General features: G+C 41.4%; 3 protein-coding genes across 5 annotated transcripts; 2 read left to right on the top strand and 1 right to left on the bottom strand.

Moving 5' to 3' along the window:
* Positions 1-294: 294 nt before the first annotated feature.
* CPVL (carboxypeptidase vitellogenic like) lies at positions 295-131,802 on the bottom strand. 3 transcript variants are annotated; one of them, XM_087429145.1, is made up of 13 exons: positions 131,706-131,802; positions 110,775-110,963; positions 103,463-103,581; positions 88,824-88,938; positions 87,805-87,863; positions 86,322-86,401; positions 81,068-81,134; positions 67,123-67,245; positions 66,354-66,485; positions 61,310-61,408; positions 59,580-59,753; positions 29,687-29,869; positions 295-548 (listed from the first exon to the last, which is right to left on the bottom strand). In XM_087429145.1, exons 2-13 carry the CDS (start codon positions 110,950-110,952, stop codon positions 444-446), a joined length of 1,434 nt encoding a protein of 477 aa, XP_087285271.1. In that variant the 5' UTR covers positions 110,953-110,963; positions 131,706-131,802; the 3' UTR covers positions 295-443. The 3 variants fall into 3 exon arrangements, with proteins under 3 accessions (XP_087285271.1, XP_004418934.1, XP_087285272.1); XM_004418877.3 differs by lacking the exon at positions 131,706-131,802 and adding an exon at positions 131,574-131,685; XM_087429146.1 differs by lacking the exons at positions 295-548; positions 29,687-29,869 and adding an exon at positions 38,459-38,479.
* Positions 131,803-174,572: 42,770 nt separating this feature from the next.
* Positions 174,573-463,621, top strand: CHN2 (chimerin 2). The gene is made up of 13 exons (XM_014786059.2): positions 174,573-175,291; positions 323,713-323,751; positions 332,677-332,732; positions 355,682-355,713; positions 359,932-360,045; positions 362,140-362,425; positions 430,012-430,089; positions 446,724-446,808; positions 450,737-450,910; positions 454,550-454,627; positions 456,605-456,742; positions 458,414-458,519; positions 461,829-463,621. Exons 1-13 carry the CDS (start codon positions 175,243-175,245, stop codon positions 461,998-462,000), a joined length of 1,407 nt encoding a protein of 468 aa, XP_014641545.2. The 5' UTR covers positions 174,573-175,242; the 3' UTR covers positions 462,001-463,621.
* Positions 463,622-484,771: 21,150 nt separating this feature from the next.
* On the top strand, positions 484,772-487,999 carry PRR15 (proline rich 15). The gene is made up of 2 exons (XM_014786045.2): positions 484,772-485,134; positions 486,867-487,999. The coding sequence occupies exon 2, from the start codon at positions 487,018-487,020 to the stop codon at positions 487,402-487,404; it is 387 nt and encodes a 128-aa protein (XP_014641531.1). The 5' UTR covers positions 484,772-485,134; positions 486,867-487,017; the 3' UTR covers positions 487,405-487,999.
* The last annotated feature ends 88,717 nt before the right edge of the window (positions 488,000-576,716 follow it).

Raw genomic sequence — 576,716 nt, forward strand, 5'->3', positions numbered from 1 at the left:
ACAATAACATTTACCAAACACCTTCATATGCACAGCATGACAAACTCTTGTTATTTACAGAACAAGATGTCGTTACTTTATTCATTTATTGCACTTTTTATATACTCTTAGAAGGAATTTAAAATTCCTATTCAAGATCCCAATATCTCATTTATCCATTTCTATCCGAACTGGCATCTCAGAATCCATTCTTTCCATCCTTTTACATCCCAAGATATAATTTTTACGCATGCACAGCATTTTTTTAAAGTTAATTTTGCAACGAACCATCTCTTCCCCCAAAACAGAACCTCATTTGTTTCAAGGATAAATTTTATTGATGAGAAACATTTTGCAGATACAAAAAAGATCATTTTCTTATTTATATGACATTTTCCACTTTGAAATTTTCTTTTCAAAGATGAAAACCCCTGATATTCTCTTTTAGGAAAGTGGCTTATCCATCAATAAGGATCCCATCCTCTCTCATACACGAATCGATTAATCATGTCAAAGGATCTCAAAGGCTGGTCATAGGGTAAAATGTGTCCTCCACCTCGAACAATTACCTTAAAGAAGAAAAACAAAAGAAAAATTAAAATTTAGAGAAATAGATATTCTAAATAAATGGAAAGTTTTAATTCAGATTAAAGGATTCTTAAAGCTTACATGAAATACAGAACATATTCTGTCAATCTATGCCTTTGGATAGCTCACTGTCTTGCTTCTGATGGCTTCTAATAATAGGTACCGTAAGGTAGGAAAGTTTTAAAATTGTATAGTTACTTAATTTCACACAAAGTTGAGTTCATCATGTGTAAAACTTGAAAATTATCTTTTTCTTCTTGGGAGTGAGCTGTCTGTTCTCCCATGCTGTGCTGTAATTCTTAGCTGGTTAGGCCCGAGGTGGGGAGACCTACCCCAGGCCAGCTCTGCCCGTAACTGAGTGGAGGAATCTACCTACTTTCCCCCCTCAATTAGCCCATCCACGTGGCCCTCACACTGGGCTATCACTATACCTTCCACCTTAGCTTTACCATTAATAAAGGGGACATTTTGATTCTCCAAAAAATTAAAACAACAAACGATAAATCTTGGACACCTGAAATTTTAAAAGGCTATTTTTTTTTTGAGCAGCACAGTTAGAACATTTTTTTCCCGATATTTTATTATGAAAAAATTTCAGACATACAGCAAATTTGAAAGAATTTCACAAACTTATCATTTAGATTCTCTCATTAACACGCACCTTACTCATTTTCCACACATGGATCCCACTATCCATCTAGTAATCCATCTTATCTTTTTGACACATTTCAAAGTGAAATAGAGATATCAGCCACACTTCCCCCCAAATTTTACGTAAAATTGACATACAATGAAATGCACGAGTCTTAAATATAGACTCACTGTGTTTGGATAACAGTGGACACCTGTGTCATTTCTCAGCATGTATAAAGCATTCTTAAAACATCTATAGTTGAGGTGAGTTCAGACCCACACACGGGCCTACAAGGGGCCACCTTGTGCTCGGCTCCACACTGATAAAAAGGGGTTTGGTCTCTGCACTCGGAAAGCCTCTGGTTTCAGCAAATGTCCCAAGTAGAGGACAAGGGGAGGCCTTCGTGATTCAATACCAAAAGGGAAAGAACTGACCCTGAGTGTCAGGAAGCCACATGCAGGAGAGATGAGTGTGGCCTGAGATGTCCTGTGGCTGGCACATGTGGGAACAGACAGGAGTTAGCACTGGATGAAGTGAGTGAACACATGCAGTAAAGGATCACATTCAGGAACTTCTAGCTGCTGAATCATAATCAACAATTAAAGATCACTTTGACCAGGACCTTCATGAAAGGCTAAGCTCATTTTACCTGCCTCAATCTGAAGGGAACTGAGGCAGAAAAAAAATACAAATACATTTGCATTGTGCATTTATCATATTAAAATCGCCCCCAACACCCACCATCTTACAACCTGCTGTGTGGTACATGGGATCAACATTATTAGACGAATTTTTCTTTGCAGCTCACAGCTATCCAGGTTGTGCACTGCACAACTGCAGAGAGCACCATTCACATCAGTATTGAGGTGACTGAGCTATTTGGAGCTCTTAGGTGGCTTGTCCAAGTCACACGATTGTAGTGACAGAACTAGCTAGAACCCTGGCTTCTGATGCAAACACCAATGTTTTTAATCAAATCATAGTATTTGCACAATAATTTCTTATATTTGAACAGAACTTTACAGCTTAGTTACAGAACATCGCACTCTCCTCTCAACAGCCCTCTGAGGGAGGAAAGGGAAGTAGACCACATTACAGAGGTGAGGTTGGACTTGCCCCTCACACTCAACTGGAAATTCCGGCTTTATGCTACACTCCATCAATAGTCATCTGTGTCTTACTGCGATGCCAACGGAACCCATCTACCATTTGTGTTCAAGCTTACATCTGGAAACCCAACATGTCCCACTTTTTGTCACAGACCGAAAGTAAACACATGTGACAAGAGCCCCTGCAAGTGACTCTGGAGGAAAACTCACGCTGCCCCCGCAATTCCAGGCTAGAATTCTCCTTCTGTTGATTCCCATCCACATCTCCAGCCATAGCAGGAATCTGATGAGTGATTTCCGTGCAACTTCAGCCCAGCTGAGGACACTTAACGAAGTCACATTTGTGACAAAACCCAGCTGCTTCAACTGGAAATAAATTTGGCAACAGTGGTCCGGAAGAGCAATAAACTGAACACCCCAGAGCTAAAGGTCATCCTGCCTGCAGGACCAGAGCTGCAGCTAATGGGGGGATAGCACAGTGCTTTACGGCCTGGCCTTGGGAGTCAGAGTGCCAGAGCATGACTCAAGGCAGAGCAAGCTGTGTGACCCAGGGCAAGTAACTTAACCTCTCTGACCCTCAGTTTCCTTAACTATACAATAGAGAAAGAAGTATTAACGCTTGGGATAGTTGTGTGTCGTGTGAGGAATTAATGGAATAATGTCCATAGAACACTTAGCATGGTGCCTGGCCTGGGATGGTTCTCAAGAAATACTAGCCATTGTCATCATTCTTCCAACAATTACCCCTATTGTTGATCAAAACCCAGGATCAAAATGCTTGAATCAACCTAACTACCCTAGAATATGTGTTCCTACACTAGTATCAAAAAATCTTGGTTTAAGGGAGTTGTTTAAAACAGTCGTTCTCAAATTGAACATGCATAAAAATACCCGAGCTTGTTAAAACAGACTGCTGGGCCCACCTCCAGACTTTCCAAATTTGAAAGTTGAGGGTGGGGCCTAATAACGTGCATTTCTAACAGTTCCAAGGTAATGCTGCTGATGTTGGCCCAAAGACTACTCTCTGAGAACCACTGTTTAGAAGAACTTTTTCTATTCTGTGACAAACCAGGGAATTCTCTATTTACATCAAGATAGAATACAAGGAGAAATTTGTTTAACACCTGCTCGTGACTTCACCTTAGCGTATTTCTTCCTGATCATCCACTCTCCTGATATTTACACACACACAGAAACACACACACTCACACTCCCTCCAGCAGTGAGGCAAAGATCACGGTGATTGGGTATTATAATTCTTACTCTCAGAGTAAGACTTGACCCTCGGTCCGATTCTGAGCTGCCATATGTAATGAGCTGCCATATGTAATGAGCTGCCATATGTAATGATCAAATGACAGCATAAATGGTGTCACTAACATGGGAGAGAAAAGCTCCTTTAGCAACAAAGTTTTTTTCACACACCACAAAATTCTCAAACAAAATATGTTCTCAGGCAGATTCACATAGAGCATTTTACCCACGTTACCCTCAAAAATAAATTTACGAGTACCGAAAAAGAAACCACTCTGTTGTTTATACCTAAGCCACTCACCACTCACAAATCAAGGATACAAACCACTCCACGGTTTTCAGAGGTGTGTAACAAAATGTGACAGGGCCGTGATTGCATATTTACATGTGACAAGATTAAGCTCGAGGCTCCCTGGATAGAAACAGTCTCATCACCAGAAACGGTATGTTTTGCATGTTTCCACACTAGAGCTGAAACCTGTAAACTCATGTGTTCCAGATGTTCCAGGGGTCACAAATGTGTCATGAATTTTAAAGGGGTTATACAAACACTTGAAAGCTTCGTTCCACTTTATTTTTTAGAAAATGATACAATTCTCCCTGGAACTAGAAACACGGACCTGGCAGTAAAGGTTTCCCAGCTGTGCCTTTTTAGACGAAAAATATAGAAGGAAATTCACAGTGGGCGTGTTGATGTAGATGTGTCAGGGGAGACTTCATGGGGGTCTTGGAGGAGCAGATCACTGGACAGACACTGGTGGGTGGGGTGGGAGGAGGGGTGCATGGCAGACAGGAAACTGCATGTGCAAAAGCTGTGGGGCATGAAATGCACGGCACGTGCAGTCATCTGTAAGTGGTTCCATTTATGAAGGGTAAGAGGGAAACAGAAGGGAGAGTTGAACAGGTAAACCCCATATGACAGGCTGCTGGGATGCAGGGACCTTATCCTATAGGATTTGTGTGTGTGTGTGTGTGGTAAAATATACATAACATAAAATTACCATTCTAACCATTTTACAGTGAACAGCTCAGCAGCATTTAGTACGCTCACACTGTTGTGCAACCATCACCACTCTCTAGTTGCAGAATGTTTTCATCACCCAAGAGAAAACCATGTACCCATTAGCAATCACTTCTCATTTCCCTCTCCCCAGCGGTCCTTGGCAATCGCTAACCTGCTTTCTGTCTCTATGGGTTTGCCTTTTCTGGATATATCCTAGAGGGTTTTAAGCAGGGTAGTGATATGCTCAGATTTGCATGACAGAAAGATGACTTAATATGTAAAGAGGGGGCTGATTTGGAAGGGAATGATACTAGGGCAAGGAGGCAAATTAGGAGACTAGTTGTTCAGGTGAGAGATGATGTAGGCTCATAGGACAGATGGTGAGAAGGGGAAGAAGGATGTTGGGGTGGAACCAATAAAACTAGTGATTAATCAGATGTAAAAGTTAAGCGAAAGCAACCCCCCCACACATACACATACACGCATCCTCTCCATTTCAGGCTTCTGACATGGGCAGCACTGTAAGGGGTGGTTAACCAAGAAAGAAGAAAAGAGGCACAGGGGAGAAGCAGGCTTGGGAGGCGGGTGCAATAGGACAGATTTATAGTTCTCGTTTTCCACAGCGGCGTGATGCAGACACTCAAGAGAAGCTTGCTCGTTATGGTTTCTGATTTACACTAAAGTTCTCGTACTATTTTTATTCCATTCCATGTTTATGAAACTTACCTTTTAGCTCTCAGACACTAACCATGAATAGAAATAAAATAAATATGCGCTCGAATAAAAAATATACTAAAAAAAAAAGGTACTTGGGAATGAGAATAAAAAATAAGCCAAAGCTTATTAGCAGCCACCTCCTAAGAAAGAATGAGGCAAGCCACTCTCAAAAAAAAACACACAGCAGAGACCAAGGCTCAAAGTTGCTCCCACAACACTCAGGAAAAACTCCTTGAGATTTACCACTGTACACTTCTAGTGTAGCAAACGATTATTGAATAGGAGGGGAAGAGGTGCATTAGCCAACCTAAATATAGTCATCACAGTGGTATACATTCTGAGTAGTCAATACATAGCTTTGGTGCTACTTTACAGTTCCCAAAGGACTTCCTAGATGCACATCTTACTTACTCAGTTGCAACAATGTTATAATTTAGGATTTCCACTTCTGGCTATGACACAATAGCACGTGTCAAACCAACCCCACTCCATAAGAACAATACAAGTTGAATTCAGAAGAAAAGAAAACCATGTAGGGGCCAGCCCAGTGGTGTAGTGGTTAAGTTCAGCGTGCTCCACTTTGGCAGCCCAGGGTTAATGGGTTCAGATCCCAGGCACAGACCAACACCCCTCATCAAGTCATGCTGTGGCAGTGACCCACACACAAAATAGAGAAAGATGGGCACAGATGTTAGCTCAGGGCCACTCTTCCTCACCCCACCCCCACAACCAAAAAAAGCCATTTAAAAGTATCAGAAAGCAACCAGGACTTGAGAGGCCAAGATGATGCAGAAAAGAGAATTGCAGAAAAGTGAGCCTAACATTGTGTGCTGCTTTTCTTTCTGGAAAATTCACCAATTTCTAAGTTTCTCTGGCCAAGAAGCCAAGAACAAAGTGACAGATAAAAGATGAAAAGCTAAGCAGAACTTATGGTGCTTGGGAGACCAAACAATTAAAACCAAAGAACACCCGAAAGAAACAAAAGACAAAATCTGGAATTGCAGGCTTGTCAAGGAGGCACAGCTCTGGTAAATACCATAGGCTTTTCATTAGATCCACGAAAGACAAGGTCTTAGAAGTAATGAAAACCAGAAGCAGGTTGGCTCTGACAAAACCTGAAATCCACCAGCAAATCATCATCTTAGCCCCCGACTGAAGCAAGCTGATCTGCCCCGACTATCACTACTTTCCAGAAAAATTAAATCCTCTTTGGAGGAAGATAACATCATTTTTCATACTTTTTTTTCACATATTTTGTCCAACATTCAATAAAATTTAGTAGCCATGCCAAAAGAAAAGATCAAATGACTAAAAACCAAGGGAAAAAAGCAAACAGAAAGAGACCACAGATATTGGATTGGATATTGGAGTTATTGGGTATAGATTTTTAAATAACTGCGAAGAAATTATTTAAGAAGTTAGGCGACAAAATAAAGAATTCACTAGAGAATTAGAAATATATAAAAAAGAATCAAATGGAAATTCCAGAACTAAAAAGTTATTTACCCATTGTTAACTGAAATAAGAACTCACTAGATGGTTTAGCAGTACATTAGACATGTAGAAGAAAGAATATACGAACTGGAAGACAGGTCAGTAGAAAATGTCCAGACTGAAGCATGGAGAGTAAAGGCATGGGGAATACAGAAAAGAAAGAAAAAAACATGAGACTATAAAACATCTAACTTATGTTTAACTGGAGTCCTAGAATAAGATAACAAAGGAACAGTACAAAAAAATAGTAAAATTCAGAGAGTCTGACTGAAAAATTTCCAAAGTTGTCAAAAGTCATCAAGCCACAGTTCTGAAAAGCTCTATGAACCTAAAGAAGAAAAACACAAAGAAAATGAACCACATCTAGGTACATAATAGTATGTACCTTTAAACCAAGAGTTTTGATTGCTAATATTGGAACACAGTGTTCTGGGGTAGTTAGGTTGATTCAAGCCTTTTGATCCTGGGTTTTGAATAGGGTTAACTGTTGGAAGAACAATGACAATGGCTAATATTTCTTGAGAACCACCCCAGGCCAGGCACCGTGCTAAGTATCCTATGGTCATTATTCCATTAATTCCTCACATAACTCACAACTATCTCAAGAGGTAATATTTCATTCCCTATTGTATAGTTAAGGAAATGGAGGGTCAGAGAGGTTAAGTTACTTGCCCTAGGTCACCTAGCTTGCTGTGTCTTGAGTCAAGCTCATACACTCTGACTCCCAAGCCAAGGCCAGAAGCACGATGCTTTCCCCCAATGGTATACTGTTAAAACCAAAGACAGAGAAATCTTAAAATTTGTCAGAGAAAAAAAAGAAACAGTGCCTTCAATACCTTCAAGGAAGCAAGAAAGCTGACTAATCAACAGAAACAACAGAAGCTAGAAGACAGTGAAATGCTATCTTTAAAGTTCTGAAGAAAAATAACTGCAACCTAGAATTCCTACAGAAATGACCTCATAAAGATATTTTCAAGGACACAAAAAATTGAAAAAAGTTATTGCCAGCAATCCTGCACTAAAACACTAAAGGTGTTTCTTCAGACAGAAGGAAAATTATCCCTAATGGAAACATAAAAATATAGAGGAGAATGAAGAGCAATGGAGAATTTACATGTGTGCATAAAAATAAATGAATATCGTTAATAATAATAAAGTCTTGTGAAGTTTGAATCATGCAGAAGTTTAAAAAAAAGACAACACTTGTACAAAAGGTGCCATAAACTGAGTTAAAGAACTGTAAAGTACTTGCACATCTGGAAAATAATAAATGTACTAATTCAAAGTCGACCTTCTTAAGTCAGCATTTGTGTTGCAATCTCTAGGTAAACAACAAAAGGATAGATAATAAAATAATGTATTATTAACAAGCTAATAGTGGTTCTAAAAAAAAGCATTATGACCCCAAAAGAGTAGATGGGATAGAAAGATGAGAGTACATGGCACAGACATGTGTGTGACATGAAAAACAGACTTCTGACAATCAGGGAACTTTTAAGTTAGAAGAAATCTTGTGATCAAGTAATATACCCTTCTTTTTAGAGAGGTACAAAATGAATGCCTGAGGGGTGAGGTCTCTTCAATCAAACATTAGCCTCATCTCGCCAAATCAGTTAGATGTTTCAATGTGCAATGAATGTGTCTAACTAAAAAAAAGAAAAAGTCATGGAAATTTTCTCTAAATCAACTCCAAGAATCTCTATGTTAATTTCAGCAAGGTTGGTATGAATGACAAAAGTTAGAGCCTTCTCTTTCCTTGGTCATTATAGTCAGTGGAAACCTAAAAGCACAGCACAGGGTAGGAGGAAGAAGCGATTTGGCATGGCGGTTAAGAGCATGAGCTCAGGATTCAGCAGATCTGGGTTTGAGCCCAGCTCTGTGACTTTGGTAGAGCGACTTAACTGCCTCTATTTTTTCATCTGTAAAATGGAGATAAGAATTAGGGTGATCAGTTGTCCCAGTTTGCCCAGGACTGGGAAGTGGGAACATAGAACTTGCAGAGCTAACACTGAAACAGTGCCAGGCAATCCAGGATGGTTGCTCACTCTAAGAATATTTAACTTTTTGCAAGGATTCAAAGAGAGAAGGCATATAAAATGTTACACAGCACTCGATACACAAATATGTATTAAGCTTGTACCTGTGCCATACAGGAAAATAATAAGCACTCAACTAAAGGTCATCATACTATTATGATCTGAATTCTTATAGACAAAGGAATATTTTTTTTCCCTTTAAGAGTGGAGAAAGAGCAGAAGTTACAATATTAATAAATATAAAATTCATTACTGTACTTTTTCAGAAAGAAAGGATTATAATATATTCTTTAGGAGGGGGAGTATTTCTCTTCCAGGCTTCTTTTATTTGCATGCTATGAATTCTTCCGTCCCATGGGAAAGGTCACAATTAAAGTAAGAAAGCAGCTTGAATATGAGCTCAAACCTCTGTCAATGCGCTTGACTTAACCGTCGAGAGTGAATGTGATCCCTTAAGCCTGCCAACACTATGATCCATCCCACTCTTTCCCTCCACCCCCTTTCACCACATGCAATGCCAAACACCCTCTTCTCCCCACACAGAAATAAATGTCAAGCAAGCAAGACCTTACTTGTCTTAGCAGAATACCAAAAAAGCTGTTCTGTCTTTTTTCCCTTTTAAGAACCCACTTTACAACACAGGATTTGATGTGATTAAAAAGTAATCAAAACTTCCCTTCCTCCATGTCCAGTTTTTACATTTGATATTCACAGAGAGGATAAAAAGCACAATCCAGTTCATTAATTACCCTTACTCAATATCTAGCTTTATGATCTGCATTTGTAGCTTTCTTCTGGAGGAGAGAACCAGTGTGGGGGAGGAGAGAGCAGAGGTTATAGCAGCAGATGCTCTCTGCCAGGAGTGTGGTGAGGACACAGATCCTGACTCACTGTTTTCTGGGTAAGGTGGAAAGAAGCGCCAGCCGACCTGCTAAAGTTTTACTTCCTGCAAACAGAAACGCAGGATGGCTCTAGCAGTGGTGAGTCCGAGCTCTCTCACACGGCTCAGGAGAGCTGCCTCACTCCACATTCAGTGACGTCATGTTGATAGCTTGAAATCAGCCACGGTGGGAGTATTTACACCAAGGAAATTGGCAAATACCACAGATCAGTGTCTCCCCTCTCTCCCAAGCCAGCTTACCCTCAGACCACTGGTTCCCTGACATTTTGGCTCTCCTGGGGAAAGATGAAATGTTCGGGCATTCCTCCTCTTTCCCAAAATAAATCAAAGAAACATCCACCCAAATGGGTAAATTGTTAGATCCAAAACTTCTCTGAAACCTTGGCTCAGGAAATCAGGTGGACCAGGTTTGAAATATTTGCAGAAAGACGAGAAGGTCGTGTTGCCTGCTTCCATTCCTGCCCACCCTGCTGAGTTCTAGTATAATCGGCAATAATAATTTCAAGACCACGGCACCATATTCACAGGATCCCTCTGTTTGTATCACAGCCCCCGAAACACTCCAAACCTGATCTGTTTGGGACAACTCCTAACCAGAGAGGGTATCTAGATTCAGCTGTGTTCTTGACCCAGAGCCTACGGGGACCCCGAACCTGCAAATGTCCCCAGGTTCCAGGAATTTAAGATACAGAACATGCCAAATGGCACATTTTCATGATACCACTTGAAATAAAATAAGGCACACAGTTACACTACCAAACCAAACACTGTGCCAGGCAAAAATAGTGCCCTTAGTCCCATTGACAGTGTGGCAATATCTTAACACAACTTAATTTTTCTTCCTTCACATTGCCTTTCTCACCCCATTCCACCCTCCACCTTGTTTATTATTTGGCTCTGTTTAACGTTCACACAAGCAATTTTGTGAATCTAGTTACACTTCAAATTACAACAACAAAAAGTTACTGTTTAAAAAGCAAACCCCAATTCCCTCTTTGTTCCTCAAATATCATTAATTTTTAAAACCCATTCTCCATGTGTGGATAATACTTTAAATGTTAGACTTCTTAATATTTATTCACTCCTCATAATGAAATGGTTCTCTGTTAAATTTCAACAGATTATTAAAAACTACTCAACAGCTAACAGAAAATTATGCATCATTGCCTTGCTGTTATACCTCAGTAAATAGATCTGCTATCCAATTTATATTTTAAATAATACAATAAATTAGCTCCCTTAGTATTAACTAAGTGCATATTTCGGTAGCTTAATTTAGAAGCATTCTTTTTATGCTAATCAGTCCTCTCTAATGAAATAGAACCACATGAACTAAGAAGACTCTTGGCAAAAAATCAGAGTAAAATTGGGAGTTGCTGTTGTTTATTATTTCCTTTATTTTCAGGAAACAAGCTGTGTGTTTTTTTAAGAAAAGGAAACAAACCTCCAATACCAAGAATTCAATTTTTTTCAAGGAGACGACACTCTAGCCAGCACTGAGATAATGAAACTTCTACAACTCCTTCCATAAATTTGTTTCCCAGAATATTTCTCCATTTTCTCCTATGCAACACAGAAAGGAAATAGTCTTTGGCTGACATAAACAATGCATCCTTTTGTTTGAAGGGAATTGTTTTGAACTATTCATTATCTCAGCATGTCTAGTCTATTTCCTAGAAGACATTTTGGTGTGTACAATTGCTGAGCAACCATACCTTGAGAATTGCAGTATTACAACACACACACACACACACACACACACACACACACACACACACACACACACACGAGAGGGGTGTGGACATGAGGTAGGGACCAATTTGATTTATTCACTGAACATTTACTGAGTGCCAGGAACTGTGCTAAGGGGTTTGCTACAGACATAAGTGATACATTATTCCTGTTCTCAAGGTGCTCAGTGCCAAACAGGGGAGGAAGGCAATGAAAGAGTTAAATGATGAAGCCCAGTGTGGTACATGCAATAAGAGATGCACGGGGAGAGAGATGCAGAGAGGGAGGGATTCTGGGAGGAGGAAGTTTTCCTAGAGGTGATGCTGCAGCTTAGCTTTGAAAGGCAAACGGGTTTTCCAGGCAGTCAGAGGAGTAGAAAGGGCCTTATGAGGAAAGGGGAGGGAATCTCATGGGAATTGCTGGCTGACAAAAACAGCAGGGTGTGTTTGGGGAATTATAAGACGTTTTGTTTTGTTCTTCAGGATTCTAATCGAGAAGGAAGGAGAGTGAGAGTTCAGGTCGGGAAGGAAGCAGAGGCCGGATCACACATCTTCCCTCTTCCATGTAAAGAGTTTGGGCTTTATTTTACAGGTAGCAGGGAGTCAGTGAGAGGTTTTTAACAAGGGAAAAACATGATCAGACTTGCATTTTGGAAAAAAGCACACACAGAAGGGTAGATTGGAGAGGAGGGAGGCTAGTTAAGACCAGCAAAGGAGGCTATTGTAAAAGGAAAAAAGTATAAACAACAACTTAAAACACGTATTCAGAGAGGTCTCGAATAGCATCTTTTAAAATGTGTATCTTTTCTTACAACACCATAAGGCAAAATTTCATTTTAGAATTTATAAGGTGGGGTAGCCATCAGTTTTTTTTTTGGTCTTCCAAATGCTGCACTTTTTAAAATTGGTTTGTATAAAATCAGTGTATTTCTTTTTAAGTAATTCTTTGTGGTTTCTGTATCAAGCCATAGGAAATGAATAAAATCAGGCCAGGGAGAAGGATACATAAAGCAGATGTGAGAAATGCTAGCTAAAGAACTAGGTGAGTAATCTTTACCAATTATTCTTCTTCTTAATTTTCTAGTAAGACTCACAGCAAAGTGACTGGCTAAATAATTTCACTTCCTTGTTGTTTCAATTAAAAAAGTGATGGAAGTGAGGGGATTTGTGCTGTGTTGGAGAAAGACTCAGGTTCTTCTCCCAATGATCTAGGGCTTGCCTATCAATCAGAAGCATAATGTCATTTTATTAGTTGCCTCTCATTACTGAGCCATTGTTGGTGAGTTGAAGCGAAAAGGTGCTGAAGGAATAAATTTCTGGGTTTTTTTTCAGCTGGATATTTTGGTAGCCAACCTCCATGCATGGCATCCTGAAAGAAAAATGCAGCAGCAGAACCAAAGTAGAACAAGACTTGGACATGACATGTCAACTCTACCCTTTCAGTGTGAGTGGATGCTACAGTCTTTAAATTTGATGGTAGCCAGAGAAGATGGGAAAGACAGCAAGAGAAAAAGAAGACAAACCATGAATGTTAGACATGGGAAGGGACAGGGACTTTAAGCCCCCTTTCAATTTGACAAGCCCAGGTGAAAGTTGACTAGAGACAAGTCTAAGAATTGGTAAGACAGTGGAATAACCAGAACTCTTACACATTACTGGCAGGAATACAATCAATGGAAAACTGTTTCGCATTATCTAATGAAGTTGAAGATGCTCAAACCCTGTGAACTCATCAATTCCACCTCTAGGCATTACTCTTAGAGAAGCTCTTGCACACAGGCACAAGTAGATATGTGCAACAATTTTAATAGCAACATTATTTGTAGTAGCAAAAAACTGGAAACAATCCAAATGGCCACCACTAGTGGAAGTGATGAATGATATAATCATATAATAGAATGCTATGCAGCAATGAAAAAGAATGAAGCACAATTAAACATATCAACATGGAGGAATCTCATAAAGTACTGAATAGTGAAAGTATGTTACTGCAAAATACATAGAGAATAATTCCATTTATATAAAATTAAACATGAAAAGTAAAATATTGTTTATGGAGATGTATATTTGTAGTAAAACTTTTAATTTAAAGGAAAGAAAAAGGATGATAAAAATGAAATCCAGGACAGTGGTTTACCTCCGGGGCAGTGAGGGAAGTGGATGGGATTGGGAAGTACAAGCTCCTGGTAATGTTGCATTTCTTAAACCGGCTAGTAAGTACAAGGGTGTTCATTTATCATTGTTTAGTTTATCTTACACAAGTATTATACATATTCTTTGGTTATTATTCAATTTTTTTTTTTTTGGTGATGAAGATTTGTAGCCTTGAGCTAACATCTGCCTCCAGTCTTCCTCTTTGCTTAAGGAAGAGTCACCCATAGCTAACATTCGTGCTCATCTTCCTCTATTTTGTACGTGGGTCGCTACCACAGCATGGCTTGATGAGCGGTGTAGGTCCATGCCCGGGATCTGAACCTGCGAACCCCAGACCACCGAAGCGGAGCACGTGAACTTAACCACTACACCACCGGGCCAGCCCCTATTATTCAATTTTTAATTTAAAAAAAAAGAAAAGAAAAACCACTTACTGATGCTGCCTAACTCACAAAATGAATCTTTAAGAAATTTAACATATTCTGTCATGCTTTTTTCTTCTGCCCAACACAGAGATGATGAGATGGGCCATATGTCTAAAAACAGTAAGTGGGGAGGATATGGAGAAGCAATTGAATGGCAACAAAGGCATAAATAGGAAGTCTCCCTCTGGCAAGCAGCTCTCAGAAGACAGAACTGGTGCCAGAATCTAAACCTTGGGAATCCAGTTGCTGCATAAAAAATAAATATTAGGAACAAAAATAAACACCCACATCTCCATGCTGGACAGCAGAAGAGCAAGAAGCTGCCAAATATTTGGGGTTTTTGTTTTGCTTGATTGTTTTTTACTCTCTAAATCTAAACTTCTATATTCCCCCTTCTTCCCTGTTTCCAGATGTTAGAAGCTTAGTACAAATGGAAAAAAAACAAAAACAAAAGCAAAAAGGCTGGATGCTTCATTTATTGTCAACAGGGATGTTTCAGATTATCGTTAAACTAGAAAGGACTCAGTGCTTTAGAAACATCTCATTACTCGTTTGAGCCACTTTTATTTACTATTATTAGACTGCCATGTAGCAAAATTCGGAACACCTCCCCAGCTCCTCCACTTCTTCCCCCTCTCACCAAGACAGTGTCCTTGTTACAGCGAAGTTAAAACTGGATACAATTACAGGAGTTTTGGCCTATCGGAGGAATAATATTTAGCCCATTTCATCATCTGAGCCTTTAAGACATAGCATCTCTTAAGAACCCTATTGGACAGGGGTATAGCTTCTTGCCCTGTGAAAAGAGATAAATACTAGGAGAGGTCAATAAAAGCAATAGGAATAAACATTTATTACATGCTTCCTAGGTGCCAGATAGAGTGTCTAGTAAGGTATAAGCGTGATCTCAATTACTCCCAATAATTAATCCTCCAGTGGGAGAGGCAGGTATTAATATTAACCTCACTTCACAGATGAGGAACCTCTTGGAGAGGTTAAGCAACATGTCCAAGGTCACACAGCTAGTAAGTGGTGGGGCAGGGAGCTAATCCAGGTCTAACACAGTATGCGTTCTCTTAATCCCTATACTAGGATGTCACTTGAGTAAAGTGATAGTAGAAGTAGTTAGAATCGCCAAGATAAAAACTAGAAATAAAATTCAAGTCTACCTGATGGCCAAGCTGATAACTTCTCAATCTGGGGTCACCAAAGCTGGTCTGTGGTTTGGGTTGGGAAGGATCTATAAATTATTTTCAACAATGCAAATAGTCTCTCATGGGCTCTTAGTCTTTTTTTTTTTGCCATGGACCCATATGGCTGTCTAGTGCAGACTATGGAAACCTCTCAGAATAATGTTTTTAAATACACTATATATTTTGTTGTTGTTAGTGCCATCAAGTGGATTCTGACTCCTAGTGACACTGTGTACAGCAGAGTGGAAGCCTGCCGGGTCTTTCTGCACCATCCTCCCACCTTCCAGTGCTGTATCAGACAACGTTCCACTGCTATTTTATAGGGTTTTCACTTTTTGCAAGTGGGTGGCCCAGTCCTTCTTCCTAGTCTCTTTTAGTCTGAAAGCTCCACTGAAACCTGTCCACCATGGGTGACTCTGCTGGTATTTGAAACACCAGTGGCATAGCTTTCAGCATCCCAGCAACATGCAGCCGCCACAGTATAACCGATAGACGGGTGGTGTGGTTCCCTGACTGGGAAAAGAACCTGGGCCGCAGCAGTGAGAGCGTTGAATCTTAACCACTAGACCACCAGGGCTGGCTATACATACACACACACACACACACACACACACACACACACAAAATAGATTACAAATGAAGTCATTACATTGAAATTATCAAAATAGTAAAAAAGAAATGTGACGTAGCAATATACGTCCTTCTATATGCACATTCCATAAGAGCAACCAGTGGGTCCGATAACTACTGTAATTTTAAAGTAGTGATGGTCATAAATGTTGTGTCAAGGTATTTGCCACAACGTATGTATTTGATATGAAAATGGTTTTGCTTTCTATTGGCAACCAAGTCAAAGGTACTGCCAATGCCACTGTGGTTTGTTACCTACATTCATAATGGGAGGAAATGCTAAATTTCATAATTCATAATAGAAGGAAATGCTGTTTCAGTTAGACGTTAGTGAGTATAAAGATGCAATTTTTTCCCTTCTAAGTTCACTGACCTCTTGAATCCTAACCACAAACTCTTACCCCAGGTTAAGAACACTTATTAAATAACCTAACAATCACCTAATGGAAGTGCTGAGTTTACCCTTGATAAGGCTTCAGTCTAAATCACTGCATTTTTATTTTTGATTTCACATGGCATTAATTGTATCAGTCCACTATAGAATTTGATCATTATTTAATATCCAGAAACAAATTCACTGCCACTGGTGGACAACATCTTTGCTGAGAACTGCTCTGCATGATGTTTACCCTGCTTGATCTAGTTGTATCTTTGCTGAAAAGTAACAAAGAAACACTACCATCTAAAAACTCTGCACATGAGGACCACATCATTTCAGCACAGGACAGAACTCTGCTGGGAAAGGGAAGCGAATGTTTTGAATAAATAAACGAGTTTTTCTACGAGTCTAAATTACCAATGGTCTATCAGTGTTTTGAGAGAACAAAGACCACTTGTAAACCTACAATGCATGGCAGGGACTGACCTAAAATTGAGCTCAGGGTTTTGGCTGAGGATTTCAGAGAACCAGAGCCACACCAATAGATACTGTTGACTAGAGGACACTTTTCTAAATGTGATGCTTCAGATCAATGGCTGGTTTGTTAAGAGTAAAACTATGTTCTCAGGTTTCTGGTTGGCCTGTAAGTAAGAAAATAGGTCAGGATTTAGAGCCCCCTCTAGGCATCAAGTGGAAGTTTATCCATACATAAGCCACATGGGGTTCCTGCAAGATGGAGGCCATTTCAGTATCAACAGAGGGACAAAAACATCCCAGTTTAGGGCTCCCCCAAACTGGCTGCATATTAGAATTCTCTGACAAGCTTATATACTGATCCTCAAGTCCTACCTCAGACCAATAAAGTCAGAATATCTGGAGATAGAGCCTGAGAATCTATATTTGCAAGGATTGAGACATAATGTTTTAGGAAAATGTAGTGGATTAACAATGGTCCTAAATTCTTTGCCATTCTTGCCACCAAGAGGAATCTGGCCTTGTTCTGTGCTTTGCTTGACCAAGAGAATGCAATGGAAATAATATTCTGGGGCTTTTGAACCCTGGCCTTACAAGGACTGGCATCTTTGGCTTCTCAATTTGGCAGACCAGCCACCATGCTGTGAAGCCCAGGTTAGGACACTGAATGGTTAGAGGGCATATGGAGAGAGCACTGGAGGAGAAGAGACCACCTTGGATGTCCCAGCTTTAGCCAAACTCCTAGCTGAATGCACCTGCATATGTGGCCTCAGCCTACCCCATGTGAGTCAGAAGCACCACCCAGCTGAGCCCCTTCTACCCACATAACGCTGAGAAATAATAAACTGTTGTTGGTTAAGCTACTAAATTTTGGAGTGCTTTCTTATTCTGTAATAAGTAACTGAAAAGGGGAAATATTTACTGACAATTCTTTATTCTTTTTCCTGTAAGATCTGTTGTTCTTATCTTGGAATCTTGATATGAATTGAAAAGCAAGCCTGGGTTCATCTTTCTAATGCAGATAGAAGACATAGTTACACTGAGAGCTTAGGCAAAAGATTACATGATGCAAACAAAGGAAGACCAATATCCCACGTGGTCTTAGGCAAACCACCAGCTCCTGCTGCATCCTGAGAGTCTGCAACTACTCTATCCGGATGGCCTTTGTGGCAGACATAGAGATGCACCATCAGATCCCCCTTCAAGGCTGGACTTCTGCTCACTGCAGGGAGTCCAGTCAGCAGACAGCCTCCAGCTGCCAGCTCCTTCAGGGTCTGCCTCAGCTGCAGAGTGCAGCCTTTCCCAAGACGATGCCCCTCCCGGGGCAGCTCACTTTTGGTGATGAGTGAGGTGGGGGTATTAAGGCATGGTCATTTTGGCCCAATGTGGGACACTGTTGGAAAATACTCTCTCCAGAGCTCCCTGCCAGGTTGGCCACATTCGTCAGGCCTCTATCACAGTTTGATTTCCTCCTCTGCCAATTCACCTTCCTTTCACAGGTGTTATCTCTCATAAACATCTTGCACCCCAAACTTGGCCTCAATGCCTACTTCCGGAGAACCTAACCTGTGACTGTCACGAAGCTCTCTGATGATAGCAAGTTTTATTATGGGGGCGGAGGGGGTGGGGTATGGTTTGATTGCTATGTTCTGGTTTTCTGCCCACAGTCTGATTCCCATAAATGGACTGCAGAACTTTCCCCAGGTCCAAAGAATCCATAAATCAGGACATCTCTCTTTGTAGAAATCAACAGAGCTTGGAGAGAGTTGAAGATTCTGTTTAACAACTTCTGTAACAAAGCCAACACATTTTTCCAGGGAATTAGCTGCATTTGGTAATCATTGTCTCAAATCTGTTTAACAGTTACTTTCCTTCATTAAATATCATTTTAACGTCTCATCCCTTCTCAACTAGTTGAATGCAAAAGTCACATTTACTGCTCTTTGCTTGCTCTGATTTTGTCAGTGCAATCAAGGACCTGCTGAAGACCATTCTGGAACTATTAGTTCCTTCAGAAATAGTTTATAACACTCCCGAAGCTGTCTAAAATTCTAAAAAAATGAATTGTCAGCAGGAAGTCCAAGAAAGGCAGGTGGCCAGCCTTCTGTCATTTCCTCTGTGGATTATCCATGGAAACGTTCAAATCCTAGCTTGACCTTCCCTTCCGCTCAAAGGACTGTGGTTATTGTTTTCTTCATTTTTTAGTTGTGTGCAGTCAAAGACACAAAATAAAGTTAACGTTAGTTTTAGAAAAGCACGATTAGGAAGCTGTGGTTCTTACCACTTTCTGTCTGCACACCATGCCTTCCCCATCCTCCTCCTCCTTGGAAGCACTCTGCTTTCCTTTAGGGAACAAATGATTCTATGTTGTCTGGATGTGCTGCCAAATATACTGGCCACCTCCAACACCCCACCCTCGCCTTGTCACCACCACCCCACACACACTACAAGGGCAGACAAGAAGCCTACGTCAGGCCAACCAGAGTACTCCATCCCTTCCCATTCCACTGCCCTCACAGGTAGTTAATGGCAGTGTGGTGCATGGAAAGGATCGAGATTTGGGTTGTCAAATCTTGGATTCTACTACCATTTGAAGCCCTAAGCAAGTTTCTCAGGTGAAGCTTCTGTTTCCTCATTTATAAATTAGTAAATACCATCACATAATTTACAGGGGAGCTCGAGTATTCCATAAAATTGTGGATAAAAAAAGTGTGTGGAGGACCACAGGCCTGAAGGCTGCAAATGCCGAAGAACCGGCAGCCATCGTTAGCATCTCCTTTCGCCTTCCCAACACCCCTATGAACTATCTGTTGTCACTCAAAGTTTATAGAACCAGGAACCAGCCCACAGGTAGAAAGTGGCAAAACTGAAATTCAAACCATGTTTGTCTAACTCCACAGTCCACCTCCCTCTTGTTACACGAGACTGCCTCTTGTTGGTCATGGCTCTGCAAAACAGTCAAGCTATGAAGTTGGTGGGCACCTTCTCTTCGATTTCTCTGGATGATCTCTAGCTGAAGGTCTGATTCCTATTGGAAACCAGAATATTTGGGGAGAAGTTCCTGAGGAGAGTGTAGCAGACCACAGGCCTGAGGGCTCCATAAGCCAAACCTGGGTCAGGGTCAAGTATAGGTCATGGGTCAGGGCTTGTGCTTTAGGGAGCTGGAGGGACCTATTATGGCTGCTTGAGGAGCGTACCAGGGTGACACCAGCATGCCAGGCTCTCCCTGTGGATGCTGCTTTTAAGTTGGTGTGGGTAAACAGTAAACACCATCTCTCAAACAGCAATTGGTCCTCACAGCACGGACATTCCAAAGCTTATCCCTCCAACCTGTATTTTAGGAGCTCAGAATCAAGCATCAAGAAGGCGGTCTCAGGACATAGTGGGAGAACCTTCTACAAATAAAGCTCCTAACATGACTCCCTATTTCCTGGGTATCCCCCTTCCCTGACCTCTCCTCACTCTGAATTCATCCTATTGCTGCCATTTTAAACTTCCCAAAGAACAGCTTTGAAAATGTGCTTAAACACCTTCCATAGCAACAAACACCGTATGCTTCCACTTATATGAGGTACCTAGAGTAGTCAAATTCAGAGACAGAAAGTAGGATGGTGGTTGTCAGGGGCTAGGGAGCGGGGAATGGGGAAGTAGTATTTAATGGGTACAGAGTTCCAGTTTACAAGATGAAAAGAGCTATGGAGATGGATGGTGGTGATGGCTGCACAACACTATGAATGTATTTAATACCACTGAACTGTACACTTAAAAATGGTTAAGATGGTAAATTTTATGTTATGTGTATTTTACCACAGTAAAAAAATTGCAAAAAAAACTTCACTGGCCCCCCACTGCTTAAACAACAGAACACTCACCCTTTGCCTATCATGGAGGCCCAATGATCCCTTTCCAGTTTCTTTCCCAGCTTTCATTCTCCAGGCTCCAGACTAGAAACCAGACTGTGCATCCTGCCTGTGCCCTGCCCTGTATCCTCTTACTCAGAGGCTCTGCCCACCATGTTTTCTCTGTTCATTTTAGCCAATTTCAGCGTCTGTTCTTTTATTAATATCAGAAATTCCTGGATAAAGCCAAAACTTTTCTTAATATGGGATGAACCTGGCCTCACCACCTACGAAGCTCTAGTACCTTTTAAAAAACTCTGATACTCTGTCAGTCTAGAGGAGGTGGGCACATGCATGTGACCTCAGAGCTAACTCTAGATATAAAACACATTATTTCTCAGGCCCGCCTTAATTATGGCAGACATGTATGCAGGCTCCAATTTTAACTGTCCTAGCATACTGCTGCCAATCCATCTTTCCAGAAGTACCCTTGTGAAGTAGAAAACCACTGGGCTGCAAGCCAGGAGGCCTGGAATCTAATCTCAGCTCAGCTATGAAATGGGTAGGAAACCTTGGGACAGTCACTTAACCTCTGGGCTTCAGTTTCCCCACCTGGAAAATGAGATCTAAAATTTGTTCTGGCTGTAAATGCTACCTAGCTGAGACGATACATCACGAAATTATTGAATAAAATGAATTGATATTGATAATGAAAACACAAAATAAAAATAACAATGACTCAATCTGCAATCAGGGAAAAAATTGTTGCAAATTATGCAAAACTCATGATAGCAAAAGCTATGCCCAGTAAGACCTGATAAGAAGGAAAACTGGTGACTCAAACTTTTCTTTCAATATTTACATGGAAAATAATTAGTCTCAATAAAAAGATTTTCAGTGAAATAAAGGTAGAAAAAATTGAAATGGTTTCAATGCTTTCTTTAGAAAATTTAGCTTCATGAAACTTATTCTAGAAAGAACTTCTTTAAGAAATTCATCAGTGTTATTATTCTGATTAAAATTTTATATTTCTAAATGTGGAGTCAAAATCCTTGGTGTTGAAATAACGATTAGATGATGTAAGAACAAAATGTTCTGCATTTCAAAGTCAACAGCAACATCAAAACAGATCATGAACAGCAGCTGTAACATTTGGAGAAAGGCAGAGACAGACCCCAAAAGGAGCAGCAAGGTGGCCCTGACAGTGATGGCCATGGGTTGTCACCAGCCAAGGAGAAAGAAGATTAGACCTCTTATCTACACTATAACACTACTAAGTCTACATATGTACAAACACACACACACTGAAGGCCACTATATTATTCCATACTGCTTGCTAACTGAGCCCCTCTGGGCATTAATGAAAAATAGATATTTAGATCTTTCTTAGAAGATACCTTAGAGATAATTCAGTCCAAACTTTGCATTTTACAGAACAAACCGAAGCTCAGAAAAGGTCATTGCTGCAGATATAATAAGGTGGTGTCTGAGTCTTAGAATGGTGCAGATACCAAAGGCTTGCTACCTCTAGGCAGCACCACCAAGGGGCAACCAACAGCACTTGTTCTTCATCTGTTCCTCGAAGGCTGGCTGGTGCTGCTTTTGGTTTTCCTGGGCATCGCCTGACGGGAATACATGGAGAAAACCGCTCCCTCTCTCAGTACCCTGTTGCTCCCCTGGGAGAGCTGTCATTCCTCTAAGTGGACATTTTAGGGAACCATCCAGAGACAAATCTACTTTGGTTTCGAGTTTTAAATTAAGAGTTGTGGAATTTGGCAGAGAGTGAGGTTTCTTTTTGGCAGACACATACGCATGCTTCTGTTTCATGTGTCTAATGCTGAAAAGCGAGTCCACGGCTAAGGTCCGTTTTTTTCATTATCAGACGCTTGACATTTGGACAGTATTCTCAGTCCAAGCCTCACAGAGTTGCCTTTGTTAACACTGGGGCTCTTTTCCCTCCGTCATTCCCCTCCTCATCACCACACGCCACCCCCAATCCTGCGCTGACGCATGAGGGGGCAGGAGCTCGGCCAGCACTTCAAAATCACCTACATAAAATGCAGATCCCTTGCCGCGTGGTGAAATACTGCCTATCACAAACATATGTGGGCCTTGGTTTTTTTTTTGTTACCCGTTGTTTGGCAGCCAGGAGTGCCATTTCATCTCTCAACGCGTTGTGCATTCACATGAAGAGTCAGCGGGCTCTGTGTGATATTCGCCACAAGTTTCTGAGTGGCAGCCAATCCCTTTTCCCAGCTCTGCGGCACAGGCCGCCCTGCAGTAGCAAGCTGGCCTCCCGAGCTGGACGTTTTATGCACAGAGCCGAGCATCTATGCCAGGCACTGGAGCGTTTCACAAGCCTGGTCCAGGGAACATAAAATAACAGGTGGTGGAGGCAGCCATCAATTGATCTGGAGGACATGCTGAGTGTGCCTGGTGGGATTCTCGTCCTAAAGCAGCAGACAGCGGGACAACCGACGCGCCCATTGCTCCCTGGCAGCTTGACGCTCGTGTTTGCCCTTAATGGTCTGAATATTAACATTTCAACTTTCCCCTAAGGGTTGATTTTCAATCAAATGTTTTCCCTGATCTTGACTTTTACTATTTATAATTTTCCTTTTGTTATGTATATTCTTATAAGTGATCCAGGATAATAATAATAACACTTATATTAGCAAACATTTCCTACCAGTCAGGTACTGCTCCAAGCTTATTAGCTCAACAATCCTATGAGGATACCATAGACTGTTGTTCTTAACAGAAATTTAGTTCTTACAGCTTTGGAGCTAAGAAGTCCAAGATCAAGTTGCTGGCCCATTCGGTTTCTGGTGAGAGCTCTCTTTCTGGCTTGCAGATGACTGCCTTCTTCCTGTGTCTTCACATGGCAGAGAGAGAGTGAGCAAGCGAGCTCTCTGGTGTCTCTTCTCATAAGGACACTAATCCCATGCAATCAGGGCCCTGCCCTTATGACCTCATTTAATCTTTATTTTTTATTTATTTATTTATTTTGTGAGGAAGATCAGCCCTGAGCTAACATCCACGCTAATCCTCCTCTTTTTTTGCTGAGGAAGACTGGCTCTGAGCTAACATCTATTGCCAATCCTCCTCCTTTTTTTCCCCCAAAGCCCCAGTAGATAGTTGTATGCCATAGTTGCACATCCTTCTAGTTGCTATATGTGTGACGTGGCCTCAGCATGGCCGGAGAAGCAGTGCGTCAGTGCGCCCGGGATCCGAACCCGGGCCGCCAGCAGCGGAGCGCACGCACTTAACCACTAAGCCGTGCGGCTGGCCCCGTCCTCATTTAATCTTAATTACCTCCTTATAGAGCCTATCTCCAAATACACTCACATCATAGGTTAGGGCTTCAACATATAAATTTCAGGAGACACAATTCAGTCCATAGCAGGTAGGTATTGTTAATACCCCTATTTTTTAGGAGATAAAATTGGGGCATAAAGAGGTAAGGAACTTGCTCAAGGTCATATAGCTATTAGGTAGAAGATCCAGAATGCAAATCACGGTCTTCCTGACTTAAATACTCATGTCTCTAACACTACATTATACTGTTTATACATATGCTATAGGGTATATACATGTATATAAATACACACACCTACAAACACACACACATGTGTATGTAACCAAATATTGTACACAATTTGATTCAGTAAAAATTATCATTCTTAAACTAGTCAGTGATTGAAGTAAAAAATTATCCCCAACAGAAAGATAATAACAACAAAGTAAGTTTTTCCTTGTGGGAGAAAAGATCCCACTTAAGGGTTTGTGTGCTGAGGGTCATGATACCAAAGAGGATAGCATGAATATATTCCGAATTTGAACTGGAAAGAATCCCAAACCAGAACAAGAAGCCAGAACTACTAGTTCAGAACTCTATCTACTGGCAGAGGTTTAATAAAGTTCCAGAAGACAGAATATAGGTATATATATGATTTATATGGGATATGATTAGCTTTCTGGATCCAAACTCTACCCTGACCCACAAGGTCCCACATGATGTGGCCACAGCCAACTCTCCAGCTTTACTTCCTTTCTTTCCCTATTCCTCACCACACCCCAGACCCACTGGTCCTCCTTCGTTTCCTCAGATGCACCCAGCTCATTGCTGCCCCTTGGCACATTTAGACATTCTCTGCACAGAAACTCTGACCCACATCTGCACATGGCAGCCACTTCACGTCCTATTGTCTTACCTCTTCAGAGAAGATTCTTGGATCTACCATCTACCACTGATGCTCTTTCATATCATCCAGTTTTGGTTTTTTTTTTTTTGCAGAAGAAGATCAGACCTGAGCTAACATCTGGTGCCAATCTTCCTCGTTTTTCGCTTGATGAAGATTAGCCCTGAGCTAACATCTGTGCCAATCTTCCTCCACTTTACATGTGGGTCGCTGCCACAGCGTGGCTGACGAGTGGTGTAGGTCCGCATTGGGGATCCGAACCCGTGAACCCGGGCTGCCGAAGCGGAACGTGCTGAACTTAATCACCACACCACGGGGCCTGCCCCATCCAGTTTTATTTTTTGATATTACCTTATTTAATAATGTGTATATTTACTTATTTTCTGCCTTTATTTCTTCCCTCCTTTGAGTAAAAGCTCCTTGATAGAAAGGACTTTATCATATTCAGCCCGCTGATCTTGGAGCAGCCAGACCATCTGGTCAGTGAATGGGAGAATGCAGTCATAAATAAAAGAATATGGGCATTTTATTATTAAACTCATATTTCTTCAATTATAGCCACAGGCAAAGTATCACTGTGCTGTGATACATATTGCTGGAGGTCAGTTTAGAACCTCATGAACATTGCTAAGTATCTCTTTGGTATTGCATCTAAGGAATGCCTAACAAATATCTTTCAAACACATGAAAAAATTAAATAAATAAAATTTTTCCTGCGTGTTTCTCTTCTGCTTAGCTAACATTCTCCACCTTACGGGCAATTAAATATCAGAGGCAATATAACAGAGAAAGGTAAAAAGGCTATGGGAACAAAGTGAATAAAGTTGAATCCCAATGCTATCATTGGATGATACTGGATTAATTGTTCATCTTCTCAGAGTCTGTTTCCTCAAGTGTATACTGGAAATGTTATCAGGGCTGGTCCAGTGGCGTAGCGGTTAAGTTCGTGTGCTCGGCTTTGGCAGCCTGGGGTTCTCAGTTTTGGATCCTGGGCGCCAATCTAAACACCACTCGTAAAGCCATGCTGTGACAGCGTCCCACACACAAAATAGAGGGAGACTGACACAGATGTTAGCTCAGGGCCAATCTTCCTCACTGAAAAAGAAACCAAAAAAACCAAAAAACTCCATCAAGTACCTAGGCTTATGTATCAAAAGATATACAATATCTCTACACAGAAAACCGTAAAATATAATTGAGAAAAATTAAAGAAGATCTAAATAAATGGAGTGATATAACACATGTATGGCTTCGAATATTCAATACTGTAAAGGTATCAATACTCATAGAATTGATATCAACTTTTAATGCAATCCCAAACACAATCTCAGTAAGAATTTTTGTACAATTGACAAACTGAGTCTAAAATTTATATGGAAATGCAAAAAGCCAAAAAAAAAGAGAAACCATGATAATCTTGAAGAAAAAGAATAACAGCTGGAAGTTTTATACTATCAGTTATCAAGAGTTATTATAAAGCTATAGCAATAAGATACTATGGTGGGCCGGCCCCGTGGCTTAGTGGTTAAGTGAGCGCGCTCCACTGCTGGCGACCCGGGTTCGGATCCCGGGCTCGCACCGACGCGCTGCTTCTCCGGCCATGCTGAGGCCATGTCCCACATACAGCAACTAGAAGGATGTGCAGCTATGACACACAACTATCTACTGGGGCTTTGGGGGGAAAAATAAATAAATAAAATCTTTAAAAAAAAAAAAAGATACTATGGTATTGTCTCATGGACAGCAAACAGACTAATGGAATAGACTAGAGAGAACAGGCACAAACCTGTATGTATACAGTCACCTGGTTTATGACAAAGGTGACACTGCAGGACAGTGGGAAAAGAATGGTTTTTTTTTCAATATGATGCTAGATTGTTTGGATATTTCTATGGGGTAAAAAGAATCTTGACACCATACACCATCTATAAAATCAATTCTGCCTGGATTGTTGATCCAAAAGTGAAAGGTAAAACAATACAGCTTCTCAATGATAACAAGGAGAATATATTCATAACCTTGGGGCACTCTTAAGTAGTACATTAAAAGCATTAACCATAGAGGAAAAGATTGTTAAGTTGGACTACCTTAAAATTAAGAGCTTATATTTATAGGGCCAGCCCGGTGGCGTAGTGGTTAATTTCGCATGCTCTGCTTCGGTGGCCCAGGGTTCGCAGGTTCGGATCCCAGGTGCAGACATATGCACCATTCATTAAGCCAGGCTGTGGTGGCATCCCACACACAAAGTAGAGGAAGATGGGCAGAGGTTAGCCAAGGGCCAATCTTCCTCAGCAAAAAGAGCAGGATTGGCAACAATGTTAGCTCAGGGCTAATCTTTCTCACAAAAAAAAGAACTTATATTCATCAAAAGACACAATTAAGAAAGTGAAAAGTAAGCCATAGACTGAGAGAAGATATTTGCAATAAATGCAACTGACAAAGAACTCATATCCAGACTATATAAAGAACTGATACAAATCAAGAAAAGACAGTCAACCCAGCGAAAAATGGGCAAAAGATTTGAACAGGCACTTCAGGAGAACAGCCAAATGGCCCGTAAAGATATGAAAAGATACTCCTCTTCATTAGTCATCAGGGAAATGCAAATTAAAATCATAATAAAATGCACTACTCATTTACCAGAATACCTAAAACAAGGAAGACTGACAATCCAAATGTTGGAGAAGATGTGGAATAACTGGAACATTTGTACGCTGCTAGTGGGTGTGTGAATTGACACCCTATAACTCAGCAATTCCACTCCCTTGGATGCTCAACAAAAAAGTGTACATAAATGTGTAAAATAATGTTCATAGCAGCATTATCCCTAATAGCTAAAAATTGGAAATAATCCAGTTAAATGCATAACAGTATCTATTGTCTATAGAAAAAAGCAGAATAGATAGATAAATTACAGTGTGTGTATATATATCTTAGATTATTTTATATTTTATATATTATATATTTGAATATATAAATTAGAATACTATACACCAATAAAAATGAACCAACAACTGCTACATGCAAGAAAATAAATAAATCTCATGAAAGTTAAATTGAGCAAAAATACCACACAGAAAAGAGCACATACTGAATGTGTCCGTTTATAAAAAAAACTTCAAAAACTAGCAAAAATAATCTAGGATGTTAGAAGTCAGGATAGTGGTTACCTTGGAGAGGAAAGGGAATAGCGAATACAGGGGGTATTCATTCTGTTGTATTTCTTTACCTCAGTGGCAGTAACATGGGATGTTCACTTTGTGAAAATTCATTTACCTGTACATTTATGGTTTGTGAATTTTTCTATATTATGTTATAGCCCAATAAATAAGCTTGTTTTGAAAAAGGAACAAAGCAGAAAAACTTGTACCTGTGCAGATAGGAATCAATTAAAATGCAATTTCGGATGCTGAAATTATTGATTTTCCCCTTTCTTTTTGTAAAAAAAAAAATTGCATTGCTATAACAACTTGTGTAATTTAAAATCAGACAAATAAACACGAGAAATTAAGTCCAGATTATTTTCTGCAATTGAAGAGCCTCCACTTGTCCAGGAATTCCAATATTTTGGAATCAGTCTTCAGAGTGAACTATTCATCGTGGCTCCCAATTCAATACCAAATTCAAGATTGCTTGTGCTCCAGTTGACAGAAGCAGACAGGAGCTGACAGCACTTTGCATCTTCTCTTCAGATCTGTCTGCATGCAAACAGACATTCCTCCTTCTGTCCTTCCCTGGTCCCATTTTCAGATCTCATATATATACTGCCAGAATTGTTTCTGCTCTGAGTCATTTAGTTTGCCATTTCACCAGTATTTAATTCTTTGGTATAATTTACCTCGATTTAGAAACTATAATGTAACTTTTCCAAGGTAGAGTCTCCCCTCACTTGAGCCCAGAAATATGTGTCTCAACGGTTTCCTTTGTCCAAGGTAGTTAACATTTTGTGCAAGATTTAAATTTCTTACATGTTATTTAATGGTTAGAATGACTGAGGTGGGAGAGGAAAGGCTACATTTTACATTAGAATATCCATAATTTCTACTTGATCCATCATTTCTTCTGAGTAATGGATATCATAACCCTTTATGAAATTCTTTCTGAACTCTCATTTACTATCCCAAAGCAAAGTACTTTTAAGGTAGTATGTCTCTGATAAATTTCTATTCAGAGCATGGGTTTGACTAATGGAAAAATCGAACATTAGAAAGCTGGAATTCCAAATACTCAGAGGTACAGAACTGAGATCCCAAAGTTGTCTCAAATAAAAAATTGTGGGGAAAAAAATCAAGTCCTGAAGATTTAAATTTTTCACCTTGACTAACTAAGTAAGAGCCTACCGAGGGGCTTACATAATTTCTCCAAAAACTTTCTGGAGGTAAATAGTGTAATCATCATGTAATCATCACATAATCATTGAAGAAGCCCTGTTCATCCTTGAGGAGCCAAGGCCTGCAACCTGGAGGCGCAGTGGACAGGCTTGGCCAAGAGTAACGTCTGACCCCTAAAGTGGAGCTCACACTAGGGGCATCAGATGGAGAGATTTTGTCCTGGGGTTCCATATGTAACATACAAATGCGATCATAGATTTGCCAGAGGAGATTGTATTGAACCCTCCTCATGCCATTTGTTCAAGCTCCCTTTTGTTCCCAAATAGACGAATTCTCTCATTAACGATTCGCCTTTTTGGGCTGAGTGTTGTCTTTCTAATTGTCACTTTATCTCTTGAACAATACCTAAACTTTTGTCTGGTTTTACATTAAGTCCTATGTATTTTAATACAAACTCAGACCACTCTTCTCTTAAAGTAGGGTGCAGAAGACACATATTTTGGCTGTTGTGTCGCTCTGCTTAAGGCTAGCCATGCCTTATTGGTATTCTGGCTTTAGTTTCAATCCCACTATCTCATTCCCACATATCTTCATGCCCCAAAGCGTTTTCATACCTGACAAAAGTCATCCACTTGCCGGACATAACCAGCCACTTCATCATCAGATTCAAAGATCTTCCAAACTTTTCTTTCTACCTTCCTGAATTCCTGGGATCCTGTCCAGTTCATGGCCATCAAGGAGCGCTCTGTCAGGGGAGCTGCCACGATGATGTCCAGTTGGCCACTGTAGATCAGAACCTGAAATGAAATCGGGCAAATGCAGGAGTCAGCAGGTGAAGCCAGTGAGTCTATCTAGGTATAAATAGAGAGAAAAAGAGAGAGAAAAGGGAACATGAGATTCTCTGACACAGCGCTCTCTTCAGAGAGGTCAGCTCAGCAGAGGAGTAGGGTTACTTTCTTCCAGTTGGCTACAACACACCAACAACTTGAAATAAATTCAAGCCTTGTCTCAACCATTGCATTCTTCCAAAAGTCTGATTCTTCATAGGAATATACATAAAGGCCTCTCTTGGTTGCAAAAGCATTTGTGTTGTATTACCCAGTGATATAGGTTTCACTTGGATGCATGGCCATGTTAAAGAGGAGGACTGTGGTTACATGTTAGTGGAACTAAGGAATACCACACCCTAGGATTTTCACGAAGCCTGCATTTCATTAACTTCGCTTTCAGGCACTGCAGTAGCTGGCAAGCTGGGCATTCTCTCGGGGGTTGCTAACCCATATTGCTCCCTCCTCCCATCCTGCTTTTACAATGATTTCACAGTGGCAACTATAATTTTTTGAGGCACACAAAGAGGTGCAGGTGCCTCAGATTTGTTACTTGTTGAAGGCAACTATGTCTGCCACGCCACTTCCAAGACCTCCTTTTCTTAAATATGATAGCCACTTGTCAGCAGTGAGGAATGTCCTTTCTTCCTAGAATACAGTTGAGGGTTTTTTTGGCCAAGTTGATGGATATTATAGGAGAAACAACTTTGAGGCAACTCTTATCTTTTCTCCCAAAACAATTTTCAATGTTCTTGAAAAAGAATTCAGATAATACCCAATGCTCATGAAGTTGTGAAACCATGGGGGACAATGTAAAATGGCACTACTCTTCAGGAAAACAATGGTCAATTTTTAATGCAGACTTTAAAATGTTGAGACTCTTTGTCCCAGTAACCCCAGCTTCTGTAATGAATTCTAGGAAAAGAAGCCCCCCAAAATAAAAAAAATTATGTAACTATATTCATTGAGTCTTATAGTGAAAAACTTGAGCAATCTAAAAGTTCTATGATAGGTGAGTGGTTAAATAAATGGTGGTACAGAAATTCTACGGGATATTGCAAAACCATTTAAAGTGTTTGACTGAACCATGCAGCAATGTGGACAATGCTTTTCACTTAATAAGTATGAAAGCTGAACATCAAATATATGTTACAATTATGAATGTATAAAATAGGTATACATAATCACACATATGGAATGAAACTTAAAAAAATGAATACAGTTGATTAATTTAGGATGGTGGAAATCTGAGTAAATTTCCCCTTTGTTTTCTACTCTTTGTAGGCTATTTTTTTGCAACTAACACAGTATTAATTCTCATAAAGTACTGTCACTCTATCCCCAACAAAGAAGTTTTCCTCAACTTCATGCTACCTTTGATCTATCTGGAAGCTCTGGTTTGGCTCAAGTGAAGACCTTTGGTTGAATCCTCAAATTGGATATAAAATGTTTCACTGCATATGTTCCCATCTCTGCCTTCTCGGTATAGGCTTCTTAAAAGGCTTACACATAATTAAAAAGCCCAGGACTTTTACACACTCCAAATCCTCAAGCATCAGTGGGCCAGGATTCAGCCTGAGATGAAAGATCCCCAGGCCTCCACTGCAGGAACACGGGGTCTTTCATGTTACTCAGTCACCATCACCACCTCCACTCTCCTAAGCAGAGACCCCGAGGGAAAAATCCTGATCGATTTAAAGCCTCCTTAAAAAAACTCAACTCAACTATAGCAATAAAAATTTGCATTGTTTATACAAAGAAATTGCCTCAAAGACCTTGAGTTCTTATGGCCCATGCAAAACTACTCCAGCTGTTTTGCCAACAGTATGGAAACAATTACACATGATCTATACCAGCGAACAAGGCTTAAATACTTCACCATTCTAGCAAGGCCTGATTATAACTGATTAACGAAGATAATCATCTATAAAGTAATTCCTCTTCTAGAGTTCAATGAAGAGATGCTGATTAACTAGCAAATACACAAGTATACCTGGCCGTTCTTCCTCTTTGTGGCCACTAAATGAAGCTTGTATCTTTCTGAGTGTCTCTTGCTACCTTACTATCATCAGTATATTTTGAAATTGATTTGAATTTTTCATTTTTAAGGGGCGATAGCAAAATCCACAGGTTACAGCAACAACAGGCTTATACATCCAGCATTAGAGTGCATATTCGTTACACTGAATTGAAATGCAGCCCGGCCCTGAGCTGTCTCCCTTGTTATTCAAGACTCATCACAACACTAAGAGCACTAACTCTCTGGAACAAGGCAGTGAAGGGCTGAACTGCATACTTTTGTGCATGTGATGTGCAGAAGGCCTACTTTGGGGAGCAAATGGAAATCCTTCCTTTGCAAAGCAAGGAAAACATTTTTAACTTCTAAAGGGCACATAAGTCAAATGCAACAAAAAAAGAAATCAGATTAATGATCAAGCCGAGTGATTTCAGAGCTGGCATTAAGGCTACCAGCATTAAATATAAAAATTCCAGAGCTTTTATTTTTATCTTAATGTCACATTTACTCTTGCCAGCGCCCACAGGAATATCCCAGTTGTGTGCCTCTAGGGCTGGGTGAGTGGGCGAGACATCCCAGGATCCAGTGACAGTGAGCTGAGAAGCCAGGTGGGTGGAGCATATGGGTGGGTGGCCCTGAAGCCCAAGGGCACATGTTGGCTCCCCACATCCTGATAGTCAGAGGAGTTCCAGGACAAGGCCTAAGCTCTGACGGGTTAGCCAATTATAAAGCATCTGCACACATTCGCCCCACTTCTTCCTGGTAGGGTGACCAACTCTACCAGTTTGCCCTGGACTCAGGAGTTTCCCAGGATGCAGGACATTCAGGCTAAAACTGGGACAGTCTGGGGCAAACCTCCCCCTGAGGCTTGCTGGTATTTTAAGCAACAAAGTCTAAAGACAGAGGAGGAGACAGAAGTGAATGCAGCTTTTAGCTACACTGCCCTTGTCAGTAGTGACTCTAACAAAACACGGTGCCAGGAAAGGGCTGGTTGGAGTGGGTTTCCAGCGACACACCAGGCAGCACCCCGCAACACCCAGTTTCCTCGTCTTCCTTTCTGGTCAGCTGTGAGCCTCAGTGAAGGAGCAAAGGGACTCCTTTTAGAGAATTTTCTTTTCTTTTATGACTTAGAGGTCTCACTGGGTAGCTTGCTGAAACTTATGGTTATGCAAAGACAAGAAAAAATACTTAGTAAAAAAATCAATGAAAAGCTATGATTCCACTGTTTGTGCTCTATAATTACTATATTTTAAAAAGATGTTTCACACTTGGGAAAAGAATACATCAAAATACTAGCAGTTAAGGTAGTCAAAGTACGGGTGCTTTGTTTTCACTTGACTATTTTCTAAGTTTTTTTTGGTAAACATGATTAGGATGCTTTTATAATGAAAAAATAATAAAACAAACAATAACACTAAGAGGTTGGCAATTCAGTTTGGCAAAAGATGGGTCTTTACTGAGGAATGGTTTGTGCTAACTCAAATCTTACCAGCTCTCAATTTTTCATGACAACTAGGTAAAACGTATAACTTTAGTTTGTTCATAGATGATCTTAAAAACTCATTACAGAGTCAAGCATTTACAAGAGATGGTAGTAGGTGATTTGGATTACAAGCATCTTTTTTTTTTGGCAAAAGACAGAGATGAGAAAAGCATTTTCATTATGTTCTTTACTTTTATTGTGTGTGTATGAGGAAGATTAGCTCTGAGCTAACACCTGTCACCAATCCTCCTCTTTTTGCTGAGGAAGATTGGCCCTGAGCTAACATCTGTGCCCATCTTCCTCTACTTTATGTGGGACCCCGCCACAGCATGGCTTGATAAGCGGTGGGTAGGTCCACGCCCGGGATCTGAACCTGTGAACCCCAGGCCACTGAAGCAGAGCACTCGAACTCAACGGCTAAGGCACCGGGCTGGCCCCCGTTCTTTACTTTTTGAAGTGCTTTTACGTACATATGGCTTTATTCTCATACTGCTTCAGGAGATCAGGACAAGAAGTATTACAATGCCCCCCTCCACTTTATTGTTAAGGAAATTGTGACACAGCGAGGTGCCAGAATGTGTCCTAGATTCCAAACTTCTAAACTTCTACCTGGAACTCCTTAAGAGAGGAGCTAAATTCCTTCAAACCAACAAGCATTCTTTGACTCCCCACAGCGAAATGTTTAGTGCTGCCAAAAGCCTCGGAAAGGGAGAGTTGGTTGTGTCTGAGACATAGTTCACATCTCCACTTCAGAAACAATCTTGGTCTGTTTGTTCAACTCTGGTGACATGTCTCAGTCATTTCTCACTTTGGCTCTATGGACTAGGATGTGTGATTATTCAGCTGGCGACAGACGCCTCACTTTTGTTGTAGGGAGTGGCCTTGATTAAGCAGCTGTGGAATAGCATCAGATCCTTGAGAATGGGGGCTCTCTTAGTGCTCATTCCATCCACAGCCCTTGCACAGTACCTGGCACCCCATAAAATGTATTGATACTTACAGAGTATAGTCTATTCTCTAGACTTCGTGTTCTTTAAAGGCTTTGTGTAATGCTGTAGTGACCGTCTGCTGTTTTGGCTTGCCCAGGTCCACTCTCCCTTCTCCTGGTAACTGTACTCCAGTTCCTCAATGGCTAACAGCCCTAGCGGAGGCTGTCAATCACAGCATCCTGCCTCTTCTGTGCAAGAGATGTGCACAGAATCTTAGATATGTGACCTAAGCTAGGGCACTCAAATGCTCTTCCCCTAGAATTTAAATTGTGGGCAGAGTGACACAGGGTTCCCTGATAAGTCTGCCCGTTAATTTTGCTACCTGGATCCCCAGAATTTTCCCTGGTCCCTATCTTTCCTCACTCCAGTTCTTCAATTTTTCCATGAATTCTGTGACCTATCATATCTTCCGATCAATTCCTTTCATGCTTCAAGTAACCAGAGTTGTTTCGGTCGCTAAAAGCATGAAACCCAAACTTATATACCCTCAGACCAGTGCCACACATGCTGAGCATGCAGTAACGGGGAAGCCCTGGACACGTGGCTTAACCTCCATGGGCTTCAGTTCCCTTTTCTGGACATGAAGATGGTAAGAGCCACATCTCATTGCAATGAGAATTAATGGGATAATGTGCAGAGTTCCTAGCACAGTACCTGTCACAAACTGGGAGTTCAGGGAGGATTAGGTCCCCCTCCATTTCAAATAGGTTGATAATTGGATAATGACTTGAAAGACTCAATAAAGGACTTCTTCTAAAACAAACCTTCAGAATATGCAGATGGTCTTTTTGTGTCAAACACTTGATTGCCAATCTCACTCTTGCAGACAAAGGCCTATAGTAGGAGGAAGCGCAGCCAGGATAAACCTGGACTCTATGTATTCAAACTCCTGAAATAACATGCCTTTCACTACTAATTTTACACACATTGGGCACGGTTTCTCAGCAGTTTTTTCTTGGTAGTCAGAGCCATCAGTTCATAAATTACTTTTTGAGGAACTTTTAGTTTTGCAGTCTGGGATTCAAGCTCACAAGGAATTTCCCCATATTTAAATGCTAAAAAAGTATGGTAAAGAGTATAGCTTTTAAAAGCATATTTGTGAATAATAATAGAACTCGCTCATTCTTCTTGTTATGTTGCAGGAACTGTGCTAAGCATTTTACATCCATGATTTCACAACACACCCAGAAGGTGGGTGTTATTTATCCCATTTTAGGTAAGGAGACAGAGGGGCAGGGAGGTGAGCCAACTGGTGACAGAGATTCAAGTTCAGATCTGCCTGAGTCCAAAGAGTGCTTCTAACTCCTCTTCCACACTGCCTCGCTGCCCAAAAAAGAACACAGATGGTTTATTCTATATTTGTAATTCCACATGCAAGGAGCAAACCTAAAGGTAGTGTGACTCTTTGGATTGAAGGATGCATGTTTCTAGTCAAGAACAGAGGCTCTGTGGCTGGGTTTGAATCCGAGCTCGGCCACTTCCTAGCAAGATTATCTTAGGTTACTCAGCCTGTCTAGAGTTCAGTTTCCTCATCTGTGAAGTGGGTAGAAGACAAACATATGACAGAGGGTCATTGTGTAACCAGACTGAAAAGTCCGATCGCCCAGGTTCTTGGTCAGCATAAGAAAGGAATTCAGACACTGACACAACGGCAACAGCAAGCAAACAAAGATTTATTAGAGGAAAGGTCAGGTACACTCCAAGTGAGGAGCAGGCAGTGCCAGAGAATGCATCTGCCCCGTGTCTTGGGTTAGTTTTATTTTTATTTGGGCTGTTTAGGAGGGAAATTAGCATTATCTAGTTATCCACCAATAATGTCTTTCCTCCACCCACACGTCAGGAGGGGGAGTTCTTGACCTTCTAGGGGAATCTCCGGAACTGTCATGGCAGTCATCCCCCATGGAAGGGGAGCTGATGCATATGGCATTTGCATGTAAATTAAAGAAAGGTCAATGTGCTCTAGAGGTGTATAGCAGAAGGCTTTGTTTTGTGCACTCGTTACTTTTACCGTCATGGTTGAAGGTCTCAGACTCCGGTGGCAGCGCCAGGCGGGTCTTTGCATCTTGTAGGATGCCAGCAAGACGCTAGACTGGAGCAACTAGGTCTCCAACTATGATCCCCTGCTCACGTCTACCTGACTGCCTATCTCAATTGGAAAATTACATAACATAATGCATGTAAAGCTCTCAGCATCCAAGACACATATTAAAAGGTCAATTAATGCTGGCTATTGTTATCCTTGGGTCTAGGTAGTTTCTCCATAAGCATCTTTGCTGTAAGCATTTCCATCTCAAGCATTTTTGCCACAAATATTTTTGTTGCATAACTAATTGGTCATAAGGCAATTTTGATGTAGAAGACAAAATCACGGAAAATAAAAGAGGGACATTCATCAAAAAGGACCCAATGAAGTACAAAAAAATGATAATAAACTTAAAATGACTTTATAGCAAAATACAAAATATCTGAATGCACTTAAAATGTGTGTATGTAGATTCATGACAATACTGTGCAAATAACTGATTTTATTTTTTTTAATTTTTAGAACTTGTTTTAGTTCTATGGGAAATGTGGGTTCAACTCTGTGCCCTCAAAAGAGAGGCCCTCAGCCCTCTTCCTCCTCCAACGTAGCGCGTTTCAAAATAAGAAACCAACTCTTGGGGCAAATCGTTGTCAACTGTCAGCTCGGTAAAGCCATCAAGAACGTTGCTAACTGGAAGAAATGCAAACTATTTTAAGATCATTACCACCACTTCTACTCATCACTGTGTAGACCCTTATGAGGGCTAGTTAAGAGTTATGTCATATAAAAATGGAAGTAACTGTGAGGGGCTGGCCCAGTGGCATAGTGGTTAAGTTCATGTGCTCTGCTTTGGCGGCCGGAGTTCACGGGGGATGCTGGGTGTGGACCTACACCACTCATCAAGCCATGCTGTGGTGGTGACCCACATGCAAAATAGCGAAAGACTGGCACAGATGTCAGCTCAGGAACAGTCTTCCTCAAGCAAAAAAAAAAAGAGGAGGATTGGCAACAGGTGTTAGCTCAGGGCCAATCTTCCTCACCAAAAAAAAAAAAAAAAAGGAAGTAACTATAAGAACTTCGTCAATGTAGAAATGAAATGAAAAAAAAAAGGCCACCAGTTATTTTATCTTTTATGGCAAAACTGATTTACGGCCAATTAGTTATGCGGTGAAAATGTTTGAGGCAAAGATGCTTGCAGCAAAACTACCAGACATGAATATTATCGCCACATTTGAGTAGCTCAACATAGTTATTCAAATAGCTCCACAATTTCCAAATGAGATGTCACCTGTGCATCACAATTGTGATTTAGGATGTAAGAGTTGGAATTCTAACACGACTGCACTAGGTCATCAATTTGACAAAACAAACAGCAGGGGCTTATAAAAGCAGTGTGACACCTGGAGACAGTCTTGAGCCCCAGCCCTGCTCAGCCTCCCAAGGCCTGTGCTTCCTGAGTGACCTTGGATGTGTCATCTACTTACTCTGAGCCTTCATCTTCTCTTTCAGGACGTGGCGTATCTACATCCTAGAGTTGTTGGGAGGGCCACGTGGGATCTGAGATAAAACTGTCCTGTAACCTGAAGAGCAGGGTTTTATCAATGTTTTGGTAACTCTTCATCAAGAATAATCTGAAATACAAACATCTTTGGTGGAGGGCAGAGGTTTTAAATTGGCTGCCTGAGGCCTGCCTTCAGCTTGCAGATATATTCTTTTAGTCTACACAGTGCTGTTGCTGTTTTTGCAATTAGATGCCAGCATTTAAATACTGGGAGATCTGACCATCCTCAGCCTGTATTTTCTCTCGGCCACAACGAGCTAACACTGTGCCGTCGCTGGCCCCCTTAGACATAGCCCCACCCCTTCCTAGTGTCCCCCCAGAGAGGTGCAGGGGCAGTTGTCATTTATTCAATGCTTATGCTATTGTTTTTCTTAGAAGAGAAAAATATTTCTCTGTATCCATGTCTTTGTCATGGGTGAAAAAGAAACATCAACAGGTCGCAATCCAACTCTGTTCATCTATTTCATTTCCTTCCTGGATCCACAGGCAGCTGAGCTGTGCTTACATCTGAAACGGAAGGGAAGTGGTCTTTTGTCTGAGTTGGAGAAAAGAGAGCATGCTCACTTCTACATGGAGTGTGTTTTGTTTGTTCATTGGTTTAATCTGCTCACATGAAATCTCTACTTATTCAGCAGTAAATATTGATGGAGGGCCTAAGAACTAGGCACCCAGAGAACAGATATGAAAAGCTGTGATCCTTGTCCTCCCTCACGTTCCAGATTTTTTTTTTTAACTTTTCAAAACAGTGAATAATCAGAGGAGGAAAGGCAAGTTTACTCTTTCATTCTCTAAGTTTTCCTTAAAAGAGCGGTCAACGAAAGTCAGTTTCACTTAAATCTTTCTAAAGTCTAGTCATTTTAACATTTCAAACCATAAACTTTTCAGGGTCTGGATGTACATAAACCAGCGTTTTTTTTTGTGGATTTAACTCTCTCAGCAAGAAAATCTCTCCCTAGTAAAGACCTAATGAACAGAATCAGATGGTGATTAACCCTTATTTTACACAGTGTACGCCTCTGAAGCGTAAATATTTTCCAGGCAGATATAAAGCAACCAACGGTGTTAGCCAAAGATACCTGCAGACCAGTCTACCCGCAGACTCAACTAAAAAGATCCCACACCCTTTAAACTCAGACTTTGATTCAAGTAAGTTAGGGGGTGTCACATTATAATCAACGGGGAAAAAAGACATTTGTGCGTTTAATGGTGCCTGTACAACTGGATACTTGAAAGAAGGATTTGGGGCAGAAATGTACATAAATGTGCATTTTGATATATTTTCTTTGTTGCCAGCATAAAAGCATAAGACTGGAAATAAATCATGTGAGGGCCACTTACTGATCTCAACTTTTTTTCTTTAATTCAAACCCAAACACACATGTTACTGATAGAGAACACAAAGCTTTTCTCTTTATTTCTCCGATTACTCCTCTACTTATTAGGAAAATTACAGAAATGCTGCAGAAGGTGGCTTTGGTCTCTCAGTACAACAGGAAAGCAAACTGTGCTTTTGTGAGAAGGCTGGATTTTGTTGTCGCATTTTTAGACGAAAGATTTATGCTTATATTTTGGCCCATTTACAATCCATCATAATACTTTGCAGACAAAGTTATGCTCTTTTCCCAATGATCTAGTGACCTTAATCTCTAACATTTTGTGGTTTCCTGTTTGGGGAAATGATTGAACAGCAGCCTAAGCTATTCCAGGCTGCACAGTGTTCCCAGTTGGCTGCTATCTGTCTTAGTTTTGAATGTTCTCCTGTTCACTAATCAAAAAAAAATTTTTTAAAAGAAGCTTTCCCTACAGATGCTAAATCAATGAAACTCCTACAAAGCAGCCCTCAACACTTCCTCCTCTGGCTGCCTTACTTATCATTCTCCTATTACAAACTCCAACGTAGCCAGGAGTTGTTTCTGCCTGAAGCAATTAGCATGACCCACCAGCGCCTTTCTCCTGAACAGAAGAGCATTAATTTCACTAATATCCAGCTCAATATACGGTCATCCCCAAGGGTTTCCCAAAAGCTCAGCTGCAAAAGAAAAACTAAACTTCAGCTGTGGGGTATAATGTTCCAGAAATGTTCCCAACTGGAGGCAGAGCTGTTACCCTTTCATGGACAATGGCTTGGCCTCTGGTGCCCACGGCTCATACTTTTGGCCCTACTTCTTTCTGGTGATTTTGCAGGGATCTAGGGCTGTAAGGTTCAGGAAGCCTGACTCCCCAGGGCCTGCCTGGAGCAGACAGTGGTAGAAAAATAATGCAACCATTGAATGAAACAGTAGTCACTTCTGCAACCAAGTTGTTCTTCCAAAGGGACATATTTTGCTTCCAAGGAAAAGGGAAGACAAAGAAAGAGGGAAAATAAACTTAGAATAAACATCGCCATATGCCTGCCATTCCCCTACCAGCTGGTTTCACCAAGACGAGTAAAGAAAAATGAACGTGGAGCAACAAGTTTGAGTGAGTGTCCAGCGATTATACAAACAATGTCTTTTGGCCAAAGAAAATGATTCCTGCTTTCTTGCAACTTAACTCTAAATAATTTAGTTGCTTTTAGAGGGGAACCAGAAGCAAAGCCAACTTGAAAAGGATCCAGCAAGCCATCCCTGCAACCCAGGGATCTTTGAAAAAATATTAACTACCTAGAACAGCGCACTTAAAATTACTTTTAATAAAGACCTAGAATAAAATTTTTCCTCTAGTTTGAAGAGAAAAGTCCTAGGGGTCCACTCTAGGGGTCCTTTGCTCTGCTTCTTGTTTCAGGGTCTGCTCTCATAGCCCTTTTCTGATCCCCTCACCTCTTAAGAGTCTCCTCTGACCATCGTGAATAACTAGATTTAACAAACAAAAAGTGCCCCAGGAGCAGGCCTGCTCACTCCCAGAGACAAGTCTCTCCAGAGAGAAATGTCCCCCCTGGTTGTCAGAATGTCCCTGGCTTCAAGGTCACACCAAAGGTCATCTCCAAAGACTGCCACATGCTTGCCAATGTTATTACCCTACAAAAGGTGGGTCAAAGGAGGCAATTTCTTTCTCTTTCCACATTATTAAATGGACTCAATTAACAAGTATACATTTGCATATGACCCAACCAACAAGAAACAGCACCACAGAGCAAACAAAAAATGCTGTAATTTGTAACACTTGAGTCTATAGGTATTGACCCAAACTAATCAATACGGTAGCTACTAGCTACATGTGGCTAGTGAGCACTTGAAACGTGACTAGTTCAAATTGAGATGTGCTATAAGTCTAAGATACACACTGGATTTTGAAGACTTAGTACAAAGAAAAGAATGTAAGATATCTCAATAATTTCTTAATATCAATTGCAGGTTGATAACATTTTGGATATACTGGGCTAAAGAAAATATGCTATTAAAATTATTTTCACCTGTTTCTTTTTATCTTTTTAATGTGCTTTCTAGAAAATTTAAAATTACATATGTGGCTGCATTCTATTTCTATTAGACAGCACTCGTATACCCTTTTACCTTGGGTTTGGTAAATCCTGCAAAGAAAACTGGTTTCTTTGTCAACAGTTGCCAAATGGCAGAAGTAACTTCCAAGGACAGCCACTCTCAGAGGAGCAATCTGCAGTTCATGAGGCTGGATGAAGGAAACTGGAAAACAGTTCATGTGAAGGAGTGGAAGATGCTCAGATAGCCTCAGTTACCACAGGAGGAGGGGATGGCAGCTGTAGGAAAAACCCTCCAGCTTCCTGCTCCCCAACATTATCATCATCACTGAAGTTCAAAACATAATAGCACTGCCATAAAATTGAGCGGATTCACCAAGGATTTTGAGAGGAAAAAAACAGGAAAGCTGAGCCCCTGACACTATGCAGTGTCACTGCTGCCCTACCATCCCTTCTGCCCAGGCAGGACAAGGACGTGAGCTCTGCTGAAGTTATCTCAAGGACCAGCAGAGAGCAGGGTGGCCTTGTTGCAGGAGAAATGCTAAACAACCTGCAAAAGGCATCAATTTAGAAGTGCTCAGAAGCTCCCAAAGGAATACAGACAGTGTAAAGGGATGCCCCAGAGTGTCCAGTGAGTTGGGCATTCAGCAAGGTGTGGTTCCCTTTGGATTCTGGCTGGCCTTTGAGACACCCAGTCACCCATCGGCATCCCATTCTCCCATAACAAACTTGCCTTCCAGCTTGAGAAAATTCTAGTCCTCTGTGAATGAAGATTACTTTGCCTTTCTCTTAGGAGGACTGAGAGTGACAGTAAGTAGGCACTCATCCAAAGAGCCAGAAAAGCCACTTCTACAAGTCTAATTCCCACCTGTTATCAATCCCCAGTTGAGTAGCAAAGTTAGTGAAAGGTTTCCAAGCAGGCTGATCTCCTCACGAAAGAAGGCAAGTATCTGGTTGCACAGCTTACTTTTCCTTACCAAATTAAAAAAAGCGCAACTGGTGCTCTGTGCTCTTTATGTTTTCATCCACACAGGAAAACCTGGTATCAGTCAGGTGCAAGATTCTCTGCCCCATACTCTCAATGGTGATATTCATCAAAGCCACCTCATTAGCTTGCAATTAGTTTTTTTCTCCCAAAACAGAACTCCCCCTTGTTTGTAAAATAAAGTATCCCTTCCCGTTTTCTTTCCAGAGAATGTCAAACAGGCTCAAAAGGATTGTGCAAATCACTGTAACAAATACTGGGACTGTCAGAAGGCTGAAGAAACAGATGTGAATATTTAGAGAGAAAGGAGGACAGAGAGACAGGAAAATCAAGACAGAGGAGGTCAAGGGCTCCTGCCCAGAGCTATTCTTTCAAAAAGCTTGGCTGAAGGTTCTGGCTTTCGTTCAGTCACGTGTCATTTAGCACAGGAATCCTGTGCTATGGTGTTGACTATTACCAGTGACAAGACTTGGGAGTTACTCATAATAAGCAAGTGGATGGCACAGACTGACCCACGGCAGGAGCATGGGGGTCAACTTCTACAATGCAGGCCAGGCAAGTCCAGTGATGAAAAGCCCCGGGAAGAGCCCTAGAGATTGCAACGGTGGATCCCTCAGGCAGTGGGAAGTACGCAAATGCTGCTTTCCCTTTTGGACTAATAGACCAGGGCCAACTGCCAGTGAATTAAGTCATTCATACTCAGATGGAAGAAGAGGAAACTGCAGTGGAGAGAGTACTGGACCTAGAGTCAGACTCTGTGGCAAATGGACTCAAATGTGATGGTGATGATGACAACAATGATTAGGAAAACCAAAACACTGGCTTTGCATTCTGTCTCTATCACATCTGATATGTGACTCTCTAACATACAGACCCAATAAGTGCCCCAGTGCCAATCCATTTATTAAACATTAGTAAAGCTTATTTTTTTTACTTCTTTTTTTCAAATAAAAAATTAAAGCTTTACAATTTTCCTCCCACACCCCAGGGAATGGTGGTGGGCACACGCTGCTTTGGAGACCACTGGTTTCCAATGGTCCAGTGTTTTAGAACATCTGTGTCATCATTTTGCATCTTCTCCTGTTATACTCTGACACAAGGAATAAAGACTGAGAGGCTACCGCAGAGTGGTGACATTTGTTACACAAGACATACTCCTCATTATATCCAGAAAACAATACTTCCCCCGCTCTTTCCCTATTTCAAAGTCAAGTCAACAGATATAACTGCCTGTGTTTCATAGCACTTGGATTTCAACTGGATTTAAATATGCATTTCTTAGCTTATTGGTTTTTAGATCCCTGGAATCTACATAGCAAATGGTATTGTCATTTATTACCTTTCTCCTAACACTACCCTCACCCTGCCATATTTGTGTGACTCCACACTAAATTCTACTTTTCCTGTTGCCATAAATCACAAATGTACCTTCTAATGTTTTGAGCATGTGGTACCTTCAAATAACAACAAATAAAGCCCTTGCAAAATGATGACGGTGCTCATCGAGCAAAGCAATTTAAAACAAATCAATCCACATGGCAGAATATATTATCGAATGGCTTAAAGAAATATGTAAGAAAAATAAAATCAAGATGAGAACGCTGATCTTATTTGAACACTTTCCCCCAACATAAACTTACAGGACAAACAAGGAAAGGTGCCAAAAGCATGGCAAGTTTGTGTGAAATGAAAGTCTGTTTCATAATTTATGGGTGTTCCTTTCCCTTTAGTCACTGAAATGCTTAAAAATCAAAGGACCCTAGAAGAAGTATGCCTCATAAAAAACAATTAATGCTGCTCTTACACTTGGATTATAACGGAAACAGGTAGAATGAATTCAAAGGAAAGCTGCAGCATAAATTGGTTTTCCAACATACACTATTCTTATTTGCCTGTAAAGTGGCAGTTGCTTATCTACAGGCTATGATTGCATAAAACAAATGTCCCAGGATTAGCTTCCCTCTCTTCAGTTATGCTTCACTGGGAGCTACTTCATCCTCCCCAAAGTTTTTCATGGAATGGCCTGGCCTTTCCTTCATTGTCTTCAAAGAGTTGGGAAGAAACGTGATCACATCAGCTTATAGTCAACAAAGCCAGACTTTTCCCATCACGGTTTGATGAAAGCTTAGAATCCAACTAAGCAGTTGAAGAGTCAGGCCCATTTAAGCGTTAAATTTTTCTTGGAATGCTAGACATTTATCAAATCTAATTTCCTGGCTACTACTACCATCCACGTTTTGCCATCAGAAGATGTCATTAAGGAAAATGCCACAAGCAATTAGAATGACTGCTAAAATGAGTTAGATTTACCAGAAATATTTACCTTTCAACCTGCTAAGTCACATCCATTAAGTAGGAACAGCCCATTTCTAAAGGAAGATCTTTTGATAGCTAGGATAAGTAAATAAAACTCTTAACGACCCGGGTGTTAAGATTTCAGTCTGGTGGTAAAGCTGAGAAACATTAAGATCCTGAATTTTGAAGATGCAATTAGCTGAAATTTAATGAGCTGCAGAATGATAAGTGACAGGGAAATGTAACTTTATATTTACAATTTCCTGACTAGATGAACTTTTACACACAGCAAACTAATCTCCTACCCCAGGGCAATTTAACCTTTAAAAGCACAAGCATATGGAGGTAGGAACTGGCATTTGGAGATGGTACCTCCTAAAACTGCAGCAGCCTTCCAGACAACTTAGCAACAAACCGACCTCATATCCAAGAGCGATGTTTGGCTTTGGATCCAAACGGCCTCTATGTATAGAGCTGTAGCTCCCATCTGTTGAAATAATGGTTTCACACAGGAAATACACAACACACACACACACACTCACATTTTCTCTCTCATGTACACTTAGTCTTTGAAAACACAGCCCATATATTTTTAGAAAGGCAAGAACTATACCCAGAGAAAGAGAGGTTGAAAACATATTCAGAATCTTTAGCAAGAATCTTCAGCAAGAATCTTCAGAAGAACAATGTAACTTCTTTATCAGAAAGGACTAAGGACCAGGGACCTGTACAAAGAGCAGGGGATTCAAAGCCAATAGCTCTCGCAGAGTATGAGCTGATCTCCTAGATTCTACAGATGCCCGATCCATCTGCTACCGCATGTTATTTTTAAAATCAGGATACACCTTACGATCAATGTAGCAGAGTGTATTTGTTTTTGTTTTTAAAAAAATGCTGCTTAAACGAGGAAGGAACATGATATACGTAATATCATCAATGGTAATTAGAGTGGTGAATTATCTGCACTTACTGAAATTGAATATAAGTTTATTGTAAAGACAGTTTATGGTATAAATGAACAGACCATCTGTCTCTTTTCTGTCATTCCGTCCTTTTTTCCCTCCCTTTCAACTTCACTGCACACCAGACTATGTGCTAGTTGCTATCCTAGGCAACTAAATCAGAACCTTTGGTGGAGTGGACCATGATTAGGGAGTATTTTAAAGCTTCCCCGGTGCTTCTAATGCAGAGGGAGCCGTGCGAACCACAGCAGGAGTGGAAGTGCAGTTTCAGAATGGGAGGAAAAGGGAAGACGACAGGAAGTCAAATGTATTTAGCAACATCTACTCTCTGCCAAGCCTTTTATCACTTCCTTTGTTCCAATGACAACTCTTCTTTCCTTTTTCAAGTTTACTGAGTGTCTATTATGTGCCAGGCACTGTGCTAGGACCTGGTTGTAGAGTGGGAACAAGAAGGTAGGACGGCTGCCCTTATAATGCTTATGTCTGTGAGATAGGATTTTACAGATTAGTAAGTAAAAGGGAAATTTTTAATTCCAGGCAGCTTGACTTTTGACACTGAACACACTTTAACACCACCATTAGGGGGCTATAACAGAATATGATTTGCAAGGTAAATTTGCCTCCCACCAATGGGCATATAGAGCCAAGTAAAAAAAGATTATTTTAATTTCATGTTATTTTTGGATTATGTAATCAATGTCTACCACTGAGGAAAATGGATGGAATTCTCTGTGAGAGTAGATCAACGTCTTTGCCTCCACCATAATGCCTCATAATTCTTTGTGGTATGCTGAGGGACTTCAAAGGCATGGCCATACTAAGCAGTCCACATGCTTTCAACACAGTCAATTAAATCTCTGCAAAGCACTAATCTAAGTCTGCCTCCTTCAAAATTTTATTACATATATTATATATATGCCAAAGAATATATTGTAACATTTCTGTAGGTAGGGAAGCATCATAATAAATGGACATCCACAAATGCACCAGTCACCTTAAGAATTAGTATGTTACCAATATCATTGGATCTACCCAGTGTACTTCTCCCCTGTCCCAAGCCTCTGTCTACTCCACAGAGAGAACTAGTATCCTGGAATTTAGGTTTAGAATTTCCTTGCTTTTGAAACAAGTTTTAACACATATGTATGTAATACTCAAAATAATATATTATTTATTTTTGTGTGTTTTCATGCTTCATTCTGTATGCATTCTTCTGTAACATAGTTTTTTCACTCAAAACAATGTTTCTAAAAGTCTTTATGTTGTTGCATCTAGCTATAGTTTATTAATTTCCATTAATGACAAGTAAGAGCTAAGACTATAAAACACAAACAAAAACACAAGACTAAATGTTTGTAACCTTGAGTTAGGCAATGGTTTCTTAGATGTGACACTAAAAGCATAAGTGACTAAAGAAAACAAAGACAAACTGGACTTCATCAAAATTTAAAAAGTTTGGGCTTCAATGGGTACCACAAAGAAAATGAAAAGACAGCCCACAGAATGGGAAAAAATATTTGCAAATCATATATTTGATAAAGGACTTATATTCAGAATATATAAAGAACTCTTACAACTCAACAACAAAAAGACAACCCAATTAGCAAATGAGTAAAGGACTTGGGTAGACACTTCTCCAAAGAAGATACAAAAATGAACGATGAAAAGCACATGGAAAGATGCTCAACATCATTAACCATTAGAAAAAAGCCAACCAAAACCACAGTTCACACTCATTAGGATGGCTAGAATCAATATGCCAGACAATAACAAGTGTTGACAAGGATTTGGAAATTAAAACTCTTATCCATTGTTGGTGGAATTGTAAAATGGTGCAGCCACTTTGGAAAACAGTTTGGCAGTTCTTCAAACGTTAAATACAGAGTTACCATATAATCCAGCAATTCCACGCCTAGATATATACCCAAGAGAACTGGAAACATGTCCACACAAAAACTTGCACATGAATGCTCACAGCAGCATTATTCATAATAGCCAAAAAGTGGAAACAACTGATGAATGGATGAATAAAATGTGGTATATCCATACACTAGAATATTATTTGGCAATAAAAAAGAACAAAGTACTGATACATGCTACCTGGATGAACCTGAAAACATTATGCTAAGTGAAAGCAACCAGTCACAAAAGGCCACATATTGTATGATTCCATTTATATACAATACCCAAAACAGGCAAATCCATAGAAACAGGAGATTAGTCGTTGCCAGGGATTGGAGAGAGGGAGAAAGGGGGAGTTACTTCTAAAGTATAAGGAATTTTTTGGGATGTAATGATGTTCTGAAATTTAATAAGTAAATTCTGAAAGTGGTGATGGTTGCAAAAATTTGTGAATATCCTAAAAACCATGAACTTGAACATTTTAAGTGGGTGAATTTTGCAGTATATGAATTATATCTTTAATAAAGTTGTTAAAGAAATAGTACAAAGAATTCCCGTGTACCCTTTATGTAGCCTTCAAAATATTAATCTTACATAACCACCACACAATCATCAATACCAGAAAATTAACTTTGATATAATACTATTCTCTATTCAACAGATTTTATTAAAAATATTCCAATTGTCCCCTAATAACCTTTTTCTGGTCCTGAATCCAATAAAAGGTCACACATTATATATATTTAGTTGTCAAGTCTCCTTAGTCCGTCAGTCTTTTTTATTTTTTCCCTTTTCTTGTCTTTCCTGACCTTTTGACAAGTACTGGCCAGTTATTTTCGGGAGTTATTTTCTGGCATGTCCCCCAATTTGAGTTTGTCTGATATTTCCTCATGATCAAATTCATGTTATACATTTTTGGCAAGAATGTCATGTTAGCATTGTTATGCCCTTCTCGTACAACACATCAGGAAGCACACAATGTTGATTTACGCCATTACTGGTGATGTTAACTTAGATCATTTGGTTCATATATGCCAGGTTTCTCCACTGTAAAGTTACTATATTCCCCTTCATCATAAATATTTTGAAGGGGGATACTTTGAGACTACATAAATATCCTGTTTCTTATCAGACTTCCACTCACTAATTTTAGCCTCCATTGATTCTTGCCTGAAGCAACTATTACTGTACTATTTGTCAAATAATGATTTTCTATTCCATTATTCCTTATACATTTATTAATTGGAATTTATCCCCATTCATTTTCTAATTTATTTGTTTACAGCATTTTGAAATCTGATTTTAAAGGGAATGTATATTATGTTTTATAAAACAGAATAATGCTTATTGTAGACTTTTGGCAGATTTTTATCAAGTAAAGGAAGTCCCCTACTGTGGTAGGCTGAATAACGGCTCTCCCAAAAGATATGCAGTCCCAATCCCTGGAACCTGTGAATGTTACCTTATATAGCAAAAACAAATAAATAAAGACTTTGCAGATGTTATAAAGTTAAGCATCTTGAGATGGGGAGATTATCCTGGATTTTCCAGGAGGTCCCTAAATGCAATCACATGTATCCTTATAAGAGGGAGGCAGAGGGACATTTGACTGCAGAAGAGAAGGCAATGTGACCACAGAGGCAGACATTGGAATGATATGGCCACAAGCTAAAGAATGCCAACAGCCACCAGAAGCTGGAAGTGACAGGGGACAGATTATCCTGCAGAGCCTCCAGAGGGAGTGTGGCCCGGCTGACACCTTGGTTATAGCCCAGTGAAAGTGACTGTGGGTTTCTAACCTCCAGAACAGTGAGAAAATAAATTTCTGTAGTTTATGCCATCAAGTTTGCGGTAATTTGTTACAGCACCCATAGGAAACTAATACAGACACTATTCCTAGTTTGCTAAAAATTTTATCCTAAATGGGAGTAAATTTTATCAAACCTACTTTTTTGCACCTATTAAGATGAAAAAAATATTTTTCTCTTTTAACATTTCAGTGTGGTGAATTATATGATAGAACTTATAACGTGAAAAAGTCTTTGCATTCACGGGATCAGCCCAATGTGATCTTTTTAATCCACTGTTGGCTTAGATTGTTTTAATATTCTGTTCAGGGTTTTTACATATATGCTCATAAGTGAGATCGTTCTATAGTTTTATTTTCTCGTCCTTATCTGTTTTTGGTAATAGCATGACATAGTTCCCTAGAAAAATATAAGGAGTATTTTCTTTTTTCCTATTCTCTGTTAGTTTGTATAAAATTGGATTAATCTATTTCTTGAAAGCTTGGTAGAATTTACATATACAACCATTCTGGTATGGTGTTTTCTTTGTAGCACAATTTTAAACTACTGACTTAATTTATTCAATGGTTAAGGACCATTAGGGTTTTCTACTTCTTCTTGAATCAGTTTTTGTAAATTATATTTTCCAAGAATTTTGTCCATTTTATCTATTTAAAATTTGTTGACATAAGTTTTTTCTAGTGTTCCTGTATTACCTTTTAAAATCACTGGTGTATATGCAGTTTTCCTCTTTTTTCAATCCTTACTTTTTTGATCCATGAGTTACATTGAATTACATTTTTATTTGTATTTTTTGGATATCTTTATGTATAATGCTTTTATTGATTTATAAATTAACTATATGTGATCATAGAATATGTGCTGTATGATGCAAATTCTTTAAAATATTTGAGAATTGCTAATTATTATGTTTAGAGATTTATATACCTTCATTAAATCAAGCTGGTTAATTACATTGTTCAAATCTTGTCTTCTTGTATTCCATTTTGGTTAATTTCTTCTAATCCATTAATTTTACCCTCAACAATGTCTAATCTGCTCTTTACTCATACCCCGAGTTTTAAATTCAACAACTGTATTTTTCATTTTTTAAAAATTTTTAATAGTTCTAATTGGTTTTCCTTCAAATTGGCCTAGCCATATTTGATAGTTTCTTGTTTATTGCTTATTTTGTAATTCCACTTTTATGTCTTTAAATATTTCATACATAGTTATTTTATAATCTATTTCTCATAATCTATTTCTCTATATCTGAAGTGCCTTGGATAGCCACATCTGTTGTGATGGTTTCTGCCTATTCTCAGTTATGGTAGCCTGTTTACTTGTGTGCTAGGTAATTTTTGATTATAAGCTTACATTTTTGCTGAACTTAGCTCTGAAAAATCTGAGAAACTAATATACTTCTAGGTGTTGTAAGATTTGCTTCTACTGTGCTAGATTTCACTACCAACATGGAACCAGTTTAGCCTCTCTGCATATCCCAGGCTTGGTGCTGGGCTCTCAGGTCAGTAACCCCCCCTTACTCGGGCTCATGGCTCCGTCACCAGTTGCAGAGCTGAGGACACTGGCCCTCAAGCCCATCCTGCTTTATTGCTCTTGCTCCACAGGATTCACTTCTCTGCCTTTTGGGGTTCTTTTGTTGTTGTTTCCCCTTTCTATTTTTTACTTTGAGATCTTCTTTTCTTTTATTAAAAGTATTATAATTGTGTTTGTTGTAATTTATCCTGGATTTAGTTGTATTTCAACAAAGGGCTCCTTCAGAGTGTCTGCTCTACCATTGCGCTGTAAGCAGAAATTGAGTCTACCTTTTCTCAACTACACTGGTATCTAGCTCTTTCACTAGGCAGACAATCAAGTCTTTTTGTTTTTTAATTCACAAAGTTAATTTTCTTAGAGCAGTTCAGGCACACAACAAAATTGAGCAGAAAGTAGAGACAGTTACAATATACTCCCTGTCCCCACACACACACAACCTCCCCCATTATCAATATCCCCCATCACAGTGGTACATTTATTACAATAGATGAACCTATGCTGACACAACATTGTCACTCAAAGTCCCTAGTTTAGATTAGGTTCACTCTTGGTATTGTACATTCTATGGATTTCAACAAATGTAAAATAACATGTATCCACTACTGCAGTATCGTACAGAATAGTTTCACTGCCCTAAAAATCCTCTGGGCTGGGACCAGCCCAATGGCGTAGCAGTTAAGTTTGGCCGTTCCACTTCGGCAGCCTGGGGTTTGCCGGTTCGGATCCTGGGCGCCGACCTATTCATTGCTCATCAAGCCATGCTGAGGCGGTGTCCCACATAGAAGAGCTACAACTCTACAACTATGATATACAATTATGTACTGGCTTTGGGGAGGAAAAAAAAGAAAAAGAGGAACATTGGCAACAGATGTTAGCACAGGGCCAATCTTCCTCAAAAAAAAAAAAAAATCCTCTGTGCTCTGCCTATTCATCCCTCCTTCCTCTCTAACCCACGGCAATCAGTGAACTTTTTACTGTCTCCATAGTTTTTCCTTTTCCAGAACATCATATAGTTGGAAACATACAATACGCAGCCTTTTCAGATTGGCTTCTTTCATTTTAGTTTCCTCCATGTCTTTTCATGGCTTGATAGCTCATTTCTTTTTAGCACTGAATAATATTCCATTGTCTGTACTACAGTTTATTTATCCATTCACCTACTGAAGGACATCTTGATTGCTTGAAAGTTTTGGCAATTATGAATAAAGCTTCTATAAACATCCATGTGAAGGTTTTTGTGTGGACATGAGCTTTCAATTCATTTGGGTAAATACCAAGGAGTGCAATTACTGGATCATATGATAAGAGTTGTTTAGTTTTATTAAAAAACTGCCAAACTCTTCCAAAGTGGTTGTACCATTTTGCATTCCCACCAGCAACGAATGAGCTTCTGTTGCTCCACATCCTCAACAGCATTTAGTGTCGTCAGTATTTTGGATTTTGGCCATTCTAATAGGTGCGCAGTGGCATCTCATTGTTTTAATTTGCAATTCTCCAATAACATACGATGTCGAACATCTTTGCATATGCTTACTTGCCATCAGTATATCTTCTTAAGTGAGGATAAAATCTTAAGATTTGAGTCTGTTAAGGTGTTTGGCCATTCTTTTAATTGGGTTGTTCATTTTCTTACTACTGAATTTTAAGAGTTTTTGTATATTTTTGGATAACGGTCCTTTATCAGATGTGTTTTGGCAAATATTTTCTCCCAATCTGTGGCTTATTTTCTCATTCTCTTAATATGGTCTTTTGCAGAGAAGAAGTTTTTAATTTTAATGAAGCCCAGTTTATCAATCATTACTTTCATGGATTACGCCTTAGGTGTTGGACCTAAAAAGTCATTGCCATATCCAAGGTTTTCTCCTAAAGTTATCTTCTAAGAGTTTTCTAGTTTTGTGTTTTACATAGGTCTGTGATCCATTTTGAATGCATTTAATTTTTTGTGAAGAGTGTAAGGTCTGTGTCTCAATTCATTTTTTTGCATGTGGATGTCCCCTTATTCCAGCACCATTTCTTGAAATGATTCTCTTTGCTCCATTGTCAAGGATCAGTTAACTATATTTATGTAGGTCTATTTCTGGGCTCTCTATTCTGTTCCACTGATCTACTTGTCTATTCTTTAGTCAATACTACACTTTCTTGATTACTGTAGTTTCATAGTAAGTCTTCAAGTCAAGTAGTGTCATTTCTCTAACTTTGTTCTTCTCCTTCAATATTGTGTTGGCCAATCTGAGTCTTATGTCTCTCCATACAAACTTTAGAATTAGTTTGTCAATAGCCATAAAATAACTTGCTGGGATTTTGATTGGGATTGCATTGAATGGATAGATCAAGTTGGGAATAACTGACATCTTGATAATATTGAGCCTTCTTATCCACAAACATGGACTATCTCTCCATTTATTTAGTTCTTTGATTTCATTCATGAGAATTTTGTAGTTTTTTGAATATAGATTTCACATATTTTGTTAGATTTATACCTAAGTATTTCAATTTTGGGGGTGCTAATGTAAATGGTTTTGGGTTTTTAATTTTAAATTCCACTTGTTCATTGCTGGTATATAGAAAAGTGATTGGCTTTTGTATATTAACCCTGTATCCTGCAACTTTGCTATAATCACTTATTAGTTCCAGTTTTTTTGTTGATTCTTTCGGATATTCTACCTAGACAATAATGTCATTTTCACTTATTCATTCTCCAATACTTTTCTTTTCTTTATACAGACCTGAGTTTCTGACCTCCATCATTTTCCTTCTCTCTGAAGAACTTTTAACATTTCTTGCAAGGCAGGTCTACTGGCAATAAATTCCCTCAATTTCTGTTTGTTTGAAAAAGTCTTTATTTCTCCTCCACTCTTTTTTTTTCTTTCTTTCAAGAGGTCTTTTTTTTGTGTGTGTGTGAGGAAGATCAGCCCTGAGCTAACACCTGTTGCCAATCCTCCTCTTTTTGGCAGAGGAAGACTGGCCCTGGGCTAACATCTGTGCCCATCTTCCTCTACTTTATGTGAGACGCCTGCCACAGCATGGCTTGATGAGCAGTGCGTAGGTCTGCGCCCAGGATCCCAACCTGCGGACCCCAGGCCGACAGAAGCAGAGCACATGAACTTAACCACTATGCCATGGGGCCAGACCCCTTCCTCCACTTTTGAGGGATAGTTTCATAGGGCACAGAATTCTAGGCTGGTGATTTTTTTTCCCTCATTCCACTCTCTTTTTGTTTGCATGGTTTCTGAGGAGAAGTTGGATATAATTCTTATCTTTGCTCCTCTACAGGTAAGGTGTTTTTTTTCCTCTGGCTTCTTTCAAGATTTTTCTTTATCTTTGATTTTCTAAAGTTTGCATATGATATGCCTAGGTGTAGTTGATTTTTTTTTTTGGCATTTATCTTGCTTGGTGTTCTCTGAGCTTCCTGGATCTGTGGATTGGTATCTGACATTAACTTGGGAAAATACTCAGTCATTATTATTTTTGTGTGTGTGTGTGAGGAAGATCAGCCCTGAGCTAACATCCATGCTAATCCTCCTCTTTTTGCTGAGGAAGACCAGCTCTGAGCTAACATCTATTGCCAATCCTCCTCCTTTTTTTCCCCAAAGCACCAGTAGATAGTTGTATGTCCTAGTTGCACATCCTTCTAGTTGCTGTATGTGGGACACAGCCTCAGCATGGCCGGAGAAGCGGTGCGTCGGTGCACGCCCAGGATCCGACCCCAGGCCACCAGTAGCAGAGCGCGTGCACTTAACCCCTAAGCCACGGGGCTGGCCCCTCAGTCATTATTGTTTCAAATTTTGTTTCTGTTCCTTTCTCTTTGTCTTTTTTTTCTGGCATTCCCAACATGCATATGTTACATCTTTTGTAGTTGTCCCACAGTTTTTGGATATTTTTGGATATTCTATTCTGTTTTTGTTCAGTCTTGGTTCTTTTTTTTTTTTAATTTTTATTTATTTATTTATCTTTTTTCCCCAAAGCCCCAGTAGATAGTTGTATGTCATAGCTGCACATCCTTCTAGTTGCTGTACGTGGGACGTGGCCTCAGCGTGGCCGGAGAAGCGGTGCGTCGGTGCGCGCCCAGGATCCGAACCCGGGCCGCCAGCAGCGGAGTGTGCGCACTTAACCGCTAAGCCATGGGGCCGGCCCAGTCTTGGTTCTTTTTGATTTTCAGTTTTGAATGTCCAGTTGTCATATCCTCAAGCTCAGTTTCCTTTCCTCAGCTATGTCCATTCTACTAATGAGCCCACCAAAGGCATTTTTCATTTCTGTTACAGTGTTTTTGATTTCTAGCACTTCTTTTTGATTCTTTCATAGAATTCCCATCTCTCTGCTTACATTATCAATCTGTTTTTGCATGTTGTCTATTTTTTCTATTAAATCCCTTAGCAAATTAATCATGGTTTTTAAAAATTCCTGGTCTGATAATTCCAACATTCCTGTCATATCTGACTCTGGTTCTAATGCTTGTTCAGTCTTTTTTTTTTTTTTTTTTTTTTTTTTTGTGAGGAGATCAGCCCTGTGCTAACATCCGCCAATCCTCCTCTTTTTTTCCTGAGGAAGATGGCCCTGGGCTAACATCTGTGCCCATCCTCCTCCACTTTATATGGGACACCGCCACAGCATGGCCTGCCAAGCAGTGCGTCGGTGCGTGCCCGGGGTCCGAACCAGCGAACCCCGGGCCGCCACAGCGGAGCGCGCGCACCCAACCGCTTGCGCCACCGGGCCGGCCCCTCTTGTTCAGTCTTTTTAAACTGTGTTTTTTGCCTTTTAGTATGCCTGGTAATTTTTGGTTGAAAGATGGATTGGATAAAGGGAACTATGCTAAATAAGCCCTTAGTAATATGGTAGTAAGGTGTGGTGGGAGGGGAAGCATACTAAAGTCCCACAATTAGGTCTCAGTCTTTTTGAGTCTGTGCCCCTGGACTATGAACCTTACTAGCACTTTGCAGTTGTTCCCCCTCCCCATTTTAGGCAGGACAGCATGGCTAGAGGGGACTGGAATTGGGTATTTCCTTTCTCCCACATGGAAGGCTAGAGCTGAAGTTGAGTATTTCCATTCCCACAGGTAGATGAGACTCAGATAAAACCCCAGCAGGTTAGGCTCTGGTAAAATAGTTTCCTGAGGGCAGGCCTTGTTTGAAACGAAAACCAGAATGCTTTGGTGTATTTCAAAATGGTTTCTTTTTACCTCCCCTTGCCTGAAGCAGAGGGGACTTTTCTCCCATATTCGCTGTGAGGACTTTGTAGAACTCCTAGAGATTAAACTCACAAAAGCGTGGGGCCCCCCACGACTGGATTCCCCCTGAGTCTTTAACTCTCAGACTTGTCCACACTGCACCTCCAGTAATTCATCAATTACAGTTCAGGTTTTCCTCCCCTGCCACCGGTTCCTGCGGAGGTTTCTGCTCGGATAAGTGATGATTCTCTGTATCCACCTGTCTGTCTCTCCAATTTGTGGGTAAGTGGTTTACTCTGTGACCTCACTTCTCTCAAACATGTAAGAAGAGTTGTTGATTTTTAAGTTTGCTCAGCTTTTTACTTGTGGTTAGGATGGAGCGGTAACTTCTAAGCTCCTTACATGCTGACTGGAAACCAGAAGTCTGTCAAGTCTTTTTAATTTTTGTGTTTTCCAGGGTTTCTTGTATAACATTTGTATATAGCAGGTGCTTAAATACCTTTGCTAAAATGTCTTGAACATCATTGATAACGGCTTATATTTTCAAGCACTTTCTAAACACCAGTCACTGTTCTAAGTGTTTTACATACATAACCTATTTAAACCTCACCAGAACTCACTCGTAAGCTGTTATTATTCCCATTTTACAGATGAGGAAGCTAAAGCACAGAGCATTTAAGTATCCTCCCCCCAAAGAACACAGCCAGGCATGATGGAACCAGAATTCAAACTCAAAATGTCTAACTTGAAAATCCATGCTCATAATCACCATGCTCTGTGCCCGGCTGACTCCTAAAAATCCTAAAAATATGGTGACTTGATTCAATCATGAAAAATTCGAATAGCCCAAAAGATCACTTCTCCTTCTACTTATTTTGGAAACTGCTAATATGATATTTCAATTTGCCACCCAAACATCTGAAATTACTGAAAAGAGAATGCCTTTGAGCACATCCCCCACAGGGTATTACAAGAAAAGGATTACATGTTCATGTAGTCCACACAGAAATTGACGTACCACAGGAATTCTATTAGTTCCCAGAAACTGATGAAGGTCTTCCTTAACCATCAGAGATACTCTATATTGGTTAACATAAATCTAGGAAAAAGATTTCCATATCCCTGTGAATAGAAACATGTGCATTATTTTCTACGACAAATTAGCACTGAGTCTTACATAAATGTAACTCTGAGGGTACTAATGTCTTAAGCCAACTAGATTATTCTGATTCCATTGCATATACATTGAGGTTCACCACCATTAAGAGACCAGCCAAAGATAATCACTGCCCTGTGGGCTATGCCAGCTGTAGCGATGAATATGCAGTCTGTCTGAGCAGCAGCTGGTTTTTGGTCTGTACTCAGATTGACTGCATACTTTGTTCTCTTTCTTTATGGAAACTTGGTTTATCTGCACCACTGATCTATTCTCTTTTTTTCTGACAACTTATTCAGAGTTTAAAAGTTTAGAAAATATTCTTATTTCATTGGAATTCATATTGGGAGGTTTAGGATACATGGGAAACAGAGACAGAGATGTTTAAATATCAAAACGCAGGATCATCTTTAATCAATGTATTCTCCTTTATCATTAAATGGATGCTCTATGGCAATTAGCCAATATCAGGAGAGTTTATATCATCAGGTGAACTGTATGTCCCACCCTATCCTCACTTGGCTGAGAAAAGAATCATATTCTAGTTAAACCTATACAGTGAAAAAATTTATCTCCCAAGAGCACAAAAAAATGTACATGGGAACTTCCTTATCTGTTCTCCACCCAAAAGAAACACTTTGCATTCTTTAATGTTATATTATAGCACATTGTTTATGTCTTGAAAACAAGCGGTGAGCTCTTTTTGGTTTAATAACTTTGTGGATGATAACTATCTAATGGACTATGGACAAGTTTATTAGATATTTTTTGATATAGCACTAATTTATAGAACTCATTTTTCATTCATTTGTTATTGACATCTGCTCCAGACTGGTGTTAGAACTGACAACCCATAATGGCAGTACAGTGTGCTAAGTGTGACCAAGCAGTAGAGACAATACAGTCTGAGAGCTCAGAGAAACCAGCAGTGCTTTATGAAGGTGCTCAGAGAAGGCTCCAAGCAGGCAAACATTAAGAAGCACTACATTCCTCTGGCAGAACCAAACATAAAGATGATTGAAATTCTGACCTCATCTAGTTAGACTCTTTCTTTCCCAGAAAGTATTTCATCAAGTTCTGTAGATTTATAATGGGTTTGTAGACTCTGCATGCCACTGACCTTAGATTCTTTTCAACAAGGGCTGTATGTCTAGGGACTCAAACTCGGAATACTAGAGGCAGGACCAGAAAATGGACCTTCTAGGTCTGGCATATTCTGAAACACAATCTAGTAAGGGTGCATTTGGCCAGGGACTCCCTGGACAGTACTGACGGTTGTACACTGAACAATCCCAAGAGACACTATTCCTAACACAGACATTGTAGAAATGTGCATTCCTCATGGCAGGCATTGGTGGTAAAGAGTCTGGTTCAAAGAAAAGTGGTATGTTAGGACAATTTTTTGACAGATGGAAATAAAGTATCTTGAGGAGAGATTTGCCTTTTTTCTAATTCATACAAAGGTGTGTTGGCTATAGGCTGTCCTGTTTTTGTTTATCCCAAACATTACTCTTGCCTCTGCCAGGATATAGAGAGGAAGTGGATCACCCCAGGTGGTGGTCTCGCCTATCATTAGCACACTTATCCTGCAGAGGTGCCCCATAGACCATGCCTAGGACAGATGATAACAGCTCTGGATAATCAGAGGATGAGGTGAGAAGAGTAGTAGTGGGAAAGAAATGCACAGGATGACTTTTCCCTAGTCACTTGCTCTCGGTATCCTCCCTCTCGGTGAGAATTCTAGGGTCCATGCCTCCTTTGCCTGAACCTTCAGGGCTTCCTGTCCACGATTTCACTTTCCTTTGGTATCTCCAGCAGCAAATCAGGCAGAACATCTCCATCAGATAACACAGTGCTTGACTCTACACACCTCCAAAAGGGACCTTTTCTCATCCATCGTTTCAACCCGACAGCCTAGCACAGTGTCTGGCTTAAAGCAGACACTGGAAAACTGTGGCTGAGCAACGTGAATGAATACAATTATCAGGCAAAATGCATTTTTGGAACAACTAGTTAATTTCATTTATCCCTGAATCATTGGGATTAATATTATAAAGCTAACAATAAGGGAAAATTGGCTTACACAAGGGCAGTCATCTTCTCGGCTCTGCTATACTTCTTTTCTCAAGAAAGGATAAGAGGTGGCATGTGCCACAGGGAATTTTATTTTAAGGAACTATCAGGGGAAAATGATTTAATTAGAAGGAAAAAAAATAAAGCTTTTACTTTGAAGAAATCAAACAATGAAGGAGTTGTTATTTAGATTTATAAAATATAAAAGTAAAAAACAGCAGGAGTCAAATTACAAATAAAAGAAAGTCCCCTCTGCTCTGGGTAATCTGAAAAGTTCCTAAAATAGACAGTAACTGAAGTAACTCTCTTACCTTGTAATTATTCATGATTTCAGTTAACCATGGCTTAACTGACTTGACTGTGTCTTCTCGCAAGTACTTTTCAACTGTGGATCCATCGTTAAAAGTTCGGTTTCCCACATGGATGGCTTGCCTCACTTCTGGCAGGGACAAAAATTTCCCATAGTACCTTTGGTCCTCAGGTTCCTGGCAGAAGGGGGCATCAGAAAGATATTAGGGGCACAAGGCTGGGGGGGGAATAGCATGCTGGGGAAAGCTTCAAATTTCTCCTACCATATACCACAATGAACAAGAAGTGACGTGCCTAGTAACTTGTCTCCAGCCTGAAAATTTTAACTGGGGGTTTTGAGGTAATTTAAATTTTACTAAACAACAAATCTGGATGATCTGACACTCTTAGAGCCAATACCCAATTTGCAAATGCTGCATTTTCTTTTTTGAAAACTAATGTTTTGCAATCTGTGAATCCAATTAACAACCCCATTCGAGACAAAGATAGGGAAAATGGAAGAGGTGAGATTATTATAATCAATTTGCTCCTTGTTGGGGGCTCTGGGGAAAAAAGCTCAAATGGACCACAAGGGGCCAGGGTGGTGGCATGGTGGATTAAAAGCTGAGGATTTCTTTTCCATGTTCTGTTGTTTATTAAAACCACACGCACAAAATAATCAGCTGACCATAATTTAAGGGGGAAAACATATTAAGTGTAAAAACAGATAATACTTTATGAAGGACATAAGACAAAAAAAAGTGTCCATGAGCCTTATTTTAAAAAAATGCATAGAAGTCTCTGTAATATTATTATATACTGAAAGAAAAAAGGAGTAAATGCTGTTTTTAAAAAGTTGCAAAAGGATAAAAAAAACTGTTAGAGTTTGAGATCAACAATTTTGTGCATCAACAATTTTTGCTAACTGTGAATACATTACTTTGTAAAGAAAAAAATGTAACCAGATATTTTGTTTCTCTCTTGCCTACCGTATGTTTTTTTTCTCTTGGTAGAATCTGAATCCAAAACCACAGGGTTGGCAAATTCCATTGAAATTAGCTTTATATTTTATTTACAAAATAGTTCATAAAAATTTTAAAAACAGAATGCATTGTCATATACACTAGACAGATTATACAAATCCAAATCCCCACTTTGGCTCCTTTTGTCTTATTTGATTAATTCTACACAAAAGACATCAACTTTGCCCTACTTTTATGAAAGAAACTACTTGAATACTCTGAGAAATATTCCAGAGGGCTTTAAGTGAGGGCCATATTGAATGCACAAAACATCTTAAGTTAAAAGACAAAGCAAATATTTTCATAAAGGCTTTGGTAGTTTTGATTATCCAAGCTGTCTTAAGAACAGAACAAATAATGTGGGCATTTTCAAGAAACTCACTACAGGCTTGGAGCTCTGGGACCTGATATTCAGAACTGCCTCTGTAATCCTGGCCTCTGTCCTTCACAAAAGAAATTCTATATAACAAGCTCTACTGGGGGGAAATTGTGTTAATCAGAGATTGTTTTGAGTTATCTGAAATATCACACATTCTCGATGGTCAGATCATCATGTATACAACATTGGTGGGGAAAAACACCCTACGATCAGTACATCAAATAATGCAATGCAGTTTGGACATATTTGTCTAGTATAGAGTCAGCTATAATACTTATCAAATTAGAGGAAGTTTGGTTTTGCCACAAGTTTTAAGCAAACACTATTATGGTTTTTTAAATGTTCTCATTACCGTGCACTGTAAAAAGTTATAGTAATTAGAACATCCTGTAACATTCTGGAAGTAAGAAGGCTCGCTTGTTAAGTCACCATCTAGTAGTTTATCCAGTACCTGGTGGGGGGAGGGGAGGAGAAAGAAGGAAAGAAAATATCAGGGTGGGTAAAAATATACAAGCATTTGTCATTCCATTTATTCAATAACTTTTTCATCCCTGCATTCTTTCATTCAACAACCATTTATTGCACATCTTCTCTATGCTAGACATTCTTCTAGGCATTGGGGAAACAGCAGTGAACAAGAGAGACCAGAAGTTCTCTCTCATGGAGCTTATATTCTAGAGGGGGACAGTAAACAAGCATTAACAGGTAAAATATGCAGTGTGTTAGAGAGTGCTAAGTACTAAGGAGAAAACTAAAGAGAGAAGGGGAGTAGGAAGTGTCATGGGTGCATGTGATATGTGTGTGTGTGAGTGTATGGGACACTGCAGAGGGGAAGAGACAGAGGTCTCACTTAGAAGGCGGCATTTGAGTAAAGACCTGTTGGAAGGGAGGAAGTGAGCCATGTGGACACGGACAGAAAGAACATTCCATGCAGAGGAAAGAGTGAGCTCTAAGGCCCTGACTGTGGGAGTGAGCCTTGTAGGGAAGGGTTACCATAACACAGATCCTTGATCACTCACCCACAGGATGAGGAGAGAGGACAGAGGATATGGACATACATGCAGGTGCTTAGAGCTGGTGGAAGTTATCTTTGGACTTCTGACTTTCATCAGCTGAGGGTGAGAGTGGTCAGCATGGCTGTGTGCTTTTCTCTAGTCGTGTTCAGCTGCACGGAGGCAGGCATGGAGGGGTAGAGAGGTGCATTTAGCCAGGACTGTGGTTTGGCCAAAGGAGATGGAGGAAGTGCAAAAGGAACAAAGGTTGGGAATGTATGTAACTGACTGACCTTGGATTTAAGTTGGGTAATTAGAGAAACTAAGACTTGAGGGGGTTAGGGATCAAGAAGAGGTAGTAGGATCAATGGACTGAAAGACAATGGGGCTGCAGGACTGTTATTCAAGTTGGTATATTCGCAGAAGTGAGCCAGAAGGATGGGAGGTGGAAGCTGGAGGAAGATGTTTGAATCTGAGATTGTGGAGTGATTGTTGGCTTTTTGTTGTTGTAATGGGAACGAGCAGCTAAGGCAAAGAAGAGAACAAAATCACTGAAGGAGAGGAGACTAAGGCGCCGAGGGACCAACTACTGTGGATACTACAATCACCAGAAATGATGACAAGAGTAATGGTGGAGAGAGTGAGGCAGCGAGGCAGGAGCTAAAATATTCAGAGAATGAGGAGTAAGCAAGGGGTTGGTAGATAACTGCAACAAGAAGTGGTGGGTGGTACCATGTGAGGACATGAGAGTCAAAGCTCAGTGCTTTAGGAGGGCGGGAACATGATCTGGAACAGCGATGAGGAGCAAGGAGGATGCTTACTCTACCTATAAACCAAGTGGTACAAAGTAGGTAAGAGAGAAAACAGTCTCCATTTGAGAGGGCTACAGGGGAAGCAGCATCATCAGAGAGAAGCAGATTTGGGGTAGAGCAAGAAGATAAAGGGAATAGTCATAGAAGAGATTAAGACTATTGAAGGGGTTTGGATGAGAACATTGAGTTGTAAGAGGCTCTTGTAAAAGGATTTTAAGAAATGAATTCAGCACATTTTCAAAACTATCAAGTATGAATTTAGGTTTCTTACAAGGTAAGTTATTAGTATCCTAATTTTACATATGAGGAAAGTGAGGCACATAGAGGTTAACTCACTTGCCAAGGACACCTCACTAACAATGTCAGAGGTGAGACTCAAACTCAGGCCATGACTCTCCAGCCTGCACGTTCAACCACATACTAGCGCCCCAAGAGTCAGACTGCAATGTCTCCTAGTCTTCAAATCTTTCTGGGCATGCTTTTGGGTTTAATATAAAGATTCATTATTTTATTACATTAGTTTTCTGTTTCAAACATGAAGCAACTTAACTTATCCAAGTTACTCTTGCCACAGGGTTAGGGACCAAGCATTAAAAGGATCATCATGGTGGAACATGGGGGTAGGGTGGGTAATAATTATCCTTTAGCAATGCTACGGCTGCTCAGGGCCACTGTATCTGGCTTGCAGATTGTGCACTACATGGGGATGCCTGGCTGAGGGGTGAGAAGGGGCAGAGAACCGGCCAAAGTTCTGCTTGCCAAGCTGGGTAAGTTTGGAGAAATGGCTACTTTTTATCCTCACAAAATGGCAGCATCTGCTTGCCAAACCCTGAACCCACAGGACTATGTCAGCCCAGAGGAGGTGTCTTTTTCTAATCTGTCCATCCAGAGGGGACACTGTAGGCTAGCAATGGTCCTGAATGCATGCAGTATTTCTGGAATTCATCTTTAGAAATTATCTTCAACATCAATGGGAAGAGAATGGCTTTGATTTCAGGAAGAGTCAAAAGTGATCTGCTGTCAAACAAATAAAGTGGGTGGTCAGGACCTGTGAAATCCAGCTTCTGGTCAAAACTTATTTCACAAAGAGAACTCTGTGATCCAGAACATTGTCATGGATGGGAGACAATACAGGACCGGAGATTGGCCATTGTGCATCTTGCAGAATCTCTATGATGACCCAGGATTTTTATACAATGCCTGAAAATTACCATAGGAGAAATACTGGGTGGGAATAGGGGGGAACTTTTCCAGCCCTAGGCCTGCCAAAATCTATTATGCGGCTTTTGGCAACTGATTGCACCCCTCTGGGCCTCAGCTCCTCATTAGTGAAATGTGGATGTGCACATGTGCGCAGGGAGAGACGATAATCTCTAAAGTTCCCTCCAGCCCTGAGTTACTCCTCTTTGATTAACTAAATCATTTTAAGGGATCAGAGCATCAAACAGGCTTTACTATTTAGGTTTCAGATTTTGACATTTGTATTCTCTTGGGTTTCAGGATTTCTTGGAGTTTTCAGTTGCATAGGCTGAAACACACTTTACCACTACTTGCTTACTTTCCCAAGAAGTATCATTTTATCTATTTCCCTTGAAAAAGTAAAGGTGTTTTTTTTGTGTGTGTGTGAGGAAGATCAGCCCTGAGCTAACATCTGTGCTAATCCTCCTCTTTTTGCTGAGGAAGACCAGCTCTGAGCTAACATCTCTTGCCAATCCTCCTCCTTTTTTTTTTCCCCAAAGCCCCAGTAGATAGTTGTATGTCATAGTTGCACATCCTTCTAGTTGCTGTATGTGGGACGCGGCCTCAGCATGGCCGGAGAAGCAGTGCGTCAGTGTGCGCCCGGGGTCCGAACCCGGGCCGCCAGTAGCGGAGCGTGCGCACTCAACCGCTAAGCCACAGGGCCGGCCCAAGGTCTTTATGTTTTAATTCATTATTCAAGATATTGGACCAGTGGTCACACACTGCATACCATCCAGGGTTTTTTGGTGACTTTTTCTTCTTTTGTTTTCTGATGAATCTGGTTTGGGAGAGACACCATTAACCTCATGGCCATCTTCTCATTATCTCTGAATACACAAAATTCCTGAATTTTTCAACAGTTTCACTAATCCTGTGGGTGTTTAGGCTGTTGCATCATGCAACACAGACATCTTTCTGCTTTCTTTACCCCTTTGGGCCTATCAAATATTCTTGCCCTTGACATTGCTTAATCCCTGTATGTTTCTTCAAAAACACATCAAATGTCTCACTTGCGGATTGCCTTCATGCAATGTAAAATTTGGTATTCATTCTAAATTCTAAAGGTTTAGTTTTTACCCTTTCTGCATACCACAGCAGATAGCCTAAAAATCAGTCTTGAAAATACTGCCATTGCAAGTTGAAGAAGGATTTTACAAGTCCCTGATAAGATCCCGCTTCCCTTGTATTTACAATTGCACAAGAAATTCTGAATCCACACTCTGCAGCCAGGTTAGCTGTCTTGACACAGAGAAGGGGAGACTGTTAGCGTCCTGCGGAATGGCTCGGGACTCCCAGAGCTCACTCCAGCTGCTATCAGAATTCACAGCAAGGGCAGTCACTTCCTTGAGGGATTTCAGGTAGTTCCCTGGGACCCTACTTGTAAAATGGAGCATAACTTGATGTAACCCTCCTTCTCCCTAGTTAGTATGTCTCCTGTTTTGATGTGAACAGGCTGACCTGCAGCGCCTAGAAGGCTATTAATATCAGGCCTTAGCCTTAATAACAATAATGCCATTAGGTAATTGTTATAGGATGTGCTTCCAATAACAAAAAGATTAAAGTCCTCAAAATTCAATCCTTGCCTCATTTATTAATGTGTCAGACATGGTGGCTCTATGGTAAAGGTGGCAAAAACTCCCTAAGGAGATTGTTTACACATGATCTTTGTCTGCAGTGGCAAAACAAACAGAAAAAACAGAAAACTACCCAACCTCTTGCATCCTAATATTTAGTAAAGTCTTACATTTTAAATTTTAAATAACCAAAAAAAAAAGGATGAAGAAATAACCATATTATTTGATTCTCAAATTCAATTTTAGGGCAGTAATGTGATGATATTTACAAATATCAATGGCTCTTTGTAGAAGTTTTAAATTACTACACTTTATAGTCTTTGTTCCTGACACAGAGGAACATGTGACATTTGTTACACACTGTGGTCACTTCTCTAGCTGAAACCCTTTGTGTGGATATTACTCTTCAGAAGGGGTTAGAGCATATGTTGAAGCATATGCATCCACTTTCCAGGGTGCCTTTCTTCTGATTTCCTTATGATAGGGTGTGCCTTTAGGGCCTACCCAGCATGTAAAGAAATCAAAACAGTTAATGAAAGACACAGTTAGATAAACACTCTGAGGTGATCTCAGGTTTAAAATATAGCCAAAGTAAATTCAAAGAAACCCGGACAGGTCTTTTCTTCATTAGGAGCACGCTCATCTTGCCTCCTGATCTTGGACAGCATAACAGATATAGCTTCTCGAACAACAGCAAAAAGCCTGAGCACCACAGTGCTTCTAGGACCCTCCTCAGATGGTTCTCATTGCTCCAGGGCAACGCAGGCCCCACAACTCACTTCAAAGGCTTGAAACCACTTCTCCTTCTTGATGAATTTCACACACTCATCACACTGCTTCTGGAAGTACTTTCTCTGCTTCTCATCCAACAAGCCAATTTGGTACAGGAATGCTGCATAGCCCCCTATGATCTGAGGAGAAAAGAGGCACACAAATGCCACAAGAAGAGCAGGAGAAGTTAGGGAAGCCCATTGACTTGGTGAAATAATCCTTTGTAATTTGTCAATCTCACACTAGAATTAGCCAAGCAAGACAATTACACACACACACTCACCACACACCACAGAAACACATAAAAATATACACACACACCACATATCACACAACACACAAACACATACACAACACGTACAAATATACACACACAAACACACAACACAAAACGCACAATACGCACATCAAATACCTCACAACACATACTGCACACGCACCACACACAAACATACACACACAATACACAAACACACACCCAATATACACACAACAAACATACACCCAACACACATATACACAAAATACACACAAACACACCACACACACACACACACATCCCAACACTTGCGCTCACAGCGAACCTAGGCTAACAGAGTAAGTTGACACCTTAAAACACTTGGTAAAAATTAGAAGATTTAAATCATTAGAAAGTCAACTGGGCAACAGTATTTCCATTTATCAAGTTAGGTCTCTGAGGTAAGAGGAGCCTCAATCTGATTAAAGGGATTTAATCTCTTTAAGGAACAAAATGGAAAGGAAAAAGGGGCCACTTACTGACTCAGGATCAGAATATGCATCTCCAATAGCAATTCCTTTCAGGTTGATCTTCATCGTCATCACAGGGTTGAGCATGTGGATATAGTGTGCAATGGCTGGCACATATTTCCCTGCGTAAGACTGAGAAGGGTAGATGTTAAAATGAACCATCACAAATTGATGCTAGTAAAATTATGTGTTTAAGCCCATCAAAATAACAATAAAATAGCAGTATTCCCAAAGAGACATACAATGTATTTCTTAACCTCACACTGTAATTTCTCCAATAGCAAAGAGCTCTGCCTCTCACTTCTTTTGTCATCCCAAATGTCACCAAGTGACATGCAAGTCACAGGTGAGGTACACAAAAAATAATAAGTCAACATGTAATAAAAAAGTGAACATTCTAGGGCCCGGCCCAGTGGCGCCAGCGGTTAAGTGCACGTGCTCTGCTGCGGCGGCCCGGGGTCTGCCGGTTCAGATCCCGGGCGCGCACGGATGCACCGCTTGTCAAGCCATGCTGTGGCGGTCTCCCATACAAAGTGGAGGAAGATGGGCATGGATGTTAGCCCAGGGCCAGTCTTCCTCAGCAAAAAAGAGGAGGATTGGCAGATGTTAGCTCCAGGCCGCTCTTCCTCACAAAGAAACAAAAAAAGTGAACATTCTAATTTCCTTCCAATATAAAATAACCTGGACCAATGAACACAATTCTGCCACCTATAGGGCTTTTCTTACCAGAAAGTTCCATTACAAGTTTTATTAAGAAAGAAACAAAAAGAGAAATACAAAATCTGCATAATGATGCAAAATTTAAAATCAATATGTACTAAAGGAAGATAAAAAGGAAAATAATTGTCTAAAATCGTCACTTGAACTTATCTCTGTGTCCAACCTTTTCCAGTACAAGGTTCTTTTTCAATTTCAAAATATTTTGTGGACACAAATATGATAACAATCCTGCTTTTAGATTATGCTGAAAAAATCTACTACTGGTTTGGTAATATTTAAAAAATAGTTTTGTATTTTTTCCATTAAAAAGTTGGCTTCTTGACACCTCCACTTGTATGTAATATTAAACTTCATATGTTCAAAATGAAGCTCCAATTCCCAAGCCCTCCTTGCAGCCTCCCTTTCGATTAATGTTAATTAACTCTGTTCTTCTAACTGCTTAGGCCAAAAATCTTGGTGTCAGTCTTTATCTCTCTTTCTCTCACACCCCACACAAGTGCATCAGCAAATCTTGTCAACACTACCTATTCTATCAAAGTCTGCCCAGAATCCAGTGTCTTCTCACATCCTCTCTTCATCACCTTGCTCCAGGTTGCCATCATCTCTCCTCTAGCCTCCTAACTCACCCCCTGCTTTGCCTGTATCCTCATCCAGTCTATTTTCAAGACAGTGGTCTGTTAAAACATAAACCAGATCATGCCACTCCTCTGCTCAAACCCTCTGATGACTTCCCATCTCCCTCAGAGTGGAAGCAAACTCCTTTTTCTGAGGCATAAGGGTTAACGTGATCTGGTCACCCCACTAACATTATCCCCTACTACCCTCCTGCTCATTCCTCTCCAGTCCCTCTCGGACCACAATCATTATTGTGATCCATACTGTTCCTTCCACCAGGACCTTTGCATTAGCTGTTCTCGCCACCTGGAATGGCTCTTCCCCCAGATATCCATATGGTTAACTCCCTCATTTCCTTAAGTGAGGCCTTCCCTGGCCACCCTATCTAAAATTTTAACACCTCTTTTGTGACGTTTTATATTCCTCTTCTCTCCCTTTTCATCTTAATCCTTATCACTCTCCAACAAACTTTTACTCATTTATCTTGTGTGTTGTTATTCTCCTACACGCACTAGAACAGAAAATCCATGAACACAGGGATATCTGTCTCTTGTGTTTATTAGAGCATCCTCTGTGCCTGATGCTGTTTATTTGTTAATGCTCAATAAACAGTTGCTGAATGAATGAATCTTGAATCAACCTACATGCATTTGAAAAACAGCAATGCATACATGTTCAAAATAGAGGCATTATGTGGGTACATTTGAGTCTGCAGACCCTTCACAATATTTCCAAGGCTCTCCAGGGGTCTGTAATTCAAAGACTGGGACTCCCCAAGAGCTCTCATTTACTCCATACCATAACCATATGCTGGAGATATCATTATTTCCATCTCAGTATGAGGACACTGAGGCTCAGAGAGGTTAAGCGGTAGAGGAGGAATTAAATCTGGTCTAACGTACTCCAAAACCTAAACTCCTTCCAAGTCATGATAAAAGAATGTAATTTACAGAACTTAGACGAGCTCTCCTCACTGATGCAGCCTTCTTGTACAATAATAATTATTTTGGCAAAGTATTGAATCATAGCAATTTATCTATTCATACTCATGAGCACATTTTAGCTTCTTTGTGGTAATATAAAGATGTGTTTATGTGTGTGAAATTTGGTTTGTTGTATATTTGTGCTATATTCTCTTGTCAGGGACAATAAATGAACATTTATCAAAAAAAATTTCTGTAAGACAACTCAAAAAAGCAAATTTCCTTGAGTAACCATTTCACTGGTAAAGATGTGTTGTATAGTCTTCATTCAATGATGGTTTATTGGACAACTCTTCTGTCAAAGGCATTATGGTAGATACTTGAGAAGACACCAAGATGAATAAAGCACAAAGCTTGTACTTGTAAAGTTCACAATTTCTTTTGAAAATACATTATGGAAAACTTGACTCAAATGTGATAAGGCAAAGTTTACCATTTCATGGATTATCATTCCCACAATGTGCACATTGCCCAGCACATAACAAGCACATAAAAACATATTTGATAAATGAATGACTTATCTGACATTACTTCTAAACATTTTTTCTCTATTGGAAATTAGTACAAATGCTAAAAGTTGTTAGCATTTGTTGTTATCACTTGTTGCATCAAGTTGTTATCACTCAAGTTGTCTTATTATAAGACCTGGCAATAAAACACCTCTCTTGTCTCTTTCTGAGATGGAAGGGTATGTACTTTAAATTGCTATGTAAGTAGTGATAACAAATATCGGCTAAAACAGCCACATTTTTATGGCACCTTCTCCCTTGCGACCATCATGTGTATCTGGAATATATTCAGGCAGAAATATAAAAAGGAACACCCACTCAATTTCTGACCACCTACTATGCACAGGCTATTTCGCCTACTTTCGTTTGAGTTTATTTAAGGTTAAGATTATCTTCCTATATTTTAAAATGATACAAACAAGAGTCTGTGCATTTCAATCACGTGCCTAGCTGGAATTCTATCCAGGTTTTGCTGCCTCCACACCTCCCATTTCTCATGTCAAACTACATTTCAGTCAATAGTCCTGGAATAGACTATGGGTCTCTGGTCCCCCAACCTTGGGTTTATCCACTACTAAGCTGACTACTTGCTAAGCTGACCATTTACAGAAAACAAGACAGTGAGATGGGTAGTTCTACAACCACGTCCAAACAGATTCCCCAATGTCTAGTCCACATCCGCTAACCTAACAATGACGCTGTGTACCCCATTTTTTCCTTTCTAATGACTATCACACACTTCCTTGCCCTGTGTCAGTGTGACAAGTCCTTCACTGCCGTTTTCATTAATCATTCCCTTGGCTGAGTGACTCAGCCCATCACACAGTAGACAATTATAGGATTATTTTATGGAAAACAGGCACTGAAACATTATAATGAAATTTAAATTATTTTCGCTCTCCTTGAAATATGTTTCTTTTTTTTTTTTTCCAGATCAGACTAGTTAATTCTTCCTGAATCATTTATTTCTCAATTAAACAATTCCGTGACTGCCACAGGCACTTTAAAAGACAACCAGACAATAAGTCAAGTATGTTTTGTTTTACCCAGTTTTCCCTTTTCTGGATGTGTTTTAAATAGAATAGACCCCCATATTTCAGTGGGGGCAGAATTTAGGTGTGGTTTGTCTGATGGATCAGAAATGGACTATATGGCCCCTCAGGACTTAGAATTGTGATCCTATAATTTTACGAACTCGCGCTTCTTTTGTTCTGAGTTCTGCCCGTAACGAAGACGAAAGCACCAACAACCACAACTATCAGCCCTGTGGTTTCTCTGATCTCTTGCTGGTGTTCACCAATGTGGGCAGCAGCTGGCCAGTGAAGTTCCTGAAGTCTGTGAATTAACACTAACCTTCTACCATCGGAGCAGACCCTGGCCTCATAAAAGCTCGGAACAGCATCAAAGTGATTATAAAAGGAAAGAGGAAAAGCGCGGCCAGCAACTATGTGAACACATATTATTTTAGAATTCAGCAGTGACCTTCAGACGAGGAACTCAGCCAGATAAACATATTTAACCCAACACAGTAATTCAAACTAGGGTAGCAATCAACACATCAGGATTTTAGTCTGCTCTCATTATTCCTCTCTAATACTTAAAGAAGCTCCAAGCTGCAATTTGTATGACACTGTCCTTGTATGGCTCATTTTTCTCATGGTGACCATTATTTTGGGCTCACCTCTGATGAGAAGGATCAGAGATATTAGGGTGTGTTTGTATATGCTGTATGTGCTGGAGTTTAAAGAAGCAATAAACCGCCAGTTTTCCTCTTACTTCACAAGGATCTCGGAATTCAGCTCTCAATCTTTTATTCCCCCCGTGAGAGAAACGGGTCTTGACACCCCAGCTGAATAGTGGTTTTGAATCTTCGTCTGCAATCTTTCTGGGTTCTTAAATGATATTTGGAACAGCCTAATGGAAATCACGTTAGGAGCATATTGTACTTGTAAAAATAGCCCAGAGAGAATGTAATGCTTGGTTAATTATCCAGATGTGTAAAAGCACAATGAAATTGGACTTAAAGAAACTTGTAATTGTGTATTCTGTCTGAATCTCTCCCTTCTTACATGTTTCAACAACATTCATAGCAGACTTACTGTACCCCTGCTACTCAGCTACTTTTAAGGGAGGAAAAAAGATTTTATATCTAAAATCAAGCTTCAATCAGCTCTTCTAGAAGAAAAGAAATCATGTCAGAGAATAATACTATAATGGAAACAATGTCCTCTTAGAAATTTCACATATGTTAGCAGTTACTGTTGTGTAAGCTACTCTCAGTCGTCTACATTTCTTACTAAAGTCTAGTTAAAAAACAAAAAAAGAGGGGCCAGCCTCGTGGCGTAGCAATTAAGTTCGCAGGCTCCACTTCAGCAGCCCGGAGTTCGCAGGTTCGGATCCCGGGCGCAGACCGATGCACCACTGGTCAAGCCATGCTGTGGCGGCATCCCAAATAAAGTAGAGGAAGATGGGCATGGATGTTAGCCCAGGGCATATCTTCCTCAGCAAAAAGAGGAGGATTGGCAACAGGTGTTAGCTCAGGGCTAATCTTCCTCACAAAAAAGAAAGAAAGAAAGAAAGATGCAGTTATATTCATTCTCTGCCTTGCTTCTAGGTATACATTTTATGGTAAAACATGCAGAACCTGATAATGATACCATGTGATAGTGATAATAACCTGATAGTGATAATGAGCAATGGCCTTTGAAATGAGACATACCTCAACCTGGACAGAAAGTGCCACTATCCACAGGCCCTGGTTCCTAACCTTTGCCTGGCAAGTGGAAAACGGGGAGTTGTCAACCTCAGCAATAGCATGTTGAGGATGGTCAGGGTCATTCAATGCCCCTTTCCCTGCTCTGCCCCCACTCCCCCGGCCACTCAAGCTGGAACGCATATCTCTTGGAAGAATTCATTTTGGGGCTGTGAGAACTCCTCCATGTCCCCAGAAGGACCCAAGGTGGGCTGCCCTCCTGGAGGGAATCATAACCGTGCCGTGTCCTCTAGCTGTCCCCAAGCGCAGACTATGGTGGAGCCACCCACATTGACGGGGGTGATCAGAGGGAATAAGGAGATTTGCCTTGAAGAGAGTATACTGAAAACCATAAAAACTGGTGAAAAGCCTAAGTTGAATGGAGTATGACAGGATGCAGCAGCCAAGAGGACAGGATTAAGCTGGGTTACCCTGACTTCATCTAGCCTCCGGGCAGAATCTTACTTCACATGGCACCATTATTTTCTCTGAGGAGAGAAGAGGTGTGGCCTTAAAACGGCCAGTTCAGAAAATTAATGAATGAGGAAAGCTTGAACCTCATTGTTGTGGTAATCTCTATAACTTCCTAGACATTTCCAGACCATGCGTCATCTAATTTCAAGACCACACTGCTGCAATTAAAAAAAAATGGCTTCCAACAAGAATATGGCTTTATCTAAACATCTATTTCTCTTGAAAATGAGCTTTTTAAAAAAAGCAGAATCTACAGGAATAGACATATGAGAAAAACATTTTGATCTGTATCCAACTTTTAGTCACATAAATTTATGCAAAGTATGTTCTGCTTCCAAATGACATATTCTTGTTTCATATTGAGAACATGGTTCTTTAAAAAAAAAATTCCATCAGTGACAAGCATAGGTGAAAAAGATGCAGTTCCCCGGCCCCCAAAAAAATTCTGACCTCAGTGTCACTTTTGGAGAAACCCAGCTTGAAGCCACGTGACTCAACCAGACAAATAAACCCTTTTGTTTAAAGTGACTACAGTTAATTTGCCTTTTAAATAAAGAGTATGAACATACTGGGCCACAGTCAACAAACTAAGTCTTTCACGTGCTCACGACAGATAGAATTCAGACAGTCAAAATTGCATAATAGATTTAACTCAGCATTTCCTGTCCCTAAACTAGACATCTTATCTAATCAGGTACTATTTGCGTCACCATGCCACTTGATCCAGCATGGTAGTTCATTTTAGACAAAGCTTATAATGACTTCTGATTTAGTCATATTCTTTTTCATGCAACTAAAGAATCAGTAATTATGTGTCGATTCGACTTAGAAATGCTATTCAAAAGCCTGAGGCCCAATTTGCAAAATTTCCTCATGTCCCCATTCAGTTCTTCAGATTGCAGCTTAAACCTTGATTTTTCTAATATTAAACTTATGAAATAGTCACAAATCCGTTTTCACTTCTAAAAGAAAATACTGGCAAGTCAGATGCACATAACTGAAAATAGGCATTTGTCGTGAGCTCAAGAGTTAAAGCAGCTTGAATGTTATCTAATAAAATTCAGCAAGTTCTAAGCTTTGAGAAATAATTGCATTCCAAGGACTTTGAGCCCTTATATCACTTGAAACTTCCATTAACTCTATAAAACTTTATGATCAAAGCCAAGTCTTTATGATTAAAACTAAGTCTTGGCCAGAAAGATAGAGACATCCAAGAAGCTAGGGAACTTCTTTTCTGTTTGTATAAGGTTGATAACCCTCAGAGATTCTGCAGAAAATACGGAAGGGGTGTTGGACTCCTTTCTACAGCCGTTGATCTGTTCTGTGGAAAAAGGCAGGTCTTGGAGACAGTGCAGTTTCAAGGGAGCAGCCAGGCTCCAAATAGGTTACAATCCTCAGCCAGTCCCTTGACTACAGTCTTTGGGCTCTGGCATCCCGCTGCTTAGGTTCCATTCCTGGCTGGGTGACCTCGGTAGGGCTTCCTTAACCTCTCTAAGCCTCAGTTATCTCAGCTGTAAAATGGGGATGATGTTAACAGTGCCAGCTTCATAAGGTAGCTCTGAGGATTAAACAAGGTAATGCATGAAACAGTGCTCAGCATCATGCCTGTCATATGATCCACTCTCAAAAAATCTACAAATATAACAAGTGAACTAGATACTCTTGAGGGTCCCCTCCTAGCTACCAAGTTCAGTGATCACAAGCCTGGGCTAAGAGGATAAACGCGTAGGCGTACACAACATGAGTACAGGCCTACTGCTAGAACAGTTCTCCCACCCCACATTAGATGTCGCCCCTCTACTTATATGTCAGTGCTTGAAATTCCCCTTTACAAGTATCTTTCTATGGCTTAGGCTCTGTCCTCTATTCAAATACAAGTATTTCGAGAGTAAGTTTAATTGATCAGATCCTGTCTAACGGACAGTGAGCTGATAAGTTAGAGTGGGGGACAGAAAGAGAACACTCATGATGGGGATGGAGGAAGCATGGAGAAATAGGACCTGAGCACAACACAGCCAAGGAAAGGAAGGCTGAAGGTGGGAGGTAGGGCATTGGACGGCCTTTGAAAATAGGGAGAAGAAAAGAGAGTCCTCAGGGCCTGGGATGCAGTGCAGGGAGAGAAGGGCCACGAGAGGAAAATGAAAAGAACCTGGAGAGGAATATCATCAATATTTTTATTTCATCTAGCAACAGCCTTGCATGAAGCCACTCTATAACATTCATTAAATGCTGTGCTTCATATAGTATGAAACAAATTAAACAAACATGACTCTCGACTACTGGGAACCTGCTACCCGAACCCAGTGGACCATGATGATTTCAATAAAGGTTGTCAGACTCCGTGGTCCCAGCAGCACTTTTCTCATGCAGATGAAGATCAAATATCCTATAAAGCTCACTCATTTTTAAATAACTCCAAAGTTTTGCCTTTATTCACCCCTCAAATTAACCGTGGTTGCAAAACTGCTTCTAGGGAGAGTAGGCCTCTTTCTGCCGATCAAGAAGAGATGCCCAGTTTTAACCACATTCCCTGCCATTTTGGAAGAGCTCCTACCCATTGCCACAACCACCCACAAGCACTGAATCTTTCCCAGGAGTGAACAGAAAGCCACATGCTCAGAGAACAATGGGCAGTGCCCCTTCCTCTAGGCACCTCCCTGCCTTCCAGTGAGGGCTGTTTTACTTGAACTTCTAGCTCGGCCCATGTACACTCGAGAAGATTCTAAAGTGTGTCTATACCTCAAGTATAAGAGCAATCTCACTAATAGTTACTGGCTCAGGAGGATAACACTTATAAAGAAAGTTAATTATGTGAATTAAACACAGCTTGTTTCTCTTTTTGAAGTACATTTTTTTCATGCCTCGAGGAGGGTGATTTACAGACACATTTGTCTCTCTTTAGAGAAAATTAATTCCAGTTGGTGTTCTGGGCAGAAATGGAGAGAAGAAGGGAAGGAGACAAAACGGTTCCTTCCCCGTCGCACGGACTGCAGGCCCACACCGTGCCTGGCTGTGGCCTTGCTGTGGTCCACACGGTCATGGTGAGGAGCCTGGGGTCGGTCCTGACACATTTTGCTACTATCCCAAACTTCTAATACCAATTTCTAAGCACCACCGTCATCTTTCAGATGAAGCAAACTACTTCTTTGAAAGATGATTTCAAAATAACAGGGGAGACAATGTCACATCGCCAAAACAAGTGAGCTTTTTAAACCTCTTAGCCCTTGTCTACATGCATTAGGCCACATGCTTTGGAGCCATAATATATTAATCCAGCTTTTCAACATGCATGGTAATAATAGTCATCATATGTTGGGTACTCACCACAGTCAGTCACTCTGCTAAATATTTGAGGAGGATTAGCTAATTAAATGCTCAAAACAACCCTCTGCAGTAGGTAGTTATTATTTCCAGACCCCCTTACACCCAAGTCAGGGTGCTGAACAGCTGCTCCAGACCCTTCAAGCATCAGGCTACCTTCATTCACAGCACACAAATGTGTAGGATATTTAGGTCCAGTACATTTGCATTGAAAAGTAGAACATCATTTTTGAGTTTATGCAGTTATTTTTCAAGGGTGAGTCTACAAATTGAGCAGCATTATTTGTTTGGCCTCCCTAAGAATGTGAGAAAATTAAGAGTTCTGAATAGAAAAGACTTCCCTTTCTTAAAAAATCTATTACAATTTTTCTTTTTGGTGGTGGAGAGAGGGAGGATGGGTTGGTACAATGCTAAACTGCAATTGTATACAGATGCTTTAAGAGTACATCTAGGTAACTACAGCTGACTGTCTAGCAAAGCAAAATATCTCTGGAAGTGATCTAATTTAAAAACCAACTCCTTTGATTGTAAGATGAAAAGCAGAGGCCCAGAGAGGTTAAAGAACTTGTTTGGAATCATCTAGAGAGAAGCAAAGCCAGCAATGAATCTCAGGTCTCCTGATTATTAATCCAGAACTCCTTCTGCTTCTCTTTTCTGCCTTCTGCCCTTAAAACAGAAGACAACCAGATGGAATAAACTAGACTGGAGAAACATGACATTCTAATAATAAAAAACCACCAAGCTTTCATTATTTAGTGCTCTTCCTTCTAGAAAGAGATGCGCCCCCAGATTTAATGTATCCTGTGTAGTGTATGAAGATGATGCTGCTTGGCAAGTGCCCAGGCCCTGCCTGCCCTCGTTCTCAACTTCCTTCATCACTTGGAAGGCACAGGTTTCCTTAAAAGTATTCATCCTGGCAGCAAAGAATGTAAAAAGAAAATTGTCCTTTCTTACACACATTCGGAAATTACGTTCATGAAACCACCAGGCAGATATGAAATAGACAAGTAAATTTTTCATCTGGAATTTGGCAGCTTTGCTGAAAGTTCACCATCATGGTTAATAACATTGCCACATTATTTGCAAGAGAAGGAATTATACACTCAGCAGATCACTCTTCTGTTGGAGGTGGACTGGGCGTTTTCCAGAGTTGCTATCAAAATGACAAGGGTATCACTTCCTGCCCCTTTCCCCAACCTGTCTCTGAAATGGGTTAAAACACAAGGAATAGCAGGGAACTATTGGTAGAGGTCTTAAATAACTCTGACTGAATAACCGGCTTAAAAAAAGACCTAAGTGTGATATGTTAAGTAGTCAGAATGTCCTTTCCAAACAGCTTAGAAAAAGAACAAAGTGGGTGCAAGAGAAGGAAATTCCTAGTTCCATTAACTTGCCATTTTCTTGGAAAAACTGAGACTGTTTTTCACTTTGACTCCCTTAGAGTGACATCGGTGGTTTGTGCTTGCTCAGCATCCTTCCAGCCCTTCCTCTGTCATCATCACTCAGATCTTCCTCTGGAGACCACTCATCTCTCACTTTCAGGCCTTGTGGTTCAGAGGGTGAGGGCCCCACTAAGATCTCTCCCCTCCCACGGCAGTGAGGTGGACTTCAGGTACTATTCTGGCCAATCTGTATATTCCACCCCTCGAACCCCAGTTACTAGTTCTAGAATGGGTATGGGATCCAAATGGATCATATGAGATTCAAGAATAAGGGTGGAATTATTGGGAAAAAGAAGTTGAGCTGGTAGGCTATACCTAGAGCTTTGGAGTGGGGTGGAGGGACAAGGGCACAGGTGAAAAGAACTTACTTGAGAATGAAACCAGTGAAATGTAAAGCCAAGTGAATAGATCAAAAGAGAATGAGAGGGCCGGCTCCGTGGCTTAGCGGTTAAGTGCACGCGCTCTGATGCTGGCGGCCCCAGTTCGGATCCCGGGAGCGCCCCGAGGCACCACTTCTCCATCCAACGTGAGGCCGAGTCCCACGTACAGCAACTAGAAGGATGTGAACCTATGACATACAACTATCTACTGGGGCTTTGGGGGGAAAAAACTGAATAAATAAAATCTTTAAAAAAAAAGAATGAGAGACAAAATCCTGATGATAATGTTTGAGCACCCAGATCCAGCCACGCCTGATGCCAATCAATTGATCCCCTGTTTTACTTAAGCTGCTTTCAGTAGAGTGTCTGTCACTTGCAAGCAAGAGTCTTGACTACATTCACCCCTGTTCATCCTTCAAAATCTAGTTTAATTGTTGTCTCCACAGTTTGGCCTTTCCTGAGGATCCCACATTGAGAAATAGCTATTTGCACTCTCCTTGTGCTATTTGTCATTATAACTAATTCTCTAACTGTACTTTTCATTCTGTATTTTAATTATGGTTAGACCTTCACATTTAGGGTAGAGTCAATGTCTTATTAATCATTGAATTTCCAATACTTGTCCAATGCCTCAGACATAGTAGATACTCAATATATGTGTATTGAACTGAATTTGATTCTAAATACTCTTTCAGTGAACACTCCACCCTTCAACGCTTTCCAATTATGCTTAGAATGAAGTCCAATCTCTCTACTCCGGGCAGCAGGGCCCTACATGATCTGTCTGCCTCTCCCATCTCAGCTCAGTCTACAGTGGCTCTGTGCTTTTCCTTGAGCGTGCCAAGCCTGTCCTCACTTCAGTCTTTGTATTTGCTTTCCTTCTTCCAGGAAAGCTCTTTTCCTAGATACTGCAGCCACCGCTCCACTACATCACTCAGGGCTCTGCTCAATTATCTCCGTATCAGAGAGCTTTTCTCTGACCATCTTATCCAAAATAGCACCTCCATCACTCTCTAACCCTCTATCTGCTTTATCTTTTTCACGACACTTATCACTGCCTGACTGTATAGCGCACATTTATTTCCTTATTTATCACCGTGTTCACCTCCAGAATGGATAAAGGCAGGGAATTTTTCTGTTTTGTTCACAGTTGTATTCCTAGCACCCAAGAATGTTTGTGTTCTCAAAATATTGGCTGCTATGTATTTTTTAAATAACCTTAAATTTAAAAGGATGAAAAAAAGCAAACTCTAAAATTGAAACCAACATATGCAAGTGAACCTGTATATTAAATTGTAACATAATCACTCTGGTAAAAAAATAGAATTACTTACAAATTTTAAACATAGTACTTCGATTTTAAACCTGTAGTGAAATATAGTCTAAGGATATAAATAATTATAGCAAAAAATATTGAAAGTAACTTGGAGGTTTCTGGTTGGTAGTGGTGCTTGATGTAGCAATTCTGAAACCATTTTGCACATATTGTAGGATAGAGCAAAGATGCTCATGTTCCCAGTTGATGCTGTTGAGAACTCCATTCCTCACTGTGGGAGAATGGATATAAAACTCAGAATGGGGAAAGGAAAAAAGAACCCTGTGATGCTGAATTAGAATTATAGGTATCACTATGAAGTCATTCTGTTTCCTCGCTCTGCTCACAGATAAAGCCTAAAAGAAATGCCATCCCAGTAGCAACGAGCACACTGAGTGCTCAGGTCTTGGTTTTTAAATATCATTCCCCATTAAAAGGAACCACAGTTCCTTGAAGAAATGACTGAATCCAGGGCTAGGGCTGGGAAAATACAAGATAATCCTAGAACATATATTTGTGCCAAAAAGCAAGGAAATGCTCAAAGACTAATGAGGATCTGTCAAAAGGACACAGGAGTCAGCCTGAAGGGGCTCCCATTGACCAAATATGGAACAACATGAGCGTCAAACCCAATAATGATAGTAATAAATGTTAACACATCAAACAGAAATAACAATCCATGAGTCCACAGTGATATTTCTTAAAATAAATAATAAAGAAGGGGAGTGAAGGCTCTTCTCTACAGAAGAATACCAGATGCTATCCCTAAGAAGACAGATCAGAAAAATCACCACTTGAAAAACCCCAGTGAAATAACTCATTAAGACAGGAATCATCAAAGGATGCTAAAACTACTGGGGGACAGATTTGGGGGAAATATATGTTCACCTGGTCTCAGATTATTTACTAAATTCAAAAGGAAAAAGGTACCTTTCAAACAGTGAGATTTGGCAGATATCACCTTGACCAAGTGACCGAGATTAGCATCACCAATAATGGGACAGATATTATTTGCCTCCTGACGTGACACAATAGAAAGTATACAACATCATCTATATCGTATTCTTGCCAAAATGTTTTCACTGAATCTAAGCATTGAGAAAAGAATCAGACAAAGTCAGAAAATGTGATATTCAAAAGGGTACCTGGCCTAGACTCTTCAAAATCATCAGCATGAACGACAACAACAATAAAAAAGGCATTGGGCCGAGACATGACAACCCACTGTGATAGATGAACCTTTATTGAGCCCTGAATTTTTTAAAAAAATGTTATGGAGGACATTTTGGGGATAACTGGAGAATTTTGAATATGGGCTGAATTAACATTAATGTGTGTGTGTCCGTGTCCGCGTACATATTGAATGAATAACCCACAAGTGTCATAATACATTTCAGTCCTGATGATGTTGGAAGCACACAAGAAAACATGACTTCAACTCACCTCCCCAGTGGCATAAAAGTCATTCTCTTTATACTCAGGAAACAACTGGAAAAACTGAATTAGTGCACTGCAAAAAGAAGAACAACAATAAAAATCACACAGAATCAGAATAGCTTCATGCTATGCTGCCCAATCTAACCCTTTGACAATAGGTCTCACATTTGAAATAGGATACCATTATGCTGTAAGCTCCTGCAGGCATTTTTTCAAAGTCTCAGGTGCATAACACTTCATACTCGGTGGATGGTTAGAAAATACTTGTGGGCTTACTTTGTGATACTAAGAAGTTGAGCAAGTGGACATCAACACTCTGGGCAGGTTTCCAAATCTCTGGTTACCCTTGAGCAAAGTGACACAACGCTTTCACCTATTATTTGGCAATTCTTGGAGGTAGTTCTGCAAACCTTATGACCCCATTAACCAGGGTTTGTGGTGAGGTAATAGGAACCTTAGCTGCTTACCAACCTCTCCCTGTGGGGAACCCTGAACATTTCTAATGGTGCTCCCAGAATTTCAGCGTTTTAATAACCGACCAACAGAAAAGTTGTAAAATGACTATAGTCTAAAGGAAAAACCACCAAATGGCCAGAGACATGGAAATAAATGTATACTGGCCTCTAGGCTCAAAAAAATCACGTTTACTACAGAATGCCAACAGCCACTTCAGTGAGTTATACTGAAATATATATTTAAAGAGACTCAAGAAATGATTCCATAAAAAGCAAGAAAAGAGTGGGTCATCGAATGATTCTCTCTTTGACCAAAATCTTTCTAAAAGGACACAAAAACTTGTGAAACTCAGAAGCTCTACGAGTGTTTTGACCCAGATTGCAATGCCTGAGAAGTCAGGCAGGGTTTTTGTTCCAGCCTCCTGCTGAGGGACTAAAAACCAGGAACCATCCCATTCAGGAAGATGAAAGGCAAGACGTCTTGCAAAACCAAGAGGAGGAGAAAGTTCAAGGGTTAGAGAGAGGCAAAAGTGGGTCATTGCAATCACCATGATCCTGACTATACTTAATTTTCAAAGCCTCCATAAAAATCCACCATTAAACACTCCTGTAGAGTTTTGGTGTACTTCTCTATTTATTATTTATAGTAACCAAAATCTTTGTAGCAACTAAATTTGGGAAGCTGCATTATATAGTTTCCATGTTTGTGCTGGAAATAAGCTGGCTTTAGAGTGGAGATAAAAATAGGAGTTTATTCTCCACCCTTCCTTCTCCAAACTCCAGGCTAAAAACTACTTCTCTTTCTCTCTTTCTGCTAGTTGGAATGGCAATAGACAATTCAATGTAGTAAATCTCAATCAAGCCTTATGCTTTAGCCTAAAGCTTATTTCCTCGGAGAGTTTGTTGGAGAATTGTTGGGGTTGCCAGATTTAGCAAATAAAAATATAAGATGTCCAATTAAATTTGAATTTCAGATCAACAATGAATAATGTTTTAGTATAAGTATGTCCAAAATATTGCATGGGACATACTTAGATTAAAACATTATTCATTGTTGATCTGAAACTGAAATTTTACTGGGCATTCTCTATTGTATCTGGCAATCTTAGTTGAAGGAGATCATCTCCCAGGTTGCTTCTAGCTTGAAAATGCCAGGATTCTTTTGCTGAAGTTTCCAAGGCAAGGTCCCATTTGAGGAAGTCATAGAGTCTTAATTTCACAGTAAGATCAAAACAAAAATTCAGCTAATAATAGCCAGCCTTTGGTAGGTCTTTCTTAAATGGAAGTGAAGAATGAAAAAGGTAAATTTACTAAGTTAGATTTACATATGCCATTTGCTCATTTAACTGTGTTTTAGTTAAGTACTATTCTTATTCCATGGTGAGGGTTTGCTTAAAAATATAATCTAGAGGCTGGCCAGCTGGCATAGTTGTTACGTTCGTGCACTTCGCTTCAGCGGCCCAGGGTTCGCGGGTTTGGTCCCAGGGGCGGACCCACACACCACTCATCAAGCCATGCCGTGGTGGCATCCCACATACAAAACAGAGGAAGACTGGCAAGAGATGTTAGCTCAGGGCCACTCTTCCTCAAGCAAAAAGAGAAAGATTGGCAACAGGTGTTAGCTCAGGGCCAATCTTCCTCACCAAAAAAAAAAAAAATATATATATATATATATATAATCTATAATCATGCCCACGTGAACTTTCAAATTTTAGAAGAACTGCTAGAATATATAATACATAATACATATACGTGAGTGTGTGTATGTGTGCATGTGTGTGCACTCCATGCATTTATTCAGGTACAAGAACTATATGGCACAGGAAGCATGCTTCTTTCAGATAATTCCATTTGGCAACCGAGCTAACACTGTGCCAAGGCCTTGTCTAATAAGTGGAATTTTAGTTAAAGGCTACCTGGTAGCAAAAAAGTAAATTAAAAGAAAACAGGAAGAAACAGAGATTGCAAGGGAGAATGCCTAGGAGAAAATTAGTCCTCAGATAATTTTTTTAAAAAAGAAGTTAGTGGGTTCGGGGCAGAGAAGGTGGATGGAAATGATAACGTACTATATAGAGCAGAAGAAAGCACTGGATTTTGGTCAGTTCTAATGGAATCAGAAGCCCAAAATTACAAGACGTTAAGGAGAATCGAGGTTCAAATAATCTAAGCAAAAGCTCCATAACAACAAAAGCCAAAGAAGGTGCAGCTTTAGTCACTGACAGTTTGACTGAAGAAACGCAGCAATGGGAATCTCGGTAGTTTTGTTTTGTGGCTGCACTCATTCCACATCTAGTGTGGTCGAGCCATGATCTCTGCCCTGCATGGATCATGCAATGTTCTCATTTAATTGATGGAATACATTGTTAGAAAGCTTTGTTTAGCGATACTGTTTCCCATGCAAACCAACATATGTTATAGAATGATAGTAGCATTTCCATTTGGCTGCTGAGAAAATAACTTCAGGCACTTCATAGACTATAAGCAGGAGGAGGGGGGGCGGGTGGTGCTTGTTTACTATGTATCAACTGCACCAGAATTGGTGTCCCGCACACGGTAGGCAATCGATAAATAGTGGTAGAAGGAGAGTGGCACCAGCTAGTATACTCTAAATCGAAGTTAATAAATTTATTATTCTTTAGTAAATTATTTTTTTTCCCTAAACCAGAAGGGCATTGTGGTTCAACAGCACATTCCAAATAGAAAAAAAAAAAAAAATTTAAACACCTTGTTAGTGAAAAAGTTTTATTTCCAAACACAAAGAAAAGCAGCCTAACTGTGACTGTCAAATCAAATTTAGGAGTCTTCCCCCTACAGCCAGGCACTATTAATAGTCAAAAGGAATGGGATTTCTAGAAAAAAAGAAAGATGGTTTTCAAAGGGAGAAGAAGCAAGATCTACTCTTTAAACCTGTAGTAGCCCGCTTCCAGGTTTCAAAGAGACCTTCCTATTCCCAACACCCCCATCTGGAGAGCTGGAGAGAAGCATGTAGTCACAAGGGGAAACAAACGGAGTAAACTATAAAGGAAACAGCTGAAATCAGTTTTCTCCACTGCCCTTGATTAGCTATTTTCCAGTTCTAAGAGCCTGAAGCAAAAAGAACTAAAACAGCTATAAACAATGGATGCTTTGAAATAGGTTCTCTTTACATGTCATGCAAGAGGAGATGTACCACATGTCAGCAGTAAATATCCACACTGGAGGGTCAACTAGAAGCTGTGACCATCTTTGGGGGAGGGGAAGGACAGACAGGAAAGGAATGGCAGCGTTGCAATGCTCTGGCTTAGAGGAGATGGATGCATTTCTTTAAGACAGAACCTCCGCCCTCAGGGTGTTTGCCAGTTAAACAACTGAGCTTGTTTGGATTTAAGCCAAAAGAGGGTTGGAGTAGGAGGTGGATGGGAGGGTAGGGAGAGTAGGCTTCCCATCTGTAAGATGAGAGCACATGGTCAGTGCTAAATGAGAAAGACATGGCACTGGAGAAAACTTGTAAGGATAGCCATCTCCATTCTGTCTGTGGAGGCAAAGAGGAGGGGTGCAAGTCAGGGGGAGGGCAGGAGGACCCCTGTGAGGACCTGGCTAATGTGCTCCTAGGACCCACTGCACTTGGAAGCAGAAGGGTGGGGTCCTAGACATCCTCCCTGGAAACTGAACGGAAGTGTTAAAATAAAAGGACATGTGGTAAATGAAAGTGCAGAAGACAACAGCCATATTGTTTTCTGGATCAGCAGGGAAGAGAGAAAGGCCGGAAGTTCGTCTTTCCTCTCTCTCCCAGCCATCTGCCGTGGAGAGAAAGAAGAATAAAACGGAAAGCTTTTGTCAGAGATCAAAAAACTCTGACTCCTATTAGATTCCCTTTCACTCTGGGGATTGGTTGGGTTTGCTCACCAAGTAATTAAGAGAATGAGTGTTGGTGGAAGTGGAGGGTAGAGGAGCTAATTAACTCTCTCTGGCCACTAGGGTTCTTTTAGTAAATTATTATAATGCATAAAGTGGTACCCTAGTGACCTGAAAGAATTCAGGACTTAGTCTCAAGCAATAATTTACAGACTGGAAAAATGTGACCAAATAAGAAAGATCACTTTCTTTAAAAAAAAAAAATGTACTAAAAATAGCTATAACAAATGTGAGGAAGAAAAAGAAAGGAAGAAATTATATGTACATGTACCATTTCATCAGGCTTAAACTTTACACTTTCCTTCAATTTCTTTTTTTCTTTTAGTAAAAGAATAACTTTGTAAAATGAAGGGAAAAGGGAAGAGACTAGCTAACAAGCTGAGCCTTCAGCCTGGAAAAGTCATGAAGGAGCAAGAGAGTGAAAAATTGCATCAGAAGGCCACAAAAGGAGGAATTCTGGGAAAGAAAACAAACAAACATCTGAGAAGATGTTGCTTCCCGGCAGATGCAAAGTTAAATATAATGTTGGAAAGCAAGCAGAAACCTCTCAGGCATCTGGTTGAAAGGTTTGAAAATAATCTTGGGTTCAATAATTTCCTTCTGTTTCTACTGTTTCTTAAAGGATATTTTCACAAAATTACAATTATGTCAAGATTTCAGCTCTCCTTGTTACTTTCTCTGCTGGCCACTTGCACAATCATCAGTAACAGTGTAACAAAGTGGAAAATTAGACTGTGTGTGTGTGTGAGGGGGTGTGTGTGTACTCCTCATGTAGAAGTAGTCTTAAAATGTCTTTAGGAATTAGACTATGAGGACCAATCAATAGTACTTCTACTACTGGAAGAATTTTCCTATTGAGATAGAAAAATATTTGGTATGAAGAAGGCCAAGAGGGAGCCAGGGCCTTTTACCTGTATAAATCTCGTGCCACGTCATCCTCATTGACTGCATATCCCTGGGGATCATCAGTAAAACTGAAGCCTGTGCCCACCTGAAGGTGAAATAAATAAGCAGGTGTAAACACAGAGAAACACGTGCCTCGGAGCCCTGCAGAGAAATGCCACACTGGAAGGAAATGGACTGTATTCCAAAAGCCAAGCCCCTGACCTGGGATTTTTGCCATCATCCCATGTGCATTTTGCCATCCTCACGGGAGGATGCTGCATTTCACCTATTTCCCCCTCGCCTCCTCCAAGCCTAAATAAATTATCAGCACAAAGCTCTGCCCGAGGGTCAGTGGCTGAGCTGTCCTGACTCCGCAGTGGGGACCCTGCCAGACGTTGATTTAAGGAGAAGAGTTCACCTTTCCTGGCCCCTGTTACAGTATCAAAAGACCCAAAGTTGTCTCCTCTCTGAAACCTGGAGGGTACATTGCCCTGTTCTGCCAAGAAGGAACTCTCTAGGCTGGAGATAAAAGATAGTGGTGTGTGTGTTTTTTCATTTCTTTATTGGTGAGAAATATGGCTACATAAGCCCTTTCACCTTCAGTACATAAGAGGTTTTAAAATAAAGATTAGTTTTAAACTAATATGTCCTTGTACCTAGAAGTTCAGAGACAACTGAGCTTCAAAAGAAGCAGCTACTACTCATTTTGCATCAGTGATTTGTATAAGGAATGCGCCCTCTACCAGGTATAAACATTTTGTTGTTGTTTCTGTTTTTCACCCAAGGGAACAGGACATTTAATTCAACTTTTATTTATATATACAATTACAGACTAGGAAAGAGGATGGTTGACAAAACACGGTGGGGGAGGGGGCAAGAATTGGACTTTTTTCCTCCCTATTTATTACCTGTCTTCTCTTTGAACCATTTGGGAAGTGAGAGAAGTTAGAGAAGTTATTTAGGGGGCAAAGATACTCCCAATCTGCAGAAGCTGACCCTAAAGTTACTCTCCCATTTTGCAGTTTATTGGACTCAGTTTCAGAAGAACTTCCCAAGGAGAATTCCACTTTTTGTTCTGAGATGAAGTATTCTGCTCCCTGTGATAAGTGAAGACCAATTGTGACTTTTTATATCTAGAACTCTATTTGAAAGATTAGGAGTTCCAATACTACATAATAACTCAGAATATGGAGAAACCCAAATCATCAGTGGAAAGATACTAACCCCTTATCCTGGATGGTATAACTGGTATAATTCAGTGAACAGGACATTTCATAAGATTAGAAATGAGAGAAGGAGTGGAAGCAGCAATTAATTCCCAAACTTGGATATAACGATACATGTTAGAAAAACTGAACCTCAAGTGTTTTTTTTAATAGATTAAATTCTATTTTAAAAAGAAAAAAGTGAAATCTCTATTTCCTTTTTTTTCTATTTCTTAAATGTACTTAAAAAGAAAAAAGACAAGAGAGGCCAACATTGACATTTCACAGGCCATCGGGTACTCACTGGATTATCAACGTACAGCATGGAAAATGTAGTGGTCCAAGGAAAGTCTCTGAGACGCACTAGTAAAAAGAGAAGAGGTTTGAGACTAGGTTGTTAACAAGACATTCCACCTAAGGCCTAGCTCTGGTCAGGAGCCCAGTGTGCCCACCTGTCCTCACCATGTCAATGAACTCTTAGTGCCCCTCTGACACTGCTTACCAGTACCTTTTTCTTCTCCTCTCCTCTCCCTTACTTTTCTGGACCTAGAGGGTTTCTACACCTAAAATGAAGTTTGGAAACAAAACCCTGTGCAACTGGTTCATGTAGAAACACTCATCAACCACCCATACAATAAACCCATCTGTCCAATCCAATGAATCACCCTTAACATCCCACCCTTCTGAATCCTCTTTCTCCCACCCAATGCTGAAGAGAACAAAAATTTCAACAGAATTGGCATACACGCTTTTAGATTAAGTCACAAACTGGCTCACCTCCAAATTCTGACCCAGGGAAAGTAAACAATCTCCCCCCATCAAAGAAAAATGAGATGGAGGTAAGCCTGGGTTACAGCCAGATGTGGCTCTGTCTCCATTCCTTCCTTCACCCCAGCCCCCGCCCACGGTATCTTGCCTCCAAGATATCTGATCATTTACAGGACTGAACCACACAGTGTTCAGTTCGTGTGAATAATTAGGGATATAATTCCACCCATTAATCCCACGCATAAGAGCTCGCCCAAATAGTAGTAAATACCAACTGTTTCCGTAAGCCCAGATTGCTTGGGTCAGCAGCAGACCGAGAGAAAATAGCTTAGAACCTTTCACCCAAATTTCAAGGAAGAAAGCAGCTCAGCCAGGACACTCACCCTGGTGCCTCCTCCTCCTTGGACAGACATTGCCAGAAAGCTACGTTTTTATAATCTGGAACTGTTAAGCTATCCCTAGTGGTTCAGTGTACACTCTAAATTATTTCTGAAGCAGATAAAAGGTTCAGATAAAGAATTCCCCATAAGAAAATAGAGCCCGAGCAATACTCACGGGTCAGGTTACTTGTGACAACATAAGGTCCGTGTTCCACAAAGAGTCCAAACATGGATGAACCTCCGGGCCCCCCCTGTAGCCAGAGAACTACTGGAGCATTTGATGGCTCTACCTAGAGGGGACAGAGAGACCAGTGACCACACAGAGCACGAAAGCTGCAGAATACACCCAAGCAAACTTGTCCGAATCATCTGTCTTGCACGGCCTTGATAAATCTCACAAAGCCCTCCCACACCCCAATGACCCCTCTCCACTACTGGTCATCTGTTGTTGTTTTGAATTAGTATTTGCCTCAAATGCTGGTGTCTAGACACCCAGCATACTGCCTAGGGCAGGGTTATATTGTTTTAGCTGTTTAAACTTCTGAGGGACTCTTCCATTTGACCAAGATATTCCCAAAAAAGCACAACAAAGAATCCATCCTCCTTGGTGACAGCTGACCCCCTTCACTGAGAACCTAAACTGCCTTTCTGATTTTCTTCACTAAGAAGGTGTTCGCAAGGACAAGAGCAACTTCATTCAACATGAGGGAAACTGAGAAGCAGAGGGGCCCAGAGTCATGCAGCCCATGCAACAACAGCAACAAAACCCTAAACAAGGTTCAGATTTATTTAGGAGACGTGGGAGATGTAAATAAGAAAAGGTCATTGGCAGGGCTGGGGTGATGAAAACTAGCTCCTGGCAGTGGAGTCAAGAGCATCACCCTCAATGCCAGAGGGTTCTTTACTTCTTTCACTCAACAAGCATTTACTGAGCTCCTCCTATGAGTCAGGCACATGCTAGGAGGAGGTACCCCGCAGAGCAGCGGGTGAAAAAGAAAACTCTCCTTGTCCTCTGTGAGCTTACATTTTCACGGGAAAAGCAGACAATAAATAATTAAATACATAAATATGATGATTAAAGAGGAAAATAGCATGATGTTGAGAGAGAGAGTGAGGGCTGAGAAAGAAGGGCGCTTCCTTTAGACACAGTGATCAGAGAAGGACTCAATGACATGAACTGAGCCCTGAAGGCCAGGAAGGATCCAGCCTTGAGAAGATCCAGGGAGCAATGCTGTAGATGGAAGGAGATGGCAGGGAAAATCCTCAAGACAGAAAAGAAGTGAGTGTGAGAAAAGAGAGCGCGGATGTTGCCTGGCCCTGAAGTGACCTCCAGAGCAACGTGAAAGAAGGTCCACTTGGCCTCCACAAGCTCAAAGCAGGATGTGACAGTGAGCCCTCATTTGATGTCATGGCTCATTTGGTGTTCAGTCAGCCAGGCTTGGCAAGCAAGGATCCTATTGCTTCAGCCCAGAATGAAATCCTGCAACTTCTTACTCAGCCCAGTCATACAGAGACAAATCAGTGTTTCATTAGAAGGTCTGAGTGGATTGACTCCATCTACCTGGCTGATGTGAGAAGGCTGTGCACAGAGGGCAAGACTAACTCAAGAGGAGGTGATCTGGGATGCCACAACCTGGAACCTGGAAGAAGAGCTGATCATACAGGGTTCTAACCATGAAGACAGAGGGGGTAGAGGGATTTCTCTTCTCCAGTCACCACAAGTCTGACACAGTCCTTCAGCAGCTTCGGAAAGGGGCCAAGGGGGCCTTGCTGAAGGAGAGGCTGTGGTAGAACGGCCGTGAGCTGGAGAAGTGCCTCCCTATGAGGGGCTACCTCTGGGGCCCACTCTCCAGCATCCAGGAATTAAATGAGATAACATTTGTAAACCTCTTGGAACAATGCCTAATGCGTGGTGATAAAAGCACAGTAAGTGTAAATGATTATTATAATTAAGGAAACAGGGGGAAAAGGTAGGAGCCCAGCGTCAGACTGGGAACTCAGATCAGCAAGGCTGTAGCTCCAAGAGCCAGCACAGTATAATGGTAAGTCTGTGAGCTCTTGCCCCAAACCATTCAAATCTGGGCTTTACTATCCACTAGCTGTGTGACTTGAGGCACGTTGCCTACACTCTCTGGACCTCAGTTTCCCCACTTGTAAAATGGGGATCAATAACAGTACCTATGCCATGTGGCTGTTGGGAGGACTAAACAAATTAATTTTCATAAAGTTCAGTGAGTGGCATATAGTACATGTTCTACAAATGTTAGCTATTACTATAAAAGATAAACACTAGGAATCTACAGATGGTTTTGACGTAAACCATCTACAAAAGAGGGAATAGGAGAAGTGGGTTGTTTGGTGTTCTGCCTTGCTCCTTTGGCCGACATCTTCCCTGGTCAGTTTTTCACTAGTAAGTCCTCTTGCCTCGAGTGTTGCAAATATCCATAAAGAATTCAAGAGAACTAGGGACTTGTAAGTTGAAGCAGGAAAAATTAAAATCAAAGACAGCCTTTTAAAGCTGCTGTGGGGAAGCAGAACAAGCCCTGGAATTGGCAACCATACAAGTGCTGGTTCTATGTGGCCACACAATAGCTATGTGATCCCGTCCTCAGATTCTTCCAGCCCTCGGTTTCCTCATCCATCAAATGGTGATAATGCCCACCTCACAGGCTTCCTTGAAGGCCCTGAAGAGAAAATGTATCATGAAATGATTTTGTAAACTCTACTGTGCTGAATAAATATAACCAGCTCTGCCCTAACCTGCCTGGCCCCAACTGTGTGTGTTTTGTTTGAATGAGTGATTTTTATCTCCCCTCAGATCCTCTAACTTGCTGTTCAATACCACTCACCAGGACCACCTTCCACTAGTATTCACTCAGCAGTGGGAGCATATTAGCGATGGAGAAACAATGCAATCTGGATAGAAATGCTTCCAGCCTCCCCGGGAATATGAGATACTGTGAGTTCACCCATTCCAGTGGACATCCCCCCCACCACTTCCTTCCTAATGTGCACATGAGCTTCTAGAAGCCACGTGAGCCAGTGGTTCTCAACCTTGGCCGCCCATTAAAATAACTTGGAGAGCTTTAAAAAAAAAAAAACTACTGCCTAGGTCCAAATCCCAGAGATTCCAATTCAATTGGTCTGGGGTTAGGCAGGCATCAGTCTTTTTCAAAAGCTGCCTGGTGGTTCTAATGTGCAGGCAGGGCTGAGAATCTGTGAGGGCAGTGGAGAGTTTCTCGGACGCCCTGGGCCCTCTAGTCTCCACCCTATCCTCTCCTTGCTTTTCATGTCCCTTCCTGTGACCTGGCACAATGATGGGATCTCTAGGCTCTCAGAAAAATAGCCTGACCCTGAGAGGCCACACTACAAAGTCAAGTCAAACACCTCGGTGCCAAATATCTTTATTATGCAACTTTGAAGCACAGGACACTGCATTCCTGGAATGCTTAAAGAATAAGAGATCTGCATACACACCTCCAACCTCAGCTGACCTTGCTCCTCAAATTTACTTTCCTGAAGGAGGTGAATGAGCTCAACAACGCTTGAAGAAACTCACTTTTAAAGAAAACCCCACACACACATCCTTCTACTTTGATGAGCCAACCAATCTGTGAACTGATACCACCCTTATCTGGAATAAAATGCAGAAGTCATATGCTGGAAAATAAAGGTTTACACATTCAATGCTAAAAACCCAAGAGTTAGTTATATGACAGAATGTAGACTTTTGTAATGTAATATGACATCATAATGCCACGACATGTAATAATTATGTCAATAATAATGGCATAAAGTTATTATGTGATAATTTCCAGGGTGATATATTTAGCTCTCAATTGTGAGAATGCAGCCCTTCTCCCACTCTCTACCCCCACTTAGGAAAGAATAAAAGTAAATGACATCTTGAACAAAATCACATTGCAAAACTTAGAATCAATGAAGTAAGAAACAACTGCTTTAATTCATTTACAATTTTACAAAATTCAGGACTTTTAAAGTATTTATTATTTTGACGCTATAATTCAAGAGTGCATGAAACAAGAGAAATAGTGCATTTACTTCTGTCAAAAGTTTTAAAAATCTTCCTTAAAACTATATTACAAAGAAAGTACTTATTCTTGACTAATTTTTCTTTCAAAGAGGGTATAAAAAGACCCCTCTTACCCCACCAATCCTATTCCCTAGAGATCATCATGGAGATGTTTAGTCTTCCAGATTTTTCTCTATGCCCCCTCATATACATATACACATATCTTGTAGATGTTATGTATGCTATATACATAAATAATTTTTTTTTTAAAAAAGGATCAGGCTATATATAATACTCTATATTTGCTGTATTCACTTAACAACATGTTGTGGAAATCTCTTCATATCAGTACATATCATCATTTGGCTGAATAGTATGACACTCTGAATTTACCATAATATATTAATTCATTTAACACCTAACACCGACCAGTATTGTTTTAAGGCTGGGGATGCAGACCAGCTCCCATTCATGGACAGGTAGGATAGTTAACGGTTAAGAGTTAACGGCTTTTGGCACAGACAGCCAAGGTTTGAATTCCGACTATGCTATTTTACAGCTGTGTGACCTTGGGCAAGTTACTTAACTTCTCTGTGTCTGTGTTCTCTGCTTGAAAATAAGAACAATAATAATGTCTATCTTATACAGTTGTTGTGCAGATTCAAAGAGTTAATATATGCACAGCACTTAGAACAGTGCTTGGCACATCTACTTAAACATTAGCTCTGATTATTTTTCTGGTGAGGTGGGTAGACAGGTAATAAATAAGTAATTAAATAAATGAATAATATGAGAGAGTACTGGAAGGACATTAGATTGAATACTTAAAGATGTCCGCTAGTCATGGGCTAACATTTGAGCTGAGACCTGAAAGATGAGTAATTCCCTGCTGATAAGCATTTATATATTTAATTAAAAAGAAAATAAAACCTGTATTAATGACATATAGGTCAGAGTAGTATAGCAGGAACTGATGATCAGAAAGAAGGGACAAAGAAATTCTAAATATGAAAGAAGGGACAAAGGAATCCTAACTATGTAAGTGAGAAGTCTCTCTAGCAAGAGGAGAGTGTGGGCACGCAGGTCCCACAAACCTGCACCTTTTGTTGGTAAAGAAACTGTGGCTTTGCCTCAGAAGCCCTTTCCATTCTTCTGGTGACCCCTGGTGGCCAATTCATGAACTTGGACACTCCTTCCTCAGGGTTTGTTCCAGAATGAACATCTCAGAAGGAGGCAGGTTATCTATTCAGTATTTTAGACTCTCTACAGAAGGAAATTTCACAATTTCTCACATTAGGGATTTCCATTATTTATTCACAATGATGGTGAAAAAATCTACCCTATGTCTTAACAGATTGTCACTTGAAATAAGTGAAACATTTATTTGGTTTAACACTGTGCATAAACGGGTTCTTAGAAACACCCAGTTTCTCCTTGCTTCTAAGTGAGCAGAGAGGAGAGTCTATAGGAACACTGATGAAACTAAACTAGTACTAACCTCTTGTGTCCTATTGCTCCCCAAGGGGACATGCCCTCCGTAGATAGCATCCCGTGTATGCTCTGAGTCTTCCTTTTTGCCCCCGCTCTCCATCAAACTACCCATCTTTCTTCCATCCTCCCAGGTCCTCATCTACATTTTCTTCTACTCAGGTCTTACACAGATCATTGAAGCAGTAAATTCATATACTGGGCGAGGGAGCATTAAGACTTGCTAATTTCGGTACTCTGAAGTAACATGACTATTTTACACGGAGGACTTCTTGGAGTGACTCTAGGGAATCTCGGGTATCTCAACAATTATTAGGGCATTTTCTGCCAATGCCCAGGGCTGGAATGCATACTCTAGCCACCCCCTTCCTCCTACCCTCAATAGGGAACACCACACGTTGTAAGAGAAAACAGCAACTAAACCATTAACAGACCCAAACCAATGGTACTACTTAAGATGAGAAGTACAATTAGTAAATTAATTAAGGCTCCCTTCACACTTCTACAGACAGAGGCTGATCATTTGCTTGGTTTAAACAATGTGTTCTATCTTAATTGAAGTCATTAGCACCCCAAGTAAATGTCTTGAAATTCCCCCAAGTATGTTGAATGGACTCCCATTTTGCCACACAGATCCCAGTTCAGCTGACACTTCAGCTGCTACACTAATGGTATTAATCAAGGCGGAGCTTTTTATTTAAAACGATTGGTTTTGTGACTAGAATTGTTAACTAAGTACCTAATAACATTTTAATTCTGCACGCACACTCCCAACACATACAAACAACTTGTTAAAGACATTGTGTGCTTTTCAGAGGAATTTTACTTATAGCGGTTGGCGTTGACCACTCACTAAATCTTCCTTTACTACGATTGTTGCCACTGCACCATCATACGGTAAATTAACTTTTCCAAACTTTTTTCAGTTATGAGGCCTCCTTATATCACTCCCAAGTTCTCACTGGCTCTCATCAAGCCTTGAATTGTCTCATTAATTCGAGCCAGCTTGCACCCCACTAGAATCTTCTCTTCCTTTCTCCTTCCTAATCTTTCTACTTGGCTCTCACTCCTTCATGAGGTAGTTATGGCTTCTCTGTTTGTGCCTCCTGCCAAAAAGTTGGACTTTAGAAGGAATAAGGGGCAGGGGTGGTGGAGAATAGGCCTGACTTTCCCTTCCTGATGCAAAGAAAGAAATGGCTGGAAAAAGTTAGTTACTTTCTTCTCCATGTAAATTTTCATTTCTCAAAGGGAATCAGGCACACAAGATTTCTGCAGAGTTTGAATATTCCTATAGATGGAATGATCTATAATTTATCATTTATAGCTACTTTCTTCGTGTTTTGTCCCACCTACCTTCTATTCTTCCAGATCCTTGATGCCATAAGTATATAGCAAACAGAAGACATACAGTGAAAGTGTGAAGAAGACATGTCTGTGACCTCCAAAACTTTGCTGATTACTAGTGGATCTGTAGCCATCTATGGTACACATATCTTAAGAGATCTGTCCAGCCCATACCCCTTCTCTAAGAACTGACTGTCAATTTACCAGTGGAAAGGGCCCATTAGCCATGTCTATATCACATGACTCAGCACCCTCAGCCTTAGCTGACTGGACCAAGAAAGAACACCTGACCCAACTGGGCCAATCACACTCTGCTCCTAGGAGAAGTGCTATCTTATCTCTGTGGATTGCATGGTCCAGGATAGGTAAACTTGGAAACTGTAGGGTAGCGATCTTCTGGCAAATACCTGGGGAAGCGAAGCATATTGATGTGCCAAGAGAGAAGAATGAAGCACAGATGAGTGATCCTGCGGTCTTGGACAGAATAAGGCTGAGACAGAAAGACTGGCTGCCCTGGTTCCTGACGCCTTTTCAGTTCCTGATTCCTCAGGACAGACTACACTTTCTGCCCTTGGTGTTTCCAGGCAGGAGAGAAGGATTTAGAATGGGGTGGCTATATCAGTTAGGGTCCAATCAGAAGACAGAAACCACACAGTAATTTTAAGTTTTAAATTGTTCTATTTTTTAATAATTAGATATAATTATAATAATTAATAATAATTTAATAATTAATTCCAATTTTACTTGGAAGCATTGACTTTTAATTCTGTTACATGTTCCAGTGTTTGCTCTGGCCCCTGTCAGCCATGGGTAGCACATCCACCCATGTGGGGATGGAATGCCAGAGGGGTCTTCTACTCCCCCATGAGCCATGCCCTCAGTTTTGGCCAAATACCAGCATACTGGGTGGGCTTCCTGTATCCACCAAGGAACAGGGAAATTTTCATATAAAGAGGTATTCATTATAACAGGAGAATAACCATAAATATGGAAAGAGAACTCTCAAGAACATCCTGGGCTGAGGGAGAGTGTCCACTGATGGACAAACTCATAAGGTGGGGAGGGAGCCCTTCCCAAGGCTACAGTCCAGACCTTCGTGGAGAAGGTTGCAGCCCACTTGGGGGCTGAGAAGTTCAATGGGGTGCCCAGTCCAAAGCTGGCCAACAATCCCTAGCCAGTGGGCTGTGGCTGGCAGGGGTGGGGAGTGCAGAGGAAGTCAGGATGTTGGAGGCCCACTTACTTAAAGGGTGGCACACAACCAGGAGTGCATGTTGTCCACGTCAGGAGGGCTGAGGGAAACCCCCCTCCAGGGCACGGGTGGTCAAGGCTGGTGAGAGGGCTGCAGAGAGGGCTGGGCTGTAGGGAGCCTGCTCTCTGACAAGGCCTGGGATGTATGTTGTCCATGTTGAGGGCCAGAGCCGGTGGGCACTGGGGCCAAGCCAGGACTATAAGCCTGCTGAGGGTCTTTGTGGTCTGGGTGCCAGCTAAGGCAGAGTGCCACTGGACTGCTGCCAGACTGGGCAGCAGGGCCAAGAGAAAGCAAAACGCAGAACAAGGAAACAAGAAGAGAAGCCAACTTCCTCCTGCAGTGTCCCTCCAGCACCCTCTACTGACAAAGCTTGTGTTCACTGCACAGGAAAAATGTTTAAAGCTCTATTATCGCGGAGCAGGTTAGAGGGTAGAATTGGAGCTGAGTGGCAAAAACAAAAAACAAAAAAAAAAACAACAGAAAACTGGCACAGTAATCATCACTCTTGAAGTTCTAGTTGTCATAAGATATCACAGTCACAGCCCAAAAGGACATGACAAGAGGCTGTATTAGTTCTCTGATGCTGTACAACATGGGTCCAAAACCTAGTGGCTTAAGACAACCATAATCACTTACTATCTCTCATGCTTTCTGTGGGTCTGGAATTTGGGGCTATCTGGCTGGACAGTTCCAGCTCAGGGTCTCTCACGAGGTCGCAGTCAAGCTATCAGCTGGGGCTGCACTCATCTGAAGGCCAGACTCGGGCTAGGGGAACGTCATCCAGGATTGGTGTTGATTGGAGGGTGGAGGCCTCACTTCCTCTCCATAAAGGTTTGTCCATCTGGTTGCTTTAGCATCCTCCCAACATGGCATACGGCTTCCCTCAGAGGGAGCGATCCAAGAGACCAAGGCAGAAGCAGCATTGCCTTTCACAGTCTAGCCTCGGAAGTCACACACCATCATTTCTGCTATAATATATTAGTCACAGTGGCCAGCCCTGATTCAATATGCAAAGCGACTACACAGGAGCATGCATACCAAGAAGCAAAGATCACTCTTGGAGGCTGGCTATCACAGAGGCCACAAATTCAAGGGATCATTCGCTCAACCCAGCCCCTGATTTAGAGTTGGTGGGTGTTTTCATACCTCAGGTTGTAAATTTAGGCATGTCTTGTAGGCACGCCAACTGAAGCTATAGAACCACAGAATGTAAGACTGGGAAGGGACCTTAGAAATCACCTAGGTTTAACATCTTTATTTCTATACGAGAAAACAGAGGCCTAGAGAGTATAAATGTCCTGTCCCAAGTTACACAGCCAGGAATTGCGGACCTGGAACTAGAATGCCAGTGTCCTGAGCTCTAGTTCTCTCTTCCCAAATTCAAGCCCACTGACTAACTGCACTGGACTCACCGTGGTGCTTCTTAGAAATACTGATCCTGGGCTCTGTCCAGCTCTACTGGATCAAAATCTCTGCTGAGAGGGGCTGGACACTGAGCTGGGGAATTTGTCATATTTGTAGAGTTCCCAGGTATTTCTGACGAGTAGCAGCAGGTCTGAAAGCCACTGTCCTCCACCACCTTGATGTTACTAAAGAGGTTCAGACACCCAGAGAAGGGAGTGAACCAAGCACATGGTGAGGCCCAGCGGAGCCTGATTCCATGCCCTCATGTCCAAGGTAGCTGTCCTGCTGGCTTCCAGGTGCCCTTGGGGACATGCTCTCCAACTCACAGAGAGAACGGCTTCTGCTTTGGCCCAGGAGCATCAGCATGGTTCATTGTCCTTGCACCGGACTGTGGATTCGTGGACTGTGTTAACCTAATCCTGTGCTCTCTTGATTTTCCTGGGTGTTTGGTTAAGTAGGATCAGTACCTGCATGATCCTGAGGGGGAGGGACCACCTCAAATGTGCCCTCACGCCTCACTCTATCCCGCCCTTGCTGACTCGTCAATATGATACTGATCTTTCTCAGTCACTAGATACTCAGATTCCAGGAATCCTGGCCACTCCCCTTGGCCAGAGGAACAAGATGGGGCTCTTAGCTAAGGGGCCTAGGCCTAACGCTACACTTCTCAGGTTTTGGCTCCATGACATTTGAGGTAAATAATCTGCAAGTTTTTGGCTAAATGTGTCCAACAAATTACCTACATTCCTATATCTATAAGACAAAGTCAAACCCGGATATCTTTGTCCAGTGAGAAGGATGCTAATTTCAGAAAATAATAATCTATATGCCTTTTTATCTTCTTAAACATGAAAAATCCCAATTTCACTTTGTAATTTCCTTACCCAGTAGCAATTCATCCACATTCTTGGCTGGCATTCAGCTCCTTCTGATCTGGAATTGTTCCTTATTTCCTGTCTTCTCTAACCTCCTAAATTGTGACTGGTTTTGTTCTGGACAGTATTTGTGTTAAAAATAGGAAAACTAATAATGATAATGATGATGATAATAAAGAAATAATAACTATAGCAACTCTACTTACCATGTATCAGGCACCACTTTAACGGCTGTACTACTTATCTCATTTGTCTCAAACCATTGTCCAGTAGGTATTTTGATCCTCATTTTAAAACAAGGAAACCAATGCTCAGAGAAGTTCAGAGACGTGCCCAAGCTCACATTTGGTACAAGCAGTGGAGCCAAGATTGTATCCAAGCCTGACTAACTCAAGAGCTATACTGTTAACAACTACAGTCTAGTACCTTCCATGACTACTTTTCTCAGGGTCAACACATAATGGTCAAGAGGAAAGATTTCTCCATCAGAGACCTAGCTTCAAACTGCAGTTCTGCCAATTTCCAGTTGGGTAACTTGGGGCTAATTATTTAATCTCTGTAATCCTCTTCATCTACAAAATGCGGACAATAATTCCTTCCTCATGGGGTTATTGTAAGGTGTAAGTAAGAAAATGCACAGTGCTCAGCACATAGTCAACGTTCAATTAGCGATAGCTAACATAATTGTTACATTTTTATTGGCTTCCTTATACTTTTTATCTCATGCAAATACCTATTAATTTCTCTTGCAGATTGTATCCCCCTTGCACACCGATTTCAAGTTCTGGAATCCATTATGCACCGATTTGTATACAATAACAGGGGAGCCTCACAGAAATAACAGGAAAACAGAACTAATTTGAGAAACAGCAGCCCAAAAAACACCTCAGAGGATATTACCAGTGTGGCATCCTTCCTGGATCTCTTATTTTCTCTACCTTCAGTTTTTGTAAGGGGTCATTTCTCTCCTGATGACAATCTCAGCTGTTTCCCTGTGACAGGCAATGAACTAATATTTCCGCCAAATGAAAGGAACTCTCCCCCATCTCGGTGACCACACCTTTTCCTTCTCACGTGCTTTATCTCCTTCACCCAAACTGGCCTGTTCCATAATTTACAGCCCGAAGGCTCAGCAGGAAGGTTGCCTTGGGGCCTTAGAGACCTGGCTCTGCATGTGGGCTCTGGTAAGGAGGTCTTGGAACAATCTATCTTGGCTGCCACATGGTGACACCTGTCAGCAGTGCAGTCTTTACATCCCTGCCTCTCTCTCCCCTGAAGCTTAGCCCGTCACTTCCAATGGAACACCATGTGCTCAAGCATCTTCTTTCCTGTTGTGGCCTCATGTTTATGTCTTCTGGGATCACCTTAGAATGTGTAGGGCTACAGTACTACGCCCGAAAGAACATAATCTGGTCAGGAGATGGACAGCTAGGTCTTCATTTAATTAGGATAGGGGAGACCCCAAGAGCCCAGTCATCGTTTAATACAGGAGTGGGGTTCAGGCCTCAGACTGGCTACCAGGAGAGGTATAAAACCTAAGGCCATTTCCCCGACCAGCATGATAGTCAGAGCATCACCTCTATTCTAAACAAAGCTGTTCACCCAGTTAGTGGTAACCTGGGAAAGAAAAGACTGAGTCTTTGTTTTGTTTTCATTTGATCATTTCCCTCACCATTAATTCCCACTTTCATAAATCTGAATTATTACCAAAGAAGACTCAACATGCAGATCAATGGGGAACTTAGTATGGTAAACAGCCACCAAAGCAGAGGAGAATGTAAGGAATCAGGGTTCACGGGGCTGTGGTGGGGGAGGCGGAGGGTGCAGTGGAGCCTGAGCCCTACCAGGCCTAGAGGACCACCAAGCAGGATTAGGAAAGCTGCACCCACAAGCTGCACTCACCCCTTCAGTCCCCCATTCTAGCCCTCATCCCAGGTGGGTGTACAGAACAACACACCACCTTCATCGGGGTTTGCCTGCTCTAGGCGTTTCTTTCTGCAAAAGGAGTGTGGGCCACTTTGGGGCCAGGAGCACTGAATATAGGGCAGTGGCTGGTAGGCTGGAGCAAACGTTTCTCAAGCACGGTTCACCTGGTAATTCTACAAATTGCTGGCCTCTTCCAATTTACGAGTAAGCATCTCTGGGGGAATTTGGAGATAATTCTTATATATAATAAAATGTAAGAATCACTAAGAGAGAACATATCGAAAACCACTGATGTAGGCAAATTTTTCAAGTATCCATTTTGCACAGAATAACGGCCCCCAAAGATGTCCACATCCTACTCCCCAGAACCTGTGAATATGTTAAGACACAGTAAAGGGGAATTAAGGTTGGAGATGGAATTAAGGTTGCTCATCAACTGACCTTAAAATGGAGAGATTATCCTAGATTAGTGGGTGGGCCCAATGTAATCACAGGGATCCTTAAACGTAGAAGAAACAGGCAGAAGAGTCAGAGAAGGCGATGTGACTATGGAGTTAGCCAGAGTGATGCAACGTGAGAAGGATTCAACCCACTGATGCGGGCTTTGAAGACTGAGGAAGGAGCCATGAGGCAAGGAATGTGAGCAGACTAGAAATTGCAAAAGGCAAGGAAACAGATTCTCCCCTAGAGCTTCCAGAACCACAGCCCTGCTGACACCTTAATTTTAGCCCAGCGAGACCTGTGTCGAACTTCTGACCTACAGAACTGTGAAATCATAAATTTGTGTTGTTGAAGTCACTGTTTGTGGTAACTCGTACAGCAGCAATAGAAAGCTAATACAAAGGGATTCAGGATAAATGGCTGTATTCAATGATATTGATAGATGCGATATCAAAAATGCACATGTATGGTATTTCTGAAAGGCATAGTTTAAGAGACTTCCAAGAACACAAGGAAATTTCCACCTGTTAGAATTAGGTCATACTTCTAGGCTTAATTTATATCAATTCTGCCTAACACTACTGTGCAGAATATTTGGATATTTTCCTGATTGCTTCTGAAGATCTGAAGGTCTCTCCTCAGCTCTGTGTCCTGGTAGGCAGACATATCGGGACCAGACTCCCTCGCCCTCTGGTTTCCAGTTGGGTTCCACCAATGGGAGGCACCAGCAGGAGTCTAGAAGGCACTCAGGTGCCAACCCTGCACTAGTACAACCCTTAGAGTGCGTCTCTCTTTAAATTTTGTGCTCTAGGCATCTTACCTGCCTCACTCAACAGTAATACCAAGGAAGAAATAAGCAAGAAACTCTCTAGGGTCTAGGAAAGGCTTCCCAGAGTAGGTGACAGCCTGAAGACTACTATGAGCCCATCCAAAAAGCATATGGAATTCCAAACCATTTGTTACATGCCTCCCCTCCACCCACAACTATACGGTGAACCATGTCAAAGGACATGGTTGAGAAGGCAGAAATGAGAAGTCAAGAAAATACAACCCAACAGCAGCAATGGAAGCAATTTAATTTGAAAAGTACCCTGGATTAAGCAATTTACCCAGTCATTGCATATGCAACACTGATATATGCAAATCACATGCAAATATAAATACCATCCTCCATAAGGATAGCTTTTTCTTTGTTTTCTCTGGCTTCTAAAGCAAATCCAGTTTGGAAAATAAAGACAGAAAATTACCTTGTGGTGGGATAAGATTTTTTTATGCATCTCAGCACCTCTACCAATACACCCAACAGTACCCATAAGCCTAAAGTGATTCGTTCATGCTGAAGAACTGTGCGACCTTCCTATGAACTAAATAGGATGGATAAACTTGAACAGGATGGATAAAGTACAAGGATGTACCTACCTGGGTCTGTGTAGGACCTCAGAAGGTGAGCAGCTCTCTCCTCCAGATAAACCATCCTGTGTTACCAGTCCCCACCCCAAAGACCCACAGAATGAGCTTTGTTCTCTCTTCTCTGTGTTTCCACGGAGTACTGCTCAATTTATGGGTACTAGATGCATGGAGGAGTGAGTGTAAGAATAATAATTTGCACAGCAAAATCTGCAGACAGAGCAACACACAAGACCACAATCCACTAAGTTTACATGTGCTTCCACATGCATTACCTACGAACTTCAGGAACCTCCTCACTCCTTATCCTTCTTTGGCTCCCCACCGCCCATCCCTGCTCCAGGTATTTTTAGAACAAAACAACAAAAGGATAGGAAGAAGACTGTGGCAGGAAGAACATGGTAGTATTAATATTCCAAATAAGGCTGCAAGGAATTTAAAAATTGGACCTTCCCCACAAACATTTGTTTCCTGCACATAAACAGGAACACTACACAGAATCACTGGCACTTATTTTTAGAAAAAAAAATCTGAAAGATTAAAAAAAAAGAACCTGTAGGTTTGTTTTTGGGCTAACATTTCTACCCTGGTGCAGCACAGTCAGCTCTAGGGGTCAGTGTCCTGTTAGGGCACTGCCACAGGCCTACCTGAGCCGGAAAGAACCAGAAGAAAAGGTTGCTGTTGTATGTCTCGTTCACAGTGATGTAGCCAGCGTAACTCTTCACATTCGATCCAGGGAAAGGAGCGACCAAACTCAATTGTCTCCCTAGCAGAGGAAAAAATTTACCCAAAGATTAGAGAAATAATACAGCGTTAGCAGACCTCGGGGCCAGGTCTGCAATGGAGCAATCAGAAAGGCTATAAGGAGACTGGCATACAGGTATTTGCTATAGCAAATTCCAGCACGCCCTGGCCAATTCCATGGTCAACGTGTACAATTTGCCAAGGACAACAGATATTCTGTGCATTTTTGGGGGGGTTCCCAAATATATTTTATGAGCTATGATAAGATTTTTTTTAAAAAGAAGAAAAGAAAATCACCTATCCTCAGCTCCACTCAAAAAAATAAACCAAGGTGTTCACAGTGGGCCACCTGGAAGGCCAGGGCAGCATAAAGTCACCTGACCCCAAAAGGTAGGGGTCCAAGAGAAATAACAGAGCCAAGTCGCTGTCAGCCCTGGGGAGGCCTGTGTTTTCCACACTCGTCGTCATGACAGCAAAGGCCTGCCACTTCCATAAGGGAATGGAGGGAGGCTTGTGGGGAGAGGGGAAGGCTGGGGAGGGTAGGGAGCATGGGGAGAGGCAGGCGGTGAGACCGGGGGTGGTCTCGTGGCTACTCAGAGGGAGCCAAATAGGACAGTTGTAGACAGTTGTAGAGGGCCGAGGTCCTGGCTCTCTTATGGCAGCAAAGGAACAGGGACAGAGAGGGGGAAAGAGGGAATGCTCAGACAGCTGAGGTGGCCCAAGAGGAAATAATACTAACAGGAGCTAACACTTAGAAGGCCACTGTACCAAGGGCATTACATTATTAGGTAGGTATAACTATTATCCCCACTTTACAGATGAGAAAATTGAAGCGCAGAGAGGTTAAGTAACTTGCCCAAGATCACACAGCCAGGAAAGAAGGGCTGTGATTTAAACCTAGCAGACAGGCTGCAGAGTTTGCTCCTTCCCCCACCCTGCTACACCACCTCTCAGCTAGAGAGTCAGTCAGAAAGTGTAGGGGGCAGCGAGTGGAAGGAGAAGCAGTGATTAGAAAAGGAGTGGGGAAGGAGGGAGCAGGGTGCGGAGAGAAGGTAGAAGGGGAAGTCTGGGTGAAAAAGAGTCCTTTAGTGGTGACAAAGCAAGTGTCCCCAAAAAAACTAATCATTCAAGAAAAGCTATTTAAATCTGAGACATGTTAAGTGGGAGATTGGTGAGTAGAGAGGAGGAGGTAAGGAAGCTTGGTCCTTCACACATGCCGCCGACTAAAGATGTCTTCAGTGGGTGCTGGAGCCCACAGGCTCTGGAGTGCCGACTGTCAGCATCCCTTCCCCACTCGGCATTCAGAGACATCACTGAGAGGGTGCAATAAGGCACGGTGAGAATATTTACACTCGGGGATCAGTGTACAAATCAGGGCCCCACCCCCAGAGCTGGCTGTTCAACTTTTACCAGCACACCACTGCTTTGGGGCTACAAGTTCCTCTTTTAAAATGGATATGCCCTGCAAAGGGAAACTATCGTCTGCATCACACTGTTCCCTTTCCCTAGCACTCTGCTGATCCTAGCGCTGCTATTGACCAGCTCTGTGACCCTTTGGGCGGTCATTTAATCTCTCTGTGCTTCAGGTTCTCATTTACGAAAGGTGGACGACCTTAAGAGTCCACGCACGTAAAACCTGTAGAAAAGAAGCGGGCTTGTAGGGAGCACCACTACTGTTGTCATCTGCGAAATGACGTGCTGATTTGGAGCAGACAGCACCTGGGAGCAGAGGAGACGGTGGGGACAAAGGAAAGGTCTCAACGGGCAGTTCCCAGAGGGTCCTGCTAGGCTGGCACAACAGTAAGAGCATGGGTTTCCGAGTCGGAAAGACCTGGGTTTGCAATCCTGACGAGGCTGCCTAGCAAGTCACTTGATCCTTCTGACTCCTCTTTCCTTTTGTGCAAAAGGTGGATATTGATTCCCCTACCCCAGGCTTTCTGGGAGGATCAAATGAAAAAATGCATAGGAACCCTTAGCACGGAGCTGGACATAAAATAAGGGCTCAGGCAAAGGGAGGGATGATTATGATTAGCCCGTGGGCCACCCCAAGTGCAGTCTAGAAGCCTGGAGGACTTTGCCTTTTTCTGGCTCAGTCCAGTTGCCCCAGGGAAGATTGCTTAATCCAACCTCTCCAGCTCTTCCCAGTGAGATCTATCCCTCCCTGCCAGAAAAAGTCAAAGCAAAAAAAGAAAGAAAAAGAAAAAAAAAATGAAAGAGAGAAGAAGATTTTAAGGAAAAAAAAGGGAGAGATTTCAGGGAAAGTGCTGTGTGCCAGCCCTGCCCCCATTCCACCCCCTTCCCTCCAGCTGCCATCTCTCCCCCCTCCCCTTCTTTGCTTCCACTCTCAATTAGCCCAAAGAAGGATCACCTCCAGGGCTGGGCAGCCTTTAAAACACTTTTTTTTTTTTTTGCCATTTTTTTTATTGAGCTATAATTGACATACAACATTATATTAGTTTCAGATGTACAACATAACGGTATTTGTATCTATTGTGAAATGATCACAATAAGTCTAGTTAACATCTGTTACCATACATTGTTACAAAATTCTTTTTTCTTCGCATGAGAACTTTTGAAATTTACTCTCAGCAACTTTCAATTATGCAATATAGTATTGTTAATTGTAGTCACCATGCTTTACCTTGCGTCCCCATGACATTTCTTTTATAACTGGAAGTTTGTACCTAAACCACTTTTGAAAAATTTTTTTAACTATTAATCTCTCAAAATCAGAGACTCCCCCCGCCGCCCCCAAAAAAAGGAGGGTGGAGAACTGAAGACCGAGGGGCTGGGAATGAGTGAGATGTGCATCACAGAGGGGTAAGTGGGCAGGAGAGGATTCAAGAAAGACAGAGAAAAATGAGAAAGGTCAAAGTAAAATAAGAAGAAAAATATATATATAATAGAAACGAGCTGGAGGGAATGGAAAATGGGAGAGGGATGATTGAATCAATCTATCTCTCTGAGACTGGCACAGCACAAGGTCTGCTGGCTTCTCTGAAAAGCACTCATGCTTACCCAGCCCTCCCTTTCTGAGGATTCCAAAGTTGTTTCTCTGCTACCTTGTACTCACTCAGGTACATTTCCTACCTTCCCTTCTAGATCAGGGGCTATCGGAAAGCAAGAAATTTGTCCTATATATCTTTGTACCCCTGGGGACAGAGCATGCTGGTTTACATGCTTAAGACATTCAATACATACTTTTAATGAATGAATGTTAGTGAATGGATGGATGAATGAAGGAGCAAATGAACTAAAATAGGCCACACTGACAATGCACTGGGATTAGCTTATGTCTACAAAAACCTCCTAAGGCAGGCAGGCCTTATTAAGATCTTAAGGAATCTAGAAAAACTTTTCTCTGGCCCACAAAAAAAGTGTTTCACCTTGTTTCAAATTTTAAATTCCCTTTAACTAAACCACAGCGAAATAATGAAAAGTCCTTTCGACCAAAATGATTTTTTATATTTTCAAATGTTCTGTTCATCCTTCCAGAGTCTATTAACAGAATGTGGAAAATAAACTCCCACGATGTAGGAGTTTCTTTCTTCCTGGAACCATGACTCACAATACAAATGTTTCGAACCATCAAAAAAAGGAAAAAGGTTTTCTTTGAAGTGATTTCACTTCCTCCTCGTAATTTACTTCAGTTACCAGTGTTTGTGTTATAAACACTTTCAAAAAGACTGGAGTATGACCAAAGGGCTTGAACCGACTATCAGGCTGACTTCACAATCGCAAAGACTCAGGTCATCATCAGTATGGACAAGGCACTCTCAGACTCTAAGTAATAATAAATTAAGACCTAATAGCAAAATATTCTTTAAAGTTTGTCAAAATGCAGTGTTTATAAATATGCTAAAATTTGCCTCCTTTATTCATTTTGTTTCAGAGAGTAAGGATTTATTCTAGCTGCAGAGAAAGCAAACATGCAATTACAATTATATAAAACTAAGCCAGCTAATTGGGGATTTAAAAAAATAAAAATTTCCCTTGTCTTTTTGTGAATTACTGTTTATCTCAAAAATGTTCCATTGAGATATCAAGACTCACGTTCCTAAGGTTTTGACAGAGTCTATAAACAAAAGGGATTTAGGGGAACAAGCTGACCATCAGTCCAGAGCTTCCTGAACTTTCAGTAAAGCGGATGAATAAAATTATTCTTAATTATGTTATCGGGGCTGCATTTGAATACCCAGATGTACCAGATTTTGGATCAGCCACTTAAAATTCCATTCAAAGATTTTAACTGTATAACAGAACTTCAGAAAGTGACATTACATCAGACTTAATATTTTAAATGTTGTCACTCATCAGATGGTGATCTATTAGGCTTTGCACCAAAAGACAGAAGATAAAACTACCTCCCTCGGAATCTGTCTTTGCTACTGCTGACGCCTGTAACAACGAAATGCTTGTAGGCAAGAAATACGGGAATGGGAGGGATGCGGACAGTCTCTCAGGCGGATTTCTCTATTGTTTTCACTTGATTCTACCAGACATATGACACAGACGCACCATGGCCACTTTCACTTACTGCCTTTGTTTAAGCTGTGCCCTCACTCTGTGCAAGGCTCATTTCTATTTACCCAAATCTGATGCCACACCCTCAAGTCTAGAGCTGATCACACAGCACAGTGGTTCATACCTTGGGTTCTGGCGTCAGCAGAGATAGGTTTTAATTTCAGCTCTGCCACTTACTAGCTTTAAATGGCCCTGGGCAAGATATTTAATTTCTCTGGGCCTTAGTTCTCTCATCTGTAAAATGGGAACAATAATTATTCATTCTTCATTAGGGTTGCCTTGAAGATTCAATGAGCTAATGTGTGTAAGGCACAACCCCTGGCACAAAGTTAGGTCTCAAATTTAAATTCTACAAAAATTTATTGAGTGCCTACTAAGTACTGGCATTGTGCAAGGTGCTGGGGATATAATTACTAAGTGTTAGCTATTTACTACTTTTACTACTCCTACTATTACTATTTCTACCTGGACTATGCCAACCAATAGGGACAGCTTCCTTCTAAACATTTCCAGCATGCCTACCTCAAATGCAATTCTTCAGGACTTTAGTATGCACAGCCTTATTCATTAATTGTTTCATGTGTGTGCATCTGGTTACTCCAGAAGGGCACAAGCTTCTTACACAAAGGGAAAAAACTTATAGCAGGCAAATCACAGAGCAGAAGTCAGAAAATTTGGGTCCTAAACCCATCTCTGCTACTCATATCTGCATCCCCTTGGCCAAGTCACGTAAGGTATTTGAGTCTCAAGTTCCTCATCTGTGGATTGGTAGGGTCTGGTTATGAGTATTTAACTCCTTTTCTTCTCTAAACTAAATGATCTGCTTTGATTTATGTTAATGAACATAATCTAAGTCATCAGAATCCACTTATTAAGGAAGCCAAAATGAATGCACATGATCCAATTTGGTGGATTTGAATTAATGATATTCTGCCTCTTCTTATATGTCTAGTGATATCAGTCTATCCCACTGGGCTACCCTCTTTTCATGACTTTTCTACATCAAGTAAAAATGAGTCTTTTTTCAAAAAGACTGACTACATTCTCTGACTACATTGTCACTGATTACACTATCAAATGTACACTGATGTACACTGACTACATTATCAAAGTTTTTCACCTTTTTTTTAGAAAAGAGATGGTGAAACATGGAGCCAATGCGTATTTCAGACAAAGACACATGAACATGACTCAAATGTACCCTTAAGATACGGTAATGTTTTGGTTTTAAACCAAATACAGTTACGCGTCACTTAACGATGGGGGTACGTTCTGAGAAATGTCATTAGGCAATTTCGTCATTGTGAGAACATCATAGAGTGTACTTACACAAACCTAGATGGTATAACCTACTACACACCTAGGCTATATGGTACTACTCTTTTGGGATCACCGTCATATATGCGGTCTGTCGTTGACTGAAACGTCGTTATACGGCACATGACTGTAAACAAGAACATTTATTTTTGATCTTTAAAATGATCATTTCCCTAAAATTTCCAGTATCACTTCCACAGTCCCATGACTTCTACCAACTTACCAGCCTCACAGGCATTAACTCCGCCTTCCCACCTGTGACTAGGGATAAACTTCCGTGCTACGGAGCAAACACCAACGCCTCCATCTATGTGCCAGATGCCATGTCTCTCATCTACTTAAAGAAAGTGCTGCGGCAAGAGTTTCACCCACTGCAACCAACATACCCCCCTGCTGGATCACTTCCATCAGCAAACACATTATCTCCTATCCTCTTTCAGACCCTTCCTGACCCCATAGCTCCCTCCAGCCACCGCCCCATTTCTCTGCTTCCTTTTACAAACTGCTCCTCAGAATAGCTGCCTGTATACTATTTTCTAGTTCAGGAGCCTACTGAGGTCCAGAAAGATTAATTCATCTACACAGTGATTTACCTAAGCATGAAGAAGCTTTAAGAGCAGAGACAGGTCATAAATTTTAGTCTCTGATGACACTGAATGACACCTTTTTTCTATTAATAATAATAATGGAAAACCCCACAATCTCCAAATAAAAGCAAACACTATAGTATTTAGAGAGCAATTTACAGGTTATAAAGAGTTTCCATGTGCACTTTCCCATCTGATTCTTATAACATCCCTGCGACTTGGGTAAGTTGTTATATCTCCATCTTATTAATGAGGAAACTGAGACCTACGATGTTTGGGTCACTTGCCAAGAAAGGGGGCCCAGCACAGTGGCTGTGAGCTTAGATTCTGGCATGAGGCTATCTGGGTGTGAATCCCGCATCTACCAACTCGTGTCTGTATGACTCTGGCAAGTAACTTAATCTCTTTCTGCTTTAGTTTTCTTGTGTGTATAATGGGTACACCTCCCCGGGTTGTTGTGATACTTAAAGGAGTTTATGTAGAATGCTTGGAACCAGTAATTGATACACAGTGAGTTCTAAGGTTAGTATTAACCTTATTAAGTGACCAGCTGTAGAAAGGCACCATACTAGTTTTAAAATTGAAGTGCAAGGACTCAACTACTAGATAATCTGGCCCTGATGAACACTCATTTTAGATCAAAATCCTGACACTATATGACATCAAATCATTCATATTGGAAATAAAACAACTGAGTAAAATACCACAATGTATTTTGGATCCTGTGAAATAATTGCTTTAAAAAAAAATGTTGAAAGTAACCAGTGGTTTTCTGATTTAAACTTACCTTCTTCGAGGTTTCCAGCTTTAATATAAGGAGTAAGAACTAACGGCTGTCCTGCATCTCCCTTCTGTGGTGTGGAAACCCGGACATTTCTGTATAAGGAGCGAAACAGCCCATCACCACCAGGGCTGAGCATCAACAGAACCAGCAAAACAGTCGCCTTCCACATGGCACCAACCATTCCTTCTAGGCCTGGAATGAAAACAATAACATTCCACAAATAAATCAAAGAGTAAATCTTTCCCTAGCCCTTTTACAGGCAAGACATTTATTTATTCACTCAAAAAAAATTTATTGTGTGTTAAAGGCTCTTTGCTAAGCATGTTGAATACCAACTAAGTAAGACAGACCCAATCCCTGCTCACCCCGAAGTTAACGCAGCTGTTCAAGGGATTTACAACATAACTAGAGAAACAATGTTTATTTCTAAAACTGTGGTCTGGCAAGTAAATTCAGTGCAGGATTAGATAAAACCTCAAGACAATAAGGACTCCAACTGATCACCAAATGAGTGGCAGACAGTTATCCACTACAGGAAGGCAGAGGATTGAGAACACACTTCAGGGAGAGAGAACCTAGGGAGGCTGTGACAAGGTCGCATGTGAATGAGAGGTGGAAGGAACTCAGAAAGGCAAGAGAAACAAGGAAGGCTTCACTGGTGGGTGGAGCAACTCGAGCAAAGGTGAGACCTCAGTTGTCCATGGGCACTCTGCAGGGAAATTGAAAATAAACAAAATGGGTTTTGGGTTACCTCATTCATGTCTTACAAATCACTCAACTTTGCATCCAAGAACACAAAAGAAAGAAGGAAGAGCAGGAGGGCCCTACAACTATCATCAGGTGCCTGCCCCTAGAGCTAGCTGATAAACAAACTCATGAATTAGGCCTCAAACTTAACCAGCATTGTCAAAATTGACTATAGTGGAGCCATTTTAAATGGAGTCAGAGCTGCCTTTCCAGAGAAAGTGCCTTGCTATGTTGAATCTTGGACTGGGCCAATTTGGACTGGGCCAAAACGGCAATTGTTTTACAAGCAATTGTTTGAGAAGTCGGCAGGAGAACGGACATCCTGATCACAAAGACTGAGGACTGTGGACTTTCTGAAGATAGAAACAATAGTCAATCAACGTTTAGCCAAGACTAGCCTCTGCCTCCAGCTCCAATTAACATTCTTTGTAATACAACTTCCCTCCTGTGCCTTTAAAAGCCCCTGACCTTTACTCCCCAGTGGGATACTATTTGGGTTTCTACCTGAACCTATGCTCCTGGAATTGCAATTCTGGAGACCCTAAACAAATCTTTTGCTTCTCTTGCAGTTTATGCTTCTTATTCATTGGCATTACCTTAAAGCTTTCCAAGGATCTTTTGATGTTTGCTTAGAGGATTCATCTTTCCCATGTATTTTTAGCTAACTTGTATATCTTAATAACTCAACCAGGAAATCCAGGAGTATTATCACCCATTTTAGATAAGGAAAGCCTGACTCAAAGGAGTTCCTTAACCAAGGATATGCTGAATCCAATCAGAGTCAGGACTAGGGTAAAGTGAGTCAGATGCATGCAGGGTAGGATCTTGTCTTTTTCTAAAGTTTTGATATTCTGTTTATCATGGATTTTTTCTTTGCATTAATTCTGATTTTTCTCAAATATTGCATTAAAGTTCTATATTTATCTTGCTTACTGAGTCTTTTGGCGCTCAAATTTTACACCCAAAGCAGGTGCCTCACTTGCCTCACCTTAATCCTGACCCTGGTAAGTATTATGATGCCCACATCACTGCTGTTCCATTACTCTGCACTATTGCTGTTTAAGCATGATCAAAGTTCTTAGCTCTAAAGTCTAAGTAAAATACATGAAATGAATAAATACTCCGCACAGATTTCTGGATACAAAAAGACATATACAATTATGCAAATATAATGCCTGCTTTTGATTGTTCCATGCTTTAAAATACCAAGCCATTAAAACATCTTAAAAACACAAAATGTGTAAAAATCTATTAACCACATGCTTATAATCACAACCCAATTTGGCATAATATGAAAATCTTGGTTGTAGCAAATTTAAAAAGTTTTTCAGCCATATTTCCCCAGGAGATAAAAGTTTATAATTATAATTTGATTGAATATATAATCCTTGTCGAGCCTTTCACGATTAACTTAGTAGAATTCCCTATACTTAATGTAAACAAGAACAACTAAATACAGTATGTAGCTAAAAAATGCTTTTGCCTATTATTGACTATAATAAGGAACAAAATGAATTTAGAAACTGAAATTAGGTTCCCAAGGAACCCAAGGGTAATGACCACTACGGCACTGATAAAATTTTTTTTGTTGTTATATGAACTTGTTACACAGATAATGTTTTAATAACATAGGTACTTTCAAGGAATGCTTGAAATCAACAATCTTACTTTCTAGTTGGTTTGGGGAAAAAAATCTGTGGCATTAAATCATACTGGAAGATTCTCTTCCAGTAAGAGGGTTTTTCCTGGGGGCAGAAACAAGAAACTAATCATGCCATCTAATTTCTCAATCTTTCTGCTGCAAACCTCCAGCCTCTTTACTGGAAGTCATTAATATTTAAATAACCAGGGTAGATACAGCACTCTCTTGTAAGCAGATGTTGACTCAAGGATGTTAAAGAAAGAAACAGGTAAAACTTGTCTTGTTTTAATTGACATAGATCTAACATGTAAAAGTAAGAGTTGGGTCAATTTAGTAGTTCTCATTAACATTTAATCAAATGACTATTAGAGTCCTGATTTCCCATGTAGGTGATTTAAAGCAACAGGACACTTCATTTCACAGTTCTCATTTAACAGTCAGAATTCCTGAATGTGCCTAGCTGTCATCTCTCCTAACAAAAATGAAAGCTATTATCATGAATAGAGAAGTGTTTTTCTTTTTTCGTAACAGCCTTCTCAAATGTTTTTGCTTATCCTAAATTAGCTTGCATCTTTTCATTTAATGAACATTTATTGAGCACTTTCTAAACTAATAAACCCCATACTAGAAGCTATTGCCTGCAGAAAGTGAAAAAAAACATTATTAACCATATTCTGTATCATATGTCTACTTGAAATGATATGAAAACACTGGTGCTATTTCCAGTTCAAATATCTCATATCAAAGGATTCAGGCAAGCTGTTCCTCTTAACAAATGTTTAGGAACAGAATAAAATCTAGGTGACTACAAAGCAATATTGGCAACATCAAATAAGCTAAAGGTCAAAAGTATATGATTTGCTACAATTGTCCCACTAAACCTTAAATATTACAGTTGGAAACCATGTGTCCAATGCACGATTTTTGTTATAAACAAAGCTATTTATCACAGTGTTCTTTAGAATAGTAAAAACTTACAACAATTTAAACAAGTCAAGTTACTGTACACCAAAAAGATGAAATTATATATGGCAATTAAAATGACTCTACTGAGAATGTTCTGGAAAATATAATAAAATGTTAGGTAAAGAAAAGCAGGCTATTAAATTGAACATATGGTATTTTCTCTTTATTTAATATGTCTTAAGAATTTCTAAATTTTCTAGAATAATTAATCTTATAATCAGAAAAAAACAGTTTTTAGTTTTGCTTTTTTTAAGACAAAGTGAAGCAACTGATAGACATGGCAAAAAAACGCTTGTTCCTTATTCCTTATTACTACCTGGTTATGACCTCTTGCGTTTCCTAGGAGTAAGCATTCTGTTTGTTCTTTTAGAATAGGGTCTTCTTTCTCTAACATTCTGTGAAGATGTGCCCTGATCTCCTAAAGCCATAGAACCTCAGAGACTCAAAGTAAATTTTCTCTTTGGTAAATTAGAAGGTTATGCATAAATCTGAGATGCTGTTATAATAATAACAATTATATTATATTTGTATTTAGTTCTGCCTGCATAAAGTCCATAACAAATGTGCATATAATTGGTACTAAGTAAATATTTGTTGAACTGATGGATCTAAATAACGAGTCATGATATTTTAGGCCTATATGAGATATTAGATGTTCATGTGGCCTAATTCCTTCATCTTACAGACTAGAAAACTGAAGCCAGAGAATCAAGTAAGTGACTTGCTTACGATCACACCACTGGTGAACAGTAGGCTAAGACTCAAAGCTAGGATTTAGTTATGGTTTTAAATCTAATCTGCTTTCCACTCTCCCATTTTTGGTGATAATTATATTTGGATATTCTGACTCTTATTGTCTCAAAAGATAATAACATCCTGCAATAGTCCTAAGCCTCTTTCATAGATCATTAGAGGATGCAGTAAAATAATAATTAATAAACAGAAACATTAATACGTAAATCTTTCTAGACAAATTTGATTTTTAGAAAAAGTCTGTACTAATCCAGGTTCTGCCGCGACTTATTCAGTGGACCCTGGGCAAGACAGTGACTTCTCTGGGTCCCAGTCAATGTGTTAAAACTAATGGTTAGATTTCCAGGAACTTTGAGAGCCAGTTATTCAACATGGCCACTGTTAAAAATTAAACTATAAAAACTTACCACTAAATAAGTTATATTAAAAAAATAAGTAATAAATACCCAAAATTCATCACTTCCTAATCATTTTACTATGCTCTGTGCTCTGGAGTTATATTTTTTGTATTTGTCTGGTGGACTAATTATATAATGGTTTGCTACCATGCACGTCTTTCCAACTCTGTATTCAGTAACGTCTTGGTGGTAGCTTGAAATCAGCCATGGTAGGAGCAGGCATACCACAGAAATCAGTAAACACCACAGATCAGGGCTTTTTCCCCCAGATAGGCAATTGTTAAACATTTATTTGCATATGTTGCCTCATGTTCCTTATTTGAAAAGTAAACTAGAAACTACTTTCCATCACTTCACACTCCAATTCCAACTGAAATGATCACCAGAAGAGACAAAAAGGGGAAATCTTGCTAAGTTCTCATCTGTGTGGAAGGAACAAACAACCTGCCCAGATATGCAAGGCCTCGAGAACAGAAACCTGAAAAGGCCACTGGAAGGTGTGTGTTCTACCAGTGAAAAAAGAACCAAAACCACAAACTTGAGAATGAGGACCAAGAAACAGAGAGCAAACGTTTCAAGCAGCCCTACGCCCTCTTCTCTCCTCTCACATCTCCATTTCACATTACAGATTATTCCAATCAAAGGATAAAAATCTTTCATGTAATTAATGTTATAGCTGCAATTAAAATAGCTATTTGGATTTTCCTTACATATTTAACTGGCTTTAGTAGCTCTGAACATCATAAAAACATTCCCCAAACAAACAAAAAACAGGCCCACTGGTAACAGATATTTCCATGAAATCTGCAATAAAAGAAGGGTTCAAGAAAGTGGTTCCTCTATTTAGAAAAGATTCAGTCACCTCTCAAGATGATTCAAGCATTTCCAAAACATTCGAATCCTGTAATAAAGGGCTATTGTGCAACCCTGAATTAAACACTAACCCAAAGCCCAAATCTAACTATTTTGCTAAAGGATTTCCATGCAAATAACACATGGTAAAAGCAAACCCTTATTTTGAGGGATCCACTATTCATTTTCCTTAAGACATCATTTTAATTTCTAAAATTGATATTTGAAGCACTCTTTTCCCAGGCGGGACATGGTACATGACACACAAGGTAATGGGCAACCTTTTGCTGAAGTGGCACTGAGACTTCCATGCCTATCTCCTTTTCACAGGCCGCCCCACTGGCATCAGACAGTGGTGTCTAATCTCTGCCACCATATCCTTGGACTCAGAGAAAAGGGAGACAAACTCGAGTTATGTGGCAGGTAGAGAATAAAAACAAACAGGAAGAGGAGAAAACAATATTATCTGACACTAAAGCAGGAAGCTTTACCTTGAAATCTCACTCCAACCAGAAGGAAAATCAGAGTGGGGGTGGGAAGTAAAAAGCAGACGTGTCCCAAAACATTAATAACAGTTTTGAAATAGAAAGACCAACCCCATGATCAAAGGCATCATCATGATAATGATACAAGTAATAGCTATAAATTATCGAATGTTCCCTATGTACAGGAACTGTGCTAATGACCTTATATTTTTATTTCTAACCTTTACCAGATAGGTACTATTATCATCCTATTTTACAGATGAGAAACTGATCCTCAGAGAATTTAAGTTACTTGCACAGGTCACACAGCTAGTAAGTGGTAGAGCAAGGAATTGAGACCAGTCCTAATCAGTCTCCAAAGACCATTCCATAGTCCCAACACCAGCATCTCCCAAAATGTGCCAGGAGGGCCAGAGTCCCTCCTCCCTATTCAGCTAAGTTTGGAAATACAACATACTCTATCCCTGCAGAATTAAATTATTAAGTTACTGAGAAGTTCTGCTGTAAATAAATCTCTTAAAACTTTAGCCCAGTATTTCCTAAACCAACAATATTTGATCAGGAAAGTCTTTTTATTTTTATGTAATACCTAAAAATTTAATGGAACATACCCCATGACCTTTATTCATTCAACAAAATATGTTGGAGGAACACCTATATCCTAGGCGCTCCCTGCTCAAAATATCCTCAAAAAAGTGTTTAGGCTAACAGTGGTCAGGAAACACAACTCTGGGTATGCAGTGCAAAGGCCCTGAGGTGCAAACAAGCTTTGTTTTTGGTTGATGGGAGCACAGTGAATGAAGGAGGAAGAGGGACATGATGAGTCTGCAAGGTGGTTAGGGCCAGCACATGTAGAGTCTCATCTGTCTTCATATGCATTAGCATTTTATTCTAATTGCAACGGGAGACTATTGGAGGCTGTTAAGTAAGGGAGTAATACGGTCTAATCAGAATCTTGAAATGTGAAATGATCACTCTGTTGCTAACTAGCAAGTGGACTTTTAGGAGACTAATGATGGAACCAGGATACCAATTAGAAGGCTGATGTAATGATCCAGGGAGAGATGATGGAGGCTGGGGCCAGGGAGTGGCAGTGGAGGTGATGAGAAGTGGTCAACTGCATTTTGAAGGCACATCCACCAGTATTTGTTTATAGACTAGATATAATGGCTGAGGGAAAGAAAAGAAGCAGGGATGACTCTAAGTTTTTTGCCCAAAGTGACTGCATGGCTTGTTATGGATTGAATTGTGCCCCGCAAAAAGATATGCTGAAGTCCCAAACCCCAATACTTCAGAATGTGACCTTATTTGGAAATAGTGTCTTTCTAGATGTAATTAGTTAAGTTAGAATGAAGTCATTAGGGTGGGCCTTAAATACAATATAACTGCTGCCCTTATAAAAAGAGAAAAACACAGAGAGGAGAATGCCATGCAAAGACAGAGACACACAGAGAGAAATGGCCATGTGACAATGGGGGCAGAGATTGGAGGGGTGCCTATACAAGTCAAGAACACCAATGATTGCTAGCAAACACCAGAAGCTAGACAACACAAAGAAGGATTTTCCCCTACAGGTTTCAGAGGGAACACGGCCCTGCCAACACGTTGATTTTGGATTTCTAGCATTAAGAACTAGGAGACAAATTTCTGATGTTTTAAGCCACCCCGTTTGTGGTACTAGGTGGCTAGCACCTAGGAAACTAATAGCCCTAGGAAACTAATACATGGATAGTAAGACCATGCTGGAGGTTGGGAAGACTGTGGGAGGAGTCAGTATACAGTGGGTAAAGGTACAAAACACCAAGAGTTCTATTTTAAGTCGTTATTAGGGATCTAAGCGAAAATTTTGAGTGGTCAACAAAAAAATGGGAAAGGAGAGCTAAACTGATTTCTTAAGATATTTATGACATTATTGTAAGCCAGGATTTCCCACAGGGAGTATTTGTGGAATTTATGGAATACTTGTTCAGCAAGATATTAACAGATTTTGTAAGGGTTAAACAAACTTAAATGGGCTTCCTGGTCACAGAACATCTCAGAGCCTTTCACTTCCTAATAGGCAGCAAGTGTTTATGTGACTGTGACACTATTCTTAGAAAAGCCCTAAAACCAGAGCTTCATATAAGACACATCCAGATGAGAAAACTAAGTTCTAGGTTGAAAAGTTTCTCAAGTCCTGGGTTAATTTTCTCAAGCTACCCACTCAGCCATTAAATAGTAAAGCTGGAATGTGAACCCAGAACTAAATGATTCCAAAGTCCAGGTATTTTCCACAGATCACTGTATAAATGACATAATATAACAAAATCTGCCTCCATGCAGCTTCTGACAAAAGCAGAATTCTGGGTAAACTGGATTATCTTGGCATACCACTTACAAGACTTATAGGTACGGAAACTACAAGAGATTTAAGATCATGTTCATCTGCAAAGAAGTGAAAATCACATGTCCAGGGATTGCTTCATAATGCATTTCTGGTGTACTTCCTTCAGTTTTGAAAATAACTTTTTGGGATGGCTGAAGCCATCAGTCCTTTAAGTTTCATGGCAAAAGCAGTGTCTTTCACTGAGAAATTCTTTAGTTGTGCTGAAGTAAATGTAGCCTTATTCTTTTTTAGAATCAGCCTCCTTTTTGCTACCTACTACAACTAAATTTTTCAAATAAAAAATTAGGATGCACAATGTGGCAAATACAAGGGTAAGATTAGGTACAATGGATGAGAATATTGTATATGAGCATGATCCTGGGAAATTCTGCAATGTCATCACCTTAACCATCACTCCCTGAGGTGACAAGAAATTCCTCCCTGATTCCAAAAGAGGTACTATTATAATTGAGAGTAATCACCATGTAATACTCCCTGAGATTACTCTAGTACTTTCCTCAGCAATTGCCACACGTTGTTCCATTCCATCTTTACCACCACTCTTCAAAGGAGTTAGTGCAGCTCTTCAACAGAGGCCCATGTTGATGGAGTAACTTCCCAGTAACGACACTCCAGTCAGGAGCAGAGCCAGAGCTGCGACAGACTGCCAGTTCACTGGAACACCCACTCATTCAAGTATATCTTTAGCTCATACTATGTGCCAGACTCCAAAGTAGGTGCAGAGAACAAGTGACAAAGTGTCTGCCTTCATGAAGCTTACTGTCTAATGCGGAAGAGAGAGAGAGATGAGAACTATGAAGACAACTAACCAGGGTAAAGGGATACAGAGGGATGGGGTCAAGGAGTGGTATTATTTTAGATAGAGTGGTCAGGGAATGCCCCTCCGAGGAGGTGATATCTGAGCAGATCTGAAGGACATGAGAGAGCTCCATGCAAATATCCAAGGAAAGGCGAGTTCCAGGCTGGAGAATAGTGATTGCAAAGCCCCTATAACAGGAAGCAATGAGGATGGAAGCCAGCATGGCCATAGCCCAGTGAGTGATGGGAAGAGTGGCACAAAGTGGAATCAGGTATCATATCACGCAGGGTGTTGAAAGCCAACACATGTTTGGAGGCTCGCTTCTTCCCAGCACTGATGTTTCCATCAGTGGTGAAACTCACCTCTTGCCACTCTCTTGCTCACTGTGAGGAGGGTGGGGGTAAGAGGTGGAAAGATTTATCTGATGGATAATTTGGGTAAACTGGGCATGTTGGGCTCAACTCTCCTGCTGTCCCCACAGGAAGCAGTGCCTTTTTCTCTCCACCCGGTGTGGGCCTGTGAATGGCTAGGCACGTTTGCTCAACTCTAGGCTTGAGTCATAGGAAGTCCATTTGCCCAGAAGTAAAAGCTCCAACCCAATCCAGTCTCTCTCAGTAATAAAGGCGATGTTTTGCTCTCCACCTGCCTTGCTCTTTGTCTTCTCAATTTCTCCAGAACTCAGGTGAAAGAAGGCAGCTTGCTATTTTTTGGGTTCCCTCAGAGACCCCAACAGAATGGAACTTGGGTTTTATTCTAAGTGTAACGGGCTGGACTTTTTCCCACTGCACCCCACTGTCTCTATTATCCTACAAACATTTCATCATATATGTAACTGGAGAAAGTCACGGTTAATAGTCAGCTTTACCCACATATCCAGAATTTGAAGTGCCATACAGTCTGGCTTGCCCACACCAGACCTGGAAAGCTATGAGAGCTGACCATGAGAAATGATTTCTAAAATCTAACCAGCCAAAATATCGTCAAACAGCTAATCAAAAGGTGACAAAGTCACAACCAGATTATTTAGCAAGAACAAAAGGATGCAGAACTGAATCCCCTCATTAAGTCTTTTTAAATCAAGTGTGCATAGTATCCCAAGTGGAGACAACAGAAAAGCCCACAGACTTGTTCATCTGGTTCTTGAGCCATGGAGACACCCTCTATTATTGCTTCTGTCAGTGTTTCTAAAAGCAAAAAAACTATTTTCAGTCTCGTACTTGCTGCATTCTGACTTCTGTCCATACCACCTTGCCAACATCATTAATGATCTCCACGTTCCCAAATTTAAAAGAAAAGTTTCAGTCTCTACCTTAAGTGACTTCTCTGACACACTGACATTATCCCTTTGGTAAACTTATCCTTGCCTTGCCTTCTGTAATCGTGCTTTCATAGATCTTGTAGAATGTTCTCCTTCATAGTTCCCTCTTCCTCTGCCTTCTCCTAAATATTGAGTTTCCCAGGATTCTAACCTTGGTCCACAGCTTATCTCACTCCACACACTCTCTCCAGGGTGGTATCATCACTTTAAGTAGCACCTTCTGCTGACACCATTCAAAATAATAGCTCTTCTTAAAAGCTTCAGGCTCATCTACCCAACTGCCTGCTGAACATTTTCACCTGATGTCCCATGGGCATATTAAACTCAACCTGTCAAAATGGAACCTAATCCTTCCACAAAAACACAGTGAATTGAACACATTTTTTTCTCTTCCTTCATGAAACCCCGCTAAAGTGAAAGTAAAGACATTTTTAAAAGGTATAAATCCCATGGCCCAAGAAAATAGGAAAACTAATAGCAAATAAGGCAGATCAAATTTTGTTGTTGTTAGACGGAAAGTGAACAAATAGTTTGCAGAGAATGAAGGCAGAATGTAAATGAGAAACAAGCTAATTCACATTACAAAACCACAGAAAGGCTCAAAAATGGTAAGTCCTGGATATTGCAGAAGGCCAAGGTGAGGCATGGGGCTGAAAACAGAGGGATTGGTGAAAGTTTATAACAGCAGACAGAGCCTCAGATCCCTTCCTCCACTCTAACAGGGGAAGGGAGAGACTTATTCTATAGAAAATTTATTCTTTGGAAAAATAAACCAGAGAAACTCTAAAATTGGGAATATGAAACACACTAAAAGTTGGGGAAGAGGCGCCTGACTGAAAACAGAGAGAAAGTCTACACACTGAGATACCCCAGAACACTCCCCTTGAACTTGAATGTGCCCTGAACAGGCCCCTTGAACACTCAGCTCCAAGAAAGCTGGCAGCAAGCACTATATGCCTCCATCCCTCATCCTGTGCAGAAGACTGAAGGATTCTTCTCTGGAATAACTGAATCCTCTTAGAGAAGAGGCCTACGCATACTGACATGTGAGGTCCTCCAATGAAACTTCTTGGACCCGCCAATCAATTCCACAGAGCCCATGAATTGCTGACAGATCCCTTCAACACAATGGAACTTCCAACCAGTAACTTACTTTCTCATACTTAATATATAACCAGATTCCAAAGAACCACTGGACCTTGGAAGAAAGCCTCTAATTTGAAAGATAAACAAAAATAACCTACTTGAAGAAAAAAAAAACTCAGAAAAAGCAGTAATGCATGGAACAGAATAGCTCGTCAAAAACAAAAAATATCTTTAAGGAGATAAAAGAAGACATTGCATTCATTAAACAATAGAATGTTGTCTTTAAAAGGAACGAAGAGCAAGAACACACTCCTGAAAATTAAAAATAGGGTAGTAGCAATTTTAAAATTTTGATAAAAGCCGGGGACAAGGGCTGGCCCCGTGGCTTAGCGGTTAAGTGCGCGCGCTCTGCTACTGGTGGCCCGGGTTCGGATCCCGGGCGCGCACCGACGCACCGCTTCTCCGGCCATGCTGAGGCCGCATCCCACATACAGCAACTAGAAGGATGTGCAACTATGACACACAACTATCTACTGGGACTTTGGGGATAAAAGCAAAAAGGAGGAGGATTGGCAACAGATGTTAGCTCAGAGCCGGTCTTCCTCAGCAAAAAGAGGAGGATTAGCATGGATGTTAGCTCAGGGCTGATCTTCCTCACACACACACAAAAAAGCCTAGGACAATAAAGTCACAGAAATCTCCCGGAAAATCTAACCAAAAGAGAAAAAGACTTGAAAAAAATAAGAGGAAAAAAAATAAGAAAACTAGGAGATTGGTTCCAGAAGACCAATATCTGATTAACAGATGTTCTAGAAAAAGAAGGCAGACAAAATTCAGGGGAGGAAATTATCAAAGAAATAATACAAAAACATTTAGCAGAAGTATAAACATGATTTCCAGATTTAAAGGGACCACCAAGTTCCCAGATCAAGGCATGAAAGACATAGAACAGATTCCAAAAATAAAGAGATTATCATAAACTCGAGAGAAAGAGAGAAAGAGAAATAGAGATAGCACATAAAAAGAATCAAGAACCCAAATAGCACTGGACTTTGCAATAGCAGCAACCAGAGCTAAAAGATACTGGGGAAAAAAACGCCTTCAAAATTCTAAAAGGAAAATGATTTTCAAACTAAAATTGTACACTAAGCCAAATAATCAAACAAGTGTGAGGATAAATTAAAGAAATGTTCAGGTATACACAAGGTTTCAAAAAATTGATTCTCATATACCACTTCTCAGAAAGCTACTGGCAGATGTGTTCCACCAAAACAAGGAAGTAAACCAAAAAAGGAAAGACATAGGATTCTACCAACAGGGAACTAACACAGGACAGAGGTTCCAGGATGACAGATATATCTAAAGAGCCACCAGTGCAGATTGGAGCAGCAAGACAGAGGGATCCACAGGGAAGATCCTCAAAAATATACATATATAACTGACTACCTCATGAGATTTTGTGACAAATCGTATCTATAAGGATACTACCGTTCTGTGGCAGGCTTGGACAGAAGTCCTAATAGTGACATGGAAAACTAAGCAACCTGAAAAGAGGCAATTATTAACTCCATGAAGAATTATCATGCTGTACAAGACAGGCACTGCAGTTAGAGTATACTACTTAGCTTGCAGCGAGCAATACTTACATAATAGAGGAAACATTAGGTATGTGTTTAGAACAAGTTCTGTAACCATTTAGACAGGATGGAGGGTAGGAAAGTTGGGACATAAGGTATGTTAAGAGCGCTAAATTCTCACCTTGCTTACTAGGAAGTCAATAGAAAATGCCTCAAATTGATAAAAAGTACAACTCTAAAAGCAATAAATCAAGAAATAGATTAGGCAGATTACTTAGAAATTTTGAGTTAAATACTAGAAGAAACAGGTAAGAGTATGAAGAAGAGCCTTCAGAGATAAGAGAAGCATGGAGAGTGTTAGGGGACTGAAATTTTTTATTATAAGAACTATTAATATGATATTTTTCACCTGCATATGTGAATTACATTGACAAAAAATCAAAAGTAACTAAGAAGAAGTGAAAAACGAAACTACTTATCTTCTTCCCTAAACGTGTCCCTACTTCTGTTTTCTGTCTTGGTTGGAAACACTCTCCAGCACTGAAGCTGGAAACACAGGATTTATTCTTGACTGACTTGTCTCCTTCTTGCTGCGTTCCTACAGCCAATCAATCACCAATGGAATCTCCTAGATGTTTTTCAAATTCAGCTCTTCTCTCTAAGTCTACTTCCATGTCCTAATCCAGGTCCTTATCGTTACTTGCCTGGACCACTGCAAATCTCCAAGCTAATTTCTAACCCTGATCTTAACTCCTAGTTAAATGACTTTCCCCACTCTCCTCATTTGCTGTTATCTCTCCTATTTTCTTGGGCCATGGGTTTTATACCTTTTCAAACTTTGTTGCATGGCAATAGATAACCAATACATAGGCAAGATATAAACATAAAGTAGGAAGTGGATAAAAAGCAGGATGGAGCCAGAGAAGTCAATAGAGAGTAGATTGTAGAGGGCCTTGTAGATGCGCTCAGCATCTAATGACAAGGAACTACCGAGGGCGTTATATCTTGAAAAGAATATTACGGCCATAGTGTAAGGATGGATTTAAACAGAAAAGAGAGAAAGCAGAGAGACCAGTTAATAAAATTTACAATAATCCAGAATAAAGATGATGGAGCCTAAATTAGGGCAGGGCAATAGTCATAGTGTGGACAGGGCAGACTTGAAAATAACTAGAAGGTGAAATTAGCAGGACCTTGTGAGTGATGAAATATTATATGTTGAAATAGAACAAAATCCAGGATGACTCCCAGATCTGACGTAGATGGCTGGAGAGATGGTGGTACCATTAACTAAGATCTCCCACTACTCCATTTTGCCATGAATTTAACTAGCATTAGTGTGTCTGTGTGTGTGTATGAGAGAGACAGAGACCACCAGATCCCTGAGAAAGTGAAAATCAGCTCCACTGGTAATCACACTGTGATGTTCCCAACAGAGCACTGACAACGTTTCTACACACACAAGGCCACACTGCAGTTGCAATCCTTTCTTCTGAGCAGTGACTGGTTTCTTGCCAATGTGTCCCCAGCCCCACTTTGTTACTCACATCTCCTGAACAAAGACTGCTGAGATAGTTGCTGAACTGCCACGGCTACTTGACAGCAGCCAATCCAATGGGTCCTCTCTTCCCTGAACCCTCCTTTGACTCACTTAGCACAAGCCCAAACCTTTCAGAGGCCTCCTCCTATGTCCCCATCCCTGGGGATGGGGGAGGACGTGTATACGTCCTCCTTTGCTGCAGGTAAGCTAATAAACCAACTTTGTGTCTTACAAGTGTATTCCTGGTGATCTTTGATCAATGGGCTTTAACATCCCATTTGAAAGGTATACTGAGACCAGTAGAGAAGTTAGGGAGACCACAAATATAGAGAGAAGAGACAATAAAGCCAGAACATCGAGGGCAGCTGAGGGCTCTCATATTCTTCTGAGACAAGCAGGAAAGTCTCTGCCACAATTCCCGAATGCACAGAGCTTCAAGAGCCAGCCTTTACTTTGTCAACAGGTGTATCCTTGGGCAAATCAATTCACTTCTCTCTGGACTTCAGTTCCTTCATTTGCAAATTATGGGGATTTGATGGATGATATTATTCCCAACATCTCCTCCCAGCTTGGAATTTCTAGGATTCTAAAACGTCACCAAGGACAGGGATAAAACTGCTGCAGGCTCTGAGGCACAGTGATGATTCCTGCAGACAACTCTGATGACGGAACTTCCATGCCTGTTCTGGGTGCCATGAACTTACGCATTTCTGTCGGAGTGTTTGCAAGGCCAGAAACCTGAGAAAGGCTATTTTTTTGGTCCATGCTACAAGACTGGTTCAATCATATGTTTTTCAAGCACAGAATTTTTAAAAAATCTATCAACAAATTCTAAATCAGTGGCTTCCAATAAGTTTACTCTGAAGCAAAAGTCTCAGACTGCAGACACCAGCATTCAGGTGCAGGGGTGCAGCGAACTGTGGAAAGCAGCTCGGTTTCACATTGGGCGCTGCAGTCTGCAGTTCAGAAAGCGCCTGTGCGAGAGCACAAGGGGCCCACTCTCCTCCAAGCCAAGTTAATTCTATAAACACTCCAATACTTAGAGGAGGAGGAAAAAACACATTATTTCCAGTTGATTTGCTGATTGCTAACAACATTCTTCATCAAGAAACCCAGGCGGGAAAGTTTCTCATTTTCAGAGTTAGCTACGGCTGCCACTTTCCCCTTGTGTCAAATATAAACTGTGCATCATAAGGTCTACACGAGCCTCAGAACGGGTTCCTCTTTATTTAACTTTCTGTGTTTCTTGCTGCTCCACTTGGGAGCTTAGGAGCTTTGCCCCAGCCAGGCCTTTCCCTACAACTATCACACTTCCTGCTCCCTTCAAACGTAGAGGCCCCTCCACACCTTTTTCCACACAAAAGGTTCTCTCTCCTTTAACAGAATTCAATTCGTTAGAGATATTCTGTGCGTATACGAAGGTGTGAGATACTTTGCTGAAACTTTTGGATGAGTCAAAGACGAAAAAGGTACAGCACTTGCCTTCAAGGAGAAGAAGACAGATTTGTACAAAACCCAGGGACTCCAGGCAGACTGGGTAAGCGCTGAAATAAGGTACAAGCAACTCCATCCACTAAGCCACTATCAATACACATTGTGCTTCCTCACTGGCCGATCACCTCTCTCCTGATGCCAATCTATCGATCCCTGTGCAACTGGCTACTTCCCACTTCAGGAAAAAAGGACGGAGAAAACAGAGCATAATCCTTATGCCTACCTGACTCAATGACAATCAATTACAGAGTCAATACAATCTTGCTGTCCACCCCAGATCCTATCCCACCCTCTCTCCAAAGACTCATGATGGAATGAATGGAAGGAAAAAGGGAAAGTGACCTTAGATATGTAAACAAGAGGGACAAAATATTTGCATTCTGAGCAGAACCACACTACCTTTCATTGTTATAGTAACAGATATATGAGATGATATACATAAACATATAAACTCATACCAGGTACTGGAGAGAGCCTCAAGATAGTCCCTGTCCTCACCTTCTGAGACCTTAGAACAGTCCCTGGCCACAGAATAGATGCTAAATAAATCTAATTTCCCTTGCCTTGTCGGTGGTAAATTATTATAATAAGATGGGTTTACAGAGCTGAATATTTATTTATTCAGCACATAGAGCACATACTAAAGTATTAAAATAGAAAGGGAGGGGAGAGTTTTAGTTGCTAAATATTTGGATAAAGCCTCGGTGACCATGCATCCAGAATAGGTGTCACACCTGAGGTTTGTCTGGAAATCACGGCCACCATCAGCATAGGCCGTTATGGTTCCCAGATTAAGCAGGCGCTGCCTTGTGAAAAGATAGACAAATTCATTAAATTACCCGGCTTCCTGATATTCGGTAATGGTTTACATGGGTAAAGCACTGTATACTCAAAAAGTCCCAGATAAAAATGTATTTAACTTTCCCTCTTCCCTCCCCTCTCCCACCTCATTCCCCCACCTTCTCCCCGCACACCGTGCCTCCTATAATGGGAGTAGGTAAGATTCCACTCCACTCATATGGATATGTTTTTTAATTCATGACCATTGTAAGTTATCAAGGAGAACTGTGGCTACAATAACACTGTAGATAGAACCATCATTAAAATACCAACTGATGACTGAACACTTGTATTTTTTCTGTTCCAAGAACTCTATATATTCAGATTTCCCTCAAGGTCTTGTCCTTTTCTCCTTCCACACATTCTCATTCAACCACCCCTTGATCACTAATTGCTGGTCCAGATGTTTGTTCTGTCCTCACCTTGCTGTTGGGCTCCCCACACTCAGCTGCCCCTCCACACGGGTACTTAATTGGTCCCTCAAACCCACCAAGTCTTATAACAAAACACCATCTTCCCCCTTGAGCTTCCTCCTCCTCTGACTTCCCGATTCTTAATGACACCACACTATCCTTGCAGACGCCTGGGCTCATTTCAAATTGCTCACAAAGTCCCACTGTCTTCCTCTTTTCTCTTCTGCAATCCATTCTGTTCACAGTTTAATTTTTACTATTCCCAGGACATTTGCAAAGTCTCCTACCTAACTCATCTCTCAGACTTCAAGTCCTCTCTACTCCAATTCTTCCTAACACTGATGCCGGAATGAGCTTTCTAAAGCACTAGACACTCCCCTCCTCAAATGCCTTCAATGGCTCCCAGTTGCAACCAGGGTAAAGTACAGAAGTCCTGCCATGAAATTCAATGCTTTCCACAACATGACTCCAGCATAACTTTCCAGACCAAAGTCACATGACCCCTCCACAAACTCTATGCTCCAGCCAAATCAAACCCTTCCTTGTTCTCTAACTCTACTCTGCCTTTTCTGTCTTTACAGACAGTAAGCACAGCTCCAGGCAAATAGTAGGCATTAAATTAATATCTGTTGAACAATAATAGAATTTATGTGGGGGTGTACACTGTAAAACTTTTTCAACTTTTCTGAATGTTTGAAAATTTTCATAATCAAACACTGGGAAAAAATATTAGTTCAATGAATAAATGGATGAAGGAATGAATCTCTTGGGAGCTGGGTTACCTCCTTGGTCCCTGTATGGTCCCAGAGAACCACACAGGTACAAGAAGATATGTCAAGGGGTCTTTTTGACATGAGTAATGGGATTTGGAGTCCCAAAACGGAAAGGAGGAAGGGCTAGCCTCGGGATGCCTAAATAAATATTTTGACCAGTAAACAACCCTAGCAATTTAAAGAAAGCCACTAACTAGAATCAGAATATGGAGAAAAGGTTAAGAGAAAACACCCAAGGATATTGGAAAGATAAGATGCTAAGAATTGGCTTTTTCAGGCTAATGGATCTACGGACATAAAGAGTCATTCTCCCTCAATCCCCACCCTCATCTTGCCGCCTAGGTTCTGGGTTAAAACAATAAAAGAAAAGCATGTGGTTTTGTGTTCAATGCTATACCTGCAATATCTCCCAAGGAGAGAAACCTCTGGTTTCACACTCTGGTTTCAGTTCAGCTATGCTTTGGAGCACAGGTTTTATGAAGAAAGCACTTGATCAATGTCCTGTGACCTGAATCGATTATTGCTTAAATCTCTGAATTTGCAGGTACATATATAGCATAAAAGTTCAAAGTGCACTCCTGGTTTTGACCAGGAAAGTATAGTTCTTAGCTTTCTGCCCAACTTACCCCATTCCCACATCAATATATATACTAATGAGTCGTTCTTCTAAGCACACCTTTCTTTTTTTTTTTTTTTAGAATAGGAAATTGGACATTCTTTTTTTTTTTTAAAGATTTTATTTATTTATTTTTTCCCCCAAAGCCCCAGCAGATAGTTGTATGTCATAGCTGCACATCCTTCTAGTTGCTGCATGTGGGACACGGCCTCAGCATGGCCAGAGAAGCGGTGCGTCGGTGCACGCCCGGGATCCGAACCCGGGCCGCCAGCAGCGGAGCGCGTGCACTTAACCGCTAAGCCACCGGGCCGGCCCTAAGCACACCTTTCTAATTAGGAGAAACTGCCCTATTAAGTTCTTTCAAATGTTCTTGGTTCAGTCCGTGAACACTCCACATTATTAAACCCCTGGGAATGTTAAACTAAAATAATCATGTTTGCTCTTTTCAATGAACTATACTTCCTATTAAGAATGGTCATTACCTATTGACCTTGGGTATCTGGTCGCTAATAAACAGGTGTCTGACGTTATCTGAGGCAGTAATGAAGCTCTTCCTCTCTCACTGTCTTAGTCCCATGCATACCAGGGTGGTCCTCAACAATCAGCTTTTCCTCCCCTGGTACTCAACAATCAGCTTTTCCTCTGACAAATCATATGCTTCCCAAAACAAAAACAAAGTCATTAACAAAATAGTGCCACGCTGTTTGCTTTTTGTTTTTGTTTTTTTCAAAGGGGTGAACTGGGCAGCTAAGCCGACTTGCTTAACACTCTTCTAAGTCATTTGAATTGCCTGTCGGTCAAAGCCCACTTACTTCTCAGGCCATAAAATCAGCCTAGTAGAACCCCACTGTAAAGTGGTTTATAAGCTGGATTCATATATATTGTAGGACCAATTATGCCCCTCCAAAACAACCAACTCCTATAAAAGAAGAATAAAACAGCTTCTGGCAAAGAACACTGGCATTCCATTACAAAGGGTTTCCACCAGACTTAGATTAACCTGGAGTAGAAGTCTAGAAACCCCAATCAGCTACAGGCTCTTGACAACTGTACAGACTTTCATATGCAATCAAGCCAGTGTGGTCTACTTTTCCAAAAGTGCTCCAATTCCTTTTTCTCTTTTGCTGAGGAAGATGCGCCTGCGCTAACATCAGTTGCCAATCTTTCTCTTTTTTTTTTGGATGTGAGCTGCCACCACAGCATGGCCAATGACAGACAGGCGGTATAGGTGTCTGCAGGGAACTGAACCCCAGCCAGGAAGCAGAGCGTGCCAAACTTAACCACTAGGCCACCAGGCTGGCCCTCCAATTCCTATTTTGAACAACTTTCTTAAAAGTTATTTTTCAAGTTAGTAAAATGTACTCTCATTGGATTTTTTTTCTCCTTACATCTCTGTTCTTACTCATCCTACACCAAAAAAAGTAAAAAGTAGTTGTACATTTAAGGGGAGAGGAAAAAGACAAATGTTCTTCAAATGGGGAGACTGAGGCTTAGTAAGCTTAAATAATTTGCTCAAAGTCACCAACTAGCAAAAGGCAGAGCTGGGACTCGAACATGCCAAAGCCCATTTTTTTCCATGATACCAAGCTGACCTGAAAGGTACTGGATGCTTCCATCTCACACACGTATCTACATGTCCCACTGGCCTACGAACTCCCCTGCAAGGACCGAATCCACTTGGCAGAGAGCTGCTTCCACCTGTCCCATGCCCCTGGTTTTCTCCTAACCCTACAATCCAGGAATAATAGTCTTTCTGGTGTGCTTTCCTTCCTTCGCTCAAGTCAAATCTCCTTTCGTAGGGCACGCTCAAATCGAAGGCATTTTCCGCTTCCACTCCTCCACAGCACCCGCGAAATCAAAACATCCCAAAGAGACGTGTCCCCCGCAGCGAGAGTAATGGAGGACCCCACAGCTTCGCACTGCCCTGGAGGGGCTCCTGGATGGACTAGGAGGCGCCTCCTGGTCTGGAAGAAGCCCGGGCGAGACCGCCTTGGGTTATGCCAGGAGTTTTCGGGAGGGTTCCCGGGCTGGGCGCACCCAGAGCCGCGTGCCAAGCATCCCCAGTAACCCAACCTGGAAACTCCGAGCCGGCCAAGACCACCCGACCTCAATATTACCCCCACAGTGCTTTCTTCCTCCTTCGTGCTGAGAGCTTCTGAGACCACTCGCCCTGCGCCCCCTGCGTCCTGGGAACGAGTGGAGGACCCGCCCCGCCGCGCCGGCACGACCCCGCGGACCCGCGCACTCACACAGGGCAGCGCCTTTCTCGGCTTCGCGGTGCGCGCAGACTCGAGCCGGCCGGTCCCCGCAGCTGTGCCCAAATCAGGGAGAAGTGAGTCAGCCCGTCCTCTCGCCCCGCCCAGTCACGGGTACCCTGCAGAACGCCAGCTTTAGAGTGCGCCTCTCGGCGACTCACGTGACCCAGACCTATAGGGCGAAACGTATGTCCCCACACCCCCCACCTCAGAGTGGAATCTTAAAAATTAACACAGAAAGATCGGCTGCGGTGCAACTCTGACTTGTTTCTTTCTTTTGATTTTCTCTCCCACTTTTTTAAAGCTGCTATCTTAGGCTTTCAACACTGTTGAAATTATTTCCCCACACCGGTGCTTGCATCTGGAAACCGAGTGGTGTTTTACTCCCACTGTTTAAAAAGCCCGCATGGATTCATCCATAGTCCACATTCCCATCACGATAACGCTGAGAGCACACCGAGGCCAACACTCCGTCAAGCGCTGTCTCTGCATTATTGCATCGGAATCTTAAAGCAAACTGCTGTGTTCTGTGCTGTAATTATCCCCATTTTGCAGGCGAGAAACCGAGACTTAGGGTAAAGTATCCCATTCGGGGTCACATCTCTTGTCAGTGACCTGAGTACATATTATTAACCACCACCAAGGGCTGGGCACTGAGCTAGACATTGGGGGCAGAGGGAGAATAAAAAGGTAAGGAGATTGCAAGAGTGAGGAGATGAGACAAAATACAGGAATGTCATCATTCTCATGTCTAAGTTCCCCAAGTGCCCAGTGGTTCAGAGATGGCACAGTTATTTAGAGCACCCTAGTCAGGCCACCGAGCTTTGAATCCTGGCTCTACTACTTAGTACTAGCTCTGATTCCTTATTGTTCAAGATGACCAAAACGAGGTCACCACGCTCCTTTGGCAAGACCACTTGGCTGCTCCTCTCATCAAGAGGTGGAGTCTGTTTCTCTTCCCTTTGAATAGGGGCTGGTTTTGTGACTGGTTTTGACTATTAGAATGTGGGCAAGTGCCAGTTCCATCCCAGCAATCAAAAGGCCTGTAGCTTCCGCTTTGAAACCACTGCCCTGTTACCACCATGCCAAGAAGCCAGTGTGGCTCCTGGAGAGTGAGAGGTCACGTGCAGGAGAACTGAAGCATTCTAGAGACAGCAGAACCCGCTGGAGACAGGTAACAGAAGCCATTGGGACCTTCCAGCTCAGCCGATCCTCCGGCTGAGTGTTGCTGCAGGAGCAGCCCAGATGAAACCAGCAGCAGAATGGCCCCACCAGCCCACCGATCGGGGGAAAACACCAAATCATTGTTCTAAACCACTTCCGTTTTAGGTGGTTTGTTAATGCAACTAAGGCTAACTGTAGCCCTAACTTTGTGACCTGGAACAAATTACTTAATGTCACTGAGTCTCAGTTTTCTCTTCAGTACCTACTTTATTGGAGGTGGTGAGGTCTAAGTGGGAAGCTACCTGTAAATCATCTGGCCCAGAGTATGTGCTGGGTGACTGCAGCCATCACTGTTTGCCATCATACGTTATGCATGGAAGTACCTCCTACCCACTTCTCTCTTCATGGGGAAATATCTGTTGGTGGGAAAAAAAATTTTCCTTTAAGACCAAGATCAACCTGAGACACGAACCAGCCTAATGAGACAGGGCCACCTGCAAGGCCCCTGACCTAACAAGATAAGGCCCCTAACCAATCTGCAAGCTAGGAGAATCAGATAGAGACCACCAAGATCCACATTCCGCAGTTTTGGGATTCTCCAGGCCTATGCATGTGCCCTAGGACCCAGGAGTTGTCAGAAGGTGACCCTAGCCCCATTAGCATAGTAAAAATCACACCCGGGGTGGAGAGCTAGCATGCTAATGATACATGCAACGCATGTGGTGGCATGTCAAACAACAGTGCAAGTGCAAGAAAAACCCCACTTCTACATGCCGTGTCAAGGCATTCCTCCTCAGCCTTTTCCTAATAAAAGCCCCACAATCCCGCTCCCTAAGGAGCCAGTCACCTGCCCCTTTCCTTTCTGCCGGCTCCCTTGTGCCTCTCCAGTGCACAAGCTAGTAAACTTACTTTTCTACTCCTGTTTGTTGTCTCTCTTGATTTCCATCTCGGGGGACAAGAAGAACCCTATGCACCAATAACAAGCCCACCTTTGACATGTTATTTAAAAACATAGGTTCAACCTTCCCACCTTGACAAATATACCTTCATAATGACCTGAAAGGTCAGGTTTAAACTCCTTGATGATCTGCACCTAAATGTGGCGGTACAGGGAGAGCTGGTTTCCAGCCCCTCATCTGCAGCCACTTGCTCTTTTCCCTAAGCTCTGACTCCAGTGTGGAAGTCAGTCCAGCTCCCCAGAAGCAGCCGTGCCCCTGGCCGCTTCTTGGACCTGGGAGTGTGCACACCAGTTGCAGAGTTGTTCACCCATGGGAGTATAGACATTGGCAGACAACACTGTTGCTGGTGTGCAGGCCCTTGAGGCAGGCTCAGTGCCATCTGGGGAGACAATCTGGGAATCATGGACACTCAGAGCAAGGTTTGGGGAGGTATGGATTTGGGGGCAGGGGCACCATAAACTTAGCCCCAGGGACACCTCACCCTATAAGCAGGAGTAAAGCCAGTCAAGGGCCAGCGGGGGGGCCTTCTAAAGTGTGGTCCCTGGACAAAGCCCCTTTGGCCTAAGCACAAGGACAGCTACTGGCTGGGGAATACCTGTGCCCCAAATGGAGCCACTTAAATGAAAACCAAATTAATTTTAAAGTAAATATAAAATGAATCATACTTTAGCATACTTATTCAAAAACAGTGTCGCAAAAGTCTTACTGCAGTTTTAATAACTTCAGAGATATAAATGCTGCACCCTACAAAAGAACATCATTTGAAAGCTTAATTAAATGTATTTTACGCTTATTTAGTTTTGTGAATTTTGAGTAACACATTTTTTATTTTAATTTTTTGTTTCGGTTCCCCTGAGTGAAAAATGTCATACATCGACTAAAAGAAAAAATTACAATAACATCTATTAAAAGAATTAAAACTTAGAGTCAAAAGAAGTAAACTTACAAATGATAGTTTTATAAGTTTGTAGCATTTATATTTCTGAAGTTATTGAGACTTAAAATGTATTTGAGGCACCCTGTATTTGAGTTGGTGGTGTGCCAGGTTCTATACTAAGCACTGAAGCTTAGATTTATTTTTTAAAAAAAACAAAGGAAAGAAACAATCTTCCTTAAGAAACTCACAGTTTAGTTGGGGGGAGGGGAGAGAGACACTTAAATTGATCCCACAATACAGTATGATAAGTAATTGGGGCCTATAAAAAGTGCTGTTGTAACAGAGAACAGGCACCAAGTGAGTCTGCCTAAGGAGACAGAGAAATCATTCCAGAGGAAGTGACATGAAGCTGGGCATTAAAAGTGAATCAGCAGTGAGGGGAAAGGGTACTAGCACAAGCAAAGAGCATGCTACATGTGAACTGATGCTGTGTTCTGGGAATGATGGACCGTTCAGGACTACTGGGTGCGTTCGGGATGGGTCAGAGGTTGGCTGAAATGGAGATTAGGAAATTAGAGTGGAAAAAGCTTGAATGCTGAGCTACAAAGATTGATGTCATTCAGAATTAGTAGATTAGCAAATCAATTTTCTTAACAAAATAGGATAGGATAGTGTATTAGTTTCCTAGGGCTGCTATAACAAAGCACCAAGAACTGGGTGGCTCTAAACAATGGAAATTTATTGTCTCACAGTTCTGGAGGCTAGAAGTCTGCAATTAAGGTGTCTGAAACCTGTAGGGGAAGGATTCATGCTTGCCTATTCTAGCTTCTAGTAACCCCAAGCACTCCTTGGCTTTTGGCAGCATAATTCCTCCCTTTGCCTCCATCCCCCCAGGATGTTCTCCCTGTGTCTTTTCATATTGTCTTGAAGAGGCACATCTGGTGAACCCCAGAGCAGATTCTGTTCTAACGCCACACTGCAATGGAGGAGATCATCTGTCAGGCAGCATGGAGGGATAATCTGGATAGGGGTCTTTCCTTAGAGACAAATGTATTCCTTCTCTACACTACTCGCTATCATATTTTAGCATAGGTGGCCAAGTATTTCTAATACTTTAAAGAGTGTTTCTTTACATTTCTCCCCAAATGACCATAACAGCAATCAACTTAGTTGAAGAATCAAAATATGTAACTTACAGAGGAGACTCAAACTGCTGGAAGTAATATTTGTGGCCCCTTTCTTGCATCGAGAGTACTCAAAGGTGGGCAAAAGAATGGCTTTGCAAAGAGATTGGTTAAGCCTTCTTCTCTGATTGGCTTTTCTGAAAACAAAGATTTCAGATTGTCAGATTGATCCATTCAGATGATTTCAGGGTTCCCCCAAGCCCTGTGTTCTCTGTACCTACATATTCTGGGGAGGTTCTGGTTTGTTAAACCCCAGTGGGGCAAAGCATGAGTTGGACCCAGGCTGAAATCTAGACCCTGCCATCTGGTGATCTCAAGCAAATTACTTAATCTCAGTTTTCTCATCCATACATGGTGAAAATAATATTAGCTATCTTGCAGTGTTATTAAGAGGGTGAAATGAGATAGTGCATGTAAAGTACCTGTCATATAGAATAGGCTCAATAAACGGTAGTTATAACCATAATGATGATGATCCTGACAATCTGTGAGATTACAGGCCTGTGACTGTCATTCTTTTCAACTATCTCACCCAGGATACTGAATTGTATCCTCTCCCCCAGTGTTTTCCATTATATCTGGGCACCACAAAAAAGCACGCCCCTCACTGACCCATGGCCAGAGCTTTGCAGTATGCCTTATATTCCAATTAAGACGACACACAGAATAGCTCATTTACGCGTCCCAAGCAGGTAAATACAATTCCAATTGTCTAGGTTTGGAGATTTGATTTCACATCTGTGGCTGCTGCCACCAAGATAAATGTGGACTTGGAATGAAAACGAGGGGAATTGATTAACCTTGTTGACACCATGCCCCTCTTGGAAGCGTCTGTGTCTCTCCCTGCGCTCCTCAAGGATTCTGCCATTGCTCCTTTTAAGTGTTATTACATATCTTCAATGGGGCCACCTCAAGGTTTGAAAACACAGCTCAGAGGCGCACCAAAAAGAGGAATGTCACAGCCTGCCTAGCGTATTAACTCGCTCAGTAAACACGTCGCTTAAGAAAAGAAGTCAGATGTGTCACATTCACACACTTGCAACAAGGCATTGTGCTATTAAAAGAGATGAGGACGTGGATCCAGCTGAAGAGACCCCACAGCTGTTCTGCACCTTGGCCGTAGGCTTTGAGAAGCAGGCCCAGATGGTTGTGACCCCGTTGTAAGACACAGACATGGGCCTTGATAAACTTATGGAAGCACTTCACGCTCCTTACGCTTAGTAAGGAAGGGCCACCTCCTAAGTTGTGGATAATTATACGGTAATTATTTATAATAAGTACTTCCACTCTCAGCATGATTATCCTTCCCTTCGTTGTTCACCTCCTTGTGCTTGGTTTATGTAGGGAAACAATGTCCAAATTAATCTCTGTCTTTTGTAAGTGAATCTCTTCTCCTCTGATGATCCAGGATCCTTTAGCAGCAGGTGTTAAGCCTTTCTTACAAAAGGCATATTTTCAGTTTCCCTTTGGCTAGAGAGAAAGCCAGGCAAACAAGACTTTTGTGCATTAAGGATGAATTATGGGATTAATATAGACTTGGCCACTCAGGACAGCAGAGCTAGTCCTGTGTAAAACTGTGAGGAATAATCACAGTGAACTTTTGTAGGGCTTCATGGTTTGCTGAACATTTTTCGTATATACCATCTCTTTAATTTGCACACCAGCCCTGCAACGTATATATTGATATTATGATGCACCTGCCAGTGTGCTCAGTACGAGGTCTGATTAAGGGCACAGTATGGCTTTAGGAATAGACTGCTGGGGATTTGAATTCCAGCTCAGCCACTCATTAGCTGTGTGACCTTTGCATGTTAATTAACCTCTCTAAACTTTAGCATTCTCATGTATGGAAAGAGGACAGCCTTACAGGGCTCATCTGAAGATTTAATGAAATTGCATGTAGAGCTGTTAGCATGACACCTGGCCCATAGCAAGAAGGTCATTCATTTGTTGAAGGCAAGAAATTTACAAGTGATGAACAGAGATCAAAGAAACTAAGTAGTGTTTCTACTTATGCGTGTGGTGTCTCCTCATTTTCTTTTATTCAGGTTTTATTTTATTTTCCTGTAATGCAAATAGTGGTTAGTAGAGGTGCTCTACCTACTAATGAAATATTGTGCTTGTGATTAATTGCATGATACAAAGCAGAGCTGACCTAGAAAAGTGACTCTTTACTTTTCTGGTTCTATAGCCTCTTGAGGGCTTTCAAGAACTTGAGGAACTATGTAACATCACCAAGTAAAGGAATACAAATAAAATGGGTGAAGGGTAGTCCTTGGCAGGAATGCTCAAACAATTATGTAAAACCACATCTTGCTTTTTATGGGTGGCCGTTCTGGCTAAATTGCTCAGAACTCTTGCTTGGCTATGGATTTAAAGGCCTCTCCCTTGAATTTGAGATGGCTATACTCTAGAAGGACACAACAGTTGAGAAGAGAGGATGCACTAGAAGGCCAGTCCCCAGGTCTCTTCCTTCTCTATTCTCTGTCTCTGACTGTGGCCTTTCTCTCAACCTTGCTTTCCTCATCTGGAAATGGAGGTTGTAACAACTCATCTACTCCATTCACCCTTACTACCCTCCTCACCCCAGAGGGTGGTGATGACTAAGTGAGCTGAGGAGTATGAATGCACTAGGGCAATTATACAGTGCATGTCATGTGTGGCACAGTGATCACCAATGTGATGTGAATTGCCTGTGGTGAGTTTGTTTCTCTCCACCCCACACAGAGATCTATCAGCAAAAAGAATAGAAAAGGAATTATCCCTTCCCCTTCTCAAAAACCTCAACACTGAATTCTTAAACTCTGGGCTTCTTTGCACGAGGATGGTCAAACGAATTGATGACCCCGCTTTTACTCTTTCTGTGTACCTAATTGTTAATTTCTCTCAGAAAATTTCTGACAAAAACAAGCAAACAAAACACAATAAATTATAGTCAGTCCTCATTATTTGTGGATTCTGTATTTGCAAATTCACCTCTATGGTTTGAATAGCAGGGCCCTCAGAATTCCTTGCCCAAATGCCTACAAGTCTGCTTCCAGAGCCTGCATGCTGCTCTTCTTTGGATTCATCCTTCACCAAGGGGCATACTTATAGAGCTTGGATGTATAGGCTAGGGTGTCCAGGGAGAGAAGAGGCTAAAAGTCTGTCTTGCCCTACACCACCATGTTCCAGCATAGGAATTTCATAATTCTAAATTCAAATCTGGGTTTCCAGGTAGTTATAGAGGTATATTTTCAAGGTAAGAGCGTAGAGCATATTTCACTTAGTTTATTGCCTTTGGTTTATGACTTTTAAACAATTAGACATATGGTACGTGGGTCTCCATTCATATTCTTGCCCCAGGCCTCCCAAGAAAGAGGCAGGCTTGTAAAGAAATACTTTGTTAAGCTACTAATATTTGAGACCTGTTTATTATCACATCATAACCTAGCTTATTCTGACTATTACACCTGGGGAGGAAGGTGGTGGATTTCTCAGTTGTAGAACCTCTGTACCCATACGACCTGGTATAGAAATGGCTGCATGGGTGTCAGGAGAAGGTCAACCCAACAAGGAGTCCTGGGAGCCTCTGAGAACGTTCCTGTGGTCTGTGGTGAGGGCTGCTGTGAGGGGCATCTCTGTAATCTGCCTGCGGCAGGATGCCAACAGACAGCTGTAGAGCACCGGTCAGCTGCACTGAGTAAGTGATGGAACCATAAGGGCAAGGAAGATTGTGAATTGAAGATCAGGCCCCTTCCCATTTGTATACAAGGAATAAGCTCCCAGCATGTCTGTAGAATCTAAATGGGAAAAGGGACATTCCCATTCCTCCTCCCTCTCCCCCTAAACTGGTTGATTTTGGACTTCTTGCCAAACTCGGCAAGTGTGAGCTCAAATTAGATTATTTTTCAAAAATATGACATTTCTTATACTCCAAGTATCACGAAACACTACACACCTGGCCAATATATAAAGTGCTATTGTTATCATCTAAACTATGTTTAGATGTTAGATTTCATAGAAAGCACATACATTTTAGTAGCCTAGGTAAAAAAGCACTTATCAAAAAAATAAATCTCTTTCCAAAGCTAGAAGGGAAGATAAGGACCAGAGAAGAGAAAGGAATTAAAAAAGATATTGAGGGGTCAGCCCAGTGGCATAGTGGTTAAGTTCACATGCTCCGCTTCAGCGGCCGGGGCCCCCTGCTTATCAAGCCATGCTGTGGCAGCGTCCCATATAAAGTAGAGGAAGATGAGCACGGATGTTAGCCCAGGGCCAATCTTCCTTAGCAAAAAGAGGAGGATTGGCAACAGATGTTAGCTCAGGGCTAATCTTCCTCACACACACATGCACATACAAAAGGTATTGAGCCCTTACTGTTAGCCAAAAGCTAGCCAAGTGTATCAGACATTCTCTCATTTAGACCTCACCATAACCTTAAATAGTATCATATTCTCCAGTTTATAACAGAAGTGACTGAGCAATAGAGATGTTCGATAATTCATCCAAGGTCAAAGAGCTACTAAGTGGCAGAATCAAGATTCAGACTTAGGTCTATCTGATACCAAAACCCCAATTCTTTTCATATCTATGCCTAGTAGCTGTCATTCAGAAGCTTAAAATAAAAAATTGGATTATTCATGTCACCACTCAGATTCCCTGTTTCCAAATCCTGTCCCTTTAACAAGGTCGACAGTGGACAGTCCTTCTTCATCTGGGACCAGGATATTAGGCTGGCTGAAGGGGGCCAGTTGACAAATGTAGTCTTTGTGATGGATTTCTTATAGGGTTCAGGGCAGCTGGAAAGGGCATTTCTTAAATATCCTCTGTACATGTCCAGACAGTATTAGGGCATCCTGTCGGGGTCTGAGAGCTGGGCAATAAGCCCTGAGCTGCTGGGTCCAGAGGAGGCCAGGCATTGCTTCAGTACAGACCAAGCATTCCACCCTTTGGCTATTGGTTAGAAAACTTATTTTCACATTCAAGCTTGTTATTTCTCCCCTTAAATCTAAAGAGGGCCCAGGGGTAGAACAGTGAAGCATGATGAGATGGAGGAAAGTTTACAGAATGTGTACAAGGTCGTTCCTAGACCTCAGAGAGAGGCAATTTGAAAATTATGTATTTACTTTGAGTTTTTTCACATCGAGATCTCCCCTTCCCCCACCCAGCTAGTCCATGTTTTTCTCTGTTTGTAAATTCTCATGCCACATGTCACCTTCCTTGCAAATCTGTGGCAAAGTAACCACATCTCAGTATTAGGTTTCTTGTTCTAAAAATGCCAAAACAAATCTCAGTGATTAAATGCTATGGATTAAGCTTGTTACCTACATCTCTGAAATTGATATGAAGGATACTTTTAATTAGCAAATTCTAAATCTAAGCCTCTGTACCACTGACCCACCTCCAAAATCTGTGTAAAGCTCTACCTCTGAAAAACAGCTAAATTCTACCTGAAGAAAATGATCTTGTTAAATAACCAGCCACATCTCATCAATTTCATTTGGGTTGAAATTTTGCCCTGAGGCATCTGAGGGTAAAACTTCTCTCATAAAGGTCATCTATGAGAGAATCTTTGAAGTTTTCCTCTTTAGATGTCTATAAACTCTAATTAAATATGCATTTATTGGTGTGATTTTGACCAGGGAGATTTTTATTAGTAGGGAAGTGACTATTACTCTCTAGCATAGCTCACACAGGGCATTATGCTAAATTTTCAGATTTTTTGTTCTGCATAGCTAAAACCAAAGTCCAAGAAGTCGTAATTCTTTATCAAAACTGACAATTGTTTTATGCATCTGGGGATTTGTCTAGAGAATGCTGCCCTGCGTTCTCAACGCAGCAAAGGAGGTCCAGCAAACATCTCAACGCAGCAAAGGAGGTCCAGCAAACATCAAAACAAAAGCTACCCTTCGAGCTTAATTTTCTTTTTCACACATTGGTCCACCCTCCCCGCTCTTGGTGTCAGCAGGAAGTAATCTCACCTATGGAAAGGAAGCCAGCATCCTAACTGTGCTGACAAATTGGAGGGAAATGAAAAGGCTTGATGATTGCTGCATTTTATCCCTCTTTATTTCCAAAAGAAAAATAATGAAGAGCTCTCTTTTCTTCCACTTAACATCCTAATCACCCACATCTGCAGTTTACATTGCAGCTGCACACACCTCTGCATGAGAAGAAAAGAAAGAATGGGATGTGGCTCCGCCCCCTCCCTGCCACACCCATTGGAACCTGTCCCTGGAACATCCTTAATCAATCTCCGACATTGCTGTGGGGACTGTACATCCTCCCTGATTCGATGCCCCTGCTGGTTTAGGGAGCTACACAGCTTGTGGTAAATGGCTATCCATTATTCCTCTATATTTAGAACTTCTCTAGAGAAATGGCATTATCTCACTCACTAAGCTGAAAGCAGCTTAAAGTTAGTTTTTCACAGTAGTTTATTCACAGTCTATTTCACGCACCCTTCATTCACTTTGCTTTAAAAAAATTCAGATTGACACACAACCACAGAAATGCAAACTATTGAAATATCACCTCATAGAAAATTGACTATGATTTGCATTTTGCTAATGTTGGAGTAGGTCAAAATGTTAGTTCTCTCTCTCTTCTCAATAATGTTTCACTGAAGGTAAATTCTACTCCCTTCTACCAGCGAAAAGCCACTCAATGACCCAAATAAGATCAGGTGATAGAAAACAGATTTTCAGTAATACTGAACTCATTTTTCTGCCAGAACAAATTAGTTGTTAGCTATCGAGTGTCACAGAGGTTTTCAAGAGGCACTTAGGAGGATGCTAAAAAAAGTATTCTCTATGTAGATTATTAGAAATGTCATGGTGCTAATGTAAAAACGCTGTGGTAGTCTTTCTCTTTTGCTCTTCCCTACAAAAATAGTTTCTTGTTTGCAATTCTACTCTGAAAAGAGAAAATGTCTTTTGAAAATGGTTGCAAAGACAACCAGAAAGGAAATTTTATAATTTAACCCCGGAAAGGCAAAATGGAGGGGTAATCAGATAATGGAGGCAAAGACACAATTGAGCTAATCATTTCTCTGAGTTTCCATCTCCACTGAAAACTGAATAAGAAAAGGGGAATTGGGGTGGATTTATAGGAAGCTTTCCTTGGAATAGAGTATGTTAAAAATAGAATGAGTTCCTGAATGGATGAATGTATAAATGAATAAATGAGTGAATGAATGTATAAATGAATAAGTGAATGAATGAATGAATAAATGAAAGAATGAATGGATGGATAAATGAAGGAAAGAATGAAAGGCTATGATCAAGGACTCTCTTCCTTCAAAGATCTTTGGCATTTGAAGGAAAAGCAGTTTATAGCACACATACAACCTCTTGGGACCTCAGTTTCCACCATGGCTTAATAGAGCTGACAATTGCTACTTTTCTGGGCTGTTGAGAAGATTAATTAACGTGATGTGAATAAAGCATCTGACGTGATGTCTGGTTCCATAATCATAGAAAACTAGAGGACTGTGTAAAGCTATGATGCATGTGCGTAGGGGTGAGGGTAGCTAAATCCTCAAAATTCGGGCAGAAAGGCTGACTTTATTGTATCGTGTAGCCTGGTCTTCACGTGATAGCATTGCTATCAAAGTTCACCAGAGAGGGAAAAGGGACTCTTCAGCATCCTCTGCATGACCTATTTTCTCATGTGTAGAGTTTATTGTGTGCTTGTATGGACCATCTATGCATTTCCCCCAACTCTTCTGTTATAATTTGAGGTATTAGACATGACCATACAGTTAACAGTTGTTCCCTGGAATTTTGCTGGTTCTTTTTGGCTTCTACTCAAACTTAAAAGAGATTATTAGAAGCAGTATTTGTGATTTCACCCTATTTTAAATATTTACAGATGCTTAACTCTTAGATACTTTTGACATTCCAACATTTAAACTCGAAGTATGAGCATTCCTTTGGGAGCTTTTATTTTGTTCTGACAGTAAAAACTACCAGAGGAATGTGACTTAAACCTGATTTCCAAATGAGATATCCTCCAGCAATCAAAATATCCTATGCAGTTATTATTCCTCTGGAAAGTACACTTTACCCCCAGGGAATGTGCTATAAGAGAAAATTAAAACCTAGCTGCCCATATTAAAGCCCGTTAAATCCTTAGGTGGCTCTTGAGTATTTGCGAGCTTCTTTCTCCTGCTGGGCTGCAGGGCACAAGGAGCCCTCCCAGAGCTGGTGGAAAGCTGCCTGCAGGCTTCTGCAAGCAGATTTCTTTGTCCAGGAATCACAGAATTTAGACCTAAGATGGAGCTTGGGCATCACTCTTTTGGGCTTCCTCAATTTGCAGAAGAGGAAACTGAGCACAGAAGAGGTTAAATGGTTTTTCCAAGATCCAAAGCTGGTTAGAGAAAGAGTCAGAGTTAAACCCTGCAGCATCCTGAAATTACAGAGCCCACCTGGTCCCAAAGGTGGGGTGAATTATTCTAGACCTGTGTGCTTTGGATGGTGGAATTAGAAAACTATGCAGGTTGATAGTTGCATCGGATAGAATAAAAACTTCTTCTTTTTAAAAAGTAGAGCATTTAAAATGTGTTTTGTTTGGTAATATATCATGTACGATCATTGATCCTGAGTTCCATAGTGTTGTGATATGCACTGAATCTGTATTTTATATAAACAAACTGTCAGTGACGGCTACCTTAAGACTAACAGATTGGAAAGCAAGGTAATTCAAAATTATTAATTCCACTCTTACGAAAAGGCAATTTTGGCCACAATAGATGTCTCCTTCAAAGAAGCAGAAAGTGGAATCTGTGCATGGCTTGATGAAACTAATTATTTAGAATCAGAGAATCTTGAAGCTGGAAGGGATCATACAGATCAGCCAACCCAACCCTTTATTTCACAGAAAAGGAAACTGAGGCCCACTGAGTTTACCTAAAGTCACACAAACCAGTAAGTGGCACCACTGGGATGTGTAGGACTCTAGAAAAGACCGTCATACTTTCCTGTGTAAGTGAAAAGTCTCACTTGGAGAGCATCAGGGTAGAGTCATGACTTCATAAATATTTTCTCAACTTTTGTAGAATTTATAACTTATCCAAATCTTGAATACAGCACATTGATTCAGTTTACTTGTCAAGGACTGATCATTCCCATGGCATTGTCCAGGTTATAGTTCTCACAAATAAACATTAACTAGAAAAGACATATTAATGTGATAATAACAAGCAATAATAAAATTAAGAGGATTCATCCTTAATTACTTAAAAATGAGCACTACATTTCAATGTCAAATGTGAAATGGCAAAGAAATATGAAATCCATGTCAATGGGAGCAATGGAAACGGGCGTACAGAGGTCCTCATCTTGGTTTTGAAGAGAAGCAGTGGCTCCCTTCCCTGACCCATCGAGATCTCTCAGGGAAGGGCTGGGAGGCCCAGGCTCACAGGGCTGGAGGCAGAGAAGGTGCCAGTAATAAAGTCCCTCTGTCGAGTGGAGAAATGGGGTGTCTAACATTAGACGCACTCTTCCCACAAGTGTTCTCATGGCTCTCCTTCAAGATTTTGCTCAATTGTCACCTTCTCGGTGAGATGGCCCTGACCACCCTGTTTGACCTATCCCACAGTGCCACCTCAGGACTGCTGACCCTTTTGCTCTGCTCTCTTTATTTTCCGCAGCACTTACCACCTGTCACTTACTGTGTCATTCACTCGTTATTGTGCTAGAACGCAAGCTCATGGGAGCAGGAAATTTTTGTTGTTTTTGTTCACTGATGTGTTACAGGTACCCAGAGCAGTGCCTGGCATATAAATGGATCTCAATAAATATTTGTGATAGGAGTTAATGAATTGTCCCCAAATGGCATTCTTTGGGCTATCAAAGGTACACACATTTGTCTTCTTCTCATTGGTGGTCGCCTTCTTCCGCCTGGACATGCCCTTTCTATCAGCACATAGTAACGGCGGACAGCCAGGCTTCATTATTACCCTGCCTCCCTAAACATTGTTTCCTTTTCGCTCTCTGATAAAGAAAGCTCGCTTTCTTAGTATCAGTGTGATTTCTCAGTCCTCATAAGTATTTCTGCATGTTTAAATCTTTCTCAGTTTGCCACCTTCTATATTCAGTTATCCTAAAACGTGTATTGAGCACCCACAATGTGTGAAGTTGGTGCCAGACATTCAACGATGGCAGACAGACATGAGTAGAACATTCTGAAACTTGTTAGACTAGTGTCCCATAAAGCTCCTCGAATTCCCTGATTATCTTCCTGTCAATTATTTTGTACTTCTCTGTGGCAGACAAGGTTACTTGCTTATCCATCAGTCATTCCCCTTCCCATTTGCTGTCTCAATTTGGTTTTGGCAACAATGTGCTAGTTGAGCCATATTTGACCTTAGTCAGTCATGGCAATCCCTTTCCCCTTTGCCAGTGACTGGTCTACAAGTGGATATGTAACCCAGTCCTGGTCAGTGAAATGTAATGAGAATTCTGGTGGAAAGCTTGGGATAGATTTTTCTCCCTGCTAAAAGGAAGGGAAGTGCAGCAGTCCCCACTACAAATCTCAACACCTTGATTCTTAGTTTGGGTGATGTCATGTGAGAATGTGATGCCTGGTGCTGTGTAGCCATCTTGACCATGAGGAGAAACCATCGCTTGTGCACTAAGGATGGCAGACAGGAAGGACTGAAGGCACCTGGGCTCCTAATGAGAGTGCTGAGCCAACAAATATACTCTAAGACCACTCTATCTCCTGACTTATTGATCACATTCAAATGATACCTCTTAATCATTGATATCAGATCTGTAGTCATTTCTATCTTTTAACCAATGTGAAAAACTATAGACTAATTTTGTCTATAAATGTCTGTCAATCTTAGGATTATAATATTAAGAAAGGACTTTGCTTCCTCGAGCCTCTCCTCTTTCACTGAGTTTTTCTTACTTCTGTTAACTTTATTTTCTCACCCTTCTTTTATAAAAATTTATTTTCTATAAACTTATTTTCCGTACCATAATACTTATGAGCTGTCTTACTTCTTACCAGATATTATCTTAAGCTCCTTCTTTCTACCTTATCTCTGATTAACAAGATAGTGTAAGCTGCTCAAGATTAGGAGAAAAACTGAAATGTTTTCAACATTAGCCCTGACTAGGCTCTCATGGCTGAGCACTTGAGAGTTTGTGCAGAGAAAATTAAAGAAAGAGAGGGAAACAGGAGGAAGGAGGGGAGAGCATGGTTGCAATTTTTCCAGTCCTCTTTGAACGCCGCTATTGATGAATCTTCCTAAAACACTGCCTGAAATACACCTTTCTCCTGGTTAGAAAATCCCAAGGACTCCACAGAGCCTGCTAGATAAGGCTTCAATCCTTTTTTTTAGCATTCAGTATCCCACAATCTAGACCCAACTGACCTTCCAGCTGGAGACCCGCTACTTGTCCTGAATCTCACACTTTACCCAATTGGGTTTGTTTATTCTCCTTTAACTTTCCTTACCATTCATGCTTCTGGTCCTGTTTATATTGGTCCCTCACCTGCAATGATGCACAACCAAATTCCACCTATCCTTTAAGCTGTGCTGTTCAATAGGCACCCACAAGCTCCAAATAGGTACTTGAAATTTGGCTAATGTGATTGGACTTTTTACTGAATTTTTAAGTTAATTCAATTCAAATTTAAAAACTGATCATTGAAAATTAAAAACTTTTGCTTTGTGAATGACCCTGTTAAGAGTATGAAAAGACAGGCCACTCACTGAGAGAAAATATTTGCAAATCATTTATCTTATAAAGGACTCATGTGTAGAATACATAGAGAACTCTCTAACCCCAACAGTGAGAAAACAAACATTTAATTTGAAAATGGGCAAAAGACTTGAACAGATATTTCACCAAAGATATATGGTTGGCAAATAAGCACATGAAAGTTGTTCAGCATCACTGGCCATTAGGGAAATGCAAATTAAAACCACTAAAAGATATTACTACATATCTATTAGAATGGCTAAAATAAAAAACACTAATAATACCAAATATTGGCGTGAATGCAGGGAAACTAGATCTTTCAGACATTGCCGGTGAAATGTAAAATGATACAGCCACCCTGGGAATCTGGCAGTTTCTTATTAAACATGCATTTACTGCACAGCTCAGCAATAGCTCTTTCAGGAATTTATGCTAGAGAAGTAAAAACTTTAGAGTTGATGCTGGAATGAGTTAAGACTTTTGGAGCTGTTGAGATGGAATGAATGTATTTTGCATGTGATGAGGACATGAATTTTGGCAGGCTAGTGGCAGAATGCTGTGGACTGAATTGTGTCCCCCAAAATTCATGTTGAAGCCCTAACCTCCAATGTGACTATATCTGGAAATAGGGTCTGTAAGAGGTTATTAAGGTTAAACGAAGTCATATGGGTGGGGGCCTAGTCTGCTAGGACTATGACCTTATGAGAAGAGGAAGAGAGCTAGATCTCTGTGTGCTATGTGAGGACACAGTGAGAAAGTGGCCATTTGCAGCTCAAGGAGATACTTCTCATCAGACTCTCAAACTCTCTGCCCTGCTGGCACCTTGATCTTGGACTTCCAGTATTCAGAACTGTGTGAAAATAAATTCAGTTGTTTAAGCCACCCAGCCTATGGTATTTTATTATGGCAGCCTGAGCAGACTAAGACAGAGCTATTCAGATTATCTGCTTCTTCTTGAGTGATCTTTGGAAGATGATTTCTTTCAAAGAATTTGTCTATTTCATCTAAATTGTCGAATATATTGGTAGAAGTTGTTCATAATGTTCCCTTATGCTTTTAATGTCAACAACCTCTGTAGAGGTGTCCCCTCTCTCATCCCTATAATTGGTGATTTGCATCTTCTCTTTTTTTCTTAATCAATCTAACTAAAAGTTGATCACTCTTATCGCTCTCAACCAGCATTTGATTCAAAAAATATTCTCTATTTTTTGTTTGTCTCCTACTTAATTTTCTGTTTTTCTGCTAGTATCTATATTGTTTCCTTTCCTCTGCTTACTTTGAGTTTAATTTATTCTTTCTCTAGTTCGTTAATGTGGAAGCTTAGGTCACTGATGAGACTTTTTTTGGATGTAAGGATTTAACACCATAAATTGCCCTCTAAACATTTGTGATATTGTGATATGTAACAAGAAATAAATATTTGGTCTTTGTCTCCATTCCTGGACAGGGCTTCTGAAACTTTTGGAATTTCCTAAGTGGTAAGAGTAATAAAGGCATCCTTTTGTTAGTCATAAGAAGCCCCTTTCAACCACACCTGAGTTTATGTTAATAAGGTGCCCTTTGGAGATCCCCTAGGGATGGGGGCTGGTTGCCAAAGAAACCGACCATGTGATTAGAGGGTAAAATTTTCAGCCCCATTCCCAATCTCCCAGGAGTGGAGGGGGTCTGAAGATTGACTTAATCACCAATGGCCAATGATTTAATCAAACACACCTACATAATGAAGGAGTGGGCATGGAAATTCCACACTCCTTCCCCGTACCTTGCCCATGCATCTCTTCCATATGGCTGTTCCTGAGTTATATCCTTTGTAATAGACCAGTAATTTAGTAAGTAAACTGTTTTCCCTGAGTTCTGTGAGCTGCTCTAGCAAATTATCCATCCCCAGGAGGGGGTCATGAGAACCTCCAATTTATAGCTGATCTGTCAGAAGCACAGGTGACAACTTGGACTTGTGATTGGCATCTAAAGTGAGGGAAGTCTTGTGGGACTGAGCCATTAACCTGTGGGATCTGACACTATCTCCAGGTAGCTAGTGTCAGAATTGAGTTAAATTATATAGGACACCCAGCTGGTGTGTGAGAATTGCTTGGTGTGGTGGAAAAACTCCTCATATTTGGTGACCAGAAGTGAAGTATATTAACAATAGAGTGTTGTAGTAGAGTAGAGGAGAAACAGGAATGTTTCTTTACAATATTACTTTAGCAACATACTACAAATTTTGATATATCTTGCTTTCCTCTGACTTGAGTTAAAAATACTTTCTAATTTCTCATGTAACTTCCACTTTGACCCATGGGTTGCTTAGAAGTGCATTTTCTAGTTTTCATCTTGTAGTATTTTTCTTCTTCTAAAGGACTTTTTTCAATATTTCTGGTAGCGCTGATCTGCTGGTTATGTATTTTCTTAGCTTTTGCATGTATCAAAAAATCTTTATTCTCCATTTTTGAAAGATATTTTCACTGGGTAAAGAATTCTAAGTTGATGGTATTTTTTCCAATACTTGAAAGATTTCACTCCACTCTCTTCTGGCTTGCATTGTTTTTGACAAGAAGTCTACTGTAATTCTTATCCTTATTCCTCTGTATGTAAAGTGTCTCCCTCTTCTCCCCTTCCACCCTGGCTTCTTTTAAGATTTTCTCTTTTTCACTGGTTTTCAGCATTTGATTATGGTGTGCGTGCTGCATTATAGTTTTTTCATTTTTAAAATTTTGTTTGTGGTTCCTTGAGCTTCTTGGACCTATACATTTATAGTTTTCTTCACATTTGGACAAATTTCAGGCATTTTTTATTATAACATTTCTCCATCTCCCCTCTCTGCCATCCCCCAGGGCTCCAATTATACCTATATTAGACCACTTGATGTTGATGTATGGATCACTGATGCCCTGTTCATTTTTTGTCCTTTTCCTTTGTGTTTCATTCTTTACAATTTCTGTTGCTGTCTTCAAGTGCACTAATCTTTTCTTCTGCTGTGTCTAATTTATTACCCATTCAGTGGATTTTTCATATCAGTTATTATATTTTTCATCTCTAGAAGTTTGATTTATTCTTTTTAATTTTTTAAATTTCTCTCTTTGTTGTGCTTGTGTCTTCCTCTACCTTCTTAAATATATAAAATATAGTTTTAATGTCCTTGACTATTAATTCTACCATTTGTATCATTTTTGTTCTGTTTCTATTCTGTTTCTATTATAAAACAGTCATTTGGTTTCCCCAAACATTTCTAGTCATCCCCCCTTCCAAGCACATGCTAGGAGGAATTGCACTTCCTGGTCCCTTGTGGTTGGGTGAGTTCATCTGACTTGTACTGACCAATGAGTTGTGAAAAGACTTGTGCCACTTCCAGACTGGAGCAATTAATTGTTGATGCAAATGCCTCCATGGCTGTCTTTCCTCTGGAAAAGAGACTTACAATATTCAGGAGGTGACTTCTGTGTGACCTTGGGAATATGAGTGACTGTGATGAGCAGAGCCTCCCAACTGACCTAAAATGGACGTTTAATGTGAGAAGTAAAATTTTATTGGTATAAGATTCTTAGATGTTGATGGTAACTACCATGGTGTATAGTATGTCTCATTGTTGTTTTAATTTGCATTTTCCTGCTTAGTGAGGCTAAATATCTTTTGATTTTTTTTTGCCATTTTTTGTTCTTTCATAAAATACTCATTTATGGCTTTTATCCATTTTTCAATTGGTTTATTTATCTTTCTCTAAATGATTTATAGGACTTCTTGAAGACATTCTGGATTCTCATCTTTTGTTAATTTTGTTTCAAGTTTCTTTCCAAAATTTATGGTTTTTCTTTTTTTTTTTTGAGGAAGATTGTCCCTGCACTAACACCTATTGCCCATCTTCCTCTTTTTTCTTTTTCCTCCCCAAAGCCCCAATACATAGTTGTATTTCACAGTTGTAGAACTGTAACTCTTCTATATGGGACGCTGCCTCGGCATGACTTGTAGAGCGGTGAGCAGGTCTGTCCCCAGGATCCGAACCTGCGAACCCTGCTACGCCACCAGCCCCTTTATGGTTTTTCTTTTTATCCTATGGTTCTTAAAAAAACTTTAATTCAGAAAATTTCAAACATATACAAAAGTAAAGAGAATAGTATAATAACCCCCCATGTAGCCATAATCCAGCTTTAACAATTGTTGACTCATAGCCAATCTTGTTTCATCTGTAAATCCTGCTCATTCCCCTCACCTGTGGATTATTTTGAAGGAAATGCCAGACAACATGTAATTTCATCTGTGTATTTCTAAAGATAAGAACTCTTTGCTATTTGGAAACTCAGCTTTGTGTGAACTCTGTTCCAATTTCCCAACCTGCACAGGCTGAAGGCTTTTGTTCCTCCTGCTCAAACCTAAACCGTGGGCTTCTGTGGAGCGTTTGTATCTTGGTTAACCAGATGGCTAAAGACATTTTTAAAAATCCTTTCCATTACATTGTGTTAAAAGTACTGGAAATAATTTAGTTTAGCATATACTCATGTTGCTTAGATACTTATTAGTAGGTGTGTTTTATGTGTGTATGTTTTTACATGTGTTTTTTACCACTATCCATTTTAATCTATAAGCTTCCAAAATGTATGAACTGTTTCTGTTTGCCTTGATTGAAATAATGCCCAGCCCAATGTGATTCATAATTAATATATAATAAATATCTATTTGATGAAAATGGAAGTCCTGGTGTAGGGGAGGAAGAACTATTCTTCTACCCTCTAGGTTCTTCTGGCTGGTCTAAGAATTATTGACATGAGACAGAGTAACAGGAGAAAATCAAACAAAGTTTAATAACACGCATACATGAGAGCTTCCCACTGCGTTCTTTCTGCCATGCTCTGGGAAACCGAAAAGCCCTTAGGAGCACCCAGGGGATTTCACAGATCTCTAAGAAGAATGACCTGTTAATTGGGCTTGGTTATTCTCTGGGGATGTCATCCAACCTAATCCATGTGGAATGGAATAACATACAGCATTAGCCAGTTCAGAGCCTTCAGGCTGCGCTTGCCAGAAGAAAGAAAACCACAATAAGCAAATAGGGTGGGGATCTCAGAGGGAGATGAGTTGACCCAGAATCTTCCTCAATTCAACCCTGAAGTTTTTGTTAAGGGTCCTCTGTGTACAGAGTATAAGGTCAGAGACTTAATAATTCTTTCACTTGTGGGCAGGGAAGACAAGCTCTAAAACCTTGAGACGCTCTTCAATCAAATTCTACAAACTAAGTGTCTGCCAAGAGACAAATAACTCAGAGCATAGAACTTGTTGCAGTTGAGTCCAGGCATGTGACATAGTTAAGAAAACTACCAGTAAGTCTCCATATAATGCATTTTCATTTTTCCATATAAACACATGCCAAAAAGGACTAGGCCTAATCTCAAGACAATATCAAATTAAAATACTAATATTTCTATTTTAGAGATGACCCTTCCTTGATTTGGAAAATAAAAATATGGTTCCTTCTTTCATATGGCTGTTGTCTCCAGTGTACGTAGTGTCACAAATAGACAGGAAAACAAATAGGTTCTGCAAACAGTGCGGAATAACAAACTTGTGTAAATCCTTTTCTAGTCATTGTTATAAGGTTGCTTGTTTGTTTATAAGGTACTGATGTATGATCAGAACCAGTCTTCTGAATGAATGGAGTGATAATCATTTGAAATATAATTTAGGGGGTGCCAATAAAGGGATGCCCAGTCCAAAATGTTTTCTCCATATCCATATCACAGTGACTGAAATTCACTATACACTCTCAGGAGCTAGAGTACCTCTCAAGTTTCAATCTCTAATAGTTCCAATGAGAAAGGTAATTCATGAGCACATTAATCAACACTGTCATCTTGTGTAAGATTTTCCATGGCTATGTGTCTCCTTTCAAAGTCCTGGGAGTTTGAGATTGGAGACAGGAGTAGGAAGAATACATGTAGAGTATGAGGTTTTCCTTTGGAAGGACGGCAAGATAAAGAAAACTAGTAATTTGAGGCCTATTATGTTCCAGGCATTGTGGTTGAGGCCATCATGATGAATTCATCAGGTACCCCTAGCAACCCAGGGATGCTGATATTTTATCAGCCAAGCCTCTTGCAGTGGCAGGGAAAAAACCAAACTTAAAAAAAAATATTTTTTTTAAGTTAGATAATTAAAAAGTCTAGAGGTTATTTGTTTCAGGTATAGCTGGATCTGGATGCTTGAACTATGCCTTCAGAATCTCTTAGCTTTTTTTCTTTGGAGTTATCCTTAGTTTAAGCAGGTTCTTTCCTACACATGGAATCTCCAGGTTTACGTGACCCCTATTTTGGCTTGCCATCTCAAGAGGAGAAATGTACTCTCTCTCCCAGCATCCTTATGAATCTCAAGTGCAACTTATAAGGGACTTGGATTGGCCCCACTCAGCCCTGTGTTCACTTCTGTAGTGGGGCTTCCTAGACCATCGCAAGAACCCATGAAGGCCCCAGAATGCCTGGGTAGAGACAGTACAGAGTGAAACATAAAGTGGGCCATAAGAAACACGAAAACAGAGGAAGTCTTAGTTTCCTAGTGCTGCTGTAACAATTACCATAAATCTAATGGCTTCAAACAATATAAATATATTATTTCATAGTTTTGTGGATCATAAGTCTGATAGGGGTCTCACTGGGCTAAAATCAAGGTGTCTACAGGGATGCATGCTTTCTCAAGGCTCCAGAAAAGAGTCTGTTCCTTGCTCATGCAGGTGTTGGCAGAATTTGGTTCCATGTGGTTGTGGGACTAAGGTCCCCATTTCCTTACTGGTTGTTGGTCATGGTCCCTATCAGCTTCTGGAGGCTGCACGCATTTGCTCTCTCATTCTTTCATCTTCAGAGTCGGCAACAGTGGGTCAAGTCCCTATCTTGTTTCGAATCTCTCTTGCCTCTTCCATTGGATTTCTCTGACGACAGATGGGAAAGCTTCTTTGTTTTTAAGTATTCATGTGATTCGATTGGACTCACTCGGATAATCTAGGATAATCTTCCCATCTCAAGATCTATAACCTTAGTCACATCCACAGAGTCCCTTTGGCCATGTAAGGTAACACATTCACAGGTTCTGGGGATTAGGAGGACGTTTTTGAGAAGCCATTATTTGGCCTACCAGAGAAAGGTAGGAAAATGCCCAAAATAAAACTATCAAATCCATAATAATCAGCTCTGTCTGAAAAGGTTGTCTTCCTCAACTGAGTACTCAGTGTGGGCTGTGCACAGGGGAAAACTCACGGAATGATGAAGGAAGAAGGAGACAGCCATCAAGTCAGCCAGATCAGCCAAATCAGATGTCGGGTCAGCTGGATCATGTTAACATACTTGGATAACATTGCCATCTAAATGGAACCCAAGAAGTACCTTGGGTACCTTGGGAACCCAAAAATGGAACCCTAGGTTTTCTTACTTGGGGGAACTCCTGCAATGATTCAGTCCTTTAATGAAACATCTTACTGTAGATCATTAAAATGCAGCGTCACCTTCTCTCCAGGATCCAGTTCCACTGTGGTCTTGGTAGCATAGGTAGTTTGGTAGGCATCATAGGTAGGCATCTTAGCTGATTTCTGTTAGTTGATTGGTCGCATCTAGTTGATCGACTTTCTGGTGCAGGAATCCCCTGACTTCTGAACTTAGGCTCATCTTTGGTTATGAAAAGATCAGTATGTAAAGTTTACCTCAGTACATTATAACAACAATCTATCAATCTATCTGACTACCTATCTTTCTATCATCATGTAACCATCCATTCGTCACTTGTCAAAAACATTTTTTGTTAAAAATAACTAAGCTTTTGGATTCAGGAAAACCCTCAAAATCAATTTTATTTCTCTTGCAGTGGAAAATGAGTTTTAAATTATTCATGTTAACACCTTCCAGATACATTGAACTTTTATATTTAAGAGTATTTAAGAAAAGCTTAGTAAAGTCAATCTTTTACATTAATGGATTCCATTTTTAAAATATTAATTTCACATTAACCATCGCTTTTTGACTTATGCAGCTATCTAATCAACAGTTTTAAGAATCGTTAATCTTAAAAAGGAAAAAGGTAAATTATTAAATTTTAACATTATAAAAGTTTTTTTTCAACTTTTATTCATGATTATGTGACTCACTAGATATCTGGAGGAAACTTTCTGTTATGTATTACCTGAAAAATGCTGGGTAAGATAGTTTTTTAAAAAACATCTTTTTAAATGCATGCCTGAACTTACAGGAAAATAAGGGAAATCCTCTCAGGCCAGCAAAATAAGACAGCAGGAGCCAGGAAAGGCAGTGAGCCCTGCATCTGGCATTGCCCTGATGGCATCTGCCAGGTGCTCATGGCTTTGAACTTGGGTCTTAACTTCGGTGGCCATGTAATTTATCTTCCAAACCAGAGTGCTTGTGAAGTGAAAGGTGTTGTGTCGTTCATAATACACTGGGAACTCCACTCCTGCTTGGGATAAAGCTGCAAGAGAATGCCACTCCCATCCTAACAGCAAGAAAATGCAGAACGGCACACAAAGTCATAACTTTCCTGAACCCATCAGAGAGCTGAGGTCACATGGCAACCAGGAAACTGAATTTCAAAGAGTAAAAAGTCCCCCCAAGGAGTCAGGACGTATGAATTGTTTTCCCTTTGACAGTGCATGGGAGGAAGAGGCGGCTGCCATAGCATGGAGAAGGAGAAATTAAAAAAAAAAAAAAAGAATTCCTAAAGCTTGAGTATGCACTCGTATACCAATTTAGAATAACTGGGGGCCCCAGGCACAAGGGGAGTTTATACGCACTCCAAGGCTCCTCTCCATGGTCTCCACTGGGTACTCTTGAGAAAGACTGGGGGCAGGTCAAAAGGCTGGGGAGAGCCCCTTTTGGTGGCACAGGATACAGGAGGAGGTTGCTGCCCTTGTGCCCTGATGCTCCTCTCACGGGAAGCAGAAGCCTTAAGCTCTTGGGGAAGCAGCAGCAAACCATCTGGCCTCCAGCACTGCTGAGGAAGGGTAGGAGCAAAGCCATTTGCCTCTAGAGGAAGGACAGCACACCCTTCTTCCCATATGCAGCATTGGACAAGATTTACTGTTTCTGGGGAAAGGATAGAAGGAAAATCTACCTACCCCTGCGGTGAAACAATGAAACTCTTCTGGGCCTGCATGCTGCACCAATAGAAAGTGAAGGTCTCTAGTACCGGGGGAGGGGCAGGAACTATCTGAACAAGGGAACCCATCCTCGTAGGCCGGCTGATCAGCCTGTCAGGGCACAGAGCAGGGGGGAGAGTGGATTAGGAAAGGGCAGAAAGAAAATACCCAGCACAACAGTTAAAGAAGGTGAGAGAGAATCAAACACATGATAAATGAGCAAGAAGCTATGAAAAACAACCCAATAGACTTGAAAAATAATGAAATGAAATTCTAAAAATTAAAAATAAAAACATTGAAGTTATATACAGTATTCAATTCAGTTGATAAACAGCAGATTAGATAAATTGATATTTAGTTGATAGATAACCAGCAGAAGAGAAAATCAGTGAAGTGAAAGATAAATTACCTGCAAAAGAGTACAGAGAAACAAATAAATGAAAAATATGACGGGCAGGTTAAGAAGCATTGAATGAGAAGGTCTAACGTACGTCTAATCACTGAGGTTTCAGAAGGAGACAATAGATGGTAGTCAAAGAGATAATACCCAGTTTCTAGACTTGAAAGAGCACGTGGCTCCTCAGATTCAGGAAGACCAGTGAATCTGGAACAGGTTACGTAAAGTCACACCTGGGCACCCTGTGGGAACACTTCCAAACCTCCAAACAGAGAAAAGAAAACCTCTTAAAAGCAACAATTAAAGAGAATATTGCCCAAAAGGCGCAATAATTAGACTAATAGTGGACCTTTTCTTGGAAAGAAAGCATGTCAGAACACAATGGAATAGTATCTTCAAAGTGATGAAGGAAACTAACTGTCAGCTTGTATCCTATACAAACCTAAATTTTTGTTCAAAAAGAGACAGAATGAAGACGTTTACAGACAAAAATTGAAAGAGATTACTACTAACAAATCGTCATAAAGAACCTTTAAAAGAATATGCTTTAGAAAGAAGAAAAAAGAATACAGAAGGAAGGTCTAAAGTACAAGAAAGAATTGTGAGTAAAGAAAATGGGAAACTTCTGTTTAAACCTAAACAAACAGTGACTGTGTAAAATGACAATAATAATGTCTAATTTCCAGTGTTTCAAAAACAATATTGAGCTAAAATACTAAAAGCAAGAGCAAAAAATAAGAAGACAGGTAACTAGAGTTAACGCAGCCCCATTCCCTGTTAATGTTGGTCAGTACAATAGGGATACAGATTGTTAGGCTTTGGTAACTCAAAGACGTGTGTAAAAATGTCGGCGGTAACTTTTAAACAAATAGAAACGTTTATAACTTCCAAATGAATAAAGAGAAAAATGGAACGAGAAAAATTCAATTAATGCAAAAGCAAGCAAGCAAGCAAGAAAAATGCATAGAAAGAAGAGGCAAATATAAAATAGTTATCTCTTTAAGGTAAATTATTTTTAGCTTAGTGAACATTGTCTTTTGGCACAGAGATATTAAGATAATGTATTCACTGGGAAACTTATTCCTTTCTAATCTTCAGGTTGCTTAAAGTTATTCATACCCATATAGGAGATCTTATTCTTTTTTAAATTTACTGACTTTTTCTGTCTCTCCTTGTTTCCTCTCTCTCCCTGCTTTCATCTATCATCTATCTGTCTATCCATCCATCTACCCATCCATCCATCCATCTCTCTCTCTCTCTCTCCCCCTCTCTCCCTCTGTATCTCTCTCTCTATCATCTATCTATCTCTTTCTATCCATCCCTCCATCCATCCAATTCTCACTCTATCCCCCCAACCCTCTTTCCTTCTAAGCATCTCTCCATCTAATCATGCTCCCACCTATCTATCTCTCCATGCCTTCATCTATCCATCTTTGTAACTAAAATCTGTATTTGCAACACAGACCTCTCCCTGAGCACCACTACTTGGCATCTCTTTAGAAGCTTAATAGGAACCTCAACCTTCACACATCCAAAACACAACCCCCGATTTCACTCCCCCAACAAGTCCACCCCTCCCTCAGCCTTCGCCACCAGAGCAAACGGCACCAACAATCACTCAACTTCTCAGCTAAAAATCTGGGTGTCATCTTGGTGATTCCCTCCCTCACCCTTCACATCCCATCCATCAATAAATGTTGTCAGTTCCGTCTTCCAATTGTCTCAAGTCTCTCAATGTCTTACTGTCTCCACTGCTACCATCCTCTGTCCACACCATCAACCTCTTCTTCTAAGCCACTGAAATAGCCTCCTAACAACCTCTCCTCTTGCCCTTCCTACTGTTCTTTCTGCACAGCAGCCAGAGAGATCTTTTCAAAATGTGAATCAGAGCATGACATCCTCTTCTTAGAAGCCTCTCTGGGGTTCCACTGTGTCTAGAAATAAACAGGAGGTCTCCAGGGTGACTTCGATGGCGCTCAGGCTCTGGCGCCCGCTCAGCCCGCTGCCCTGGTCCCCCTGGGCTCCCCGTTTCACTCATTGTGCTCCAGCTCCACTGGCCTTCTTCCTGTTCTTGCAACGCGCCCAGCTTCTGTCTAATTCAGGACTGTGGATTTGCTGCTCCCTCTGCCACATCTGCGAGATCAGGTCTCCCCTGAAGTGTCACACCCTCAGAGAGATGGTGCCTGAGCACTTTGTTCTGTGTTCATTTGAAAATTCATTTTTCAGTATTTGAAGCTATCTTTTTTTAGGTTAATTGCATCTCCTACTAAAAATTAACTTTTTGAGGGCAAGGACTTGTCCATTATCACATCCTCAGGGTTATAACTCTGCCTTGGCACATAGTAGAGGCTCAGTTATTATTTGCTGAATTGCTATTTGACATTAATTAATTCCACAACTTGGGGTAAAAAGTGGTTATGTTATTTTATGTTTAATAATCAAATAATCTGGCTGGGATCCCACCTACTGAACTAACATGAATTTCTACCCTCCAGGTCATGGTTTAGTGGTCTCCTGACTCCTTCGGGTTGCAGAGGACCCAGGGGTCCCAGGAAATAAGATACCATCCTCCAATCTTGTGCTGACATTCTTACAGCCCTTGTGGTCCCTTTAAAAGCAGTGCTTCCATTTTCTTTTTGCAAAGCCTGGGCATGAGGCTTATTTGTGTTAGGTCGCTCTGCCATCTGGGAGGACACTTCAGAAGGTTCTGTCCCCTCAGACAGCACTGCATGACAGTGGACATGGGCTGCCATCCTTAAGAACCACCACTCCCACTCCAAGTCATGAGGAAGTTTGCTCTCTTTGCTCCTTAGAAAGATCAGTTGTGCCTCTCCCCACCCAGCCCCTCAGCATCAGCCCCTCAGTCAGATGAAAGGGCTACTGAATGCTCTGCTCAGAAACTTCAGGCTTCAGTTTTACCATCTGAGAGTTGTTTGACCACCCTCGGATACTAGGGGACCCAGGAACCCAGACTCAACACAAAGACTTCTTGGGGTGGGAAGGAAAAATTCTCGCACTTATCCTAAGTCTCCTTCCTGCAGCAAGAACAAGGCGGACATTAATATATATATCCTTTGCCAAATAGAATTATTCTGATATATATAAATACTCTCCTTTTCTAAGTAGAGGGACCAAAAATAATTACTATGTCTTAATTTCTCAAATTACAAAATACTTAATGGCTATTCTATGTCATATAAATGCAAAGCACAGTTAAGAACTAGGGCTTTTTAGTGCTCATTATGTTTATTTTTTCTTCTACTTCGCGAAAGCTTCAATGAGTTAGTGTGCAATGAGGATTTATTCATTATTTCCAGCAAATCAACTTAGGTTTTATAAACTTAATCTAATCATCATCTAATTTTGAAAATATTAAAATAATTTACATTGCTAAGCATTTGATTGATCTTCTGTTACTTGTCTTATATTTTAAATTTATTATTTTTCCCTGCAGGGGGTGGAAACCATGCTGAGAATTAAGATGTCCCTTCATTAATGATGCAGATTAATTTCCAAATAGTCGCATATTGTGGTTAATGTGTTCCATTCTTATTATTCCAAAGTTAGTCTTTTCTCTAATAGTTTTTTTAAAAAATTATTTTATTGAGATAATATTGGCTTATAACATTGTGTAAATTTCAGGTATACATTATTATATTTCGGTTTCCATATAGACTGCATCATGTTCACCACCACTAGATTTAGAAATCTAGTATTTCTAAACCAGAAATAGTCTAGTTTTTATCCATCACCATACATATGTGTCCCTTTACCCCTTTCGCCCTCTCACCATCTCCTTCCCCTCTGGTAACCACTGATCTGTTCTCCTTATCTATGTGTTTATTTATCTTCCACCTATGAGTGAAATCATACGGTATTTGTCTTTCTCTGTCTGACTTATTTTGCTTAGCATAATACCTTCAAGGTCCATCCATGTTGTCGCAAATGGCATGATTTTCTCTTTTTATGGCTGAGTAGTATTCCATTGTGTATAGATATACCACATCTTTATCTATTCATCCATTGATGGGCACTTGAGTTGTTTCCATGTCCTAGCTATTGTGAATAATGCTGCAGTAAACGTAGGGATACATAAAGCTTTTTGAATTATTGATTTCATGTTCTCTGGATAAATACCCAGTATTAGAATAGCTGGATCATATGGTATTTCTATTTTTAATTTTTTGAGAAGTCTCCGTACTGTTTTCCATAGTGGCTGCACCAGTTTGCATTCCCACCAGCAGTGTATGAGGGTTCCCTTTTCTCCACATCCTTTCCAACATTTGGCTTCTTTTGTTTTGTTAATTAAAGCCATTCTGCTGGGTGTGAGGTGATATCTCACTGTAGTTTTGATTTGCATTTCCCTAATAATTAGTGATGTTGAACATCTTTTCATGTTCCTGTTGGCTATCTGTGTATCTTCTTTGGAAAAATGTCTGTTCATATCATCTGCCCATTTTTTGATCAAGTTGTTCATTTTTTTGTTGTTGATCCAATTGTTTTTTTAATTAGGAAGGAAAATATCATTTCACACCAAGCATTTTAATAATACTATGAATCAAATTTTAAATATTTAAAAATTGTGACAGAGGACTAATATCTTTAATATACAAAGAGTCATGTAAGTTGATACAAAGGAGGACATAAACCTATAGTATATCAAGTTAAGGCAAATAATGAGATAAGGAAAATACCTTTGCCACAAGTTTGACCAATCAAAGTTTATTACAATTACTATCTAAAGAGTTATTACAAACTAATAAGAAGAATGTTGACATGCCAATGAAGGAGCACTATAATCCAATGATAACAAGCCCAGGCTCTGGAGTTAGAGCTGGGTTCAAATCCAAGTCCTATCACTTGCTATGGGATCTTGGGCAAAATCCTTAACTTCCATACATCTTTTTTTTTTTTTTTTTTTTGCTGAGGAAGCTTTGCCCTGAGCTAACATCTGTTGCCAATCTTCCTTTTTTTGTATGTGAGCCACTGCCACAGCATGGCCACTGACAGATGAGTGATGTAGGTCCCTGCGTGGGAACCAAACCTGGGTGACCGAAGTGGAGCACGCCAAACTCAACCACTAGACCACCGGGGCTGGCTCTTCCATACATCTCTTAGAGTTCTAATTTGTAATGCAGAGATACTAAAAGTGACTGCTTACTGTGTAATTGAGAAGAGTAAGTAAGATCATACATGTACAACTCTTAGCGCAATTACTGGGACCCAATACTTATTGTTATTTTGGCAAAAGATATGAAAAGGCAATTTGCAAAAGAAGAAATACAAATGACTAATGGACATAAGCAAAAATTTTAATCTCACTAGTAATCAAGTAGATACAAATTAAAACAGCAATGAGAAACCATTTTTTCCTAGCAAATTTGAATTTAAAAACATGTTCTAGGGCCGGCTCCGTGGCTTAGCGGTTAGGTGCGCGCGCTTTGATGCTGGCGGCCTGGGTTCGGATCCCGGGGGCGCCCCGAGGCACCGCTTCTCCGTCCAACGTGAGGCCGAGTCCCACGTACAGCAACTAAGAAGGATGTGAACCTATGACATGCAGCTGTCTGCTGGGGCTTTGGAGGGAAAAAAACTGAATAAATAAAATCTTTAAAAAAAAAAAAAAAAAAAAAAAAACATGTTCTAATTCTCGATTTCAATATGTGTGTGGTGAGTCCTGGAATGAATGTAAATTGAGACAATTTTTCTAGAAGGCAATTTTATCAAGGGCTTCAAACATTTTCATAGCCTTTGACAACGCTCAGCCATTGCTCTACTCCAGCAGACACCACTCACATTGTATTTTGAATTTGAACCATTTATGTAGAATACACTGTGTCTGGTACCCTCTAGAGTTGTGCAGCTGGTGGCCCTGCCATTGACATGCTTAACTCACAGAAATCAAGCGTAAGAAAATAAACAGAAAGGCACCTACAGACTTATGTGCAAGGATTTTTATCCCAGCATAATTTACCAAAAACAAAACTGTGGCACAATTTATATTTCAATCAATAGAGGAATAATGAATTAAGTTATTGTAGATTTATACAATGGAATTTTATATATCCACTAAAAGTCACATTAAGAATGCATAATGACATGGGGAAGTATTCATACAGCTTCATTCCAGAATGAAGGTAGCTTTCTTATTGTCTCCCATTATAAAAGTAAAATATAATCATTTAAAAAATTACACAGTATAGAAAAATTAAAGTAGTCATAATAATTTCAACACACAAAGATAGCCACTTTTGATATAGGTCCTAACAAAGTTTTTTCCACATATATTCATATTCTTACATAACATAAACTGCAGAAAGCACACTGCTAAATTGCTAATCCCCACAGGGAGAAAAATACAACAAAAGTATTAAAGTACTTATTCATACTGGTAGGAATATGGACTTTTTTTTCCTTTTGCTTATCTCTTGTTTTCCCTCTAACATGTCTACAGTTAGATAACATAAATAACATAAATGCTGTAAATGATTTGATATTAAGCTAACTTATGACTATTTCTTTCAGTGCTTTGAATACAGAATATTAAAAAAATAGACCTAAGTATGTATTCCTTTTGCGAAATGAGAAATAACACTCATTAATCACTTTGCCGTCTTCCTCTTAATGAAGACATGCAAATGCATATGCAAACAAGCTGAACTTCTATTATGAGACTATGACAGGATGCTCTGCAAAAGAGAAGGTAATGATAGAGTTCGAAAAATAGAAAGGCAGAGGAAGGTTAGCAGTGGTGGAAGATTTCTATTCTGAATGCCTTAAAAGAATTGTATGAGCCTGATAGTGTTCTGTCTAACAATGACAAAATAAGATCACAAACAGCATTAAAAAACGAAAGCTGGTCATTGTGGTATGACACACAGAGTGTAACAGAATGGGGTTATGAAGACGCAGATCAAAATGAAAATGTATGAAGTGTAATATTGTTCAGATTTCTCCCTAAGTCTTGCCAGATCATCATATTCAACTACTTGACAAGTGCAGTCAATATTACCCACGTATAACCCTAGGGTATTTTTATCCAATATCACACATTTGGATCAAAACTGAAAAAGTCAGTTCAACATTCAAACATTTTGTCTACACAATTCCATACATTCTCACGTCTAGGAATACAAATTGAGTAAACTCAATGTCCCTCAAGATCATCAGCGTTCAATAGAAAAGACCTTAATGTCACAAGAGAGTATGCAATATGTAGGTTCTTGATATAACTGTCCCAAAGAGAATTGGAGCTAGGCTTATAGAGAATTAAATTCCTTGGACAGGGCAGTAGAGAATATCAGACAGCATGCTATTGTGTTAATTCTGTTCCTGCTCTTTTGTGTAGAAAATCAGGACAGCCTGCTGCCTTGAAATGGCTTTGGAAACCAGAACGAAGATAAACATTCAGTTGGATTCCACAAACATTTTTGAAATTCTGTTATAGGAAAGGTTCTTGAGTTAGGGAAGGGAGATGCAAAAATGGCAAAGCACCATTGCTGCTCTCCAGAATCTTCCCGTCACATGAGATAGCCAGGTAGAAAGAAAACTGCAAAACATGGCTAAATTTTTCAAAAGGCTGAATTGGTGGTATAGACACAGGAAAAGGAGATTAAAGGACAGTCCCCAAAGAGGGGCTGTGGTCACCATTACAGTGATCATAAGCCTTGCCACTCAAGGCAGGGCTCGTGAGAGCTTGTAAGAGACGCAGACACTCAGCCCCATCCCCAGACCTCCAGAATCAGAACCTCTGAGGGTAGGACCTGGTTTTAACAGCCCTCCAGCTAATATTTATAGGTTCTAAAGTTTGAGAAGCAGCATTGCTTTGAAATACAGACACTTGCGATGTAAGAGGACATGATCCTTCCTGTTGCTCACGTTAAGCCTTTAATAACACAACGTTAAAATCAATGATTACACATGCTCATTATAGAAAAATTAAAAAATCTGGAGGAATACAAAGGCGAAAAAAAAATTATCCTTATGAATTATTAGTCAGGATTCTCCAGAGAAATAGAACAATAAGATATATATGTGTGTGTATATATATATACATATTATATGTGTATATATTCATGCCAATATATATTGGCTTGTGTGAATTCCTTTATTTATTTATTTTTGTGTGTGTGCGTGTGTGAGGAAGATCAGCCCTGAGCTAACATCCATGCTAATCCTCCTCTTTTTGCTGAGGAAGACCGGCTCTGAGCTAACATCTATTGCCAATCCTCCTCCTTTTTTTTTCCCGCAAAGCCCCAGTAGATAGTTGTATGTCCTAGTTGCACATCCTTCTAGTTGCTGTATGTGGGACGCAGCCTCAGCATGGCCAGAGAAGCGGTGCGTTGGTGCGCACCCAGGATCCGAACCCAGGCAGCCAGTACCGGAGCGTGCGCACTTAACCACTAAGCCATGGGGCTGGCCCCAGTGAATTCCTCTACATATGGAGGCTTTTGCTAATGGAGGCTGGTAAGGCCCAGATCTGCAGTGTGTGTCAGCAAACTAAAGACCTAGGAGAGCTGATGGTTTGTTTCCAGTCCAAAGGCCAATTGGATTAAAACCCAGGAAGAGCCAATATTTCAATTCAAGTCCAAAGGCAAGAAAAGAGCTGATGTCTCATTCTGAAGGCTGTCAGGAAGAATTCTCTCTTATTCAAGGGAGGGTCAGCCTTTTTGTTCTAGTCAGGAGTTCAACTGATTAGGTGGGCCACCCGTATTAGGGAGGGCAATCTGCTTTATTCAGTCTACTGATTTAAGTGTTAATCTCATCCACAAACATCCTCACAGAAACACCTGGAATAATGTTTGACCAAATATCTGGGTACCCTATGGCCCAGTCAAGTAGACATAAAATTGACCATTATCCCAGAATTAGCCACTGTAAACATTTTGGTTTATTTCACTAGCCAGCCTTTCAGTTTCAACCCTGAGGAATGGGAGTTTTTGTGGATGAGGATACATTCTTTGGGTACAAAGAGTAGCTAAAATACTTTTACCTCCTTGCAGCTGCCACCATTGGAAGTGGAGGGCAGGTGCGTTCACCTATGATACCACCTCTTTCTGCCCAAGCTGAGGGTTTCATTTTCATACATTCATAACACATAAGAAGTGGAGGGTTTTTTTTTTCCCCAATTTTTCTAGCTGTGGCGTGAAGTATTTCTCTGGCATAAACATTACCCTTCAACCCCATCTGAGCTGAAAATCCCATTTCTAATCTTCTTTCTGATTGAGAAATGATAGAGTGGATTTGCTGGGAAACATCTGCCTCGCTGACAGCTGGCTGCTCTTGTGGGGGTGGCCCTAAAGTAAATGCACATTGTTTATGCTTATTCATCGAGAAGTATATTTTAAAAATTATAATGCGGACTAAAATGTGAAGAAGAATCGCCCCCATGTTGATTAAGAAATTTTAGTCCTAATGTTAGATTATAGTATTCTATTTTCTTACATTGAGATGGCTGTGGTTACAGTCTTATAAAAGGTCTTGACAAGAATTCAATTCTCTCTTCTTCCTTTATGACCAGAGACAGTCCTTGCAAAATCATGGAGCAATAGTAGCCCTCGCCATTCCCAGCTGACCCCTTTGACAGTACAATCTCTTCTCCAAATCCTATCTTTCCCATCAGTGGTTCCAAACCTCAGCAGCACAGTGGAATCACCTGGGAGTTTTAAAAAATACTGATGTTTGGTTCTGACCCCCAGAGATTTCAATTTGATTGTTCTAGGGTGCAGTCTGGGCAATGGGATTTCTACAAGCCTTCTGGGTGATTCTGATGTGCACCCAGAGTTGCGAACCTCTGCCCCAGGACCCTTGTTATTCGGAGTGTGGTGATGCAGCGTCCGCATCACCTGGGAGCTTGTTAGAAATGCAGGCAAAGGGCCTGCCCCACACCTGCTGAATCTGAAGCCGCATTTTAATAAGACCTCTGTGTAATCTGCAGCCACAGTAAAGGTTGCATAGCCCTGTCCTGTGTATTGGTTCTTCGCCTTGCTATTAAAATCAGCTTTTGGGATAGGGAAGCCCACTCAGGTAAAAATAGTTATTTGTTTTAATGGTGATTGGATTCTGACAGGTGTTCACAGCACTGTTTGATGAAGTCAAGAAGTGGAAGTTCTAATTATGGAAATTCCAGTATCTGGACGCTGGAAAGGATGGAGTTTTTGATCAGGGAGCGTTCTTGGTCCTTTGAAATCCCTTCACTTGGGCAGATACCTTCTTAGTCACCCTAACACGTTGCCTGTTCCTGCCCAGGCCCTTAGAGTCAGAGAACAAGTCTGTGAGTTCTGCCGAATGTTCGTGTTTCAGGAAAGGAAAACGAGTACCCTTCTAGGTTCAAATAGAAAATCGTAAGTGTTTAAAGCAAAGAAGATGTAGTTTAAATACTTGCTTTCTCACCGAGGTAAAGGCTCAAGCAGGAAAATATTTACCAAAACAGCAGAAAGCAACTTCGAACAAAAACTAAAGGGTAAATTTTCTTTTAGTGTGTTCTGAAAAGAATCAGCCAAAGCTGGGTTCAAATGGATGCTTGTAACCTTGATAAATTATGTACTCTCTCTCATTTTTGGTTTTCTTAACCAAATAAAGTGGGGATGATAATACCTCCCACTAGGGTTGTCTTGCACTCTGATTAAGACATAAGTTTTCTGGCCTCAGTTTCCCCAAATGGAAAATGGAGATCATGATTCTCACTTCAAGGTTGTCATGAGTTATGATAATGTGTACAGAGAGTCGAGCATGGTCCTGGCACACAGTGAATGATTATTATGTGGAAGGTGGTTTTTCTATATCACTAGTGGCAGGGAATGTGCTGAGAGTGGTAATAAAAGTAATAAAAGGGTTTTTTCCCCCTTTATCTTATAGGGGCCAGATGTGCCAGAGAGACTAAGTAACCTGCCAATACTCTTACACTGAACCCTACTTTCAAATTCTACCAGGATTTTTATCCAAGGAGGCTATGGGGGAAATGTCCCAATGTGAGGCATTACCATCTTGTATGGGGTGTTTGTGAGTGTGTGTGTGAGAGAGAGAGAGAGAGAGACAGAACTTGAGTTTTCTTTTTTATATTCTGATATACTCTCCCCCTGGCAACATCCACTCTCTCCCCAGAAACTACTACAGTTAAAAAGTACTTGCTGTACATTAATATTATCGAGTACACTAATACCATTGTCTTTCACATAGAGATGAGGTATTACTCTCTCCATTTTAGCAGATAAGGAGACTAAGAATGAGAAAAGTTAAGTTCCTTGTCCAGGGTCACCAGATGGTGCACAGCAGCATCAGGATTTGAACTGGGATTTATCTCCGAAGCCCAGGCCTCTCTCTTATGTCTTATATCCTCCCATACAGGTGCTGTAACATAGGGGTGGCAGGTAGAGATGAAAGTGACTTTTGCATCAGACTATTATACTTCTAGACTATGCTGGAAAAGTGGGTGTAAGCACACCATGCTTTGCTCTAAGCACCAGACACCCAGAACTCCTAACTGGGCTTCTAATATCACATCTATTATTTCATTGGGTCCTCACAAACTCTGTGAAGTACGTATTCTTAACCCCTTTTTAAAGATCAGGGAACTAAGATTGAGTAACTTGTTCAAGGCCACACAGCTAATAAATGATGAACTAGGATTGAATCGACTCTCTCTGATTCCATAGACTCACATTAAATTTTTCAAAATGGCTTCTTCATGCCTCATCTTACAAACAAATCTGGAATATTTGCAAAAGGCTAAAATATGGTTTCTATATCAAAATATTGGCCTAAATATTGTCTGTTAGCTTTCTTCCAATGCCCATTTACCCTCCCTCCTTAAAAAAATTAAAAATGTTTTTTCTGTTTTGTTGTTGAATCTATAGCTGCCACAGGGAAAGAAATGAAAATATTGATTCAGAACTTTTTCTGGGGGGTGAGGACACAGACCATTTAGACTATCTGCTTGGTTCTCTGAGCTGACAAGCTAAATCTGTGGATGAGAAAATGCCAGTTATCTAGAAATAGACTTAGGGGCTTGATTTTGGAGGTTTTGTTAAAAAAAAAATCCGCTGAAAAGAAAATCGATACCAGCATGAATATTACCTATAATTCCCAATTAGAGGTCATTTCTGTAGCTTAAAACTTTGTCCCAGATGAAGTGCAAATGTCCCATGAAGGGGTGGAGGGTATCACCCTGTAGGATGGTTCAGGCAAGGATGTAGTTTTTCTCGTATCTTTCTTCCCAGGGCCTAGCATACTTCCTGACACATAGTGAGTACTCAATAAACATTACTGAGTGAATTTATGAATGCATAAATGAATGAACAGTTAGCAGAGAATAGATCCATAGGACACTTTTATGAAAGCAAATTTTGATAGTAAAAGAGCATAAAGCCATAGGTACCCAGAAAACACGAAAAACAAATTCACTGCACATTTTTGCCCAGCGCCGGCCTAGAGCTCTCTTCACTTCAGTTTATCCCAGATTTCTCTTAGGACACTGAGGGCAGAAAAGATTTCTGTAATCTAAAATGTCAGGGAACTAAGCCAGAAGTTGCAATATGCAGAAGAAAGTATATTCAACGAGTTTCTGAACTCTACCATGAATTTCTGAACTCTGATTTTTTTTTCTTTTTTAGAAAGAAAAGACCTCATCTCTCTCCCTCTCTCTCTCTGAGTGTGTCTTTCAAGTCAGAGAGGTTGTAGCTAACGGCATGGCGTACGTGTGTGCATGTGCGTGTCTGACCCTCCTAAGGTAAGTGGCCAAATAGAAAATTCGGGGTGATACCCCTGGACCCTTCTGCACCTCAGTGGGGAGATTCAGAAACGCCTTGCTTGCGGTGTGTGTCGCCACTAGGGGTCCCCAGCAGCAGGCGATGTGCACTGGGAATTGGGTAGCTGAGGCGGCCTCCCTTTGTCTGCACCCCAGGTATGGACTCCTTTTGTTCACAGGCAGGGCTGTTACCTGCAGCATCTGAGCTGCCTGCTGGGTAACCCCACCCTGGGCTGCCTGTGCACCCCTTCTGAGGAAATAGAGTGTTTCTCAGCCTCTGCCTCTAGTTATGCCTGACATTACCTCCGAAGAGCCAATGTTTTCTCTTTAACAGGACTAGGTATCTTTGTATTAAAAACACGGCTTAAACTACAAAGGGAAATTGTTCTCACTACAACAAAGAGTATATCGATGTTGAGAAATTGATGGCCAAAGGACCAATTTTCAGGGTACAGTAAAGTATTTGCCATAAAATATTTAAAGCTAGTTGACAAATAGCCCCACTATTCTCCCGTGAATGCCTGCCACTGGATTAATCTTGAAAGTAAGGAATATTTCATTCTGTGTTTAGCACAGAGAAAAGGAATGACCTTCACAAAGAAACACCCTGGAGTACCTGAAATGTGGGAGCCCAGCTCCAACCACAACAGCCATGTTCACCCTGTGGTATTTTCATGTCTGCTTTTAAACTTCAAAGGAACAGTAAAGCAAAAATAAACAAATTACAGTAACATGAGAGCTACTCTGTAAACAATAAATGACACAAGTTGTAACAGCCGGTGAAGGGGGGATGGAGATTGCAAACATTCGCTCCATCAAAATTTTATGCTTGCTTTTTCATCAATTCAGTTTTTCTTCTTCACAGCACAATAGTGTGTCCTTACACGCTCATCAACTTCTTTTGGTGGTCCAGATGTGTTACTCGTCATATTGTTGCCTAGTGGTCACAGCTACTGATGGGAAAAGAAATTGACGTACATGAGAACCATTTATAGCTTTATTAGTTCCTTAGTTGACTCACTTATTCAACGACTATCTATTGAGCACCTATTGTCTGCAAAGCATGGCAGAGAATACGAAGGCTGGCCAGACAAGGATCCACCCTCAGGAAGCTTTTAATGGAGTAGAGAGATAAAATATGTTCCAAAATTACCACTAAACCAAGACAGAGGTGCCGGCCCGGTGGCTTAGCGGTTAAGTGCACGCGCTTCGCTACTGGCGGCCGGGGTTCGGACCCCTGGCGCGCACGGACGCACCGCTTCTCCGGCCATGCTGAGGCTGCATCCTACATACAGCAACTAGAAGGATGTGCAACTATGACGTACAACTATCTACTGGGGCTTTGGGGGAGGAAAAAAAGGAGGAGGATTGGCAATAGATGTTAGCTCAGAGCCGGTCTTCCTCAAACACACAAAAAAATAAAATAAATAAAACAAGACAGAGCACCTGCCAATTGAGAAGTACAGAGGAAAGACTAGAGGAATTCAACAGAAGGAGAGCTGGTTTCTGGCTGCAGGATCAGGGAGGATTCTCCAAGATGACACATTCTACTTGAACCTTCACAACATGCAGGGTGCCCGGCAGAGAGGGCACGGGAAAAGGCCAGTGCTGCCAGCCCCAAGTGGGACAGGGCACAGTGAGAAAGGGTTGCATCTGGGAAGGGGACAACAGGAAATGTGTTTGGAAAGGGGAAGTGAGAAGGCTTTAAATGCTAAGGTAGCATGAAAGCTAAGGAAAAACAAATGATAATTTTTTTTTTTTTTGAGGAAGACCAGCCCTGAGCTAACATCTGCCAATCCTCCTCTTTTTTTTTTTTTTTTTGCTGAGGAAGACTGGCCCTGGGCTAACATCCATGCCCATCTTCCTCTACTTTATATGGGATGCTGCCACAGCATGGCTTGACAAGCGGTGCGTCGGTGCGCGCCCAGGATCTGAACCGGCAAACCCTGGGTTGCCGCAGCAGAGCGTGCACACTTAACCGCTTGCACCACTGGGCCAGCCCCAACAAATGATAATTTTTAATCCTAAATAGACCAAATTATCAACAAAATTCCTTTCATCCCATAAGTCTCTTAACATTTAGAGAAAGAAGGTAGAAATGTCTTTAACAAACCCCACTTTTCAACAGAGATCTAAGATCTTTGTAGCACCAATATTATTCCCTTTTCCACTGGCAAATAGGCATTACCTAGAATTAATGCCATACATGAATGAATAAAATATATGAACTAATTTTCTTAGGTTCATTTGGAGAAGTGCTTGGAAGGCCCACAAACAGCTTCCCTGAGCCTACTGAGGAGGGGGTTAGCATCTTGTTTCAGCCACCTCCCGCTAATTTAGTGATGTTAAACATTTTGCAAAGAGCAGCGAACCTTTAAAAGGTCTCTGAATCTAAGAAAAATGATAGTGAGTGATCATGCCTGCTGAGTTTTCTCCATTGGTTGTGGCTTTACCAATCCAAATTATTGATCAGCTTTCCGATTTTAGTTCTGAACCTAGAGCTTTCCATTTGTTCTTCAAAAGACTAGGCCTCAGAGTTCCCATCGATCTCCTACCAACAAGCTAAGTCTGCCCTGTCACCCTGTTTCTATTCAGCAAGCATATTTGCTGGCCTTGTATCCTTCTTCTGGTCTCTGGACCCGGTGGAAAAAAAATTAGTATCTGTCTTATTCTACTTTTATACAGCACAGGGTGGTCTTGGGGTGGTGCCTTCACAGCAAATGCCCTTCTGGCCCTTCATCTGTCAATTTGGGATAATAAAAGTAATCTATTTCAAAGGGCCATGCTTTACTTTTTCTAACTAATAACTGTACAGCTCTATGAAGGTAAATATTATCATCTAAACAGCAGAAATAGAATTTGACATCCTTTTGTGAGACTTCGGAGATGAATAATGAAACCTGTTGCATATTGCTCGATTTGGCACAAGAAAGATATAAACCTTGGGCTGAAGATTAGACATCTCCCCCAGTAGAACAAGTCACTGCTGATTAGTTATCTCCAAGACGCAATAGAAAAAGCAAAAGTTGTGCAAATCGTAGATTCGATCTTTCAAGTGAACAACTTACAATCACTTACGGAGCACGAACTTTATGCCAGGTACACTGTGGCTTTACATATATCATCTCATTTAATCTTCACAATACCCAAGTTATCAGGATTTTGGTTGCAGGTGGAGAAACTGAGGCTCAGTGAGTGTAAGTAATTTGCTTAAGGTCACATAGCCAGTATGTGGCAGAACCAGAGTTTGAATCCAAGTGTTGTCTTCTTCAAAGCCCAGAGGGTGACAACCCTACTAGGTGACATAGCCAAGTCAGATAGTCCACCTTTTAAAGATCTGGAGGGATAAGGACGTAGATTACTAGTCAAACCAGTAGATGTTGCCCTTGGTCAGAACTGTGGGAAAACAGGAAATTCCATTCTGATAGAGAGGTCAAGGTTATGATGGGCCATATGTCCCTGAACGGCTCCAGATGAGGCTGCATCAAGGCTGCATTGCACAAAAAGAGGGAAAAGGGGGGGTCTTGGGGGTACTTAGGTTTCCTCATACCAGGCAGGAAGGTTTCCAGTTCCATGTAGACAAGGGTCAGGAAGACTCAGTATGACTGGAGAGTGGTCATGAGCCCTCAACTATTCAGAAAACTGCGTTTTAAAAAATGAGCCTTCTTGGGAAGACACGCTGGGATGGCATCCTGGACGGAATTAAAAAAAAAAAAGTTTAAATCAACTAGCAAGTGTGACATGGGTGCATATTGTGATTATTCAACATTTATTATTCACTGCATGTTAGGTGCTTGGTTGATGTGGACCCCCTAGGACTGGCTGCTGTTCCTGTGTCACTCCTGATAATTTTTAAATTGACGATGTCCTTTTAACCATGTTTTTAAAAATTGAACTGCCCCGATGTGAACACTTTCCACTTTGCTACATAATGAGAGTACTTTCATTCCTTTAATGTTTGCTTTTTCCTTTGATTTAACAATTTCTGTTCAAATTTCACAGTTTTCTGTTGCTTCAGGATTCACAGAACCGATTACCCTGCTGGGAGCGTGAAATAGCCTTAAAAAAAAAATCTGGATGATGTTTCCTCCTGGTGAACTTAATTTAGGTTTAAATACAGGGGGAAGGTACACACCTTGCGCTCCAGTCTCTTTCTCTCACACACCTAAGCAGTTCCTTATCCTGAAAGGGCACAGTCGGACCTCCCGCCGAGTCTTTTGTGACGATCCTTTGCAATTCGAAGTCGGAGAACATTTCTCTTTGACATCAGGCTTTGTGTGGGCCTGATGACATACGTATTTGTAACGTCTCTATTTCTTTGAAGGCCAACCTCAAAAGACCAGTAGACCCTTCGGGCATTGTTCGTGGCTGGGGTACTTAAGTGCAGCTGGATTTTGCTAGCTGGGTGTTTTGAGGGTGTTTTAGGAAACGCACCTTCTTGCAGGGCAGGGATCATCAGCTCCAGAGCAACAAAGGACAATTTGGAGGGCAGTGGAAGGAGCGCTCCACAGCCGCTCTGGCATCCCAGGCCTGGTTCTGCCTAACATCATGTCCTTAATGACCCCGCCTTCGCCCTCTGGATCCCACCCTGGCTGTCTCGCTGCTCCTTAGTCTGTCCAGGAGCAGCGAGCCCCACTACCTTCCCCCCCACACCCTACTCTCTTCAAACCCTTGGAGCAGCGCTGCGCACGGCAGCCGCGCTCGGCCCGCCCCCCCCGGCGGCCTCCCCAGCACCTCGGGGTCCAGCTCCCCGGTCCAGTGTGCCCCCGCCCTGCAGTCCGCATTCCCCCGCTCCTGTCCCCGTCGCAGGAGCTGTCAAGCCCGCAGCAGCTGAACCAGCCCCCGAGCTCCCCCGTCTCCTCTTCTTCCTTTGTGTGCGCGCGAGCAGAGTTGGGGCGGAGGGAGAAGGGGGAGGTCGCTCTGTCTGTCTGTCTCCCGCTGCCTTTGCCCGGGCTGCTCGAAGTGCCGCCGGGGAGTCGGGAGCCCAGGGGAGGGTGCCGGGAGCTGGCGGGGTGGCTCGGGGCCACCCGGGCGCCCTGGTCCCAGCCGCGCGCGGGGAAGCGCGGACCGCAGCTGGGGCTCGGCTGGAGCCACGATCAGTCCGCTCGGGCCGCCCCTCGGTCTCCCTCCGCTCCGACCTATCCCCCGACACCCGGAGAAAAGCTTGCAAAGGCGCCGAGAGGGACGGAAACCACAAATAAATAGCGGCGGCAGCAGCGCGTCATCTGGTGGAGCAGGAAGTGCAGGCAGAGTCCGGAGGCTGGTGCTTTCTGCGCGTCCCCAGGACTTTGCCATGGGCTGGGGGCCGCGGAGGCTGCGAGCGGCCAGGCGAGGGCAGCGGCGGCGGCGTCCGCACCGGGGCTGAGAGAGCAGCGACGCGCGGGGCGCGCGGAGATGGCAGCGTCCAGCAACTCCAGCCTGTCCGGCTCCTCGGTGTCCTCTGGTGAGTTTCAGCCCGTCGGGCGCGGCTGCTGTGCTGGGTCTCTCGACCCCTGCCCTCGCCCCGCACCCTGGAATGGATGGAGTCTACCTGTGGCCGTCCTGCCCGCTCTCTCGGAGTGAGGACAGGCGTCCGGTGTGACACTTGTTTGGTTTGCCGGCATCCTCGGTGCCCACAGCACCTCGGCGCCTGACATCTGACAGCGCAGAGGTGGGAGAGTGGTGGCGCCCTTAGGGTGCGGACGCGGGTATTCTGGGGATTCGGGGAGCAGCGGGCGAGAAGCGAAACGAGCGGGGCAGGCTCGCACTTTCTGGCGCAGCTGGAACCGGGGCTGGCGGGGCGGGGAAGGTGAGGGTGACGCTGGGCGCCCGGATCTGCTTGCCGTGCGGCGCCCACCACGCTGGATGCCCAAATTCAAGGGGGAAAGAAGCAAACCCTCGATCCTCGCAGACTTGATTTTCTTTGTTTGTTTCAGAAATTAGCTCTGTGGAGACACACGCTTGGGGCATGGGTTTGAGATAGAAGTAATGAAGGGCTCTGTCTTTCTCGTCCTGATTGAAGCGAGTTAGGGGACGGGAGGTCGAGCCTAGCCTCTGACAATTTGCCGGGTTACAAGTGTGTGTGTGTGATTTTCCTATATGGCCTCTTGGAATAGACTCTGTAATTTTACTTTCCAGGCATACATTTTTTTTTTTTTCAAGTGCGACTGAGCAAAGGGAGGGTGTCTTTCAGCTTTTCTATGGTTGATCAGCGAGTCTAATTGAAGAGAAAAAAATTGCTAATGAATCTGAAGGAGCAGGAATCAATAGAAGCAGACTTACTGGTTTCTGAGTATGACAGGTTTCTAATCAGAATGATGCATTAGGTAGAATTCTTTCTACCTCTCTGGTCATTGAAAACTTTAATGACAAACCCTAAAGGGATAGCTGATAAGACGTTTCCTGTAGTATACAGTATTCAGGGGTCAAGAAGGTCTTTAAGTCCTAATGGAAATGCTCCATATATTAATATTGCATTAATTCCTATTGTGTTTTTTTTTTATTACCCTAAAATTAAACTCAACGGAAGAAACACCTTGTTCGAGGCAGTGGACAGCAAGCTAGGCATAAAGGAACCGTATCTATAAATGTGTGACTAATTAAATCATAACATGCAAGGTGAATTGGGCTAAGGTGCGATTGTGATGTGACTCAAGGTGATCACTTGAAAGCCATCTGTTATCTTTTTGGCAGGTTTAGTTCCAGGGAAATGGGACTTCCTTTCTTGAGCTCTGCCAGCTAATCAAAAGCACAGCATTGTTAGGCCTATGATATAGTTCTGCTGGTAGCAGCCAATGGGGCAGAACAGTAATATCTTATTAAGAGCAGCAACAAGTTGACCGCCTGTGGTTTTAATTCTGAGAACTCAGCAAATGCTACAGCTTATTTTTAGTACCCCCAAACCACTGCTGCTGTTCTTCAATTCATTTTGGTTGACTAACATTGAATTTAAAATACAGTGACGTTGGCGTACGATTAGCATATGGTTATCCCTCTCAGAGAACTGCCCACTAGAAAATGAACTGGCACGGGAGAGGTGGCGAAGGGAAAGAAGAATGAAGAAAGGACAAGCAGGCAGTATTGCCACATAATTTACTGATGGCATACATTACAGATGCTGTGGCATCTGACTGTGTGGATCTTGATGTAGCTTAAGAAACCTGAGGGAAAAACCTAACTCAGCCTTAGGAAGAATACATGGGTTTGAAGCGGCACAAGTATAAGCTTCAGATGATGGTAATTGCTTTGCAGATAGGATAGAGTTGCTTATGATGGTTCTCTTTCCTGCTTTAGTTAACACTATTTTAAAGCCTAATGGAAACTGGGAAATTACGTGAAAGCTGAAATTTAAAAAGTGGCATAGATATATTATTTGATGTGAATCAACCTGGGCCATGGGCTTATATTGCCTAATTTACCAATTAATCAGGCACTTTGTCTTGAGAAATATGAGAACTGTGGTTCTTTTTAAGCACACTTACTGTCATGTGGATCATGAATAATTCAGATGACACAAGCAATTCACACCTGTGAGAGGTGTTGGGCAGGAAAGAATAGAGCCTGTTTGTGGTGACAGCTGGGTTCTCCCAGGCAAAGGTCAGAGTCTGAGAAATTAGGGCACTCCATCAATCTATTAATCACCATTTTGGAGGGCGTACTGTGTGCCAGGCAGTAAGTTATAAGCCTCAGCTTCAAGGAGGTTAAATGAGGAAGATAATTTTAGGATTCTTTCTAGCTCTGAAGTTCTGGTATTATTATCTTTGAGTTCTGGCTCCACCACTGACTAGTTGGGTAACTTGGGGTGAGTTATTTAGCTTCTCCAAGCCTCAGTTTCCTTATCTGTAAAGGAGGCTAATGCTAATAACAGGACCTACTTCATAGGAATGTTGTGGAGATTAAATGAGATAATGTGTGTGGAGCATTTAGCACAGGGTATGGCACTTAATAAGTGCTTGGTGTGAATAAATTTTGCTCCTTGGAGGAATGAAAAAGAAATCACTCATGGTTCAGACTTTAGGTGCAGAAATAAGTTTAGTACACATAAAACCTACCTCTTATATTGCATGTTAAATTTGATCTTGGAGTTTGAGCTCTATTAAACAAACATTTGTTAAGTCCCAAGTGTTTGGAATAGAAAGATGAATCAAGATCCTTTGCCTCCCTGTCCAGCAGCAGAGATGGACAAGCAAATAGCAATCTATGTTCCAGTTGGATAAAATGAATGAGGTGGAGGAGAGTGCAGGGAAGAGAGGATTACCTCAGTTTAGAGGAGTCAGTGGAAGGGACCTATGAGTTGGGCCTTGGAGGATGAGTCGGATTTTTCCAGAAAGCAGAGAGAGGGAAAAGCATTTCGGGAAGAGGGAAGAGCTTAGGCAAAGGCCTAGAGATAGGGAAGTTCATGGCCTAATTTTCAACTTCCTTTCTTAGGGCTAGTGATCCTCTTGCTCCGTGGTTCCCCTTCTCTGGACAGTTATGCTTACAGGCCCATAAGCAGCATTGTGCACAGAGCTGCCAGGTCACTTACTGCTGCTGCTGATGTAGGAGGTTTTCTCTCTGTTCAGGTAACAGTGGGTTTGATGTCGCAGCTCTACATTCCTTAGGACATATGTGGGTAATTGAGCACTGAGAAAGGAACAGTCAATTCTGTCATGTCCAGCATATGGAGAGGTGAACTTGAATAACATGGGTTAAACCTCTCTTAGAGGAATAGCTGTGGGAGGTTTAAGTTTGGTTGTGTTTGCACAGAGTAAAGATCTAATCATTTACTCAGTATTAACCTCAAGTTATCGGTCAGATTTTCCTGAGAATATGTTCTCGCTTGCTGTTGTTGAACCACATCACCCAAGTGTGTCATTTATTCTTCTACGTTGCCAACTGAGACATAACAAATGAAATAATCAGGTTAAAATTAATTTTTAAATACATTTTCTGAGAACTCCAGAAATTTTCTTCTGGAATATTCAATTATGTGTAAAAGAAATTGCTTTGCCTTTGTTTTAATGATAACTGCTGGTAATTAAATTTCACAATCACCTAGATTGGCAGGAAAGTTTGATCACCTTTATTATTTTAAATCGAAAAAAACCTCCCTGTCCTTAAGCCTTTAATCTAGCCTGTGGTACTTGATTATATTCTGAAATAAACACTGGTTGATTTCCAAAATAGTTTTCTTAATAATCATAGGTTATATTTGCTTTTATAATTTAAATAAGAACTTTTTGCATATTAGTAATGTGATTGCTGAATGGATAATTTCACAGAGTAAAGAAAAAAAAATCAAGTAAAGTAATAATAAAGAAGCTATGAGATGTTTTCCAGTAACTGAAGAAGGTAAAAAGTTAAATATTAAAGGGACCCCAGGGATAAGTTGTTAAGATTTTGAGAACATAAACACACTGTATTATAGAAATGAAAATGACATAGACTTTTTAAATTAAAATGCAAACGGAAATGCAAATCAAAACTACAATGAGATATCACCTCACACCTGTCAGAATGGCTATTATCAAAAAACCAAGAAATAGCAAGTGTTAGCAAGGATGTAGAGAAAAGGGAACCCTTGTGCGTTGCTGGTGGGAATGTAAACTGGTACAGCCACTATAGAAAACAGTATAGAAGTTCCTCAAAAAATTAAAAATAAAACTGCCATACAATCTGACAGTTCTGCTTCTGGGTATTTATCTGAAGAAAACAAAAACACTGATTCAAAAAGTTATATGTACCCCTGTGTTCATTGCAGCATTGTTTACAATAGGCAAGGTTTGAAAGCAACCTAAGCGTCCATTGATGGATGAATAAAGATATGGTGTATGTATACAATGGAATATTACTCAGCCACAAAAAAGAATGAAATCTTGCAATTTGCAACAACATGGATGACCTTGAGGGAATTATGCTAAGTGAAATAAGACAGAGAAAGACAAATGCCATATGATTTCACTCATATGTGGAATCTAAAACACAAAACAAATGAACAAACAAAACAAAACAAAATCAGACTCATAGTTACAGAGAACAGACTGATGGTTGCCAGAGGAGAAGGGCACTGGGGGGGGCAAACTGGGTGAAGGGGATCAAGAGGTACAAACTTCCGGTTATAAAATAAGTAAGTCGTGGGGATGTAATGTACAGCACTGGGAATGTAGACAATAATATTGTATTAACTTTGTAGGGTGACAGATGGTAACTAGACTTGTTGTGGTGATCATTTTGTAATATATATAAAATGTTGAATCGCCATGTTGCATACTTGAAACTAATATAATATTGTATGCCAATTATACTTCAAAAAACGCAAATGGAGAAAGATAAACATCAGTATTATGTGCCGAGTCATCCAAACTTTAATTGGGAAAAAGAACTTTCCTGAATGGATTGAGGGGTTTATTTCTCCAGACTCTATACAACAGGAATGTGGGCCTGGTAAATATAATCATGCTCTGCATAACAACGTTTCGGTCAATACCAGACCACATATACGACAGGGGTCTCATAAGATTAGTACCATATAGCCTAGGTGTGTAGTAGGCTATACTATCTAGGTTTGTGTAAGTACACTCTGATGTTCGCACAACGACGGAACCACCTAAGGATGCATTTCTCAGAACGTATGTCTGTCCTTAAGCGACACGTGACTGTAATGCTATTATCTGCTGTCTCACTGGTGTTGATCCTAGAGGTGATAAATAGGAATTTTCGTTATTCATTATTGGAGTGTCACAACCAGTGACATACAAATCTTCCATATTCCTAGATGTAGAAGGCAAAACTGAACTGTAATAATGCTGTCAAGACTTGGGTATGTGTAATTAGAAACTCCATGGCTCTAATACTACAAAACAGGATATCTTGGTTGAAAGAGACATTCATACTGAGAAGTCTAAAGAAGATGGACCTTTGGATTCTTCAGAAATGTTCAGTTATGTGTAAAAGAAATTTCTTTACCTTCATTTTAGTGATAACTGCTGGTAATTTAATTTCATAATCACCTAGAGTGGCGGGAAGATTTGATTACCTTTGTTATTTTAAATAGAAAAAAAACGACTATTTCCAAAAGAATTTACAGAGCTAAAATTAACCCTGAGAGAAGTCATTCACTCAGATGAGGAGTATTGTTCTTTGCTGTTTTTCTGGTGACCTTTTCACACCTCGTTTTAACTCATTAGATTTTCACTGTCCATTAGTGGTAACCCAGATGATCCCAGTGATACAGAGTCCGAGAGGGAAGGAGACTCTTCTTGAGCATGACTGCGTGTTTGATAAGGACTCCCCTGATTTGTGTACTTTTGCTAAAATGCCAGATCCCTGCCACTCCCACTAACCCTATGTTTTGAATGATCCTGTCATTTTTTCAACTTGTGGGGGATGCAAACACCGGGTATCTTCTGAGGCCAGTCTGTGCGGGGTTTTACTGGACAGTGTGTTCTCTGAGCTGCCACCTGAGGCTTGGCCCAAGTGTTGCTCCTGCTGAGGGCCGTCTGCTGCTCTGCAGGGTCTCCTGTTTTTGCACAATGCTGAAAATCACCGGACATTGGGTTTGGAAAACCTATACATGAGCAGTGTCATACTGGTATGTTTTGGAAAAGAGCTTTCTGCCAGAAGATCAAGATTCCTGTCAAGATAGTTAGATACAGAGAAAGAGAAACAGACCTAGTGATAGACATGTGATTAATAGCATCCATCTATCACCCACTGATCATTTATCTTTTATGAATGTATTCGCATTTCATGGCTTCTGAAATATGTCATTTAATTTTCAAAATGAATGGCTTTTTTTCTTCCTTCCTTTTTTTTTTTCTCTCTCTTTTTCTTCCTTTAGCTTTTCTCACCTGTTATTATGTTGGTCAGATTTCTGTTTAGAGATTTTGTCATAAATCCTGCATTTGGTCTACTTTACTGTTAGTAGTTTCCGAATCTTCTAAGCACCTTCCTGTTTCTCCTTCCATTTGCTCAGTGGGAAAGGAAGCTGGTATTCTGTTTCTCACGTGGATTCTGGTCAGAGGGTCTAGATGGACACCTGTATCTCTGGTGCAGTCTGGTTAATGTGACAGAACACACTCATGTGTCTCAGAGTTACTAACAAAAGCAGAAGTTTATTTCAAGTCTCCATGGCAAGGAAAACCCAGTTGGGAATGTGCTGGCCCCACAGATGGTCTGCTCTGCTGCGGGACCCATGTGGCTGCCACTGGGGTCTAAGGCTGAAGACCTGGCATGTGTGCGTTGCCAAGTGGCGATAAAACTTTTTCAGCTGTGCACCCAGGGAAAGCTATCCACCAGCTGCTTGTGCAAATAGCCTGCTTTTTCCCTCATTTATTATTAATCAAGCACCTTTCTGGGGGTCAATCTTTGAATATAGTCTTTACAGTACGGTCTAATTGCAGCATTGCCTTGCTTCAACAGTTTGGCCTGTCAAAGTCACCCAACCTCAGCCCATTTACAACATAACCTTAGCAGTATAAGGTGTTATGTTGAATCATGCGTTAAGTTCCCATAGACATTCTCTAATGAAGGCCTTCAATTAATAGCCTTATTTAAAATGTTGTAATCACCTTAGGTCAGAGGTTACAGTGATTAGATTCCTGGAGTTGAGATATCACCTACACATTGTGCAGGCGCCAATCACTCCTGGCCTTGGTGGGCCTGATGGGGAGAGCACTTTTTCAAGAAGAGAGGCTGGATGCTAGTTGCCTGGCAGATCAACTAGATCTGGAGAAACAGTCTGTTTCCTTGAGCTTGTGAGAGATCCCACATTCTGAAATGTATCTTCACTGGATATTGTAGGAAGAGCCCTAAACTTGGAGTCAGAAGATCTGGACACTGAAACCTTTAACCAGGGCACGTAAACCCTTAGCCAGGATGCCTAAACTTTTAACCAAGGCCCTTAAACTCCTAATGTAGGCACTTAATCCAAATACTTAACTGAGCCCTGCAACTAGCTAGCTGTGTGGCCTTCAGTGAAATGAGCCTTGACTACCTCGTTGCAAACTGTGGATGTCACAGCCTGTTTCCCGGAGTTGATGTGAGCGTTAACAGAGGGGATAGAAGCATCACCTCCCATAGACCTGGCCATCATGCCTGTTCATTAGATGCCAGTTCCCTCCCTTCCCTCTCTCCTTCCCTTAAATTAACATCTCTGAGCCTCAGTTCTCTTTGCTATAACCAGAAGTAGTGATATCTGATGAATTTATCCCATAGGACTGTAATTCCTGAAGTACAGCTGGGGAAATGCTTAGTAAACTGTAAAAGCAACTAACAATCCCAAATGGCTGCTGTGTGTCATTCTGTTTACATGATATCATGTAATTCTCATAATATTTCTCTAAGATAGACATTATATTCCATTGTGCAAACAAAGAAATAGATTTGGAGGGTATACGGCTTGGATTTGAGGTGCTAGGATTGAAGCAAAGTCTTCCCAGTTTGAAAGATCATACTTTTCCATCTTGAAACATAAGGGGTTGGTTTGTTTCTATCTCTATTTAAAAAGTTTCTGACATTCAAGTTTAAGGCTGAAATGTATGCTCATTGTTAACAGAGAAAATACAGTAATATAGCTGTGCTTTATTTTGTTGTCCTCGGCAGTTATCCAGACCCCCAGTCAGCCTGAGCAAAGCTTATTCTCACTGGTGTTATGAACTGGGAGGTGTTACCAAGTCATTACTCTGTGAAGAGAACACCTAGGGAATTGAACTTGTGGGTACTTAAGAATAGTCTTGCAAGGTGAAGGGTTGTATAGGTGTTCATTGTACTATTCTTGCAACTTCTCTAAAGGTTTGAAAATTTTCTAAATGAAAGAAAAAAACAAGGAAAGAAAAGAATAGTACTACTTTGCATTCAGTTGATTTTCTTCACTGCAGTTTTAAAAGCATCCCGTTTTGTGTGAGCATATCAAGTCTTGTTATTACTTCACGAAACTCCCAGATTCTGAATCCTCAGGTGGCAGAATATATATTGATTAGCTTATACCTTAAGTAAAAATGTAAGGGAACTGAAGTTACAGAAGGAGTTCAGGTAGACCACATGCAACAATTCCTACCTGAGAATTTTTTTTTTCCTCCTGAGCTGATTGACTTTACATTTCATTGTGGGTTTAGAGTGAGGAGGGACCTTGGAGGTTGTTTAGCAGATTCCAACGTTGTATAAGTAAGAGAATCAGGGTCCAAGGAACTCCAGGTACAGCCCAGTGCTGCTCAGCTAGTTGGTGGGAGAGCTAGAGCTGGATCTGTCATCCAGGACTCATGCTTCCAGAACATTAATTCTCCATTCCCCTTCCTGGCTCACCCTAAAGAGTAGCATCATCCTTAGAGAATTTCTTGCAGACGTTTTTTTCTGTCTGGCTTCATAGAGGCTGTTCTACTTAATTATTTAATATTTTCAAAAAAGAAGTCATAAAGTGCTGTGTATTTTAAATGGGCCTTAGATCTCAAGGCTGTTGTGCCGACAGAAGCACAAAGACTTAGGTGACTTAGTATCTGCCCTGTTTATAGCTATACTGCTCAATATGGTAACCACTAGCCACATGTAGCTATTTAAATTTAAATTTTAAAAAATTCAGTTCCTCAGTTATTTAAGGCATATTCTGAGTGCTCAATAGCACAAGTGGCTAGTGGTTACCATATGAGACCATGCAGAACTAGAACATTTGCATCATTCCACAGAAGATTCTATTGGGTAGGACTGGTATAACGGGTTGGTAGTTCTAAGATGGAGAACTTACTAATGTAAAATTAATAAGCCAAGGATAGAAAATTTAATAGATTGTTCTCCAATTCCTGTGTTTGCTCCTTGTGCTGCTTAGGTGATATTTCACTAATTTTGAAAATTGGCTTTTTTAAAAAAGTAATTTTTTCATAACTTTGAGGGAAACTGTGGAATGACAGCTGGAGGATGATGTTGGGAAGAGTAATTAAAATGTTTACCATCTCTTCTAGTTCTGAAGTTTGATTCAAGCTTTTTAAAAAAAATGGTCTGTAGTTTCCCTCATGGCAAATCCATTTCTTTTTTAAATAAAGCCACAGCAAGTTGTAATTTCACCCTCAAAGAGGAGAAAATGCCCATGTCCAGAAGAAGTTTGGATCTTATGATTGTATCTCTTCCAAAACATCATAAGGAAAATAGGAAAATTGTGAATGTGTGGACTGAGGTTGTTAGTGGCATATCCAAGCTGTGGTATTTAAAAGAGATTGTTCTACCAACTTGGCCATCAGCAAACCATTTGCCTAGAAGTATTTTGCTTCTGCAAAAGACCCACATATGGGGCAAAGCAAATGCACTGGTTTTTAGAAAATAAAGTTGGCTTTCGGAATTTTCAGCACATTTAATTGGGGGAAAATGCATGCAAATAAGATGCAGGAACATGACAGTTCCTAAGAAAAGGAAACTGCCCTCCTCCCTGAACTGCTGTTAACTTCTTCAACTGCAACAACAAAAATGGAAAGGTGGAAAGTATCTTTAAAGCATCAAGCAACTGTCAAGAAAGAGGTGGATGTGGAGGCCATTGGACTCAGAAACCCTAATAGCCAGAGGACTGTGGCATGTGTAGCTTCTTCTTTATTGTTATAACTCAGTTCGTTGATTTAGGGCAGTATGAATCACAGAATCACTCGGGTGATAACCTTACGCAATTCTTTTCTCACGAGAGGCCCAGTACAGGGATTTCATCATGCCCTATCATTGCCCTCTGTACCCTCAGTGCTGGCTGAGCACTAGTCTCTTCAAGGAGACGAAACCTAGCACTTCCTTATTGTTTCACATGATGTAGCGCTAACAATGTAAAGTGATTTTTCTTAAATACTTTTGCTTCAAGGAATAAACTCGACAGATGAATGTTTGGACAGCAAGTAAACAGGAAGCAAGGAGTATGATTTTGGGGTAATCTTCTGCAGCATCTATTGGAGGATGGGGACTGCAACATTGACCTGTAAGGGTCTGATTCTCAAGACCTAGACCTGCCCTGTCCAAAACGGTAGCCACGTGGGCTATTTAGGCCTTGAAATGTGGCTGGTCTGATTTCAGATGTGCTGCAAGTGTATAATACACACCAGAGTTTGAAGACTTAGTACAAAACAAAAAGAATGTAAAATACCTCATGAATAACTTTGTTATATTGATTATGTGTTGAAATGATAACTTTTTTTGGATATCACTTTAAAGAAAATATATTTAAAAATTAATTTTACCAGTTCATTTAAAAATGTTTAATGTGGCTACTCAAATATTTAAAATTGCGTGTGTGGCTTACATTATATTTGTATTGGACAGCACTGGACTGGACCAATGAGAATGTTCTAGCCTTTATCACAGGACCCACCACAGAATCCACGAAACCTGCTGATTCACTGCCAGTGGCTCCCACAGTTGCAGCCCCATCCACTTTCCAAGCCAGACACTTACCCTCCGTCCACCGAGGCCCAGTTCAGTCCCGATTCTCAGGTCCTTGTTTTGGTTTAGTCCTCAGCATTGAGAGATGTCCTTCATTTTTCCGGGTCTGCACTGTGATTTTGAAATGAAATACTATAGAGAGGGACTGGTTGGGACTTTCATCAGATTCTTGTTGATACAGGTTCTGTGCTTTGTTTTTTGTTTTTGTTTTTTGCTTCTCTATAATTCTAGACTTTACATATTTACTTGCTAGATTTATTTACACGCCCCTTCCAATGAAAGCCTGCAATGCTATAAGGCTATGAAGCTGGAAAGAGAAGCTGAGAGAACAAGGGATACATTTTTCTCTCGACCTGTGGATAAAATTCTTGTCTGGTAGTCTTTGTACTGAAGCTTCTTGCCATGAGTATGTATACGTGTATACACACACGTACATGTATGATAAATGTCTGTATGTGTGTGTTTGTGTGTATATGTATGCACAGAACGCAGAAGTGGATTAAGTTTCAAGCAAAAGTTATTTCTAACCAAATATATAAGTTAATATCAAGGGAAATGAAAAGTTAAGCCTAGCATTATTTTTAGTAATGAAAGAATTCACTTGGGATTATGCTAATAATGTGTTGATATTAATACACATAATTTGGCTGCCTAATATTGATTTAAGTTGCTCATTCAAATTCACTTTATTATAGAAAAATTAGCCATTTTGTTTTACAGTGTTTGTCCCAGCAGACAGTGAGACCTTTAAACCATGTTTATTGGGTAAATAATACTATTTTGCTGACTTTCATATGCAAAGAGAGCATTATTACGTCTCCTTGGGGAAGTGCCCGTGAGCCGTTAGTTTCTGGTTGCGGATCTGGTTAGGTCAAGCCAGGTGTCCTGTCTGTTATCTCCCTCTGATCAATGTCCAGAGTTCAAGGTACTCATCGTGACCAGGGCACAGAAGTTTTTCTTCTATGTGACATTAATATGCCCGAGGGTTGAACTCTGTCCACGTGAGAGCCCTGTGCTTGTTTTAAGCATCCAAACTAACCCACTTGCTTTCTTCCCCCAAATATGAATTCATCTTGAGAGGAAAAAGCAATTGACAGGGGCTTGGTAAACTCTCTTGAAATAGTATCAGATTAAGATTAGGAACATAACCACAGCAAATCCTAGGCAATTACAAACCGAAGACATGATTTTGAATTAGACAATGTAATTTGTCATAAGAACATAATAATTACCATAGTACTTATTTGGTTCTATATTCTAACCTCAGCAATAGCAGTAAGGGATATTTTATAAAAATGTGCAGCGGCCTTTCAGGGAAGAGATGCCCTGCAGACATCTTATTTTTCATAAATAGCTAAGTATAAACCTGTCATTCAGGAATTCGTGTAAACATGTTTCTGAGCCCATATGTAGTTTCAGCTTGTACTCCTTATAGGAATGAGTTCTACCCATTTTCTACCCTCTAGAGTGGACTGGTATTTCTTTTCATTGCTTTAAATTTAACTCTCTGAAACGTTTCTAACACCCATTCTTGGATTTTGTAAATAAATGTGGGTCATTTGAACCCTGGACTTCAAGGATGGTGTTGTGTGGCAAGTGCTGGGAAGTTGGAGATCTGGCTGAAACACCAGCACCAACTGGCTGTTGTTAACTTAGGTCCTTCTGAATTTCCATTTTCTCATTCATAAAATAGGCTAATAATACTTGTTGTGAGAATCACATGAGATAATGTCTGTGAAAGAAAATTGAAAATTTGTGAGCAAAACATAAAAATCTCTGGTCTCATGAAGTTCCCATTCTAATATAGATGCTCCACAGGTTCCTTCCCTGGGTGATCAGTGATCACTCAGAGTCCATGATCTTCTAAGATAACTGGAAAAATCTCCCCTAAATATATATACCTTGTGCTTCTTCAACAGCCTTTCAAAACCTTGAAGCATAATCTCACCAGGTTAGAATTTTTCTACTTGGTTTAAGACTCTACTGTGCATCCCACATTCCCATAAACATTTTAAATTAGTCCGGACAAATCTCTCATCCAAAGAGACACCACTGTTTATACTTCCCAATCCAGAAGAGTGGCTCCTTTTAAAATTATATTTGGTGTAATATTCAATATATGCAAATGAATATCTGTAACAGACATGCAAGTTACAAAGCACAGCAACATAACGCTCATAAGAAAATCCACCCTTCAACCTAGGAGCATGACCTACCCTTGCATCTTCCTGGGCACTTCTTTCCCTTCTTCCCTCCCTCCCCCATCTTCTTTCATTCTCTCCCTCCAAAAGGAACCACCACTGTGGGTTTCCTGCTTATTACTCCCTCAGTTTTCCTTCTTTCTTTAAATCATTTTATTACATATCACTAAAATATATGCTCCATGAGGGCAGATAGTTTTGTCTGTTTTATTCACTGCCGATCCCCAGTGCCTAGAATAATGTCTGGCATGCAGTGGGCACTCAATGACTAGTTGTTGAGTGAACAGATATGTCCATATCTCAAGCACTCTAGCGTAGGAATGCTGCTGAAGCCCCTCCTTTATCTCTTCCATGTAGTTCAGTTCTGCAAGGACCCCATCACTGGTTCACATTAGCCACGTGGCTTTAATGATTTTTAGGAAATTAGGGTTTTTTAAATTCATAATATAGATTATTTGCACTTAGTTGCAAGAGGAAGCTCCCAAAAAAACTCATGTGGACTTTTCTGAACCAGGACTTCTTCTTAAACTTGATTTGTAGTTCACAAGCACTTTTCAAAGAACGTAAGCAGTAAAACTAGAGTTCAACAGGGAGAGCTACAGAGAAATTTTTAAAAAAGTGGTACAGTATACGTGCTACAACAGAGATGAACCTTGAAAACATTATGCTAAGTGAAAGAAGCCAGTCACAAGAGACCACATATTGATGATTCCGCTTATATGAAATGTCCAGAATAGGCAAATCATAGAGACAGAAAGGAGATTAGTTATTTCTTAGGGCTGGGGGGGTTGGAGGGAAACCAGAGTGACTGCTAATGGGTATGGGTTTCCTTTTGGGGTGATGAAATTGTTCTAAAATTGATTGTGGTAATGGTGGAACATTGCTATGAATATACTAAAATTCATTGAATTGTACACTTTTAAAAGGTGAATTGTAGGGTATGTAAATTATATCTCAACAAAGTGTGTTATTTAAGAGGGAAAAAAACCTGATAGAGTAGGAATGAGAAGGTGAAAATGTTGTAAAGTGAGCAGACAGGAAAAAAACCCAGATCAAGTCCTTGCTGGAAAGGATGCTGGTAATCAGATAGTCACTGATATCTTGATCGACCCGTGCAGTACCCCTGCTCTTCCCATTTTTATTTCCACATTTGTCTTTTTCTGCTGCCAGCCCCTGACCTCCTCAGAAGGTTCCAGGGAGACGTGTTCTCTGTGGCTGGTGCGCAGGGTCAGCTGGGCCTGCACTAGATGAATGCCTCCTTCCCCAGTGCCCCCTAAAGGCCATGGCATCCTCCCTCTGGCTGAGGAATGAGGGACAGCGGCAGGTCTCCTCTGCTGATGCTTGACAAAGCAATTAATGCACTTCTCATGACTACTTAATTAGGTTTTCATGCAGCTTTTCAAGCTCTGGGCACAACTCTTATGCCCTCCACGTGGAAGGAGAGTCATCCGAGAACCAAGTTTCCCGCTGTGTATGTACCTGGTGCTGCCGAGGACTATTAGTTCAGTGATGCTTCTGTTGCTGCCTCTGTCTGCCCCCACTAGATGGATCTGTGTGCAGACGTTTCCAAGGGCATCAGCTGCTGGCTCTTTTGTTGTTTCTAATCAAAGAGCCGACATCCTTTGATCCTGTCAGATCACAGTATTGTACTGTAAATACTTTGCTAGAAAGACTAAAATATTACGCAGGTACAGCTGTCTTGGATGTTCTCCTGGTGTTTACTTTTACCCTGAACAAGAAAGAAAAATGCATTTGAGCAGATCAGGTCTAAAACATGAATATTACAACTATGAAATTTTCTAGAACCACAATATAGTTCACTATGATGAATCCAATCAATAAGCGTTTTAAAAATACCTGCTGGTTTTGAGCGCCACGTTGTTGCAGAGTCCTTCTCTCCCCCCAGGTTTAGAGACTCCGAGAGCAACATATACTTTCTGACGGTCGGAGGAAGATCTGGCTCTGGTGGGGAGCTTATGGAAGTAAAGACTAGTGTCTTTGGGGAACAGAGTCCCTGGTTGGCCACTTTCATGGGCAGGCTTCAATCCTCCATGGCCTGTATGAGTTTATGGGATGGCTGGTTCCCCTTTAAACTGTTCATGGCGTGTCCTCCCTCTTTCTCCCCATGGAACAACTGAGATAGGCACCCACACAAATACACATAAATACCCATTCATGGGAGTGTGAAGGCAGAGTAAATATTGAAATGTCTTCCTTAGTCTTTTTCTTAAGGTTCCATTTGAGTATTTTCCTGGCACCGAGAGGAGGAAGTGGGTATGGGCTACAGTGGATTTGTTGTTCTGTGTCCTCCCTTGGGGAAATCTGGCTGCCCAGGGTCCCCTATGACAACAGCACACGTGGGCAAGGTATTGTACCTTGTGCTGGCCTCTGCAGCTGCCTTCACATCTCACTCCAGGTGCAGATTTTATACTTGGTCCTCCTAGTTTCCAATGTCACCGGCCAAGCTTTCTCTAACAAAAGACACACTGTCCCTGGGACCTGCCATTCATACAGCTTTTTTCATGCTGACACCGACATGCATAACACATTTACACCTCCTCGCTTCCTGACCAGAACAATTATTGTAGGGGTTAGGATTCCAGAGTGCAATTTTTTTTTTATTATTTGTGAGGAAGATCAGCCCTGAGCTAACATCTATGCCAGTCCTCCTCTTTTGCTGAGGAAGACTGGCCCTGAGCTAACATCCACGCCCATCTTCCTTCACTTTATGTGGGACGCCACCACAGCATGGCCTGACAAGTAGTGCATCTGTGCGGGCCCGGGATCTGAACCCAGGCTGCCACGGAGTGCACGCACTTAACCGCCACGCCACAGGGCCGGCCCCAAGTGCAATTATTGAATGGGTTAGGATGCTTTTGCTGCACATACAGAAAACCCAAAAAGAAGTGGGAGATAGGGATGCCATAGACTGTGGCATCTGACTCTTGTCTGCTTCTCTGCAGTTCTCTCAGCTCTGCCCTCTTGGTGGATGGGCTTTGTCCTCATCTTCACTCTCCTTTTGGGGTCAAGATGACAACAGCAGTCCCTAGCATGACATTTAGAAAGAGAAAAGGAGTAATCTTTTCCTCCTGGCTGGTGGAAACTGAGAAAACCTTTCTCAGAAGCACCCCGCCCCCCAGCAGACTTCCCCTTGCCTCATAGGCCACAGTTTTGTCACATGCTCATATGCCAGCCAATCACTGGCAAGGAGACTGTGATTCCCATGATACACTCAGTCCAGTCATGACCCCCTTCCTGGAATGGGGATGGGGCAACCTCTCCTGAAGGGGTGAGGACACCTGAACAGAACAGGGTTCTTCGAAGGAGGATGGAGGAAACAAGAGTGTCTGCCACAGTTATGTCATGAATGTCCTCAACCCTTGGAATCTCTAAAGCCATCACAGAAATACTGAGAGTTCTAAGTAACTCTCTCAGTCAAAGGATTATTATAGTCTAGTTGAGAGCCAAACAATTAGTGGACCTATTCACTCTAGTAATATTCACTCCCTGACAAAAATACTTCTGCTTCCCTACCAAATTAAGGTGCCTGACAGCTTCTACTGATGCATCATTTTCACTTGTTAGTGCTTTATGGTTTGAACCCTTTGTTTTGTGGTTATGGAAAAATATAGAGCCATTCAATCAAAAATGAATAGATTCTTCAGCGCTAATGAAAAGTAGAACAGTGAGGGTTCAAGGTTTTGATTTTTTGACCAACTTTAACATCTCCAGACCTGGTATCAGTTGGAATTGTCTTATTAGAAATCTGGGGAATAATAGTAGATGATTCACCCACTCCTGGTTGCTATGGCAAGGAATTTTTAAAGCTTTGATTTATGAGAAATAGTGATCATTAGCAGCTCTTTGTTTTTAAAACAGAGAGCCCTGCAGATTGTCAAGGCTTGAGTGGAATAGATGATTGGCACCTAATGGGAGAAAGAATCTCAGGTTATTTTCAAAGAAAAGAGAGCAGACAGAGGCTTTTGGAGAGCAGGTTCCTGTTTTTCATTTTTGTGGCAGGCCAGAGTGTGTAAAGATCATGGGACAAGGAGTCGTATGACCCAGGTCTACGCTGGTTCTGTCTCAGCATTTGCTTTTCATATGGCCTGGGGCAAATTACATTATCATTTTGTAACTTTTTGATGCTCATCTGTAGAATTACTAGGTCAGACCAGATCATCTCTGAGGGTCTTGAAAATGTTATGGTTTTCTGACTCTGCCTGTTTCCTCTTGCCAATTTACGGTGCCTTGGTGGTATTCCCAAGGGAACAACCCTCCCTCCCCACACACATACTGCACACAGCAATTACCATTGGAACCATTTGTTCCAGGCACCCAGTCTGCAAGACATGGAGACCTTTTGGGTGCCTGTGCTGCACCCGCTTTTCAGTCCTCACTCTAAGTAACCCCAGAGATATTACAAGTGGGCTCTAGGGCAGTATTAAACAAGCCTTTTGGAATGTGACTCACACTAAGAAATACATTTTTTATCGCAGCTCAGCACATACCATGTGCACACACATATTTCAATGTATATTTATTGAGTACTGTATTCTAAGTGTTCGAGATATTACAGTGAACAAAACAGACAAAATTCTGGTCCTCATGGAGTTTGTAAATATAGAGAGATAATAAACAAAAGAGGCTATATGTAATCTATCTATATACAAAATATATGTATCATTATTATATTTAATTATAATATAGTCATGTGCCACATAACGACACTTGGGTCAACGATGGATTGCATATACGATGGTGGTCCCGTAGATTAGTACCGTATAGCCTAGGTGTGTAATAGGCTATACCATCTAGGTTTGTGTAAGTACACTCTATGATGTTCCTGCAACGACAAAACCAGGCTTAACGACGCATTTCTCAGAACATACCCCGTCGTTAAGTGATGCATGACTGTATATAACTTATAATTTATATAGTATATTACAAGGTGATAAGTTCTATGGGGAAAAATAAAGCAGAAAAGGAGATAGGAAATATTGGGAATGTGGGGGGGGAGGGTCCTGAATATTAAATTGTGTGGTCAGGGAAGGCCATTGTTGAAGTTGAGAAGATGACATTTGATGGTGAGGGAGCCAGCATGTGGATATCTGGAGGAAGAGCATTCCAGACACAGGGAACAGCAATTGCAGATGCCTGGATGCGGGAGTGTGCCTGGTGTGTTCCAGGAACAGAAATAAGGCCAGCGGGGCTGTGGTGAGTGAGGGGTAAATAGGACTGAGCAGAAAGAGGGTGGGGCAGATCATGGTCAGCCTTGTAGGCCAGTGTAAGGACTTTGGCTTTTACACTGAGTGAGATAAGTTGTCCCTGGAGGGTTCTAGAAGAGTGACATGATCTGACTTGGGTTTTAACAGAACTGCTCTGACTATTATATTGAGAGTACACTAAACACACACAGACACAAGCTCTACAGACAGTGCTTACCCCTCCATGTGTAATGCACTCTAATATTTTCTTTTCTATTGCATTCTAATTCATTTATTTAAAAACTGGTCAGGGTCCGCCAAATTGATTTCAGAATCCACTATAGGGTGGCAACTGAGAGTTTGAGAAACAGATTATGAATTGACCTAGAACCCCAAGGATGTAGCAGATTGAGTTTCCTTGCTCAAGGCATGGTTGTGGTATACAAAGCATCCTATGGAGGCCTCATATTCATATTTAATAATAGTTTTCAAGGAGAGTTTGTTCATTTTTTAACTTACCCTAAATAGCACTATTTTATTGAATGATCATTTAAAAGTTTCATCTTTTGCTACATATTCAGCAGGCTTTTATTACCAACTCATATTTTAAATAACTTTTTATATAGAACATTTCAAATATATTTAAAGAAAAGAGAAAAGTATAATGAACACCCCATCAACCAACTTCAACAATGGTCAGCTCATGGCCTGGTGTCATCTAAACTCCACCTCCATCCTTTGGATTATTTTGAAGCAAATCCCAGGACTGTTGTCATTTCATCTGTAAATATTTCAATTGGTATCTTAAAAGATAGAGACTCTTTTTTAAAAAATATGCTATGTTGTTATCTCGCGCGCGCGCACACACACAAACAATAATTCCTCCGTTTTCATCTGATCAGTAGTGTCTTTGCTCATTAGTCTGAGGAGGGAAATACAAGTGATTTTCATGACATGAAGCTATGGTCATGGTTTTTCGCTCATGATTCTGAAGATGGTGTTTCTAGATGCTGCCAAAGCCCCTAGTGAAGAAATACTTTCTTAGTTTCAAAAATGGGTCAGTTCAATCCTATTCCCCCTTTGTACTTTCATTTCTGCTTAAATATGGCCTCCTTTTCTGTGGCTCTTGACTAATCAATGGTAAGCACCTGGAGAGAAGGTGCTGGGTCTTATCGTCTTTGTACTGCCTAGTGGCTTAACATGGTTCCGGCACATGGGAGCCCTCACACTTTCAGACATGAACCTCACCACAAAGGAGTTTACTGTCCGACGTTTGATAGTGAATGTGGACTTTGTAGAACTTTATAGAACTTGTCAAGTCATTATCAGTTATAAATATTTGTAATTCAACACTGTTCCCTTAAGTTGCTACCCCTCCTGACCACTGTCTTCTGAGTTTTTGGTACCCTCTTAAAGATGCCAGAAGTTCTATGCGGGGATCTTTACAGTGGCGCAGGTGTGGCCTCTAGACTGAAAACAGGAAAACTGAAAGGGGAGGCTGTCCACTTCCTTCCCTGTCTACCTCTCCTGCATATGTAGTTCTGGCTAGATGAGGTGCTCCCAGTTTCTCATTCTCTCTGGTTCTGCAAATGTCACAGTCTTGGGAGGCCTCCCGCATGTCCTGATTAAGGGTCTTGTGTAGCCTGGAGGCAGGCCTGTAGTTGTAACTCTTTACCACAAGGAAAGCATTTTTAAAACCAGCATACGAGTATAAGTCTGTTTCCCAAGATCTTTTCTTCTGAGTTATAATTTTATGTTTATGCTGTAGACATTTACTACTGGTTAAACAAAAATTAAAAATACTTGTTGCTATGCCATTCCAGGACAAGGATTTGCTCTGGTGGAAAGTAATGTCTTCAGTCTGTGTGTGTGTGTGGGTGTGTGAATGTCTGCGTTTATGCATGTGCCAGAGTGTGTCTGTCAGTTGTCACATGTGTGCATGTGTATGTGTCTGGGTGTCTGGATTTGTGTTTGTGTGTCAGTGTGTGTGTGTCTTGGTGGGATGTGGGACATATGTGTGTGTCTTTGAGTCATAAGGCAGATTCAATTCCCAGGGGAAAGAAAATTTTCAGACGACCGTAACCTATGGGACAAGTTTTTAGCTACTATCTTTTCTTTTGGTTTTAAATTATTTACTCCTCTTCCTTAAGTGACTGATTCTGAATATGAAAGAGTTCTTTTAGAGAGTGGAAATGATATCATTTAGCATTTTAATGGTTATATATAATTAATCTTATTATGTAAACCAATTATTTTTAATCCCCAGGTGGGGTTGGTAACTAAGCCTGAGTAATTCTCCAGGTGTAATGAATGACAAGCCATAGAGTCAAAATGTCAGAGAAGCAGCTGTTTTGGGGGGCTGGGACTTTTTTTTTTTCCAATAGACGTTTTAGTTGCTGAAAGAGTCCTTGTAGATTTCCCTCACTATTAAAAAAGCAAGAGGAAGAGGAAATTACAATGAATAATCTTAAAATTCCAATTAATCTCTCAAATAGTGATTAATTTCTAGAGACACGGAGACTCTGCAGTAGATCTGAGAGAGAGGAAAAGACAATTAGGATTGGGGAAATTGGTAGAGAACACTCAAATAGGTGGAAATCCCACCAGAATTGAAGACTGCACTAGGATTGAGATCATTGACAAGGTTGGAAGCCTGCCCAAAACTGTAGCTAGTGTTGGCTCTTCTTAATGGGACAAATGTGTCCGTTTTGGAACCCACTGATCATGTTTCCTAAAACTATCTATTGTCTTTTTATAGGAATCTTCAAATAATATCTGTTATCAAATTAGAGTGCTCTCTCTGTCACCTTTTAGCTCACCATTTGGCTGAGATTTTGGCCCCTACTCTTCTTCGTGCTCCCAGCACACTTGGGGTTCTCCTCTTGTTACTGCCAAAAGGGGTCCTTTACTCGCACAAAGACAAGCCAACAGTGAAGAGGCAGGGTGGTAAGAAAGGGTCGTTTTATCACAGCTTGCTAGCAAGGGGGCAGATGGTGGACCAGTGTCTTAAAGAACCATCTTAAAACTACAAAATTTTGAAGCAGTTATATAGGGCATGGGCTGAAAAAGGGGGGATCTCAGAATGTGACCATCTGGTGTTGTAGTCCTTGAGACGTCAGATCATCCCTTTCTCTTGTCACTGGTGATGGATACCAACATAGGGCTCTTTTCTGGAGGTTGTTACATCTCTGGGAAAACTTAAAAGAACAAAGTTACTGTCTTATCACAATAGGGAGGTCTACGTATAAGCCAAGGCTACAAAAATAGCAAAGCATGCATATTTCTAACAAGCAGGTGCATATGTTTATCTAGGCTACTTGCAAACTAAAGCATTGCTGACAAGGAAAGGGGGTGTCTTATGGATCAGGGTCATTTATAGTTCCAACATGGTTCCTCTCTACAAGATGGCTTCCGTTATGCTAACCTATGCTAACCATTGGCTGTATTTATCTTAGCTGTTTAGGTGGCACTAACACTTTCCCTAACAATCAACATCTCAGCAAGCTGATTCAAGTCTGTGTTGGTTTAAGATAGTGGATGCTTTAAATTTCTGAGACCACTGATATAACCTGGAAATCAAAGGACTGACTAATGCATCGATATTTTCCTCTATAAAGGCAAAATAATACCATTGCAATTTTTGTGTGTGTGTGCAAATTATTGAGGACAGGATAAATTGGAACAAAGGGAAAATTAGCATGTTCTTGTAGAGCAGGCTATACTTATGAAAATAATACTTATTTTAACGTGCAAATGCTAAGTTCTAATTATTGAGTGGATTCAGTTTTAAGTCATTTGGAACTTATTTGTCCGTACCTAAAGTTTTAATTACATGGTAATGAAGATGGTGTTAAACTTTTACAGTAGCATGGCTTTTGATCTGCTCTTTCTCCCCAGTCTACTCACAGTACTTATTAGGGGGAAAAACTCTCCAGAGAATGAGGAATAAACATCACAGTCCCTTGAACTTCTAAATATATGCAGCACTTTACAGAAATAAGTGTAAGTGAACTAACCATTTGTGGTCAGCTGGAAAACTTAACTTTCAGAGGGATTTGACCAGCTGTATTGACCTAGAAAACTAAATAAGCAGTTTGGAAAATCTGGTTTGTGCATGTAATTATTTTTATATTATCTCAGGCTGTGCCTTGCGAAGAGCAAACCAGAGTAGTTATCTGACCTATTGCTCTACCCTTGCCTTTTTTTCAACACAGGAATTATGTAAGACTCAGCATATTGTTCACTAACTATGTGCATACAGGACATTCTTTAATTTTAGGAGCCGTCTATCTGGAGTCTACTCAAGTGCTCTGTACCAATCTCAGTCTGAATGGAAAAGAAACCTTAAATCAGGACCAGTGGTAACATTTATAGACTGGGAGGGCCACTGGGAAAATAAAAGCATTTGGCATTTTTATTAGCTGAAAACATCTTGAAAGTTGTGATGTATCAGATATTTTTAATTAAATAGAAAATTAATCTTCGAGATGAAAGAATCCTAACAATGCTTTTCATGTGAATATAAATAGTTGGGATATAGGTTACAGGATGTCTTTAAGGCCTGATGGTCCTTTGGGTTTACTGTTTTTAATTCTGGTTCTCCCTTTAGTTGCTTGGAGCAAATAAGAATGATTTTCTTTAGATTGTATGCATGCTTCTAAGGATATCTGCATAAGAGATATGTTTCTGATAACTTGCCATCTCTTCTTCATCCCTTGGGCAGCATGCTGAAATGCAATAACTTAACCTGAATGTGAATTAATGCGTATGTGCAAGAGGGTGTGTGTCTCTTCCTGGACTTGAAGGAACTGGCAGTAAAGGCCTTTAGTCGGGGTACCCTGATGGCTTATCATCCTGATTAGCTAGCATTGCAATTAGAAGACATTTACCTTTTGTTTAAAACATGGAAGTGACTGGTGGAGTTCAGATATTAATAATACTAGGCTTAGCCTATAGTTCTAACCCTCTTAATCTTACAATTAAAAAAAAAAAAAAAAAGACGGTTCAAGGGAAACAATGAATTGGTATTAATTACAAAGCTGTATAGGGCCCTGGGTGATTTTCGTCTTGTTTGAGATTGTGACATTGCTTCCCACCCTCCTCTCAACCCTCACGCCTGCCAGCACACCAGCACCTCTGTCCTCAGCTCCTGAGTTGGCTCTGCTTTCTTCTTAAGTTGGTGCTGTAACCATAAATGCTGGACAGAGAAGTCATGCTTGGTGAAGATGGACGTGAGGACTGGTGGAATCAGATAATACCTGTGTTAAAAGGTTATGTCCTATTAAGATATACTTTTTAAAGTTAGATATTATATTAATCTAACTTTCCTATCTAAGAGGACATTTAGGTTGTTTTAGATAAGACAGGCTCTGTCAGAGACTGATCCAGTGGTTCTTAATCCTGATTCACCAGGAATGGTTTTTGCAAAAACAGTGGCCTGGGCCACATTCCAGACCTAGAGAATTAGAATCTCCTAGAGTAAGGCTGAGTGATACTCATGTGCAGTCAAGGTAATGAAACCCCCAGTGTGTTCCCACCATCTCAAATGATGAGTCAGCCAGAGCCTCTCACAGTCAAAAGATGGTCCCTGATACCTGTATCACCTGGAAGCTTGTTAGAATTATAGATTCTCAGGCCTGCCCCACACCTGCTGAATTAGAATCTGAGTTTTAACAAGATCCCCAAATGATTTTTAAGTACTTTAAAGTTCAAGAAGCATTTACTAAAAGCTCTTAAATAAATGAGAGGGAAAGAGGATTAAAAAAACACAGGTGATTAGGACCATGGTTAAGTGAGGAAAAACATATCCGTACAATGAAATTTTGCTAACTTAAATGACGTTTGGGAAGAGTTTTTTTTTTTTTTTTTTTGTGAGGAAGACCAGCCCTGAGCTAACATCCAATGCCAATCCTCTTTTTTGCTGAGGAAGACTGGCCCTGGGCTAACATCCATGCCCATCTTCCTCTACTTTATATGGGATGCTGCCACAGCATGGCTTAACAAGCAGTACATTGGTGTGCGCTGGGATCCGAACCAGCGAACCCGGGGCCATTGCAGCGGAGTGCGCGCACCCAACCACTTGCACCACCGGGCTGGCCCCTGGGAAGAGTTTTTGATGACCTAGGAAATGCTTATATTAGAGCACTTAAGTGAAAAATAGAAAATTAGAGAATTTTATCTATGGTATGGCGTTATCTATACTTAAACATTAAAGAAAGAATTTCCACTTTTGAAGTCCTGAGCATGATGGTGTAACTGGTATTGGACTCAGCCTCCTGTTGTGAAAAGCTATAAAAGCTGGGTAATATGTAAACAGCTCTTTTAGGCATTGGATAACAACCAATATAGAAATACAATCATTGAGCAAGAGGTAGGAGAGTTCTCGAGATCCCACATGCCCACTGGCTTTCTCTCTGAGAACATTTTTCAAACCAAGGTGTAAGAAAATAGACCCAAACAGAGAACTTCAGTCTCCCTGGGCAGAAGAAGCAGAGATCAGAGTTTGAGGGTATCAAGGATTTGAGGGTCAGAGTCCCAGACAAGAAGGAGCTATAAAGAAGGAGCCCTAAATCTGCATAAAAATTTCTTTAGGCTCTTTGGCCCAATTCTTAAGCTGTGCACGTGCAGGGTGAGAGGCAGGAAAGCCTAGCAGAGAGAAGGCTGGAGAGAAGATTAGAGATTTCAGAGGCCACATGGTGCTAGAGAGATGTAGGAGTTTGGGCTCAGTGAGAGTTGACAGACCTGGATGAACACTCTGAGATTCATGCGAGGCTTTAGAAAGCTAGAGTGGGATCCTAGGGAATAAGGATTTCACCCATGCCTTCACAGGATCAAGGTGATCCACAGGTAATTTAACATCTGAACAAAACAAAACTCAACTCTCCATAGAGAAAAATGACATAATGCAGAGTTTACATAATATCTCATCTACAATGTACATCATAAAATTAAAATTATTTCATCTGTGAAGAAGCAGAAAAACTGACTAATAATCAAGAGATAAAGCAGGCATAAAAACAGACCTAGAGATGATCCCTGTCTTGGAGTTACTTTCCAGCTCATTTCTATGAGCCTCAAAATAATTATGATTGGTATGTTTAAAAAAAAAAAAAAAGAAGATCTGTATTAAGGAAATTTCTTTAGGCAGAAGGAAAATGGTCTCAAATAGAAAAACATAATTGCAGGAAGGAATGAAGACCTCCAGAAATGGTAATTATGTGGATGAGTATAAATAAATATTACCTAAAACCATGACAATAATAATTTTCGTGGGATTTATAACACTTATAAAAGTAAAATACATAGCAATAGTAGCACAAAAGATGGCAAGGGCGAATGGAGTTAAACTGTTATGAGGTTCTTACCTTGTTTAGGAAGAGGTAAAATTACTAATTTAGAGAAAACTGAAGTGAGTCACAGAGGCATTTTGTAATCTTTGGGGTAACCATTAAAATAATAATAAAAATGGTACAACTAAAATGCTAACAAGGGAGAAAAAAATAATTAATAAAACGATTTGATTGGGGAAAAAACCATTTGATTGATTTAAAAGGAAATCGTGAAAAAGAATGAATACAGGAAAGAATACATATGACAAATGGAAAACAAATTGCAGGATGCAATTAAAATTAAAAGCCACTATATCGGTAGTTACATTAAATATAAGTGGTTTCAACATTCCAATGAAAAAATAAATATTGTCACACTGGATAAAGAAAACCAACTGTAGTAGGTTTACATTTTAAGGCACTTTATCAAGACACAGATGGGTTGAAAGTAAAAGGTTAGAGATAGATATAGCATGCAAAAACTAACCAAAAGAAAGCTATATCAACATATTAAGATCAGACACAGTGGATTTTAAAGCAAGAATTATTATGATAGATAAGGAGAGCCATTTCTTAGTGACAAAAGAAAGTTATAACAATCCTAAATTTGTAGGCTCTGAATGATACATCTTCAAACTATGAAAAGCAAACATTGGCAAAACTCAAAGGAGAAATAGACAAATCCAAAAGTCATTGTTGGAGATTTTAAGCAGATAAAAGTCAATAAAAAAATAGAAGATTTGAAAAATATAATTAACCAACGAACTAATTGACAAATATAGAGTACTACATCCAATGACTGTGTTCTTTGCAAATGTACATAGGTCCTTCTTTTAAGTGCTCATGGAACATTTAACAAAATAGACCACATCTTGGCCATATATGTCTGAACAAATATCAAAGGATTGGAATTAGTGTATATGTTTTGACCAGAGTAAAATTAAATTAGGACTCAATAACAGAAAGATACCTAGAAAATCACCAAATATTTAGAAATTAAGCAAAACACTTCGATGTAATCCATGCAAGAAGAAGTTACAATGTAAATAGGGAAATATTTTGAGGTGAATGATGAAGATAATGAAAACGCAACATATGAAAACTTGTGAGATAGAACTAAACCAATACTTAGAGGGAAATTTATGCTTTTTGTATGTATATAGTAGAAAAAAGGAAAAGTTGAAAATAAGTTATTTAAACATCCAACTCAAGAAACTAGCAAATACACAGAAAATTAAACTCAAAAGAGAAAAGAAAGGAAATGATGAAAATAAGGGCAGATATCAAAGAAATAGGAAAAAATATATAATATAAAAAATTGACAAAACCATGTGTGGTTTTTAAAAAATATTAATATAATTCATAAACCCCTAGAAGATCAATCAAGGGTAAAAGAAGAGGGGGCCGGCCCAGTGGCGCAAGCGGTTAAGTGCATGTGCTCTGCTTCGGCCGCCTGGGGTTCACAGGTTTGGATCCCGGGCACGCACCGATGCACCACTTGTCAAGCCATGCTGTGGCGGCGTCCCATATAAAGTAGAGGAAGATGGGCACGGATGTTAGCTCAGGGCTGATCTTCCTCACCAAAAAAACAAAAAAAAGAAAGGGTAAAAGAAGAGAAAACACAAGTTAGGAACATCAAAGAGAAAAGAAAGGGGTCACTACTATAGGTCACAGAAATATTGAAAGGATAATAAGAAGGTATTATGATCAACTTTATGTCAATAAATTTGACAACTTAGAGAAAATTGACAAATTCCTTCAAAAACACAACTGACCAAAATGAACATAAGAAGAAATTTAAAATCTGAATAGTTTTATATCTAGTATTTAAATTGAAACAGAAATTAAATATCTTCCTACAAATTAAATTCCAGACCCAGATTGCTTTAGTAATGAATTATTCCAAACATTTAAGAAAGAAATAATGCCCATCTTACACAAACTCTTCAGAAAATAGCAAAAGATGGAACATATCTTAACTCATTTTATGAGATCAGCATAACCAAACTCTGACAATAACTTGCTAGAAAGGAAAATTACAAGTCAATATCTCTAAGGAATCCTAAAATTATTTTCAGCAAATTAAGTTCAGTGATTTATAAATGGATAATACATCGTGATCAAATGACATTTATTCCAGAAATCCATAGTGATTTTAACTTTTAAAAAATAATCAAAACCTCATTAAAAGAATAAAGGAGGAAAACCATGTAATCATCTCAGTAGATGAAGAAAAATCATTTGATTCCATTTAACACTTGTTTATAATAAAAAAATCTCAACAAATTGCTAATAGAAGGGAACTTCTTTAATATGATGGTGTCATACTTAATGATAAAATAATAGATGTTTTCTCAGTGAGACTGAGAAAAAGACATGCTTCTTGCTTCACTCTCACTACTTCTCTTCAACATTGGCAATCCTAGCCAATGCAATAAGGCAAAAAAAAAAAAAAAAGATGAAGATTGGAAGGGAAGAAGTATAACTATTTTCTGCAGATGATGTAATTGTGTAGCTAAAAAATCTAAAATAATCTACAAAACAACTATTGAAAAATAATAAGTGAATTTAACAAGATTGCTGAGTACAAAGTCAATGTAAAAAGAAATCAGGTGTTTCTCTGTAGACGAGCAACAAATAATTGGAAAATGAAATTTAAAACAATATCATTTATAGTAAAGTTTAAAAAGCAATACCTAGGGCCGGCCCGGTGGCTTAGCGGTTAAGTGCACGTGCTCCGCTGCTGGCGGCCCGGGTTCGGATCCCGGGCGTGCACCGACGCACCGCTTCTAAGGCCATGCTGAGGCCGTGTCCCACATACAGCAACTAGAAGGATGTGCAGCTATGACATACAACTATCCGCTGGGGCTTTGGGGGAAAAAATAAATAAATAAAATCTTTAAAAAAAAAAAAAAAAAAAAAAAAAAAAAAGCAATACCTAGCAATAAGTTTAATGAGATGTGTAAAATCTTTACAATGAAGACTACAAAATATTATTGAAGAAAAAATAATGTTTAAATAAATGGAATGATATACTATGTGCATGGATTAGATGATATTTATGATAACAATTCTCAATTTGATGTACAGATTTAATGCAATCCCAATCAAGATCACAATGGGATATTTTTGTGAAAATTATTAAACCGGCCCACAATTTAAATGGAGACGCAAAGGACCAAGAATAGCCAAGGCAATATTAAAGAGGAAATAACATGGAGAACTTACAATGCCAGATATTAAGATTTACTATAAAGCTACAGTAATTAAGATAGTGTGGCATTGGCTCAAGGATACATGAATAGAGCAAATGAATAGAAGAGAGCTCAGAAATAATTGTTACAGATATATGTATATCTGAAAAAGTACTTGATTCCAGAATATATAAAGTATCCTACAAAGCAATTGGAAAAATACAGTCAACCCAATTAAAAATTGGGCAAAATATTTGAAATAGCCTTCACAGAAGAGAATATCACAATTGCCAATAAACATGTAAAAATATGCTCAACATCAATAGTCATCAGATAAATATAAATAGAAATAACAGAGATACTACTACATACCCGCCAGAATGGCTAAAATTAAAAAGACTGACGTATCAAGCTGTTACTTTAGACTTTTAGTGACTTGGGGAAAAGAATTCACTCTGTCCTTTCTTTCCTTATGGTTAGAACTCTATACGATCAGCTCTTCTTCCAATTTCTTGGCTATACCATCCCAAATCACCTCCCCGTTGATTTAGTCTTGCCTTCTGCCAACACCCTTTTCATATCATCCACGTAGATGTAGCCAGTCTATTCCGGCCTTCCAATGAAACACTGATTTATCATTATTACCATTCCCCAAATTAACTGCTATTCTGACTTTCTCACCATAGGTTAATTTTGGCTGTGAATTTTCTATGTGTAGCATCATACAAAGTGCACTTATATGCTCTTTTATATCTAAATTCTTTCACTCAACATTGTGTCTTGAGATTCATCCATATATTATGTCTACCTGTGGTTTCATTCTTTTTTTCGCTGTTGTATAATATTCCAATTTCTATATATTTATCTCTATATACTTATGTATTCTGCTATTGATGGACTCTTGGCTTGTTTCCAATTTGGGCCTACTACAAAAAAGTGCTCCTATGAATATTCCTGTCTATGCACTTATGTACACAATCTGTTATATATATACCTACATGTGAAATTGTTAGGTCATGGGGTATGTATATATTCACCTCTACAAGATACTGCCAAACAGCTTTCTAAAGTGGTTTTCCACCCAGCAGTGCATGAAAATTCCAGTTGCGACATATCTTCACCCTTCCCATACCCCCTTTCTTGTTGACCTAAAACTCTGTTGAATTGGTTCTCTAAAAATCTACCAGCGGCAAAATCCAATACTTTTCTATTTCAAGAACAAGAAGCTTTTCATCAACAGAATTATATTTTTATTAATTAATTATTAATTATTTAATTAATTATGTTTGTCCAGAGTGTTAAAACCACTGCAGTAGCAGAAGCAGCAAATGAACATGACGGGAGAGGCAGTCCCAACTGATATTGTGAAGTCACATCATCCTAAGGGCCACTTACTGGAAGAGGCACGGTTGGGTGGAACTGCTGTCCCAGTTAAGAAGCCCTTACTTCTTTTTTTTTTTTTTTGTGAGGAAGATTAGCCCTGAGCTAACATCCATGCTAATCCTCCTCTTTTTGCTGAGGAAGACCGGTTCTGAGCTAACATCCACTGCCAATCCTCCTCCTTTTTTTTCCTCCAAAGCCCCAGTAGATAGTTGTATGTCATAGCTGCACATCCTTCTAGTTGCTGTGTGTGGGACGTGGCCTCAGCATGGCCGGAGAAGCGGTGCGTTGGTGCACGCCCGGGATCCGAACCCGGGCCGCCAGTAGTGGAGCGCGCGCACTTAACCACTAAGCCACTGGGCCGGCCCGAAGCCCTTACTTCTTAATCATTAACTTAATTATTTTCCCCCCAGAAGTGTCCCAATTATGAAAAATTATGAAACGATTCCCGATTAAGTGACACTACATGTGAACACAGTAAATATAACTGAAAAGGAAAGACTTTTGGGCCATGGTCAGATACAACTAAGTTTTAACTAAGTTATATACATAATTAAGTAGCATAACTAATTTATGATGAGAAGAACCCTCGCAATATAAATATTTTTTCTAAGTATCTGCAAAAACTATGAAACGTTATATCCTCCCTGCTTACCTAAAAGATTATTGTGAGAAGCAATTGAAATGCCTATGACAGCTAATCCATATGGAGATTTATTTTTTTAAGTCAACAAAGCATTTTCCACATATTTTCATTTCTAAATTTAATATAATCTTACAATTGGTAAAGTGCTATTCAAATGTATTTTTTTAGATATGATAACTCATATTTTCATATGATAACCTTATTTGTTATAGATCTTATGCCATAAGCAGAGCCCAGTGTAGTGCAGTCTGTAAGTACATTTTGCTCATTGTCCTTTGCCTTAGTAGAAAGGAATGGAGAGGATGATTCATAATGAGTAAAACACATATCATCTCCTGGAGATAGAAAATAAGGATAAAGGCAGATTTCCATTTGGGAGAATTTATTTGGGCATTGGAAGTAATTTAAAATGGCTATTCCCTCTGTTGGCAATTTGTAGCCTGCCTGAGTTGACACCTCCATTTTCAATCACAGCAAGATCGCTTTTAGTTGCAGAAAATTGCTAAAGCCAGAGCTCTGAAACTCGAAACTGAACCCTTTCAAACTCCTTATAGATTTAAAGCAGATGGAAAAAGAATTCCTTCCTGATTGTCATCAAATGCTTCACAAATTATTTAAATTAATCCAGAATTTGTCCAGAATCAAGAGGGGAAAATATGGTCTAATTATAACATTATCCTATTATACCTGGACATGGCAAATTAGCTTGGAAAGATATGTTAGCTATTAAGTATGCAAACTTTATTGTAAGGTAGTTGTTGGACTTTTGTATACATCTGAGATCTAAGAAAGACGATATTACGTATCATGATTAAATTCCCAGATCAGTGAACCAAAGGCAGTATATGAAAAACTGTGTGTGTGTGTGTGTGCGCCTTCTGACTGTCCATCTGTATGGAGGTATGTATGTATATGGTTAGAGCAAAATCTCCAAAGATTCTCTATTGAACATTAGTGCTGTGGTTTAGCGTCTCTCTTGATTTCCTTTCCTGATTTTCCAAGATATGGAAAATATAGTCCAGAAGTACAGCAAAGCTGGTAATCTTCCCCACGTCTCTAAGCAGGAGACTGAAGCTGATCACCTGCTGTGAGCTCTTGGAGACCCACTTGGAGGAATCACCACTAATCGCACTGGAAAAGGCAACTTACCTCACGTGGGGGCCAGCTCTAATTACTGAGTGGGTGTTACAGTCGCTGAGCTTTACTGTAGTTAAAACATTATTCTGAGACATGTCCTACAAGCCATGGGATTAGGCCTTTATTAATAAAACTCCCCAAATGGTATTTGCAATGTGTCATTCCACTTGAGAAGATAAATAGGACGGAATTAAACTAACACGGAAAGATTACTTATCTTATAATTAAGAACATTGTACAAGAATGAATTTTGAATTTATAGCAGTTTCTGGGTTGGCCAGGGAGACATATTAAATAACCTTCCTTTTTTAAAAATATCTTTTAAGACATAAATTCTCCGTGGGGAAAAAACAGAACAATGAGCTGTCCTTTCTCAATTGACTGCCTGTAGTATTTTCAATGCTTTGAAAAATGAGGGGAAATTTAACATTTTTAAATGATCTTTCAGAAATCTATTATTATGAGTGGGGAAAAATGAACTAAATCCTAAAGTATTTAGACTTTTTGGAAACTTCCATGATGTAAGGTAGGTAAGTCTGGGCTAGACCAGCCCAAAGAGCCTGGTGGCATGAAATGAAAACAGGAGTCACTGTTTTTATAGTCAGCTAGAAAAGCGGCACATTTGATGTGATTTTTAAAAAAGAAAAATAGACAATATTTTCTGATGTGAAGACAGTTACTGTCTTAGTTTCTCCTTGGAAACTTCACAGAGCTTTATGCTGTTTATTTACTGTGCACAGTGGCCCTGAGCATCAGCTCGGGTCTGTGTATTTTAAGATCCTGGCTAAAATGTTATATGTGATGCACCACTTGTCAGGCCACGCTGTGGCAGCGTCCCATAGAAAGTGGAGGAAATGGGCACAGATGTTAGCCCAGGGCCAGTCTTCCTCGGCTAAAAAGAGGAGGATTGGTGTGGATGTTAGCTCAGGGCTGATCTTCCTCACCAAAAAACAAAAACAAAAACAAAAACCAAAAAACCTTGGCTAAATGTTATGTGTTCTTAAGCAAAGCAGAGTTGAACAATCACCCAATTTATACCATTAAAGTAAAAAAATCAATTTTTACAAATCAGAATCAAATTCGCACCACTTTGCCTGTGATATGAATTTTCAGGTATTCTCTGGAATTATCCTGGAGATCTTTATTTTGCTTTTACCTTTCTCAACAAATACCCCAAATAATTAAGATAAAGAAGATAATTTTATTGTAAGGATAGAAAATAGATTTTGATGACTAATTTTTTGCTTTGTTCCCCCTAAAATGAATTTCTTAAGCTGGTCTTTACTTTTCCCATTCTCCTGTGGAGAATGTAAAAGGCTGCTCGAAGCTGTGAGATATGTAGAAGGCATTCAGGTTTTCAGAAGCAAGTTATAATGTATACATAAGCGCAGTTCCTATCATTTTGTGCTTATAAAAGGAGTAATAGGAGTTCCTGATCTCAAGTCATTAGATCTGTGGTGAGATGTGACATGATGTTGCCATTTTGTTAGAATATTCTAGGACTATACTACTTCAGTGTTTAGTTTAGCATTACCACAGACTATAACTGTTTTGGCAGATTTAGTGGGTCTTGTTTCCCCATTGGCTCCCACTATAATAGCATCCCACTGGCAGCAGGAAGCTTCTTGAGATGTCTGCATGCCTTGCTGGACACTGTAGCCCACATCAAACCATCAACTTTTCCATTTTCATACTTTTCTGACTTGCAGTCACTTTCCCGACTCAGTGGTCTCTTTTCTGCCATTAGCCACCTGCACTGCATTGAGTTGTTCTTTGTTCCATAGAGATGGAGGCATTGAGTTCCTTGATAAGGAATATCTACTGTCCAGTGTTACTCCCCCTTCTTGTGGCAAAAACCGCCGATTTTCTTTTGGGTGCCCACTTTTCTCTAACCCTCTCAGTCCATACATGTCCAGAGCTTCCCAGGGATTGGGAGCTGAGAAGAGCTTCAGGGATTGGGCCAGAAAGAGCACATGACCTCGTTGGAACCACTGGCCATTTGCTCTGGCTTTTGCTTGCTGGATTTAAGCTGTAGTCATCTTGCAGTCATCCACCTGGGACCTGAGATAAAGTGTACCACCATGGGGGCGGAGCTGAGAGATGAAGAACTGAGTCCTGATTCATGGTGTCTCAGCCTGAATCCAGTAGTGGCTAAAGTTCTACGTAGACCCTGGCCTTTTAGCTACCACAGCTTTTTTTTCTTTAGCTTAAACCAGTTGGAATTAGGGCTTCTGTCATCTGTCACTTGCAATAGAAATAACCCTAAGTGATATAAGCCTAGTATCTATGGTCCAAGTTCAAAAGAATTTCATTCCTTCTTTGTTTTATCCTGGGTAGTCCCACTAATATATCCAGGCTGCAAAACCTTTCTTCACCCATGGATGCTGGCACCCGATAAGCTTATTGCTGAATTTGAGGCCTCAGGTTGTACAACAAATAAATTCTCAGCCCTATGTATTTTTTAAGTGCTAAACATGGTATTAAGTTTCTTAAAATCAGGGTACCTACAAGTCATTGCTTCTAATTCACGGAGAAGCTACCTTAAAAAAACCATATGTATACGTACACACACACACACATATGTGTGTTACACCTTTAGAATGAGTAGGCCAACATTTGATTAGTTTCACTTGTTAGATTAAAAAAAACCCAAAAAACCTTTCCATTACGCAATATCAGGAAACAAATACACCAAGGTAGAGAATTTGATGTGATCAAAGTCCAAGATGATTTGGCTGCAGGCACAGTAGTAAAGGGGGGTTGTTTGTCTCCTATGACCCCAGGATTTAAGGAGGCCAATCCGCCCACATACGTCAGGGCAGGGTGCCAGATAAATGAGCCTCTGGCACTGGAGCCTCGTTCTCCTTCCTGAACTCTCATTTCACGCCCACTCTTCCTTTTGCTCCCACTCTGTTCCAGTTTGGCCTGATTTCTAGGCATAGTGACGTGCTTTCCTTTCTGGCCCATGGGCTCAAGGATGGAATTGATATTCTGCTTTAACCCTTAAAACTCTCAGGCCCGCTAGCCTGATCTGTCCAGGCTCTATCCACGCTTGACCTCCTCCCTGGGCTGGGAGTGCTGTTGTAGTCTTCTTTGCAAGAATAGAGTGGGATGAGGAAGAAGGTTGAGATGAAAGAGTAACAGAAAAAAAAAGGGCAAGGGAGTATCTTCCCACACATGTCTTTACCTTATCTAAAAATACTTCCCATTGGCAGGAAAGATGAGGAAGCCAAGCATATGGCATATGCTTCCTAGTGCACCAGATTGTAATGTTATACACTTGGATTACAAAGTCTGGATATTATAGCCATAAACATATGTAAACATTTTTATGTTTTGCTAAAAGGAAAAAATCATGGATGATGTATTATCCTAATGAGCTGATTATGAAGATTAATTAACTATATTCCCAAGATCTCGATAGAAAGAACAGCACCGTTCCATCACCTAGTAATGTGACATAGTACGTATGACATATGACGTATTACATGGCTGCAATAGTGAGTATGAAGGTATTTTTCCTTTGGTTTGATTGTCACTGTTTGCTACAGCTGTGTTTTTTGGTTAGAATCCTACGGCTGGAAGGAACCTGTGGATGAGGGATTGGAAAACTACAGCCTACTGGCCACATCCAGCCTGCCATCTGTTGTTGCGACTTCAGTTTTATTGGAACTCAGCCACACCCATTGGCTTAAGTAACGTCTATGGCTACTTTCACATACACCAGCAGAGTAGAGAACTTGTGACAGTGACTGTAAGGCCAACAGAGCCTAAAATATTTACTATCTGGCCCTTTACAGAGAAAATTTTCCAACTTTGCTTCAGAAGGCAATCTAAATTCATTTGTCTATTTTCTGGAAAGATTGTATTTTTGTTGCCTCATAAAAGTATTTACCCAGTTAGTAAAGATTTCTAGGGATGAAAATTGTATTGCGTCACTGTATTCCAACTCTTACTAACTAAAAATTCTTTGTAAAGATAAAAATCCTACATGATACAATGTAAACCCAATTCCTCTTCTTTTATTTTAGTTCTGTTGTTTTTGTTTTAGCTGCTCAATGAAAGCTTTTCATATATTTAAAGACTATCAGATGGCCCGATTTTTGTCTTTTTTTTCTTTACATGATAAAATCCATCCCTTTTAACGTTCTCAAATCTTGAAATTTTTTTCGTGACTTATCTACAAAACCTTTTCTATTCCCCGTAATGACATTTCTTTATTATACCGAGAACTGAACATTGTACTCCGCTAATATTTACCTATTACAAAGTGCATCCAGCTGTATAATCAGTTTGCATCTCAAAGCACCTTGTAAGGCCAGCTAGTGTTTTTGCTAAGCCCATTTTGCAGATGAGGGGCAATGAGGCTCAGCAAGATTAAATATCCTGCCTGTGATCACACAGCCAAGAATTGATAAACCTCTTCTAGCATACCACACTGCCAATTGCTTTGTAATGAGCCTGGCAGGAGGACACCTATCAGTTCCAATAAGCTATTTGCCTGTGTCTGGCGCAATACTGTGCTTGCTTTGGGGGAAATATTCTGTCCCTCATTGTATATCTCCTGGCTCAACTTCAGCTCAAAGTTGGTTGTACATGGGGCCAGTGTGAAGTGGGTCCCCAGTCCACTATTTAAATATTATCACTGTGTTCTGTGGCCACAGCAAACAGGTTATGTGTTAGCAGAAGAACTGGCGGGGAATGTGGTTAAAATTGGCAAAAACCCATCACTGATGGGAGAAAAGGTGTGTGCTCTGGGGGAGGAGGGTGTTCAATGGCGTCATCTTTCTATACAAAGGGCAAAATTATCTACATATCCTTTCTGCGTTGCTCGTAGCCAGCCCATTCCCACGTTCCATGTGTGCCCTTTGTTTTCCTCTTCTGGTGTACTGAATTTAGTAGTCTAATTTGCCAAAATTACTTTGATTTTGGAGTCTATCTTTGAAGATATTCTCTGCTGTCCTCTTGTCTCATCTCTATTTGGTGTTAACGTGAAATTCTTCTCTCGGAGTCATTAATGAAAATGTTAAGCAACAGAAACAAAGAGATATCTCCTTAATAATAATATATTGTTCTCAGCAAAGCACAAAGCTAGCATAGGGGCACGGCGATGGGAATACGAAAAAACAATCATTACTGCACTTTTGGGGGTGGATGTTTTCCAACTTATTTATTTTAGCCTTTTAGATGTTTCTTTGGGGACCAAATTATAGCTCTGATACTATCATTAGCACTTTAGATTATTGGTTACAGTGTATAAGGGAGATGTGGGCTGCTTCTTGAACAGTCTGCATTTTTAGTTAAATTTCACAGTGTTTCCTTTTTGGGTTGTGTGTTGCTTGTTCACCTTTTATCATGGCGTATGATCATGATTCCTATATGCACAGATCATCTTCCTCATTGAGTTTCTCATGGTGTGTCTTCAGGTTATTGCAGCTTAAGTATTTATTTTTATTACTAATAATATTAGTCAGTCACTGGAAGCATAAACCACTTTTCCTTACACAAATAGTAGCAACTTTTCCCTCCAGTGTCTTTGGTTCTGAATCATACAGTTGCTGGTGATTGTGACAGGAGCAGAAAGGGCACTGTGTGACCACTGAGACCCTGGACTTTGCTTGAAACAGGGCACTGAGGAGGTTTATCTTTGGGTTTGTAAACAGATTTGTAAACCTAGGACATTTTATGAGGACATCAGTGGGAGAAAATAGATTCAGGACCTTGCTGTCATTTTTATAGTCAGAATTAGAGTGAGATGGGACTTTAAAATAGGAATTTCTCTTTTCTTACCCTTTCTTCCAGTCTGCCTTTAAACGCTACTTAAAAAAAAATTCCTTTGTATTTCCTTAACCTTTCTCTGGTTTAGTCGCCAGCTCTTTTTCTCATCTCGTCAGATTTCTTCTCATCCTTTTATGTGGACAGCCAGGAAGCCTTTCTAAATCACTCTCCCAGCATTGCAGCTGCTTTCTCCCTTTGAGAAACAATATACTCTGCCTCTCTTTTTTTTTCCTTCCTGTAGAGTTACATTCAACAGATACAATTTCCATGTCTAAGAAGCAGTCACCCTTAAATTTTGCAGACTTAATTTCATTCTGGTAGCTTCAAACCTGCAAACAACACGAGTGAGCTGATATTTATTTCCATCCGAGAACCGAGGCGCATCTTTTTCATTGTTGGGGTTTGGCTGAGGCTATCTCTTTCCCTCTGAGATGAACGCGTGTCCCCTCAGTGTGCACTCACATATTTTAGAGTTGTCGAATGTCAGTTGAATGCAGGATGTCATTAAATTTTGCAGGCTTCTTTCTAAACTGTTATTTATACACCCTATGAAAACTTCAGTTATTTTTATGACAGACATTATTTTAGAGAAACAGTGGTGACAATGACTATTCATTGATTATTTTCATTGAATTGTCCTCATGTATCTATAATATTGTCCAGTCCTTTTAACATCCCTTGTTAGGACTTGTTTATCTTAATTTCCATTGTCTTTTTTTTGCTTGCAGTTTTACGTTATTTCTACAATTTATATTGTTTTTGTTTACCCGGTTAATGCCCTTTTTTTCTTTAATTTTTCTCAGTGTTATATTGAAGAACAAACTATCATGGAGGTTCACAGCTTGGGTTCCAGAGTCTGAGTGCCTGCATGTAAACCCCATCCTGCCGCCAAACTACTTATGTGACCTAGGCAAGAAACATTGTCTCTTTGTGCCTCAGTTTCCTTTTCTCTAAAATGGTGGGTGGTTGCAAGATTAGATGAGTTAAGTCATATAATGTATTTAGAAAGGAGCCTGGCAGATAGTAAATTCTCCATAATGGCAGCAATTATCATCATCTTTATTCTTGTCCCCTGAAGAGTAAGGACTATGTCAAACACAGTTTATCTTCAAAAATCTCTTATAAAACCTCATAATAGAAGTGGGTGCTCAAGGAATGTGTTAAGTTACTGTGGAAGGCAGAATAATGGCCCCCAAGGGTCCACATCCTAGTCTCTGGAACCTGTGAATATGTTATGTTCCCTGGCAAGGGGGACTTAACGGTTGTAGATGGAAGTAAGGTTGCTGTCGGCTGACTTTGGAATGGGGAGAGTATCCTAGATCTTCCAGGTGAGCCCAATGTATTCACAGGGGTCCTTTAAATGTGGAAGAGGGAGGCAAAGGAGTCAGTGTCAGCGGGATTTGAAGTGAGAAAGTCTCAACAGGCTATTGCTGGCCTTGAGGATGGAAGGGGGTCACCAGCCAAGGACTGCTGGCAGCCCCTAGATGCTGGAAAAGGCAAGGAAATGGATTCTCTTTTCCCTAAGGCCTCCAGAATTAACACATCCCTGCCAGCTCATTGATTTTAGCCCACTGAGACCCATTTCAGGCTTCTGACCTCCAGAACTGTGATATAATTAGTTTGTGTTATTTTAAGCAACGGAGAGTGTGTAATTTGTTACAGCAGCAATAGGAAATGAATACAGTGACCAAGAGACTGGATGAAAAGATGAAGTGTTTGAGATAATGACACCAAAGAAAGACACCAAGGTAAGAACCTGTATGTTAAAAAGACGTAATGGCTGGAACCATTTCTTAAAGCGGTGGCTTCTAAACCTTCCTTGGTCAGATTTACTCCTTTAAAACAGCTCACATGCACATATACATAATGTTTTGCATAAAATTTCATGGGGCCCACATACCACACTGAAGCCCTCCATTGACCCCAGGTTATAACCTTAGGTTTGCACGGGATTTGTTAAGACTCAGCCGATGACAAGTTTTCAATGGGGAGCCTAGGAGCGTTCGCTACGGGAGTCGGATAGTTATGTCTGGTGCTTTGAGGTCCTTCTGGGTAGCTGAAGGCTCTGTGAATGCTCATCAAAGCTACAAGATAATTTAGAGGTTTGAGCTCCTTTTTCAGTCTAATTGAAAGTTTAGAACTTTATTCTCTGTTTCTCAGTCTACTGCGGCAATGTTATATCCCAAGTCACATGACCCTTCTGTACTCATATTCCCCATTTTTAGGAGAGATTTATCATCACTAGAGTAATTAAACTGGTGTTTTAAAAAGTGATTTGAAAGCCAAGGTCCCGTTAGAGTGATGGTTACCTTTAGTAGGCCTTATTTCCAAGGTTTTAGAGCAGTTGTGAAAACAGGTATTATCTGCGTTATCATAGGAAGTGCTAACATTTATAGGAGACAGCATAGGTGTTCTGCCTGCTGGTATGATTTCACTTATTCATTCAATAAGCTTTGATCCAAGACCAACTAAATTCCAGGCATAGTACTAGTTGGGATGAGGAATGCCAGAGATAAAGAAGCTGGATGTAGATCCTGTTCTCCAGCTTACAATCTTATTCTGATCTTTGTTAAAAAGTAAATACCCCTTGGAGGTATGGTTTAAACGTCGCAGCCCCTGTGCACTTTATAGTGAATGAGTTTATCAGATTTTGTCTTGAAAATAAGCTTTTGCTGGAGTAGGATAGGAGGTTAGAAGTACAATAAGAGTCTGAGGGGGAAGAGTAGGATTTCTGTAAGAAGATAAGAAAGGGTGATAAGATTATCATGGGGCCAGTGAATAATTCCTCCACTCATCTTGGATTTCTCTTCCAGTGGATCCAGACTGTTCTTTACAAGTCCCCGTAGTGTATATCAGTGACAGAGAGGGTGTGGGATGGCCACTGGCGATGATCAGTATGACTTGCCCAGACCTGGTTTGAAGCCCATCTTTGTGACTCAGTGAACACATGGGTGGCACTGGTGTATCTGGCATTTCTCGCAGGCGCCTGCTGGAGCTGGCCATGGCTGTTTGCAAGGTTGCGCCTTTGCAGATGATTAAGAGCTGCCACAAAATGAGCTGTGATTTCACAGACAGCTTCAATATCCACTACCTTAGCCTGGTTGCTAGAACACGTAGGACATTCTCAACCAGAATTTGCTGAAGGACGAGATGTGAGGGTGAGAGAAGAAACGGGTACTAGTTTTCTATTGCGGCTGTAACAAATTACTACAAATCCAGTGTCTTAAAACAACATAAATTGACTATCTTATAGTTCTGGAAGGTCATAATTCTAAAATGGGTTGGCAGAGCTGCGTTCCTTTTTCAGGCTGTAGGGAAGAATCTATTTTCTTGCCTTTTTCAGCTTCTGGATGTTGCCTACATTCCTTGACTCATGGCCCTGCGTCACTCTGGCCTCTGCTTCCAAGCTCACGTCTCCTCTCTCTCACCCTCCTGCCTCCCTCTTATAAGGACTCTTGTGATTATATTGGGCCTAATCTAGGATTATCTTCCCATCTCAGAACCCTTAACTTAATCACACCTGCAAAGTTCTTTTTACCATGTGAGGTAATGTAGTCATAGGTTTCAGGGCTTAGGATGTGGACATCTTCGGAGCCATTATTCTGCCTACCACAAGGGGTCAAGGATGATAGCACCAAAACAGCCAGAGTGCTTTGCTAAAGGACTTCAAACCAATACCTCAGCCCCATTCAGTTTTGGAGCCAGATAAACTTTTATAACCCCAGGATGGCCCATTTTCCATTTTCCATTATAATGTATGTGATATAAAATGTTTTAATGTGATTAGAATTAGCAATGCCTTATCTCACATTTGGCTCCATGGGGGAAGTTGGAAAAGGGCAGCTTTCCAGGCGCTGGGCCATGCCTTTGCAGGTCTGTAAATTCCTCATTGGATTCCTGGCTGTTTCAGTAACTCCTCATCCCATTGGCTTTTAGAGTCTGCTTCCCACTGCATTTTTGGACAGACATGACATACATGTGTTTTTCTAAAGCTGTCATGAAGATTTCAATTTTATGTTCTCATAGTTAGGTGTCATCATGTAGCTTTGTATTTTTTTCCAGATGACTTCAAAAGTCTGGTAGAAAAGAGAAAGGAAAAAGACAAGCTTCTCAATGGAACAACGACCTTTGCCCAAAACTTCCCTGGGTTCCTTTCTGTCTAACATCTACCCTCTGGGCTAAAGCAGAGGGGAAGGCAGGTCTCAAGGCTGAGCCAGGAGCAGGAGATCAGCTGTGAGCCAGGAGATTAGGCAATGGGGTTGGAAGCCTCAGGACCAGACAAACTGAGGTTCCAAAGCCAGAGAAGCAAAAGATGCAGAAAGGAGGCCAGTGGGACAAAGGAGGGGCTGAATAAAGTGGGCGCGTCTTGTGCATGAAAACTTCCAGCCACGGGATCTTTTGTACATTAATCCAAGGGGCCAGGGCAAGATGTAAATGGAGCAGGCCTGGACTTCTTACTGCATAGCACAGTGTTGTGTATGTGGTGTTGTAAGTTACTGTCACTCGATCATTTGAATCTCTGTCACTTACACTTTGACATCCACCCTTTTTAAAATGAAAGCTTTAGGTGTAGTATGTGTATTATCCCCAAATTTAATGTTGTCAGGCAGACTACTAAATATTTTTTTTCATTGGGAGTGATCATATGTAAGTATGATCTTAAAAATATAGAATATATGTAAATTCATTTATTTAACAGATATTTATTTATCATTCAATATTTATTGGACTATGTGCCAAGGATTTTTCTAGGCACTGAGGATATGGTATTTAACAAAACACATTGAGACCCTGTCTTTGAGGAGCTTATATTCTAGCTGGGAGTGACAGACAACAAACAGAAATGGGTAAAATTTTATAGGGCGAGGATGAGGATGTAAAGTATTGAAGAGAGATGAATTTGAGATAGAGTGATCAGGGAGAGCCTTTCTGAGATGGAGACATTTTAGTAAAGTCTGAAGGATATGAGAGGGATGGTTATGGATATCTGAGAGGGAAGAGCATCCTAGACAGGAGAACAGAAAGTACAAAGACTCTGAGGAGGGAATATGCCCGGAGTGTTAAAAAAACAGTGAGAAGGCCAGTGTGGCTGGAGTGGGGTGAGTGAGCGAGGTGGGAGGGGAGTAGGAGATGAAGGTGGCGTGTGCGTGAGTGGAGGGTGGTTCACAGGTCATGAGAGATCTTGTAGGTCTCAGCAGGGGGTCTGTCACTCTGCATGAATGGGAAATCATTGGAAAGTGCTGAGCAGAGCAATGATGTGACTGGACTTTTATTTTCACAGGATTGTTCTAGTCCTGTGGTGAGAATGGACTGCAGGGTGCACGGGCAGAATTAGGGGTAGCATTTAGGGGGCTATTCTAATAATCTAGAAGAGAGATGGTGTCTTGGACCAGAGTGAGGGCAGTGGGGCTGGTGTCACAGGGTTGAATTCTGGGGATATTTTGAAGGTAGATCTAGAACAGGATTTACTGATGGACTAGACGTGGGAGTGACAGAATGTGGAGTCGGGGGTGACATCAAGTTTGTTGGCCTGAGCAACTGGCAGAATGAATGGAGATACATTAACTGAGAAGGAAAAGATGGCAGGAAGAGCAGGTTTGAGGGGAACTGTCAGTGGTTCAATTTGGACATATTCAGTTTGATGTACTTGTTAGATATGTCAAGTAGGCAGTTGAATATATGGGTCTAGAATTCAGAAGAGAGGTCCTGGCTGTATATAAATGTGTATATAAATGTAAAATACACACACACACACAGACACATACCATAAAGCCATCCACTCTTGTCTCCACCATCACATTTCCTAAAAACCATTAATTCTAGCCTCCGCTTGTCACTTCTTTTTATAGCACCCCCTACCTTGGCCTAAATAACAAAGATCTTATAAAAAGCTCTTATCCTCTTGGCTCTGGGCTTCTTTCCATATTCTGGTCTGATTCCTCCAGTTCCCATCTCCTTCCGTCAATACTTGGATTCTCTTGCTGAACCTAGCCCTGAGGTTGCAAACTCAGTTGCACGGTGCCCAGGCAGTTAAAGTAATTGAGTGAAGTGGAAGTGTGTTGAACACATGCCCTACCTATAGAGGGCAGCACTTTTCTGCTCCCACCAGATGCTCTTACCAGGGAGGGGGACCCATTGTTGTCAGTTCCTCTAAAAATTAAGCCAGAAATCTAGATTTTTTAAAATATGTAGTCTCCTAGAGTTTAAACATCAGCAGCTAATGCATACATTTTTCAAGACTCTGTGGGCCAAACAAAATATATCTGGGGACCAAATCCAGTCCACAGGCAGCCAACATTTTTCCACTGAGGAACCTGTTGGACAGGCTGATTGGCTGGGTTTGGGGTTTGGCTCCTGGATAGAACCTCTTGGATTGTCCACCTTGGTTCCCCCCAGTGCAGGTTCCCAAGGGACACTATTCCCTGAGCCTGGCTCCTAAAGGCCCTGTTTTTCTGAAAAGGATGATGAGATACCTTCCCCAGGACTTCTTGGAACAGCGTTTTGTGTCCTGGTCTCCCTCATCCCCTCCCCTCCTTATATTGTATCTCACTTCAGAAGCAAAATGAGTATTGATCCCATCTAGTAGGAGAAACAGGTAGAGACTATCGAATCAGCACCTTTGTCTTAAATGCTTGATGGTAATAAAAGATTGCAAAATAGTAGCTGAATGACAACCCAAGGGAGCAAGTTGGTCTCTGGGCAGGTAGAAGAAACTATATATTTTTTCAACAATTATATATTGAATACTTGCTAGGTGCCAGTTCTTTTACTATGTGCTGCGTGTACAGAAAAGGGATAAAACACAGTCTGCTCCTAAGAGAGTTACAGCCTAGTGGAGGAGACAAATGTGAAAAGAAACAAATTGTAGCAGTGTGAAAAGAGCAGCAGGACAGAGATGCTACAGAGGAAAGACCAAGGGTGGAGGGAGGGTCAAAAAAAGGCTTTTTTGAGGCAGTGATAGCTGGGTCAAGTTGTGAAAAATGAAGAAGAGTCTGCTGGGTAGGCCACTGAGGAAAAGTATTCTAGGAAAAAGGATAGCATGTGCAAAGTTTCAGAGGTATGGAGCAAGGTGGAGTAGTTAAGGAACTCTAGTCATTGCAAGAGCTTAAAGTGTGAAGGAAAAGGCAAAGCCAGGTGTGAGGAGACAGGGTAGGAGAGAGTGCCAGGGACCAGGTCCTGGAGGGCCTTGTCAAAGGAAGTAAAGAGTGACCAATGTTTTCCCATCTTCGCGAGAGGCCTGCTGTGGCAAGTGTAATCTTGGTTGAGAGGCAAACAAACAAAAATCCCATTTCTTCTTCCAAATGTATGCCGAGAGCCACCATCAATCTGAAGCCACTTAGACAGTTTGACATAACCTTCATCAATTTCCTTGAGATCTCATGCCATTCATATAAGACAGGGAACATCATAATATCAAGCACTTAGATGGTGTTTACTCTGCAAGGCATTGTCCCAAGGGCTCTATGTACAGACACGTTCGTATAACTCATTGAATTCGCAGAACCACCCTATGATGTAGTTGGTCCTCACTACACTGTAGTAGTTAAGTGACTTGTCCAAGGTCATACAGCTTGTGAGTGACAGAGCAGGTATGGAACCTAGGCAGGCTGCCTCTAGAGTCCTTGCTCTTAACTGTTCTTTTACAACGCTTCTGTCTGCCGTGTCATGGTCTTTCTCACCAGAGGCTTTGGAAGGCAGATAGCAAATGTCCAGGAGCCAGAGATGAGGCTGTTGTGTTTGTATAAAACCGTCTCTTTGGCATTGTTGGGAGTAACGATTATAAATGCAAATGGTCAGAGCCCCTGCCTTAATTGAAAGGGCGATGGGAGCTGCACATTTAACCATGGCTGCCCGCTGCACCCTGCTGGCTTTGATGTCACCACCATGCTCATATGAAATAGCGCAGCCTGTGACTGCGTATTTTAAGGCAGTCAGCGACCTGTCCTGGTGGAAATAGAAAAAGTCTCTCAGCACTTTAGGTAATTTTCTTCAAGAACTCGGGAGGGCTGGGTTCAGGTGGGTAGACCCTTGAAATAGAATAAGTATCCATTATGTTCAGAAAGCATTGCAATGTCTCTTTGATGCTTATTATGAGTTATTGGTTAAGAGACGTCTTGGGTATAGAAAGGCACAGATTTAAATGCTGAAATCATGAAGTGAGATTCTTTGATTGTTGTCTGGAAAAATCTGCAGCACTGATTTTTCCTCTTAAAAAAAAGAAAGGAAAAGAAAAGAAAAGTGAAAGAATCAGATGGTATTTCTATGAGGAAAGCAGTAACTATAGTTTTCAAGGTCAATGCTTGTGTTTTTGTAGCATGACAACTTTTTTTTTTTTGGAAATGAACTTCAAACCTTCCACACATGTTAAAAATATTCCCACATGCAGGGAAACAAATTCATTTTCATTAATGCCTTCATTGTTTATATAATCAACAAATAAGCATGGAAATATATATATTTCACTATATCTCAGTGATATATATATCACTGAGAGAGATATTTGTAAAAATTTAAATTAGACATATTTTGTGTTTTCTTGAGGTGGCTTAGTTATTTTAGAATTCCATTGTAATTAGTCAGTTAATTACTACATTTTAAAAATATGGTAAGGGGAGGAAATTACTTTTCAGAAAATGGAACTAACTGGATTTTTTTTAGTGCTGTGGAGAAACACAAGAACAAAAAAGCAACCTTTTAAAAATATGCTACTTCTTCTGTTCTTATGTCTCACTTTTCATAGAACAAATCCAATTTTTGGCATTTTCCACCAACTTGAGACCATTTTAGTCCACCTAATATAGGTGCCCTTCACTTTGGCTCACAGGTGTAATTCTGAAAAATTATATACAAATCAGAGTTTCCTAAGTTGGATCATTTAAAATGCACTCACATAAAAAGAACCCCTCATTTGAAAGGGATTCTATGGGGAGTCCTTTTAGGAAATGAATAAAACATTTTATATGAAAATATCTGTATTTCCCTATTTTTAAAATTTGGATTTCAGTATGCCAGTTTACCGTAAAGTAGGCGTGTTTGTATTTATAAGCGACATAATTTTACTTTGTGAATGTTAGACAGATTCTGAATTAGAAGGACCTTAAAATACTCCAGAAATTTGCTTGCAAAATATGTACAGGTAGGTGTTATCACTTGTTGGGATGGAACAAATTACAACAGAGAGACAAGAGGAATTTTGCCAAACCTCGAGGCTATCGAGGAAGGAGAATCCAGAATTCCCACGTTTGTTGTTAATGTGCTTGCCAGTATATCCTTTCAATCTAAAATTACATAATTTAAATAAGTCTGAAGTTAATTGCAGTTCATTGCTGTCACAAATCTATTTTTAGATGCCAGAAATGCACCCAAGTCGAACTACCAGGCAGGGTCCAGCAGGATCTGAACATTCAGTGCCTCTTTTTAAAAAAGAAGTTGCCCTAAGTAACAACATACTCGGGATTGTTCTATTGTTAACACTAAGGAGGGAACTTCCTGATTTTTTTTCATTTTTATTTAGTGGTTTCTAAACTAAAAAGGAAACATTGAATGGTGCTTAATTTCAAGTCGATGGGTTAATATATTATTTTCTTTCCCTACACCCACTTTCCCCTTTCCCTGCCATGTAGTAAGTGGCGTGTTTACTTATTTATGCTCTTGTGCTCTCATTTCTGAGGCTGGGATTTCCCCTTCTCCTTCTTGGTTGTAATTTTGATGTAAGAGAAACTGCTGGGGAGAGAAGGTAGCACTGAGAGCAGAGATGGCTGTGGTTAACCACTCTCATTAGCTGGGGATGAACCATCTGAGACTATGAAGGACACAATTCAGTTCCCACGCAGAGAGGTGCGCTAACCAAGGGACTCTTGTAAGTGATTGAATCCTCCTTGGTCATTTCCGTTATTCTCTATAAGAATTTCAAAGCAAACATTCTTGTATTAAGGCAGCAAGGTTGAGTTCAGCATGATGGCTGATGGGTTTTGCCTCCAGGAGCAGTGCAACCTCCTGGCAGAGACTGAAGGCTGTGTGAGGAGGATGGTGGGCTAGGTCTGGACTCAGTAGGAAAGAGTGACCTGATAGATTAGAAATGTCTGCCTTCGTTGAGGGAGAAGGAGGCGGAATGTATGCCATATATTGTCATGTCCCTGCGATGGGGGTTCTAGCTCCCTATTAATAATTAGGAAACCAGCATGTTCATCCCAGTTCTGCTCCTAATGAACAGTGTAACTTTGTCCAAATTAACTTTACTTGGCCTTGCTTTCCTGGTCTCTCAGAGGGGAGTGGACTATATGAACCTTCCAGGTCTCAGATTCTGTGATCCCAAGATGGACATGTGTGATTGTCCATTGTCCATGAGATAAGTACTGGATCTTCATCTTGGCCTTTAGGTCTCTCTCAGTCTGACCTTACACTACTTTTCAAGCCGTGTCTTCAATTTCCTACACTTACTGGCCAGGCAAGATACCCATAGTTTCTCGAACATGCTCTACACTTTCTTGTCTTGATTTCTTTTCTTCAGTGATCTTACTAAATGTAAGGCCTCTACCTTCCCTTCTTCTCTGATTATCAAAATCCTACTCATTTTTTTAAGACTTGGAGCCTCATAAAACTTTTTCCCTTGTGGAACCTTTAATACTTGACACCCTATTCCAACTGGCTATGTATTTGCCAGGTTGCCTACAGATTCATGGTGGCCAGGATTTGTGTTTCATTCATTCACTGTCTGTGGACTCTCTCTAATGCCCAATCAGGCTAACAAATTGTGGTAAACATTTCTTTAAAGAGAAAAACAAAAACGAAGGAACAATGATAAAAATAAAGTGACAAGAAGATTCACGTAAGTCAACATATACTTGATACTTGTCGAATTTGAGCAAAACAAGATGGCAGGTACTTCAGTGGAGACAATAAGAGTAAGAAATAGTCTCTGTCTTCAAGGCAGCAGCAGCAGCAGCGTCATATCTTCCATTTATTTAATGCATATTCTTTACCACATCCTTTACATACATTCTAAATTCTTAGAACAACCCTGCAAGGTATTATCTCTATTTTACTGATGAGGAAGCTGAGGCCCAGAGTGTTTAAGGGACTTGCCCAAGGCCACACAGTTGGTGAGGGGATGAACCTGTGCTGATTCTAGCATATGTCGTTGCCTCCCTAGTGGGGAGCCTATGACAAGGATGGGCAGTTCCCTGAGCATACTCTCTACTTTCTCACGTTCAAGCCTTTGCTCATGCTCTTCAGGCCACTTGGAAAGTTCTCCTCTTCTACACCTCTCAGCTTGTGGAAGGGCTTTCCATGCTTCAAATATATCTGAGATATCTCCTTCTTGAAGTCTTTCCTGCCTCCGTCTTCTAGTTGGGCCCCTGATAATGTGGGACTCTACACACATATGTAAAATGAATGCATTAATACCAACTTCATCTCTTTTTTCATTATGAAGATTCTAAGGGTGAAGTAAAAATGTCCAATGAAAAGTGACTGGAGAATTCTCTTCCATTCAACAAACATATCGAGCACTTGGTAAAGCCTTGGTAACATACAGAGGAAGACTCTCCCAGTGTTAGAACAACTGTTCTCTGCTTTATAGGAGAAGAGGCTGGGTGACACCCACAGTGAGATCATTGTCTGGGATTTATGCTGCGTGGAGAGAATTACTTCTTGCCTTGGGCAGAAGCAGAGAGGTTCCCAAAGTTCTCTTGTCCTCTTCCTGGTCCTGATCCATGCAGGTCGGCGGAGTAGGGGGAGACAGGCACTGGGGTGGAGTGGACAGAGTCTCAGAAGGAACCTATTTGCTGGGAGTTCAAAACCAGGGTAGGTTTCTGGAACAGTGTCAGAGTTCTTCCCTCCATCCAAGACTGAAGTGTCCAACTGAGGCCACTATTGGCATAATTTATATCGTTGATCTTCCTATGAGTAAATGGTGAGGTTGGTGTGTGGTCTCTACGTCTTCCACAGGGGCCATTGAGCCACTGCTTGCAAGTGCTGTGGATCCAAAGGTAAATAAGGCACAACTGTGGCCAAAAATCAGCTCACGTAACTTGATCACAGTATCAGTGTCATGTATGGGTCATAATGATAGCGTGCACCTGATGCCGTTAGAGACTGTAGTGACAGGAAGGAACGATCTATCATGCCTGGGAGTATAAGAGAAGATTCCACGGAAGTGGTGACACCTTTTCCAGGGCTTGAAAGATGAATGGGATTTTACCAGCCTAAGAAAGGGTGGGGGAAGGGAGTACTGCAGGAAGAGGGAATAGCAAGTGCGAAGCTAAGAGTAGAGAGAGCAAGTTTGCATAGCTGGAACTTGGGGAGTACAGGACTGAGGTCCAGTAAGAACCACAAATTCTGGATTTTCTGTTTCAAATATTGATGATATTTATGCAAATAACATAGTCAGCCAAAGATGCCAGAACAAGCTTCTCCTGCCTGCTGCATCAGGCACATAGATAGGCCTGCTGTTGTGCCTCCCTCCTCTCCTCTTCATCATTTATGAAAGTGGCTGCCCAACACCCTCCAGAGAACAAGTGCCCATTTGTCCTGTGACCACATGCTTCCCCAGCCTTCTGCCCATGGCCAGCCTGCCCTGCTTCCTCAGCTCAGCTTGCCAGAAGGATGCAGGCTGCTGCGTTGTGCAGCTGCGGGGGGCACCATGCACACAGACCACCCTGGCGCCCCGGCATTGTGCAATGCCCGCGCGGTGGCCCAGAAGGGGCCAGAATTTGTTTGTTTTGCCCACTTGCAAAGATTGCCAGCCCCTGGGTTACAGAAAACAAAACAAAACAAACAAACAAAAGCCTTACTGCTCCTGATGGTGCATCACAAGACGTGACCTTTTACCAGCCAGTCTTGACCTTCATCGTATCACAGCCTGATCCATTGAGACAGGAGTGTTGACACTGTTCTATTGTTTCCTCTGCCAGCTTTCCCTTTCTATCTCTTTGCTTTCCAATTAAAGACAAAACAAAGCAAAACAGAAATCAAACAAACTCCAAATCTTTCCCAACTCTTAATCCTCAAGTGGTAGTGTTACACTGTTTTTATTTTTATTGTTGCTGTTGTTTTTAGTGGAGGCATGATTTTTATAGAAAAAGCACTATTGCATGTGGAGCCACGAGTTTGCTCTGTCTTGTTCAGGTGTCTGTGCCTGAGAGGAACCAAAGCACCATGCCTGTGAGAGCAGAGCCCAGAGACCAGCCAGCTGGCAGGGGTTTGATGGGGGACTGGAGGGTGCTTGGGGCTTGGGAAGCAGATCCTGTCCATTGCAGCAAAGTGCAGTCGTTGGATCTGACTTCGTTGCAGTTCATGGGAGGAAGTCTGGCCCAGCAGCTGGAGGGTGAGGTCCAGAGGGTCTGGAGAGGAAGTACTAGAGCAGGCAGTGGTGACATCAGTGAGAAGAAACATCTGATATCCAACCCAAGACTTGAGCTCCAGATTGGCCACCTGGGACCCTGGGCCTTGAAGTCAGACCTGCCTTCAGACTACTCACCTGCCAATTTGTCTCTCTATTCTGCCTCCAGCTCACTAAATAAGGCTCCGCCAGTTGTCTCCAGCATCCATTTCTTCCTCTCCACTTCTGCTGCCGTGACCTTAGTCCATAACCTCCCCAACAGGTTACTATCATTGGCCTAGTGATGAATTAGTTCACTGCCTGGAGTCTCTCCCCATCACGTCCGTCTTGTGGACCACTGCCAGGTGTCTACCTGAAACATGGTTCTGATCATGTTATTCCCCAACCCACAGATCTTCCGTGGTTCCCACACTCTTAAGCCTGTATCTCAAGACCTCAGGCAGTCTGCCTTGCCTCTCTCGCCACTTCCTGTTTCATTTTCTGCAAGGAGTATGACCACCTCTTGTACTTTGAATATTTCCTCTAGATTCCCACTGTCATCTCTTTGCCCAGTGAATCTCCTGGGAAGCTTGTGAAACATACAGTTTCTCAGGCCTCCACCTCAAGGGATGCTCACCAGGAAACTGGCGGCTGGAATCTGGATACTTCATGTTTAAAACTCTGGTCCCTGTGACTCTGTGGATGAGCCAAGTATGGGAACCAGTGCCTCTGTCATACCATCCTGTGTCCTAGTGTGCCCTGTCTCATCACTGGAACTCTGTTCTTCAGTGTCCAGATCAGATGTTACTTCCTCCTTGAAGAGCTCCATGAGGCCAGCAGTCAAAAATGATTTCTTCATCGTCGTCGTCGTCTTCTTTTTTTTTTTTTTTGGTGAGGAAGAGTGGCCCTGAGCTAACATCTGTTATCAATCTTCCTCTTTTTGCTTGAGGAAGATTGTCACTGAGCTAACATCTGTGCCAATGTTCCTCTATTTTTTATATGTGGGACCTTGCCGTAGCATGGCTTGATGAGCGGTGTGTAGGTCTGCAGCCGGGATCCAAACCCGCGAACCCTGGGCCACTGAAGTGGAGTCTGCGAACTTAACCACTACAGCACCAGGCTGGCCCCAAAAATGATTTCTTCTTCCACCCTGTAGGTTGGTCCTGTGGCCTTTCTGCTCTCAGCCATTCGTCTTTCCTGGCTTGATTATAAGTTCCTTGAGCGTAGGGAGTGCATTTTATTCATCTGTGTGTATCTGGCAGCTTGCAGGAAACCAACTTATATTTAATAGCTACTCAGATGTGAAAGATCTCATGCAATCAAATAATCAAGTGAAAATATATAGACACTACATTCACTTATGTGATATTTTACATCTACAAGAAAAAAAGGACGATATCTCAGGAATGGTAGTGGGATGAGTACCTACAATCAACTCCATGTTAGAAAAATTTAGAAATGTGAATTTCAACAAGTAGCACTTTTAGTTATTAAGCCTTGTATGAGAATTCTTTTCTTCCACTATCTTGCCTAGTGAAAAGGGTGTAAGTCTTCTGAATGTATCTGTATTGGCAAGACTCTACTGACATAACCTTATATAACATAAGGTTTATGATTTTATTGTTCGTCTGGACCACTTTTTTTGTTATATTTGCTTTTGTTCACCAGCAGAAACACCAGTTAGCTCAGGTTTCTGTTAACAGGCGTGGTTTTATGGCATTCTCTGAGATGAAAAGAACATATCAGGAGTCAGCTGTTTATAGCTTTTCTAGTAACACCTTTATTGATATATTCCCATTTTTCTAATATCCTTTTATCTGCATTGCAAAAATGAAATTATATATCCATTACCAAAATTAGATAGGAGATTTATTGGATTAGAAGTGCTTTCTTCCTAATCCTTAAAAAGACCAAAAGGTTCTTCTTTGATAATTCTATAAGAGAGATAAAATTCCTTTTTATTTTAAAATGTTACAGATAGGAGATTAACCTAGTTAGGCTTCACTGATATAAGGAATGCATGTCTCAGGGAACCAGGCAACACCAGCAGAGGCTTCTGACTCAGGAATGTACAGAAGACATGAGACTTGCATGAATTATAACATGACTCATTAAAGGATATAAAGGTACTTTACAAGTAATTAGATATTTTAGACTAGGAACTCTGATTTCCTGTGAAACCATGAGCTGCTTCCTACTATGAAAATTCTTCCCTTTTTTTGCGTGACTGAAACTTCTTTACCATTTGGTAATATTTCTATTCCATATTAATTACAGGCAAGGATGACAAAATTGGATAAAAATACTAAAATTAATCAACCAATATTTTTTATGTTATCTGCTGTCCAGGATTCTTTGCAAAGGATTGTGATTTAAAATAAAACACGGGCCTCTGATAAGACCACTTTGTAGGGTTGTTACAGGGATGAGATGGAGGAAAGCTCCCAGCATGGAGAGTGCTGAATAAATGCTAGGTAGTGTCTGTAAGATAACTGTGTATCGTATGTGTGGAATTTCGGAGAGAATGAGTTAAGACCATCTAGACCTATTAGTAATGGTTGGATAAACAGAGATTTCACTATTTATTCACATAGTGTTTTAAGATTCAAATGAAGAAAAATGTGTCAGTACCTGTAAACTGTGAATGTTTATTTTCAACTATGAAAGTGAAGCCAAATTTGGCACTAGGAAGGTTTTCACCACAGAAATAGAACCTAATTATATGTAATTCAAGACAGTATAAGACTTGGTGCATGGTACTTAAAGATTCAAGCAATTCAAATCAGGTGATTTTTTTTGGTTTTATTAGCTTTTTGAAGGTGATTTAAATTTTATATCTATTTCAAGAATCTTACATGCTGTATATATAGGTTTAGACACAAACTCATTTTCTTTAACCCCAAACAGTGTAGAAAAGCCCTGAGTAAAGGCTCTGCCTCCGTAGTGGGTTGACTAGCCCCTCCCACCCCCCCCCCCGTTCATGTCCACCTAGAACCTCAGAATGTGACCTCATTTGTAAATAGGGTCGTTGCAGATGTCATTAGTAAGATGAGGTCATACTGGAGTAGAGTGGTTCCTAAATCCAATATGACTGGTGTTCTTATAAGAAGAGCAGAGGGACATATGGGAAAGAAGGCTGTGTCAAGATGGAGGAGAAATCAGAGTGATGCTGCCGCAAGCTAAGGATTGCCGAGGATTGCCCTCAACCACCAGAAGCTGGAAGAGGCGAGGAAGGATTCTCCCCCAGAGCTGTCAGAGGGAGCATGGCCTGTTGACACCTGGATTTTGGACTTCTAGACTCCAGAACTTTGAAAGAATAACGTTCTGTTGTTCTAAGCCAGCCAATTTGTAGGGCTTTGTTATGGCAGTCCAAGGAAACTAATGCAGCCACTTATCTGAGGCGTGCTTAAATGCACTGACATGCTATTTTCTGTCTTTAAAGTGAGCACAATAAAACCTATCACACAAGATTACATGAGGATTGCATGAGATGGTCTCTGTACAAGCATTTGCTACATGCTCTTTGTCTTAAATTATGTTCTTATGCACCAAAGTGCTACTCCCTTGTACCAGGTGAGATTTCAGCTTAGCGAGAGGAAAAACTATTTTCTACAAGATGATCCAAAAATGTAAGTGGCATCTTTTGGGCAGTGAATTTCCCATCATGGGAGAGATTTAAGCAGAATCTTAGTCAATCCAGAGTGTCGAGGGCAGTGAATCAGTTAAAGACTGTTTCAGTCCAAGTAACAGAAACCCAGTCAAATCCAGTGGTTTAACCAAAGAGGGATTAACCAACAAGATTCTCACATAATAAGATGTCCTGAGCTATGCCTATTGGGCTAGGATGGAAGCCCCAGGATGCTATCAAGGACCCCAGCTCCTTTTCTCTCTCTGCCTTGCCATCCTTACATGTCCTTCATCCTTGCTGCCTGAAGTTGGCAGCCCTGCCTCTAGCCCCACGTGCTCATTCCAGCAGGAAGAAGAAAACAGTATCAAGGAGGAAGGGGTGGCCCATATTAAGAAAGCAAAAGTTTTCCAGAAATCCTCGGCAATTCAGTTTAATTCTCATTAGCCAGAACTGGGTCATGTGACTTCTCCTAAATGTGAGGGTGTCTAGGAAATTTAGTTTTTAGCTGTGCTGCTGTGCTAAACAAAATAGATATTCTATTTGTAAGGAAGCAGGAGATCATGGATTTGGGTAGCTAATTAGCAGTGTCTGCCATAAAAGGGATTCTGGAATACGTTGAGCCCTTCCAACTATAAGATTCAGAGATGCAGTTAATAGATCATTTCCTACTCTTAATGCATTTACAGTTTATATTGGAGGCAGGTTTGGAGTCAGCTACGTGGGTTTGAATCCCAGTTCTAGCCCTTACTAGATATATAATCCTGATCATGGACAAGTTACTGATCCTCTCTAAGCCTTAGTTCCTTCACCTGTAAAATAAGGATGATAATATCCACTTCATTCTGTTATTTTGAGGATTAAATGAATTAAATATTTAGAGTGTTAATTACAGTGTCTGGCACTAGTAGATGCTAAATGAATGAAGCTGTTCTTTTTCTACTAGATGATAAGCTCCATGAAGGCAGGAACTGTGCCTAACATGTTCGCTGGGTAGCTCAGTGCCTAGGACATGGTCACCCTTTAACAGATCTTTGTTAGGTGAATGAATGGATGAGACCACCAGTGCTAATGCTAATATAAAGCATACTCAAAATAACTGAGATTTGTCATTTCTCAAGTGAGGTTTTGGTGCAGGTATCAAAGCATCTTCTGTAACTATGATGTGGGAACACTCTACATTAAGGGAAAAGAATGAAGGTAGGAGGACAAGTTCTTTTGATCAGTGTTACTAGTTGCAGACAACAGAAGCCACTCTAACAAATTTAAGCAGAAAATGATTTATTACAAGGTATTAAGAACCTTAAAGAACCAGGACTGTTCTAGGAGTAAGTCCCTTGGCATCTCCACTCATACATAGCTTTGATGTTACCAGGCACTGGACATGAGAACCTCTGCCACAGCTGCCGCAGACAAATCACACACAACAGGTCTATAAGAAGAGCCAATCTCCCTGTACAGCCACTGCTCAATACCTCCTCATTCCAAATCTCATGTGAATGTGTCTGCTTGTCAGAGTCTACATCACATGTAGACTCGTAGCTGCAAGGGAGACTGGGAAATGTAGTTTTTAGCCTTTCAGCCTCTGTAGTCCAGGCAGGTTTGCTAAAAGGGGATTGGAAAGGGTACTTAGCTAATGCACAGTGTCTAACACAGAAGTCATTCTGAGTAGCTATGTCCAGTTGTCCCACCAAGACCGCCTACAGGACACAGAGAGATGAGGCCATTGGGAAGAGGCACTAGAAGACCAAAGGAATGTAGCGAAGAGTTCAGGCCCACATACCCCAGGAGCCTGTAGAGCGGGCACCCGGGAATGGACAGTGGGTTGCTGATGGGGGAACGCAGAGATTCAGGGGAGGAGGAAGGGCGGGTGTAGTTGTCCCTGGGCATGTCTGGGTGGATTGTGTGCAGAGGGAGGGCTGCTTCTGCATTTCCCTTTGCCTGGTCACTGTCCCAGGTGCTCAGCTGCAGACAGCGGTGTGGCTCCAGGCAGGGCCAGCAAGCTCACCTCACTGCCCAGCCTGCCCCCTCCATCCCAACAAAGCAGGGATGACAAAGGAGGGGCTCATGTGGCAGCTGTGCAGTGTGGCTCCCAGGGCCTGGCCTGAATGACCCTCCAGCCGGTCCTAAAACATAGGCTATGGGACGGAATAATCAGGCGGCAGGGAGGAGAAGGCGTACCCTCCACACTGAAGCATCTTTTGTTAGGACCCCCCAGGCATAGGGTGGAAGCAAGAAGCCGAGTGATCTTTTAAAAAAACCCAAACTAGGTTGGGGATGTGCTTTTCCTTTCTCTTCTTTGCTTTTGTCTTTCTTTTCAATTTAAGTTGTGTTTTATAGACTGTGTGATATAGGCAGTGGGACAGCTGAGCAGTTCGTTGGAATTGATCTTGTAGGCAGCCAAGGTGGCAAGCTGGATAATTCAAGTTCAGAAAGGATCTTTTATAGGAAAAAACCCCAAAACCAAAAAAAAAAAATGCAAAAAACAGACCCAGTCATGATTTATCCCCACTCTACCCCCTATCTTTTATTTATTCTTTTTTCTTTTTTGTGGGCCTTGTGGAGGATTTCGCCGATTTACTGACATCATTTCTTCTTTGCAGGCTGCAGCCATCTCAGTCCTTTGCTCCGGCGTACCTGCCGTAAGGACGGAATCTATAAATGCAGCTTGCAGTATGCAAAAACCATTTTCTAGAAACTGATTCAGTTTAATGCCATTAAATGCAATCAGAAGTTATCAAACCTCTTACTGGAACTCTGGTCCAAATGTAACCTAATCCAATTTACCATTCCTTTGGTATTTAAGTTCCTGAGAGCGGAGAGCACATTTCTCAGACAGAGCAGTTTGGCTTGTCACAGGTGCCTGTTTTTTCTTTTTTCTTCTTCATTTACTTCCTGTGAACGTCTTGGTGTGATGTGATAACCATCAGGTTGTGGTCAGTTCCAGATACAGAGATGCTGCTTTATCAGCCACGATCACTTGATCTCAGTGTCCTGGGTGTGTCAGATGTTTGTTGAGTGAATGAATGAGACATAGCCCTGTCCTCAAGCCCCGGGCGATGTCTCTATTTCAGAATCATAGAATCATGTGCTCATGTGAGAACACTTTATCTCTAATAAACCTGGAGTTTAGTGACTCATTCCCACATGATTTTAGTGTTTCTTTTTCAATTGAAAATATTCTTTTTTAAGAAGAAAAACTTTGCACATGAACATTCAAAAGGAGGGGAAAAGCCATTTCCCATTCTTTCAGCTTGAACACAATTACAATATTTTAACTCTCATCTTGCAGTTTTGAATTGATGTAGTGCAGCATGCCTCTGGGTGACTTAATTATCTGCTTTTGATCTCATCACAAAGAAGTAGTGGAAGCCTGGAGGAAAAACTTTTCATTCCCCAATCTCTTCTGCTGGAAAGCTGATGCTCATGGATCATTTGTTCAAGGAATTATTTTAAAGCCCATTTTCTATTCAACATAAATTATAGCTGCATCAGGCTGGTCTAGCAAGGATGCTGTTCGATAATCTTTTGAGACCTGGATACATGAGCTCCAGGGTAGGGGACCTTGGACAGTCCAGGGAGCAAATCCTATAGTGAATGAGGAGGAGCTGACACCCCCTCAACCCACGTCTACCTGTAGGACCCTCCATTAACCAAAGAGCCTCTAATAATAAGTTCTGGATACAAATCCCTTTTGTCATTGGGGAAACAAACCGAAAGGAATAGATGTGGTACTTTTTGGAGTCAAAGCCATCCAGAAAGGCACGGGTTTTCTTTAAATACATCCTGAGTAAAAGCAATAGATTTCATTCAGAGCGTTTGGTGCTGAAGACTGGGACTGTCAACTGGCCTTGCCATTAAAAACCTACCCTGCTTTCTCAGGCTGTCTGGCCTGAAACTCAAACCTGCTGCCTTGGTTTACTCACCTGTCGTCTTTGCTCCCATCTTCTTTGACCACACCTGAGCACAAGTGAGTGACCACCAACCCTCACTGAGGCCATTTGCCAGAAGTCTCTTAAGTGTGGTCCGGCCCAGTCCTAATTTCCATTTGGCTTGGTTACATCACGGTGTCCTCTTACATGTGTCTTAAAATGACCACTTCAATGGTCTGCTGTCATCTCAAATAGAGCCAGTGTAAAACTGGCCTCATGGACTGTCTCACAATTCAGCTCAATAGTCTGCACACCTTTTATATGTCGGTGGCGACAACTCTGCTCTTCTTGTCACTCGTGCTCCACTGGCCTGACTGTTCTCTGACCTTCATCATCCCCTCTTCTTTTTTCTTTTCACTCTTCCACATATCCCTGCGCCTAGATTGTAGCGATAATCTCATTGACCCTGGAGTATTAGAATTTAAAGGGCCCTTTTGCCCTGATCCAACATCTTCATTTTACAAATGAGGAAATGGCAGCTGCAGAGAGGTTAGATAAATTACTCTGTTTCAAACTAGTTGGAGCAGAGTCAGGCCTAGCATCCTTCCTCCTGGTCCTGTATTCTTGCTCCCCAGCCTGGTGATGTCCCAGTCCCCCTGCCTCCAGCATCTCTCCCTTCATCCATTCTGAGTACTCAGTACTCACATTTATTTTGCTGAAATATTTCTTTCGTCATCTCTCTCTCTTGTCCACAGATTTTTGGTGGTCCCTATTGCTAGGATGACTCACTATATAATTTATCATCCAAACTTGGACTCTTGAGAGTGAAAGAGATGCTAAGACAACAGACATAAACCAGGAGTCCTGGGCAAACCAGGATGACGGTCACACTTCATGTAGACCATGACTTTCTCCTCTGGAATTTAAGGTTTTCCACATTCAGGCCCCAATTACATTTCTAAGCTCTGTCCTCAATGATTCGACGCAGCGTTTTGCTCCAGCCAACTTGCTCATCCTTCTTGGCACACTTTATAAATATTTCTGCTTTGGAACTTGGAAGTTTTTCTCTGCTTCTCTAGCTTCAGTGTTTTCTTTGGGCCCACTCAAGCCCTTTTCTTCCATAAAATCTTCTGAGTCAGCTTCATCTCCCGAGGATGTCTAGCTCCTCCGAAGTCGTGCACTTGCTGTCTGTACTACTAATTTGACACTTACAGGTGGTGAAATGAGGTGTTTTGATTTTTTTCCTTGCTAGTGGGGATATAGTCTCTGATCAGCAACTCTGTAAATATGTCTGCTGCAAAAGAGAGAGACCGTAAAATAACACAGAAGGAAAACATTAAAATGAGCAAAACATTCAAAATGGATATCAGAATTTTATTTTACTGATGATTGTGGAAAATTGTACAACCTCTGCAAAGGGGAATTCAGCGTTATCTAGCAGAAGTACAGAAGCAATCCCGCTTCTGCCTGCACAAGTGTGAAATGTCGTATGTGTAGAGTTATTGCTTGTGGCATTATTGTAATCCCAAAAGGTTAAAAATAACCAAGTGTCCAGCAGTAGGGAACAGACTGTGATATGGCACACAGTAGAGTACCAGGTACCTGTTAAAAAAAAAAAAGAATAAGGAAGCTCTGTGTGTATGAATGTGGAGAGACCTATAGGACATTGAGTAGTGGGAGAAAGCAAGGTGCAGAAGCGTAGATATTGTGCGCTACTATTTAAGTACTTTTAATTTAACTACTTTTTTTGGTACTATTTTAATTATATATTAACTATAAGTTTGCTTGCAACTTAATGAACCAGGAAAAAAATATGTTTATAATTTTCTCTATTTTTTTTGTTGAGGTATAATCAACGTATAACATCATATTAGTTTCAGGTGTACAACATAATGATTTGATAATTTAAGTACGTAATTTAAGTACTTTATTTTATGAAATTCTTTCTTTTATAAAGTAGTGTACAGTGTGATTAATTTTGCTTTCCCACATTGGTAGTATTTTCATGCTTTAGTTCGTACTGAGTAACCATCCAGGGAGGGACAGCTGAGTTATGCTTTGGAAGATGAAGGAATGTGAAGGTGTGTTAGAGCGAGGGGTGAAGCCTGGAGAAGGGGTGACTGCCAGGTGGGATCAGCACCTAGGGCTCCCAGTGTCCAGTGCTGGGTGTTGCTCTGCCAACCAGGTTTCCTTATAAGAAGCTCAGCCGTTTGCTGGCTCCGTATCTTGGCTTTTCCTCTTAATGCCCTTGGCCTTCGAGAGCTTGGAGTTTCATTTGCAGGGGAACATTTTATTCAGCAGCTCGATTTTCCAGCCTGGTAGTTTTGGACACCAGACTTGTTTTGTTTGGTGATGTATGTGGTGGTTTCTCCCAATAGCAGGGAGGCAGGGAGGAAACGGCTCCTTTGTTCCACTCATCACGTTTCATTCTGACAAATGTAATTTACAGCTCTTTGAGATCGTCATTTAGAAATAATCCCCAATTAATAAACCATTTTGCAATTGTATTCTACTTTCCTTCTAACACACTCTGACTCTTGTGGAGAAAAGAAAAGTTATGACATGATTTTTTAATGCAGACATCTAGAATGACCCATTCTAAGAGAAAATCCAAGAGAAACTCTGCAGGCGATAATGATTCCTCTCCCCCAACCCGCACATCCAATCAATTATCAATCATGATAATAGATGCTCTTGATGAAATGTCTTTAGGAACTCTCTTTCCAGCTGGCTTTTTACATTCCTTGTGTTTTATATGTCATTGCTTGTTATTCTCTCAACGACTCTTTTACAGAGAAGGAAACTGAAGCTCAAAGAGTTTTAGTAACTTGCTCAAGGTCACACAGCCTACTTAATGATAGGCCTGGGGTTTGAACTTAGGTCCCTCAGGCTGTAGAGCTGGTGTTTGCACTATAGTCACTGCCCCCTTAACTTGGCCAAGCTCTGTCACTTCTACCTTTGTTAATATCTTTCATGGCATTTCCAAACCCACGGAGAGCAGTTATGAGCACCGTCATTATCTTTCTCCTGAAATACAGTGACTTCCTCCCAGCAGGACTCTGTCTCCAGGTTTTCCCTCCTATAACTTCGAGATCCTACTTACACCCCTGAGCTCAATCTCTGTAAAAGACCACAAGTATCATTGCTCCCCTCTATACACATTTTCCCAAGTATCTAGCCAAATATATGGGGATTTTTTTTCTCAAAAAATTATTCCACAGAACATACGACTTTGTTTTAAATTTGAGTCCTTACAAAGTCTTTTGTCTTAACTATACTTAACTATACTTAACTTACTGAACTATAGTTCAGTAATTTACTTTGAACCACAAACATTTTTTGGGCAGGACACATTAGCTTGAAATTACCAAAAACAAACACTATCGTTCGATGCTCATAGAGGTCACCTAAGGGAATGACTTTTAAAAGGAAGCAAATTTGCACAGCTGTAGTGATTATTCATGGCCTCTGTCCTCATGGAAGTGCACGTTGGATGCCACTGTACACAGGTCTTTTCAGATCATTTTAAAAAGCAATAAAGTGATGATCACTTATTTCTTGGTGCTCATGAATACACATCTACAGACAATCAAATAAAAACTGGTCTTGTGTTATATAAATGCACCATGTGCCTGGGATAAAATTTCCAGTGACATGTCATACACAGATTCCAAAGTGCTTTATCTCAAACCATGTAAATGGATATGAAGATGGCATGCTCCAGAAATCTGTTAGACGATTCTAAAAGTGACGCTAACGATGACTAAGACGCTGTTGACAAAGATGTGCATCAAGAGTTTAATAAAATTGTTTCATAAATGTGGAAGGAAAAAGAGCAGTATTTCTCAATGTATTATGTTGTACAAAATATGATTGTGAATATGCAAATGTAAATTAAATATTATAAGTGGGAAATTAACTATTTCTTCTTTGGCCTTAAAAGTTTATATATTTAAACCAAACAAAAAACTTTTTTCCTTATCTTCTCATTGAGAAAATGGACAGTCACTTTATCTTCAGGGTCACCTTATGTTCATGTTTGAACACTGTACTACTCAGATAATCAGATAGAGATCCTGAAGACTGGATTCTGAAGGCTGAGACTTGAAGGCTCAGCTGGAATCATCCAGGGGCATCTTTACTCTCTGGTGCTGGGCTTCCCTGCAGCATGGTGGCCTTACACAGCAGACATTTTACATGGTGGCTCAGGGCTCCAAGCACAAAATTTCCATTGGATAAGGTGGAGGCTACATCGCCTTTGTCTGACTTGGTCTTTTTCTAGCAATGACTACCCACTGTTACTCCTGCCACATTCTTTTGGTTACAAGAAAGTCAGAAGTCTGTCCAGATTCAGGGGGAGGGGACCTAGACTCTACCTTTCTTAGGAGGAGTGTCAATATCATATTGTGAGAGATCACTTGGGATGAGAAACACTGTTATGAACATTTTTGGAAAATACAGTCTGACCCAAAGGACTTTGGCAGGCCCACATATAACAGTAAGAGAAGACAGAAAGTGTAGCAGATGAGCAGAAGTGCTATGGAGTTAAAGAAAAGTTATTCATGGATGAGGCTTGGGCAAGGGAGGAGAAGTAGGATGTGGACATTTGGAAAAGTAGTGATAGGAACCAGATGTAGGATTAATAAGAACTAGGCAACTGGATGAAGATGTGTGGTTAGGAACAGCGGTGGCTTTCTGTTTTGGAGTCTGAATGTCAGGGAGAAAGGTATGCCTCTGGCAAAAATAGGGGACAGAGGCAGACAGGTATATGTGGGAAGGAGGAGGATGAGATCCGGGGAAGGAAGTCCAGCAGCTGTGCAGGCAGGACTTATAGTGTCTAAAACCCCATATCCTCAATTCAGCCCTCATTCTGACCTCTGCACCCACCACTGCCCTGAGATTCCTCTGACATAGACATCTCTTTGTGGTTAATCCTAACGGCTGCTTCCATTGGGTTTTCTACCCTTAGCCCTCTATACTTCTTCTAAGGCATCTCCCTCCACCCAGCTCTTCCAGCAGAGCAGGCTTGGCTGTTTTATGGGTCCAGCAGCTCTTAGATGGTTTACTCTTAAACCATCTTCAACTCCATTATTTGACTCATTCATAGCATTTGACTCTGTGCATCACCTTCTTCTTTTGAAACTCTTCCATTTCTTGGCTTTAGTTGGCTCTCTTCCCCCCTCTCTGGCTGCACCATCTCAGTCTCCTGGGCTGGCTCCTCTTCCTCAGCTGGCCCATGTGTGTTGGTGTTCCCCAGAGTTTCCTCCTTGGCTATTGTCCCTGCTTATTCTGGGCTTCTAGTGGACCATGGGCCCTTGCAATGAGATGTAAATTTTGTGTGCATGTGTGAGTAGACACATGTTTCCAGGAGATGATCCATAGCTTCATCAGATTCTCAAAGTGGTCTCTGAATTAAGAGAAACCAAAAGGCAGAGATCCACTGCTTTCTGCATATTTACTCCATGGCTTCAAATTGATGTACAGCCCATATCACTCCCTTAAACTCTAGGATTCCTCCTTGATTACACATTAGGCTCTTCAGAGAATCTTAAAGAAATACTGATGATCAGGGCTCAACCTCAGACCAATTGAATCAGAATCCTGGGCATGGGGTCCAAATACCCTAGATGTTAAAAGCTAAGCAGGTAATGCTAATATGAAGCCAGGGTTTGAGATCCATTAAACTGTCTATCCAGTTTCATAGGAGACATCTTCTGTGTGTGACAATATTAGTTTGATAAGATTCTAAGGGAGAAAGCTTCAGATATTTAGAATTAGTGCTGTGTAGAATATTTCAAATGCGAAATACATGTGGTTGTTTGTAATACTTTTCAAAGAAAGTGTTAACTGTTTTGTGTCAGTCATAGAAATAACCCCCATGGTTAAAACTTTCAACTGTTTTTTCTTTACTGGGATAAAATAAGTTATACCAATTTAAAGAGAGTTTAATTATATCAGGATTAAACTATCAATTTAGATGACAAAGATCTGGATTTTTTTTTGAAATCAGTATAGAGAATAGATTGAATATAATTATTGTCTTTGGGCTCACTGCATTCAGTTCCCTAACTCCTTTTTTCTTTGCCTAATTGTTTCTTTTATTTTTGTCTATTAAAATGAACCTTTCTTACTAAAAAGAAAGTAGACTTTAATGGGTAGAGTTTTCAGTTTTGCAAAATGGAAAGAGTTCTGGAGATGGATGGTTATGATGGTTGCACAACAATGTGAATGTGCTTAATGCCGCTTAATGTACACTTAAAAGTGGTTAAGATGGTAGAACTTATGTGCATTTTACCGCAATTAAAAAATAAACAATTAAAAAAATAAAAAAGACGATTGTTAAAAGCAAAAATAAAAAAGCACCTAGATTTGAGTGGAATAAATCATTGGCCTTTTTAAAGGAGTTCTGTTGTTTTCAGCATAAATTCAATCCATTGAGAAATGATGTCAAAAGTATTTCTCTCAAATCGTAGTGAAATCATGCGAGTGGAAAGTAGCAGTTATGGAGAATTCCACAAACAGAGCAAAAAGTCGTAGAAAAACCCTATCTCTGCCTAATTCAGTTAATGGTGACTAGACTATAACTTTCCTTTTTCCTTCTTTAGTGTTTATTTCCTAGACAAAAAAATTAAAAACCATGTATTTGATGAAGCTGTAATTTAAGGACCAGCATGATCTGAAGATACTTTCAACTGGGGACTGTATATTTTAAAAAGTGATCAAGAAATTACCCAGAGGACTGTATTTCCTATGGTTTGTGTGGTGTAGTAGTTGAATTCACAGAATCTGGAACCAGAATGCCCTGGGTTCTGTGTGATCTGGAGTGGGTTAGTTTACCGGCTTGTGCCTTGGTTTCCTCTCCTGTCACATTGTTACCAATCTCGTGGAATTAAATGAGCTAATACATATAAAGCACTTAGGACAGAGCCCAGAGCTTTTATTATTTCCCCATCACATCAAGTTTTAGGGGTTTCTGATTCAGCAAACATTTTCTGAGTGTTGACTGTACATTGCTGAAGAGAGGCACAAAATATACCATGAAACAGACTCTCCTTCGAGAACCCCAAAGACTCCTCTTTACCCCAGCTCTTTGCACCCCAGCCCTTCTCCTGAGGTGTCATGGCTGTTTTGCCTGCATAGTCCATGATGCTGCCCCCTATTCCTTCTGCTTCTCCTGACTCCACAGCACATTCACCCATTCACTCAGCTTTCAGTTTTCTGAAGGTTCTGAGTTGCCTCCTGGCTGTGCAGTCTCCCTGCTTCCTCCAGGTGTCCTTGGTCTCACACCTGGCTGCCTTACTCTCCTTCCTCAGGAAGCTGCACTGTTTTGGGACCCGAGATTTCCTTTCAGCTTTATATTCACGGAACACATTAGTGCTCATTCTGTTAAATAAATTTTTGTCTTAGGTTTTCTGAAGTTGGTTCTTCCTCTTTTCATCCACTGATGGTTTGAGAGAAAGGTTATAAATAAAGGATGGGCTGTAAGTCAAGGTAACATGAAAGGATTTGCAGAATAATATTGCTCTTACAAAAATGTGTCTCAGGACCTAATTGAGATTCCATTTTGACAAAAGAGAGCCAAAATAAAAGAAGTTGTGAGGTAATTAGGACAAAAAGGTAAGAAAGAAAACAGTGTTTATGAAACCACCATTTTCATCCAGGGAAGAGGAGGCCACAGAAATCGCAATCCGATGCCAACAAAGAGAGCACGACTTTCATTTGCGCTTCTAGACTAGACTGACCAAACTCACTGTCACGAAACCTCTTGAAACCTTGTTCTGTTCTGAATTTTACTTCTGCCTCCTTAAGGATGCTGATTGTGAAGCTAAGCAGGCTCTTAATTAACTAACAGCTTTGTAAACTGCTTAAGAGATGTAGGCAGGCAATAGGGATGCTTAGAGCAAAGATAAGATGATTAAGTAAAAATCCTCTCTGACTGAGATAGATGTACCTGCCTTGTCACTCTTGGACTTGAAAAGACTTTGCTGGTGATGGGAGGAGGCTTCTCGAGAGAGATGAAACAAGGGGAGTCCCTGGATCCAGGAGAGCAGTAGGCTGTCACAGCCTGCTAACATGCAGGGAGGAGAATCCTGTGGTCTGGGAGGTGAGTTACAGCTGAGGAAGAGAGAATTTTGATGCCAACTTGACTAAGTACAAAGGACACCCTTTGCCTTGGTGGATAAGTGTCATGAAAAGGAAAAGTCTTAAGTTTTGAGTCAACTTGTAAAGTTTGCTTTAAGTGGTAGAAACTTGGTGGCCACATGACTGAAGATTCACCTCAAAAAGACCCGATCAGATACTAGGCATGCCACTGGCTGTGTGACATATTGCCCAAATGACTGCCAAGATGTGTATGTCTTTTATAAAGCCAACTGCCGATTGGCTTATAGTATGAGGTCTCCAAGCAGAGTTTCCTAGGAAATGGAGCCACCATTAGACCTTTCTCACTGAGCACTCACTAGAAGGCCTGGTCCAGAGAGGGGAGACTCAATAAATATTTCCTTCTTTCCTAACTTCTCCTCTCCCCACCCTTCTGTATCCTACCACCCACCACATCAAAAATAGCTAAAGAATGGATGATCCAAGAAGCTACTGAACAGGTGACATTATTAATTTCTAATAGAAAGAATATATTTGCTAAATCACAAATTGACCATATTGTCTGTCAGATGGACCAACAAAACAAGTTTTTTAAGTTATTCATTTTCTGGAAAAATTCATGACCTGTGATCCAAGTCATTGTTATTCTAGTGTGCAGCAAGATTCTGTGAGGGGGGTCGCATGGGGTCTAGCCTTACTGACCACTTGTGTGTAAGATATTGTGTTCTTACACAATATCTTGTGTAAGAGCCCCCTGTCATAGCAGGCATTACCCCATTTCACAGTCAAGGGAAGTGAGGTTTGGGGAGGACTGTCATTTACTCAGGGCCACCTAGCCAGGGAGAGTGGAGCAGGATTTTGAGCGCAGGTCCACTCCCTGATTCTTTCCACTATAGCACATCTTCAGCATGGGTGACAGATACATTGGTTCTGAGCACTGCCCTGCTTTCCCCTTCCTCCCGTCCCTTTCTATCCAAACTGCTGACCACACAGCCAACAACGAGAACCAGACTCCCTTCCAGAAAGCCTCCACTTCTCCCGGCAGTGACATCCCTTAAACCCAGCCTTGGCCTCAATGATCATCTTTTGAAAAACAGCGAATTGATATATTGGCCCTTCTCTCTGTTGAAGATGAACAGCTTAAGTCATTTTCTGTTTGAAGTCCTGCCCATCTCCTAATGGAAGGACTCAATATGGGTCAAATCCCTCCTTTCCCTTTGAAGCTTTCCTGCCCAGCTAGAGCCCGCCCAGCCCTCGGCTCCAGTAGCACTTGGAACTTGGTGCTCATTTGGCGTTTCTCACCAAGTGCCTTCTGAACTCTCCTGTATTTCTCCCTGGCAGACATGTCATCAGGATACGCTTCCCTGTATCGCTGTGGGACAACCCAGGACCGTCTGCACATTAGGCACTAAATGCGTGTTTCTTATTGGTTTATTATAGGATACAAAAAGCAAACTACTTTTTTCGAGGGAGTTGAAACCTCACCCATCACCACTTGATGGGTGAGGTTTCTAGCTCCGAGAACTAGGCACTGGTACCCATTAGAATTTTCTCTAGTTTTCCATGACCTGGGTTGTCAATCTGACCCTGTTCTGGGAATCTAGTAATTGTCACCTACATGAACGAGCTTACACGAGTTTGAGTCAGGCCACAGAATCCTCCCCATACCACATGACAAGGAGAGGCTCCAGAGCATTCTGTGTACATGTGCCAGGATCGCCTTGGCCTGGGCTTTGGCTGATCTGTAATTTGGATGACTGTCCTTGAAGCAGGACAGCCAAATCAGCTTGCTGCTGATAACAATAATCAGATTTTATAGCCAAGTCCTCAGTTAGGCAGGGCAAATATGGAGGCAGGCTGAGTTATTGATTTGTGCAGTGGAAGGTTCTTTTCCATTGAGAAGGTTGCATATTTTGTGCTGAAACCTTTTTCTTCCATGTACCCAGCATATTTCTCCCATGCATGTTATGGGGCAGAAGTCCTTTTGAGTATCTTCTTTATTTTATTTGCTTAGTTAAAACCCATGAATTAAGGGTTGGGAAACAAATTATTTATATTTAGTGTATGTGATTGGCTCAAAAGTGTCATCTATTTTAGATAACATAAGAGGAGGTATATGTTATTTGGTAATGTATGAGCCATTCTTGATAGTGTTTCATGTTTTTTGTATTTCATGCCGTTTAAAAAATAGTGTCTTCCTGTGTACTAGCATTGGCTAAAGAGCATGTTTCTTTAAAAGAAAAATTACTAACTACTCCATGCATTTTCATTTTGTCTTAATCTTTGCATTTGGAAGATAATACTCTCTAGGTAGCTTTGAAGATAATAATAGAGGTGAGAACGCACAGATGCTTTTGCGTCAATTTCCGAGGAAGGCTTTTCCAGATGTGGAGTGCCGCGGGGAGTTGATCTGGCTTGGATAATTGACAGCTGCCAGCCTGTAATCTTCTGTGCTGAACTGGGGCTGGGGCCACAGAAAGCAATGCCACAGCTGGGCTGCTGCAAGTCAGCTCCCTGCACATGGCATTGCTCTCCTCCCCACAGCCATCTGCGGGACCCCACCCCCTAAGCGGGGTACACTGCTGCAGGAAGGGAAGGGAACCTGTAACTTCTGCCTGGTGGGTGGGAGGAAACACCTTGATTCGCTCCATTGGGCCGCAGTTGGATAATTGGGGGTTGGCTTTTTATTGCATTGACTTTGGCATTTTATTCTTAAATTCTTCAGAGACCAGTTCTTAAGATAAGATAGGGCCATAAATTTAAAAAGCTGAAGATGTCAGCCGAATAGAGAAAACAGTCCCCTTTCAGGGCCTTGAACCACGTGGCTCCTGTTCTAGTCCCACCTCTTCCACTTAACAACTGTTGAACCTTGTACTCAAACCACGTTAATAGCTTTCTGGCTCTCTGTCAGGTCCTGGTTTATCAAACGGAATAACACCACCTGTCCTACTTACTCACAGGCTTGTTCTGGGGATCAGAGAAATGAATGTGAGTGCTTTGTCCACTGTGAAATCAACTTAAATAGAATGCACAGAAAAATAAACAGTCTCTGGTATGTATGGTCTCTGTCTTTCTAATTCTTCTCTTGTGAATTATGGCCTAAATCATAAATACTTTCTTATGATAATAGTAGCTATCATTTTTTGAGCACTTTTTACGTGCCAGGCATTGAGCTAAATGCTCTACAGGCCTTATTTTATTTAATCCCCACGATAACCTTGCTGGGTTGGTACTCTTATTGCTTTAATTCACAGAAGTAGAACCTGAGTTCCGAATCCATCGTGGTCTTCTAGAAAAGCCCATGCATGTCCCTTTAAGCTGCGTTCTAAGTGAAGGAGCTATATTCTCCATTTTCAATTTTGACCTTTTAAAAATGATTTCAAATTTTATCAATTATTGAATCGTTTTTTAATGTTTGAGTGCACCGTAAGGCCAGAGGGCATGGAGTGCAATTGTGGTTACTGAGCAGAGGGAGACAGTAACAGAGAGAGGGAGAATGAGAAAGAGCAATAGAGAGAGAGAACTCTGGAAGGAGAGAAGGGAAGGGGAGGAGAGGGAGGAAGAAATAGAGAGAGAATGTGTGACTGAGAGAAAAAGGTGTAATATTTTTTGTGGGAGGTATAGTGATTTCTAATATTTGATGTGCAGATAATCCTTAAAAGCATATAATTAATTAGTTAATGGGCTTTTGATGTTCATGGTGCAGGAGATTTGGAAGTGTCTGATCTCGATAATCTTCATAAAAGACTAGAAGAGGCTTCAGATGAGACAATTCCCAGGATTTTGAAACTTTGCTGAATAGAAATGATTAAGATTGAGGTGGAGTGGAAGAGATACAAGGAAGTGGAATGAGAAAGGGGATTGAGCTGGTGAAATGGCTTCAGAAAGTGCTTTCACAAACGTCTACTTTTAGCCATCTTCCTCGTCTTCCCCGTCAAGTGCAGTTTAACTTTGGCTGTGGCAGTCCCTGCCTGACTCTGACAGCACATAGACAAGTTTAAGCCACTGGTTATTGTCTGCGTCTAGTGAAACCTTCTAGTTGTTTGCTTCTGGTCATGTTAAATAAACAGGTAATGATTAGGCAGCCCATTTTAACAGAACTTTATGATTCTAGAGCCTACTTTAAAGATGAAGCATTTTGCAATTCAAAAATGTTCCAAGTCCCTTTCTATTTCTCAGATGCCCTCTAGGCTGGGTGGCCGTTTGGCTGGATGCCTCCCAAGAGCCTCTTAGGTGAATCCTGCCTGGGAACCTGAGCATAACCAGGTCAGACATGAGATTTTGTAGTTTGGTAGGAAATAAAGTTCTTTCTGTCCAGGCCAAAAATTGAATTTGAGGTCAAGAAATAACATTTATAAAGAAGAAACAGGATGGCTTCTTTTGCAGAATCAATTCTTATATTTCAGACGCTGATTATCCAATCTGGTGAATTATTTAGGGGTTTTGTTTCTCTGCTTTCTTTGGCGGCTTTCCTTTTTCACATTGCTCACTTTCATTCCCTCTAGAAAACAGGCAAGTACGAGACACGAGTTAAAATTCAAGTCTGATCATTTTACTGCTAATAAGCAGCTCCACTAAAGGTGTTTTTCTGCTCCTAGAGGGCAGGGAGGGAGCATTTCTTATTAATATTTGTACTTCGCCCCACAGGGCTTTACACAGGTGTCTAGAAGGAGCTCAATGATTGTGTATAGGTGGATTAGATTGAAGTGAATATTTTGCTGTGATTTGCAGGAGAGAGACTGGAGACAGGGCTCCAGCTTTTTGTAAGGAGGGATTCTGAGGTCCCTGGAACCTGCAGAGAAAGACTCTGCCTGTGGCTTTGGTGTCAGTCATAGTGTTTTTCACATATGGAGGAGGACACTTGATCTGTATGGTACCGCCTGCTCATTAGTTGATGGGCTGGCATCTCCTGCCCCTCTTCACAGACATGGGGCTCCCTCAGTCTCTGTAGCCCAGGCTCTGATTCCCTGGGTCGAGATGCAACTCCCTCCCATTGTCAACCCATAGATGTGCATCTACCTCTCCAGACCCCATCGTGGTGTTTGTTGATGGACGGTCCAGGCAGAAGTGGCAGTCCTTATAGGAGCCAAGGAGCTGAAGAAAGCCACTCTCTCTGTCTTGCCAGGGAGAATGAACAATTGTGATCCTCCTGGACCCATGTCATAGGCGGAACAAAGACAATTCAATAGTAAGGATTTGGGGCAAGGCAGGTAATAAGGCTATGAAGGAGAGAATCTACGCCCAAGACCAAGAAAGTGGTGAGTCCAAAGCAGGTGTATGCTTGGCTGCTGAGCTGGAGAAGAAAGAAATGCTTCCGCTGAGGGAAAAATCAAGTTATCAGATTCTTCTGGGTCAGTGATTCTCAAACTTTTGGGGCTCAGGATCTCATTATTTTCTTAAAAATTGAGGGGTCCTTCATTGTGTTTGTGTGTTGGGGAGGTTTCCCCCACACCAATGCCAAGCAATTCTCAGACACCACTGAGTATCTGAGAATTCAGCTCAGTTCTGACACTATCTACCCAGAGACTGCATCAGATCGCACAGGTTAAGATTTAGTCCTACAAGACTGCCCTCCACCCCACTTCAGACTCCAGTGGCAAGACCAAGTTATTCCCTGTGCTTCTGACTGCCTGGTTGTAAATCAGAGGTTCTCATGACCTCCTCCTTGGGTTTGATTAATTTGCTAGAGCGGCTCAAAGAACTCAGGAAACATTTTACTAGATCACCAGTTTATTATCTAAGGATATAACTCAGGAACAGCCAGATGGAAGAGATGCATAGGGCAAGGTGTGGGGAAAGGGCACGAAGCTTCCATGCCCTCTTGGAGCAAGCCATTCTCCCTAAATCTCTACATGTCCACCAACCCAAAAGCTGTCTGAACCCTGTCCTTTTGTTTTTTTCTGGAGGCTTCGTTACATAGGTGGCATGTGTCTGGCCTCACGCCTAGTTGTATGAACAGTGAGGGATAGGTTGTGGAGAGACAGAAGGAAACACCCAGAGATGGCATATGAGACATAAAGGTTTATTGGGTCTTACTTATGGGGAATGTCCAGGAGTGGCCGGCTGGACGGAGTTGTGCACCTGCACTCGCTACTGTGAACAGGGAAGGGGTAGCTATATAGGCAGGGGAACAAAGGCTACATGCTTGCCAAGAGGGACTGCCCTCAGTGGCCAGCATTCTAAGCATCACTAGCTCACCTGGAAGGGCTCTGTGTTCCCTGAGAATGTGATGTTCTGTGAGAGAAACAGTTACAATACCAGATAGTTGGCATCGTGCCCAGAAGGGGGCCAGAAGGACACATGGTTAAGATAGGGCATGTAGGCTAGTGCCCCTAGAGCATGACTGATTAAATCATTGGCCATTGGCAATTGATTCAACCTTCAGCCCCCTGTCCCTCCCCGGGTGTTGGGGAGTGGGACTTCAAGTTCCCACCCAATTAGTTCCATTGGCAACCAGCCTCCATCCTTAGGTGCTTTCTAAAAGTCAGCTCATTAACATAACAAAAGAAACCGTTTATCACTCTCAACACTCAGGAAATTCCTATGATTTTGGGAGCTGTGAGCCAGGAACTGTGGATGAAGGCCAAATATAAATGAAAAATACATTTTGGTCATCTGAAGGACCAAAATGTATATTTCTTATAAATTGCAATATTGCAGGCCCAAATACTTTTATGTGGGTTATATCAATCAATATCATATTAGAAATTAAAACTGAGAAATATAAAAAATAATTTATCAGTTTATTTAAAACTATATGCCAATTGTATGTTAACATAAATTATGTTTATAAAAATATGTTTTCCAAAAATAATTAAAATAGTTTTATTGTTTTACTTTGTTGCAAATCTCTTTAGTGTTCAGCTTAATTTTCTTATCTGCTTATGCATCCAGTCTGCTGCTATATCCCATGTCACATTTCTGGGAGACCCTACTGTACACTTGCGAGAGAATGAGCGTGGATAGGTCAAATAATGTCTTAGTGTTTTTATGAAAATAATTTTGACCTCTCAGACCCCAGGGGGTCTCAGGGACTCCCAGGGTTCCCCAGACCGTCCTTTGAGAACTGCTTCATTAGGTGCCAGCTCCCAGAAACGTACGTGCCTCTCTCTGTGTTTAACCTGTGGCCATCTGGTATGAGGACATTTCTGCGTTAGCAGAAAGTGGGTGGATATGGCGGGCCAAGCAGATAATTCTTTTTAAAGCTTTTGCCGTTTGAACAGTGCATGTGAACATGCCGCAAAGCATCACAGAGACAAACTAGAATAAGATTGACATTGAATGTCCTGTTGGGCAGTCTGGCCAAGTTCATGCTCATTGACTGGCAAACAAGATAATCCAGAGCGTGAGACAGTCTCCTTTCTACACTTTTCAAAATGTGAACCTGACATTGTAGGAGCTCCACTCAGCCTGGGCAACGCATACGTTTTTCTTCTCTATAATTACGAAAAGCTTTATAGGAGAGGAGCAGCTGCTCCACAGCCTCTCTGAGGTTTGTGTTTCCAGGGCCCCAGGGCAACTGAAATCTAAGTGACCGGTAACTGGGTGGCTTCCCGCATCATCTGGTATTTCCTGGGCAGCACAGATTCATCTCACTTAATCGGAACTCGCTTTCTCCTGCACTAATCAAGACAATGACAGAGCTGTGACACTAGCAAGATGAGCATGAATGGAAAGTGATGATTTATAAGGATTGTGATCCAGCTTTGCTCAGGCTCAGACTCAGCCGCTAGGGAAGGACAGCGGATACAGCCAGTCTGCAGCCAATGTGCTGATCAAAGAAAGGCTGTTAAAAGACAAAACAAAACGCATTTATATGTCGTTCTAAAGCAGGAACATCATTTTAATTGTGGCTGGGAAAATACTCAGCTTCATTCTCTATCCCTCGGGAAAACTACATGCCTCGATGCTCTGGGCTCTCCAAAACTGGCAGAGGGATGGTCTCTGTAGATTCTGTAACAATCACAGAATTTTATAGTGAGAAGGAGAGTTAGCGATCACCCTGTGCGGAGGGAGGGGTGTGTGTGTGTGTAAGTGTGTATATGTGTGAGGGAGGCACAGAGTAGGGACACTGCCTCCAGAGCAAAGGTCCAAGGGTCACGTCTCTCTTTGTCCTCTGCCAAACCTAGTTGTGGGACTCACGCACCACGCTAGGGAATTGGAATTACCCAGTTCCCATCATCTCTGTGATCCCTGTCACCTTAGGTGGTTACTTAACCTCTCTCTCTCAGTTTCCCCATCTGTAAAATGGGCATAACAATGACATCTATCTCATAGGGTCGTTTTGAAAATTGAAAGATAGTATACATAGAAGCTTTTTAAAACAGTGTGTAATACATAGGAAGCACAAAATAAATGTTAGTCACCATTGTATTATTATTACTATTTGGCATCTCAGAAACTCAGTTTCCTTATCTGCAAAGTAGATTTTCCAGGTTGGTGTCAGGATTAAATTAGAGAATATGTGGTCAAGTCTTGGAGAAAATGTCAAGTGCCGTTAAAGGTAATGCACTATGTTTGGGGGGTAAGTTGACAGAACTAGTCAATTTTGTACCTGAGTGTTTCTCCATGTGTGAGACTCCAGTAACACATGATTTTCTGCACCGTTTTGAAAGTAGGGCAATTAATTTTGATTAAGTGAATATATAATAACAACCAGAGGAGAAACAGCAATATAGTCCCAACCAGTAATAACAGTTAATATTTGTGGAGTGTTTACTTTGTGCCAGCCCTGAGCTAAGTACTTTACATTCGATGTATTGTCTCACTTCTCACCGCAGGCCTTTGAAAGAGGCGTTATTAGTATTCCCAGTTTGCAGACAAGGAAAGTGAAGGTAATGGTTCACCCAGGGCCACTCAGGTAGCACATGGCCAGGCCAGGACTGAACCCAGGCAGGCTGGCTCCCCAGTCAGTGCCCTTAGCAAGTGTAGCAGCAGGGCTGGAGGTCCAGAAGAAGGTGGACAGGGATTACATCCTCGTGTGAGCTCAGCAGGCCACAGAGTTGTGCTCTGCAGGTGAAAGAATTAGATCTTTTGTTCACTTTAGATAAGATAAAAGATACGATGTTTTATCATCAGTGTTTTGGGAGAGAAAGTGGCTGCTTCTTAGGTGAGTAAATTTTTGGCGAAACATAACCCAGGGATTGAGTCAAGAATAGATTCTTGAGATGGGGGAGATCAGATGCAAGACTCTAAGAGCTCTCCAAGGAGCAGCCAAGTGGGACAGTGCAAGGAGAGGTCTGGAACAGAAATCTACAAGGAGTTTTTGAAGGGACTGTAGAAAAAAGGCACACAGGCTCTAAGCCAGGAAGAGCCCCAGTCATAAGGTAGAACCTTTGAGGGTAGAGAGATGCAGTTTTTCTTAAGTTAACTGGAGGCTCTCTCGTGGATCATTGATATTATTTCCCTGTTTTGGGCCAGCACTGTTTGGTGGAGCCAGATTATGCCACAGCAGAGGCAGAACTACCTCTCTCTGGGCAGGCCGTATAACTTAGTAATATAGAGTGGGAGCTTTAGAGTCAGGGAGACCTGCATTCAAATATTCGTTCTGCTGCTTAAAAACTATGTGGCTGTGCAAGTACAGTCAGCCCTCCATATCCACGGGTTCCATATCCACGGATTCAACCAACCACAGATCTAAAGACCTATGATGGTTGCGTCTATACTGAACACCTGTGGACTTTTTTTTCTTATCATTATTCCCTAAACAATACAGTATAACAACTATTTGCATAGCATTTACATTATGTTAGGTATTATAAGTAATCTAGAGATGATTTGAAATGTACGGGAGGATGTGGGTAGGCTATAAGCAAATGCTGTGCCATTTTATATAAGGGATTTGAGCATCCTCGGATTTTGGTATCCATGGGGGTCCTGGAACCAGTCCTCCTCGAATAGCCAGGGATGATTGTACTTGATTTTCCAAATCTTCATAGGGTGATTGTAAAGATTAAATAAGAAATCCATGTAAATAAATCACTTAGCACTTATAAGCCCTCAGTGAGTGGAAGCATTAGTATTGTTGTTAACATTATATTGAGAACTTCTCACTGGCTGGTTCTTGGATTTTCGAGTTGTGTTGAAGGGCTGTCCCTTAACTATGGCTTCGCCCCAGCTATTTTACACCATCAGATGTGATGTCAGTTTTATACTGGGCCCCCTGGATAGGGGACTGGTATGGTGCTAAGCCTCCCTTCCTTGCACATGTATTAAGTTCAGGATGGTGTTGGCCAGGCTTTTCTGGAACTGTCCACTCAGCTTGATCCTCTTCTAGCCCAAGCCTTAAACCAATAGGCAGGAACAGATGGCCTACAGCAAAGAGTTATGCCCCTGGGTCAGCTGATGAAGGTCATGGTTTACCGTTTCCTGATTTGGTGGGTCACCAAACCCTCCCAGGGTTCCTAAGAACTCTGGTCATGCATTTGAAGGACCACCTAGCTTTACACAAGACGGGAGAGGTTACTAACTCTGAGCAAGATCTAGGCCTCTTTGTGAAATGCAGGGACCACCCTCCCTGCCTGATGCAGGTCATTAGCTGAGCAAGGAGCCCCAAGAATTTTGCAGCATGCATGCCCTTTACCTGTTAATTGAATGGTCAAGGCACAGATATTTTTGGAACATCTCAGGGGGCCAGATTGTCTGCCCAAAGGAGAAGTCCTCTGTGTCTAGCTGACCAGAGCCATCCTTGGGTTACCTGGGTATGAGTTTGATGGACTGTGGCAGGTTGATGTCAAGCCCAGACTGGCATGGAGGCAGGGCAAAGGTGGGCAGGAAGCAGGCATCTGCAGGGCAGGTATCGGGTACCCACAAATGTGCCACGGTATGCAATCCAAGCAGCAGGATTCAGGATTGGTATTGAGGTCTCTAATAAAGCACTCACCAGGAGCATCCAGAAGATTCTCCTGGCATCCAGAATGTGAGCCAGGCCAAAAGTGGGGAGTTCCAGGAGTAGGGGGAGATGCGGGCCAAGTTTAGCTGTGGGGCTTCTCTCGAGCTCTCCTGGACCGTACACCTGCCCACACAGGCAGGCAGTTTGGTCACTGCACATGCACAGTGGCTTTTCCCAGCAGCATCTTCCAGACTTTGCTCAGCTTGTGACATGAAAGTCTCTCTTCGGGCACCACATGTGGCAGCCCTGAGAGTGTGTCCAGTTCCTCCAGCTGCTTTAAGCCATGATGAAATCAGTCTCTCAACCCAACTCTTGCCCATCCCCTATTATAGCTACCATTTATCAAGTGCAGTCATCTGCGAGGCACAATGCTGAGGCTCTACGAGCATTCTGCCCTTTAATCCTCCAAACAACCCCGAGAAGTTGGTGTTGTTACTATGCCCATTTTATAGATGAAGAAACTGAGGAGTTGAGGGGTTGAGTTGTTTAGGGCAGATAGCTAGTAAGTGGCAGAGTGAGGATGCAAATTAGGCCTTTCTTTCCCCAAGGCTCAAGCACTGAACCACTCTTCTCTGTGGCTTATTTCAGCTGAGATAGAATCTTATCCCATGACTTGTTCAGCTGCTTTTCAGAGTTGCTGCATCAGGCTTGACCAGTGGTTTGTAACCTTGGCTGCACATTGAAACCACCTGGGAAACCTTAACAATTACTCATGCCTGGGTCTTGCAAAAGATTCTGATTTCAGTTGGTCAGTGCGGCCTGGGTATTTCTGGACCAAAGGTTGGCAAACTTTTTCTGTAAAAGGCCAGATAATACTTATTTTAGGCCTTGCAGGGCCATATGGTCTCTGTCACAGCTATTCAACTCTGCCTTCCTAGAGCAGAAGCAGTTGTAGACAATACATGAACTAATGAGCATGGCTATGTTCCAGTAAAACTTTATTTACAAAAACAGGTGGCTAGCCGAAATTGGCCCATGAGCCATAGTTTGCCAACAACTGATCAAATCAGGCAGTTCATTAGTAGATTCTAGCCATCGCCAGTGAGATTAGAATTTGTCTTGCTTCTGTGGCTCTGGTATCTGGATGTTGGGAGAGCCCCCTGGGTACCCTACTACCCTGCAAACCACCGCCTTCCTGCAGGCTTGGTAGTGTTGGCCCACTCTCTATGAGTGAGCTTCTACAATGGCCTCCTTTATGTTGAGGACACCACTTCCCCCCTAGGTCTGAAATCCTGCCATGAACCATCACCTGTTTGGGGTGTCTTTTCTGGCTTCCTAGCCCTTCCTCATGAGGAGTTAAAATTGCCCCCCCTTGGTCTTGGCTGGCAGCCAGGTCCTCTGTAATTAGGAGGATTAGCTGGACCCACGAGGCTTCCACCTGTCTGATAGGGGGACTGCCCCCTGCATGAGCATGCCTCCCTTCCCTTGCTGGCTATGCCCGGCCTCCTCTAGAGCCATCTCCCAGGGATGCTGGCCCCCACCCTCTCCCCACCCAGAGCCCCACTTCCTTCCCTTTCCAATTGACCTTCCACGTCTGCCTTGTGCTTGTAGCTTGAGTAATAGCATCATTTTCGCCAGAGGAATCCAGTATATCAATTAATTTTCTTACATGGAATATTAATAGGGTATTCTTGATATTGTAGATGGTGATTATTTACAAAGTCAAAAGGGCAACTGGGCAATAAAGCTGCTGAATTGCTCATGGTGGTTGGAATTATGCCCCAATCCTGTAAAAATATAAAAACCCAAACATGCTTCCCTTATCCTCCCTCATATGTCAACTTTCCTTGGCAATGAGGTGTAGAGACACACAAAAATGCCAGACTGAAAGAAAACTGTGGGTATAGGTGGCACCTGAGATGTTAACAGTTCATGTACACGAAGTGTCTTTGTAAGTTAGTTGTTTAGACATCAGAATGCATTTGTTCAACATTTATTGAGACTCTAATTTGTTCCACATGTCAGGGATACAGGCTTCTGTCCTCACCAGACAGAGACCATCACATAAACAAATAACTACAAAACCATATGAGAAGTGCTATGAGAGAGGCAGGTACCCAGCTCTGTGGGTGGAGAGGTTGGAGTGGAAGCCTGAGGTTACAGGAAAGCTTCTCCCAGGGGGTGAGAGGTGAGTTGTTTGAATAAAGATCCCCACCTGGGGAGGAAAGGCATTCTTAGGGAGAGGGATGAGCATGTCAAAGGCAGGAATGGGACATAGTTGTGTGTCTGGAGTGTGTGATCATAGGGGAGAGTGGTGGGAGTTGGGTCTGGAAAGTGGCAAAGGGATGTGTGAACCAGTCTGGGAGTTTCAACTTTAATGGGGGATATGGGCCAATACAAGGCTTTTACGTAGAGGAATGATGCAATCCAGTTTCTGTTTTACAAGGATCTTCTGGTGGCACTGGGGATCCTGAATTGGGGTGGGGAGTAAGCAAGGAAGCAGGGGCCCTATTAGGAGGCTGTTGTAAAAATAAAGAGGTGCTCAACTAAGAATTTGGAAGCTAGGATGGAAAGGAGCAGGTAGGTTTCATAACTCTTGGGAGACGGAATTGATTGGATAATGAAGGTGAGTGAGGATGAGTTCTTTATGATTAAAAATATAGAAGAAGAAGTGGTGTTGGGACGGGGAGGTTAATGAGCTGGCTTTGGGTCTGTTGAGTTGGAGGCGTCTGAGGAACAGACTGTTGGAGTTTTCCATTAGTCTGTGGGTAATGTGGCTGGAATTCAAGAAGGAAGATTGGAGGTAAAAATGATCCATAGGTGGTAATTAAATCCACGGCAGTGGATGAGTTAACCCAAAGAGTGTGAGAGAGAGAAGAGAAGGGAAGGGAAAAGAAGAGAACAGGTCTGAAGCAGAAACCCAGAGAATGCCAGCCTGTAAGGAAGTGAGTGGAGGAAGAGCCAGCAGAGCAGACAGGCTTTCTGGGTGGATCAGTTATGAATGGGGCAGCGTTGACTAGAGCCCGGGGCCCTGTTTACACCTGGGACTGCAGTAAGATGTACCACTAGCTGAGCTTCAGTATGTTTAAAATACCCTAGGAGCCCTAGGGTATTACTCCTAATGTTCAGGGTATGAGACTCCATTCGTTTGTTCCTTCATTAGTTGATTGAACAAATATTCTGCCGAGTACAAGACACTCTACCAGGCATTGGGTGTAGATGTGGTTCCTATGCTCTGTTGCTTACAGCTTAGCAGAGAAGACAAGCACTCAGCAATAAACTTGGAAACAGATGTTTTCATGAAAACAGCCTGTCATTGTTAGTTGTGTGATTGTGAGCAAGTTGCTTACCTCCCTTAGCCTTAGTGTCTTAATTTTAAAAAATTGGATTATAAGAACCATAGCAGTAACTAAGGCATGTATAGGGCTTGCAGTTTATAAACACCCTTACACGCATTGTCTAATTTCATACTTAAACTGACAACCTTGATGCTTTAAAAAATTGTATATTTTGAAAAAGCAATATATTGAGGTGGTACAAAATTCATGAAAGGGTAAATAGTGAAAGTCTCCCTTCCACGCTGTCCCCAGTCCCCAATTCCTCTTCCCAGAGGACCCAGTGTTACTATTTTCTTGTGTGCCCTTACAGGGATATTCTTTGCACGTACAGCCTATCACTGTGTGTGTGTGCGTGTGCGTGTGTGTCTTCTTTCCTTCTTTCTTTCTTTCTTTTATGTGAAAGTGGTAGCATACTATTCACTATTCTCTACCTTGCCTTTTTCACATAACAAAATATATCCATTGAAGGATATAGCACAATTTTTACTCAAGAAACCCCCTATTTATGGACATTTAGGTTGTTTCCAATATTCTGCTATTATAAACAATGCTGCGTCAGTTCACACGTGCAAGAATGTTTATAGGATAAATCCCTAAGAATGGGATTGCTGCATCAAAGAGAATGTGTGCTTGTAATTTTAATGATGATGAGCAAATTTCTCTTCATAGTGGTTTTACCAAGTCACACTCATATGGGCAAGGTCTCCCACAGTTATGAAGATCATGTAAAGTAATGTGTTTAAACACCTCTGTGAGCTGAGAAGGGGTCTACACATCTACAGGCTCCTCATCTCCCTCCCTTCCTATACGGTAGTTCTTTGGCCTGCTGTCCACACTGTGAGAAGTGACAGTTACACATAAGGGGCAACCTCTTAGAGTCCTGTCCAGCCATTGCCTCTAAGAGACATTTGTCATGGGATGTTTTAACGTGGGGGTGCCTCCGTGTCCTAATCTCCCCTGAAGTGCAAGTGGCCTTGGGGCCAGTCTGCTTCCTGGGCGTCAGCTCCTGGGACACATACCGTACTCTGTCTGAGTATGTTGAATATCAGAGGGTCGCCAGCTGACAGCTTCTGCTGCCTAGGCACTGGGGGTGTCCAGGGTAGTGGAGATGTTCCGGACTCCCTCCCAGCCTCCTACTAAAGCAGCACAGAGACGGTCATGTGGACTCTCAGTGGCGTGATAGAACAGGTCCGAATGGGAGCTATGACCTCACCTGGTTTTTGTTGAACACTGAAGATATAGCTGATAATGCATGTCAGCTCATTTGTCCATATAAGCCGTTTGCGTCGAACTGTGTTCATTACTACTGGCTCTTCTGTTTGTTTTGAAAACTCTATTTCATGTTGGTGTTAGGTATTAGGTAGAAGAAAGAACGCTAATTAAGTGGATTCATGGTTGTCACTTATTGAGACAGCTCCTCAATTCAGTTCAGCAGGTTATTACTGAGACATCTCTTCAATTCTACTCAAGAAATTTCTATTGAGTACCTACTGTGTGCAGGGCACAGGGCTGAAATGTATTGTATTGTGAAATAACGCTGACAGCCACAGCTGTGTGGCTGTTTCCGTTGTCTCTGGCAGAATGAAATTGCTTTGCCTTTTCCCTTTGCTGGTCTCTCATTATAGTTTTCATTGGCAAACTAGATTGCAAACCAGGAGCGATTCACTGTGCAATAGAAGGATTCCTGAAAATTGTTTTTGAAAATGAATTTTTATAAAAATGAATAATGTTTTAACTGGATTAGGGGATTTTTCTATTAAAAGGAAATTCGGATGCTGAATTGTTTTGAAAGGTGAAACATAATTTTTTTGATTTATCTGTTTGGTAATGGAGAATTTTTAACCTAAAGGGAAAATAAGTCAAAATTTAATAGCTTCAGGGATCTTAAACAATATCAAAAAATATTTTTAAGACCTTATGAGTAGTGAATACTAACAAAAAGAACCAATGTCGTGAAGATCACACGACAGCATGTTAGCTGATCTGAAGGAAAGACATAGTCTTATTTGCTGGGCTGATAACAGCAAATCTTGCAGTGTAAAAAATGAGAATAATGAGAGAAGCAACAGAGAAAGAAGAAAAAGACTGAAGAAAAACACATAGAGAGAAAAGGAAGAGTGACAGCAGGTGCTGGACACCGGAAGTGGCAAAGGAGATTAAAGCCAAATGGTGAAAGTGGCAGCACAAAGCGGAGAGCTGGCCTGTAGGAGAAAAAACAGAAGCCACCTCTTCGTGAAGCTGTGTATCTGACCCACTTTAGCAGCTCCTGCCTGAGAGCACGTTGATCCCAGGCTGTCTGACTGCCCTGGATTCAGTCGTTCCTAAGAATACCATGTATTCCCACACAAGGATACTATATGACTTTCATCGGATGCTTACCTGGTGCCAGGTTACTGTTCTAAGTGCTTTAAGTATTAACCCATTTAACTCTCCTGGAAACCCCTAGAGGAATCATTATCCCCACTTTATAGATGAAGTCACTGAGTTTCAGAGAGGCAGAGCAGCTCCCTCAAAGTCAGAAGCTATGAGTGGAAAAGCTACATGTGATTGGCAGAATTCTAAGATGGCTCCCCAAATTCCTGCCCCGTGGTGTACACACCCTGGAGAATCCCCTCCCCTTCGGTGTGGACAGGACTTGTAAAGATGATGGGATTTCACTCTCTTGATTAGGTTACATTATATGGCAAGGAGGATGGGATTTTGAAGATATAAGTAAGGTCCCTCATCAATTGATCGTGAGTTAATCAAAACGGAGATTTTCCAGGGTTGAGCCAGACCTAGTTAGGTGAGCCCTCTATAAGAGGGTCCAGGCCTTCCCTGGAGAGAGAGAATCAAAGAAAGAGATTGACCTTGAAGATGCCAACAGCCATGTTGTGAAAGCCTATAGAGGGGGTCACGTGGCAAGAATCAGAGTGGCCTAAGTTGCTGAGCGTGGTCCCTGGCCAACAGCTAGCAAGGAAATGAAGAGCTCAGGCATCAGCCTCAGGGAAATGAATTCTGCGAGTTTGGAAGAGGACCCTGAACTCAAGAAAGGAACACAATCCAGCTCACATCTTGATTTCAGCCGTGTGGGACCCTAAGCAGGGTTACCCAGTTAAGCCCTGCCTGGACTTCTACCCTACAGAAACTGTGAGCTGGTAGGTGTGTGTTGTTTTAAGCCACTAAGTTTGTGTTATTTTGTTACACAACCATAGAAAACTAGTACACTAGGATTTGAACCTCATAGTTCTGGCTGCAGAGCTCACATTTCCCTTCTACTCCAGTCTGCCTCTTAGGAGAAGTCACATCTCAAAATCATTAATTCCTGGAACTTCAAGGTTGAACAGGAACCTTTGAGATCATCCAGTCCAGTGGCTTAGTAAAACCTTTCCTTCACAGCAGAAGCCCACTGTGTGAACAGGTCAGGGGAGCTGCTGTGCTTAAAATGGAGTGTGGGAGCGGAAGCTTGTGTAATAATGGAGCCCCATCCCTCAGCTGCTTCTGCTCTCTCTATTCCTTCCTTGAGGCACCTCTGAGGGACACAGTTTGAGAACCACTGATCTGATCCAACAACCCATCAGATCTCTGTATTCCCCTCTATAACGTCCTTGTCATCTCCTGATCTCTGTTTGAATACCTCCCTAAACTTTTCTTTCCATTTGGGGACTATTCCTTTGGAATGTCTTCTTTCTGTTACATTAAAATCTGTTCCCCTATAATTCTCACTCTTGGTCTAGGTCCAGACATAGGTGATACACAGAAAAAATAGAATTCTTCTTTCCCAGGACAGCTTATCATATCATTAAAGACAGTTCTCCTGTTTCACATAAGCCTTCTATTTTCCAGACAAAACATCTCTATGCCCTCATAGGAGTTTCCAGTTCCTTCACCATAATAGTCATTCCTCTCCTACTGAACTTCGGGTTGCCTATGTTTCTCTTAGAGTAAAGCCAGGATCTAAGCACAAAACTCTTGGTGTGGTCTGCTTCACATAAAATGCAGCATGCTTAACACAAGCCACAGTTTAAATGTTCTGTTTCCATCAGTGCAGCATTAGACCACATTAGCTTTTTGGCAACCACAGTGCAGTGTTGACTCATACCACAAGTAGAGTCAACCCAAACTCCCTTTTCACACATGCGGCTGCTGAGGTGTGTCTCCACAATCATGGACTTGTGTGTGTTTATTTTAACCTGAATACAGGCTTAACATTTATTGCTATTCTGCCTCATCAGGGATCTGGTGCATATCTTGCTTGATCCTGATTATGTCATCCAACAATCTTGCTCTTTTCCCCAGCATCATCTCCACTCTCAATTTGATCAGTATGCTGTAAATATCCTCACTGGGGTTATTGACAGAATTTTGGAACTGGACAAGGCTGAGGTCAGAGCCCTGTGGCACCATATTGATGGCCCTCTTCCAGTGTTTGGGTCCTGCAAACAGTCACAAATCCAACTAATTATATCATCTACTGGCAGTCATCCAACTCATAAAGGTACCCTCAGAAACGTAGTAAAATATTTGCTGGAGCCCAGGTACGGGGTGTTGAGTCTAGTTCCCTGACCTCCCAGCCGGGAGGTCACAAAAGCTCCTAGTGAATGCTCGCAAACACTTTGTAGCATCTTTTCCAGGTTATGCATCATACCCACCAATCTGCGGGTTGGTCCCCCTTAGATAAACAACATTTCCTCCCACACCTCCATTCTCTGTCATCTTTTTGGTTTCCACACAGACTCCCAGGGGAAAAGGTAAAGACTATTTAGAGGATAACAGTGAATCTTGGGGTGCCTAAAAGATTGAGGTAGAACTCATCTTTATTTCAGAGGAGAAGCTGATCCTTAGTGTTTTATAATAAGAAGTAGAGTAGGGGCTCTGGTGTGAAAATCAGGACAGGCTGAGAGGTGTGCAGCTAAAGGCAAGGTCTGCTTGTCGGGAAGGGGTGGTGAGGGAGATGGAGGGATAAGGCTGAGGATGGTTTCCATAGGGCCGGGGGAAATGCAGGTGCCTTCTGCAGCATCACGCTTTCTCACCTGTCCTTTTGCCCTTTTCCACCAGCCATGCCTTACATGAAAGTGGAGCAAGGTGAGAAATCAGACTTGCCTCGTAAAGTCGGGGGCATGGTCCTTGGCAGCACTGGGATAGCCTCTGCTCCCTGTGGGATCTTAGGATGGATGAGCTCCAATATCCACCCTACAGTGAAGAGTCTCTGATTCCAGAATTCATTGAGGAACCATAAAACTGATGTGAATGTGCATGGTAGAGGTAGTCCACGATTATAAATAAATCATGCTTGTCCTATCTTGGTTCATTTTTTCATATACCTTCCTCCTTTATAAAAATGAAAGTTGCCATGGGTCTTATGAGATACCTATAATACCTGAAGACCAAGAGCTTCTGTTGGATAATTGTAAAAGAAGTATTTTAATTATTGTGGTGAAATTTTACAATGTAGTCTTCACCTGTCATTTTTACCACCCAGTGTTCATTCACCATCTCTGATAACTATTCCAGTTTCTCTGGGGGAGGAGATCTGCTCACCTCCTCTACTTTCTGTCCATGTGCTTCTGGTGGAGTTGACGCCACGTTCTGCTCCATGGGGATATGGGAGCCAGGTTTGTTTGGCCAATGAGAACATTAGCATTCCCCCGTGTTTGGCTCAAGCCAATGAAATGCAGAAAGATGTTTCTTGGAATTTCTGGAAAAGAAACCTTTGGGTTTTTTTGCCAGTCTTGGAATTGTCAAGTTTTGAGCCTCAAGCTGTTTCAGCTATCTGCTTTCAGGAGGAGAGAATCTGAAAGAGAATGGAACCACAGAGGAGGTAGAGATGAAAGATAGAGCAAAACTGGATTCTGGTGGTATGGGGAGGCAGTGATTAAAATCTAGATTCTGAAGCCAGATTGTTTGGATTTGAATTGCTCTGCCACTTACTAACAGCGTCACTCAGGACAAGTTGGTCTCCATGCCTCAGTTTTCTTATCTGTAAAATGGGACTTGTTACGATATCTACTCGCAGAGTTGTAAGGATTAGGTGAGTCAGGTGAAGTGCTGAGAACAGGACCCGATGTGCGGTATGGACCATACAAGGGTTAGTCACCATTTGAGCTCTGCCTCCAGCCATGCCTGAAATGAGACCCCCCCACCTCTCGATTTCTCAGTTCTAAGAACAATATACTTTCTTTTTGCTTTAGCCGTTTTGGTTTGTGTATTTTGTCACTGAACCCAAAGAGTTGTAACTAGTAGATTCAGTGAAATCAAATTCTTATTCAGTTTTAATTTTTGTCTTCCTTAATGAGACTAAGATAAAAATAATCCAAAGTCAATTTCTTTCCTGATTGTTATCCAGTGGTGAGTATGATCTTGGAACAGGCTGATTCCTTCTTCTTCCCATCTTCTTTGTTGCATTTATTTGAAATTTACTTTTCAGAATTTCTTTAAAAACTACTGCATGTCATGATTATCTAAGAAAATTCTGAACATTGTAGTTAGATTTTGATAGTAAACATTTGCTTTACCTCCTCTATCCCCAATTCATGAAATATTTTAAAATATTGATATAATAGAAAACACTGAATGGGGACGAGAGTAGTTGGCAGGGGCTCTGGGTGGGAAGGGGGAGCAAATCAGAAAACCTGGGAATCTACCTCGGCCTCAGCAACTGCCTCAGTGTGTGGTCTTGGATGAGTCATTCTCCTTGGTTTCCTGGGTCTGTAAAACAGCAAGATGGTACCTGAGATCCCCTCCTTACTGACTTTGAAATGTATGGATACTTTCTTAAGCACCTTCAATAATATATTTAATTTTCTTTATGGTTGAAATGATGAAAAAGAAATTAGAAAAATAAATCTTAGTGAAATTCATCTGTATTTTGTGATTGCCTTAGAAATTCTAGTGTCTGTTTTAAGGTTTCTCCTGTTTTCCTTCTATATCTGAGTGGTTTTGTTTTGTCTTGTTTTGTTTTCTTCTCTCTAAAAATCCATGTGGTCTTCTGCCTGAGTCCACACCAGCCTTAATAATCAACAAGGATCCTGGCCGTTTAAGCTAAGAATTGCAGCAGAGGCCCTGGGCCTCTAGTCAGCTTTAATTAGCAGGCAGCATGCAGAGCGGAACAATAAGGAACCAGAATAGAAAACAAATAGTAAACTAGAGAAAATGGAGACAAAGAAATGGAGACAAAGCAAATGACTAGAATGAGCTCAGGGAGCTGGAAAGAGGGAAGCCAGAACTGTGTTATTCTTCCTTCTTGTTAGAATGTAAAGCCAGGCCTGCTGTGTAGTGGGCACTCAGTGGCTGTTTGCAGAGCGAGGGAGCGAGGGAGCGAGGAGGCTAGTGATGAGTAGAGGAGGGTGAGCATTTGGCTGTGTGGACACACTGTATCCTGCCAACTCAACTAGCCCAGGGATAGCGGAGGAAGGAAATAACAAAAGAAAACTCAGGGTACCGATGTACCAATGCAAAACGCATTTTCCACCTCAGAAGCGAAAATATTGAGGCATCGAATGAAGAACAATATAACATTTGAGAAAGCTAATAACTTGCCTACTAACCCCAACCAGTGCTTTTGTTTTTGAAACATGGTACTTATTTGCAAGTAAGTATTCATTTCATGCCTCACTATTTGGCTTTTAGGTTGGACTTAATTAAAAAAGCTATAGCGTCTTTGAGTCCAATTTCCTCTTTTCACATAGCATCTGTCCCTGACAGCTTGTGTGAGGCTTGGCCACTTGTTGAGGCTGAGGCTAGAGGAGGAAATGACAGGGGAGAGGCGAGGTGGACAGACGCCTCTTGTTGGAGGTGGCACTCTGATTTTGTACGGCCCAGTCACGTGCTTCAGAGGCTTCTTGGTTTAAGCAAGGCAACAGATGTCTCCGAGAGGGGGATGCTGGCAGCCTCACAAAGGCCAGCATGACCGAGGGTAGGCATGAGTGCGCTAACGGGAAAGCAAGGCACACATGCTTTTGCCGTTTGCTCAGAACTGAAAAATAGGCCAAAATCGGAGAAGAGCAAATTCTAGAACTGAACAGAGGGTGATGGCACAGAGAAAATACTTATTTGGAATAAACATTATCCTAGGGGGAAACCTGACTGTTTCCAAAGACAAATATGTCCTAGTGCTTTCCATATTCAAATAGATGGCGCAAAAGATAAAAGTCAATGCGGGGGTTGGCTTTGCCTGTAGATGCGTCCCTGTTTTGCTTTGCAAAGTGTAGCTACCCGTTTATGCATTTACCTGGAGGTTTGGTTTTGAGTGTGACCAAGAGAGAGAACTGAAGCTTTCTCTCCTTAGATCTGTCATTCTCATTTATCAGAACAAGCCTATCAGTAAATCCAAACAAACCGGGATCTCGTTTTGAAACAAGTAATTGAGTTTGTGGTAAGCAAGCTCTTACAGATGGGGAGCATGCACTTAATCTACTTTCTGTTTGATGTTTTTAGTGTTGCTTTTAAAGTAATTTGTTTGAGGTTCAAGGTATTAGAATTTAGTTCTTTGGGGATTTCATTCTTAATTTAAAGGAATCTTTGGAAATTGCTTGGGCCCTTGTATTGAGTCTTGTTCCTGAAATTAGCTAGAATTTCCCTAACTATGCTGTGCCATTTTATAGCACAAGGCCCATTCGACCAAATATGTGCTGGGTTCTTGTTCTCTTTCTGGGGCTCTGCTCATCTCCCTTTTGTGCCCCTGTCCTCTATTCCCCACAGATGTTTTGGCTGCATTTTGTTGCTGGACAATGCCTGTTGCTTTGATGCAAAGGCAGCCAACATTATGACACATCCCACTTGAAGCTTATTGGTAAATTCTGGTTCTTTGTGGTTCTGTGGGTATTTGAATCTCTGCTGCTGTTTCCACTTCCTTGTACTGGGTGCCTGAAGAACACAGTTGGCTGATTGCTGAGCAGATTGTCACAGATCCGTGGAAGAAGTCCATCTCTGGCCACATCAGGGCTTAAACACTAACATAGCCACGTGTCTAGAAAGTAAGCAAGTCAGGCACCACAGGGTTGCATTTGGCCGGGCAGTTTTCTTGTGAGACTTGATTGCCACCATGAATAAGGGTTGGTAACTTTTACTGACACTTTTCCAACTACACAAGTAATAAAATGATACTTATGGGAAAATTAGAACAAAGTACAGATGAGCAAGAAGGACAATCGCCCTGAAAATCCTACATTTAGAAATAATCAGGGCCGGCCCCGTGGCTTAACGGTTGGGTGCACATGCTCCACTGCTGGCGGCCCGGGTTTGGATCCCGGGTGCGCACCGACGCACCGCTTCTCTGGCTATGCTGAGGCCGTGTCCCACATACAGCAACTAGAAGGATGTGCAACTATGACATACAACTCTCTACTGGGGCTTTGGGGGAAAAAAAAAAAAAAAAAGAAATAATCACATAAATCTTTTGATGTTAATGCTTCTAATTTCATTCTTTATATAAATACATGTAAACATATATTTTCTTTTTACAAAAATGTGGTCATATCATTTGTATTAATTTTATTTCAAAATCCGCTGTGAACAATTTCCACATCTTTAAGTACTTGACATCATTTTTTTTTCATTGATGTTTTAATAGTTTATAACATTGTGAAATTTTGGGTTGTACATTTTTGTTTGTCCATCACCATATATATGTCTCCCTTCACCCCTTGTGCCCATCCCCTACCCCCATTGCCCCTGGTAACCACCATACAGTTTTCTCTGTCCGTGTGTTGGTTTATCTTCCACATATGAGTGAGATCACATGGTGTTTGTCTTTCTCTTTCTGGCTTATTTCACTTAACATAATACCCTCCAGGTCCATCCACGCTGTTGCAAATGGGACGATTTTGTCTTTTTTATGGCTGAGTAGTATTCCATTGTATATATATATACTACATTTTCTTGATCCAGTCATCAGTCGAGGGACACTTGGGTTGCTTCCACTTCTTGGCTATAGTGAATAATGCTGCAATGAACATAGGGGTGCATAAGCCTCTTTGGATTATTGATTTCAGGTTCATTGGATAGATTCCCAGTAGTGGGATAGCTAGATCATAGAGTATTTCTGTTTTTAATTTTTTGAGGAATCTCCATACCATTTTCCATAGAGGCTGTACCAGTTTGCATTCCCACCAGCTATGTATGAGGGTTCCTGTTTCTCCACATCCTCTCAAACATTTGTTGTTTTTTGTCTTGGTGATTATAGCCATTCTAATGGGCCTGAGGTGATATCTTAGTGTTGTTTTGATTTTCATTTCCCTGATGATTAGTGATGTTGAACATCCTTTCATGTGCCTATTGGCCATCTGTATATCTTCTTTGGAGAAGTGTCTGTTCATTTCCTCTGCCCATTTTTTGACTGGGTTGTTTGTTGTTCAGTTGTGTGAGTTTTTTATATATTAAGGAGATTAACCCCTTGTCAGATATATGTTTTGCAAATATTTTCTTGCATCTGGTGGGTTGTCTGTTCATTTTGATTCTGGTATCATTTGTCTTGTAGAAGCTCTTTAATCTGATACAGTCCCACTTGCTTATTTTTTCTTTAGTTTCCCCAGAGTACTTGACATCATTTTTAATGGCTGTGCATAGTTCAATTACATGGATGGAACTTATTTTTTTACCCGGTCACCTGTTGTTAGACATTTAGCTTGATTCCAGTTTTTCTTTCTAATAAAGCATACTGTGGTGAACATTCTTGCAGCTAAACCTTTATGCATGTTTACCTGTTTCTTTAGAATTAAATTCTAGAAGTTTGTTTTGTCAAAAACTGCCATGATTCTTATAGGAATCTGTCTCAAATATCCTTTAGGGTGGTACAGAACATCTGGGTGACAAAAATTAGCGGCTAATGCTCCTCAAACCAAACATAAGATAAGGAAAGAGGAGAAAGGGATTTCTGCCCTCTACTCTCTGGGAAGTTTTCTGTATGTTATTCCTTGTTATAAACTTGAAGGAAAGGACTGAGCTTCTCATATCTTTTGGTTGTTCCAAGCCCTAAATATTAGATTAAATGTGTTTAAAGTAGGCCTCATGAATGATCAGGCATGGACGTTTTTTAGAATGACACTTTTACCTTGCTGTGCAGATTTGCACGTCCCCACTTTATCTCTACAAGTATCTGTAACTGGAGTTGTGGGTGGCAGAGGAAGGAGAGAAAGGGCAGTCCTCTTGGTTCTTCTCTGTGTTGAATAGAGATGCGTACACAGATGCGTGTTTTTGATATGCCGAGGAGAGTTACTGTAAAATGCAGACTAATAGTTTTCCACTGGAGAATAGAAAATGCTTAGTGACTATGGAGTGCTTTGAGCAACCTTTCAATCCATGTATCAAAAGAGCGTATAATGGAGCTCTCATTTCAAGGGAGGTCAAACACTAATAAATACTGAGAAAAGAAAGTTAAAAGGACATCAAGTTAATATTTTACTATCCATTCTTTGATCTTGGAAAGCTTGAAATATTTTTCCACGCTAATTTTGTGATTTATTGATGCACTCCTGACAATTGGCTTATTGGAACAGACACAGATGCTTTGCTTTTAACTACAGCTTCAATTTCTATAATGCTTTACGGTGTCGGCGGAGGATTTTTATGTATTCAGTGGCATCACTTATTGATATTGCCACAGTTCTGGAGTAGTCTTTGCTAGTTAAAAACTGGATTGTTGTCAGTAAAAGCAGCTGAAATGTTATTGATTTTTGGTTTAAATGCTGTAGTAGTATCTCTTGGTTTTGTTGTATTTGTTTGGGGGGGAAATAATAAAACACCCTGTACTTCACTGACTCTTCCACACTTACCTGTTTTCAAAATATATTCAGAACCTGATCATTTTTCCACCTCCATTGCTAATATTCTGATCTCTGAAAGAAGCCCACAAGCATCTCATCTCCATCCTGGATTATTGCACTGATCTCTTCACTGGCTGCTCTGTTTCCACCTTTGCCTCCCTTTACTCTATTCTGAACCCAGAAGCCAGAGAGCACCCCTAAAATGTGAGTCAGATCATGTTCCAGCCCCTCCTCACTCAGCCCCTCGTGACTCGCCCTCGTCTTCCTCTCCTACCACGTGTCCCTTGTGCTGTTTCGTTGAGAAGATGACAGAGCTTCGGAAGAGGATCTCCATGAGCTCCCGGCATGTGCCTGCATCCAAACGTTGGTGCCCGGATGCCCTGCCTTCTCTTCTTTCCCAGACCGTGAACTGTCCCTGTTGCTGCCAAATCTAACCCCGTTCACTCATCCCCTAGATCCTCTCCTCTCCCACCTATTCCCCCTTCTCCTTCTGACAGTTCTCCCTTCTGTCTCCGGCATCATCAATTTTTCCCTCTACTGGATCCATCCCTAACAGCCTACTAACAGGCTGTTATTTCTCTCATTTAAAAAACGGGACAACACAAAACCAATCAATCAAACAAAAACACCCTTTCTTTTTTTTCTTTATTTTTTTTACTCAATCCCCCCTACCCCCCGGCTTTATTGAGATGTAATTGACAAATAACATTGTAGAAGTTTAAGGTATAGAACATGATGATTGGATATTCATGTGTATTATGACTTGATTATCATGATAAGATTAGTTAACACGTCCTTAGCTAACACATACATCACCTTACATAATTACCTTTTTTTTTTGTGGTGAACACATTTAAGATCTACTCTCTTGCAAATTTCAAATATACAATACAGGATTATAACTATAGTCACCATGCTGTACATGTTTCTATGAGTTTGACTTTTTTAGATTCTACAAATAAATGAGCTCATGTGGTATTTTTATTTCTCTGTCTGACTTATTTCACTTAGCATAATGCTTTCAAGGTTCATCCATGTTGTTGAGAATAGCAGGATTTCCTTTTTTATGGCTGAATAATATTCCATTGTATATGTGAGTGTGTGTGTGTGTTTATGGTGTATATGTTTATATACACCACATTTTCTTATCTTGGCTGTTGTAAATAATGCTGCAATGAACATGGAGGTGCAGACCCCTCTTCGAGATAGTGATTTCCTTTCCTTTGGATGTATTCCCAGAAGTGGGATTGCTGGATCATATGGTAGTTCTAGTTGTAATTTTTTGAGGAACGTCTATACTGTTTTCCATAGTGGCTGCAGCAATTTACATTCCCACCAACAGTGCACAAGGGTTCTCTTTCTTCCACATCCTCACCAACACTTTTTCTATTGTTTTTTTTTGGTAACAGTCATTCTAACAGGTGTGAGACAGTATCTTATTGTGGTTTTGATTTGCATTTCCTTGAGGATTAATATGTGGATCACCTTTTCATGTACCTGTTGGTCATTTGCGTGTCTTCTTTGGAAAAATATCTATTCAAGCCTTTTGCTCATTTTAAAATCAGATTATTTGCCTTTTTTGCTATCGAGTTGTATTAATTCCTTATATAAAAACAACCTCTCTTGACAGCATTTCTTCCTCCAATGACCACTCATTTCTCTGCTCCCTTTTCAGCAAAACACTTTGTTGTCCATTCCTTTCCTCTCACTCTTCCTTGAATTTCCTGTGGTCAGGCTTCTGCCCCCATCCCTCCACCTAACACCTTCTAGCCCGGGTCCCCAGCAACCTCCACAGCATTAACTTCAAGATCCCATTCTCAGTCCTCACCTTACTTGACCTCTCGGCCACATTTACTAATATTGATCACTCACTTCCTCCACCATAAAACGTTTTCTTCTCCTACCATCCCACCATCTGCCCTCTACTAATGTCCTCCTGCTCCAGACTCGTGATCGCTGCCTCTTCTCTGTCCTTACATCTTACTCCTTTCTCCTTCCCTCACTCAGCTCCAGGCACACTGGCCTCCTTATGATTCCTCAACCATGTCAGGTGCGCTTCAGGGCCTTTGCACTTGCTGTTCCTTCTGCCACAAATGTTTTTCTCCTAGATATCTGCATGAATCTCCACCCCTCTCTTCCTTCAAATGTCACCAGTGCTACTATGTCCTTTCCCTGCCTCTTTTCTCCATAGCAACTCATCATCAGGCTTACTGTTTTACTTACTTGTTTCATTTATTGTCCATCTCTGCTCATCAGACTGCAAGTCCATTGAGGGGGGTGGTTATCTGTTGTGTTCTCTGCTATGTCTCCAATGCCTAGAACAGTGCCTGGTGCATGATGGCTGCTCAACAAACATCTGTTGAATGAATGAATGATGAATATTCTCAATACTGTTAGTAATGTACTTGGAGAAATACTTCACTAGAACTGCTTGAGTCTCACACCTTATAGGAGTTTAAAAGATTCCTAGTTTTCTTATAGTTGTATGACTTGGGGCAAACAAGGGTGTTTTAGGAGGTGGAATGCCTTTTTTACTTTGCCAGATTTTCTGTATACACCGAAACACTTCCTCAGAACTCTTAGAGTATGTCTTGTAGGCTCAAGGTGCCATTTTTTGCCAAACTGGATGACAAGGGCAGAATCAGAGAGAAACAGCTGACAGATTGCGTTAATGCATCCTGCTTTGATTCAGAGGCATTGTAAGTGCAGGTTGAGAGACTCTGCTGAAAACGTAGCGAAGCCCTCCTGCTTATCTCTGGTGCCTCCTCCCTGGGTAGAGACCTCACAGGTTACCAGTTCATATTCTCCACGCACATCAGCACCTCGGTGTACATGGCACATGCCATGTGCTATCCCTCTCTGCCTTTTCTCAAGTATTTTTTTTCTTTCTTCAAAAATCTCTTCCCCTCTGTTTCTGCTTGCTGAAGTTCCATTCCTGTCAAGGCCCAGCACAAACTGTGAAGCCTGTCCAGATCCTTGCCAGTCATCATGACTTCCCCTGTGGGCTGTGCTCCTTAGAATAGCAAACTGCAGTGTACCCAGTTTAGCTGGGAACAGAGACACACAGACACTCGTAGATACAGACAGAGACACAGACACAGACACACAGAGACATACACACACAGACACAGACACACACACACATAGGCACAACACACAGACACACACACACAGCAAATGTAAGCACATTGAGGGCAGGGGTTATATTTTACTTTTCTGGTATTTTAACCACATAGAAAATGCCTTGGACAAGATACTCATAATTAGAATTGCAGTAAAATGGCCTCAAACCCTTTTTCATCAAATAAAAGGCCATTCTTATAAATTCCTCTGCTGCTGGTTATTTTCCTTTTCTTCCTGTTTTGTGTCTATTTAGACATTCTGAAGGAAAACCACTTGTCCACCACACCGAAGGCTCCTACTTAATCCAGGCCATAACTGTGTTCCTTGCCCAGCAGTGTGTGTCCTGGGATGTGTCTGCAGACAGAGGCTGATGGGGGCCATCCTATTCCTGTTTGGCAGCAGAGGAAACAGGTTAAGCAACTTACATAAGATGGTCCTGCAACGCACAGCAGGATTGCAACCTCTGCTTTTCTGAAATGCTAGTCTGGAGGTCTAAGAATCATACTGCGTCTATGCTATGCCGGTTCTTTATCAGAAACTACACAAGTGTAAATCTCAGGAGTTAAGAAAGATAGATAAAACCACAAGGCAATTCATTCATGGTTACTGAGGATGACTGAGGTTTTTCTACCAATGTTTGCGCCTCGTAGCATAGATGAATCCCAGTGATACTTGGTTGTTGAGCCTACTTACCCACCTCTTTTCATGATATTTGTTAGTAAGACCAGGAGAAGTGAGCTCTTGAGAAGCAGATTACTGACTAATGGAGATCTGGCCTCGGTGACATTACTGCCTTTGCCAGCAGAAAGAATTAGGCAAATTAGCAAAGGGCCTCAAGCCAGCAGGGTCTCATGGGAGGCCTCACTGATGTCTGAGACATTGGGCATTGGGTCCCAGAGGAGGGAAAGTTGGCAAGATCTTGGCTGAGCTGTCCATGGGCACCACATGTTAGAAATAGTCCATGTTGAAGAAACCGTGCTAGGGCTGAGAATCCTAGCACAGCTAGGATTACTCCAAAACATGGAGGGTCTGCCCATGTTTAATCACCTTCAAAAAAAATCTAGCTATATAAATGTGTTTTGTTAAGCATATGCTAAAACGCTCTATTTGTAAGGATTCCCAGTGATGTTGGGTACCTAACTTGTATTTTGCTGAGTGCTATGGAGTAAAGCAACAGACCTGTTGCACACTCCAGAGGGGACGAAAGGGACCTCTAAGAGAGCCCAATGGACTCTGCTAGCTCTGGCCTGCAGGTTTTGCATGCTACAGGGCTGGGTTCCTTTCCATTGTATACTTTTAAAAGATGCTTCTTTCTTTTTTTTTTTTTTTAAACTTTTTTTTTTTTTCCCCCAAAGCCCCGGTAGATAGTTGTATGCCATAGCTGCACATACATCCTTCTAGTTGCTGTATGTGGGACACGGCCTCAGCATGGCCAGAGAAGCGGTGTGTCGGTGTGCGCCCGCATCCGAACCCCGGCCGCCAGCAGCGGAGTGCGCGCACTTAATATCTCTTCATCTAAAAGATGCTTCTTTCTAATGGCTTTTGTGTACTCCATTGAAAAAGTGAGAGACAAAAGAGATAAAGTGCTCTAAATCCCGTTTAGCAGTCCAAAGAGGCATAACGGAAGCCAGATGTGTAATGAACTTCTTATGAAGTGCCTTGCAGGGGTGCAGAGTGACTTAACAGGTAAACAGTCCCTGGAATACTTTGCTATGAGCCTGATGTTGTGCACGAAGTTACCTCTATGACAGATCCTGACTGGAGGCAAGATTTGCACTTGGCAGGGAGGCAAATCCAGGGGGATGCCTCATTAATGGCTCCTCTGGATTAAGAAAGGGACTGTGTCCTAAAGAACGTTACTGGTAGTGATCTGTGGTGGTTTCTGTTGTCATGAGAGAGAGAACACACTCACTCTTTCATTTCATCTGAAGTCTCATTTGTCATGTGTCTTTGTGATGACCCACATAAATCAAGACATTCCTGAGCTCAGAGGTAGTGCTGTCTGGAGACCATAGCAAAGGATGCACAGTCAGGTTGAGCTTCATTTTTGTGAGTGCTTTATGTTTTTCTAGCACTTTCAGGAATTCCTGTTCATCTGATACAGCAACACTGGCTTTGTTTCTGGCTAGTTCTTTGCTTCATTTTGCTCATATGTCAAAAGAAGATGGAGATGTCACCTTTTTCTAGGAGATACTAGATAATAGAGCTGGAAATCACATCATGTATTTAGTGTATTATTTTATTATTATTGCACATAACTCAAAACTCTGACTTTTTATAAAAGTAATACGATTATGAAGTGAAGTTAGTGATACTACTTGGTATCCCATGATAATTCCTGTATTTTCAGGTAGGAGGCATGGGGATCTGAGATATAAACATAAATGACTGATACATGGAGTAGAGAGTGACAAGCATTGTAAGAGACAAATCAATAACTCTCCAGGAGAGTACAGATGACAGCCTGGCTTTCCAAGAAGAAGAAACAGAGAAGACAGAGAAAATAGCATGGAGCAAAGACTTGGAGGCAGGAGCCCAGAGGGAACCCAGTGGGAGCAGATTTCATTAGAACCCAAGGCACATGAGGGACAAGAGTGCCAGTTAGGCTAGGATAAAAGATTGGGGTCAGATTATGGAAGGTCTTGCACGTCAAGCTGAGGAGTGTGGACTTTAAAGCAGAGGCAGTGGTAAGCAGTGATGAGAGAGACTGGAGGTGATACACCAAACAGCAGTTGATGATGTCTTCAACGATGGCATTTCAGAGAGAGTAGAGAGGAGAGTGAGGCAGGAACTACCCTGAAAGGAGAAGAGACAAGACTTGGCCATTAATGAAATCTGAGAAACAAAGGTGAGCTGGTGAGAGGCAGTAGGGAGAGGATCAGGCGGTTCATTGGGGCACAAGGTGTCTCCCAGGGTCTTTGACACTGGTTTCTGAATGGGCAGTCTTGGGAAAACATTGCCCTTTTACATTCTTTCTCGATTTTGAGTGATGCTGTTTTCTCCTTTTACGTGTGCTCAGAGTAGTCAAAGATGCAGCATAATAGTTGGAGCCAACAAAATAACGTGAGTCAGTTGGTAGAGTGTAAAAAAAAAACAACAACAGAAGTGGTGATTCATTTTTCAGACTTGAAGAGTTTCTCCTTTTCCAAGAACGCCAAAACATGAAACTCTAAAGTAGATAAATTAGCAGGTGATTATTTGAATCGCAAAAGGAATCTTTTCTAACAGCTTTTCTTCAGAGAGTTCTTTAGATAGTAAGTGCCTTGTCTTCACTCATTTAAAATGTGATTTATTTGTAGGCATTTGATAAGACACAGGAACAAACTTATCACATAAAGCATGATATTCCTTAGAGCTACATGTTACCACATGCAGTATTTTAAAAAATGCTTATTTAAATATGTATGAAGTAGCCATAATATAAATATTCTACAAAATCGAATTAGTATATTTTCATTTTCTGCTAGTTAATTTTGAAAATTAAAGCTATAATTTTTAAATTAAATGTATAAATGACAAGTGTAAGATTTGCTAATTATTTTGATTATTGTCATTTGTATAGTCCCCTAATAAATACAGAGCCTAAAAAGTTCTTTGTCATTTTTTCTTAAAAAGCCTGTAATAAGAAAAGCTTTTATAGCATCAGCTCTGAAAACTCTAACTGTGGCTTCCTTTTAGAATCCTTAAAAGAGGTAAATTTAATTATTTTAGGTTTTTCTAGCATTTCCTAGTTTTCTTCTATAGAATGCTTTTAAAAATTACTCTCTGCTACCCAAAAGAATTGAAAGGAAAGAACTTGAACAGATATTTGTACACTCATGTTCATAGCAGCATTATTCACGATAGCCAAAAGGTGGAAACAACCCAACATCAGTGAATGAATGGATAAGTGAAATGTAGTATATACACAATGGAATATCATGCAGTTTTAAGAAGAATGACATTCTGACACATACTACAACATGGATGAACCTCGAAGACATTATGCTGAGTGAAATAAGCCAAACACAAAGAGACACATACTGTATGATTCCACTTATATGAGTACCTAAACTAGTCAAATTCAGAGACAGAAAGTAGAATGGTGGTTGCCAGGGGCTGGGGAGACGGAGGAATGGGGAGTTATTGTTTAATGGGCACAGAGTTTCAGTTTGGGATGATGAAAAAGTTCTGGAAATGGATGGTGGTGATGATTGCACAATATGAATGTACTTAATATCACTGAACTGTACACTTAAAAATGGTTAAGATGGTGAATTTGTTGTGTATATTTCACCAAAATTAAAAAAAAAAAATTACTCGCTGCTAAACTATTTCTGTGGATAACTCTCCTGGAAAAGGACAGCGGCCGTGGCCAGTCTGGAACAGGCCAAGTGTCCTTACACTTGCAGTCCTCCAGCCTGTGACCGTCAGCCTTTCCTCAGGGTTCCTCTGGCTTTGCCCCTGTTCCCCAGAAGGAAGTGCTTCTCAGAAACTTCCGGTGCCAAGGGTGGATACAACGGTGTTTCACCTCCTAGCTCTCAATGTGGCCTGCTCCAGTCTAGCTAGGGTTGCCAGATGGTTTCAATAAAAATATTGGAAATATATTTTTAGGTTTGGGTTTTTATCAATCAGTGTCCCAGACGGAAAACTCAAATATGAGGCCTTATTTGAAAAGGAAGGGGGAGAAAAAATGTATAGCCATGATGATAATAATCACTTCTTTCTCTGCAGTGCATTAAAACTCCAAGAAGGTTTTCATTCTACCGCAATCCTTTGAGATTAAGTAGGGCAAGAAGTGTTATTCATATACTGTAGATGAGATGAGATGAGATGGGATGAGGACAGCGAGTTTAAGTGACTTGCCCAAGGTCACCTAGCTAAACAGGGACATGAAGAAAGACTTCGGTCCCAGGGTTCTGAGTCCAGATCTGCAGACCTTTTCAGTGTGCCTCATTTTCCTTTCAGAGAAAGGATGAGGGAAGTCCTGGCAGGCTCTGGATCATCCGGAGTGCAGGACACCACAGAAAGGCCAGAGCGTCCGAGGGCCTCTCTCAGGAGCAAGCCTTCTCCTTGGTGCTGCACTTAGATCCCAGTTGAATCCAAAGATGCTCTTCTTCTGAGAGCAGAGCTCCAGATCAACCTCAGAGCTGACGAGGCCTCTAGTGGATGAGAGTTCTGGGTTTCCAGGGAGCCCTTGGCTTCCTCCTGTCTGGGTCCGACTCCTCGGGCCCTGATTATTCTACATGTCACTGTGCTGCTGCTAAGCGCAGTCTGTAGAGAGGCTGTGTGCTTAGGGGTTATATTGGTTTCTTAGGGCTGCCCACAAACTGCCACAGAGTGGCTAAAAACAACAAGATTGGTTCTCTCACAGTTCTGGAGGCTAGAAGTCCGCAGGTATCGGCAGCGCTTTGCTCCCTCTGAAGGCCCTAGGGAATAATCCTTCTTGCCTCTCTCCTGCTTTCTGGCAGCTCCAGCAGTCCTTGTCCCTTGGCTTGAAGCTGTGTCACTCCAATCTCCACCTCCATATTCACGTGGCCTTCTTCCTCGAGTGTCTCTGTTTTCTGTTCTTTTCAGGACACCAGTTACTGGATTTGGGGCCTACATGAATCCACTATGACCTCATCTGAACTACTTATATGTACAAAGACCCTGTTTCCAAGTAGGGTCACATTCTGAGGTTCTAGGTGGACATGCATTTTTGGGGGGACACTATTCAACACTACAGTGGTCAAATACAGGCTGTGGGGCCAGCATGCTTAGATCCGTGTCCCACCCATCTTCCGGTCTGTCTAGCTTCCAGGGGCCTCACTCCGTACCTCACCTCAGGGGTAGCAGACTGACTTGTCCTGGCCATCATGTTTTGATGCTGGCATGTGTTTCCTGGTTCCCAGTCCTCCATTCCCTGGAGTCATTGCTGTGTTGGCCCATATTCCCCACAGCAAGACAGCTGAAGGTCTGCCGCTATCTGAGTTGCTTCAATGACCCACTTGATTCACAGAGGTCATTCTTCTTTCCGCAGGAACTCGGCAGGCTGTATTAGGCTTGTCACCACTTGTGTGCTACCTTCACGTGCACAGGAATCATTCACCTGTTCTTGTGATGTGTTGGGGCGTCAGGCCCCATCTGGGGCTGCCTCTGTCACTTGCCCAGGCACACCAGGCAGACATCTCCACCCTGGTGTTTCCCCCTCCTCCCTCACCTCTACCAGGACAGGCAGGTACAAGGCCCCCTGCTCTCAGATTCCCCAGTTCCACGGAGGGTTTCCTTTCTCCCTCCTCTCAGGGCTCTGCCTGGAGGTGGGTGGGGATTGGGCCGCTTCTTAGGGAACCCCCAGCCTCCAACACCTTTCTCCCACCCTCGACTGGTCTGCTAGCTTCCCCCTGCCTGTGGGACTTTCTCAGAGGCTTTGCTTACTTAATACCCATCTTTCCAAATCTTTAACCCATGCCAGGACCCAAGATTTTGAAACAGAAAAGAATCGATTTTTTGTTTTCTGCCATTGTGCAGTGTCATCCCTTCTCTCTGAAGTAATGAGAGCGGTAGTCCCAGCTGATTGAATGACAAGGGTCACTGGGTACAGGGACAAAATACAAAACAAACGCACAGAAAAGCACCGAGGTTAGTCCTTAAAAATATTCTCCTCACTCTAATGTTTCAACTCCACGGTTTAACAGAAGTTCAGGGAGAGAGTAGAGGACATAAATTAGTGAACCAAACCAAATTTGCAGATGCCTAAAACCTGATCCTTTAGTATCCCCGGGAGAGTCATACGATATGAGGCATAGCTGAGAGTTAAGAAACCAAAAATGACTGAGGGAGCAAATAAAAAAACATATTCAGAGAGGCTTGGCCAAGCTGTAGTGGTAGAGAGAGATGAGACCTCATAACAGAACAGCATGAAAAATTGTAAAACATGATCTCGTGAACAGTAACTGTCTTGATTAATCTCCTTTGGAAATCTAAATGTTCATAATTTATGATAAAATGGAATATTCTTATATAATACTATGTGAAAATTGAACTGTTTTAATCTCAGTGTTGGCCGAGTACCCCATACAGCAAATGTGCCATTTCAGAATTTGGAAAAGACCACTATGCGGAAGTGAAAAATACACAAACATAAACTGATTTTGTGACTCTTGACCCGTCACCTACATTGAGGGTATAACCGGGTGGAGAATTAGAATTTTGGAACAAACCATGTGCTATGGTCTAAATCTTGCCCTCTCCAGAAAAGATATGGAGTATGCCTGCCTCTTTCTTCAAGCCCAGGGAGAACGGCTTCAGTCGGACCTCTTGGAGGGTTTAATAAGTGTCCTCTGCATTTTGGGGGACACAGTGGACTGGGCCCTGACTCACCCCTAGAAAATCTAAAGGACAGGTTGGGCTCAGATTGTCACCTTGAGGGCCATGTAGAATTTGTCAGGGTGGAGGATTGACTGTTTCCCCTGAAGCAGATGTGGGCTGGGCGCCAGGGACAGCTGTCGTGGGATCAACTCAGACCCTGTCCAGGAGAGCCACTTGGAAGGTAAGTGACACCAAAAGGAGGGAGTCTCCAGATTTCCAGTGGCCTGGGAAGGAGCCCTAAGCAACCAGCATTGGCCTGTGCTAAGGGTACCACAGGTGAGAGGTCCCCAGTGATTGCGGGGGAACCCGTGAAATCACCCCAGGAGAAGAGTATACATTAAATCATGGTTGTGAGAGCACCTGAGCCGTCTGTTAGCAGTGCTAATCGAGTTAGACCATTCCTAGATCTAGAGGAACCTGCAACTGCAGTTGGCCAGATGGAAGAGGAAAGATGAAAGGGCAAGGAGGGAAGGGGGTTCTTCTACCTCGGGCAACTTGCTGGAAGCAGGCTGAGCTGGGGACGTGGGGGAAGCTGTGACTTTGAATCAAGTTTAAAATATTATTACACTAGATCGAGCATATTAATGACCCCACTTTGTGTTTTGTGAGTGGAGTTGCTGACAAACTTCTTATTATCTAACAGTAATCTGAAAGACATAGGCTTTGCCCTAAATTTCTTTCAGGGCAGGGGAAGAGTTAACCTAATCTGAATAAATTTAAAGTTTGGACAATGGGAGACAAAAATAAAGTTGCTTATAGCCCATGAATTTTGCTTGTTCAAAATAATAGTTACATATATTAAGATTTCAAAGAGATATAAAATGGCTGTATCCAAGAAATATTTTTGTGCTCTTACTGTGTCAGGCGATTCTATTAGGTGTGAAAGATAGAAATGGCAGAGAAAGAACACCCCTTTCTCTCCTTTCGTATTCTACATGCTTAAAATCATAAAATAATTATTCAGCACCCAGCATTTCAATAGGGGTGGTCTCTTCTATGACAAAGATAAATTTTGTTTTTGTCTTAAAACAAAATAGTTTTAAGACAGTTTTGACACTTACCCTGATTTATTACAAAGCTTATGATTTGTAAGAAAAATCTGCTTTTGTTAAATCTTAGAGACATGATAAAATGGAAAGTTGAGTCAATAGCTGGATAATTTTTAGAGACCGAGTAATCAAAGCAATTGTACAGTTAGCTATTTGGTTTGCGTTGCAGAGAATGAAAAGTCTGATAAAGTTTACTTGTGTAGAAAGCCACGTGGGCTGCTCAGAAAGTAACTCTTCAGGCCCAAATTTTACTCTTTTGAATAAGAAAGCACATCCACATCATGTCGATTTCTCTTGACTTCCTTCCATCTCCCCCTTCCTCTCCTCCCTCCTCCTCTTCTTATTCTTACTCTCCTCCTCCTCTCTCTTCCTTTCTCACTCTCTCTCTCTTTTCTCTCCCTCTTCCTCTACCTTCCTAACCCCTACCAAACCTTTTTAGACACATACCTACTTGAATCTTATTTGTTTATTAGGTTTCTGTGCTCCATATCTAGAATGCTCACTTCTAGGTGGTCAAAATGCAGAATCGGTGTCAAGCAAATATCTCAAAATGTTCCCAGTACTATGATCTGCTTTCGGTCCATTGTGAGTTAGGTCCCTTTACGATTTGGTCTGGAAGCTAGTATGTGAATATTCATTGATTTAGTCAGTAACGCACAGTGTGCGCCAATAAGCCTTTAGTCCCTAAACCAGTTCTGTCTTAAGAAGCAGATTTGAAAGCATCATATTGTTTTATCAGTGTCCCGGGAGAGTGTTTCAAGCTTAAAAACTGTAGTCAATGTAAACATTTCCTGGGAAGTTAATTATTAGTATCTCCTGAAAATGGAAGTACTGGCATCGTGTAAAAGAAAGGAGAATGTTCTGATTAAGTAGCTTGTTTAATAAACAATAAAGAGGATCCACAAAGCAAAACGTGTGGAAGAAGGGATAGTGATACGAAGACGAAATCCCTCTGTGATGTATCACTAAAGAGTGTTGAGTGCCCAGAAAGTGAGTAGAAACTTAGGAAAAGGATCCTGGGTGCTGCAAGAAAGAACCAAGTGGTAGAGCAGATGCTGCAGGAACTGCTATATCCTTACCTGTGCCAAATCCACCCTCCAAGAGCAATGCCTGGGGAATCTTGTGTCCAAGGTGATTTTTCAAGTGTTTTGTTTATGATTTAGATGTTGCAGAAGACCACTTAATCCAGTACAATTGATGTGTAAGAATTGCTACAAACTCCTTCCTGTCCCAGTTAGCTTTGTTAGCATCCTTGAGGGATGACACCGGAATGTAACCATGCGAGCTCAAGTGGAATTGCTTTGGGTGATTTGCATTCTGCAGAGTTGCCAGATTTCTGTCCTCTGACACCACATGAGCATTTCCCTCCAGAGGTGTGAAGCGTGTATAATAATTAGTCCTCTGCATTTTAGATGTGATTGGTAATGTCCAAGCCCCTTTAGTCTTAAGAATACAATTTTATGGTGATGACATTTTCAAGAAGTCAGCTTCAAACCTCCATTTTGGGGACAACAAGAGGGGAATGTACCCAGATAAAGTCTATCAATGTTCATTGTTTCCCCTTTAGCTAAATCCTTTGACTGGACCTGGAAATTGAGATTTGAGAAGCCCAGTTTTCTGTAACTGTAATGGCCCCCAATTCAGGATCACTTCAAATATTTTTTAGGGATCTGCAACCTCTTTTATACATTTTGAAAAGCCTAATAAAAAAAATCTAAATGGAAATCATTGTCTATAAGTAGTTACATAATAAATTCGATTTGTTTTGGAAATCAAATCTTTGGAAACATTCAGTTGAGGGGGAAATAATAAATGGGCTCTATGAGTTACAAGGTTGGTAACTATGGTTTACTTGACCTCAGTTTACAACTAATGGCATTCCTAGTATGGTGGGCAAAATAACAGTCCCCCAAAGATGTCCCCATCCTAATCCCTGGAACCTGTGGATATGTTGTTACATGGCAAGGGGGAAGTAAGGTTGCGGATGGAATTAAGGTTGCTAATCAACTGACCTAGAGATGGGAAGATTATCCTGGATTATCTGGGTGGGTCCAATGTAGTCACAAAAGTTCCTTTAAGTGAAAGAAGGAAGCGGGAGAGGCAGAGGCAGAGAGAGATTTGAGGATGCTATGGTGTTGGCTTCTGAAGATAAGGGAAAGGCCATGAGCCAAGGAACGCAGACAGCTTCTAGCAGCTGGAAAAGACAAGAAAACAGATTCCTGCCTACAACCCCCAGAAGGAGCCTAACCCCTGACACCTTGATTTTAGCCCAGTGAGACCCATTTCGAACTTTTGACCTCTGGAACTGTAAGGTAATACATTTGTTTTGTGGTAAGCCATCAAGTTTGTGGTAATTTGTTACAGCAGTAACAGGACACTAATGTATTTAGTGTTGTATCTTTCTGGATTTTGGTCATTTTAAATAAATCAGTGAACAGTATCTACTGGGTACCTTGGCATACGAATAACTATATTGGGGGAGCTGTAAAAGTATGGAGGAAGTAGAATAACCTTTGTAGAATTACCGTTGTCTACAAGTGTCTGCATTATCTGCCCCTTCTGTCACTCCAGCCTTCCCTATGTTACTTCTCACTCTCCTGTCTCCAACCCCTCCAGCTTTCTGTCAGTTTCTCAGACTTCCTGCCTTGGCCCTTGGTTCATGCTGTTTCCTCGGCCTTGAATGCCCTCGTTCCAGATCTCCCAACAGCTGACTTCTTCACATCCTTTAGGCCTCAGTGTAACCTTTCCTCCTCTGTTATTTAGAAGCTTCTATCACTTACAACTCCAAATCTTAGGGGTTTAAAACAGTAAAATTTGTTTGTTTGTCAGGTCATAGCCCAATGTGGTTGATGTGTGTGTATGAATCAGGGATAAGAATGGGGACTCTCCTGTGTTCCACATGGCCACCAAGCTGTTCCAGCATGTGACCCCTCCAACCCCTTGGCCTTCTCGAATCCTCCACAGGATCATCTGTTTTCACTTGGTGAGAAATAAGGAACGTGTGGAGGATTGTTTAGACCAGGCCTGGAAGTGGGAAGCATCGCTTGCCCCGCATTCCACATGACCCCACATAGATGCAAGGGGCTGGGCGTGTAGTCTTCCTGTGTACCCAGGACGAACATTCCCCACTTCAATGCCTAATAGCCCTGTTGTGCCCCTTCTCAGTGATGCCTAACCACCCCAAGCAGGTCTGTCTTGTTAGTCTCATGATGGTTCCTTATTTATTTCCTCCATAGCGCTTTATCCTTAACAATTCATTTACCTGTTTGTTAGTTGTGTTCTCCCCACAAGCCCAGAGCTGCATGAGGATAGGAATCGTCTATTTTGCTCATGACCATATGCACAATACCTGGTGATGCCATGTCCTTCACAAAGTACATTATCAATCGATAATAGTTAATCAATGTGTAATGAATGAATGAGCCAATGATCTAACAAATGAATGAGTAGAAAGCAAGGACCTTATCTAGAGGGTTTCCACTATTATAGCAAAGACAGAACTAATATCATGGTCTTTTACAATAATAAATTTTAAGAAGCAACCAAAATCTTTCTTTGAGTTAAAAATAGTAGACCTTGTACTAGGGTTCAAAGAGTGTTTGGAATGGCACTGTTCTTTTGGTTTTAGCCCAATTCTCCAGATGAGCAGACTGGGGAGGAGCAGTGCCTTCTTTTTATTTTAGTTGATTAATTCTACTCTTGTATTTCTGAGTTGGGTGCAGACTCCTTGAGACACCCTCCTAATTTGTCTGTCTCTTTTCCACTCACAGAAGCCAAACCATTTGCTCCTCCCCTCCCCTCCTCTATCAATGTATTTATAATGGCCCACGGGATGGAAGCATGCCATCTCAGATGACTGAGTTTTCTTATCTTGCTTCTCCTTTTCCCTCCCTTTGTCACTGTCCTTTCTTGGCTTAGCTTCTGCTAGGAGTGTGTGGCAGTGAGAGAGGCAGAGTGCACAACCCAAAGCTTCTCCTCCCGAATCTGTGTACGGCTCTAAGGAGGATGCTGTGGTGTGGTCAGCTACTTTGCTGTGAAGGCTGGGCATTGCCCGTCTCCTGGAGGGGGACACAGAGGAGGCCTACCTCACCTGGCTCATCGGTGCTGCCCTGGCTCTGGCGTGGTTCCTCATTGGCAAGACTCTGTGGAATGCAGCAGAGTGAGGGGCCTGAGTGCTGATTCCTGGAATCACTGGCCAGGCAGGATGCCCCCTACCTCAAATGGGTTTCTCCCACCCCATTCCGTCTCCCATGGGGCAGGCACATGGCATTTCTGGGTGGGGGGACCAAGGACTTGTGGTTGGGATAATTCCTGTGAAGAGTACAATCGACTTGGTGTATTTACTTCACTTTCCTTCCCTCGCTTCGACGTTGTTGTGCAGATGAAACACATTAAAATGAACACGAAAAGCAAGGATGTGTGCGAAGATGTATCAACAGGAATGTTCAGTAATCAAAAAAATGGAAACAACTTAAACGTTCTCGTAAGGGAGTAGATAAAAATAAATTATGATATGTCCATATAATGAAATGCTTGCAAGTTGTTAAAATTGTGTAGAAGAATATTAAATGACATGTAATCATGTTCGCATTTAATTTTTAAAAATCAGGCTATAAAACAGTGAATACCATATGAGCCCATTTGTGCAATTAAAACATTTTTTTGAAAATGTGTAACATATAAACAGTGAAAAGGATAAAGATCAAAATGGGGTGGTTATTGTGGTAAATGGAATGATAAGTGAATTTTCTTTTGTTCTTAGTGACCAAAAGTATTTTAAAAATTTTCTGTAAGGAGCATATATTTCTTTTGAAAAGGGACAAAAATCTAAAATGTTATTTTACAAATTAGATGACTAAATCCCCAAATAAATACTTGTTTTTAAAAAATGACTATTGAGGGAAGACGAAGAACAAAACAAGTCATTGACACGCAATAAAAATGCCCAGTAACCTGCTTTTCTGTCTCTATCCACATCCTCATCCTGGACCCTTTCCCTCCCACCCACACGTAATAAGCGACTGAGGCTCCTCAGTCTCTGGAGTGGCTTCAGCCTCCTTAGCATCTCTGGCCTCCACTCCCTCCATCACATTCCCACTGCCACGGGGAATAGCCATTTTGTCATATTCTGATGGGACTTCTTGCCTCCAGGCCTTTGCTCACAGTATTCTCGACTGTGCTATCCTGTCCTCCCAACAATCTGGCAAATGGGGGCCCATCTTACGAGACTCAGCTGGAAGGTCACATGTTCTCTTGGAGTCTTTCCTGACAGTCACCACTTCTTTTCCCAGAATCGACCCTGCTTAATACCTCATTCATTGTTCTGGACTCTCTCATAGAAGCTTTAAATCTCTAATGCTCGTCTTTCTTTTTTTTAAACCAGTTTTTTGAAGTATGATTCACGTGTAAGAAGCTGTACATGTCTAATGTATACAGCTCTTTGAGTTTGGGGATAAGTACACACCTGTGAAACCGTCACCACCATCAAGGTCATGGTCGTGTTCATCACCTCAGAGTTCCCCCCCCACCCTTTATCGTTATCATTAATTTTTTTTTCTGTTGCACTTCTTGGCACTTACTTTGTATCAGGTACTTTACACTTCTCTCAGAGTAATGCATGCAGTCCCTGCAACATCCCCATGAGGGTTATAGCCCCACTTTACAATGAGAAAACTGAGGCACAGGGAGGTTAAGTAACTTGTCCAAGGCATCACAGTAGAAACGGGCAAGAACGGGTTCAAACTCAGATAGTGTGGCTCCAGCACCTCTACCCCTAACATATTTATGTGCTGCTGCTTCTCATATCTATAAGGCCTGTCACATTCTCTCTCCCCTACCACATTGTAGAGGGAGGATCGTGTCTTAAACATATCTTTATTTCTTTTATGCCAAGCCCAGGGCTGCCACAGAGCGATCTCATAGTAAATATTGATTGAATGACTGTTTATGCAACAAGTGTTTATTGAGTATCCACCATATTCCAGGCGTTGTTTTAAGCACCTGAAATACATAAGTAACAAAACAGATCAAGATTCCTGCCCTCAGTTGGGGGCAGAGGGGTGACCTAGATTCTAGGGAAAGTGTCAAGAGCAAGTTGGGTAAAAGATTCAGGTATTATTTACCTGACATTTTCACTTCTGTATCCGTGCTTCACTAGATTACATTTTAAATTTTGGGTGTCATTTGAGGCACCTACGGTGCTGGAAATTAATACAAGTCCTTCCTTTGTCAGGTCTCAGCTCTGCACCTGATCAAATGTGAGTGATCTGTCAGTGGTCACTTCATGGCTGCCTGATGCTTCTCGATGCTTGGAAACGTATTTTTTGAAACCTCAATGCATATCTGAAAATATCACCTTTCATGTCTTTACGTTCTTCTTTCTTGCTCATCTTTTTACTTTTTTCTGCTTTTCTCTTCCTATTCTCTTGGGAAACTGTCTCAATGCCTCCTGCTGCTTCTCCCCTCACGCTCTGCCTCCCCTTCTTACTTTCCTTCTCCTGCTACGTTGCCAAATTTGCATTGTTGAACAGTTGATCAAAACTCATAAAGACAATATGATTTTCTCATTCCACGTGAAGGGTAAAATGGCAAGGAATTAATCTGACCAAAATTCGTGTCACCAAGGGCTATAGATTTCATTTGAGGGCAGAAGAAAGAAGAGAGGCTAGCTTTAGAGGTCAGAGAAACCTCACAATCTAGAGATTATTTCTTCTTTATGAATAACAAAGCAGAGATGCAAAAGGATTAATTGTCTAAAGTCACCTAAGTAATAGAGAACATGTTCTTCTGCAACATGTTCCTTACCACCATATAGAGGGGAGCTCTGAAAAAATTCTCTTCTCCTGCTTGAAGAATGCGTTTTTCTGGGCTCTCATTTATTAAAATGAAATTGAAGTATTAAGAAACTCAGACTATTCTCAAATAATGGCGTTATTTTAAAACAAATGGAGTCTTACAAGAATAGAAATAACCTATTATACTTGCAAAACACTAGGTTAAAAATGTACCACCAGCATATGCTTTTTCTTCATTTTTCCCTCCCAACATTCCAATCTCCACGATTGAAAATTGCTCATTCTTTAGATCCTACATTAAATTCTAATGGCTATAGTGTGACTGTAGAAATCTTCTACATTTATCAATAGTTTCCCTGTATCCTGAGCAATTGTTCAGCCCAGATCTCTAGAACATTACCTTTATCTTTTGCAGATATTCTTTTTTTTCAAACTCTGTTCCAAAAATATAGTCAGTATTCTTGTATCTCTGTGGGTCCACTTGGTCCTTTAACCATTTCCAGTTGGACTTCAGCCTCAGTAAATCAGCTCACAGGTCACCAAGGACCTGCTCACTGCCAAGGCCAAGCCCTTCCTCCGCCCTAGCCCTCCTCAGCCTTCCTGAGATGTATACAGTTGCTGGGTTAATGCTTATATTCACATTTCTCCCCAGGAACAAATTGTCACAATTTAAGAAGTGTTGGAGGAGAAATTCCTAAGGCGCTAGCCTCTAGGTTGGTAGGTGTGAACCCAAATTGGGAGGATTCTCCTAAAAGAGAGGGACCCTGGAATAGTGAGGAAATCTTCACAAAGCAGATGGGGCAAAGGATTTGCTGGTTGAGCTCCCAGAGGTGTCAGCTCCCTCTCAGAAATGCAGACGAGCCCCTGGTCCCTCATTGCTCCCTGCCGTCCTCTGCTGAGCACCCTAAGGACTGCTAAGGGGGGAACACACCTCATTTGAGGTGACAGCTGCACTCTGGGAAAGCAGTGCATTTAGACAAGTGCTGTGCTTGGGACCATGGTACTTGGCCAAGCCAGGAAGGAAAGATTAAGCTTCCTAAACACGAAATCATTCATTCCTACGATGCTCCACTTGGGAAGATTCCTCCCAGAAAGTCTTATTGATCCCATGATTCTTGATCTCCCTGCACTCTCCCCTCTGGCTCTTCACGTCCATACACTTTATCCTCTCTAGGGTAGGGTGGGGGTCTCACGGTAGTTTATAGGACATAACTTACTGTGGGTGTTTATCATTTTTAGAAATTGTACACGATGCAAGAGCTTCTCAGAGTCACAGAGTCTCAACATTCTGTTCAGGGGGCACCAATCCCTGTTTGCTTATAGAGGTGTTCAGCCCAGTGTCTTCTTGGAATCTTCGTTTTTCATCTCCTATCCCTGGAGCTCGTCAGTATACAAACTAATGTTAATATTAGCCTGGGGCAATATGATCCAGCAACTCCACTTCTGGGTGTATATCCAAAAGAATTAAAAGCAAGATCTCAAAGAGAGATTTGTACACCCACGTTCATAGCAGCTTATTCACAACAGCCAAAATCTTATTATTGTTGGGGTAGCGAAAGAGGCAAGTAAATTTTCGTTCATTTTGTTTCTCAAGGGTGGAAGCAACCCAATTGTCCCTGGACAGATAAATTGATAAACAAAATGTGGTATATACGTACAATGGACTATTATGCAGTCTTTAAAGGGAAGGAAATTCTGACACATGCTACAACCTGGATAAACCTCAAGGATATTATGTTAAGTGAAATAAGCCAGTTACCAAAAGACAAATACTAGATGATTCCACTTACATGAGGTACCTAGAATTGTCAAATTCACAGAGACAAAACGTAGAACAGTGGTTGCTAGGGGCTGGGGAGAGGGGGAAATGGGGAGTTGTTGTTTAATGGGTATAGAATTTTAGTTTAGCAAGATGAAAAGAATTCTGGAGATTGGTTGCACAACAATATGAATGTCCTTAACACTACTGAAGTGTACACTTAAAAATGGTTAAGATGGTAAATTTCATGTTATGGGTATTTTAACACAAGTAAAAATATAATACAATTAAAAAATTAACCTGGGAAGAGGAATTGGAAAGTTACACCACCAACAAAAAAAATTCAAATAATTCATTGGCAACAAATATTTCTCAGTGACTACTATATACAATACATCTGAGCTGAGAGCCAACAAAGATAATAAAGATAAATACAGAATGGTTCTTGTCTCCAAAGAGATGTTGGTGTGGTCAGGGAGATGAGACATGCAGAGAATATTAATTGAATGGAAATTCCAAGAAGTGCAAGTTCACGTTAGGTGGGAGGTAGAGCGTTTGAGATGACCATTGAAGGAGAACTGAGAAGGATAAGTGGGCATCTAAAGCCAAATAAAAACACTTTTTTAAATTACCTGCGCTTGCATTGAAGGATGAATAATTAAGACTTTACTGCCTTTTGTTTTTCTGGATTCTTATAAGCTGTTCTGAGATGGAATAATTCCAGGCATTCCCTCCAGAAAGTGTCACTTCATTAGATCAACATGTGGGCTTATGTGGGCAAAGGAGTTCTAAGTGCCACCAAACCCCTCAGAGCTCCAATTTAAATGCTCCAATCAGCATTCTCAATATAGAAGAGTTAACCTTACTGTAATTTATCATTCAATTGTGAAAATATTGTACAATTTTCTGAATTCTTATGAAATTATGATTTGTATCATGTTCCTGGGAAAAAAAGCCATATATTCATTTCTTTCTTTTTTTTTTTTTGGTGAGGAAGATTGGCCCCTGAGCTAACATCCATTGCCAATCTTTCTCTTTTTGCTAAGGAAGATTAGCCCTGAGCTAACAGCTGTGCCCATCTTCCTCTATTTTGTATGTGGGACACCACGACAGCATGGCTTGATGAGCAATGCATAGGTCCGCGCCCGGGATCCAAACCTGGCAACCCCGGGCCCCGCCGAAGCGGAGCACACGAACTCAACCACTACACCACTGGGCCAGCCCGTCATTTCTATTTTTTTGATTACCTCAAAAACAAATGTCGTGGGTGATACCTGATACTGTGTATGCTTCTATTACAAGGATCTTCCCATAGTTATGAAATGCTTTGGCTTGCGATGGGTGTATCTGAGACGAAAAATATGTCAAAATTGCCTGGCAATCTCCTTATTTTGATCTGTTCCATCTTTCTCAGTTTTGGCAGACTAGCACAAAAATTGCCATTTCCCTCCTGTATGATCCTAGGAAGCATATTGCTGAATCATAGGAGTTCTAACTTCAGGCTGAAGGTGAAAATAATTCCTTCAGGGAGTAATGCGTAGGTACAGTCTGCACAATTGAGCTGATAAGGGATGACATTGCATTAGGAGGTTACAATAATAGGATCACCTTAAATTAAGCTCCCTGAATGAATAAAATAAATCTATTACTCTGAGGTTCACCTCAGCCTTGTAAAATGCGTGGCACATCAGAGGTTCTGGAAAAATGTCAAATAGATGACACTAAAATGGGGTATTCTGATAATGCAGTGATGTGTTTGAGGGTTATCATATATGATTCATTTTTTTTTCGATCAGCAAATATTTACTGACCTCTCACTTTGTGCTGGACACTGTTCTAGGTGATATCACAGTGAATAAAAGAAAAAAGTCTTTGTTCTTAGGAATCTTACTTTCTCATGGGGGACACAGGATTTTAAAAAAAAATTGTGAGAATGCCAAAGGGAAGAGAAGAGATAAAGTACATAGGAAGGGATTTCTGAAACATCATGATAGATGTTGAAATTTTAGATAGGATGGACCATGCATGAACTATGAAATTTCTAAGAAATTGAACACACAGAAGATTACGATATTTAACACCATTCAATCAGTGAGGGTACGAGGCAAACTGGGGTCTAGGCCCTGCTTTGCCACTCATTCATGGGCAAGTGATTCCCTCCTCTGGACCCAGCACACAGCTGTCAGGTGTGCAAACTGGACCACATGAGCTCCTCTAAGTATTAATGTTTCTTGGATGATTTAGAAGACCCTTCAGGATCTTTTAGTTCCCCAGAGTTGTTAATATGAAAACCAATTACTATTAAACACATTTTATTTGAGCTTTCTGGTCATTTAGATTTTGGATAAATAGGAATTTTTGCCATATATATAATGCATAGTGAAATCAGGTTGCTGTGGTCTGCATGTTTGTGTCCCCCCAAAATTCACACGTTGGAATATTAACACCAATGTGATGGTGTTAGGAGGTGGGGCCTTTGGGACGTGATTAAGTCACGAGCGTGGAGCCCTCCTGAATGAGATTAGTGCTCTTGTAATGAGACCCCACAGAGCTCTCTAGCCCCTTTTACCATGTGAGGACACAGCAAGAAGTCTGTGACCTGGGCCCTCACCAGACCATGCTGGCACCCTGCTCTGGGACTTCCAGCCTCCAGAACTGTGGAAAATACATTTCTGTTGTTTATAAGCTACTTAGTCTGTGGTATTTTGTTATAGCATCCTGAACAGACTAAGACACAGGTATTATAAGTTATCAGTTATAAAACTGCCATACCTTTGTAATCGTTTTCTTCTATAATTTCAGCTAAGGCAATTTGCTTCTCTTCATTGGAGATAAATATAGGCAGAGAGCAATTTATAGAGTATGAGTTGATTATAGTGCATTTTACTACAATTTAGTAGTGAAAAAGCCTAGTTAAAATCACATATTTACTATGACACTTATTTTCTGACACAATTCAATAGCCTTAGAAATTGTCAGAGGAGATGTAATTATCCAAAATGCTGAGATTACTTGGTATAAATTAGCCGACATGTTATGGATCCGTGGCATCTTTATACTAAAAGCCAGTTTCAGGCGAAGTTGAATGTAGCCAGAGCTGCTGCCCCTGATGTAATATCTAACTTTACTGAGCTCATACAAAGAATTGTGATTTTTGCCACAATGTTGGGATTATACTTTTAACTTGCCAAAGAAAATAGCTCAGCTTTCATGGAGTATGAAATTCCTCCAGATAACCTTGGTATATTCTCCTTCTTTTTTTTTAGGGAGGGAAGCTTACAGGGGAGAATTATTTGGTCCCTGGAACTCTGTAAGCAATTATTTGCTCTGCTGATAAAAAAAAGTGTTTGTTGCTATAAAAAGGGGTGTAGGTAGCCCAAAAATAGGTTTTGATTTGGTCATTGTACTAGAGTTCTGGGAAAACAGACCATTCTTTTGAATTTCTAAACAATAATAACTTGTTTAAGACGTTTGCACAATCATGGTAAGTAACACATCTTGATAAGAAAGGCTTGCATTGGCAGAGCATCTGCAGAAAGACCACTACACGGATAATGAGCACAGGTATGTTTAAATTCAATTAAGTAGGCACCCAGGGATAAGAGTAAATACAGAAGGAGGAGGTAATAGCAGCAGCAAATAGTCTGAGGCCTAGAAATGGAAACGTGTGTAAACTCTGCAAATTTAAAAGTCATTTGGTGCCATAAACTATTTTATTGTTTTCTCTGGAGTTTTGAATAGGTACAAGTAATGATTTAATGAAATGACCATGAAAAGAAATCAACATATGCATCAAAATTGGAGAAGAAATCTCTTTGTATGTGCCACTTGGGGACCAAAGAGTATGTCCCAGATCCTTGCTATTCAAAGTGTGGTCTGTGCACCAGTAGTATTCAGCATCCTGGGAGCGTGATAGACATGCAGAACCTCGATCCCTGTTCCAGGCCTGCTGAATCAGAATCTGCAGTACAAAGTCTCCGGGTGATATATACGCATGTTGAAGCTTAAGAAGCACTGCTCTAGAGTTGCTATAACAGTTTATTCATTCATTCAGTAAACATTTTTGGGAGCCCCTTCTATGTGCCAGACGTTAGATTAGACAATAGGAGGGAGCGAAAGTTACAAACATGAATAAGACACAGTCCTTGCACTCAAGGAGCACAAAATTGGAGTGGGACATATGAAATACCTTACAAGTTAGAGTTAATAGGATTCTTGCTTGACTGTGGGATGCCGGGGTGGAGAATGTGGATGATGCTCCAGTTTCAGCCCTGGGCGCATGAGGGTGGGTGGCGTGCTTACAGCTGACTAGGGTAAAAGAGAATGTGTCCAGCCTTGAAACATTGGATTTTGAGGCAGCTGTGGAATTTGCAGGTGGAAATGTCTAGTAGGCGGTTGGAGTCGAGAGCAGGGGTCGGCAAACCATGGCTGCCCAGACCCAATCCTGCCCTCCTTTTATTTATGCCAATAAAGTTTTATTGGAACACAGCCACGCCTGTTGGTTTACGTATTGTCTATGGCTGCTTTCGCACTATAAGGGCAGAGTTGAGTAGGTGCCTCCGAGACCAGGACCTTGGTTGTGGCCCACAAACACCCAAAGTATTTTCTCTCCAGCCTTTTACAGGAAAAGTTTGCTGCCTCCTGTCCTAGAGCATAGTGGAGAGGTCTGGGTTAGGGACAGCCACGTGGAATTCAAAGCAGCCAAGGCGGTGGATGAGACAGACCATCCTGGGAGGATGTGCCATGAGAAGAGAAAAGAATAAGGGTCCTGAGAGAGAGACTGCTTCATACGCTTTTTGTGCCTGGGGCAGCTCCCCTGGCCATTCAAATTCTTTTTTTATCCTGATAACTTTTGCAGCAGGGATTTTGTTTTTTTGCCTTGGCACTTGCAAATTTATTAAGGCGAGAAACTCACACTAGTTCAGTGAACCATCCTGTGTGTAATTTATAATCCTAATAATTTAGCAGATTCTTTATGGTAACAAGTAACTATTACCTTTCAATGAAAGCCGCAAGTAACATAATAGTTTGAGCTTAATAACAGAGAAGAATCTCATCTTCTCTCGTGAAATAGAGAAGAAAAATTGAGTTTCCTCGTAAATTTGTTCTGCCTGACTCCTGTGGCTGGCAGAGCTGTGCAGAGGTGCCTACGGCTCCTGCAAATCCCCTGTCCCTTTAATTCGGTCCGAGAGCAGTGCCGACCACAATCTGGCATGTTCTCGGCGCTTTGCCCAGTTGTGAGGCAGCTGTTCCCCTCAGATACATGGAAGAGGGTTAGACAGAGGGGAGCTGAGAGGAGAAGCAGGATGCTCATGGCACAGGAAGTAGTTTAGGGCGCGAAAAAGGAACTGTATGTGTGAAATCTGCAAATTTAAAGGCCATTTGATGTCATAAACTCTTATGTGCTTCTCAGGAGTTATACATCGATCTTTGTGCATTAAACATTTTAACGGGATCGCTACGAAAAGAAAAGGATGCAGGCCTCAGTTCTTAGTTCACCTTCATTAGATAAATAAAGCAGCCAGTGTTAGTCCTGGGCCCCGAGGTGAGGTTGAATGGTCTCTGTATGTTGAGACGAGGAGGAGAAAAAGGATGTAGGTGGAAGTCATCTCAGCACCTTCGCGATCTCTGCAGAAATCCAACTATCACCTTTTTATACTAGCGCGAGGGTATTCTTTGTATTGTCGGTGCCAGGCGTGGTGGATGGTGCCTTCACAGACACCCTCTAGCTTAACATACCTGTGGATACAATTCAGATGTAACAGAGCTGCCCAAATTGTTGATTTTGATTAGATGTAAGGTGCTTATTTCTGAGAGACTCCAATAGCTCTTTTGATGGACCTAAAAGGTAGTAGTAAGTTAGCGTGAGTTTGTAGTGCTAGATTAGAGGTGCTAAGTCTGTCTCCATTTCCACAAAACCGCTTTCTTTTCAGCCTTTCTCTCCAGTCCCCGTGAGCGCCTGAAGCAGCTTGTACACAATATTGCAGTGTTGAGGTTTTCTCACGGGGCCATGGCTCATGGGGCATTTGTTTACTCTGGAACCGAGTGGCACCAAACCCTTTGTCACATCTTGCTTTTTCAGGGTGAATGAGCCAGTGTTGCAATGCCCAGTTCCTTTGTGCAACCTCCCCTCCCCCACCCTCACGAGCCCCTATCTTTCCATTATTTCTGCATTTTTATGACTCTCTACTAGCGAGTCAAGTAGAGGATTGGTGAATAGGATGAGGATCATCAATATTTCGTGAGGAACTGGGCTCGCGCTTTGCACACATTAGCTCACTGAACCCTCCCAGTTCCCCTGGAGGGTGGGTCCTATAGATTTCTCTATTAAAGAGGAAGCGACGGAGGTTTAGAGAAGTTAAATCATTTGCCCGAGTGTTACAGCCAGAAAGTGATAGAGCTGTGTTAGAACCACGTCTCGTCCGTCAGACCAGAAGCAGGCTCTTCACTACCGTGCCAATCGACAACGCGGACTTTACACACTGGAGATTTGAGTCCCGAAGTCACCAAACTATGGCTTCTGAGTTTTGCACTTTCTGCCTTGAGGGAAGATATCCATTTGTCACTCCTCCCCGCTGTGGTTTAGACACACTGCTAACTAGGGGTGGCAGAACCCTGCAGTTCTGAACAACAAGGGCATCCTCCCAAGAGTTTGCCAAGGTGGCTTTTGCCTGGCATCCCCACAGATTTGTGACTGTACATTTTCTGCAACTTTATTATAAAAAATTGTCTTTACTGAAAGAGTGAAAGCCAAGTAAATATTAAAGAAACATCAAAACCAGCAGAGCAACCTCTGGGATATAGCAACTTTCCTTACATCTGACATCCAGTCAGACCCCAGACCATAATTGGAATAGTAATAGTAATGATGGTTCCCAGATTTTAACTTGTCATCAAAATTGTCTTGCCATGCCTAGATGTGCATTTTCCTGGGGTTCTATCTTTCTTGGTGGCTCTCTTTCTCTTTCTTCCAGTGCTCTCTGAACTGCTCATTCCGGGGTGAGCAAGACCTTGCTCTGTTGGGTGGTCATCCTCTGGCTTTCTCCCTCCAGCATTTTTTATTTTTCCTGTGGAAGATTAGCCCTGAACTAACATCTATGCCAATCTTCCTCTACTTTTTGTATGTGGGTCACCACCACAGCATGGTTGATGTGTGGTGTAGGTCCGTGCCAGGGATCTGAAACCGAGAACCTGGGCCGCCAAAGCAGAACACACCAAACTTAACTGGCACGCCACCTGGCCAGCCCCTCCCTCCAGCCTTTTAATGTATTCTTCCTTTCGCCTCACATCCCAGGGTTACATCTGCTGCAACCATAAAGACCACATTGGTCCCATCTTTACTTGTTCTCACACCAGAATCTAAATCACTTAAAATTAGTCCTAATGCTAGGAGCAATTAGGTAGATTTCTCCCTCATGGGAGAAAGTGGCTTCTTTTAAAACTTACTTTAGAATGACCTTTCTTTAAAACACCATTATCTCTTCTACAAAACAGTCTAGGGAAGATCTTTACAGATGGTTAGCAGTTCTGGAGCAAAGCTACATTGGTGGAAATGTTTTGCAGAAATTAGATTTCCGGGTTATCTGGGCATTTCATTCATGCATGCTTTCCTAATATTGCCCTCTGGTGTGGACAGCCCAAGGTCTTATGGCAGGCTAATAGAGAGTAGATTGATTTTGACCACCAAGGTGAAGGCTTGCTGTGCTCTGTAGTATATGGACAGTGCAGTGATAATGGATGCTAACACCTGAAACACATACCAGGAGCCAGGCGCTCATAGATTAGCTGATCTAGTTCTCACAGCTCTCCTGTGAGGAGATACTCTTATGATCCCCATTTTATAGATGGGGAAACAGGCACAGAGCAGTTGACTGACTTGCTCAAAGCCACACAGCTCATAGGTGGTAGAGATGGGATTTGAACCCAGGCAGACTCGCTTCAGAGACTGTGCTTGTGCCTCCTCTTCTATACCTCCTGACACAAGGACATGGAAGGTTTGCCGCTCTGTTTAGAGATCTTATGGATTAGTCAGAGAGACATTTGCCATCTAATTTAAGACATACTGTGTTACATACCTCAGTAAAAACATGAAATAGGGTGCTCTTAAGCCCTGGATTTTGTCATGTGATGTGAAAAGCCGTTTTTGGAACTGCCTTCCATCCCAGAGAAATATCAATTCCTCAGATAATTGAGGAAAATAAGGTAAAATGAGGAGAAGGGTCCTATTGAAGTCATGTTTTCCTTGTAATTCACCACCAATAAGGGTCAAATGGCTTTTCTCACGCTGCTTTCTAACAGCTCTGCTTGTCTCCACCAGTGGGTCCCTCCTTTCCTGGAACTAAAAGTTCTAAGTCAGCTTACTGTTGCTTTCAAATGCTTTGTAACAGGGACAGCATCCAGCAGAAGGGAAGAATGTGGTTTTTACCCAGTAAAATAGAGATTGGTGAAGAACAAGATTCCAAATTCCCAATTGCAGACTCCCATCACGATGGAATAGCCTTTGCCAAATCTCCTCATGCTTCCCTGGCTACAAAATGGGCAAAATACAACTTGCTTCCTCCTCCTCCTCACCTGGTGGGAGTATTGTGAAGATAAAAGGCAATAATTGGTGTGAACATGCCCTAATCTCCATAGATGAAAGCTCTCTATAATCCCATGTCATTAAACTGGCTTTATTGGGATTTTGATACAGTTCTGTGGCTCATAGAAGTAGGTCTTTCAGCTGGTAGTATGAAGTCCCAAGGCTTTATTCCAGAAAGAAAGTATTTACTGCAAATATAGTCAAGTTAATACTATACAAGTTAGGGATAGCCTAGGGTTAGAGGATGGATGTACCCCCGTTTGGGAAGCACTGTCTGCCGTGCTTGAAACCCTCCTGTGATGGGGAACTCCCTACCTCCTGAAGCAGCCACTGGAGACCATTAGAAAGTGCTTCCTTGGATTGGCACTAATTCTATTTCTCTGCAGTCCTGAACTACACAGAACACGGCCACATCTGGCCCTTCAGCTATTTGAAGACATACACCATGTTTGCTCAGAGACGTCGCTAACCCAGCTCCCTTCAACCATGTCTTACATGATGAGGTTTTGAATCCTCTCATTCCACTCATTCTCCTCCAGACATGTTCCAGTCCTTCCCTAATATTGTAGACTGTGGCCCCTAGAACCACACACAACACTCCAGTTAGTCTGACCAAAGCAAACGGCCACCTAATCATTCTGTGAGCACAGCCTAAGATCCGAGTTTCTGATAGCGCTGTTATACTATAACAGCTACTGAAGTTACACCAATTATGATCTCTACATCTGTATCATATGTACCCCTGCTAGATTGTGTCTCCCCAACATTGGCAATGATTTTCTTTTGTAAATTCTTGGCAAAAAGTTACATTTATCTCTCTTAAATTAAATTTTATTGAATTTAGTGCCAGGCTATTCAGATCTTTTTAAATTCACATCTTGCCATCTAATATATTATCTACCCCTCCAAGGTGGTAATCCACGCTTCTGGGTCTTTATTCCAGAAAGAGTAAAGGGCATACTTCTTGCAAATATAGTGACATTTAATTAGATCTTCTGTACATGGACATTTTTGATAGAAATGTTCTCACTTTTGGTTAAGCCATTAATAAAAATATTGCCTAGGATAAGGCTGAGAAATATTTTTCTATCAACAGATTCATGCCCTTTGTAATTGTCAGTCATCTAGTTGTTAATCTGCCTAATTGTACTGGTCTGTATCCCGTGTTTTGTAACCTTGTCCAAAATGCTTTGCAGAAGTCCCCTTGTCTGCTTCATTTTCTCTGATATCCCAATCTTATGACTTTATTCTGGAAAGAAATGACTGGCATTACTACGACTTGAGTTGTTCTTCGTGAGACTGAGTTGGTTTCCATAGCACCACCATTATTGATTCCTTTACGCTCCATCCCATTTATAATTTCTGGGGTCAATTTCCAGCTCAACCACCTATATCTTGGAGAATTTTCCTTTTCTCTCTTTAAAAAAATTGAGACATTTGCCTAATTCCTTGCTTCTGTCCCCACTCTCACAGATCATGTCTTCCTCGAAGGCCAGCAGGTTGTCCATCCCATTCACCGATTTCCTCTGAGACCTCGGTGCAGTTTGTCCAGGTGTGAGATTTGAATTCATTTGGAGCAGTTAGGTGCTCTCCTTCTATCCAGTACATCACACTTTGGGTTCTGTTTCCTTTCTGCAATCTTTTGTTTTGTCCTTTTCAATCCAAAGACTGTTCTGTCTGGCAGGAAAGCTAGTGGCAACTGGAAAAGGAATTATGCCTCTTTTTGACATCCGTCAGCATCACACGTGGATGCCAGGCAGTTGACTCAGGCTTCTTTGATGTTCTCCTGGTTCTGAGCCTCACCAAATTCTTATAAATGCTACTTTCAGTCTCTAAGTGACCCTTATTAAAATGCAAATATCTCTGAGAAGGGTGGCTAAGCTAATTCAGCCTGTGCAGTTTCTGGGGTGAGGGTGGGTTTTAAAGGAAGTCTTAACTGCTCACCTATGGCCTTGCTGAAACATTCGACTTTCTAGGGACATTTTATTTGGTGCCACTGAATGGAGAAGAGCCCAAGCCTGCTTCATTTTAGGGGATCTCCATTCTTGGAGTATTGTTAGCAGGAACTAAGGTGAGAAGAGGTGTAGCAGAAAGAGATGAGGATTAGGAGTTAGGAGACCTGGGTCATATTCTCATGATCTGCTTCTAAATAGGCTCAGAGACTTCTGCATCTCTATCTATAAAATGGAAAAGTTGGGTCAATTTAAACTCATCTGTAAGGTCATTTCCAGCATGATTCTGTGATACTTTATCCTAATCCAATCCCGTCTTTTCCACTGTAGTTGGCTCTGTGTCCTGTATGCAAGTTATGTCACCTCTCTGGGTCTTAGTTTCCTCAATTATAAGGAAAACAACTAATGCTGTGGTTTTCTAAATACGCACTTGCTCACAGAAGACAGGGGAGAAGTGGGAGAAGGGTATGGAGGAGGGACTTCCATCCTCCTCCCTCCCTGTTCAGCCAGACCAACTCAGTATCTACCTGTTGGTCTTCAGCATAAGCTTTCATTCAGAACATTGCTGTTGTTTTGTTTTGTTTGTTTGTTTGTGCCTACTAATAGACTGCATCTTAGTACACGTCCCTGTAGGATAATGTCATAGATGACTGTAAAGCTCCATCTAGCTGGAAAATTAAATATTAAATTCCTTGAGAGCAGGGATAAGGACTTGTTGTCATTTTATCTCCATTCCCCTTCATGGAGCCTAAAGTGTAGTAGATGTTCAACAAAGGCTTGTTGGATAAATATGTAAAGATAATAATGATCATTCTTAGTGAGCTCTTATTCCATGCTGGGCATTCACTGCTTTAGTGGGTTACCTCCATTAACCCTTAAATGAAACCCATCGGGTAGATATTTCTTTTGTCCCCATTTTACAGATGCAGCAATGGAGGTACTGAGACTTGAATTGAATGGAGGTGATCTAATTCATTTCAGAACCGAGGCTCTGAATGTCCTTGTTACATGACCTTGTTTCTGCCTATGGGACCTACTGAATAAGACCGGGGATGGGATAAGGAAGCTGAAAAGCAAGGCCAAAGGAGGGGAGTGTCAATGTGAAGATAATGCTGAATGGGGGTGGGGCAGGGGGAGAGAGAGGGAGAGAGAGGGGAAGAGAGAGAGGGGAGAGAGAGGGAGAGGGAGGGAGAGGGAGGAAGAGAGAGAGAGAAGGGGGGAGAGAGAGAGAGAGAGATGGTTCAAGGTGTGTGCAAAAGGGCTTAGATGTGAGGTGGAAGGTCAACTCCACAGAAGTGAGTTCCCCAGACCAGCAGCATCAGCATCACCAAGAACTTTTCAGAAACACAAATTCTCAGACCCCATCCCAGACCTTCTGAATTCAAAAAACTGGAGGCGAGGCTCAGAAGTACGTGTGTTAATAAGCCCTCAGGGGGGATTCTGATGCGTGCTAACGTTTGAGAACCACAGCTCTGGACCAACTTCAGTGGCTTTGGTTTTCCTCTGAGGAGTGCTAAAGCTTCTGGTTTTCTCGCTGTTGGAATAAAAGTTCTAAATCTACACCAATATTTACCTCTTTGATATTTTTAAGATGAGGCTGGACAAGATGTTTGCTTATACTGAGAGGTTCTAAGTATCAGATTCCTTTTCTACCTTCTGTTTAGTCTGTAACCTGAGGCCCATGACTTAACTCCTGATTCTTTGCCTGTAAAATGTGGTTAATGATGCCTGGCTCCATTGTTGGGACAACCAGAGAAATGTAATTAGTGGTTGTGAGGCACCTGAAGCCCAGAGTGCCATATAAAAACTGTAGGATAATAACCAGTTTATGGCCTTAAATGCTGCCTACAACTTGACACATTTAACATTTCTTTCCTGAATTGTAAAGTTTAAAGTTAATCGAACAGTTTGGTAGTTGCGCTTATTTTTAATTTATTCTTTAGCCTGAAATTTTGTGTGTGTGTGCTTCCTTCAACCTTCCAGAGAAAGTGGATAAGAAAAAAAAAAGTTTAAAAAAATCAGGACCTTCTGAGAAAATAAACTCTCCAAAGTGTAATGTTGGATTGATTGTCAGACATGCATTCTACGGAAGTTTTGAGCAGAAAGCTGAGGGAGACTCCATAGGCACAGAGATCGTTGGTGCCCAGGGTAATGCTGGTTCTTTGAGATTCCAAGCTGTGACTATTTAAAGACAGTTCCTCTTGTGCAACGTTTTCATTTCTGCTCATCTTTCTAACAGTAACCCTCCTTTTCCTATTTGGAATCCGAGAAGTCTGAATAATATTTTCTACATGGTCATTCTTTATTCAACTTAGGCAAATACTTCCTTTTTTAGGCAAGACTGCTTGTCCTATGTATACACTCCTTTTAGATTAGATTTACAAGAGTACAGGCTAATTTGTTTTACTCTAGCGTAAAGCCTCCCCCCCCGCCCCCTTAATCTTAAGCAGATGAATGACCAAAAAAGACCCAGATGGAGACACAGCAAAAGCATTTTTTTTGCGAGTTTGACTAGGGCTGAATTTATATGGAGGATACAAATGTGGATATATAAGCAAAGATATGTATATAAAAAGGCTTTTATACCAACAGTGTGGTATGAAGAAAAAATTTTAAAATGCTAGCTAACTATAGTTTTTATTTTGTACATTGTAACTTTAATATTGGAGCATAATTACTGGGCAAGGAAAAAACCTCCACCCTTTTATTACCATTTCCTGACATTTTAAATTATACACTGTTACTGAATTAAAAAAAAAAAAAAAAAAAGAACAGCAGAATAGGGATCATCCAGACCCTGAATCAACTCACTAATTTATAAACCAAGTCTCAAGTAAACAGGCTTGTTTCTCCTCGTGCCTTATGCTGGAGGTCAAATGCTTACAATAGCCTAAAATAACAAGTTGAGACATGTTTTCATAATTGGAAATAAGAAAGAAATTCAGCCATCTGCTAATGGAAAGAAAAGTTTTGCAATAAAGCTAACAGCTGCTATCATTTCTGAAGAAACATCTCTGAATTCTTCGGAAGACAGTAATGCTGCTTATGACAGCTAAAAATCTTTCAGGGCACCATTAACTAATTATGAATTACCTGGGAAATCATGTTTGCACTTAGAAGGGCCATGCAGAATCCTTTAGAAGTTGGTTAACTTTACAACTGTCTGGGGTTATTCAGTGCAGACTGAAGTGTTTCCTTTTCAAGTCCAAATAAGTCGAAATGAATTGGACAACCGATTCCCTGAAAGGGAAAAAGAGACTGTGCCCTTGCTTTCCTTGAAAAGCACTGCTGATCCCAAGAATGGCTTCTGTTTCCACCAAGCTTAATGGAAATTTGCTAAGCACTACAGAGAAATGAAAGAGTAGCGTGTGTGGCAAATTCTGAGGGTTGACAGCAAACAGAAGGGTAGAGTTTCAGCCTTCCTCATCTTCCACGCTGACATTAAGCTTTCAGATAAGGCAAGAAAAATGGTCAGCTGTGGGGACCGCCTGCCCCTCATAATAGAAGATGGTCCTGCCAGAGATATTTTCTCATTTTTCTGATCACCTATCTTCTTAGGGCCTGTCTTTTCTTATGGGGTGTAAATTATTTGTTTGCAACATTTCTGAAATTGCTCTAAGAAGATCAATATAAATGTAGTGAGGAAAGAGAATATGATTTCACTGCCCTTGCTTCTCTGAAAGCTGGCTATTCTCGCATCGTGTGTACTTCCTGCCAGGTCGGTAATAATTAATGTTATAGTGTGTATTTAATCTGCAGAGACTTATCAAGAAATAAGTGCATTTAATCATTGTTTGGATGATCCTAAAGCATTTTGGTATTATAGTGTTTAGTCAGCAAACCTCTGCAATAAAGAAAACATGTTGTTTGATTGAATTAGATAATTTAAATGTTCCTCTTGTAATTTTTAAAACAGGAATTGTTGCTTCTCTAGAAAAAAAATATTTTTCTTGAGGTATCTAGATGGCAGTTTTCTATGGTTCCTCTCTCTTTTGAACTCCCAGAGCTCTCACTGTCTGGATATCCATTTCTCATCTTTCAGTGTCTACTTTCATGTACTGTTAATTCTCTTTTTATGTCCTAACCTGACCAGACTATAAACTCCTTGAAAGTAACTAAGCATCATCTTCTATATTTCTTTATTTCTCAAAGTGCCTAAATCAATAGCTTGTCAAGCAGTTGGAACAAGATTTTATGTATTTAATCACATTGAGTAATCTAACCCATTTCTTATTAAAATAGTGATTTCCACCTCCCTCTATTTGAATATCATAAAGTCATCTTGAAATGTAGTCTATTTGCCAGTCTTTTTTCTAAAATGACCCTGGCCTTATTCAACGAGATGGTCTGTAGTCAAGTACTTCAGTCCTGGGCTCTGCAGGTATAAGATGGTTTGGGTATTACACCGAATAAGCCTGATTTGAACCAGCGTTCCTGGATTGAATGAGGTTCATTCCAGTGCACAGGGTCAGATTGGGTCATTTCTGTGTCAGTATAATTGGGAATTGTTGCTACCACTCAGAACCTTCCAGGATTGGAGAACATAAGAAAGAGAGAGTGCCATTCTTAGATGGATATTTATTTATTTGTTACAATTAATAAACGGTTAATGAAGTTGGCCTTTCTTAAACTTATTTTTTGAATTTAATTTTGGCCAGTGATTGACCTTCAAGAGACAAACTCATGTTCTTGGATGTTGCGCATGTGTGTGTGTATGGAAAACAAAGGAATCAATTTAGTGTCTAGGACATATCATTTAAATTCTTAGAAACCCCATAATTGCAGGTTTGTGGCATGCATATGGTATGAAGAAAAGAAAAATATCCCACTAAACTTTGAGGTCTTGCTTATGCTCAGAATACATCACAAAAGAGTAAAGGGAGAAGTGTTGGTGATGTTGTTATTGTTTTTATTTTTAGAAAAACCAAGAGCTCAGATGAGCTCTTCTTTACATTGAGTCAATTTAGAAGTGGTGTATGGTATAGCATGGAAAGTTTATAACAGACATGAAATTATGCAGTATGTATCAAGGGTAAATGTTTATTCATATTCTAAATTTATCCCACCAACATTTAAACGTTGCAGTTGGAAGTGAATTTGCTGTTTTGGCTTGTGGGCTTGAAATTCTCCCTATGTTGCTGTGTGGAACAGAGACAGAGCTGTGGAAATTCGAAGGATTTCCAAGCTCCCTCCTCACCTTTGGGCAACATATTTGACTCCAGTTTATAAAAAGTGAATCAAAAGGCCCTACAAAAATAAATGACCTTAGTCCTGTTCAGGTCTTGTTTCAGCCTTTTCTGTGATTTAGGGGACACTAAAGGATATCTCTCAGGTTCCTGGCAGGGGACAGAAGGCACTCTCAGCTGGGATGTTGAAGAGAAGTTAATGAAGGAACTTATTTACAGAGGTGTGGGCAGGCCAGGAGAACCAAGAGATTCTGAAGCACGCTGGGGGTTATCAGCAGTGGGAAGCTGTTCCCGCTCACGGGCCTGGAGGGGCAACAGGAGGAAGCCATATTACTGCAGCCTGGGGACAGCTGGAGCCACAGGAGAGGAGCCTGCACAGCCGTGCTCGTGGAGGGTCATATCTGCTGCCTGCGCTGCAGCACCAGAGCAGGGAGTGAACAGGAATAAATACCCCAGCATCTCTCTCCTCCCTCCCTCCCATTTCCTGCCCACGTCTCCCGTTGGCTGAACCCACTGGAAGCCAGAGGCAAGCCAGGGCCAAACTGCAGTTTGTAGAAGTTAACCTCCCCCAGCACGCACACACTGAAGAGACCCCTGGGAGAAGAAGAGAGTCAGCTCTTCCCTTCAAAATCGGGGTTACCAACCAGTGAGTTTTCATTGGATTGGCTGGGGGATAGGAAGCGTAAGGGATGATAGAAAGAAGAGAAGCTTCCCCCAAGAAATCAGAATTGGGGTAGAGGGTTGGCTTGTATGATCTGAAACAAATTATGAATAGTCCAGTATGATTTATATCCATTAAAAGGAGACAGTAAACAAACGGCCTCATGGAGTAGTGGTTAGCCACTAGCACTGGGGTGAGACTATCCAGGTGGGACCCCAGCTTGGCCTCTTACCAGCTGGGCTCTCTGGGGCAAATTTCTCTCTGAGGCTCTATTGCGTATTTTTTAAGTAGGGAGAATGATCATGCCTACCCCGTGGGGCTCTTGGGAGGCTGACTTGAAAAGATAATTGTAAAGTTCTTGGCCTGGGACATCATCAGCACTCAGGAAATACAGCTGCTTGCTGCTAATCCTAATCACAGAGAGGAAAGCCCAGTCATGGCTTATGATCCTGTCCCGGAAGATGTCCTTCCTTCTGCACCAGGAGTCAGAATGTGGGTGAGGATAAGGGCATAGGGAATTTCTGTTTATTAAAAGGGAGCATCGGCTGCCATCGGCTGAGGAACACCCACCCTGTCCTCCCTTCTTAGAGCTCAGTGCGGGGCTTGCTTCTCTCTCAGATGGTGGTAGACTGTGGGGCTGGCAAGGAGGAAGCAGAGAAAGTAACTAAAGAAGCATGTGTGCTGGGTTCCTATTAGGTCAGGGCTGGGCCAGGGCGCGCAGAGCAACACCAGAAACGGGGAGGCACATCCTGGCTGCGCGTCCACATTCTTCTCTGCCATCCCACAGCGGGTCCTGACCCACTCTTTCCCGAGCCCACAGTCTCCAGAGCTTCCTATTGGGGCTGCTCTTGAAAGGAGTCGCAGGGCCCTGCTCAAGTTCTTATTCTGAGAAAATAACCACTCTTGGGAGGAGAGGTGACACAGTGAGTGGGAGAGATACAGGCTGCTAAGAGCAGATCAAGAAGAAATTGGGACCCCTTGAGAAAAAAGAATGCAATAAAAGAATCTAAGGATGGAGTTGAGTCCTCTAAATTAGCTGGCTTTCCGTTATATTTATGTAGTTTTAAAAATAAAAACGAGAAGCCAGTTGGACGAACATAATGGCACTAACAGACTTGAGAATTAGGGGTAGAATTCTGCTCTAAATTCATGAAATCATGGCATGGTTTCACACTGAACATGTCCTATTCTACCACTAGCATTTTCCTGGTGGATTTCTTCTCTAGCCTTAAGACTTCTTTCTGGTTCTCCAGTTTATGCCCCTCCCCTCCCCGATCCCCAGCCCAGGGACAAGCTGGCAGCTGCAGAGGCAGTGCCTTTGTAGCAGTAATCTCTGCATTTTCAGCAGTAATGGATAAGAGTCAGGGATGAGATGAGTGTGTGTGAGCTAGTGAGAAAGGACTAGATGATAATAAAAAATAGACTGTGCTCTGGGGCTGGCAGTCCTTGACATTTTGAAGATTACCTGGCCTTTGACAATCAGTAGATTTGACCACCCGGCTATAAGAAAGCATTCAAATACGTCTAAAAAGCTATATGATAAATACATTGAATCTCACAGATACTTTTTCACCACACAAGATGAGTATAGAAAATTTTGACTGATCAAGTTGTGGCAATTTGACATCACAAAGCTACAGTGGTGAGGAATTAGAAACATTCATCTTGTAATTCTATTTGGAAAGAAATCGTTTTAGAAAACGTCCATCACATTTCATGCTTGTCACGTCTCTGTCCCCTAAGTGTAAAGATTAGGGTCAAAGGACTAGAGTGGAGAGAGAAAGTCAAATGCAGAAATATCTTTCCGTGTGTCTACAGGAAGCCTGTGCGTGGGTGGGGGTAACTATATACATGCTGATTGTATTGTCTCTAAGGCAGTATTGATACCTTGAGTCATTTATATGTGTGAGAGAGAAGTTATCTTAATCAATGAATACCTTTAGCATACTTTGAGTATAATAGCTTTGAAAAATTGGTGATATAAAATGCATTTAGAAAGATATCTCAAAATCTCAGTGGTGGTCAAGATCTGAGTCTGCCTTCTTTCCGGAACCGTCTATTCAGTGCAGTGGTGCTTACAGGAGTGGAACAATAGAATTGCTCTAGCATCCTCTGTCGCTATGGTGGGCAGGTAAGGAAAGCTTATTACAATGTAACAGATAAATTCTGAAAATAGAACCAATTCCTAAAAAGCCAAAGGTTGCATATGAAAAACTTACAGATAGCTCCTGCTGAAGGCTGAGGCTCTTGACCTAGCAAATTATTGCTAGTTTAGTATAAGTGGTCTGTTAGCACCGAGAGGAACACCTGCTTCCTGCCGAAGGCTATGAAGCCCTGGACGTGGGAAGCTCCCACCACGTTCTTAGACCCAGGCACTGGAGATAAAGGACGTTTCACCGTGTGAATTAGAGGCCCCAAATCTAGTCAATTCTGGCTACTTTCTTTGCTTTCCCCTTTTCCAGTTTTTGAGTTCTGACAGCCAAATCCTAGCCACCCTAGTTAGTGGTCTGTATCAGAGCTTGCATATATCAAGTGAGGGACTCTGCAAATCCTGGCTAGGGAGGACACTTCCAATACACTCAACTCTTCTTTTCCTTTTCAGTCCCATCAGTCAGCTTGTGACTGGTCACGTGGATATTGTGAACAGTGAAGATGACTTGCCTCGCTTGAACCTTGCACTGAAAATGCAGTTCTGATGACTGGAATAGACATCCTTAAGGAAAATCTGGGTTTTTTTTTTTCCTCTACTTTGACATCGGTCACTCAGTTGGTCAATCAAACAAGCATTTATTGAGCACCTGGTGTGTACAAAGCTCTGCCTGGGGGGTGCTGAAGAGAGTTAAAGCTGCAAGGGAGCACGGGGGTTTTGGGGACACTGGGGTGGCTTTCCACTGGGATTCATACCTCACTCTCATTCCACTGAGCCAGGGGCCACTCACCGGGAGTAATCATGGTGGGGGTTCTGTCATGAGCAGCAAGAGAGATGGTGAAACAGCAGGCCTCCCTTGAAGAATTTCCCTGTGACCCTCTACTTGTCCCTTGACAGATTGCAAGCAACCCTTCCATTCAGTTGGCCAGTCCCTCTTGTATTTGCCTATGCGTTACAGGCAGGGAAAGGTGGCTTTTGTTAAGACACAGACTCCCAGTGGAAATGATTAACTAGCCTTTGTGAGAAAACACTCCTTTGTCAGAAATGCTCAATGTACAAACCAAGAAGTCTCCTTTCTCAGAATGCTTGAAGTGAAACCAGTGTCCCAGTCCCTCCCTTTATCTCCACCTTCCTCCCCATCTCCATAATGCAGAGTCTAGCAAACTCCTACTCATCCTTCATGGCCCAGCTCCAATGTCCTCCTCTGGGCAGTCTTCCTCGTCGCCTTCCCACTCACCCCTGCCAGAGGCCTGGCTCTTGCCTTCATGTACCCGTAGCATTTGCACACATCCCTCCCCTAGACACCTTTCCATTGTATTCCCTCTAGAAGTAAGAGCTGCTTGAGGGAAAGAACTTTCTTACTCACCTATGTGTACCCAGCGCCTAATTTGGGCTCAGGAACAGAGTGACAGGTAAATGTTTGTTATACGGACAGATCAGGAAATTGACAAATGATCTTTCATAAAGGTACAGGTGTGTAAATATACCCTTCCTCCTTATGACAGTGCTGCAGAAAATAGATAAACAGAGATTACAAGTACAAACAGCCTCAGACAGGAGGAGAATATTAAGGAAAGACTTGTTTTAATATTTGGTTCCTGATCCTGGTAGTAGAAGCAGGAACTTTCACATACTCGATTAGGAAGACAAACGTGCCACTGTGCAAACAGCAAGAGGATATCACTCTCCTGCCAGCACGTGGTACAGCTGTCCCAAGTGCTACAAAGACGAGCAACACTAAGATGACAGCGGGGGATGGGGAGGGGGTCTACTCTTCTTGCTCTGTTATATAATGTAAATACTTTCTGTTTCAGGAATCATTGGGACCACTTGTTGTTTGCCTATTCTTAACCCTTTAATTATAGACCTGCTGCTGCTGTCACCCACCCTGCCGCAGCAGTAACAGGAAAGCCTTCCTTCCTGCATACATTTGTTCCAGCATTTGGCATAAAAGTGATAAATGCATGCTAATGCAGAGTTTAAAGTTGAGCTTTAAATGAGCATCTTGCAGGCGTGAAAGATGGGTTTGACTGTCGGGTCTTACTCTTGTTTTTCCTTCCTGTACATCGCAGTGGTGCTTCCTGTGCTGTTTTTGTTGCTTTGTGGTATGCTGGTAAGATGTCTGAAGTGTTGCTGGTGCGTGTGTTTGTGATCTTTAGAAATATTTTCTCTGTCAGAAGTTATTTTTAAAGCAAGTGATAAGAAACCACAGGGCACTGAAACCCAGAGGAAAAGCAACACTTGAGGCTCTGGTTCTCAGGCTTCAAGTACCAGAGCCAACTGCAGCCCATAGACAGCCTGACTGGGCCTCATCTGGTTTTACTCAGCTTACAGTAATAGGGAAGGCTTAGGATGGTTATAGAGGAAGACGGAATTAGTATAATCTTAGATCTAGTAAACAGGTTTAACATTGTGAAGCAAAGGTATTTAATTCTTGTGATGAAATATGATAGGTCAGCCTTCCAAGATGACCGTTGGGTGTACATGGTATTATTTTTATGGGGTACAAATGAGCTGGCCAACTTTGGGCAAGGTACAGTCCTCTTTGGTTCTCAGGTTCCATATCTGTAAAATGGGATAATACTACCCACCTCACAGTGCTGTTTGGAGATCCCATGTGATAATACATATGAAGGCCCACAATATGGCAGGGCTCAGCAGGAGAGGCAAGATTTATAATGGAAAAAGAGTAGGACAGACTGAGATGTGACTACTCACCTCTACTACTTATTAGCTATGTGACTCTGGGAAACCTCACTATTCCTCGGTTCACTCACCTGTGCACTGGGACTGATAATACCTATTGTACAAGCTTGTCATGAATATTAAATAAGACTGCATGTGAAACACCTAAGAACACAGTGTAATGAAAGCCTGTCAATTGAAGTTAAAATATCTGTATATATATTTGTGATATATGCCCAGAATTATCTTTCAGAAAGGAGGGTATCATCTTAAATTTTGTTTTATACAAAATCTCTCATATTGTTGGGTTTTTCTCTCAGTTACTTTATTTTGAGCACCCAACTACTTTCTGGAAGGGATACACTAGACCTGAAATTACCTTAATCAATGATAGTTTTGCCCCCTTGTAGAGGTCACTTAATGGAATCCTTTTAAGAAAGGAGGAAATTTAACTCAGATATAGTCACAATTACAAGTGTTGAATATAATTATAAATAAACATTTTTAGTGTTTTTTATTTTTCTTTTTAATACAAACAATCTAGAAGGGTATACAGTGAAAACCAAGTCCCTTGCCCCTCCTGACCCTCAGCACCCGCTCTCCTCCTTGGACAGACGCAAACTCAACCCCTGGCAGTTTCTTCCAGAACCATCTGTTCTCTGCAAACACTAGGCTGGCTGTACTTCACTTTTAAAATTTAACATCTTAGAGAGTTTTCCATATGAGCCACCTCATTCCTTTTAGCACCTTCATAGTTTTCCATAAACGCACTTTTTAAAGATCACTTTAAAAAGCAGTATAGCCAGTGGTTATGTTGTGGAGACCACCTACAGGATGAATGAAAAGCCAGCTGCTCTCATGTTATGTGAGTATGCGGCTGGGGCTGCAGAGGAGGTCCAGTGGCAGCATCATACATGGGCTTTTACATTTTTACTCTGAAAAGACTAAGGAAGAAGCAAGTATGGTGTGCTTTGGGAAAAAAAATGTCTTAGATGACTCAAAAGTGTGAGAGAGACACAGAGAATTTAAATAAAGTTGTTCTATGAAATGTGAATTGACAAAAGCAATATCTCTAAATTTGTGCATTATCTTATACCTGATTTTGAATATGCAGGCAGAACTGAATTAATGAATTAAATGTTATGAGTAGATATCTGATAATTTCATTAATATCTCTAAAATTTTATATATTCAAAAACTTTTGGGAGAACCGTCTCATTAGGAAAATAGAGGCTGTCTTCTGCTGGGGATTGCTTAGGGCCCCCCAATATTTAGTAGTCCTGTTCTAAACAAACAGAAACCAAACAAAGTAAAGCAGGCATAGGCTAAAATGTCACCTTATTACTAAGGACAGACAGAAAGTTTGTTAGCGAGGTGGACTTGCTAACCATTAAACCCCTGAATTAAGCGGGCTTACCTGTCCCCCAGGTACTGCAGAGCTAGACCACTAGGAAGGCAGCCCTCCACCTCCAGGGCAGTGCTCCCAAGGGCTGGCACAAAGCCAACAGGCAAATTGCTTCCATCTCCCCAGGGACACAATATAGGCCCAGACAGAGGCCAGGAGTACACTTACTGAACAGGCCAAGAGTAGAGAAGAAGTCTTCCGCACTAACACTGTATTTGGGCATATACTCCTTTAGACTAATTTTCACCACATACATGAGGCAAGTAGGTTATTCTGTGGCATGTGAAGGGTCTACTTGTTCCCTCAGGACAGGAAGGCTTCACCAGAACTGCTGGCATCACATGCTGCCTTTTAACTTCCAGGTCACACTCAACAGCTCTGATCAGAGAATCTGGCAGTGGGGAGATTGCAGCTGCTCTGTGAATCTGATAATTTAAGGAATCCTGGAGCTGTCTGCCTGGAGAGCTCTCAGTGGGCATCTAGCCCAATCCCTCTCTTGACAGATGAGAAAACTGAGGCCCATCTGGGTTTGGGTTTGGAGGGTGGCTGAAAATCACCAGTAAACTGAGAGTGGAGCCGGCTGAGAAACTCCCAGGCTCATTGACGAGAGCACAGTTTTCTGCCCTTGCTGAGACACCTATTGTGAGAATTCTCCAAATTTCCCATTTATCCAGACTAGTTCTCTCCTTCACTGGTGGATGTATAGCCAGTAGCCTTCTGAAAGTCAGGTTCAACTGCAGCTGGTTCTGTTTTCAGCCTGTAAAACCAGCAATGTCCTGGCAAACATGGGCCAGGGTCAGTGGCTGCTGACATATTCATTCTCAATGTCAATTATTATAGTAACGATTGTTATGAAGTGTACCAGTTGTAAGGAATGTCTGTACTAAACCAGCAGGCCCATTTGTTGCCAGACTGGTATCTGTTTGATAAGCCAGGCCTAGGCATGGGCTGAATGTTTCTAATGACAGTGAAATTTGGGGAAGAGTCACACATAGTACATGATACATAGAGGGCCTTTAAGTAAGAACAGGGACAGATGGATGGATGGATGGATGGATGAATGGGTGGATGGGTGGGTGGGTGGATGGATGGATGGATGAGTGGATGGGAGGATGGATGGAAGGAGTGAGGCAAAGAGAGAGGGATGGGATTTCAGTTAGTGAGATTTCACTTTTTTTGTTCTAAAAAATAGCAGAAAATTTAATAGTGTCAGAAGTTTTCCTACTTCTCTAGTGCTGTTTCCTACAAATGTTCAAACCATGTTACATCACTGAAGCAGACCAGACATATAAGAAAGAACTGAAAATTCCACTTTAGCTTCTGCACTGCTGGTTCTTCTATGTGACTAGGACCATAGGGAGAAAAGTCATTTGGCTCTGAAGCAAAACAGATCTGAATTTGAATTCTAATTTTCCACTAACTATGTGACCTTGGGCAAATGACTTACTCTCATCACTAGGAGATAAAAATACTTACCTTACAGGACTCCTTCTGTATGCTTCCTTAGCACCTTGAACTTTGTCTATCATAACACTTTCATAATTTATTGTAATTGCTTGTTTGATGTTTGTTTGCCTTCATTGCTGGACTGAAGGCACCTTGAAAGCAGGGACCGGATTTGCCTTGCTCATGGCTATATCTTTATCATGTAGCACAGTGCCTGGCACATAAGTATTTGCTGAAAGGATGAATCGATGGGTGGATGGGTGGATGGATGGATGGGTGGATAGATGGGTGAACGTGTGGAGAGGTGATTCAGGAAAATTGTAAGATTAGCAATAATGTATATAAGGGCCCACCCCAGAATCTGGAATGCACCAGGCTCTTAAAGATTCCTTTCCACTTTTGGTAGAAGACGCCACTTCCTCTTCTGTCTCTGCACTAGGACTTCCTCCATTTGACTCTGAATATAGTATGGCCAAAAAATCTTTACTTGCCAGTAGCATTGCCAGGGCCATGATTTATGAGCTGCTTTCATGAGAATTTAGTCTATCACAGCCACAAGCACTATATGTGTGTGTGTGTGTGTGTGTGTGTGTGTGTATCTGGAGAGACACAAATGTCCACAGTAAACTAAAGACACACAGAAAGGTGTTATTATAAAAGGGAAGAAAGTGGCTTTTCTAAATGGCAGGAGTAGAGAGCTGGCTGGAGGTGCATCTAAATTGTCTTCTCTAAAAAAGAAGACATCTCCTTCTTTAGGAAAGAGATGAATAAAAGAATAATTATCAAGAAATAACTGAGTAGAATAATCTCTCTTTCCTTTCCATTCCAACAGCACTTTCTGGTCTCACCTTGCTATATAATGTGCCACTTTCTGCCTCGTGCTGTGGTTGCACGCACATGGGCCAGGAGCCGGATGCCCAGCAGGCAGTCAGTTAGTGCTTATTAAATGAGTGAATGAGATGATGTCTTTATTTCAACTCCTAACTGATTCCTTGTGATTCAATTCTGCGTCTTGCCTTTATATCTACACCAGTGTCTAGTGCAATATTTTGTGCCAGGTAGGCTGTAAGCTCTAGGTAAATATTTGTTGGATGAATAAATGAATGCCCAAAAGGGTTTCTGGAGGAAAGCCAGGAAGACATTCTTCTGATGAAAAGAATTTATAAAAAGGCAGGCAAATGCTAGAAGGGAGAATGTAGGAGGCAGGGAGGAGGAGAGATGGGCCTCTTGGCTAAGTTGAAGTAGTGGGTGTGGGGTTGTCTCTAAAGAAATAGCAAAGGAGAAAGTACGTGAATGATAAAGGAGGAAATTGTCCACCAGGAAAGCAGCTCCATCATGCTGGCAGGACCCCGCATTTTGTAGAAACTTAGAAAGTAGGGAGAGGGCCCTGGGAGAGAAGGAGACCAGGGACTATGCAAGTGGTTTAGCAAGAGGTAATGACAATGAAATCCCAATTAGAGCTCCTATGTCTTTTATCTCCCTCCACCCTCGTCTCCTTTTATTGGAAAGAGATGTTTGCCTCCATGTCACTGCCATACCTCCCAAAAGAATTGTTTACGCTCACAAGTTCTATTTTAACAACTTCCATTCACTTTTCATCTCACTGTACTGTGGCTTCTACCCCCTTCCTATTGCACGGTCATCAAAAACCCCCTTGTTACTGAAGCAATGGTTCCTCCTCATGCTTATCTCACTGGAACAGCTTCTCAGACTGTTGACCACTTCTTCCTTTTTAAGGATCTCTTGCCTTGCCTTGCCTTGCATGTCACCCCATCTCATGGTTTCTCCCTATCTCTCTGGTCTCTGCTCATTCTCCTCCTCTTCTCATCCCTTAAATGTTGGTGCTCCTTGGGGGTTCTGTCAAAGGCCTTCTTTGCTTCCTCTGAATACTCATCCTAGGTAATGTCATCTACTTTAGTGGCTACAGTGGCTATCTGTATGTTGGGGCTTCCATTTCTATATCTCCAGCCCAGACCTCTCTTCTGAACTCTAAGCCTCTTAGATATGTTCACTTGGCTGTCCCATAGACATCTCTTTCCAACAGGGAAAAGCCAAGCGTATCGCTATCTACCAAACCTGCTTCTCCTCTGGTCTGCCCTATTTCTGTGAATGGCATCACTCTCCATCAAGTTGCTTATGCCAAAACCATTTGCCTTCTTCTGCCCAAGCCAGAGGTCATTTTCCCTCTTCTCTTTCTCTGTTCATATCCAATTTATCATCAACTCATGTAGATTCTATCTTCTCAACATCTTCCAAATCCATCCCATTTTTTCCATCCCCACTGCCGCTATGCATGTTCACACCACTAGTGTCGTCTGCCTGGTTTACTCCCCACCTCCCTAATTCGTCTCACCACCACCCCATCTTCCCTGCCTCCTGTCTTCTCTTCCTCCAATCCAGTTTCACACTGCGACTGGAGTGATCTTTCAAAAATAAGAACTGGGTGCTGTGTCCTCCTTGCTTATATTTCCCCTTCCTTCTAGAACAAAGATAAGCCCTTAGCATGGTTTTAAAAACCCTTAATTATCTGGCCCCTACTTGTCTCTCTAATTTAACTTCTAGCCACTCTGAAACCTCCACACACACACACATGCACACACACACATCCGCACTCACACCCCATAGTCTCTCAGTTTCACCTAGCAGGCTGAACCACTTCTAGCTCTCAATGCCATATTTTGTCTTGCCTCTGGTCCTGACAGGCCACACCTTGGTCTGCGAGTCATGCTCCATGATCGCATTTGTCCACAAAGGCTCTCCTTGCCGTTGGCTGCTGTAGTAGATGTCTGGGTGATAGAGTACCTCTTTGACAAGGCTTACTGTGCTATGGTACCAGAAGTTACTAACACTTCTCGCAGTCTGTGGGGACCACAGGCCTTGCTGGTAGATTCCACTTCTCTGGGACAACTCTTGAAGGAGCCCTGGACAGGGCTGCTCAAGGCCAGAGATAACTGGCCAAGGCCTGGAGAAGGGCCTAACTTCCCTAGGCCCCACTCAGCCTTCCAAAGGTTGGAAAGTTCTGCCATAGACACTCCTCTTATACATTCTCTTGCTATCTGATTGCCTCTTTATTTGTTTGTGTCCCTCAACAGAATGCAAGTTTTAAGTCAGGAAACAATGTCTGTCTTTCACTTACCCACTCTGCATTGAGCACCTACTATATGCTGGGATACAACAGTCAGGACCATTCCAGTTATCCTGTTTGTGCCCAGCCAAGGGGAGGAGTGGGGGCTGCCCCCAGCATGGACTCCCCTCACCAGGCCCTGTGCTCTGGCTCGGGGCTGTGTCTCCCACAGGAAGCATCTTCCTCACACACAGGTGCTGTCCAATGGCCAAGCTATGCACCTGCCTGAAAGGGATGCCTTTTTCTAATTCACAAAAGGTACTCGAGAGGCTAATGGTGACCCAGACATCAGAGAGCAAGAGAAATGAGGTTCTTGCTCTCGTAGAGCTGTCTGTCTGGCCTGGGGAGACAAAATATAAACAGAGAAATATATATGCACATAGTAAAAAAATTCAGATAGGAAAAGGCTCTGCAAAGAGATAAAGAGGGTAGCTGGGAGACAGCTTTAGATTAGATGGTCCTGGAAGACGTCTCTGAGGAGCCAGAACACTTAAGCTGAGATCCAGATGATAATGCAGCCGGCCATGTGGAAATCAGAGAGAAGAGACTGTGTACGATCTCTAAGACTGGAATGATCTTGATGTATTCAAGGATCAAAAGAAAGGCCAGAGTGGTTGAGGTGTGGGGGGCCAGAGGGGAGACTTGAGATGCCGAGGGAGAGGTGGCCAGGGCCAGATCATGCAGAGCTTCATAAGCCTACCTGCCTTGTTCACTGAGGCGCACCCAGGTCCTGGCTCATTGTATTTATTCAATAAATTCCTGTTGTACGATAGAATCTCGTCATACCTCTGCATACAAGAGTTAGTGGCCCAGAACAGAAACTCTGTGTGGCCTCAGTGCCCCCTAGTGATCACAGACTCCAGCCCAAGGCCCTCAATGGCTTCGTCGTCTTCAGAAAATCTCAGCTTAGATTGTCCTTGGGGCCCAGCCTGAGGGCCCAGCAACAGTTTCTGGAATTTGTCTTATTAACTATTCTTTGCAAGTAGGATTAAATCAGTTACAAAAATCCCTGATATGAGATCCGTAGTCAGACACACACCAGGCCTTCATTCCTTAGCCAAGCATCAGATTCCAAAGAGAATGCATGGATGTCTAATTTCTCAGGGGAATGCAGGGACCTGTACAGGTGACAAGCTTTAGAGAGCATTTCTGTATTCCTTAGCCAGTGTGGCAGCAAAAAGGCTCTGTAACAGCCTTCACACCTCAATGTTTTGCAGGAGTTAGGATGATCACCTAGCAGCTCAGGTGTGGCACCGTTTGGCTGGAAAGGCCTGACAAGACCATAGCCTCAGGCTCTGGTCCCCCACATACTTCTGAAGACCCAAGCTTGGGATAATGGGCGTGTTGAGGCCAGGTTGCAGTGTGTGCACAAACATAACCTCCTAGTGCTGTCCTTGTCACTTCACTTTCATTTGGACCCCAACTAGTTCTGGGCCCATTAAGCTAATCGCCCAACAGATTCTGAACTGTCATCTCATTGTGAGGCTGGGCCATGCCTGATTGAAAAACCTTTTTTCACCCAACTTCCCTGGAAAAAGCCCACAAACTCCAGCCCGTTTGCAAATGTGTGCGTGGATAAATCAAAAGTGACAGCAGAGCCCTGGCTCTTCTGGGAGAGGGGATGGCAGAGGGAGGAAGCCAATCTTCCACCCCTATTTCTCAAATGATCCCTCTGATGCAAATATGCAGCTTTGTTTGAAATATTCTTGAGGATGAGTCACTTCCAACTTCCATGGTCGCTCATTCTCTAAATTGGTGAATCTTTCACTTCTCTCATTTTCCAAAGCCCCTGCGTGTGTTTTTCTGTTAGTCTAGTCACACTCCACTGAGCCAAGGGAAGGAATCTGGCTCTCCTTGATGTTTCCAGGTATTTCCTCTTTAGTTGTCACTTACCCAAGTGTAGCACGGGGCGGTCTCTAATTTTTCTTCATTAATCAGTCCCCAAATTCCTGTATACATGCTCCTCAGGTGATGCCATCAAATCAACACATTTCTGGAGCTGAAAATGCGTGGAAAAATATAGCCTTCCAGCTGCAGCCACTGAAACATGTGGGATTAGTGTGTTTCCCCTCACTCCGTGGCCATATGTTTCCACAGGTTCACTCCCAGAAGCCTTCTGTGTTTGCCTCCCTGCAAATGCGTGCTTAGTTTCATCTGCATATTTTCTAAGTGAGTCTTAAAGGCATCAAAGAATTAAAATGTATGTAGATAATAGCCAGCGTTGGTGAGGGGATGGGGAAACAGGCATTCTTTCACACACTGTGGAGAGTTCCAACTGATACAACCTGTTGAAGGCCATTTTAACAATAGCTTTTAAAATAAAAAATACACAGACCCTTCTTCCCCCAGGAGTTCAACTTCCCAGAATCTATACTACACGTATAACATATCATTGCAGCATTGTTTATAGTAGCAAACAATTGAAAATAGCCTAAATGTTCATCAGTTGGAAACTATAACATAAATAAATTAAATACATTTTGGTATTCTCATACAATGGAAGACCAAGCCACAGTTAGTAAAAATAATAATAACACAGATCTGTGTGTACTGACATGGAAAGATGCCTAAGAAATATCTTTAAGTGCAAAAGCAAATTGCAGAAAGATGTATATGATATGAGACCATATTTATAAATTTTTATTCTAGACGTTCACAGGACAAAATCTGGAAGGATTCACACAAATCTGCTAATGGTGCATTTTCTCAGGTTGGGGACTTTCTAAGATATACGTTTTTTAATTGTTGGTCTTTTTCTGTTTTTCAATGATGCGTGTATTCTTTTTAAGTTTAGTAAAAACAATAGAGATATTACATTATTTTTGTCACGCTCTTGATCTAGAAGGTGACGTGTTATGACACGTGCTCTCTGAGCCCCTCTAGTCCCCTCTTTGGGTCTCACACGTGGAAAAGCTTCCCATGAGCTGATCCCCGAGTTCTTCCTCTTCCCCCAGTTCAGAACGGCAGCCCGTCTTTTCAGGGTTTAGTTACTGTAGCACATAAGGTTTTCTCAAGATTGCTTCCGGGTTTTAACCTGCACCTGTATGCCCCTTTAACCAGCTTTTCTTTTTGTTTAATATTTTCAGATTCTTTGTGAATTATTTCATCTGAGTGGTCTTATTACCAATTTCTGTAAGGTTTTGGTCCTTTTCTAAGCATCTACCTTTTTTCCCTTTTTCCCCCCTTCGTTAATGAGAGGCGATCCCTGCTTCCCAGCCTGCTTAGAATTGCTTATTAATGTTTATTTCAAAGAATTTTTAAAAGAGGGCCAACGGAACTGGGCATGGCCTTTTGCTTACAGAAGCCCTGGTCTTTTTTCTTTTGTCCTCACCTTTAGCTCTTCCTGCATGAACACTGTACATGCTGTGTGTGTTATTAAAGGAAGGATTTTTGTTGAGTCTTTTTACTTCTACTTCAGTTTCAAGGTGGTGATTTATTTAGACAGCATGTTAAAAAAAAGAAAAGAAAAGAAAACACCTCACGCTCCCATTAATTTATTTCTCATTCATTTTAATTTTTATGCAGGCAGTATGAACAGAAAATTAGAAAATGCAGGTAAGCAAAAGAAGAGAAAAATAGAAATCACCTCTATTTTCACTATCATTTATAGCAACTGTTATTAATTGGGTTTTTATAGCCTTGTAAATAATTTCTATGTATGTAAATGTTTATCTTTTCTTAAAAATGGGATCATATTAATAAAATAAATGTACCCCAAAAAATGGGATCATATTTAATAAATTGTTTGAAACCCAATTTGTTTAATACTTAATGTAGCAAGAATGTTATTCTATATCATTAAAGACAGATAATAACAACAGCAGATAAAAGAGTTTACTACATGCCAGGCACCAGACTACGTACTTTATACATATTAACTCATCCTATCCTCACAACATGCTATATGTTGGGTAGTATTATTACTCCCATTTTATAGATTAAAAAACTGAGGCACAGAGAGATGAGATAACTTGCCTAAGCTCACACAGCTAGTAAGTGACAGAGCTGGGTTTTGAATCTAAGCAGTCAAGCTTCAGAGGCCATGCTCTTGACCACAAAGCTCTGACTCACACCATCATTTTCATGGCTATAGTATATGATAATTTATTTAGCCACTCCCTTCTTTCTGGGCTGTTAGATTCACTATGATACACAAAGCAACAATGAACACCTTGTTCATATATTCGTCTTCAATTACTACCTTAAGCTGAATCCCCGTAGAATAGAATTGCTGAGTCAAAGAGTTTATGCACTTTTTAAAGTTTGGATGCAAATTAGTCAATATTTTTAAGCAATATATTTTCCTAAGCCTCTTTGACCCTTATAATTTATTGATCCTTTCAAAAGATGTGTAACTGTCTTCTGGGTTCAAGGACAATTTTTTCTCAGAACAAGGAGCTGCTTCTCTTCTACCTCCTTTCCCTTCCTTCTGCATTATACCCATTTCTCTAAAATGTTTAACAGAATAGTAGACTTTCCAAAAGCATTACGCCTTATGGTGTCAGTACTTCCAGTAGCTTGCATCTCCTGGGCGTTAACTATTAGATGGAGGTATGTGTAAAGATGGCATACTGTCCCACCATTTGACTTGATGACAATTTTCATACTGCTAATTTTCTTTCTTTTCTGTTTTTTATTTTTTCCTTCAAGCTTCACAAGAATTGAAGTAACAAACCTGTTATATAATAATTTTTTTCCTGGATTTCAGTATATGTAAATTAGGGTGGACTTCCTGGCAAGGATGACTGACCTGTCAGAGGCCTGGAACGCAGAGCTCCCTGCTCTAATCCCACCTCTGCCTCTCACTTGTTTTATGACCTTGAGAAAGCCACTTAATCGTTCTGCGTTTCATTTTCCTCATTTGGCAAACGAGGAAAGTGAACTAAATGACCTAGAAAACCTATTCCTTGTTAAAAAGAAAAAACGTCAGGCTATCCAAGAGTAAAGTAGATCTTTGAAAAATACTGTATGAAATCAGGGCAAATGTGCGTGTTGGTGGGGCGGTGTTGGAGGCTGCTAAAGATTTGTTTCAACATATTAAAAATATTTTGTGCCCTGTCGCTTGACCAAGGCCTCCTAACAGTGCGCTTTCGTGGTCTGTGAAACATGTCTCTAAGACCAAGGTAATTATAGTTGTTCCACTGAAGCATGACAAATGGCCTCTCACTTTGAATTCTTTTATGGGAAAGAAAAACCTTCCATGACAACAGCACTGGAACTTAATTACAGGCTCCAGATCTGAGGGCAAGAATAGAGATAGTCATTGGCTGCGGTCAAGGGAGAGAAGGCAAGAACATGAGCTCACCTGGGAAGAGCCAGGACAGGGTGATGAACAATGACCACAGCACAATGACAGCATTAGTGGGGCTTCATGGAGAAGTTGCTATTTGCCAGGAGCTGTCCCAAGAACTTTATATACGTTGTCGCATTTAATTCTCACAATAACCCTAAGAGATAGGTTGTGAGGTAGCTACTTTTATTTTTTCTGTTTTATAAAGATGAGTGTTGGGAGGCCCTTAAAAGAAGTTAAGTGACCTGCTTCAAGTTGCTCAGCCAGTAGTTGTCAGAGGTAAGACTTGAACCCTGAGAGTTCATTCATTTATTTAACACATGCTTTTTGAATGTCTGTTATAGGCCAGGCACCCTTCTAAGGGCAGGTGATGCACAAGTGAATGAAGCAATCCTGCTTATATGGAGTTTGGCTAAAGTGGGATGAGACCAGTAATAACAAGCCAACCAATCAATAAATAATTTCAGAAGGTAATAAGTGCTACGGAGGATAGTGACTGGGGTTGGGGCAAGGCTAGTTTACACAAGATTGGCAGGGAAACCCCCAAGGAGGTGACATTTGAGCTGAGCCCTACATGATGGAGCAAGGCAGCCATGCAGAGATCTATTGGAGAGCATTTTACATAGACGGTCCACAAGAGCGAAGGCTGGGAAGAGCTTGGCTTGTTCTAGGAACAGAGAGACGGCCAGTGTGGTTGGATGATAACTGAAAAAGGGAAAAGTGTCTGCAATGGAGTCAAGAGGTGACAGGGACCAGATGACACAGGGCCTTGTAGGCCATAGTATGATGTTTGTACTTTAATCCAAATGCAGAGGGAAGACATTGAGGATTTTAAGCAAGGGAGCATTAAAATCTCCAGTCTCTATAGGCAGCTTTCTTCACCTATATGTTATATTGCCAACAGGGAGCAACTGGAAGGGGATAGATTGTTAGTGTAGCATGCAGGGCAGCCTAGACGAAAGTTAAAAAGCTCGGAGCCGGTGTTTCAGGTGAGACAGAATTCTAGGTTTTTCCCAGAACAATAAGACTGTAATGGACAGTGAGAGGTCATCTAATCTAAACTTCTGACTTAAGGTAAGGTCTTAGGAGATCCAAGTCGAGCATCTGAACTATATTTAAAAACCTGCGGAAAGGAGACTTTTTTTTTTTTTGGTACCTTCCTTCAATATATAGAAAGTCACACTCTGGGGACTGAACATCTTGACCACTTCTTGGTCTGGGGGTTGTGCTTACCTCGTAGCATAAATCTCACCCAAAATACCAATACATTACAGCTTTGTGTAGATGACATGTCAAGGATTTACATTTCTATACAATCTGTTGTGTGTGTGTTGATCTTTATCTTTGAAAAAATATCTTAGAAGATGTCATTGGGCTGGCCCCGTGGCTTAGCGGTTAAGTGCGCGTGCTCCACTACTGGCGGCCCGGGTTCGGATCCCGGGTGCACACTGACGCACTGCTTCTCCGGCCATACTGAGGCTGAGTCCCACATACAGCAACTAGAAGGCTGTGCAACCGTGACATACAACTGTCTACTGAGGCTTTGGGGGAAAAAAAAAAGGAGGAGGATAGGCAATAGATGTTAGCTCAGAGCCGGTCTTCCTCAGCAAAAAGAGGAGGGTTAGCACAGATGTTAGCTCAGGGCTGATCTTCCTCACAAAAAAAAGAAAAAAAAAGAAAAAAGAAGATGTCATCAACATTTAACATGCAGGACCTGGCTTTTCTGGTGAGGTGGCATTGTATGGATGGTTCTAGAATTTTATTGTAAACTCGGCAACTTGATTTATTTTATTTTAATGCTCTTTATAAACAAAAACTCATGTTAATCCATTAGAATTGGTTTATGTCACATAAAGGATGAAATTAATTGCATGTTTAGGTTAAAAGCTCGCTATTGTAAGATACTGTTCTCTTACTTTGACAAAAGTATCGAGTTTCACTTTTATTCAGCAAACTAAGTTTGAATAACAGCATAAACCATTATCAATGCACTGTCTTTGTGTGTGTGCCTCTGTGGCTGATGATCCATAGGTAGGTTCCTGACAACGCAGGCCTAACAATACAGATTTGTTTGTATGCAACTACTTTTGGAGGCATTTAGTGACCTCTGGGATAGGGTGGACCCCAGAGCAAGATATTAATTGTGAAAGAATTTAATTTAAGCTACACTTGTATAGTTGAGTAGAATTTGGGGAAGTTCACCACTCGAGTTAGTTTTTATTTATAAATAGCATATTTGTTTCTCAAGAAGGGAAAAAGTCTCAAACTGTCTTACTGCATGAGGCTAGAAAAGTTCTATTGCTTTGCATGAAAGTATGTGACAGTAGCACAGGGACGAGGATGGGGTAAGGACAGCTGTGTGATGGCATGGAGTGCAGATGACAAAAGCAGAGTCTCTTTGTCTGAACGAGCTGAATTAGAGAGCTGTTAAGGCTTCCCCTAGCTCAACACTCTGTGACTTGGGGAAAAGGGTTTTGCCCTCTGGCTGTTTAAGCTGGAGTACATTTTACCAAGGCCTCAGCTACGAGCTCGGGAAGACTCGAGTCACTCCGTCAGAATTATAAATTCAGCTGTCAGCGTGAGGATTCTTGAGTCGACTGAACAAGCAGATTTTCTCCCATTGTCTGTTTTCTAGATTGATGAATAACAATTTTATCCTCTCCCTTTTGTTGTAACTCTTTCACTCTGACACTTCTGATTGCTGAGAGGTTTTCTGGAAATTTCCTAAGTCACACATTGCAGTAAATTCAAGGAGATAACGCGATTCCAATTGAATCATCAGTGTCTCTGCTGTCAGACCTAGTATTTTAGGAGTTCAGTTGGTTGAGTTGCACAACTTCCCAGATTTCATATTACATACTTGCCACTCTGCGTCTTGCCCTCAAGTCTTAATAAATGGGCTAAAGGTCTGATTGGAAACTGTGAGATAAATTATATGTTTATTATGCCAAGTTAAGTAAATACTGTTTGAAAGGATTGCTGGAGGGTACAATCAAGTTAATTGCTTTAAAAATCTTTTTTGATTTACTGGGCTCTATGAAAATGGCTAAGCAATTGATTCTGTCATGTAAGTGATCTGAAGAAAGTGGTGTTGGGTCCACAGGGTTGCCATGCACATTTCCTCCCTCATGCCTGGAACTGTCCCATAAATGAGCAGAGAGGCCCCCTGAGAGCAGAATGCAAGTACTGCTGACAGACTGTTGTTCCTCCGGAGAAGACGCGTGTTGACAGTTTGACGTGCAGGCTGACGGATTGATTTCTTTCTTTTTATTCTAGATGCTGAAGAGTACCAGCCTCCAATATGGAAATCGTATTGTGAGTATCTGAAATGATAATTTCCTCAGAAGTCTCGAGCAGGCCTGCCTTTTGAACAATTCTTGTCGTTGGTTTAGTGCACACAAGCAGTCCCACATCACGGCACTGAACACCCAAATCCTTGTTTTTCCCCTTAGGAGAGATATTGGTCAGAGGGAACTGGGAAAGCACTCTACCCTGGCCAGGACCCTCAAGAGCCGGCTGCCTGTGACCCACGTCAGGAATGCTTAGAAAAAATGAGATGTACATTCTGACTCTCTACCTTTTGATTTGGGGCTTCCTTCTTTCCTTCCTTCCTTCCTTTCTTCCACGGTTGGTCAGCAAGGGTGAATTTGTTGACTTCCATGAATTCTATTCTAATCATCCATATCCATGATCATCCTAACGCTGTAATATTGTATGACATTTACTGCAAAAAGTATTAACAGATAGCAAAGAATCATGTTTGGTCACTAAGAGTGAGTCCTTAGAAACAGAGATCATTATCTGATCATCAGCCACCAGTTCAGCCCTCCTGGTGAAGGCAGGCAGTTGTCTCATCTCCGCTCATTCTCTCTTTCCTTAGTGTCATCAGCCTGACTAAGTAATTCTCCAGTAAGAGAGGGAAGGAGTGTGGTACGGTGGAAACCCACTTGGCTGAGTGCCAGGGGACACAGGTTCTTGTTCAGGCTCTGCTGCTAGGCAGCAGCTATAAGAATAATTATTACTATCGTCATTGATCTTGCCCTTGTTTCTGCCGCCCACTGAGACCTGCTGTGGGCCAGCTACTCTGCCAGCTACGCGCTTGAACTCTCAAATTCTCACCACAGCCCTAAGCACCACGGCTACCATTATTATCTCCATCTCACATACAAGGAAACCACAGCTCAGGGAAGTTCGGTAACTTGGCAAAGGTTTTGCAAAAAGGATCAGAGTAGCATTCAGAGTGGAACCGAGAAGCAAGCCTGACCCACAGCCTGCAAGTTTCCAAGACTTGTTTCTTTCTATTTAAAATTCTGTACATAAGTATGTAAATAAGTATGTAAATAAGTATGTACGTACACACAGAGACACACACACATGTATATCCATATGCCTATGTGTATATATATTTGTTACAAAAGCAATACAAAGCTACATAAAAGACAAACATTACAGAAATACATAAAGCTGAGAGTAAAAATTTCCCATAATCCACAAACCAGCCCCTACCCCGTATTCCATGCCTCTTTCCTGCTTCCCGGTAGCCGACCCCTGTCAGTTTTGGAAGGCATATCCTTCCATGTGTTTAAAATACACGTGCCTAATTTTGAGGCATTTTTGTTGTTGTTGTTTCCTTTTGTGAAAATAGGTTTATGCTGTGCTTAGTGTCCTTCAACTTGCTCGTGTCACTTCCAAATATCTTGTTTTTTTGTCTTTTCATGTCAGCATATATAGAGGCACCTCGTTCTTTATTACCTGAGTCTGTTCTTCCACCTGTGAAATAAAGGGGCTGTGCTGGGTCTCTAAGGGCCCTTCCAATCTAATGTTCTGCATTCTGATCTTCTATTTTAAAAGGCAGCGCTAATGACTTAGTAATTGGTTGTTTTGTTTGTTTGTTTCCTAATGGAGTGTGAAGTGCTCTGACAGTAAATCAACCAAATATCTGTAGTGAGAGGTACTGGGTGTTCCATGACTTACTATGCTTTGCACACTGCCTTGCACACAGCCTTGCATACATTAACTACCCAATAAATATTTGTTGAGTGAATGCCACTGCAGAGAGCTTTACTGAAGCGAAAAGATGGCATTGGCTCAAATTCATTTCCCCTTTTGCTAAGAGACCTTGTGCGACCAAATATATCTCTTAAATGTACTTCTATGTCTTAAGGAAGCTAGAAAAAACCTTGCTAATTATATGTTCACAATATCAATTTTACCCTAGTGTATTGGTTTCAAGTCTGATTTGGGGGGTCTAACCAAGTTGTGTTTTTTTTTTTTTTTTTTAATTTGCTCTAGAATTGTAAAACTTTAGATGCAGAAGGGATGGTAGAGGCCATTTAATACAAACCTAATGGCATATATGAAATTCCTCTCTATTACACCCAACTAATAGTCATCCAGGCTCTAGTTGAAGGCCTCTAGTGAGGTGGAACTCCAAAAGTGAGGAAAATGTGCCATCAGAAGGCCATCCATGGCATCAAAACCACATTGACCGGAGGCCTATGGAGCACCACTGAGAAAGAATTCTCTTTTGGTTGTCCTGGATCCATGAATTGTTTGAGTTTGGATGTTGAACCACTTACAAACTCACCTGACAGTATTATTCCCAAGCTCCTGCTGTTCCATCTTAATCCCAAGATTATCATCCACTCATTTGGTCTTTCAGCAAACAATGAACACCTTCTGAATGTCAGAGAATAAGTATTAGGGATCAAAAATGAATAAAATGTGGTCCATATTTTCCTCCAGTTTACAGTCTAGTAAGGAGACAGATGTAAACAAATTAACTTAAAATGCAAGTGAATTTTAATAATAATATACTATTCCTCTACCTCCTGAGATTAGGGACTTTATAGAAGAGGTTAAATTTGCATATGAGTCTTGAAAGATGAATTAAAGAAGGAATCTTAGGGCCTTGTAGTACTTCATGAGGTACTTTTTAAAATCCAAATATGCTGTAACTATAGCATTTTCCTGATCTGAAAGCCAACAAGTTTCAGAAGATGAAATTTGTTTTGTTTTAAATAACCTGTTGGTAACCTCAGGAATCACCAAGCTCTTCTTTTTTTTGTGAGGAAGATTAGCCCTGAGCTAACATCTGTTGCCAATCCTCCTCCTTTTGCTGAGGAAGATTGGCCCTGAGCTAACATCCGTGCCCATCTTTCTCTACTTTATGTGTGGGACGCCTGCCACAGTATGACTAGATAAGCAGTGAGTAGGTCTGTGCCTGGGATCCGAACCCGCGAACCCTGGGCCACCGAAGCGGAGCGTGTAAACTTAACCACTACGCCACTGGGCTGGCCCCCAAGCTCTTGTTTTTGAAATGCTCACAAACATCCTTTGAGAGATTAATTTTAGGTATTGATGTCAAACTCATTAGCATATCGTATATGGAATCCACATCTTTCCATCATACACTTTTTTTTTTAAATTTTAATGATTATTTGGTACTTTGAAATCTCTCATATATTTACTGGATGCAGTACATTTTTGCCATATTAGAGGATTTGGTTTAAAAAATCATGATTTTCAATTATTATAGAAATATAGAGGTATATCTTTGCTTTCATTATTTCATAACTTTGACTTATTTAATATCAGAATATTATCATGAAACATTAGTCCCAATTATGATATTATTCCTAAAAGAAAATTAGTCTACTTCATAATGATTCACTTTAAGAAGCTGTTTTTAAGTTTTAATGCTAAATGCAATGCTCTTGGGTGCAAGTAGCAGATTTTTCCGTTCAATCACATTGATTGACTTAAGCAAAAAGTGCAGAGGCACTGGCTTCAGGCATGACTTGTTCCAGCAACTCAAATGACATTACCAGAACCCAGTGTATATCTCTTCCTCTTTTGGCTCTACTTGCCTAGGTTTGGCTCCACTATTAGTAGGCTCTTACCTTGTGATCCCCAGATAGCTACCAGGTAGCACCAGGGCTACCGCTTCCTCATTCAAGAGCAACAGACAGAGACAGTTTACTTCCCCAACACTTCAAGCAAAGTCTTAGAACTGAGTCTCAGATTGACCTGAGTCACCAATACTGGCTCTGTCACTGTGGTCAGAGAGTTGGGATATGCTAACTGCCCTAAACCAATCAGGGACCACCACTGGAATTCGGGGTGGGAGGGGGGACCAATCCTATATAATCCACTTGAATGGAAAATTTGGAGTACTGTTGGAATGGGGAAGATGGAAATGGATGCTGGGAAGGCAACCACAAAGGTCTGATTTAGAAATTTAGAAGAGTAAGGAACCTTAGAAATCAGCTCTCTCAGTATAAAGTGCATTGTCTATTCATCCATTCATTCAGCAAATGCATATTAAGTCTTTGCCTTAAGCCAGACATTCTACTTGGGGTTGTGGGGCCATAAGGATGGATAAGACTCGGTCTTGACTCAAAGAGCCATGATGTCCCTTAAATTCCTGCGTTCTCTGCTCCCCTTCCTTTTTCGTAAGAATAGTCTTGTCCCAAAATATCATATATCTGCAGCTAGTCCTTAATACTCAAGACAAAACCCAAAAACATTGATGAGGTCACTGAGAAAGCTTTGGTTTCAACGTTCCCCAGCCCCCTTTTCTCTAAAAGAAAAGCTATTTTCAAGTTCACTTAAAAAAAAATAAAGCCACATTCTAAATTTTAAGCCAGAATTATGTGAACTGTATGGCCTAAGCAGACAAGTTCAAAAGTCAACCACCATGGGTGTACTCCGAAAGATTTTATTTTTTAAGAGGCCAAGTGCCAATTAGGCAGCAGATGCTGTGGCCAACAGCTCCCCCGGGAGACTCTCCTGGACAGCGGGTCAAGCAGCCCTGGCTCGTGCCTGGCTCATGTTTTTCTAAAGAGGAGTTTAGAACCTCAAAACCCGGATCCTCAGGCCCCCTGAATCAGAATCACCTGGGGAGAATATTTATAATAATGATTCCTGGGCCCTACCCCAAGTTTCTGAATCAGAAGAGTAGAGGGATGTGTAATTTAGCACACCGCACAGGTGTTTGTTATGCACACTTACCCCTGAGACCCCCTGGTTTGAGGCTACACAGCCTCGTCCTCCGGTTTTTCACAGTGACATTTGACAAGGGGAGAACTCAGTCCCCATTAAGACTGGACGTTCTGTTAGTGAGGCAGGCTGGAGGTGGGGTTGAACCAAGAAGGCCTCTAAAGCCCCGACTACTTCCTACTCACATCCATGAGTTTTTTCTGTGAAAATTGGGAAGACGTGGGCAGTGGGCAGAGTGGTACTGGCTCAGTGTCACAACCAAGTGTCGGGGTTTGGCTCCTGGGTCCGCATGCCCTCTTTAGAAACAAGTGGCTGTTAGAGGCCATCCTTGCAGGGTTTCTTAGGAGCTGATGGGTCTGGACTGGGCTTCGGTGTCACCCAGGCCACAGGCTTTCACTCAGCATTCACAGGGAGCGGGTTGATTCTGTTACCAGAGGAGGGTGAGTCGAGTTTTCTTATTGAAGAAAAAGTAAAATATTCTCTCAGTAAGCTTGGATTTCTCAATCTGCTTCAGGTTTCTTGGGGAACAGGGAATCTCCTCCACCTCCACGTTCCCCAGTGACTGTAATCCCCACCCCCTACCCCCCTGCCCTGTCAAACAACTTATTCCAGTGTTAAGAATTCTCTCATATGCTGTAGAGTGCCCAGGGCTGGGGAGTGCCTGGAACATATTTGGAACATTGCTGTAGAAGCAAATTCCATCACATCACCTCTTAGCCCACAGAACCACCCAAGAAGTGAAATACATTATTGTGTTTTGCTTGTGAAATGTGTTTGTTGAACAAAGAAAATTCAAGAAGTGACACTTTCAGATCATGTGACATGATCCAGTTGTATTAAATGTGCCTCTGAGATTTTTTTCACAATGTTTGTTTTGTTATAACTAACATAGACAATGAGGAACTGGGGCCCTCTCTCAAAGCTGAGATAGGATTTAGGGCCCCATTTTTTATATGGCTACCATTGCAGTTGGTTGCCATCTCATTATCTTTATAGACAGACACATAACCCAGATGGCTTCTGTGCCTATTTGCCAACTTCTGTTGCTTGGAAAAGCACCGAGCATGTCTTGCGGATCTGAAACCAGCTCACTGAGAAATAGCGATCGATTAGTGATGTGTGCTGCCCAAGGACCAGGAAGGAGAGGTGTTCCTGGCTGGAGGGGTTTGCAGGCACCCCCTCAAAATCACCCCTGGCTCAGACTGTTCCCAGTTATGAGACTGGTGAAGTACTGCATTTCTCTTTACTAAACCTCAGAGGGTCCCTAGAGGACACAGCTATGGGCTTTAGCCTGTGGACACAGGAGGGGAACTGTCCAGAAATGTTCCTTCCCCTGTATCCTCTGTGATTGTTAATGGCGTCTGGATCTCTCAGTCATTCAAGGTCCTTCTCTCTGTTCAGTTTGTAATCAAGCCGGTCCATCCTGCTGTGCAATTTGCTCACTTTCTCACCTGCATTCCCACTAGTGTTGCCTCAACTCCCACGTTCACCGTCTCATTTGTGTACAATTAAAATACTGTTCCTCTCACTTCCCCATCTCCAAGGTTCCCTTTCTCATTCTTCCTTCAGCAAGACAAAGGGCAGTGGCCCCCACTCCTGGCTGTGCATCGGAATCTCCCAAAGAGCTTTAAAAAGAACAGATTTTGGGCGCCCTTGCCAGACTGGCAGAGTGAGCATGGCAAGGGATGACGGAGTCTGGGAATCTGTATTTTATAACAGCTCCCTGAGATTCTAACACAAGCAGCCCCACATGGGATCTCTCCACCGTCTGCTTCAGTGAACCACTGGCTGAGGCTGAAAAATACAGACTTGGGGATCTGGAAATCAGGCTTTAAATCTTGATTTCATCGTATTATCTTTGTGATCTTGAGCTTCTTCTAAGTTTAGCATCTCCACTACTTTATCGGGGGAAGCGGGGGTGGGGGGGGAGTAACAGTTACCTTAGAAGTTTGTTGGGAAGATTAAATGAGAAGATGCAGATAAGGTGCCTAGCACATAGTAGGTGTCCAGAAAATGGCAGCTCCTATTATTCTCCATGGTCTTATCCCTGTTATCATTATTCTGAAACAGACCGGATCATGTCACCTTCCAAGTCAGACAAGTCAGGGAAGACCTGAATGAAGAGGGGGAGGGAACCATGTGGATATCTGGGGAAAGAGCTGTCCAGGTGGAGAGAATAGCAAGTGCCAAGGGCCTGAAGCATAAGAAAAACAAACCAGGGCTTTGGAGTCAACAAGATACATTTTAGCTGGATACCATGGGGCAAATATTTAACTTCTCTGCACTTGTTTTCTCATCTGAAAAACAAGAATGATAATAATACAAAGTTATTTTTTCTAAGTTGTCATTAAGATTCAATAAAATATTGTTCCTGGCACATGACAGGCACTCAGTGTGCTGGTTACCTTCTCTTCTCTCTTCCTCTCCGTTCATCCTCAAAGCCTCCACATAATGCTGACTGTGATATCTAGCCTACAGCAGATGCTCACGTACTTGCTGACATGAACTGCAAAGGCACGCTTAGCTAAAAATGCTTCTCTCATAACAGGTGTACTTCCTTTGCCACCTCCAAGGGAAGCATTAAAAATGGCGTTCACAAAGCTGTTCCAGCCGTCCCCTCACATGTAACTGTTGACTCTGAGAGGCGTTGACAATGAGAAGAGAAAAGGGGACAGGATCCTCTGGACGTAGGTTCTGCAACTTCCCTTAGATCTAAAACTACGATTCCAGGAGATGGCCCCATTGGTTCCCATTACACTCATTAACAGGAACACCCTACTGAAAAGCAGTTAGGTTGGGGCTGATTCGAGAGGAATAAAGGATTCCATGCTGCCTCTCTTATGATTTAAGGACAGCATGGGCATTACTGGAATAGTCAGGGGAATGTCCACAATTATTTCTCTATCTTTGGCCAACTCTTCCTCATGTTTCTTCTTTTACAAGAAGCCTTCTGTGCCCCTATCTCCCATACATGGGGACAGTGGTCCTTAAGTGACACAGGCGTCATCATTAGTGTGGGCAACTTAAGCTTAGAAATGTGGCACATTACAACATCTAGAAGAGGGTTAGCTAGTCTCTGCTCTGTGCTAAAGCTGCGTAGTCTACACTTAATTAGGTAAGAAAATAACCATGTTGAGTTGAAGGCATTGGGGAGCCATAATTACAAAATATATCTCATCATTTTCATCTCTGTTTCCACATAACCATCTGCCCTTCAATTAAAATTTCTTTTTTATTTTTAGATCTAAGAATAAATCAGAAATTTTTGCTTCTCTTATTACATTTTCTAGAAAGTCTTTATAGAATCGAGTTTTTAACTTTCCATAGATTTATTCCATCTAAAATTAATTCTTCCCTCTCAAGATTCTGAAGATAACATCAACTAGGCTTGTATTCAATTTCTATTTTCCTGGAAGTAGAAGCCACAGGTACCTGCATAGGGTAGTTTCCCGCTAAGAGAGATAATAACCAGACTCGCTGAGCAGGAGAAAATCATTTCTTATGGTCTGAAAAATCACAAGTAATAGTCTGAATAATGGTGTTTTTGTGTATAATTTCCCGCTTTCCTCCATGACCAAGCCTGAAAGTCTTTAAAGCAGGATATAGGAGAGTTATTATTTTTTAAGATGTGAAAGGGCCCCAAAAAAAGGAATGATAATGAGTGGGAAATAATCAAACAGATGAGAATCCACAGTCATGGGCAGCGCAAAAATGGAGCTCATGAGAAGAGAAATGACTTGGTGTTTCGCTCACTCAGAGAATCAGTTGTGTCTTTGTACGTAACTGTTAACATTGCAGAGAATGACACTCCTCTTCCACTGCCAGTCTTTCCTGCTATGTCAGGAGACATTGGCATTTAAATTCAAGAATCCTATTGTTATATGATCTTACTACTTAGGTACTCACAAGTAGAATTTCATCTTTAAAATATCCTGAAGAATTTTAGTCATATCTAGTCTTCCAAGAAAGCCATAAAATGAACAATGCCAGTAACAATTATGAAACTAAATTGGCCTCATAAGAAAAAAAAATCAATTTTTGCAGTTTACATTCGTGGTGATTAATTTCCATATAAATGATCTGACTTCATTCCATCTAAAAATGTGCCTGTATCCTCTTTGTTTTGTGTTTGAAATATTTTCAGTTTTTGAGATGGACTTAGATGGAACTATTTGAAGGCGTGTTGGTATGTGTTGCAGTTTTCTGATTGTAATTATCGTTTTCTTTTTCTTTTGGCAGTGTATCAGTTACAGCAAGAGGCCCCTCGTCCCAAGAGGATCATTTGTCCTGGGGAGGTCAGTACTCAGCTCTTCCCAATACACCTTGTTAAATATGATGAATCGTCAGCACTGTGTTGCTATTGGAGGCTTTCAGGCTTCCTGGGAGTTGATTTCTATAAACGTTTGTTAGAGTATCACCAAATTTAACATCTTAATAATCTCTATTTTGAAATCAGGTGTTATTTAAAAAATACTAACTAACTTGGAATCAAATATCTCACGTTTTTAACCACTGCAGAGGCAAATTAAGCATCCTTGGTAAACTCCCCTAAAATGTGTGTTTTGGTTGTTTTCCTTGTTCCTGCTATTTTGATTCTTTTATCATTTTTTTGTTATAGAATGCTTCCAACAGAGAAAATACAGAGAATACTAAATATCTGGGTATTCTCAACAACCCATATTTAGCAAACCTTTATTCTTTTAAATATTACCTTGACATTAAAAAAAAAAATCCCTACAAAGAAAAGTGACTGTAGTTTTATTCTTGGCGATAAGCTTAAAAAATACATCGACTCATAAAAATGCTTACCAGCCCACAGGACTTTCCTTAGCTCTCCTTCACTAATCAGTTCTCTTATCGCCTGGGATGCCAGCAAGATTTGAAAGGCAGCACTAAGGCTCTATTTTCTATTTTTACACTGACTAGTTCCTTTAATAGCCAAACTAATATTTTTCAAAGGTCTAGGGGTCCTTTCGTATTTTTGTTATTATGACTTTGATTAAATATAGAGTAGCAGATATCTTTCACAGTGTCACATCTGCCTCATCAGGGGGAAAAGGCTCCAATTCCAGCACTCTTGAGATTCATCCTTGAACATCAGTACTTCCTGGCAGACTGACTGGATATGGCTCTGAGTCTCAAAGACTTGGGTACATACATACCCATATCTACAGCCAGCTTATCGCTGTTTAATAAATGTTTCTACGTAAAATTTTACTTCTGTTGAAGGGCATTGAAACTCATCAAGTAATCTGAATTTTAATAAAGAGTAGACATTCTCATCCCAGGAATGTGGCTTGAGAGGAGAAAATATCTGATCCTTAAGGAAAAATCCAGGATGAGGTCAAATCTTTATTTGGTAGTCTTATCCTATCCTGTCACTAATCCTGCTGACTGTTGTCCTTTGCTTATCCAATAATATCCAATAAGGGAAGAATAGGATAAATACAATGTTTTAATGAGATAGTTTAAATAGGGTGTTCATGGTGAGAATTAAGAAAAAAGTTGTTTAAAATTCCTTCAGTCCTACTTTACATTTAGTATTTCTCCACCAGAAAACATATAACCATGTGTAGGGAGCTAGAGGAGTTTAAATGTCTGTGTAAAAAGAATGTATGTAAAGTTAGAATACAACTAAGGACTCTTCCTAGGGGTATTAATAGAAAGTCTCTGGGCAAGGTCGGGTACCAGAACTTGAAATCCAAAGGGGCAGTAAATATTCATTTGTTCATTTATTCAACAAATATACATGGAGAGCCTACTCTGTTCTGACTTTGATCCAGGTGCTGGGAATACAGCAAAGAACTTGGCTATTGGTACTTTGAGTGTCATATTAAAAGAGAACAAAATCATGATGTATGTAATTAAAGATATATTTAAGGTTTTACCTCTGTGTGTGTGGGCGAGTGTGTGTGTGTAAAAGAGAGCACGAGAAAGAGAGAGAGTGTGTACTTGTTTCTCAAAATCCTTGGAACCATGTCAGTTGTTCTAAGCCAGTGGAATGTGAGCAATGAACATGGGTGGATTCAGATTAGCTTCACAGAAGCTCTGCTAGGGTTCAGCTGAAACTCTTCAGACATCTAGTGGGATGAGGGTCCACTGCGTATTTCTTTAATGTTCCACTTGCATCAGAAGGAAATGCCACAGTCACCTTAGCAAAGCAGAGCTGTGTGCCACAAGCCACCGTGATGTGCTGTAACTAAAGGACGTGGTGTATGTGCAGCTCATTTTAATTCCCTTGTCTGTCTTTTAAACCAAGATTTTCATCTTTCGACCTTTATCAATTTGATTCATTAATAAGTTATGCCTGGTTGATGCTGGATTCATAGGTAGCTTGCCTCTAGAAATTCCATGATCCATTTCTGCCATGAAAACTCACATGAAGTGGATATTCATCAGCTCCATTTCCTCAGCAGGCAGCATGGGGCCCATGCAGCCAGGCAGGTGTCAGGCGATAAAGGGTCAAGTGTGCTGGAAGAACGGGTGCTGCTTAGATGAGTGCCAGCAGGAGGAGCGACAGTTCCCTTTGTCCTCCTGAACGACGTTAACTGCAAATAATTCCTGCCCAAATTGCTTGGCCTCCCAGGATTGGGCCTCCTTCTAGTGAAGGCACGGCCTCCTCTTGGACACTGGTGAAACCATTGCTCCTGATACAGACGCTGTTTGAGCAAACGTCTCTTTGCCTCGTAACACACCTGCATGCTCAGGGGACATGCTTAATGAAGACAGAAAGCCTTTCAGTTTGAGTGTGTGGCCATAGAGAGTGAAGCTTTATTAACACATTTACATAAAGCCATAAAGGCTATTTCTTTTGAACAATGAGTTATGATTTTTTTCTATGTCTTTGCCATCTCACCCCTTAGCTAGCTATTAAGAGTCCACGTTTTCCTTTTACACACAGTCCTGCTGCTCTCCTTCTTAGTCTTCAACCCCTCTCCTCCCAGCCACCTCTTTCCTTGCCCCTGGTAAGCCTGCCCAGCTGTGTTACTCCAACATACTCGATCTCTTTTGTTTCTCTAATGACTAATAACTTCCCAGACTATGGGCCTCTCTCAGGTTAGGATCCTCTCATTGAACATGATAAATACCCAGATTAGAGCACCAAGTAAGTCTGCAGTTACAGAGATACACAACACAGTTGCTCAAGGGTACAGACACAGCCAAGCTGACTTGAGTGTTTGGTGGCTGTCAACAGATACCAACCCCCTGATGGACTTTCTGCAGAACTACGTGAGTCAAAGGTAGAGACTGATTCAGCGGGCAAAATCCAACAAGCTTTGCAAACCCGGACAGGGGAACCTGGCTGCAGAGTGAGCTGGACTTGTTTTGAATCCTTGCTCTGCCACTCTCTAGCTACCTGATTTACAGCCAAGCACTTCCTCTCTCAGGGGGATTGAGGTCTAACCGCGGGCAAACATCTACTTTGCATCTAAATGAATCTAAATGGGATATATGTGTCAAGTGTCTAGAATGGTGCCTGGCGCATAGTAGGTACTCAGTGTTCATGATTCATGGCAGTTTCAGAAACCTGTGAAGAGCAGGTTCTGAGACAGTCATTAGGGACAGGATCAGAGCAATGACGGTATTCTCCGAATGTGAGGGCAAAAAAGGCAATGATCAAGAACAAACTAGGATGCCTAGGTCAGGAATTAAGCCACCAGGAAAAAAGATACGGAGGGTGAGGAAAAGAAGGTACGAGCAGCTGAACAGCGGCTCTGGCACCAAGTAAGCCAGGTAGGTCAGTTACTGAAATAGCAGTTCATTGCTTTCTTGAGATTCATCACTGTAAATTAGTATTTATTGAGCAGCCGTGGCACCTGGCACTCTACTGGCATTTCCTGAGTGCTCCTTGCCAAGATATTCAAAACATCTTCCAGTATGCAAAATTCTCACTTGCCCTTTCCTTCAATTATCAATCAGTCATTTCATAAGCATTTATTAAGTACCAAATGTGTGCCTGGATGGTCTGCATGGAGCTGTGCAGAATATTGACTCCCAAGTTTGTGTCTCTAGCTAAGACCTTTCCTCTGGACCCTAACGCCTCGCTCCACCTGCCTCCTTGACCTCTTCAAGTAGCTGTCCTGCAGGCCATCTCCAGCCTAATGTTCAAAACAGAACTGGACCTCACTCCACTAAATGGCACTGAACTTCAGAAACCTGGACCCCTCTCTTTCCCACACTCACCCTTTTCTGTTAGCAATCGTATTTACCTCCAAATATATCTTGCATTTGCCCGCTTTTCTCCGTCTCTATGACTAGCATGTGGTTTTGGCCTTCATCATTTCTTGCCTGGATTATTGAGAGTCAGCAGCCTCCTGCCTGATGTCCCTGCTTCCACTCTTGGCACTATTCCTGCAGCTCACATACACACACACACACACACACACACACGCACACACGCACACTCCATTCACCAAACAGGAGCCCAAATCATCATTGTTAAATATAAATCCAGCAGCTTCAATGGTTCCCATTACTCTTAAAAGAAAAGCAAGACTTCTTGCTCTGCCTCTGAGCCATGGTGTGGCTCCTGCATTCCTCACTGCCCTGTCTGTCCCCTTCTCCTCAGAGTGCACTGCCTTGCAGCCCCGGGCTGCTCCCACTCATCAAACAAACCACAATGTTGTTACTACAGGGCCTTCGAATTTGCCCTTTGCCTGGAATTCTTGTTCTCAGGTTCTCTGCATGTCCAGGTTTCAGATCAAAGTTCACCTAATAACGGAAGCTCTCCCTGAACCCCATAAAAATGAGCACCTCCCCAACCATCAGATCTTCCCTGTTTATTTTGTTTGTAGTACTTAATTCACTCTCGAATATGCTTTCTTATCATATTTGTTTACTTGTTGCTTGTACATCTCCCTCCAGGAGAATACGTGTCCCAGAGACTTCAGTAGTCTTAATCTTAGGTACTTCCTTAACATTGAGCGTAGTGCCAAGCAGCAGTGGGCAATCAGTAAATATATGGAAAAATGATGGAAAAAAGGATAGAGATGGCTAAAATAAGAAATTTAGAATTCTCAAACTATTATAAATATCATATCAGATTTACTCAATACTGTAATTAGGGTAGTGAGTTGGACTTTTGGCAGTTGTTAGGGTTCTTACTTAAACACAGACTAATATTTTTTCTTGGAATATTCTAAATTTCTTTTTGGCCTTCCAAAAGGCCAAAACGTCGAGATTTACTTGCATGACTAATACAAAGTCAAGTTCCACTAGGATTACCTGAAGAATACACGATAAGTAGAAATTCTTTTGTGACTATAAATGATTTGGTGTCATTTGTCTTTCTTTTTTGAAATTGCTGTGGTGAATATGGGGTTATAAAAAGCAATTTCAAGAAAGGGAAATAAAATTACGTACTATTATTTCAAATTGTTCTCCATTTTATGCAGTTTCACTTCCCCTCTCCCTTGCCATAAATAATCTGTTTTGAAAAAGTTTTTTTTAAATGCAAATGTGAATTGTAGAACTGAGATTTCTAGCATTCATATCAGAACCAGCTTTTTTTTTTTATTTTTGATAGTCAGAGCTTAAGCCAAATACAGATGACACTACCTATCTTGAATTGCAATAATACCGTATTTTACCTCCTAGTAAATTGTATTCATTTTTCAAATACCACTTCAAATGCTCTCCCTTTCTGTGCATTTTCTCTAGTTTTTGGTGTTCTTAAATATCTACTCATTTCACTCTCTTCTACCTTTATTTGTAAAAACTGTTTTTTTAAGCCTACAAAAAGCATTTGGTGTTTTTTTTTTTTTTTTTTGAGGAAGATCAGCCCTGAGCTAGCATCCATGCTAATCCTCCTCTTTTTGCTGAGGAAGACCAGCTCTGAGCTAACATCTATTGCCAATCCTCCTCCTTTTTTTTCCCCCCAAAGCCCCAGTAGATAGTTGTACGTCATAGTTGCACATCCTTCTAGTTGCTGTATGTGGGACGCGGCCTCAGCATGGCCAGAGAAGCGGTGCGTCGGTGCGCGCCCGGGATCCGAACCCGGGCCGCCGGTAGCAGAGCGCGCACACTTAACCGCTAAGCCACGGGGCCGGCCCAGCATTTCATTTTATCATCATGCTTTTTAAATTTTGATTCACCATACCTAGACTTCACAGTCTTGTAGTCTTATAGCTTCAGGCATTTATCTTGACCTAGGCATGTCTGGAAGATCTTAACAAGCCATATTGATTGGCCATATCATTCTCAACTAAGTACATTTCAAATCACAGATTAAAAGTAAACTCATAGTGGTTTTCTACTGTTCTACAGTCTTCTCCCTTTTCTTCTTTTATTTTTGAAAATAAATGTTTTTAAACTAATATGCATTTGAGAGAACGTGAAAACTCTACTGATTCAAGATATCTAGACAAGATATGTCTCTAAAGTAATGAGATTGATTCTACAAGCCACAAACAAAAATCAATCCCATTACATTTTAATTGGCTTTATGTGTAGTAATCAGAAGGCTATTTCTTCCCTGGTAAGGAATATTTCTCTTCTTTTCATCCTAGACTTTCTCCACTGGTCTCTTCACCACCCCCCCCCCCCACCTTAGTATTGACACAACCAAGAATAAAGGGCTTTTCCCATCATACTCCCCCCAGGCTTTCATCTCCCTCCCTCATGCAGTCAGGCTCTTTTCCTGATGTGATTTCATCCTGAGCTAGATTTGCTTTGCTTGTAGACCCACTGTAGTAAAGAGGGAAAACCTTCTCCTAAAACCAATGTTAGAAAAAAAATTTTAGACATGAGTTGTATTTTTTTCTAAAGATAGAACCAAAAGTTTGTACTTTTTAAAATAAAGACTAACTTTCTTATTGACAAGTGCTGTGATCTACCAAAATACATAACCCTCCAAAAAAGAAGTCACTCTCCTTGGAATACTTTCAACTTCTTCTAATGTAATGCAGACCCTGCACATTTACACCTAGAAATATTGAGTCATTTCCAAGGCGATATCATGAGCCATAGATAAGCAGCTCTTGAGGACAAGCTGCTATAGGATTCAGAGGCTCAAGGACTCTGAGCAAAGGGGACAGATGGGCTGAACTGGAGAGGCCACCAAGGAACACTGTATATGCTGAAGCATAAGTTGAGGCAAAAGTGGAAGGTTTCTTCTTAAAACAAAATAAGGAAAATAAAGGAGAGATTAAACAGTGATCGATAATAAGTAAAATTTCTTGAGAAGCTTCCTTAATCGCTCCGAGTGATTATTATTTTTTAAAATCTAACTTGAGGGGCCAGCCCGGTGACGTAGCAGTTAAGTTCGCCCACTCTGCTTCCCGCAGCCTGGGGTTTGCAGGTTCTGATCCTGGGCGTGGACCTATGCACCACTTATGAAGCCATGCTGTGATGGCGTCCCATATAAAGTGGCGAAAGACGGGCACTCACGTTAGCCCAGGGCCAATCTTCCTCAGCGAAAAGAGGAGGGTTGGCAACAGATGTTAGCTCAGGGCTAATCTTCCTCACCAAAAAAAAAAAAGAAAGAAAGAAAGAAAATCTAACTTGAAATGCGTATTCCTTTATATAATTACCAGAGATTAAGTACTACATTGTGTACTATTAGTTGTTTTAGAAAAAAAGAATAACCCATAGCTTCATGGATTATGACACATGCTCTATTATCCTTACCTAGCCTGTGACAGTCATAGACCAAGATACCATCACTCATTGAGGGAAGGTGTGAGTGGGGTGGTCCAGACTGTGGGCACAATGGTTATGAGGAGGTGCTGGCTTTTGTAGGGCCAACCATACACATCCAAACAGAAAGCAAGTATCTCACCTCCACAGCAATTGCTCTCTGGAGCAGCCCACACACAGTATGTCTGCTCTGTGATGCAGCGGTCAGGTCCAGCAAAATTTCAGGTATGGCTGGGACCTTCTGGGAAAGGGAGCAGGTGCATAGCGCTGGGCACGCTAGTGAGGTTTTAAAGACGTACTTCACATTTTACTCACCTGGTTAAACATTAACTGAGAAATAATGCTGATAAAGGCAGGTTACACTTCGCCCGGGGCAAGCCACGTCTCCTAGGGTAGTGTGGCCTGGCTAACCAAGCAGTGAAACATTTAAAAACAGATTTGTAACCTTGACTCTACTTTCCATCAGAAAAATGTGGGTGGTGCAATCTCAGACTGTCCCAATTTTAATATGACCACCCTAAATGATATTGCCTAATTATTTACTTGTTGTCAGTCTTTTAATAGTAATGAGAGCTAACATATATGGAGTACTCATTGGGCTCTGAGCACTGGGTTAAGAGTTTTACATGTATTATTCCTCACAACAGTCCGATGGGGATTGTTATCCCTCTCATTTTACAAGAGGAAATGAGACAAGTGGCACAGGAGGGGCAGAGACAAATGCAAACCCAGACCGAATCCAGGACTGGACTTCTAACCCAGTGATTCTCAAAGTGTGGTCCCAGGACCAGCAGCAACAGCATCACTTGGGAATTAGTTAGAAATGCGGATTCTCTGGCCCACCCCTGACCCGCTGACTCAAAAACTCGGAGATGGGGCCCAGCAGCCTGGGTTTCCACAAGCTTTGCATGTGATCCCGATCTCACTCAAGGGTGAGAGCCACTCACTCCCTCTGCTTTCTATGTCATACTCCTTCTCTACACCCTAGGATGGAAGAATCAAGACACTTTGTCTCCTGATGATTCTTACTGTTTGCCCAGCACTGTGCTAGACTTTTCATAAAGTTCAAAGTAGATGCCAAGTCACCCCAGAGCCTTCTTTTTATTCTAGATGTACTTCCTCCTAGATGTTATTTTTCCACCCTTTAAAAATATTCTGCCTTTGCCTTTCTTCTTTGCTGTGGTGAGCTTTCCCCCACCCTCGTATGTTGCAGAGGCCAAATATGAACCCATGTAGGAGTGTGGTCAGTGCCTTATTTAGGCTGGTTTCCTAGCCCACCCCCCAGTTTGTTATACTTCTCAGTATTGTGTTTGCATTACTAATTAACAAAAATATTCAAATTCAGTTCTAATGAGATGAGTCATACTCATGTTCATTCCTATTCGGTATACCGTATTATGAACTCCAGCTCTTTTTAGGTGTTTTTCTTATCTTTTGACTGTGCACAGATCCTTGCTAGATTTACTCTTGCTTTTAATGGACCTTTGCATTAATAAAAATACCAGATCCTTTATCATTATGTCAGGAATACTTTGAATTATATTTCTATCTTCCAAGATGCTAGTCCCTTCCTTCAGTGGATCATCACTGTGCTTAATGAGCATTTCTTAATTCAGGATGATAGGTGACTAATTTGCTAATAAAAGCCAGTCCAGCACTGGTGCTCTCCTAGCCCTGCCTCCTTGCCTCAGTCTACCACTCCCCTCATCGTCTCCAGGCTGACACTGACTGAGCCGTTGGTAATCAATCACCTGTGGCTGCGTCCTTTAACAAATCATAGTTTCGCTTGACATCAGCTCTAAGTACATTGTACCTTCCTGTCTTGTTGGACAGAATAGCAAGCTTTGCTTTAGCGATGGTATCTCTCTTTCTCCTTATTTACATGGCCAGTGTCATCTCCCTATCTACTGTGGAAGGAAATTAAATAGCCTTGGCATAGCCTGACAAAGGCATATTGGTTGCCGTGCAGCACCTTGTGTCCTTCTAGGTAATTACACGTTGATTGTTTGATGGATTGTTCTTGCATCTCCCTGGGTATTTCTACCATCTGTAATTACACTTTTCTGGTTGTCCCTTTGCTCTGTTGTCGTCCTCAGGGTTCCATGACTTCTCAAAGACCATGCTGAATGACGCTTCAGCAATACCTTTCAATTCAAGGATGCAGATCAGATCCCTTAGTGTTCAATATTCTTAGTTGTTTAACAATATAGTTCAACCATTTTCTGCCTTAGTTCATTTTGATTTTTTAAGTTGGCATCAGTATGCCATAGATTAAAAAGTAATGATTCTCTCCTCCCAGTGCAGTAAGAGTTGGAAGGGCGCGAACACAAGGAGATGATTTGACCCACCGTTAAATAAAAAAGCCCTTGAGGTATTGGCAAGCTCTGCGTTTTGAGCTGACTATAAGATGTCCTGACACTGATTTTAGAGAAGGGACTCTAACGTTTGTTAGTTATGTACGCATTAGCGAACTATTGCCTGCTGACTATTTTTGTAAATAAAGTTTTATTAGAACACAGAAACGCTCCATCTTTTGCATATTGCCTATGGCTGCTTTCATGCTCCCATGGCAGGTTGAGTGCTTGAGACAGAGACTGTATGGTCCTCAAAGCCTAAAGTATTTACTATCTAGCCCTTGCGAGGAAAAGTTTGCCAATCCCTAGTTTTGCACTAAAAGCAACTTTGAAGAGTGAGTTAATACATGTAAAACACTTAGAGCAGTGCCTGGCATTTATCTATGGGAAATATTGGTGTTTAATTTCTCTCAAGCACTATATATATGGCACCGAAAGAGGGGAATTTTAATCCTGTGATTTAGGATAAATTTGATCACAAACCATTTTAAGAAACATTTTGGTCTTCACATTTAACACATGTAAATTGATGAAAGAGGCCAAGGCAGTTAGAATACACAGCTAGCCTTTCACCTGCCTTCCTGTGGCCACTTTCTCCTCATCAAGAAATGGTAGCCTGGGGCCAGCCCTGTGGTGTAGTGGTTAAGTTCGCAGGCTCCGCTTCGATGGCCTGGGGTTCACGGGTTCGGATTCTGGGTGTGGACCTATGCACTGCTTATCAAGCCATGCTGTGGCAGGTGTCTCATATATAAACTAGAGGAAAATGGGCACAGATGTTAGATCAGGGCTAATCTTCCTCACCAAAAAGAGGAGGATTGACAACAGATATTAGCTCAGGGCTAATCTTCCTCACCAAAAAAAAAAAAAAAAGAAAAAAGAAATGGTAGCCTGTTATAAAAGGTGACACAGCTCTCCATTTGGTGTTCCCAACTAAACAGATTCCACACCCTCTAATTTCCGAACATGTAAACTAAACCCACTTTCTTTAATTTCAGGAACAAAGCTGGTGTTACCCTCCTATTAAAAGTCTCTATGTTATTGAATTCTGACGATTTGCATGGTGGAGCATCTGGAGGAGAGTGCTATGTCCACGACTTACTATGAAATATATCCAAAAAACAAAAGTTGGATTAATGGATGGATAGAGGGATGAATATAGATATACCATAAAGCAAGTAGAGTAAATATTATAGAATCTAGGTGGTGTGTATATGGGTGTTTGCTATGAAACTTTCAGTCTTTCTGTATGTATGAAAATTTACATAATAAAATGTCAAGAAGAAAAAACAAAGATTGTTTGTGCGAGAAGAGCAATGGCAGGATATGCTCTCACCCAGGGAACAAAGACCATCTCTTAGTGCACAGCTCTGAACAGCAGGAGGTGTCTCAGTGTCAGAGCTGCTGGAAGCACCATAAGGCCAGCTCAAGAATTTTAACATGGAATAATTTGTCAGGAAAAGAATTTGAAAGCAGAGACAATCATTAATAAGGCACTTCCATTCTTGTTTATTACCATATTGGGAATTATTTTGGAGGGAGTGCCTGTTTCAGAAATGCTAAATTAGGTAATTATTTTAATAATAGAGAACAGATTTCTGGATTTTATGGCATCATTGCCATGTAGAGACATGAATACTGGATCTGAAATCCGAGACTGGATTTCAATCCTGACTCTGCTGCTAGCCCTGAGTGGGACTGTGAGCAAATTAATTTACCACTCTGAATTATAGCTTTCTCATCTATAAGAAGGGAGCAAAGATACATATTCCACCTTCTTGGTGGAAGAATAAGTGTAAAAGCATTCTGAAGGCCATGGAGATCTCACCAGACAATGAGTTCTCAATGGGGATGATATTAACCCCAAGGAGGGGGAAATTGGTTCTTGAGGGGGCACGCAAAAAAGTCTTACTCTTTAAGTGCATAAAGCACAGATACACATATAGAACATAAACAGATATACACTTTATCTGTAGTATCAAAATTTCATTTGGGAGAGGTGGTTAGGGAGAAAAAACATGTGTAAAAAGGCTCCAAAGGAAGGTCATAATACAAAAATTTTGAGAATATTTCACTAGGCAATCTTTAGTTTCTACCGTCTTCCAAGTTCTGTCCTCCTTTCTTTCCCTTTAGGTAGATTAATTTTATCCATCAGTTTGAACATGTACATTTGGATACTTAACGTTGAACGCTTATATTTGAATAGTGTTACATTTCCAGGAGAAGGGAGAAAAAAAAACTTCTGGGGAAAAGAATGAGAATGATGGACGTTCTTTCCTTTTCCAAAGTCCATATAGTACCACTTGACCCAAATTCGATTAAGCTTTGAAGGAATGAATTTACTAACAAGAATGAGGAATTAAATGAGTGTCCTCGCCTAACCTTTTCTCCCCCTAGAAATTTCACAGCAGCGGTAGTTTTCTCTTGATTTGATTCGATTCTATTGGGTACTTCAAGCTCTTTGAGCCTAAGAAGTATGTGGAGAATGTAAAGAGAGTTCCAAGGAGAATAATGAAGATGAATTAAAGATTAGAAAAGAGGATCTATTAGAAAAGGTGAAAAGAACAAGGATTATTTAGTGTGAGGAAGAACAGGCAATCAGGTGGCACAGAGATGGCTTTTAATAGAGGAAAGCTTATCCTATAGAGAATATTCTCAGGTTCTCATCTGTACTGAAGACCAAAGGAAGGGAACAAGTGTATTTTGAAGTAAGAAGGAGATGAGATTAGATATTAAGATAAAATTTCTGTCCATGATTAAATCCTGGATTTTGAGTCTCCTTTATGTGATTTTTTGTTTTTTTAACAAGTTGCCTGTCTGTGGGAAGTATCTGGAGGATGGACAAGTAGACTGATCGTGTTTGATTCTCCTGCTCTGGTGGGAGGCCAGCCAGCCAGCCTGGCCAACATGGCCTCCAAGGGATTTGGCTTGATGGGAGGAAAGAGTCATTTTGCCTGGAGCTGTGGCTTCAGGATGCCAGAGGATGAGTACAAAGCCCTAGCCAAGAGAGTGCCAGGGCAGAGCCAGAGCAGTACACCTAATTGGGTTGTCCAAACGAGGAGGGCCTGAGGTGGGTGTTGGGAGCCAACACGTGGAGCCAAGGAATCATAGTGCCAGGGAAGACATAGCAAGGAAGAGTGGGTTAAAATGAGCTGCTGGGAAGAGGATCCGTGCCAACTGCAGAGATGAATGGTGCCCACGTCTAGGCTTTGGGGTATATGTGAAGCAGGACATCTCCAGGGATCCAGGAAGCAGGACTGATGCACCACTGGGCAGTAGAGTGTGCTGGTTAGAGGCCCAACCTCCAGGATAATACAGCCTGCTTTTACGCTCTGCTTTTCTGTGCCTCAATTCGTCCTTTGGAAATGGGTGTGATAGATCTTACCTATTGGATGGTCACGAGGATTGAATGGGTTAGTATATGTAAAGAAAGTGCTTAGAATGATGCCTGGTACATAGAAAGTTCTTAATAACTTAGAAATTATTATTATTGTTGTTATTAGGCTCTGCCATGCATGTGAATCAACTCTAACAGTTTCTCATAATAGTTTCTCCTCAACTTGCAAATTCCAGTGACAGAGATGCTGAGTGGCTTCTGTTGGTTCACATGTGCACCCCTTGTCTAGAGAGTGTGCGGGACCTTGATTAGCAGAATCACTGACTACAAGTCATGGTTGTTCCCCGTGGTCTTCAGTCTTCACTCTTCGGAGATTCAGAAAACTGGGAGGGGAGCAAGTTTTGTCCTATAGCTTGGAGGCATAAAGCATCAAGATGTGAGCCACCAGTACTGCCAATCTTCCCATGGAGGCCCCTTTTGAAATTTCAGTGAGCCCAGAGAGGGGACATAGGGCCATTAAGCTGTCTTTCAAACCATATGTTACTTCCATTGAAGCTGAGCTCTGTACAAGATGTATTGTTGGGTGCTGGCACAACAGAGATGAAAAGACAGGAGCCCTTCCCTCAAGGAGCTCACATCTAGAGGTCATAAAGACCAACAGTCCTAATCCCAGTAAGATCATGGCCCTAAAGCAGGCCTTTATAAAGGTCAGAGGGAGGATAGGAAGCTGGTTTGAGGCAGCCAGGAAAGATTTTCGCAAGATGGCAGCATTTTATCTCTTATTTTTAAGATCAGTGAGATTTTGTCACATTAAGGCATAGATGGGTTGGAGAGCAAGTATTAGAATTCCAGGCAGAGGAACTATCCTGGCCAAAGAGTGGCCTAAATGTATGAACGACTAGGGTGTGTTTCAGAAACTACTAGGAGTTCTGACTTAGGAACATAAAGAATTGGGGAATGAAGCTGTGATGGTCCAGATACACAAGGAAGGCCGCGCTAGGAAGACCCTGTATGCCATTCATTTATTCATTCAGTAAATGTTTATTGAGCACCTACTGTGTGCCAGCTCTGTTCTAGACTCTGGAGATACATCAGTAAGCAAAACAACAAGAATCTCTGCCCTTGTGTAGTTTCGATTTGAATGGGAGAGATTGGCAAAAAACACACAAGTAAAAGATATAGTATCTCAGATGATGATAAATGCATCCTCTGCTCCTCCTGGGCCCTGCCCTTAGAGGGGTTCTGGGTAGGGTTAGTAGGTCTGAATCTGGAGAAAACCAGAACTAGAAACAAGGAACGCCTTGTGCGAGGCGTGGGTATTTGTATGAGTGTGTGTCTGGTTGCCCTTCCGTTACTTTTCAAATCCAGATATAAGTAATTCACCTTCCTCTTTTATGATGCTTATTTTGTATTGCTTATGTAATGAAACCCAGGAAATGAGGACATGACTGAGGTATTGGAATTGGACAGCCATTCTGACAATGCTTCAGCTTCTGGGGTGTTCTCTGTGACCCGAGGGAGCCGTGAGTGATGGAAGTTTTGTTTCCAACCCAGTGATCAGGGCAAAGTTTCAAAACAACATGCTGTGAGGCGTGGCATCTCATAGCAGTAAGGGATTTAAACATTAGTTCACATGTATGCATATCATGGTTGATTACTCCCAAGTAAGAACTTGAATTTTTTCTTTAGTGTTTTTTATATTTTAGATTGTTTACAATTTTTCCAAGGTTCTCTTGTTAATCTTATTGAGATGTTAGTCTGTTCAGTTTTTTTGTTTTTTTTCCAGTTTTATTGAGAAATAATTGACACAGCACTGTGTAAGTTTAAGGCATACAGTGTGATGGTTTGATTTACATATATTGTGAAATGATTATTGCAATAGGTTCAGCTAACTTCCATCTTCCCATATAAAAACTATAAAAGGAAAAGAAAGAAGAAAAGAATAAAGGAAAAAAAATTTTCTCCTTGTGATGAGAACTTGTAGGGTTTTCTCTTTTAACAACTTTCCTACATATCATAGAGCAGTGTTAGCTGAGGTCATCATGCTGTACATTACGTCCCTAGTACTTATTTATTAGTCTGTTCAGTAGTTCCTGAACTACTTCCCTGAGTAGTTGGAGGTATTTCTTTCTTTTCTTAAAAGCTACTTTTATAAATTATCAATAGTTTCAAAAACAAATATTTCTTCTTACTTTCCTTTTACTCCATTTTACTTTATGTCTTTAAAGTATTTGTTGCTTGTTTGCATTTTGGTTCAAAAAAATTTATTAATAACCTTCCTTGAGAATACTCAAGAGTCCAAAGTTCTTTTAATCTAAAGCAGCCTTTCTTAACCTCAGCAGTATGGACATTTGGGTGGGATAGTTCTTTGTTGCAGGGGGCTGTCCTTTGTGTTATAGGATGTTTACCAACATCCCTAGACTCTACCCACCAGATGCCAGTAGCACCTCCCCCAGGCATGACAATCAAAACTGTCTCTAGACATTGCCAGATATCCTCTGGGGAACAAAACCACCTCCCCTCCCAATTGAGAACTACTCGCCTGAGAAAAGTCTTTCACTTTATATTTTTTCTAATAAATTATCACTGATTTTAAAAATAATAATTCCTGGGGGGGGGAGGGGGAAGGCAGTAAACAAACCAATAAATGGGAATTGCTTTAGTCCTGAGCACTCCTAACCTGATATATTGTGTACATCTATAAGTTAGCAGAATGTTTACACCAGGTCACTAAAGTGCCTGGAAAAGTATTTACAGAACTTTGCAAAGCTATTGGTAACCTTTTAAGGTTTATTTCAGAAAGACTGGCCAGATTTTTTATAATACATTCTAATCAAGACAGGAAGGAATTCCCCTCATCAGTGCCCCATCAGAATTTTGGAAGTGTTAAAGTAATGCCATGCAGAAAAATAAGGCCTTAGATTCTAGATGAAAAGAATCAGGAGATTTCAAGTTTGCTCAATTTTCGTTGTATACTGTGCACTTTGACTACAAGAATGTGAGTTTCAATACTTGCATTTTCTCTCTCTCCCTTTCAATCGAGATCTTTGATTTCTAATTAGAAGGGAATTATCCATATTTATTTTTTTCTGGATGAAATTTCCCCAGCATCACCGGTACAAATCCCCCCATCAAAAGCCCTTTCTTCCACACTTGATCCGTATCTCAGAAAATCCCACAGTCTAGCTGCCCTGTGTAGGAGGTTGCTAAATTGGATTTTTAAATTATTTCTGAGTAAAAACTTAATATATACCAGCTGCTGAGAGATTATAAAAGCTTTGTTTTTTCAATAATTGGAAACCTTGTTTACAGAGGACTCACAATATTCTTTAAATGTCTTTGTGTTGAATATAAAAGAACTTGTGTTTATCTAGGCAATGATAATCTGACTATAAAGCAAACTCATTTAAGGATTATGCTTCCTGTCTCTCACTATGCAGCTGTCACCCTACTGTTCTTTCAAGCTTTGCAAAATGCTGAGAATTCTTCCTTAAAACTAGAAGAATAAATTGGAAAATAAACCAGGTAGCTAGGAATACATATAATTCTAAATTACAGGGAAATAGTTGAGAGACCCAAAATATCACCACATCTAGGCAGATTTATCCCAAGTTCTCATGATTAACTCATTGGCACAATTCAGTTCATTCCGAAGAAATTTTAAGGTGTTCAGTCCTGGCAAAGAAAAATCAAGGCCAATTCAGATAAACTAATATTTAACCAGACTGTAGAATTTTGATAGCCAGTGAAGGCATCAACATTGATTGGTATCTACCCTGGAGAAGCCAGGAAGCAGAGTAGTTGAAGGTGTGTGTGCTGGGTCCTAGCCACTTACTAGCTCTGTGACCTCTGTGACTAGTTATTTAGTGGCTTTCTGTAAAATAATAGCGCTCACTTACCTTATAGGGTTGTTTGGAAGCTTAAATGAGATAAACATGTGAAACCCTAGGGACGGTTCCTGGCACAGAGTAGCCACTCAATAAATATTAACCTATTACCACAATGTTCCCTGCGCCGCGGTTTTTTTTACGTGCATTATCTCATCTAATCTTTGAAACAGCTTTGTTAAGATAGTACATTTTTATAACTCCAGTTTTATTGAAAATTGAGTAAAATGAGATGCAAAGAAGTTTATTAACCTATTTAGGGTCACACAGCAATTGAATTGGCAGTGGGCTCTACATTCATAATCTTTGCCTCATTCTGCAAACATTTCATGAGCACAGGCACCCTTTGCTCCCCGAACACTCACTATCTGAATATTTGCTGTAACAACTTATGGAAAGTTTGAGCCAAAATCATTCTCCCAGTTAAAAACCTGCTATAACACGTTCTCATGTATCTGACAACTTCTCGAACTTTAATGTGTATATGACTCCCCTTAGAAATTCAGAATCTGCATTTCTAACAAGCTCCAAGGTAATGCCAATGCTGCTGATCCCGGGATCACACTTTGAGTGGCAGGGCTGCTAGAAGATGGAAAGGGGGCTTCTCTCATATCTCAACGTCCTTCTGATTGGCCTCGTGTTTACACGTATTGCACGTGATAGCCCTGATTTTCCCCCATGTTTTCCCTGAGGGTGTAGCCCCTCAGTATTTTTTTAGGCCAGGTACCTGGGGGCCTTACCAACTCAGTTCCAACTTAGTATCTTTCTACATCTTTAGCAATATTACTTCATTGTTTATTTTTATTATAGTGCATGCTCAGTGTAGAAGGATAATGAAATTCCTATTCTGTTCAGCTGTGGACTGCACACAAACATACATATTAATTACTCCATTAAGTGTTAAATGATTATGTAATTGGTGTTTAAATATTTTATATTATGCAGAAATTCTCATCAGATTGTTGTATAGTTATTTAAAAGCATTTTAGGAGCATTTGGGAAATTGATATTTTTGTATGCTCTAAGAATAAATTATTATTTTTTTCCACTTAAAATAATGGAATATAGGCTCTTGCTGTTTGAAGCTTTGCTACCCAACACATTTTTAGGAGTGGATTAGATTCAGATAATGAGTGCCTGCAGTCACTCTGTGGCAGACATTGGGCAAAATCCTGGGAATACGATGATGATGAAGACAAAAATTGCTGCTTCGAAAAACTCTCAGAGTAGTTAGAGAAGAAATGGGCAAGTAAATATTTAAAATATGGTGGGATGGTAAGTTTTCTAACAGAGATATATAAAAGGAGCTCTAAAAGCACGAAAAAGAATGGGCCTAACTTTTCCTCTATAAAGAGGAGGCCATTTTTGGAAGGTACTATCTAATATTCACTTAGTCTCTCTGTGCTCCAGGCACCATTACAAGCATGTTACATGTATTTACTCATTTAGCTATTACAACAACTCAGTGAGGCAGGTACTTTTATTATCATCCTCATTTTAAAGATGAGGAAACGGAGAAACAGAGAGATTAGTAACTTGCTTACGGACACACAGATCTGGCTTCAAAGCCAGGCAGTCTGAGTCTAGGTCTACCCTTTCAGCCATCACATGATCTACCCCTATTTTATTAAAAGAGAGTTCAGGATCTTAAAATAAGAACATATGAAAAACGATGAACATACTGGAGGGGGTAAATTATGGAACTGCAAGTAATTCAGTTTGATTGGAGCATAGGATGAGTATGAGGTGTTGAGGCCATTAGGCAGGAAGCCATAACATTTGCACTGGCTGCACATATATAGGAACACAGTGTGTGGATTACATGGACAGGACTACACAGACTAAAACCATCTTCAGTAGTCACAGTACTGGCAATAATTGTATTTGAGATGTGACTATAAAGTCATGAAATGGATTTTACTTTAACACATGTATTAGATGAGTGTGGTCCCTTTCCAATCAGTCATCTTGGGAAGCTGTGCTTTTATTTCCACCAAGCACCCATGGCTCAGAGCGTATTGGGAATGCTTCTACTAAAATACCTTCAGAACAAGACACAGTGCAAATCATATTATCTTAGGATCATGCCTCATTTTTGTCTGGAATGTATTTCCTAGTTGGATCACTTACTGTATTTACTGAATTTGGCTCTGAATCACTTCTGCCTGTTTGCCAAAATAACATCCACTCTCAAATCCATTCTCAAAAAACAACCTTATGTTTCTATATGCTAGTGATTCTGAAACCTTAGTGTATGCTTAAACATCATCTAGGGGACTTTATTAGATAACACATTGCAACCCCAACCCTAGTAATTCTGGTTCAGTGGGTCTGAGGTAGGAATCAGGAATCTGTAATCTTTAACAAGCATCCTGAAGCTTCTGTTTTGAATGACAAGACCACACCTTGAGAAACGCAGCTGTAAGGATATCCAAGAGAAAGAGTTTAGTAAGTCTTAAGGCAGCTCCAAAAGAAGAATTCCAAAAGTGTTATGATCAACAGCGACATCAATGGCATGTGTTGCCCACCGTGGGGGACTATTCTCCTGTAGATGATGATGATTTAGGATAAAATGTTCAATTATAAAAAAGAATCAGCCACCATTCTGCATGGTCACACCACATACACCCGAATTCACCTGTGCCTCGGGGAGGACCCATTTCCTGTGTTTGCATGTTCACTGGTCTCCTGCTTGGTGTTCTGTAAAGCGAGGTGTCCTTTCTGAACCAGGTAGATCATCTAAGGATCCAGTAATATGTCTACAAATTATTAGATATCTTTCTTTTTCTTAAAAAAGATGGGCTTCTTTCAATTCTTGGATTTGGAGAACTAAATCCCAAGAGCAAGTGTTACAGATCCAATTTCTGTTAGTCACATCTGCAGTGACGAGGTTCGCCAAGGGGATGGGTTGTCCAACTCCAGCTGTTGTCCTGGGATAATCACAGGGGCAAGGAAGCTCCAGAACCAACCTTCCTTCTTGTTTGGCTGTGTTACATTTTTGTCCCTTCCTGAATCCACGTGACTGCCTAAATTAGCCCTCCATTTTTTGATCAAGTGCTTGATTTTAACAAACATAATTCTCAATGAGAATGCGAGAAGAACTTGGAGCTGCTTTGCTTTTTATTTATCACCTGTCCTCTATCTCATTCACTGAAGAGAATCTCATTCAACTGGAAACTGAAACTCAGTGTTACAGCTTAATAAAACAAAGCCACATTTCACAGGTGGGTCGTGATTCCCTTGGTGGCTGACGTGAAGCCGCACCTGGGGACTGAGTCAGGCATCTTTAAGGCATTACTAGGTCATGGTCTTGAGATTGCTAGTCCCTCTGGTCAGGTCCTTTATCCCTAAAAGCCAGCTGACTGTGTTTTGTCTGAATTTGAGGATCCAATATCATTCACCTTGAAAAAATTGTGGATAATCTATGATTTATCTAGGGTCATTGAACATAAACTCTTGACTGGTTAAAAGCTTAGTGAAATGTGGAGAGAGAGGCTATGTTTAGACTCCTGTGAGCAACAAGTTTAGGAAAAGGAAGAGGTTATTGTTTGTTTCTTTTTATCCCAGCCACTCTCTCTCTCTCTCTGTTTAACATTAACAAGGACAGCTATATTTTCTTTAAGAGCTACAGAGACAACAAAGGGAAGAGAGACTGAATCAGATTACTATCAAAACAGCACCTGACCAGTGGGAGCAGTGATCAGATGGACGACTACATCCTCTGTCTTCACTTTCTCTTACTTCCACTTTTCCTCTCCCACTAGGTAGGGTAATAAAAAAAGAGAAATAAAAACAGGAAGCCTAGTTAAATTTGAATTTCAGATAAACAAAGAATAAGAGTTAGTATACGTTTCGTGCGCTATTTTGGATGTATTCCCTGGCCCTATTCCATGTGTAGTCTGTCCCACACAATTCAGTGCTCTTGTTGTATTTTCTCGTGGTTTTCATATGTGGATTTGTCCCTCAATTGGATCAAGCTGTCCTCTAGGCAGGATTTTATTTGGTATCCCTCAAGGCACCATAAATATTGACACCCCTATTTGGGGGCCTATGTTAGATTTCTCAAGTGTTTCCTTCTGCTTCAATTGCAGGACACCCCTGAGTTCCATGTACCTTTCCTCTCACACCTGTGACATCCTTACTTCATGAGCAATGACAGGGCTGAGCACAGAGCCCTGAACATAATAATGTGCCATATTTTTATAATTGATGAACTGAAAGCAATTTGTTGTCTTCTTAAGAGACAATTAAATTCAACACTCATTAACTACTTACCTGCATGCCAGGAGTTAGTAGTAGGCTCTGTCTACCATGCTGTCCATCTGGGAAGTTAGGTTAATGACTCTTCCCTTTGGGGAGGTAAGAGGATAGAGGAAGGGAATGGGTTGGGAGCTACACTCAGATTTTCAAACGTGTGTCATGACTCAACCAAAAATATGGAAATAAAACTGTCTTTATATATAGGGAATCATTTCAAAATTTGGTATACTGACTCTCAAAGAATGGAGAGATGTCTTGCCCGTTGTGTATTGTCTACTTCCATCGGCCTCTTCTAGCTTTAAATTTCTTCTATGGCATGTTGGTGTTATAGTCACATATCTACAGTATCGTAAAAGTAAGAAAGAAATTTGAAAGCCAAAGGAATGGTATAAATGACAAAATGTTCAACGCATATTAAAAGCTTTCCAGCATGTAGAGTAATGGTACACATCAGATAACAAGGTGCCTTTTTACACACTTTGTGCTTCTATTAATGAGATTATTTAGATCTCCTTGGTAAATGATGCTGAGCAGGCTCCAAACCTTGAAGATTAAGAGTTATGAATGCCCCCTCTTGGTTCAGTGCTTTTCAAGTATAAAATGCACAGAAGAGTGAACACATATTTAGAAGTGTCTAGATGATTAGTTTTACGCCAGCTAGGCTTTTTCAAGGCAGGCTTGTGAATGTGTCCTCAGATCCCTGGCTCCCCTCTCTGAACCTTTTCCTCTAGTGCATAGCTCCCTACTGCCCGCTCAGATCCCCTGCATCCTTTGGAGGGTGGAGGTGGGCCAGGACCCTGCCCAGTACCTTGAAATCCCACCACTGTGCCTACCTGTGAGCCCTGCTGAGAAAACTGCCCATTTGACTGTAGATGGAAATGACTGTAAATGAAATCGCTGCCAGGCTCATATTCTACTCGAGTAAATAAACATAAACTTGCTGTCATAACCATCAATGAAAATCCATAACTTCATGTGGCTCTACTATATTTTCAGTGTCCCTGGAGTCAGACTAGAAGAACAAAAGCTGAACGTGAAAATTCATGTTAATTTCTCACCAACTCTAACACCATGAACATAAGAAAACAAAGTTCTAATGAAAGTAGATTATCATATATATGTGATAAAAATCCAATGTGATAACGCCAAAGCTCAAGGTGTTATGGAAAAATCTTTTCTGGCATGCTTGTGATTTTTAGTCCAGTCATAAATCTTGTCCTCTATATCTTCTATTTCTGCTGTCAAGTGTATTTCAGCCCATTAGCGACTTGTTCAAAAAATAAGAATGTTAGAATATTGATTTATCTGGAAAGAGACAAAATTAAACTTATTTTTTAATCCAGGTGCACTCCTCATTTTTGTTATATACATAATGAAACAATTAGATGAAGATTGAAATAAATGCTTATGTTTTATTCATGCCAAAAATATTCATTTTGTCCTGCAGGATGAAGCCTTGTAATATCTTTATAAATTCCTTAATATTAAAATAGGCATCACTTTGTTTCCTTTGAAAATTCTTTTATTGGGTGATTGGGTTTGGGTGGGGGATGAACCTAATGATTAGAGAAATATGGTGATTCTAGATAATGCCTACCCAAGATAGTGGAATGTGTTGGTTAACTCTCTAGTTTCATGGCTCTCTGATTTGGTGAATAACAACTGTAGTAAAATTACTACCGGGACTCTATCTGTGTTTATTTGAATAGCATTTTTATCTATCTGACTTGAATTCAAATGCATTATTAATATTTTTCTTCTTTTTAATATAGGTGGAAAACAGACCAAAATATTATGGAAGAGAGTATGTATTATGCTATTCTTTGTTTTAATAATGTAATAAGTAGTCACTTTCTATGTCATTTAAATATTAAAACTTTTCTAATTTATGGTATTCATCAAATGTCCATTGTGCAAGAGTTTGATAATAAGGATAAATGCAATCAGATCCCTTTGTATTGAATTTTCTTTACAATACTCAGGTACTTGGCTTCCATTATTGTGGGAGGGAGCATATCTCCTGCTATAGTTCTCCCCACAAAAGCAGACAGTGAGTGCCTGGCAAGTACTTGAAACGTAAGGCAGCATTTTCCATAGTTGAGGCTCTGTTAGCATTTTATTTCACTTTCTACTTTGATATTATATAAACATTTAGGGCGTCAAAGATTGTAAACTGTAGCTGAATTCCTTACTTTCACATACGTCTGCAAACGTAGTACTCAGGAAAGTCATCCCATTTCCCTGTAGTCTCATAAAACCAAAATGATGATTTCTCTTGACTTGGATATTGCCTCAAGACCATAATTATTATTTCCCCCCATTTTCGTCTTCATTTCAACTCTTGTTTTATTTCACTTTCTCAGAAACCTACTGCAAAGCAAATATGCATTATCATAAAAATAATTCGCAACCTCAGGCTGTGGCGAGTGGAACAGCTTACAGAGGGCAGGCAGAATAACCTGGAGCGGGGCAGATGCACGAACCACTTCTCTTCCCACGTCCGACCTAGAGGCATTATGAGGCAAAGTTTCTTTCAAGTCCGCCTCCCAAGCTATCCTGGCCAATCCCAAACCGTCTTTCTCAATTCCCTTACCCATCAGAGCCTCATCTTGGTGATTAATGACTCTCTTATTTGTCCCAGCTCAGCAGCCACTTCCTAATTGCCTTGGCTGCATTTCTGAACCTTCCTACCTGGCTTTGGAATTCAGCAGGGGCCTCTGGGATACCTGCCTGGACCGCCAGCCTCCTCTCTCATCCACCCCCATGGCCCTAACATCTAACTTAGTTGTAGTCTGACTTTTTTTTCCCATATACTGATTTGGATTTTGCTCACAGAGAGCACAAGTAATAGAAAAAAAAAAAAGAGAGAAAAGGAAAACCTGTCATATACTTCTCAAATGGAACACTTTTGTACATCATTCCAAAAGGAACTCAATTTATTGTGCATTTTCTTTTTTGCATAAAAGTTTTGCTGAATAACCTTCTAGTTCTCCTCCTCCAATCCCCAACCATGTAAACTATATAGTGAGAGGAGACCAAGGAAACATTTTCTTAACCACAGAAAAGAAACATTTTGTATTAATAGGGAAATTAGCTTAAAAAAAATCAGATTCCATGTTTCCTTTTCTTTTTAAAAAATGAAAGCCTTTTTGTTCCATTCGAAAGTAATATATGCTCTATTCAGGAAACATATATGTGTAATTTTTTCTAGAAGGAGTCACAAGAAACTGTTGACAATGGATACCTTTAGGGAAAGAGAATTTTTACTTCAGTGCTATTTACATTTTTAATTCTTTTGTGTCTTTTAACTTGTGAATTTTGAATTTTCCCACTGTGCGTAGGTACTACTTTTGTTCTTAAAAAGTTAAATAAATTAACACCCGCTAATTTGGGAAAATTAGAAAATATAGGAATGTAGAAGGTGGAAAACACCGTGGCCCCACCATGAAAGAGGCCATTGTTAACTTTTTCTCTTCATCTCGTTCCTTCTGGTCACTGTGCATGCTTTCTTTTTACAAAGTTGGGATCATAAGACATACACATCATGGATATTTTTAAATCCATGCATAGAGGCGGTGATGAGCCACAGACTGGGTCTTCAGATTGACAAAACTGTCACTTTCTTTTTTTGATCAATTGAATTTAACTTAGTTCTTGACTCTCTACATCTGCTGCTGGCCACCACTTAAACATGTCGATTCAAGGGAGTTAAGACCTAGCTGCTTTTAGGTTAACTGCCTGTTGGGGATATTTCTCCTTCCCCGAGAGTAACCTGGGGCAGGGGTGTCAGGCCCTGTGCCCTCCTCTGTATGTGCCTTGTCCTGCTGTGGTCACCTCTTGCGCTGGCCCACAGTCAGGCTGCGTCCTGGACATCCCAGCCTCAAAACTTGAGACACCAGCTTTTGTTCTTTCTGACTCTGATGTGTGGGAAACTTTCTGAGTCCTCTGCCCCTTCTACCCCCTACCATGTCTCTCCCACCATACACACACTCATACACACACACATACACACTCTCTCACACACACACTCCCAGAACTGGCCCGGTATCTGGTCTCTCTGCCTAGGCCGTCTATCCAGCCCTCTCCAGCCCCAGCTCATGCCGCATAGGAGACTTCCCCAGAAGGCTCACAGGGTCCGGTGGCCACACTCCCAGTCGAATCCCCAGACACCTCTGCCGTGGCTCCAGGATCCCCATACACGGATCCACCAGTTCCAGTTCCCATTCATGCTGCGTGGGGCCCACTTAGACCCCTGAGCCTGGGCTCTGGCCAAATCGCCCTCCTGTAAGAACTGGGGACACTGGTCTCTTTTTGGGCAGGAGGGTTGCTGTTATGTCACAGTACGTTCATCCTCACTCCAGAAAAGCGCTGCTCTAAGACCTCCAGGCACTGGCTGTTGAGACTTAAAAGCAAAATTGGGAAGCCAGAAAACCCCTTTCTCCCAAGCTATCACTGTCTTCAGCCTTTTTTGTGTGTGTGTGAGGAAGATCAGCCCTGAGCTAACATCCATGCTAATTCTCCTCTTTTTGCTGAGAAGACCGGCTCTGAGCTAACATCTATTACCAATCCTCCTCCTTTTTTTTTCCCCCAAAGCCCCAGTAGATAGTTGTATGTCATAGTTGCACATCCTTCTAGTTGCTGTATGTGGGACGCGGCCTCAGCATGGCCAGAGAAGCGGTCCATTGCTGCGCACCGGGGATCCGAACCCGGGCCGCCAGTAGCGGAGCTCGCGCACTTAACCGCTAAGCCACAGGGCCGGCCCTGTCTTCGGCTTTTGAGAGTTGATTTTGGAACTCAAAGCCATAGCTGCTTCTGCCTCACTCCCCTAGGACAAAAGCTTCAGCTTGTAAGGTCTGCTTGTTAAGGGTAGAAGGGAATTAGAAAATAACTATTGTGGTAGGCATTGTTTTTTCCAAAATATTATCCTGCTACATTTGTCCTCTAACTTAGTCCTTGCATTCCTGAGGGGAAAAAAACCAAAACTTGTTGTCTAGCAACTTTCCTCTCTCCCCTCTGCCTTCCAGGAAGGTACAAGAAGAATTCTCTGTCCAGTTTCTCCAATTCATTCCCTAAAGTTCTCCAAGATTGGGTAATCCTAGAAAGAGGGTGTTGTGCCCTATCCTAGGAGCCTGGAGTCCCTCGGCACTGGCCTCACCCCTCAACCCAGCCCCCACCTTCCTCTGAAACATGGATTGATCAAATCTCTGATAACAGGAGTGAGCAGCTGTCTTTGCTTACAGGCAACAGGGAAAGTGGCTGGTTGCCTGCCCCTAACTCCCGCCTGCTCTCCTTCCCTGGAGTCACAGTCCACTCTCTAGGCCTCAGATATCACCTCCAGAGCAAGGCCGTCATCGTCCAAGCCTGTCATCCTCGGGATATACTGTATTTTCTATATGCACGTGCATTACTTTTTAAATTGCGGAAAAAAATAAACGTTATCTTTAAAAAATAAAAATAGGTACATTTTTCAAACATAGCCCTAAGCAATTGCTGTCAAAATTTAAAGAAATGGAAGAATGTTGATTATAGCTGGCTTTTCTTTCCAGAGAATGAGCCTCTAAAATTAACAACACCTCACACCTGAAGTAAGCAGGTTGATAATTAATAAGTGTTCATTTGCAATCGGGGTAATATGGGGTAATACATAGTTCTCTGTGTCTGAGCAGAGAGCTAAATTGGTAATTGCTCTTTTGTTAGTCCCCATGGTTAAAAAAGGAGCCATACCCTGGCTTTTTGTTTCAACCTTAATTTTCAGCTTGCGAGCAAAGACAATAGCTGAAAGCCAGGTGGCCTGGGAGTTCTTCATTTTGTTTTGCCTACCTCAATGCTTGTTATCTGTTTGAGTGCCTGCTGAGAGGTGGTGCCAGGTCCATCTTGAAGATATACCCTAGTTACCACCCTCTTTATCCAAGTGGGGGGCTGTAGATTCTCGATCACCCGGCTGTATATTTTAGCCAGCTCTTTGTGGTCCATACTTTGTGTGTGGTCTGTTCAGAACAAAGATGGTCTTGTCTCTCCTCAGGTTTCACGGGATCATCTCCCGGGAACAGGCAGACGAGCTTCTTGGAGGTGTGGAGGGTGCCTACATTCTTAGAGAAAGCCAGCGCCAGCCAGGATGCTACACGTTAGCTCTGAGGTCAGCTTGATTTCATCCGTTGTTGCAATTGCCTGACAAGTGACTTTACTTATTTTCTCTCCATTTTTTTTTTCGTGAGGAAGATCAGCCCTGAGCTAACATCCATGCCAATCCTCCTCTTTTTTTGCTGAGGAAGACTGGCCCTGAGCTAACATCTATTGCCAATCCTCCTCCATTTTTCCCCCCCTTTTCTCCCCAAAGCCTCAGTAGATAGTTGTACGTCATAGTTGCACATCCTTCTAGTTGCTGTATGTGGGATGCGGCCTCAGCATGGCCAGACAAGCGGTGCGTCAGCACACGCCCGGGATCTGAACCCAGACCGCCAGTAGCAGAGCGCGCGCACTTAACCACTAAGCCACAGGGCTGGCCCTCTCCGTTTTTTTATTGCAGTAAATATACGTAACATAAAATTTACCATTTTAGCCATTTTTAAGTGTATAATTCAATGGCATTAAGTACATTCTCAATGTTGTGCAACTGTCTCCAGTATCTGTTTCCAGAACTTTTTCATCATCCCAAACAGAAACTCTGTACCCGTTAGTCACTCCCCATTCCCCCTACTTATTTTTATTTTCACTTTGTTTACAAAGCACCAGCAGCATATTAGAGGCTATACCTTTTCTGGGGCACAGATGTTGTCAGTAGGATGGACACTGAGGCTCTGTTTACGCATAAACAGTAAACTAGAGAATTATCTGCAAAGTCAGTGCTCCCAAAGCTGCTTCTGTCTGAAACATCAAGCCAGCTGAGGGAGAAACACCTCTGCCTCAGTTAGGCCCCAGCAGCCCTTGTCAAAAGTCTTCACCTCACATTGTGTGAGTGCCTGGACGGAAGTGCAGTTTGTCCATGAGGTTCCCTCAGAGATCACATCGACCCAAAGAACTCCCAATGGCAGTTGTGATGCTCCGTGCCAACAGGCCATCGGAGCAGAATTCTCACAAGCTTTTTACCACAAAATCACAAGTATTGGAAATCACAGCATCTGAAGGGCATTGCATTTGCTGCACTTTCCTAACCTCAATCGAATATTTTATTTCATTTGATCCTCACAACAATCCTGCAAGGTTTAGGGAAGGTATCCAATATCAGAATGGATTGTCTTCCAGCAGTTCGTTTTGTGAGCTCTTTGGAATTGGGAAGACCTTTCTCCATAGAAGGAACGGTATCAATGGAAACACTTCCCAGTCCAGCCCACAAAGGTGTGTTCAACGCACCATCTCGATATTGTGAATATGGAAGGATACTTTCCAAGTTGCAGCTGGGGGTGGGTAGAACATATCTTAAATGATGTTATGATGAGGAGGTGCTTCAAAAGCTAGCAAGTTCTGTAGGTATGCAAAGTGTTTTCCTATCCTCCCAGCGCCCCAGCAGCAGGAGCTGGCAGTCCCAGTGGGGAACCAAGCAGGGGCTGTGAGATATAGCACCGGGGCCAATCAGGGGCAGCCAGTGCCAGAGGGGGAGGACACTTATTGGTTAGGTTGCTGGGATCCTGGCGCTGGCGGCTCAAGCAGGGGGCTTTGCACAGCTCCCCTGATTTCCCTTCTGCCAGAGTAACTGGGGTGGGAGGCCTGAGGTGCTCTACTGGTGGTGGTCAATGATGTACTAGTAAGGGGACATCAGGGCCAGTGGTGGTAGCTTCCTTTGCAGATGTAATTGCCCGGTATAGGGGAGGGAGCGGAGAGTCATGGCTAGTTCCCATTAGGGAAGTTTATAAGTAAGATATTTGTAAATCAGGTGCTACCCTATGACTTTTACAAATGAGAATGATAAGGACCCAATAGCCTTAGTGATTTTTAGGATCGAATGACACCATATGACTGCCTGGCGTTAAATCCCACCTCTGCTTCTTTCCAGGGGTGTAGCCTCAAGCAGGTACTCCAGCTCTTCAAGTTTCAGTTTCCTCAGCCGTCAATCAGGGATAACAATTGTACCTGTCTCAAAGGGTCTCTAAGATAATTAAATGGGGAAAAAGTCATGTCAAGTGCTTAAACATAGTGCCTGGCGTACAGTATGTGCTCATAAATGTTAGTGGCTGTTGTCATTCACTGGTCTTATTGCTAACACTGTTGTGATCTCTCCTCCTCTCGTGGGCAGGTTTGGAAACCAGACCTTAAACTACAGGCTCTTCTACGATGGAAAACACTTTGTGGGAGAGAAGAGGTTTGAATCGATTCACGATCTGGTCACAGATGGCTTGATAACACTGTACATAGAAACAAAAGCTTCTGAATACATTTCCAAAATGACGACAAACCCCATTTATGAACACATTGGATATGCCACTTTACTCAGAGAAAAGGTGTCCAGAAGGCTAAGCAGGTCTAAAAACGAGTCAAGGAAAACGAGCATCACAAACGAAGAGCACACAGCGGTTGAAAAGGTAAGCTATGTGTGTGACAGAAACAGTCTCTCTATTTGTAATCTATGCTGAAAAACCAGGTGATTAATTATATATGTGATTTGCCAGAATGTTGGAGGAGACCCACCCCCACCCAAAGAACTCCCGAATTTTAGTGCTAAAAGGGGTCTTGGAAATCTTCCAGTTCAGCCCCCCCATTTTACAGATGAGAAAACAGAGGCCCAGAAATGTTCCATGATTTGCTGAAACGCATATAGGCAGAGCCAGGACTTCCACAAATAATCATCTGTGAGTTTATTTAGAGTTTGAAAGAAAAAAAAAAACACTTCATTAATGTTTTATGATGAAAACAGTCACTTGTTTTTAATGGCCATTTGAGGCGTTGCTGGCTTCATCTCTAGTTCCACCCAGCTAGCCAAATACATGGCACGTGTATTTGCTTCTCTTAGGACTGGGTGACCATGCCATATGTGATCCGCAGGTCAGCCGTCTCTCGAAGTCTTACTGAGATAACAGACTTCACTGACAGAGATGGGAGCGTTATCGGTGATGATGGCTCTCTCTGGGGCACTTGGAAAGACAGGCTGTCCTGTGCCCCAAAGGAAGAGTTATTATGCCTCGCCGAGGATTGGAAACTCCTAAGTGGGTGATGTTCAGGCTGGATGGGTTGTGGCAGGATGTGGCGAGGAAGATCTGATTTTCCTCTCCAGTAAGTTGCTGTTTATTTGGAAGACACCACCACAGTTTGCTAGCAGATTTTTTGGATGTGCCCCTTTAGGAACCATCTGCTTTGCCTGGTCCTGTCTGTTTTCCACTGAAAGAAAGTGACAGCCAGCCATGTCAGTCAGCCCCCACTGAGTCTGTGCTGAGCCCAGCTTCTAAGGTGAACTTAGACTGGGACGATATTAATAAGCAGGGCAGAACAGCGAGCACTGGTCCTTCTGGTGGTTGCTAATCCTTAATTAAACCGGAACAGTGCCCCATCCCCCACTGTTGTCCAGGGTTAGCAGAAAGCAAAGGAACCTCAGGTCCACTGATTGGGCTTCCGCTTCAGCGGTGAAGGGGATGCACTGGAAGGCACTGAAATGGGGAGGAGGACAGAGGGGGACAGCACGGTCCTGTTGGCAGATAGGGGATGATCTTAATTGATTTGCTAATTGAGTTTTAAAGCCTAGGAGAATCTTCCCCAAAATCACATCAGTTGAGCAGCTGGCCCATGAAAAAATCATTTGCCATTTTCTTTTTATAACTCCAGTGTCTCCAAAGCACCTGTTTATTCGTTTACAAATAATTGATTTGGGAAATGATGGGATTTCTGATTGTTTACATTTTAACAAAAGAGAGAGAGGACTCGAGTCCCAACTTTCAGAGTTTGTTCCAGTCCAGGCTCAAGCCATTCCTTAGTCTGTTTGCAAAATCTGTTCAAAAGTAATTTAGAATAGAAAATCTGGAAGCTAACCTTCCCGGCCATGACAAATCAGAAGATGAATTGTAAAATAAATCTCTGAAGCTGTGTTTATATTTCTGAATCAGAGAGTAATGCCACCAAAAAGGCAATCTGTGACAACTGCAGGCTACCCACTAGAACGTTTCCAGGAAAAGAGGTGAGTGGGAAGTGTCCCTTGGGTATTTGGGATGAGAGTTTAGATCATGGGTATTAGAATGGATATTTCTAGATCCTGTCCTCCCCCGAGAGGGAAAAGTTTAGTCACTAGAAACTGCTATTTCTAGATGATATTCCCATAAGGAAACTTGCACGACAAAACATGTCCTTCATTGTAGATCATTTTGTATTTGCTTATTAAAATTAAATTTTGGAGGAAATGAATAATCAGATTAATAATCACTTTGAATGAGCTGCCCAGTACACTTTTACCCTTTTAGGAAAAGGGAAATAAAGAAAATGTTGCAGGAAGAAGTCCAAACTCAGGACAGGGTTTGATGGACAGGTGTCTGTGGCGCACATTGTCCTGGACACTAATGATGCAATGTTCGGCTTTCCTGGGGGACACTCTGAGCGCTGGGTCTGGTCACTTGCTGGGAGTCACTCATTTTGTTAGTGGGTTTGTTAAGTAACTTGGTACGAATCCATCTATTTCTCTCTGACCTGTATTGACAAGTGGAATTATTAAAGTCTCAGTCTTGCCAGAAATTCTGTTTCCCTTAAGGGCAGGTCAGTGGCCTGTTGCCATGGAGGCAGCGACTAGAAAAGGGATGGTGGGAACTTGAATGGATTGACTGAGAAGTGCCCGAGGCCCCTGTCTGCTTCCATAATGGCCAGGCTTGAAGGTTTTAATGAGTGAAATGGGTAGGTCTCCTAATATTTCTCAAATCCAGACAGCCCAGCATTTCATTTTCCAGAGTACTTAAACTTTGTTCGCCCATTTATTTTATTGATCATTTCCAAATGAATCCAGAGAGACTATGTTACCTGTAAATCCAAGAATATTAACAGTATTAATTGGCAAAAAGATATTATCTACCCCATCAGATTTGAGTGGTTCCCAGATTTATTTCCTGTCAAAGTGGTTAGTGGTGAAGTTGATTTTAATAACTGTAGATGAGGCAGGGAGATGGGGAGGGTACAAAAAAAAAGTTGTGGTAGGTAGCAAATAGTGAATTGTTTCCTTTCTGATTCTTTATTTAATTGGTTTTAAAAACACTATAATATATTATGGCCGCCACTTGGTACGTTTAATTAAAATGGTCGTGCCCAGTATAATTTCTTTTTTGAAGTTTATTTCAGAATTTATTCCATAGATGGATTTATCTACTGACCTCCAAAACCAGCACTGTAAGCAATGTAAGAATAACAACAGGATTTAACATTGGTTCAGACATTTGTAGATCATAAACAGATCTCACATATGGGAAGTAATTTCCCATTTATCCTCAAAACAACTTTGCCAGGTACATAGAGCAGGAATCATTATCCCCATTTTATTGAAAAAGTCACAGTGGCAGGGTGAGAAATCAAACCCAGGCTTCCTAACTCCAAGTTCAGAGCTTCTTAAATCTGCAGAGCAGCTGGGCCCCATTCTGTTTTTATTGCCCTTATTGCTTTAAGCCAACACCCTTGGTTCCGACCAACCTAAGTCAATTGATACTAAGAATCACACAATATTTACATGATCTGTTTTTGAAAATACACTGCTTTTACTAGCTACAATAACTAAACTGTATTGTAAAGGATACACTAGTGAATCAAATATACGTGACAACGATGTTTTAAATAAACATTTAAATAAATTTGGCTTGCCAAATTAAATTGCGTTTATGTTTTACTGGAGAAAAATCATTTGTACCCTTGATATAATAAAAGCACATTTAAGAATATATTATTGAAAAAGTCACAATATCTTACCAGTTTATTCATTTCACTCTTTTCTATAATAGCAAAAGTTAGAAAACAACCTAAATGCCCATCAGTTGGGGACTGCTTAGATGAATTATGTTACCTCCATGTAAAGGCATGTCATGCAACCATGGAAAAGAATGAGAATACTCAGATGGGCTGATATGGAAAGATGACCCGGAGTTATTAAATGAACAAAGCAACGTGCAATATACTGTGTTTAGTATGGTTTCATTTGTGTAAACCAGAAAAAAAAAGATTTTACATATGTTTTTTCCTTGCAAAATCATAAAATATGCCTTGAAGGATACAAGAGCTAGAATCATCGATTGCCTGTGGGGAGGGGAAGGGGTGTCTGGGAGGTAAGGGTCGGAAGGAGACTCTTCTCTGCTACTATTTTGTACTCTTTGAATTTTGAACCATGGTAAATGCAGTATTCTACATTTATCAATGTAGATAAATTAAGTAATAAAATTACTTCAAAAAATTAAGTAATAAAAAAGAATACATTATGTTTTAAATTCACATACGTTAAAGCAAACCCCTTGTAAAACATCTTCTGTACTCAAGGTATCACACAGAGAAAGAGAGACAGAGAGAGAGAGAGGGCGCACGGTTCAACCCTCCAGACCCAGGCTGTTTTTCTCATCCCTTCTCACTGGCCCTTTTCCCCATCCTGCTAGCTCCCTTTTTCTTTCATTTCTCTCTTGAACGGTTAACCAGGAGTCTGTGGTTAGCAGCCTTTTACTAAAGGTTGGGGGCTAGAAGAGGGTAATTACAGCACAGGACCAAAATCACCAAATAAAGAGTGTGACGCGACTGTCCCTGGAAGTGGGTTGGCTGTTACCCCCTCCGTGGTGTTGCCCCCCACCCACCATAGACCCCTCAGCTGTGCTCCCCTGGGGCCCTTCCCAGCCCGTCCCCCATTTTCCATGTCCCTCCAGCCCTCCTTTCTCAAGCTCCCAGATTCCTTGTGCTTTCCTATGGCAGCAAGGAAGCTGTTTGGTTTCTACCTGCCTTACTGTAAAACCAGGAGAGTGGCCTTTTCTGGATTGAAGGGCTTCGAGCCTGGTTAGGATATCTTCCTTTGCAGATGAACTGCTTCAGAGAGGAATCATCTTCCCCCACCCCCTCCCACCCAACCCACCATTTTTTTTCTTTTTGAAATGATTATTTTCTTTATATCCAGAGTGATCCTTTCATTATTTATTTCACTGTTTCCACCATATGAACCAGCTGGCCTGCCGGAGATCTTTGCCTAGTAAGGATATTACATTTCCCCCCATCGTCCTGGAGCAGGAGGACGTGGCCGCCGTGGGAATGAATCTCACGGCAGCCTCAGCAGTGGGCTGAACTCATCCTCAGTGGTTCTCCCCATCCCATGATGGCACTTAAGGGCTGGTGGCCCTTGGTGACTTTTTGCTCATCAGAGTGTTCCTCTTGTTGCTGTTTTCATCTTGGAAACATTCTGATTTCCTTTGTCTACAGGATAAAGTTCAAATCCCTCAGCAGGACATTGGCAGCCCGTCTGAGCCTGGGCTCCTGGAAGCAGAGCCTGAGACAAGGGCTTGGTGCCCAGTACTTGGGAAGGCATCCGAGGGAGCAGGAGGGAGAGGTCAGGAGAGTGAACAGAGGAGGAGAGAGGCCAGGAGAAACGCGTGTTGTTGAGTTGGGCACCTTCTGGGGAGCCATGTGGAATTGCATCTAAGAGGAACTGGGAGGGAGAAGGGGTGTTTATCTACCACCTCCTGTCCTTTGTGGGTCGAGGGGTGCTTGTGAGCTGTTAAGTTCCTCCACACCAGGCTGTGCATGCAGAGTCAGGTGTGTGCCCCTGGGCATCCCTGGGAGAAAGTGAGAGCTACCTGGTGAGAACCGGTGCAGTCCGGCTGCCCTTCAAGAAAGGCAATGCCTAGGGGAGAAGGTGGGCCAGGAGGCGTGAGGGGCACTCAAGAAGTGACAGAAACACCTATCACAGTCCCGCCCCACCTTTCGCAGCCTGTCTCCTGCTCCTGGCCCCTCGCTGGCCTGTGGTCGGCACATGTTTTTGTGCGCCCCACCTTCTCCCCCGCTCTGTGCCCGCTGTCTGAAATGCCTTCCCCCTCTTGTGATCTGTGGTTCCTGTGCACCCGTTAGAGTCCAGCACAGCCTCTTTAATAAACCTGCTGGGACTCACCCTCCCTCACACTCTCTAAAGGTATTGCTCCCATCTCACAACTATCCCAGCATTTTGCACATAATATTTATGATAATTTAACATGCTACATCCTAGGTAATTGTTTGGATCAGTGACTCTCAAGGTGTGGCCCTTGGAGTCAGCAGCATTAACATCACCTGGGAGACTGGTAATTAGAAATGCACCTTCTCGGGCCCCCCCAGCACTACTGGACCAGGAACTCGGCACCTGCTAGTCTGCGTATGAACAAGCCTCCTGGTGGCTCCAGTTCACACCCAAGTTAGAGACCCCGTGGTTTGGATGTCTCTCTCCTCCCCTAGAATTTGACCGGTTGGAGGCCCAGGTCACTCCTCAGGTTACTTCCCAACTCTAAAGCCCAGCGCATGAAGGGCTCAGCAGAGGAAACACTGTCGAATGGACAGCAGATGGGTAACTTTAAAAATGGAACAGATTGCCTCACATCTCAGATGCACCAAGATGGTGTGTCAGCATCTCCCATGGCCTTCCGTCTGTGTGGGCTCCTCCTCCCCTGGGCTAACATCTGACTCACTGTGGCATCACAAGAAGTACAGCCTGGAGACGAGGGTCTTGAGGACCATCTCGTGTAGCCCCTTTAGTTTACACAACAGGAAACTGAGGCAGCCGGCTCATTAGTATAGAGTGTTTCAAAGACGTCTAGAGGTCAAGGAGGGTTAGATAGAAAAAAATACTTTAAAGTAACCTGTGACATAGAAGTTCTCTTAAAGTTAAGATCTTTGAGGAACACAAGTTATATCTACAGGACTCCTATGAGAACCATTGAAAAATGAAAAGTGAGTTCAGATTGCAGTTTGTCTAGAAGATGAACCAGCAGTCAGGGCCCAGCAGGACAAGGAAGACACTTAATTCACTGGGATTTTGAAGAGAATTTGCCTAACAAGGGATGTTTCCCATGGGTCGGCCGTGGTAGAAGCCATTACCTCCCCAGTGCTAAGCGGGCTAGCAGAAGGCACTGGGCTTACTGGAGTCTGATGAGAGCTGGAGTGGGGGCTCCCACAAGAGGAAGGCTCCCATAGGAGAGGGGCTCCCTTAGGTAGGGGGGCTTGCATAGGAGGGGGCTTACACAGGAGAGGGGGCTTGTACAGGAGGAAGGCTCCCATAGGAGGGGAACACTCACAGGAGATGGGGCTTCCACAGGAGGGGGGCTCCCACAGGAGAGAGGCTCCCATAGGAGGGAGGCTACCACAAGAGAAGAGCTCCCATAGGTAGGGGGTTTGCATAAAAGGGGAGTCCTCATAGGAGAGGGGCTGCCACAGTCAAGCAAGGGTGCAGCCACTGAACTCCTACACCACCCAAGAGGGAGGGGGCAGGGTAGGAAAAATCCCAACTTCTCTCTCCTCCCACCCTTTGATCTCCTGCCTGTACCTCCCCATTGGACAAACCCACCCGGCAGCCAGATGGCAAAGGAGCTGAGGACACAGTCCATAGGAGTTAGTCTTCCTACCACAGGTGAAAGCAGGACAGAGAATGAATTTGGGAACAGGGCATGTGGTAGGGAATAACCAATGCAAGCAGTGACTAGAACAAAACCTGGGCAGAGCAATTCAACTGCTCTCTGTGTTAGCATTGTGCTAATTACTATAGAAAGTTCACCAGGTTCAGAAGCCATAATTGGCATTAATGCAAGACGATGAGGTAGCCCTTTTCCTGGATGGGATCCACAACTGTTCCATTATGGAAGAGACCTTGGTCCTGGAGGGTGGAGAGGATTTGTGACTTTATTAGGGAGAATTGATTCAGCCCTTCAGCAAGCAGAGGTGCTGCATTCATTTGCCAAAGAAAGAGCCTGAATTGTTAATGTGGAAAGCATCTAGGAGCTGAAAAAGATATGTTCGTATAACGTGGTCTGGAAAACCTGCAGATTTGCTCCGCAAGAGGTCCTTTGGAAATAATATGTGACTGACATAAGCAGTCTTTTCTCAGGAGTTGAGGAAAAATGAAGATGAGCATAACTTAGCTAGTAAAAGTGACAGGTACAGTAATGACTCTGATCATCCATCTTCCTACTCACACACACAGAGTCATAAAATAGAATGGGATGTAATGCTGTAAGAATGGATTTGAACTTAGATTACATTTGCTCATGCAACCAGGTTTTACCGAGCGTTGTTTTAAATCAGAATCCCCTAATGGTGTGGGATTTATCTTGCAGCCTGAAAAATAGTTGATTTGTTTAGGTCAGTTGTTCTCAAACTGGCTGCAGTCTAGAATCACCCTGGGAGCTTTTAAAAAATACCCATGTTCTGCTCCTCCTGACTATTGAATCAAAGCCCCACTGGTGAAGTTCAGGCATCTCTATTTTAAGGTTCCCCAGGTGATTCTGAAGTTCTCAACTCCTGGTTAGATGAAAGGTCAGACAGGGAAGTAGAGGTTATTGGATACGTGAGGGAGCGTTTTCTTGTAAGGACACCTGTTCCACCTCCTCTAATGTCTCTTATATTTCTGAGACTCTTTTATGTCCTAATTTAGACTCGGGCATTCTTTCTCTACCTCTGCCCACACATAAAGAGTCCTCAGGAAAGCGTTTTTTAGATCGTAAACTCTGGTGATTCTGGTTACCCGACGTTGTTGAGAAGTTCGCTTTGCTGCTTTTCTCCTGGCTCCTTTTCCCAGATTATTGGCTGAAATTTGAAAAATTATCTGTAACAGGATTAAGAGAATTTAATGAAGAGACAAGCAAAAATCTGTGTCTCTTCCTTAGGGGCCAGCTAATGGTCTCTTAATGGCTAAGTTTATAGGACTGTGATTCTCAACCTTGTCTGCCCACTGGAGTCTACTGGGGGGTTTTCAAAAATACTAATACAGGGGCCACCCCCCCAATCAGATGTAACTACTTGGGGTAAGGCCTGGGCATCTGGATTTTAGATGCTCCCGGTGACTCTGCTATGCAGCTAAAGCTGAGAACCCCTGCTATAGAAGAATAAGTAAAAATGAGTCGAGTCATTCTGACCACTGGATTTATCTTTCATCAGAAAGCTCTTTTTACCAATTACTCACTATCAGTGGTCTCAAGGTTAGAACACTACAGAAACAAAAAGGGAAGTTATCCTAATCATTCAGTGTGTGTCAGAATAAGATGGGCCAACCCTCCTTATTCATCCCCATCCAAAATCTGTCTAGAAAACAGCTAATTGAGAGATGCAGCGCTTGCTGAAGTATTTTCTATGGAAGCAGTGCCATCTAGTGGCTGGGAGGAGAGTTACATGCTGATGACAATCTCGAAAGACCACACTTCACAGATGTGGGAGTAATGAGCAAGAACAAATTTTCAGCAATGAATCCACTGAATCGTCCCCACTTCCTCAGGTTTTATAGCACAGATAAGGCTATGCAATGGCTGGGGTGTGTCTTTTTTGTAGTTCCTGCTCATTCTCTTCATAAGCAGGTGGGCAGCTCGGCCAGCCTGGGACATTTAGATGTAGAAATAGTCCCAGTGATCTGATACATGGGGATTCTGGTCCAGAGCTGCTCAGACTTTTTGGCCCCAGTACCCTTTTATATTCTCACATCTGCTTCTGTATTCAATCTGTGATGATATACTGTTTGTTTGTTTGTTTGTTTTTGTGAGGAAGATCAGCCCTGAGCTTAAATCCATGCTAATCCTCCTCTTTTTGCTGAGGAAGACTGGCTCTGAGCTAACATCTATTACCAATCGTCTTCCTTTTTTTTTCCCCCAAAGCCCCAGTAGATAGTTGTATGTCGTAGTTGCACATCTTTCTAGTTGCTGTATGTGGGACGTGGCCTCAGCATGGCCGGAGAAGCGGTGCGTCGGTGTGCACCCGGGATCCAAACCCGGGCCGCCAGTAGCGGAGCGCACGCACTTAACCGCCAAGCCACGGGCCGGCCCTGATGATATAGTGTTTTGTTTGAAGTATAGAAGAAGCTCTGGCCTCACACAGATATGTCATTGGAAAAAGGAAGAATGTTTTTATAGCCTTTTTCAGTAAACATGGATTTTTTTTTTTTTTTTTTTTTTACAGTAGACCAAAACTTAACAAATGGTTGTTTCTTAAAGGCTAGTTACAATGTCACTCAGTGGACAAGGCAATTAATAAAAATAGTTTTGACATCATGGACTCTCTGAAAGGATCTTGGAGTCCCCCCAACATTGATGGACTACACTTTCAGAACATTTGACGTGGACATTTGATGGATGAAAAGCACCCCTTTTAGAGAAGTTTACGTTTGTATGTCTCCAGAGAGGTGTTTGGGAGGAATTATTATGCCACTTTTATCACCTTTGACTGTGAGAGGTAAATGATTCTGTCACTTAGGACTTCTGTCCATCTGCAGAGACTGCAGTGTTTGCCCTGGTTATGACCTCAGAGCTCTTCCCGATGGCTCTCACCGGGGGTGGGCAACAGAACTGATCCTGGGGCCTGTGTCATTTGAAAAGAGCTCTCCAGGAAATTCTGATGTATACTCTGAATAAAGAACCACTGACTTGGTCTTACTGTCTTCCCTGTACAGTTGAGAAACTGAGGCCCAAAGTTCAAGGTGACGTGGTGACAGTGAACACTTGTGGGGTGAGACACAATTTTGGGGAATCCCATTATTTTCTTCCTTTGGCACAAGGTGTCAGCCTCTTTCTTACTCCTCTAGTGCTTCTCCTTCCACAATCGCTGTATCTGTCTCATCAGGACTTGTCAGTCCCCCTACCTCCATCCCCATAGGGAATAGCTGTCATTTTTGCCACCTGGAACCTATGCACCCTCTTCTGGAAATTCACCCAGAGCCACCCCCCCCCCCACTCTTGGTTTATGTGCTTATGTGGCGTCAAACCCAGCGCCTGATCATGGAGGTGGGTTTGTGTTTCAAGGCTGATCTGAGGAGTCACATTTCCCTGGCCACTGTGGTTGGTTCAAGGTGGGCATGCAGTCAAGTCAGAGCCAATGAAACCAATAGACTTTCACTGGGAGTTCCAGAAAGAAGGCCTTTTGCCTCTTTTCTGCTGGGCTGGATTCAACAGAAAGTAGAGTCTGGATGGCAGAAGGCTTTCCGCTACCACGGTACAGAGAAACTGAGTACCGAGGACTTGGTCTGAGTCTCTAAAGGACCTGCCCCTGGGGCCCGCCGCCCTCTGCTGGATGTTTCAGTTACGTTAGTCACTTAATTCCTGTTTAGCTTTTGAGCTGGGCAATCGGAATGTTTGCGTTGAGTTTAGGTATCTACTGTCTTTATAGCCTGAAGAACTCTAACTCACACCACCCCATCAGCCGCCTGCCACCTTCTTTTATCCTGGGCTCATTGCTCACTTTACTTGTCACCATCCCTGGGAAAGCTCAGGTATTCAAATTTGGGTTCATTTTAATTTTAATCAAATAATCCACATTATCCTTCTTTAACATGGTGATGTTAAATAAGAAAAAGGGACACCTAGTCTTTACTGAAATGAGTAGGAATGTAGTGCCTGGTTTACTAGATGGACATGGGAAAGAACCCCAAAACCACTTGTGGGGTACAGGTCTCCATCTCTTGTCCCCTGGCTTCGAAGTATTGTGTTTGTAGACCTCTTAATAATTATATGTATTTAAATAAAGTAAAGGCAGTATGTTAAAGAGTCCTAGTGAACTTTGATGAATCAGATTTTTATCTACTCATGATATTGCCAGGAAGTCTTTTTTAACCAAATGGGAAGAAACAGCCCCATCTGCAGTGTTGGATCTGGCCAAAGAAGAGTCTCTATTGAGCACGAGACCTCCCAGGTTATCAATAAAACAGATGATATAAGTTGGAAACCTGCAGACCCTGAAGAAAGAAATGGTAAAATTCCATCTGTGGTCTTTATGAATTAAAAGCTTAGTCTATAAGAATGTGTGGGCTTTTCCCAGATCAACTGTAGGGAGGAGGAAGGATTTTATTTCCTAATTTCCATTGACATGAATGGAAATGAGACTGTCAAGGCTACATCTTAGGTTATTTGTTTTCATTGCCTCTGGAACAGGTTGCAGAACTGGCATTACTCATTTCTCAATAATGAAATGTCTGGCTGGGTTTTATGGTGATAGTTTATAAATGTCCCGATTGGCTTTGTCTCTCCTTATACATAATCACTTTGAAGTTTCCAGAAAGTTAATATTTCACTTTGTACCTAGTCCCCATTTATGAAGCTAATGAAGTCCAGCCATCAGGAGAATAAGTTAAAGTTTACAAATGCAACTTTTAGTGTTCTCATGTGATTTGGTGGCTTAAAAAATTTAAGAAGTCAAATCACTGTCATTTGCAACAGATCCTTCTTTAATACTCAAATTGAGAGTCAGAAATAAGACCTAGAATTATGAGCTATACATGTCCCAACATGCCTTTAACAGAGTAAGGCTAGTTATATTTTATTACAGTATATATAAAGTCCATAGAAAACAATTCATGATATAAGAGACTTCTTTATTTTTAATTCTGAATTTCATTCGGCTTCGTAACAATCTTTAAGTTTAGGGTTCCTACTCTCTATCAGCAAGGAATCAAGAAACTCGAGGCTTGGGGAAGCCCGGTGATTTGCCGAGGGTCATAGAACTAGTAACTTGCGGGTCATACACTAGTAACTAATAACTAGAACCTGGCTTGTTTGACTTCAAAGCTGCTTCCCTGTCTACTCTACCACACTGACAAAGTAAACCTATTTGCTTTGGGTCCTATTTTAAAGCTTCTAAACAGAGCATTATACTGGGACTTGTGTTCCTCTTCAAATATGAGTACTCCAGTCTCTCTGTGGCACGATTCTAACCATCTTCTGCTCTTGACTGATTTGTTCTTATGAAGAAATATGTATGGCTAAGGGAGTTCCTTAAGAAGACAAGTGTTCATTACAGACAAATATGCCTACCTCTGTGATTTCTAAGAGAAAATCCCTGTGTGCATCTTTAGCCTGGAGCTATATGAATTTTAAAAGGATTCGGCAATATTTTAAAGCTCTATATGCTTTCACTAAATCCCAAAGCGACGAGTATGAAATGCATGTCTTCAGCTACAAGCCTGCGTCTCACTTCTTCCAATCATGATGGAATAAATTGGGATGAGAGGAAATTGAAACCGTAGTTACCCTCGTGAATGTTAGGAAGTAATGCATGACCCAGTTCCCCTCGTGGTAGCTTTGAAACACCAACTGAACTCTGGGACTATAAAATGATACACAAGGAGTTTTTAATTGACTGGATTTTTTTTCCTCCAGTAAACTAAATGTAAAAATCAGTCAGGTCACAAGGAAAGGAAGAAACACTAGCATCATTGAGCGTCTGCCATGCACCAGGCGCTGTGGGGGTGCGTTCAGTTTGTCAAATTCTGTCCTCAGAACAGCTCTGGAGGGAGGAGTTGGGGTGGCTGAACTAACTTATTATGACCTCCCAGCTGGTAAGTGAGCTAGAACCCAACCCCAGGCTGTCCTGACTTGAAAGCCTCTTCAAGAGCCCCCGGCTACCTGAGAGTGAACTAGCTGGGGTGGCATGCAAGGCCTTTTATAACCTTGTCCCCTTGCTCTGTCACCCTGCACACACATGCACACATCTCTTTTCCCTCATCCACTTCCTCTCCCCAGCTGTGTCCAAGAGCCCAGCACATCTGAACCAGTAACCCTTTCTGAATACACCAGCTGGTTTCATGCCCCTCAGCCTTTACATAGCATCTCCCAGCTCTTTGCAGTGTTCCTCCTCTCCTCTCACCCAGCCCCCTGCCCTGACTTAGGGAACTCTACCTATCTTTGTGGACCAAGCTCAGGCATTTCCTGACCTGCAAGGTCTTCCCTAACCCCACCCAAGCCTTCCTGGGCATGCCTTCCTTTGGCCGCCTCACCCTAGCTTAGATATTAGATATCTGATTGCACTTCGCACACTGCCCCAGACCGTTCATTCTTCATTCTTAACTATTAATAATTAATAGTAACAATTAAATATTCATGGAGCACCTAATCTGTGCCAAGCACTGTTCTTCTCAAAGCTGGCCAGTCACAATTACAATGACTAGCTCAAGATGGGCCAGTGTCACAAGCACAGTAAATGGGTCTCTGCTAGAATTAAGAAGAGGCATGCCCTTTCTTTCTGAAAAGGATCCTTTGAGCAGTTACAGCCTTGTTTTATGAGCCGATACATTTCCCTTTCTTTTTGTTCTAGTGCTAGTTTGGGTCGAGTTCCTGTTTCCTGCAGCCAAAAGAACTCTGAGTCCCGAAGGAAAGCTGGCCCATGCCTGGTGGAGAAGGACCTTCTAGAGAAGGGAGGAGTGTGGGCAGAGCCTGGGTGACAGGGTTGTAAAGGGCAAGGTGCTTGGCAGACAAGAAGGCCAGGTAGGGGAGGACAGGAGGACAGACGAGGTGGGTGAGCTTGAGAAGGGACACGTAAAGCAGGCTGAGAAGTTTGGACTTGATGCCTGAGAGCTTGAGGAGCAGCCAGACATCTAAGTTTTAGAAGGATGAATTGATGACAGCATGGAAGATGAGTTGGAGCGGAGAGAGACTAGGGTACCGTAGGAGGCAGATGCAGTAACACTGAGGCACCTGCATTTTTAGTTTCAAAAGCCAATAGCCGTTGGCAAATTTTTAAAAGCCCACCTTTTCCGTTTTTAATGGTGACACTATTATCAAAGCTAATTATCATCCTACTCTTCCCAATTTCTGAAAGCCCAAGTTTGATAAGTGGTTTTTCACAAGTTTTTTTAGGTTTAGGGTACAAGGGGAGAACTAGAAGCCCATTACTGCACTTCTGTGCATAAATTGGGCACCACAGAGCTGCATTAGCCCAAAGGGCTTATCTCTTTAAGACATGACCTTCTATTCTCCAAAGCCCTCTGCCAACGACCCTTAAACATATACTCAGAGTAAGTGTTTGTTAAATGAATTGATGTGTTCCCTCATTCCATCCTCCACCAGTAAGGAAAGAAATAAAATGCATGCCTTTCTTAGAAAAGCTGTGGACTTGAAAAATAATCAATGTTGAATTTGATAATAAAATAATACTCATTAAACTGGACTTCACAAATCCTAACCTTTAATATCTAAAAAAAATTTACCTACTAATTAAATAGTTTAGAGGATATTAAAATGGAAATGGTTATTACTTAAGAGAGCAAAGGTTTTCTTCCAGCTCAGTGAGTGTATACAGCTAAAAATGGGGTAAAAAGAGGTCTCAGCAATGTTTAGGCTGCTAATCATTTTTTCTCTAGTCCAGTTGTTCTCGAATTTTAGCATACGTGAGAATCCCCTGGAAAGCCTATTAACACACAGATTTCCAGGCCCCACCCCCATCATTGCTCATACAGTAGATCCGGGCTGGGGCCCAGCTTCCGAGGGGACGCGGAGGCTGCTGGTCCAGGGACCACACTGTGAAATCACTGGTCTAGTCAGTAGAGTAGGACTGTTATTAACTATATAAGGCAACTCTGGAACCAGGGCAAAATGATGGCTGATTAATAATATATATAATAGATAATAATTATTATAAATGTTGATTAATAATAGATATAGTATATATTATTAATCCCCTATCATTTTGCCCTAGTTCCAAAGTTAATGATACATATAATTATAACATATAATATATAAATATTATATGAAGCATATATTAATGACATTTAATAATATATAACATAATATGTGAAAAGTATATTAATATTTAATACATATTACATATAATATATAATAATTATGTATATTTTTAATCAACTACTCTTTTGCCCTAGTTCCAGAGTTGCCTTATATATTATATAATATAGGCAATTATATGTTATACTATATATAATACTATATATCATATATTAATATGTTTATAATATATAATAATTAATTGTTAAATATTATGATATATAATATATATAATAATATATGTGTGTGTGTGTATATATTCCCAGCATTTTTTATACTTTTTCTCCTAGCATATAAGCAAACTGCATCTTAGGTATTCTTTAAACATTCATTGCTTTTGTGTCGTTTCCTTCTGCTATGAAACTCTCCTCTGAAGGGCGTCTCCCCCGCGGAGGAGGGGCAGCACAGCAGTTAAGAGTGTGGGCTTCAGGGCCAGTGGCTGTGTGGCCTTGGACAAGCCACTTAAACTCCCCGTGTCTCGGTTTTCTCCCGTGAGAACTAATCACAGCCACCGCCCCGGGAGGCTGTGCGCGGTGGCTGATTTGATACAGCGAACCCCGGGAGCAGCGCCTGGCACACGATGCGTGCTTCCGGAAGGCTAGCGTTGCGTTTCTCCCTTCACCGTAACCCAGAACACGCCGTACACTGCCCAGCCGCCGTGGCGTTGCTCCCCGTGAGCCCCTCAGCCAGAGACACCGTCCACCCTCCTCGTGGCACCTGCACTGTCACTGTCCTGTCCTGCCATCTCTGTGATGCTGAGATCCCAGGCTTTCTGCATCCCTCTGACACCACACGGTGCCTGGCATAGAGCAAGCCGTCCACTGAGGAAGGAACTGTTGAACTCTCCTCGCGGCTCTCCGGAGCCCTCCTCTCCTTCCTTACTCTCCCGTTAGCATCTCACCTGCACCTTCTTTAGGGCACCAGCTAGGTCTGCTGTGAGCTGTTTCATATCGGTCTCCCCTGCTGGGTTATGAACTACTCAGGGTCACGGGCAGGGCCTTACTCAATTCCGCGACCTCGCAGGACTAACAGCTAGTGGACTTTTGTACTCACAAGGCACTTAATCAATGTTTGGTGAGGGAAGAAAGGAAGAGAAGGAAGGAGTTTTCTCAAGTTGCTCATTGTCCGTGTAACATTTCTACTGTAACTTTTGAAACTAGAAGAAAATCCATTAGGTAGAAAACCAAGAAATGATTTAGGTTGAACCATATGAAACTGTTGATATTTGATAGTTTTTTACCTACTCAAAGGCAATTTCATGTGGTTCAAACTAATATCTATTTAATATGAGTGCTTTTAAGCCCTGGTAAGTATAATAACAAAGTTACACTTGCTCAGCACATACTAAGCACTCTATGAATATTCATTAATGAGTCTACAGCAGGAATGCTGATGGACTGAAGTGCTGGGGGCCAGACAGGGTATTTATCAGAGCAATAGTATACGCTTGGCACTAGGTGGCAGTTCTTTTTAAATTTTCTAAGAACTAGTGACTATTACACCATTCGTGTGTGTGTGTGTGTAACATCTGTAGAAAACCCAAAATCAGCTTTCAGGACAGAAACATTAAGGGTTTGTTTGTTAATTGATTAGCTAGATAGTTTGAAAAAATCACCCCCGTTCTATACCCAGCACAGTGTTCTGAACCTACTACCGGAGTAAAACTCAGTCTAGGGAAGCAGGTGTGTCCAACGCCTTTCTTGTACTTTCAGCAAAGGCCGACGTGGGTTCATTTCTCTTGCATAGTTATCGTGCTGTCACAGTCACTAAAGGCTGGTCCACAGCCAGCCTGAGAACCCGGCCGAGTCAGCGCTGCTGGGCTGTTCAGGAGATCTGTAGTCTATTCAAGGGCAGACTCTCCCAGTTTTAAATTACCTCCCACCTTCCTGCCTTTGGGTTATTTTACTGCCTCTTAGACTTGTCACCAGAGAGAAGGCTCTGGAAGTAAAAGTCAAGGCAGAGCTGGTAAAAGGTTGTGTGTGTAGAGGAAGTTGAGGCCACTGGTTAAAAATCCCTGGGTTTCAAGTAGTTGTGCCCCTGCTACCCTAACCACACACAGGAGAAGTGACCGTTGGGACAACCCAAGCTCATTAGTGACCATGCCTTCTCCAGCTTTATTTCCTCATCTCCAAAGTGGGGGGTCGCGCAGTGACTTGTTTTAGCAGGAACATTCTAGCTCAGAGAAGGTGAGCTGAAAATTAAAAATAGCTGTTTGAGGAGAAAGCCAAAGAGAGAAGTGCTCGGAAATGTAGATGGATAGAATGTATGCAAAAGCTCACGAAGACAGGTGCATGCCTGTGTGTCCACCATGTAGGAAGGTGCTGGGGAAGGTAATCCCAGGGGCTGAGTCCAGCATCTGGCCCGTGGTTTGTATGAGAGCACCCCCGTCCTCGCCATGGCCACATAAAAAAGAAAACAGATATTTGAAAACTATTTGAAAATGAAAGTGTTCAGATCTTTTCCTTCAGAGGAGAAGACCTAAAGGACTTCAGGAAAGTAGACAGCTTTTTCAACTAAAACGCTATCAGACAAGCAGAACCCAGAACTTTCAGTCAAATATTTGGTGACCGTTGATGTGGAGACTACTGAATAGGGACATATTTTTATGCCACATATGGACATAAAGTCTCTTACTGTTATAGAAAAATGTGTGTAGAAATATCTACACTGAAATTTGTTTAAATCAGTAAGTATTATATTCATTTCCCAAGTGAGGATTTTTTAAGTGCTTTTCTCTTTGGGGATATGTTTGCTAATTGTATTTTAATCATAATTTTAGCCCTTCCTTGTTGTTATTGATTTGTTTTTAAAAGAATGGTGCCCCGTGAAGACTGGGGACAGAGAGGTGCAATTAAAGATATGGCCTGAGGGGCCACACTACTCGGTCAGGTTGGCTCTGTCCCTTCTGTCTATGTGCGTCATTGGGGTGCGTCGTTGACCCTCTCTCAGCCTGAGCGTCCCCTTAAGTGACATGACATACGTGAAGTACATTCAGATGCATTGGTTGGCACCTACCTGGTGTGCTATAAATTCCGGCCACTGGTATCCTGCTAGCTTAGAAGGCATTTCCAGAATCTTAGTAAAAAATGAAGTCTTTAAATGAGTGATATTTCCTGCATGGTTAAGGTCAAATTTTAAAGTCGTTTCCATGTCTGACAGACTGCCTGTCTCTCTGACTGTTGCTATAGTGTAATTGACTCTTTGTTGCTAGAGAAATAGCCACAGCTGAAATTTTCCTCCACAGATTAAAAAAAAAAAATCCTAAAGGGGCCGGATACTTCACATAGTTACCGATGTTTTCGAAAAGGAATATTTACTTAGAAAAAACAAAGAAATTAGTAAACTGCTTGCTGTACACATATAAATGCTTTGGAACCATGTAGTATTTTCATGAGATGTTAAGACTATTACCTGTGGTCAAAAAAATTTGTGTTTTACAAAGATGAATAGGTTTCTTTTGTGCAAGATTTCTCAGTAGGGCCAAGTAGGCCAGGAATCTCCAAGAGGGATTAGAGCATGAGTGGTCCCCACCCTTGTTTGCCCATAGAACACTGTCCATGCTGAGCATCTCTCAAGGCTGATGCTCTGAGAACATTCTTTGGGAAAAGTGGGACCAAAGGAAATGAACAATAGAGGAAAAGTTTCCGTGGTCAAGGGTCTGCTTTGTAACTTACACTGTTATGGATTCTTTTTACATATTTGCCTTATAAATTCCTCTTCCTTCCTCAGTCTGCTGCAGGCCATGTTCTTGACTTTGGCCTGTCCATACATGGCTCCAGCTATCAAAGCATTACACAAAATGTTATGGAAAAGATCTTGCTACAGAAATAGGAGCAGCAGGGGAATGCCTTCAGTTCCCAGAACTTTTGCATGCAGAGCGGAGATAAGGCAATGATATTGGCATTTATTTCATGCTTATTATGTACCGACGCAAGGAGGGCCATTTTGCACAAAGTGATCTCTCCTGATAATTGGTGGGCGCTGTAGTGCGCCACCCGTGTGGCCCATCAGGACTGAAGGGCTCATTCCCCCAGCTGTGGGCGTGCTGCTGGCAGAAGCCCTCTGCTGAAGAAGAGGGCTCTGCCCAAAGCCATGCCTCCTTTCTCGGGGGTGGCCCACGTCCAATGACCGGGTAACGTGGAATATAAAAGCTCAATTCCCCTGCTCCAATTCAGGACATAGTCTCGGGCGTCTCCCCTGCCCAGCTGCCGTTCCTTCTCCACAGGTGCTAATCCTGGGAGTGCTCCCCAGTCAACTTCTTGCACCTTATGCTCACCTCCGAGTCTGCTTCTCAGGGAACCTGACCCGTGGCAATCTTACAGGGAGTATGAAATCTCAGACTACAGCCTGGAGGTGGAAAGGCATCACTCTTTCTTTTTAGTTGAATTTAATTTCCATCTCAAGCTTCTATTCTGCCTAATAATGATACTTTAGTCTGTCAATTCAAGGATTCCCTCTCCTCTCTTCTTCCTGGGGTTACATCTCCTTTCCTTGGGACCTTAGGGGTTGTCATCTCTCTGTGCCAGCATCCATGGAGACACCAGGTATCTCGTCTGCTCACTGGTTTGTGATCCACATCCCATTTGCAGCTACGTGCCTCTTGGCTCAACTGCCAGGTCTCTCCAGGCTGCTGACCACCTCTATGCCACATCTTTGCCACTTGTGGCTGCATGGGAGGGGCCACCCATGCTGGGCTACTAGGGGACAATGTGAGGCTGCCAAATATGCTACTATAGAAATCGTTTTTATAGGGAAAAGAAAAAAGGGCCATGTGGTTATAGTTCTGTTGTTTAGCACTGAAGGCTCTGTTCAAAGTAAGCAATTTAGAGTTGTGCAGAGTGTCCTGAAGAAACAATTATTTTTTGGCGTCCTTGGGCGAAAAAAAGCCATCATACATCTTCTCCTTCTGCAGAAATAGGTTTTAAATTAGTTCCATGCAACCTCCCACGTTCCTTTAACATATATTTATTGAGCACCTTCCATTTGCTGGACCTCCTTCAAGGTGCTGGGGACACAATGGGAAACAAACATAAACAAGCCCCCTGGTCTTGGGGAGTTTAGAATCTCCTTCCCTAGAGTTTTCTTGGTAGGCGTTTGTTTCCTGTAGAACCAGGACATCTTCAGCAGTGATTTCAGCATTGAGGGCCACCAATGAGAAGGCATTTGCCCTTCATTTCCCCTGTCGTGGTTATGTGAGATCTCACTTTCAGTGGCCGTCTCCCACAGGGACATCAACACTCTCTTCTGCTTAGTTGATTGTCACAACCAATGATTCTGTAAGTAGTCAGCAACATAGAACTTCTCCGTGAATTGGCAATGCACAGGCCACATCTGGCTGACAGACACGTTTTGACAGTTTTGCATATTGTTTCAAAAACTATTTTAATTTTGGGGATTTTACAGACAGACCCAGATTTCCAGTTTCTCTTTTTTAAAAAAAATCAGAGTATCTAGTTGCCCAAGGTTTACAGCCTCATATGGCAGTAAGTCTACTGAAAGTTAGTAGCCCCCTCCCCCTTCAGTTGGGCAGATGCTTTGCAGTTTAATACAGTTTGGTCAACCAGCTAGCTTCCCTTATCTGCTTTACCTCCTTGGCCCCTGGAGGCCTGTTCATAGAGGATTTAATCTCTACATTAACCAAGACCGACAAAGCTGCATCCTGGGCCTTATTATATTGGCCCCACATAGTATGGTATTTACCTGACTGTGCTTTGGCATGATGCTTTCCACCTTTCTTGAGAGATTTTATAAGAAATGGTTGTAGGACACTCACTCACTGTTACTTGTGATGTGGTGCACTGTATCACACACTTTATAACCATCTCTATGATAATCATTAGTGCTTATCATGATGTCTTACTTATTCATGCCCCTTTCAGGCACTGACAGGATGCACAACTTGGCCCCCTTGTGGTTGGGTGAGGCCATATAGCTCTTCTAGCCATATGGCCGGGGGCATAAGACGGGAAATGATGTATATCATTTCCAGGCCGTGGCACGATCTGCTGTTTCAAGACCCTCCAGAGCTCTCTTTCCACCTGCTAGGGCAACCAGCAACATCCAAGATGGTGGCTGCTGCCAGCCTGAGTCCTGGAAGGAAGAGACATGGAGCAAAGCCCCCAGCTAAACAACAGGGGACATGCAGTATGAGTGAGAAATATTCTTTGTTGATACAAGTAACTGAGGTTTGGGGACTTTTTTTTACTGCAGCAGATCCTAGCCTATATTGAGTGATACAACCCATAAAAGAGATCTGTCTTAGAGAACTAGGAAAATACTTCTTCTTCTCAGAAACTAGTTTCCTTTTATCTTAAGAACTCTAAAATCTTCTTTAGCCCTCTTGGAATCTCAAACCCATCTCTTGTGGAAGAGTAGGACCTTGTGATATTTGATGGGTGTTCTGACTTTTCCCCTAATTTAATTTTATTTTTTCTACTTCTTATCTTGTTTTAAGGAGGCTTTCTTTTTTTAACAAAGAGCAAGATATAAAAATAAACAAATAATTATATCTATAGTGTTTACTTTCAAATACATATATATATGTCTCCCTTGAAAAACCTTAGTTTGTACTCAGGTAAAAAATAAAAGCTCTGATAATGTGCTTCACACATTTTACAGGGTCTATGCATGAGTGTGCTCTTTAATTCTGGGATTTTCTAAGACATCTTTTTAAGAGTGGACTATGAGAAAAGTTAATGGATTATAGAACTTAGAGATTTTTACATCAAAAATATTGACTTAAAAATTTCTTAGCTTTTCTGTGGCCTATAAAAATAAATTCTTATGGATTACTAGTTTTAAAGTTGCTGGTAGTAGATTGAAAATATTTATAAGGAAATATGTTGAGTTTCTTTTATTTATTTGTTTTTATTTGTGTAGGAAAACTTGCTGGCACTTAGGGTCATTTGTCACTAGTTGCCAGGAATAAGAACATAAGGGCAAAGGCATTCTTGCTTAAGCAAGTACCCTGGGGCCAGATACAGTTTCTCTTGAGCTCTATTAGTTTTGTATTGCTGTGTAACAAATTACTATAAACTTAGCAGGTTAAAACAACACTCATCTATTAACTCACAGTTCTGTAGATCAGAAGTCTGGGTGGACTCAGCCAGCTTCCTTACTCAGAATATCACAAGGCCCAGTGAGGTGTGGGCAGGCCTGGCTCTTATCTGGAGGCCCTGGGGAAGAATTCACTTCTAATCTCATTTAAGTCCTTGCCTGATTTGTTTCTTGTGGTTGTGGGTCTGGAGTTCTCATTTCCTTGCTGGCTGTCAGGCAGGGTCTGGTCTTTGCTCCTAGAGACCACCCATATTCCTTCTCACATGGTCCCTCCATCCTCAAATCCATCAGTGGAGCATTGAGTCCTTGTCACACTTTAAATCTTTCTGACTTGTCCTTCTGCTGCCGGCCAGAGGAAACATTCTGCTTTTAGAGGGCTCATGATTATCCACCCAGATAATTTCCCTATCTTAAGGTCAATTGATTAGCACCATTAATTACGTCTGCAAAATTCTTTTTGCCATATAACATAATCATGCAACTTAATGGCATGTAACAAAATCAGTGAAGTGACACCAGGTGGCAAAGGTCATAAGGCCATCTAAAATTCTGCCTACCACACCCCTTGACCTTTGTACTCCCTCTTTTCCATAGTCCTCAGTAACTCCTTTTCACCTATTTATTCACTACCAACTCTCATCTTTTCTGTAGAATCCCAAACTAGCTGCTGCCCATATATTTGTCTCAAGCAAGCAAGTCATTAGCACACGTACATATTTTTTACTTATGTCTGCATTGCTTGTCTGGAGTGTAAGGTGTAAGATGGTGCTGGGAGATACTGAGGTCAGTTCGGTAGGCAGTATGGTGAAGTGACTGGGAGCAAGAACTCTGGAGCTAGACTTATTTACTAGCTGTGTGACTTTGGATAATTCCCTTCACCTCTCTGTGCCTCAGTTTCCTCATTTCTAAAATGGAGACTATAAAAGTAACTACTTCATAGGATTCTTGAGAGGATTGAATGAGTTATTACATGCAAAGTGCTCAAACAGGGCCGGTTGTGAGTTAATTGCCACATGTGAGTTAATGTTTTAATTAGAAAAATGCAAGGTGCTATAACATGGAAATCCCCAAATCTTAGTGGCTTAATGCAATCAAAGGTCATTTCTCACTTGTGGTTCAGTGGGGATTTTTCTGGTTGGGCAGCCTTCCGTGTGGTCCTTCAGGAACCACACCTCCTTATATCCTGTGGCTTGACTTTCTCTAAATCAGTGGGTCTCAAAGTATGAGCCAAGGACCCCGCAGTCCCTGATACCATTTCTGACTATTTCCATAAGATTCCCTATTTTCCTGTTTATTTGTGAAGGTCTGGATTTTTTTTTTTTTTTCTGTATTCTTCAACCAAAACAACCTAACATGTGGAATATAGAAGCCCATGTGAGAATCCAACTGTCTTCTATTAAATTAGACAGTGAAGAGAGTTGCAAAAATGAGAAATAATGCCACTTTTGTCACTACATTTCTTTTTGGTTGGGCCAATCAGGTTAATTTTCATAAAAACGTATCATTTATATTAACGTTTAGGGCTAATAGTGTTTATATTGTTTATATTTTAATTTTTTTAATGAATTAAGATTCTAAAATTTTCTTGGTAAGACTCAATGGATGTAACCCACAGAAACAAAAGCTTTTTGGGGTCATAAATAAATGTTAAGAGTGTAAAAGTGTTCCGAGACCAAAAGTTGGAGATCCAGTGATGTAGATCCTGGGAGACTCTTCCATTTAGTGGGCAGAATGAGCCTGGAGGATCATGGGAGGTTTCTATGGGCCAATCCTGGAAGTAGCACATAATGTCCTCTCATATTTCATTAGCTGGAACTCAGACACATGGCCACACCAAAATAAAGGGAGGCTGCGGAATGTGGCTGGCTGTTGCTCAAGAGAAAGCAGAAATGGGTTTGGTCACCATCTCACAATCTTTACCATATTTGACTGTTATCAGGGGTTATTGAATCTAGCCCTACATATGTATCACAAGTATCTTGTTTAATGTTTTCCAAGAGCAATAATATTTGGCTAAACATACTCAGACAACTTCAAAGAATTTTAGAATTGTAACATGAGCCTACTTTTTGCCTTAGTAGTTTAGAAGTTGGCGGAGACTTATCTGAAATAGCAATGTATTTAGCCAAAGAAGTAAAAGAAGAGATATCAGTCTTTTTAGAACAAAACCCAATCAGATGATTAAACAATAAGAGTGAAATGTTCTATTAACATTTCTGATCCCTTTTGAAACCAACAGTGAGGGATGGCTGGAGCTAGATTGAGAGGTTCTTTTTGTTTTGTTTTGTTTATTTTTTGTTTGGTTTGGTTTTTGCTTTGATATCTTACACCACTCATACAAAATCTACTTTATAAGTTGAGAAATTCATGACCTTTGACAATCTACATATAGGTCAGCCATCTTACACTTTCTGGAAGAAAGCATGAGTTACACACACACACACACACACCCCTATCTCAGTTGCCTGGAGTGTGTGATTGAGTTCTACAGCACTAAAACTTTGAGAGAAAGACTTGGGTGGGCACTAGTATAAGCTTAGACAAAATTGTAAGGTGGAAATTTGATTTTTAAATTTATTGTGACTAGATTAAATTTAGATGTTTATATTACATATAAATTTAGAAATTTATATGTAACAGTATGGCATGCTTTTGTGCTATATGTGAGCTTTATCATATCGTAGAGGCCCTTGTATAATTAGCATGTTGTGTAATGGTTCGTAGCTGTATCTTTGCTGTCATATGTGGTTTGTGCTATAATTTATTGGAGGTATAAGACCTTGGTAAGGAACATACCTTACCTTAAGTCTCTCTCCCCCCAGCCATAGCTGACAGAGAGATGCCTGCTGTCTGGCAAAGGGCTGTGATCAGCTTCTCTCTTTCTCCACTCTTGTACCCTAGCTCACTACCCAGGGTAGATATGCGGAGACAGGGGGAGAGCTCTTACTTGACTGATGCTATCATCAGAAGGCTTCACACTCATTGGGCCTGGTAGGCACATCTGTGGTTTCTTAGGAGGTTGCCACACTGGACCCCCCTGACTGCGGTTCTTGTGACTTGGGTAATGCACAGGTGACCATAAAACTTATCTTCCAAACCACACAGTGAAAGTGAGAGTGAATGGGGTGGGAGTAGAGAAATATTCATAATTTTACCAGGCCAACAGTCCAAAACTGGGACCATCAACTCTCTGGGGCAATCAGGGTGAATGCTCAAAGGTCTACCTTAGCAAGGCATGTGTGCCTCCAGTGGTTTCTCCCACTCAGCCCTGGCTTTTCCAGCTTCCCCTTCACCAAAAACTCTCTTTTCAAGTTCCCTTAACCTTCTAGATGATCCTAATGACCTGAATTTGAAAAACTCCTAGACAACCCTCTCTGCTCTGTGACCCACTTCTGGTCCTCAGGTATCAATTACTTATGGTTGCCCTGAGTTAGGTGGAAATGCTGTTTCTTCCCATATGCAGCCCTCTAATCTCACTCCACAGGCCCACAGCCATTGGATCTCACCTTGAGATTGCTCGGGTTGTATCAACATCAGTCAAAGACTCCTCCATTAATGCAGGATTCAGGGGATTTGGACTCACAGCTGAGTTGGCTAAAAGAATCTCCTCATGAATCCTTTCCCAGTGTTCAACAACCTTCTGTTTTCTTATCCTGCTGGTGTGAGTGTGGGGTCTAGGAGTTGTGAGCTAGTTTTCACTGGTTCCTTTGACTCTCTACCTTTTGGTGATGTGCCTTACTTTGAAATTCCATATCTATTGCTAAGGAGAAACATTCAGTGATAACATCCTGACCCAGAAGCGTGAATTATATGTTTTGCTATAATACTCTGATCCCAAAAGGCTACTAGAGTTCTGTAGGGCTGCAAGTTCCCTCAACGAATTCCCCCAGGCTAGTAAGTTATCTAGTCTAGTGTTTGCTATTCACTTCCTCTTGTCAGCTGTGAACTCTAACCACCACTGCCCTCTCCTCATATATTCATTGTCTCAAGTCTGCTGGCCAGGGCAACCCAGAAAGAAATGAAGCTTTTCAAGGTTAGCCAGTTAGAAGATCCTAACTCAGAAATCTACATTTCAGTCACCCACTAAGTCAGAAGTACGGCATATCTCCTTCCTCAGAGCTGTCACCTCCTGCTTTTTCCTTTGTGCTCTGGACACGTGAAATTGTTTGGACTCTAACCACCAGAGAACTGAGAAATAATTACAGTATGATACCTTACCCAAAATGCAAATAGGTCAGCAAGAATTTTGCTATGATCCTTGTGTATACCAACGTGCATTGATAAATTTACTCTGCTCTGTAATTGGGAAGCCTACCAGAGGAAATGGGAGGGCAATCTGTGTGAACCAGGGTATGGGAGCATGGGTATGTGTCTGTGCTGGAAGGAACCAACATTATTAGTAAATACATATGGCAATATGATAGATTTATCTGTACCTGTCAATCAACCAGACCAATATTTAACTAATATTTTTAAACTAGAGAACAGAAGATAAAAAAATAAAATAAAATCATTTTATAATAGTCCCTGGAATATCTTGGATGAGCTATGCATCATGGGTAATCTACATTTATCTCTTGTTGTTATTGTTTTGTTCATAGTTAGGGTATTTTCAGCAGCTCTCCCTGGCCTTTTGGAATATAATTATGTTTTTCTCTTGAGCTAAAATTTGGCTGCTGCAACCAGAAGAAAAAGGCTTCTGTGGAACCAGAGCTGACACTGGGCGGCTGTAGTTCCGACAGTCCTCTGTTGGCTGACAGCACACTGTTACTCCTAGTGTATAAAAAGACGTTCTGGAAAATGGTTACCAAAAAGAATTGCAGCTCTTGCACAGATACAGTTTTTCCATCAGAGGAACCAGCTTTTACTGGCAGACATGTTGTATTTAGTGCTATTTCTTCTATTCCGTGTTTAAGTCAGCAAATATGTATTATGCACCTCTGGTGCTGAATGCCCAGTGCTGCATGCCGTGGAGGTGGGTTTTTTTAAAGTATATTTTGGCAAAAAAGTGATGTGTACACCAAGAAGTAAAACTCAGGCTATGGTTGACTTATGCTCTATGGTGATAATAAGCTCTGGAAACCCAAGAAGGGCTTTTGGGGTATCAAGGAAAGTCTTCCAAGTGAAATGAGATTTGAAAGATGTGAATTGGAAAAGACTGGGCTGCAAAGACTTGGCGGAAACCAAAGTCATGGAGATGGGAAGTACCAGATTATTTTCCTTGTGTTGACCATAAATGATCATTTATGCTAGGGTGACTCTTTAATGCATACCCAGACTTTTTAGAGTGAAATGAGAGAATTTACAGGAGTAAATCAGAAGTGTCGTGGACAAACCTAGACGTAGGGTCACCCGATTTAGAAGGAACCTTGTAGTTCTCTGTTAACCACAATAACCAAAAGAGAGAAACTGAGTAACCTGTCCTATACATGCAGCAAGCATTGATTCACCACTGAAAATCTTCCCTCTTGCCCATTTTTTCTCTTTTTCAAATCTGGTACTTTTTTTCCTGATAAAATGAAAAGTGTACTAAGGTAGATTAAGTGGTTAGAATCTTGTACCTTACCGGAAAAATCTATGTAGTTTACCCCTCCTTTTTAAATGTCTTCATTCTTTGCCCTCTATCACCACACTGGTCAGCTGTGTGGTTCTGGTTATTTTGGTGACATGTCAACATCCCAGAGAGTTACCATCTGTAACTCATATTCTCTACTCTGGGAAATGCAAAGGCCTATATTTTCCTAGGGCTATAGTTTCCTAGGGCTGCCATAACAAAGTACCATGAACTGAGTGGCTTAGAACAACAGAAATTTATTTTCTCAGTTCTGGAAGCTAGAAGTCCAAAGTCAAGGTGTTTGCAGGGCTGTGCTCTCTCTGAAGGCTCTAAAGGAGGAGCTTATCTTGCTTTCTTCCTAACTTCTAGTGGTTTCCAACAATCCTTAACCTTCCTTGGCTTGTAGACACGTCATTCCAAACTCTGCCTCCCTTTTCACATGCCTTTCTCCTGGTGTGTCTCTATGTCCAAATTTCCCTCTTCTTATAAGGACAGTGTTCATTGCATTAGGACCCACCCTAATCCAGTATGCCCTCATCTTAACTTGATTACATCGGCAAAGATTCTATTTCCATATAAGGTTACAATCACAAATACAGGGTAAACATATCTTTTGGGGAGACACAATTCAACCTACTACAGACCTAAAGACATAGTCCTTGCCCTCAGGAAGCTTGCCATTAAGAGTATTTGGAAAAGATATAAACAAACCATAATGAGAGAATAGACAATAGAAACCAATAAGTATATCCATCAGTCGGTCCATCTGTCCAATCAGTTTCTTTTTTAAAGGGCCAAATGAGAGAAACAAAAAGTGTATTATCTAGAAGAAGAGAGTGATTTCCAACATGTGGGCCAACAGCACCAGTATTGCCTGGGAACCTGTTAGAAATGCAGATGCTCTGGCCCCACCCCAGACCTACTGAATCAGATACTCTGTGGTTGGGGCCCAGCAATCAGTGTCTTAAGCCCTCCAGGTGACTCTAATGCAGGCAAAGGTTAAGAACCCACTGGTCTAGGAATTCAGAGAAGTTTGAACCGAAAGCTATAATGGATAAGACTTCATGTAGCACCCAAGGAAATCATTAAGCTGAGAGAGAATTCATGCACACTTCTCTAAATCCTACTGGAAGAGCCTACCACTTTTTTGGTGTTTTGGATCATGGTGAGGAGTGAAAATTGGATTGATTAATTCTAGGATAGAGTTATTCAGTCCGGCATATTAACTAAGGTGTGGAATGAAGTGGTCCTGTCTCACTAGGTTCTGCTTGCCCTAAAGATGTAGCATCTGTCCTGTGAGAGCAAATGCAGCACGTGTGCCAAGCCGTGGAGTGAGGCCTTGAGTTGGAGACCACAGGAAACTAGAGCAGCGCACCTCAAACCTTCATATTCCCACCAGTCCTGCGGATCTCCTGAAAGGGCAGATTCTGATTCGGTGGGTCTGTGCTGGGGTCCAAGATTCTGCATCTCTAACCAGCTCCCGGTGATGCTGAAGCTACTGGGTCCAGGGATGCCCCCGACCTTACTGTGTCTGTGAACAAGTAAGGCGAGGCAGCATGTGAAGGACCCCACCGTTTATCCACGCTTTTTAAAGTGAGCAAATTAGCTTTTATATGCCTGTACTTATATTTAAATATTATGTTTAAATATGGAATATTTGAACATTGTGTTTGAACATTGATGATAAAAAGCTATCAATTTTTAAACACTCAACAAGCATTTGTGAAGGGAGAGTTTGACCTCAGAGTTTCATTGTAGCCATATGCCAAGTGAGTGGGTCCCCAGTGCCCCCTACTTGGTTCTGTGAAGGACAACCTGACCCTGGGATAAGTTGAGATGACCCTGCCTTCTGACTCTTGATGGCATTTGGTCTTGCACTCAGAGGGGTTGTGCCTGGTGACACACCATGTGAGACACTCCTGGAGAAATAGCCAAATTCTCCAGAGAGAAACTATGGAGAACACCATTTGTCCCCCAAGTTGTTAACCACTTCTATCTATACAACCCAACAAGCTTCTGAGGCTTCTGATTCTTTCTTCAATGGGTAGAGGGAGAGTATTTGAATAAACAACTTTATTTCCAGTGGATATGCAATGAAATAGGTTCATATGTATGGAGCTCTCAATACATGTTCACAGTAAATTTTCAGTTTCAAATGTTTATATCCCAATCCCAACATTTTTCTTTTCTTTTTTTTTTAGTAAAATCGCTTTTAGTCTAAACTTTGATTTCAGATAGTTGCTTTTTGTAAAAATTAATATTAATAATGACGTTTGCTCTTTGATCCTATTGTTACATAGTATTTGCTCACTGAATAATAAGTAGGAGATACAAATAAGCAAAAGAGATGATGATAAACATTTTTATAATCTACCACATGGAGATACCATTTCTTTCCAACATTTACCTGTGTAGAAATATATATTTGCTCTATCTTTAAAAAATTAATTTAAATTTTAAAATAATTGTCATTGTTTTTATTTTCTCACAAAATAATTTAAATATTGCATTTTCATTGTATATAAATTAGAAAATATAAATTTTAAAAACATTTGTTAAGCATCCATAAACTGACCTTGCATAGAAATCTACTGATTGTATCCAACCAGCTCTTAAGCCATTTAAAACCATAATAGACCACAGTGGCTTCTTCCGGCTAAGGAGCTTAGCATAATTCTCTCCTAGGTAGATAAACCTTTGTTTAGGCAAATACCTTGACAGGTCACTTATGAAAGGGAAAACTCTCAGGGAATAGTCAGAAAAGGGAAAGGGCAAAATAGAAAGCTACTTTTTTCTTTATGTTTAAATTTTTAGAAAATATATATATAATTATTATAAATATTTATATTAGAGACATTGCACATATGAGTAGTACCTGGATTGTTGAGGGCTTGGGGATCAGAACAAGAGGCCAGAGCTTCATGGGGGTGTCAAGGCCACTGAGAATGGCTGAGGAATTTCTAGGAACACAGATGTCTAATATACAGTTTTGAGTGGTTTGCTAGGTGGTGCTTTAAAAACACTGTCTCTCTCCATCCCTTCTTCCCTAATCTTCAGTAAAATCTGCTACACGTAGTTTTTAGAGGGGAACATGTGGGGAGTAAAGGAATTGTGGTGATGCCTCATGTGGAACAATGATGGGCAGAGAAAGGACAGTTGATGAAGAGTTCCGACACAGAGCAAGGTGTAACTTCCTCAAAAGTGAAGACGCAGATCCTGAGTGGTGGAGAAACCTACCCCACACCACCCCCCAGTGCCCAGAAATATTTGGGTAGTCACTGAGTTTCCTACTGGTTGAAATAAATAAGAGATTCATGCAGTTTTACTTGAATCTTAACAGTTAAGTAACCTTAGCATCTTATTATCTTACAATTCAAAGTCTGCTTTTTCTCTCTCAGCAATTTATTATGAACATTTTTTTAGCTATGGAGTAATCCTTCATAAAACTATTTTTTTGTGTGTGTGAGGAAGATTAGCCCTGAGCTAACATCCGTTGGCAATCCTCCTCTTTCTGCTGAGGAAGATCGGCCCTGGGCTAACATCCATGCCCATCTTCCTCTACTTTATGTGGGATGCCGCCACAGCGTGGCTTGACAAGTGGTGCATCCGTCTGCACCCGGGATCCGGGCCTGGGAACCCTGGGCCGCCAAACCAGAACGCACAAACTTAACCGCTATGCCACCAGGCCAGCTCTTCATAAAACTATTTTTAATGGCTGCATAGCAATCCATTGAATAGATGCACTGTAATTAATTTACCCCCTATGGTTAGAGGTTTATGTTCATTCTTTTTTTTTTTTTTTTTGGTATTAGAAACAACTCTGCAATGAGCATCCTTGTAGCTAAATCTTTGCAAATGGATTTAACAATTTACTTATGTTAAATTTCAGGTACCTAGTTTACACTTTTGCTCTCATTTAAATGTATGGCCAGTATGACTTTACTTTCTTTTTGCTATGTTTTGGAAACTTCTTTCCTCTCCTTTTATACCATCAAGATCACATTGTTTTGTTCTGTTTTCAGGAATTATCCCTTCATACTTTGCATCTTCCTTTGGAACATTCTGTTTTAGATGACCATTACTGGTTGATTGAACAGTGTTTGTTGGAAGTAATATTAGAAACAGACGTTGTGGAAACAATTGTTTAGAACTATTCAAATGATCTGTTGAATTGGTGCCCTCAGCTGTTGGAGACGAACAATGTTTTACTATAATTGCGGTTTTGTTAATTCACTGACTGGCCTGTTACCAGAGATACCTGTTTACCTGATATCAGAGTTAATGAGGCATTTACCTCATTCATGTATTATTGGTCATGAAAAAGCTACATTTCTGGAAAGACTGCTGTGTATCAGGCATATTAAGGTCCTAGTTGTACAGAAACTAAACAGCAAGGAAATCTTGTGTCATGAGATTGTCACCATGAGTATCTATACATATGTAAGTGCCATCGCACACTTGCCTATGGAGTGCTGGGTATTAAACAACAAACAGGGGGGAAAACTTCATGCCAAACAGGCTTTTAATGACAGGGACTTCATCTTTCCCAGCTTGGTATTTGGGGCAGTTAGGATGGACCTTTGCCTGGTATATACCAGGCATTCAATAAAATTGTTGAACTGAATTTAACTGGCTTTTTCCTGTTCCTTGCCCCTGCCGTGCCCCTTCCCACCTTGGGCCTTTCATGTCATGTCTGGTTTTCTCTCTGGAGTCTTCTGCCCCCAGATCTTCCCACCTTTGCTGTTTCTTATCTTTTGTGTGTCAGCTCCAATGGCACCCCTTTAAGAAGGTCTTCCTCAGCTGACCACTCTCACCCAGCCTCTTTATTCATATCCCCTATGTGACTCTTTACTATCTGGCATAATCTTGGGTCATTTGCTTGCTTGTTTATATCCTGCTTCTGCTCGGTAGAAGAGTGAGGTTCTTGTGTCTCTTGTTCACCACTTTATTCCTAATAGTGTCTGGAACATACTCAGAAATATTTCTTAATTAAGTAAATGAATTAAGCGTAATGTAAAACAACTTCTCTAAAAAGTGGCTGCAAGGCCTCTGAAGTCTTACAACATCTCTTCTGCCAAAGCCAGTCACAGGACCAGCCCAGATTCAAAAGCAAGGAAATTAGACTCCACCTCTCAAAGGGAGAAGCTCATACATACAGAGACGGGAGGAATTTTTAGTAGTCAACTGTGCAGAGAACCTGCCACACCACTCTTGGATATTTTGCCCAGCCTCTGCTTTGAAGCGAATGGGATCCATGGTACCAGATCTGTTTCACACATTTCAGGGGTTGTTAGTTTCTAGTGGGTCACTCCTGGATTTGGACAACTTTGAAGACTCTTTGGAAGGATTATAAGAAAGGGAAGGAATCATGAAGAGCAGAGAAGATAGGCTTGTTCTGGAACTGAAGCATAGCGATCTGAACAGAATTAGGAGATAGAGACAGAATGCTACCCAAAACTTTCCCCTGATCCTATCCTGCTGGCCCCAGACAGCTTGGTTAGTTATCCTTCTCCCATGCTTTCTTCCTGAGCAGGAAGTTAGTGTAGATTCTGAGGAAAATCCTCTCAGTACACAGAAAGATGGTGGCCTTGTGTGGGAGCCAAGACCCATAGAATAAGTGAGAGTCTTAGCTGGATTCTCATTGGGAATATTGAAAACCTTGCCTTCCAACTAGATTTAAGGGAACAGAGGCCCCAAACAGGCCTATCCCATCCCAAACTCAGGTCTCCCATTAATGGAGCGAGATTCTGAACTCAGTTAATATGTTTTCAATGTCAGACTCTGAGAAATCATGAAATAAATTCCTCTGGCCGCCGAAAATGTATTGGTACATGTAGATTTTTATTACTACTACTTGAATAAATTATGCAAAATATGGCTCTGTAGTATGCCCTTAAAGCATAACAGTACTCTAATTAGCTGTTAAGCAATTAAGCAGTAAATGATTAGCATAATAAATCCAGCAGTGTAAGAGCAGTAATTAAGACCAATCTGGAAAGAAGTTTTTTTAAAGTTTAGATGTTTAACCCATTATTGTTGTTATTGTCATATTGTAATCACTGCTACAATCAACACAGGTGTGTTCTTTGTTTGGGGTTTCTTTTTTTAATCAAATATAAATATTTATTGAACCCCAAAGAGCTAGAGTGAATTTGATGTTCTATTGCTTTTACTTAACAATTAAATAAATTGATTATCAAATGTGAGGGACTGATTTCAGTTTAGTCACCACTGTAGTACCAAAAGGCAAAGAAATTTAGGTCTCCAATTACAGAGTTCCTAGCTTGGAAGGACCCTCAATATTCTTGTCTTACTCTCGAGTGGAAGTGGCTATACCTGCACCTCATTTGAAAGGCGACCATCTAGCTCAGTGGTTGTCAATCTTGGAAGCACATTAGCATCACCTGGGAGCTTCTGAAAACCCTGATGCCAAGGCCATACCCCAGACCAATTACATCAGAATCTTTGGGATCAGAAACAACAGTAGTTTTTAAAGCTTCCCAAGTGATTTCATTGTACACTCAAGGGTTCAGACTCACTATTCTAGACTAACTCTTCAGGCTAAATAGAGTAATAAGGACCAGATTTGCCCTCACACCTAAAATAACCATAGACAGATAGATAGGTAGATAGGTGGGTAGATAGATAGTAGATAGATAAATGGATGATAGATAGGTAGATCAATCAACAGTTTTTAAGACACTGGACATCAGACAACAAAAGACACTGTCTGGAAACAAACAAGGTGGGCCCTAGGATTGCCCCAGCTACTGCCTTCAGAGAGTTCCCAGGCAGTGGTGCAAGGAGGATAAGCTCAGGGAGAGCCCAGAGGACTCGCTCAGATAAGGAGGTGGAGCTGGAAGTCCAGGGAGACCACAGCAGCTGGAGTTCACAGGACCGAGTAAGGGAGATGAGAGGAACCTGGAGATCTGGGTCTCTGGTATAGGTCCCCTGGAGTATGCAGCAGATATCAGTGAGCGGATTCAGCAGTATCAGGACACGTGTGTGAGGCCAGGGAAAGAACCATGCAAAAGGGTGAAAGAAAATGGTGCGGATGCTCACACTGGGCCAGGATAGTGGCTCTTTCTACCAGCTGGACTGGAAAGTCTCGTAATTCATGGGGCATTGGGTTGAGTACTCAGGGCATTCCTGCCTCAGGAGTGGGGCATAGTTAGCCCTAGACTAAGCCCTGCACCAGATCCACCCAGCAAATAATAAAAGCAAGACACAAAAGGATCAAATTGTTTCCAGATAACTTGACTGCATCCAAGAAGAAAGCTGAAGAACATTTATAGGAATACTAAAAGACTCAGCATCCAGGTAAAATTCAGAATATCTGCCATCCAGTGGAAGATTACAGATATGGGAAGAGGCAGGAAAACATGACCCATAATGAGGAGACTTACCAATTCAGAACTAACAGAGATGTTAAAATGAGCAAAGACATTAAAATAGGTGTTATAACTATATACAAACTGTATTCCATATATTCAAAAAGTTAAGTAGAGACATGAGACGTATAAAAAAGATCCAAATCAAACTTTTAGAGATGAACACCACAATGCTTGAGATGAAAAAGCCACTACAAAGTATTGACAGCAGACTGGAAATTACAGAAGAAAAAATTAGAGAAGTTAAAGACAGAAATATAAATTATCCAAAAAGAAAAAGTTTTTTTTAAAAAGTGAAAAAAGCATCAATGAGCTGTGGGACAACTTCTAACGGTCTGATATACGTGTAATTGGAGTTCTTAAAGAGATAAGAGAGAAACGGAAGACGGAAAAAAAATCTTTGAAGAAATAATGGCCAGAAATTTTCCAAATTTGTTGAAAACCCAGGGATCCATGAATTTCAACAAAGCCCACTCACCACAGTCTACACCAAGGCACATCATAATCAAATTGCTCAATACCACTGGTAGGAGGGAGGGATTATCAAGGGACATGAAGAAACTTTCAGAGATGATGGATATGTTCATTTTCTCAGATGTAATGCTAGTTTCCCAGGTGTATATGTATGTTTGTTATGTAATATGAGTGATACGTGAAAACGTTTCAAATTGTACACTTTAAATATGTTCAGTTTATCATATGTCAGTTCTACCCTAATAAAACTGATGTATTTTAAACTGCAGACAAACAATAACTCAAACCTGACTGCACATTAGAATCACCTGGGAACTTTGTAAAGCTGTGAGACTCCATCCTTAGAGGTTCTGGTTCAGTTAGTCTGGGATGGGGCCCAAGATCCAAGTTTCTCAAAGCTTGGCAGACAATTCTTATTAGCAAGCTTTTTTGAGAATCACCTCAGGCAGGTAATTTCAGGAACTTCCCCATTAACCTGATCTGTGGCTAACGACCTTTACTCTGAATAAGTAGCTCTATATTTCAGGGATGTGGCCACTTGATACACACTGTTCATATCTGAGTTCTGGGTTTCCTGTGTCTAGTCTTTTTACTTACAGGCATATGATACCTTATTTTATTAAAGGATGAGATTCTGACACCTTTTTCCTTCTTTTTAAACTTCCTGGGCTTTTTCTCTCTCTGAACGTTAACAGCTTCTGATATTCCCAGAACTTCACAATATCTTGCTCAAATTGGCCCTTTGATTTTTAGCCGTAAGTGACTCCTTCGAAGTGTGTCATTACTGTTGCAGGTCAGAAATGGTCCAGAGGCAGCCACCTGAGGACTTCCAAACTCTCCTTAAAGAAGCACATTACAGGTTTATCTTAATTCTTTTATTAGTTTATATCTTAGCATTTATACATTCTACCATGTCTCTTCCCTGCTTAAAGTCTTCCTTCAGCAACCACTCCACCCCAAGCTTTTAGATGTAATCCAGGCTCCCCTACATATCCTGTAAGATTCTACATGATCTAATGCATGCTGCCAAACTCCTTCCCTTCTAATTTCCAGCCGTACTCATGTGATGGGCCACCCTCTAACTCACCTCCAAGTCTTTGCAAAGTCTGTTCCCTGTGCCTGGAATACTCTCCTGGACTCATTCTCACTGTCGGGCCCCTCCTTCTCATCCTTCAGGTCGCAGATGAGCCATCACTTGTTTTGGGGAGTCAGGGAAGTCTCTGTGCTCCCAGAGCACACTACACCTCCCTGACATTAGCAGTTATCATAATTACATATAATAAAATATATAATTTTATTTATATTATATTATAATACTATGTATTGCATTATATAATTTTATATTATATCATATTTATAATATATATTATTTATATTATGTGTAATATATTTTTATAATATATTTATATTTTATTCATTGCATTATATTATTTATTAAATTATAATTTTATTTATATTATATATATAAAATATGTCATTTTATATATCTAAAGATAAATATACTATATAAATATATAATGCAATTATATTATATACATATAGTTATAATTGCCTGTTAACTTCTGTTATCACCAACTTGACTGTAAACTCCTTGAGGACAGGAACCAGTCCTAGCTTCCAGCACAGGGCCGGACTAGTGATTTGTAAATCAGAAATGCTAGGTTTGATAAAGCGCTAGGTAGCACCAGTTTTTACAGTACATTTCCAATTTACAAATCACCAGTCTGGGTCCTGGAAGTTACCATTGAAACTCAGTCATAGGGGCTTCATACTGCAAGAGAGACTTGATAACTTTGCAAAGTTAAGTTTTTTCTGGTAACTTAAGCTTAGCAAAATAAACCCAGAGGGGAAAAATGAAGTGATTCCCCATTATTTCACACAGGGAAAGAAGCAGACAACTTAAAAATTATAGGAAAATTGGGAGTCTCTAAAACATTAAGTTTTATTAGAATTATATAAACCCAGTGAGTGTCTGAAAGATAGTCGATGTCAGGAAACTCAGTTTGGAGAGGTAATAATGGAAAGCAAATCTGAAGTTGTCCTTAAATCAATAGAAATGGTTAAATTTCTTGTGGTGGGGAATAAGTCAGAATCTGTCCTTTGGGCCTACAACAGGGATAAATAAACTTTATTTTCTAAATAAAGTTTTATTGGAACACAGCTACGGCCATTTGTATAGACTATGATTTCAGTATAGACAATAGCTATTTTCGTCCTACAATGGCAGAGTTGAGTAGTCCTGACAAGACAGCAACCACATGGCCAGCAAATCCTAAAATATTTACTATTCACACTTTACAGTGGCTAGTCCTGGGCCCAGGAATGAAGGAGACTACTTACATTCATTCCGAATCACTTACGGCGCTCTATGATGTGTTGAGCACAGTACCTGGCACATAGTTAACCCGAATAGACATTGGCTATGATTGACAGTAGGGTGGTTAGGCACTGATGGGCCAACACTGGGCTGCAGGTAGAGCTACAGCTTTGCCGCAAGAGGCAGGAACACAGATGTTCATGGCATGTGGAACAGTTTGGGCAAAGGCCAAGTAAAGAGAAAAGGACTATAAGTGGGTGGTAACTTAGTGTTTACTCTGCTCTAAAGAAAACGACTCTTGGGGAATGTTTACATCACTTCCTTTTCTCTACTTCCAGAGAAAATAATTGAGGGCCAAGCTCAATTTGTGGTTAGTCCGTATTTCACTCTGAGTTTCAGGGTGTGTATTCTACTTTCACTTGATGGATATCTTTAAGGCAAATAGGAAGGTTCATTTCTTCGGTTTGCCGTGCACTTGTCTGTTTACACGTAAGCCCGAATCATCAGTCCCCTCACTAAGCATCAAGTCACCCGAGAGGAAACACTGCAGGAGGGTGGAGAGAGTGAGTGGGTTGTTAAAGATGTTATGGTAGGCAGAAGAATGGCCCCAAAGATATCAGGTCCTGATTCCTGGAACCTGAAAATGTTACCTTATTTGGAAAAAGAGTCTTTGCAGATGTGATTAAATTAAGGATCTTGAGATGAAGAGATTACCCCGGATTATCCAGATGGGCCCTAAGTACCACCACAAGAATCTTTATAAGAAAGAGGAAGAAGGAAATTTTACAGATGGGCAGAGAGGAGAAGTCGATGTGAAGAAAGAGCACAGAGGGATCTGAAGATGCTGGAGTGCTGCAGCCACAAGCTGAGGAATGTCAGCAACCACCAGAAGCTGGAAAAGGCAAGGAACAGATTCTCCCCTAGAGGCTCCAAAGGGAGCACAGCCCTTGATTTCAACCCAGAGAAACTGATTTCAGACTTCTGGCCTCCGGAACCATGAGAGAATAAATTCGCGTTGTTTTAAGCCACCAAGTTTGTAGTCGTCTGTTACAGCAGCCGCAGAAAACTAATACAGATGTATTCACCAAATGAATAGTGTGTGCATTAGTTCATTACTTCATGTACCATAATAAACTAGAGAGAGGGAGAAGCAACAGCCCCACACCCCCCACTTTTTCTTTATCCATATGAGAAGGGATAGATGGTAAATAGTACAAGTTATTGAACTAGGGGTGGGTGAGCAGGGTGAGAGCCTGCTGGAGGGCGAATCAGCAGAGCAATGGTTGGAAGCATGGAAGGGAAGGAATTCACTGAAGCTCTAGATAACTGGGCACATAGTGGCTCAGCCATCTCCTCTCTCTGCTTTATTTTTCTCCATAGCACATAGCATCTATTAAATATATTCGTTCATCTGCTTAATGTCTGTGTCTCCCTCCATGAGGACATAATCTCCATAAAGGCAGAGAGTTTTGTCCATTATGTTCAATGTGTCCCCGATGCTGAGAACAGTGCCTGGACCATAATGGATACTCAGTAAATAGTTACTCAATACATGAGTGAAATCAAGGCAGGTAAGGTTCTGGGTTAATTGTAAGTTTGTAACTGTATGGGGACCCCAGATTAACACCCTGATTAAAGTGTGGTATGCAGACAGGTGTCTGTTTGAGAACCATTTGTTACCAGTCCATGGCAAGTACAAGTAGTACAAGTACAAGAAGTACAGAAGCCTTCAGAAGTACTTCTTAGTATTTTTTTTTAATCCACTGATTTAAAAAATAACATAGTTGATAAAACATTAACTTTTTTCAATGAATTTGTGTATTTTATTAATCTCAACTTATTTACCTCTTTTTAAATGGTCACATATATGAAAAAGAGACAAATAATTTGGGAGGGACTGTATTTATTCCAAATGTAGATAATTCTCCAACCACATGGAATAAGCATAAACCCCTGGGAGTCCGTAGCCTGAAGGTTCAAAGATAAGCCAACCCAAACGAGGGAACGAGGATGCAAAGGCGTTCTGTGATTGGCCCAGGGTCTTATTACCTAATTAGTGTCTGAGACAGGACCAAACCCAGGACTCACACCTTCTGAATCCCATCCCAGTACTATTTCAGTGGCATCTCTGTGGACTTCCTAGAGCAACCAGGCAACCTCGTCTCCTAGGCAACCAGGTGTGTGCTCGTAGACTTGAATCTGGCTGAAGAAAGATGCCTCCCATGAGGGCCACGCCTCCTATGGAGGACAGCAGGGCAGTTAGGACATGTCTGGGCACACGGCCAGCTTCATCAGTGTGAGGCCTTTGCTGCCCCATAGAGCTCTGTGCTTAGAAGACCCTCACTTGATATAACGCTCTGCAGTCACCTTCTTGAAATTCTTCATAATTTTTGAAAAAAGGACACACGGGTTCATTTTGCACTGGGCTCTGCAAATTATGTGGCTTGTCCTATTGGGCAAGACAATTTGGATTTAACTACATTTTATTTCTAGTTTGCTTCTGGTCTCATTCTGGAGATACAGCCTTTCTTATTGCTCCTCAGGATCTGATAGACCCTTGAGGAGGGTCTGGTCAATGAGGAGAATCGGGATGCCAAAGCTGGGACTTGGCTGAGGCAAGGGAGGGGCCTAGGGCACAAAATTTAAGGAGGTGCTCACTCTCGGGGTTGTGCAAATGCTGGGTCAGCACCTGAGAGTGAGTGCCCCTTAAACTGTGCCCTTCACTTGCTTCACCCTAGTCCCATTCTGTAGCACACCTGCAGCATACTTGCCCTACACTGGCACTACACCTGAAGTATACCTCTACTACACCTGCCCTACACCTGCCTTATACCTATACTACACCCGCCCTACACCTGCAGTAAACTATACTCTCCTGCTTTCTTTGTCTTTGGAAATGAATGTGTGCCTCTATGGCCACTGAATTTTCATCAGCTAGATCAGGTGGCACACAGAAACCTACCCTATTGACTTTTTCTTAGATTCCTCTGAAAGTGTTCTTTATTTGTTTAGTCTTTGTTGAGGGAGAAATGTATTTCCTCTTTCTCTGAAAGAATGGTCATGGTTGGCTGGTGCCTGCTCTACTGTGTAAATGTAATTCGATATAAAGCTGAATTGTCAATACCATGACATATTTTATAGGAAGAGTGAAAGAGTAGATGGCACTGGTGGTCACATTCATTGTGTGGCTGGAGAACAAAGCAGTGTGGTGTGAAGTCAGAAAACCTTGGTTCTCGTGCTGAGTCCACTGCTTATTTGCTGTGTGACCTAGGGCAATGCTTCGTGCCCTCTCAGCCTCGTTTCCTTCACCAGTAAAGGAGGGATAATAAAGCTATCTCTGTCTCATGTGATTATTGTAAGGGGATGATGAACGATACATCCTAACATGCTTTACAAATTGTAAAATGCTAGCTGGTTGTTGACACTATTATTCAATTTTTGGAAGGGAATTGTTTTGCAAGATGGGTCCATTCTGAGTCGCCACCTGTCATCCAGCAAGATTAGGGGTGAATTCCACATCACATAATATGAACTAGGCCTTGGAATAGACTTTATTGAGGAAAAGATGAAACTGCCAAAGCCAGGGTCAGCCAGAAAGAGAAAATGAAAGGCCTGCTGAGGCTACAGACTCTGCTGGATGGATTTGTGTTCCAGGGGAGGAACTGCCCGCACCCCCACTTATCTCCCTTTTCATGGGGCAAGTGTGAGAGCAGTTTTGTTAGTGGGGAGATAATGAAGCTACTCTGGCACCAGGCAGTCTGGATTTGGGTGCCAGCTGTTTACAGGAATTATCTGGGAATGCAAGCTCTCAGCACCTGGGGACCTTGGGACCCAAGAAATGTTACCCTGGAGGGAGGACACCACTTGTCCTGTGGTAAGAGGAGCTTGGCACAGCCTCTCCAGCTGTGAGAGAGAGTTAGGACCCCATCCCCATGGCTCCTCAACCAGATAATCTAGGGTGAGGACCTAGGGGCATTTGCAGACACTCCTGCTCCTTCGTCACAGGAGCACCACGACATCTGGGAAAGAGAGACCATCACGCTAACCCCAGTGTTAAAGCTGAGCTAGGTCATGTCAGCGTTTATTGGTGGTTGGTTTAGATTTTGATAGAGAGATCAGGGACTACCCAGGCTAAATGTAGATCCATCCATTAATGAACCATTTTAAGAGGATTCTATACAATTTTAAAAGATACACTTGGACGTTTTGGTCTCAAATACAATCACAGTTGATTCCTTCAACCAGCCTCGTTCCTACTTTTTCCTTGCCCACCCAAAATGCTGCCCTTTCTCGTCCTTTCCTCCTTGGCCTGAAATTCTACCCTATGGATGTTCCCCAGTAGGTGCACAGTCCAGTTGTGGCAAAAGGGTGAGGGAACCACGGAGTAGACAAATAATCATGGCACAATACTAACTTTGCACAAAATGCTCTACAAGCTTAGTAGTGGAGCAATTAATTTTATCAGAGAGAGAGTCAGGGACACCTCAAAAACGAGATTACATTTGAACTGTATCGTGAAGGATAAGTAGGGTGTTTTAGGGCAAAGAAAGGGGAGATGAGCATGCCAAGTAGAGAAACAGGGAGCAAAGATGTGGTACTTAGGATGAGATGATAACTGTGAAGTGTTGAGGACGTGTGTGGCACATAGTAGGTGCTCAATAAGTGGTAGTAGTGGTAGTGCTGGTGGGTACCAGCAGTGCTTAGGAATATGTTCAAGGAATTTCAAATACCCAATATGGCTGGAATTCAGTAAGGGAAGTTTCTGGAATGAGACTGGAGAGGTAGTTTGAGATCTTTTTGTGAAGAGCCTTGAACAGTATGCTAAGGGAGTTGGATTTTTTATTTTCGGCACATTTTAGCCAACTAATCCACCTGCTGTGTCATTCATTGACAGCCATCACCGTCTCAGGTTAGGATGCATTAACAAACAGCCCTCAGACGTCAGTGGCTTAAAGCATCAAACATTTGTCTCTTATCCATGTTTCATGCCCATCACAGTTTTTGCCCAATACTGTCCTCTTTCTTTGACTCTGATGCTTCAATCTTCTGCCCAAACGTGAGACCCATCACTACTTCCATTTCATTGGCCAAAGGAAGTCACATGGGCATGCCTAACTGCAAATGAACAGGGCAATGTGGTCCTACCATATGGTGATGGTGCATGACTGTGTACATTTGTCAGAACTCACAGAACTGTATACTTAAAATGAGTGAATTTTACCGCATGTAAATTACGTCAACAACTCTGACTTTAAAAAACACTTCAATGCATTTTTTAAACAGCCAGCTTTAAAAAATTATTAAAATCATGATCCAAACAGCCACTTAAAATATTATTTTATTTCTAAAAAGTAATTTTATGGATCCTTTTGGAAACATGATAAGCTGTGGTGTGCTGATAAATGTTTAACAATCAGAATGTTTTCTCTCTGGGAGGGGGAAGGGAATCCTGATATTTGCCTATTTCCATGGCATAAATACTCCTACCATGGCTGATTTCAGACTATCAATGGGACATCACTGCATTGAGCTAGGAAGAGATGCACACATTTTGAGCCAATTGCAGCATACCACTAAAAATATTAAAATATGCTATAATTTAATTAGGAAACCCAGAAAGGTAAAAGATGTGCCCAAAGTCACCCAGCTGGCTAGTGGCAAAACTGGAATGAAAACCCAGGTTTCCTCACTTCCTATTTAATATCTGTGTGTGGTTTTCCCCACCACTGCAAGAACTGTGAGATTGTTTTTGAATGGGTACCATTGTTCCCAGTCCACTTTCTGATATTCATCTTACAAGTATTATTTTTAAAAAGTCAAAACATTCAGCTAAACCATGCCTGTGGTGAACAAGAGGCAGGGACCAGGGGTTGGGGAGGGGTGCCAGGTGTTATTTGATAGCTGTGGAGCCAAACAATGCATTTCACCCTGGAGAGAACAGAGGATAACCTGACACCTTGTCTGAGGGCTGTGGTTCACCCCCAGTCTACATGGGAGCCAGGTTTCATGGACTTCCCTGGCTGTGTGGTGCCCCAGCCTTTCTCTGCCCACTGCCCAGTTCTCTCCACATTAAGAACAGCAACAGCAGCCATGTGCTCAAAACAAAACCACTAAGCATTTTCCCATCTCAACTGAACTTTGGGGTAGCTGAGAAGAGTCTTTGGGAGAATGAATCCGTTCCACAGGTCTCAGGGTAGAGTCAAAACCAATAATAATAATGTCTGTCATAATAATGACTATTTGGGGGCCAAGCCTGACTTGTCCCCAAATATATTTCAAACTTGTGTGACTCTCTCTGGTTGCACATTTGAAATGTCTTTTTCTTCTTTCTCAATCTAAGAAATTCTTGCTCTTCCTTCAAGGCCTATCTCAATGTCACTTCTTCTTTGAAGACTTTTCTGACCTTGATCTTGGAGTACTTCCCATTCCCCCTCTGAATTTATTTCTTCTTCTACCCTGCTCCCGGAACACTTTGCACCTACCTTTACTACAACTTATATTGTAGTGTTTTTGTCCAGATGTCTGTCTCCTCAACTAAACTGACTATTTGCTCCTTGAAGTCAAGGCCCATGTCTTACTCATCTTTAGTTTCCTGCTCCCACATAGTGCCTGCCCTAGACCATATAGACACTAAAGAGAGAAGATGGGGGAGCAAGGAATAGAGGGAGAGAGAAAGGACCGTTCTGTTCTGAGGGCAGACTCGGCGATGTTTCCCTTTGCCTCTTCATGCCCTGAGTTACCAAATGACTGTGCACCCCAGGCCAGCAAGTCTCAGCCTTACTGTGCATGAACATCACAAGGCATGTTTGTGTAAAATGTAGAGTCCTGCCTCCCCTCTCTCACCCCTATTCTGATTTTTAGGTCTGAGAGGGGGCCAGAAATCTATGTTTTTACAAGCATTCCAGGTGATTTTATATTCAGGTAGCCTGCAGGACATTTTGGGGAAGAACATGTCAAATGGTTCCAGGCAAGCAGACAACATAGGGACCAGGGGAGTCCAATGTACCTACCGTGCTGTAGAGGGCGCTCCACAGCCTAGCCTGTTTCTCCAAAATCAAGGGAGCTGGAGGATCCTAGGGGAGTCGCCCATAACACAGGCCATGGTCACACAGAAGCAACACTGGTACACCTCCTGTTCCAGAATATTTGGCAGACTTTTGGCACATTAACGGCACATCTGAACCTTTCAATTCTAGTCAGTTATTTGATTATTCTGGGCTGCGGAATAGTCACACATGGTCCTAGCACTAGCCGTGGTCTGCCTCAGGAACATGAGACGTGGTCCTGGGCTCGAAGACCTCCAGCAAAGCAGCAACCGCAGCCAGTGCCACCGTTAGAGGCTTCCTGGGCTGACCTCGGGCCTTCAGGCCGGCCGTCCTGCCCTGGCCTCAGCAATAATAGCGCAGTGTCCTCTCATCAAGTCCTGCACCCCCTTGAAGCTGCCACACGCACAGCACCAACAGCTGCCTCTGTCTTCACGGCTGAGTAGAGACAGGGTTGTCACCTCTTTGGAAAGGACCTGTTCCCAGCATTCTCAGCGCCCAAGCCCTTCTCTAAGCACTTCACGCTCCTGCACACCCCACCTGAGTGGTCTCAGACCTGAACTCTAGAAGCGATCTGACAGGTGCTCAGCAGTACATGTCACACTCATTCACATAACAAAGTAGATTTGTTTCCCAGAAGACGATCACTTTATATTCCTACTCATTAAGTTGCTATAATTATACCCACTTGGGGTATAATTGATCTTAATTTTCGTTCTGAGGTAGCTCCGGGTTACAACCGTGAGTCTCTGTCTTGGAGAACTCTCTCCCTTTATTTAGCATTTAAATAAGTATCAGGAGGGAAACACGAGAAGTAATGATGAGGAGAAACCGAATGTTGGAAGGGGCAGGTTTTGAAATGCTTGGACGTCCTGACATGGGACGCATGGTTCCAGTTCAGTATGTGGGACGTCAGCTGGGTGGCCTGGGGAGCAGGACGCCCTGAGGCTGACGAATTGTGCGACTGCCCCGGGGGACCAGCTTTTCCCTCGGTACTGGGCTTACTCTAATGCAATGCTTGCCCACGAGCTCCGTTTGTGAATAATTAGCCCGTATTTTTAAAATCGTGTGCGTTACTCCACCCAAAGCTTACAAACAAATGGTAGTAATGCTACAATTTCACTTGCCCATTCTTTTTTTTTTTTGACAATTTTACTGAGTTATAGTCATGGATCCCTTGTTAACCTTTCAGAGTCCAGGCCTCTGTTATCATATGTCAAAAAGGCAATGATACATTTTTTCATTCATGCTTAACTTCAAACTTTCCCGATGGAATGCAAATACCAGTGGTTGTTTTCAAGGCTATGATTAGGGGTGTTTGTTGTATAATTGAAGCATAAGTCTCCGTTTATTTTTAGATGGTGGAAGATTCTAGAAGTAGTCGGATATATTGGTTCTATTTGAGTCTCTAGGCTGTGAGGCAAGTTACACAACTAAACAGTTTCCTAAGGGAATGCACTGTAGCTGATGGTATAACACACACCCTCCCTACACACACATCACAAATAGACATAGGATTCTAATCTTAGCTGTCCCATCTCTATTCTCCCATGGCTGCAATATTATATAATTATCTAGATACTTGTCTCACACTCATCCCCAACCTTTAACTTCTCAAGGGCATCTGTAGTCCTAGTACCTGGAGTTGATGTTTGCTGAACATTTGGAGATGGAAAGTGGGCCTGGCTAAGCCCTCATTTTGGAAGTAAGGAAACTGAAGCCCTAATACGTCAGTTTACTTGGCCAAGATCACAGCAGTCAGGCCAAAAAAACAAGTTCATGTGTAATAAGCAGGAGACTTTTCATTCAAATCAGAATACTTATCAAATGTGCGCTATCAAAATTCCTAGTTTTCCTGAATATGAAGATGTGAAAGGATGTGCTTTTAGTGTGGCAAATACACCCAAGAAGACAAGTCTCTTTGCTTTGCTCTTCGCCTTTGCCTATCTCATCAGCGGAATCTTTTGGGTAATGATCCAAGGGTGTGACGAAATATCAGCATGCAGGAACAGACAGATGGGATGCTCAGAACACACATCTGTGAAATTCAAGCGGTTAAGAGCTCTGTTGCCTTGAATTTGACAGTGATTCTTTCACAAAAACATCTCCCCTGCTTTTGAATTAAGTTACACTAAACTAGAGAGACCGGTTTCTTGTTCCCTTTTATGTAGTCTCAGGTTTCCTCAGGCATCCTTCACTCTCCCATGGTGATGCTCCCTGCCAGGAACGTGGTGGACCGGGGCTCAGATTCTCCCCCTCTGAAAGCTCTGAAAGGCTCAAGTCCACACATTTTAATTTTTTTTTTTTTTATTCTCAAATATCTTTTCAAAGACCTGTAGGTTTTCTGGAAGAATTGTCATATTTCTTCCCTCCTGTGTTTTTATCCTTACTTCTTTTTCATGTGGCACTAATTCTCTTTCACTATACTTCCCCTCCTCTAGTTTCCCATGTAATTTAGAATTTTCTTTTTTTTTTTTCCCATTGAAAAGGAAATGCAGCCCCAGAGAAATCAGGGCGAGGTCATCCTGGATAGTCCTTCTCCCCAGCACAGATCAAACATTTCCAACTCACTTCCCCTCCAGGTTCTTCATGAGGTGAGACCTCTGTGGATCAACCGGAGAGGCCCCAATTGCCTTTCAACACAATAAAACATCTAGTTAATTGTGCAGTGGGAGAGGAAACAAAGAATTCCTTTCTGAGGTCAATCAGCCAATCCCAGTAGCTGATGCAAGCTCGCAGAACAGCCTACAGCAGCAGGACAACCATGTATACCTGCTGGCTAGGTGTGACATCAGCCTGCAGCCCAGGAGGGCTCCTTCTCACCCCTCCCTGCATGCCTAGCTCACAGACATCCAGAAAAGCAAGAACAATCCTCCAGCAAATGCACAAGTGGTGCAGGAGAAGCCTCTAGAAGCTTGTATACATCCTGCATTCCAAAGGCTTTAGATTTTACTGCTACCAGTACAAACCAAGCAGCCAATGAGGCAGCAGTAAGAGGAAGAGGCCAGGAGGAGAGGAAAGAGAGGAGGGAGAGGAGCCATCAACACAGTAGAATACAATCGGCAAATCAAATTTGCATCCACTTGTCAACATCTGCCCCCCACCTCCTCCCTCTCTGTCACTAAGGCAAATCAGGCACAGTTGCCCCTTTTCCAAACCAGCAGCTGCAATCTCACTGTGACCCTTAGTGTTCTTTTGAAGCAAATTTCCCTTAGCACATGCTCATTGGAATCACCTGGGCATCTTTTAAAACTATCGATGCTTGGCCTCTGCCCCCAGACATTGTGATTTAATTGATCCGGGGTGGCAAGCAGACATCTGGACTTTTAAAGCTCTCCAGGCAATTCTAATGTGCAACAAAGTTTGGAAACCACTGCATTATTGGCCATGTAATTCCTAGGGCCCACGCCTCACACACCCTCAGAACAGATCTTGGTGACAGGCTCCACTTCTTCTAGGGGACCCATCACTCTTTGGTAACAATAGAAATTTGGGGCAAATTCAGATCCAGCCAATATTTTTTGAGCACCTATTATGTGACATGCCCTGTGCTGGTAACTTCTTATGCTTTATCCTTGACCCAGAGGGGCATTCTTGGCAAGTGCCCACTCTAAACACAAAAAGCTGTCTTGTGACGTAAGTGTAACCGTCTGATCTTTATGATCTATGACCTCCTGCTTCCAAGATGCTCCTCAGACAGGGTGATTTACAGGAACCACTGTGTTCCCATGGGAGAGAGGATGGTTTTACAAGGCCAGAGGTCATGGGGGAGGGTGGGAAAAAACAAAGATTCGAGGGCCTCATCCCATCCACATTGAACTAAAACGTGTATACAAACTATGAAGTGGCTAATTTTTTATGAAAAGTGCAAAAATCATGTAAAGGTTAAAGATATGGGCACACAAGCCAGACTGATCTTGGTCCCAAAAGCCAGCTCTGTCCCTTGTTGGCTGTGGGGCTGAGCAAATTATTTATCCTCCTGAGCCTCAGTTTCCCCATCTCGGTGTCTACTTCGTGAGGTAATGAAGTAATGCGTGTAAAGTACAAAGCATGGTGTTGCGATGAGTGTACTCTTTTATTTATCATTATCATCGTCCTCAATATCAGAGCACACAGCTTAAGGAAGTAAATGTTGAAAATGGTCATCAGCTTCTCAGCCTTAGAACAGACATATGTGCCCTTTTAATATAATTCCTATGTTTCCTCTGCCACGCCTTGTAAGTATTTGCTAATTAGTAGCAGTGATTCTTTTAATTATGACCTTTTTTTTCAATAAAAAGAGAAATCATTCAGCTCGGTCTTTGGCCTGGCCCAGCCACATTGATGGTTTGTACCTGAGCCTTGTGTCTCCTGGGGGAGCACCAGAAATGTTGACTTTGACCAGAATTTCTTGAAAATGTTTGTCAGATGCTATTCTTATTCTCCCTTTCATATTTTCAAGTCTAAGGGTAATAATCTGAAGTTCTGGGGAGATGCTCTGTAGCTCCAAATGTCACATTTTGATCTTTTTTCAAAGTCAATAATGATTTATTTAAAATCCTCTTGGCTTCAGGACTTTTTGTTCGAGCATCGGTAATTCCGATTTTGGAGAGTTTGGAGAGTCCAAAACCTCTCCAGGTGTGGCTTCTTTGGACAGGGTCACTCCCTGACAATGCGAGGAAGCAACGGCCGCTAATGGCAGAGAGATAAAGTGGAAGAACAGTGGAAGTGGAAGGAAGGACTGGGATTCCAGAAGCTTCATTCCTTGGCTCTAACTTGCTTGGGGACCTGGGGCAAACTACTCCAGTTCTCTGGGCCTGTTTCCTCATCTGTAAGATGAGAGGGTTGCACAGACAGCTGCTTACCAGAAACGGTAATTGATCTCGTCCCACTGTGTTGATCCATCTTATAATAATGACTACTTTGTGCTGTAGAATAAATCGTTATCATTTGATTCTGTTCTCATGTAGGTGACTAGAATAAATCGTTATCATTTGATTCTGTTCTCATGTAGGTGACTAGAATAAATCGTTATCATTTGATTCTGTTCTCATGTAGGTGACTAAAACCGTACTGTTCCGGGGCCGGCCCCGTGGCTTGGTGGTTGGGTGCGCATGCTCCGCTGCTGGCGGCCCGGGTTCGGATCCCGGGTGCGCGCCGACGCCCCGCTTCTCTGGCCATGCTGGGGCCGCGTCCCACATGCAGCGGCTGGAGGGATGTGCAGCTGTGACATGCAACTATCTGCTGGGGCTTTGGGGGGAAAAAATAAATAAAATTTAAAAAACCGTACTATTCCCTCTCTATTCTTGGCCAAAGTAATAAATTGCAGGGGAAACCATATGTTTTAAGCAGCCTGTCAAGTATATATTCCCCGAGAACCTGCCTTCAGTTTACTCATTCATCTATTTGTTCATTCAGAAATAAATGTTGAGTGCTACACAGACAGGCAGTGTGCTAAAGACAGGGATACAGTGATGAGCAAGACAGACACAGCCGTGTAGAACTTATGGTCAAATAGAACCAGAAGAAAAACAATTACATAAAGAATGATTGAGCTAAGATAGACACAAAGGAAAGCTTCTGTAGAAAGTGATGGGAGGCCCAGGCGAGGTTGGAAGGATGAATAGGAGTTGGCAAGATGAACAAAGAAGAAGGATGGTGTCAAATGGGACGAAGTATATTCTGAGGAGGTCCCAGTTTACAGTCATGGCCCCAGCTTGCTGGGACTTTATGCATATACATATATTAACTCAAAATTTAAGTTATATACTGATCAGAAGAATTTATTTTCAGGCAATAAAGGTTTGTATTCTCAGGACAATGCCAAGTATGGAGATTAGTCAGGACTACAAAATAGGCCTAGAGAAAGAGGGACTTTCGGGTATGAAATACAGCAGTAATGAACAGCAAAGCCCTGCACATGTAAAACTTCCTAGGCTATAAACACTTCTCCTAGTCTATGAACTGCCTTAAGAGAGAACAAGGACTGGATCTTACTTGACTTTAGATACCCAGAGCCTAGCACAGTGCCTAACACTTAGGAGGTGTTCACTTAATGTTGGTTGGTTGGTTGGTTGATTGATTTGTTGGTTAATTGGTTGGTTGATTGGGTGGGTGGGTGGATGGATGGATGGGTGGATAGGAGGATGAAAGGAAGAATGGATCAAAAGATGAATAATTGGATCTATGGTTGGCTGGCTTATTAGCTGGCTAGATACGTGAAAGGGTAGTTAGTTGTGTGGGTGGGTGGAGGGATGGATGGATGAATGGGTGGATGGTTAGATGGGACAGAGGGGATGTAAGGTGTCTGGAGTAGTGTCTGATGCATACATATAATAAATTGTAGTTATATATTTTTGTTGTCCTACAGCATAGAAATACCTTATTTTTCATATATGCTAAAACATTTGTGTCTATAAATTACCACTCATTTAACCTATTTTAATATTGTATTTGGAACAGTGTTTTTCTCATAATGGAAAAAATATACCCATTGTTTCACATGTGTTTTTTTGTGCAGAGAAACTAAAATACAAATGCATTATGCCTGAAACCTACCACCATATGTAATTGCCTGCAACCAGGCAAACAAGCCCAAAGCAGTGATGTCCCCGAGCTTCCACCCACCTCACACATGTATGCCTTCTCCTTAGGATCTTGGCAGTTGGTTTTTGGGTTTTTGCCAGACTGCAACAGTTTTCTGGAAGAGCTCAGGGCAACAGGCAAGTGGGCAGTTTCCTGTGGATTCACGTGGTTTAAAACATGTCATTTGGGGCTAAGAGACTGTTTCTTATCCCTCAGGGGGTTTTGGAAAACAAGGTGGGTAGATGCCAGGACCTTGTGTCAGGGCCCAGAGATCTTGGAACTTCAGACTAACTGGCACCAGGGAGCTGAGAGGTCAGATGTGGAACGCTGGGATTCAGATGACACCTGGGCTCTGTCCAGTGAGACATCACAGCAGCTCTGAGGGACCTGCAAGAACCAGCATGTTGTGTCCAAGTTCTGCTGGTGTATAAACCTGGGAATGAGTGCCCATAGGTGATGCTTCCTGCCCTGCCCACTTGAAACAGATATCCTGAAGTGCACTTTAGGCCGTCAACTGTGGCCAGTCATCCTGTGCTTACTTTGCCTCAGGTTGCCTCATCCACTGGGCCTGAATGGCTCACCATGTGGAAGAGAAAGGACATGTAACAACCATCTCCACTCCCCACTATGTCACGCAGAGCCAGTTGGCAAAACTAATACTAGTCTTCTTATGTGTGCGTCCTTCAGGATACAGCAGGACCGTTAGCTAAGCTTTTTTAAAGAGTAGTTGTTATTAATAATAATCATAGCTAATCTCTATTGATCCCTTGTTGTATTTTGGGCACTGCAAACTGTGTGGTATCTGTTTTAATGCTCAGACAATCCTGGGGTTAAGTGTCAAGTATTAGTTTCCCAAACATTAGTAATGCTAGATACTCATTGGCCTTACGTGGTTACAAATAAGTTTGGAAAATGCTGATACCTCTAAACAGTAATGTAAATGGTAATTCTCCAAGAAAGGAATCTATGTAGAATTTTTCAAACTTATTTAATCATAGAACAACTGAGGGTAACTAATATTTTAAGGAACACCAGTTTGAAACCTGAGTGGATGGTATGGAAATGGGTCAGCACAAAATATACTTCATGTCCTATGAACCTAGTAACAACCTTTGGAAACAGGTATAAGTCTAAACCATCATAGCTGGATTTGGTGTGACTGTCTGAAAATGGTTACTCATAATATACCAAGGATGGCCTGGTGACTCCTGAAAATAGCTGATGGTTTGTTTGTAGAAATGTGTCATCTGCTCCACAACTCTCCAAAAAAGTCAGCTATGTTACGGGAGCAAGGAGCTCCATCTGCTGCCAGCACCCAGTCGTATCTGCAGGGGGAGGAAGTTGAGAATAAAGACTTTGAGCCCATTCAGATGTCCACAGGCTGCCCTACTGTTGGTCACCACATTCCCTAAGAGTCTGGAAGGCTCTCTCCTGAGTGTAACCTTGGAGCCCAGGACCTAAGCTACCAGGCATATTTTCATCCCAGGACCAATATGAGCTCCAATTTCTTCCTTCATCCTGTTTGTTTTTCATAAACTCACATCCTAAAATACACTCCTCTTACCTTTTTTCCTTCTGATATCATCAAAATATTTTAGGAGACAAGCCTACTTTTGCAGCATGTCCACATCTTCAGTGCAGCCTCAGATTTGCTCCACCAGGTGCCTCTGAAGAACTGCCTTTTGTGATTCAACTCCTTCCAGTTTCTGCTTAGCCCTCTGGGGATTCTGGTCAAATTAAGATGACCCTACGTTTTTTAATTGTGGCAGGTCAGAAAAGATTTTTTTTCTGTAGATCATAAAGTAAAGGTAGTCTTAGATAAACTCAGTTGGATAAACTCAGTTGTCAACACCTTCCTAAGATTAGGCCTTTGAAAGCATCACCTGCATAATCATTCAAGTTAATTTAGTCATTAAATTATATATACATACATACATATAAAATGATGCCAGGCATGGATCTGAGCAATTTACAAGTTAAACTGCACATTTAATCATTTGTGAGGTGCCTACTTTTATCCATATTTCACATTTGAGGAAATGAGGCACAAAGAAGTTAAGGAACTTGGCATTAGGTCACCCAGCTAGAAAGGGTTCGAGCAGGAATTTGAACCCAGAAAACGTAGCTCCAGAGTCTTTACTCTTTTTTTTTTTTGAGGAAGATCAGCCCTGAGCTAACATCCATGCCAATCCTCCTCTTTTTTTGCTGAGGAAGACTGGCTCTGAGCTAACATCTATTGCCAATCCTCCTCCTTTTTTTTTTTTCCCCCTTTTTCTCCCCAAAGTCCCAGTAGATAGTTGTATGTCATAGTTGCACATCCTTCTAGTTCCTGTATGTGGGACGCGGCCTCAGCATGGCTGGACAAGTGGTGCGTCGGTGCGCGCCCGGGATCCGAATCCGGGCCTCCAGTAGCGGAACGTGTGCACTAAACCGCTAAGCCACGGGGCCAGCCCCAGAGTTTTTACTCTTAACAAGGAATTCTTAGCAGGAGAAACCTTTCACCATTTTTAGAATTTAACTGCCATTTCTGTGACCAGGGGGTTTGATAAGCACACACAGCATTTTCAACTGAAATAGCACACGGCCAATTACAGTGGCTTCTTACATCAACTCGTCAGGACATGGCTGGAAACCTTTAGTTATTGATAAAAATAAAAAACAGAGCCATATTTCATTTTTATTATGAGAGTGACGTCAGAAAGATTAAATTAGAAAATTTTTGAGTTATTTAAAATGGAAGCTCCTCTATCCCAAATCGTTATTGAAATATTACAAAATCTAAATTCTCATAGCTACATTATACATGTTAAGAGGTAATTTTCTGGGTCTGAATAAATTTATTTAGAGAAAATCTGATATGCGAACATCATATTTATTCTTTATTCTTTTATCTCCTGACTCTTACAAGCAATAATATATATCATAGAAACAGTATTCTTATTTTAAAACTTTTATTTCTCTTGGCTCAAGGTCAAAATCTCTTCAGAGATTTAACCTAAATCATGTTTTTACGTGAAATAGTGTTCTTTCTTGCATTTTGGACAGATTTTAATTTATATCAAGAGGCCATAGAAATGGCATGTTTTAGGCCCCACACAGGGTGAATCCTTTCTTAATACCTGCTAGATTAAGAGTTTTCATTTCCAGTAATGTTAGTTAACCATTTGTTTTGCACATCTGAGAGTTTCTTTAAATATATTATAGCTGTGAGATCCAGACCGTAGAAGACTACTACTTTAGATTTATCTAGTTTCTAGTTATGCTTAAAACTTACCTAATTTTTCCTCTAAGATAAAGACCTCCTAGTAGAAAACAAAACTGATGCAAACTGGGAAAAAATGATTTTTTTTCCTCTGTGGCAAAATTTTCTTCTTTTCCTCATTCCAGTTATGAAGGTAAAATACTTAAAGTGATTTTGAAAGATAAAGAAAATATAGACATTGGTCTATATCCTTACAGTGATTTCCTATGCATTGGGATTTTTAAATATATTTGTAAACATAGTACATTTGTAATTTTGTATCCTGCTTTTTTCACACAGCATATACTATCGTCATGTTACTGTACACTCTTCACAATCATAATTTTTGATTGTTGCATGAGTGTCTTACTTATTTAGCTATTTCCTAATGTCAGGACATGCACAGTATATTCCATTTTAATGTTAGAAATAATGCTGCTATGAATGCCTTTCTGTAATTAGGATCATTTCCTTAGGTTAGATTCTTAGTAATAGAATTACAGAATCTTAAAGGATATTAATATTTTGAAACTCTTGATGTACATGAGCAAATTACTCTCTGAGATGATTTTAACAATGTACATTGGCAATTTCCTGCCTATGTTTGCTATGCTTTTTAATGTGTGTGTGTGGGGGGGTCTTGATTAACTTGTACAGCCTGGGAGAACATGAATAGTGACCAGGTCTGTTGTTGCCTAGTGAAAAGAGCTTGGACCTGCGCTCCAAGGACCTGGCTTTTTGTCCCAGCTCTGTGACTAACTGGCCATGAGAATCTGGGCGACTAACTTACCATTCTGCTTTTTGTAAAATGGGGATATTGAGCCAGACCAGACACATTCATTTATTTATAAACCTTTGTTGAGTGCTCTTTATCGTTAGAGATTAGAAAATGTAGGGCCGGCCCTGTGGCTTGGTGGTTAAGTGCGCGCGCTGCGATGCTGGTGGCCCGGGTTCGGATCCCGGGTGCGCATCGAGGCACCACTTCTCCGTTCATCCTGAGGCCGAGTCCCACATACAGCAACTAGAAGGATGTGCAGCTACGACATACAACTACCCACTGGGGCTTTGGGGGGAAAAAATAAAATAAATAAAAATCTTTAAAAAAAAAAAAAAAAGAAAATGTGAATGCAGGGTCCTTTCTCAGGATATTACATCCTACTAGGGGACACATATGTGGAGGCAGAATCACATGAAGTTTAGGAGTTTGAACTATGGAAGTGGCTGATCCTGTGTTCAAATCCTGCTTATTGGTTGTGCAGACTTGAGTAGTGAGAGCTCTCTTAGCTTCACTGTCCTCATATATGAAATGGGGGCAATAATACCTACGTCACAGGACTGTTGTGCAGATTGAATGCAACAATGGTTAATGTGCCTGGAACAATATGTGCTCAATAATTGTTAGGGTTGTTTTTTCCTATTTTGTTGCTGGTGTGATTCTAACACATTTGGTAAGTTTTAGGTGGTAGGGAGCATATGTGCAGAGGCCAGGCCTCACAAAAGAATATCATGGGTTCAGAGAACGGGTCATGGGCTCTGAGCATTGAAAAAACGTGGGGGAGCAGGAAGAGGCACAGCCTGTGTGGGAGGTCAGAGTCACGGGCCGCATCTAAGGTGCTGTCCAGTTCTAATAGGCTGCTGTGGCCCCTTCACAGAGGCGGAATGGATCCCCCCCCCCAAAATTTGGTTTTGTGTTGAGGTTGATGTTATCATTTGCCCGTCAAGAGGATAAGAAAGCTTTGCTACTCATGTAGTGAGGCTTTCTGAGGAGAGCAAGACAGACTCCCCAGCAGGTCTGAAAATGGCTTAGGACAGCTGGGAGGGAAACCGGATTAGCACTGATGGTGGTTAGGGGCTGGGGCTGGGGGAGGAAGCCCGCACCAGCAGGGGCTTCCATGGTTTTGACTACCCACTGGCACCAAGGGAGGAGGCATGTGGGCCTTCTGATTGACTTGAAAGCTGTCAGCAGCCAAATACCAAAAATGGAAGCAGACTCTATTACATGGGCTATGGTTTTATGATGGGCAAAGGAAATCCCAGGGGCTTTCTTCCTTTCTTAAAAGGAAAAACAGGGGCCAGCCCGGTGGCGCAAGCTGTTGAGTGCGCGTCCTCCGCTGCAGCGGCCCGGGGTTCGCCGGTTGGGATCCCGGGCGCGCACGACGCTCTGCTTGTCAGGCCATGCTGTGGCGCCATGCCATATAAAGTGGAGGAAGATGGGCATGGATATTAGCCCAGGGCCAGTCTTCCTCAGGGAAAAAGAGGAGGATTGGCAGATGTTAGCTCAGGGCCAATCTTCCTCACAAAAAGAAAAAAAAGGAAAAACACTGAAAAAAAGGTACAGTGGTTAAATTCGTGCACTCCGCTTTGGCGGCCTGGGGTTCACAGGCCCGGATGCCAGGTGTGGACCTACACCCCGCTCATCAAGCCATGCTGTGGCAGGTGTCCCACATAAAATAGAGGAAAATGGGCATAGATGTTAGCTCAGGGCTAATCTTCCTCACCAAGAAAAAAAATGGAGAAACAGTCTCTCTGGATCCCGCCCTGTCTGCTGCTCCCCCTTGCTCTCCATACTGTCCAGTACTGGCTCTACAATGCTCTCTGCTCCGATTGCTCTCCTTTCGTTCTCTCTTAAAGCATCTGCAATCAGGTTTTCCCCCTCCTACGCCGTGGAAACTGCTCTTGCTGAGGTGATCACTCACTTTCACGGTGCTAAATTCTTTGGTTCTTTTTCAGTCCCCATCATAACTGACCAATCGGCAGCATTAGGCACAACTGATCGTCTTTGCACTTGGCTTCCAGGATATCAAACTGGCCTTCTCTTTCTCTTTGGCTAGTTCCTTCTCAATTTCCTGATCTCATAATGGTTGGAGTGTCTCAAGGCTCTGTCCTGGGGCCTCTGCTCTTCTCTGTCTCCACTCACTCTCTTGCTCTAAGTCCATCTCCTATGAAGACTCCCAGGAGGATATCTCCAGCACCCATCTCTCCTTGGAACTCCAGCTTTGTATGTCCAAGTGCCTTCTCAACATTAATATCCCCAAAATGGAGGTCCTGACCTTGTTGTCCCTCACTTTCACCCCTTTCATGATTTTCTTCATCTCATTTAATGGAAACTTCATTTATCTCGTTGCTCAGGCCCCACACTGTGCCGTTATCCTGGAGCCCTCTTTTTCTCTTGCATGTCACATCCAACCTGTCAGCTAATCCTATGGACTCTGCCTTGAAATGATAGCCAGAGTCTGACCACAGCTCACCAACTCCACTGCTCTGACCCTGGTCCAAGCCACTGTCTTCTCTTTACCTGGATTTCTGTAATAGCCTTCCAAGTGGTCTCCCTGCTTCCTCCCGTGCCCTCCTACAGTCCTCAACACAGCAGGCAGAGCGATGCTTTTTAAAAGTAATTCAGGTCATACCATAAATCTGTTTGAAGCCCTGCAGTGGCTGCTCATGTCACTCAGAGTAATAGTGGAAGCCCTTACTCTCCCTCCCAAGGCCCTGGGTGCTGTACCTCATCTCCTAGTCCATGCCACTCCAGCCACTCTTGATCTTTACTGTTTCCTGAACATGCCAGCCTTGCTCCTGTCTCAAAGTCCTTTGCATTTGCTATGCCCTCTGCCTGGAATGCTCTTCCTCCAGATATCAGCATGACTCACCCTGTCACCTCCTGCCAGTCTTTGCTTAAATGTCACCTTCTCAGTGAGGCCTTTCCTGACCATCCTGTTTTAAATTGCATCCTCCTTCCCTGTCTGTCCCTATCCTATATTCCTGCTTTATTTTTCTTCATAGAATTTATCACTTTCTAGAATAATATACAATGTACTTATTACATTATACAAGAGAGTAGAGATTTTTTTTCAGTTGTTCACTATTCTATCCCATCGACCTTAAACTGTGCCTGATATATAACTGATGCTTGATAAATATTTGCTGAACGAGAGAAGGGAAGGAGGGAGGGAGGGAGGGAGGAAGGAAGAAAAGAACTATGTTTGAAACATGTCCAAGAATAATTTTATTGCATTAAAACTGCTGAGGTCAAATTGGATGTGGTCATTTCATACTGAACTGTCTCTCTGGAATATTCATGCTTACACATTAGCATGACAGTCTCTTCCCACAGCAGGCAGTGGCTGGTAGAAGTGTCTGCATCATCACACATACTCTGATATTCCATCTGGGAAGGGGCTAGAGGGCCATATACTTGGCATAAGGCTGGTCTTCCCAACACACAAATATGAGGTCCAATTGTAGAATTTGAAAATCCTAGTCACCACTAGGATTCAGCCAGGTCGGCCTTCGACACCTGATGCTTTGATGGATTCAAATAAAGCCAGGCTTTAACTAGCACATTGGCAGGAAAGATGGCAGGGTCCCACCCAGGTCTCTCTCATTTCTTTGGCTGTCATGAGAGTGAGTCTGCAGTTTAGTCATATCCCTTTGTTGTCGTCCTCCTCTTTCGGGACTGCAAACCACAAGCAAAGAATATAACAAACACTAACGGGGCAGCTCTTAGGAAGAGCAGGGAAGATTTATTTGGCAGTGTAAGGAAGTGTTCAGAGTACTTAGGATCAAACGGGCTGGGCTTAGTAGTGCTGATAAAAGAAAACCACCCCTTTGAATATCATTCAGTAATTTGGGCTTATTTCACTTCATATTTCTAGTTTTTTCACTTGCAAACAGGAATAGAGAGCCAGAACTAGGATGCCACAGCAAAGACCATAATGAAAATCTCCCTGCTCCTTTATCCACCAGTCCCCTGTAGTAAGCCCCGCTCCGTATATATGTACTTTAGATCCTGAAATAATAAGTAGTGAGCATACACTCAGTATACCCATAGCCAGCCATTAAAAGTATTTAAGTGTGACCCATAGAATGAAAATAAAAGAAAAAACCAGATTTCCCACCACCATCCTGGGCTGAATGAATGCCTGCAGCATTTTCCTGAGCGTCTCTGGGCAGGATTTAACGTTTTGTGGCTTTGGGGAAATTACGTGCAGCCCAGACTCATCACCTAACCCCAGAACCCCAGACGTAAGTGTGGGAAGTGAACCGAGGGTCTAAGGAAAAAATGAGAGCATGTTGACTCTTTTTAAAATTAGAAGTCATTTTGATGGAAGGCAAGGAAAATAGAAAGACTGCAAAAAAACTAGTATGTTTATTTTTCGTGCAACAAAACTTTCCTGAGTGTCAAGCTAATGTTGGCCTCATGCTACCCACTGGAGATATAGTTAATAGAAGAACTATGGGGAGAGCTCTGTTTTAAAGGTTTCTGGAAAGTCCCCTAGGAACAGAGAGGAGGAATGATTCCTTGTGTCAACAGGCTGTTAGTAGCCACCACTGCTGATTTGCTACAACTGGAGTGTCAGGGATTTCCATGGAAAGAAAATCAGGAGACCTGTTAGGACCTCAGTTTCCTTATCTGTAAAAAGAGAATAATGACACCCACTCTACCTTCCTCGTAGAGGAAAGATACCATATAATATAATGTGCTCCACAAATATACAATGCTACTTTTAATATTATGCTAGTCCCAAACCTGGCCATGTCCCTTTAGACCTGACTCTGCAGGGTCCCCCTGTTTCCAGTACCCCATCTGTGATACCAGAAATCTGATAGTTTGGTCAAAAGGAAACGCCAAAGGGCATGGCCCCTGGATTTTATAGCAGAGACTCACCAGAGTAATTTGACTAGATAAGTAGTGATGATTATAAGCTTCTATAGTGGTCCTTTGACCTCAAGATATTTTATAGCCATGGACAATCATTCATTCATTCAGCCAGCAAAATTTAGTAAGCACTTACTTTGTGCCAGGCCCGAGGTATGATACTGGGGTCTTAATTGTGATGAAGCACACACATTACCTGATGTCATAAAGCTGGCAGTCTAATGGAGGTCATAGACAATAATTTAAAAATCATACTAATAGGTTGGTTATAAATTCTCAAGGTGACACTAAGAAAAGGATTGGAAGTGAGGCTGGAAAGGTGGCCATGTAGGCCATGGTATGGATTTTTGCCTTTAGCTTAAGAATCTATGAAGGTTTTAAGTGGTGTGATGGGAGGTGGGGGTGGGGTGGAATAGAAACATGATCACATGAGGGGGTGTGTCAAGAGCATTTATCACAGTCATCACTTCGGTCTTCTCTAACAATCTCCCTGAAGCGAAGCACTTGCGATGAGTGGTGGCTCTCAATGCTAGGAGCATATTAGAATCCCCTGGAGGATTTTCTTGCAAGTCCGGGGTCCATTCCCAGAAATTCGGATTTAATTGGTCTGCTGTGGAGTTTGAGCACGGTTTTTGTTTGTTTGTTGCTTGGTTTGTTCCCCAGTGATTCCAATGATCATCAAAGCTGAGACCCACAGGTTCAATGGAAAGCACAACACAGGGGTCCTCAAAGTGTGGTCCCAACATCAGCGTCACCTGAGAACTTGTTAGACAAGCAGATTCTTGGGCCTAATCTCCCACTGACTGAGCAAGAAACCCTCGCTCAGTCGAGGTGGGGTGGGGGCCCAGCAGTCTGTGTTGTAACAAGCCTTCTAGGGGTCCTGAGTCCCGCCCCCGTGTAAGATGCACTAGCTGTGGAGGGTTGCAGGCAAGAGAACCCGGAGTCTATCTGGTTCTAGATCTACTTGTAGAATAGCTCTGTGGTGGGGGGCAAATCATTGAACTTCTCTGACCCTCGGTTTCTTCACCTGTAAAAAGAGCTGGAGGGATTAGATGAGCTTAATAGTTACCTATGATGTTAAGAATCTATTATTTATGCACACTAAACCCAACAAAGTTTTTATAATGTACTTTACAAAATTTATATTTTTATATAATGGAAATAGAACATAATCATTGTAGGAAACTCAAAAAGTACAGACAAGAATAAAGAAGAAAATAAATTTCAATTAAGATTTCTTCACCCAAAGGTAACTGTTGCTTATCTCCAACAGTTTGGTGTGTTGGAGATAGATATGCTGGTGTGTTGGAGATATTCTAGTGTGTTGGAGATATTTTGGCATGTTTTCTTCTGATAGTTTCTGTGCGCATCAACTTACAAAACTGGGAGTGATAGATACTACATATGGTTCAAGAGCCTACTTTTCACCTGACATGATATCAGGGACATATCCCTTCATCATTAAAAGTTATTTTAATCATCTTTGTTAGTGTCTACATAATATTCCATTACATGTTTATACCATAATTTATTTAACCTTTCCCCTATCTTGGATGTTTAAGCCTTTTCTCATTTCTTGATGTTATTATGATGAATATCTATCTATCTATCTATCTATCTATCTATCTATCTATCTATCTATCTATCTATCTATCTTTTCTACCTATCTAATTGTTTGTCTGAAGACCTTCATAAGAGAATCCTAGAAACAGAATCATTGGATCAGTGCACATCAGGCATTTGATACATTGCCAACTTTTTTCCCAGACACAAGCCACTTCACACAAACACCAGCAGTATTTTAGAGAGCTCTCCTCATGACCCTCGCCAGCATTAGTCATATTGATTTTCATTTCATATACTGCCACGAGGCAGCAGATGCCTGCAGCTGAAGAGTAGTGTTTATAGCAGGGGTATTGCTTGGGCTTTTCATACCTAAGGGGGCCTCAGAATAAAAAGGCAGAGAAGTGAGACGGGCCCCAGGAGCACAAGGACTGGCGTTGGAATAGTGGGAGAGACTATCAAGGGACTGATGATGACATTTCCAATGAGTCCTCCTTAAAATGCAGAACTGGAATTTACTTGAAGTCTGTGGGAGAATTGCAGGTTGATGATAAATTACCTTTTCTAGAAATTGGTACTAATAAGGCAGAATGTCATGGTCCCCAGGGGTGGGCTTGCCTGAGCCAGGTGGAGAAGGGGCCATTGATTAGATGAACTTCTGAGGTCTCCTCTGGGCTTATGATGCTAGGCTACTACAGAGGTCAGGACATTCCTCTTTTTCCCACCATCTCTTACCCCTGGGCACTTTACACAAGGATCCCCTTGGGCTTCATTTTGCTGTGTCTTCCTGCCCACTGACCCATCCTTGCCTTGTTGACTTCGTCTGACAGCCTTTTACTGCCTTCTTGTCAGCTGATTCCTTCTTGGATCCAGGATCCTAATCATAGAGAAAAAGAACAGTGAGAGGCCATAGAAAATAGAATCCCAACCCTTATTTATAAAAAAGGAAAGGGGAAGTGGTGAGCTTATTTCACCATTTATTTATAGCCCCACCTACTTCCAAAAGTATCTTAAGTAGTACTGCTTTGGAAGAGGCCCCGGGGAAAACAAAGTCTCCTCTTTAAAAACCAGACCAGGGAACACCAGCCCTGCGAGTTGCTAACAGGTTAACAATGGGGAGGAGAGTCATTCTGGCATTTAATCCCTGGATTTTTAAGTGTGAACATTATTTGGATGAGAGGCAGTTTCGAGGGTGGTTAAAAGCATAGATTTAGTATATACCCAAAAAAGCTGAAAACAGGTATGCAAACAAAAACTTGTTCAAGAATGTTCTTACAGCACTATTAACAATAGCTAAAGGTGAAAACAACCCAAATGTACATCAGCTGATGAATGGATAAACAAAATGTGGTATATCCATACACTGGATTATTATTCAGCAATAAAAAGCAACAAAGTACTGATACATGCTACAGCAAGTATGAACCTTGAAAACATGTTAAGTGGAGGAAGCCAAACACAAAAGGCCATATATTGTATGATTCCATTTACATGAAATATTCAGAATAGGCAGATCCATAGAGACAGAAAGCAGATTGCTGGTTGCCAGGGGCTGGAGGGTGAGGGTAATGGTGAGTGACTCCTTAATGCGTATGGGGTTTCATTTTGGGTGATGGAAATGTTCTGGAACTGGATGTGGTAATGATTGCAGAACATTGTGAATGTACTTAATGCCGCTGAATTGATTAAAATGGTAAATTTTATGTTATGTGTATTTTACCACAATAAAAAAATTAATTTGTTCTTGGGGGAAAAAAAAGCATAGTCCTAATGACTTGTATGTGGGTTCTAATCTCATCTCCACCATTTACCAGCCTTGTGACCTTGGCAAGTCACTTAAACTCTCAGTTCCCATTTCCTCGTCTGTAAAGTGGGTATGATTATAACAGTACCTACCTCATAAGGTTATAAATCTTGAATGAGTCAATATATGCAAAGTGCTTAGTACAATACCCGGCACATAGGAAGCATGCTGTAAATATTTGTGTTATTAATCTAACCCAGGTATTCTCAACTAGGGGCAGTTTTGCCTCAGAGGAGATAATTGGCAATGTCTGGAGAGGTTTTTGATTATCACAATTGGGAGGTTCTGACATCTAGTGTGTAGAGGCCAGGGATGCCACTAAACATCCTACAATGTACAGGACAGCCCCCACAACAATGAATTATCTGGCCCCAAATGTTGATAGTTCCAAGGTTGAGAATCCCGGATTTAAATAGAGCATGTAGAGAAATGTGCTTCGTCTAATGAATGTATAGATAAAAATGGGTCCAATAGAGATTTTTGTTAGAAAAAGACTGTAAGCAAAAGTATTAAATGTTCACTGTGTCTAGTGAACATGTATGATCATTGTGGGGGATACAAAAGAAACCAAGGCGTTGTCCTTGAGAAGCTTGGATAAAGAGAGCTCTGTGCGATGGAGTGATTTAAGAGAGAAGTTTTTACCAAGAGACATTTGTAATCATTTTTCCTTTAATCAGAAGGTGATCTGGGGTCATCCACAAGACTCACAATAATGCTCACTCAAATGCCAACACTTCTGGTTCCTGGTAAAGACGCATCTTAAGTGAGCAGTGTGTAGTTCCTACATATGTCTGAATGTGTCTTGTGTTTGGGTAAATTCTGTTGAACAAATATCTGTAAAAGAAATCACTGTCACAGATAAAAATAAAAATTACTTGTTATAAGTAAAGGCACGGACAGAAGAGAAAATATTAAATCTCCTCGTATTCAACCACCCATATACCAAAAGGAAAAGGAGATCCTTTTTACCCATTTACCATTTAAAGAGTTATTTTATCAGATTCTAAAACCGTATATCCATATAATTAGCCTGGTTCAGATCACAGAATCCCCTCTTACATGGAATGGCTCCCCATCAGAAGGTCTCTGTTGATTTGCTAGCTGTAGGCTTGGGAAGAGACCCTTATTCCTCCTCTCTGTCTTTCTGCCTTTAGGCTAAGGATTAGAAGCCTTTCAAAGGTATGCCATGCCCTTACTCCCTGTGAGTGGCAGTTGTGCTTTAGCATTGAGCAATGGGAAGGAGGGCTAAGGAGTCTGGTGGAGCCCTTCAGGAGGGCAGACCTCTGGAGGTTCAGCTCCTTGGAAGCTAAAGCATGGTGAGGGGTAATCATAGGATGGGGCAAGAGACGTTACCCCATGTGGTCACCTTTGCACACCTTCCTCCACAACTCTGACCTCCTATCTGTACGAGTACTTTCTGGCAACTTATATTTATTCAGTGCCTACTAGGGCAAGGAATTTTATCAGACACTCTTGTAGGAGGAAACAAAGATGAATTAGACATAGAGCAGGTCACCGTGAGTTCTCAATGTGTCAGGGATGTAAGACCCATCATAAGTCACTCATATTATAAGATAGAAAGTGATAAGGGCAATAAGAAAAATATGGAAAACTGCTATGGGATTTCTGAAGAGAGAATTGGCCTCCAGTGGGGAGTTTGGAGAAGTCCTTTTGGAGAGGGCAGCAACTGAGTTAGAATATGAATGTTGGTGAAAATGTAGACATGTTGAAATGATGCTGGGATACGCTAAAGGACAGAGCAAGCTACCAAGGTGAGAAGTTGAGTATGTCGGGGAAGAGGTTTTGTAGGATTTGTGGAGGGGAGTGTAGGGAAATAGATGAGCTAGATAGATTGAGAGGAGCTCACGAAAAACAGTTAAGCCACGGAGAGTCATTGACGTTTTCTGAGCAGGCGTGGAGTAGTGAGTGGACTAAGAAGACTGTTGTGCAGCTGTGTGTAAGGTGGACTGAAGAGATACCAAGGGTCTGACTTATTGTGGGGCAAGAATGGTAAGGGGGGGCAGAGTTGGCCAATATTTCAGATAAAGCATTTGGCAGGACACAATGGCAAGATGTGGCACCACATCAGCTTCCTTAGGCACCACTGGTGTTCAGGAGCACAGGGGCTGGACACAGATGTTTTGGGTTCTAGTTCTGGCTCTGCCACTTAAGCCAGCTGCGTGTCCTTGGGCAAATTGCTTCACCTCTCCGTGCCTCAATCTCTTCATCCAAAAAATGGAAATAGAAGTCTTATTCCTCATACACATGAGCTGAAGAGTAAATGAGTAAGTGCATTTAACACATTCTGAATATTGTCTGGCACAATATAAATTATTGTGCTCAAAGTGCAATATAAAAATTGGCTGTTGTTATTATTGAAGATAACAAGAGGGTAAAATGGGAGGATGCACTTCTGAAGTAAGTTGGAATCACGATAATTGCCAGGAATAAATTATACAAGGAAAAGATTGATGTTTTATTACTCTCCACAAGGCTGCTTGGAGGGGCTGGAACATGGGGCCACGTCTCAGTAGAGCACAGGATGAATTCACTCACTGTCCATCTACGTAATGGTCCAGCCATCTACATTCTTCTTGCTTTCTAGTTGCAAAAGCATTGATTTTACTGTCTGGCATTAGCTGCCTTCAACTTGCCCAACAGATCAGGAGTACTCCCAAGACATAATGATTTCCTCACTTCTATTAATGGAGAGACCTGGGACCAAAAACTATGGTCTCAAGAGAGACCATCAAACACATGATGCTCTTAAGAGCAAGGAGGGCATTAGGCTTGGGCACTAACAGAATGAACATTGAAGATATTTTATTTAAAAGAAAAGCACCTATGATGTTTTGGCTTTAGTTTGGGAACCCTGTCTTGTCTATGTGGGTCGGGGGGGTTGTTTGTAGTTGTTGAAGAGAACAGAAACTGGGGGTATCCTGGAGTGAGACACCTATCTCTCATTTTGAAACTTTGGCTGTAGGACTCAGAGCTGAAATGCTATGCTCTTCCTCCTTGCCCCACTGGGTGCTCAGACTGTTCTAATTTAATGCACGCATAAGAATAAAAATTAAGCTTCCCTGTGCTGGGGCAGATTTTTTACGAAAGAGATGCAGACTGAATCCCTATAAGATTAAACAATCATCAGGGTTCAAAGGTTTAATCTGCTGGAGTTCAGCCCAGGATGGGGTGCGGAGCCCCAGAGTAATTGGATGCAGCCTCAGGCTTTGAACATCAGAGCTAGTGGGGTGTGTGTGTGTGTGTGTGTGTGTGTGTGTGTGTGAAACATGCTAGCCAATATTTGAGGTCTCTCTTTTGCAGTGTGCTGTGGCAGGAGGAATAAAGCTGCCTGCCCCTGCCTCCTCCATTGATTCTTCAGTTGCTGTGAGCATGAATGTGTGCTATTGTTCCAGGCACACGTCGGCCATAAGAAATAGCACAAAACAGGCCCGTCCTTATTCAGATGCAGAGCCCCCTCCATCACTCAAACCAGCCCTTCCAGGTCACATGCCGGAGGCCTCTGCAGACAGGACGCAGCTGCCTCAAATCTGCTGCCTAACATTAGCCGCGGTTCGAAAAACCTGACAGCGCTGAGCTTCCCAGGCTCCGCAGGGGAAACCAGAAGGATCTGGGGGCCAGGCACGATGTTTTCCCAGGAACTGTGGCTGGAAAATGAGAAAAAGTGTGCTGTGGTTCGGAAGCCTAAGCAAGGCAGGAAACGCCAGGAGCTGCTGGCCGTGGCCTTGGGGGTGAAGGTGGGAGTCAAAGGCGGCTTTCTGTGGCCCCCTCTCAAACTCTTTGCCTGTCCACAGATCTCCTCCCTGGTCCGAAGGGCCGCCCTCACGCACAACGACAACCATTTCAACTATGAGAAGACACACAACTTTAAGGTAAGCAAGCCTCTGCATTCTTTCTTCTGTTGTAAGAGGGCAGGTGGAGAGCGACAGTTTATGGTTTCCATCTGGTCTTTGTAAAGTAATGAGACAGCAAATTCTTTTGCTTTCCCCGTTTAACTACGTGCATACACCGTTGCTTTGTATGGAATCAAACTGGAGACTCAGAATGCACTTTGCTTGATCCTGATGCCTAGAAACACCTATATGTATATAAGCTTCCTTCTGGAGAATGGGGCCCATTTCGTCTTCATATTCCCATGTCCAGTGAGAGAAAAACAGAGCATGCCCACTCTGTGGCATTTAGAGATCTGGGGTGAGTGTAGAACAGTACTTTTCCGCTCAGAGCAGCAGTAAAGACTCTTGCTATCTCTGAGCAAGTGAAAACAGTTGCCCATTCATATTCTGTGTTGCGTCTTTTGTTTTCAGAGATGCTCACTGCTTTGGTTTATGTGTAGACAGCTGTGAAAGCAAATGATGACAGGAGATACCATCCTGTCACTTTTGTTTGTGCTCTGGGCGTATGGGGCACCCTGGCAGCCTGGCCAAGCTCCTTCCCGTCGCAGCCTTGATCCTGCTCACCAGACCAAACAAAAAGATATGGAAAGCGGGTGGGAGTTTAAGTGGATTTTCCCATGTGTATTTATAAACTGGAAGTGCTGCTATCTTCATTTCAGACCAGCACTTGCAGAAGGGGCCTGCCATCAGAAAATCATGGCCTATTTCCTATGCCCTAATGTGTTTTCCAAGAAGGGCTGGGAGGAGATTCTGAGGCCAAATTGCCTGGCTTGAGATGCTGTTGAGTGGAGGAGAGAGAGGACCGAGTTAGAGGTTTTACCCCAGCAACTGGGCTGTCAATTAGGAAGTTGGAGAGAATGGAGATGAAGGATCCAAGAAGACAAGAAGAGGCAGGGGTAGCAAACTGTGAATTGCCTTCTTTTTTTAAACTCTTGTTTCCTTTAGGGCCCGTAGCCCAAGTGACTGATGAAACTCAATAGCCCCTATGTCAGAGGTGACCAGTGAAACTGATTTTATTCTGTTGCCTTCCCATCCTTCATAAGGACAAATGTGTCTATTAAATATACGTTCGTGTTAGTTTGGTCTGTTTTCCCTGCTTCTGTTTTTAGAAAGCAAGCAGCTCAGGCATTTGCATGCTATTATTGAACTGAGGAATGGAATTATTCAGCCCTCCATATTTAGCATGAGGATGAAGAATTGCATTATATAGGTGCTCATCTTAGCCATGGCTCTCGATATTTCCTCCATCACTGAATGGTGACAGGTCTAATTTGGGGGCATAAAAAGCCTTTGTTTCTTCTTTTTCCTATTTCCTATGTTTACCCTCATTAATTTTTTTTGCCTTAAGAAAGTGTTTTCCTGACTTTTGGCAGAAATCCTGATTCTTTGCATCCTGTGGATGCACCACCACGAATGGGAGGATGGATCTTCTTGGACTTGGAAATTCTTTTCCTTCCTCTTGAAAATTCCAGTTCTTTTGGCTGGAAGATACAATTGGAATTATGCCCTACCTTGATATGTGTTTGCACAGGATAGCTTCTCTTTATTTACATTGTATCTGAGCTTGTGTGGAAAACAGGCAAGTATATTTAGTTGATTGGTAATTTCAAAACTAATTTCAGTCTTTTGTAGTCTTAGATCTCTGAATTGGAAATGAAGACATTTAAAGCAAAAGGATAGTTGAATCTTATTTTCTTAAATAGTACTGTTGCTAACATGATCTATTTTTTTTATCACTGAAAAACACAAACAGCTTTTTAAATGTTTGCTTAAAAAGTCAATACCAATTTGGTATGATCTCTTCTAACTTACAGCTGTTGAGAGAGGAAAGGGCAGAGAAAGGACAGGTTGTTAGAGAGGAATATACAAGCCAGACAGGAGTATTTCTCTTCCAAGTTTTAGATAGACGTCTTTGAGACGTAGCAGACCCTTGAGTCTCTGTGTCAGTTGATTGTGGCTTTCAGTGGTACTGCTCGTGCCACTGTCCTTAAGAATGAGTGGCAGGGGCAGGAGGGGGTGGTTTCTCTGTCATTTCTTGCCCCTTCCACCCTCATTCAGCCCTCTCCTCACGCCCAACTAACTTTAAGTGGGAACTTTGCATGGTCTTTGGAATAACATTCTACAAGCAGGTCAGTGCTATAAATAGAGCAGTGGGTTTTTAGTAACAAGCCACTACACTTACTGAAAAAAGAAAATTCTTATCAAAAGTCCCTGCCATCTGTTTAGAATTAGTGTAAAATTAAGACATAAAACACAAACTTTTTCTTTATGTTGACTTCTAATAGACTTTATTCTGAAACTTTCTTGATTTGTAATTCGGCTTATTATTTGAGGATATTGTGTGCGTGGCATAGAGTAAGTGTTCAATGAAAAGAACAAATAATCACATTTTCATGTGATTTATCAGCAAATAAGCCTTGCTAGGCCCTGTCTGCGCTCTCCTCTAGAGGCCTCCTAACCAGCGATTCAAATCTGCCAGCAGATCTTAATGCCTCACCCACAACAAGATTTTTTTCCCCAGTGAGGACTAGTCCCCCAGGTAAAAATCCCTCTCCTGGTTCTCCCCAGGAACTTCGTCAAGAGGAATGAATAGAAACTCCCAACACTGTACAGGTTGGGAACTCTCGCTCCATTCTTTCAGAAAGCTCCCAGTCACTGCTCCTGAGTGCATATCTACTGTCCTTGTCTTCCAAACAAAGCATGTCTACGAAAAGACAAAATTCAGCTCTGGGAGCAAAAGCTTCTGGAAGCAAATTAAAGTTGCACCTCGTTTCACGCAATAATTATGTACTTGCAACACTGTATGCAGATGCAATTGTTGCTAATTTAAATCCTAAATTCGCCCAGGTTATTTACACGTCTAGGCACTACGAGATAGTTTGTTGCAGGAATGATGAAATTAGTAGACTCCTCTCTAAAATGAAACCTCTTTGATAAACAGAAAAAGCACTCCTTTATTTAACTTATTTTACATCTGCATCTCTGTTTATCTAGTTGACTTAAAGAGGCACTCTCCTGTAGGTGGAATAGCTCTCTTTTAGATGATCTATCCTAATAACTCCTCGTGGCTAAGCTCTAAAATCTTTAAGCCAGTGAACCCCAGAGCCCCACAGTCTGGATAACTGTCCTTCCTTCCCCACTTAGTACGGTGATGAGGTAGCTGTGGTCAGGTTGGTACTCCTGGCCATGACTTGATCTCTGTCAAAGAGCTTAGTTCTCTCAGCCTCAATTCCCTTATCTGTAAAATGGGAGTGTTGTAAGGTTTCAAGAACATGTAAATTACTGTGGTCCCTGGCACACAGTTAGGTTAACTTCTATTATTATTTTACTATTCATCTTTTTGTGTCTCTCATTTCTTTTCATGTTTAGCTTTCTCTGTCTCTGTATTTCTTATTTTCTACCCTTACTTCTTCATGTCGTTCTTTCTTTTTTCTATCATCTCTTTCTTCCTCTCTGCTTAACAAGATGCAATAGAAAAATGAAAGAGCATTCTGGGCAGTGTAAACGACATGAGTGAAAACTTGGAGTCGGAAATGAGCCAGGAGTGAATAGGGTGCAGGGAACAGACCATCTGGGAGAGAGAGGTGCTCACTTCACATCTAGATGATCAGCTGGGTGGGCCAGATCCTGGCAGACTCATGACCCTGGGGCATTTTCTCCACTCAGCCCGTTTATGTTCTCAGCCTGCCCAGTCTGTACCTCACTCACTCCTTCTGGTGAATTCTCTCCCTCCACTAAGGCACTTCAGGGGCACTCTTCTCTCTATACACAGAATGTGAATGGAGAGCAGAGGTCCAGAAAGTTCTAAAGGTCCAAGAGCAAACCATTCTACCCACCTCACCCAGTGTTTTCCATCCCCCCTGTCTATCCCCCCATCCATCCTCCTGTCCATCCCTTTCCCAGGCCCCTGCCAGCTTTACTTTTCTCCATAGCACTGATCACCAGCTGACATTGTGCATATTTACTTGTGTGTTTGCCCCTCCCTTACCAGATGGAAACACTCCCCCACCCCGTCCCCCTACCCTTCAACTCCCGTGGGAGCAGGGATTTTTGTCTGTTTTACTTCCTGCAGAAGCCCTGTGTCTAGAACAAGGCCTGGCCTGGAGCGGGCTGTCAGTAACTACTGGCTGCAGGCATGTGCAGCACATATCTCACGGCCCCTCTACCTAAGAGGGCACTTTCCCTCCTCACTCCCCACCCCACAGTTTGCCCTCATTCGTGGTTCTTTGCACTTGTGTGAGTTGTGCTCCAGTCCTTCCAGGTAATGGGTCCTTGCCAGGGTCACCAGACTGTGCCAGCGAGACGGAGACCGTATCAGGGTGTGTCAGGCTGGCTCTCATTCCAGCCAGCCAGAGGGTCTGGCCATGCAGTGCTACCCAGTGTCTTATATACGGGGGAGCTGGGGAGACAGGTGCCCTGGTTCACTCCTGTCGTCCCAGCTTCCTTTGTGGTGTCTCTCAAAAGTGGCCTGATCTGGGCATAGGTTAAATGGTTGCCCAACTTACCCTTTTATGTCCCCACTCTCGATAGACTGGCTGCACAGTAGCATCCTGTTCCCATGGTCCACCATGTGTACATGTGTGCTCACGTAGCATGCTCCTTCTAAACATGCCTTCCCACGGCATAAGATCCTGGGGCCAGGACTAGAAGTTCAGGGGGTTGAGAGTGTGTCCTGGTGCTACTGCTAGGACACCTGTCTAGGGTGTGGCAGCGCCACGGCCTCCTCGTGTGGGTTTTGTGGCTCATGTATGGTTTCTATGCCTATCACTGGTTTTTGCATTCTTATCGGTCTAGTGGTCATTTGCTTTGAAATGAGCCATTTTTGCTTCCTCCATGCAAATTCCTCTCTTTTCCTTGTCCTCCTTGACCTCATAAAATGTGTTAGCCCTTCGTCCCCAGTATTTTGCCTGCCTTGCATTCTTGCGGGTGTGCAGTGGCCCATCGCCCTTCCGTGCCCGTCCTGATCCCCCTTCCATGCACCTGGGGAGCCGGGGCAATTCAATATTGTGCCTGCACAGGCAGAAATCAGCTTCAGAAACAGTGTGGGTTTTATTTTCTTTTGTTTAATCACCAGAAAAGGCTATTTTGGCAGAAACAAGTCTGGAAGGAACAATTTAAAGGAAAGACAAACTTCATCACTTTGAGTATAAAATGAGAGACTCAAAGTGAGACGGGAATAAACAGGCTTGGAAATATGGGGCTGTATGAAAAAAATATAGTTTCTGCTTCCAAAGTGCTATGAAGAGTCATTTTTATCTACCTCCTACTATAGCCTGCCCTACCATTATGATTACTAGAAACTCCTTCTTTTCAAGTACTAGAACCCCTGGAAACTGTCTTAAGCTAAATAAGAGGCTGTTGCACAGGAAGGTCTCATAGAGCCCTAAGGGACTGCTCAGAACGCAGGCAGGGGAGGAAGAGGGACTGGGAGTACATCTGGACTCGGTTTCTCCTTCTCTTCCCTCTCCCTCTCTCTCTCCCTTCCTCTCTCTCCATTTCCCTCCCTCCTTTTCTCATTCTCTCTCCCTCTCTCCCTGCCACTTCATTGCTTTCTGCTCTCTGGGTATCAGCCCCATTGTTCTCTCCCTGCACAAAAATGTCTTAGTCCCTACAGTCTGCAGAATATGGCTGATGATGATAACTCCCTGATTTATATGTTACCAGACCAGCCACAAAATCCCAATTCCAAATTTCCAGAGAGAGAATCAGAATAGCCTGACTTGGACCAGGTGTCTGTCGTGGTCAGGTAACTCTGACCATGGAGCTCATTCCTGTGAACCCATGGATGGAGCTACAGGATGCTTGGGGGTGAACAGTGCCCAGGTTATGTGGAAAAGAAAGGAATCCTCCTGGGTAGATAGCCTGAAGATGTCCGCTATAATCCTTTCCTCCTTGTTTTAAAGAATTTTCCGTAAAGTTTCACATCAAAGTCCAGCTCTTTCCGCTGTTCTGCTTGAAGTAAATCATGAAGCTACTCTGAGCCTAGGTATTATTATTAATATTAATATCTGCAAGCCTAGGCATTCTGCAGCACGAGTTAGTCTTGTCCTCTGTCTGGGGATAAGGAAGAGGCTCTATTCTTTGGGTTTCATCTTTTATACAGTGTACCTATTGCTGTTGTGCCATCTTGGAGCCAGGACTAGCCCTTAGCAAAACTGGGAAGTCAATGAGGTTTATCTCTAGCAAACTCTCCATCCTCTGCCCCTGGATTGTCTCTCTTGCCCCCCTCCCATTGTTCTGTCTGCTAAGTGACTCCATCGAACCACCTGCCAGCCCTGGTTTCTAGATCTTAGCTTCACCTTCTCCACTTCATTCCTCAAGGCTTTGCATTCTGCTGATAGGCTACACATTATGCTTAATTTGAAATATCACCTATTTCCTGACAAACCAACCTGGTAAGTTGCTCAAAAACCCTTTCTTCTGTGATTCACCAAGATTTACTATTGCTCTGCAGATAGAATGTGCTCGATTTTAAAAGGGCTTGTTCATGGAAATGACAGCTAAATTAATTCAGTAGTCATGTTTTAAATGGATCCTCTTGAGACCAACAGCACAATGCCTTTATCCAGTAGAATTTCATTCATGGTGGGGATTTCGGGCAATTGAGGAAACAATTTTTGGACGAGGTTCTCACATAGGTGAGTGCTTTCTCTGCCTGCCAGGGTCTGACTTAAAGCTTATCTCATATCCCTTTGGCATGTTTCTATGTAAATATCAGGACACTGTCATTGTAAATCCTTTACAAACCAGCAGAGGCCGGTGGAAAGAGAATAAGCTTTGACAGCAAACCCAACAGGGACTCCTCATTTAGGCCACACACTTGGCCAAGCTGTTGCACAAATGTAAATCATCTCCTATTAATTTTATATTGAGTTTGTTTTATCCCAAAGAATATGTAATTCAAAGAGACTTTTCTAACTGACTAAATGGCTGATTCTGGCATTGTAAGTCCAGAGAAATACTCTTTTTGTGTTTTGTGGGGAGAAAAAAAAGCACCAGTGATCACTGTTCATGTTAGTTGGGTATTTTTGAAAGTTCTGAAGAGGAAACTATTTAGACATTCATTTTTTATTCAGCAAATATGGGCTGAGGGCCCATGATATGCCAGACACTACCAGGTACAAGAAAGACAGTGGTGACATAAGAATGTGAACTCTTCCTCTACTGAGTGGTTCTCAACCAGAGTGCTTGTGCTCCCCAGGGGACATATGGCAATCTCTGGAGACATTTCTGATTCTCATAACTAGGGTATGCTAATGGTATCCGGTAGAGACCGGGGATGCTGCTAAACATCATGCAATGCCCAGGACAGCCCCACCACAAAGAGTTATCCGGCCCCAATATCAGTAGTGCCAAGGTTGAGAAAAACTGCAATACACAAAGGGGGTGGGGAGGGGGGGAGTCCACTGGAGGGTTCTAAGTGGGGAAATGTCAAAAGAACGTTGGTGCTGAAGCCCTCATAAACCTGAAAGGAAGTTAGCTAGCACAAGAATGTCTCACTTTATGCAATGGGGAGATTCCGAAAAAGCTTTGTGGCAATGAATGTTTTAGAAATTAAATCTTGTTTTTTTTTTTTTTAATTTTTTGTTTATTGCAGTAACATTGGTTTATAACATTGTAAAAATTTCAGGTGTACATCATTATACTTCTATTTCTGCATAAATGTACTAGAACAGCTGCTGAATAGACAGATCTGGGGGTCAGCAGTGCCATGGTTGAGAAACCTGGCTTTCCTACAACATCTGCTCAGCAGGCCTCTCAGGGAAACCCAGAGGCTTCTGTCACAGGCTGTGATTCCCCTTGGCTATTTTTCTTACATCTGAAAAGGTTCACTTCAAGGTCACTATTTCATCTGATCTTGCAAGAGGGAAAAGTCCAAAGTTAACCTAATTTCTTACATGAATTCAATGTCACATGATTACGGGAAATGCAGTAGATTATAGGGAAAACCGTTGGCTGCATTCAGGGGGCCAAGTTCTGCTGACCCTGTGGGTGACCACGGAGGAGCCACCTGCCCTCCAGCCTCTCAGGTAACTCTGGGCAAAAGCTAGACTAGGTGACCCCCTCAAACCCAGCGACTGGTAGCTTGAAAGTGACTTTAGCCACCTCCAGCCCCCTCTTCTATGCATACAAAGCAGCTTTGAAAAAACTGTCTTTAACCCAGAGTCTTTTTCAAATCAAAGTAAAAGAGCAAAGTTCTCATTTTTAACACAAATAATAAAAAGGACAAACTGAGGCAATATGGTTTTAGTCTATACCAGTGATTGTTTATTGGGGTTGCTTTGCCCCCTGGGACACATTTGGTGATGTCTGGAGACACTTGTGGTTGCTGCAGCTGAGGGTGCTACTGGTGTCTAGTGGGTAGAGGCCAGGGATGCTGCTAACATCCTACAAGGCACAAAGGTTTATCCAGCCCCAAATGTTGATAGTGCCAAGGTTAAGAAACCCTGATATACACTGGTAAGAAAAAGCAAAATTTCTCAACTGTAGCACATCATAAATAGCACTTTCTTACAGTCTAGAACCTGGGCTGAGCTGAGTATACACTTGGGCGGTGTCTACATTGACCCATGAAAACATACTTGTTAGGAAACCACCGGGGACTACTGCCTTCCAGATTCAGCAGATGTGAGACAAATAACATCCTGCTCATTTAGAGTCAAGTCAGGGGATACTCACTAAACACCCGAGATTTTTCTTGACAGGTCTTCTTGCTCTTGTTTTTGCTAAGCAGCCGTTCCTGGGCTATTTGTCAAACATCCCTTATCTCCTGCAATATCATCTTTTTCTGTTTGGTGTGGTTTTGGAATTCCGGGCAGACCATGCCCAGTATAATAGTCTTGGACAGACATTCTTCCTGTCTGGGGTATTTTCTTCCTGTCTAGGGTATTTTAGTTACTGCCCTAAAGTTTGCAAAATGTTCTTTTTTCTGAAAAGATATTCTTGAAAATCAATAAACTTCAGAGAATGGAAAAAGCTGATCAGTGACTTTTCAAGATATGGGATATTTCACTGGGAGAGTAGACATAATAACTGAACCCCAAATAAAATGGGCTCAGAGAGGATGCCCTCAGCATTTACATACAGCCTAGTGTCTAGAGATTGTCCTTGTGGACCCTAAAGAAAATTGAACAATATATCGGCCATGAAAATAAACAGTGGCCCATCACAAAGAGGAAATTAGGCAGTGGGCCTAAAATAATGTTTAACTAACTTTATGTTCCCCTCTATCCCCGTTTTGTTTTATTACTGTGGGGACACTCAAGAGTTATTTGCTATTCAGAAATATCTACCTACGTTTGTTTGGCTGGAGAAATGAGATTGAAGGCAGTGGGGATACAGGATGGGAAAGGATGTTGGTAGATATGGGCAGGGCTAATAAGCATTAAAAGCAATTTTGATATGCATAATTATTTTTTAAAATATTGGCAAAAAGTGAAATTTTACAAAATCTATGAGTAGCATATCCTGTATTTTGGTAGGCCAGTTTCTCTTTTGTCAATGTGTAGTAAACATTGTAGCTACTCTCCTAATTTCTAAATATTACACTTTCATTTTTACCCCAAAGTATGGAGATATTTTCCATGTGATTTCTTTATCCACTGGAGATGTTCCAGAGAAGAATTTTGTCACTGTTTTTTTTGCATGACCAACAAGAAAAGAAAGCCTTTCAAAAATCAAGCCCACCTTCATTGGCCTTTGGATATGCTGTTTCCTCTTCTTGGAATGTTCTCCCCGTCATCTGCCTCGCCAGTCAACACCATCACTTCCTCACCAGCTCCATCTTTCCCAGTCTGGTGAACTCCTATCCGTCCTTCAAAATTCAGTTCAAATATCACTTTCACCAGCCTTCTCAGGAAGAATTTATTGTTCTCTCCATCATACTACCATGGGATAATTATTTATGGTGCCTGTTTATTCTTGTACACGAGATCCTTGAGTGCAGGGAGGTCTGCACTCCTCTGATCTATTTTGACTTTGTATGTCCAAGGACTAGTACAGTGCCAGATTCAAAGTAGGCAATCAGCATGTAAGTATTGAATAAATGAGTGAATAATGAGTGGGTGGATAGGTGGATGAAACAGGAAATAATTCATCTCTCTGATACCCTTCCCCCACTAATTTGTAATGCTACTTCTAAAATATACCAAATCTCTATATATGTGTGATTTGGTTTCTGACTTTCTGCTCTGTACCACTGGTCCATCCTGCATGGTGTTTTACTTTTCATAATATAGAAGTCTTGATATGTGGTTGGATGTGTTTTCCTACATTCTGCCACTTATTCAAAATATCGTGGCTATTCTTTTCTGCTCTATTCTTCCATATGGATTTTGGGGTCATCTTGTCAAGTTTTGTGAAAAGCACCATGGAGATTTTGATTGAAATTGCATTGGGTTTATAGATTCATTTGGAGAATAATTGATATGTTTACAATACTGAGCATTGCCATGCATGAATATAGAATATCTCCCTTCTTATGTCCTTAATGTCATTTATTTAATTATTTTCTAATTTTAGATTTTTGCTGCTATTGTGAATGGAGTCTTTAATTTTTATTATTTAATAAAATGAGTTATTGCTTGTGTATAGCAATGCTACTGATTTCTTCATAGTGCTCTTATATTAAGCAAACTTGGTGGCCTTGTTTCTTCTTTCAATCACATACTGTATTTCTTTGTCTTGTTTTATTATACTGGCTAAACTCTGCAGGCTAATGCTCAAGAGAAGCATTCATAGCAGGCAGCTTTCTCTTTTTGCTTACTTTAAAGGAAATTATTCTAATGTTTCATCTTTACATGTGCAGTTTATTATGTGTGTATCATAGATACCTTTAATCAACTATTTGTAGGAGAGTTCTGTGTATTCCTAGTATGCTAAGTACTATTATGAATAGATGTTGAATTTTATTGATTGTTAGTATTCTAATTTTTGAAATGATTATGTAGTTTCTCTCTCGTTTTGTTATTGTAGTGAATTCTAATAACATGTTAACTAACTCAAATCTCTGAAATAAACCCTCCTTGGCCATGTCATTTTTTAAATATAATGCTACATTCAGTAGGATTGTTTAAGGATTTTTACATTTATGTTCATAATTGAAACTGACCTATAATTTTACTTTCATTTACTGTTCTTGTATAGATTTTAAGCAGAATTTTAGTAGCTTCTTAAAGCGAACTGTGGAGCTGTTCTTTTTTTCCCTTCCACTCTGGAATAGTCTGTATTTGGCTAGAGATGATTTATTTCTTAAAGATTTGATAAAACTTAATAAAATCATTTGGGATCCATGACTATTTGAGGGTAGATGTTTTACTGCAGATTCAATTATTTAATAGCATAGTTGAATGTAGGTTTTCTATATTATTTTGAGTCATTTTTGATAAATTTATATCCTTTAAGAAAATTACCCGTTTCATGTAACTTTTAATTTTGTGGGTATAAAGTTAGTATTCTCAGGGTTTTTTTTTTAACTATCTTTACTACATCTGCATTTATGTCCTCTTTCATCATTTGTGCCTTTTTTCTTGATCAATCTTGCCAAAAGTTTGCCTATTTTATAAATCTTCTTAAAAATTACCTTTTAGTTTTTTTAATCCTTTTTATTTTTTTCTTTCTCTTTTATTATATTCTGCAATAATATTTATTATTTTTTTGTTTTACTCTGTTATTTTTCTAGCTTCCTAAAGAGTATGCTTAGCTTATTAATTTTCAACTTTCATTTTCTAATATATGCATTTAAAGCTTCTATACCCCACAAAGGAGAGTTTTCTTTGTCTTTCAATTCTAAATGTTTTGTAATTTCTATTAGGATTTCTTCTTTGACTGCTAAATTTTAAAAATTTTTTTAAATTTCCAAATATATTGAGTTTGGCTATTTTTATTGATTTTTAACTTTATTGCATTGTAGTCAGAATATGGTCTCTGTAGTATCAATTCTTTTGTAGATGTTGAGGCTTGGTTTGTGGTCAGTTTGTGTAAATGTTCCATGTGTTTTTTAAAAGAGTGTGTGTTCTTTGAATTGTTGGATATGAAGTTCCTTTTATATTCAGTATATTAACTTTATCTATTTGATCTTATTAATTTCTGTGAATAGATGTTAAAATCATTATGATTATGGGTTTGTCAATTTCTCCTTGTAATTCTTTCCATTTTTGTTTTATATTTTTTGAGACCAAGTTGTCATATGCATAAAAGCTCAGGATTATATATTTATGGTAAAATTAAATATATTTAATTATTATATAATGACCATCTTTATCACTTATAATAAAAAATATATTTCATATCAGTATATCTATTTTGAGTTTCTGTTGGCTAGCATTTTCTGGGTATGTCTTTTTCTATCCCTTTACTTTCAACATTTCTATCACATTATATATTGAGTATGTTTTTTGCAAAGGTTTTTAAAATATCTGAAAATTTCTGTCTTTTATTTGATGAGTTAGAGCCATTTATATTTATCGTGATTAGACATGTATAAGTATTTTTCTCCTTTTTTTCTCTATTTAGTGTGGTTTTTATTGCTTTGTTTTTCTCTTTTATTGCTTTTTATTGGCTTAACCAAATCTTTATTTCTTTTTCTCTTACGCATTTTTTAAATTTGTGGATTCCATCCCACTCTTTTTGTGTATACTCAAAATTGTAACGAATGCGTAATTGACTTAAAATCTTCCTCAACTGGTAGCTCTACTTACCCCAAATTATAAGGACCTTAGAAGGCTTTAAATCTTTTAAGCCCCTCCAATCTTCCATGTCATTTTTTCACCCTGTTTTTAAGTGCCCTGAAATTAGTCATCTTGTTGTTATTGTTTTATACAGGCAGGGCTTGATTAAATTGACCGTGTTTACCAGTTTTCTTGCTCCCCATGGCTTATTGAATCTTGTTCTTTCCTACTAGGTTCAATATGCTTCCTATCTAAGTATATTATCCCTTAGTATTTCTTTGAGTGAGGATCTGTGAGTGGGTCTTGGCATTTGCCTGAAAATATCTTTATTTCACTCTTGCTCTTAAATGGTAGTTAACTGAGTATAGAGGTTATGTTGGCAGTAGTTTTCTCTGAGCACTTTGACGAAAGTATGCCATAGTCTGTTAGTCTCTTTTTGCTGAGGGAAAGTCTGTTTTCATTCTAATTGCTTCCCTTTTTCAGGTAACCTGCAATCCTAAATGTTTTTTAGGATTTTGCTTATCTTTTTGTATTCTGCAATTCCACTATAATCTATATAGGTATAGATTATTTTTTATTTATCAGTTTGAGACTCATTTAGCTTTTCTTAATCTGAAGATTTTATATCTTTTACTAATTCTGGAAAGATCTCAACTGATTCTCTTTTTGAATATTGCTTCCATACATGCCCTAAACCCTTTCATCTCTCAGCTTTTCTCTCAGCTTTTCACTCCTTTGCTTCTCTCTCTTCTGCATCTCTAGTCTCTTCTACTTATTGTATAAATCCCATCAACAAGTCAACATGCCCTCATGTCTCCCATCTTCTATTAAAAAAAATCCTCTGTTGACCCCATATCTCCCCAGAGCTGTCTCGTTGCTCTGCTGGACATCATAGCCAGACTTCTTGATGAGTTTGCCTACACATTTCTCTACTTCCATACCTCCCATTTATTCTTCAGTTTACTTGAGTATGACTTCTGCCCTCCCGAGTCCAAAGAGACTGCTCTAGCCAGGGTTGCTAATGACTTCCATGTGTCTGAACCAATGTTCAGCCCTCATTTAACTGGACCTCTTTCTAGCATTCGACATGATTGACCTCTTCTTCCCTGAAACATTCTTTGCCTCTTGGCTTCTAAAACATTTTACTCTCTCGGTTCTCTCTAAACATTGGAGCACTAAAGGCTTGGGATGGGCTCTATTTTCTTCATTTTCTGCTCTTTATCCCTAGTAGTTTTTATCCATTCATGCAATTTTCAATACCATTTATTTGTCAGAGATGGCCAAATGTATACCTCTAGCCCTCGTTCCTCCTCTGAGCTATTGAATTATGTGTGAATTCCTGCTTGACTCTAACGCTTGGAATTCAGCAGCAGTTAACCTTAAACTGTCCAAAGCTGAATTCTTACATTTCTCCCAGAAAGACTATCTTCCCTGTCTCAGCAAATGGCATCACCGTCCACCTGGTTTCTCAAGCTAGAATCTAGGAGTCATTCTTGATTCCTCTCTCCTTCAAAGACCCACATTTATTGTATTATCATGTCCAGTAAATTACATCTTCAAAATATATCTCAAGTCCATCCACTTCCCGTCTCCACCTCCAGCATCCCAGCCGTGGCCTCTCTCGTTTCCCAACTAGAAACTGCTACTTAGTTTCTGAATCTCTTCTGCTATCACTACTGTCCCATCCATTTTCAACACAGTGGTCAGAATATCTTTTTTAAAAAGCATCTTCCTACTCAAAGCCTTTCAAGAACTTCCTATTGGACCTATATTAAAACCAAATCCACAGATTAATAAAGCCTTCAAGGCCCTTTCCTACCTTCAACCTCATTCCAATTCATCTCCCCCTCACCCTGGCCTTCTGGCCACCCTGACCTTCTAGTTCCTCAGTCACACCAAGCTCTTTTGCTCCTGCAGGGCCTCCGTAGATTCCTTCTGCCTGAAATGCTCCTCCCCCCTGCCCCCACCAGACTGGCCCCTTCTCTTCTTTCAAGCAGTTTGAGGTCACTTTCCGAGAGATGCCTTCCTGACCATCGTGGATAACATTGGGGACTCTCTTAAGTCTCTCTGGTAGCAGCCTCATTTTTTCTTTTATAGCCCTTTCCCCATCTTTTTTTCTTTTCTTTTTTTCTGGGGGGGGGAGTTATATTATTTTACATATTATTTTATTTTATTTAATTGATCTTGCAATTTCAACAGTATATTAACAATCAACTTTGTTGCCATAATTAACCAGCAGTCCCTTTAGAGCATTTCTAGTAAAATATTGAGACACTTGTGATTGCTGAATTTAGAAAATGTTCAGCTTTCAATAGGACACTTTACTGGGGAGTTCTTTTAGTACCAAGTTTAATCTGAGGGAGCCTCTAAATGAATCACGGCATTTTGGCTCTGTGAGAATACATCCCTGGGATGGAGTCTCTGCGTTCCTACAAGGAGTGCTTTGTCATATCTTACTGTCATTTCCTTGCAGCACGAGTCTGCATTTTGTTAAAAACAATTCTAAGAGTTGTTTTCCATCATTTTTCAAAGCAGAAATAGTATAATGGGCAATTTGTATGTGATAAACTAAAATACCAAAAGATTATTATAACTAGTTCTATTGCATAGAAACCGTGGTCATAAATTGCTCTTTTTGATGTATTAACTAGCTTACTTTCTCTGTCTTTACAAGTCTGTGAGTTCCACTAGGAGGGAGCCAGGTCTGTTTTGTTTGTCACTGTATGTATACCCCATTATTAGCATGTATAAATAAATAAGGATCTCAAAGTGATGCCATTTTTTCTCAAGTAGAGCTCTGATGAGCATTTTCCGAAACTGTGACTAGAGTTGTCATCCTGATTTTTCCGTTAAATAAAAGTAGTATACAGGCCTCCCAGTATGTTAAAAAGTAATATTGTCTGCGTCTATTTTATTTGTTAATGGAGGTCTAAAACTTTGCAGGTCCTTATATAATGTCTCATAAATTTTAATTTTGTAAAAATTCAAAACCTTTTCACGTAGATTTGTATGCCCCCAAACAGACTACCTGTGGTGGTTTTTGGCTTACCATAGCCACACTTGCTTTCCAGGACTCTTCTAGGTCTGCTGCTGGAAGCTTGTTGGTGCTAGAGAACGTGTATTTTTGTTTTGTTTTGTTTTGTTTTTATTTGTAAATCATGACTTAGTACATGGTCCTGTCACAGGAGGACCTGTATCTGAATAATTAGAGATAACACCATCCTAGCTTCATGACGTTCAAAATATTTAACACCTGGCTGGGGCACCAACCAATACGATTGGCACCTTGGCCAGCCAGCAGGGACTTTCATCTTACACACATATAGGCCACCCAGGGCCTGCTGAATACGGACTAATCTCTGGGGAAGGCAATTCCATAGATCCTATTGGTAGCCTTCATTTTCAGCAAACTCCCTGACTTTCCTAATACCTTTTATGGAAGTGGCTCAAACTTCGGGAACCTTTTAATTATCCCATAATCATGTCTTTTTTATACCTGCCTGGATAGTCTACAGATGGGGCAACTTTGGTCAAAAGGACACAGTAATTGAGTTCTGCTTTCCAGAACTTACTGAACTAAATGCAGGTTATAGCAGCGGCTCAGGCTCTCTTGGGTTTGTCCACACAGTGCCTTGTTTGGGGTGGTGAGAGTCTCTTTGCTTAGCTGATGGCATGGCCCTAGGATCTTACTGATTCTCCACATTCCTTTCTGGCTCTGGCCTGGGGCATGGTGGATCGGTGGAGGATTTTCAAAGATCAAAGCACGTCTCTGTTTTCTCCGCCTCTGTTTACAACTCCATCTCACTGAAAAGGAAAGGCCCAGTGAGGGACTCTCACTCCTGCTTAGGCCTTTATTTTTTGACTTCATCTCTTTGTTTCATGTCCGGAGCCACCTGCCTCCAAATGACTGAATTTTCTGAAATTTTTCTTCTTTTTGGATCACAGGTCCACACGTTCCGAGGCCCGCACTGGTGTGAATACTGTGCCAACTTCATGTGGGGGCTCATTGCCCAAGGGGTCCGGTGCTCAGGTATACCTGGAACTTTCTTATCCTTTTTCATTTATATGAAGTGCCACAATGTTGAGCTGGAGGGCATCTCTCCAGAGCTGGGAAATAGGCCTAGATTAGCTCAAAAGTCTAGCTTTCTGGAAGGTTCAACGCATCTCTGTGCTTCCTGGAGAGACTATTCTAGGTGTTTGCTAGAATGAAAAGGAATATCTCATGTTTATACAGGAAAAGAAAAAAGTCCAAGCAAGTACATTTTCTTAGGCACCAACCTGCAACCCCAAATAGGCGGTAGTTCTTAAAAGAAGAAGAAATCAGTTCCAATGGCACTGCATGGATAGAAAAGCCAGTTTTCTTTCCCATCCCCATTTTACTACAAAAGGCAGGGCATAAAAATAATAATACTGGTGAACATTCACCACATACCAGACGTTGAGCTAAGCATGTTCTATTTATCCTGCCATTTAGCCCCATGAGTAGACTATGGGGGAGATGCAGTTACTCTCCCCACTAAATAGATGAAGAAACTGAGGCTTGGAGATCATTGCTAATTGCCCTTGGCCACATAGTAAGCGGTGGAACGTTGATTCAACTCCAGAGCCTATGCTCAGTATTTTTTGGCCATCAGATTAGCAGTGAAACTACACACCTTGATTTGATATTGCATATTTTCAAAGCACATTGAAACCCTAGGTGTTTTTCCACATAGAACTAGATGCACACACCCATTGCTAAGAGCATACAATACATCTTATTAAGATATATCTAACAAAATAGCAAAGAATTGCCAAACTAATGTGTAACTGGGCTTGCTAATTCATCTTAGCACACTTTTTCTGGCAAGCATTTCTGGCTGGGAGCAAGAACAGCCTCATGTGATGTATGGATTGGGTTTCCACTGACACCATGACTGATTTCTTCTTTGCTAGGGTATGGTTTTAAAAAATAATTCTTATGAAGCATTTAAAATAAAATAAACTAGTGACATTACATTAAGATGATCTGTTTCCCCATACTGCCTATTTTGGTTCACAGGATTGTGGGACCTTAAATCCTTTCTCTGCTTGGAAGGGACTATCTTAGCTTCTACTGTGTAGACAGGGCAATCGCCAGTGGTGATACCTGGATGGTTCAAGTAGTGCTCATGTTGTCAGTTAACTCTACCTGCCACCATCCCAGATCCATGAGACAAACAGTAAACATAGGTCCAGAGGCAGCATCTCCAGAAATGTTCCAGATACCCCAATTAACACAGAAGACTTATTCACCAAGAGTTACAAAGCTCAGCCACTGCGCAGTGTGGTGCAATATGTGAATTACTCAGTGGTTATTAATTCAGCCTGTCCAGATTATACCTACCAAAAATACCCCTAATTGCTGGTATTATCCAATTTCAGCAGGAAATTGGTCCAAAGTCAATATTATGAGAACAAAACTCTGGAATTTGGATTAGCTGTGAACAGCAACTTTCTCTGGGATAAAGGGTATTTGGTTTTTTTCTGTTTTTTTTTTTTTTTTTAATAAAACATATTCTAAGACTATAATGTTAGTATTCTCCAGTGACGACTGTTTAGCCTCATATTTCCTCTGAGCTGCAGGAAAACTGAAAACTGATCATTAAAGGTTAGGTAGAGCCATCATTGCCTCTCAACTCTTCATATTTTACGTGTTTTAAATATTTTTTAAATATTGAAATATTTTTAAGTGAACTAGACTTTATTTGTAGCATATGGAATTGTATTCATTTGCAAAAACTGATTATTATATTTTTTATAAAACATCATTTTAATAAAATATCAATATTTAACTCTATATAAACACACTGTTGCTTCAGAACTTAAAATGAAGTTCCTAAGGAAATTAAAAATAGAATCATCATATAATTCAGCAATTCCACTTCTGGGTGCCCAAAAGAACTGAAAGCAGGGACTGGAACAGATACTTGTACACCCATGTTCATAGCAGCATTATACACAATAGCCAAAAGGTAGAAGCAACCCAAGTGTCCATCAATGGATGAATGGATAAACAAAATGTGGTCTATCCACACAACGCAATATTATTCAGCCTTAAAAAGGAAGGAAATCCTGTCATATGCTACAATATGAATGAACCTTAAGGACATTATGCTAAGTGAAATAAGCCAGTCATAAAGGGAAAAATTCTATATGATTCCACTTATATGAGGATTCTAAAGTAGTCAAATTCATAGAGGTAGAAAGAAGAATGTGGTTGCCAGGGGCTGGGGGAGGAGTTATTGTTTAATGGGTACAGAGTTTCAGTTTTGGAAGGTGAAAACAATCTGGAGATGGATGGTGGTGATGGTTGCACACAATGTGAAAGTACTTAATGCCGCTGAACTGTACACTTAAAAAGGATTAAAATGGTGAGTTTTATGTTATGTATATTTTACCACAATTTAAAATATTGTTTTAAATGAAGTTTGTAAGTACATAGTAAAAATTACTAATGAAATAACTTAAGAATAGCTGGGGAGGTATCTTTACATTTTCTATCACCGTATTTATTTCTTTTATTTAACTCGCATGTAGTGTTCACCACACTTCAGACTTTACATATATTAACTTATTTAATCCTCATGGTAATCCTGGGGGTAGGTGCTATTATTATCCTCATTTTATAAAAGAGGATCCAAACAAGAAAACCAACCAATTCTATTTAGTTCAGTTCCCCAGAATTTACATTCACCAAATAGATCTATCAACATATTATTGAAGTTTACTTGAGCTTTGTTGAATTTCTCATGTTGATAAAACTAAGACGAAGTAGAGCTGGTTTTTTCTTTGGAAGGAGGGTGGACAGAGAGAACTCAACCAGTAAGCATTTCATGAAAAGCATCCAATGATTTTCAAAAATCATTTCTTAATGATTTTACAAAAGTTTAGATCCTCTCGAATCCTTGGTGTGGTTAAGTGCTTTTTTTGAAAAGCAGCTGATTACAATATTCATTATCATGTGCGTGTAATATTTATATATAAAATAGATAAATTATATAATAATATATATAATTATTATTCTTTATACATAGAAAAACAATCAATATTAGAGAGCACTTTGAATAGACAATGCATCAACTTTGAACAACTTCAGCATTAAATTTTTATTTTCCAGAATGTAGACTGTGCCTTGCTATTGTTAGAGAAATTCTGTCAGTGGATACCAACTGCTAACAAGGCTTTTAATGTGTTCATTGAACTTAAAAGCACCTTTTCAGCTTCGGATCTTGATATGAGCTTTATAAATAATTACTCCAATCATCACATTACGTGGTGTTGTTCTAAACTGTAACCTCTCAGGTGCTCCCACTTGTGTCCCTTTAGACATTATTTCCACTCACAGGTGTCAAAATAAGGCAAGCAGAAAGGAAAATGGCCAACCCCAACTGCCCAGCAAGGAGGGAGGGAGTAGAAACTGTGGGCAACTCTCTAGGAAAGGAGAAGATGCCAATGGTCATGGGTCCCTCAGACCAAAGATTAGAGATTTCTACAGAGAAAGCAGTCATGTCTTTCACAAAAGAAGCATCAAAGCCTCAAGGGAAATAAACTAGCAAAAGTCCTAGGTGCCCTTTATGAGGCATGGCTAGCTCTGGGAATCCAAACCCAAAAACCCACATGTGGACCCAAAGGGTCCAGTCCAAAAAGAGAAAAAAACATACAAACAACCTGGCTAATTACCAAAACTATCTCAGTGAGCTGTTCTTGTGGTCCAGCAACAGAGAGGCTTAATGAGAAAAATGGAATTATATAAGATTTTCCTGAGTAAAGATGATTTCATGCTCATCTTGTGGAAAGTATCACCTCTAAATGGGATGGATGTTCCAGAGAGATACAGCAAACCCTTGGGTGTTTTCATTTTTGTTTTTGGTAACATAATTTGTGTTGGGCTTTGACAAAAGGGCCGGGCAAGGCTAATGTGGCTTCTTGGTTCACAGACTGTGGATTGAACGTACACAAACAGTGTTCCAAGCACGTTCCCAATGACTGCCAACCTGATCTCAAGAGGATCAAGAAGGTGTACTGCTGTGACCTCACAACACTCGTGAAGGCTCACAACACACAGAGACCCATGGTGGTGGACATATGCATTCGGGAAATCGAAGCAAGAGGTTTGGAAAAAACTCCTTATCATAGTGATTTTATTTTTACTGTTGTCAAGGAGACTTTCTTATAATTGTTAAATTGACTCTTTCTCCACTATTGATGCTGGGGAAATGGTCTGCACAAGCACTCAGGTGCACACATACACACACAGATAAACTAAATCCAACCAACTACATGAATTTGTTTCGTACATAAACTGTGCATGTATGCACTCAACACATGTTTGCTAAGCATTTATTTTATGCTGTAGATTGAGGATATAAAAGGCACAGTTCTCACCTTCAAGAAATTCATACTGTAGTATGCAGAATCAGAGGGGCAAATAAATGTTGTAGGTGCATCTATTCAAAACACCATGGAGTCACAGAGGAATACGTTTTAATCTTATTTGAGGACAATTCAGAAAGGGTTTATGGCAGAGGTGAGGTTTGAATACAGTCTTAAAAAGTGCTCCTATTAAATAAGTAAAGCAATTGTTGATCAACACATGCATTTCCTACCGTATAGAAGTCCACTCCTAGTATTGATTCTGTTTATTTTGAAAAGGAGAGTTAAAAGATTAAAAATATCTGTGCAATGAAAAATCAAGGAGGCAAAGAGGATAACATTTCAAAGAAAAGTTTTCTTATATTATGCTTGAGTCATCTTTTCTTTGTTTGTGCTTTTTTTGGCCGCTCTCCAGTATCAAAATGTTCAGTGATACGGGAGATCGAGTCTGGGTGGGGAGGACTTGGTTGCTGGGTGTGACTTGGATAATTGCCGTGTATGTACTCTGCTATAGTCAATATCCATTATTGTGTCCAAATTGGCTTCATATATTCTACAGGTATTTATGCGTTGGCCAACTATCCCATTCTTTCCAAAACAAAACAAAAGAGGACATTATAGCTTATTATCCCAAGCCTTTTAGAGATAGGAAATTATTCCCTTTTCCATGCAGGATGAAAACTATAGCTATTCTGTTCCCTTAAGACTTGTTCATTTAATCTCGGATTATAAGAAATGCCTCCTGCTCTTTGACTGCTTTAACTGTCAGAGCTTAATGGGTGCTTTATGAAGATATTGAAGATATTGATGCAGGGGCTGAGCTGGGTGAGAGTTGAGGAGGGGTGCCCTGACTCTGAATGAGTGGCTAGGAAAAATAGCCCTAGGTCTTGCTGTTTAGAGGGCTTTGCAATTTGGGGTCAGATCATCAGCCTCTCTGGAGCCTGCAATCAGGACTTCTGCTTCTCTGGAGAAGCTGGGATTATCTCCTAGTGATCCTCATCAGAGGCAACTGGTAATTCAGGCAAAGTTACCACCATGTCTGATGTCTGATGTGCCCACGAGGAGCACAGCACTAAGCATTCATAGTACAAGAGCTAGAATAGCACAAATTAGGAATCTAGGCCGGGAGAGTCATAGCAAAGGGATTGGGAGCCATAGGCTTTAGGGGCCTGCACATGTGAGCAGAACCAGAGAAGAGGCTGCAAGAAATTCACATGATGCTTCCTTTCCCAGCTTCATTGCCACCACTATCAACATCTTACCCCATTTTCTATCCATAGCAAATTCCTTATTGTTCTCCAAATGCTCTATTATGGCCATTTGTTTCTGCATGACATGGCAGAGTAAAAAGATCACGGACTGGAAGTTAGATTCCCAGCCCTGTCTCATACTAGCTATAGTATGAGCTTGAGCAAGTTGCTTACTCCATTTGAATGTCTGTTTCCTCATCTATAAAGTGGATGGAGTCAATTGTACCTCATAAGGTGGTGGTAAGGGTTAAAATATAAATGACCGTATAAATGACCTAGTACAGGGCCCAACATATAGGATTCAACCTGTGTTATTTCTTTTCACCTGTTCTTGGAATCACCAACTCCCCAAATTCCACCTTCAAATCTGTCTGTCTGACCAACTTACTTAACCCATATGCTTCAATGCTGTCACAGAGACCCCAAATAGTAGTGTCTTCAACAAGATAGAAATCTATTTTTCTCTCCAGTGACAGTCCAGGCGCTGGGAGCAGTCCAGGGCTGGTCGAGCAGCTCCCCAGGGGCAGGAAACCAGGCCCTGCAACTTGTTGCTCTGCCATCCTTGAGTGCTCTCATCTACCTGATCCGAGATGGCTACCACCATCTCATTTGCATTCCAACCAAGGGCAAAAGGGCACGCTCTTTCTCTTCAAGGCCACAACTCAGGCGCTGTACACATCATTTCTGCTCTCTTCACATTGGCCAGAATTGAACAGTCACTGCAATACATGTTGTTTTAAAAATCAAAGGTTCCATTACAACAGAGGAATGAGAGAACTAATACTGCAGGGAGAGCTGGCTGCCTCTGCTACTCTGGCAAACTCCAACCCATCCTTCATGACTTCCTTTATAGATAGCTCCTCAATAAGACCTTCCCCATAGCCTCTTCTGTCAACAGGCAGTGTTAGTGTTCACTGCACTGTGCTCCTGTGTGCCACTGTGTCCTCACCTCTGTTGCAGTGCAGGTTACAGCCTGCTGAGGTGTGCTTACATGCACTGCCAACTAGAACAGGATGACACCAGGTCTTATCTTGTGGACCAACTCAATTGACCAGTGGTGGGAACCTGGATAACTGTACCAAGACGAATTCTGAGGCTAAGTGGGGCTCAGTGGGAGAAAGAGCTGAAGTTAGTTAAGAATGTCTCTGATGGTCACAGGAGAGAAGAGGGGTGGTATTTATGCCATGCATTTGTTGTCTCTGATGCAGACCTAATGCAAACACGTATATGGCAGATAGTACACACTCAATAAATGTTTGCCAAATGAAAAACAGGAATATATTTTAGTTATCAAAAATTTGACAGAGTATACTCAGCAGCAGTAGAAGCTACTTGTTTGCTTATTTTTGCTGTAGCTATAGTTTGATAGCAGCTAGTTTTTGACATATAAAGTCTGGTCCTCTATCCCTTCTGATACTTTTGGGCCCTGGCTAGGCCTTAGGACATATCTTAATGAATCAGTAAGATTTGGGAGCAGAAACCACATCTTTTTCTTACCCTAAATATACAGCAATCAAGTTTCCAGAATCATTCATTAGAATTTTATTTTCCTGCATCTATTCATACGATCATTTATTTGAAGGTGTAACAACTAAATCAGTCATATTTAGTTAAACATTTAACATATTGTCATATTTATGATTAAACATAAAAGGCTATCAAATTTAGATTGTTCCAATAAAATCAGGATCATATGTATCACACACGTGCTACATGTATGTGTGTGTACTTAGCACAGTGCTACACACAGTATGGCACATGGATTAAGATGATGCTGGGGAGAAAGCAGGTTGCTGCCTGAAGCAGTAAAATCTCCCCCAACACTCTGATGAACAAAGGAAGAAGGAGATCATGGTTGATGAGAATCTTAAACATGGGTTCCCTTTGCAAAGCCAGACAAGAAGACCATCGCTGAGGTCTCCAGTGCAGCACAAGCAAATGAAGACAGACTTGCACGGAAACTGCGATGGACAAGTCCAAGTTCTGACATGACAGTGTGTAATATATAAGAGCACTGACTATATTTGCTCATTTCCTGATAGCACATGGTGTAAATATGAAATTAGAGTCTTTTTTAGATGTTTCAGGAAGCAAAAGATAATGTCTCTCTGTCTCTTTTTTTAACAGGATTAAAGTCAGAAGGCCTTTACAGAGTCTCCGGGTTCACTGAACACATCGAAGATGTCAAAATGGCTTTTGACAGAGGTAGGCTTGTGCTTTCTTGAGTGCCAAATAACTTATCCTTAGCACTCTCTCTTTTGGAACCAGATTTTATGCATAGTGGGAATGGGGTTTCAGAGCTACTGAGAGCTGTTCTTCAGGAAACGAAGGAATAATGGTTTACAAATCTCGTAGTTCTCTGCCTCTTTGGGGGAAGCATTTCCTTAAAAGTTGTGAACAAGTAACCACTTGGAAAAGTGAGTTTAAAATACTACTCGAATGGGCAGCCAGCACTTGGTGCCATTAAGATTCTTAACTTGGTTGCCTAACATTTATGGTCAGTCCACAATGCACTGGGGTACCCTTCTGCATTCCCCACCTCAGGATCCCATTGACTCTTCTCCTCCAAAATCTCCAAAGAAGAGAGCATAGGGATGGGGGGTACCCCCAGCACTGAAATAGGGGAAGCCAGTGGAAGTTTAGGAGGTAACTCCTTTTCTTCTTTATGACTGTGACATATGTTCTCTAGGCTGTATTATCTCTTAGGTCAGATATCATAAGCCAACTTGGGAACATGTTAAAAATATAGATCACCAGGGTCCACCCTGGGGACTCATGCAGAAAGCTGGGTGAGCCCAAGAATCTATGTTTCTACTGAACAATCCAAATAATTCTGGTGCAGCCAGTCAAGAGATGGAACCCCTAGCATAATAGATAGAACCTCCATTCTATAGAATAGTAGACAAGGTCTCTGATGATCTGGCCACCCTGTCTGTCCAAGCTCATGGCCAGTTCCTCCTCCCTGTATACTTTACACCCCATCAATACTGAAATACACCTTACCTGTTTTCATGAACAAGCGCCTCGGCTCACGTTGTTCTGTCCATCTAGAAGGTGTTCACATCTCTGCCTGGCAAACACTTACCTATTAATCAGGTGCCCGCTCATATCTTTCCTCTTTGATAAATCCTCCCTGACCACCCCAGCTGACCTAAGAGTTCCATTTCCTTTTCCCATGTCCCCCCGTGTTTCCACGTCTCCAGCATAACAATCTTCCTTATAATTGTTGAGTTGCATGCCTGATCCCAATCTGACTGGAGCTATTTGAAGGGAGTATGTCTTTACCTCTTTGATTCACTGGGCTTAACAGTGTCTGGCACATGGTAGATTCTTAATAAGTGTTTGTTAACTATGTAAATAATTGGATCATATGGCATATCTGCTACACTCTTACTGTTTTCTGTACATCAGCAGCTTTTTTTATCCTCAGAACCAGGTTTGCTGAAGGATTTGTTCTTTCTTTCAACTCTCTATAAAAGAAAATGCCAATAGTCCCTATAAGATTAAAACTTTTTTTATTCAAAAATTTTAATAGTCTGTGACAGTTAAATTGGACGGATATTTACTAATGGTAAAACAAAAAGTCAAAAAATGTCTTGAGAGTGATTGTAAAAATGGTAAGAGGTATAACATTACCTATACATGTGGGAAGGTTAAAGTTTCCCAAATTAAAGTCCTAGGGACTGGGGGAGGAAGAATTAAGTTAAGAGAAATTTCAGTGAGCCTGAAAGAGACAATAGAACCTGAAGATACTCAACAGTTATTTTATAGTATGTGATCTTTAAATCCAAGTCCAAAGAATACTGGTGGAGCTGTATAAGAGCTTCTTGATATTTACTTCAAATTAGATTGTTATTCTATTATGAACCTTTGGGTCTAGAGTATGAATGACTGCACTAAATTTCTATTTAGCGAATTACGAGGGGCTGGGACCCAAAGAACTATTTTAAGTCTATTTCACTCCCCTTTTGGCTACACTTACCGTCAGACCCAAAGTCACTCTCACCAAACTTCTTTTTGTTACTTCCTGCATCTCCGTGTTATTAGAAGCCAAAGTAGTCAGCTGAGACTTGTAAGGGAGCATTCATTGTTGGATCTTTTTTTTTTTTTTTCTTTCTGGGCATGCTTTAACTTGGTCAAATAAGGTCCTAATTAGGAATTGAATCATTGATTGTTTTTCAGATGGTGAAAAGGCAGATATATCTGCCAACATCTATCCAGATATAAACATTATCACTGGAGCCCTTAAACTGTATTTCAGAGACTTACCCATTCCTGTCATCACCTACGATACCTATTCCAAATTTATAGAAGCAGCAAGTAAGTACTGAGAACTAATTTTTTGTTTGTGCCAAATTTTTAAGTACAATGCTTTTGACTTCAAGAAAATTAAAATTCAGAACTGTTTAAATTATTGCGTGAGTACTTGCTTTGCCAAGTGAGGGCACAATGGTACCCAGTTAATAGAAAAGCAGGCATAGCTCACCAGCTGAGTTGAACCAGTACCAAGCCAACTCTACTTGGCTGAAGCTGGGCGCCAGGCAGTTCTGTCTCTCCCCATCGTTCCTTCTAGGCTGGGAACCAGCACAGCCAGGCCTACTCTTTGTATGTTGAAAGCAAGAATGTTTCTGTAGTAAAAGATCACATTTCCTTCAATATAGACTGTGTAGATAGTTATAACTGCTTTCATCCATTAGGCAGAGTCCCACTGCTAATCGATTAAAGTCATATCCCAAGTTTTGCCCATTGATGCTGTTCAAAATTAATAATAGACTGAGAATATACTATGTTCCTATATTAGGAACTCTCACCAATATCCTCTAGTTTAATCTTCTAATTTACCTAACGAGGCAAATATTTTAATCCCATTTTACAGGGGTGGAAAGCGAGGCTTGGAGAGCTGAGCTTGCAGGGCTAGGAGTGGAACATCAGCATTTGTCCTGCATCCGCCCCTGGTTGCTCATTCGGTGTTTTGCACTTGGGTCTACTGCTGTCAGGAGAGAGGACCATAGTGGGCAGAGGCAGGGTGTGCTACGCTTTGCCCAGGAACATAGGAAGGGGAGATCAGATGCTAGAATGCATGACATAGAATTCAAGCACACTTTGAGGATGTTTTTATAAAAAAATTTAATCTTTAAAGGTATGAGCTGCTAAATGTAGTAATGAGATGCCTGCTGGGGAGATACGTGGGCAGGCTGGGATTAGTGCGAGATGCACTTTGCAGATGAGCTGTGGCCCTACTCCCTGGTAAGAGCATTCTTTCCTGGGTCCTGGTAGTCCTGGGTGGAGAAGGTTCCATCAGCAGAGTACCCTGCACCCCAAGAGGAATGGCGGGAGAGCTTTCTTTGAATGGCTGCCAGTACCTCCTAGAGACCTGAACAGCAGACGCTTGCGTGCTTCCTCCCATTGTTAATGTGCCTAGTGTCTACTTCCTAACCTGGGCTGTACACCAGGGTTAACCATGCCAAAACTTTGGTGAAAAGGGCTATTAATGCAGGCTGTTGGCTGGCTCATCTGCCAGTGCCCTTGCATTGTAAAGTGTATTCAGTTATGGAAGCCTGCCAGGGAAAGACTTATTAGACAACTTCAAGAGAACACTACCAGGTGTGGTCCAGTTTCAATGAAAGCTTGTGATAGTGAGACTTCTAGCAAATCCAGCACTCAGAAGATGGGCAAAGCACAGTTTGTGCATGTGCTGCCAGTAAGCATCCACAGGACTACAGATGCCTGGAGGGCAAGAACCATGTCCAGCCTCCTCCCACCCACCCAGTGGATATTCGATATGCATGTGGTTCCCAGCCTCACCCCCTTTATGGAACAGGCAAGACATGAACAAACTGATTACTTTAAGTGAAATGTTACCTGAAATTGCATGAACTTATTAGACTTCCCTTCCATCTGTAGCCAGAAGAAACCAAACTTCTTGTTACTTCTCTGAAAACTTGAAGGTTGCCACACTGTACTAACATTCATTATGTGTGATGTTCACAGAAATCGCCAATGCAGATGAGAGGCTGGAAGCAGTCCATGAAGTGCTGATGCTGCTGCCTCCTGCCCACTATGAGACCCTCAGATACCTAATGATCCACCTCAAGAAGTAAGCTGACACCTCCTTGACATTTCCTGCACAAACCCTATCTGCCCCGGGGCAGTTACTGCATTAGGAAGAGTTCACAACCTTCCTCCGCAACCCACTGAGTGGACAGACACTCCCTTAAAGTGAACTATGCTGCCTTCTCCAGGCCAGCCCCATTCATGACTGCTAGAACACTCTGTGCCAAGAGCTGCTCCACACTCTACGTATGTTACCTCCGTGAGGTGGGTACCAGTAGGAGCCTCATGGTACAGGTGAGATTGCTGAAGCTGATGGAGGTTAAATAACTGATGTGAAGAGGTGAGATGAAGCCAGGATTGAGACCCGGGCAGTCTGATCCAGAGCCTATACCATGTCTTAACCGTTTGTCTATACTGCCTCTATTTCTGCCTCTTCCTCCCACACAAGCCCTGTACTCTGTGTTCTGCTGTTTCTCCTTCTGCTCACTCCAGTCCCAGACTCCTGAGCCTGCCTCCCTTCTGGGCAAGCACATTCTCATACTGATCTCTTGTTTTTCTTGATGTATTAGTTATCTATCACTGAGTAACAGATTGCCCCAAAACTTAATGGCTTAGGGGCCGGCCCTGTCACTTAGCAATTAAGTGTGCGCACTCCGCTACTGGTGGCCCGGGTTCGGATCCCGGGTGTGCACCAACGCACTGCTTGTCTGGCCATGCTGAGGCCGTGTCCCACATACAGCAACTAGAAGGATGTGCAACTATGACGTGCAACTATCTACCGGGGCTTTGGGGAAAAAAAGGAGGAGGATTGGCAATAGATGTTAGCTCAGAGCCGGTCTTCCTCAGCAAAAAGAGGAGGATTAGCATGGATGTTAGCTCAGGGCTGATCTTCCTCACAAAAAATAAAATAAAAAATAAACTTAATAGCTTAAAACAATAAACATTTATGATCTCATAGTCTCTGTGATCAGGAATCCAGGTGTGGCTTCACTGGGTACCACTGGTTCTAAGTCTATAATGAGGTTGCAGTCAAACTGACAGCCAGGCTGCAGTCTCATCCAAAGGTTTGACTGGAGAAGCATCCACTTCCAAGCTGACTCATGTGGTTGTTGGCAGGATTTGGTTCCTCAGAGGCTGTTGGACTGGAGGCCTCACGTTCTTGATGACTATTCTCTGGAGGCCGGCTTCAGTTCCGTGCGATGTCGGTCTCTCCAAAGGCACTTCTCAAAATGGCAGTTGACTTCTCTCAGAGCAAGTGAGCAAGAGCACTGAAGATGAAAGACAGTCTTTCTGTAACCTAATCTCAGAAGTGACCTCCCATTGTTTATATTCTGTTTGTTAGAAGCAAATCACTAGGTCCAGCCCATGCACTAGGGGAAGGGATTACCCAAGGGTATGAATCCCAGGAGGCCAGGATCACTGGGGGCCATCTCAGAGGGTGCCTGCCTCAGAGGGCTACATACTGGCTTATCTGTATAAGAGCACACGAGACAGATGGAGATTTCTGGGTGTTTACAGAACACTAGAGCCTCTGGTTCCAGACTCTTTTACCTAAACCATAGATCTCTTTCCTTCATCATACATGTGTACTGGGGTCAATGAGTTGGTCTTTGAGATGTTGGAGGGACCAGGACACACTTCTGTGTGCCTTCCTCTGTGTTTTTGGAAGACACATGGCAGCAGCCCATTCTTAGATATAATGAACCGAGAATTGTCTATATTGACCAATTGACAAATCCATTTAATAAGGGAAAGGAAGCAAGTTGAGAATACTGTATAAAAACAGGTGCTGAGGTGTTTATTTTTCTACCTTATAAAACATATAAATACTGTTGTTCATATTCAAGGTGATCAGAGATGTAATATTTAGCTCAGAAGATTCCCATTTTGATTAATTTATTGAATTTAAGAATATGAGTAATTTTTAAGTATAGACGGTAAATGTCAGCCTGGCTTTTAATTAGCTATAAATTATTTCTTTCAGTGTCCATTTGTTATAGTTTGGAAGGCAAAGTATCATTATCAGGAAAAATGCTGACATGTCCCAGTTAAATCTTAAATGCCAATAATTTATTATTTTTGTCATGGAGGGTTTGCTTGTCATCTTGTTTGGTCAGTCATGGTGCCTGACTTAATGAAGAGATGTGACCAATTTGCTAGTGAAAATGTCCTCTTTCCTACCTCCTTCCTAACTTTGCAACATGAAAATAATGCAAGCTGAGTTGACCTTCCTAAAATAATGCTAAATGGCTAATCTTAATTGGCTCCAAGAGAATAGACACAAAGGGATGTGGCCTTCTGTGCAAAACCTAAACATATTTTCATCATATTTTGCTGTGCTTTGGAGATCCTATTCCCTTTTAGATCTATTATGAACATCCTAAAACCTAAATTCCTTAAAGCAAGAATTGGGGAGATTGTAGAGCCAGCCCTGGTGGTCTAGTGGTTAAGGTTCGGTGCTCTCACTGCCACAGCCTGGGTTCATTTCGCAGTTGTGGAACCACACCACCCATCTGTCAGTTTTATACCGTGACGGCGGTTCACATAGAGAACTAACAACTAGGATACACAACTATACCCTGAAGCTTTAAAAAAAAAAAAGAATCTGGGAGATTGTAATTATACTCTAGTAGGAAAGTATTAAGCCAACATTAGAGTTTGAATTTCTTTCTTAAAGACTTTGCAGTTATTATCTGGATGTTGAAATGATGATTTTCAATTCCAACAATAATTACTGCTCCAGACCTCATCCTGTGGGAACTAGAAATAATGTTCAACTGCTTTCCCATTTGGCCACATTCAAGCCATTCCTGTGTCCCATGATAATGGCCTAACTATTCCAAAACTCATGGCAGCCCCATCCTACAAGGAACCTTTCTCCTCTGGCACTAGCCCTGCCAGCAGACAGGGAATCTGCCCTCAGCTTCCCTGCTCACCAGCATATAGACCAGTGGGAAGCGACAAGAGAGAAAAAAGACTTCTGTACAAGCCTAGACTAAAATCTGGCCAGCTAATAATCTGCTGCCTCTTCAAACCAATATCCCCTAAATGACAGTTCCACATTTATTTAGTAAGAAGAACTGATTTTCTAATTTTAAGATTGTGTCTATACCAGGTTTACTTAGTAAATCACTTCTACTGGCTGAAGGCAATGTCAATAATCTAAAACAGACCAAAAAAAAAAAAATCAAAAAATTACCTTTTTAAAAATACTTTTCTGTAATTCTGATTCTCAGTTTTCTTTTGCAATTTCCCAAACCAGAGAAGTTCTTGGGGGCACACGGACATAATCAAGTATGTAAATTCGTCCACAAATCTATATAAGGTCTCTGTGTATTTGCTTGTTTTGCAGGGTGACTATGAATGAAAAGGACAATTTCATGAACGCTGAAAATCTGGGGATCGTGTTTGGGCCCACCTTGATGAGGTCCCCTGAGGACAGCACCCTCACCACCCTCCATGACATGCGGTACCAAAAGCTGATTGTGCAGATTTTAATAGAAAATGAAGATGTTTTGTTTTAATCCACCAGGGAAATGAGCTGAATGGCCCCACCCCCCTCTAAGTTGATAAGGCTAAAGGAATAAAAATGTTTCTTACTCTTGATTTGTTTTCCAAACAAGTGACAGAATTTCCTGCACCACGGTGGATTGCCAAGTCAGCTACTGTGTCTCATAGACACTCGCCTCCATGTGAGAACAGTGAGAGTGAGGGTGGGGAAAAAGCCCTCGCCTTGGGTCTTTGCCGTGCCTCCTATGAATGTCTGTTTTGCTGGAAGAGTGATTAATAAATCCTTCTTTAACTTATTAAAAAGCAATGTAGACTTTTAAATTTCAGTCTTATCAGTAATGAAAGGGAACTTCATTCATAGAGGTACTTGTTACAGTTATACATTTTCCACTTACAAAAAGAAGGCAATTCTATATGTTAAATGTTAAATGAAACTTATATTGTAAAATGTATTTTTATTTTAGCTGCAAGAATGTTACTTTATTTTAGCAAATAGAACTCAATGCAGTGCATTGATTATTACCCTGTGTTCCTTATCCTGCCTTCTTGCTGTGACGCCCTGAAAAGGTTTACCATGAATGCAGTATTATCTTGACATACCTCTGTCCTTATAGTGCTTTTCAATGAAATTTCACCTGCCACCCATGTCCCTGCTTTTGATAGTTTTTGCTGTTAAGCGCTGGCATTTTGCTATCATAGGGTGTATGTTAAAAGCAATTGTAGGATGGTCTGAAACATCCACAAATTTTCTTTCCATAAAAACTTTGTGAAATCCCACAGTATGTTTTGTAATTGGTCGTAGTCTTTCCATGTCACGTGTGCAGTCATTTTACATAAAATGATTTGGGAACACTGGTTGTATCTGGGCCATGTAAAAAGTTAGCACTTTTCCTCTTTTCTTTTCAAGCAAGCATTCTGAATTCATCTGTTAGTGGCAATTTGAATTTTTTCCACATTGCTGTATTTATGAAAAGTGAATCTGCATAATATTGTTGATTTTTTTTCATTTTTGTTTTTACAAAGCCTATTTTTAAAAGTAAGAATGAATAAGTTTGGTTTTTACAAATATTTGTTCCTCCTTGATAAAAGTAGCTCTGTATGGGTAATAATTTAATATGATTTTACCATAGTTCCATCTTTTTGTTTATATTTATCTTAGCGGGAGCTTTTCACACCAAGATTTCTATATTTTTTAATATAGGTAAAATATTTAAAACATCAAAAATGGTAAATCTAGATTTTTTTCTTAAATCCAACTACAATGTCTTTTCCTCTGATTGTCTGAGATGATTCATCTAATTACTCACTCGTCTTGTTTTGGAGTGACCAGAAGAGAATTACTATGTGATAAGTGAGCTGAAAGGGGGAGGCACTGCACGTGTTGTCCTGGAAAGTCCCAAGGGCTATACGGATGGACTTGGTTGGCACACGGGGTCAAAATGGTTCTGCTTGTTCCCTGCTAGTATTGTTCCTCCCAACTGTACAGATTTGTTTGGTGTAGCTTATGTACTTCTTGATACTGTCAAAAAATTATCTGGAAATGGTTTTATTTTGTGAAGTGAACAATACTTTGTAATTTATGATAGTGTAAATGGAAAGAAAAGCATTAAATGTATTAAATTCTTCTGTGTATCATTTTGGAGTATGCAAAAGAAACTGGTAGTCAGAGAGTGGCGGGTGAGGTGGGGAGAATATTCAAAATGCTGTTCCCAGATGGATTTTGGCAGTAAAGTTTCGATCATCATCAAAACACGATGAGAAAACAGAAACATCCCACTAAGTCCCCACTTCATGCCCCACCCCCTCCTCCAGCTTCCTCCTGGAGAGCTGGCTTGAAATTAGGATTCTAAGGCTTCACCTTCACTTTTTGTAAGACCTATTGCATTTATGTCCTTCAGTGAGAGATGTGGTGTTTAGAGCAAATCACCCTCAGCCACTTGCAGGAGAGCAGAACGAGAATTTGGAGCCAGAAAGACTTGAGTTTGAATCCTAGATCTGCCTGTTATCAGCTGCATATGACCTTGGGAATGAGTTTGCTCATCTGAAAAACTGGGGAAAATATTTTAATTGTAAAATTTTAGATGAAATGAGAATGAATGTAATTAGTAATAGTTATTTTTTATTATCATTATTATTTTAAGAGTGATGACTTAGAAGGGAAAGGATATAACGGGGGGGGATGGGAAGGAAGAAGCACGAGAAGAAAAGGGTTTGTCCCAGGTTAAATCCAAGTCCACATAATAATAAGAGATATTATAACAGGGCTCTATAATGTGTAATGAGGTTCACTTGACTCCTTTTCTCGAATGTGATTGCAACACTTGATCCTCTCTACCTTACTTTAGTCTCAAGCCTGCTCGTCCACGCCTATCTCCCCCACCATCTGGCAGCCTGACATGGCTCCTCTTACCTGGCTTGAAATTCCTGTCATTGGAAGCACTCTAGTAGTTAGACCTGAAGGGAGGCAGTGTTGTTTCCAGAAACTCATTGTTAAAATATCCACAAGTAGGTTGCGGGGGGTGGGACAGGGGCAGGGTGGGTGGGTGTGAAGCGGGGAGGAGAACCCTTTTCTTTCTCCCATTAACATAAACGGGCACCTGGTCTCCATAGCTTGGAGGGGGCCGGTGCAGAATTTCAAGGATAGCAGCCTGGAAGGGCAGAGGGAGGGGGAGTAAAGGGAGCACAGAAAGTAACATACCTCCGAGTTGAGGTATTGCCTGGGCTGTCCTGACTCCTCCTGAACACTCTACTTGGTTAGCTTACAGTTTCCCAAGATCTATCAATCCCCAAATTTATAGTCAATCTTTTGATTTTAAAAATGTAATGCTCACTAATTTTCAACAATTATTTATCCAGCATTTATTAACGGGCCAGGCACTGTGAATACTTGGAGGCAAGAAGGAGGCTAATCTCACTGGGAGAATGAAATGATAAGTTTAGTCTGGCTGGGAGAGAAAACTGGTCATGTTAGGGATTTTGGACTGTAACATCAGGGGAAGGAGTGCTACTAATGTTTTTTTAAATAAACTTAATTTTGGAATAGTTTTATATTTACAGAAAAGTTGCAAAGATAGTACAGAGAATTCCTGTGTTCTCTTCACCCTCTTTCCCCTAATGTTGACATCTTATGTAACCATGGTACATTTATTCAAAACTAAGAAACCAACATTGGTATATTACTATTAACTAAACTACAGACATTATTCAGATTTCACAGGTTTTCTGCTAATGTCCTCTTGCTGCTCCAGGATACAATCCAGGGCACCCCATTACTTTTAGCATTAATTGGTTTCAAGGGACAGATGACACGATCTAGTTTACATTTTCAAAAGATCAGTTACTTGACTTTGGATCCATCAGAGAATATGTGGGTGGATGTGGGTAGTGAGAGTAGATGCAGGGAGTCAGATGTTCATTGTTGCCGTATAGGACCGAGGTGATGTAGCCAGGATTGGGCGGCTACAAGGCAGAGATAAATACACAGAATTGAGTTATATTTAGGGGGTAGTGTTGAAAAAGTTTCATTATAGATTGGATTAAAGAATCAAGGATGAATGACTCCCTTGTTGCTTAATTTAACAACTGGATAATATCTACTGAAATGAACACAAAAAGAGGAGCTAGGAACACATGCCTCCATCCCTTGAGGAGGGGTAGAAAAAGTAAGGAAGATGATGAGTTCCGTTTTGAAAATGATGAAATAGAGATGCCTGTGAAATTTCCAAGCAGAGATGTTTCATGAGCAATTGCATTAACAGACCCTAACTGGAGTGATGGATTTGGGAGTGACTCCCCATAGGTAACAATTGAAACCCTGGGATTGAATGAGAGTACCAGGGACACAGAACAGAGAAATACAGGAGAGAGCCGATTCAGAGTTCTTTGAAGCACCAACGTTCAGGGGAGGGGAAGAGAAAGAGGAGAGGGCCAATGAGGTCCATTTTAATGTAATAAAATACAGAGGGTCTCCTGAGCCAGCATCATTTTTTTTTCCTAAGTTGAAAAGATGTTATCATACTCAAGGACCTCCTTCACTGCCTTCCTACTGCAGTTCGTACATACTTCTAATCCAGCAGTGACCACCAAGTACCGTGAAGATCACGAAGTCACCCACTGAAGTGCAAACTCCTTGAGATCAAGAACTGAGGATACTATGTGCTGGCCAGGCACACTCCACTCATCCTGCAAGTCTCAACTCCCTGCTGAGACTTTCTCTGGCTTCCCTGGGCAGAGAAGGTGCCAGCCATAAACACGTGAAAGCACGGAAAGTTAAGAGAATTATGAAGAGCTGGGTTTAATGAGAACATGAAGTGTGAGGGAAGAGGAGGGGGAATGAGATTAAACAAGCAGGCCTGTGCCAGGGAACCTCGTGTGCCAAGCACAAGTCAAACTTAGAAAGATCTGTCTGGTGAAGGATAGTCTAGAGGACGTAAGACTAGAGACAGAGGCTGATCAGGAAGCTGTTATAAGCAGTGACAACCTGAACTTGGCTCCCACAGGAGGGGCGGAGAAGAGTCATGGATATGAGAGATATTAAGGAGGTTGTCAGGACTTACTGATTTGATGCCAGGATTGAAAGGAAGGAGAGAGTTATGATACCCCCGTTTCTGGTTTTTGCAACTAAATGAATATTTAGGATGATCAGAGAATATAGGAAGGGGAGCAGAGTCAGCAGGGGGAAACCACGGTCCAGTTTTCGGGATGCACTGTGGTGCTAATGGCACACCCATGTAAAAAAGCCTGGTAGATGGCTGGACACATGGTTTTGGAGCTCAAGAGAGAAGAACGAGCTGGTAGCTATGACCTGGTCAGACTGTATGCACAGCTGAAGCAAAGAGGACCAATAATAGGTCTCTGGGTAAGAAGAAAATCTAATGAGCAGGCAAAGTTAGAGAACTTGGCGAGGAAGGTCAGGAATGGCCAGAGGAGGAGGCCAAGAGTCAGGAGTGTAAGAGGAACGCAGGCAAAGACAGAACTTCAGGGATGGAGGGGCCACCAGGCTCAAATGCTGCTGCAAGGTGACAAGGAGATGAGTCCCCTTTGGATATGGCAACTAAGGAGTCCTCTGTAACTTAACAAGAGCTTTTCGGGGGGACGATATGGTGAAAGGCTGAACCTTAAGGAGTGAATAGGGGTGAAGAAAAAAGATAAAATCTTTAGTCAGAAAAACATGAAGCTCTCCTTTCATAGGCTTATAAACCTCATATGTATGGTAAATCATCAATGGGAGCAAATTTTTCATTGTTGCCAAAAAATTATAACCTTAACATACTTTCTTGAAAAAAGCTGTGTACTTCAAAATCTTCTTAAAGAGTTAAACAAGTATTATTGGAATAGATTGTTGATCATTCTGGTTACTAAGCATGATATCTGGTTTTTTCTATGTCCTAATCTGTAAAATGGGTATAATCTTGGTTTGTTCTGGTTCCCAATCTGAAAATGAGCATAACAGAGTACCTGCTCCCCCTCCCCATCAGAGTGCTTCTAGGGATCCATTGAGATCCTGAATGTGGGAACGGAAAGCTCAGTATAAACTGTATAGTAATGTACAAATGTTAATTATTGTGCACAGTGCCTTCCTTCCAAAACCAATCCCCTGCCAGGTGGGGCAAGCCCAGGTCAGTCCATTAATTGGCAGGTGTGGAGGATGTGGAGGCGTGGAACTGGAGCAGGGCATTCCCATCAGGGGCAACATGGGTCTTCAAGCATCAGAAGTGCAGGTCAAATAGCCCACCAAGGCAAGACGTTCAGACTCCAAAGTCTAAGCAGGGACGACCTGTGGCAAGACAAAAATAGACCTCATTAGGCCAGAAACTCAGTGCCACGGACTAAGTCAGGAGTAAGTGTGGGTGTGGGTGTGTATGCACACGCATGTGTTTGAGAGAGAGGGGCATGGCGTTCTTTTCCAGGGAGTCACTGCTAAAACCCATGAGGTCTTTATGAGCCAACAGGGTCGTAACTCTTGAATGGTTCAAGGTGACCACTCGCCACCCCAGGAACAGTCCCAATGTGGCAAGATCAATATAGTACCAGAGCCCACAGGACTGCTTCCTGAGCGTGGATTACTGACTGACTAATAAGGAGACCATCATTAACCTATGAGAAGCAGTAGATTCATCAGTCAGGAAAATGTCTCCTGCACATAACATAAAACTTTGATGCAAAGGGCTTAAAGGATAAGGACATTAATTATCTCAACAAGAAGATGCAGGGCATCTCCAAGGTTGGTGCTGTCTTTCTTTCTCCTCCACCGTCCTGGCTCATTGGCATTTTCCTCAGGCTGGATTCACTTAGTTTTAAGAAGGCAGCCGCCAGGACAAGCAGGACAATGTCTCTCTCCTGTGTGTCCCATTCAACAGCCAGGAAATCTTTCCCCCAGCGTATGTCCCCTCACAACTCACTGGCCAGAATTGCTTCACATGCTTCTGGCTAAACCAGTCAAGAGCAAGAAGAATGAGCCAATCATGATCACTTGAGATCAGTGTTTCACAAGATGTAGTCCTTTTGCCAGCAGCATCATGACCTGGAACTCGTTAAAAATGCAACTTCTCAGGCCTGACTCATTGAATCTGAGGCTGGGGCCTTGCAATCTGTCTTTAACAAGTCTTCCGGGTGATTGCCATGCAGGATAAATTTCAGAAGTACTGGTTTAGAACAATCAGGGTCTCGCCTGAACTGGGGCTAAATCCACTCTCTCCAAAGTGTTTGGATACATGAAGAAAATCAGGATTTATTAACAAAGAAGGGGGCAACAGCTTTGCAGCATTGTGGGGGTGTGTTCAAACTCTCAGAAGCTGCATAGGACCTTCCACACACATAGACCAAGATCCCTATGGGCCTCACCCCCATAACCATAGAACCAACTCTATCTCTAATATAATATTGTCTAAACTGTAAGCTTCATGAGGACAGGAACCTGGTCTACTTTGCTCACTACTCTACCACAGCCCCTAACTGGCACTGTGCCTAGCACACTATAGGCACTCAAACCTCTTCTAAATGAATGGCATAATCCTTCTACAAATACTCAAATGTCCTGTAACACTGTGGTCCGATGGAGGAGGGGTCATTCTAGAAGCAGGAGAATCTGAAGATGCATATTGCCTCTTGTCAACCATTCAGAGCTCTGCCCAATATCTGAACCCTTCAGTTACTGAAGCTTTCTTAGAACTAGTTATCCTTAACTCACCTAATCTTCACCATATTCTTTCTCCTTCTATCTAGTAGGAATGATTAAGCCTCAAAACAATTCAGTTTGGAGAATCTGAAGATCTAAGTCTCTAGTTCAATTGCAGGTTACACAGGAAGTGGTAGCTTCTTTTGGCTGGGATCTAGTGCAATGTAGACATGACGAAGTGAGATGCTGGGTCTCGACAACCCCCTTGTTTAAATCCTGGCTCTATCACTTTCTGAGAGTGTAATTTAGGGAAAGTTACTTTACTTCTAAAGCCTCAGTTTCCTCATCATCATAATGAACTAATAGCAGTACCTAGTCCATGAAGTTTATCGTGAGGCATACGATAATCTATTTACAGCACTCAATATAGTATTTGGGGCACAGAGTAAGCATGCAAATGCTTGTCTAAAATCTCAACAGCTTAGGGAAACTTTTATGAGAATTCTTAGACCATTGATAGCCTTTCTTCGCAGTTATAAGGCATCATCCCTTAGTGCTGCCTAGCAAATTCACCATGGGGATTTTAGCAGTTTACTGCCCAATGAGTTTTTGAAGCCACAGCTATCCCTTGCTGTGGTGTGGTGGAATGGCAGCAGGGTAGCCCTACAAGAGCACTAGCTTTAGAGCCACGAGACCAAGACCTGGCTCGGGCACAGATCAAGGCTTTGAACATTTCTGAGCCTCAGGTTTCTCCCCCTTTGAAACATGAAAATTAATGCCTGCCTGCCTGCTCGACCCACCAACCTCACGGGGTTATCACTGGGGCCAGATGGCGTGGGAGCAGGCATGGAGGTGCCGTCACACACCCTCACACCACTCGGTCAGCCTGGGTGCTCCAGCACCCCACCCCAGTGCTCTCCCGGAGCACCACCAGCCACCCTGCGGCTTCAGGTGTCAGCTTACTTGGCTTCTCATTGCCGGGAGAGTTGACCACGCCCTCCTTCTCAAAGCCCTCTCTTGGCTGCTGTGACACCACCCTCTCCCGCATCCTCTGCTCAGGCTCCTCTGCCCTTCCTCCCTCTATAACTGTCCAAGTCCCTCGGCACGCCCTCCAACGCTGCTTCTAACCCTACTTTCTGCTCGGCAATCACATCCACTCTTGCTCCGAATGCCATCTGTCAACAAATCCAAATGATCCCTAAGATTCAGTAAGCTACCCAGCGCCCTGTAACAGATCCCTCTGCTTAAACCAGCTAGCATGTGATCTACTGCCCACGCCAAGGTCCCTGATGAACACACGCATGACTCCGCCACTCAGCTCTTTAAAATCTTCACATCTGCCATACCTGCATTGCACCAAAACAATTTTAAAATTCTGAATAACTTAAAGGGCTTGATCCTATTCTCCTTTCTTCTTCTCCAGTCCTTGGCACTTTACGCTGTTACTACATTTGTTCAATACATACCATGTTTTACATAAATGTACCTTACTCTACATTATCATTCTATAACTTATTTTTTTCTCCTCCATGTGATGTTTTTGAAATGTATTCATACTGATCTACTTCATCCATTTTAACTGTTCTAAATATTTTATTAAGTTATGTATCATGTCTGCAAGTGGTAAACATTTAGATTGTTTCTTTTTTTTCTATTGAAAACAGCATTTCCATGAACATTTTGATTAAAGTCTGCATATGCTAGAAGTGACATTGCCTTATCACGGATGATGCATGCCATCAGCTTTGCTAGATGTTTCCCAAAGTGACTGTACCAATCAGTAGTGTTTAAGAGTTCCCGTTCCTCCGTATACTTATCAACACTTGGCATTACCCAACAAATGTTTTTGCTAACATCTTGGTGTAAAATCACGTCTTTTTGTTTTAATTTGCATTTCCTTGATTACTATTGAAGTTGAGTGTCTTTTTTGGTTTCGTGGTCATTTAATTGTCTCTTCCATGAATTGGCCATTCATAAGCTTTTTCATTTCTCCACTGAATTCTTTCTCTACGTCTATTGATTTGTTGGAGTTCTTTATAAATTCCAAACTATTTTTTTATCAGTCATGGCATTGTACACATCTTCTCCCAGTATAATCAATCTTTTCCTTTATAGTTTATGCTTTATGTAACTTATTTACAAAATTCATCCTAACCTCCAAGTTTTTTGTAAAAGTGTCCAAGTTATGTTTTTCACATTTAGGTCTGGAAGTTCGAGTTAGGGATATATTTTTTTTCTTATTGGGGAACCAAGTTCCCCAATATAATAACGAAGTATCTTAGTGCCATTTTTTAATAGAGCTATGCTGTCCAATAGTGTAGCCACTAGCCACATGTGACTATTGAGTGCTTGAAATGTGACTAGTCCAAATCCATATGTTCTGTAAGTGTAAAATACATACTGGATTTCCAAGACGTAGTACAAAAAACGCAAAATAAGTCAATAATTTTATAATGATTACATGTTGAAGCAATATTTTGGATATTTGGGTTTAAATAATATATATTATTAAAATTTATTTTACCTGTTTCTTTTTACTTTTTGAAATGTGGCTACTAGAAAATTTAAAATTACAAACGCGACTCACATTATATTTCTGTTGAACAGCTCTGGAATAGACCGTCTTTTCCCAAATGGATGAGACTCTCCAATTTGTCATAGAGCAAATTTCCGTAATTGTATAAGTCTGTTTCTGGACTCTCTATTCTGATCTCTTAGTCATTTTACCTAGCCCTGCACCAATACCAAACTGTCTTAATTTTTATGACTTTATAATAGGTCTTGAAATCTTATTCCTACTCTGCCCTTCACTCTGTTAAAATGGTATAGTACATAAATAGATTTCTTAATGTTGAGCCACCCTTATACTCCTAGAAAGTCTTTTACCTGGTCATATGCAATATGTTTTTTAATATGATGCTTTAAAGAATTGTACATCTAGCTCTCTTTCTCTTTCTTTCTTTTATTTTTTAGAATTTTACATCAAGCTTCATATGTGAAATTGATCTATAATTGTCTTTGCTTGAATAGTCCCCATTTGATTTTTTGTCTCATAAGTGGAGTTGCATAGCTTTCTCTATTTTTCTTTTCTCTGAAAGAGTTTGAATAAGATTAGTAGTTAGTATTAATTTCAGCTGCAAGTGGCAGAGAACCTAAATTACAATGGATTAAACAAGATAGAAGTTTATTTCCCTCTGATCTAAATTTCCAGGTGGGAGGTATGGGTCTAATATGGCAGCTCTACTCATTGGGGAACCAAGTTCCTTCTATCTGGTTGTTCCAGTGGAGAGCTCCCTGTGGTTCCCCCACATAACACTGCCTCCTCCTACAGGCTTCATTAAACTCTCTTCACAGCCCTGGCTTCCAAAGGACTCTCCTCCCAAACACCTGTCTCTGCTCAAATCACCCAACCTAGGTTGAGTCCCTTTCTCATCTGAGCCTTCCTAGGGTTCCACTTGGCCACAACAATGCATGTACCTCTGCAACGCCATTGGTAGAGAGCAGCTCATTCCCACCATAGCCCGCTCTACTCACCCTACCACCATCAGCAAGTCTTTTACCTTTACACTCTTCTGGGCATGAGTTGGGTATCTTTCTCCAAGTCCCGAAACTCTGGGGGACACACATCAAGTTCTCAGAAGAGTTCTGTTAAACTCCCCAAGCTTGGACTTCCCTTCATCACAGAGCATTGCCACAGTACCCCAAAAATTCTTTCTCAAAAAAAATCCTATCAGGCTTCTTGCTCACTCCTCTATTTCCCCTTATATATCCTCAAAGTGGGTGGGGAACTAAGGATCAAAAAATGTTTCATGCTCTCTTAGCACTCCCTACATTGTTGGATTATCATCTATTGTTCTCAGTCCTTGAGGCCTTGTCTGAAACTTGGTGACAACAAGAAAAGTCTCATTTAAAATCCTATAACATATAACTTTTCAAATAATAAAATATTACTTGACAATTAGAAAAAATGTAGGTTTTACAAATAAATATTTAGGCAGTTTAAAATAGACTACCGGGCCGGCCCCGTGGCTTGGTGGTTAAGTGAGCGCGCTCCACTGCTGGCGACCCGAGTTCGGATCCCGGGCTCCCAGCGGCGCGCTGCTTCTCCGGCCATGCTGAGGCCGCGTCCCACATACAGCAACTAGAAGGATGTGCAGCTATGACACACAACTATCTACTGGGGCTTTGGGGGGAAAAAATAAATAAATAAAATCTTAAAATAGACTACCTAGCTGCAGGAAATGAGAAGTGCAGAGTCACCTGATAAATTATTATCCACTGGCAAAGCCTATCAGGTCACTCAATTTGTTCCAGAATTCATCATCTCAGAAAAACGGAAAAATAATATAATGCCTATCAATAGTGGATTTCTTAAATTACTCATGGTATTGGTATATAGTGGATACTATTCAATCATTAAAAAGAATATTTATTGACTTGGAAATTGTTCTCAATATTGAGTAACGAAAGAATAGGCAGATTATGACCCTATAATTGTTTTTAAAAACACTACCAGTGCTTCAAGTTCATGCAATATGAAGGAGTAACTTGCACCATCTCCAATGCTACCACCCTGGTCTAAGTCACCATTGTCTCTCACTGAAAAGCTGTAACAGCCTCTAACTCAGTTCCTTGCTTCTGCTCTTGTCTCCCCCCACCCCCATTCCTCCCCCAAGAGTCTATCTCCACACAGCAAGCAGAATGCTCCTGTTAAAATATATGCCAGATCACATCACTTCATTGCCTAAAACCCTCCATTCCCATCTCACTCATAATAAATGCCAGTCTTCAGTGTGGCCCACGAGGCTTACACACATGACTTCTCTGGACCTCCATAAGTTCTCTGATCTCCTCTCCTACTACTATTGCCCACACTCACTGCATTTCAGACTCATTCAGGCCCTTTCATTGCTCCTCAACCTGGCTGGGAACACTCCTGCCTTGGGGATCTTGGCAATGGCTCTTCCTTCTGACTGGAATGCTCTTCCCCCATTTATCTGCTCGCTGTCTCCCTTCCTGCCTTCGGGTCTGTTGATCAAAGGGCTTGGGCACACAACATGCCTCACTTGCAACTCATGGTGAGAAGGATTAGCAGGAACGGAGTTCTCTTCCCTGAGTGCCCAGTGAAGAGGCATCTTGAGCAAAGACCCAGATGGACACACCACTAGAGTTGGGCTGCAGCACTTCTTTTTATAGGCAAAAATTGAGACTGGCCTTGTATGAGAGGAATAAAAATTTTAGATTCAACTTCCAGCTTGCCCAGCACTTGGAATTCTCAGAGCCTCCTGGTCCAGTGAGAAGTCAAGTTCAGGCACAGTCCCTGCCACTGCAGGAGAGAGAAGCAGCCCCGGAGCCATCAGCAGACAGTCCTGCTTTGCACTCCTCTAGGTGTTAGGTTTTTTTTACTTTTCATTTTGAATAATTATAAGTTGAGACAGAAGTACAGAGTCCAAAGTACCATTCACCTGCTTCCCCAGTGGTGACATATTATGTAACTCAGTATATTACCAAAACCAGGAAACTGACCAGTTTACAAGACCACAGATCTTACTCAGTTTCCACAAGTTTCTAAACCCACATTCCTGTGTGCGCATATGTGTGTGTGTTTGTAGTTCTATGCAATTTTATCCCACATACGGATTTGTGTAACCACCACCAAAATCAAGATACAATTTGTCACGGCAAAAGAACTCCTTCCTGCTGTCTCTTTGTATCCAGGCCCCGGCTTTATCCCACTTCCTATCCCTGTCACCTACCAATATCTGTCCTCCAGATCTCTAATTTTGTCATTTTGAGAATGTTGTGTAAATGGAATCAAACAGTCTATAACTCTTGGGGATTGACTCTTTTCACTCAGCATAATTTTCTGGAGATTCACCTAAGTCGTTGCATGCATCGAGAATTTGCTCCTTTTTTATTGCTGAGAAGTATTCCATGGTGTGGAGTGACCACGGTTCATTTTCCCATTCACCCATTGAAGGACATCTGGGTTGTTTCCACTTCAGGGCTATTATGAATAAGGCTGCTATGAACATTCACGTACACGTTTGTGTGTGACATATGTTTTCACTTCTCTGGGATAAATGCCCAGGTGTGCAATGGCCAAGTCGTATTTAGTTTTTTAAGAAACTAAATGTTTCTTAACATTATGTTTAGTTTTTTAAGAAACTACCAAACTGTATTCCAGGGCAGCGCACTATTTTACTCTCTCACTATTACTGTGTAAGTGATCCAGTTTCTCCACATCCTCACTCGCATTTGGTGTTCTCATTCTTTCCTATTTTAGCCATTATGATGAGTGCATATTGATATCTCACTGTGGTTCTAATTTGCATTTCACTAATAGTTAATGATATTGAACATCTTTTCATGTGCTTATTTGTCATCTGTATCTCCACTTTAGTGAAACATCTGTTCATGTCTTTGCCCATTTTATAACTGGATTTTTTTTTACTGTTGAATTTTGAGAGTTCTTTATATATTCTATGTACAAGGCCTTCGTCAGATATGTGGTTTGCAAATATTTTTTCCTAGTCTGTAGCTTGTTGTTACATCCTTTTACCAGAATCTTCTCCAGAGTAAAGTTTTTTTAGTTTTGATGAAGTCCAACTTAATAATTTTTTCTTTTATGGATTGTGCCTTTAGCCATGTCTAAGAACTCTTCACCAAGCCCTAGGTCCCAAAGATGTTTTATTAGCTATTTTGTTCTAAAAGTTTTATGGTTTATAGTTTTACATATTGTGTGATGTTTAGGTCAAGATTCATTTTGTGCCTTTGGATGTCCAAGTGTTGGGGTGGGGGGAGGAACTCTCCAGAATAAGGGTAAAGGGAGACCCCAGGAGGACAGCTGTGTGCTAGGCGTGGAGGACAAACAGTCCAGACTAGATCTGTGAGGCTAAAGAGACAACCACGCTGAGGACTGCCACCACCATGCCTTCTGCTGCTGCACCATCTGACAACATGCTGCCCCAAAACACCTGAGTCCACCAAGAGGAGGAGACTCAAAAGCCAGAAAATAGAGAATCCAACGCAAGGCATTCCCAGGGGAGGCTGTGCAGCAGGCCAGAGAGAGGTCAGCCCACACTGAAGGAGAAGGAGGTGTCCAGGAGTGATATTTTTAGGAAAAACAAAATGGAACACATGCCATTGATGCGATTGAACTTGTAGAAAAGTGTACCAAGAAGCCAATGGAAGGCATAGAAAAAATTAGAAATAGGAAAAAAGGTAAGTGATTTGAAAGGGGGGGAAAAGGCCATTATTAACGTCAGGAAAACACAAAAAGTAAGAAAGCAAATATCATCATCTGTACACTACAATGCCTAGCCCAAACAATATTTACATAGGCACAATAATATAAACACGGAAAAGTCAATTAAACAGAGGCTGTAATACGACGCTAGTGGGAATATGGGCGTGGAGAAGCAGAAGGCATGAGGGAACAAGATAATTAAATCTGCAAATAGCACAATAGGAAATTAATAGAGAATGTCTGATATTGATAAACCAAAAGAGAGCATAATATACATATTATTTAGAATTATGGAGATGTGTAAACGCTGAGACTAAAGAGCCAAAATTGTTGAAAGTGGTTGGGGAAGAGGACTGAGGGAAGAAATGAGGTAAGAAATCCCTGTAATTTGCTATAAGCCCTGTAATAACATTTGACTTTTAAACTATGTGCATACATTACTTCAATAAAACAAAAAACTAATTTTTAAAAAAACGAAATGGTGCCATGTTGTCTAAAATAGCAGAGACACGATGCTCCTGTTCTTTCCTTCCAGCAGGTATGATTCAGTGATGCAGGTTATATATTAAGGTTCCAGGAACTAATGGAGCAGCACGCATTAAACATATTCCTTGGCTTGTGCGCTAGCCACATGCTGGTAGTGACCTTACTTCTAAGGATTCTGTCTTATGATTTGTTAATCCTTTTCTGGTAACATTGCTTTCAAGCTTAACTGAGCACACTTCCTCGTTTAACTACAGGTAATGTAATTTTGGTGCTGAAAGGATAAAGAGCATTCTTGAATCACATACAGAAAACTTCTGCTTGATTTGATTTATTCATTAAGTGTGTTCCTGAAAAAAGTTAGATTCATAGCAAATTGTTGTATATTAAATACTCTCCAGTAAATTTTAACATGATGTTCTTGGTGGGGGGGGGACAAACTGGCCCCAACCAACAATAATGACAGTGATCTTTAAGACTCTCTACCATTACTTTCAAACAACACTTGGAAGTGATTGATTTGTAGAGTTTGTTCACATAATTTTCCCACACAGCTGATGAAAGAAATTAGTCAAGGAGAAACGAACATTTATGGAGTGCCTATTATGTGTCAGGCACTGTGCTGGGGACTTTAATAAATGTATTGTCTACTTTAATCCTGGCAACCACCCAGAGAAGTAGATAGTTTTATACGCACTTCACATTTAAGGAAACCGGAGCCTAAAGATATTAAGTAATTTTCCCAAAGCTACACAGCTAGTAATTCAAACTGATCATCAAGTCTTTTCATAAGAAATGTATATAATTACAATTCCCAGTGTTAATTTGAGCTTTGAGTGCTCTGTGATTCCATGGGGCTTTAATATTTAAGCAACCACATATAATTGAACACTGTTCTAACTGGGAAACTTAGAAGACAATGACCTAATTAGAATTTTTAAAGTATGACTATCTCTTTTGATGTAATAGCCTTGATATCAACAAATGTTTATTGATCTAATGATTAACTAAAAGGCAATCTGAGATTCAAACAGCAATATTAGAAAAACATTGTATTAGGGACAGAGTAACTCAGGCCGAATCAAAATAACTCCACCTCTTCTGGTCCTGTGACCTTGAGCAAATTGCCTCAAGTTTCTAAGATAAAACTGTAGGACTTGTAGTCCTTGCCACTAAAAAAGTGGAAAGCACACTCTCCACTTTTGGATAAACTCACAGTAAAGTGAAAAGCCTGTAGTAAGAATTTTAAAATTGCCATTATTATAAAAGGTTTATAGCTGCAGCTGAAACAGTTTCTCCCACTATGGAAATGAAATTACATCAAATGGATAAACTTGAACGTTCACTAAGTGGGCATGTTGAGTGTGACATTACCTGTGTTAGCACTGAGCAGAGTTGAGTCCCCAAACTTTGGTCCACCTTCCCTGATGGCCTGTGACTTAGGAAAGCAGCTATTTCTTATGGATTTCTAACTACGTAAGTTTGACATTGGCCTTGATGCAGGTGAGGAAACCAAAAGATTCACTTCCTGCTTCATGTTACCCTTCCATCAGATATCCACCTTCTACCTGTACACATGTGACATAACGAACTGACTCACAGACAAACCACAGAAGAGAAAGTATAACCTGGCAAATGAAGCATAACCGAATCAATCCTTGGAAGAGGGAAATTAACTACTGCAGATAGCAGGTCACCTTTTAAAGGAGCTAGTTCACCCCAGCCCTGACCTGGAACCAGGTGACCAGCCAGAGAACATTACCTTGGATGGTAACACATGATTTTTATTTACATCAATGATTTTCTAACAATAAAGTTGAATTATCTTTGTTTCCTGAGAAAGTCAGGATGTGCTGTGGAGCCTTGTCCTGAGATGTCATGTCCTCTAGATCATTCATTTATATCCTAAGTGCAATATTTAGTAAAATCTCAGTATTACGTTATTCTGCCCCACTTGTATCTTACCACCTAACTCCACCTCCTTCAAAGGATCTTGCAACAAGACAGTGTTCTTCCAATTTTGTAACAACAAAAACAAAAATTTATCAGATAATTTGGTCCACCTACTGGTCACATCTCAAAATTAAAGAACATCAGGCTATTATTACATGTAATGACCAACTGAAATTTTATTTCTTTGCCACTTTATTACGTTTCTTTTTACAAGTCAGTCATATTATAACCAACAAAGCATTCGTATTTATGCATCTGATGCTCACTCATTCAACATTATGAAGAATGATTATTGCTGGGCAGCAGGCCAGGTCCTAAAGGTTCATTAATGACACATCCTAGCTCTCATGGAGAGACACACAGCACAGTGATTAGTCAGGTCCTTGGACTCTAAAGCCAGGTTCCTGGGGTCAAATGCTGGTCTGATACTTACTGACTGTGTGACCTTAGGAACTTAAGTTCTTAGTGTCTCAGTTACCTAATCTATAATAATTATAGTGCCTATTTCACAGAGCTTTTAGGAGGATTAAATGAGTTAATATTTATAAAGCAATTGGAACTGTGCCGGGTATACAGGAAGAGTTATGTAAATGATCATTAGATGAGATGGAACTCATTTTCTAGTGAGGGAGTCAGACAATAAACAAATAAATATGAAAATTATAGTCTAGCTGTGGGGACAAACACCAAGCAATTTACAATATAATCAAAACACACTCATTCCTGTCAGTGGCAAGCTAGGTTATTTGGATGAATTCTGCTGAAAACAATTGGGGACCAAAACAACTTCAGTTTTGATAGACTCCTGGAGAAAAAGGGACAGAATTATAAGCATAGGACTCATCCAAAGAAGAGCAATTAATAGGAGATCCTACCCTTGTCAAGTGTAGGCCCCAAACGGCCAGGGTTTGGGCAGCCCAGAAGTAAACTATACCCATGCCCACCACCACAGGTCTGCATGGACACTTAAGTTACTTTGGAACAGAAAAGATCTGAGCGGTAGGGAGGGAAATAACAAATGGACTTGTCTCCAGAGGGTATCACTATGGGCTTACATGAATCTCTTGTTTTTATTGTCCAAAAACCCTCAAGCCATGAACTTAGTGTCAAGTAGGCCTGTCTAGCAGTACCCCTAAGCTCTTGAAAACCCTTTCTAAAGTCACCTTTGTCTTAGGACTTAAATTTTCCTACAAATAATTTTTTTAAAGAAAATGAGGAGCATACAATAATATACAAGAATACCAAGAAACAAGATCCACAAAGGGAGTAGGAGTGGGGAGTTAGGAAGAGTCAGCTGGTGTTGACAGAATTTCAGAGAGAGGCTGCACTGTACAAACCAGCCTTGCTTAGGTCAAGTAAACGGAAATGGTCAGTAATACTTTGTGACTATAATTTGTGGACGTCTAGATATGGATTCATGTTAACTTGATGAGGTGCGGATGAGATGCTATAAAAAGTGGATTCCCACTTCAGGCACGGGGGCAGTGCCCACTCTCTAAAAGTTTATAAACTAAATCCAACAACACTGGTGTGACTACACAGAAAGGAGAAAATAAATATTAAACTACCAGTACATTGGTGACTATGAAGGAAAAGGCCAAGGGAGACACATATCTAATTTTCAAAGAAGGGAAGAGTCCATAAAAGAAGGGAATGAAGGAAGGGAAAGAAAAAGATGAAAGGAGTAAACGTGAAAATAGAGGGCAAGAAGAATAAAATGACAAACACCCAAGCATTCACCAGGGTTATCCTTGGGTGAAAGGAATGTAAGTGATCTCTATTTTCCTCATTTTGACTAGCTATATTTCTTAAATTTTCTCATTGTGTGCTTTCCTTTGCCCAGTTCCCACTATAAATGCTTTAAAGGAAGATAATCAATTTCTCAGCCTCCGATGCAATGCCAGGTTTGCTAGGATTGCAAATGCCAGGTTTAACCTCTAAAGCTCTTATTTTCATTTCTACTATGTGAATCTTGCTCTCTAGGAATTCATTCTCTATTGTCTTTGAGAGTAATCATTTATTGCACTTAAAGGTTCACCTGAGAAAGAAGCAGTTTAATATAAAAAAGGAAAAGAAATAAAGTGTTCTTACTCAAACCAACAACAAACTTTTGAAAAATAAACAATGACAAGATAAAATATTATTAAGAAATGTAAGCATTGCCAATCCAAGCACATCTAAATTCTGTAACATTAAAAGTCATCTGCTATTCACTGGATAGATAAATCAACCTTTAACTGCATCTACACTGTATGATGTCCAGCTCACCAGCATGGAAGTGTGGGTCCAGCCATGTCATCCCTACAGCACCAACCATGGGATTCCTAAGTCAATAGTCACAGAACACAGTTATATGTAACACTTACCTTCTTTGGGTGAGGTTTGTGGGTTTTGGCTTTGGTTTGGGGTTTGTTTTGTTTTGCTTTGTTTTGTTTTTTGGTGAGGAAGATTAGCCCTGAGCTAACATCTGTTGCCAATCCTCCTCTATTTTGCTGAGGAAGATTGGCCCTGGGCTAACATCCGTGCCCATCCTCCTCCACTTTATACGTGGGACACCTGCCACAGCATGGCTTCATAAGCGGTGTGCAGGTCTGCACCCAGGATCTGAACCTGCAAACCCCCAGCTGCCAAAGCAGAGCGTGTGAACTTAACCACTATGTCACAGGGCTGGCCCCCGGTTTTTGTTTTTGTTTTTTTTTTGCATGGGGGTGGTTATAAAAATTTTTATAGATTAAAACAGTTCTATATTCAAAATTTGGAGGAAAATAGCTCTTAATTGTTTTGTTTTAAAACTCTGTCCTTAAAAGTCAAATTACTGCGACGTCTCAGATAATCTGATGACCCTCACCTTTTGGACTTGTTCCTCCGTGCACTGTGCATGCACCCTTATCTGCTCATTCCCTTAACTCCAAGCCTTTTCAGTGAAAATGCCTTATTTTGCAGATGAATTCCTTGCCTCTAAAAACTTTCCCATCACTTAAATATTTCACTAAATCCTCCTTCTTCCACGAAGAACTTTTCAGATTGGTTAGAAAAAAGGGACAACTCTACTTTTTTCCCTTTTGGACAATATCATCTTTTTCTGCAACTGTAATAAACTGTATCAAAGAGGAATGTGTTTGGCTGCAAGTGACAGAAAACTGTGTTTAAATTTGTGGTTAAATCATAGGAATATATATTATCTCACCAAACTTAAATCTGGAGGTAGGTGGTTCCAGGGTTCTTTCATGGGCTCATCGGTACCATCAAGGACCCAGACACTTCTCACACTCCCACGCCATCATCCTTGGCTTAGTGGTTTTTATTCCCACGCCTCCTGCCTCAGTGTTGCAAGATGGCTGCTGCAGCGTCAGACATCACATCCTCACACTGCACTTAAATGTAAGAATCGAGGGTATAGCAAAAGGTGTCCTTCTCTCAGAAGGCTCTGTCCTTTATCCAGGGAAGAAACATTTCCAGAAGTCTTCCTTATGGCTCCATAAGTCAGAACTGGATCCCGTGGGTACCCATAGTTACAAGGAAAGCTGTGAAAATATCTCCCGTTTAAGCCTCTAGTTAGACTCAGGCTCCTCTTTTGTATGAATTAAATGAAATACAGTCCTGTTGATTCTACCTCCAAAATCTCTTTCACACATGTCTAATTCTCTTCACCTCCCCCACTGCCACCGCTCTACTGCAAGCCATCAAAATATCCCATCTGAACTACTCCAACACTCCCTAACAGGTTTCCCTGCAGCCCCACCTGTCCCCTCTACCATCTACTCTTTATAGCTACAGGGATATTTTGAATGCAGATCTTAGCATGTCATTCCCTCTTCAATGGATTCTGTTCAAAAATCCTACCATGACTGACAAGGTCCTGAATGGTCTGGTCACACCACCTTTCCAGATTCATCTCCTGCATGCCTTCAGCTCACTCTCTGTACCCAGATCACACTGGCCTTCTCTTTGCTCCTCAAAAATCCTAAGCTCCTTCACACCTCAAAGCTTTTACACATGCTATTCCTTCTGGAACGCTCACCCATTCCCCACCTCGCTAGTCCCTTCTGCCTAATTTCTCCTTCGCTTTCATGTCTCCATTGAAATGTTTTCACTGCATGCAAGGGTTATTTGTAAGGTGTTATCATTAAATCAATGAAACATAACAGAAATATTCCAAGTTGTTAAATATAAATGGGAGGGATGAAAGAGAATGCATTTTTCATTTCAGCGGTTAGTTGGTGTTCATTTATTAACAAAATGCTGCCCCTTTGTTAAATCACGCATGATGAGGAGCTATTTGGCAGTATTAATCTTCTTTCCCTAAACATCTTCATTCTTTCATCTGTTTGATCAACAAACAGTGTAGCAACCCAGCTCCCCAACTTCCTAGTGGGGATGACACCTTTGACAAGGGCCCTCCTCCTTAGTCCAGTGTCTTCACCTGTAATGAGATGGCACTATGATGACTTGTCCCGTCCTCATAGTGGGTGGCCTGTCTTTTTTCAGTCCTGGTGCTATCACAGAACTTTTACTCTCTAAAACTAATCCCAATAAATAGATGAAAATGCATCACTTTCAAATACACACTGCTGTGCATATCATTTTAAAATCCAAGAATGCCAACTAAGAAGTTAATATACAGTATTAATATTTTTATATCTCATGCATTGAAATACTCTATAAAAATTCCTTTCTGCTAATTCTATATTGTAAGTTATTTGAGGTAGACAGGACGTCTGTCACTACTTTTATACTTCAGAACGTCCTCAGAACAAAGACGCTCAGACTCAGTTGCTCTGTGCTCAGTCCTTCAGAGGAGTTATAGTTCTTTGACGGGCCGGCCCGGTGCTGTAGTGGTTAAGTTCGCGTGCTCTGCTTGAAAAAGAAGAGTAAACCGGAATATGCAGCAGGCTGCACCTCTGCCTTCATTACTGAAAATGCCCTATGTCAATACCTTTCTGTCCAACCAATAAAAAGCACCGATACGTGCCTGGGAGCAAAGGCCTCCTGAACCTTGAAGCACTTCCCTGGTCCACTTCCTGCAGCAGCTCAGGGCTGGATTTACACTCCCCGGGTGGGGCGTACATCCAGACCTGAGGGAAATTCACGTCCTCACTTAGTCGTGTTAAGAGCCCAAGACGGGCAGGTTGCGGTATAACGTGCTGGTTAAGACCGCGGGAGCTGAAGTCAGACCTCCTGGGTTCAAATCCGGCTCTGCCACGTCCCAACCATGCAACCCTGGGTAACCATTTAACCTTTCAGTGCTAGGATTTCCATGCCTGTCAAGTGAGGGTAATAGTAGTACCTAGCTCCTAGGATTGCTGTGAGAAAAAAATGAGTTAATCCACGGAAAGCCCTTGGAACCGCGCCTGGCTGGCACACGGCAAACTTGTTAATATTATAGCCTTTCAACTAAGGGCGCCGAAACTCCGCAACATTTTGCCCGGGTACGAAATAGCTCATGTGAGTTACAAAACTTGGGGTCCCTAGAGCTAAGTGGCCATGCTTGGGGACCCGGAGAGGAAGGGGAAAAAAATCAGGGGAGAAGCAGAGGGAGAGCTGCGGCGACATTTATCTACCACAGCCCACCTCTGTCTCCCGGCTTCCCGTCTCCTCCAACGTTGCTTCTTCGAGAAGGAGTCGGATGGGTGAGCGGCACAGCACAGCCTTTCTCCAATCAGACACCCCAAGGCTGGCGCCACGTATGCGACCTGATCCAATCTCGTCCCCGGGAGGGCGGGAACGCGAGTTCCTACCTACACCTGTGGCAGCGGTGGCCGCTTCCTGGGGTTTTTTTTTTCTTCCCGCTGTACTGGGGTTCTGGTTTCCTGAATCATTTGGCGAATAACCAGCAGGTGGGCAGATGCCTTCCCGCGCCGAGGACAGACGCGTAGGAAGGTTCAATGCACCGGAGTGAGCAGCCGGGGTCCCATCTCCCGGCAGTTCCGCGGCGGCGCTAGCAGGGCAGAGGGACGCGCCCGAGAATGAAAAGCTACTAAGCGGGAGAGCCTGCCTGGGCATTCACCTGGGGCAGTGAGCTTCGCACCCACTCGCCGCGGCGCCCTCCGGTTGGAGCCGACCGCGTTGCGAGCCCGGGGCTGCCGCCGCCGCTGCGGCGGGCAGAAGTTGGAGGCGGCGGGCAGAAGTTGGAGGCGCCAGGAGAGACCAGCAACAGCAGTGCAATCAGCGTAGCGGGACTGCGGAGATTTCGGCAGGCCCACCTTCCAGAAAGAAGCCCGACCTCCCGAAGACCGCGCAGGGGGACGCCGCGCCCCCGCTTTCTAGGTTGTCCCAAGCGCACCCGCTCCGTACTCTCGGCGGCGAGTGCGGCGCGGAACCGCGGGGTCCTGGGAAGCACGAGCAGGTGAGCAATCAGGGTGATCCTGCCAAGACGGAGCCCATTGCGGGGTGTCACCCTAGGGTGCTCCCCCGGCGCTCGAGGAGGAGTTGCGAACCTCAGGTGCCCCGCGTACATTTGCGTCGTTTGCGATCTTTTCCTTGCGCAGCTCGTGCGAAGCCCTTCCGTACACACAGTTGATTGTGGAGAACAAAGTGTAGGGTAGAAGACAGAAAGCAGCATCAGGTCATCCCACCACTCCCACCAGTGAGTAACTTGGGGTGCTTTTCCTATCTGTAAAGTAGAAGGAGCAGGATGTTTGCAAACTCAACTGCAAACTGTGCCTAAGGGTGTGGGTGGCTTTTGTACGGAAAGAACTTTTGGCCGTGTTTTCTTCTATTGTTTTGTAGTCGCAACCCGAGTGTGCCCTCGGGGCGTCCTGGGAGGACCCGGTGCGGCGGTCTCTGCGCGCCCCGGAGGCCGCTGCGCCGCCTCGCGTAGGCGCTCAGACTTTCTCTCCCCGCAGTTCGGGGAGAAGAACCTCCAACAGCAAACACCGCTGAAGTTTCGTTCTCCCGCGCGCCGGCGACTCCCAGGAGCGCCGGGCGCGTGGGATGGGAAGGAGCCCAGCGGAAACCTGGACAAGAGCCGCGGCGCAGGCGAATCCTACGCATTCTTGGAGTTAGTGGCGGGTAGACCCAGCACAGACAGTGGGCAGAGGAGTCTCGCTTCCGATATTAGTACCTTAAGTGCTAATACACAGCCTTTTCGCTCCGCAGAGTGCGGTTTTAAAAGCTGGGAAGAAGCAAACTGGAGTTCCTGGTTGCGCGTGCTCTCTCCTTTGGAGGAGGGAATTGCACAAGGAAAAGAACAAAAGCCTTTAATTTGTAACTAAAAATCTCTAGCGTTGAGTCGCCTAGTACAAACAGACTAGGTGCATATTTTAATACAGAGCTAAGGGAAGAGAACATTTGCTGTTTGGCCTCATCTAAGCCGTCGGCCGGGGGTGACTTCAAAGAGGCACAAGATTGGCCTCTGGGGAATGAAAGAAAGAGCAGGATGGCGGCTTTCAAGGGAAGTTAAATCTAGGCATGCTTTTCTGAAAGTCACAAGGCAGAAGTTATGTCAAAATCAGAATTTAAAAGAAAGAAAACACCATGAGCTTGTCCCTCGCTCTCAATGGCATGTAAATTCCCTTGAAGAATCACATCGAAAAGGATCCTGGGACAGAAGTCTATGGAGCAAAAACCTTTGAGGGAATTTCAGAACTGTTCGACAGAGGTCTAATATTCATTGTTCACCTATAGCGGGGACGCTCTTGCTTCCGGGCACCCTTCTCTCAGATGCTCATCCAAGGAGAGGTTGTTCTGGGTGGGGTGGGTCACCTTTGGGCGTCCGTCTACCATCAGGCAGAGTGACAGGACAGGCCATTTTGCCCCTCTGGCGCGGTTAATCCAGATGCCCCGGAACCTCCCTTGGGTGCCCCTCGCGCGCTGACCACTGCACTTCCCCTGGCGGTTAGGCAAAGGTTGAGACCGGGCAGTGCCAAGACTCAGGCTCGAGACCAGATGGTGGCGCCGTGGAGGCCACTGGGCTGCCTGCGTCCTCGGGGGCACGGCGGTGCCCTCTGAGGGCTACGCGGCTCCGGGCGCTCGGATCCCGGCCAATCCCCAGCTAGGCGAAGCGAAGGGGAGGAAACGGGATTAGAGGGCACGGGACTTCGACAAACCCAGTAACCAAGTTTTGTTTTGTTCCCCAGCACAGGCCGCTGCCTCGGCTCCCACCCCGCAGCCTGCTTGCGAGAAGCCGGGGACAGGGCGGAGTGGACGCCGGGGACCACCTGGAGAGAGGGGCAGCTGCCGCGAGGCTCTTCCCCACCCGTGGCGCCCGGGCCCCTTGGCCGGACTGCCATGGCCGACAGCGGCACGGGCAGCTCGGGCCCCTGGTGGAAATCGCTAACGAACAGCAGGAAGAAAGGCAAGGAAGCCACGGTGGGAGCGCAGCCTCCTGCCCAGCCTGGCCCCGGGGAGCCTGCGCCGCCCACGCCGCCCAGCCCGGACTGGACTAGCGGCTCCCGGGAAAATCAGCACCCCAATCTCCTCGGGGGCGCCAGCGAGCCCCACAAGCCAGACAAGTTGTGCGGGGAGAAATCAGGCAACAGCCGCCGCAATTTGAAGATCTCGCGCTCGGGCCGCTTTAAGGAGAAGAGGAAAGTGCGCGCCACTCTGCTCCCCGAGGGAGTCAGGTCCCCGGAGGAGGCGGGCTTCCTTGGTGACCCCCACGACGACAAGCAATAGCCGTGGCGCTCCAGGACTGTCTCTCTTCCCACCTCCCCAACCCCCAGTGCTAAACCCGAGAGAATTCTGACCCGCCCCTGTACCATGTGTCTCATCCCACCAAATTCAGAATGTTCACACAAGGCCTCCACGATTTTGTTTTCCTAAAAATTGAAGTGTCAGTTGAGTTTTCCGTGTTTCATGACTCGAGGATGTATTAAATATTTATTCGTGGTAAGGGAAGATACCTGCCACAGAGGAAGTTGGCATAAGTATTTTGTTCTAAAAGCTTCTGTGGCCCCCACCCCTTGTGTCACCTACAGAAGTGAGAAGGGTACTTCTCTAAGAGATGGTAGCTCAGCTGGAACTCTGCAGCCTCTCAAATGAGGAAGGCCTGCTCTGATTCAGGACTTGCTCTTGGAAAGCAAACCAGGATGCTGTTTTTAATGCCTGAGAAACGCACTTTAGAAGTCCTTCTGTAGACTTACACCTTAAGTGAAGGGATGGGAGAGAGCAAGCATTAAGTAGAAGCATTTCAAGTAGGGCAAGATTGCTTTTAATGTTGAACTACACAACTGTACTGCCTGTTTTAACGTGGACTATTAAAATTGTTGCACTGTAAGACTTAAGGCGACTTTTGTATTTTTTCCATTGCAAGACTGAAGCGCATCTTAAAAGCATGCAAAATCCAAGGTGACAGAGGTAATCATTTGCCACACAACATAATACTCTTGGAAAGCTGCAGGGAGGGGAACATTTCTAGAAACTAGCAACAGCCAGACTGGAACCAGTTAGCCGGATGTCCCTATTTACTAATCAAATTCAAGAAAGGGAGAGAGAGAGACCAATTCATTATTCCTCAACTCTCTTTTTATTTCAGTGCATCTTCATAAAATAGGATGTCACAATGCTAGTAATAATTCTTTTCAGTATCCATTGTTAATCTTACTAACAGTTATCTGTAAACACTTACTCGAACAGATGGACTGAACTCTTAGTTTGTGCAAAGCCGGCGTTTTTCCCATCTCTTTGCTTCAAAAGCTTATTTTTTTAGTTTGAGGTATGCATTTATCTAGTTTCAAAGGCTTTAGACTCCAACCTGAAGATTCTTAACAAAAATCTACCTGCTTGCTTTTGTTATGAGCTTCAAGTAAAAGAGTAAACAGATACCACTTGCTTTCAACAAATTACAAGAGAGTTATTGTAGTGGTTAAGATCCACTGGGATCTTTTCCCACTGCAATTCAGTTCATTTATAAACATTGAGAAATGCATAGCAGGGAAATTACAATGATCAAAGTGTATACATTTTTTTAGATAATTACAAGCAAGAACTTGATTGATGCTTCTGAATTTGTTATATAGAGAGAGGCAGCTTTTTGTTTCTTTCAAATTAGTAATTTATAAAATAGCAAGGATGTTGATTGTCTAAAGAGATTTAACAAAGAAACTTGATGAAAATGGCTATAATAGATTTCAATTAGCAAATCAAGCTTGAGTACCAGCAGATTAATAGAGTTTACCATTTGGTACATGAGTTTCCACGTACCAAAGACGCACTTCAAAGAAAATTGTTTACATGAGGATTATGAACATCTTACATTAAAAGAGAAAACATGTGAGCTTTTAAAAAAAAATCATAAAAAGGCTTTTTTGTTGTGTATTTAGAACTGGGAAGTATGTCACCAAAGTCTCATCAGGGTGAGCTTCCTGGATGAGGAAGACTTTGCATCAGTTTTAAGGGGGCCCACCATCTCCAGACTTCAGTGAAGAGGGAGTTGGGAACTTGGACTTGAGAAGAGGTTCATGGTACAGGAGGTGACTGTGGGCTGGCAGAGCAATGGGAGTGAATAGAGCAGAAGCTGTCGAATAAGGCTCTGGAACACCTTCATAAAGTATTTTAATTTCACTCTGTAAAAAGTAGTCAAAATTAAAATGGATAACTATCCAAAATACTTTTCCAGGAAACCAGTAGATTAGGACTGGACCCATTTATAAAATTAAGCCTGCAATTGCATACTTTTAAAATCTTACACGACCTCTTCCATAGTTTTATTGTTTTAAAGAATTTTTTCTTAAGGATTCCTTTAGACTCACAAAACATTGGCATTTTCCCAGCTTCTGTGTCTAGTTTTGGATCCCATCCAAGTCTATAATTGCTGCAGATAATCAATAGCAGACATATAGTGGTGGAACTTATTAACATACCCCACTGTTCTGGAAGAACTTAAAACTGTGCTAATGGTGGTTATGACAGTGAGTTTACAATCCGCAGTTGAGGTTTGTAATTACATAGTTTCAAAGCAGTCCTAATTATGCAGTGGGAGGAACGCATTGATTTAATCCCAACTCAGGGAAATCAGAAACCAAGCAAAATTGGTGGAATAAAAAGATCGTGAGACGAGATAATTTGACAAAGTGTCTTGTGGAGATTTATATGTTTTACAGATGATTAATTACATTTCCATAACATTATACAGATTTGAAAATTTTTTAAACCTCAAGATAATTTATGGTAAATAAGGGGAAAATGTTGAGTTAAATTTGGAGTTAATTAGGTTACAGAGTTTTGTTTTCTTTAAACCCCTTACACATGAAATTTCACTCACAAGTTGGGAAACCATTAAAGAAATTTTAATACCATGCTTCCAAATGATACAAGAAAAAGGGACAAAAATCTAGTGGTGTGTTTGCTAAATAGTTTTGTAACCATGATAATTATATGCACAGGGTAGTTTTTGCCTCAGTGACTCTCCCTGCAAAGTCAGTGGCCAGGCAGTGACTCATATTACAGGTCACCTGAACGTCCCTTTGTGTTCCTGCTTCTATTGTTCATCACATTCTGACTTGCATTTCAAGAGCAGAGGCTGTATTTTGCATATGCAGTTCAGACACTCTGCTTCACTATAACATTTGGCAATATCTATTTGGCTTTGAAACGTAGTGTGAACTCAGCAACGCTGATCTCGTTGAGTCCTTAGAAGGGAACTATAAACCTAATGGACAGTAGCATTGACTAAAGCTTTGTCAGAAATAGTTCTTCTCCTCAGAGTCAAAGAAGAAAATTTTGGCACCTTGAAATAAATAAATAATAAAAATTAGCAGAAAGAATTCCAAATACAAGGTGTACCAGAAAGGCATAAGTAAAAGAAGGAGACATTAATATCAGTGACCACAAGCGAACTTTTATGAAGAAAAGAGAGAGAGAATATTATTTTTCCCTGGCTGAGAAGTGTCAGCCAGACTAGAAACAAAGACACAGAAAGCTAGTTTGATAGTTGCAGTAAGGGAAACTGATCTTTGAAAAGTCTATTTTATTTGTGGAGCATTTTATTGTAATTATACAGAAATTTAGGAGATTCTTTCTTGGGATAAGCTTGAGTTTATCTCCATGATAAGTAGAAAGTGGGACCAGAGATATTTTATACCCTTGGGTGTCCACATACAAATACCTAGAATAAAAACAAGTGTGCAGCCCAGGGCAAACTTTGTCACTGATAAACTGTCTCATTATAGCATTGTTCTCTGTACTCCCAACCCCATTCTCACCTTGCCTCTGAGTCCTCACACATGCATTCCAATTAGGCTCAGAGGCGGGGAAGAGGGGGTGTCAGGAGGCCCAGGGGCCTTCCCCAGCCTCCTGCAGGCACAGCATATCGACAACCACTTTGTCAAAGATGGCCCTGCAGATTTGGAAGATGGGATGAACAGCATTCACAGGGAGCGGAGATTATCACTAAGGAGATAGGATGTAAGGAAAGCGCACAGGCCTTGCCCTAGCAGAGGTCAGTTGACCATTTGTATAGAAATGGTCATAGCTAGAGAACACGATAAATAAGACCGACAGAAGATCTAAGTGATCCTTCTGGATATTCAAAGCAAGGAATTGAGTGCTGCTTCCCAACTGAATTGTGCTACAGATGACAAAATGACGGACTCATAATTATCACGTCACAGTTGTTCACATAACCTCATGCAATAAAAAGATCCATGAACGGAGTGCCTTTATTTTTGAGATGTATAACAAGACTGTTCACCCACAAGACAAAAATTTCTGGCCCTATGGTGGTGCTACCACCACCATACTGTCATCTGGCCTAACAATTGAGGTAATTCTGCTATATAGGAGCATAGAACCTCATTATTCACGTTTAGAATCAAATTGCATTCATATCATTACAGTATATTAGCATTCAAAGAGTGTGCTTTCACAACCATTATCTCATTTGTTCCTCATAACTAGCCCTCAAGGGTCCCAAATCCTGCCAACCCACCTGATTCTCTAATCTTGTCTAAACTCAATTTTTTCCATTCCTGTTGGTGTTGTCCTAGGGTAGGAATTCATCCCCTCCAGGCACAGGGGCCTGGAGACAATCATTTCTTAACTCTTCTCCATACTGTGTTTAAAACTGTGCAGAATAAGGTCAAACCCCTTCACAAGGGCTACCACCCATGTCCAACCATTCCATATGGTTGACAATCCCCGAGAGTGGCTGTGCCTTGCCATGCCTGCAGGCTTCTGTCTGTCCTGTTGCCTCTGCTTGGCATATTCTTTCCCCACCACTCTCCTGGCAAAGCCTCAATCAATCTTCAAGATTCAAGAGTCTCTTCCCATGTAACTGTCATCGTCCTTCTCCCTCCAAACAGAGCTGATCACTGTAATGGGAAACGTGTATAAGTAGTACATTCAAGCCTGTTTTACCCACCAGCACTGACCATATGAAATATATGTCATCACGTGTCTCTCCGCTCTTGTAGCCAGGGAGCTCAGGGAAATTCAAGGGGTAACACTCATTCTTCATGAACTCCTGGCTAATCTATAAGGACGTGGACCCTCCAGGTTGCACGGGGAACCAGCATGTAGCTCTTGGTAGGACCATAATCTCTTCTCTTCTCCTTAAGGGAAGCAGGCTATGTCTGGCTGGTAGAGAAATTTCTGAGAGCTTAATCAGGAGAGAGAAAACTACACAGTCATTTGAACAGGTAGCATTTAATATAAAGAACTATTACCTGTAACAGGGGTTGGAATAACGAAGCATTGGCTAGAAGAAGTAAGGGGAACCCTAAGGAATGCAGGATAGGATATAAGGAGCAGTCACTTGCCTGGAGCTGAGACAGAGCGCTCAAGGAAGAACCTCTCTTCCCTCCAACACCCTAGACCTTATTCGAAAAGGCACAACTGTGACCCACTGATTGGCAGAGAAGTTGCTATAGTCCTACACTGACAGAATTTGCTGGAAACACACCTACTAGAACTGGTTATTGTAGGCCAATGGGCACTAAAGCACTAATCACTAAATTCTTTGAACCACATGGATACAGAAAATATCACTGTGTTAATACACTATGGGAGAAAATTTGTGTTTCTGTAGGCTGGGCTACCTTAGTTTCAACAGGGCAGTTGCTTGCCCATAAAGCGCCTTTGTGAAAGGAGGAAAAGGTGCTCCTTCTTCTGGGTAGACTTCAGCCCCCACACACTCCCATGGCAGGTGCTCTTGTGCAGTAAACAACATACACAGCCTTACACAGCAGCTGCGCCTCCATGAATAGACGCAGCCATGCCACGAAGGTGATGGGATTCAGTAAAGGACAGACTGGCCTGCCAGACAGGAAGCCCAGTTTTTAGACCCATTTTTCCAACCAGTAGTCGTGTGGTCTCAGGCAAATTACTTAACTGCTTTGGTAATTACTTTCAAATTACTTTCATTTTCTCACTTATAAAATGAGAAAATTCAGACACTTCAAGTTCAAAAATTCTATTATCGTAATGTCTATGTGAGAGAAACAGTATCTACCTTTATATTCAGAAACAGACCAGATCTCCAATACATGTGATAAATTCCAGAGTAGGATTGCAATCAACATGGTGTTGCTCACCATCGAAACCATATTTTTCTGGGCTATGATCAGATCCACCAATATCAGCTCTTCCGGCTAACTTGAAATCTCCTTTGTATACAGTACAGATAGGGATATAACTCCTACTCGTCCTTTAAGTTTTAACTATGACATTTGTTCCTCCGGTAAGAGCCCCAAGATGGAGTTAGGTCTCCCTTGTCTGCGTTCCTGCAATGTGGAAACAGACTCCTGCCACAGCCCTATCCCCCACACAGTGGTGTCACTATCTCCACCACCAGAGGCTCAGCTCTTGAAGACGAGGGACTCTGATTTCTGCTGGCTCTGCTGTGGCCAGCACATTGTTGAGCCAATGAGGATTTTAATCAGTTTTCTTGCAGAAGTGGAATAGTATAGTAGTTGAGACAGTGGGCTCTGAAGTCAGATGGTTAGATTTAAATCCTGGTTTTTCCATTTACTCTCTGTGAACCTAAACGAGTCACATAACCTAGCTATGCTTTCATTTCTTCTTGTTTTTTTCTTTTTTTGTTTTGTTTGTGGGTTTTGTTTTTTCCCTGTTCTATTGAGATATAATTGACATATAATATTGTGTTAGTTTAAGGTTTACAACATAGTGATTTGATACGTTTATACATTGCAAAATGATTACCACAATAAGTTTGGTTAACATCCATCACCTCACATAGTTACAAAATTTTATTCTTCTGATGAGAACTTTTAAGATCTACTCTCAGCAACTTTCAAATATGCAATACAGGACTGTTAACTGTAGTCACCATGCTGTACACTATATCCCCAGAACTCATTAATCTTATAATTGGAAGTTTGTACATTTTGACTCTCTACACCCATTCCGCCCTTTCCCTCATCCCCCACCCCCCCGCCTCTAGCAACCACCAATCTGTTCTCTGTTTCTATGAGTTAATTTTTTTTTCTTAGATTTCACATATAAGTGAGATAATATAGTATTTGTCTTTTTCTGTCTGACATTTCACTCATGCTTTAATTTCTTCATCTTTAAAAATAATTATATCCAATTCACTGCTTTGTTATGAAGGTTACATGGAAAGTATACAGAACTGACCTCCACACATGGTGAACTCTTAATAAATATTAGCTGTTATTATTATCATCAAAATTCTATTCTAGGGGCTGGCCCGGTGGTGTAGTGGTTAAGTTCACATGCTCTGCTTCAGCGTCCTGGGGTTCATGGGTTCTCATCCCAGGTGTGGACCTACACACTGCTCATCAAGCCATGCTGTGGCAGCATCCCACAAACAAAATAGAGGAAGATTGGCACAGATGTTAGCTCAGGACCAATCTTCCTCATTCAAAAAAAAAATTGAATTCTATTTATGCAATATTTGTGTGGAAGGAAGAAGTGGGAAGGTAAAATGGAGTTTGTCCCAGGCCCTGTATAACTTTGAAGAAGACCCTGAAGCAGTTTAGAAATTCAAAGCCTTTCCAGTAATTTTATAAATCCAAGAGAGCTCAGGCCAATGCACTCTGACAGCTGATCATAATCTGAAACAGAGACCATCTTTAGAATTGTCTACTTGCCAGAAAGGAGAAAAGTCACAGCTGTGACGCACCTTGCTTGTCTAGAAGGAAAAGTTGTTCTCATTATTCAACTACAGCCTTATTGTTGCAATCTTCAAAGTTAGGGTTTTCTTTTTCTTATTTTTTTACTTATCACGTTACCAATACAAATTCGTCACCAATCCTTTGGAGAATGCTAAAGAAAATTTCTCATAACCCCGCTATCCAGAGTAAGCACTTCTGAGTGTATTTTCTTCCAGTAATTTTTTTATGTATGTGTTATATGTGTGAGCTTGTGCATGCATTTAAAAACCCTGCGATAAAACTTTATTTTAAATTTTTCCAACGCTGGATGAAGCATGATGAGAAAGGAGGGGTTAGCATCAGCCTAAAATGATTGTGGCATGATGGTTACTCTGTCCCGTTTAAGACCAAACCCTAAGAAGCCTCTCTGCAGCACTGAACCCTGTTGGCAAATCCCTCCTACCTGCAAAATTCCTGTTAGCACCGGGAACTCAACCTGCTCCTGAATTTCTTCCCCTCTCACTGCTCTTCCCTTAGCGTTCCCAGCTGCTCAAGCCAGAAAACTGGAAGTCTTCTCGGTCCGTCCTTCCTCACTCACTCCCACTCTTCATTGACCAGTCTGTTCTGTATTTCTAATAAACTTTTTCAAATCTGTCCACCTCTCTCCATCTCCCCTGCAACAAACGGAATCCAAGCCACCCGTTTCTCTTACTTGGCCAAGCCCGGTCGCATGCTCACTGGTTATCTCTCTATCTAATCCGCACCCCCTGCCCCCCACAATCTGCTCCCCAACCCATCACTGAACTGAATTTTTTAAAAAGTTAAATTTCAAAACTTTTTAAAATGGAAAGCTAAATTGAACATCTCCTTCCTCTAACAATCTCTGACGAGATAATACCCTTGAGATAAAATCTGAAACCATTACAAGTGCTTTAGGGCCCTGCAAGGGCCAGCCTTTGCCCATTTCTCCAACTCTCTCTCCCCGCCAGCCGTCCAGACACTCTCCATTCCAGCCAAAGCAGGCCCCTTTCGCTTCATTGAGCACCAGGTCTTGGTACATGTTCTGCTTCTGCCTGGAAACCCTTCTGGGGATCAGGTTTTCCAAGGCCCCAGGAGTTTGATGAACCTCTTTTGATGCCCCCTTTCTCTGCAGACTACCAGTGTTTTTGAGGACGCTTTGCTGCTTGAGCGACCACATGGAATGGAGCGTTAGTGGAGTTATCTACTTAATCCGCTGTTCTCCCTGTGAGGAAATGCAGGTGACAATATCACTTAATGGTGTTTTTGCATGAACTAAGTGCACGGTAAAAGCATATCTCTAAGAGATAAACTGTATAGCCCAGGGGAAGCCCTCGGTAATATCAGCTATTTTTATTCTTACTCCTGAGTAACGGGTTGAGATTGGCCAGAAGGAATATTTCAGTGACTTTCTTTAAGAACTGGAATGTGGGGGCCTGCCCCGTGGCCTAGGGGTTAAGTTCTGCGCTCCACTTCGGCAGCCCGGGTTTGGTTCCCAGGCGCGGGCCTACACCACTCACTGGCGGCCATGCTGTGGCAGTGATCCACAAACAAAATAGAGGAAGATTAGAACAGATGTTAGTGCAGGGCAAATCTTCCTCAAGCAAAAAGAGGAAGACTGGCAACAGATGTTAGCTCAGGGCAAATCTTCCTCAGCAAAAAAAACGGGAATGTGGAGGCTCCATTCTCTAGGGGAATCCCAAGAAGTCTGCATTTTAGAAAACTGTGGTTATGTTCTTGTTCCAAAAACTCAAGGATGGGTGGATATGGGGAAGGGTCTAAGAGATGGAGAAAAAGAGAGAACCGCAGGTCCAGGCCCTGGGCTGAGGATTCTATACTGTCATCTTTATGTTCAAGAAGGAGAATGGAATTCTGTGTTATCATCTGTATGTTCAAGGATGTACTCTGAACCTGCGGTGTTTTAGTGAATGCATTTAAAGTGCTGCCAGATCCCCCAAAGAGAAAGGTAAAATCGGGAAATGAAGAGGCAGTTAGCTTGGAGGGGAAACGCCATGGTAAGTTTCAGGAATGCCTAGGCATGGCTTAGGTACTTATAGAGACACTTTGTCAACAATAAAATCTTGAAAGCCCTGGGAGTGACCATTCTCCCTGCATTTCTGATCTTAGGGACCGGTGAAAGAAGAAGCAGCTTTGTCCCCAAGATCCACATGGTTTACTCAAGCTGTCCACTGCTGTATTAATGCAGGTGGGGACTTTACGTGGGACAATTTCAGCAGAGGTGATGATGGTAGGAATTTAAGGCAAGCCTCAGGTAGCTCACTGGCAGTTCCCTGGAGTGTTTCAACGCCTCTGAGCCTTGGCAGATCATCCTTTGCAGGAAGTCTGTCTTAGTCTGAGTTTACAGAAGGGTGTGTTTTGATTGAAGGCAGCTGCTCACATCTTGACTCTTGGACGTATTCGAAGTTTCTTTTATACCGAGGCCAATTCTCAGGAATTAGATGGAGAGATTGAGGCAGGGGGAGCATAGGCAGCCACAGAGCAGGAGATGTAGCCCAGTGAGGGTTCCAACAGGCATAAGAGTCCTGAAGGGAAGTGCCCTGACATCCTCTGGTTGGTTGTAATGAGAACACTGGGGCTGTGGCCACCTCTGACCCTCGCATAGCCAAGACTATAGGCTCTAGGGAGTATTTGTGGGGAAGAAGGCCGTTCTTTCTGGTCCACGGGGACAGGGAGCTATGGCTTTTCAGGAATGAAGACTAGAATTTTCCCCAGGGCACCCTTTAATTGTGGGGACACTTAGCTGTCTTATTTTTGCAATGTAATATTTAATTTGGGGGCTATATAACTTCAGTGCAAATCAACAACTATTTATTGAGTACATGGTCCATACAAACTCCTGTATGGGCCTTGGGACAGAAAATGAAGAAGATACAGATGTTTTTAGTGCTTCACACGCTTCATAAATTTAAGACTTGGCTATGTCCCTCATTTTATTTATTTATTTATCAAATATTTATTGAGTTCATTCATTCTTTTATTTATTCAATGTGCCTATTAGGTACCAGTCAATGAATTAAACTACAGATGCAGGAGAAAATAGGATCTAAATCTATACTTACTTATAACCTTACTGCAATAAAGTGTAATAGAACAATAACAGTTTGGAGACTGGTGTTGGATCATTCAGCAATCATTCAGGATATTTTGATGAATTAATTACATCTCAGGTATTGTGAGTGACCCAAAGATGTTAAACATGCTCCTAATCCTGAGCCACTCACCCCCTTTGCTTCTAGACCAACATATCTGCCCACCTGAGCTAATATATAGGAGAGGCCACCAGCAGAGTGTGGTGTTCTGCCTCTTTACTCCTCAAGTCTGCAGAGCTCCAGAGCTCTCACAGAGTCTGAAGCAGCCCTCGATGGGACGGGGGATCTCCGTGGAGATCATAGAGTCATGCCAAACTGGGCTTTTTCTCTTCAGCAAATCCCATTCCTTATCCTCTCAACCCCCTTAACTTCTCAAGTACACAGTTCCCTTCCTGGGAACCAGTGTGCCTCCACCCCAGAGCCAGAGCACCATGTCTACTCTCACCAATGAAAGAACGATGAAATGTGCTGTGCTGTATAGTTCAACCTGATCTCAGCTGGAGCAGAAGCACCAACTGGCCGGACCGTCTATTCCGACAGAATTACCTCTCTTTATCAGGACCATCAGTGGGGGTTCTGCTTGTAGTTCTGTGTGAGGACAGGAGATGATCAGGGAGATGATAATGTGCTCTTCCTTTGGCAGTCAGTCCATCATGGAGGAAGGCTCATGAACCCAGATATAGTCATTAGGACTCGTGGGCAGCTCTTTCAATGGGAAAAGAGTCCAATGCTACACCACAGATCTGCCTGCCCAGGCATCTGCCTCCTTGACCTGCAGCCTCCTTTTTCCCTTGGTGTCTCAGGGAAGTGACGAGTGTGGATGACTAAATTCACTAAATCCAACCTGATTTGCATCTTTCCTTCCTACTATTCATCCAGCCATCAAACTTCCTGTTTCTGAACTCATTGAGTGGGATACTCATTCAAATATTTATTTTCAGGCTTTTTGTGCTATGAAAATGCTGTCTTGTTCTCCTAAACCATAACTACCTCTCTGGTTAATTATAAGAATTATAGGACTTCATTCATTAGGCAATGTCTTTTAGTAACTCCCTGGGAAGAATGTACTACCTACACACATCTACATAACCCTGTCACCCAGCAGTTAAGACATAGTCAGCACTGTTGCAAAGCAGGACAGGATGCTGCTGACAGTTAACATTCATAGAGGGCTTTACAACTGAGGAAGTGCTTTCATGTCCATAATTTCACGTGATCCACACAAAAACTGTGTGTGGCAGAGGTTTCAGACTATTATTCCTAGATCCATTTCCCTTTGACAAGTGACTTTGCAGCTCCTCCCATCAAGATGTGGAGTCTATTTCCTAACCTTTTGTCTTTGGGCTCATCTCTAGTGTCTTGCTTTGGCCCACAGAATGTGGCAGAAGTGATATTATGCCAATTCCAAGTGTGTTAGTCTGCTCGGGCTATCATAACACGATAGCACAGACTGGGAGGCTTAAACAACAGAAATTTATTTTCTCACACTTCCGAAGGCTGGAAGTCCAAGATCATAGCACCATCATTGTTGGTTTCTGGAGAGACCTCTCTTCCTGGCTTGCAGACTAGCTGCCTTCTCACTGCGTCCCCACATAGCATTTCCTCTGTGCTCGTGTAAAGACAGAGAGACCTCTGATGTATTTTCCTCTTCTTATAAGGACACCAGTCCTATCAGATTAAGGCCCCACCTTCATGACCTCCTTTAACCTTTATTATTTCCTTATAGGTCCTATCTCCAAATATAGTCACACTGGGGATTAGGGCTTCAACATATAAATTTGAAGGGACACAATTCAGTCCATAGCACCAAGTCTAGGCCTTAAGGGGCCTTGTGAGCTTTGTCTCTCTCTCAGGACCTGCCTCCAACTTGAAACAAGTCTGGACTAGTCTGCTGGAGGAGAGAGACTGCATGGAGCAGATAGGCTCTCCCCCTGAGGCCACTCGAGACCAGCTGGCTACCAGCCAACCTGGCCACTGCCTGCAGATGCAGGAGGGAGCCTAGATGAGACCAGAACCACCCCGCTGAGCCCAGCTGAAAGTGGTGACCTGCACAAAATTAATTGTTGGTATTGTAAGCGACTAAGTTTTGAGATGGTTTGTCAGGCAGCAAAAGCTTACTGATCTGGCAGATATTACTTTTATTCCCAATTTGTCGAACAGAAATGGAACCTCAAATAACTTAAGTGATCCCTTAAGGTTTTATGGCTAGTAAGTCCTAAAGAGCTGAGTTTTCTGAATTCAAATCCTTTGCTCTCTCTCATTGTCCTCTGATTCTACTCCAGGAAAGATGGACTGAGTCTGGAAACATAAATTCATTGAAGTGGGGCAATTTATGATGAGGCTTTTCCTAGAAAACTGATTCCTAAAGGGCTGGACTTTAGTGTGAGTGAGTGTGTGTATGAATGTGTGTGTGTGTGTGTGTGTGTGTGTGCATATACCTGTATTTCCTCTGAAGAGTACAGACCCAGGGTTTATCAGGCTCTTTTATCTCAAGTGAATAGCTTTATTGGCTGTGATGGATCCAGGCCCTGTATGTTACCCAGAACCTGATAGGAACAGCCTCTGGGTAAGAGTGGGCATGTACTTCAATATGCTCCTTAGCTATGGACCTCCAAGAGAGTGTTTCTCAATCCATGAAATGCTAAAGAATGACGTAGAAATTAAGATTAGGAAGAGAGCAGAGCTACAGAGAAACACTCACTGGGATGGAAGATGATCGCTATTTGAGAAGAATGATGGACAGGGGTCATGAAGGGGAGACTTGAATCATGGGACCCCCATGAGGACTTCTTCGGTACTGAGCTCTCTCCCTTTATTAACAGTCATATTCACCAGCCTCTGACTGTGAAATCTTTGGTTTTATTTCCAATATTTTGCTCTTTACAGTATAAGATAATTTGAACATAGATCATTTTGCACCTGTATAAACTTTTCTGTAAAATAAAATCCTAGAAGTAGGCATGCTGGTTTGTACTCGCAATTTTTATATAGACAAATTTTATAGATGTCAAATTGCCACTGTAAGGGTTGTGCCAATTTATACTTCACTGGCAATGTGTGAAAGTGACTGTTTCTCCCCAGCCTCAGCAAGAGAATATTATCAAACTTTTGGATTTTAGCTACATAATAGGTAAGAAACGGCATATATCTCAAAGTAGTTTTAATTTGCATTTCTCTTATTATGAGTAAGCTTTTTGGAACATTTAATTTCTGTATTTTTTATGTGAACTCTGTTCATATCCTTTGTCCATTTTTCTATCATGTTATTGGTTTAATTGTTCTTTAATCATGAGACATATGCTAGTCTTGTTTCTCTAACTAGACTGCTTTTAATTACATTTTTGCATGACATTATTGAAGTATTGTATTAACTTTATTGTGTTATGCTGGGCTCTTTTGTGAGTTTTTTTGTTTTTTTTTTTTTTTTGAGGATTTATTGTGAATCTCCAACTGGACTATCAATTCCCTAAGTACAGGACCCATGGATTGCCATTTACTTCTTATTTGTTCTATTGTAGTGTGAGGCTAAGTAATAATTCGTCACCACTAACTAGTTGGCTTACTGAATGAGTAAGAACAGAAGAACTGAATGTTGTCTGGAGGTTGGGATCTCATCTGTCATGAGTTGAATGGTGGCCCCTCAAAAGATATATCCTAACCCTCAGAATCTATGAATATGACTTTATTTGGAAAAAGGATCTTTGCAAATTCATAAGTTAAGGATCTTAAGATGAGACCATCCTGGATTATCCAGGTGGGCCTTGAACCCATTGGTGTCCTTATAAGAGACACACAGGGAGAAACACACAGAGAAGAGGAGAAGCCATGTGAGGAGGGAGGCAGAGACAGGAGTTAGGCAGCCACAACCCAAGGAATGCCTGGAGCCATGAGAAGCTGGGAGAGGCAAGGAAAGATTCTCCCCTACAGCCTTCAGAGGAAGTGCAGCCCTGCCAGCATCGTGATTTCAGACTTTTGGCCTCCAGAACTGTGAGATAATAAGTTTGTATTGTTTTAAGCCACCAAGTTTATGGTAATTTGTTATGGCAGCCACAAGAAACTCATGGTCCTTCAGTCCTTTGGCCTTCTCTCGGCCACATTCCGTAAACTCATGTTATTCAGCAGCCTGATTGTGAGAGGAGAGAGAGGAATGAAGGAGATACAAAAGCGCAGGGAAGAGGAAAAGTGTGGGGTTGGAGGTGTTGGGGTGGAGAAGGAGGAGAAGAGAAGAGAGAGGAAAAGAAGGAAGAGAGAAAGAAAAAATGAAACAAAAAAAAGAGGAAAATGAGGTAAGGATGGGTTGGCATCTGCTCAGACATTTGGCCTTTTTCTTTGTCCTCATCCTTCTCCACGCAGTGTCTCTTCCTAGTCCCCTTGGCCTCTCCCAGACCCCTCAGGGATTCTGCCACACCAAGCAAGTTCATTTTTGTGCTGTTTAGATTTTCTGTTCCATCCCACGTTTCTGGCTGCAATCTGCAGGTACCAGTGAGAGGGTTAGAAGCCTGAGCAGAGGCACATTTTCCCCCAGAAAGCTCCTCCTCCCCGGTTCCATCAGTCAGCCAAGGAGAGGCCTGGGACGCAGGCCTCCTTGAATTAGGGGTCTCCTGGGCCCAGGCAGTGCGTTCCACTCCTACCGTGGCTCATGCGCCTGCTTGGAATGCTCCCACGGTCACATCGGCCCGCTCTATCTGCCACCCACGATACAAGTGAGCGACATAGAGCAAGTAACCCAGAATTGCAAAGTGTCCCCTCTGAAAAAATTCCAAAGGCGGGAAGAAGAATGTGATTATTTGGTGGTTTATCTTCTGGGTTTGACTGAGGGCTTTAGGCATCTCTGTGCTGCCTCTAGTGGTCGCCGGCAGTAGTGCTCCCCAAAGGACCTCAGTGTTGGTAAATTCCTCACCCATTTCTTTGAAATCTTCTCTGTGTTTTTATTTAGGAATTTTATTTAAGATTATTTTTACATTGAGAAAAATTCTAAGCATTTTTTGGAATCAATTCGATTTTTTCTTTTGTGATCTCCCATTATTTTTAAAACATTATTTTTAAATTTACTTATGGTAAAAGTCCCCCTTTTTGGTGTACAGTTCTGTGAGTTTTGACAGATTATAGCATGGTATCACAACCATCACAGTAAGGATACAGACAGTTCCTCACTCCAAAAATTCCCCCAGCCTGCAGCTTTGCCGTCAAAGCCTTCCCGCCACCCTTAAATTATCGTAGACAACCTTTGATCAATTTCTCTCCGTACAGTGTTGTTTCTTCCAGAACTTCGTATAAATGGAGTCATACGATATGTAACTTTTTGAGCCTTGGTTCTTTCACTTAGCGTAACATATTTGATTAGCATAATACGTCCACGTTGTTGAGAGTATCAATAGTTCATTCCTTATTATTCCTGAGTAGTATTTCAATTAATGGATGTACCACTTTATCCATCTGCCCAACGAAGGATATTTAGGTTGTGTCAAGTTTTTGCAATTATGAATAATGCTGCTTCAATTATCTGAATACAGGTTTTTGTGTGAACATAAGTTTTCATTTCCCTAAGGTAAATACATAGGAGTAAGATTGCTACATTTATATGGCAAATGTATGTTTAACTTTACAAGAAGCTAACAAGCTGTACCATTTTTATTCCCATCAATAGTATATCAGAGCTCCAGACATCCATATCCTTGCGAGGACTTGGTATTGTCAGTTTTCGTTTTTGTATTAAACATTTAAAAAAGTATGTAAAGGTAGCTCATTGTGGTTTTAATTTGCATTTCCCTTATGACTAATAACATTGAGCATCCTTTCATATGTTTACTTATTATCCATATATTTTCTTTGGTGAAGTGTCTGATCAAATCTTTTGCCCAACTTTTTAGGGTTTTTTTCTTATTGAGTTTTGAAAGCTCTTTATATATTATGGATATAATTTTTTTGTCAGATATATGATTTGGAGATATTTTCTCCCAGTCTGTAGCTTGTCTTTTATTCTCTTAACAGTGTCTTTCAAATAACAAAAGTTTTTAATTTTATGAATTCCAAGTTAGTAATTTTTTCTTTTATGTATTGGGAATTTAACGTCATATCTAAGAACTTTTTGCCCAATCCAAGGTCATGAAGATTTTCTTTTATCTTTTCTTCCAAAAATATTATAATTTTATGTTTTACCCTTAGATCTAGGAACCATATTAAGTTAATTTTTATGCAAAGTATGAATCGACATTCATTTTTTGATGTGTATATTCAATTGTTCCAGTACCATTTATTGAAAAAACTATGCTTTCTCCAGTGAATTGTCTTTACATCTTTGTCAAAAAATATATTGGACATATTTGTATGGATCTATTTGTGGACTCTATCTTTGTATCTATCCTTTTGCAAATATCCCACTGTCTTGATTGCTATGTTATAAGACTTCATAGTAAGTTTTCAAATCAGGCAATATGAGTCTTCCAACCTAGTTTTTCCTTTTCAAAATCATTTTGTATATTCTAGTTATTTTGGCTTTCCATATAAGGTTTAGAATCATATTGTCAATAACTAAAAAGAATCTTGCTGGGATTTTTATTAGGATTATAATAAATCTGTAGATCAATTTGGGGAGAACTAAAATCTTAATATTTAGTCTTTCAGTATACAAACACAATACTCTACTTAGTTGTTTGATTTCTTTCTTCAGTGTTTTGTAGTCTTCAGCATGTAGATTCTGCAAATATTTTGTTTATTTATACCTGAGTATTTCATTTTTTTGGAGCCATTGTAAATGGTACTTTTTTTTTTATTTCAATTTCTCATTGTCTATTGCTAATATATAGACATATGATTGATTTTTAAAATATTGACCTTGTAGCTTGTGACTTTGTTCAACTCATTTATTAGTTCCAGGAGTGTTTTTGGTACATTCTTTGAATTTTCTATATAGAAAACTATGTTACCTGCAAAGAGAAATCATTTTCTTTCTTCTTTTCCAATATGTGTATCTTTTATTTCTTTTCCTTGCCTTATTCCACTAACTAGCACTTCTAGTATGCTTCTAAATAGGAATGGTGAGAATCTTGTTTCATTCTTGAACCTTGCTCCAATCTTAAGGCAAAAGTATTCAGTCTTCACCATTATGTATAATTTATAACATATAATGTCTAATTATGTGTAATTTAGCTTTAGTTTTAGTAGATGCCTTTCATCATGTTGAGAAAGTTCCCTGCTATTCCGAGTTTGTTGAGTTTCTATCACAGAGATATATTTAATTTTTCAAATGATTTTTCTATATATATTGATATAATTTTGTAGTTTTTCTTCTTTAGTCTTCTTTAGTCAATGTAATCCACCTTAATTTTGGAATGTTGAACCAGCCTTGCATTCTTGGTGTACATCTCATTTACTCATGATGTATTATCTTTTGTATATGTTGCTGGATTTAACTTGCTAAAAATTTTTTGAGAATTTTTGGGTCTATGTTCATGAGGATTACTGGTCTATAGTTTTCTTGTGTCTTGATGTTTGTCTGGTTTTGGTATGAGGATAATATGCGCCTCATAAAATGAGTAGAGAAGTATTCACTCCTTTCAATTTTCTGGAAGAGATTTTGTAGAATTGGTATTATTTCTCCCTTAATTTTTTTTTTTTTTTTTTTTTTTTTTTTTTTGCTGAGGAAGATTCACTGTGAGCTAACATCTGTGCCAATCTTCCTCTATTGGTACGTGGGTTGCCGCTACAGCATGGCTGCCAATGAGTGGTGTAGATGCACTCCCAGGAATCAAACTCAGGCCGCTGAAGTGAAGCACGCCAAATTTAACCGCTAGGCTACAGGGACGGCCCCTTCTTCCTTACATTTTTGGTAGAATTCGCCAGTGACACCATTTGAATCTTGATTCATCTTTATTGGGAGGTTTTTAACTACAACTTCAATTTCTTTAATAGATATAGGACTTTGATGGTTTGTATCTCTCAAGGAACTGGTCTCTTTCAAGTTGTTGAATTTATGAGCATAAAGTTATTCTAGATTTGCTCATTATCCTTTTAATGTTTGCCCCTTCTTTGTCCAGCGTTTGTTTCTGGTATAGTAATTTGTGTATTCTTTCTGTTTTTCTTGGCCGTTCTTGCTAGAGCTTTATCAATTATATTGACCTTTCCAAAGAATCAGTTTCTGGTTACGCTGGCCTCCTCTATTGTTCTTGAGTTTCCAATTTCATTGATTTCTATTCTTATCTTTATTCTTTCCTTTCTTGGCTTTGGGCTTAGTTTGTTCTGCATTTTCTAGTTACTTAAGGTGGTAACTTAGATTACTAATTTAAGACCTTTTTTTTTTTTTCTAGTATAAGCATTTATTGCTATAAATTTCTCTCTAAAAATTGCTTTGGCTGCATTGTTCAAATTGTGATATGCTACATTTTTCTTATCATTCAGTTCAAAATATTCTCTAATTTCCTTTGAGACTTCTTGGTCTCATGGAATATTTAGAAATCTGTTGCTTTAATTTCCAAATAAGTGGGCATTTTCTAGACAACCTTGCTATTAAGTTGGGGGCAAATTTCATTATAGTCATGATTTTAATTCATTTAAAAGTGTACTAAGGTTTGCTTTGTGGCCAGAGTATAGTCTTTCTTGTGAATCTTCTGTGAGCTCTTGAAAAGAATGCGTGTTCTGCTGTTGTTACGTAGAGAAGTAGAATCTGAAAATAAAAATATTTCAATTCAATCAAGTTGCTTGATAGTGTTCTTTAGGTCTTCTATAGCTTTGGTGATTTTCCATGTACTTGTTTTTGTAATTTCTGAGAGAGGAGTGTTGAAGTTTCTGAATATAATTGTGAATTTGTGTATTTCTCCTGTCATATCTATTTTGGTTTTTGCTTCATGTATTTTGAAGTTCTGTGGTTCTATGCATGCACATTTAGAATTATTATGTCTTCTTGGTGAATTGCACTCTTATCATTATAATGTTCTTCTTTATCCTTAGTGTTTTTCCTTGTTCTGAGATTTACTTTGTGAGATGTTAATCTAGCCACTCAAGCTTTTTTTAAATTAGTCTTCACACGGTTTATCTTACTCTATATTTTTATTTTTAACCTTTCTGCGTCTTTATGTTTAAAATGCTTCTCTTGTAAACAGTATGTAGTTGGGTCTTGGTTTTTAATCTCTTCTGACAATCTCTGACTCTTAATTGGAGGGTTTATTTCATTTAAGTGTAATTTAACTATTGATATGGTTAGATTTGAGTGTAACATTTTGCTATGTGTTTTCTATTTGTCTATCTGTTCTCTGCTCTTCTTTACTCCTTTACTGCCTTCTTTTGGATAACCAAATATTTTTAATATACCATTTGATTGCCTCTATTGGCTGTTTCTTTTTTAGTGGCTGCTCTAGGAATTACGCTATGCATCCTTACCATATCACAGTCCACTTTGAACCAATATTAAAGCACTTTATGTACAATATAAAAATCTGAAAAGAATATACAGTCGTCCCTTGATATCTGCTGGGGATTGGTTCCAGGATCTTCCCCACACCTTCAGGGATACCCAAATCCACAGGTGCTCAAGTTCCTTATATAAAATGGTGTAGTATTTGCATATAACTGATGCACAGCCTCCAGTATACTTTAAATCTTCTCTAGATTACTTATAATACCAAATACAATGTAAATGCTATGTAAATAGTTGTTATACTGTATCATTTAGGGAATAATGACAAGAAAAAAAAGTCTGTACATGTTCAATACAGACACAACCATCTAGGCCTTTTTATCCACGATTGGTTGAATCTGCAGATGCAGAATCCTCAGATGCGGAGCCTGCAGATACAGACTGCCGACTGTACTTTCATTTTCCCCATTTCCTTCTTTGTGCAATTATTGTCATACATTTTACTTTATTATAAACACCTCAATTTTTTTTTGCATTTGACAGCCAATTATTATTTAAAGATCTTAAGAATTGGTTTAAAATACATCATTTTGTATTTACACATATATTTACCATTTTCAATGTTCTTCATTCTTTTTCACAGGGCTGAGTTTTCATCTGGTATCATTCCTCCCCATCCCACTCTAACAAAAAGTGTAACTGGAATCCCAAAGGAGAAAAAAAAAGAGAGAAAGGAATAGATTTATTTCTGTAAAAATGTCTTTATTTCACCATCATTTTGGAAGAATATTTTCACTGGGTATGGAATTCTAAAATCCAGTGCCCGGGTTTTTTTTTCCTTTAAGCATTTTAAAGATGCCATTCCATTATATATGGCTTGCATTTAAAAAAAAATTTTTTTAATTGTGGTAAATATACATAGGACAAAATTTACCATTTTAACCATTTTTAAGCGTACAGCGCGGTGATATTAAGTACATTCACACAGTTTTCCAACCACCACCACCATCCATCTCCAAAACTTTTTTCATCATCCAAAACTGGAACTCTGTACTCATTAAACAATAACCCTCCACCTCCCCCTCCCCCCAGCACCATCCACCCGCACCCCCATGCCCCTGTAATTACCATTCTACTTTCTTTCTCTATTAGTTTGACTACTCTAAGTACCTCTTATTAGTGGAATCAGATAATTTTTGTCCTTTGTCCTTTCGTGACTAGTTTATTTCCCTTAGCATGAGCATTTCTTTTGTGTGTGTGTGAGGAAGATCAGCCCTGAGCTAACATTTGCCAATCCTCCTCTGTTTGCTGAGGAAGACTGGCTCTGGGCTAACATCCATGCCCATCTTCCTCCACTTTATATGAGACCCGCCACAGTATGGCTCCACAAGCATGGCCTGACAAGCGGTACATCTGTCCACGCCTGGGATCCGAATCCGGGCCGCCACAGCAGAGCACGCACACCCAACCGCTTGCACCACCGGGCCGGCCCCAGAGCATTTTTTTTCTTAAGAACAGTTATTAATTATTTTTATCACTATTCCCTGTAAATAACACCTCCTTTTTTTCTGGCCGCTTGGTTTGCAACAGTTTTGACTACGGTGTGCCATTTGGGGTTCATTGAGCTTCTTGTAGGTTGATGTTTTTCATCAAATTTGGAAACATTTAGCTATTGTTTCTTCAATTTCTTTTTCTGTTACTTTCTTTTTCTTTTCTCTTACTGGGACTCCAATTTCACTTTCATTAGACTGCTTGATACTAGAGGTTACTAATACTGTGTACTTTTTAAAAAAATCTTTTTTCTTTCTCCACTTTAGTTTGTACAGTTTCAATTAACCTGTCTTCAAGTTTACTAATCATTTCTTCTTCAGTGTTCAATTTTATGTTAATCCTATTCAATGAACTTTTAATTTCAGATATTGCAGTTTTCAATCTCTAGAATTTCTCTGTGCTTCTCTCTTAGAGTTTCCATTTTTCTCCTAAAATTCCTAACTCATCACCTGTTATATCCATCCTTTCCTTTAAATTTTTTAACATTTATAACAATTGTTTTACATTCTTTTTCTGCTGATTTCAATAACTGGGTCATCCATTCATCTACTTCTGTTGACTATGTTTTCTATTTATTATGGTTCACATTTTCTTGCTTTTTCATGTCTCATAATTTTTATTGTATTCCAGACATTGTGTATATGGAGACTGAAGTTTAATTCTGTTTGTTTTGTTTTTTTCCAAGAGTACAGTCCTTTCCTTTCTTTAGTAGTTAAAGTGAGTGACTGATCATTCTGATTCCCTCTATAATTGAGGTACGCTGGGAAGCTGCTGTGGCCATCTGACCATTTATAAAGATTTCATTTCTCTCTGGAATTTAGTTCACCAAGGCTTCCTTAGGCCAATCACTCTTCGTTAGCCCCACAGAAAAGTATTATTTTTATTTTGTCTGTTTTTTGTGATTACTATGAGAGCAAAAATCTTTTGCATCCTTTCATATTCTAACTGGAAATGGAAGTCTCTGTTCCCTTTATTTTTAAAAACCCTCATTTTGAAATCTGTAACACTTCTGGTTGAAAATGGCAGGTTAAGTCAAAAATTTTACCTCCCATCTCTTCCAAAATCATACTAGCAGGACTGTAAAGCAGTACAAGAGGAAATAAATTCATACTAGTGGTAAGAATGGGAGGAAAAGATATATCTGTCAACCAGAAATTGTGATAGATTTCTGGAAGACCAAAAGACAACATGATTGTATTAATGAATAATAATAGTAGAGGAAGCTGCAACCCAAAATAAAAATAAGAGCAGATTTAAATACTGTCAACTCCTTATTCGACATGCTGTCAGGGCCTCTCCTTCCCTATATAATCCAGAGGTACTCTGAGATCAGACATTATATACAGAGGAACAGCAATAAGAGTGATGACAGTTCATCAGAACAGATACAAGACAGGATGTAATGGAATAATATCTTTAAAAAGCTGAAAGGAAAGAAAATACTGAAAGTTGATCACATCCCCCTAGGTCAAGGGATGGATCCCAATTGGAGTCTAAAACACTTACAGATATCTCATTCCCCTTGCCAATGACTTGTTCTGAAATTCAGGCTAAAACTAAGCCATTCAAAATATTTCACTGCTGACTGTTACTGGTGCGGGAGTGGGCATGTGGACTTCATTCCATAGTCAGAGGGAGCCTCTTTGTGCTTACCGTCCAGACCTGGGCAAGAAGCCATGCCACTCCAGTTGCTGCTGGGAGCCACCTATGACCATCAGCTTAAGACAACTTAGTGCTGTGGGTGGTGGTACTGGGTCCTTGAAAACGCTTCTTGATAACACTATGTTATATGAAATAATTAATTTCCTTAGACCAGGTGGATTTGGGATTTCTCTGTAGCCAAAAATACTAATAATTGATACACTAGCTTAGGGCTCCTGCAGTATTTTTTCCTTCTTCTTGAAATGCTCTTTCTCTAATCTCAGCATAGCTGGCTCCTGCTTGCCTTTCATATCTCAGCTTGAGTATCACTCTTCAGAGTGGCCTTCATTGACGCCTTAATCTGAAGTAGCCATCCAGCTCTCTCTGTCCCATCATCCTGCTGAAGTTCTTTGAACAGCACTTATCACCATCTGATATTTTTGTTCACCCTTTAGTTTATTACCAGCCCCTCCCCACCAGAATGTGAGTATCTTAAGTACAGGACTTTGTCTCCTTCACTGCTGTATCCCAAGTGTTTAGCGCATGATCTGGCCCATAGTAAGTATTCAGTAAATGTATAGTGAATGAAAGAAAACAAGCAAAAACATAATTTTCTTGTATAATTTAAGAAAGTTGATTTGTAAGGACAGAATTTTGAAGTATATTAGAGCATGTGAAGGATTGGAGATCAACTGGTCTAGGGGTTACCAACCTTTATTTCTCTGAGTGTATCTGAAGGCTATAGCACAAGCCAGGGCTGTGAATCTCAACTGGAAGTGATGCCCTGGCTGGGCGGAATATCAGAAGGGGGAGGGAGGAGAAGGACCTAGGGAAGACTTTGTGGTTTGAGAAATTCTTCCAGTTGATAAGCTTCTTCTAGGGAGACATGTTCATGCTCTCCTTTTCCTAAGCTCCTTCCACTCCTACTCCCAAAGCCCTTTTGAAAAATACGGACCTGGTCCAACTCCTTCCTTTTAGAGACAGTGACCCTGACAGGTTAATTACTTGCCCTAAGTCAAGCATTAGTGACACAGCTAAACTAGAAACCAGTATCCTGGCCCTGTCCCGTAGGATCAAATAAGAAACATTGAGAAAGCAGATTGTCAAGATCCATGTCTCTGGAGAGGCATTCTACACAAAGATTTGAGAAGTATAGTGTGGTTAAGAGCAGAGAATTTGTCGTCAGACCATCCTGGGCTCAAATACTGTTGTGTGACCTTGGACAGGTTATTAACTTCCTTAAATTTCATTTCATTTCAGGATTTACTTGAATATTCAATAGCCACCTAAAACTCCACACATCAAAACTAAATGCTCTATTTTCCCTGGCTCCAAAACCTGTTCTTACTCCTCTGTTCCCAATTTCTTTAAATGCCAACCTCCTCTCCCCAGAAACCTAAGCCAGAGACTCAGCAATACCTTTCTCCCTCAACCTCCCTCACTCCCACATTCGAGGCCTACCAGACCTACATCCTAAATGTCTCTCAGGGGGCCGGCCCCGGGGTGCAGCGGTTAAGTGCGCGCTCCACTGCTGGCGGCCTGGGCTCGGAACCCGGGTGCTCACCGCTTGTCAGGCCATGCTGTGGCGGCGTCCCATCTAAAGTGGAGGAAGATGGGCACAGATGTTAGCCCAGGGCCAGTCTTCCTCAGCAAAAAGAGGAGAATTGGCATGGATGTTAGCTCAGGGCTGATCTTCCTCATAAAAATAAATAAATAAATAAAAAATAAATGTCTCTCAGATCAAATTGCATTTTATCCTTTCCCGTTGTCATTGCCCTAGTGTCAGGCTATCAACATTTTTTGCCAGATGACTGCAAGTTTACTAACTCGTTCTGTTGCCGATGGTCTCGCCCACTCCCATCATTTATATACACAGTAGCAGTATAATATTTTTAACGTACATCTGATTATGACACTATCCTCTCTGATCCCAAGTTTCAGCTCCTCGATGTGGCTTTCATGAGCAGCTCAAACATTCCTCCCAAGCTTGTGTTTCATTGTTTCCATGTTTGTACTCTCTGCTCCTGCCATATTGAAATGTTTCAGTGTCATGCATATCCTGCCCTCTGGATGTTTCTTTATGCTCATTCTTCTTCTGGGAATAGTCTTAGCCTTCTTTTTGTGGCCATTCATCTTTTTATATCTGTTTTGATATCACTTTATCTAGGGAGTCTAATGTGACATATACCTTCTCCTTATGCCCCAATAAAATCTGGGTCAGACATCCCTCCAATGTGCCTCTATAACACCTGTACTTCACCCATCACACCCCTCACTACACCGCATCATAACTGTTGATCTGTCTACACCGTGTCACTAACCTTAATCTCTATAAGGTTGGGGACTGTGCCTTGTATGTTTACTATTGTATCTCAGGTGCCTAGCACATGCTAGGCACGTGATGGCTGCTTAACAAATGTTAGCTATTGTCATCATCATCATCATCCTCACTACGATTGACTAAACTCATGGTTTACGTAAAATGCTAAGCGTGATGTGTGGTTGATAGTAATAAATAGTAGTTTTAATTATTTAATATTATTCCTCACTATCTTCTTCAAAATTTAATATTTCTGAGCACATATATTATAATAGAACTCAAAGCAAAGCAAAACACAGTTATGTCTCTTTGGTATCTTATCATAAAATAACAAGTAATAAAAATATAAAATACCTAGCATCCACATGTATATGTGGACCTTCTAGTGCTATTTTCTCCCCAAACTCACTGATGATCTTGAGGAGAAACAAAAAAATTACTGGAAGTTCTCTTGCACTCTGTTGATTCAATACAGTAAAGGTCAAAGATTACTCTAGGTATTTAAAAAATTATTTCTGTGAACAAATCATTTAAACTTCAACCACACCCTGACCATCCCAAGAACAGATACATTCTTAATTGGTGAACAGCTTGTACAGGCATCCTTATCTTTTCTAATTCTCTGACTTACTTTGAACACAGTATTGAATGGCAAAGGTCTTATTATAAGAATTGCTCCCTCCTCTATAAAGTTGGGAGAGGCAAGTTAATTATGATCGAGTTTTACGTGATCATCCTAAGGGACTCAATTTAAAATATTTACGGTCTGAAGCAGAAAAAAATCAGCTTTGTTTAGCAAAGTCTTACTTTCTTTAGACTAATCCTAGAAATATACTTAAGAAAATAATTTTCTTTCTATGGGGGATAAAAATTTAAAAGAACTATTAATTTTCCCTCTGTTTGGGTAGATCTAGGAGGAATCATAGGTTTTGGATTCAGAGTGAATGCCATAGTGGTTGTTTTTCCTAATCAGCAAAATTAAATGACAAAAATATATCATAAAAACACTATTTCTATACAAAACTCATTTAGTTTATTTCACAAGAAAAAAGAACATATGTTGACTATTAAGAGAAATTTTGTTTTTTATTAGTTCAATTCCATGAAGTAAAGTTACATAGATATGTGGTCTTGTTCCCTCATACCTGGCATTCTAAGTAATTAAAATATTTGTATGGTGAAATCTTAATCTCTATATTTTAAGATCCTCAACAAAATTACTTATCAAAGTGATATATTTATAGATGTATCCCGTTGTAATAAACTGTAAGTTAAGTCTGAATGTGCAGAACAGATGACTTAGGAACAGAAATTATTTCTTATTACCAAAATACTCTACAAAAGTTTTTCCAAAATTCAGAACTACCATAACGTTTGTAGGTGCAGAGAAGATGAAGGAGAGAAGCTCCCAAAATGAGAATAATGAGGCCCCAAATTGAGGATAAATTTATAAGTAAACAAAAATGGTTTGACTTTATAACCTAAGTTAAGGGTTATGATTTGCTTTGCCAAACACTGATTTATATAGGAAATACTATAAAATCTAATAAAAGGAAACATACAATTCTCTCCCTAGCAGATTATATGTTTGGAAGACTTTGCCCCTCCAAAAAAAGAAAAAAAATTTAATTACAGTAAAATATAAACAGATGGCTTTAGCTAAATTGGTTCATAGAAATGTCACCATGTTAGTTAAGCTAATAGTTTATTTCTACCTTATCTTGTTTCACAAAGAGTGTTAAAGAGCTTATAAAAATTACAAAAGCAATAGAATAAATATTTAGACACCCAGAGCGAAAGAAATCACAGCCTTACAGTAAGTTACTTAATAAGCATTTTCTGATTTCATTTTATAGTTTATTACTGAAAGAAAAAAAAGGCTGTAATCTCTAGCAGGGGAGATGCAGGGGTGGCCCAGGAGTAGTTGGTTGGGAGGAGAGGGAGCAGTTTTTATGGTCCCTAAAATATCTCTGGAATAACTGAAAAGGGTGATGCCAATTAACTCAGTTTGCCGCACACAATTTCTCATATGGCAAAATATAAATTAGTTGTATACCTTTGAGTTAAATGAAAAACATTACTCTTCGTGCTGACCTTTCACTCATTGCTTGAAATATTGAGCATATTTTTAAAGAACATAATTTGATAAGATATGGAATTATTAACCTACTTTGAGCACCAGGTTATCATCAAACTCTGGGCACACACATACCTTGGTTTGGCTTAAGGATGTGGACCATATCTTGTTTTCTATGTGCCTACAATGTAATAGGGGCTCAATCATATTTGTTGAACACATGAATTAACAAATTAACAACTCCTGTAAGCTCTGAGAATGACATGGAGGAAAACTAACTAGTTGACGTAGGTAATTAACTTTATCAGTGGACACAATACTCTGTTTCCCAGTCTAGGACTCTTTCCACTACACAGGCTGCTTTTTATAATTTAATTATGGCGATGATCAAATAAGAAATGACAACTTTGTCTTATTTTTTACCAATCGTTTTTTTTAGTTGATTTCTTTCCCAAATTCAAAATGTGTTGAAACTGGATCTGGTCAAACGTGGAGAACAGGAAGATGCTGGGAAGTTCCTGGAAGGCAACCGCTGCAGCAAGATAAATGAAACTGACAGATGCCTTGCTCCACCTCACATGGTAGCAGGGAGAGGAGTGCATTTGGGAGGATCAGGTTTGGCTTTTATAACAAGGTAGCGTCTGTCTTTGGTGGGATCTGACTTGGTCAGTTTGAGTTGTTGTTTAAGGCTATTGGCTATGTTGACATGGTCAGAGAGATTTGGACAGAATACTATGTCCAAAAGTGAATATATCAACTAGAATACTATGTCCAAAAGTGAATATATCAACTCTTGGACAGATTTCTGGAGTGAAAACGTTGCTTGGAATGTATTCATATTCCAAGTAAGTGTTTTTGCAGTAACATTCACAAACTATTATAGCCAACATACACCCACTCTTCCAAGCAGTAGTTAAGCAACATTATCATGCTGGTGCAATCGAATTATTGCTGATCAAAAATACTGCTAGCAAAACAGAAGATCATTTATAGGACCTTTAAGCCTTAATTAAGAAAAATGTACTTTATTGAATGGCAATGGTTTTCTCCAAGTGTTATTTATCACTGAATAATATAGAATTAAGTTTTTAGGGCCTCAGTGAATTACGATAAAGCACTACACAAATACATACACATATATACACATACATGCTATACATATAAATGTTCATGGTAGTTATGTTCTATAAAGTCACCACGAACACTGAATTAGTGAATATTGAACCATTGCTCCCAGGGGAAATATAAGATTAGGTTCCTGTGTGACTCTTGTCACAACACTTTCGTCAACTGATCAATACATAACCTTGTTCTATGTGTATTTCTGTTTAAAGACACTTTATTTAATATATACTGTGCTTCATTAACATTGAACTCACAACCAACAGCACTATAACTCTATAACTATGAGGCTGAACAAAGCTTATCTAACACGTATTTTTTTCTGTAGGAGCCATCACAGCCTTCTTGTGCTCGAGAACACCAGCCAGCACTTCAGATATTTGGAGGCCATTTTAAACAGCAAAATCACCCAAAAAAAAGCACAAAAATGTGAATAACATGGCACTAAATAGACCATGAAAAGAACAACTTCTTTATAGTCCGAGAGCTGAAACAAGGAGGCAGGGCATCGCTTTGTTTGACCTCAGCTGGCAAAGTGCAAGTAAGCCAACTCAAATTTTTCACTGCTCTGTGTGTATCTATGAATGACTTCCAATGTTCTGTGAGTATGGATTTTGGGGTTACAAATAAATTTTAGCAAGTAGGCGAATTCACAAATATGGATTCTGTGAATAATGAGGACCAGCTGAACACATATGCTATATGCAGACACATGTATGTGTGTGTATTGGTGTGGGCATTTCTTTCATGACCAAATAGGTCTGGACCAGTGTTTCTGGAAGTTGTGACTATTTGAAGCCACAGTGTCATTTCTTATGTGTAACAAGAGAGTGTAATACCTACATAGTATGTTGAATATGTAGATACCGCTGCATTTTTTGATTGTGTAGACAGCTATGAAGTTTCCATTCTTCTTACTCCTACAGAGTCTTAGAACTGCATCTTTCCTTGAGCCTTTCAAAAACCACCCTATTTCTCTTTGCTATGCTTGAAATGAGACAATACTAAGGTTCCTATTTTTTGAAAGTAGAAGGAAATCTGAAACTCGGAAACCTCCTCTATCTTTCTGGAATTGAGAAGACTGCGAGCCTACAGCCTTGCCCCGGTCAGGAGCGGCCAGGTCTTTTTGTGTTACTTGGCAGGAATCCATATAAAGAGGGAGAGGCACATAGACTGCAGATCTATTTATGGCCTGGCTCTATTTCTTTCCTGTTTGATCTTCATCTGTAAAACGAGAATAATAATGTCCACGTCACGATGTTGTTGTGAGAAATAGAAATGATGTATGTTAAGTACTTTGCGTTTTGTTCTCATTATCATTAATAAGAGCAATAATAATTATACTAAACATGGAGGGTATAGCAAATTCAGCCCCAAAAGGGATTCAAAGGCAATTTAACAAAATAAACATCTCCCTTGGTCATTCTAGATTTGAGGCTGTTGATTTGAAAGGGCAGCATGGCTGTCCTGTGTCTCTATAGAACCTTGTCATGATAAACTGGAGCCTGGGGCAGGACTACTCTCTCCAACACACTGTGTGCCAATTGCTCCAGGCTGTCAAAGCCACCAGCTGTCCCAAGAGCAGTAATTGTTGCCCCACCCTCTGCAGAGCCCTGTGTTCAAGGCCCATCTAAATGATTCTAAAAGAGAACTTTGCTTAAGGCCAAGGGAGGGAGTGCCCAGTGCTAGTGAGGCTTCTCCTGTGCCCCTTCTCTCTGTCCTTCACTCTTCCTGGTTTTGCTGTACCTCCTGCATCCACAGCACCACCTCCCAGCTAGTGATTCTTATCCTCTACTGCTAAAGCATAAATAGACAATTTTGAGGCTAAGGAATTGTGATAGGAAAAGAAGTGTGCCTGAAAAAAGGCAAAAATCAGAACAGAAATATATTTAATAGACACATGCTAATATATATATCTAATATATGCATAATATATGAAGAGAGATTCAGACATTTGCTATAAACATTTATCAGAAAACAAAAAAGATTGAAATAACTTGAAGACATGTTTTTCTACACAAAAGGGGACAGATCCACAAAAAAAATCACCAGCAGCCTTGCGTGATAATGAGTTTCCTATTGCTTGGGATGGTCGGGAAAGACCAGGTGACAACTGATCAGGCATGCAGCAGTGAGCGTTGGTTCATTCCCTCAGTGAAGCATTCATCAGTCATGGAGCATCTCTCGTGTGGCAGAGAAGCACTGTGGTCTTTGCTTTTGAGGAGCTCATTGTCAAGAGGCATCATTTAGATGATTTCTTGAGAGACGTCCAGTTATCTCCCAACTCAGGGATTCTAGAATTCTGTATTTCTACATTCAGGGCTGACATTTAGCAGGAATGCGCTGGTAAAGCCCTATTGGCTATTAAAATATTGAAATATTTCCACACTGGTTGGTAAACAGCCACTGTGGACCCTATCATGTGCTCCCATCCCCTAGGAGCACTGGATCTCTCCACGGTCAAAGCAACTAAAGAGTTAACATCTCCCTTAGGAGGGGTACTCTATCCAGGACCTGTCTCCACCTTAAAAGCCAGAGTTCTTCCAACTGATTGGTGCTCATGTTTTACCAATTGCTAAATAGTTGTAACATCACTTGTCCCTACACCACTGTCTAAAAAACTTGTTAGACTTTGCAAAAGATCCCTGCCCATCTAGGCCACCTGCTCCCATACTCTTTCAGAAAGGAGATCAATGAAAACAATGGAGTGTTTTGTATAAACAGATGGGAGGGGGAACAATCATGTATATATCCATCTACTCTAACAGTAGATGGATATAAGATGATTCTTACAGGAAACACAACACAGGTATCTCAAAAACCGAGTTATTAGAATATGATAGACCACAAATATTGCTGATAAAACTATTCACCACTCCCCACCAAACTACCCACAACAAACTAAACCTTGAAGTTAAACTAACAGTAACATATAATTAAATGTAATTAAATTAAATATATAATTAAATTGTATATATTATTTTATATATATCAAATTTTAAATAATTAAATATAATTTTTTTAAAAAAAGCAAAAACATCAATCAAAAATTACAATCACCTAAGACAGTGTGACGCTCACAAAGAATTCTCCCCCAAATTGCCGGAATCTCAATTATCTACGTGTTCACCTTCACAGTAGAAGTCTGTCACTCTTCTAAGCATGTGTGGCAGGGACTTGAACAGAGGACAGCCGGAGAGGACTCAGTGAACTCTAGAATAAGAGTGGGAAAAACCCCTGCTGTTTTAAGGACTCTTTGCTGTTTATGACCCTTACTTTAAGGGGGTAACTGTGGAATTCTTGTTAGGAAGAGATTTTCTTTTTTAATGAGCGTTATGTGCTGTCAAGTCGGCTCCAAATCCTGCAACCCTGTGACTAAGTGATGTCCTCTATGTCCCATCCTCAACAGCCCTACTCAGCTTCTGTAGACTCCTGCCTACGGCTTCTTTATGGAGTCAGACCATCTCCTATTTGGTCTTCCTCTTTTCCTGCTACCTTCTACTTTTTCCAGCATTACTGTCTTTTCCAAAGAATCCTGGCTTCTCATGATTTGCCCAAAGTAAGATAGCCTCAGTTTTATCACTTTTGCTTCCAGCAATAGTTGCGGCTTAATTTGCTCTGGGGTCCACTTGTTCGTCTTTCTGGCTGTCCAGGATATCTGTAGAGCTCTCCTCATAGAACACCATATTTCAAATGAATCAATTTTTTTCCTGTCAGCCTTCTTGACTGTCCAGGCTTTCTCAGCCATACATAGTAATGGGGAATATGAGCTGTGGATAGTCTTGGCCTTAGTCTCTAATGCCACTTCCTTACACTTGAGGATCTTTCCTAATTCTTTCATTGCTGCTCTTCTGAGTCTCAGTCTTCTCTTGATTTCTTGGCTGCAGTGTCCATTTAAATTGATGGCTGGGGGCCGTCCCGGTGGTGTAGCCATCAAGTGCGTGCGCTCTGCTGTGGTGGCCTGGGGTTCGGATCCCGGGCGCGCACCGATGCACCGCTTATCAAGCCATGCTCTGGTGGCCTCCCATATAAAGTGGAGGAAGATGGGCACGGATGTTAGCTCAGGGCCAGTCTTCCTCACTAAATAAATAAATAAATAAATAAATTGATGGCTGAACCAAGGTAAACAAAATCTTTAGCAATTTCAATGTCTTCTTTGTCTACTTTAAAGCTGTGTAGTTCTTCTGGAGTCATGATTTTTGTCTTCTTGATGTTCAAATGCAGTCCTGCTTTGGCACTTTCTTCTTTCACTTTCTTCAGAAGTCATATCAAGTCATTGCTGCTTTCTGCCAGTAAGATGGTGTCATCTGCATATCTTAGATTGTGGATATTTCTTCCACCAATTTTCATTCCTCCTTCATACAAGTCTAGCCTAGTTTTTCATATAATACGTTCTGCGAACAGATTAAACAGATAGGGAGATAAAACGCATCCTTGTCTGACAAACTTTGTCTATAGGAAACCATTCTGTCTGTCCCTATTCTGTCCTGACAGTGGCTTCTTGTCCACAAAACAGATTATGCATCAGGACAATCGAGTGCTGAGGCACGCCCATTACTTGCAGAGTAGCCCATAGCTTTTCATGATCCACGCAGTCAAAGGCTTTACTGTGGTCTATAAAACATCGACTAAAGGGAAAACATTTTAATGGGCTTTCTGCTTATGCTTAATCTGGGTGAGAGTGGTTCAAACAGAGCTAAAATCTCTCTGTGTGAAAAAGCTACCTTCCTTGGACAGAGGTACACATTTGTTGTCCTGAGGGCTCCCGGGGTTTCCCATGGCTACGTAAGAGGCAGCACTGGGGGCCCAGGAGTGGGGACTCAGTGAGTAGGGAAGATGGGAGAAGAAGCTCTGATTTGCAGGGAGCAGACACCAGCCAGAGACAGGAGAGAGGCCGTATTAGTGATGGTCATACACAGATGCTCTGCTGCCTACTGCCTGGTTTTCTGCACCGCAAAGCCCCATGCAAACCGCCAATCTTTAGTCAAGTCAGCTATGCCAACAGCCTTGCTTGGTGATCCCTGGGAAATTAGGAAGGGGTGGGGAGGGAAGTCTTCAGCTTGCAGAATGATGGCAAGATCGCCAGAGGTAACCAGCCAGACATTAGGAGCAGCTGAGCGAAACAAGCGGGATGGACAACCAGAAACTAGTGGCAAGACCTTCTGAGGGCTGAGTCACTTTATTTGGATTTGGAAGGCTGGAAAATGTGTGGAAAATAGGATTACCCTAGAAATACTCCAATTTTCTTTATAAACATCACATTTTAACAAAGCTTAATAATTTATTTAGGAGGTTACCTGTTGTATATAACTAAAGTCTTATATACAAAATGAATTCCTTGAAGGGACATATCAGTCACCCACAAGTACCAAAACCAAAACCAAAGGACTGGCTTTTGTTTGTATCAGTCTGTGACCATCAGAGGACTCTTCCGGCCACCAGCGCAGTATGGACCATATTTGGAGACTGCCAGTTGCCTTTTTTCTACTCAATCATCTTACAGACAGTCCCATCCTCACTTAAAGAGCTGTTGTGATGATGTATCTCAGGTGCTGACCACCAGTGCCGTTGAAGAACAGAACAGTACCAGGGTTAGCGGTCAGTAATAATTACGAAACTGTAGCATTTTGGTTCATTCTGAACGTATATAGGTAAATGTGCTTTGTAGTAATTTTGGAAAATATTAAATTCTATGAAGAAAATTTTAACATTATCTATAATTTCATGTCCTAAAATCACATTAATATATGTCTGCATTTTCTAGGCTTTTTTATATGCATTTTTAAAAACAAAACCAAGGGGCCAGCCCCGTGGCTTAGTGGTTAAGTTCAGCACGTTCCCCTTCGGCGGCCTGGGTTTGCAGGTTTGGATCCCCGGTGTGGACCTACACCACTTGTCAGCCACCCTGTGACAGCAACCCACATACAAAATAGAGGAAGATTGGCACAGATGTTAGCTCAGGGGGAAAGAAAAAACCATACAATATGATACATTATGTACAATTTTATATTCTGGGTTTTTTTCACTTCCGTATAATGAATGTTTCCATCATTAAAAATCCTTTGAAAATACAATTTGTAATGACTACATAATATTTTAATGTATGAAATTTATTAAACAGTAAACAACTTGGTCGTTTCCAAGTTTTTAGTGTTATAAACACATTCAAAAGAAAAGTGGGCAAACGACATGAACCAAGACCTCACAGAATTTGAAGTGCAAATGTCCTACAAACATGAAAAGATATCCAAATCTGTTAACATTAAAGTGCAAATTAAACAATAATAAGACATTATTTTCACTTATAAATTGCAAAACATTTAAAACACCTGATAATCCCTTATGTTGGTGGCAAGATAGAGAAATAAACATTCTCAAAAACTAGATAGAAGTGTAAATTAATAGCATCTGTGAAGGGCATTATGACAATGGCAGTATTGTGTGTCACATAGAAAATTGTAAACAACTCGGATGTCCATTAATAGGAAATTAATTAGACAAATTATAGTAAATATAAGAGTATTATGGAGTCTTTCAAAAGAGTGAGATAAGTTGTATATATGCTGACATGGAGAGATATCCAGAATCTATTGATGTATTATAAAGTTAAAAATTAAAAGGAGAATGCAAAATACTTTGTACTCTATACACACACTGTCTCGTGTGGAGGACTGATTAGTGCCTGGAAATGGGAGCTCTAGCTGAGTCAGCTGGCTACGCAGGTCGTTTCACCTCTGCCCTTTAGGGAGCTGCATTTCTTACATTCTACATCAGCAAGTGCTTTTCCCTGCTCCTGAAATTCTTTGAAATAAGTGCATGATTCTAGCTACAGTTTATGTAATGGTAGGTCCATTCTTCCAGACTAAGGTGTTGTTTATGATGCCCTTCATGATGTCAAAGAGTTCCCACAATTAGTAATTGCCTATAAATCTTTATCCTCTGTTTCCTCGTCCATTTTCATTAAAGTACCTTGAAAGTTCTTAACATTTTCATTTTAACTTCTAGCACAATTCTCTTCTTTTGTTTCTTTGGTCCAGGAGCAGCACCATTCAACACTAGCCAGTGTTTAAGCACTTACTGTAAGTATTAAGTACGAATAAACCCTTTGCTAGTCAATAGTAGGCTCACTTTGTTTCAGAATTTAAAATAAATAGCAGAAAGAGGAGCCGCAGGAGCGTCAATAACGTCTTGCGTCACAATTATGATAGATCTGGGGCGCTCTCATTGGCTAAGAGCCATTGCAGCATGGAGTGCGAACTGGCACTGGCCAAGAATGTGCAATCGCATCTGCTCTGCTGGCTCTCATCGGGCTGAGAGTGTAGAACAGTACCGAGTATACTGTAATAGATTTATGTATATTTTGTATAATATTTGAGAGACAAATAATGTTATTTCAAATCATCATCATTAAGGTGGATTAAATGAGGTATGTTTCTACAACTCCATCTTTGTAAAAAGAAAAAAGTATTATAGTAGGAATAATGTTAATACATGCAAAGAAAACTATTTGGAGAAAATTACACTAATCAGTTAACAATACTTATGTCTGGAATATAGGAATATGAGACACTTTTACTTTTTACATTGTATGTTGATGTGCTTGGGATTATTTTATAGTGAGCATGATTACTTTTGAAAGCACACGAAAGGTAACAATGATTTTTAAAAACATTTCAGTCAGCAATTTTATATAAATCTTTGTGCCGGTTTCTGATTGTTTCCTTGTGATAGACTCCTAGGAGCACAATCTTGTGGCCAAAGTTATGCAATCTTCTAAGGCTCCTGATATATCGAGTGCTGTTTTCCAGGATGTTGACCAATTTATACTTCTATAAGTAGTTTTCATTTATTCCTGCATCCAACAAATATTTATTAAGTGCTTCCTATGTGCCTGCTGCTCTGCCTAGAACTAAGTAAGCAATCCAGGCTTGATCTCTACCCTCATAGGTTATAGAGGTGTCTAATATGTGTGTTTTTTCCACACCACCAAGCAATTGTCTGACACCAGCTGGGCGTCCTACAATTCAATTCAATTCTGATATCCCTATCTGCAGGTAGCATTAGATCCCACAGGCTAAGGGCTCAGTCCTACAAGACTCCCCCTCCTGCCTTCTGATGCCACTCACAAACCCAGATTATCACCTGTGCTTCTGACCAACCAACTATAGATCGGAGGTTCCAACGACCCCCTCCTTGGGTTCCATTAATCTAGAGCGGCTCACAGAACTCAAAGAAACATTTTACTTACTAGATTACTGGTTTACTATAAAAGGATATGACTCAGAAACAGCCAGATGGAAGAGATGCATAGGGCAAGGTATGGGGAAAGGGCCGGAGATTCCATGCCTTCTCCAAGCTCACCACTCTCCCTGAATCTCCACATGTTCACCAAACCCCATCCTTTTGGGTTTTTACAGAAGCTTCATTACAGAGGCACGATTAATTAAACATTGGCTGTTGGTGATTGAACTCAATCTCCAGCCCCTTTGCCCTCCAGAGGTTGACTGGGAGGGACTGAAATTTCTAATCCTCTAATCATGTAGTTGGTTCCCCTGGCAAGCAGCCCTAATCCTTAGGCTATGGGGGTGTGGGGGAGTGGGGGCTCTCGGAAAGTCACTTCATTAACATAACAAAGGACACATTTATCACTCTCCTCGCTTAGGAAATTCCAAGTGTTTTAGGAGCTCTGTGCCGGAGCCAGGATAAAGATCAAATATATATTTCTTATTATAAATTGCAATGTCATAAGGTGTTAATCAAATGGACGTGTAATAAAAAACTGTGATAAAGGATTGAAGAAAAATAAAGAGTGTTATGAGAGCCCATTGGTGGAGGAGATGGAGAGAGGGAGTCTTTTTCTTAAGGAGTTCAACTGACTGTATGAGGCCCACCCACCTTAGGGAGGGCAATCTGCTTGACTCAAAGTCTACTGATTTAGTGTTAATCCCATCCAAAAAAAAAAAAAAAACCTTCACAGAAACATCTGTGAAGTCTGACCAAATATCTGGGTACAGTGACCTAGCTAAGTTGACACATAAAATTAGCCATCACAATTCTTATGATTTGAAACACTTTTCCATTATGGATTTGGATTTCTTTTCAAAATAAGCTCTTCTTATCTGTGTATGTGGAGAATTTTTCACATCAGAAGATTGTTTTTTCAATTATGTTGAATTATTGTTTGTATTCTCATTGATCATTCTTTCTCTCTCAGAAACACCTATAACTCCTAAATTAAATCTCTTCACTAATCATATTTATCATCTTTACCTCATGGAGCTTTTATATCATCTGCCCTTTTTCTTTTCATTCTCAGAAAGCATCTGAAGCTTACTCTTTTCATTTCTGGTTTGATTTTTCATCTTTGCAATTCTGCTCATTGCTGCCTTAAAGAGAATTCTAATTTTTTAAAAAAATTTCTTGTTTAAAAATAATCCTTTCTTATGCTAACCATTTGAGCCTTTTATCTTTTCAATGCCTATCATTGTCTGTTTGTCTTTGCCCATTCACTTAGGATGCCTTTCCACACCTCTTTCATAGGGACCCTGTCAAGTAGTTTTCTGGAATTTTCTCCTGTTTCTTGTCATATATTATTTTCAAAGCCAATCTGATTTAAAGACTCATCATAAACTTGCCCCCTTTCTTTATCCTGCAATGTGTTTTCATAGGCCCCATTTTTCATGCTCATTTATCTTTGAACTATGAGAGATCTCTTCAGGTCAAGTCTTTACCAAGGTCCAGTGTAGAGATTAACTTTGGTCCTCCTCAGTGTCACTATGGATGCTGGTTGATGTTCATAACTCCTGCCCAATTTCTCACACCTTGTGTATATTTATCTTACATAGCTCTGCTGGATCTCTGGCTGCCTGGCCTTGTCCTGACTCTTGCTGTCCCTCTCATAAAGTAATACCCGTGCAATAGAGAGACAGCCGCTTGAGTTTCTCGTTGGTAAAGACTGGTTTTCTGAGGTGGAGGGCAAAGAGTAAGGATCCGACTTGAAGTGATTTCCTGTTTTATTTTCGGCCAGTAGGTTTGCTATTTCAGATAAGACAGCTCCAAAGTGCCTTGTAGTTAGTGCATATTTCGGCCATTCTGGCAATACTGAAACTAGCAGGCTTAGTTTTTGGTTGTTTCTTAGGTTTTAATGGGTAAGGGAGCAAGATTGCATCAGGGAATTTCAGGCATTTTAAATCAACAGCTCTTTTCCTTTGTTTTGAAAGAGGACTGTTATCTGATTTTATTATATCCGTCCTGGACCCCTCCAGCAGTTTAAGAGTTCCTTGGCATCCATGAATTTGGCAGTCACAGATTAAACGTTCGTAGTTTTAGCTTTTCTACAGTTATCCCAATGGTATATCACACATGGAAAGCTGTCACTTTACTGGAGCACAGATTTGAATTGTCTGCTGCCAGGCTGGTGTGTGGGGTAAGTAACACAGCTACTGACCCAACTGCGTGACTGCCCAGCGCTCACATCCCCTTGTGACTTTGTTGTCTTCTCCTTGCTAATACACAGCCTGCCTTTCTGCGGAAATAATTTTTTTAATTGTATTTTTTTGTGGGGAAAAAATCCTGTCATTAAGTGAGAGAGAAAATTTTAACAGTAGTTGAAATGGCCTGTGATAGGAAGTATGCAAAGAGACTATGTGAAGGAAATACGATGCATGAGAAACACAAGAGCCTGCATAAACATCTCTGTCTGTGCAAATTTAGGTATTAAAGAAAATCTTAGGCCCAGATGAACACCAAGAGTCCACTGCACTGCATTGCATAGATCAGTTAAGTTCTTGATTAGTTAGTTTGGGTGGAGGTTATGGGAGCTATAAATATTTAGATCTGGTTCCATGATTGAGGAACTAAGCTGCAGAAAATAAGCCTGTTAAAATTAGCCATTTTTACCACTACTTCTCACTGCTACCATTTTTTGAACCTATGCTAAGTGCCAGGTATAAGTTAAACACATTATGTACATTGTATCATTTAATCTTCAATATAAATCCATCACATTTGTATTATTATCTCCAGTTAAACATAAAGAAACAAAGGATCGAATAAATTAAGTATTTTTCCAGGGTCACCCAGCCTGTAAGCAGCAGAGTGGGATTTGGGGCTGTTCTAACCATAACACTACATGGCCTCCCTCTGGTGCACTAGCAAGTCTCCTTAAACTATACTCCTACTTACTTAACGGCAAAAAGTATGTATTGGGAGTTCCATTTTTTCTCTGGGTCCAATAAGAATAGAATAAAATGTAGTGCTTCTTAAGAGTAAGGGAGTTTGTCCTGTTCAGGCTACTTTGTGATGGACCAACAGAACTAAGTAAGCAACAGTGGACTGGAAAGGTCCTGTACCTGCAGTGCTCCATTATCCACAGAGCAAAGTCCTCCCCTTTCTCCTATTCCATCAGAGAACTGCGCCCCAGACAACTCTCGAGACAGATGTTTAGAATGATAGAGCTGGGAGCACATTTAGAGGGCCTTGGAAGGAGCCGTTTCATTTTTTGGATGAGGAAACTCAAGGATGGAAATATGAAGGAGCATGTCCAGGGCCACAAGACTGTTAGTGAAAGGGCTGAGACTAGAATTCAGGCCTCCTGACTCTTGCCAGGGCCTATCTCATCAGACCAGGTTAATAGTTATGACAAGTCACCTTTTGTTTTGTTCTACTTTTGACATTTTCAAAAACTCTGCGAGTCAAATGAACAACTAATTGCTTAATTCCTCCTTGCGTTAGTGAGGAAGATTCTACCAGGACTACTTGCCAATCTCACAAAAAGTAAATATATAGCAATACCAATTGAATGCACCGTTTAAAATGAGATATGTGTAGAAGAAAAAAATTTCTGATGAAGCTTTGAAACGGAACACACCCCTATATCACACAGGGTGAGTCAGAGGGTGCGGTGAGGGAGCAGAAAGAGAAAACTGATAATCACCGAGCAAGCCAAACAAAGCCAGTGCCACGGCATCTCCATTCTTCTTGCTCAGGGACAAAGGCTAATCCGCATCTGGTGCTTCAAGTCTGGTATTTCATCCCCTGCAAGGAAGAGGTCCTGAACAGAAGAGCTAAGTGCACAGTGCTGAGAATAGTGCACTCGCACCCTCTGCTGCCCTCCCTTCCACCCCTCAGCCCTGCTCTGGTGGAGGCCTGGGCTATCTCTGACCTGCATCCCTGCAGTAGCCTCAGAAATGGCCTCCGTGCCATGTCATTGACTGCAGGCAGGGAATTGTCAGATTCATGTGATGTGAAGGGTCAAGCCAGGCAGTCAATATCTCCCTATATCTTACAGGGCCAAGTCCAAGCTCTTTAGCAACACCAGAGACCTGCAGTCATCCAGGCCTCAGCCCAGCCACCTCATCTCCCATTTTCCTCTCCTTGAATCCTCGGTCTGTTGGTTGGTCTTCTCAGTGTGCCCCAGGTATGCATTACACAGTCCCACTTCTACTCCCACTACCTGAAATCCTCATTTCCTTCTCTCTCTCTCTTCTCCATGTGACTCTGCTCTTCCCAAACCTTCAGATCCTTCATGCAGCTTTTCTTGAGCATCCTAGTACATCATGTTAGTGACTCCTGGGGCTGCTGCTGCTCGTAGAAATGGATAAAACACAATAAGCATCCCTATGCTGGGCACTGTGCCAAGTGCTTCCTCATGGATTATCTCATTAATCCACACAACAGTCCTGTGTGATAAGCGTTGATTTCTTGGTGGCAAGTGATAGAAACTCAAACTGGATTAACACATGAAAAAGTTATTGTCTCACTTACATGAAAAGTCTAGGGAAAGAGATGGCTCCAATGATGTCACCAGGAACCAGTCTTTCTTCATGTCTTGGCTCAGCTTCTACAGAGTGGCTTCTTTCTAAGGCTGAGAAAGGAGATGCAGAACTTCAGGTTCTCATCTCTCAACACTCAGTCCAGCAGAAGGCAGAAGGAATCTTTCCCAGCATTCCCAGCAATGGTCTCATTCTGTCTCCGTGCTGTGAATAGGTGATTTGGCCATCTCTGAGTCAATAGTTGTGACCAGAGGAATGGGACTTTTGATTGGCTTTGCCCAGTTTCACGAGTCCTGCCCTTGCTGCCCCACTCCAAGCACACAGGCCAAAGTGGGGGAAGAAATGCTTCTGTAAAAGGAAATAGAGTTGCTGGAAATCCAAAAACCACACATGTCTTGCGGCAGTCTATGAAACATTTTGACAGTGAAAGAATTTCTGTGCGCTAAAAATAAAATGAGTCCTGCTCGTCTAGACAGCATGGGAAATATCTTTATTAATAAGTTTGAATGACAGATAACTGGAGGTTGGCCACCAGCAAGTATTTTCCAGAGTTGTCTGCAGTTAGACTAGAAGATGAAAAACGTGAATTTAGTTTCCAACTCACAAAGCATTGTTCAAAATCTGCTAAGATTACATTTTATTGTTGGAACTAGTGCAAAAATGGACTTAAAATTTGTTCATTTTTCTCAAGGAATTATTAGACTAGTAATCTGAGTAAATTTTCTTATATTAGTTCCAGATATTATGCTATCTGTGTGCCAGCTGAGCATATATTTGCATGTGGAGCATGGCCACTTAGCATATGGTGGTTGTAAAGCAAATTTGCATACCTTAGACCTTGCTGGTTACTCTTGCCATGAGGTAGCAATTCTTTCTTCTTTCCTTGTGTGTGCTTTAGCTTCCAACCAACTCGCACTTCTGTGGTTCTGGAGTCAGTTTTTATCACAACGTACAATTTCTCGTCTCTGCTTTGCAAATTGCCCTTCAAAATCAATAGTAAATTGACCTCTACAAGAAAGCATACCAATTAATTCACGTGTTCATGGCCTGGTACACTCACTAAGGCTCCTTTTGAAATATTGCAGAAATGCAAGAGAAGTTTTCTGCATTATACTAGTTGTAACACTAAGAAGTCTGTGGTAGGCACTGGACTAAGTCTTTTATATTATCTCATCTACTTCTTCCAGGTGCTCTACCAGGCATGAAAATAACTTGGCTCCACCTAACAGACAAAGGAAATGAAGTTTGGAGAGATTAAGTCAGTTACCCAAGGCTACTGGGCCAGGATTCAAACTCAGACTGTTTGCCTTCAAGCTCCATAACAAACATGCTAGAAAATGTGTTACTGACAACTAAGGAGAATTTCGCAACAATGAACGTGCGTGCGGTAAAGCAATAACATCAACATGGTGGTGAGGGTAACTGTGAGGGAAAGAAGCACTTTGATTATTCGTGCACTGGCACAGGGAGGCACGGTTCCCTCCAGTCTCAGGAGAATATGGTACTTCATGCTCTTAGACTGCGTCAATTGCAAATATTTAGTTAGAGGTTGCAATGCATCACATTCTCAGAGTGGCAAGTTCACAGCTGGGCTCCTTTTTAGTTTTTCCCCTCAGTGGACCATGCAGTAAATGCCCAGTGCCTCCTCTCCTCTCCCACTCCAGCGCAGGGGAGGTGAAATCTGCAAATGTTGGCATCAGCAGCAGGAATATTTGTATCTTGCCTTAAATGGTTGCTGCCTCTTCTCCGTATATGCAGCTGAAGCCCCAGATTCAGACAAAGTGGATGGGGTGTGGGTAAAGAAGGCCAGGCAGCCTGCCGCAGCTAGTCCTGTTTTTCATGTTTTTGAGAAACAAGATAACATCAGAAAGGACTCTAAGGGTCATCCGGGAGACCCTCCTGCTCAGTGCAAGACTGCCACCCCCAACCCAGCATCCTATCAGGTAACTGTTTAACCCCAGCCTCCTCCCAATTCTTAAGGTTAAGAATTAACCTTAAGCCTAAAGAGTTCTCATGTCCCATGAATAGCTTCTCCCTCAGAATTATCAGTGAAAACTGACAATGATGGGCACCTTCCCTATACCCTAAACTTTTCACTAACCCTGAGCTATGGTCTCACTTATCCTACCTCTGCGACTTAAGGAGGAGAAGATATCCTTCACGGTTAAAAGGTAACTGGGTGTGGTGCCAGTCTTCACCCAGGTTTTGTGTATCCCTGGCATTCCAAGGCTGGGCAGCTGGGTACATTAGCCTGCTCGTGGATGCAGTCCTCAAAGCCTCTTGATTTACAAAGGAAAGGAGGTATCTGTTTTGGCTTCAGAGCATGTGAAACAAAAATAAAGCCCTCCTCTTTTTAGTCAAATATTAACTCACCTCCCCTTTCCTCCTCGCAGCCTCTCTTACTCCGTCCTCTGCCCATCACTCTCTCTCTCTCTTCTCATTGACGCTTCCTCTTTTGCATCTCTTTCACTCTCCTTGTCTCTCTTTCCTCTTCTTTCTACCCTTCTCTTTCCGCGGACTAGATTATCTTGCAGGTCTAGGTAGAGTGTGTGCCTTGCTAATCAAGTCATTCCTCCCTCAATGACAGGGCTTCAGCCATGAGGAGCAGAATCCATAGACTGGCTCACCAACACTTAGGTAAACATTGAGGAGATGGGATGGTGGTAAATTCCTGGTCACTTTCAGATGGTGGATGAAGGAGTCTCCAAATTAGTGCCATCTAGTGGTTTGCTGGAGCAAGGTCTGCAGCCCAGTTTTCCTCCCAGCGTCAAGGCAGAAGGAGGACTGGAAGGTAAAGGCATCGCTCACTCACTGTGCAGCAGGTGCTGTGCCCAGCGTGACACTCTTTTTCATTGTCTTGTTTAATCCTTACAACAACCTGTGCTGTAGGTGTTATAGATAATCTCTCTGAGTGAGGCGCCAAGGGATTAAGTACCATGCGGGGCTGGGATCCTAACCCTCACCTGTCTGACTCCAAAGCCAATTCCCTTCCCATAACACACCAAGGAAACTAGAAAGCTGTGTAGACACGGGTTATAGGATTTGGACTTCAGAATTTAGGAGGGGTAATATTGACTTCTTCACAATTTTCAGTAGACTTTCTAGTTTAGACTTTTTTAGTTTAGACTTCAGATTTTTAGATTTTTAGTTTAGAAGAGGAAGATTTCATAAATTTAAAGTGGAACAGTAATATATGGTTTAGATACATGGCTTTCTAGTTCCATGGTTAAAACTCATAGAATTTACAAGATCCATTTCTGGTTATAATAAAGACTGTACCTCTCCTAATGCTTCAATTTTCAAGTAGGAAGAATGTTTACATTTCTGTTCTCAGAATTGTATTAAGTTCAGTTTTTCATCAACAGTGAAAAGAATACACCATCTCCCCCATCATGTTTTTGAGACTATTAAGTTCAATTAAATGTCAACATTTACCACAAAATAACCAACAACAACAAATATATATATATATATAGTCTGTTTTTGATGAAATTTATTGAAGTTTATTAAATTTCAGCAGTAGAATACTCTCATGTAAATCTACACAAAGAAAACTAGAGGCCCCCTCAGAAGACCCTCGCCCGGATGTGCTGGTAGAGTCCAAGGTCACAGCAGTTGTTGAACTAAACCTGAGATTCATTGGTATAAAAAGAGGTTGGGAATGGACGCTGTACACTTTCTAGTTGCCATCATGGTCTCTCAAGGGCCTGACTTTCTGTGACTGCAGGGAAAAGCAGCGTTCTGTGTGGCTGCCAGCAAGGTGATGTCTACTGGCCCAGCCCCAGGAGACAGCTGAAATGGTTTTTTCTCCCACCCAGCATTGCAGCAAGCCCTGCTGGGCCCCCAGGTACATATTTATGACTGTCCCCTCTCCCACTATGGGGGCAAGAGTGGTCTTCCTCGTTGTGCTTGTGTCAAAAGAGTAGAGCACTGGGGCACAGCACTGTGGCTTTACTTGGAAAGAAGATTCATTGTTGGTCACGTGATAATGTCCTTGTAGATGAACTTCTTTGGGGCTCTCAGTTTTCTGGGGCTCCCTACCTGAGTGAAGAGAAGGGTCTTAGAAAGGACTGTGGTATGTAATGAAACGGAGGTTACTGGGTAACTTCCTTTTTCTAAATCTCTTTGAAATTCAGCCCTGATTTGATAATGATCTTGCAATGCCTCACTTCAGATTAACCATGGTATTTGAAATAAAGCTCTCCAGTTTCTCACTAGAGTATCAGATAGAGAGAGAGAGAGAGCAAATCCAAAGACAATAATCCAACTGATATGAAGTCCAAAAAAAGTCTTTGCAGGAATGAGCATAAAGAAAATCTCTTGGGGGCCGGCCCGGTGGCACAAGCGGTTAAGTGTGCACATGCTTCGCTGCGGTGGCCGGGGTTCGCTGGTTTGGATCCGGGGCATGCACCCACGCACCGCTTGTCAAGCTATGCTGTGGCGGCGTCCCATATAAAGTGGAGGAAGATGGGCATGGATGTTAGCCCAGGGCCAGTCTTCCTCAGCAAAAAGAGGAGGATTGGCAGATGTTAGCTCAGGGCAGATCTTCCTCACCAAAAAAAAAACTCTTGCACCTTCGCCAATCCTCACAGCAACAATCCCTGAGTGTTTACGTTGAGGATTCATTGAGAGGGGTGCATCTGCCTGGACACCTGGTGCATCAGCAGCTGGTTGGGGAGTCCTTGAGCACCTCTTGGGTAAACGATGGGGGAACGGAGAGGAAAAAAGGGTGAGAGAGTGGTTAGGGTGGAGGAAGAAGGGGAGAGAAAGAGTGGAGGAAAAGAAAGGAATACATGAAAGAGAAAGTGAGGACGGGAAAGAGGGAAGAAAGAAAGATTGCTGAGAAAGAAGACGAAAAGAAAAGGAGAAGCAAGGAGACAACCAAAATCCCACGGCATCCATCTTTCCAGCCCCACTTGAGGAAGACACAGTCTCCCTGAGCAGACGTGTTTGCAGCAGCCCCTCACAGGGCGCCAGTGCCCCAGTTGCATAGTAACGAAGTCAGGGTAGCTGATTGTCTCTCTGTGTGCAGGGCTGGGCTGGTCTCTGGTTTCACAGCCTGGCTGGCCAAGCTTGGCCATTGGGGGTCGCTGGGAGCAGGCATGATGCCTGGCACCGGCTGTTGTGGCCTGCCTTTATTCTCTCTGTGTGCTGACACGCCCTCCCAGGCTGCAGGATAGGCAGTCCGTGGGAAGACAGAAATCCCCCCAGGAGGGGGACTTGGGTTTCCAGCTAAACTGTCAATATCGTGAGAGCCTCGGTGAGAGTGTTGGGTGTCTAGCCCCTGGGAGGACAGCGAATAGAGGGAAACACAATTGTAAGACTGGCCAAAGAGAAGCTGTGCTTTGCCGTCTCTGTTTTCTTCCAATCAATGAGAACTCCTTTCCTCTTTCATTGGCTTTGTCCAAATCGAGGACAGATGCTGCTCCATGGTGGTGTACGTGGAAACAAGAACTTCTCTTTTTGCTTCTTTCTTCCCACGCCCTCCCCCCAACAATTTACAAGAAAGGTTGACTCAAACCTTTTAAAAGTTTATAGAAACCCGAAGTTAACTGTGAATCAGAGACAACAAAAGACATTAAATAGGAGGGGGGTTAAATAGAAAGAGAGAGAGATCTTTTTTTCGTAAGACACAGGTTATTTACATTTCAGGTACTTTAGCTGCATAGAAATAAAATAGCTGCATAGAAAATAAAGCAAGAATAGAGGGAGCAAATTTTCCTCCACCTAGATCTCTTTTCTGCACTAAATCCCAAGCAACTATCCTATGAGAATCCCAAAATTTCCAAACTGGAAGAGACCTCAGAGATCGGCTATTTGAATTTTTCATTTTCACGATATAAAAAATGAGGCCAGTGAATTCAATCCTCTGTCCCAGGCTGATCAGCTTCTCCAGGATGCTGGCAGTTCAAAGGGACACTCCTTGAGCTGCGCCTGCCCGAAGAGCTGAATGGGTCAGTGTGGCAGTGACAATGTGGTTGAATTCCTACAGAGACCACTGTCCTCATTTTGATACAGGCAAAGGAAAGAGGGGAGGGGATGACCTATTCACCACGGGCTTTATTATTTAAGAGCAGAACATCATGGGAACCTGCCTGCACTTTTTTAGTTGAACCGGATTATTTTACCCAACACTGTATCTGGTGCTAATGGAGGTACAAGAGAGAAGGTAGAGGCATCCTGGGGTTTCTAGACCACTCGGGGGCCAAGAAGATACCAGCACCACTTTCTCTGTCATCTGACTTGGGGGAGCTGCCTAACATTTCTGGCCTCAGTTCCCTCATCTGTAAAATGAGGCCATTGGAATTCTACTTGGTCGGTACTTCTTTAAATTGACGTTAATCCAGGCCATGGCATTACAATTGTTACTTAAATACTAAGCATTTAGTCTTGCTGCCCTCACATTTTTCAGTGTTGGAAGGCTTGTTTTCATTGCCTGTTGAATGAAGGAATGAATGAATTTCAAAATTCTTAAGGCCAGATCTTTCCAAATTACACTCTATTGTTTGCTTTCAGTGACCTTGACTATCACTAGTATTCTGCTTTTAGTGATTCCCCACAATAAAATTTGGCACATGACAAAAATTCTTATGAAATAGCAAGGGAGTAGAGGTCAACTCAGCCTCCACTAGCTCCTTCTACTCTTCCCGTTCACTCCCACTGCTCAAGTCACTCTGTAACTTGGGCACATCAAACAGGCTTCCACCGCAGGCCCTTTGTACTTGCTGTTCCCTCTGCCAGGAATTCTATTCCCCGTTTGTTCCTCTCCCTCACCTTCATATGTCACCGTCTCAATAATGCCTTCCATGAACATCAGTTTTAATATGGTTCCACCTTATCCCTGCCCCCAGCACTTTACTTTCAACTGTGGATCTCATCTCTATCTGGTACACTGTATATTTTACTTATTTATTTTGTCGATTGTCTGTTCCTCCCTCACCTCACTAGAGGGCAGAGAATTTTGGCACCGCCATTTCCCCAGCACCCAGATCGGTGTATAGCAGATAGTAGGCACTCACTACATATTTGTGGAATTAATGAATCTTGTAATTATATCCTACTTTAAGTCTCACTCACATCCTTAGAGAATCAAGTTGTTAAATAAATAAATCAGAGATGTCCACATTAATAAATCAGAGAGGTCCACATTTATTAAGCGCTTCCTAGGTGCTAGTTCTAAGTACTTTATATGTGTTCGTTTATCCCTTAAGACTTATGAATTAAGAGCCCTATGAATTAAGGTCTGTTATTTCCCTCCCCTTGACTGGTTCCTCCAAACACTGGTGAGCCCTAGGATCAGTCTCTGAGCCTCTTCTGTAATTATACTCGCTTCCTAGGGGATCTCATCCAGTCTTGTGGCCTCAAGTGTCTCCTACACCTTGACTATTACTAAATGGATATCTCCCACCTGAGACCTCTCCTCTAAATTCCAGGCTCATTTACCCAACTGCCTACTGAATATTTTTCTTCAGATGTCTAATAAGTATCTCAAACTTAACAAGTCTAAATTCAAACCCTTACACTGTACCTCCCCACTACTAAATCTTCTCCCTCTCTGAAAAGGGCAATGCCATTCTTTTGGTTTTTTGGGCCAAAAATGTGGGAGTCATCCTTGATGCCTCTCTTCTCTCAGGCCCACATCTAGGATTGTCAGATTTATCAAATAAAAATACAGGGTGCCCAGTTAAATTTGAATTTCGGATAAACAATGTATAGTGTTTTAGCCTAAATGCGTCCCAAGCAATATTTGAGACATACTTACACTAAAACATTATTTGCTAGTTGTCTGAAATTGAAATTTAATTAGGCATCCTGTATTTTGTGTGACATCCCTCCTCACGTCCAATCAATCAGAAAGTTCTGTCTATCTCCAAAATATAACCCAGATCCAACCACATTTCACCACAACTTCTGTCACCTTAGTCCACCTGGGGTTATTGGAAGAGCCTCCCAGCTGGTCTCTCTGCTCCTGCCTTTGCCCTCGGTGTCCGTCTCCTTGCAGCAACTGGGGTGATCATTTTAAAAGGAAAGTCAAATCATGTCACTCATCTGCTCTCACCCTCCAGGAGCCTCCCACCTGGCTAAGTTAAAATGCAAAGTCCCCCTTTCCACAGCCTAAACAGCCATCATGCTTTGCCCCACATCTCCCTTCCTCTCGGATATCATCTCTCACCTCCTCTCTCGACTCACTCTGCTTTAGCTAACAGGTCTTCTTACTATTTCTTGAATACAACAGTCACCCCTACCTCGGCAGCAACTCTGCCATTCCCTCCGCCGGAAACCCTCTGTCTCAACATCTTTGTGGTTCTTGCCTTCATCTCACTCAAGTCTCTACTTAAACATCACCCTCCCTGACCACTTTCTTTAAAACAGCACGCTTCCAGCCAATCTCTTTCTTATTTTATTTTTTTAATTCTTATTCTTAGCACTTCTCACCCCAACTTATATTTATTGGTCTCCTATCCCAGAATACAACTGTTGTGAGAAAAGGGATTGTGTCAGTTTTACTCACCGCTGTACCCCCATGCCAAATGAGTGCTGGCACATGGAAGATGCTCCGTAAATATCTGTTGAATGAAGGAACCCTCATGTCCAGGTGAGGAAACTGAGGCAAGGAGAAGCTAATTCTCTTACCTAAAGTCAATAAGTACTCAAGATCCTCTCCCTTGTCAGAGCCTTTTCAGTGTGAGATCTTGTTTGTTCATCTCAGAAACTCTGTGAGTTAAGGATGGACAGTCTTAACTCCACATAGTGGATGAGGAAACTGAGGCCCAGAGTTGTAGAATCATCGTCCTGAAAGTGAGCCCCAGGCCTAAATCCCTCTTGTGTGTTTTTTCACTTTCTTCAATCTCCAAACATGTCTTGTACTTTAAAATTATATTTTCAAACCACCTCCTTCACATGTCAAAGATGAAGTTGCGTGGGTCTCATAAATTTGTGCCACCAGAAGAGCCAGGGTGATGCATATACGTTTTATGCCAAATAACCTGCAATCCCCTCTCCCTGTTCTGGGATTCCTTAAGCTGCAAGTAATGAATAGATATTACCGGTGGGGAACTCCTTGGTGATGTTGGCATTTGCTGAGTGAAAGCGGAACTGCTCTCAGAAATGACATTCTAAGATTCCTTCTAAGTTAGTAAATTCATCATCTATTTGCTTTTCATTTATTTATTCTATTAAACATTATTGTGTCTACCAAGTAGTGTGAGCAACCATTACGGTTTACACAGCCCTGAGGGACTTCCCAGGATGCAAGATTTCCAGTGCTACAAACTGGGAAAGTTTTGGACAAACCAGGATGAGTTGGTCATCCTAATAATCTGAGGGGTTTTGTTTGTTTGTTGTAATGCTACTGTGGTAGGCTGAATAAGGGCCCTCCAAAGATGTCCACATCCTAATCCCCAAAACCTGTGACTGTGTTACCTTATATGGCAAAAGGGACTTGGCAGATGTGGTTAAATTAAGAATTTTGAGATGGGGAGATTATTCTTAACCTGGATTATCCAGCTGGCCCAAATGTCATCACAGGGGTCCTTATAAGAGGGACAAGAAGGGTCAAGCATAGGGAAAGCAATGTGATGACGAAGCAGAGAGAAAGAAGGCAACGTGACAACAGAACCAGAGGCTGGAGTGATGAGTTTTGAAGATGGAGGAAGGGGTCACAAGCCAAGGGTTATGGGTTGCCTTTAGAATGTGAAAAAGGCAGGGAAATAAATTATCCTCTGAAGTTTCCAGAAGGCACACAGCCCTATCAACACCTTGATTTTTAGACTTCTCTCCTCCGGAACTGTAAGATAATAACGTTTTAATCCACTAAGCTTGGAGTAATTTGTTCCAGAATCAATAGAATATTAATACAGTGGGTTACCCTATTAACAGGGCAGGGTGCTGGCTGAAAGCTCAAGACATGAAGATGAATCAAACAGAGTCGTTGGCCTCAGGGAACTCTGGGGCCTCATGAGGAAGGCAGACTTAAACAATAAACACCCTGACACATCACGGGTGTGGTAAGTGCCATGTATGTTGTGTTCAGGGCTTGGCAGACACGGGGAAGTTGTCAAGCCTATCTCAGAGTAGGGTCAAAAACAAGCTTATAACACAAGATATTTTTAATTTCACCTACTATAGGAATTTATAGCTTCATATTTTCCCTAGGTTTGTCTCTTTGAGATCTTTAGTTAAAAAGGGACATATGAAGGGCCAGCCCATGGCCTAGTGGTTAAGTTCGGCATGCTCCACTTTTGTGGCCCAGGTTCGGTTCCCAAGCGCACACCTGCACCACTTGTCAGCGGCCAACCTGTGGCATGACCCACATACAAAATAGAGGAAGATTGGCAGGGATGTTAGCTCAGGGATAATCTTCCTCACAAAAAAAAAAAGAAAGAAAAGATAAAAAATAAAAAATTGATAAATTAGACTTCCTCAAAATTAAAATCTTCTGCTCCTCAAAAGGCAATGTTAAGAAGATGAAAAGACAAGCTTATCGGGAGAAAATATTTTCGAAACATCTATCTGATAAATGATTTGCATCTAGAATATATAAATAATTCTTATAGTTCAATAATAAGAAGAAAAACTGATTTTAAGAATAGGCAAAAGATTTGAAAGTCATGTCATCAAAAAAGATATATGGGGGCCGGCCCAGTGGCGCAAGCAGTTAGGTGCGTGTGCTCCGCCACGGCGGCCCAGGGTTCACCGGTTCAGATCCCAGGCATGCACTGATGGACCACTTGTCAAGCCATGCTATGGTGGCGTCCCATATAAAGTAGAGGAAGATGGGCATGGATGTTAGCTCAGGGCCAGTCTTCCTCAGCAAAAGAGGAGGATTGGCAGATGTTAGCTCAGGACCAATCTTCCTCACACACACACACAAAAAAGACATATGGATGGCAAATAATCATTCATCATTTGTCATTAGAGAAATGCAAATTAAAACCACATTCTCATATAATGGCTAAATTTTTTTTAAAAACTGACAATGCCAAGTGCTAATGAGGATGTGGAGCAGTAGGAACTCTCACCCGTTGCTGATGGGTGCACAAAATGGTACAGGCCCTTTGGAAAACAGTTTGGCAGTTTATTATAAAGTTAAACTTATATTTACTACACGACCCAGTGTATTAGTTGTCTGTTGCCTCAGTAACAAATTTGCTAGTGTAAAACAATATAAATTTACTATTATACAGTTCTGTAGGGCTGATGTCCTATATGAGCCTCACCAAACCAAAATCAAGGTGAGACTCGAACTAAAATCAAGGTGGCAGCCAAGCTGTGTTCCTTTCTGGAGGATCTAGGAGAGAGTCTCTTTCCTCTACTTGTCCAGCTTCTAAAGGCCACCTACATTCCTTGACCCGTGGCCCCCTTTTTCCATCCTCAAAGCCAGCAACATCACATCTCTCTGACTCTCTTTCTTTTATCACATCTCTCACTCACATCACCCAGACTAGGTTCTCCTCTTTTAAGGACTCATATGATTAGATTGGCACACCAGATAATCCAGGATAATTTCCCTGTTTTAAGGTCAACTAATTAGTTTACTTCCATCTGCAAACTTTATTCCCCTTGACCACGTAATGTAACATATTTATAGGTTTTGGAGATTAGAACGTGGACATCTTGGGGGGACCGTTATTACCACCATACCCAGCAATCCTACTCCTACGTGTTTACCCAAGTAAAATGTAAAATGATGTTCAGACAAAAACATATTATGTGAATGTTTATAGCATCTTCTTTGTAATGGCCCAAACTGGAACCAAATGTCTTTCCTTTGGTGAGTGGATAAACAAACTGGACATCTATACCGGGGAATACTGCTCAGCGCTAAAAAGGAATGAACTATTGATACACACAACAACATAGATCAGTCTCAAATACATATATGAAAAAAGCCAGACTCAAAAGGCTATGCATTGTATGATTCCATTTATGCAATATTCTGGAAAAGATAAAACTATATAGACAAAATAAGTCAATGGTTGCTAGGGGCTAGAGAAGAAGAGAGGGGCTAACCACAAAGGGACATGAGGGAACATTTGAGGGTTACGGAAATACTCGATATCTTGATAGTGGCAATGGGTTTACAACCAGATGTATTTGTCCAAACTCATAGAGCTGCACAGTAAAAAAGGTGAATTTTACTCTACGTGAATTAGATCTCCATAAAAAGAGGGTCGTTGGGGGAGAGGGAGAAGCTATGGTTGAAAGGCGTTATTTTGAAGAATTGGCTCCTGTCTTGCACGGATGGTGTCTGTTGTCCTGGAGAGGGACACACCATTCTGCGTCCTCACTTGTGTGGTAGGAGGTAGCTGTGATCAAGGCTGCACTATGACTTTTGTGGGCTCCTTTTTCCATTAAAAAAGATGATTTTTTTTTATTGTGTTGAGATAACTTTCCTTCCTTCCGATTCTAAAAGAAATTAAAAGTTTTTTGTGGGCCCCTAAAATTGTCATGAGCCCGCGGCACTGTGACTAATGGAAAGGTCGGCCGTGGGTGTGACCCAAGCCTGCTGGAAAGGAAAATCAGGCTAATCATTTCCCACAAGTGAATGACCAGGAGTAGAAATTATGCATTCAGTCCCTAGTGCTGTCATTGATTTTCCAATAGTTTCAAACTAGCTAGTTCACCTCTCCCGGTCTCAGTTCCTCAATGTGTGAAAAAGGAATAATAAATTCAGCACTCACTTAAAACCTGTTCCTAGGGACTTAGATGTTACAAATTCATTCAACAAAAATTTGCTCTGTACCAGGCACTGTGTGGTAGATGGGAAAATCTAAGGTGAATCCCACACAGCCCCTAACTTTATCATGCTGCTGAATTCCCATGAAAACAATTCTTATCATTAAAAAAGCACAAAACAGAGAATTCTTGAAAAGGCACTTGCTTTTCCTTTGTTCTTTTTTATTGTGATTTCAAATGTCGGTTATTCTGCATATATATCCAGGGAGTGGCTTGTCAGCACAAGTGTTTAATTACAAATATAAATTCTGGAGAAGTCATGCATTTCCAGTGGGAGATTTCTATCAACAATTCAAGTGAGATTTCCTGTGTTACGTGTCTGTAAACTGTTTGTAAACATCTCCATAAGTCAATGATGCCACTGTTAATTTTCCTTTGACTCCACTCTTTGAGAACTGAGTTGATGGTGGTGGTGGTGGGCACATATAGCATGGCGTGATTAAAGGAAAGACCTTTCACCAAGAAACATCTCCCTTGCTAGCCTTCTGCCTGTACCTGATGACCTACTGCTAACGATTCTTTCCTTTGGGTTAAATGTTGCCTTTCCGCTATAAGATCTCTTTAAATTTTCAAATACTCCCTCTGCCTATTAAGTCAAATGTTTTGCCACAGAGGCAGTGCAAGCACTAGGAGTCGGTACAGAAAGCAAAACTGGAACAGGAGGAAGTCCATGGAAGGGAGCCTTGAGACAATCTCCCACCTCACCCTGCTTCCATTACAATTTTACCCTAGTCTTGAGATAAATTGCTTGTCAATCAGTCAATAAATATTTATCCAGTGGCTCCTGTGCTAAAGGTCTGGGTTGTGAGGGGAAATGTCTGTGTCAATCTCAGTTAAAACTCTGTTGTCTTAATGCCACCAATAACACACTACTGCAAATGTCACCCATAAGGTATTGTTCTGTTTTTAGAAATGAGCTGTGTATGCACTTCTTTCCCCATTTCGTCCTAGCAACTATGGATTCACAAGTACTTTGAGTAGCACTACCATTTTCCCAAATAGGCAAGACCTTGAATAGTACTCAGAATCAATCTTTCATTATCTTAATTTTCCATTTAATTATGTTTCTGGTGATAACTGATCCCTTTTAAACTAGTAACTTTAATACATCAATCACTCGTTTTAAAATTATTCTTTTTTTTTTGCTCACTAGTTCCCTGTTTCTTGACTCCTGGAGGTGAAACAGAATGTTGCTAATGCCACTTCTGAGGATCTTGTTACATATTCATTACACCAGGAATAGAGGTTGAAACTTTTACAAAAAAAATATTAAAAATAATATTTCTCATCAAAAGAGTTTTATAACCTTAAAAACTACAAGAGTACACATTTAGCTCTTTCTCCTTAATATAACAGCTCTATTTTTCTATGGGCTTTTGAATCTTCAGGCATCTGCATAGTTTTTACTTCTGTAATCTGAGCTTCCCAGGTCACACAGGCCTAAGCAGGCACTTAAGAGGGTGTGACTTACTGTTACAATAACAACAGTCATATTCCTGATTTTGAGCTTCGCCCCTTCCCTACCCAGCAGAATCACTAGATACTCCTGCCCTTCTCCCTAAATGCGTTTGGTCTCTGATAAGTTTCCAGGGCTGAGGTCAGCCTGTTAGTGGGCTGCTAGTGAAGATCTCCTTTCTACAGCTGGTGGTCCCAATATTTGTTCTCCCAGTCTGATAACTACGAAGGGGAGCAGATAATGATACTATCAGCTGCTCTTGAGGGGCTCATTGTCTGTTGAATAAGACCAGCATCTAAAGAGATAAGTACAGTACAACGTGGTAAGGACTACATACAAACTGGAAAAAAGCAATGATGTGAGCTTGGAGGAGGAAGGAGGTAATAGCCTGGGGGACTCTGGAAGATTGAATAGAGGCAGCTAGGTCATTGGGTAGGCCCCAGTCAAAAGGATAAACTGGGAAAGGTCACTCTAGGCCAGCAGTTCTCAACTCTGGTTGAACATTAAAATCACCTGGGGAGTTTATTTCAAAAAATACCAATGGAGGTAGGACCTCCAGAGTTTCTGATTTAATTGGCCTGGGTTGGGGCCCAGACGAGGACATTTAAAAATGTTCCCCAGGGAAAGTTAGGACAAAGCATGTGGTACTGGAGTAGAGTTGAAGATATTAGTATGAATTTATGCTTATTTTAATATATTTACAGATAGAAACAGAAATACAGATACGTATGTATTCTTGGGTTAGTATGCCTATATTTCCTAGTTCTGTCTGCTGAGAGGACCTTGAAGTAATGACACCCCAGTAATAATGAACACACCTAACACAGGATCTTTGTGTCTAAACACCATTCTCCAAAAAAAGGAACAGGGCTCCCTGGAGAAATGACGAATTCTCAGGCCTGAAGCAGGGAAAATACAAAATGAACCTGCAGCATCTTTGTAGGACCAGAATAAGGAAACGTTGTTTAAAACAAAAAAGGTGAGGGTGGGGATGGAGTGAGGGGAGCATGTCAATGGGACATAGGGGCCAGCCTGAAAGAGCTTCCAACAGCCAAAGCTGGAGTGATTTGAGCAACAAAATAAATACCAATAGTATCGGATTATAACCCAAAGCATAAAATAAATACCCATGAATTCATACTGATAAATACATGGTTGAATAATTAAGTAAATAGGGAGAAGGGGAAAATCTTCCTTACAGAAAGAAGTCCAATTAATAAATGTAGGAGAAATGGAGGAAATAGGAAATCACCCATAGAACACCAGAGGAGTAGTTGCTGTAGGCAAGATCCATAGATGAATGAATCATAGATGAGTCAGTGAGCAACACTGTAAGGAAAAATAGGATGCTTGCGTAGCATCAAAGTAGCTCCCTCAAAGTATTTATTCGTTACTGTGATGGTTTTAACTCATGTTCACATTTTTTACATACTTCTCCCTCCAAAGGGTGAGGCTTAATTCCCTTCCCTTTGAGTGTGGACTAGACTTAGTGACTTGCTGACTACTATATATGGAAGGAGAAAAACAGTCACTTTACAGTGGGGAAAGCTGGCAGACACCACCTTGACCATGATCAAGGTTAACATCACCAGAAATAAGTCATGTTGATATCACATGTCCCCTGATATGAAGCAACAAGAAGGGCATATAACCTCTGTGGCATTCTTCCCCCAAATCCATAGCCCCAGTTTTTTTGTTTTGTTTTGTTTTGTTTTATTTTATTTATTTTTCTTCCCCCAAAGCCCCAGTAGATAGTTGTATGTCATAGCTGCACATCCTCCTAGTTGCTGTATGTGGGACGTGGCCTCAGCATGGCCAGAGAAGCAGTGCGTCGGTGCACGCCCGGGATCCAAACCCGGGCCGCCAGCAGCGGAGCGCACGCACTTAACCACTAAGACACGGGGCCGGCCCCATAGCCCCAGTTTAATCAGAGAAAATAAATGATTTTTTATATCTCAAAAAATATAAAAAATTTATATTATATAAGACAAATCTGAAGGACATTCTACAAAATACCTGACTAGTGCTCTTTAAAAGTGTCAAGGTCCTGAAAAACAAGGAAAGAAGTTTTCACAGATTGGAGGAGACTAAGGAGACATGTCAAGTAAATACAATATGATTTCCTAGTTTGGATCTTTGAACAGACAAAGGATATTAGCGGGAAAACTGGTGAAATCCAAAGTCTGTAGTTTAGTTACTAAATGTGCCGATGTCCATTTCTGAATTTTGATAAATGTATCATGGTGATGTAAGATGTTAACATCAGAGGACGCTGGTGAAGGTTATATAGGAACTTTATATACTATGCTTATAATTCTTTTATAAATCTAAAATCATTAAAAAAATTTGAAATATAAATTAAAAAATTGTTTTAATGTTTGCCAGGTGATGCTAACGAGCAGCCAGGGTTGAGAAGCCCTAGTCTAGGTAAAGGCAGAAATTTGAGCAGAGTCACAAAGTGATAAAATACCATGAGCCATTTGAGGGAAATGATGAGAAGTTTGTTATGGTAACATTTTTCTCTAGTGTCCATAATAAGGAATGGTGGAAAATGAGGGAAGAGAGGCAGTGGGTCAGATTATAAATAGTCTTTTTACCATGCAGGGTAAGAGCTTGGTCCTTTACACTGTAAGCCTTGGGAAGCTATCTTATCACTTTTTAAGCAGGGTGAAATTGCATCTCATATTTAGAGTTAGTTTTTAGGTTAACTCTACTGTTACTTAAATGCTTTATAACAATAGCAATTACTTAAAAACATCTTGCAAATTTATTTTTTGAAGGATTTGGATTTATGTGTGGATGCCATAAGAAATATATATTTTTAAATGTCCATGTGCTTTTCTTTGTACATTTCTGCATTATGCCACATCCTTCCCAATTAGGCATCCTAGGAGGGACTGGGAAGAGTTAGGATCGTAATAGAAGAAATGCAATGGGAAAGTGAGAATTAAAGATAATCTTCCAACATGCAAAGTAGGATTTTGCTGGAAGCAATTTGCAAGCTAGGCTGAGCTAAGCCTGATGGGATAGACCATGGAGTTTGTGGTAAGGTAACTCCAGACCAGAGTGGAAGAAAGAAGGCAAGCTGAGCCCTCTAGCCGCAGGAGTGACCTTCAGTAGTTTTTAATTTTTTCAGAAGCAGATCTTTATTAGAGGTGGGACATTTCTCTGAGTCTTCAGGACAACGTTCCTGTGGAGAGAGTCAGGCAGGATTGCTCAGGAGAAGCTCACTGAGCCCAGGCAAACTCACTTCCCAAAGTAACGAGGCCTCCCTTCCCTCTGGCAGGTTGAATCCTGTTTCTTCAAAGGTGTTGAGGAGCTTGTAGTTGGTGATGTCAGATAACATTTGCACAGCTGGTGTGTCACCTAGAGTGCTTGGTGCCTATGTTCTGAGAGGTTCTTACCTATATCCAAGGTATTCTCACACTTATACCATAAGAAAATAGACTAGCAGAGGGACAGAGGCTCTGCCATAAAAACAAACTCACAGTGTGCCCAGCTGCATGTGCCCCGGCCCTGTCTAATTGTTAAGAATGTCCATCAATGGAAAACTAGCTAACTAAATTTTGGGACAAATATGCAGTAGAATACTATGTAATCACTACAAATGATGATGGGGATGTATAATTTTGACTTGGAAAGATACCTATAAATATCTTGAATGAAAGGAAATAAGTTAAATTCAGCTTGAGTGTGCCCTAGTTCATGAAAATAATATTATGTAAGTTTATACATGAGAGTGTGTGCCTGAATGTAGGCACAGAGAACTAGATAGAAGGATAGTCATTAATTTAACATCTTCTGTCTATGAGACATGGTGTTTGATTCACTTTTGCTTTTTTCTTTGGGCTTTCTGTGTTGTTTTTGTTTTTTGTTTTAATTTTACATTTTATTTTTATAATGAGAAAAATGAACTGTTTTCATTTTCTTTTTCACTGGGAAAGATTTGCCCTGAGCTAATATCTGTTGCCAATCTTCCTCTTTTTATGTGAGCCGCCACCACAGCATGGCTACTGACAGACAAGTGGTGTGGTTCCACACCTGAACTGGGCCCGGGCTGCCAAAGCAGAGCACTCTGAACTTTAACCACTAGGCCATCAGGGCTGGCCCTAATCTGTTTTCATTTTGAAATAGAATAAAATATTTGTTACACCTCAAAAAGCTCACTGTACTCTGAATATTTTTCATGTTGCTAATTAAAATTTCAAATAACTATTAACATTTTTGAAAATTAAATTAAAAATAAGTAATTAAATAATTTTTATGGCTATATTATAACTTATATAAGATTTCTCTGGTGTTGGGCATTGGAGTCATTTCAAACTTTTGATAAATTAATGGATAAATATCTTGATATATAAATCTTTGCATTTCTGATTGGTTCATTACAATATAGAGGAAAATTTACTGAAGCAAAGTAAAATTTGACAAATATGGCCAAATTGTTCTCCTCAATGATTAGCGGATCTTTATCAAGTGACATGTGTGTATTATCTTTTTAAAAAATCTTTGCCATCTGATAACTAAAAAGAAACAATCTTATTTTCATTTAGATTTGTTTAGTTCCTAGGGAGGCTGGACATTTTTTTTTTAATTTAATTTATTTATTTTTCCCCCCAAAGCCCCAGTAGATAGTTGTATGTCATAGCTGCACATCCTTCTAGTTGCTGTATGTGGGACGCGGCCTCAGCATGGCCGGACAAGCGGTGCGTCGGTGCGCTCCCGGGATCCGAACCCAGGCTGCCAGCAGCGGAGCGCACGCACTTAACCGCTAAGCCACAGGGCTGGCCCAAGGCTGGACATTTTAATATATTATTTGCTATTTTCATAAAATACTAAATTTGTGAATTGCTTTTTCATGTCCTTTGCTAATTTTAATTTAATTTGGGAGAAGGAGTTCTTGTTAAGTTATGTGAAATCTTTCTATAATAAGGCCATGAGTTTACTTCTATAATAATTTTGAAAATGTTTACTCAATTTTATATTTTTATTTTATTTGTAGTGGTTTTTAAATACATATATAGAAGTAATACATGTTTTATGTCGTCAAACCTATTACAAATTTTTATTTTGTAATATTTTTCCATTGATCTTTATGCCTGAGAAGTCCTTCCCCATGCCAAACTCAGGTAATCAGTTACTTATTCTTCTTTGTCTTATAACTTAATCATTTACACCTAATTCTTTAGTCCATCTGGAATTTATTTTGATGCATGATGTGAGGATCTAAATTATTTTTTTTCCAAATGATTAACCAACTATTGAGACACTAAATTATGACATCTACTAAGATCTGCTACCTGATTGTTGGACCAGTGAGAAGCCTCTTTCTTCCAGAATAATTTGAAGCAGTTTGTAGTTCATTGCTTGCTGGAAGCGGTACATAGAAACTAAAACCTCTGGCGCCTACCATCCCCTCACCTTTCCTGGTTTTGTACCTGTGTTACCTTCCTGCTCCTGCTGCAGTGAACCAGCAGTCAAGCTCGTCCTCCTCCAAGTGCATTAATTACTTTAAATTGCAGCTCTTGAGTAGAAGTAGAGAGACAGTTATTGGTCTGGGGTGAAATGGCCTTGACTGCCTCATAGAGTTGTCCCTGTACATTAGAGATGTAACCAATGGTTGGATGAAGTCCCCAAATCTCTGGAGCCTCCAGAAACTTCCTTATATCACCCTGGTCAGGAGGCTCTTAGACACTGAATTAATAAAACTTATCCTGGAGTGGGACAGCTAGTTGACTAATGTGTTCAATCCCCAGGGCAGTTGGAAGTTACAACTGATTTCATGAGTCATATTAGAAAGTGTGTATATTGGGGGGAAGTGATAAATCAGATATCTTGCTCCCTATCAGCCTTCTTAACCCAGAAGTCTAGTAATTATTTTCATACTTAAATTATTTATTTCATTTGAATCAACCCTTTACAGAGGACTTCATACTGGCTGACCCACTGATTATGTAAAAAATTTGTAATGTATGTGAAATATGTCAAGCATCTTACAGTGCTTTGCTTCACTATTTGGAAGCTTGGAATTTTTTACCTGGTAGTTTTGCTTAAAAGATAAGTACGTTTTCATCCTTGTAGCCATTGTAACCTAAGGCTAGTCATAGCAAAGGGAAAAAAGAGACGAGTTTCCAAATCAAAATGATAATACGCTTTATTTCCCATAGTCCTCTCTTACCCAAAAATCTGTTCACCTAGAAGTTTATTTTTTGAGTAAAAACGTGTGGTCTGTTTTAATGCAGGTCTAATTCTTCAGGTATCTTCAATAACTATGCCCAATTCCAGAATACGTTGCCAAAAATAACCCATTAGCAGCAGCGACAGCATTGTCTCAGCAGGATCAACTATACTTTATGGCTACTTTTATTCTGAGAATAGCACAGTCTCTCCTTAGTGAATTAATTTTTTAATGGGATTTATTCTGCACTATTTAGCAAATAACCTCACTCAGCTCTAACCCACCCTGTATAAGTAATTAGAGATAAGTATGGGGGCCGGCCCGGTGGCGCAAGTGGTTAAGTGCACGCGCTCCGCTGCAGCGGCCCGGGGTTCGCTGGTTCGGATCCCGGGCGCGCACCGACGCACTGCTTGGCAAGCCATGCTGTGGCGGCGTCCCATATAAAGTGGAGGAAGATGGGCACAGATGTTAGCCCAGGGCCGTCTTCCTCAGCAAAAAAAAAGAGGAGGATTGGCGGATGTTAGCACAGGACTGATCTCCTCACAAAAAAAAAAAAAAAAAAAAAGAGATAAGTATGTTTTAATGCATTTCTGAATATTCTGCTCTAATACGCTCTCTGGTCACAAACAAGCAGCTGAATCAACCTGCCCTTGGGGCTGTTGAGTCTGGATTGAAAACCACACACATAGCTGTGTGCCACTTGACTCACCTGACTGCACAGTGACTCAAATTTGCCTCCTAAAGGGGGAGAAAATAAAATAGCTAACAGGCTATCCTGACATCTCAGATCAATGGTGTGTTTCCTTCTTCCTACCACCAAATGTTAAGAAACTTACCTGAGTTAGAAAAGTTGCCTCAGCTACTCCCTCTGGCAGAATACTCTATCCTGCACGGCTCCTAATGAGGGTTCAACTTGATTTTTCTCCTACTCTGGCTCAAAGTGCATCCCCGTGACTCCATCCACCCCCATCTAGCACATGCATCTTCCTCTGTTCCTGAGTCTGTCTGTTTGTCTGCCCATTAAACTCTGGCTCATCCAAGATCAATCCAAGCACTTGCTGTCCTGGAAGACAGAAATGGTGATAATGGACGTGCTCTGTTGGAGCTAGATTAGGATTCTTTTTTTGGCTGAGGAAGATTCATGATGAGCTAACATCTGTTGCTAATCTTCCTCTTTTTGCCTGTGAGCTGCCACCACAGCATGGCCACTGACAGACAGGTGGTGTGGTTCCGTGCCTGGGAACCGAACCCAGGCCACCAAAGTGGAGTGCACCGAACTTAACCACTAGGCCACCAGGGTTGGCCCAAGATTCATTTTTTAAAAATAAATATTATGTTTATTTTCCATTATTTAGGAAAGAAAGAAAACTCAAAATGCTTCTCAAACAAAAAGTATACCTCAGTGTTGGCATTAAAAGCAGAATCCATAAGAAGCTGCAGAACTAGACTTGTGTAATTGTCATTTTCTTGATTCAGGGGGAGATTTGCATTAGATTCTGTTGTTCTGGTTGGTGATAACCAGAATGCCCAGCTGTTTTTCAGATTGCTTTGGGATCATGGACATGTTCCTAGGAAAGACTTGGAGCAGTCCTGCTCAACACACGGTCCACAAACTGGTGATTGCCCAAGATGAGGTAAGTACAGAAATTGCGAGATGATACCCACTGTTGGCAAGGATGTGGAACCCTCATACATTGCTGTTTGGAATGCAAAACGGCACAGCCACTTTGGAAAACAGTATGGCAGTTTCTTATAAAGTTAAGAAAATTGTACACTTACCATATAACTCAGTAATCCTGCTCTGAGGTAGTGACTCAAGAGAAATAACACATATGTCCACACAAAGACTTGTAGGTAGCAACATTATATACGGTAGCCAGAAACTGGAGACAACTAAATTTCTGTCTGCCAGTAAGTGAACAAGCAAACTGTGATATATCCATATTATAGAATATTATACAGCAAGAAAAAGGAATGAAATATTATATACAACCACAGGGATGAATGTTAAAAATATTATTTAGGTGAAAGAAGTCAAGTACAAAAGACTTCATACTGTTTGATTCCATTTATGTGAAATTCTACTAAAGGCAAAACTATAGTGACAGAAAGCAGATTAGTGTTGTCTGGGGCTGGGGATCAGGGTGGAGGGAATCTATCAAAAAGCGACAAGAGGAAACTTTCTAGGATGATGGAACTGTTCTGTCTGATTTTGGTGGAAATTAAATGACTGTATACAAGCATCGAAATTCATAAAACATACACTTAAAGTGAGTGAATTTTATTGTATATACATTATACCTCAATAAAAAGAAAGAAGGAAGGAAGGACGGAAGGAAGGAAGGAAGGAAAAACAAAAGAAAAGGCCAAGAATAGGAAATCTTCATTCTGAAAGTAAATGAAATGGTTTAAAAGGAAGAAATAAAATTTCACTGGGCCTTAAAAAAGGGGACAATTTTGAGCCATAACCAATAAGCCCGAAGAGGAGGTATTTCTATTTTATGTCAATCACAATGAGTTCTGGGAGTCCTTTGTAACCCGGGTGCAGGGGACCAAGACTAGCACCACATTTCAGTCTTGCTGCATCCTGTCAGCCAGTGAATGAGGGAGCATCGTTAGACCTGGGGTGTACCTAAATCTTTGCAATAATGTGCTGCATATACCTTCAGATCGAGCCTTCCGAGTGTGGGCTACTTTCCCTGAAAACAAAATGTCATTCTTATTATAACATTTATTTTGTGTTTTCCTTTTTACCAGCACCTCAGAGAATAGCATCAACAGCTTATTGTTTACATCAGTGAATCCAGGCTGTTTCCATAGCAACACCTCTAATTCTCCGGAACTGCAATTTTATGTCAATCCTCTATTAATGGAAGATGAAACAAAAGAAAGCAGACAGAACAGAGAAACCTTAGCACCTCAGACTGACAAGCAGAACAAGGAGGAAGGGAAGGAAATGTGTCATTTGCAAGGCTTTTGATACTTAGTGGGCTATGGTGTTATTCAGCAGTTAACCATTTCGTGCTTAGGTTCATATAATGATTTCATAGGACCATAGAGTCTTTGAGATAAAACAGCCTTAAAAGCCATCTGGAACTCTTTATTAAAAGTCCAAGGAAGTCCGGGAAACTCAGTCCCAGAAGAGGTAACGAATTGAATGAAGGTCATTTGGCTGGTAAGGGGCAGAGCTGAAACGGGAACACGGGATACAGAATTGAAGCCTGGGGCTCTTTTTATGCACAACACAATATTGTCTCTTTCACCTGTGAGCTCCAGTAGCTGAGGCTCAGCTAAATGCTTTTTTGTGGATTCTGTTGTACTGAATACCAAGAGTTTCACTACCTGGACTAACAACAAAGTGAGGCCATCAATTATGGCTAAGCAGGGCCATAGCTCATAACTGAGAAGTAAAATCAGATGCCATGTAGCAAACATGCATCAGTCAGGATTCAATTGCAGGAAGCAGAGACAACTCTAGGGATTCTTTGTAGAATGGGATTTAATATAAGGAATTGGGTGCTTATGAAACTGATGGAAGGCCTGGAGGACTGGGCTGGAAGGTCAGTGTAGGTCTCTAAGAATGATGCCCAGAACACTACAGAACTGACCGACCAGGGAAGCTTTTACATCTGTCCCAACTAGGAACGTGGAAAATCAAGAGGCTGCCACTGGAACTGTTGAGTCCAAGAAAATGCCGGTGCAGATTAAGCTCAGGATCAAGAAGCTAGTCTCCAGGAGTCATTGACACTTTCACTGTCCACAAATCTGGAGATTAAACACTGAACCACTTTTAGGGGGAGAAAATTCTACATTTCATAACCATACACAACATCAGAAACAGCCTAAAAAGCAACAGGAAGCTGCCTCAACCTCATTTCCACCTTCAAATTTCTGATGAATGCTTCTCCTTGGCAGGACCTATTTTGCATCCAGAACCTTACCTGTATGGAAGTGTAGACATGTAGTTTGTTTTCAAGCTTTCCAATTTCTGCTGTCTTGGAAGGTACACTAAAATGAGGAGGGAATGAATGCTGAGTATCAGTTGACTGTGTTCAGGTGAAGGAATTCATTAGTTCAGTTGGTTAATGGATATGAGTATAAATCCACAACAATTGGAGCGTTACGTTGAGAAGCAGAAGAATACCTTGACGGGAAAGCGGGGTAAAGGAGCATTCTAAAACACTGCCGATGGGAAGTGAAGCAGCCACATTAGAGACCATTTCACAGAATCAATGAAACATTTTAAAGCATGTAGCCTATGACTCAGCAATCCTACCTATCTTTTCCTAATCCAGAGAAACAATTGCACATGTGCACAAGGTGGTATGTATGAGGATGTTGGTTTCAGATCATTTGCAGTGGCAAAATACTTAGAAGTACCATAGTATTCATCACTAGGATAACCACTGAATAAACTATGGAAAACCTTTCCTGGGGAATTCAATGTCTCACTTGAAAAAAGAATAAGATAAGATGGTATGTACTGTCATTGAAGGATCTCAGGACACACTGTAGAGTGAAAAAAGTTAGTTTGAGTATATATGGTATGATGCTATTTACACACAGAAAAAAGAACAACCTGCAAAACAATTAACAAAGTTTTACGGCTACATAATTCAGCTACTAGAGTGATTGTGAGACAACCTCATAAAAATAATTTGCAAAGAAAAAAGTGGTCAGCACCAGTTCCTAGGCTCTTGATCCCCTCAGACAGATCGAGGATATAAAAAGAGGTTAGAGTGATGAGAAAGGATTTATAGGATTTCTTTGGGTGAGATTTCCAGGAGAGGTGAGAATTCCTGTTACTTTCTGCTCAGGTATAATATAAGGGGCTTCAATGGAAAACCTGGTGTGTGGTCCCTGAAGTTGAGGAGGGGGACAGAATGGAGGGGGTCTGATTCCTGCCCAGGAAATCCAAAGAGAGGATAATGGCTGACCAACTGCTTCGTGTGGGAGCCAGAGAGCACTGCCGTGCTGAGAAAGGCCACCTCTCTCAGAGTATGAGAGGTAAAGGATGGGTGAGGGCTTCTTTGGGCCAGGGCAAAGTCCTGCCCAAGTGGACCCATCCACGAGGGTGAGGGTCTCCAGTTGCAGGAGTGTATGTTAGTTGCACTCCTGGGAACCACAGTTGGGGCAGGCAGCCCAGGGGATCAAACACATTGCATTCAGCAGAAGGCGAGCATCCTCGGAGCTGGGAATGTCTGAACCAAGGTGTATTCCTTTCTTATGGCTGCCGTAACAAAGTACCACAGACCAGGTGGCTTAAAACAACAGAAATTTCTCGTCTTACAATACTTGAGGCTGGAAATCCAAAATCAAGGTGTCAGCAAGGCCATGCTCACTCCAAAGGCTCCAGGAAAGAAACCTTCCTTCCTTCTTTCTAGCTTCTAATGGTTGCCAACAAATTTTGGTGTTCCTTGACTTGTGACAGAATAACTCCAACCTCTGCCTCTGTCTTCACAGGGGCTTCTTCCTCCTGTGTGTCTCCTCTGTGTTTTCAAACCTCTCCTTATAAGAACACCCGCCATTGGAGTTAAGGCCCATCCTAATCCAGTACGATCTCATCTTAATTTCATCACATCCGCAAAGACCCTGTTTCCAAATGAGGTCACATTCACAGGTATTGAGGGTTAGGACTTCAACATATCTTTTGGGCAGGGACAGAATTCAAACCACAACACAAGGAAAGTGACCAAAGCCATGAGCCAGCTTTAAAACTAACCAGCGCAAGAACTCTAGGCCCCCCAGTAGGTAAGAGTTGTCTTATCCCCTCATCTCGCCTCATCCCTCCCGCATTGGCTTTGAGAGGCAACAGCCAGCAAGGGCGAGGAGGTGGGCATGGGCAGGAAGCAGGATCCATAGCCACATGTCTTTCCCCCAAAGCAGACAGCCACTAACTACAAGCTTTAGGGGGAAAAAGAGGTCTTATTTTTGAATGAGGATTAAAGTGTTGATTAATATTTGGACTAGACATTATTTAAAACTTCTTATTTTGGAAAATTTCAAGCATACAAAAATAGAGAGAAAAGAATAGTGAATTCCCCCAAGTACCCATTGCCTGGCTTCAACAATTATCAACTCACGGCCAATCTTGTTTTTTTTTTACCTACACCCTCCCCTACTCTCCATTCCCCCAGATTATTTTGAAGCAAATCCCAGATCTTATATAATTTCAGCCAGAGATATTTCAACATGTATCTCTGAAAGATAAAAACTTTTTAAAAATAGAACATAATGCCACAATATTATTACCATATCCTAAAAATTAAAAAATAATCCTTAAATTCATCAACTATCTACTGAATGTTCAAATTTCTCCATTTGAGAATATTAAATTTTTCATATATTTTCTTTGTTCCCCTGAGGATCCAAAAAGATCTACACATTACAGTAAGTTGCTATTTCTTCAAAGTTTCTTTTAATCTACAGATATGTCTCTCCTCCCCACGTTTTTTTTCCTTACAATTTTTTGTAAAGAAACTGGGTCTTTATTCTACAGTGTTTGCCACAGCCTGGATCTTGCTGATTGCATCCCCCTCGTGTTATTTAGCCTGTTCTTCTTTCCCTTGTAATTTCTGTACCTTGGATGTTGGATCTAGAGCAATGATTCTCAAAGGTAGCCCATTGGAGTCATCTGGGGAGCTTTTAAAACTCCTGAAGCCCTGGCAAGTCCCAGATCAATTAATCAGAGACTCTAGAGGTGAAACTGAGGCCTCGGGATTTTTTAAATCTTCTCAGATGATCCCAATATGCAACCGATGTTGAAAGTCACTTATCTAGAGTTTGATCATAGTTAGCTTCCATTTTTCCCTCTTTTATAGGAGATGTTTGTTGTATACTTTACACTGGATATTTTGAATTTCCAAAGGGACCTTCTTTTTTACAACAAAGTGAATATAGAAGTGTCTATGACCTAAGCCTGATCAGAAAAGTCTTGAGAATGGCCATATTTTTCATCTAATGACAAGAGATGGATACCCCACTGGCCCACTGGACAAATTCTAAAAGGACCAGGGAGGAAAAGCAAAGAGTGTTTGGTCACATCACAAATTGGCCTCCATCAATGAACCAGTAACACATAAATGGATAGAAAAATATCTAGAAGGGCACAAATAAAACTAATACCAGTGGCTACCTCTGGGAAGTGACTGCGTTTGCTGCAGCAGGAGGGGTGTGTGTGTGTGTCCATGAGGAATTTTACTTTTATCTCCAATGTTTAAATTTTACATTGTGAATATAATAATGTGTTAATTGTGTAAGTAAAGTTAATGAAAAGAGAGAAAAGATAATGATTTAACATTAAAATTTCATATTTTTCCATTTTAAAAGTATTATATACTCATAGAAAATTTGAAAAACAGGGGAAGAGAATAGTCACCTATAAATTCTCTACTCAGAGATAACTATTGTTAACATTTGGCATATTTATCTCTGGATATTTCTATGTATTTTTAAAATTAGTTTATTAGGGACAAAATGCTTTCCCTTGATTTTTAACCTTGCTCCGCCTGGCCTGGTCATAACCATCAGATGCTCATCTAGTAAAATTTTTTCTCTGCTCAGAAAATCTCTATAACACCTCATAATAATAATTTTATTATATATTATAACAATTAACATTTATCCTAAGTGCTTTATCAGCTGTAATTCTCACAAAAGGGTGATGAAGTGAGTTCTTCTGTTGTTCCCATTTTACAGATGATAAGGAAACTGGGCTTAGAGAAAATAAGTCCTTTCCCCAAAGATGTGGTGCCGTCCAATCCCCCTTCCGAGCTAAGAGGCTGGGATGAAGCTGGCTGTGAGAATGTCTCCACCGTGAAGAGGAGATGTTTCAGCATCAAGAATTCTCTACAAAGTCCTGAGATGAACAGTCAGCCAAGAGTGATAAGTCAGAGAAGAGTGAGAGCTCAGAAGCTGATTCCAGAAGCGACAAAACAGAGCCAAGGAATCTGCAAACTATGGAGATGAAAGCAGGGATGAATGCACAGAAGGGATGGAAGTTTCCGGACTAACACCTGGGGCTGTCACTCATGTCTAAATTTAGTGTGCTCAGATGGGCCAGGTGTGGGTGGGGTGGTCAGGATCTGGGACCAGTCCATTTCAATGTACAGCTTAGTACAGAATGCCACGCAATAGCATCCTTTATTTTCTTGAGTCATTGCTGCCATGGAATTGTTACAGAACCTGACCAATTAATGTTCTATGTGCTAATGTCTTCTCCACCCCCCCCTTTACTTCTATTCCCAGGGATATCCAGCAGAGCTCGTTGTAAAAGTCGGTGCCTTTACTTTTCCTGGGTGCTCTGGAGTAAATAAGGCTATTTCCTCCTGCCCACCATGATGAGCTATTCCTGATGGGGTAATCATGACCTCTGACCTATGGATTTGTGTATGTAGAGAGGGATTTACTTTATGTAGTTAAGAGTTTGGAAGAAATGCTCCTAATTGCATATTGCATCATTATCTGATGTCTCTGTTTCTCAGTTATGTTTGCCTTCAGTTACCACTGAAAGAATAAAATCAAGTTGAAAGAGGTAGCAACATGGCTTTCTACAACACAGAAAAAATCTGAAATATGTTTGAAGAGCTGAAGGTGTACTTATTTACATATAATTTCATTTTTTTAATATAATTTTCTTCTTTCTTATAGACAGCTGCCAGATAGCTAAGAGCCTTTTAATGTGTCTTTCTTGGTGTTGCCAGACAGAAAATCTATTTTGTACAAGTGGCAGCAGAGGGCGCTCTTCTTACAGGTTCTTTTCTATCAGAACTCAAAGGAAAACATGTTAAAATGCCTTTGTGTATGTTAACAAGTTTATGGCTCCTCCTAAATATATAGATATATTCTATATAAAATATTTATTTATTTATCTAAGTATATATAAATTAATATATTTATATACATAAATATATTTATATATATTTAAATTATTTATATACATATATTTAGGAAGAGCCATAAACTTATTAACATACACAAATATATATCTATTGATTACTTTTATGGTTCCTCCCCTATCCATTAATACTGCAACCGCATGTGATTATGTTCCCTTGAATAATTACCACTTTTTTCTCCTTAAGCATGTTAACCTCCTGTTTCACCATGGAAACTTTCGATCTTGAGCTCAGAAAGCACAGGACTTTGGGGTACTGCCCTTCCATTCTCCGGTTTCTATGCTTTCTCTTGGAGTAGTCTCTGGAGGACCACAAGCCACTTTGGGAGCATGTCGGGGAGAGAAGGAGGTAAATCTGGTTCCTCTTGTGATGGCTTTGGTTATGCTCTCTGCTGTGGACAGGCTGCAAACTGCTCCAACACTCCTTCCTCCTTTCCCTTTTCTTTGTCTCCCCTCCTCTCCCATATCTCTACTCCTCCAAGCCTTTCTTCACTGTACCATGCTTCTATCATTCTCCTCCACCTCCAAGGTCATAGGCATCGCTGTGTAAGCTACCCACTTGTGGTACCAGCCTCCAAGATGGCCCCAGAGATCCCTGCCCACTTATATATATGCCCTCAGTGCTCTCCTGCGTCGAGCAGGGCTTATCTGGGTAACCACTAGGGTTTTGTGGGAATGGCAGTGTGTGACTTGCAAAGTTAAGGTCACAAAAGACATGTGGCTTCCACTTTGCTCTCTCTCGGGTTACTGAGCCAGCTGCCATGTTGTGAGGAGGTTCAAGTAGTCCTGTGGAGCGTCCATGTTGCAAGGAACTGAGCTTCCTGCCGACAGCCAGCAGTACCTTATCAGCCATGTGAGTGAGCCACCTTGGAAGCAAATCCTCCAGCCCTAATAAAGCCTTCAGATGAATGCAACCCTGGTGGACATCTTGACCACAGCCTCATAAGAAACCCTGAGCCAGGACCACCCAACTAAGTCACTTCTGAATTCCTGATCCACAGGAACTGTGAGATAATAAAAGTTCATTGTTTTAAGACATCAAATTTGGGGTAACTTATTATGCAGCAATAGAAGCTAATACTCCTCTCATCAGATCTGATGACACGTTTAAAATTGCGGTCTTTATGGTTTCACATCCTTGTGTTTAAAGCTCTCCAATGGCTTATTAATTTCAGGATAAAATCCAAATCCTTGATGTGGCATGAGATCTTTCACGATCTGGCTCTTGCGTGCCTCCCAGCTTCACTCTGCCCACTCTTCCCTTCCTCCCCCATATCTCTACACTGAAACACCTTCATCTCCCTAGATGTGGACGGATAAAATTGACAGATAAAATACAGGACGCCCAGTTAAATTTGAATTTTAGATAAACAATGAATAGTTTTGTTGTTATACAATATTTGGGACATACTTATACTAAAACTATTGAATGGCACATACTTATTCCAAAAAGTTATCTGCTGTTTATCTGAAATTCAAATTAAATGGGGCACTCTGTATTTTTAGTTGCTAAATCTGGCAACCCTACAGCTGTGAAATGCTTGTTCTCAGCTCCTGCTCTTCCCCTGCCTGGATCACTGCAGCTCCGCCTGGCTAACTTCCTGTCCTGCAAGACGCAGCCCAGATATCAGTGTTTCTAGAAAGCTTGTGCCGACTGCCTCTACCACACATACACCTAGGATGGGTTAGCTGTGGCTGCTGCAGCCTCCCACCCACCCTGTCACAGCTCTCACACACCACACACATCACAGTGATCGATTTGCCTATCTCCAGTACTAGACTCTGAACTTCTACAGGTCAGGCACTGTCTTATCCATCAAGCAGCCTCAACACCAAAAATGTAGAATGATCACAGCTCGTGATTATTGAACCCTTACTGTAAGCTAGTCACAATTCTAAGATATTTGCATATATTAACTCATTGAATCCTCACATCAACCCGAAGGAGGTACGATTAATATCCCTTTTACTTTTACTGGTGAAGAAACTGAGGCATGAAGAGGTTATGCAACTTCGCCAATGCCACTCAACAGTGGCAGTGAGGTTGGAATTCAAACCCAGGAGTCTGACTCCAGAGCCCACCCCCATGATGAGCTCAAGGCATTGCCTCTCTGTGGTGTCTGATGAGTGTTGACTGTATGCAGGCAAGAATGAATTATCTAGCGAAACGTCTTCAAATTAGATAATTTCCTACAAACAGGGCCCATATTAAACATGGTCCTCTCTGCCTCTACCCTTCCTCGCTGTCTCTCCAGTCACCACTACCCAGCACAAAGCATTGTGCCTTCCTCATGGGCCAATAGCAAAGAATTATTCTGGTCTGTTTTTCCCTCTTCAAACCCTGACCACAGCTCAAGGGTCCCACTGTGCGCTGCATGTCCCTAAGGAAGGATGGACACAGCACATGCCTTAGGAAGAGAAACTGATTAGCTCTGTGGTTAATACAATGAGTTTTAGACCAAAACTTCCCGGGTTCTGATCTCAGCTCTACTGCTTATTAACTGTGTGGCTTTGGATGAGATGCTGAGACTTAGACTCTTCATCTGTGAAACGGAGATAATGAGAGTTTTTAATTCATAGGGTGTTGTTGAGGATTAAATGAGATTAAAGGAAAAAAATTAGGGCCAGGCCTGGAATATAACATGTACTCAATAAATGTCAGTTATTACAACTGTAATTATTATTCCACTTATCCCAGTGACAAGCATGTGTGGGCATGGCACTCCCAAGAATTTGTGTGACTTCCTCATTCCCCTTCCCTTGTGCAAAATTTCAGACAGGGATTAGAGAGTGGGTCTGCATTGATATCTCCTGAGGTTTCAAGGCCCAGCCTTAGAGATCCAAATTAAGAACACAAAATCAGAGGAGGAAGGCTGGCCCCACAGCCCAGCAAGCAACTAGACTGAAGCAAGAGTAACCCCACTAGCCCTCCTTCCTACCCTGCTGTGTAGAACTGGGTGTAGGTCTCCAGACTCAGATCAAGACGCAACTCTGCTCCTGGACAGTTACCCCAGGAGAAGCCGTCATACTCTCCAGGAAATGATGCATGCTCATTCTCAGAGTCTGCACCTACGTAATCCTGCACATCTCGATGGCACCTGCCTGATGGAACACTCTTTACTTCACAGGTGGCCAGAAATACACAAGAACCTTGGCACCTTTTCAGGGAGTGCTCTCCTAGACTGACTTAATCATAGGAGCGACCGTGATGAAATTGATGGCTAACATTTTTGAGCGCTTACTACATGTTGGACACTGTAGTGCTCAGTGTTTTACCTATATTACCTCGCTTGATTCCCACAACAATACCATCAGGTTTGGTACCATCATTATACTTATTTTACAGATAAGGAATCTAAGTAATTTGCCCAAGTCACACAACAAGTCAGAGAAGAACCCAGTTTTGAATTCTTTGCTAAAGTATAGAAATAGACTTTCCAGCTGCCCTCGTCCCTATGGCCCCAGGCTTCTGCTACAGGACTAGGTCAACACTTCCAGTAAAACCTGATGATATGGGCCAGCCCCATGGCTTAGCGGTTAAGTGTACGCGCTCTGCTACTGGCGGCCCGGGTTCGGAGCCCAGGTGCGCACCGACGCACTGCTTCTCCGGCCATGCTGAGGTCGAGTCCCACATACAGCAACTAGAAGGATGTGCAACTATGACCTACAACTATCTACTGGGGCTTTGGGGGAAAAAAGGAGGAGGATTGGCAATAGATGTTAGCTCAGAGCCGGTCTTTCTCAGCAAAAAGAGGGGGATTAGCATGGATGTTAGCTCAGGGCTGATGTTCCTCACACATAAAAAAAAAAACCTGATGATATAATACACTCACAGCAGTGGTTCTCAACTCTAGCTGCACATTAGAATCGCCTGGGAAGCTGGGTCACTGGGCCTTCCCCAGATGAAATGAATTAAATTTTCTGGAAGGTAGAACCCAAACATTGGATGTTTTATAAGGTTTCTCTGGATGATTCCAATGGGCAGCCAGAGTTGAGAACCACTCCTCTTGGAAACATCTCAATAGATAAATTAAACTTTAAAAAGAAATTCCTAAGACTCTCATATTAAATATCTATTTGGAATAGTGTCTGCTCCTCTCTCTCCAAGGAACAATCTCTGAATATTATGATACTTACATTGTAGGATTAGTTCTAGGTGTTTTGTGAAGAGATTTTTTTAAATGTCCAGTTTACTCTGTTACTGGAAAATGGAGTCCCAGACTGAATTCTCTAGTTCATTCCTGGAGATTCACATTGTATATCAATCAGCATATTCTGAGGTCCTGAAATGAATAAACCTATAAAGCCTTGTTTAAATCAGTGTTTCTTGACTTTTTTTTTTTTTTTTTTTGACCCTGAAACCCTTTGTTTAAATAATAGCTATCCCGTAGAGCTAGTAATTCCTGGAACACTCTTCAGGATACAGTGGTCTAATGATTTGAACAGTGATAGTAAGTGAGAGAGTCTATCTGCTAGTGGATAGAAGCCCTTCTTGATAAGCTTTGGGAATGGCCAAGGAAAACTTTGCAAACTGATTGTCTTTGCATTCCTGAGGATTTTTTTGTTTCTTGGTTTTGGTCTTGTATGGGACCCAGAAACACCATGTGCATGTGCTCCCCTCTCTGCCAGCACACGGAGTTACTGTTATCTCTCTTCACACAAGGAAGGGAAGGAAGTACTTTCCATTCTAGCCCTTGTTTTCATGCCCAAAAGTTTCCATGGTATTATTCTGCGTGTTGAAACTTTCCAAACCCAACATCACGCAGTAAATTTGGTGGAACAGTTGTATAAAATCTGTTCTGCCATTTTTGAATAAAGGAACTTATTATATTTATTTTTAGACAATAAAATGTCTGTTTTTCTGACAGCTCAGGAACAACCAACATTGCAATAGAACTTCACATAGAGCTACTCCTGATTGAGGGATAGAAGTTAAGCTAGCTCTGCAAAAGCTGAAAAAAGTTTAAATGAGCTGCCTAAACAGAACATAATCCTACACGATGTTCAGTTGAGTCATAGTAAATTAAATGGACGCATCATAAAATTCCTTCACATATAGTCCATGTGCTTCTGGAACAAGATTTTTCTAAGTTTTAGAGTTGCATAGTGAGGGAAGTTAGTTCTGTGAATCTTTTCAGGGACTAGAGGAATAGGGCGTTGTTATGGAAGTTATAATAATGCAACGTTAAAATGAAATTTTATGTAGGAAACAAATAGGAAAAAGAAGATTTCTCTGGAAAATATTTTGTTTGGCTGGTTATGGTAAAAATTTATTGGAAGACTGAGGGAAAGAATTGAGAATCTCTTCAAGCCCTCCGGTCTGCCTTTAAATTTTCTTCACTGCACTTAGGACTACAGATTTACTAGACAGGCTTCTAAGAAGTAATCCAGAACAAAGAATGGGTGTCTTATTGGCATTATATCCCAGGTGACTGGAAGATGTTGTACCATGCACTTGGCAGGAAAACCTGGGTCAAAGGGTTAAAACTGTGTCCTTGTCCTCCCCAGGGAATTCCTGAAATTGGTCCCAGAGTCTGAAGATGTTGCTGCTGCCATCGGGGCTTGGGTGATTGTGAAGGGTCCTGTGTAACTCCCTGGGAACAAGCAGTATTTGGTCCAAGGAAAAGGCAGGGATGGGCCTGCCCACCTCACAAAGAGAGAGAAACCAGTCTTGGAGTCACACAGTGCCAGCCTGAGTCTGGTTCAAGGTGACCCTCTGCATCAATTTGGCATTGGTATCATCTTTGCAGGGGAGAGGAGCATGGCTGTGTAGGGCCAACGTGAGCAGTTGTATCATTGCTCAGTGGGATCTACTCCTGTTCCATTGCCTAAGAGAGTAGAATATTGACATAACCCCTTGTGGTTAATTCAAGTTAGGGATGACGTAGAGATAGGTTACACAATAGGCCATTGCCTGAGACACTCACAGAAAGCCGTTCTCAATTCCCTCCTTGTATCTGGAATTGGACAAAAGAAAAATAATTCACCCTCTAGTCCCACCATATTCCTGGGTCAAATGTTCTCACTTCCAAGCCTTCACTGCGTTAATCCAGACCATCTGAACTTTTCTCTCAGCAGAATCTCCACGGAGACAGGGAGTCATCATTCTGCTCTCAGGCTGCCTTCACAGATCAAGGAGGTCACTGACTGGACAATCCTGCTTGTCTCTCTCCAGAGGAACATTGTCCTGAAGACTCGGAGGAAGATCCCACCTCTAACAGAGATCTACTTCTGAAGAATTTAAAAATTTAGCCTACTGAAGGGTCACTCAATAAGTTTGCAGAAGAAATAGTCTCTATGAAATAGAAACAGAAGTCATAGGCTGAATGAAAAGATAGGAAGATAAATTTGAAACGTAGATGGAGATATGAAGAAGAATTACAGAGAAACTAAAACTGTTAGAGAAGAATAAAAATTCATGCCGGATGCCATCAAGATTTGGACAATCACTGAAGAAATTCTAACCAAGAATGGAGAAAAAACTTGAGAATCTCTTCCCAAATTCAGAGGAAAAAACAAAGATATAAAGACTACTAGAAAGAAGTTAATAAAGAGAGAGAACCTCTAGAGATTCAACCTAACTGTACAAGTGTTTGAAAAGTGAAAAAATGAGCAGAATTGATATGCTAAACTAGGACAAAAATAACAGAACTCAGTCTGTAGATGAGATTTGGTGATCTCAGTCAACGTACAGAGAACAACACCTTGGTCTGGGCAAAACTTTTGAATAACATAGATGAATTAAAGTCCTACAAAAATCCAGGCAGAAAAAATAGGTAAAAATAAGTTACAAAAAGATGAACTTTTCTAAAAAGGGTTAACTTTAACTTGTTTGCAATTCTTTTTTTTTTTTTTTTGTGAGGAAGATCTGCCTTGAGCTAACATCTGCCAAGCCTCCTCTTTTTGCTGAGGAAGACCGGCCGTGAGCTAACATCCATGCCCATCTTCCTCCACCTTATATGGGACCCCGCCCCAGCATGGCTTGCCAAGCGGTGCGTCAGTGCGCGCCTGGAATCTGAACCGGGGAACCCTGGGCCGCCGCAGCGGAGCGCGTGCACTTAATCGCTTGCACCACGGGGCTGGCCGGCCCCAAACTTGCTTGCAATTCTTAATTGATGAAGCTAATGTAACGATGTTTACTAAATTTTGTGAAGGAAAATCTCTGTAGCTCCCAAGTTTTATAGCAAATCAACAGAAAGACATTTTAAGAAGCACTTCAAATTCAACATGGGTAAATGGAATTCGTCATTTCCCCTCGAAATCCTGCCCCTCTTCGTTGCTCTCTCTTTCAGTGAATGGCATCACCGTATGTCTGTTTTCCCAGACCATAGATTAGAAAAGCTTTTCTGCCTCCTTCCCCTTCCTCAAGCCCCACATTCAAGTATGATGCTGTATCACTTCTGCATTCTAATGAACCCATTCCTTTTTCTTCATCCCCGATTCCTCTTCCCCAGTTTGGGTTGCCATCAGCTCCCACCTGGACACCAACTCAGCCTACCAGACAACCTCTCTAATTCTGTTCTTACTTTTCCCTCCTCCATGTATCAATGCAACCAGGCCCTTCCCTTGCCAAAAACATTTCAAGGGCTCCCAAGTGTTCTTTAAAGAGTGTCCAAACACTCTTTCCTGGCTTATAGGCCCTGCAGGGTCAAGCCCCTGTTTTCCTCTCTAGATACTTCTCTTGCCCCCTCCCTCCCACACTCCGCATTCTGGGCATTATATCTTTGAGTCTCCAAACACATCACGCTCTCTTTCAACTTTGCACATGATTTCTGTCTAGTTCCTATTCAACTTCTAGTCTCTGCTTAGATATTCCTTCTTTGGAGAAGATTCCTTGAGCCTGTAGGTCAGGTTAGATACCATCTCATGTAATTCTGCAGGACCCTGTCTTTCTATCACAGCACAGCATTTTTATTGCAGGTTACTGCCCTGTATCTCCCACCAGAAAGTAAGAGCTCTATAGCCCCAGTGCCTAGCAGAGTGCTTCCATATGTTGACCTCAACAAATATTTTGAAAGAACAAGTGAATGAATAGATGTTCAACTGCTCATAAGATATAACTCTCCTACACACATTCTGGAAAAATGTATTTGAAGACATACTTAACCAAATCAGAGATTAAGAAAAATTAGCACAGCAAGAATGGAAAAATTGTAGTTTAAAAGGATAAGAAGATCTCCCCTTATTCAGTTTGTACCCCAACTTCAAGAATCCGGTTGAATTACGTATTTCAAGATGAATCCTGCAGTCTCAGAATAAAGTTTGACTTTGTGCTGTTTCAATTAGTCATCTTATTCCTCTCTTCCTTTCCTAGTATCATGTTTCCTGAGCTATAATCTTCACCCAACAAGTCAGATAGAATCTCTTGACTTGTTTAATGACTGTTTAAGACAATAACTGCTGCTGTTCTTCCAGAATTTGCTAACAATGGCTAAGTTTTTACTCAACTGGAACACTGTGCCAGAAGAAATACTTAACAAAAAGTCTTTTTCCTCCTTTATAAAAGCAGAATCACATAGAACAACATAATGGACATTATTGTGCTTGAGCAATTTGAATAATGGTATTTTGGATCTTTAAAACTTATTTTAAATGATTCTAAGAAGTCTTTTAAATTGGGAAAATCTAATAAACTACCCAGGGTTGATATCACCTGTCACCAGATCTCTCTTCGTAGCATCAGAATCTGCTAATACCCCTGGGTTAACTGGACTTTAAAATATGTGCAATATGATCTTGACAACATGCTCTTGACCATGTAAATATATATAGGAAAAAGACTTTAAAGAAATATATCAAAATGTATGGAGTAATTATTTTTATATATCAGGAATCCAGGAAATCTGAAAATTTTCTTTTTTTTATACTTTTCTGTATTTTTGAATGAGCATTTTTTGTAATCATTAAAAGAAGACATTATTTTTACAAAAATCAGAACAATTTACATATGTCCATAATATTAATTAAGTGAAAAAGAAATGTATAAAGAGAAAAATGACTGGAAGGAAGAATACCAGAATTTAACAGTTTCTGTATCATTTCCTTTCTGCTTTCTGGCTTTTTATGTTTCCCAAATTTTTGATAATTAGCAAAGCATATACTAATTTATTTATTTATTTTTTTTGTTGTTGTTGAGGAAGATCGGCCCTGAGCTAACATCCATGCCAGTCTTCCTCCATTTTATATGGGGGATGCCACCGCAGCATGGCTTGATGAGCGGTGTGTGAGTCTGCACCTGGGATCTGAACCTGTGAACCCCGGGCCACCAAAGCAGGGCACGCAAACTTAACCATGACACCAGCGGGCCAACCCCTACCAATTTTAAATGCGCAAAAAAAACACTTTATTTTCCTAAATAAAAGGTAAATTAATAAAAGGCAGTAAATGCCACACACACACAAAATGTTCAAACACTAAGCAAGATTATTGGAGGGGGAGTCCACTTGGGCTGTGTGTTAGGAATGGCTTCATGGGAGAGAGCTTTTGCTGAATCTTGAATTAAGGGCAGGTGTGACTGGGCAAAGATGAAGGAGAAAGGCACTCCAGGCCAGGAAAGTGGCCTGCTCACCCTTTGACCCCTGGAGTTAGGTCTCATACTTTCCTGTTTATTTTACTGCCCACCTGTTCAGGGCACGCTCAACTTGACCCCATGCCCATGGCCAGGAATGAGGAGGCGGAAGGAGAGATATATGTGGGACAGCACTCTGCGAGCTGGAAGGGGCGGGGCAGGGTGGGGGGTAGTGATATGTGGAACAGATGCAGGGCTGGTTATTATTAGTGCCCTTGGTAAACAGGAGAGCTGCTTACACGGGAATGAAATCAGCTGTTTTTGTAGTGGGGCAGGTTCCAAAGATGACTGCCTCTGCTCTCTTCCCAACTTGACCCGACGCTCTCTGAAACTTGGAAACTGCTTCCCCTGCTCCTAGTTTCTCCACCCTCAGTGTGCTTGCTGAAGCCAGGTATGTAATAACAACAACAACAATAGCTATGTAACTACCCATCCAGGAACAGTTCTAAGACTGCATAGATATAAACTCAATTTTCTTTCAACCACCCTCTGATGGAGGTGCTGTTGTTGTCAGTGTTATACAGATGACAATCCTGAAGCCCAAACATTTAAGTCATTGCCCATGGCCACCCAGCTGGTAAGTGAAATATTCCTAACCACTCTGCTGCCGTGACTTGTTTACCTGTCCCCAGAACCTATCCAATCATTTTGGTCTCTAGCTTCTTCCAGTAATGGCTCTTGGTGTCTCACTGTAACCCACAATACCAGCCCCTCTGCCACCTGCCTGAGTGTCCCCTGGGTCAGTGCTTCTCAACCTTAAATGCATGTATGGATCACTTGAGGGGTCTTGTTAACATAAAAATTCTGATTCAGTAGGTCTGGGTGGGGCCTGTGATTCTGCATTTCTAACAAGCTCCCAGGTGACGCCAATGCTGCTTGTCCATGGATAACACAATCTCAACATAACACCTGACTCAGTATGGCAGATACCAGTTCCGTATCCCTCGCTGCCAGTGGTGCCCACTTATGGGGCTTCCTCCAAGACAGGTCCCCTCCTGGATCTACCTGATCCACCTATGGAAACCCTCTCATTTGCAAAACATCTGCAATCCCAGTTGCTGCCTCCTGTCTTCTCCTTTGGCTGCTTCTTTCCTTTCCCTCTCCCCCTCTCTCCCTCCCCCTCCCCCTCTCTCCCTCCCCCTCCCCCTTTCCCTTTTCTATTTCTCCTCTGATCCATAACAGCTCCAGCTGAGTAACCTTCACTGCAGTTCTTATTACTGGGCTTCTCACTAAGCAAATGCAGCATGTGTTTCCTGCTACCCCACGATTCTGTGATGATAATAATAATGTCTACACACAATTTTTAACCAGTCAGAAGGCTGCTCACTGCTGTGGGATGCGTGTACAACACAAAGAGGAGAAACATGTGGGAACAGAATTAGAAAAAAGCTCGGAAGAACGTTCTGTACTTGATGTTTTATTTACAAGGGGCCTTGATGATTTATTATGAGCACTATTCTTCTTCCCTGTAATCACGAGAAAAGAAAGCAAACTGTTGGAGCTGGGGATATGAAGGGAGCACTGGGAGCCTCTAGGGGTTCACAAACAGCACGAACAGGACTGTCACATTCACGAAGCCTGAGCGGCTGAGGATTGCACCAGTGCTCTCACCGCCTGCAGGCGGAGCTGCCCACGCATGACGCCAGCGAGGCCACCTCGGGGCTCCTCCTTCATCACCATCCAACATGTGACTCTGAAACTTTTTTATTTCATGGAACCTTCTGATAATTGGAATCTGATGAAAAAGAGGACCTCTGTGCACTTAATCACACAAGCAAACACCATCTCTTTAAAATTTCAGGGGTTCACAGGCTTCCCAAAGGCAGGAAAAGGGGACTCTAGATTAAAAACTACCCATCTGTTATGGACTGCGTGTTTATGTCTTCCCAAAAGGTACATGTTGAAGCTTTAACCCCCAATATGATGGTATTTGGAGGTGCGGCCTTTGGGAGGTAGTTAGGCTTAGATGACGTCATGGAGATGGAGCCTCCATGATGAGACTGGTGCCCTTATAAGGGGATGAAGGGACCAGAGCTCTCGCTCTCCCCCAAGTGAGGTTGCCATGAGAAGGCAGCTGTCTGCAACCCAGAAGAGGATCCTCATTGGAACCCAACTGTGCTGGCACCCTGATCATGGGACTTGCAGCATCCAAATTGTGAGAAATAAATTGTTGTTTAAGCCACTCAGTCTACAGTATCGTGTTATAGCAGCCTGAGCTGACTAAGACACCATCTAAGAGAATCATGTTAAGAAAGATTAGTGCTCAAGAAATTGTATAAAATGAGTGGTACAATTGTTTAGTGCAAAGGACATTCAAAGTGAAATTAGAAGGTCTGGGTTCACATGCCAGCTCTGCCCTCACTAAGACTGTGAATTTGGGCACCTTACTTAACCTCTCTGAAGTAGTAATACTTACCTTGTGGGTTTGCAGCAAGGATTGAATTGACTAAAGCACATAAAGGTACCTTCCAGGAAGCAGGCATGCGATAAATACTGGAGGAACGTACCACTCTCCTCGGGATGTGTCAGGGGCTTCTAAAAAGGATGATTCTTTCTCAGAATACGAGAGATCTAGGTGTCTGGGTCCAAGTAAGAGGGGCCTTGCCATTGCCCATTCTCATGGCTGCTGGCCAGTTGACGACGGGGGTCGTCTGCCTCACTCGACAGGGCCCGGGTGGGCTGTGGCAGAACAGCACACCTTCCACAACACCCCAGGAGAAATGCACTTGTAGTCAGACTGTCCTCTGGAGCATCAAGAAGCTGAAGAAGCCCAAGGAGCCCGAGAAGTTTGCTTACAAGCACTATTTGAAGTCCTTGGTAAAAACGCAACCTAAGGACAATTGTATTTCTACATTGAAGGATTTTTAAAATACTTCAAATTGGAAGGTCAAGGCTCCTAAGAGCATAATGACTGGCTGTTTCTCTCCATTCTCCTCTGCTGCTGGTACTTCTGTGAACATGTTCTGACCTCAGACTGTGGGTGGAAATGCAGGAAGGATGCTGTCTGTGCATTAGTGTGAGCCTTGAAACCTGCCTAGAGTGCTTCCGAAACTCCGCCAAGATAAAATACATAGCACATAGCCTCCCTTCAAATCTCGACTTGAACATGACACTGTAAATCTTTGAATTAAAATGTTTCAGAATCTTTTAAATCACTTGACAAGTATTACTAGAAAGAGAGGTTGTGACGATTAAATGAGGAAAATTTACTTGAGGTCAATCATAGACTTAAATATGAAAGCAAAACCAATCAAGCTTCTAGAAGAAAATAGAGACTCTCTTCATGACCTTGAGGTAAGCAAAGATTTCTTAAACAGAGCATAAAAAGAACTAATCATACAAGAAAAATATTTATAAAAACATTTCTCTTTAGGGTTAAGAACTTTCTGTCCATCAAAAGACACCCTCCAGAAAGTTAAAGGGCAAACTACGAAGTGGGAGAAGATATTTGCATTATGTGTATCTGACTAAGAACTCCTAGTCCATGGTGATGAAAGACTCCTACAAATTAAGATTTAAAAGATAAAACCAAAATTTTAAGTGATCAAAAGACTTGAGCAGGCACTTCATAAACGAAGATAGTCAAATGGCCAGTGTGTGCGTAAAGAGGTGCTCAACATTATTAGTCATCAGGGGAATGGAAGTTAAAATCACAGTGATAGACCATGACTCACCCACCAGAAGGGCTAACATAAGAGACTGACATTACCAAATGCGGAAGAAGATGTGGAGCAACTGGAACCCCCATATCCTACTGGTGGGAATGTAAATTGGTTCCAACATCTTCATAGACGACCCCTATGAAGATGGAGAGTCCTGAGACAGAAGAAGACACCTAGTGGTAGGGATAAAAATAAAGTGAGCCGTGGTTGGGGAGGTGCATATCAAATCTCTCTTACACTCTAGCCCACTTGAGGTGGCCCTTAGCTACTGGTTGGTGGCCTTGGGGACTCCAGCTGGCCTGTACATCGTCCTCCTCCCCCTGTTGCTTCTTTCTTTCCTTCCCTTGGGTTTAGATCTCTAGGTCTGGGACCATTGATCTGGTTCCACCATCACCACCACCACCCCCAGTTCCAACAATTTTTTATTACTTCAGGGGAATAAACAGAAATAGACAGCAGGCTGATGGATTTACTCCCTGTTGCTGCAAAATGCATGCCTAAGCAGCCCTTTCTCTTGCTGATACGGTTTTATTTATCAAAAGATACTCAGGCTTACTATAGACTGAGATGTGGTCTTTTACTGTAATTATTCTTTATTAAGCATGAATGCTTGTGATTATCATCTTATTTAGTAAATTATCCTTGATCCTTCTTCACACCCATTGCTTGGTTATTCCGTTGTGCTCCAGGTGCCTGAGTCCTCCCCCCCTCCCGACACCCAGCCCTCCTGCTGTGGCATTTACAACCTAACAATGCTCATAGTTCCATGAATCTCTCATTCAGCCAATGGCATCATTTGCCAAGAACAATTTGGGAATATTGGAACACAGCCTCCTTTCACAGCCTGTGAACATTTCTATGCTTGGAGTTAGAGAGACAGTTTTAGAGAGTAACTGTTTAAATCCAGGCTAATCTCAGTTTTCCTTAGATTTAGTGCATAGTGCACTGAAGTTCATGGGGGTTATTTTCCTGAGTGGAATCTGACACCTGGGCCACAGACTGCTTCCATGTGTTTAATTCAAGTGGTGAAAGGAAGGACAGATTTGAATGCAAGACCATTTCTAGGAAATTTATCCCTGAGGTGGTCAGTAATTTTTTTAAAAGTCGTAAACCCCACTGATCTCCATCAATAGTTGGAACTTGCAGTACAAAATGGAAGTTTCTTTTGTTTTGTTCTAGCCGGATTTATATGGATGAGCTTTCCCTCTGTGGCAGATGCAACTTATTGCCTACTCAGTAGTCGCTTCCCACTACCACCACCCCACTTCTTCTGAATCCAGAACCTGATTTAGTTCCAGGGAATACTCAGCAATAGATCTACACCAAGCATGGCAATCTCATTCCCCCTGGCCTGTGATTGGTCTAAAGATGGCCATGTGACCCAGTTCTGCCAATGAGACATAAGCAGACATCTGCTAGGTGGAGCTTCTGGAAAACTGGCTGCCTTCTTGATAAAAAAGGTAAAGGCCTGCTTGTCATGACCCTTTACCCCTTTGCTATTACTTTCCTCTTTCCTCCTTCTTCTTGCCTAGAACACAAACGTGATAGTAGAATAGCAGTAGCCATCTTGTGACCAAAAAGAAATGGCCAAGAGAAACACAGAGACATCAGCCTCAATGTTGTTGAACTGTTGAATCAACATCAGGCACTGCCCACCTCTGACTTCTTGTTCTGTGAGAAAAATAAACCTCTAATGGTTTAAGCCTCTCTAGTTGGCCCTCTGTTACTTGCAGCCAAAGGCACTCCTAGCAGATGCACTCCTTTACGTAGTGAGGTAAAGAGCAAGTAATACGTATTGAGCAGCTTCTGTACACCAGGGGATTGGGCTGTTGTAAATGTGCTTGCTTATTAGCTCCTCAGATGACGTTATGAAGTAGCTCTTAGCATCTCTGTCTACAGATGAGAACATTGAGTTCAAAGAGATTGAGGAAAAGGCAGATCCAGGATGAAATCCAGGCTTGTCTGACTCCAGTGTCCAAGCTCTTATCCCCCCACCACACTGGCTGCCAACTGTCGGGTAGAGCAGACAGAAGCTTGTCCTGTTTTAGCCAAAATATGAGACTCAGGGTAGTTTGAAGTAGGGGCATCTGGTTGTTTGTTTTTGTCTTTTTTGTTAATACCCTTAAAACAGTGTTCTACATAGTGCTGGTCTAGAAGAGGTTTGCTAACTTACCACTCTTTGGATCTTATGTTCAAAAGTCAGGTAGAAGAATGTGTGCCAATAAAAGTGGGCAAAGCCATAGGCTCTCCATCTGAGGAAAAATAATGCAATTGTATATTGCTTTCAATTATTTCAAAGAATTCCTGTGAGAGAATGGAGGAGTCCAGTTTATTAAATATGAGTAGAGCTAGCCTTCTTTTCCTACCCACTCTATGGTAGAAGGTGGGATTTAGGAGGGCACAGCCCAGATATCCCCCCCACAGCCTGAGATTGTCTCAAATGTTCATTAAAGCTAAAAATCAATGAAACAACAAAAACCCCAATTAGAAGAAGCTCATCTTGTTATAGGAATTCCCCCCACCCCCCCAACACTTGCCAATTGGTTATTCAGTTAGTAGTCATGAGCCCTAAGAGGAGAAGAGAGTGGGCAGGGAATAAGAAAATGTCACAGTGAACCGAGGCCCATGTGCCTAGGGTCGTGGAAGAAGGAGATAAGAGATGGAGTCAAAACACTGTTCCATTAATAATGCTTTCATTCATTCATTCAACAAATATTTTCAGTCACTATTCTAGGTGTTGAGTATAGAGCTGTGACTAAGACAGAGAAAGTCTCTGTCCTCTCAAAGCTCACATACTAGAACAGAGAGATACATGAAGAAAACACAGACAAATTTATATTATCAATATTCTTTCTATTGTCTCAGATATTGACAAACACTGTGAAAAAAACTGAAAATAATTACAGATAGAGAGTGACTGGAGAATGACCCAGTAACTTCATATGAGAGAATCAGAAAGGCTTCTTTGAGAAGGTAATATTTGAGCACAGTCCTCAATAGTAAGAATGAGCCTGCCATGCAGAGATCTTGGTGGGGCAAGGGGGAGTGTTCCAGACAGCATGTGGGAACAGCATGTGTGAAGGCCCTGAGATACAAATAAACCTGATGTGTGACCATGACTTGGGCATAATGAGCCAGGAGGTAGAAAATGAAGTTGGAGAGGCAGGAAGGCCAGATCAGGTAGAATTTTGTGGGCCGTGGGAAAGAGTTTAGAAGGCACTGGAGAGTTTTACACAGGTGAGTGACCTGATCTGGTTTACCTTCTTAAACCACTTTGCTGCTCCATGGAGAGTAGACTGTATGGAGGCCAACAGTGGAGGCAGGGAGACCAGCTGGGAGGCTGTTGCAGTAACACAGGTGAGAGATGATGGTGGCTCAGACCTGGGAGGCAGCAGTGGAGGCAGGAAAAATGGTGGGATTTGGGGTAAATTTTGAAGGCAGAACAGGGATTGATTTGGATTCATTGTTGGGGGTAAAGGAAAGAGGAGTCAAAGATAATTCCCAAGCCCCTTATGGGATGGTGGCACCTTTTGCTGGGGTAGAGAAGGTTAAGATGTATCAGTTGGGGAAGGATACTGCGGAAGGGGGTGGGACTTGGGAACCAAGAGTTCCATTTTGGACATGTTACATTTGAGATGCTTACAAAACATCTACATGGAGTTGCTGAGGGAGCAGTTGAATAATATAGCAACAATCATAATAATAACCATGGTCATTAATTAAACACCTGCTATACACAAGGGTCCTCATAAATGTCACCGTGCTTCACACTCAGTCTTATGAAATAGGTGTTACTACTGTCATCAACCCCAGAAATCCAAATAAGGAAAAGGAGACTTTCACAAAGGTCAAGCTATTTACCCAAGATCCCACAGGGGCAGGGTGGCAGCCGGGGCGTGAACTCAGGGCTAGCGATTCCAGGGCCCACGTTCTTTCCCCTGAGCCTGCCCAGCAAGAGGGTCTTGGGGAGAGCTTTCAAAACCCTTTCTGAAGCTATTGTGCAAGTCCAGGGAAGCGAGGCCTGCTTTGTAGGGGTGGGGCTTCCCTCAGCGAGGCACTAAGCTTCTTTAGGGCTCATTCCCTGAGCAACCTCAATTCCCTCTTAAGGAGAAAAGGGAGAGATTTTTCACGGACTAATGAGATTTTCATCTTCTGCCTAAGTTTATTAAATCTGAAAAGCTCTCAATTTTAGCACAAAGATTGATTCTTTCCCATCTCCTCTCTCAGGGCTTTTTAAAAGTTTGACATTACTTGACCAAATAGAAAATATTCTCAAATGCACTTGTCGTGAAGGTGAGAGAGAACTGTTCAATTTCTGGGCTGGTGAAAGAGCAGCTGCCAAGAAGAGTGCATTAAGGCCCCTGCCTCTGGTTATTTAACCTTAACGATTTCTTTAAAAGCTCCTGGAAACCTGTGTGGTAGAAAATGGTGAATCCTGTCATTACTCAAACGGAAAATGAGCCATGATTCCATCTTCTGAGGGCAGCCAAGCAGTAATATCAGCAAAATAAAGATGGATGTCAGAGCTGAAGCCTCTGCTAAGGTCCTCAGAGGGAGGAGAATAATAAGACACCCAGGAAGAAAGAGGAAGGTCAGACTCTTTATCTTTTTGTTTCTTCACACACATTGGTGTGAGCAAGTTCTCGTGATCTTACAGGTCCATAGATGGACACCAGGAAGGACACACTTTATACACAGATAGTGTAGTGGATGTTCCAATTTGAGGGATGGTAGACACCAAATTGGGCAGCACTTGAAGCTCAGTCTCTAAGGAACATTTTCTTTTTCAAATCCATGTTGGCACACAATCCAGATTTTCACCCTCTTCCTCTGTCTTTCTCTGTTTTTCTCCCAGATAATTTCAAAGAGAAAAAATCTGGCTCCTCCAATAGAATGCAATGAGTTGTTTGAGCTTGAACAGTGCTTTGTTTTGCTCCACTGCCCTCCCCAATCTTGTCTTTTGAGTTATATTAAACCTGACATTATCCAAGGGCTTTTGCATTCACTGAGGTTTCAACCTGGTGCAATTTGTGGACAATTTCAATAATGTGTCGGCTTCATTTGTGCTGGAATCATCAGAATCCAGTCCACTGGATAACCCTGAAGACATTGCTCTGTGGATCTTTTCTCTTCTCTTGTCCTATTTCCTTAAGAAAAGAGATAAAGTATAATCTTGACTATTTACTGGGTTACATGCCATATCCCCGTTCCCCGCCCCATGGTGAACTTGAAACCCAGGAACAGGCGAGCAGCTTTACACATTTTCACTCACCACGGCTGGCTCCACCAAGTCAAACTTCATACTGGAGGGGGAGTAAGTGAGGAGCAAGGAACACTTCTGGACTAATTGATCTCAACTTCCTAAAGCAGCTAAGCATATATGATTTTTGAATTATTATTTGCAAATCTACACACCCCAAACAACCATAAAGGCGTTGTTAAGATAGAAGCCT

This window comes from Ceratotherium simum, chromosome 1, assembly GCF_057802395.1.
Source record: "Ceratotherium simum simum isolate JZ-2026a chromosome 1, ASM5780239v1, whole genome shotgun sequence".
Classification (NCBI taxonomy): Eukaryota; Metazoa; Chordata; class Mammalia; order Perissodactyla; family Rhinocerotidae; genus Ceratotherium; species Ceratotherium simum.

Coding starts and splice junctions, on each gene's coding strand:
- CPVL (XM_087429145.1), bottom strand. CDS start 110,952: ATGGTTGGTGCCATGTGGAAGGCGACTGTTTTGCTGGTTCTGTTGATG. Junction 103,582..110,774: donor AGCTGGAAACCTCGAAGAAG/GTAAGTTTAAAT, acceptor TTCCTCTGCTAG/GGAGACAATTGAGTTTGGTC. Junction 66,486..67,122: donor CATATTCTGATCCTGAGTCA/GTAAGTGGCCCC, acceptor TTTTCTCCTCAG/ATCATAGGGGGCTATGCAGC.
- CHN2 (XM_014786059.2), top strand. CDS start 175,243: ATGGCAGCGTCCAGCAACTCCAGCCTGTCCGGCTCCTCGGTGTCCTCT. Junction 323,752..332,676: donor TCCAATATGGAAATCGTATT/GTGAGTATCTGA, acceptor TTCTTTTGGCAG/TGTATCAGTTACAGCAAGAG. Junction 454,628..456,604: donor CAAAATGGCTTTTGACAGAG/GTAGGCTTGTGC, acceptor ATTGTTTTTCAG/ATGGTGAAAAGGCAGATATA.
- PRR15 (XM_014786045.2), top strand. CDS start 487,018: ATGGCCGACAGCGGCACGGGCAGCTCGGGCCCCTGGTGGAAATCGCTA.